General features: G+C 41.4%; 11 protein-coding genes and 5 long non-coding RNA genes across 42 annotated transcripts; 8 read left to right on the forward strand and 8 right to left on the reverse strand.

Annotated features, from left to right (window-relative positions):
* Positions 1-4,253: 4,253 nt before the first annotated feature.
* Positions 4,254-65,793, reverse strand: MPPED1 (metallophosphoesterase domain containing 1). 6 transcript variants are annotated; one of them, XM_068190610.1, is made up of 8 exons: positions 65,287-65,793; positions 64,325-64,583; positions 51,984-52,246; positions 46,843-47,028; positions 34,103-34,324; positions 14,887-15,002; positions 10,180-10,293; positions 4,254-6,725 (listed from the first exon to the last, which is right to left on the reverse strand). In XM_068190610.1, exons 3-8 carry the CDS (start codon positions 52,133-52,135, stop codon positions 6,607-6,609), a joined length of 909 nt encoding a protein of 302 aa, XP_068046711.1. In that variant the 5' UTR covers positions 52,136-52,246; positions 64,325-64,583; positions 65,287-65,793; the 3' UTR covers positions 4,254-6,606. The 6 variants fall into 6 exon arrangements, with proteins under 6 accessions (XP_068046711.1, XP_068046712.1, XP_068046713.1 ...); XM_068190611.1 differs by lacking the exon at positions 65,287-65,793 and adding an exon at positions 55,737-55,928 and having other exon boundaries at positions 64,325-64,864; XM_068190612.1 differs by lacking the exon at positions 65,287-65,793 and adding an exon at positions 64,738-64,863.
* LOC137474235 (uncharacterized) lies at positions 64,968-67,904 on the forward strand. The gene is made up of 2 exons (XR_010999250.1): positions 64,968-65,043; positions 66,377-67,904. It is a non-coding gene; the product is annotated as an uncharacterized lncRNA (long non-coding RNA).
* Positions 67,905-85,945: 18,041 nt separating this feature from the next.
* On the forward strand, positions 85,946-308,533 carry SCUBE1 (signal peptide, CUB domain and EGF like domain containing 1). 7 transcript variants are annotated; one of them, XM_068190668.1, is made up of 23 exons: positions 85,946-86,022; positions 91,118-91,181; positions 122,856-122,978; positions 150,895-151,023; positions 171,277-171,411; positions 218,533-218,658; positions 226,541-226,657; positions 229,482-229,571; positions 244,748-244,864; positions 264,727-264,849; positions 284,043-284,159; positions 286,155-286,277; positions 289,602-289,721; positions 290,774-290,866; positions 292,890-293,006; positions 294,659-294,817; positions 295,826-296,029; positions 300,847-301,014; positions 301,862-302,023; positions 303,415-303,612; positions 305,054-305,206; positions 305,681-305,760; positions 306,783-308,533. In XM_068190668.1, the coding sequence occupies exons 4-23, from the start codon at positions 150,993-150,995 to the stop codon at positions 306,933-306,935; spliced, it is 2,586 nt and encodes an 861-aa protein (XP_068046769.1). In that variant the 5' UTR covers positions 85,946-86,022; positions 91,118-91,181; positions 122,856-122,978; positions 150,895-150,992; the 3' UTR covers positions 306,936-308,533. The 7 variants fall into 7 exon arrangements, with proteins under 7 accessions (XP_068046769.1, XP_068046767.1, XP_068046772.1 ...); XM_068190671.1 differs by lacking the exons at positions 85,946-86,022; positions 91,118-91,181 and adding exons at positions 119,944-120,152; positions 297,443-297,604; XM_068190666.1 differs by lacking the exons at positions 85,946-86,022; positions 91,118-91,181 and adding an exon at positions 119,555-120,152.
* Positions 308,534-318,949: 10,416 nt separating this feature from the next.
* On the forward strand, positions 318,950-344,163 carry TTLL12 (tubulin tyrosine ligase like 12). 2 transcript variants are annotated; one of them, XM_068190616.1, is made up of 14 exons: positions 318,950-319,107; positions 325,543-325,718; positions 327,690-327,888; positions 329,057-329,216; positions 329,800-329,933; positions 332,472-332,548; positions 336,575-336,691; positions 336,820-337,014; positions 338,540-338,651; positions 339,476-339,627; positions 339,702-339,783; positions 340,196-340,264; positions 341,720-341,858; positions 343,656-344,163. In XM_068190616.1, the coding sequence occupies exons 1-14, from the start codon at positions 318,988-318,990 to the stop codon at positions 343,805-343,807; spliced, it is 1,884 nt and encodes a 627-aa protein (XP_068046717.1). In that variant the 5' UTR covers positions 318,950-318,987; the 3' UTR covers positions 343,808-344,163. The 2 variants fall into 2 exon arrangements, with proteins under 2 accessions (XP_068046717.1, XP_068046718.1); XM_068190617.1 differs by lacking the exon at positions 318,950-319,107 and adding an exon at positions 321,388-321,456.
* Positions 344,164-345,216: 1,053 nt separating this feature from the next.
* Positions 345,217-354,572, reverse strand: TSPO (translocator protein). Of its 2 annotated transcripts, none has more exons than XM_068190619.1 (4): positions 354,549-354,572; positions 348,544-348,744; positions 346,751-346,889; positions 345,217-345,947 (listed from the first exon to the last, which is right to left on the reverse strand). In XM_068190619.1, exons 2-4 carry the CDS (start codon positions 348,729-348,731, stop codon positions 345,771-345,773), a joined length of 504 nt encoding a protein of 167 aa, XP_068046720.1. In that variant the 5' UTR covers positions 348,732-348,744; positions 354,549-354,572; the 3' UTR covers positions 345,217-345,770. The 2 variants fall into 2 exon arrangements, with proteins under 2 accessions (XP_068046720.1, XP_068046719.1); XM_068190618.1 differs by lacking the exon at positions 354,549-354,572 and adding an exon at positions 353,953-354,462.
* Positions 354,573-354,695: 123 nt separating this feature from the next.
* On the forward strand, positions 354,696-357,290 carry MCAT (malonyl-CoA-acyl carrier protein transacylase). The gene is made up of 4 exons (XM_068190620.1): positions 354,696-355,288; positions 355,380-355,467; positions 355,734-355,951; positions 356,222-357,290. Exons 1-4 carry the CDS (start codon positions 354,839-354,841, stop codon positions 356,642-356,644), a joined length of 1,179 nt encoding a protein of 392 aa, XP_068046721.1. The 5' UTR covers positions 354,696-354,838; the 3' UTR covers positions 356,645-357,290.
* An 18,280-nt stretch (positions 357,291-375,570) lies between these two features.
* TTLL1 (TTL family tubulin polyglutamylase complex subunit L1) lies at positions 375,571-392,355 on the forward strand. 4 transcript variants are annotated; one of them, XM_068190622.1, is made up of 10 exons: positions 375,571-375,689; positions 378,616-378,748; positions 379,940-380,148; positions 381,330-381,510; positions 382,583-382,717; positions 382,883-382,991; positions 385,941-386,084; positions 387,817-387,903; positions 389,019-389,182; positions 390,695-392,355. In XM_068190622.1, exons 2-10 carry the CDS (start codon positions 378,636-378,638, stop codon positions 390,822-390,824), a joined length of 1,272 nt encoding a protein of 423 aa, XP_068046723.1. In that variant the 5' UTR covers positions 375,571-375,689; positions 378,616-378,635; the 3' UTR covers positions 390,825-392,355. The 4 variants fall into 4 exon arrangements, with proteins under 4 accessions (XP_068046723.1, XP_068046725.1, XP_068046726.1 ...); XM_068190624.1 differs by having other exon boundaries at positions 381,384-381,510; XM_068190623.1 differs by lacking the exon at positions 375,571-375,689 and adding an exon at positions 375,969-376,246.
* An 8,503-nt stretch (positions 392,356-400,858) lies between these two features.
* Positions 400,859-454,429, forward strand: PACSIN2 (protein kinase C and casein kinase substrate in neurons 2). 4 transcript variants are annotated; one of them, XM_068190626.1, is made up of 11 exons: positions 400,859-401,018; positions 428,333-428,443; positions 439,292-439,448; positions 440,181-440,416; positions 441,084-441,239; positions 442,283-442,458; positions 444,913-445,033; positions 447,112-447,236; positions 447,905-448,021; positions 448,957-449,153; positions 452,607-454,429. In XM_068190626.1, the coding sequence occupies exons 2-11, from the start codon at positions 428,384-428,386 to the stop codon at positions 452,717-452,719; spliced, it is 1,458 nt and encodes a 485-aa protein (XP_068046727.1). In that variant the 5' UTR covers positions 400,859-401,018; positions 428,333-428,383; the 3' UTR covers positions 452,720-454,429. The 4 variants fall into 4 exon arrangements, with proteins under 4 accessions (XP_068046727.1, XP_068046730.1, XP_068046731.1 ...); XM_068190629.1 differs by having other exon boundaries at positions 447,908-448,021; XM_068190627.1 differs by lacking the exon at positions 400,859-401,018 and adding an exon at positions 401,093-401,117.
* On the reverse strand, positions 450,624-451,698 carry LOC137474244 (uncharacterized). The gene is made up of 2 exons (XR_010999252.1): positions 450,919-451,698; positions 450,624-450,888 (listed from the first exon to the last, which is right to left on the reverse strand). It is a non-coding gene; the product is annotated as an uncharacterized lncRNA (long non-coding RNA).
* A 5,911-nt stretch (positions 454,430-460,340) lies between the features above and the next one.
* On the reverse strand, positions 460,341-470,237 carry LOC137474243 (uncharacterized). Its single transcript, XR_010999251.1, has 3 exons — positions 467,253-470,237; positions 465,262-465,376; positions 460,341-464,667 (listed from the first exon to the last, which is right to left on the reverse strand). It is a non-coding gene; the product is annotated as an uncharacterized lncRNA (long non-coding RNA).
* A 4,308-nt stretch (positions 470,238-474,545) lies between these two features.
* Positions 474,546-487,480, reverse strand: LOC137474245 (uncharacterized). Its single transcript, XR_010999253.1, has 5 exons — positions 486,303-487,480; positions 485,670-485,786; positions 483,488-485,343; positions 476,442-480,214; positions 474,546-475,606 (listed from the first exon to the last, which is right to left on the reverse strand). It is a non-coding gene; the product is annotated as an uncharacterized lncRNA (long non-coding RNA).
* A 1,272-nt stretch (positions 487,481-488,752) lies between these two features.
* YBX3 (Y-box binding protein 3) lies at positions 488,753-506,097 on the forward strand. Of its 2 annotated transcripts, none has more exons than XM_068190673.1 (9): positions 488,753-489,041; positions 493,103-493,166; positions 494,897-494,930; positions 499,707-499,796; positions 500,439-500,561; positions 501,766-501,860; positions 503,878-504,049; positions 505,060-505,160; positions 505,567-506,097. In XM_068190673.1, exons 1-8 carry the CDS (start codon positions 488,825-488,827, stop codon positions 505,123-505,125), a joined length of 861 nt encoding a protein of 286 aa, XP_068046774.1. In that variant the 5' UTR covers positions 488,753-488,824; the 3' UTR covers positions 505,126-505,160; positions 505,567-506,097. The 2 variants fall into 2 exon arrangements, with proteins under 2 accessions (XP_068046774.1, XP_068046775.1); XM_068190674.1 differs by having other exon boundaries at positions 488,755-489,041; positions 501,769-501,860.
* A 4,115-nt stretch (positions 506,098-510,212) lies between these two features.
* Positions 510,213-513,114, reverse strand: SYCE3 (synaptonemal complex central element protein 3). Of its 6 annotated transcripts, none has more exons than XM_068190681.1 (4): positions 512,901-513,114; positions 512,681-512,723; positions 511,979-512,087; positions 510,213-511,032 (listed from the first exon to the last, which is right to left on the reverse strand). In XM_068190681.1, exons 3-4 carry the CDS (start codon positions 512,085-512,087, stop codon positions 510,863-510,865), a joined length of 279 nt encoding a protein of 92 aa, XP_068046782.1. In that variant the 5' UTR covers positions 512,681-512,723; positions 512,901-513,114; the 3' UTR covers positions 510,213-510,862. The 6 variants fall into 6 exon arrangements, with proteins under 6 accessions (XP_068046782.1, XP_068046781.1, XP_068046778.1 ...); XM_068190680.1 differs by having other exon boundaries at positions 512,645-512,723; XM_068190677.1 differs by having other exon boundaries at positions 512,391-512,723; positions 512,901-513,112.
* A 4,400-nt stretch (positions 513,115-517,514) lies between these two features.
* STYK1 (serine/threonine/tyrosine kinase 1) lies at positions 517,515-532,632 on the forward strand. 2 transcript variants are annotated; one of them, XM_068190631.1, is made up of 10 exons: positions 517,515-518,373; positions 525,252-525,356; positions 526,207-526,350; positions 527,194-527,442; positions 527,687-527,868; positions 529,679-529,762; positions 530,012-530,220; positions 530,433-530,473; positions 530,761-530,857; positions 531,303-532,632. In XM_068190631.1, exons 2-10 carry the CDS (start codon positions 525,290-525,292, stop codon positions 531,505-531,507), a joined length of 1,278 nt encoding a protein of 425 aa, XP_068046732.1. In that variant the 5' UTR covers positions 517,515-518,373; positions 525,252-525,289; the 3' UTR covers positions 531,508-532,632. The 2 variants fall into 2 exon arrangements, with proteins under 2 accessions (XP_068046732.1, XP_068046733.1); XM_068190632.1 differs by lacking the exon at positions 517,515-518,373 and adding an exon at positions 523,388-523,946.
* A 19,748-nt stretch (positions 532,633-552,380) lies between these two features.
* Positions 552,381-553,371, reverse strand: LOC137474250 (uncharacterized). Its single transcript, XR_010999255.1, has 2 exons — positions 553,083-553,371; positions 552,381-552,630 (listed from the first exon to the last, which is right to left on the reverse strand). It is a non-coding gene; the product is annotated as an uncharacterized lncRNA (long non-coding RNA).
* Positions 553,372-556,564: 3,193 nt separating this feature from the next.
* GABARAPL1 (GABA type A receptor associated protein like 1) lies at positions 556,565-563,348 on the reverse strand. Its single transcript, XM_068190633.1, has 4 exons — positions 563,155-563,348; positions 559,465-559,543; positions 558,365-558,483; positions 556,565-557,036 (listed from the first exon to the last, which is right to left on the reverse strand). The coding sequence occupies exons 1-4, from the start codon at positions 563,242-563,244 to the stop codon at positions 556,971-556,973; spliced, it is 354 nt and encodes a 117-aa protein (XP_068046734.1). The 5' UTR covers positions 563,245-563,348; the 3' UTR covers positions 556,565-556,970.
* Positions 563,349-568,043: the final 4,695 nt, after the last annotated feature.

The raw sequence follows: 568,043 nt of genomic DNA on the forward strand, positions 1-568,043 counted from the left end.
AAGCACAGGAGCTGGTGACAAAGGCAACATAATCAGCAGCTGACAGAGTGAAGCAGCATTTTAAAGTACCACATAACAGATGCAACCAGAATGGCTGTGCCATGAAACAGCCTTAGAAAAGAGTAGAAAAAAAATAGAAATACAGGTTTAATTGCCTATATTAAACTGATTTATCCTGCATAATTTTATTATTTCTAGAAAATTTGGCCCAGGTGATCATGGCGGGAGGTAAAGTTGGCAGGAGACCCTGAAATTTGCCACTGTGGGTTACTACACAGCACAGAGGACAGAATCTCTGTCTGCACAAAGGCCTCCTCAGCACGCTGGAGGTGCAGGGCCGTGCAGGACCTGACCTTGCTGCTTCCTGTCCCTTGTGTTTCAGCACGGCAGCAGCACCACCAGGCTGGAAGAGAAACCCAGGACAAGCCTCTCTGAAGTTCACAGCACACAACACCGTGGCCACCTGGCTCTGTGCCCTGCAGAGGTACAGATGGAATCCCCTAGTCCCCTCCATCAGCTTCAGCCCCACCCGCCCCAGGCAGCATCCCCACCAGGACACATGCAGCCATTCCCTTGGGGACAAGGGGGCATTCGTTGTGAGAGGGCACCTCAGCACCCTTTGAGGCCCCTTCTCACCTTTCCTCTGTGGAAAGGTTTATACCACCAATCTTGCTATCTTCCAGTATTCCCAATTTGCACTTGTCAGTGAGCTGGGCTAGCCCTGGCCCCACAGCCAGGCTCTAACTGCAGTGGGGAAGGGGAACTTGGGGCTGCACTGGGAGGAGGGTGCTTTAACATCACCTTTGACATCACCCAGCCTTTCCTGGGTGTTGGGCAGCTCATGTGGTTGGGCAAAGCTTTTTCCTTACTCTGATTTTGAAACTTCATTCTACTATAAGCCACTGCAATATACTTATAGCAAGCAGCATTTTTCCCATCTGGCCCTGCTCAAGTTGCTCACCCTATTCAGAACACAGAAAGAATGATGGGATAAATGTAATGAGTGCTGGAAACAGCCAACATGTCGGAACCCAGAATGTCCCTTGGACACTCTTGGATGTTCCAGGCCCAGGTCAGAAGCATTTGAGACTCTGGAATGCAGCCACAGACCCCTGTGGCTTTGAACCTGATCCAGGGAACAATTTACCAACCTTGCAGGAAGAACAAGAAATCACAAAAGTTTAGATATTATAGTAGAAGTAGTCACAAGGTAAAAGGAAGAACTTTTGAGTGCTGTACAGGGGGGTTTTAGGCCTTGTACAGAGGGGTCTGAGTTTTGTACATGGGGGTCAGAAGTTCTAAGATGGAGGGATTTGGGTGTGCCCTGTCCTCTTTCCTTCTTCTTCCTAACCTCCATGTTCTTGGTGATGTTGGCACTCACAGATTGGTTTAGAGTAGAAAGTTACTGTTCAATATAGGTGATGGGCATTGGAGGAAAACTGTAAACATCTAATACGTAATGTATGATATAAAAGAGGGCACCAGCCCCCTGGGCGTCGGAGTGTGCGCTTGCCTGACTGCTGAACAGACCGCAGCAGCTCAGGAAGAAAATCTTTTTGATTACATACAATAAACTACCTTGAGACCGGACGGCTGAAGACTACTGAGTTTTTCTTTAGAGGCACGGGATAGAAAAAAGACTTTTCCACCTTTCCGGGCCACCCCAATCAGGGAGTGAGCCCAGACACAAACCCGTCTGCATCGTTGTTTTCCATGGCTGTCCCCCTGTCCCCAAGGCCGTGCAGAGGCAAGACCAGAGCTCTGAGGGAGAGAATGGGCTCTTCTCCCATGGCAGGAAGCATCTGTCTGCTAACCAGGCCCATGTGGCCTGGGTGAGAGCAAAGAGCACAAGGGCATGGTGTGCACAGACCCAGTGACATGTGGTGAGGTTAATTGCTCTGCTCAGTTTTAGTCCATCGTGCTCTGGAGAGGGAATACACTTCACTGGGCGAAGGGAAAGAATGCTGACCGATTTGTGCAGAAGAAAAGGCTGTTCCTTTAATCTATTTGAAAGCTTTTGTACATCAAAGTCCTGGCCAGAAGAGCTATCGTTGATATAATTGGTGTAGACAATTGCAAAGGTTTTGATAAAGACCTTTGTGGAAGAGCTATTCATAAGGGGCAAAGAAGGGTCATGGTTTGGGGAGCAGCTAAGAAACAAAAACCCCACAAGCAGGATGAAGGCTGCACAAATGTCACACAGCTCCTTATCCCAGACAGCAGCACCCTCAGCTCCCCACATACTGGGGATGAGGTACCCTTGAGCAGCAGAGCCCAGCCAGGGATGATGAGGACTTCCAAGGGCATCACCAAAGCCAGGGAAACAGGCCAGAGTTGGGGGAGGAGGTCTCCACCACAGACACAGCTTGGGTAAGGCTCCCTGAGAGGAAGGGATGGTGGTTGTGGTAAGTCCAGATCAGTTCTCACCTCTTAAAGAGAAAACCGAGCTAGCGCCATGGGCAGCTCACCACAGTGGTCCACTGGGGATTACAAATATATGCTATTATCCCAAAAGCTCCTAAAAAAATGAAGATATTGGATAAAACTCAGGGGATAAAGTAGCAGAGAACTGTGTCTAAATGGTCAGATAGGAAGGAAGAGGAGGTCCTCTTCTGGCACTGCTGCCTCTCACCAACTCCCAAATGACACATCTAAAAGAGAGTAAGGGAGCATTTCCAAGATGGGAAAGTAAGCAAGTTAGAAATAGAGTCTAGCTAGAATTGAAATTATTTTAATTTCTAGATGAAGTGAGTAAAAAGCAACATAATGGCCAATATACAAAATAACAAATGGCACAAAAGAGGTGCATATAAGTACTCCTATTTTCACTTTCCACATAAAAAGAGAACAAAGGGACAGTCAATAAACCCAAGCAGCAGCACACGTACAAGGATAAGCGAAATACTGTTGTTCTAATGCACTGTGCATAATCATCCAGGGTGCTCCCTGTTCCAAAATATCACAAAAATTGCAGATGCAGAGAGACTTGCAAGAAAGGGACAGGAATGTACCTGAAAGGAAAGACCATTTGCAGTTATATTTGTTCTGTGTGAGTTACTTGAGCAGAAAGCAATAATATAGCTTTTAAGAGATAAATTTTCACACAAACAGCAATAAATGGGATGGGGGCAAAGGTCCCCTGGGCAGATTATTCCAAAAATTGCCTTTTAAAGGATGTCTCATTCCTCCTTCCTCTGAAGTATTTGCCTTCAGTGTAGGCAGAAGTCAGTGACTGGAAAAGATAAACCACTTCTTATCTCCTCTGGCTCCCTCCTGCAGCAAGACCAAAACACCTTCCCAACTGCTGTGTCCCCAGCATGACCCTGCGAAAGGGTTTTTGATCCTTCCTGGGTCACCAAAAGCAGCTGCTTGGATGGGTGCTGAGTTCCAGCCCGCTCCTTCCTTCTAGTCAAGGAACATTTCACATCTTCAGCCGTATGTGACTGAGAGAGGTAAAAATAATCTTGTCATCTTTTTTTTTTTTTTTTTTTTCATTGACGTGCAGTGATATCTTCCCTATTCATTGCTGAAATTAACCAGAATTAATCTCAGCCAACAATTCTGCCTGGTGAGGGGAATGCACATATTAGTGATACACACCAGCACACCTTCCTTCAGGAGCACTGCTGCCTGGATAAATATCAGAGAAGGTCAGCAAAGGGGAGGTGGGGCAGGAAATTACTTGAGAGGTCATCCCAAATTTAAATAGAGCTGACAACTGCACAGCTGAATTTGCAGAAATCTTCCTTTTCATGGCCTCCCTTATCTGACGTAGATCAGAAACTTAGGTCTTTCTGTGCCCACAAAAATATTCACCTGGCCTTAACCTCCCTCTCTGTGAAGATGTGTCCTGATACCCAACTCAGAGCAGTAACTCTCCTTCCCCACATACTGCCCACTCCCAAAGGTTGGCATCCCAGCTCCCGATCTCTCCAGAGTGTGCTGCAGCACTCCCACAGTAGCTTTTCCCTGCCTCCTGGGCACATCTGGTACACTCTCCCACCAAAATACATCCATTACAGGCAGTGGTTCCTGTTTTCCCCTATCTTTGCAACCCCAACCTTGAGCTCGTTACCCTCTGCAGATGTGGTGGCTGGAAGCTGGGGGACAAAGCAGGGCACCCTTTGCTGATCCCCCTCCATAACATGTCCCACAGGCTGCCTTCTAACCGTGGAGAAGAGGGCAGTCATTCCAACATGGAGCTGATCACATGAGCTGCACATTAAGAGACCTTATTTTTTGTTGTGTGTTGTTTTGGTTTTTTTTAAGACTTTATTCATCTAACATGCTTGACCAAAAATTACAACACTCAATTTATGCCAAAATGATTAAATAATCTTTAAGCTTTCATACCTCAAGTACTTTAAATGATATTCTGAAGTAACAGTTGCTTTCATATCCTTTCCACATAAAAATACACAGTATTTGGAAGATACCTTAGGAAAAATTATTTTTAAGAGAATATTTTATGGTTGACATAGAAATTTTGCTGAGGCTAATAAAAGGACCTCTTCCCTTCACTTTAACATTTAAGTGCCGTGAGTGAATGTAAACATTTCAGACTTTAACATACAGCCAATTTCCTGCCACATTTGTTGCAAACCACTTGAATTGTGACTAGACAAGCCACTTTTATTCTAACTACATGCTATTGTTCATCTTCCCAATGATGACAGGAGTTCATATTCAACTATGAATTCCAGTTCTTACTGATTTAGGGAGCTGATGCTGGAATTTCTACACCAGTAGCTCTGACAAAGTGGCCCCATCTGAATTAATGGCAGACTGCCCACCTTGCTCAGAGTCAAAGCTCACATGGCCTGGTTTTGCAACACAGGTATTTTAAATTGTTTATTTGTATAATGTACATGCAGCTGCTACATAAAACTCACATTTACATCCATGTAACACACACAATTCTCCAATGCATGTGTGCAGGTGTGGGCTATGCACAGACCTGCAACCAGCTCTGAGCTGGCAGTGCTGTGGTGTGCCCAATGTGTGTGAACAAGATTAATGCCTAGATGCTGTCAGCCCCAAATTCAGGATGCCCACATTCAGAATACAGCAGTTAAATTATCTCCATCAAGTCAAAAGTTTGTTAGTTCAAGGCAGAAATCTATTTCTTGCAGGACGTGTCTGAAGCCCTGGGGTTTTTTTGGTGGCTTTGTAATCAATTCTTAAACTTCTGCCTAGGACAGGACTGAAATCTCAGCAGCTTCAATACCTCTGCTAGCACTGCAGGAGAGCTGCACAGGCAGTACTGTGGCTGTGGACCATCCCAACCAGCTCCTGACACGTCCCCTGCTTTGTCTGGTGCCAAAAGCCAACACAACAGATGGGTTTCTACCGGGTTTGTGCTGGGCCTCTCTCAGCAGTGTCCATGAGTGGGCAAACAGCAGTACCAGGTCCCCTGAGGTGACCTCTGCTCTGCACACTTTGGTGTGTACCCATCACTCACAGCCACACAAAAGTGAGTGCCCGAACTACACCTTGGGTTGATGCCTTCCCCTTGACATCCATGTTTCCCAAGGACAAAATTATTACAATGACATTTAACCATTCCTGACCAGGGCCAAATTCAAACTAGTAATTTCATCATTGGCTGCATGTCCCATTAGCAGTTTTCAAACCAATGTCCCAGTGGGTTTTATTTAAAATACCATTACTAATCATTGGGTGGGCTCTTTGCAGGTTCTTTCCTTTTTCCTTAAATACAATAACATATCACTTTACCATATGAAAACACAGTTATATTTTTTTCTTCTTTTTTTTTAAGGGAAATGTCATCCTTTTTCTTTTCTTTTTTTTTTTTTTTTTTTTTTTTTTTTTTAACAGGCGAGGCCAGGTTACAAATTCCTGAGTTTATACTGCACTTAACACAGTCTCCCTTCTTGAATGTTGAGCTGTTTACAGCATGCTGGCAATATGCACCATTTCCCTTGCCATCTGTAATGCCAGATGTAGTAAAACTTCATTTCAGTACAGTGAATTAGGGCCTGTATTGCATTGGTTTTGAATAGATGCAAAGACTCAGACCTGGAGGACTTGGAGAAATAGCTTTCCTCCCATGACTGTCATTTGTGCACCATCTTTTATATTTGCCATGTTGATTAAGGGAAAATATCTTTACCATAATTTTTATTTTACCAAGAGCTCACTGAAAAACATCTGAAATGAGGAAGTCCTAGTCTAAACACTTACGTTTAAACTGCAAACTTTCTTAAAGAAACACTCCTTTGAAAGACATCGTTCTTTTAATAAGTCCAGTATACGGTATGTACAAAAGCCCCTACTAGAGATATATACATAGATATATATATATGTGTGTGTGTGTATATATATATATATATGTATATGTGGAATGCATTCACTTTTTTGTGTTCACAAACATTTTAATGGTGAAATGTTAGTCTTTAATCTGTTTCTGGCACCAAAATGTCTTTGTTCCTTGTCCATTTTTGTTACTCTAAATTTATCTGTGAAGAGCTAGCAGGGAAAAAAAGAAGGATTTTGCTTTTTTGTTGAATGGTTCCCTATTGGGATTCTCAGCCAGCAATATAAAGTTGCTTATGTGTTGGGTACAACTTTAAATCTTCATTATAATCATGTGTTCCTTGGAGTAGGTAAGTCAATAACTATAGGCGGATTAAGTGGCTGGTAATTCACAGTGCACACAGATGCATTCACATAGGTGGTGGTTCCATCAGCCATGACACCATAACCTAAAAAGGAAGAAAAATTCTGGTTACTCTCAATATTCCTTATTATCTTCTTTCATGTTTAATTACCTTTATCACACAATAATAAGTGCCACATTTTTTATTACTCAGAAGGAATTTAAAAATTATCTTTGTGCAAAACATAAATGTTCCCTGAATCAATACCATCTTTGTCCTACAGAAAAACTTTTAAAATTGTATAAGAAAAGCAAAATGGGCCCTCAGTAGCTGGTGGCTATTATCTCTGGCAGCCAGCACACTAAACCTCCTTAGAAAGAGAGATACTTTTCTCTGCAGAGATTTTTCTCTTAAAACCTTTTTAGTTTTGGAAAGGATGCTTCTGATCATTTAGTCTTGCTGTCATCAGTGCAGCAAACTTTGGCCAATTTTAATCTTCCCATCTTTTTTTTTCCTGCCCTGTGTTGAACATCATTTAAGCAACCAATGAAGAAAAAGCATTGCTTGACTGAGGCAAGTACTTGTGCTCGTGCATCTGGGCAGGATTTGCCTAGTAGGAACCTCTTCTTGCTATGTCTTTGAACTCGTTGGCCAAACCTGATGGAAAGGCACTAAAATGCCTGCCCAGGTTGAGAAAATATGGCTTTATTATTGAATGCATTGTCTAACAGACAAGGTGAATTCACACCCTAAAACCAGAACATTTCCACAGGAGAACGCACACCAGAACGCTGTGTCTCACCAGCAGTGAAAAAGCTTCAGCTACATCTCATGTCTGGCTACACATCCAAGGCAAACAATTTCAGAGTTAAATCTGCAGAAAACCAAACTTCCAGCTCTAATTCCTGTAGAAGTACAGTGAAATGCCATTTCAGAAAGTGAAGAAGAAACCCTTTGACAGCCTTGGTCTTATGAGAGAGAAGACACACTCTGTTGTCAAAAATATTTTAGTGAATCACTAGGAAAAAACATAAGCTTGATTATATGAAGGCTAAAAGCTTAATGTTGGAATCTTGCACTGAAATATTATGATCAATATGAAGAACTGCATTCATCATCAGAAATACATTATTTTGGGGAAATCACCTGGTAGAAAGCATTTGTACTAAGATTCAGTCTCACCTTTCATAAAGTTAATAGTGAAATATATTCATTGCTGTTCAAACCCTAGGTACTTAGGGTCCTATGTGTTTTCTGAATGCAATTTTGTGTCTTTCAGAGCACTGAAAATTGCATAAATTGAAAACAAAGAAACAGTAGCCAAATCCCTTTCTCTTTGGTTCCTTAAAACACCCCGAATGATGCAGGGCCTTCTGCACCTCCCATGGAAAAACCACACTATAATTAGGGCCCAGGGAGGGAAGAAAACTCTGTCAGGTTCCTGTCACAGGAATTTCTTTAAATCCCTTTCTGTTTGCCACAGAACAACTGTTATGAGGAAAACAAAAAATGCACGCAGGAGAGTCAGCAGCACGGCTGGGACTTCCTGCCTCCTCAGCTACACATTTGGAGAGAGCAGACACTCTCCTTTTGCTGGAAGATTCCTAATGCTGCAGCTTTCCCTCCTGTCCCACTGCCAGCAGTTTCCTTGGCCATGACCTCAGTGGAGTACTGGCTATACTGGGAAAACCAGAAGTTTAGCCAGAGCCCCTGCCATGCTGCTTGTCCCTTCCACGGGCGGATCAGCAGCAAGACCACGTGCAGAGGTATTTTTTGGCAGACATGGTAGTGCAGAGAGGGAATAGGGAAGAAACATCTCTTAGTAGCACCTCTTCCCCCTAGATGTTCAGTAAATGACTGCTGCAGATGTAGCTATGCTCACTCCAAGGAAGAACTCATCTGTTCAGATCATGCATTCTCCCTACAAAGTGCAGCTTCATTTGCACAGGCTGCCTGCAATGGGAATTCTCCTCTGCAGAGATTTAGCGTCCCACTGAAAAACAGGCTCTGCAGTTCCCCATTTGTTTTCTCTAAATTATGATAGTTAACAAGAAGAGTACCTTGTTTCTGTGTTTTGATACCTACTGTGCCAAGTACATTAATTCACAGGATTTACTATTCTATGGAGGTGCCATTCTCTTCCCTCGAGAGCCAGAGTTGGACTTGGTTTTAGCAGATGTGATTTTGTTTACCTGCCTGAAGCTTCGTGGCTTGATGTTTACTTATATCCCCTGCAACCCTCTTGGCTTATAATTTCTGAAATGACAATGAGTTTGAACTGTATTCACCAGCTCTCTTGGTTGGAATATCAAAGACTGCTCTAGCAGCATTATTTGTTTACTCTGTGATTTAACAGCACTTTGGACATTAACCAGGCATTAACAGGTCACCGCAGATGAGACACACAAGGAGAATGGACCTAATCTTTGAGCTATGAAATAATGTTCTGAAAATCTTATCCATTAATTTTACACCACCAGCCATGTCACTTCTAATGTGCTGTGGTGAAAGCCTCCAGCAGCAAGTCAGAGAGGGGTATCTTGGGAAGGGTTCTTCACAAAACCAGAAGTATCTGAATGCCAGCTCCTCCAGTTTTTCCATCTCTACACTGCTGAGACCCACAGAGATCCTATAGCAAAGGCTGGAGCAGACCCAGAAGCAGAAAACTGGCAGTTGTGGAGTACATTTTCCTGCCAGTAAGTTAACACTGCCAAAGATGGAGCAGCTGATGATACACACATACACGCCAATGGATCCCTCCTGTACAGCCCATTGCTTTCTGCTTGGGGTGGGGGTGCTGCTTGAAGCCTTGCTGCCTTGCTTTGTGAACAGGACAGACAGCATCTACCTTTCCCTTTGCCTGGAGATGAACTCCTGCTGTCACTGACTTCAGCAGAGCATATCTGCCACCATTTACTGGCTTGTGCAAAGGGAACTATTTTTTTCCCAGTTAAATATCAAACAGTCAATAGAACCACTTGTTTTTTCTGAGCGCAAAATGTTTCCCCTGTCAAAGCAACTAAATGCATTCCATAAATATCTTGGAACTTCTACACCAGTCAGTGGTGATATCCCTCTTGATTTCAACTTCATATACACTCTGATGGGCAGAGACAACAGTTATACAATCTTGAAGATCAAGCCTTAGAAGCACCCCTCAAAACATTCCTACCCCTTTTACAAGCACAGAAGCTGACACACGGAGATCTTACATTAATTATTGTGAAACACAGATTCTGCTGAGGAAAATAAATCCCTCCATCCTAATATTAGTCACTTTCTGTAACTGCTGGACTTGTGTTCTTATTTTAAAATTCACCGTACTCATCTTTGTGAAGCAAACATCAACCTGTTTAATAGATGTAGAAAATGAAAGATAAGCTCAAGTACAAGTATTGAAATGTGGATATCAGCCAATTTCACCTCTATATATACAGCTAAATATGTATCTGAATTCCAGAAGTGCTTCAGTTCAGACATTCAAGTTTGAAAATGCTGGTTAAGCCTTCTCTGTTTGCCATTTCTAAATACATATATATATAAAGACATATGCTCTGACCTTCATGGATATGTCCAAAAACATGAAGCCTTGGCTGTATTCGTCTCTGGACTGTGTTCAGCAGCTCAACACATCCTACCCGTTGCATTTTCTTAGGAACCCAGTCTAGAAAACCTTTGGAGAAGAAAGGAAAGCTTTAAGAGAAGACAGGTAATCCAAAAAGCTGTGCTGTTATACAGCATTTTTGAGATTTCATGTCTCATGGCTTTTTACAAACAGCCACAGAAGAATTGAAATGGCAAAAACTGTGTCTGCCTTGGTATGCAGAAGAGGAAGGAAACAAAAATACTGGCCCAAAACCATAAAAGCTCATCTAGATAAAAAGGACTATGATAACTCTTTCCAGTTTTTTTCAAAGAATAAAAATAATCACTGCAATCAAAGCATTTTTTGCACTGTTGTTAATGGGATAACTCAACGCTTTACTCTTTTTTCTTCCTGAAGAGAATGAGGTGTAAAGTGCAGTAAATCCAAAGGGAGCCTCTCAAGAATTTAAAAGAACATTTAACATTTAACCTTTAACTATTTAAAATCAGTCCTGGGACCTACTTTTTTAGATCGAACACTTGAACCAACGTAATGGAATCTGTGCTGCCAATACTACAACTATATTGTTATCACATTGAATCCTACAGTGGTGGAGCTCAGGTGAGGAATCCACTACATGCCCAAAAAGTGACATCCTCAAGTTAAACCACTTCATGGCAAAGCAAGCCCCACTTCCCTAAACTGATGGATCTCAGATGGGATGAGAAACTCAGGCCTTTTGCAAAAAATGTATTTAAGTGCTGCATTTACTTGCACAAAAATTGTGTAAAAATGTATTTCTTATGAAAATAGACAGAAATGTTACATCAACTTGCCTCTTTGTCTAAAAATACTGCAGAGGGAAGTTTACTGCCAACTGAAGTCCATGTTTCTTTCCAAGTAGTAGTATAAGGAGGATACTGTATTGGAGTGTTTGCAACAATCAATCTGTTTTCTCTCTATTGTTCAGTCATTTTCATCAGGCTCAGATTTGGAAACCTAGAAGATAAAATCTTCCTGGTTTTATTTTGTTGTTCTGACATTTTCCCGGTGTGCCTGTCATAGCTTTGCATCTCTTGGATTTTCTGCAGTAGTGTGAATATATTGTGCTTTTAACCAGAGGTACAGAGCGTGGACCTGGTTTTCATACATTTACTTTTGATGTCTACTCAAGCATGGCTAAGCAGCCAACCAACTGATTTAAAAGACCAGAAGTGTGGTATTCAAGCTTTTGGAAAAGCTCTGATTTGCTAGAGCTTCAGGGTAGGTTCACACATTGAGAAATACCTCTTTAGCTGCCAGTGCTTGAAAACTGGGCTCGGTAAACTGTGAGGTTTTACCAAAATGCCGAAAGTTTGCACTCGTTTCATAGCTACTCAGAGAACTAAGTTCAATTTTCAGGAAAAAAAGGCTGGGAATGGGGCATCCTAAGTGCCAAAAAGAGGAAGTTCTGATCATGGTCAAAGACCTGGAGGTGGTGTTTGGCACTTGTCAGGGAAGGTAGAAAAAGAAAGCCCTGCTGACCTACAGCCAGGCTAAGCAGTGCTCACTCCTGCTGAATTCACATGTGCCATCGAAGGCAGGTCAAAATTCACCAGAGAAAAACAGCATTTATGATGTCAAAGTGAGGCCAGCAATTCTTCTGGAATAAAGTCATGTTTGTTTTGTTTTTTTTTTTTTTCAGAATAAACATATTATAGCCATAGGTTTTATTACTCCAATGATTTGAAACAGTTAATTGTCAAAATGTCTGCAGTGAACATAAAGCCAAAAGTATTTCCACTTCAAAAACTTCACAAACAAAAATCCATAAAATTAACTTCTCCATTAAATTAAGCATTATTTATGTTGAACATGTTTTTGTTTACATGCATTATCACCCTTCTGAAGCCTTCCCATATGTTTGCAGCTTATTATGTACACCTGACTACACAGACTAAGAATAATTGATTACACCTAGCTAACAATTAGAGTTCATCTTAGGGGTTTTTTAATGTTTGGTTACTTGAAACAGGTTTCTGCAGCTGTCAGGAAAGTATAAATCTTTGTCACAGACTATCAAGCAGACAGCTGCAAATGAAGACTTAAAGGTGAAATTAAATTAAAATCAAAGAAAAGAAAGTGAACTTTTGGAAGAGAAATAAAAGAATCATAATTTGAGATCTTTAGGAAAGAAAAATATGCTGATATGGAAATGAGCATTAACACTGATGCCATAATCACAAATTCTATATTTCATAAGCTATGAAATACATTGCATATCTTTGTTAATAGTAATAAACAGGTTACTAATAAAATGGTCAAAAATAGCTGTTTTAACCTTTTTTTTTCCCATCCTGTGTGAACCTCCCATCTATCCCTGCCCTGGTTTCATCCCAAAGCACTACTGTAAAACAGAAGAGAAAAAATTACTCGGATATTTGTTACATGGATAAATGAAAAACAAGGTTCATTGACTCTTAATGGTGCTTCTGCATCTAAATCAGACCATTTCAAATCTATGTAATAATGTAGTATTAATTAGTTCAGGAGGATGCACACTCCTGAAGTGAGGGAATCAGAGAGCAGCACAGAAAATGGATGATGGGCAGAATTTAGGCAGCCATGCTGGAGAAAAAACCCCAGAATTTGCAAGAGGACTGACTGCTATTTGTGATCATCGGAAACAACTCTAGCGAGGTTCTGAGATCCAAGATCAGAACAACAGGAATCTGGTTAAAATAATTGGCTGGGAGGCTCAAGAAGCATCCTGTCTCCCAAAGGGTGAGTGGACAGAGCTGCACAATGAGGTGGTTCTGTAACTTAAGCAGTGTTAAGTTCTTTGAAGTGTCATAGATTTGTTGCCAAGGGTGTCAGGGAGACCAACAGCTCCTGCCCTCAGGCAGAGGGTTCTGTGCTTGAGCTATCTATTAATGCATCAATAAGAGAGAGACAAAGAAACAGGAGCTTCTAAAAAAAAAAAAAAGGAAATTCTTGGGGGATGATTGAAGATAAAGAATTAAAAGAAAAAATAAAAAGAACACATACTGAGCCATGGAGATGGGGGGAATTCACATTACTCCATTACAATCACTGGAGATGGGTGGCCCTTCCTTAGAATTGCTGCAATTATTAATTTACTTTTCAATTATTAAATTTGCTATTACATTTATTACTAAAGTCTGTCTGTTGTGTGCCAGCCCTGCAGTGCTCTTTAGGGGTCCTCCTCCCTCTGCTGATGCCTGAGGCTACTGGAGAGGCCTGGTGGCTAAAGCAGCAAGGTGGTTGAATATCTCCACTTTCCAACATTACATTTCAAGTGAATCTTCAGTCAGCTGAAGGTTGGCTTGTTTAACAGCTGGCCAGTTGGCTTTAAAAGGGGTTTTCAAAGTGCTGAAAAAGTTTCTGAAAAAGTTTTAAATATGACTTATAAATAAAACTACATGAAAGACACAGCATTGTGCCTTGGACCCTAGCAGGGATTACCCCCATACCAATGGCTTGGAGCACGTATCTCGGGGCTGAAACACTTAATTTCTGACATCCACTTTTACAATACAGGCTCATATTAAAATCAGTCCATGGCATGGCATGAGTCTCCACTTAGGTGAAGAATCAAAACACACACCCCTAACTGTGAGAAACTCTGCTCACAAAGAACTACTTTCCCCCAGGATTAGTGAGCAGTGGAATGCAAACATGTCTTTCTAAAGAAAACAAAACACAAACGCTTTAGATAATGTCTCCTCCAAGCTCTGAAAGAGAAGAAAGGGTGGAAGATGAGGGGTTTAGCTTCAGGAAATTGGGGAATCTAAAGGTTTAAAGAAACCAACTGCCTTCATTTCACACAAAGCACAGTAAGGCTCAGCAGAACACTTGAGTTAATGCTTCTTGTTCATGTCCATTTATTAAATTAGTGAGAGTCAAACACACAGTCACATTAAATATAGACTGCTATATGTTAGATGCATTAAAAAAAAGCTTAAAAGCCTTAAGCTTTTGCTGAATCTGGACAAGTTTGTGATTGTATTATTTCTGTAGCAAAGGTAGCGTCAACATTTTCTAGGAATATGAGAAATCTCTTATAGATAGATAGCTTTTATATCACCTATATTAATAAAAATTGGAAAATGCACATGAAAAACTATTTCTTTTTGATCTGTTCATGTTGCAAAATTATATTAAAGATAAGCAATTCAACCATCCTGTCCAGAGAACAGGCAAACAATGGGGAGCATCTGGGTTTGTAAGGCAGAAGGTGCACCAAGTCAGCATGATGAGGGAAAAAAGAGATTCTGGGTACTTGTTGGTGGGACAATGCAGCAGCAAGTCAGGGAGAAAGTGATTAAAAATAAAATCCTAATCCTGCATTTCTCTACAAACAGGCTCCATGCTTTCAATCTAGTAATTTCACCAATGGCAGATTAGAGATGTGCATAGGAAAACTAGACCCTGCTTATTTGTAAAGCTCATTATGGCTTTATGTGTTAACATTTTATTTTTAAAGCCATTACTTATTTCCCTGCCATTGAGCACAGATATCATAGGTAATCATGAGCTGAAGTCCTGGTGCTGCTGAAATCAGTATGCATGTTGCTTTTGACTTTTGCAAGTCAGGATTGCACTCCTTTTCTAAGGAGAGCCATCAGTTACCATATAATCATCTTAAATACACAGCTAAGAGCACTATTATTTTCTTACCGAGAGGTGGTCCATGTGTTATAAGAATATCTATTCCATCTGGAATAAGGTTCCATTTCTCTAATAGTGCTTGGCCTCGTGGAAGATTAAAGCCCCAGCCATAAAACCAAGGTTGCCTGCCAAGAGAGGAGGAGAATGTCTTCAGTGGTACTTCCATGTACTGGTTATCTAATTAAAATACTGAGGTTGACTCTTTACTACCATGGAATTTGAAGACACAAATAGCATTCATTTTCTTCTTTGTGTGCACAGTAATCCCTTCTTTCCATACAAGCAGTGCAGTTTAACTTGTATGGCAAACACGAGCAGACCTCCCCACTTTCAGTAGACAGCATAAAGTAAAATATTCACAGTATTGCTGCAACTACTTACAAGCCCTGGACACCAAGATCTCCATGTGTGGATTATCACGCTGACTCTCACAACATTTAGAAGAACAGCTGTCCTAGACACCTCCACGTGATTTATGTTTCACATTGGCTCCCAGCACGTTTGGCCCTTAGCCTATGACCAGCTGGGCAAGGACAGACCCTGGCACCATGACAGATCCTGCTCCAAAGTCAGAGACATCATCTCTGCTGCTTTGTTTCCCTAATTGGATACATCCCATCAGAACAAGAATGCTGCTGCTTCTCTTACACACAAATTTCTTCTGTCCTCTGGTGTGTTGACTTGCTTTTAAGTAAGACTTTCCATATTCAGGATTCCTTACCAGACAGGCATTTACATTTTTTAAAATGTACTCATGGAACAGCTCATCATGGAGCAGCGGGACTGTAACACTGCCAGTCAGAACATAATTTATCTGTATCTTGCTATCCCATTGATTAAAAAACTATATTTCACAGCAATTATATCACAGTGTTAAATTATGTCTTGCTGACTAGGCTCCAATTCTAGGTCATAAAATTGAGGTGTTAGTTTTAGGCTGGAAGTTTCAATAATTTCTTGACTGATGTCCTGTGGCCATACCCATATTTGAAGAACAATGAACAAAAGGTTTTTCTTCCACAGACAAAAAGAGGCTCAACTACTGATGACTGAAAGGCTTTCTTTCTCATCCCCTGCCTCTTCATCACATGCCCTGGATAACCAGGGTCTTGAGAAACAGGTGTCCTGGGGAAAAAAAAGGTGAAACTTTGAACATCTGCTATTGGGACCAGAAATATATATCCCAGCCTCCAGAAGCTGTGATGAGGGAGGTGAAGAAGGTGTGTGAAGGAGAGATGCCAACAGTACTAGCAGTGAAGCACAAATCTTATTCTCAGTAACATCGCTCAGGCCAAGGCAGCTGGCTAAGAAAAAGACACATCCCTACATCAGGCCACAAACACACTTTTCTGGTTACCTGTTCAGCATTCCAAGCAGCCTTTTCTCACCTTCCTCCTGCCAGGGTCTAGAGGGAGGCTCAGGAGAGACCTTATCTCTCCAAAGCTTCCTGAGAGGAGGTTTTAGAAAGGTGGGAATTTGGTCTCTTCTCTCAGGTAACAATAAATAGAAGAAGAGGAAATGGCCTAAAGTTGCACCAGGGGAGGTTTAGATTCGATATTGAAAAAAATTCTTCACTGATAGGTCAAGTGGCTAAGTCACCATGTCTGGAAACATTTAAAAGATGATGTGGCACTTGGGGACATGGTTTAGTGGCATCAGGTTTATGGCTGGACTCGATCATCTCAGAGGTCTTTTCTTAAACAATTATGGGATTCTCTTGACTGGCTCATTGTGCAGCAAGGTACCAGCAATGTTACCATGTGACATTGCCACACAGCAACCACACAAATTCTGTGGAGCTGGATCTGCCCCTCCTTACATTCAGCTCACCACTGAGATAAGGAAATTATTTTTACCACACAGGAATGCCTCGAAAATAAAAAACCTGAAGTTTGTGAGGTGCTTGGATATTACAGAAGTAGGAGGCTTCATAAAAATATACAGTGGTTGGCTTTTTCTAAACTCTTCATCCTTTCCTGCCTTTGGATTGCACTCCACACTTAACATGCCATGTATTATTCTTCACCAAGATGAAAATACACAACTGTTGGGCAAATTGTCCGTAAGCCTAGGGCACATTTTCCAGAAGCAAGATCTCACTGTCAAAATATTTGCAAGGGCAAATAGGTGGCAAAGAAGTGTCAGCACAGTAAATCACGTGTTTTAAGTCACTGACAGTTTCAATAGATATGCCTAGGGTAGACAGGGACAGGATTGTCCCCAGGTTCCCGATGGGAAGCGAGGGGAGGCACCATCCCACAGGTGTGCCAGAGACAGAAAAGAAACCAAGGGGAAAGACCAGTGTTTGCCCAAGAAGCACAGGTCAAAAACTCACGGAATAATTATTTCAAGACTACAATGAAGCATTTTTCAAGAGAAATAACCATGACTGCCACAGGTCTCACCAGAAGTCAGCTTAATCCTGCTGAAATCCAGACAACCACAAACCACATAGGCAGCTGTGAGAGCCTCTGCCTGCCTCTACCAGGGCTGGACTACACATGGCCACTTTCTAAAATATCCCATTTCCCCTTATGAATAGGCATGATCGGCTTATTAAGACAAGAAGCACTTTCCCCCATTCCTCCCTCCTCCCTCCCTCCCTCGCTCCCTTTGTGGTGACTGCAGCGGGGCTGGTAAGTTATGCATGCTGGAGCTGTTCTTTTGTGAAGGGGAGATGTTACAACTTGTGTGATTTGCCATTATGCTGTCTTTTGTGACAATCCTGAGATGGAAGGAAATGTCTGGAATATTTCTGGCAAAAAAAAAAAAAAAAAGAAAAAATATCCCAGGTCCAAGAAAGGATTCAGTGGAGGATGTTGGCATGGTTTACATTGGAGAGAAGAAAGACAAATCACACACTTCAGTGCCCCCACCCCCAAAGCAAAAACCATCTTTATAAGCATATAGGGATTTTATAAATCCCCAAGCCCCTTCTTCTGAACATTTATTACAAAACAGCTATCAAAGTTTCTGAGTAGGAAAAAAGCCTACTTCTCTAATACCCACTAACAAGCCCATGACCTGGATATCATGCAAAGGCAACTTTGTCTAAAATTTGCATTTATGATAGAACCTGAAAACAAAGTTAAATTCTTTATATCAAGTACTGAATTTCTGTATTCCCAGTTAGTGCTTACTCAGGAAAAGTGTAATTATTTTTATAATGTATTTTTCAATAATATTACATTTGACAAAGAAGATCTTGTCATGTATGTTCTTCAAAAGAAAAATCTACTATCATCAGAAAAAAAAGAAACCAACCCAAGAAAAATTTATTTGGCAATTAAAGACATACATCATTAATGTATTTCACCTTTGAAGTGAAGCTCTCATCTGTAGAAATGTACTTTGATTTAGGTCTTACCTTTTCCAAGCGAACAGTTTGAGTGTCTCCAACACTCTACTGAAATTCAACCGGTTTATTATTTTGATAAAAATAATGATTGTCTACATGTAAGATTCAAGGGGGAAAATATATCAGAGGTGAATTTGTTTATGGCACAATTAACTTTATGTTTAAAACATTTGAACAAGTTTTGCAGGCCAAATAATCTACCACACAAAAAGGGCTGAATTATCAGAGTTTGTGCTAGAAATCGGATGTTGCTTTATGTACTGAATTTCTATCTTTCTGTTCTAAAGTAACCATTGGAATAATTTTCTTACAGAATGATAGTTGCTATGACAACCATAGCAAATTTTCCTTTTCTGAAACAGATGTCTCATTTAGTTGAAAATTAGAATGTGAAAAACCCATGGGAAAAATTAATTCAAACTTTAACAGAACACTGACTACAATGTAATCTCTTATAGGTTAACCCCTTAACATCTTTCTGCACTCCTATAGTAACCTTCTCATAAATTCTAATTAAACCAGTTTAACCTCCTAGAAATGACCTTCTTAGTTATCATTAGCACTTTAGTTGTCTTTGAAAGGATCATTTCTGTTATAATAGCAACAGAAAAAAGTCATACTAAAAAAATAATGGTCAAACATATTACAACCCTAATTATTTATTAGGTTTTTTTTTCCTTTTATTCTGCTACTACGGGAAAGAGCTAACATGTAGCCCAATAATTCTTTTGTCATTTAAATGGGGCTTTACTTAGTTTTACATGTGATCTACTGCAAAAGGTGGGGATGAACCACGCATATCTGACCTGCCTTTTATGTGAAAACTGAAGGTTTTTCATTTTCAAACCAGTGGTACCCATCTCAATCTGACAGGCAGCCCTACAAACAAGGGACACTTGACTGGGGAGAACTATCAATGCACACGGATTTTTCTATTACAAGCAATGAAAGACTGAAATTCGATTCTCCATTGCTGTGATTCAATTTAAACCTTTTAACTCAAAGAATGGCTTCCTTCCTTTCCAGCTCAAGGGGACTCCTCACAGTACCTGGGCATCCTTGCAAACAAACAGGGCAGAAAACCAGTGGCACTCTCAGAAACATCTCCCCCCCTTGGCACTGCCTGCAGGGCTGGAGGGTGTCAGCTAGCACAAGAGCTTCAAGATTTACTGCAGCAGCTGCCTCTAGGCTGCCCAGCTGAGTAACACAAATCTTGCCACCAGTAGGCACCAATTACCTTCTTTGACTTCAAGGGAAAAGCCCAGGAGCCACAGGGAGCTATGGGTGAACAGCAGTGGTGTTCAATGGGATTGGTGGCAGCATCTTGCAAACACCCTGGTAGCAAAAAGTGCAGAACTGAAACACATTGTACCTCCTAATTTCTATTGTTTCCTATAAAAATCTTTTCTTTTTCTGCAGCTGAAAGGCAAGTTCTCTCGCTAGAATTCCTTTGCTTACCAAATATATTTCAAAGGTTCACAAACACATGCAATTTGCTCCAGTCTTTTCTCCACAATAGTTATCATTTTTGTCCTACAGGAAAATAAACAGATATTGGTTGGTGACTGTCAAGAAGCTCAGTGGGAAAAGAATGGATCAAATCACCTTTCTCAATTTTGCTCCTCTTCCTGAAAGAAGCAAATATTCCATATTTAGAAGACTGGAAAAGCCATACTGGCAGGCCATGGAGCATGAAAAGCAGATTCCACAGTGGCAAACACAAGCAAAGCTCCAACACATCCTGATTCCCAGCCCAAGAAAACTCCCTGTTCGACATTTAAGTCTAATTTTTCCTGGTCTTGATATCATCTTACTATCATAACTAGCTCCAGTCCTGTGAACATGGGTGTACAGTACTATACACACTGCATACCTTCCCTGGTGTGCAAGTTCTTCAGGTGTTCATATTTTTACATTCCCCACCACTGCATAAGCTGAATTTAACCAATCACTGCATTTGCCTTTTTAGCCTTTCCTCAGTAAATAATTAACTATTTTACTGAGTATTTCTATTATTTTTAACTCTACTTTCTCTCCAAGTAAGCATTCACAAAAGTTCATATTTTTGGGTTTTTTTTGTATTGGTCATTTCATCTAAAGTAGTTATGAAATAACACAGACATTTTTATCTTTTCTTCCTTGCATGCAAAAGGGGCATCCAAAGCAGGAAGGGAAAGGACAAAAGCAGCTATCAGGTCATTGGTGCTAAGAATAACTGGCAGGGCACTGTTTGTTTATAGGCTTTGAAATTTCATTCAGCACCTGGGCATCTGAGCCAAACATAACTGAGATCTAAGGAAAAACATGTTTCAGAAATCTTCCGGAGCATGAGAAGATTTATATCATGAGTAACTCCCATGTAAGAGATGCAAGGGTGGTGTGATTTTTAGAGAACAGCAACACGCAAAAAGAATTAAACTGTGCAAAAAAGAAATTTAATTTTTTTCATTCTTAATTTTGAAGCCAGATATTTTTTAATGACAGGTAAGGCCTAGTACTTGTAACTAATAAATGGAAATGATGCAACTCAGATCTTCTACTGGCCATAACACACAACTCTGCTTCCATGGGGAAGTTTGCATTACTTGCTTTGCATCCATGGTTGTCATTCTTGAAACTCTGAATCAAATTAAATTATTGTTTTCACAAAAGGAAAGAAGGATAAAAATCTGAGTATGGCCCTTTGTCAGTAATTATTTCTCTTGCAACTCGAGTTACACATGAAATCATTCATCTTTTGTTTAGTAAAGGATTTCATACAGCTCTGGTTGCAAAAAAGAAAGAATGAGCTATGACTAATAGGAACTGATCATTTCTAAACATTAATCTGTTATAAAACAATGAAAAATAAAATGAAATCTACTTTATCTTCATAATAAGAAAACAAGAAGGTAACAGGTAAGGAGGAAAATTAATGAAAGACTGAATTTAAAATATGCCAATACCAAATGCAGATAGTTTATCTCATTCTTCTGGAAGGCAAATGATTATACCCCATCTGATATTTTTTAAAAATAATAAAGCAAACAAAGGTAGAAGTTAATTTGGAATAATTAGTCAAAAGATTCAATGCTGAGGGTGCAGATGTAGAACTGCACAGATTTTCAGAACAGTCTTAGGGATTTAATGCAGAGATAGGGTCTTGAGTTCCTGATGTCTCAGAGCCTGTTCCTCCAGTCTCTTGAATTCTCAGGATGTAAAACTACAGATACTGCCAGGTTATCCAGCCCATATTTGAGATAGTGATAGCTGGCAGTCACAGAATGAAGGGTTAGGAGAGGAGTCAGCAGCCCCTCTGTTCTTAGTACAGTCACCATCTCATTTTAAATGTAAAACCTGCCAAGAAGGGGCCAACCCAGAAGGAAAAAAAAATTGATGCCCATCTATGCATGGCATCTTTATGGTTATTCACTGTCAGATGTCCAGGCAGTTAAGAAAAAGCATGTTCTTCCACACTTCCAGCTAGCTGGTGTTTGTTGTAGTCCCCTAAGACACTGCAGGTGTTGGCCACCTGAGGTGATGGAATACCCCTTTTAGGGGCTCTCCCAGATTAAACATGACTAAAATATGTAGGATATGTAATAGGTGCCTTGAGAAACAACAAAAAGTGCTCTCACACTAGCAACTGAATTGCTGAGCTTCCCAGTTACAGTCAGGCCCAAGAGTTACTCTGTTTAGTAATTCACCAGGTTTACATTCTTGTCTCAAAACACCAGGAGTGATCAGGCCATATGGACTAACTATCTGCCAGTTCTTTTCTGATTTCCCTCCCTTTTTTTTTTTTTGACCTTCTTTTACTTAGAAAAATCAAATCCATTTTGATTTAAACAAGCATGAAAACTCTTCCAAAACGAATAAATTAATGCAACGTGTGCATATATGCATGAAGTGCATTATTATTAATGTTTCCAATCTAGCAACAGATTAACTTACTTCTTGTTTAAAAAACCACATACTGATACTTCATATGCCATGTGTCTACCTGAAGTGAATAAAATCCAAGCAATCCTAAATTGCATGTTTACATTTTTCTGCAGTCCTAAAATCACTCCACGGTGCAGTGGTAGAAACAAACTGCTGCAATATAGCTTTCTGTACCAAAATGTACATGTTTACCAGCTATCCTCCAGCTACCTAGGAATCTGAGATACCTTAAAAATGTACTTATCTGATGTAGATTACACAATTAGAAATATTTGACACACACAGGTGCAACCCTCTGTTGTAATATTCAGAGAGCTTTGTCTGAACACAGGGGGAAAAAAAGGGAATTTAGGACCTTCTGAAGAAGGACAAGAAACTCAAGAGGACTACAAGGATGTTGTGGGTTATGCAGGGAAAAAAGCAGAAGGGCCAATTCCCAGATAGAGCCTAATCTGCCTATTGATGTAAAAGACAGTAAAAAAAATACATCAGCAACACAAGGATGGCCAAGGAGAATCTCCATCTTTTATTGGATGCAGGGGGAAACATGGCGACAAGGACTGAGGAAAAGGCTGAGGTACTCAATACTTTCTCTGCCTCACTCTTTAACAGCCAGACTGGTTGTTCTCATTGTACCGAGCCCCTGGGCTGGAAGACAAGGACAGGGAGCAGAATGGAGCCCCATAATCCAGGGGGAAAGAGTCAGTGACTGCTTCACCACTGAGACACACCCAAGTCAACAGGGCTGGATGGGATCCACCCAAGAGCTGAGTGTCTTCACATGCAGGACAACCAGCCCCAGCCAAGGCGGGTTTGAGACCAGCAGCTCCTGCTTGCCCCACCCGAGCTCCATCTGTGACAGGGTGACCCCCTCGGCAGGCGAAGGAAAGGCCGTGGATGCGTTTCCCTGGACTTTAGAAAGCCTTTGACACTGTGTCCCACACTTCTCCTGGGGACACCGGCTGCTCATGGCTTGGGTGGGCCCTGCTTCACTGGCTGTAAAACCGGGCTGCTGGGGAATGGAGCCACAGCCGGGTGGGGCCGCCACCAGCGGGGTCCCCAGGGCTCAGCACTGGGGCCAGTCCTGTTTCATGTCTTTATTGATGATCTGGACAAGGGGATCGAGGGCACACCCAGTCAGTTCATGGACAGCAGCCAGCGGGGTGGCAGTGTGGATCTGCTGGGGGGCAGGAAGGCTCTGCAGAGGGATCTGGACAGGCTGGATCCATGGGCCCAGGCCAGTGCTCTGAGGCTCAACACGGCCAAGGGCCTGGTCCTGCCTTGGCTCACACCAAGCCCCTGCAGCTCCAGGCTGGGCAGAGGGGCTGGGAAGCTGGGAAAGGCCCTGGGGGTGCTGGGGACAGCGGCTGGACAGGAGCCAGGTGTGCCCAGGGGGGCAGGAGGCCAATGGCACCTGGGCTGTGCCAGCCATGGGGTGGCAGCAGGGCCAGAGCCGTGACTGTCCCCTGTGCTGGCACTGCTGGGGCCACACCTCAGATCCTGGGGCACTGCTGGGAACCTCAGGACAAGAAAGACATGGAGGGGCTGGAGCATGTCCAGAGAATGGAACGGAGCTGGGGAAGGGGCTGGAGCACCAGGAGGGGCTGAGGGAGCTGGGGGGGCTCAGCCTGGAGAAAAGGAGGCTCAGGGGGGACCTTCTGGCTCTGCACAACTCCTGACAGGAGGGGACAGCTGGGGGGGATCGGACTCTGCTCCCAGGGAACAGGGACAGGACAAGAGGAAGCAGCCTCAAGTTGTGTCAGGGGAGGGTCAGGCTGGACATCAGGAGGAATTTCTTCATGGAAAGGGTGCTCAGGCATTGGAAGGGGCTGCCCAGGGAGGTGGTTGAGTCACCAGCCCTGGAGGGTCAGAAGATGAGATCTTCTGGGATCTTAGGGACAGGGTTTAGTGTTGGCCCTGGCAGTGCTTGTTTTATGTTTGCAGTTGATCTTAGAGGCCTTTCCCAACCTAAACAATTCTATGATTGCTTCCAATTTTCTCTACTTTCTTAGTGGTGAATAAAAATCCTCATTTTAATTAATTCTGAACAATGCTAATTTATTAAATGAAATAATTTATGAACAGCAATTCCAAAGGAAGTGTTCTGATGTTAAAGCAGTTTCACAAGTGGTAAATTACTTTTCCCCTTAAAATTCAGTCAGGGAAAAGAGAAAGAACTCAGACAGCTTTGTTACAATTCGTTCCTGTGCCAGCGGCTCTATTTACAGTTCTTCATGTAGAGCCATCATTTCCCTCTTGATGTAGTAACACCTTTACTGTGTCAAAACCTGGGGAAAATGCACACATACAAGCTACCACGGAGTAGGGAGGCTGATTCTCACCAGGTGTAAATGGCTCAAAAGCTGGTGGACCACTGCCAAGCTACTCCAGCTGAGAATCAGCTCCACATAGACCCACTCCAAACTAGCTGGCTATTTGTGTTTCTCTTGGAATATTGCCAAAGGCCTCATCGCAGTGCCCAACTGTGTTTACATCTTTGAAACATCCTGAAATTGCTGCTGTCTGGGACTACAGCTCAGACTACAGATAGAGCTGGTAGTCCTTTTGTTCAAGAAGAAAAAAAAATTGGGGGGAAAAGCAGCAAAAAAAACAACAAAAAAAGGCACTTTAAAATCGGCTCTGTCTCATAAAATTAAACATTCAAGCAAATGTGAAAAATAAAGAGAAAACTACTGTGGGGGATAGCAATTTCAGTCTTGTGGTTTATGAACTGCAGGAAAGTGAAGCCAATTCCCCATAGTGAGATTACAGGTCTCCTCTTCTACAGGTCTTAAATTAAAAACCAGCTGAATCCAAAGTGAGCTAGTTTACTGGATCAGAAGATTCAATTATTTCTGCTAAGTAACTGAATGTGAACTACTTCCTTTTAATAATATGCAACTAATAATTACTGCCCAAGAAAGGACATTTTCCTACCAAGCTAATTAAACTAAAGCAATATATTTTTCAACTGCTCTCAAATTTAACTAAAGCGAGGAACATCGAAAAGCAAGTAAATGCAAACCTCCACTCACATGAAGAAATCCAAAACCACTCAAAGAGTTCAGACATTACAAGAAATAGGATTTGCCCAAAATTGTTATGTAGAAATCAACAAAATTTCTGTTCTATATTCAGCATATATGCACGTGTGTGTCCTGCACACTTGTACAGACATGGTGGAAGAGCTTTACTGCAAAATGGATGCAAAGCACTTTTGGCTTCATTAACTACTTAAACTCCCCCTGCAAGAGGTCACAGTGAAATTTGTTAAGGAACTGATCCTTATCCCTAATACACAACATGCAAGAGGTGTCTAAAGTACTGATTTTCCTCTATTGTGATGCTCTGGGATTAAACTGTTCCAGACTCCTCAGCCCCAGGCAATGCTGAGAAGAAGTTTTATTAGAGAGAAAACATTTTCTGGAATGTTCATCAACAAGAAAAAAAAAAAAAAAGCTATATTCTAAACTGCTGTGACTCAGGAATACCTAATAACTAGAATTTATTGCATTGGTTTGACTGTGATGGTATTTATGGACTACAATAGGTGTAGCTCAGGCTACATTTTCATTTGTTCACATACCTATTGCAGAGTTTATATAGTTAATAACAACTATACTCATTCAACATGATATAGAAAATTCACTTGGAGTTAGCAAATTTTATTTACTTCCATGCACTTTTTTCAGAAATGTTAACGATTCCTGCTAATTCATTTCAGTCACTTAATTTGTATGGAAGCATTCATTAAAAAGACCTCTCCTGAATTCAGTGTGATTGCTCACACAAGCAATAGCACCTGTATACTCAGAGCCTGCTGAATAACATTCACATCTCCTGTATTTTCAAGTCATGCAGAAAATGAAATGCTTTCCAAGACAAATTTATCACATCAAATGCACCAATTTAAGCTTTTTTTTTTAATTTGTTTTTGTTTTGTTTTGTTAAACAAAAGAAAAAATAAGGAGAAAAAATGATCCAGTGATCCATTCCTGATGCTAAAACAGCCAGAATGTTAAATCTCACTTTCTGCCAATGGCAGACCTTTCACACTCCAGAAGTTCAGTATCGTTCAGTTCTCCACACCACCTTCCCTGAACAGCTGAGCTTAATAGATCAAAATAATTTTGCAGGAAAAACCATGCTTATGATCTTCCATATGCTGCAGACTAAACTACAAATGCATTGTGGTTTTAAGTAGTTTTAGAAGCACCACTTCCAAAAGGTAAAATGGCTTCTTGTAAGTATGAAAGAGGAAAAAAAAAATATCCCTCCAGCATTCTGTTAAAATACAATTAAACCTGTATCTATGTGTCTCAGACTGATAATATATTTTAACAGGAGGATGAACTTTTCTTTAGTTCTTCTGAACATGTTGCTATTTCTCACACATCTGTCATGTCTTTCCTAGCTTATACTTAATGCCTGAAATAAAATATCTTCAGCATTCTCACCACAGTAAAACAGCCACATCAGGTAGATACCAAACTTCTCTCAAAAATTTCTGAAACCTGAGATGCCTCATTTCTAAATAGTGAGTAGAGTCTACTATTCCCCCTGACTACATTCATTTTTTTCAAGAACCACATCAAGTTTACCTAAATTACTCACTTCTACTACCTGCCTCAAAGTCACTAATTAAAACAACTCCAAATAGTTCCCAACTTTAACAATCAGGGAACATCTACCACTTCTAAAACATTTCTGAGCAGGAAAAACCCAACAGTCTATAATTCATCCACATCCAGGATTTCTGCATCCATCCAAACAAAACTGTAGCACAGACATGCAAACAAGCCACCTGCTCAGAAATCTACTTAATCTGAAGTTTGGAATAGTTTTAGAGGGAATTTTCCTCAGGAAGAAGTACAGAAGCATTTCAGTTATTTGTATTTTCATCTTTTGACCAAGTGAGGGTGCAGCATGAAAAGAACATAAAAGGATCAGGTATTTTACTAAGAAAAACATCTAGTATGGTTTTGTCCAGTAATAAAAAATTTGATTCCTTATATATTTTTGTTAATTGGAAGATGCTAAATAGGTTTTTTGATTTGAAAGGGGACATAAGAACTAAGAATTGGAATGGTCACTTTGAAGCAGAAGTTCTTACTCTCTGTGAATTCTGCGGCATGAAACCCACAGTGTAACACCTTGAGCTGCTGCTGCTGCTCTATATGGAAGCCACACTCCCAGCTTGGGAGGTTTATTATGTTAAATGAAGTCAATATTTTATTTTAATACTGTTTCATTTTAATTGATGTTCACCTCCATGACTAAAAAGTTGTACAAGGTCCCAGAAAGTAAACATTAGGTGATTCATCACTGGCAAAATTAAAGCATGTGCCTCTCATGAAATGAATCTATAAATCTTCACTGATGGAAACTGAGTTCAGTGAGGAATGAAAGAGCTGTTCTTGAAAAGATGGAGGAGGAAGACACTGAAATGGAGACCTAGGCCTGGAGTCTGCGTGGAACCAAAGTAAGGTTGCCTCAGTTTGGCTCTTTGCATGCTCTTTGAAACTGTTTTGATTACATATGGAAGTTACCAGCCTTTCTATGCAAAGTGCATATGCACACATGCACTCACACACAGAAAGAAGAAAGAGAAAATTTGAGAAAGAGTAAAATAACAAAGTCACCTACTCTGTGATAAAACACAAATCAGGCAAGAAGATAACAACTGAGACAAGAGTTACACGGCTACGGCTAAGCACGACCACACTGGATGCACAACTTGAGTAAAGACACTTGGCTGGAATAGTCCAGACAACTGCAGTGCACCAAGAAAGGAAACACAGGTTGGAACCAATTTCCAGCTCTCCAGCCAAAGGGGAGTGATGATTTGGAGAATAAGGCCCCTATCGAGGCTGCTTTGGGCTGATACTTCACTAATGCAACCTACATGTTGATGTCCTTTAGACTGGAAGGAATTCGAAGGAACTTGTCTTCTCTGACAAAGCCAGAGCTCACAGGATGGGCCTCACCCAGTTTGCTAAACTCAATAAAAACAAGACTCGAACAGAAAGAAACCGCTCCCCACATACCTTAACTTTCTTCCCTCAGTTCCCAATTTTGGAAAAATATTGTGGCACCAGAGCTGTTGGTCCATGTGTAAACATGGCAGGCCAAATCTAATCAATGCTCCATTGGAAGGAAGCTACAAAACCCCAGGAGTCCAGGCCAGGCATCTGTCACTGCAGGACAAATGGTCACAAATACCTTTCTAGGCTGACATTAATATTTGCTCTCACATCTTCTCTGACTGGGAAATTAAGAGTTTCTGGAGTTCAGAAGGCCTTCAACAAAAGAATGAAGTAGGAAATGAGAATACATAGACACCAGAAAAAAAATTACTTCTGCAGAAAGAAAAATGAGGTTCTGTTTCACAGGAATAGATCCCCCCAGAAAATTGAAGCCAAGTAAAAATCCACTCTGGATAATGAATCTGGAGGCAATCTCATCCAAAAGGGCTTCTTTAAGTTATCCAGACTAATATGTCATTTAGAATAATGAAACTGTCATATGTTTGCAAGAGAGTTGTGATTGTCCCTTCCTTTCCCACATGGTGGAAAATGGAAAAAAAGTGCTGAAAGAAATAAAATGCTCTCCTGCCACCTTTCATGCTTGTTTGAAAACAGGAGGAGCAAAGTTTCTCCTGCAGCTGTATACATCTGCTTACAACTATTATGGAAAGCTAGTAAAAAGATCTCCTTCTGCTACTTGCATTTTTTTGCACTATCAAATAAATGTGTACTCTTATCCTGTCACTAATGCACAGTCATCCACTTCTTAATAGAAAGGCCACTTGTCATTTTCCACCAGTTCAGAGTATACACACAGAATACTTGTCCTTTAGCAGATGAACATCTTTTCTACACACCTCATGTCAATACATAAATGCACATGCAACTTTATAGGCATTTGTTTTTACAGGGCATTTCTGAATAACAACTGCAAAAGGATTAATATACAGTGGACTCATTCAGCAAGCACAGCACTGAATGCATCAGGTTTTTTGTGCAAACACAGTGTGCAATTGTGCAATTAAAATCTTTGGCAATTACAGAAACAAGAGTGGATGGTATAGTTTATCTTCAAGCTGTGGCTAGTACTAAAACTCTTACCTGCAAAATAGTACTGGAGGGGGGTGATGAACTAAAATAGAAGGCTGAAAATCTGTAACTCAAAAGCTCACTAATAAATTATTAGTATTTTTCCATGAATGATGTCATCATAGAGTTAATACCCTGTCTGATAACACAGAACACTGTCTGGTGACAAAGACCTTCTGCTTCAAATCCAAATTCAAACTTCCTTTGTCATCTCAGTTTCCTGACTTCTGAACCTCCTGTTGGGACCATCTACTGCTTGTAGTGAGTGTGATAACAACAGCAAACTCCCTGTTGCAAGGCCTTTGTTGATACCTGCACATTTCATGTGTCTGCTCACACACAGTTCTAGCTCCATAGTAGGACTGACAGAATCACAGAAAGATGGCTCAGAAAGGACTTCTGGAGATCTCCTGTCCAACCTACTTCTCACTACCTCTCACTACCACTAGATCTGGTCAGCCATGACTGTCTAGCCAAGTCTTGGAAACAACTAAGGGTGTTTTCTTTGCCACCTCTCTAGTGTTCCTGCTTACTATATTTTTTCTTCTATTACTTTTTTTTTTGTGTGTTACTGAAAAATAAATTAAAACCCTCTAGAAAATGGCTTCATCCTTGGGAATTCTTAGCAGTCCCAAGCACATTATATGGAATTATTACACAGAATCATTTGAGTTATTCTATCTGCCAGTTTGTCTATCTTCACAATAGTTCAGAACAAAAGGGGAGTTTAAAAGTACTTTTCAACTAGAAGATTTCCATTTTACAGTAAATGTTATTGTGGAACTAAAGTCTTCTCTTTTACATTCACAGCAACAACAGCTGCTGTCTGCACAAGATTGTTTCCAAGTCTGTGAATATGTTCTGGCCATGCCCTGGTTTTTGCTGGGATGAAATCAGAGTGCATTTTCCTCTGACTAGTTTTTGCAAAAAAAAAATCAGGGTGTCCAGCCATTATACTGAAGAAGACCCAACAGTTCCCAGCATCTGGGCTGTACTGAAGGAAGTGCATTAAGAACACTGCCAGCAGCTCAGGGAATGATCCTGCCCCTCTGCCCAGCCCTGGGCACATCTGGAGCGCTGTGTCCAGCTCTGGGCTCCTCAGCACAGCAGGGCCATGGAGCTCCTGGAGCGGGGCCAGCGGAGGCTGCAGACATGATTTAGGGCCTGGAGCATCTCTGGCAGGGAAAGGCTGAGGGAGCTGGGGCTGTCCAGCCTCGAGAGGAGCCCCAGCTGAGAGGGGCCCTCAGCCCTGGCTGTCCCTGTCTGCAGGGAGGGCTCCGAGCAGGGCCCAGGCTCTGCTCTGGGGGCCCAGCAATGGCACCAGAGGAACGGGCAGGGGCTGATCCCAGGAGGTTCCACCTGGGCAGGAGGCAGAACTTCTTCCCTGGGCAGTGCCTGGGCACTGAACAGATTGTCCAGAGAGGGTGTGGAGTCTCCTCACTGGGGATATTCCAGAACCATCTGGGCACAATCCTGTGCCCTGTGCTCTGGGATGGCCCTGCTGGAGCAGGGAGGTGGGACCAGCTGCCCCACTGTGGTCCCTTCCAGCCTGAGCCATCCTGGGATTCTGAGAAGCACATTGCATTCTTACTGGTGCCCTGCTCATCCAGATCTGGCAGCCAGCCCCGTATGCACTGTGAAAACATCATGCCCCTAGGCCAAACAGCTGCCCATTGCATTCAGCATTGCTCTGGACACATTTAAAATCTTGGTATTCTTGAGTTTCTCATGAAACTTCTAATGTTTTCACACTTCTCCTTATCATCCATCCTGATAATCCATGGTCCAAGATATGGCTTTTGCAAGTACTAATTCCTAAGTAGCTGCTGTTGTGCATTGCAAGGGGCATTTCAAAATGGCTGCTCCCTGCTCAATGGTAATACTTGTGTAATTAACAATTAAGACAGTTAAATTTTCGTTAGTGAGTAGAGGCTTGATCTGGCACTTGAATTCTTCCCCTTGGAGCCCAGAAGAGTTAGAGCATTGGTTTCTGAGACAAAACACTGTCCCATTTCCTCAGTGTGATTAAAAATAACCACTTGGTTTTAGATAATAATAGAGGACAAAATACCAAGTGCTATTAAAAGTATTTAACCACACACAAGTGGTACATATTTTGAAGACCTTAGAGACTGGCATGTTATACAAACCAATCCAGCTCTCATGGTTTAATTCACAACTAAAACATTTTAAATAGAAGTAAAATCGAATGTGTGCAGGTTATATATAAAAATGCAGATAGCTACAGGTAAAAGACACGAAGTTAATGCTGCTTGGCTTTCACTCAGACCTTACTCCAGTGTTCTCAAAGTACTTAGCAACTATTGATCAATGCATTTTATGAATGAGGAATATCGCTAGCTTCTAATTATTTCTACAAAAGGTGATGTAAGACAGAAGGTCAGTGCTGCAATTAGAAATGGCAAGTTTAAGTGCATATTTTCGAAACAGAAAAAGAAAATTCTTTTAGGCTATTAGACAAGCAACTGCATGAAATTTGCCTTTCTTGTGGAGTTCTGAGACCTTAACGAACTTTAAATTTTGAAGTCTTGACTATGTTCATAAATATTTTCTAGTGGACTAGCTTTTTAATGTTAGGTCAAAAAAAAATATTCACCGTGTAAAGTTCAATAAATTTCTGTATCTTTTTAGAGATTACATTACTATGATGAAGAAAGAAACGGAGATTGATTTCCCAGAGAGGCTATGACAAACCTCTCCTTTTAGGGCAAACAAAGTATAGCAGCAGAAATACCAAAGAACCATAGTGCTCACTAGGCACAGGAGTGTACCACAGCCTGAAATCCAGCAGCAGCTAGTCATACCCCCAGACAGGAGCTGTTTGTCTTCCCAAGCTTTCTGACTGGTGGCCTGGCTGATGGGACTCTGCATCTGCTGCCCTGATAGATTGATGAAGGGCTGTTATTGCTACTGTTGATGTTTCCACTGGACATGTCAGCAATTGACATGGAAACTTCATTCAGCATTGCTGAATAGCGAGCAAAAAAAAACTCAGTTTGGCTGGAAGGCTTTCATCAAGACTCTCTCCCAAATGGAGAAAGCAAATATCTTCAGGAGACCTCGCAACACTCAACTTCCTGGACCATAATGTGGTGGGAGATGATTTAGCAGCATTGTAAAAGATGGAGTGTAGAAGTGTAGCTATGACCTGGAGTTGCAGAAAAGATGGAAAGTGTTCTTTCATGGCAGATAGTTCAGGCAACTTGTGCAGAATGACATGATTTGTGCACAAAGGGAATGTGGTAGAGCTGATTTTGCAAAAACATTATTTATGGGTTAGTGGGTAGACAAAAGGTTTTCTCAACAGGTTTTTGCAAATCTAATCACACACAGGAAGTTCAAGTGGTTCTCTTTAGCCCCTACATAGTGCTTCTTTATAGATAGTGTTTTGCTTTAATTTAATTTCTCTAGACTTCCATGCAACTTTTGGTACTTCACTGCCTGGAAAATTATTACTGACACTGGAAATATGGTGCCTGGTTATGAACACAGCAATGAAGATATGAGGTTGCCAGACATATTGTAAACAGAGCATAATTACAGTATTTACAATTGAACATCAAAATGGGAAAAGATGCCAAGTGGCATTTCTCAGAAGTTAATATTGGGACTGATACCATCTAACATCTTCCCAAATAATTTGGAAAATTAAGTAAACTGCACATTGACTGCATATATTGTACACAAAGGAGGAAGATGAACTCCAACGCAGCAGGTTGGTAGGTTGAAAAAAACCAGAAAGGTCTGGAAGTCTGAGAGGGAGAAAAAGAAGGGTGCATTTAACAGGGAAACTAATCTAGACAAATGTAGAATAATAAACTCAGACAAAATTAACACCCATCTCAAGTAACTAAATGGGAAAAAGCAAATTTTCATTAAAAAAGAAAAAAATCCAAGAGATTTCACAGTTTATTCACACTGAAAATTCACATCAGGGTATATGCATCAAGTTTGACAACTTGTTTGCTACATTTCAGCCTGATGTGATGTTAAAAGGAAGAATAATATATTCCCTTAAAACCCTGCATTTTAAAATACAATTTTACTGTTTTTTTAACATATACCAAATGTTCACAAAAGATCCAATTTACAGGCCCATCAGCAGAAATTATAAACAGCAATGGGACATTAGAAAGAGACACAGAAGCAGCACGTACAAGGAAGTCAGGAACTAAAGTCCATCTGCACCTGATACTGTCATACTGTCAAGGGTTCTAAGTGTTCACTATGCAGTAGAACAAAATCCATCAAATATTAAGCTTCCACTGAATTGTTGACTTTAGAAGCTCAGCTAGACCTTGAAGAAAGCTATTACTTTATAAAAGAAAGTAAGATTCTGAGGGATATGCAATAAAAGACCCTCAGAGTTGCTGAAATAAGCTCGCTGAGTTAAATGACTACTGTATACACTAATGAACCTCCAATATTATCTGTAGGATGGAAATTCTCAAAAGAATGTACCCTTGCAATAAAATTAACCTGTAAATAAATAAACTCACCAAGGATAGAAAACATATTCTATGACAAAAAAGCCCCCTGCATGGACTGTTAAACAACTGCTCCTGGCTGAGATTTTGAAGAGCATGCCATCTTTTTCCCCATCATTATTTGGTTAACCATACCCACAGTACAGTACATTATTTTGTCACAGGAATGATTCATTACAAGAAAATATAAAAAACTTTATCAAAGTGAGTGTTACTTTTCTTCCTTGCACAGCAATCCAAATACAGCTGATGCAGACAAAATGGCTGATGTGATAGCAATCAACAATATTTTTTTTATGTATGCTTAAAAACCTGCTTACCAAGGGGAGCCATATATTCTGAATCCCCTCACCGTCACTTCAGAGTCTTGAAGATAGATGCAGTTTGTTAGAAGAGACTGTACATTTTCATAGCTCTCTGGCTTCAGCTTAGAAACAGAGGGGAAATAGTAAAAGTCCTGCTTGATTAAGTCAGCCATGAATTCCTGGTCAAAGGTCAATTCATGATTTCCTGCTATCACAATCTTGTATTCATAGGGCAGGCTACCTAAAACAGTGAAAAACAAACAAATTACTTGTTTTATGGAAAATCTGATAAAAGCAAACAGATAGACAAAGTGTTATTGGTTCCTGTAATATGCTCACATATTTGAAACAATTGAGCCTACCCTTACTACATGTTGTTGTAATTCCTGCTGATTTCAGGTAAATGACATTACTGTCTTTTTCATGGCACACTATGATTTAGCATGCTTAGCATTAATGTGTTGAAATTACTTTCAACTCATCAACCTTAAAAACCAGTCTGCAGACTTCTGCTCTACTATTTACTTCTAGTTAATTGCCATTTGTGCTGCAAGTATCATTTACTGTGACAGTGATGATAACTCTTTGACAGAAATTAGGGTTCAAAGAAGATCAGCTGTAATGCTTCATAAAATCATGTCAGCTCTCTTCTCCCAGAGCTGAGGTCTTTGTCAGCCTGTACTGACACTCAGAACTTGGGTCAGCCAGAGGGGTCTTTGCCCTGACATTAATATCAAGCCTTCAAGCAAGGCATGGATTCAGTTTGGCTGTCAAAAATCCACATCCCACAGTGAAATCTCACTCTTTGCCTCTATCCCATGGTTTTTTTCCTGCTCCATTTTCTCAGTGACTCCCTTAGCTCTGTGGACTATAATTTAAAGTGACTCATGTTCAAGAATATTTTACAACCCGTATTTAGTGAAAAACCTTAGAACAACCTCCTGATGAAGGCAAGAATATATATGCCCACACACGTAGGCTCTTCCTGAGAGCAGCACTGAAACAGAAACTTTTCACCTGACTCCACATTTGGTTATTCACTGGATTCAGCTCCTAAAAGCTGGCATTGCCTGTCTCAAACAGCTCAGCACAAACCTCCTAAGCACATCTGGGAGGAAACAAAGATAGAAACTGTGCAAAGCTGCATTCATTAGCTTTGTTTCTGCACTGTTAATTTGTATCAGGATGAAGACTGTCAGAAGAGGGGACTGGGACCAGAAAGAAATATTTTATTGAAAATTAAACCCACCTGGCATAACAGCAATTTTGTGGGGTTTTAATTTTAGAAATGCATTGTTGATAACATAAAAATCCTTAGCAATGGCCCAACATTAACCTGGAAGCAGGCTATTTAGAGAATATAAAAAAACAGTTAATATGCAATGGCAAAAGTTGGCATGAGTAGGACTTCAGAATAAAATGCAACAGTGTGATTCAGAGTTATGGAAATAAAAGAACAGTGCTAAGGGAGATGACACAGGGCTCAACTTTGTCAAATGAGGACACGGGTGTTTCTGAAGTACAAGTTTCAGACACTTGGAACACCTGTACTAGGAAATCTGATGGTACAGGTTCCAGTCTTTCCTATGGACCAAATATATAGGTGCCTTTAGAATATTTAACAAAAACTCTTTTCAGATATTTATAATTACATGTTAAATGTTCAAGAGTCAATAATTTACCTGAAAGGCTTCTCCATTTTGCTTCTGAAACCCTTAGCATTTAGCAGATGTGTACTCCACCTGTACAAGCTTTCCAGGTGTGTGCACACATACATACAAGCTAAAAATGTTATTTTCATGCTGCAATATGTTTGGGCATCTTCAGGCCTTAAAGGAATAAAGAAATCCTGTATCCCACAATGTTGTTACCAGCTCCATTTCTGTTCTGTTTGGTAAATCTTTTCCAGCTCATCTGATCCATCCATCTAGCAGCCAAGAACCTGTATGAGCTGGTTATAGTTGTTGCTTCCACTAATGTATTTATGTCATGTCGCTGTCTGTGGGTGTTACTTAGGCAAATTAGCAAATTACTCTAAATGTACAGTTACATTTATTATAGTGGCGGCCAGAGGCACTGCTGTAGTTACAGGTCTGTCAGCTTTTCAATTAACAACTGTGTTTTTGATGAGTATGCATCTCAGTTGTTTGTTTTATTCTTTCATTCCACACAAAGCTTTGGTAAAACTATTTCCTTTTCTTTGTCTCTTTAACTATACTTTTTACCCTTTAAATCTTAATTTTTTTACTAACAGGGTATTTTCTGCTGCTTGTTCATAGATTTAGCAATGTTTTGTTCAAACTTTGTTCCTTGGAAGACTTTAGAACACGCTTTGCTTTTTACTCCGAGTGCTCTTGAAGTACAGACTTAGGTATAAATCTTTGAAATGTTGTTCCCTACTAGGCATTGCTGTTGTGAAGTTATGTGTAAGGAAGAGATTCCTGCACAATTTGTAGCCCTGGCTTCCTTGGCTAGGAGCAGGACATCCCCAGGGGTACATAATCTAAGAACTGTTGTATGGCTATGTTCTATGCACAGCCCTAGAACAAACACCTTCCCATTTTTTATCCCAACAGCTCTTGATCACAGATAATTAAAACGCTTCCAGGTTCATCAGTTATTCCCACAGCTGCACCCAGGATGGAGTAACTTCATTCAAAAAGACTGCAGTGAGTCTTTGTGGCCATGGCACCCTGGCTGTGTTAATCACCAGCGAAACCAGCTGAACAAAGAAAGTGATCTTTCTCCTCCATGTAGCGCTTGTGAGACCTCCTCTGGAGTGTGGGGTCCCATCCTGGGCTCTTCAGTGACATTAAAACTACTAAGAAACTGAGGCATGTCCATCAGAGAGCTGCCAAGGTGGTTGGGATGAGGGGAGAGACTGAGATCTGAGGCTGTTCAGACCCAGAGAAGATGCAGGGCAGACCCTGCTGCTGGTCTGACACCACCTGAGCCCAGTAAAACACAAGAGCAACTCCTTCTCAGAGGTGCAAGACAAGCAACAACAGGCACAAGTAAGAACATGCTACAAGGAAAGAATTTTACCATGAGGATGGTAAAAAAGTGAAATAGGTGCCCTGAGCAGCTGGGAAATCTCCCTCAAAAGCACTCAGAGTTAGTGGGCCAAGGTTCTGGTCTCTAACCACACCTGCTTTGGGGAGGAGGCTGGACTCAATGTCTCCCAGAGGTCCCCTCTATCCTTCCTGATTCTCTAGATTCCTGTCAATCCAAACTGGAAAACAAACCAGAATTTTAAAGAGCCTGCAACGCTAAAACAAATCCAAACCTCATTTTGTGTTGTGATTGTAATGGAACAAATCTATGGCAGACAGGCAATTTAACAGGACTAGAGAGTATGTTCCATTGACTCTGGTGGAAGTTTCTCATACTATCCATCTAGCAGATGAGTAGGACTAAATCCCCAACTGATAACCAATTAACATTTGATTCTAGCATATGGCTTTGCTGGTGGGCAGGTAGCAAACTCAGTAGTAATACAGAAGCTCTGTGTATACAATGATATTAAAGAAAAATTATAGCTGTCACAGGAATTCTGCACACATATCCAGGACAAAATTAATTCCCCAGAAAAAATTAAGGCAGGAAGCATGTAAGAAACAGATCTGCCCTTCAGGAGTGCCAAGAAACACATGCAAGAACATATGCTATGGGAGTCAAAGATGTAATTTCAAACAAAGAAAAAAAAGAAGAAAAGTTATGAATCTGGGGGGAAGTTACATTTTTTTGTCTGATCTCTACTTTTGACCAGCCAAAACAAGGCAAGTGTTTTTGTCCAAAGTCCAGGGATCCTTCTGTTCTTGGCACCTGAGAAGATTCTGCTAAAATATGCCTCTAATCTGGACATAAACTGCAACTAGAATCGGCTGGAAAAAATTTACCTAAATATTTTTCTGTATTAAAATGCCACTTGGATGGAATGGGTTATATTTCGAAATGCACACAGTCTTCCTGACATTACCAAGGAAAAAAAAAGTGAAGCAAAATGTCCATTTAAAATATTTTGGGGTGAAAAAAAATTTCATTTATAGGCAATTTTTTTTTCCCTAAAGTAAGTGCTGGGTTTTTTCCCTCTCATAATGTTTAATTTGCAAGAAACTAAAATTATTTTTCTCCATAATCAACTGCAATCCACTTCATCCTATTAGGATTTGGAACAAAACATTTACAAATCAAAATCCTATCAGAAACACACTGGCTCAGATTCAGCCCTGGGCTTCTGAGCTTTCTTTTCAGGCCACATGAAACTTTTGCCTTCTGCCAATTTGGAATGGGGCTCCAAGCCACCATCCACTCTGTCAGCCTCTGTCTTAATGTGGGATAAGGGATTTCTCCCATCCTTTTCCTTCTTCTCGGCCACATGACTCTTTATCTCTCCTGCCTTATTTTCCCCTTTCCATTTTGTAATCTCCCTTTATATGCAGTAAAATGCTGGAGACACATTATCTTGTCCTTAATTTAGCACTTTTAGAAAAAGATACCTTTTTTCTTAGGGAAAACATAGAACTTGTAGAAGTACAATTCTTTAGATGTCTGTCTGCTTGTCACTCCATATCTGTCTGAAACTGCCCAGCAGATTGAAAAGCCATTTACTATATAAAGACCTCAAAGGTAATTATGTTCCCTTGAATTTCCTGGAAGTGTCTAAGGTAAATAATTCCCAGTCTGAAGGTGAGGTTTCAAAGGAATGAGGTAACTTGGAACCCACAGCAGATCTACAAGACAAGATCCAAGAAATCAGGCAGCAGTGGCTCTGTTCCCAGAACTACTCATCACACAAAAAATCGGCCCTAAATTTCCTCCATCGATATAATTTCTTATCATTTGAGATTATTTTTCTATCAACAAGCTCAGGTTATTATATTTAACTTATATATAGTCAGCTGTGTTATCATCTTACAGACTTCTTCACTTCATCCATGGAGTTTTCGCCAGTTTACAGCAAACCTTCCTCAGAAAGTTTCTTAGCCTTCATTTGTTCAGGATAAGAATGTGACAGCAGTTCTGGTAATATAATTTGTACAGGAACATATATATTTCTTTAGCTAGGATCATCTTTGTTTATTCCTTTCATTACTGCAGATTACTAATTAAGAAAATCAACCGAACATCTAATTTTTGCATGTTTATGCACCAATTACAGAATTATTGCAGCAATTTTTAACTTCCAAACTCCAGTAGGTTCTTTTTATGGCGAACATAATTTTTACAAAATAACTTGAAGTGCTGGGGAACCATTATTTGGACTACAGGCTGCATAATGCAGCCTGCTGAGAAACACTGTCTGTTTGCTATTTCTCTGCAGCTGAGCTTGTTCAAAGTAGAATTCTGTGTGTTTAAGGGTTCATCCTGTTCTATCAGCAACCCAGTAAACCAGATCAACACTGCAAATAATCCAAGTGCAAACTCATGATGTCCATTCTTCAGGCTCCCCTTGTACCAAGTGAGGCACCTTCATCAACTTTGGACCTCCTCTGAAGCTCACAGCTGTTATCAGCTCCCAACTTTGCCGAGCTAAATGCAAACCTGGACAGGCAGATGTGTTTTGCTTCTTTCCTGGTATTTTGTACTGAGCAGAATTTTTAATATTCATTAAAAGCAGACAATCGTGTAAGTGCCCACTTAGTGCTTCTTCCCTCTCATTTCAACCTTTTAGAATACAGCAGTGAGTGATACAGTGGAAAGACTGCATAGCTGTCTTAGATTGCTTTTTAGCGTCTTTTTGACAGTTCTGTGTTTAAACACTGGGTCTGATGTCTGTGAAATTCACATTAACATACTTTTTGTATGGTGTGTAATCTGGAATAATACTGTAAATGAACACTCCCTCCAAAGTCATCTGTATCCTTCCAGCTCTAGCCATTCTTGCATTGAAAAAGCCAGTAATTATAGCAAACACTAAAACAGCAAACACATAAAACACTGCTCACATTGATAAAACAGGATTCCTTAAAATAGATGAAGGCAAATCAAACTAAAAAAACACCTGATAATAATCCAACTTAGGCTCTTTGATATACTATGCTTTATACCCACCCACACACATATAATAATTGGTCAAAATTACTTCTAAGGGAAGAGTGGCTTCCTTTTAGCCCAGTTTATTTAATTACCCTGCAATTATGCAGAACCAGCCCAGTGCATAACTAGGCCATTAGAGTAGCTGCACTGAATCAAGACAAAAGGTTACATGGATCTGCACCTTCTGTTCACTTGTGGTCTGTAAGAGATGCCTACAAAATTGCACAACTGCAATGTCTGCCTGGACTGAACCTTCCTTTGATTTGTCCCCTCAGCTTACAGCACTTGATGGCTTGAAAGCCACCAACTAAATAAGTCACAGTCCATTTTCATAAGTTTTTTTGGGTTTTTTTTTTTTTTTTTTTTTTACTTCCTGGGATAGTTATAGTCTTAAATTTTCTGGGATATAATTCCTACCACATCTTTTCTGCCCCCTGAAATATTCTAGTTTTGGTTACAATTTGTATCTGGGGACCACAAGAGGGAAAGAGCTGGGAAAACTGGGTTAAAAAGTAACAATTAAAAAACGTTTTACACTTCATACATGGATCTCTGTGCACACTGATACAGATTCCTATCCTATCCTATTCAGATCTTCAGATCCCATGGCTAAGCACCACGGAGGTGCTTTCAGCATCTCCCACTTGTCACCTTCTGGAAGGGAAGACTACAAAGAACCATGTGTCATGTTAGTGTACGAGGTGCACAGCGCTAATAACCATGTTTAATGTTTGTGTACAGTGCTGCACAATAGGTGTTCAAAGTGCTGTGCTGAGAATAATTAATCCTCCAACACATTCATGTGGTAGGTGGATCAAGCATCATTTTCACAATTTCACAAGGGGGAACAATAAAGAGGCTGTCAAATCTGAAGATGACTAACTAGAATTCGGTTGCCTGTCTTCCTCAGGCTCTTTCAAATATCTCTGCCAGAGGCAATGACAGTTCACAGACTCACATCCCAGATCTTTCCAGTTCTGTGGTTGTTCTCTTCACTTCTGGGCCATACTGCCTTCCTAAAGCTACCCTTGTCTGCTAGTCTGGGATAAGACTTGGTATTTTTATTCACTTGCTCCTTGGAAGGGTCAGGGATCTCAGTATTTATGAAACCTCAGACTCAGAATCCTGGAGTTGGGCTACTTTGAAATGCATTAGTGGAAAGAGGCAAGCACAGTATTAGTACAAAGTTCAAGAAATCCCCCAGAAGCTCATGGGTTTGGAAGAAGGAAATGAAGGAACCCATCACCTCTACAGTTTCTCACCACTGGCACAGGAGGGGTACCTGGGAAATAGTTGCTTTGGATCATCTTCCCAATACAGGGATGCAACCTAAAAATTCCTCACAGAAGCCAGTTAACTATTCTGAAGTTCCTAGGACATGCTAACTTCCCAGAACTGGAGAAATACTGGGAGAGTGTGTGGCAGTGCAATTTTCTATGTCTGAGCCTTGGATGCATAAATGCATCAAGCCACCATACATTTAAGAACAGCAGTAAAAACCACTTTTTTTTTAGTATGCCCAGTCTTTTAAAACTGACATCTGTTCTAAATCCCTACACAGCTCAATGTTTTTCACTGCATTTCCAAAGCCATTCTTTTGTAAATAGATAATTAATGCTTAAATACTTCTTTAAAGGAGTTTCTACATTAACATAAAAATAGTGTAATTACCGATGGTCAAAATGGCAGGACTACAATATATAAATTCTAATTCCTTTTGCTACTCTGAAGCTGTTTATTTTTTCATCTTCAACATGATTTTAATCTGGTTTAAATGTGAGTATTACTGAACTTAAAAATATACCTGTTAATAGAGGAAGAAAAAGAATTACTATCATTTTGCAAAGCTGACCAGTAAAGCAAAAGTAAAGCTAAGCCTAGTGACCACAAGTTTTTCTGAAGATTTTTTATCAAGAACATGTTACAAGATTAGATAAAATACAATCTAATTCTAGAAAAAGATATTTGTTGTAGTGCTAGTTACTACAGTTGGTAGACATCTTCACTCTAAAATACTTTTTAGTCTGAAATAAAAATCTTATCCTTTGTGCTGAATTTGCCTAAGTCAACTTCTGAAGTGCATGTCAAATAATGTAATACTTTTTTTGTTTGTGTTTGTGTGTGTACAACATGTTTGTAATAATATTTTCAGGAAAATACTCTGAAGAGCTAATTATTGTTTTCCATAACTCCAAACCACCTTCTATTGTTTTATTTCCAATTTACCTTGAACTTGAATTTCAAATAGAAAGTCTGTCTTAGAAACTGGAAAATCTCAAGCAAACACAATGAAACAATATACATTACAAAATGTGTTAGTTTAAGTAATCTTCCCAATCCATGCACAGAAGACAATTCTCAGAGAAAAGATGGAAGTATGCGTTACAGCTTATACCACAGATCAGCTATTCAGTTAAATTTCCAGGAAAGTAACCCACAAGCTCAAAGTGACAGCGGATCTTGGAGCATGCACAATTTGGAAATGATATTACAGGCTTGAGCAAAGGGAATTACATGAGCAACTGAGCCAAGCAGGCAATTTCCAGTGCCAACAATATGGGAGATAAAAAATAGAGATGGTTTTGAGTCAGTATTCAATGAGTGTACTAAGGCAGGACATACATCTTTGTATTTGTCCTACAACACATTTGATTGATGTGCAGGTAGGGAAGAAGGGAATGAATAAAAAAAAACCAAAGTAATGAAAAAGCTGAAGACTTTTTTTGTCTGTTTGAAGTGCTATCATTAAAATCTTCTGATCATACTGGAAAATTAGCACACATTTGAAGTCATACCATGCATTCTTACAAATTATCAGAAAGTTTCCCTGGATTCTTGGCCTTCTGTTCAGTCCTACCATAAAACATACCTTGTACTTCATCTTCTTCTGATTCTCCAAAACTGAATTTTTTAATTTGGAAGAAAAATACAGTGAGAGAACAAACTAGGTAAAAAAAGGAAAACTTTGAGATATGATAACAAGAGAAGGGTCAGTTCAGAAAAAATAAAGAAGGGATGGCAATGAGCAGGTGGGCACTGTTTGTATGCTTTGTAAACTGACTGTTCATCCTTTAATTTTCTAAGTTACCCTGAAAAACATCAGCAAAATAGTAATCTCACTTGCAAAAGTGCATCATGATATTTCATGACTGGGCAATAAGAGGACAGATGAAATTGAATATAATTTATGCAGAATAATTTAAAAATTTGGACAAAAATACACAAACTATAGATGCAGTGATGAGTTCTGAACTAGGTATTACCATTCAGGAAAGACTTCATGGAATTGTGTTAGGAAATTTTATGACAATGCCATCTCATTTTTCTATTAAAAACAGAATAATCCACAATACCAGAAAGGAAGAGACAACTAGGAAATTTAATTGTGCCAGGGAATAAATCTGTAGTGTTCTCAGAACATGTGCAGCTCTGGTCTCACTCTTTTTAAAAGGATGTGGAACGAAGAGGTACAAAGAGTGACACAGATGATCAAAGGCATTTAAGGACTTCTGAACAATCTTCAGCCTGAAAAATATCTTAAGGGCAGATATGGAAAGAGCCTAAAAATTCTTATGCAGAATAAAAAATGATAAATTTTTCATTTGCCTCTTCCAGTATTGGGAAATACCAAATGAAGCTAGTAGGTGACAGGTTCAGAATAAGCTCTCACCATCCCTGTCATATTCTGGAACTCTGTTGCAAAACTGTGTGCTCAAACTTTGCACAGACCCAAAAGGCAATTAAAAAACTCAGAGAAGAAAAATCTATATATTAAATTAAAAGTAATGCTGGACAGCCTACCATAGAAGTCTAAGAAAATAAGCACATCCAGTGATCACCAACATTTTATTTCTTCCACAGAGTTAGACACCAAGCCAGACCTAGTGAAACCTCAACTCTCTGCCTGAGAAAGGGCTTAGGGAAAAAGACACATGACAGAAAGCAATTAATCACCAGAAAGAACAAACTGAAATGAACTAGAGGGCTTTAGGGGTGAGAAGTATAACACTTGGTGACTAAAGGACAGCCAAAACAGAGCACCTGAGCTACCAGCCCCAGCCAGGGACAATACTGGGATTGTAAGCGCCGTTAGCCGAGCTGGTAGCGGCCCGCCTGGGAACTAGGGACTCAGAAAAAGAGAACAGATTTTAGGGGATGACTCATCCAGCCGATGTGCCTCTATTAGCACAACACTTGAGCATGTGCTTGATAGAACCATAAGGCCCATGGAAGTTAATGATGGTAATGTAAAATAAATTTTCCATCAGACAGGCGCAGGAGTTTTGTGTAAAGCGCAAAGATAAAATCTGCACTTGCTGAAGGGCGAGTTCATCTGGAAAGATGAAACAGAGAGACCAGAGTGGCACAGACCCAAGAGGGTATGGCAAAAGTGAAAAATGAAAGGTGGGAATCAATGCTGCACAATAAGACTTGAGCAAGAGCAGGAGGAGGGTTTGTATCTCGTGCTTGAGGGGAAGCTGAGATCAAGGGAAGGTGTACCAAACCTAGTGTTTATTGCACGGCAAAACAAAGTCGTAATCCAAGGACAGTAGGAGACATGGATTAGACAAAGAACAAAATAAATGGGAAAGCGAGCCTTGTGCATGAAGGAATAAACAGGGAGATCTGGCAGCAGCAAGGAAGAATGTCAATGGAGGAAAAGTTGGTGCCAGAGTCTGTCAGTTACTTTCTCAAGAAACCAGTAAAATATTAAGGAAGGAGAAGGTTGGGTTGGCTGTGAAGCTGCAAAATTATGGAAGATACTGGAAGCAGCTATGTAGAAAAAGCTGTTGGAGACCAAAACCTTCAAAACAAAAAAATGGACAACCAGCAAAACCTACTGAAATTCCTTCTCAATGGGGATGCTTTTAACCACTCTGCCATTTACTGCAGATTTTGTGAACACTCAATATATTCAAGAATTGAAATAAACTGCTTGTTTAAAACAACCAAACAAAAACTTTTTTAAAAATTTAAGTTAAATCTTTATTTTAAAATGCCAAGAAACTAAACAAAAACTTTTTAACTTGCTACCTTCCTGTATCTCAGACCTTTTGCTCTTGCAAAAATAGAACTCCAACCACCAAGATCACCTTTTCCCAAGTGCACGCTACCATGAAATTGGAAGCATGCCTGAAAAGTCAGAAAATTAAGCCCTTTTTTTGGAATAAAAATGATTAAGAGAACATCACAGAAATGCCCTGGGAAATCTCCCTACCATTTTGAGAGGATTTCAGCTTACAGACATCTTCAGAACACCGTACAGCTGTGACCAGCAGGGAGGCAGATGGAGAACTGGAGACAAAAACTGTGCAGCAAGCAATGTGCACAGCCCCATCCTTGCTCACCAGCAATATCCCAAAGCACTTCTCTTCCCACACCAGCAGATAAATAAAATCAGGATTATTTAGAAGGGGTAACCATATGGTTTGAATAATTTGTAAAAGCTATTTTCAGCACATTACTATAATACATGGTAGAGACCTACAGAATAGGGTCAAAACTTGATGTTTTATAACCAACCTGTTCCATTTGGGTGCAGAGACAAAGTTGATGGCTCTATATCAGTTATTCCACATGCTGTTCCTACCTTCATAGTCACAGAAAAAAACAATTGTTCTGTGTGAGCATATTATTGGATTCCTGAGCTCAAATAAATATTTATCAGCCTTGCTGATAATTATTTGCTAGTAAATATTTGTTTAAATTGTGAAGTCCTGACTTTCTTTTTTAAATTCAATTTCAGCCTACATGCATCTGTCTGCTTTGTGCCTTCCTAGTGCGGAATGCTGCAATATGTAGGAAAAAAAAAAAAAAAAAAAAAAAAAAAGACAGGAAAAAATGCAAAAATATCAACTACAAGAAAGAAAATCAACACTAAATCTTGAAATCCATTACACTTAAACTGGGTCCTTTCTCTCCCCAACTCCTTCATTCCCTCTCACCTTTTTTTAATTAATGAAGTCTCAGAATCCAGAAGCCACTTTTATTCTAAATTAAGGTATCTGCAATGCTGCAAGAACAGCACTGATGAGGGTTTTTGTCTGGATACAGTGCATGCTTTCCAATTTTCACTGTCTTTTTTTTTTTTTTTAACATATACAAAACATTGCAGAAGCACATGTAAATCATCACTCTCTTACCCAGTGGAACAGAATTTCAGTTAGCAATGCCAAAAGTTGCCTGCAGAAGGCATCTACATCTGGTCTGCTACATCCAAAGCAGCAACCACAGGCACACAGGGTTTGCTTTGTTCAGAATTCATCTCTGTGGCGCAGCTGAGCCTCAGATATAAAAAAACCCCAAACCTATGAGCCCTCTGGGGTTAAACAGAAAAATGTTTTCAGTCACAACAACTTTTTGGGGGAGGCAGCAAAGCTGTAACAATGTAAGCAAGAGGTTTTATGTAAATCATTAAAGTCCTCCTGACTTCAATTGTTGCTAACACCAAGAAGTTGCTTAATGTACACTTGAGAGTGTGAAGGCAGAACAGATGAATAGTCTCACAAATACTATTTGCTCAGTTGGAAAAATGCAAAAATATTTGTCGAATCTAGGGAAAAAAAAAATCTGATTCCTGCTCACTGCCACTCAAACTTAAAAGTCAAATTAATATTCATGATTTCTGAGTGCATGATGGTTTTTAACTGGGAGGCAGAAGGGGCAGATACAACCAGTAAACAAATTTACTGTCGAATCCACACAGAATTCAATACCTACCTAGCCACTCGTTGAATTTTTTTACTTCACTAGGAAGTCCCAGCTCAGTAAAATCACCAGCATGTATTAACACATCTCCATATGGCATTTGGATGGGATCAGTTCTTGAGTGAGTATCAGAAATACAGACAAATCGTGTATATCCTGGAGGCTTCGGAGCATCATGGGGCACCGGATCAACCCTGTAGGAAATGCATCATAACAAGGTTATAAAGTATTTACGTATTCCTTAGTGTCTGCTTTGCAATTCTGACACTACTTTTTTACCTTTACAAAAGATCACCCAGACTTGTAAAACTGCCTGATGGAAGGATTTATTAAAACAAACCTAACACTAATGGGAGGTGTAAAAATTCTCGATGTTCACATCACAACATTTTCAGTATTTGTTGGGTAGATAGATTAATTTAAAGAGATTAAGGAAAAGAGATTCGACTATGGCAGTAACTCTGACACAAATACTTACAAATAAATCAAAGGCATTGCCATTTTCAAAGGAAAAGTACTATCCCATTCCATTGTTTAAACATGATTACACTGTACACAGGGAAAAGATTTATTTTAGATACATAAATACATTTAGATGTTTTTTTTCTTTCTAATTATAACTTCTTTTCTGCAAATTACTCAATTCAAGTAAATTTAATTAACACGTTTTGGAGATACGTTCCAGTGTGTTAATGCAAAGCAACATTAAAACTCTCCTAACAGCTGTAAATGTACCTTAAAGCCTGACTGCTGTCAGGACAAAGTGACGACTTTCTGGGCCTAATTACACTAAATGAAATCAGATGCTGTGAGGGGTGAGGCTGCATTGTTCAGAACCCAATCTCTACATTCAAAACTGAAGAAACAAAAAGATCTGACCCAGTTTGATGAGACTCACTTATAATTTACAAGAGGAAATCAGAGAACACGTCTCTGCTATAGAAGGAATACTTGTTTTCAAATCAATCTTTTTAACCTCAATCCATATTTTGTTCGAATACATAGAAGCAAATCTTATCTATATGCAGCTATATTGTATCTGCTACTCCAGTTAGGGAATTCTCATGGAAAAAAATCAAAAAGCAAGAGATGCAAGAGTTATATTAGTGTCACTAGAAACCAGAGAGATATACAAAATTGTTATGAACTATTTTACTTTTTCAACATTTCTTTTGAAAGGGCAAATAAAATTCATTTTGCTCACTGTCGCAGTATACAGTACATATTTCTATCCTTTGATGGTTGTGCTTCAATTCAGGAGCTTACTTATACATAGACAAACTCAGGGGAAAAATCATAGAGATCTTTGCTTTTAATAATACTACTTCTGTTCGCTAGGTAAATTTTCAAAAAGCATTTTACTGCTTAAAAGGCATAAGATAATCTTTAATCACTCAACTTCTTCTCTGTGTCAAAAAATTATATGAAATTTATAGGCAGATAAACTGAGGTGGTTCTGACAACTTCACAGGATTAGTGAGAGGGTGAGGAACAAATCTAAAACATTGAAATATTGTTAAATACAGAAAAAGGTCTTAGCATTTTCTACAATGTAACTACAAAACCAGAATATGAACCAATTATTTTGTATCCATCTTTGCCACATCAGAAGAAGAAATATTGAGTTTTTTACAGCAAAACTGGAGGAGCAGCCTTTTCATACAAACACCTTAGGGTTGTCTTTCTGAACTTCCAGGTTTTGAGCAGAAAGTAGCTAAATATGAGCTGAGGGGTAAACCCAGCTGTGATCAAATCCTACCTGATGAACTACATGCCAGGGGCATATGTAAGCAGGGATGTAGTGGGAACTCCAAAATTTGGGTGGCACAGAGTGCAGTGCTTGGACTCCAAGCAGCTGGGAACACCTCTTGTAGGGCATGTGGGTAAGGGCAGATGAAGGACAAGGGTTGAGGTGCTAAAAATGCCTCTGTTTTGGAGGAGGAGAAAGCTGCACAGGGCAAGTTCCAGGGTCGGCAGCAGGGGTGCAGAGGAATGTGGGTGGTGAATGGTGGGGCTCAGACTGGGGGGGTAAGGATTTGCCCTCAGGTGGGAGCTGTGTGAAGGATGATGCAGTCAGTTCACAAAATGAACCGGGATGGTTGGATAAAAATGATGAGGGGCTGACCTTGGCTATCGCTGTAGCTGTTCAAGCTAAAAGAATTAAACATCAGTCCAGTAAACTGAATTATTGCTCTCCCTGCCCAGCACTTCCCAAAGATAGTTACAGATGGCATTACCGAGCCAGCTTTAAGTCATGGAAAATGCCTTGGCAAACATTAAGAATATGGACTGGTCTAAAACACCGCTTTTTGACTTTTCATGGTAGGGTAGTCTTTAAAGCAGGTACAGCTTCTCCTTCAGAAATCTTCTAAAGCTCAGCACAGCAGTGAGGCGGGTGTTAGGGAGCAGTGTACGTTTCACATAGGAAGCTGTGTGGAAAGAACAGCAGACTTACCATGGCAACCCCATGCAGCACATAATGCACATGCCTTGGATGGGGATGGGGAAGGTGTGGACAGCATTTTCCTGGTTGCTGAGGTATGTGTAACTTTTAAATTCTCTGCAATAGGCCAGAGAATTTTCGTGGGAAAAAGGCATCAATACAAAAAACCCACCCAAATAAATGAGATGCAGATTTCTCATGTTGAAGTGATATGCACGCACTGAGACCATATATAGGTAAAAGCATATGTCAAGTTTCACAAACTCATCTAAGTTGTATTACTGGAAATAATTTCTGAAGGCTCAATCCCCATATTCTTGTGTAACGCGTTCCCACAGCAGCTGTCACACCAACACCCAATGCACAGCTTGCAGCATGAGCAGAGGAATACAGATCTGCTGATTATTTCTGTGCAAATGCTTTTGTTTTTCTTTACATCAGTAGGAAAACTTGCAGAGAAACTGAAAAGCGAAGTTGGAACATCTCAGAGCAAAAACATTTCCAGAGGTTAGTTTATACACTAGATTTCAGTACTTTAGGAAGGAGTGAGACAGGCACTTTCCAGAAATGACTGATGGACTTGAAAACACTGGCAGAATTTACCACCCTCCTTGTCAGAGGCAACCCAGTCATCTCACAAGCACAGGGATGCCAGACTACGACAGGTCTAGAAAGGGCTGTCAGCATGTTCTGGGAGCTAAAACATCAAATAAGAAAGCCAAACCTGCACAGAGGACCAAGGAAGAGCTGCAACAAGACTGAATCCAGAAGAAAAGGAGCATACAACCCTCCTCCCACTCCGTGGTGAAAGTAGTTTACTGAGAGTTCAGATGTTAACAGGTCTGTGTGAAATGTTTATGATTGCCTGCAACATCACTAATGGAGGTATTTTGAACCATGCACAAAGCCTGGAGTTAAGGACAAAACTTACATGCACAGAAGCAGGGCTAGGATTTCACCCACAACAATCATGTGAATAAAAGGTGCTTTTGTCACCCTTTTTATGTCTGCTTTTACCTTCTTTGTTACTATTCTATTCACTGGTAGGAAGAAAAAGCAATCCTACTGGTATTCAGAAACATTATTTACTATTTCTGTACAAAGAGAAAGTGTAGGTCAGATTGTGGTACGTGTTTCAATTGATTTGGCCTGTTTTTCTATTTGCACAAGCTTCTTCAATAGTATTAATCATTCATGAGAGTTTGCTAAACTCTTCTGAGGAACTGTGTTCTAAGGATATCTTATTTTGAAGTCCTTGCTTGGGTGCTGGGTTTCGATCATGTAGTTGACTGCCTGAGCCTCCAGTACCACGATTTATTACTGGTTAGAAGTTTAAGCAGTATATTGTTGAGAACCAAGTAAATACTACTAACTAACTTATTTTCTGCCCAGTAAAAACATTTAGCTTTTAAGATCAGGAAACAAATTCCTGAGTGCCCAGGAGCTGTCTGAAAATTCACAAAGAATAGCTAAGCCTCAACAAATCAGGCAACCTGCATTTGGCATTATAATTTGTAAAAGTATTTCTGAACCCACATTTGTTTGTTTGTACTTTTTCTACCATTTGCCAGCTCTATAAACAAAAGATGTTTCCCAGTGCTAACACTCAACTAATTTTACTGTTTGCATTTCAGTAGGATCTAAAAAACCCCAACACAGACCATAATATACTGCCCCCAAAAACCGAGTGTTTGCTCACCATCTTGATATACATGTTAGTCATCAGATTTTTTTTATATAATCTAATTTATGCCAAAGAAGCATTCACTAAATAGATACACAGCATTCAACCAGTTACAAGTGCTGAGGTTTTTAACTGCAGAAATCATGACCTACGTTTTTAAGTTATCAAATCATATTAAATACCAAAAATGTAAACTGACTATTTGTTCAGTCTTCCTAAAGGAAAAAAACAGCCATCTGATGTAAAGATAAGGCTGCTTCTCTCTTTAATAAACACAATAAAATGGTGCAGACATTTTTATTCCCTATAAAAATATTTTACAGTAGAATTTTATACTTAATTTATTTGTAATAGCTTTACTGTTTTGCTCTTCCTTCTGGCTTTAAACTTTATGGCAGGTTTAATTTCGTAATTATAATTCTCCGGTTTACGTTACAAGTAAATCATCAAGAGCAGTTAATTTTACTGATGTTGTCGTTATATAAGAAGTCAGAAACAAACACATTATTTTAATTACTCTTTAAGCACTTGGCACTTTTGGAAAGTAAGTTTTCGGATGGGTGCCCACAGTATTTTATGTATTGATATGATTTTTCCCTTGTATGTAGCTGTAATATAACCAACCAAAGAGAATGCGTGCTACACAGATCCAGGCTTGGTATTTTCAGCAGCCATGCACATCAATATGCAAGTGCACAAAGCAAACAAATGTTATTAAGATTGCAGAAAGTATCATCCTTGTAGCATCTCGTGTTTTATTGCCACCACTTGTTTTTTATTTCTCTTTTTAATACCTAAGTACTATGTATTACACTTACACCAGTGAGGGAATCTTTCTCCCATCTTTTAACAAAGTACTTTTCAAATGGACTGATTTCTTGTCGTTATAGTAAATATTATTAGAAAGGCAGCAGAACAGTGTTCCTTGAATTCTTTTTGACTGATCCATCAAATACCACATTGACAAGGCAATAACCATTCCGAAGGCTGTGCCAGAGCAATAACAGCACTGTAATACTTACATTTGCACATGTGGGGGCTGGAAGCGTCCCTGGTTAATGTTGTAGAACGTGAAAGCCTGTGTGGGGTTGGAGCTGTACTCATCCACCTCGATGATGAGCCGGCTGTGCTGGTGCCTCCTGGCTGCCATGATGTGGGACTGGGCGAAGGCCATGTCTGCACGCGGGGCCGGCGCCCTCAGGCCACCATCTCTGCTATCTCCCTGCTGCGGGGGCCAGCACCATGACAGCCCCCGGCCCGGCCAGCACGCTGCCCTTCCAAACACCTGCGGCACAGGGGAGACACGCAGCGTGACTCTCGGACACCTCCTCAGCTCACAGTTTGCTTTATGGAACGTGAGGTGAAGGCGGAGGGATGAAGACAGACTGCTCAAAGTACACGAACTTTTCCAGCTCAGCGACCTGATGAACGCTCTTTAATTAGGGGTGGGAAGCACGAAGTGAAAGTAAACTTGCTACAGAGCATAGCTCAAGTATTTCAGACTTCCAATCCAAACCCAAAAGACAAGACCGTCATTCAGAAAGCCACATCAAATCACAATGCTTTTCCAACACAATCACTTACTTTTTTTTTTTCCCATAGAACTGATGAAGTTTTATTCCCCACCAAACCTGAAATGGAATACATTACTACACACAATTCAAATGCAAGATAATTGAACAAGAACTAGTTTAACTAAATTTTCCCAAACTCTGTGACATTTATTATGGAGAAGCATTGCAAGTGCCTGTTCCTTACATCAGCAGAGGAGTGAATGGCTTTCTGTGCACTCGATCCTGGTTCTATAGCATCACTGAAGGAACTCCTTGAGGAGCACACAACTCCTTGAGTGAAGAAAATAAATATGAAGGGCTCCCCTCTTCCAACACTTTTCAGTCAGTACTACCCCAGCATTCTGGGTTCACAGCAAAACAGACTGATTCCAAGGCTAATACACAGTTAAATGTTACTAAATATTTAAAAAAATGTAAAATCCATACAGGTTTTATGTTTGGGAATAAATTTTTCCCTGAAGGTTATGCAAGTCTAGAACAGCAGTACCGAAAACGGATAGGGGAAGAACAACATGAAACCAACTGGAATGCAAAGAGTATCCCCTAGAAACAGCAGAAAGTAATTTAAATGTGAATTTTACTCTTATTTCCCAGTTTTAATAAAAAATGGATTATAAGCTATAAAGGTGGGTATTTTTACAGTATAACTTTGCATCCTTTTTAAAAGTTGTCTGACTTAAATATTGACTTTCATGCAAGCGGGGGCTCTTCTAGGGAATACAGGCGATCTGATTCAAAGACGTATTTCATAAAGACCCATGCTAGAAAGCAGCAATTCACTTAATATGCAGAGTTTTGGACAGCAGGAATAGAAGTATTTTCTGTGACCCTGCTGATGTGCCTTTCTGCCATTCTGAAAGGACCACTACCAAGAGTGATGGATGAGAGAGGCCTTCCAGTCACTCAGATTTTTAAAGCTATTTACAAGTACTTTGGTCCAATTCAGTTTAGTGGCAGTCAAGCACTTAAGCATCTTTAAAAATCTGCGCTGCAGCCCTCTGCTTAGCTACCACAGATGTTAAGCGCTCCAAGAAGTGGCAGCGTATTTTTGTTTGAGGAAATCTTGTTCTCAGGAAGCTGAAATGAAAGATTCAGCTTGGTTTTTGTCACTGGCTGAATGGCTGTAAGATGATGACAACTTGCTGTCACTAACAAGCCACAGCAAAACAGCCTCGGAATAAAGGAGCAGATTCCTACATGCCCTCCCCGAGAACAGAGTGGTAAGGAAATGCTAGAATGACAACAAAGAAAATTTGGGATTTCAAACACTCTCAGATGCTGAGTTCAGGCTACAGATGAAGCAGAAGCACAAAGGAATGTGCCAGAGCAGGGGGAGGGAAGGGAGGCACAATCCTTGTAAGAATAATCAAGTATAAATTGCTGCATTTAGGAAATAAGAAATTATGACAGCAGATGTGAAGAACCTTCCCTAAGGAGCTTCCTGTAATAAATGATGCATTTGTAAAGAAGTCTGGATAGTCAAGGTCAGAGATTTTATAGGGGGCAAACTGTTCTAAGTGAACCTACTTCTGTTTGAAAGAAACTATTACAATTGGTGACCTCTAGAAATATTCTCTAGTAAGATAAATAATTTATGATTCCACACCTCTACATAAGGATTTCAAACTACCTGAAAAACAGCCTTTTTTTACAATTTGGGGATTGTGCCCACTTTACACACAACTGAACCGGGGTTTCAAAGGAGTAAAGGCACTGTCTTAGGGACTAGGATCTCTCTTTAACCTTGGGAAGCTCTTAGGAGCTCACAGTAGCTGAGGAAACAGCTTCTGTCAGTCTCCTCTTTGGGTTCTGTCCTTTACAACTTATCACAAGTCAGATGTCAATTCTGCTGCAGAAACAGCAGATAAATGTGCATGTACCCCAATACCCACCCTTAGGCTCTCTTCCTCTTTCTGGGTTAGTGGAATAGCACTTACCAAAACAATCTAACTCAAAAGACAAACTTGTTTGGGAACAGAAACACGTCCAGTACACCACTTGACACACCCTTTAGTGCTGAAGAGCTCTTTTAGGCAGGAAATCAACCCTTGCACTCAGGAAAGTGAGTGAACCACACCATTAGGCAGCCTGAGATAATGCCAGCAAACACGAAGCAAAAAGTTCACCCTATATACAGGTGAAAAATGAAAAACAACCTATTTCCTTTGATGTTAAAAAAAAAAAGGAAGGGGAAAAAAATATGCAACAGCATATTGAGCCTTCTGCTCAGTGACAGTCACTCACTGCCAACCCTGGACACATAAAAACCATAGGGAAGGGAAGGGAAGGGAAGGGAAGGGAAGGGAAGGGAAGGGAAGGGAAGGGAAGGGAAGGGAAGGGAAGGGAAGGGAAGGGAAGGGAAGGGAAGGGAAGGGAAGGGAAGGGAAGGGAAGGGAAGGGAAGGGAAGGGAAGGGAAGGGAAGGGAAGGGAAGGGAAGGGAAGGGAAGGGAAGGGAAGGGAAGGGAAGGGAAGGGAAGGGAAGGGAAGGGAAGGGAAGGGAAGGGAAGGGAAGGGAAGGGAAGGGAAGGGAAGGGAAGGGAAGGGAAGGGAAGGGAAGGGAAGGGAAGGGAAGGGAAGGGAAGGGAAGATCCTGCCAAAAAAAACAAAAAACAAAACAAAAAAAAAAAACCACCAATCATAGAAATGCCTGTGCTAAACAGAAATCATCTATGTAACACACAGGATCAGTAAGCATAATTCAGTAGCAAGCTGATTTCAAGCTCATTTCAGAAACATACACAGATGTCTTTGAACCTTACCTTTCAGTCTATGGTTTTCTTCCTGCATAAGTGATTGGCTGACTACTGACATTCTTGGTGTTCGACAGAACAAGCTGTCTCCTTCCAGCTTGACTGATAACCAGACTGACACCCATTACTCCCCTCTTTCTGTTTCCATTTCCAATAGTCCCCCACATTGTAACTTTTCCTTTCTTTTAATATTCTGGAATGTATTGCTTTCCCAAACCACAGTATAAAATGCAGCAGGGAAATAATTATCTGCTTCTGCAGCATGCAAGTTTTAAAATTATATGCCCAGCATTACCAACACAGAGAGTTAAGACTCAAATCCCCACAGCAACAACATGCTAACCATCCTCTTCCCCCAGACTTATGGAGCTGCGGGATGTCTGCCAGGGAAAAACAGAGAAATGTAAAAAGGACTGCAAGAACATGAATACTAAAATAAATATCACAAACCTGGCTGTTGGAATCACAGACTGAGAAAAAGCTATTAAATCAGCTAAGCCATCTCCTCACAGAAGGCAGGAATGTTCTCTGTACATTAATTTCCTGCTGTTTTCTCCAGCGTGTGTTCAAATGGGCCCCGAAGTCCACTGTGTGCAATGGACACTGCTCCAGCCTTCAGAAGGCTTCACATCAGAACATAAACTGTGAGGATTGAAACACCTCTCCTAAAGAATTACTGGACTAGGCAGGTAGGACTACCCAGATATATTTAAGTACTTTTTGAGGTCCTCAAATAAATCTTTGTATTAAGTTTGCTTTTTTTTTTTTTTTTTTTACTTTTTCAGCCTGAAATTTCTGGTGTTGTATCTCACCAGCATAAATATTTCCCCATCTACTTAAACATCCCAGACTTTTTATGCATCCTATTTATCTTTCTTTTTTTTTCATTTCAAGCCAATGTTTTGTTTTGATCCCACTTCTCCACTCACAGATTTTGCTTTATTCTAGGTTCACTTTCATGTCCACTATCTCTCCCTATATCTCACTCCACTGACCTCACTGTTCTCTCCATCATCCACCCTTTGTCTCAAGTCTAAATACACCACTGACACTTCTTGAAAATAATTCCAGCAGCACACAATATGAATCCAGACTTGAAGCAACATGGCTCATGCAGATGTCACGGAAATAATAATTAGAAACCAAGATAAAATATTGATGCTGATAATTATAATAATAACTTTAAGAAGTCAGTAATTGGGAGAAAACTATAAAGATGTCCTCTGTTGAGGAATGAACTCTGCTAAGCTGCAAACATCTGAAGGTCAGGAAGCACAATGTGACTGTGGCACATCACAGCAAGAAGCTGAACAGGGGTAGTTGCCAGATTTTCCACCACCACCGAGACAAAGAAAGAAGAGAACTGTGGGGCTTTAGGCAGTACTAAGGTCAGGGGCAAAGAGGCATCTACAGAAAACATGTTCATTTTGCTCAGTCAGCCTGACAAGCTGAGGTTTGGGGAGGCAATGAAAGAACAAAATCTAGTATGAAAAAAAAAAAAAAAAGCAGCTATAAAACATCAAAGCTGTATTTTTTCAGGGAAAGCCTGTAAGACAAGAGTAGTAAAGCACCTTAAAGAGGAGCATGAGAGTTTGTGATAGACTACATGGTGACATACTTGTTTCTCATGCAAATCTTGGATACTGCTAACCAGAAACTCTTTCAAGAGCTTTTACAAGGGCCCAGGTGTTCCCTAGACTACAGTGTCCCTCATAAACTGTCAGATCATCCCTTACACAGGGAAGTAGACCCTTTATTTAAACCCCTAAAAATCACTACAGAGTACTCTGCATCAATGCTCCGAATTGTCCCAGTAACATTTTACAACCACCAGCTTCACTATCACAAATTCCTGCTTTTGCTTTAACCTCCTGAAAAATGCCCGTCACAAACTGACCGCCAGTAAGTGAACTTACTGAGACTAGAAAAGCAACCACTTACTCTGAGAAATAGGCTGAAAATACTAAAGGTTTTTGCTAAAATACCCATTTCAGACAGTTCAGATAGAGGCCAATCAATGGAATCAGTCTGCTATCTTCAGTTCTGCCACCAGAAAATGAATATTGAAATAATCCTAAAAAGGAATTATTCTGTGGGAAAGGATAAGCCAGGGAAATCACACTGCTGTTAAAATCTTTCCAGAGAGATACACTCGCCTCTTCCTCCTCTTCATCTTCTGAAACAGAATGCAGGTCCTGGGAAAGCAAAACCACCAAGGCTCCCCTCGGGAGCCTGGTGTGCTCACCTGACAAATGAGGGCTTTAAAGGGAAGGCAGCACAGTCAAATGTCATGGAGACACTTGAGGATTTTAAGTTTGATCATGCACACTTCTGCTGATGGAATCATTAGGCTTCCTAAATTAATAGGATTTGTCAGAGATTGAAACATTTCCCGTTGTATTTAAAAAAATAAAACTAAATATGCACTTCTAAGACTTTTTAGAAAATACCTGAGGTGGTTTTCTGTGCCAGCAAATCTAAATTTGATAACTGTTATCAGTCAAATAATACTCAGTTCTGTGAGTGTATCTGCTCTCTGGAAGTCATAGCTATTTCCACCCATGTAAGCAAAACCAGGGAATGTAATTCTGAATTACCTGTAAGCCTCAAAACCCTACTCTTTTTGTCCTCTTCTGTTTAGAATCTCATATTTCACATATCAATTAATACCTCAGTGCCTCATCATATATCTCACATATTTGTTAACTGCAGATCTGTGGGGCACTGAGCAATCTGGCTTCTAACATGGAAAAAAACCCAGTGTCTTAAATAAAACCTCTTATTTCTCTGTAATTCCAGTCACCTTAACCTGCATTAGGAAAATAAAAAAGGCAACAAAATCCCCCACGTTATTTCCCACCATTCTAAACCACACATCATTGCTTTCCGTCGCAGGTTATAATGACCTGTCAGTATAAGAAAATTCTTGACTGAATTTTTTTTCTTCAAATTAGTTACTTCCTTTGCTCTCGAACATAAATATTGCACGTTTCTCTCATTATTTTCTTTATAAAGAACACTAACATACTTGTGAGCTTTAACTGGAAAAAAAAAATTATGTGGACACAAGAAGTAGGAAATGAGATAAATTATTTGGATTTTGGGACTATGTGGTAACATCCCCTTCTATGAAGTTTCATCCAAAAATATACTGTACCTACGGCACACCAAAGTTCTGACAAGGCATCCAGGAAAGGATACAGACACGGAGTTCAGAAAATACAAAAATGGCATATTTACCTAAGAAATCCAATTCTGTATTTATTTAAGGCAGTTACAACTTAGAAATCTTCTTTGTTGGTCTTATTTTGAATGATTGTATGATTTTTAAATTACTTTTTCTCATTTCCTTCCTTGGTTCCCAAAGCTATACAGTAAATGAATATTCTATTTATGAAAATTTAGTTTTATTTTGGCTCATTAGCAGTATCATTTTCTGAATTAATTTCTCATCCGTACAAATAAACTGTTCATTTATTCAATTTGAAAAATCAACAAAACCTAATAATATTGCTTTGTTTCAACCTTAAAATTCTGCTTTACCATATATCCAATATATTTTAGACACTGGAGTGCTCTAAGATTTACAAATAGACTGAATATTTGTCAAGGCTAAACACATTATTGTAATCCTACATATGATAGTGCCTGAATGTATAAAAACATTGTAATATTTCAATGAAATATTTAAATTGATACTTTTTTTTAAGTAAAACCAAATCTTTTTCCTGAAAAATATATTATTTTCACTCAATGCTACCTACCTTTAGTTATCTAAAAATACCTACAGAGGCAGCTAATCTATGTAAGTAATTACCTCTAGGGAAGGAAAATTAAAATAAATATCTAAGAGCCACAAAAATCATTTCTCACTCTAAAAAATTTGCCTTAGTTTCTGGCAGTAATACATAATCTGCTATGTTACTGTAAACCATGTGTATATGTTCATATAGGGAAAATTAGAAGTCCCCAAATGAGAATACTCATTCTAAAGGAAAATAGCCAAAAATACAATTTATGTGAGGAAATTAAAAAAAAAAAAATTTGACATTCCAACAGGAATAAATTAGGGTTGAGGGGGTTTGATTCTACATTTCAGTTTTCAATTTGGGCATGTCATCTGGTTAAACTCCTGAATCTTTCAAAATATTACTTACTGAGAAGAAGACTCAGTAAGAAGTACTGAAACATATTTAAAACACAGTTTGGTTTAATTTTAAATTGAAGAATGTTCTTTTTCTTTACTCTTTTGTGACAACTGGCCACATCCTCATTTCCTAGCCTAGTACAAGTCCTGCTGGGTGTAAGCCACTTGCCTGTGACACTCACTTTATCCTAATTGATTTCAGTGGAATTTGTGTGTAATAAATTGACATGGTCTTCCCTTTTTGTGCAGCAGCACCGCTCGGCTGTGGATTCATTTCTACTGCCAATATTCTCATCTATTTCAGAAAGAAATCTGATGCTAACAACTCTTGAAAGGACAAGAGCACAAAAGAGAAGTGGCCTATCCATCCCTGTAGTTCAAGATGAATGAAATGCCAAAGTACCAGCACATGTGTCAAAGGTGGGATGTTGAACACAGCTCACATGTAAATATATTTATAGTGATACTACTTCTGACATCAGTGTCTCTTTTTCTACTAAGGCCTGGAGATAAATTATGAAATTAAACAAGCAAATCCTTCACAGCTACATTTTTTTCTCTCACACACATAACTTTGAAAATTAACTATGCTGTCATATCACTTCTGCTGTTTCCACTTCTCCCTCATTTAGCTGCAGCTATCCCATTGAAACCCTTCCTGTCATCTGATTCATGTCCAGGGAGGGAGTCACTGGATTTGTTACCTTTATTTTTCCAGGTATTGCCTCCAGGACTGATGTGAAGAAAAAACAGTTAACAGCCACTCCTCCTACCCTGAAGTCATGTCCACAAAGAGCGACCTACGTGGTCCATGTGAGATAAAGAAAGGCTGCCCCTGAACTGTGCACTGTCCATCAGCTGATTCACTGGCTGCTTGAAATACTCACCTGAAAATTTTTATTTGCACTGGTGAAAAGATTTTCATGGGACACAAAAAAATGCTAAAATAAAAATACACAGTTTAGAGGTGGAAAGTAAACGGAGATCAAAATGCAAAAATATCTGGAAGGAAAATAACCAAGTTCTGAAACTCGCTGTACATTTTTTTGGTTTCCCTTCTGTTTTATTTGATCAACACGATGAAATCTGAACTTTTTTTTTTTTTTATGTTGACAAACCTGAGGTTTCCACTAATATGTGCTGAAATTGACACTTGTTGTCGTTCTTGTTGAAAGTAGAAGACAGTTAACCTCTGTCAGTAGCTAAATCTAATCTAATCTACCCCATCCCCACTACATTAGGTAAGGTGTCTTGAACTTTTACCAAAATCCTCTCATATTAGGGACACAGTGTCGAGGGACAGAACTCAGAACAGCAATACAGTAGCGAAAACCTCCAAGTAGAAATTTTTTGCTTTTCTACCAAAGAACCAGAAGAAAGGCTGTCCCACAAAGCCAAAATAATCCTTTTATTACTATACATTATGAGTGTCCACAGACCAGGTGAAATCCAGCAGCAAATGATGCTGGACACTGCACAGCCCTACAGTAAAGCAGTCTCTGCCCCAGATTACAGCCTCCAGAAACTCAACAATGGATATGGGAGGAAAACAACCTAGCACAGGATTATCAGTGCAATGGCAGCACACTGTGTTCCTCCCATTTTCTTTTACAGAGGAGGGAAAAATAATGCAAGATTAGCATCACAAAAGACAGAAGTGGGAAGGAGATGGGATCTGGTAAGAGTCGGTGAGAGGAGGGAAAAGGTGATAAGGAATCAAGTGGCGTACGGGGTGCTGGAGTTCCACAGCACGTCAAGCGCAGTGATGCGATTCAGAGAGCAGGCAAAAAAGGAGGCTTGTGCAAAACAGCCAATTAGGAAAACATGGAAAAAACAATCCAAAATATCAGTCACCATCAGCCTCCTTCATATGCCACTTGTGCAGCTGCTCTGCTGGCTTCAGTCTTTGGTTCAGTGACAAGACCCTCGATGCCATAATGGAAGCTGGGCTGACTGCATGGCAGAGGAATTCAATTTAAAAGGTGAAGAGGACACACCACATAAAAAGTAAGCTTGCAAAGAAAAGTGATACACTCCTGGTTTTAGCAGAAAGGTACAAATTAGACACATGTAACAAGTGAGGGCTAATGCTTGCAGTTGAAAGGTAGTTCTGCATTGCACCTCTCAATCAGTAAAGACGAGCCCTTACTACACTGACAGAGAATACAGCATATTTAAATGATATGATGAACTCAACCTTTACTCCTGTAGTAAATCATAGCATTTTAAATTGTGACTGAATGGAAGATGCTAAGCATTTTGTGTTTAGGTTACCATAATGAATCTCAAATCAGTTATGACCGCAAGTTGCCTTATATATACCATGATGGCTAATTGTTGATCCTAATACAATTCCCACTGCCTTGTCAAAGCATGGCAAAACTGCCACACTTGTTAACAGTTTCAACAGCGAGGTCAAGTGATGAGCAGTGCCCAGGAATGAACTGCTTTACCTCCAGAGGTGGTTGCTGCAGAAGCAGGGCAACAACCAGTACTGCAATAGCTCTGCCACTTTTTACAACAGATCCTACCAGGTACTGTCACTCTGCAACCTTGCCTGAGCATCACATTCTCATACTATTTTATTTGTAATTACATTGACTGAAAAGATGATTTTCTAATGTAAAGTTAAAGGATAACAATCCAGCCACCTTAAAGAATTCCCTTACATTACCAATTTTGCTTATATTTTGAAATATAACCTAGAATAGCCAGGATTTAAAATGAAGGATTTAAGTTAGAAATAATAATTAGAAGCTTTGCTCTCAGACAGATGAAATTGACCTATGGAAAACGATCACAGAACCCAAACCAATGTATGATCCAGAATACCCAAATTAAAGTTTCCATTGCTACACTGAGTCTTATTTTGAAAGCTCATACTGTGTGTTGCAATATTCTAATATTCCTTCATGCAACTGAACATGTGAAAACGTTCCTCTTCCTTCAGCTTACCTTGCACATCCTGTATGAATTCTTCAAAACAAGATTCAGCAAGGATCAAATGGACTGCACTGAATTATTTTTATTATGTTTATTAACCAACTGAGATGAAAACTGTTCTCATGGATGAAAAGCTTTAAAATTCTCAATTATGAATGCACTTTCTAATTACTATTTGATATTGTTTCCATATGTCTGAAAAAAAGAAACTGACTGGGTAATTGAGCAGTTACCTGGTTTCAGGGGATTTGAGTCTCCTTCCTTGTAATTCAGTGGCAGAAGTCTAGCTGACTTAAAAGCCAATGATCCCTTTATACACTTCTACTCATTCTATTAAATAGAAAAGTCCACTTCTGTGTAACTCTTCAGGTCAAGAGGACTGCACCTGAGGCAGCAGATCTGAACATGTTTGGTTCTTAGCAGGACATTAATCTAGAGGGTTTTTTCTGATTTCATACAGTACATTCAATTAAATAAATATGATCACAAACTACACTATATTCTATGAACCATTAACTGAAGAAGCAGAAACATCAATGTCAGAGTCATCTATGAATGTATGCCAGATCAGAACTCCTGTCTGCTTTACATTCCTGCTGACAGTTTCCATAATGAGCATGCAGCATTAAATAAAAACCATGACCTGTTTAAACAAAGATCAGAGCACCAGCTTTATCTTTGCATTCTCTGATGTTTGTTGTTTGGCATCACAAACTAACACTAAAGCAAGTGTCTTGTTAATAGCAGCCCAGAAGGTTTTCTTACAGGGCATGAGGGGATGGCTCCTGTCCACCAAGAACATTTGTGTATCTTTAAAATGGGTATTTTACTTCACACAAACATATACAGGTATTCTCTGCAGCTACTCTGCTTTGAATTATACCACAGGAGATCAGGAAGAGAAGAAAGGAGATAGACAGGATAATGTACAAGCAAGAAATTTTAAAGATTTGTTATGTCTCGGATAGCTTGAGACAATGAAACAAATCCTGAGAGCCAAGCAAAAACTGTTTAAACACACCATTGAAATTTTATGGGTAGTAACTAATATTAATCAGTTCACATTTGTATCATTCACAGGAAAACAACTACATTTAATCATTTCAAAAAAATCTATATACAAATAGAAATCAGTCCCCCCCTTATTTTTGTAGTACACTACCGGAGAATTTACAGTGTCTGGCATCACAAAACTGTTTATTATAAAGAAGTGCAACACAGATTGCCATTTTACAATGTCTCTATAACTGGTCTTCTCAAAAGATGCATGATTTTTTGGTAGTCAAATTTCAGACATACACTTTTAAAATGTAGCCTTGTATTTTAAATATCTACCTTAGAAAAACAGAGAGTTCACTTCATCACAAGCTAATCGCAAAGTTTAGTAATCATTAGTTATCAATTTATCCAGAATCTCCGGAGTTCCTTTACACTAATCTAAATTAACCATAAAATTCATTAAACTGAGGCTGAAATGGCTATCAATGGCATATATTATCAGCAGATCTCTCAATGATAATATTGTCAATGTACAGACTGTGCAAGCAAGAATCTTCAACTATTGATCTTCCGCCAACGAGAATGGAACGTTTAAAATCTGCCCAGTTTCTTCACGTTCCCCATCCATACCCTCTGTGCTACCCACGGACAAGCACACCCATTTATAAATGTATTCCACACTACCGATCTGAAAGTACGAGGCAGAAACCACTAATCCTAAGAAAGCAATGAAAAGAACTAAAACCTCTATCTAAACGTCCTCTTTTTTTGTTTTTTATGTTGTTTTGGGGTTGGTGTTTTTTTTGTTTGGTGGGTTTTTTTTGTTTGTTTTTTTTTGGTTTTTTTTTTTGGTTTTTTTTTTTTTTTTTTGCCTGTTATGCTGCTTTGAGCGTGCTGGAATACCAAATAACAGCGCGATAAATCACATGCAAATCGGCATGAATCCTACCAAACTTATTCGAGCAGTTTCCTCCCGGAACAAAACTTTGGAGGTCACTCAATCCTCTCCTACGACAAAGGGAAGCTCTTCCTCTTCCATCACCCCTTCCCCCGGCTGTGCGAGGGGAAACTATCGGGGAAGGCGCGCACGGCTTTTCCACGGGGGCTTCCTTCGCGGTGTTGGCCGGTGACGCTGAGCACGGCGGGGGGAATGCGAGGGACGAGCGGCCGGGGCGCCCGGGGGTCCCAGCCCGGCCTCCGCGGCAACTCTGCGAACAAAGTAACTTCGCGGCTGGGCGGCGGCGGGGCACGGCGGGGCAGCGGCCGCTCTGCCCTCTCCGGCGCCAGCGAGCGCTCGCACGGCCGGGGAGAGCAGCCGCCGAGGGGCAGGCAGGCTCCCCGGAGCGCGGTGCCAGCCCTTACCTTGCTCCGCAGCCCGCTCCGCAGGGCCGGCGGCAGCAGCGCCGCGGGGCCGGGGCACGGGATGCTGCGAGGCTCCCGGCGCCTCTCCCTCCGCCTCTCTCCCGATCCTCAGAAAAGCCCTTCCCCCCCTCTCTCCCCCCCGCGCCCGCCTCACTCTCTGTAGCTTTGGGGCATAGATATTATGTGTATATATATATGTGTGTGTGTGTGTGTGTGTATATATATATATTTTTTTTTTTTTTTTTTTTAAGAAGCCAAGAGGAAGCTTGGTTGGGAGAAGCAAAACCCTGACGCGCTTGGGGGTGGGTAGGTGGGGGGTGCGGCTGGGGGGGTTTCAGACCCTCGCACGGCAACACAGGCGGACCCATCCCCCCCCGTCTCCTCGGTCCCCAGCCGGGGGAGGCGGTCGAACCTCACCGCCTTCCACCGATCCCGCATCGGGAACGGGCCCTGCGCGCGATTCTCCCGCCCGGGGCAGCCGCCCGGACCCCAGCCCCGACCCCCATCCCTGCGGGGGCAGCGGGGCGGGGGAGCCTCTCAAATACGTACCCTGCCCGCCGGGGCCGGCTTGAAGACGCAGGATTTTGTGCGAGCGATCGTCTCCTTCTCCGGGAGCTCAGCCTCCCCTCCCCCCCGCCTCCCCTCCCCCGCCTCCCCCACCTCCTTTGGGGGGCCAGGAATCCCCCACTGCCGGCCCTGCCTCCTCCCCGCCCGGCCGGAGCGGTGATGCGCCGGGGCCGCGGCGCTGCATGGCCCCGGAGCCCGGTGCCCGCGGCCGGGCTGCGCCGCGGCGGAGCGCGGGCTGTCCCCTCCCGCCGCGGGCGCGGGTCAGCGGGGGCGGCGCGGGGCCGCCTCCGGCGGGAGGGGAGGCCGAGTGCCCCGGCCCCGCCGAGGGGCTGCGCGGCCCGGGGCACAGCATCCTTGGGGAGCGGGTGTGCGCGGTCGGGAGGCAGGAACTCCGCGCCGGCCTTTCGGGGGGTAGGGGGTGCCGGTCGTCCCCCTCCTTCCCGCAGCGGTCAGAGGGAAGTTTGGCACCGGGGCTGCGGGGGGGTTCCGCGGGCAGCGCCCCGGGGCCAAGACAGCCGCTGCCCGTCCCTTCGGCAGCGCAGGTGGTGGTGGGCGAGAAGGGCGCCCGGGGGACTCCGGAGGTCCGGTCCTGGCGGGATGCTGAGCGACACGGGGGTGGCCGAGGGAAGGTCCCTTCCCTGACAGTGCCTGGTGTATTTCTCAGAGGCACCGAGCACGCACAGCTTCCCTCTGCTTCGAAATCAGGCCATCGTAGAATCATAAATATATAATATTGCACTCCTATGATATTATGAGTAGAGAGCAGGAGAGTTAAACGCATGCATTGAGGAGAGGCAAATTACATGTAAAGGGCTTTACTGCACAACTGCAGAGCGATTCTCAAATGAAAAAAATTCAAATTCTTACAAGAAGAAATTTAATTCCTGCTGGCACGTTCCCGTATCACCTGCTAGGCAAGAAAGCGTGCTGGATATCGAGCAAAGATTAGTGGAGTTACATCTGGGTTTGGTACACATGGTGACTTACTGCTGATCAAACAGCGCTGTGAAAATCCCGAGCTGGAAAAGACCCATTCTGGACAGAATACGTCTACCTTGCGCATCTCTTCCAGGTCAGGGTGAACCAGGCAGCCCTGGGAAGTGTTCTGAAGGAAAGAAAAGAAGCCATCGAGCCCCACACACGGTCCTGTATGACCGAGCGGAGCCAAACTCGCACGCTGGCTCTGCCCGGGGCGCGGGGACCCCTCGGCTGCCCCCCGAGAAGTCCTGTGCTCTGGGCAGAGGCTTGGAACCCCAAAACTGGAGCTGAAAACCTTCCCCCACAGCTTCCTTTGTTGGGAAAACATACGTATTTATCTTGAAACTTTCCATTTTGACATGTCAGCGGTTCTGCAACAAAATAAATGTGCTTGAGAAATTTTTGATCGGCCTAATGGTTAGGACCTATTAGAAGCTGCAGAACATATTCACAATCAATTCACTTATTCAGATGCATGAATACAAGCTTAGAAAAGTAATTACAGGCACCTTTTTTTGGAAATCTTGAGGCTGTGTGGTTTCCCCACAGGAAATATGAGTAATAAATTCCTACTTAAAAAAAAAAAAAAAGGAAGAAGCAAATGTGCTAAGCATTGTTCTTATTTATTTTTGTCTTTATTATTAAAAATTGTTGATTAAATGTTCCAGGTGAGACAAGGCTGGCTGGATGCAAATCCTTAATTTTCACAGAAAAATTAAAATCCTTGATTTCAACTATTCTTTGAAAGAACAAGCAGAAATATTTGATATCGGTAATTTAGATCTTCTTTTCACTTTTTAAATTTTAGTTGTCTTTTGTAAAAGAAATGGATTTTTCTTTTTTTGGTGAACGTGTAAACAGAAATCAGCTGATCAGTATTAGCAGATCTGGCTATTTTTCTTTTTCAACTGGGAGTTAATCTTGTATCTATAGAGTTAACATCATATCTATACACATTAAATACATCTGGTTTAGGCTTAAAATATTTTATTAAAAATTTAATTTCTTACCCTCTATTGTTACAAAATGGTGAATAGTACTTGACATTTTTAATTATTCATGATTTGCATCAAGTTCTCTTTGTATGAAAACTGACATTCAAGTAAAATTTGAGGTCATTTAAAATTATTCATTAAAACTATCTTAAAAATGCTTGTTGCATTTCAAAAGTATCTTTGCATTTTAAAATATTTTATTAAATAACTGAAATAATGGCCCCTAGAAGGGGAATTAAATTGGAGGCTTCTGGTAGCCATGGTTTTGACAATCTTAGAGAAGGCAGATCTTATCCTCTCACACTTGGGCTTAGCTCTAGACTGACAGAGGAAAATAGGCAATCTTACTTTTTCTTCTCCAATGTTGATTTTTCAGCTTTAATAGTCCTTAACTGAACTACTGAAATGGATTGAAACAAAGAAGATATTCACCCTGCCTGCAGAAGAAACTGCAGCTCTCAAAAATTGCTTTCCTGCGTCAGTTATGTCCTGTTCCACCTGCTTAGCCAAGGCACCCAGGCTGGTGGTGTCACCTTCTGAAGCTCAGGAACAGCAAACATCTCTTTGTGTCAATTGAAGAGGTGCAGACAAAATTTCAACAAAATGTTGCTTGATTTTTTTTTTTTTTTTTAAATAAAAAATTTTGGGGGAAGATACTATGGAATTGTGTTGTCCAGCAAGGACAGTATTTGTAGGGATTCTGATCAAATTCTGGCATAATGAAGCAAGGGACCCCTAAATAGGTTACCTTTGGTTGTACAGATTGTTACTTCAAGGTGGAAGGGCTTATGTATCTCATTTTTGAATTATTAGTTTTGAAGATGGAAAATGCTCTATGTGAGCACTTAGGTAGCAAGAGACAAAAATTAATTTCAACTGATAGGGGAGGAAATGATCCTCTTATTGAAAGTGAAAGGCAGTTGGGCAAATGAAGTTCAGATGATCACTGGGGAAGGCAGAAATGGATAATAAACATAAACCTGTGTAACAGTGCATCATTTCAGCTGAATTTTTCTACTTGATTTGGCTTATTTGTGGTTGGCAATTATTTATGTGTGGTTTAAATTAAACCTGTGCTTCAAAACCACCTGTTAAACGTACAAATCCAGCCTAATTTAGGATTTTTTAAACGTTTCTTGATCAGTTTGATTTTTCCAGATAAGAGCTAGTGCAGACTTCTGTCAGCACAGTGTCACAGCAGAAGAGGAGCAGTAGACCACGGCTGAGTGACAGCCTCCAGCTCTGAAATGTGCCATCCGTCCCCTCGCAGGTTCTGTGTTCCCCATCACTTCTGGGACATGTCAGACTTCTGCACATGCCCTGCAGGGCTCATCTGTGCATGTGCACTCCAGCCTGCACCTCCTAGGTGCTTTCGTGAGGCATCAGATGGAATGCATGTGCGCAAGGAGCAGCTGATCCACAGTCTGGGTGGTCTTTGCCAGGACAGGAGGGTATGTGGTGCACCTGAGCTCTGAGGCATGGCTGTATGTCCATGAAACCTGGACAAATACGGAGGAACATCAGGTTGTGCCTGGGCATGGTTATCACATGGAGAGAACGATGTGTTGTCCAGGATGGAAAGGTCTGTTCCTCAGGCAGTGGAGCTTCACACTGCTAACACACACAGGCACAAAAATAAAAGTTTACAGGGTTTTTTTGCTAAATTTTACTTTTTTTCTACAGAAATTTGGAAGTGGGTCTGATGAAAGAGTAACATCCCATTGCTATTTCTTTAGTGGGGAGGAGGTCTCTAACCTGTGTGATATTTTTAAGCTAATAAATAAACAGCTAGTTCTTAACACTAAACTTACCAATCAAATCAGCCTCGTGTTGTTTTGCAGTAAACCTTAGCGACCTCCTTTCAGCTGGGGTTAGGTGTTCCCTGCAACTCCTCATAAAATACAGAGCTGTGGTACTCTGCCTGTGGGGAAAAAGCCTGGAGCCACATAGTGATGTATCTGTTCAGCAGTGTGAGAGAGAAGTTCCCTATTCACAGTCAATATTGCCTGCTGGTAAACTTTAAATTGCCCAAGTTGCTTAATGTCGTGATTAAAAGACATTTGTTTCTTTCCTGTCCTGTGCTGTGTTTGGCAAAACAGAAGGGACAAAAGTCTCACAATTGCTTGCATGTCCAGCAAACAGTTGCACATTGTCCATTTGTATGGGTTTTTCTTGTTCTTAAAAATATGGTCTAATAATGCTATAGATACCAGAGGACCTTTTCATTTGCCCATTGTGAGCAAAATGAAAAGCTGAAGTCTTGAACACCAAAGTGCAATTCTGTGACTTGTGAAACTGAGTAGGTATATCCAGCAGCTACAGAAAAATGACAGGACAAAACCTCAAGCAAGCCATCATTGTTTCTTCCCAAAGATGCCAATAAAAAAAAGGCTTTGGAATAATATTCAGCTTTTAATTAAGACAAATGAGAAATGGCACAAATAATGCGTGTTACAGGTCACAACAAAACCATGTGGAATGTAGATTTCTCCTGTAGAATTTCTCCTTAAACACTGATGTAATTCCAAGTCTCATTTAACATGAGTTTTTCTTGAACTTTACTACTGTGTCAGAGGCTGAGATACTGCAAATAACTCTAAAACCTGAATAGAAGTTGCTTATGTTCCTAATAGTAAGATGAAATATCTGCATCCTCCTGTCTTAAAAAAAGAAAATGAAGTCGAGAGAATAAAAAAGAAAACAAAGTATTTGCATTTTGAAAGCTGTAGAATAATATATTTGGAACAGCTCTAAAAGATGAGCTGCTTTTCAGTGTTATAAATTAAAAAATATTACTGGGAGGCCATCTATAGCAATAAAAGGTTTTTGGTTTGGCTGGTTGTTTTTTATCAGTGATATGTACTCTTCAGCTGAGGGGAAAAAGTCCATTTCAACAATCAAGTGGACATATTTGTGCTCCTATTTTAGGAACACATTCCTTTTATAGGCATTAAACACAGTTTACTATTGGAAAATTTTCATTTATTACATCTGCTTCATGTAGGATCTTTCATGTAAACATTATAAAAAGGATTTAGTGTTGGATTTAGAAGTTGGGGTTTGGGGTTTTTTGCCCTTTGTTCTCATTTTGTGTTTTATTTCTTTGGAGAACTCTTTTTTTTTCCCCTTTCAGGAAATTTCACATAATCTTTTCCATTCGTCATCAGCCAGGTTGCTGATTACCAGAGTAACTGCCAAGCTTTCAACTCCTTGTCATCAATGGGCTGTGAATGACAGACAGCATTAATGTTGGCAAGCTCCCACTCTCCTTTTTGCCTTTCCCAAATGTAATTAAACTGCACTAATACAGCAAAAGAAAAGCTGCAGCTTTATTTTACTCACCCTAATAACATAACAATTAAATCACAGCAGCACACAATTCAGTCAAATAAACCCACCACGATAAGGAAATTCAGAGGTGGGGGAAGTGTGGATCTATCATTTAGGGAGAAACATGAGTAGAGTCTTCCTTTCCTTTCCCGGCACTCCAGTGACTGCAGCGTTTGACCTTCGGAAAGACGACGAGTCCAGCCTCTGAGGAACCTCCCTCCCAGAGCCTGGGGAAAGGCCTCCAGTGTTTGCCCTTGTTGCACCTTTGGGATAAGCACAAAGGGACTGATTAGCTTCTCCTACAAGTGATCTGCTGTCCCCCACATAAGGGATGGCTGGATAAGAAACAAAAAGGATGGTGGCCAAGGCAACTGCATGCCTTGGCCACCAGAAAGACGTGGCATTCTCCTGAGCTTTGATGAAGCCTTTGGTTTAATGTCTGTAGTGACTAGAGGACAGCCACGAGTCAGGAAGAGGGAAAAAACAGTGCTCATCTCACTTGCAGGGCACTGTGGAAATCTGTGGAATGTACATATACCACTGAAGCAGATAAACTATCAGGAGATGAATATAAATATATATATATGTTTCCCTGGATCGAGGCCAGTGAAGAAGTTACTGGCTCATAGAAAAGCAATGGAATTTCCCCATAAACCTCTCATTTTTCACAGCAGTGTTCTAGGATGGGAAGCAAGCACTCCTAAGGAGGCTGAGAACTGCCTGCCATGAGCTCTGCTAGCACAGCTCTGAGGCTGGCATGAGAACCTGTCTCATCCTTCAAGCCATCCTTAAAAGTAACACAGTTGGCTTACAAGACAAAGCAAATTTACAGTAATGCAAAGGGATAGTTTGACTAAATGCTGACAGAAGAAAATAAAGGCTGTTACACAACTAGCCAGAAACAAGGGGCACCATATTCAAAACGGAAAAGCCAGGACCCTCCTCAGCCTGTATTTGACCAAACCCTTAGGCCAGCCTGGCTAAACAGACTAAGTGAGTCTGTCTGCTTGTGCAATTTGGGTGAATAATGGTGACTGTTAGCTGACAGGTGGTACCTTATAAATCCAGCCTGTGCCAAATTCTCTGAGGAACTGTTCAGTACATACTGTAAGTAAATAAGTAAGTTCTGTGGAGTAAGTCTTTTACAACTCTGAACAAATTGTCCTACGATGCCAAAAGCAGCTCAGTATGATGATCATTTTCCAGACGAGGAAAACTTTGGCTGAAATCATCTTTTAGACAAAGTTTAAAGCAGGATGTTATGGGTTATATTTTTTGTAGGTCTAGAGCTGGGGTGATTTTTTTATATGCCTGCTAATGTGGCTAAAGTGTAGTGAAAAGCAAAAAGGAAAAAAAGGGAGGCATGTAAAACATAAGAATGTAAACCCACTGGAGAAAAAGCATAGTTGTATATGGGGAAACACTAACGAGATGGAGTTGGAGGTTTCTGTTAGATTTGTTCTGATACAGTACTGTTGCTTTAAGCAGCCAGTTGCAAAATGGCCCAAAAGACCTTTTGGTTGAGTGTCATGATTTTCTACTTGATCCAGCAAAGATCAAGGCTGCAGTGTTCCAAGCCAGCTCCAGGCCCTCAGAGGGAGAAACAGCACATCAAACACCCACCTCATCTGTTTTTGCCATCAAGCAAAGAAAGAAGAGGCCACAAAGGACATGGAAAAAAAACATATCAGAAAGGCATAACTGAGCCTTCAGCTGTTCTTGTGTGTCAACCATAATTCTTGTTAAGAAAAAAAAAAAAACACGGCAGATTTGGTTCCTGCGTAGAAACTACCTTGAACACTTTAAAAGGCTTGCTCTGAGTTTCCATGATTCCCAAGACTCTGTAAAAATTTAATCTGATTTTCAGACTGAATACTAAGTGAAGATTGGCAATAGAAATTGGCCCTAAAAATGAGAGAAAATGCTTTCATTGCAAGCAAGGTGTGCAGCATTCAGTGTGGTGGCCTTTGATTGTCGTAGTGGGCAGCTACATTTGAGGCACTTCTAACAGAGGCTTTGGTCCAGGACTACTCCTGGCTCACTCATTTCACCTAAATAACACCCTGGGCACATGTTGGTATCTTTGAACAAAATAAGATATATTTACAAATGGGTTGGGATCAACCCAAAGCTGCTGGCCTGAAACTGCACCCAAAGAAATGAGGATTGTGCTTGAAATAATTCATTTGGGACTGGCACATGTAACAGAGAGAAGGGAATTCTACTCTTAGGATCTTTGGACATCAGGGAGCTCCCCAGAGAGTTCCAGATGTGTGGTTTTAAGGGACTTTAATCCTACCAGAGAAAGTTGTTTTTTGGTTGTTTTTTTTTTTTTTTTTTTTCAATATTACACAACACTTGCATAAAAGGGGATGGAAAACAATGTTATTTTAATGATCATTGCATGATTTACTCTTCAGACATGAAATGGCTTTTTTGACTTTTTCTCCGTTAACTGACCAGAGCTGCAAACTCCATTTTCAATTAGATGCAGATGCTACTGTTTATGGTCTGAGTATTGATACAGGAATTAAAATTACTGAAGAAGATGACAGCTTATTAAGAGTCAAAGGTGAACTTCTCACAGGAAAAATTACCTTATGTTCTGCAAGTGGTTAAAACTGTAGAATATGCTCACAGCTACTTGTGGGAAAGAAGCTTCTGGTGGGAATGGATCAGCAGTGATTCTTCTGATTCAGAACCAGAGGGGCAACTTACTTCCACCACAGACTGGAATAACTGGTGCTATGGTTTTGTAGTAACCCAAAAGCATGGACTGAGGCTTTAACACTGACTGCTATTGATGTCTTGTCCAAATAACTTCGTTGTGGGATTGATTGCAAATGCCAACCTGAACAAGAAAGGAGCAAAGAATTGATTGTTCAGGGCAATGAGCACATTTTTTCCTCCTCTCCTGTACTTTTCAGAAGTGCAAATCCAGTGGAACAGTTGCTCCAGGGATTCCCAAGAAACTGAGTGATTCCCACAAGGAGAATCTGCTACCAGAGTACTGTACCATTTGCAACAGCCATCCTGGAATACAATCTGTCCCAGTGTGAGTGAAAACTCCAGAGTTTTTTCACCTGAGTGAAAACTGCATTCACAGAGGAATGGCCCAGAGTTTACTACCAAGTTCTGTATAAAAGATGAAAGGAAAGCAGTAGATTATAAGATTTATTAGCCGGCTCTAGATCTACTGAAAAAGAAAGATGTAGTGCAATGTCATAATTTAAAAACTGCTCGTAATTTGAGGTGTTGTAAAGTGGTATGATCTCCTTTGCATGGGTTACAAATGGATGTAGAAGTTGGTAGGAACCATTGAGACATAGGAAAAGCCTCTCTTGAGCAGGATTTTGCTAAGCAGATATTTCTGATATTTTTAATAAGGACTAGTATTTACTATTTGCTTGGGAATTTTGCAGTAGTTCCCAAAATTACATAGAGATCACTTGGGAAGGTATTTTCAGCACCCTGATTGCATTAATAAGTCTTAATGGCCCTGACGAGCCCCACGTGTGCCCTCTGCCCACAATCCTTGAGAGACCAGGAGCTCTATTTAAGCTCAGCCCCAGCCCTTCCTTCTCTCTTCAGGCTATGTTGAAGTTATGGGCTAGAGCCCTGCCATGAAGCCAGATTTGAACCTGTGATCTGACTTCCTAGCTTGACCTGAAGCTGCCTCATCATCCCAGTCTTGCCTTAGGACCTGGATTTGTCACGGGACCTGGTCACCATCTCTGGTTTTGTACTTGCAGGTATTTTGAAGTTCTGTGGGATGGAGCTTGGCCAGTGAGGCACCTGCCTCGGTGGCCCCACCACTTCCCTTGTCTCATCTTCCTTTAGGAAATAGCCCTGCCCAGGTTGCTTCCTCACAGACACAAAGTAGAGCAGACTGCAGCAAAGAGGATTGATTGGTTATGAAATTTTGGAGTGGGTCATACACAGGTCAGGGAAGACGTTTTGAATTGAAAGTGTTTGTGTAGATTTTGAGACTCTAGGAAATCTATTATATACCTACCATCTTAGTGCAACAACTTCTGATAAGATAGTGGAGGAATTCAGAGTGTATGCTGGCAGCTCAGTTGACTTTCTTATCAACAAGAGGCAGAAATTAGCATTTTGTGTTCCTTTTGAAGCTGTAGGAGTGTGGGCTCCTCACTCTTGGTTGGGGGCTGAAGACTTTGGGTAATCTTCTACCTGGAGATTTTGTGAAGTAGCAATTATTTAGGTCATGCAGAAGCCCTTAATTCCAAAGGGAGGAAAACCAAAATGTCCTATGCTTGCTGGATATGTGTAAAGACAGTCTCTGATAAATGGGGTTGTCTACTACTGATGTTCCCAGTGTGTAAGCCAGAAGTACTCCCCTACTCTTGGGTGTGGGTGCTGTGCTGAGAAAAGACCCAGAGCACATGAGCCCGTTATGCAGAGGAAGCTTGGAATTTCTCAGCTGGGGAGATCAGGACTGCAGGGTGTGCCAGAGATGACTCTTTTTCAGTAGCAACAGTGTCATTCCTCAGATAAAGAGGATTTGTTAAAAGCTTCTTAAGCCCTGTTTGATTTTACTGGATCTAAGAGCGTTCCTAAGTTTCTGGCAAACTTTGGAGATTATCATGTCCTTCCCACAGAACACATCACAGATGGAACTACTTGGAACTGGGGGTTTGAGTCCCTATCACTGCTTTGTGAAGTCAATGCTCATTTTATCTGTGATAATCACTGAGCAGCTGAATGGTTTGGGGAACTTCCAGTTCAGAAGAATTCCTGAAAATATCTCACTTAGATTTGATTTGGACTGGAATCAAGTCTGAAAAGCCCCCTCAAATTTCCATTGAGCTGCAAATCTTACTTTTGAGCCAAATTTGATTGGAAAACTTAAACCAGCTAAACCTTGGATAGGACCCTGCATGGATCTGATGTGAATGCAAGTAGTGTCATTGGAGATAATTTGGGTTCAGCCCTGGAAATAAATTGTCATATCCAACTGAGAGCATTTCCAGGGTTAAGATTGTTCCTCTCCCTTTCTCATTGTAAAATTTGAGGGAGTACTTGTCAATTTCAAAATTGCAAAGGCTGTTTCAGTAAGAAGCTGCTGCCCCTGCCCCCCTCATTAGGGCACAATGTGTGGGGTGCCACAGCCAGAAATTTTTGCTCATACACCTGACACTACTCAAGAGCCCTTAGTCATGTGTCCCTGCAAGCAGCCTGAAAGAGACCTGGGCAGTGAGTGAAAAGCTCCAAAGACAGGTGCACTGAGCTACAATATGGAGTAGCACATGAAAACACCCTAATAGAGAGGATACTATCCTATGGCTACTATGGATCTGTACTATAGATAGCTGCCTAAAATTATGTAATTTGTATTGAATCCTCTAGAAAGACTCTTCTACTTTTATTTCCTTTTGAAGGTGACATGTAGATGTCAACCCTCTGTGCTAAGCTGCTGTGATGAGTAAGTGAAGTTAACAGATATGGCAGTGATGTGTCTTGAATTGGATCCTAGTACCTCCCTTATAATTCTAGTAAGTCACAGAAAGCTGTAAAGCTTCTCCAAGAAACACTACAGTAGAACTGATGGAGATTTCAATCCAAACAAATTTATTTATCCAGAATCAAAGATAAAAAAAAAAGTCTCCTTTGAGTTCCCTTCTGCTCAGGCCAACAGGGTGGCATCAGAGAAATAGCTGACCAACCAGTTTCTCCTCCAGCTGGAGGAACATGCAAGGGCCACAGTTGTGAGTCAACAGGTAACAGGTGTTATAACATACACGTGTACCTTGCTAGAATAATTTTCAAAGTTTAGGAACTTGTTTCTTTTATTCACTGCATGTATCCTGTTTATCATCTTGCTGATTGCAAATGGACAGTAGGCAGAAAAAAAATGTTGGCACTGGGAGATGTGGATCCCTTCACACTTGAAGTTAAGGAATAGGGACAAGCATAAAGGAAAATTCCACAGTAGGAACTTTTTTGTTCATGGTGCCGAGAAAAAAATGAAAGATGATACTGTGAAGGTTGGAAAATAGGGATCTCATGCCTCTGATGTTAGAACCTCGGAAATAATGTGTCAAAGATGTTGGAACATTTAGAATACAATCTTTTACTGTTTCAATATCATCAACAAGTTGTTCTCGCTATTTTCTGAGACAGGAGAATTTATTGAGTCAATTTGTCTTCAACATGTTAAATGTACTGTGTGTAGGAGGGCAAGCTAACCTTATTTATAAAGTATTACAAGGGAGAATGCTAACTCACTTTTGCACTCTTGAAAACTGTATTTCTTCTGACAGAAAATACCACACATTCAACACCCAGGCAGGTGTGAGAATACTGTTTCTTAAAAGAATGGCTTCAGTGAAGAAGAAATATGCTGGGGGGGTAACCCTGCCTGTGGTGTTGAAGATACACAGAAAGTTTATTTGGCTCTTGTTGCTTTGCTTAAACTGCTCTCAGACCAGGTAATTATCCATCTTCCCTACGCAAATTATCTCTCAGAATGAGACCCTAAGATACCTTTTCTTGCTGACCTTGAAATATTGGTCCCCTTTCTGCTTCATGCATTGCTTTAATCTTCTCAGCTCCACCTTTTTTTACTGAATTTTGTGATGTACAGGAAGAATTTTTTTCTTTTTCTGCCTTAGTGTTAATTTTGTTACCCCTTTTCTGCAGGTTTTGATAGAGCAAATGAAACTCAACCCTTTGTATTTTTCTTATCTTTAACTCTGGCCACTTTATACCTGCTGTGTGATCCCAAGGGTCTCAGCTGTACAGTCTGTTCCTTCTGACTGTGTTGGTTTTTTTGTCACTGTCTGGTACAACCTGTGCAGTACAGCATCCCTCTCTGCTGCTGTACATACTCAAATCCAGCTGGAAGTTGAGTTACTTTGTGCTAATTCCATATCTTGCAGCAATATTCAAGAGACTCCACCTCTCTAAGCATTGCTTCTAACTGAGGTGCTCTTCCTGCAAGTGATCTCCATGGTACTGAACTTCTATGGCTGTTCTTTTCGCATCCCCTTTCCCACTTGGCAGCTGCCAAACACCTTTGGTATTTTCCCTGTTACTTTTCCTATACCTGTTTCCTGTACACACACAGAGCTGAGATTGTGAATGTGTGTATTCCTGTACCTATGTTCCCTGATATTTTCCTGCAATCTGTTTGAGATCAGCAGTTGTTTATTTGAAACGTCACCCTGAAAATCTAATTTAAATATATGCTCTTTATATTTTTAACTTTTACCCTTTTCATTTTTCCTTGCACAAATTTCCCTTCTCAAAACACATCATTCCTCCAGTCTCATCTTCTTCAACCTTAACTTTTTATGTTTTCAGAGTAGCTTTGTATTTCCTCTGCTTTCAATGGCTGTTGGTCAAACCTCAGCAGATACATTTCTGCAGAGCAGTCATCCCACATAATTAAAATATCTAACAGCCCTTTTACCCCTTAGCAAAGGTAGGTTTGGTAATATTTCTAGATGATTAATTAATCCTTAAATGCTTTCCTGTTTCTGAGAGGGATGCCATATGTTTGACTTTCCCCCCTTCAAGCAGAGGTGACATAGCTGCTTTTGCTAATCATGTGAAAGGTGGTATCATATGCAGAGAGCGGATAACAAGCAGGCTGAAGCCAAACAAGTCTAAGGGGTTCACAACTTGAGAGGCACGGTCTGACGCCTCTCTCCTTTTCTTCCCCACTCTGCCAAATATTTCTTCAAAACATGACTGGCTTCTTCTCTTGCTAAAACAGGGGTCCTTGCCATACTGTGTCTTATGTCATAGATACTACAATCTGTTCTCCTTTGGCTTTATAACAGCAACTTTGCTTATTCAAGCTAAGCCACTGGAAGCCACAGTCCTTGGATGTCAGTCTCAAAGCTCAGTCTCTCTTTCCCTCTCCACTTTAAATTGTTGTATCAGCTTTTCACACTGAGCAGAACGTCATCAGTTGCCTTTCAGCACTCAGTGCCTGTCTGGTGACATTTCTGTCAGCTTGAACCCAGCAAACACCCTGCTTCTACAAACTGGTATGGACCATCCTCCTTCCCTTCTCTCTTAAACCAAACCCATGTGCCTGGAACACTGTGCTTGATGTTGTGTCTTGCAGCCTTTCTTATCAGCTGCACTGCAGTAATCTTCTCATTCTTCTGAACCTCGCCATTAATGATATTAAATGTCCAAAATAAACAGTCCAGCCTTTAAATATCAAAACTAGGCTGGTGCTTTGTGAAGATGTACAACTTATTGTTCACTGTGGTGTCTCAAGGAAGAGCAATCTCTGACAGAAAATTTTGTCATGGTTGAGGTGTTTGCATGGTCAGTCTTGTGCACATAGATCCTTTACCTCCAAAACTATCCCAATTTAAATAACCCTCTTTTCCTCAGCAGAGCTAATTGTAATGTTTCTGGTCACTTAATTCATTATTGCTTGAAAAATTTGGTTAGTCTGGAACCCTTGCTGTCTGGAAAATTTGTTAAAAACAGTTAATGCCTTGTGGAGGTACTCTGGGAGACATAGATGTGCATGTGCACACTGAGAACATGATTGCACAAGTGAAAACCCTAGAAAGAAGATTTTCATGTTTGTGGACATGATATTTATCTGTTTTATTGTTACAGACCGTGCCATGTTTATCTCCCCTCACTGACATACCTGATAATGTTGCCTCACTTTCTACTGCTTTCATTGTGTGTAATGCATTCTTATACCAGCACTCCCTTAAGTTTCCCTGGGTTTAAGGTTACAGGTGGCATGAGATTTCCTTCTGATTTTTGTAGTTCAGATTACCACCTGCCAAACTAGGCCTGCAAAAATACCAAGTGTATGTATCCTGTGAACATATAAAATGTATGTAAACTGCTTTCAAGGAGCTCTACAAGTTTGTGGGTTCGAGGATATTTTAACTTAGCCCAAGGCAGTTGAAAAAATAGTTCTGTACCAATGTGTATAGATGGAGAAGTTGGATACATCTCTCAGTTTTACTGGTTTTCTTGAAAGAACAAAGAGCTCTGGTGGCAGAGGTCACATGTGTATCTGCATTTTGGGCAGTGGCAGGCTCTCAGTGCAGTCATTGGTATGTGGGCAGGCGAATTCACAGATAGTGGTGCTTTAATAACATTTCTAAACTCAGAATTTGGGCATTCTGTTAAGATTCTCTAGGGCTCACACAATGGGAATCCATTTGGTAATAATGGTGAGAACTTTATAAAAGCAAGACTAAACAAAAATAAATAAATAAAACCCCAAACAATTACCAAATCTCTCACTTGAGAACTAACATTTGGATGTTATTCAAACCACAAAGCAAAATGGGGTGAGAAGCACACCTGTAGCTGTTGAAATAGGTCTGGAAGATTCTCCACTTAGTTTCAGTGATGCAAATCCTTTAAAAGACAAGAGCTCAGTGTGCTGGAGCAGGAAAGATTTGAGTTATTCCTCTAAAGTGGATGAAATTGCAGTGACATAAAAATATCCTTTTGATATCTGATGGTGTTAGGGCTTTAGCTAAAGTGTACTTGCACTAAGAATGCATGACTTGTAATGGGACCCTGCAAAATGAGGTATGTGCTCACACTGTAACCGTCATGTTTAGGATTTTACTGTGAATGTAATCAATTAGAGCTAAGTTTGTCTAAATCTGAGCAATAACAAGTGAAGTGCTTAAAATTCAGGGTAAAAGAAGAAAACAAGATAGAGTTGCAGTGTCCCTATAAGCTCCATGGAGCAGGCTCTAATTCTTTCTCAGCACTTGCACCATGTCCAGATTAATAGAAGGACCCTAATTATGGATCTGGAGCAAGAGAATAGAAGATAAATTAATCTTCAAGAGACCCAAATCACAAAGCAATAGCATCTGAGAGGAAAATGTCGTTAAACATGCTGAAATTAAATCTACTAAGGGGATGCTTTGTCAGAAGATTTTACAAAGTTGGGTGCTTTGTCTACAAAATTCCTATTACATTCTGCATGTATATTAGGCAATGATTTCCAGCTTCCTAAATTTATTTGCTAATTTTTTTTCCTAATTACTCTCCTTAATTTTGTTTCATTACTTCCCACAATGTTAAACCACATAAAAGAACATCTATGAAGTGAATTGTGCTTATCACTATCCAAAAAGGAAGTTTAAAAAAACCCTAGACCTGTTAATTCTGCAGCTGCTGAGGCATCTGTGCTGTAGCAAGGTCACCACAAAGGAAGATTCTCTGGTCTAGACTCAGTTCCACCAACAAGTGATTCAGGATGTCATGCAGCTTTCACTGAAGTTAACATTAGAATTAGGTGTTTAGTGACTTGATTTGAGTCGTGCAATCTTATGCCTTGAATTACTTTGACAAAAAAGGAACTGAATTAAGAATAGAATAAATAAGCTTTTTTTCCCTGAAAAAACAATTCTAGGGGGAATATGAAAAGGGGGGATAAGCAAACTACTGGGAGAGGAAAAAATATATTTAAATTGGAGACTTGAGTTGCTACATGAAGGATTTTGAAGCAATGCTCAGATGTGCCCTTAAGCTTTGTCTTGTACCTCAAGTCCCTGTGAGGTAAACCTGAGTTTATACCTTTGATGCTTGATTTTGGAGAGCTTTATGGATTCTCGGCTTTCTGGGGAAAGCCCTAACTAGAGAGAAGATGATTCTTTGGAATAGGCCCGTCTTCAAATCCCCTTTCATATTTTTTTCTTTTTCTCTAAAACTGTCCTAACCATTAAACTACACGAGGCCAAATAATAACCTCAACTTTATTTGAACAACTTTCCTTATGAATGTGGCCACTTCTTTCCAAATCTTCATTCTTCAGAAATAAAGCACTTCAGGTCAAACAAAATGTTTCCTTTCACTTGAAAAGGAATGTTTTTCCTTTCCTTAAAGCTAAAAGTGTAACTGTGGGTCTTACTGAAGCCAAATGTATATTAGATTCAGCTACCAAAATAATTTATTAGCACAGCTATATGGCAGGGTGTTTTTCATGGCAAATTGACAACTGTAGTGTGCCTTAGGACCTTTGGATGAAAGGGATTGTAGAACTGGAAGGGATCATTAGGTCTATTTAATTTGCCTTTAGTAAAATGATGCAGGAAATAATCAGCATATTAAACATACATGAAATATTTTTGGAATGTGTAGTCTGTTGGAAAGGAATGAATAGTTTGTGTTATTAGCTGGAAAATGAAGTATATACAATCCACTGTGTGTGGTTGTCATCAAAGCCCTACTGAGAGTGCAAGACTAAATGTGCTCTTTTTACCTTCTTTTTCTTTCCTGCTTTGTTTGTGGCTTTGGCAGAAGAAAAAAAGACCTGGATAAAATGAGATTGTTTTCCATTTATCACGATTGCGTTTGAGGTGCTGTCTTCAGCATGAAGGCACAATAAGCTTTTAATTTATTATTTGCATTAGAGTAGGGCATGGAAGTCTAGGCTGATATCAAAACTCCACCTCCAGGCACTCTGTGCTCAGGGGAAGGAAGGGTCTCTGCATCTGAGGACTTTATGACAAAACAGCTGTGGCAAATGATGAGGGGTGAACAGAGCCACAGAGGAGGAACCCTGTGTTCACCCTGTACCTGGAACATCATGCCAGTGCTTGCTTTCTGCCCTGCTGCCTCCCCTGATCCTTAATGGATGTGCATCCTTATTGGAAGAGTGTGACACCTGAGTCACTACAAAATGCACATGTACATACCTGCACTATTTTAACTTTGTTGTGACAGAAATTTAAAAATAAATATATTCCTTTTACCTCCCAAATCTGACCTGGCAAGAACATTCATTTTAAAAAGCTGGTGGTAATGCCATACAAGATATTAATCAACCTTCAATCCATACCCTTTGTAAGAAGAAATGGGATGGTACATGCCTAGTCTTATTTTATTGCAGTATTTTAACAACAGATGCAATGCTGCCTTTGTTATTATCCTTTATTCCTCAGACAGTGTTCCCCCTCCTAATTATTACTTGTCGTCCTCAGTAAGATTGAGAAATGGCTTTTTTTTTGAGCTCAGGTAAATATCAAAGCAATCTTTCTTGTAATGACAGAGCTGCTTTCACTGGGGAGTGAAATGTAATGAACTAAAAAAGGAATTTAATATGCTTTCCAAATTAAATAATGTATTAATTTCTGCTGAACAGTGGTCCCCAGCCCCCTTTGAAAACAGCAGGTCTTGTACAAATATCTGCAGAGTTTGAGGGTGGTTTGGCAATCAGTAGCCAAGAAGCAAAAGGTAGATCAGGGCCACCTCCTTCAGCTTGAAGTTGCCCATGAGAGCCCTGGGTGGGCTTTGCCCAGGGCTCCCTGTGGGGACTCTGGGGACACTGGGCTGTGTCCTTTGTCTCTCCTTTGCTTTTGCCCCTTCCCCACTGGCAGTGGAGGACATCACTGACCCTATTCCCACTGTGTAAGCCTCAGGTTTGCTCTCTTGCCATCCATCACAATATGCAACATCTTCCTTGCTGGAATCAGGATTTATACCTCCCCCTCAAAAATGGCCGGGTTTCAGCTCTTGTGATAGCAGAAAACTGTTTGAATATAGAAATTCTAAAGGTTTGAAAATCAAAGGCACGTTAAAAACAGGCAGTTTCCCTTTAGTATTTCCTTAAGGCAGATACTCTTTTGTTTGAGGTACGTGTTTATTTAAAAGGAATGAGAGAAGATAAGGAACTCATTCAGCTCAGTAGTTTAAACCTCTTGGAGAATTCTTTAGGATTGTGCTGAAAAATCAGTGCATCAAATGATTTTTTTTCACCTGGCAACATGATTTTTTCCTATCTGAAACATAATTTTTTATTTCAGAAAAGGAACAAAAACCAAACAATTTTAGGTAGAATTTAGTGATTACTCTCTGTAGCATGGCTTAAGGTCATTAAAAGCAGCGTTGCAGAGAGCAAGTGTGGGCACAGAAACCTGTATTCCACCACTCTCTACTGAATAACCATAACTAAGGCATTCTTATCTAGATAGAGAGAAACAGAGTCTCAAAAGTGTTATGTAATAAAGGAACAGTCCCTGAAAATGAGAAATTTCCAGGCTATTGCTGATACTGTGGAACTCACAGAGCTGGCCAGAAATTTGCTGTTTAAGAACTGCTTAAAAAAAAAAAATCTAATTTTGTTCATTAAACTCAAATCCATTTCATTTAAATCAATACTTAATGAGTGAAGTCATCTTTTTCACTCCAGGCAAAAAAAAGTAAGGATGTGCTTCACAGGCTTGACTTTTCTGCTGTTCCATTTCTCTGTATATTACTCCTATTATTTGAAATCAAGTCAGTAGTACTCATAGATATCCTTTATTGTTTTAGACCGAGATGACAAAATATCTTTTTTTTTTTTTTTCATTAAGGCATAAACAAGAAGCTGTTTCAATCAGAACTCAGAAACAGCTGTTCATCATGTTTTTTGAAGTAAAAGACTAAATTCTCCTGCACCACCACCACGACTCGGGGAGCGCTGGCATTCACACGTTCTTCCTAATACCTGGAATCGAGGTCAAAAATAAGAATATGTTAAAACACATGTTCTTTAAGACATTTACTTTTTTTTTTTTGTTTAACAGGCTCTAAAAAATAAATGTTCTTTAAGACATTTACTTTGTTTAACAGGCTCTCAAAAACATTTCGCCTGGAGAAGGATATTTGGGGGGAGGCATTCCCTGTGAGGTACTGACCTTCAGCTTCCTTTCATACTCCGCTTTTTACTCGGTTTCCCCCCGCTTTTCCGCATATTAAGCTCCTTCTCCGGTTCCTTGCGCTTCCCTCCAAGGGGGAAGCAGCTCTGTCATTACAATGAAGGTTCCTTCGAGATTTTTTGCCGCGGCCCGGGCCCGCGGCGGCTCCTGAGGCGGCCCGGGCGGGGCGGTGGCGCCCCCTGGTGGCAGGCGGCGGGAGCGGCCGCCTCGCCTCCGCCGGCCCGGGGCCTTCCCCGCAGGGAGAAGCCGCAAGGGGTGCCGAAGGAGCGCTCCTCCGGGTGTCGGCGTTGGGAAATTCTTCACCGAAAGAATTTCCCTTCACCTGTTGGGACAGGCTGCCCAGGGAAGGGTTTGGTTTGCCAGCCGTCAGAGTGTTCCAGAAACTCGTGGATGTGGTGCTCAGTGTGCAGTAAAATTCACAATGCCACGGATTTATGTCCAAAAGGGAGAGAGAGGAGTCCTGTAACATTATTTGAATGAAGGGAGAGGTCATGGGGGTCTCTCAAATTGTTGGGGTATCCTAATTTCCCAGACACATCACCCTCTTCCTTCCCCCATGGCTGAGATACTTGGAAAGTGCAGACTTCCCAAATCACCTACTCTGTGCCCCCCTCTAATATGCACCCCTCCCTTTTTTTTCCCCTCTTATAACAAAACACTATTCATAATTCTATTAAGTCTTTGGTTTTTTTCTCTAAGTTCAGGAATTTTACTCAGCCTTGGCTAAGCAGCGCTCTCTGTCAAATAGCAACATCCTCTAGAACTGGCAGTTTCTTCCATTGGCTCCCTATCTGCAAGCTCCTGGCCCCATCTGCAAGCGGATTCTGTGGCTTGTTTGTAACACATTCACCTTATTCATTTCATTAGGGACATGCTTTGGTGGTGGTGTCAGTGCGAGGTTGCTGGTTGGACTCGGTGACCTGGGAAGTCTTTTCCAACCTTACTGATTCCATGATCAGTCACCAGAAGTGCCAGTTTCTTGCAGCTCTGCTGTCCATCCTCTACTGGCTTTGGCAGCCCTGCAGGGAGAGCCTTGATGAGCTGAACTCCCTGCCCTGTGCTTTCCTGAAGTTTCCTCCACAGGACAGCTGTTCTCATCCTGATTGCTCAAGTGCCACTTAGCAGCTAAAAACTGGTGGGCCAGAGAAGGTCCCCAAGTAAATCATCCAAGTAGGCAAAGCAAGAAACTGAGCTGTTTCCTTTCCCTCCCAAAAGATATGAAAGGGGATAAATAAACTGTATGACACACAGGCTACAGCCCGAACATGTTTCTCCCTTTTTCTTTCAGGCTAACTGGAAAATCTGCCTGTTTCAGACATTTTCCCACAGATGTGTGGTTGGGTGTTTGCCTAAACTATGGGTTCTGCGTTCAGCTGCGGTCCAACAGATTATCCTGTATGGGAATAGGACCTTGTGGAAAGAAGTCCTGTAGGAGCTTGTCCTGTTTCCAAAGAAAGGAAATACGTGGATCCTTTGTCTGTTTCAACTCTCCAGGTAACTGTGTCGTAGCTGGGACAGTAAAGATGATGATGACACTGCTCAGATCCTCAGCCCTGGAAACCTTAAATGCGCACTGAAGTATTTCTGCTGAAGACCACACCATACACACTTGTAGTAGTTAATCTCTACACTCTACTGAGTTCTTGATCCTTATGCCCCTTGTTTTTAATATTTAGGTGAAAATGCTAAGCAGAGTCTGACCTGAGACTGAAGAAACACCTGTGTCCAGGCAGTGATAAGTAGGTAGGTGGAAAATAACAAAAATTGCTCAATCTATCGATGGATCATTAGGTGGCATCTTCCAGGTCATTCATTAATTACTGATGTGGCCTCAGAAGTGATACATTAAAAGGTAAGTACTTTATGGACTTTTTTTAAGGTTCTGAGACAGTGTTGGAGGCTCTTTGGAAGAAAAAAAAAAAGGAACAGGAACAGTTGACTCATTCAAAACAGTCATCTTCTTTTATTCCTGCCTTTGTAGAACTTTCCTATTCTTATTCCTTACCCACCAGTGAAAAAGGGCATAAACAACAGAAAGCACCAAACCCATTTTTCTCCATAATTTGTATTTTCCCTTGGAAAAGTGAATTGCCTGCTTTGTTTTACTTGAAAGGTGTTCTATTTTTTTTTTTTTATGGATGAGGAGTAAGTAAATGAGAGGGCTTCTTTCTCCTTCCTTACATTGTCCTTTTTATTCCATGGAAGAAGATGGTTACAGAACATTCCTTCCCACACACTCTTATTTTGAGTTCTGTGCCCTTTTCTTTGAGAAGAAGGGGTTTAGAGATCACAGAGCTGAAATAAATCCCTCCAAAAATCTTTTTTTGTTTTTTAATATTTCTTCCTGTGAGAAAGACAGGAATGCAAGGCTGCAAATAGCATTAGTGCTTTCTTTTAAAGGTGGCATTGGGGATTAAAGTAGTGTTTTTCTTAGGGTTACGAATTATTTTCCCTTTCCCCAGAGTGTCTGCTGGGGTTTTTTAAAGTTGTTTCACTTTTTAGTCAAAATTCTGAAAACTGAAATTTTCTGAGTTTCTACAGAGGCAGGAAAAAAAAAGTGAGAAATTTAGCAGGAACAAAAATCTTACCAACAAGCTTCCATAGTTGTATGAAGTGGAAAATGTTGCCATTGCTGGTGCTGCTGTTTCTTGCTCAACTGACATCTGGTCTGCATGAGAAAATTCACATTGGTAGTGTGTAAATCAGGTGAGATCCAGTGTCCTCCTGGCCCTTTCTGGAATTAGGAACTCAGTGGGGCTGTGGTTTCTAGGTAAAGCCTGTGTTCCAGGACTGTCCAGGTCAGCCGTAGACATGAGGCAATCCTAAACAAAACAAGTGGCTCCCTGTGAGGATATACCACCCTCACAGGAATGAAAAAGGGAGCAGGGTGTAAGGGAGAAGCAAATCAGGAATTAATGTTTGCTCTTCAGAGTGATCAGAAATATCACAGTTAAGTACAAATTGAGGCTCTTTGTGCCAAAAAATCAATCTTATATTTTTAGGAGTTGATAATTTTTCAGCCTGCGGCAACGTTTAATGCTAATACAATAAAATATTGTGATTATTTGAAGATTAAGCTACTCCTGCAGGTGGATTGCTCAGATATCTCCATAAGTATCTTCCAAGCTCAGTGATGTCCTGCTCTGTGTTATTTCTCAATGGACTAAGCATGCCCTGGTATGTTTAAAGCCATATAAGATGTGACAGAAGATGTCTAGGGGGAATTATTGCTGGGAAAACCTAATCTTAATGATATTTTATTACCTGATGGCAGGTGATATGCTGTGGCTTTCTGCAGTTTTGGTGGTTTCATAGAGATATTTTGTAGAGCTTGAGTGTGACGATCTCACAGTCTGTGCTGGCCTGAGCCTGGAGAGCACACTGTCCACTTTGTAGAGGACAAATGACACAAGTCCCCATTAAACCTGCATTCTTTTGGGCTCACCTTATCATGATTCTTGGGAAAGTGCCTCAGAGAAGATAAAACAATCAGTGGTGTCTTGTCCTGGATATGTCTAATGAGCTGGTAGGCTGAACACCCAGTCCATGCTATGCTCATGCAGTTGTTATTAATCCTGTATAACTCCAAGCACATAAATCAAGAAGCTCTCCTGAGTTTCCTTTATAATCTCTAGAGGAAGGTTTCTCCCACCCCTCCCCCTGAATGTAATTCAATTCTTAAGTAAGGAGCAGTGCATCCCCAGAGGGTGATTTAGCTTGCTCAGGTGGCTCAGATGAGATGGAATCGGATCACCATCTCTCCTTCCATAGAAATGTCAGAATAGGCTCCATTGCACCTGGATCACATTGGAGTGAGTGCCAGCTGCTGAAGAAATTTGGGAAGTAGAAATATGAGAAGAGGAGCAACAAAGCTCTGATCGGTCCTTTCAGTGCTGGAGAAGGGCAGGCCAGGGCAGTGCTGACCCTGACATGACCTTATTCTGGCAGGCAGTGCCTGGTGAGTCAGCACTGGCTCGTATCTCCTCCAGTGCTGGCCAAGGAGTGCCACTGCTTCCCCATCTTGTCCCTGCACAGGCCCCTGTGCTGCTCTCTCCAGGGCTTCCCTCCCTTCAAGAGCCTTTTCCAGAATGCCTTGGTTTGCTGCTGTCTTCTGTATTTTCCTCCTTCATTGAAGGCTCAGTTATTTACCCCCACACTTTATCCTCAGAAGTGGCACAGAAGAGAACACATTGTTGTGCTCCACAGGGGTGAGGGAAACCCAAAGTGTAAGCTCCATTTACAGAGCAATTGAACCCACTGGCAGCACTTTGCTGCTTCCCTACCTGCACTAGCTATTGAGCAGGTTCGGGGCTAAAACAGTAGAAAATTAACTTTTTTTTTTTTTTTTCTCCTTTTGAGCTTAGTATAGAAGTAGTGGGAATGTGTAGCAGAGTGTGGTTACTTGATGACTCGAAGCAAAGCTTTGGCCACAAGACCAGCAGCAGGTACAGCCCTCGGGGCCTGTGCAGCACCCGCAGCACCTTCATGGCCATCCCCCCATCTGCGTCCTTCAACAGCATCCCTCTGTTTAGCTCCCGTGCATTGTTTGTGCTTTTATACCCAGCAGATAATTAGAAATACTCTTGCAAATTAGTTTAAACTAAAAATGCTGTTGCACTCGATTCCAGTTTCAAAAGGTATTCTAGTTCAAGCATCCCAGCTTCCACAGGGAGGCAGCAGAATACCTGACAATTTCTTTGCAACTTTAAACTTGTTCGTTCTTCTAAAAAACTTGCTTTTTCTTCTTCTTTTAATGAGCTCTTTGACCCAGTATATATATTGTTTGGATTAAGAGGTTTTAAGAATTCAAAGTTCAGATGAAAATTCTTTTTTGCTTGCCAAGATCAACATTCCCCTTATTTCCCTCTGAGCTGCCACCAAAATGATTTACAAGTTATATAAGAGCCAATTTTGAAAGAAATATGCTTTTAATTAGAAACTAAAAATCAGGGTGACTCTTTTGAGACAGTGTAGTTACATTCTGTCGGTATTTCCATTATTTTCAGGGATTTATCACCTCAGAAGAAAGCATTCTACTCCACTGAAACTTGGAATTTTAGTACTCAATACTAAAAATATAAAATAAATAGAAAATAATACTATAAAGTCCAGCATTTCCAAACCAGGCATTCAAATATCATGGAGCAGACATCCCTGCCCCCTAATTATGTTATTGGCTTAAAAAAAGTGAAAGCTTTAAAATAATACAAATAGGGTTTTTGCTTGTTTTCTGCATTGTGAGATTTTATGATCTCTATTTTCAAAATCTTTCTTTGCCACAGGGGCTAAAAGAATTTTGATTTTTTTCCCTTTTTCTAAATGGAAGTTGAGAATTTTTTTTCATGCTTGCATGACCCTGAAAGCTGAATTTTGGAAAAAAAATTAAATGTACCCTTCAGAGAAAAGATAGATTTTCACATTGATTGGTTTTGGGGGGTGGGATGGTTTTTTGTTTTTTTTTGGTTTTTTTTGGTGGGGGGATATTGTTTGCTTTTTTGGGGCTGGTTGGTTTTTGTTTTTTTTTTTTTATTCGTGGTTTGCTTGGGTTTTTTTTTTGAATGCAGGCAAATTCATAATTTGTTAGCTTTATCCACAGAAGAGGTGTCTCATTGTTAGGAGCAGCATACATTTCTTTCATACTGTCCTGAAATAGATATCAGTCTGCCTCTGAATTTCACTTCACAGGAGACATCCCAAATAAGCTTTCTCAGCTCCTTTACTCCTTGTATTTGCAAAGCTACTGCTCTCATGAGGAGTCTTATAATCGATCCAGGGTGGCTAATTCTATGTTCCTAGTGAGATTGGGGGTTTTAGACTATTCTCACAGGTTCACTGACTTGACATCTTTTTTGGCTATCTCCAGGAGACTGGATCTTTCTCACCTCATGGTCACTTCTTTGCAGCACAGTGCTAGATTTGGTTTGTTCAAACCCTGTCTACTTAGGAAAAAACAGAATATTTTGTGTTTTTCTGTCCCTCAAAATTCTGTTGAAAGTTAAAGCATTAAAAATTCTAGTACATTTTTACCACATACAGATATTTTTTTCATATCCTTTTTCATTGATCCACCCAAAAATGGGTTTGGTTAAAAAAATATCTGATGAAACAGGTGAGAGGTAGAGGTAACTGCCTTGCAACAAACACACACACAAGTCAGGGAAAGCACCAAAGAGTGGCTTACAATCATAACCAAGGGAGACTGAACCTGTAACCTCGAGGTGAAAAGCTCCAGAACTGGATTCCAGAGTTGTGACCTGTGTAGTCACTCTGGAACCTGTTTATTGGTAGAAGATGGATGATGCAATTTGAATAACTGCTAGTGTCAGGCTCTGGTGAGGCACTGGGCTCCTTCTCCAGCTCTAACATTGCTCACTCTGCTTTGGAGGTGCCTCATTCCCAGTGTAAGCTGCTACCCTGAGCCAAAGGGCAGGGTTAGAAGCCCAGGGGGAGATGGATGGTGTGGCATTAGGGAAGAGCCAAGAGGAAAGCTCCACCTCCATGGTCAGTGATAAATACAAACTGAAAGATTGGGCACAGCCTAGGAGTAGTTAGGAAAATACCCCAGAATACACTTAATTCCCACAGCAACATCTGGAAGAAGCCACCAAACTGTCAGTCCTGGTCCGTGATCCTGGGAGTGCTTTAGGTCCCAGACCCTGGTGGGGCCTGTCCAGTCCCCAGGGAGACAGGGTGATCCTCAGCCTCTGCCTAGAGGCATTGATGGGACTTTGATACTGTGATCTAAGAGGAAGAACAGCTGCTGGGCATGGAGGGTGTGAGTCTTTCTGAGCCTTTGGTTCCTCCTCAGTGTAACTGATGATCTCTATTTTGCAGGATTGCTGGGAGGGTGAATGCATTAGTCACTGTTCCGGGGAGCTACAGGGATGGCTGTTGTCAGGTAATTTATTAACAATCTTTCCTTCTTTGCTGCTTTTTTCTCCGGTGTTTGGAATTGTGGCAGGTCCTCCTGGTATTCACAATTATATTTAAATCATATATTGATTAAAGGGCAAATGTACATCAGAACCTGAATTCAAGTAGGGCCACAGAAACATAGGTCCACTGTGTTTCAGCAGTAATGGGGAGCCAAGAAACTGACAACAGGGCATCAATGAAGATTTTTCTGATATTTTCTGTTAAATAGATTCAAAGGACCTGATTCAGGCTCAAGAAATTAATCTGCTTTTAAAATTAGCTGATCTATTTTTCACATCATAGCTGCAGTGTTTCTGTTCTCTGCCCTCCCTTTCACTTCATATGTAACCACATTTTGGTGGTAGATGAAGTGATTCCTATATATAGCATGCAAAACACTTCGTGATCCTTTCAGGGAATAAGTCCCAGATATATCAGATATTTATTTAGCACAGTACTTTTTAGTAGGAGCACAACCTTGGAGCACAGCTCCAGCACCTGGCTTCAAGCTGAAAGCTGAACTTACTGAATGTGGCTTGACCAGAATGTTTGAATAGCAGACATGTTGAGAGAAAAAAAACAATTTTGTCTGCATCTTTGTTGCAGCAATGACTCCTCACCTTGGATTAATTTCAGTTTCCAAGGAGGCTGACAGTTCAGCCCATTTCCATAGGAAAGGAAATACCAAAGAGTACACTCAAAGGAGACCCTTTCCAGGAATTTAGGATTTGCTATACCTATCAGGTCAGATATCCTGTTCCTAGCAGCTGTCAGGACATGATGCTTCAAAGGAAGTTGGATGAGTTTACGTAGCCAAAGCATGACTAACTAAAGATGGAGAGAACTGAAGTAAGCATCTCTCTGTAGTGCAGGACTCGGCTTTCTGCCTGTAGGAGGAGATCTGATTACCCCTGGCTTAGTAAGTTGTATAGCTGTAATGTTACTGGCAATCATATTCAGGCTTCTACAGCTCTGCCAGGTCATTACACTGTCCCTTTCAGTTACCTGTTCAGCATCTGCTATGTTTTCAAAGGTTTTACAGCCGACTAAGGGTACAGCTCAATGGGGAGACACAATATAAGTTTGTGTGACCAGTAATGTGGTTATTCTGCAATGTATTTTCTGCTGGGTCCTGATTTTTGAAACAGATGGAAAGTGGGCAGAGAGCTGAAAGCCTTAAGACCACTCAGCTTCAGCTGCTTTCCTGCCCACCAACTTACAAGGTCAGGCCTTCCATAACACTTCTGAAAAGTGCCATATGCTAGAGATACCACCAGTCCTTCAGTGTCTATTGACTTCAGAGGCCAGACATCTTAAATTACCCTTCACCAAGTGTGCTACTGAGGCTTCACAACAAGTATTTTACTCCATGTATTCTTCCAGTGTGTCTCATCTTTTGAAAGCTTGCAGCATTAACTAAATTTGTCATCCAGAGCAAATGAACCTAAGGTTTTCTAAATTATCTGAAAATGAAGCATTTGCTTACTTCTCATCTGCCTTTCCCTCCTCCTTGGAAATCATAAGTCATGTGGTGTTGTGCCCCTATTGCTGCTTCCTTGCTTCTAGGAACGGGTTGACTTGAAAGCAGGTTGATAATTTAGTCACACTTATCTTTAATTATCGCTGCAGAAAAAGGACCCTTGAAAATGTTGAGTAGGGAAATAAAACAGAGAAATAGTAACTTATTTCATACCTTCCTCAACTTGTGTATGTTTTTTCTGAAGTGCTAGGTACAGTAGAAGGAGAATATTTATTTTAAATTTTGTTGTGGAAAGGTAGGAAATTAAAGAGGCTCTATTATTCCAAATAATTTCATTTTAAAACAGAATGTTCCTTCTCCAAATCTCTTGAGATATCATACATATCCTCTAGCATAGGAAAATCAATAGATAAAAAGGTTCCAGTTCAGTTTCCCTTGGATGTGATGAAGTACATTCAAATATTGAATGATAAATAGGCTAATTTACACATCTGCCAAGCTGGCATTAGCATTTTACTAACTCCCTGCAGTGTCATGAGGTTTAATTAATGGTTGTAAAGCACTCCTCTGAATGAAAGGTATGACTTTTTACATTTGAGATTATGTAGATCCATAAGTTTCTGCTGTATTTGTAACAGCTGTCTAGAAGACTAATGGCTTTGCAGATTTACTGCTGTGCTCTGCTGCTTTCTGCTAGCCTGTGCTTTTTGCAAGTTTGGTACTGGTAGTAACTTTCAGAGCTTAAGACCAATCCTAAGTTTGTTTTCAGCTGAAAGACATCTCTTAATTGTTCAAGGCAATTTCCTTGCATTCTAGTACCTGTAACTTACATTGTATCAAATTAATACTAAGTGCACCACATTATTCAAAAGAATGGTGGTTTTCAAGCAGCTGTGGAAAAAATATTTATGCAGCCTCAATGAGACAACCCAGTGAAGACGTGGCATCTAGTCTGACTGCAGCCTCAGTAGGATGGCTGCAGGAGCAAGGTAACATGCACTGACAATGGGTAAAGTGACAATTAAAAATATTTGTTCAGTTCTTGTCTGAAGGGTCTCTCTCAATTTCTGCTTTAGCTCAATGTGGTCTTGCATGTCACCCCCTTGAGACTGCCCAGAGTATTCCAGTGAGATCACCAGTCCTAACTAAAGTTCATGGTGGGACCATCTAACTGAAGTACAAGCAATATATATATATATATATATAAAAATATATATATATATATATTTTATATATATATATAATATATATATATATATAAATATAATATATATATATTTTTATATATATATATAATATATATATATAAATATAATATATATATATTTTATATATATATTATATATATATATAATATATATTTTTTTTTTTTTTAATTTTTTTTTTTTTTTTTTACTTCTTACCCTCTGTTCTACTCTATCAGTGTGTCACCTGCTAATTTGGTGTAACTGCCCTTTTTGGGTGGTGGGAAAGAAAGAGATGAGAGTGAATTCATGGCCTTAACTTGAGCAGCAAAAATCTGCAGCCTGATCAAATATTCACTGGTTTTGGCTTTTGCCTTTTGGAGTGCTTCACATCACTCAGTATGGTTTACTTGGTCCAAAAACATTATCCATTTTTTCTATCAGTGGTTTGAAAACTAAAGAGAGACAAATAGAGCATGTGGTTGCCTTGGTCACCCTGAAGGTGTCCTACCCCCAGCTCCCATGGAGCTGCTGTATCCTGTATTCCTGAAAGCAGGAAGACTCCCCAGCTCTGCAGCTGAGCCCCAAATAATCCACTGCAATGCTCCATGCCTTGTGCCAAATGGACTCAGTGGTCTCCTGAGGCTGACACAGCTGTCAGATCTTGACAGAATGAGTAAAAACCAGGTAGGTTTTTTTTTAGTATTATCCCATAATTCTGTCAAATATATCAATATTAGATACAGACTGATGCAGGGTATCCTGGGCCTATGCAACTAACAAGTGAGTTATTTTCCTTACAGAAGGATGTGGCTTTTGGCCACATCAAGTAGAATGATTAACCCAAAGTGGCATTATATACTTCTTATTGTTATATTGATCCTAAATGTTAGGGACTGTCAACAACAGCCATCTCTGCTTTAATTATTTTTATTTGTATTGGCAGTGTAAAGACCAGGACTATAGAAGCACATATATGTGTAAAGTGTTTGGGTTTTTTCCTTGCCTTTCCTTAGGATAACCAATTTAGATTCAATTGTTTTTAGAACCCAGCAATTCTCTGGCATGTATAACCAGAAATAATCCTGAATCGATCCAGATGTTGATATGTATTTTGATAATTCCTTTACTGCCTTTCTAAGACATGCCTGGTGTTTGAGATGCACTTGTTTTAACCAGCACCTCTTGTCTGGAGAACTAGAAAGCAGCCCTGCAGATAATTATCACCTCTGCATCAGTGTTGGAGCAGGAAGCAAGGCTGCACCAGTGCTGGTGAAGGACTGAAAAATATAAAATGGTCTTTGGAGTTCTAATTACTGAGCAATTACTCACCCCACAGCAGGTCAGCAACAAACTTCAATCACCATCATTTAAATGGTTTCATTTTCCTGTGAGAATTATGGCAAAAAACACTGCACAAACCTTATGTGAGCTATGTGTGACTGCAAAAAAACATTCAAAAAGAGAAAATCTCATTATTGGTGACTTAAATGAACATATCCTGAAAGATAGTGAGTGATGCCTCTTTGGAATGCTTTAGAGGATATAAGTTGAAATTACAAACAGTACATGGGAGTATGTAAGAAGGAAAAAGACAGGACAAGCAAATAAAAGTATCACTGCTCTTGTATATGGAAGAACACATCTAAGGGGCTGCAATTTCTGTAAGTAGGGAGAAGTTGCTCCTGTAGGATGGGCTTTTGCTCCTGCTAACAAGACAGTACCACTGAAGATTTTTGCCAGCCTCCTTCCATTGACAGAAGCATTCCCAGGGACAAAAACCATGAGATCTTGGTAAACATCCAGTGAACCCCCTATTTTCTTCGCAGGGAAGCAGCTAGAAGCTGGTAAGAGTGGGATATGCCAGTGGATAGCCCTCTTGTTCTGGGCATTTCCCAGGAGCCCTGCAGGCTGCTGGTAGGGGAGGTGTGGTGGGTTGACCCAGGTGCTCACCAAAGCTGCTCTGTCACTCCCCTCCTCACTCAAATGGGCAGGGGAAATAAAATATAACTAAAGGCTTCTGGGTTGAGAGGAGGACAGCAAGAGATTGCTCACTAGTTACTGTCATGGGGTAAAACAGACTCAGAGAACTTAATTTAATACCAATCAGATCAGAGCAGGATAATGACAAATAAAATCAAATCTTATACCCCCTTCCTCCCCCCTTCCCTTCTTTCTGGGCTTTATTCTATTCACAAATTTTCTACCTCCTTCCCTGCAATAGTGCAGGGGAGCCAGGAATGGGGGTTGTGATGAGTTGGTCTCACATTTTCCACTGCTCCTTCCTCCTCAGGGGAAGGGTTCCTCACACTCCCTCCCCTCCCACAGGAGACAGTATTCCAGCAACTTCTCCAATGTGAGTCCTTCCCTGCAGTCCTTCACAAACTGCTCCAGAGTGGGTTCCTTCCACAGGGTCAGTCCTTCAGGAACAGCCTGCTCCAGCACGTGTCCCCCACAGGGTCACAAGTCCTGCCAGCAAACCTGCTCCAGCCTGGGATCTGGTCTCCACAGATTCTACCAGGACCCTGCTCCAGCACAGGCTTCTCTTGGAGTCACAGCCTCTTTCAGACATCCCCCTGCTCTGGCATGGGCTCCTCCAGGGGCTGCAGGTGGATCTCTGCACCCCTCTGGGCTGCAGGGGCTCAGCCACTTCTCTGCGGGCTGCACCACAGAATCTCAGGGAAATCCCAGCTCTGGAGCCTAGAGCAGCTCCTGCCCCTCCTTCTGCCCTGGGTGTTTGCAGAGCTGTTCCTCTCATGTGCTCTCACCCCATTCTTCTCTGTACCCAATTACTGCTGCACAAAACCTTTTTTTGTTGTTGTTCTTAAATCCGTTATTCCCTAGATGTCACCATCTTCTGTGCTAGGTTTAACTTTGACCAGTGGTAGGTCTGTCCTGGAGCCTGGGCTGGCATTGGCTCTGCTGGACATGGGGGAAGCTTCTGGGAGCTTCTCACAGGAGCCACCCCTGTAGCCCTCCCTCCACTACCAACACCTGGGCACACAGACCAAAATCAGAAAAGGGCAAGTGCTGCAGCCCTGCAGTGTCCAGTATCACCTCCCCAGGAGAGAGCTGAGATTCAGCCTTGTTGGCCTGGGCCAGACCCGTGCAAATATTCCATTTGTACAACTGAATTTGAGGAGAATGGAAGAGGGAAAAATAACTGTAGACATTTTAGAGCAGAGAATGAAAGATTGACTTAATAAACAGAATTGTGCCATAGTACTGTAATATATCCAGAGTGTCTCTATGTCTCCTTTTTATTACCACCCACAAAGTTTGTTTTCAGCTGTGTGGCACAATCTGCAGACCAACTGAAGGATGTGTCGTGCCACTGAAATCTGTTGTTTCATGACTTGAAATTGCATCTTTTGTTTCATATTTGACCACATTTGTAGTTCCTGAATTATTCTGTTGACATTTCAAGAACTGGATGGTGTTTCTAAGTAAAAGTGAATCCATCCATCCTCTGTCAGAGCACTTCACTTTTAGTCAAATGAAATAGTATCATTCCTTGTCATCTTTGTGCTTCAACCAATTATTCTTTAATCTTTATTCAATGTATTTCCTTTACCTGAAATGCCACAAAGCCCTGTTGCTATACTTTGCATGTTCAATGGTTTCTTTACTAATCTTGATTTGCTTTTCAATTTCACTGATGAAGTAAGAGACCAATTTGCAAGCAAATGGTCTGGGAAACAAATGTAAGAGAATTATATCACATAAAACTAGTCCAGTTCTTCTGTGCAGTCCCTGTTTTGCACAATGCTATCTGGCTGTATCAAGATGCAGCTCATGGACAAGCTGCAGTGCACTGACAGCCTCTGTGCCTTGAGCAGGTGAGAGGGGAGTGTCCCACTTGGCTTTGTGCTTGTGTTAGATGCTGAGCTCTTGAGGTTTATTGACTGTGGACTTTTCCCACTGTTTGAGAAATTTTGGCAGGCAGTGACTGTTGAGCAAGACGTGTCACTGCCTTTCAGTGTCCAGCCAGAGGATGCATTCCATCAGCCCCAACATGAGGCTGTGTTATCCCCATCGGTCTTGAGAGACAAATAAGGTCATAAATAGTGGTTTGATGGTTTAGTACTGGGTTACAGCTCAGCCACTGCATAGGGAGCTGCAGTGTGTGCTCAGTGACATGCACCCACGGGCCATCTGCTTCTGTGCTGATGTGATTTATAATGCAGCTAACAAGGCTCCATTATGGATAGAGGTGTTGCAATATGTCCATAGGGGTCCATCTGAAAAAAAAAAAAGACTAAAAAAACTACAAAACCAACAGTGAATTGAAGTTTTTTGTTGTGGTTTCATCCAGCAGACAGGTAAACATGGCACAGCTGTTCCCTCTTTTGCCCACACTGGAATGGGGGAGCAAATCAGAAAAAAGGTAAACTCATGAGCTGCCATAAAGACAGGTTAATAAGACAGAAGAGGAAGGGGAAATAATAAGGAAGGTAAGGGAACATGCAACACAAGTGATGCACAGTGTAATTTGCTCACTACCTGCTGACTTAGGCCCAGCCAATCCCTGAGAAGCAGGTCCCCACATTCCAGCCAACTCCCCCAATTTCACTGTTCAGCTTGAGGTCATATGGTTTAGAATATTCCTTTGGCCAGTTAGGGTCAGCTATCCTGACTGTGTTCACTCCCAGCTTCTTGTGCTACCCCAGCTTTGCTTCCTGGCAGGGCAGGAGAAGCTGAAAAATCCTTGATTTAGTGTAAGCCCTGCTCAGTAACAACTAAAACATCAGTGTGTTACCAACACTATTCGCATCCTAAACTCAAAACACAGCACTGTACCAGCAACTAAGAAGAAAATTATGTCTATCCCAGCCAAAACCAGAACATTTTTAAAGTGTGCTTTTGAAATGGCACAAAGTACAGTAGGAGCCCATGGCAGAGTCCAGACCAGTCCCTACATTCAAATGTCACTAGTCAATTCTCATGTCCCATTTAGGTAAAAATATTTCATGTTCTTGGTTTTGAGACAAAAAGTTTAGACACACACTTAATGTCTAATTCAATTATGGGTTAGTGAGTTAATTATACTGAGAGAGCAATTTTATTTTACTGGCACCAAAAATTTCAGCAAATGTCAAGCAAGCTGCAAATGAGGCAATTCCAGACTGGGCTTTTATTGAATTAAATGGATTATTTCCTTGGTGCCTTCAAAGTCTTCAAATATGTCTGGAATCTCTTGTCCATTTCTCTGAGTCTGTCAAAGCCAGATTATTAAAATGGCCCATTTTCCATAATATCGTCCTGGGTTTTTCTCATCACTCTCCTGATTATTATAAATTGCATGGTATGATATTTCAGAGTATTATTATTCCATCTGCTCTGCACACTGCCAGAGGATCAAAACACTTGGCTGCTTCAACTCAGGCTTAATCTGCATGATAGGCTAACCCCTGTAAACACCCGCGTTGTTCATGGTGGGCTGGTCTACATGGGTGGTTTACACTGGTGGAAAGCTGACTATTCATATTCAGAGATCTATGCCACACATCGTTGACAATATACTCTGAATTCTGTTGTGATTAGTAGCACTGTGGCAGTGGAATAAATACTGTCAAGAATCAAGTTCATTTGGTCTGTGCTATGGTGTATCGTTAGCTGTCCAGTGATGTTCCTGTATTTCTTTGTGTCCAGTCCTGTACATCTGTCTAAAGATTCCCACTTCTGGCCATCTGCTGTAGCACATTGGTGAATGAGAAAAATAACGTATTCCTCATTGAAGAGGAGCTAGCATTAGTCCAAAGCTTTTTGGGACACCTACCCACAAGCCTGAATACATGAAGAAAAGAAAAGAAATCCCAGCAGTTATACGTAGCTGCCAGCAGTTTGTTTTGCTATGGTTTCTGTTCTCAGCATTCTATCTCAACAGCATAGTCTGTACCACCCTGTTCATAAACTCATCAGCTCTAGAGACTAAGGGGAAATAATGTTGGCCCAATAGTGAGCCAGCATGAATAAGTATTACATGACAATTTATACTCTTTATCTGTGACAAAGGTGAGCTTCATCTCACAGAGGAACACACTTCTGGTAAGTTTTAAACACTCAGAACTAATCTGGAGTGTAAATACTCAAACACAGTCATGACAAAACAGCGTTGTCCACTTTGAGTGGCTTGTGGTTCTTCTTCCTCAGTATTTCTCTACTGGTAGCCTTTGCTGACCAGCTCTGCTGCAACTACTTTTGTTCACCATTGATGTCTGAAGGAAAGGAAAGCATTCTGTGAAATGACATTGTAAGTGGTTTTGTGGTGCTTATCTGTGCATCTTTTCATCTCTCACTGAACAGGGTCAGCATGCTAAATTCATAACTTGCTGCAACCCCACTGTAAATGAGGAATTAATTTGGTATGTATCTAAGTGGTTACTGAAATCACAGCACGTAAGTTGTTTAATCTTTTTTTTATCCTGTCCTGAATCTAAACTATTCCCAGCTTCAGAACTTTTACTTGCTAATGTGGACTCTTTAGAAGTTGTTTCCCAACTTTTCTTTGGTCCCCACTCTTTTTTGGTCCCCAGTTAAACTGCTAAAAAACATTGAAACTGTGTGTGAGAAAAAACATATTATCTGTTATTTTTGTGTAGTTGAAGCTAACCAAGCCTACCAAAAACGGTCCTGATGAGTTTCATACAAACATTCATTCTTCTCTGTGGCCAGGATTCAGAACCTGAAACTTCCCAAAACATCATAGAAATTTCTCTTTTGAGAAATTGAGTCTAACAAGGCTTTGAGAACCCTCATCTGGTGTTGAACTCCTAATTCAATTGGAGTGGAAAAAACACAGAGGCAAAGAACATTGGTTCTTAACACAGAAATTGTATTTCTAAAGGACTTGGCTGTACAGACCTTGGGAAACAAGTTAAGACCAGCCACATAGTTCCATTAATCCAGACCCACCACTTCCATGTATCTGAAATTTATCATTATTTTAGGTGCCATTGACCTGCAGCAATGACTGCTCCCGTGCAATCCTCATCTCTCTTCCATGTTCTCCACTGAGATCCTGTTCCTGGAGCCCTCATGCTACAGTTGTGTCTCTTACACAGGAGATGTCCTGGTGAACAGTGATGGGTCAGGAGCTGATGTCCCTAGCACATTCCCTGGGGTTTTCATTGTGATGGTCCTTCAGTGAAGTAATTTTACTTGACTGAACACCTTGCAGTACTATGGACTGTGGACCTTACCCTCTCTACTGCCCTACTTCTCCCTTGGTTTTTTTTGGAAATTTTGAATTAGAAAGCTGTGATAAAATAATAAATAATCTCTTGAGGACATTGAGGAGCCAATTTAGATCAGCACAATACCCAATATGTGTGTGTGCAGATCACCCTGCATGACTAGCCTAAGTGCCAAGGGACACTTTTTGAAGCAGATGTGTTTATCAGGGCAAATACAGACCCTAAATAGTAAGGATTATTAGTGGAACTTACTTATAACAGTCACTCTGAAAACGATCCTGGATATTCCAGTTAAATCAAACTGGATTTTTTTTAAGGTGTAATGGTGTGAATTACTCTTTATGCCAGTGCCAAGCATTATTATTAGGCTCTTGAAGATGAAACCCTCTATTTTTGAGTGTCCAGCCACAGTGAGAGTCCAAAGTGCAAATTGCCCCAAAAATTTTAATTGTTCTCCAGAACCCAATTTTCTACCAGATATTTTAAAGAAGATATAATATCTACCAGTTATTTTAAGAAAGGGACAGTTATTGTAGCCCTGAGAGTCCCACTGAAAGATGCTCCATCCAGTGGAAATTAAGACAAAATGTGGTCATAATGAAAACTAACCTTTCTAGCAGAGAAAATTATTACAAGTGGAGTGAAAATATCCATACCAACTTGTACACTATTTCTTTCTAAAATGGACTGTGAGATTCAGTTCTTCACTACCCAATTTGTTCAGCAGCAGCTGTTAGCTTGACACAAATGGAAAGAAAAAACACATTCTGAAAAGTAATCAGTTTTGAAATTTGAATACATGGTAGTGTCTTTCTTCACTTTCACAGAATAGCATCTTTCATCTGAAGAGTTCAAAGCATTCCTCAAATAATTTATTACATTCACCACCTCCTCTCTAAGGCTTTTAAATATTATTTTCTTCATTGCAGAAGATGGAAAAATGGAGAAATCAGAAAAATTAAGTTACTTTCCTAAGACCACACAGTGAGTCAGAATCAGAGTGAAAAGTACAAGTCTGAAGTGATAACTTCAGCTCTGCCATTCCAAATGCTGGATTATAGTTTGTCTGCAACATTCCCTACAGGGAGAAGTAAAAACTTTCTGAAGAACTGCTGTAATTTTTAACCTGCAAGTTACTGGGACAGATGTGTTAATTACTGGATGAAATTCTGTCACCTAGCTATTCAAAGGGTCAGACTAGATGGTAAAAAAGGTCTTGTGTCTAGTCTTAAAATAGAAGAGTCATTGCCACCATACAAATCTATTTGCCCTTTCTCTCCTTCCAACAAAAATCAGCAATTAGTCGTGTTGAAAAGCTTGCTATGAAACTGTGTTTTTCAAATCCAAGGCATATTATGCCAGAGGTTAGCAAAAATAGCTACAGAAATCCTGAAAAATTGACAGATTGAATCTATCAAATCCATTTTTAATTTTATTTTGACAAAAATTCACACCGGGCCTGACAGCTCCTTGTAAAAACAACATTGCTGACTGCAATTTGAAACACACATGCTATAAAACCTTGGGAACAGGATTTATAATAGAAACCTGGCAGTCTCCTAACTCTACCAGTATTATCACCATGTGTGACAATAATATATTAGGACCATACTTCAGAGCTCCTTCATTAGATTCTGACATATGGAGGAGAAAAGAGACCCTGAAAACTAGGGAGGACATAGAGTGCAGTCTCAGCTGTGCATATTTATCATCTAAATCAAGTGAAGGCTATTTATTGACTTATTGATTCTAATTCAAAATGAGAACTTAATTAAAAGTTTAGTTCATTACCACACAATTACATGGCCCTCAAGACATTTCCAGGATAGTAAAGTGCACATTTAATCATGGGGTATATTGGATCTTCAGTTGTTATAAATCAGACATTAGTGGGGCCATGCTAATTTACACCATCTGGGGACAGGGCCTATTAGTTTTCTGTGCAGGAGACATTTGTTACTGTTTTAAATAAGGGAACTACAGTTTAATGTTGCCCTTTGCTGAGCAGTAGCGCTAGCTTCCAACCAGAAGGCAAAGCAGTGATGAGAAATTTAGTTTTGGTGCCCTGTATATCACATACACATACTAGCCTCTGCTCAAGCAGCATGAAGGACTGTCTGCCAAGAATTATAATACCAAGCCCCAGAGAAGCTGTTCTGCCTTGGAAACAGGTTTGGTGATTCTGCTAAGAGAGATTCTGGCAAAGAACAACCTTTTTTGCCAATTTCTCCACAGAAGCACAGCACTCTTGTATCCAGATGCAGCCAGCATCTCCACTGATGTGCTGTGCTAACTCTGACATCCCTTTTGGTTCTCAGCCTCACAGGGCTGCACCTACACCTCACAGCTTGTGCTGCTTCTCCTCAACAGAGTGGAATAATTTGGTTATGTAAATTTGCCTTCTGAGGTTCTTTGAATGCAGCAAATGCAGTAGGATTTGTCCCTGCAAAGGATGAGAGTACTAACTATATTTATATTCACCTAATGCAGCATTCCAGGGCTCAGATCTTGAGGATTTTTGTGTCTTTCTGTATTTTTTGATCATTTTTGCTTATTTATGAATAGCCAGAACTGACAGTCTGGGAAGCAAATTGTGACTGACTTTCACATGCAGGCATGAGCTGTATTAAGCCATAGAGCATTTGAGGGCAAGTTAAGCTGTTCATGAAGAATCACTGCATATCTTCAGTGACTGAAGTTCATTCTCTAAAACAGAAAATCAAAAAAAAAAACCTGCAGAATTATACTATGCACTGTGATCCACAATAAGGGTTTGAAACTTTCACTTTGCTTGGCATCTTTATTCAGCTAATGTTTTCCACCTCTGAGCCTTCTAAAAAGAATTTGGGCAGACAATTTCTACATATGCTGATATTTTGGACTCTCAGTATAGGACTTTTCTCAGTACTGTGGAGAGGACTAATGTCAAATTAATTTTATTGCACTTCTGACCTAAGGGACTAAAAGATTTTTCAGGTGGTATATCCTGCTCTTTAACACAGGAGCCAGACACCAGCAAGGAAGCAGGACTAGAAAGAGTTTTCAGTCAATTTTTGGCTCCCAGCTCGTTACTCACATTTAAAAGGAAGTGCAGCTGGCAAGGCAGGTGTGAGCTGACTGAGCAAACAGCACAAACCATACCTGTTCAATCTGAAACAAGGCAAAGGCAGAGGTAGAGGAGCACAGAAGGGCACCAGACCCAGCCAGGAAGCTGCATTCAGGCAAGCAGAGATGAAGGCTGTGCTGCAGGAAGCACAGTGATTACCCGCCACAGGTACATGCGCTCGTGTGACTGCTGTGGTGGTGGCAACAGAGCCAGAGAACAGAAGCCTTAAGTGACAGAGCTTTTGAAAACTCTGTAGCCCAAGGAGTATCTGTAAGGAATTGACTGGGGGAACAGGCATTTTAATAGCTGTTTATTAGGTGCACCTGCTACACTCAGTGTTCAACCCAACAGTGTTTTCCAGCTATTGATTGAGCACATCCCAGAGCTGCTGAGGAGCTGTTTTTGCATAATGCTGGATATTGTGTGTGACTGCTCTTCTCTGTTGCCTCAGATGTTTCTGTAACAAGGAGACACAGACTAAGATGGCCCCTGCTATGTTTGGTTGCAGTATCTCCAGCTGGCAAGAACCCATGTTTTACCCATTACAGTTAGAGTAATGGTTTGTGCCTTTCTAGTGCTCGCAGCTCTGAGCCATCACACTGAGTTTGTAGCAATAGCTGCATGAGACATTCTGTTCTCTCAGATCCCATTTACTCTTTCACTAATTGTCTTTTCTTTCCCTGCTTATGCTTTTCCGTAGGCTTCGTTTTGGTAGGTTGAGATCAGACAATGTGTTTGTGTGTGGCCAATAAATGTTACTGGAAGGGACAGAGGTGTGAGTAAGGGTAAAGGTTTGTCTTGCAGCCATGCTCTGTGCCATAGCTTGTAGACCAGAGTCAGTTTTCATTTTACAGAACTTTTTGTCGTCTGAGAGAGAATTTCCCTGACACCTTATGAATCCTACTGAAGTCTGAAACTGAATATTAAGGGCTAGCAGAGCTAAAACTGTCATCAGTGTTAACAGAACAATGCAACCAAGGAGTTTATCAGTGCTTTTCAGGTTTGCAGAAACTGATCTGATTTCTCTTAGACAAATAGTAATTGCTGGTTTAAATCTGTCCTATATTAGTAAATACATAAATATAAAACCTATCAGGCAACACAGCATAGATTTGATCCTTCTTTCCTTACCTCCAGTGATTTTAATAGAGCAGGAAGAAGCCTAATGAGATTTGTCAGGAGACACTACTGAGATCTGGTGGCTGTGGCAGCTGAATGCTGGATAAAATGTAAAACTCTTCATATAGTGCAGAGTGCTCAGGTTGAGTCATTGACCTCTTACTATGACTCTTTTGGCAGTTAAACTTCCATCTTTGAGACAAAGAAGTGTTTTCATACAGATGAATTCTCTAATACAGGGCTCCTGCAGCTCAAGAATGGATCCTGATTCTTTCAGTACTGTAAACTGTTGGTTTTAGTGAAGCTGCTCACAGGAGTTCGTCTCTCTTAATCTTGCCCACTGCTGGAAAATTTTACTTTCAAACGATTTTTTACTCAGTGTGACTTCCTGTGGCTACTCTACTGCACAGGTTTGTTGGCTGTTAATAGACTGGCCTGTAAGCTAATTCTTTCCACGTTCTACACAGTAGCTTTTTTCCTCTTCTTTTGTAAGGAACTTCAACAAAGATGGATTTTAATGCTTTTTTTAGCTGTTGAAATCAAGGCTAGGGGAATATATCTAGTATACCTAAATTCCTGAGGCAGCTCCTTGGCACAAGATCTGATTTGCAGTCTTCCTTTTTTACTGCTGCACAACAATAACAGAAATATAGTAGAAACAGGAGATATTTTATGCATAACCAAAAATCTGTCTTGTGCAGGGTGGGAAAGCATCAAGTTTCTTAGAGCTGAGTGTCATAAGATATATGTCTGCTCTGAGGCACTTCCTTTCAAACCATTTTTTTCAGTATTTTCATATGTTCTTATATATTTAGACAGAGTGCTGATTTTTCAACAGTACTAAAACAGAGCTTGATTTGTCACATTAGATGTTTACAAAATCTTTCCCCCTCTCTGTTCCATTGCTCCTTACCCATGTATATTTGCATTCATTTTACTGCTAATAGCAGAGCTCCCTCAGAATTTTCAAAATCTAAGGAAAGAGTTTTCCAGAAAAAAAATTCTGCTAAATACTACTTGTTTTCAACCCTCCTGCAGTGTATTAAAAGACAATGGAATTTCTTTTCACTAAAAAAATTCATAAAGTCTAGTTGTGCTTAGAATTTTTGTATGTTTTTCCAGTTTTTTTGTGGCTTCTACTGGACCTTGGGGTTTATGCTGTTTAATTTTTTTTCTCCTTTGTAGGCAAAGATAGCACCTGATTTATCCTTAAACCTGCTTCCTCTAGAACTCTGTCACCTTTCAGTGACTCAGGTGTGCAGGTTTTCTCCCTTCCTTTCTGAAGGGAACAGATGGTCCCGTTAGAAGCCAATTTTCTTATAACCACAGTAATTCAAATACACATTGATTCTTGGTCCTGTCTTGCCTAGTGACACTGCCATGTTGTCAGTGACATGCCAGTGTGTGACACCAGGACAAACGTTTGCTCAGCAGCAGCCAGTATGCCTGCTCTGGGGATAATAAACTAACTTTTGCAAACCTTACCAAAAAAAATGGGCATTTTAGTTTAGAATATGTGTACTTTAGATTGTATGACTGTTAAATATGAAGTGTTACCTTTAAAAGAAAATCACAGATGTCCAGTGTTATGCCAATTGCAATTCATTTCTCTAAAAATATTTGAGTTAGGATACAATCTAAAAAGAACTTATATTTTTTTCTGACCACTGCTAAAATTTTCTTTACTGAACCATACTAATTTTAAAAATTTCAACCAGAGTTGCTGCTACCACTTCCTGCAAGGTTTAGATTTGGTTGTTTGCTCCACTGTCTGACTAGGGTTGCAATCATCTGTAAACACGGGGGACATTTAGAGTTAATAAAAGGAAAACATTGAAGCTTTGATCAGGGGAAAAGGAGGAGGTAGGTTTTGTTTTTGAATATCTTCTTCATGATTTTACAGTTTATTAGCACCAACTTAAACAAGCTAATAGGTTCCAATTACAACAAAGTAATTGCAGTTTTTCACAGAGCCACTATGAAATAACTTTCTTCCCATTTTAACCTTTCATCTTGGTCTCATTCTTATCTGTGGACTGCCCCTTTGCCCTCTTCTTCCACTTTGCCAGAAAAATAAGCAGAAAAGACAGTTTACATTATGTCTGTACAAACATCTAGGTTTTTTTTAATATATCCCCAGAGGAAAGTGGATAAATAAATATATATTTTTCAATAGCTGTAGAGCATTTGTTTAACATGGACTAACTCCCCAGTAACTAGCAGGAGATTATACATGCAAATCTAATTTTCTGGCTAACTTAGGTCTCTCTTGGGAACCTTGGTGACTACTTGCAAACACTTTCCTTGAATCAGCAGTATCAGCAAAGATACATTATGGTGCTAAAAATATATAATGTAAAAAGTGAGCTAAAAAGATGGAAGAAGGTTTAGAAAGAAGGAGGAGATGGAAAAGGGAAGTACTATAAAGGGAAGGGCATCTATAAAGAGAGAGGGGTCTAAGCCTTTTACAATAGAGGCAGACTGAAATAACCATGGTTTCTTCTTTGAGTCGTGAGAATAGCTATTTTCTTGTTTAAAAGCTTAAAGAGCTATTAAGTTGGGCAAATCACTGGTAAAACAGCTGGAAATGTAAATAGCAATTTAAACAGTCCATTGCCCCTCAATCCAAATGTGGAATGTGCAGATCTACTTCAAAAAAGTTCCTCTGGTTTTATTATATTGTCAACGGTAAGAGGATTGAGTAGGCACCCTTTCTCCATGGGCTGAATGGAGACAGTGTGCTTTATTTAGAAAATCCACAAATTTTTTTCCTTTTCTCATTTTTCTCATTTTTCCCCCTCTTCTTTCCCCCTTTTTTCCTTTTTCTCAATTTTTTCCTTTCTTTTTTTTTTTTTCTTTTCTTTTTTTTTTCTTTTTGCAAGTGAGCAGACGAGTCTCTAATTTTCACACCATTCTCCCTTAGAGACCTCCTTCAATTGCACCATTCTTTCATTATGTGGAACTAATGAAGTGCTCTGCAACCTTTAGGTCTCCAAAGAATCCATTCCATTGCTTTAGGAATATAGTCCTTAAATAAAACATGTTTCATTGGCTGACTTCAAAACACTATTCTTATGGGGGAGGGGGGATAAATAATTGGCCTGGAATCACTGTGTGAAAAAAAGGAAGAAATTACATCGGACAATGCTTTTAAATTATAGTTACAGTCAAAGGATACATTCAGCAATGGCAGTTTGGGTTCTTATTCCTAGTAAGCTGCCAAAATTGGAATATGATTTCTTTGAAGTTCCAGATTGCAAATCTTTTTATGACTATTGTCTTTTCAGTGCCTGTGTTCTATTGAGAGCGGATGGGTTTTGTGGTGTAAAAAATAATGCAGTAGCAGATCAATAAGACTAATAATTCAGCAGCTGAGTTGGGAGGCTGGCTGCTTGTGTGTCTTAAAAATAACACCTCACATTTTATATGTTGCTTTTCTTCTCCAAAGTACCCACCAAACATTAACTCAGTCCTGTGGCTTGTTTATTCAGCGTGTGGAAACACAGATCTGTTTTATCCATGAGGTATCAAATGCCTTATTCTCCCCTGAATATTTGTGGGTATGAGGGCAGCTTGTTTTCATCTGCCATTATGGACTGTGGAGAACAGAGTTATTTCAAATTTGTCAAAGTCTCTTCTCTTTCTGTGCAATGTCTGCCCTCTGGCATTTTTAATGATTTGCCTTTCTTCTCTAAAGCTTTTAATTGGTTTGAGCCCTATTTTCCTTCCCTGTCCTAAAACCTTACAACTGAAATATGCTCTCTCATAATATCTTTGTCTGCATAATTTGCTCCTGAATTTAAAAAAAAAAAAAAAAAAAAAAAAAAAAAAAAAAAAAAGAGTGGGAGGGACAGCAACAGGGGGAAAATAAAGCTATAGTTCAATGTAAGATTGCTTGTGTATGTTGGGTTTGTATCTGAACTCAGCAAACAAATGTAAACATTTAAAGTTTTTTTATTAATATTCATTTCCTTTCACGTTGCTTATCTTTTTGGTGCTTGATTTAATTTGTAGCATATTGGATTCTGGCTTTTGGTAAACTGAAACAGCACTATCAGCATGATTATTGTTATAGTACTGGCAGAAAAGATTTGCTGGCTTAATTTCAGTGAAAACTAGATGTCTGTCTTTGGCTGTAAAACAATTTATATTTATAAAAACTGTTGTAATCATCTGTTTTTGAGTGGAAGGATTTCTTGGAGCATAACTGTTTTGCAATACCCAGGACTTATCCCAAACTTCTAGTGTAAAAGTAATGCATTTAAGCTCTGTTGAACTGATTAGAAAAGAAAACAGTGTTCAGTGAACATGGAGCTTTAATTTTTGGGTGGCTAGGGATAAGTTACAGCCTTCAATAAGCTCCCACTGTATTTTGGTAGGACAGCACACTGCACTTTGCAGTACTGAAGACTGTGGAGCAACAGTCAAGAACAGGGACTAAGTTTTGCCAAGGTCATTAGTAGCAGTGGTTGCCTAATTGTGGACCCTCTTGAGTGGCCTGATTTCAAGCAGGCACGGAGCTTGCAGTTCCTGTGTCAAGCCACTCTTACATTTATAAGGGAGACACCTGAAATTCCTTCCAAAATCCTGGCTCTGACTCTGTTTCTGGGTTTTCCAAGCTTCCCGTGTGAACCTGAGAAAGTCATTTAACCTCTCTGTATGATCTTTCCCTTATCTTTACTACGGGAGAATAATACTCCCCTTTTCTGTGTTATGAGACCTAATCATGAATATTCATCAATCTCTTTAAACAGAAGAGACTTGTACAATACTGGCCTCATCATAAATAATTTTTGAAAGTGCAAACTGGAGACTTGCTGGAGTTCCTATAGCTTGATACAGGAGTGATTCTGGAGCTGCACCCTCTCAGTTCCTAGCATGGAGTGACTTTTATGTAATTTTGGTATCCAAAGAAAAAGCTCCTATTTTATCTTCTGCCCAAAACAAAGTGTGCAGGCTGATCAGCTGTAGCTGGCAAGCTGTGGAAGCACCAAGTGAGGCTCAGATGACTCTCAGTGGCACAGATGGCAGCACTTGCTGTTGTTGCCCACCTGCTCATGGTATCCCTCCCCTGCAGAGAGAGACGTGGGCTCTACTACACCTCAGCCATGTTCAGGTGGAACTGGGACATGCAGTGCAAGACTCCCACAGGGCTGGCACTGCTGTTCTGCACTCTGCAGAACTGTTCATCTTGCTGTTTAGGTCTGGCAGAGTTCGCACCCCCCTTGACGCCAACCTGAGTGTGCAACTGTAGGCCAAATAAAGCCAGCAGACAGCTCTACATTATTCTGAGTTGTGGGGTTGGACTTACAGAGGTAGAAAGCAGATGAAACTTAAGACCCTGTTTAAGCATTTCATGCCCTGATTAAGCACCAGCTGAAGACAAAACAGACAGGGAGAGCTGTAGAAGGTAGGTACTGTCATGTTCAGTGTCAGCTCTATAAAAACATGTAGTTTAAATTGTCTATATCTAGGTAAAAAAAAAAAAGAGGGATGCTGTGTTTCATGCAGGTTCTGAATGTCAAGATCTTACATGTTCTATATGCAGCCTTGGCACATGTAGATATATGTACATACATCTGGCCTTTTTGGTCCAAAGTTTCTTTCATCACAAGTATTGATTTTGCTTCTCTAGTTCTATTGTATTTAATTGAAATTAATTCCAAATTATTTTAGATGTGTAATTTAAGTTGAAGAACAATGAGAATTTACCTGGGAGCTTTAAAGCAGTCAGTAGCTTGTGCCTGCTGTATTTCCACTTTGTGATAGTATACATTTTTCTGATTTCATCAGCTCACTGAGCACACTTTTATGAAGCTTTACTGTGCTGTAATCTTCTGTAAGCTACTTTCACTGCAATTTACTATACTTGTGTTAATCCAATCCATCTCTAATGACATAATAATACTAAAAAACAGCAACACTAATGATGGGTCTGCACTGTGTATTTCATGTAATTTGAAAAGAGAAGCAATGAACATATGAGACTAAATCCTCCTGTCTTTATTCATTCAGCCATGGCCTTTCAATAGAACAAAATAATATGCAGGATTAAGGTGAGTGGAATTTTACCCTTTCTATATCCAGGCCTCCTGAGGATGCTGCATTTAATTCTATTTGATAATCTCCTCTCTGTTTGCTATTTCACACTAGCTGAAACTGCAGCTGCCTGTTAGGAATTGAGTTAGTCTGAGCTTCAGCTATCTCATAGGTAGCTTAGTGCACTAAAGCATAGACTCCTCTGGAGAGTCCTTAGGGAGGAGAACTCATTTAGCAGAAAATTATAATTGGGGCTTCCAAGTGGTTCTGGAATCGTCGCTGTATATTTGGATAGAATGATGTATTTTCAAAGCCTCTGCAAGTGTGTAACCAAGCAGGGTGTGCTTTTAAGGATGAAGTAAGCAACCAGAATGCCTTAATTCCTGATCCTTTTAAACATGATTACTGGGAAAACGTGTGAGATGTACACTCTACCATTGAGATGCAGCATGCTGGTAGTATGAGGGGTCGGGGGGTGGGGTTGTTCCCCTTCTGTGCTGCAGAGGGATCTCCACCAGCTCCTTCACAGCAGTGCTGGGAAAAGGGGCTGCTGTCTGTGTCAACATGGCCTGTGAGCCACAGGCTCCCTCACAGCACATGCAATTACCCCTGCAGCCACCATGGGACTGAAAGAGAGTCCTGGGACCTGGGAAAAATATGCTAGAAGGAATGAAGATTTGCTGACCTTTTGTTTTGTTAAACTCAGGTTAGAACTGCAAAAATCAACACACATGGGTGTATAGACTTTTTTTGTGTTATTTTATTTTGTTTTATAGAAGGGGAGGCATTGATTGATTGATGTGGTGGAAAAGTCTGAGGCAAAGATTTGAGCTTGGATATTTTCTGCAGTATCTTCTCTGCTGGAAGTTTCTCATAAACCACAAAGATCATGATAGCCTGGTTCTGTCAGGTTTGTCTGGTGTGTTGACATGTGCTGCAGGATTCTACAAAAGATGTGGTCTTTCCTATTGCTGCACAGTTCTGTGGGAACTGAATTTTACTTCTAGTATTCCCATTAAAGACCTAAGCACCCAACTGTATACTTAGATCTAACTTTCGTTTTTCATTTCCTTTGTCTAGTCTTTCCAACTAAAACATGTTCATTTTCACTGGTGGTAAGGCTCATAACAGTGCTCATCATCAACATTTTAAACATTTGAATATCTAAAAATGTAAGGAATATGGCTGATATAATCGAAATTATAAAATTAATATAATTCTACATTTTATATAATTCTACTTCATAATGTATATTTATTATAATTTTAAATTATTACAATTGTTATGTGTTCTTAATTTAATATAAATTATACAATAATCTTGGCATCTCTAGACTTGGTTGTCTTTACACGAATATTAACTTCACAATGCTGCATCTAAGTATTTTAAAGATACTATGGTGAGATTCATCCTTCTTCCTTAAAAATAGTCTTCTCCCTGTTTTGAATTCTTCTTGTTTCAGAAGCACTATTCTGTTTACTGGGAAACAGTTGAAACTTCTTAATTGTCTCAATCCTTAGCTAATCTGAGCATGCCTAGAGATGGAAAAGAGTTACTACAGGACCATAGGAGACAGGACCCTGCTTGTTCTCTGTCTGAAGTTTTGATTATGGTGTCACACTGCTCTGAAAGCTTTTTCTCACCAGGTGAGCCCCACAGCACTCATGCTACAGGACTACAGGCCTCAAATTCTTCTGCTATCCCCCAATACTCACTGGTCTCTCTAGGTGACAGCTAGAGTGTTTTAGAGTATTTTTTCACAACTGAAGAGGTTAAGGCTACAGTCACAGCAGGGGAGATGCAGGCTTCCTGATCAAAGCCCATCTCAGTTCAGCTGTGTTGAAGGAACAGAGCAACTGAATTAAAATGAATTTAATTACAGAACAAAGAATTACATGCATTTATATTTCAGTAGAGGTACCTACTTTGGAATAAAACTTCACTTGGTCTACACAGATTTTGTTTAGGATAAAAGTTGTTACTGGTAATAGGCCAGGCTTACTGGATGAAGTCAGGGCTTGAACTCAACCACATCTTTCGTAACATGCTTCTTGTTCAAGATTAAGTTTATGTGGCAATGGGCTCTCTAATTGTGGATTGTGTGCAGTAAAGACTGCAGCTAAACAAGGGGATGAGTACATGTTTACACTTGAACTAAAATAAGCACATTGATTTTAGGAAATCTGTACTACATAGCTCCCACTACATAGCTGGCTTGGACGTGGTTTGGTAAAGGGATTGATGCTCTGACCTGGTGCTTCGTCCTCCAGCTGGTTTTGATGGAAGAGTTTCTGTCCCTGCAGTAAATTGAACAGATGCTGCAATGCAAAACTATCTAAGTTTCAACTGCATTGGACTCTCTTCACATTACAGCAAATTAAAGGGAAAATCTTGAGAGCAGCTTTGGTACTGTGGGCCTCCCTGAAGAATGCAGAATTTCAAATTAGTACACAAATCTCACTCTAGCTCTCAGTGGCTGGGTGGGTAGGGAAGTAGGAAAATTGCAGGAGCTGGCTGCATTAAAGATATTTTTCCTTCCTGTCTGCAGGAAGGTGTCCTGAGAAATAACCTTTAATTGATTGTGGAATTGTGAAGAAATCAGGAAAAAAAAATTATTTTACGAAAAAAGCTTCTGTTGGAATTTTCCTGGTGTACTGTTGCTGCTATTAATGTTAAAAATGAAATGGTTTCGGTTCAGGAAAGGTTCAAAAGAATTGTTCCAGGAGTCTTACAAGATTTTACCATGATTTGGCAAGATGTCCTGCCAACTCACCCACATCTGCAGCTACTCTGCCAGGCTGCAGTTGAAATTTGCAGGTTCTGGAAGTCCTGGGGCTTTTGTGAGTTCTTTTGGTTTGTGCTGGGTTTTGGCCTTCTTTTTTTTCCCTTTTTTTTTTTTTCTTTTTAGGGGAGGGAGGGCAGGTAGGCAGGGCTCTGAATTGGAAAAAAATTAAAATTTCACAATATTAAGTCCTCTGTGAAGCTGAATCAGCTTTTGCTTCTGAAGTGCTGCCATGGTGTGTTCCACAGAGCAGAGAGGACTGCCCATGTGGATTAGTGCCATGTCACTCCCCACAGCTGGTTTTGAGCTCTGCTGAAGGATAAAGGGAGTGTGAGTGGAGCGCACAGCCTCTTGTCTTTGTCCTGCACTATACAATCCCAAGCCTGCTGAGACAGTCTTTGCAGAAGTCTATAGGCAAGAGTAGTCCTGCTGATAAATATGTACATGTTCCAGTGTTCCTTGCATGTTCAGGACCTTAATTAGAACAGGAAAGGGAACTGATAGCTGACCACTCATCATGGGTACAACAGAATGTACCTCAGCCTGAGGGCCCAAAGTGCTTTGAAGAACAAATCAGAGCCAGCTCTAGCCATTTTTGAGAAAAAGTTCACTTTCAAACAAGAGATCAGAAAATATCTTCTAAAACAACCCAAAAGCTTTCTCTCATCTGCTGAGTTACTAGAGCTCTGTTTGCTGTTCTGTGCAGTCCAGAGCAGTTGATGACTATCCAGAATTTAAGATTTAAACTATGATAAGCCTAAAATACCTAAAGGACTTTCCTCTGAGTTGCTTGACATTTCTGGAGTATGCAAACCTGGGTGTTCAAGAGGACTGCATGTTAGAGCAGCAGCAATCACAATAATCTGTGAGATTCATTTCGAAAGTAACTGAAATGCCATTGCTAAAATACAATGGCAAGTAATCTGCAGCAGATTAGGAGCCAGAACTTGTACTAGCACAAGTCACTGTTTTGAAGTTTTCAGTGGAGGAGTCATTGAATTAAAATTTTCATCCTACTCTAGCCTAAAGCTAGTGGATGGACAAAGAGAAATTGGATTTTTTTTTTCCTTGATATTTCCCTTCTGGCTCCCTTATGCCCCCACTTCCTAAAACCCAACCATTTCAGAATGCCACTCTCATCTCCTTGTGAACACAAGGACACATCACTGCCAGTTCTAAAACTATTTTGGCAACAGAGTTATCGAACAGGACTTCTAGAAAATATCCTTCTCAGGTCTATGTTTCCACAGGTTCTTGTCATCTTCTCCCACCTGCTAAGGTATAATCCCAGTAAGCACAACCTTGTTTTGTGTGTTCTCTCTTGCAGCTCTTAGAGCTGTCCCTTATTAATTTCAAGAGAGACTGCTGTAACCAGTCTCCTTTATAATGAAGGTTATGAAGTTTTATCCAGCTCTTTATGCATCAAGTCCTTGTTCACCTGTTTGAGATGTAACCTTCATCTTGGCAAAATATGCTTTTACTAAGATTGACTGAGCACCACAAAAGAAGGATCTACTCTACTTTTCATGGTGATGGTGGATTTTCCATCTCTTCATTAATATTTTCATCTTTCCCTCTCAGTGATTATAATTCAAGCAGGAGAGAAAAAAACAAATATCTCCATTACTCTTCCTAGTAACTCCCTTCTCTCCCGCCACTTTGTAGCTGTTGAAGCATTTTTCTGAATGGAAAACTGTTCATGAGACACTTAGGAGAAAAGAAGCTTATGGATTTGTAGATAGTAATGCTCAGTAAGGTGTTATGAGCTTTATGAGCCTCATGAGTCACTGTGTTAAAATAATTACAGGTTTAAGGAAATGCTTTTGCATGAGTCTTCATCTCTTTTGGCACCCTGGCAATGAAAAGGGAGGGACAGTTGGATGAAGCAGGTGACAAATTTTGGAGGAAGGTAACAGCACAGAGAGTAACTCATGCTGTCCTCAAGCATGAGTTGATGTCTGTCTTCAAAGTCTGGCACTGACTTACACCTTTTTTTTTTTCCCCAGAATATCCAAATTTACTACTACTTCCACAAGGTTTCACACATTGTCTCACTGATGGAAGAGTGAGACAAAACTGATTGTGATCTCACCAAATCTAAGGAATAAATGTCCCCTCTTAACTGTTACAGCAGCTGCTATGTAATTCCTTGTTCCCTCCAATTAGGAAAAAAAAGAAAAAAATATCCTTGTCCTCTTATACGCTGAATTTTCTTGTGCAAAACTTTATTACGGATTATGGTGGACTTGTGTTGTTTTTTACTCCCATGTACAGGAACAAATAATTGAATTACTTCATCTGCATGCTGCTACTTGACTTCTAGGAAACTTACATGCTGTATTTTCCTGGAAAGAAGTAATACAGCATTGAGTATGCGTTGCTATGCATCTCTATTGCTTGTTAGTTTCAAAAGCTTCCCCTAAATATGTGTACAAATGCAGAATGGTCTATATTGCTTTGAAGAGTTGGGCTTGCATTGTTCCTTTCTTCCTAATAGAAAGTATTTAAGAAAAGTTTGGAGATACATGGTTCAGGGTTCAAAGTGTAGGTGCTCCTAGCACAAATTCTGGCACATGCATTCCTTGTCCCCTATCCAAAGGAGCCAGGTCTCTCCAAAGGAGCCAGGTCTCTCCAGTTCTTTGAAGTTCAGAAAAAGAGATGAACTGAAGTTAAAAGGGTCAGGGTTTATGTGCCTCACTGGCCTCATGAAAGCCCTAATTGGGGATACAGACAAAACAAGTTTAGTATGCTATTTTGAGAGGTGCTGCATTAATACAGTGAAAGACAGGCCCTGCTACTACAGTGGGTTTTCCCTGCAAATGGACAGAAAGGAGAGGGACAGAAGGGAGACAGAAATGGAGAGGTAAAGCAGTTGGTTCAAGTTTGCACAGACTGTTGAGTGACTGCTGTGATTCCCAGCACTATCAATAGCTTGTGCTGCCTCCTGAGGTAGCAGTGGCCCCAATATACAGGTGTTCATAAATAGCAAACCAGGAAACCAAATAATTCTGCAGATGCTGTTCTGTATTTTCAAAGCACTTTTGGAATGGTGCATGTCTATGGGAGAAGATGCTCTGAAGGTGGGAGTACTGTTCTGCAGCCACAGTTCTACTTAAGCTCTTGCCTGATATGCAGCTTTGTATGGACTTTCTATTCTGTAAAGAGATGGATCCTTTTTAAAAACATGCCTCTTTTATTATTAAGCATTATTATTATTTTATTGGAATAGTCCCCAAAGCTTTAAGGGCATTAGTGTGGAAGAACATTAGAAGCCAATTAACATGCTGCCCAAAGGTTTTTAGGCACAGCTGAAGTACTTTGGTAGAGAGCTGAAACAGTGGAGGTGTCCCCCAGACTGGGCTGGCTCCACCTGCAGTCCGGGTAGCTCTTGCTTACCCAGAGCAGGTTTACAGGCATGAATCTGGCTTTTACTGTCCACATTGGAAAAAGCTGCTTAGTCATTACTTCTAATATTAAATTTTTCATAAAATCTTTTTTTTTTTTGGAATTGACATAGAGATGATGTTAGATTAATATAACCAAGCACAGGAACATAATTACAGGTGGAAAAGGTGGGGATCCACAAGAATCCCTTTTCTAAGATGTGTCCCCTAGCAAGGAGGACTCTGAAAAGACCCATCTGGAAATATTCAGCCTGGCATTGCAGATTATGTACTTTATTTTATGTGATAATCCTGATTTACAGTTCAGGCCCTCTTTTGATAAATACAGTACTTTTGTATTTCCTCATGTATTCTATCTGTCAGGATCTTGGTTAAGGAAAAACACAACAAGCTCACTAGAAGAGGGACAGCTGACCTGAATGATCTTTAGCTTTCAGTTGCATGCCACCCTTGGAGAATATGAGGACGTATATAAACAATGGGAGATTCCATCAAGGGAGCCTCCTTTCCTGAGTGCCATACAGGTGTTATGGACTATAAATGTGTAGAGTCAGGCACAAGTGTGGTGATTTTTGTAACTCAGCAGCTGCAGCTAACATTACACTTATAACTCACGGCAGAGAGCAAGTCACCAAGGCAGTGGAAGCATTTTGTTGCTTTAGCAAACTTCTTTATTTCACTGTGTCTTTTTTAGAAGTTGAGATAGTTGATTTTAGACAATTCTAGTGGACTCCTTCATGAAATATAAACTTTTGGGATTATTTATGCCATGATAAATTTCAGTATGATTCCATGAAATTAAACGAAAAGGCCAACTGTGAAATATTTTAAAAGAAACAAATGGGCGGAGGGAGGGGACGGGGGGAAGATTTAGCCTTACTTTTCACCTGGGACTTTTCCCTCTTCCAAAAATCTTGGAAAAGAGCGGCCCGTGGGTGGCTGTGCCGTGACGGTCACGAGGTGGCGCTCCAAGGCACCGTGTGGTCCCTCTGGGGACCCGCGCGGCACGGACCGCCGTGGTGTATCCATGGAAGACTCGGGCATGGAATCCACCGCTGCACCTCAGCCGGGTCACACACACACACAAAAAATAAGCGTCCGGATTTAAAATAGCAATAGCCCGAACCCCACCCCTAAGGGATTAAGCACGGGAATGCCCAAAGTAGAGGTGTAAACACGCGGAAAGCAAACAGCTTTGGCACCGTGCGGTAGTGGTTTAGTTTTACTGGAGGATAAGGGCCGTGGTGTGGAGTTTTACTAAACACGCAGCTGGGCTGAGCAACTTTTCTTACATTTCTTTCCGATTTCTTCAAGCTTGAAAGTACTTAATAGTGCTACTTTCTGGGCAAGTATATTGTACTGATATATATGTGAATTTGGGAGGAACTTGTCAAAAGGAGGCATCTAAGGCTATGACAGGGTGTATTTATCTTCCAGACGACAAGTGGAACTCATGCACGATAGGCAGCCAGCCTCTCAGGGGAATTAGGAGTTGAGACAACCTAAAGTAGCGAAGCATTTCAGCAGTGGGGTACCTGTGAAAGAAAGGTGTAAAGCCAAGAGGGGTGTCCCGGCCGCAACAAGGGACCTCTCCAGCTATTTCAGTCCTTTCAAGACAGTCTGAAAGAGTTTAGGGTCATGGGGCTCGCCTCGGAGGGAAAAAATGTCTCATGTTTCGGTTTAAAAGTGAAGGATTTTCGCCTCCAAGGTGGTGGTGACAATGACACTCACATGTCCGTCTGCAGCGGACATGATTTCGGGGAGAGCATCTCCCCGGCCCGAGCCAGGACCGCAGGGATCCCTTGCGAAGCCGTGCTTGGCCTGAGTGAAGGGCTTGGAGGAGCAAACCTAGGGCTGGAAAGGCGCACTGGTTTCCGCAGCAAAGCCTTTAAAACGCTGGAGGAAGCCAGCAGCTGGTGGCAAGCCGTGGCAAGCGGGAGCGGAGTTAGCCGAAGCGGAGATAGGCAGGGGAGCGGAGCAAAAAAAAAAAAAAAAAAAAGTTGTCTTTTAGCCTGAACCCGAGAAGGGGGAAGGATCCCTGGCCGCGGTTGCCAAGGAGATGGGCAGTGTCCGCCGGCCTGTCTGCCCTCACAGCCGCGGCGTGGGGGGTGTCCCTCCGTCCCTCCGTCCGTCTCTCTGTCCGTCCATCCCCTGGCGCCGCCCGCAGCGCCGGCCCCAGCCGCGGGGGGGCGCAGCGCGGAGGGAGGCGATGCTGCGGGGTCCCTGCCGGGTCCCTGCCGGCCCTACCTGTCGGGGCGGCAGCGGCAGCGAGCCGGGCCGCTCTGCCACGCCGGGCAGCGCCGCACGCCCCGCCAGCAGGCACCGCCCGGGGCAGGGACCGGCCCCCCGCCGCCCGAGCACCCCCTCCCCGGGGCGGCGGGGCGCGGGGCAGCCGCGGGGGCGGCTCTGCCCCCGGCCCGCCCCGGCACCGCCCCCGCCGCGGGAGCCCCGGCGAATCAGCGGGGCGCTGTCAGGGCGTCAGCGCCGGCGGCTCCGCGCGGCCGGCCCCGAGCGCGTCCCTTATCGCAGACAGGCACCGGGGATCGCATCATTATCATGGGCACTGTTTGCTTTTCGCGGCGCTGCTGTTTGCTTTTCGCTCTCGCCTGGGCCGGCAGGTTGGCGGGAGGCAGCGGGGGCGCAGGTAAGAAGAGGGGGCTCCGCCGCCGTGCCGCTTTCCCCGGGCGCGGGCGGCGCGGAGCTGCGGCCCCGGGGGGACCGTGTCTGTCCGCTCTCCTCTGCCCGCTGTAAGGTGTTCAGGGGGAGGTCACTTCTCGCTGCTCGTAACGCCGAGGGTTTTGGAAGTTGCGGTGGGGAGGCGTTTTCTCGCGTGTTTGACACAGCCGGAGCCGAGGGATTTCTGCAGGGAGAGATGGGGAAGAAAAAGTTACTTTCCTTGAGTGCCTACGAGATAAGTCTGTGCTGAGCCCTGGAGACTCCGCAGAGCAAGCGTTGGCTGGGATATCTTCACAGGTTTTCCTTGTCTGCGCATTAACCCAAGGACCTGGTGTTTTTAACAGCGGCACTCGTATCAGTTTAATAGCTCTAACTATACTTTGTCTTCGCTTCGGTGTTTAAAAAAAACGAACCAAAAATCGAACACCCCCTAATCCTATCTGCTTTGGAATGTTGCAAGCCCGAAGTGATTTCTGAAAGAAATGTATGCAGGTTTTGAAGTTGTGCGAGGAGAAATCTTTTAAGGTGAAGTACGAGCAGGGGCAGGCGTGGGGGGTAGGGAAGGGGGGAGGGTGTGGAAAAAAAAATCCCTGTTCCTCGGATAGAGGAGTTTAAATGTAAGAAAATGAACGAAGTCAGCCTAGAAGTTCTTGAAGTCCCAGTAATGCAATGTGAGATGTGGAGCAGAGCAGGGGCTCATACTTGGTTTTGCCCTTTCATTTGACTCATTGGCATTCACGCCTGACTCCCAGGCATCCTCTGGTTGCTGTGAAATGTCCCCCTTGGCTCAATGCAGTTTGAATTTTTAACGGCAATTATAAAGAGTCTAGCTGTCACTTTTGCTGATCTTGATGGAAGATGGGTGCCGGTTTAATGACTCAAAATATGAACCAAAGAATTTAAAAAAAACGCAGAGAAAACACCCCAAAAACTTCTTTTCTCTTTGTGCTTGACTGAGTCTGTGCCTGATCTGGGCAACACCTAAGCTAGTTTACGTAAATCATAGCTAGATCTGAATTGGCTCAGCGGTAAAAATAAACGAATGGACAAGAAAGAAGGCAACAGATTACAGCAGCTCTGCCTTAGTCTGGAAAATTACGACGCTCGGTGTTCTGTTCCCCTCTTTCTTAAAAAAAAAAAAAAAAAAAAAAAAAAAAAAAACAAAAAAAAACAAAAAAAACCTCTACAACAATAACAATACAGAGTCCGGGCAATGCTCTCTCTGGGATTCCAGAGGTGCCCCGCGGAGCCGCCCCGGTCTGCACCTCTCAGAGAAGTTCTCTGCTGTGTGCCATGCTACAGCGTCTGCTTATTCTCTTATTCTCCCCTCTCTAAATAGCCCCCTCCTGTTCCCGGTGACTTTGAAGGATCCGTGTGTTATCACTGGAGATGGCTGAGTGAGCACTTCTGAAACAATTAGCGTTAGGATTTCAAGCTAACAATAAAACTGTTTTCACTTTAGTGCACCTTTTTGGGGATCTGTTAATCTAATTGGCACGAAACCAACTGCACATGCCTCTCGCTGGATGCCCGTCTGCCTCCCTCCGCAGCACCCCTATCTCCTCTCTACTTCCCGACCATAAAGCGGGGGCTGTGCTCCGTGCAGCTCAGCGGGTCCCTCTCCGGCTGCCTGCCCGTGTCCTCCCGGGACCCCCAGATGTGGCTGTGGCGAGGAGCCCCTGGGAGGTGCGGGATTGACGCCGCGGCCGCGCTGACGGCCCGGCCGCTGTCGGGAGCTGCGGGTGCCGGTGTGCCCGGGGAGCGGCTGCGGGGCTGGGGCAGCTTAGGCAGGGCTGTAAGTGTTCCCATGTTCCCAGCACACCCCATCCTTGAATAGGTCGGAGTTGGGTTTTGTTTTCTCCCATGCTCACTTCATTAACATTCCCACGACTACCAGATCTCGACTCTGTCTCATCCTCCTCCCTCCCCATCCTCTTTAAGTCTGGGAGAGAGAACGAATGCCCGTCACTGAAATGTTTGTAAAGGCTTCCTACTCTGAAAACAAGAAAAGCGGTCTGGGTCCCCCTTTCAGAGTCAGGCGTCCCCACCCGAGCAGGGGCCAGGACGGCTGCTGGCACTTTTTTCCGCCTAAATGTTAGTCCAAGCAGATGATGTTATTGCAGGTTGCTTTCCTCCACTCTACCTTACCGAGTTTCATATGGTCTTCCATTTATTTATTTTTTTTGCTTCTCAGTAAAAAGTATTAATGGGGTTTTGCTGTTCAAATATTTCTTTTTCCCGTTCCCCCACCAGCATAATTTATTTAAACTAGGGTCTATCTTTATAAATTAAGAAAATCTCTGTGCTAGAACATGCAAGTGGTCTTTTTTTTTTCTCCTCTTATATGTAATTTAAGCATTCTCTTGTTTTACTAAGATATGGGTCTCCAGCACCAGACTTAAACAGCAGAAGCTAATTTTTAGTGTCTTTCATTAATAGTGCAGAAATGTGAGACCGAGTCCCTCCAGCTCCGTGAAGCAGTGCTTATAAGCGACTTAGGAGAATATCACGTTGTCTGGTTTAGCTATTTATCCTCAGATGTTCTCATTTCCAGCATGACACTGGGAAGGCAGGCAGGCAAACAGTTTCAAGGGGAGTATCTATCCTTGGTGTTTTGTGGCTCAGGTCTCCCTTCTTATCTGTCCCCTTGGGGTTCCTTCTGTGCTTCCAGATGTTGACGAGTGCGCAGAAGCTACGGATGACTGTCACATCGACGCAATTTGTCAAAACACACCAAAATCCTTCAAATGCATCTGCAAGCCGGGCTACAAAGGGGAAGGGAAGCAGTGTGAAGGTAAGGACAGATCGGCTCCTCTCCTGTCTCTTCTCCCCTCCCTTCTTTTATTTGTTTGCTCTTTGAAAGCTTTTGTAAATAGCTGAATTCCTGAAACGATTAATGCAGATTTACAGCTGCTTAACCTCAAATCTGGGTGTTTATTGGCAAGCATCCCCCTGCTGCTTTTGCTAATTGTCCGGCACCGCAAACGTGGTGCCCGCCAGCCTACTCTTAAGAATAAAATCAAAAAGGGGATGCCAGGGGATGGCGTTGTCTGGTAGCACCAGCTCCTCCTGGGCTGTGGTGGGCCCGCTGCCCCTGGGGCTCGAAGCGCGGTGCCAAACACGTGGGTGTGGCCCGGCGATGGGATGGGATGGGATGGGATGGGATGGTCCCTGGCCAGCTCCCCAGCAGAGAGCGGATGGAAAGGACACACCATTGTTTTCCCCAGACCAGTTACAGAAGGTATTTTTCTGTACCTACTCAGACAGGACGCTGGAGTTTGATTCTCTTTGGCACTCTGCATGTGTCATGATCGTATACTTCTAGTCCTTGGAACATTATTTTAAAAGGAAGCATTTCAGATTGTTGTGCTTATAACAAACTTGAAAAAAACTTACTTTACTTCTCTATGTCCTCACATCAGTCTTGTAATTGAAAAAGACCTAGCAGGTTTTATTAGGCTCTATGGGCACTCATATTTTGGATTTTATGCACTTCATCTTGTCTTTTGAATCTCATTGGAGAGATTCTCTGGTGAAAAGGACAAATATTGTAATCACAGCAGAATGCCTTACAAATAAAAGATGCAAGATTGTTACTTTTTCCCACTTGTAGGTACTTAGTAGGCATAATATTTTCCTTCCAAGTCTCTCTCATTCTACAGCAGAATGCAGCTTTTTTAAAAATGTCTATAGCTAGTCCATTAAAAAGATTGAAGACCTAGGAATTAATTTGGTCTACAAAAACTTGAAACCATGTATTATTCTTCACAGACCTTCAAAATCTTTGTTCAAGTGCCCTCCAAAAGCATTTTTGTGGTTGTCATATTCTTCTGTCATGGGCTTAAATTGACAGAGACAAATTCTGATTGTCCACCTTTTGGTGCTCTAGCATCTCTGACCTGCTGTTCCTCTGGAAGCTGGATTTTCTTTCTTGTAAACAGGATAATCATTCAGCACCAGTTCTTTCTCTATTCATCCCTTCCAGGGAAAGAGCTACAGAACTCTGAGATAATGTACTCCAGAGCAGCTGTGGAGGTACAGCATTCCCAGCATTGATACTTGTATTGGTTTTCTACATTAAAAGTTTCCTTATGCTTTAACTATTAATATTTTAGTTGTTGAGCTCTGTTTAGTGGTAGTTGTGCCTTATATTCTTCCTTGTCTAATACATATATATCTCTGCCTGACTTGCCTTGGCTCAGTAAAAAAAAAAAACAAACCCAAAAATCCCAAACTCAGTAAGTAAAAAGCAAGAGTGATCTTTGTAATGATGCACAGAATAATGGTAATGGAACATCTGTGTCTGATATCAAACTCATATCTAATAGAATTTAGTGTCTGACAAGCCTGACAAGTAAACTGGGGCAGACTGCAAAACTGCATGGATGTTCAGCATTAGTCAGGTAATGTAAGCTGTCTAAGCCACGTGTTACTGTGCATGATATATAACTTTTTTTTCTACAATATTATGTCAACAGTTCTAAAGATTTTGCATTGTTTCTATGTCTTAAATTGGTAATTAATACCAAATTTGGGTAGAAGCAGAAAGCTTCAGAAAGGGTCAGTGGCAGGTCTACAATCTGCCTCAGGCCTGGTGTACGTGGAGAGTGGGTTTATTTTGCATCTTGAGGTTGAGTATTCAAAACCTATGGAAATAAACAGACTAGCTTAATTGATTGGTATTTAGTATTCTGTCACAAAATACCCTCGGTGATCAGCTGTTAGAAGTTACCTTATAAGATAAAAGTGACTATTAACAAAGATGAAACCCACTGGATCATTTTTGTTGTGCTAAAACCAAAACTGGGTCATTAAATAACTGTGCTTTTCAAAATAAGCCTTTTGATCAGTGAAACTAACTACCTATGAGAAAAATATTTTGTACAGATAATGAGCCTCTTTAGCTAAGTTTATAGCAACTAGTGTTGCTTCTTGTGTGAAGAACATTGATTATATCATAACTTACTCACTTATAGCCCAGGCTCTTTCATACAACCAGATTTTACTAAACTAGTAGAATTGCCATTCATACAGTACAGTGAGCTTAAAGACATTATGGTGTCAAATTCATTCTGATAAATTTTAGTGAGCTGCCAGTTTAGGTTGTATTGAGGCATTGCAATTAATTTAGAAATGTGCATGTTTGTTTATTTTAAATGGTAGTCTTAAATATTGCTTTTGTTCACTGAAAATCCATTCTAGAGTAAGGAGGAGAGTATGGGAAGTAATAGTTTTGGATGATTCTGAGGAGCATATATTTGTAACAACGTGTCCAGTATACCAATATGTATTTGTGTAATCTTGTGTATTTATTTATAGTTTTTCTAAACAATGGGATCCTTAGGCCAATGCAGTAAATGTGGAGCCCAGCCACTTTGCTCAGGGTTTTCTGCTGTGAGCTGAAGGGTGGGGAGAAATACATATGACACAAATATTCCTTTAAGGACATGTGGAGAACTCTAGCAGCAACTATATGGAAATGAAACATTTTCCTGACAGTCTGTTAAGTTTCTTCAGTAGGGAATTTCTTTCTGAACTTTGAATTTGTCTCGAAATATCTTTTGGCTTGGATTTCTCCAGAGTTTATGAAGATTAAGGATGACTTTTCAGTTCACAGATCTTTTTCTTCATTTTTTCCTCTGGCTAGCTTTCTTGCCTGAACCACTTGACCTGTTTCTTTCCACAAAGTGCAGTTGTTTCTCCAGACGGAAGAGTTCCTCATTCTTCTTGTGTCCTGTCTTCTGCTTCCCTCTGTAGATTTCTTTTTTCTTTCTTTAATCATGTATCTGTTACGCTTTGTGAAGCCTCATGGTCAGCATTGCCATTATATTTTCCCATATCGTGTAATGTATCAATATCCCTTGAACAAAAATTCTCTATCTGGCATTTTCATAGGACAGAATAATGTGTCCAACCCAGATAATCTTTAAAACATAATTCTCTATTTCTAGTCAATATACAAAATCCATTTATTCACAATTAATTAATTTATTTGCCCTGGCACACCTGCTATTACCCCAAGAAGTCTTTCCTGTTGTGATTTTTGTCAGGATCTCAAATGCATTGGGCTGGATTCAGCTGCAGGCATGATCTTTCATGATCCATAGGACTTTGTCCTTACCTTCTCAACACTGACTTTTGGCTTCCCCACAGGTTGATATCTCAACAGAATTGTGTCAAAGCAATGGAAATTCCAGAAAGTTCAAAAGGATTCCAGGTCCTGGGGTTCCTTATGCCCTGACAGAGCATTCCTTGTCTCCGATGCAATGCTGTGTGTTTGCAGTTGTAAGATATTCTGTCATTGAACAGTGTAGGAAGGGGTTTAGCTCTCAAACCCAGCTGTTTGGGGTTTTTAACCCATACTACCTCTCTGACTGCTCCAAACTCTCATGCCATTAATGGTTAAAATACTCTGTATAGCTGTTGGTTGATGTTTACCTATGCACATTTTATATCCAGTTAGTGTTAAGTTTATTTTATAGGTTGATTTTTTCCTTAGCCTACTTTTTATTCTCAGTGGGACTGTAATTTCAGTGAGTTGCTCTAGCTGTTGGTTTTTTCCTTTTGGATTATACCTTACATGTAGGACCCTTAAGACATGTTTATTGGGACCTGTTGCTTCTGAATTGATAAGCTCTACTCTGTGCTTTCCCATATTGACTGAGATTTTTACTCTTGGAGCATTTTTTTTCTGTTTTCTGGTCTTTCATATTTTCATACCTCTGCTTCAGTTCTTTTAATAATTCATCTCATACAGTTGTTACAATGTTTCTTGAACTTCTTGTGCAGAAGAGAAGTGTTCCCAACTTTCAGCTGGACTTCTTTTTCTTTCTTTTTTTTTTAATTCTCCTGTGAAACTTCATAATGTTGTTGATGGATTTCTTGTGTCTTGGTAGAGTCTGCCCTGAGAGGGTGATTTTCAGATTTCTGTTCATGTTGGAAATTTGTGCTATACCAGCAGCAGTTCTGCTTGACTGATGGATGAGTGGGATTGTGCACTTTTAGAGATTTAAGTTGGTCACGTGTTCATTTATTTATAGTCTTTTCCTTAATGTAAATAATCAGTCTAGATAAATAGGCAGGTGATGGTGATAATCTGCAACGAGGGCCTTTGTTCTTGATTGCCCCAGTGGCAGCACCTCACTGGGTTTAAGCATGGTACAATCTCCAAATAAGATAAACCATTCCTGCCTCTATCACAGGTATCTTGAGCCTCTGCTTATGTCCATCTGGAAACACAGACCAATTGTCCCTTCTGACCAGTCATCATCATCCTCAGTAGTTTTGTGGATGTGAAGCTAAGTTTCTACTTGCACCTGCTTGTTAGATCTGTTCTTAATGGATTTCAAACAAATCTTAGCAATTGGAAAAACATCTCATCACTTTCATTTAAATAATAATGATTGAGTCTCCAGGCTTGACTTAATACTTCTCTTATAATTTTAATCTTGTTGACCTCTTTAATCTTACATTTTCTTAAGAAGCTCATTCATGGTCTCACTCGTTGTGTTTTCATTTTATTATGGTCTTTGAAATACCTGTTGTGTTCTTCTCATTCTCTTCAAAAGTGAATCCAAATATTGTGACAGGGCTGCTCTGAATCAATCAACCTGGAAGCACAGGACTTTCCAGACTTCCCATTTCCCAGCTCCCAGTCCAGTATCTCATACAAGAGCCTCCTTTTGTCTGCAGGGATAAGTAAGTAAGGTGCTTCTGGATATCCTTTAAGTGTAACAATGATCCCATTTCTTTTAAGAGCTCTGTGGTGTCCCATCAATCCACACTCAGCAATTCTTTCTTTAGTGAGTCATCTTCAGCAATGATGTCCTGGGAGAGCTGCGACACTGCTGGGTGTCCTTTGGTTTCTGAAACTTGGGCATCTTGATGCTTGCACAGCTCTAGTGAGCTTAGACTTGTTCTGTCTGTCTCTGCGGAATAACAGTGATGCCATTGAACAAGGCAGCTTAAGTGACTTCTTCCTGATTGATGATTCTTCCAATTGCAGTAGAAGGTGAATTAATACTTTCAAGGACTCCCTTCATCCCCTTGAATGAGGTCTGCAGTGATATTAGGTGCTGAAGCTGCTGTGCTTTCTGGGGTTACAACACCTTGACAGATGGTGCTCATGTCATGTGTTGAAGTTCATGTCACCCTCCCCTAAGGCCGTGCTCCAGATGAGACCTGGTGCTCCAAGTCTGTGCTGCTGGGTTTGGGAGGTTGGCTTGCAGGAGCCCATCTGAGCACAGAGCAGCACACTCTGCCACCTCCAAATTTTATGGGAATTTCTGTTCCAGGGTCAAATCTTCCTTCCCAGTTTGATTCACACAGATTGTCTTTACTCTGGATGAGCCTCCGAGCTGTGCTGATTTCACTGAAAACAGCTTTCACAATGAGGCAGTATAAGTTGTCAAAAATGAAGGAGAGAGAATATAAACTAGCTTCTTTGATTTGAGCTGGCAACTGATTTTTTATTTTCTCTACCAATCTACCCAAATTGGGTAGATTGATGCATTTTATTTGGTTCAGGCTGATGAAAGTGTTCACAGAACTGAATTCTGAGGCCTTCTATATCTCTGCCTTTTTTTCTTTCTTCTTTTATGTTTTAATTGTCTGGTACTATTTAATACTCAGTTCTGACTTGTGAGTTTTTAACTTGCATCAGGGGATGAATTTTCTTGGGGGATGGAGAAGTGGAGAAATAGCTGCAAGTAAGAAAATACTCCTGAGAACATTCTGTATTAAATCAGAATTTTATTACAGCCTAAGTGAATTAACAGCTTATGATAACTTTTTTCTTTTTCCTCCTTCATGCTGCTTTCTGTTCAGTGAATAGGGCTTTTGTTTTGGTCAGAGTTGAGCCTTGATTTTATTTATTTATTTATTTTTTCAAATTGCTTTAGTTTCCCAACTTTGTTCAGTAGTTCATCCACTAAAACTAGAATATGCCTTAGCTGGGCTGACATGCCCTGTTTAACTGCTCCCAGGGCCATCAGTCCCCATGTGTCACGAACTCTATTGTTTTCTCCTCTCCCTTTTCTTCCCTACCCTGTCCTACCTCTCAGAGCTGCTTTTTGACAGCCCATAATGCTGCTTCAGTGAACAGCTCCCCCGGTGGTCCACTTTGGAAATCTTCCATTTTGACTTAGAAAAAGAACATTCACTCCAACTTTTTTTTTCTCTCCAAAATGCTTCTTGGGTACAAATATCACTATATTTTGCATAAACAAATACCATTCCATATGAAATATGGGCCTCATTCTTCAACAGCATTACATGTAATTCTCAATTTGGAAAAAAGGAGGGTTTTTCCAAGGACCCTTCTCTAAATAGTTGATGAGCTCCCTGTCTGCTGGATGGTCTCTGGGTACTCTGGGAACTTATATATAAAATTTGATCAGCCTCAACAGTTGCTAAGCTGCAGAACCCAGGGCAGCCTCCTGGGGTGATGTAAACTTGGTATTTATAAGGGACTTCTTTCCACCCAGATACACAATGTAAATTAACTGCCAGGAAAATTATAATTAAGTGAAGAAGCATAAATAAAATGTACTAAGCTCAATAGGTCTGTCCTACTTTTGTCTTCATTCTTTTTTACATCTGCCAGATACTACCCAGTTTTCCTTGTTTTCCCACCCGTCACCTTTGCTTCTGGTGTAGTCCCCTTTCCTTGCAGTCTTGGTTATGATGTCTTGTGTATTCTGTTACTCAGCTGTCTTTTAGCCTTGTCATTTCCTACTGCAAATCCTGCTTCTCTTTTGTTCTTTTCTCATGTATTTTCAATTATTTCATTTAGCTTTCCTTCCCCTGTCCTTTCAGTGGCTTGCTGCAGTAACGGCAGCATTATTCTGAGAGCCAGTGTCCCACAGCAAGACATCTGGGCCAGGAGAACTGGCAGCTCTACGTGCCCCTTACTGGTCCCTTCCCTTGAGTTTTGTCTCTAAGTCAAAACAGCTCCTGCCAGCTCTCAGATTTCCCCTTTTTCTTGTTTTTTCTCCCTTTTCTGCACCTCTTTCCTGGCCCCCATCAGCAGCTCAGAGCTCACCTGTCCCTCAGCACATTCCCTGCCATTTCCACCCCCTGCAGACCCATGGCTCTTCCCTCAGTGGCTGGCTGGAAAAACATTTTTGCCTGGCTGATTGCCATCATTTGTTAGCTCCTCTTTGGTTATGGGCACTGTCTTCATGTGTGTCTTCACTGCACTGCTGAAATACACATTCTTTGATCTGAGGCTGACGCAGGACATGGTCAGGGAGCCTCTGCTGGGATGATAGCAGAGGAGAGGAGCTAGGGAATGTGACCTCCTGCTGCTCCCTTGCCCAAAAAAAGCTGCACTAATGCTGCTTTTGTCTGTCTGGCATTTGAGCCAGGTAGCATCCACTCTGTTCATTAGCATCCATGCTGGCAGGACTCTATGGAGTAATGGGAATCATGGATGCTGTGTACCTGAGGAAGAGGATGGTGGATACAGCCCCTGTACCCATGGTAGTAGTCCCAGGCTGTTCTAGCCCAGGATAGCTGTGAGCCTTAAATGCAGGGCAGGTTTGGCCAACCTCAGGCAGTCCTGGGATGGAGGATGTATGGCAGGAATCTGTAGGGAAAACATGCATGGAGTCTGGTGGCAAAAGGAGTGGTACTCCCTCTGCACTGATTTAGGAAGTTCCTTTTCCTTGATGGTGCTCTTTTTTTTTTTTTTTTTTTTTTTTTTTTTTTTGCACAAGGGTAATTGATGTGGGGCTATTCTGTGAAGAATATCACTGAGACAATACCCCCAAAATGCCCTGTAAGCATTTCTGCACTGAAAAGTCAATGAACTGGGATATAGAGGCTGAGAATCATGGCAGGGAGAAAGTGGTGGTGAATAAAGTGAACAGATATCCTAATCTGGTTTAGTTTCTGGAGCCACTGTGGTGTGAAACTACAGCATAAGGTTGAAAAAAACACCTACTAAGAAGGACATTTTGGAAACTTCAGCTGCCTAAATTTCAGCAGATGCCTGTTGAGCTTTGAATTTATTATATTCTTGGGGGAGCAGAAGGGGTTAATGAATTTTTAGATGACTATTTTTTTGTGGTAAATTTTCAGCTGTAATTTGACCATTTAATTCTGTCCTGAGAAATCTCTTGAAAGGTAACTCCACGACACCTTATTGGAAACAAAATCTGAGAGTATTAAATCTGTTGAAGCAGTTGAGGTGAGATTTTTTTTTAAAACATAGCAAAGCAGTGATTTTTCCATATAATCCCTTTAGAAAAAACCTACATTCCTGGGTTTTTTCCTTAGTTTGTTTTAGCATATATATATTTGTTTTAAATTTCAACTGAAAAAATGACCTGCTTTAAAGCAGATACCTTGCAAGAAAAAAGGGAGAGCTCATACATAAGTGTTTGGCAGAGTTATAAGAAACTGAAGATAGAGTCTGACAGACCCCCTTGAAATTTCAGACTTTTCTACACATTTAAGATGCTGAGCAAAAGGAATACCCTTACATTACAGTTGGAAGAATTTTTTGTTCAAGTGCCATGAATCACCAGTGTAGTCAAGCATGTGCTTAATCTTAAGAAACTGTTACCTTTTAAAGTAATTATGTTTAAGTGCTTTATTAAATTGAAACTACTGCCTTGTTTTATGTTGCAGTGCTGCTTTTCTGGAGCCTGTAGAAGGTCAGTTTTTCTTTCAGTGACCAAGGAATTAAAAAAAATCTGCATAATTTAAAAAAGTGATTTAAGACCTTGATCTTGCACATGCTTTAGACCTAAACTTAGTGAAGTATGTTTGGTGCTGTAGGACCCATAGGCAACTTACCAAATTCAAGACCATGCTTTCACAGCTATTGACAATGTTTTACAGTACAGCCATCAAAGAATCAGAAATAGGAAACAGACAACTTTCAGATAGCTCTGATTCTTACAATATTTTTTTTAAGCAGATGAGCTGTTATCTCTGGGAATATAAAAGCCAATTTTCATTTACTCTCTCAGGGTGAAGTTACTAAGCTTCATACTGTCCTTCCCATGCCTTAATCTGCATGAATCACTGTCAGTCCTTATATTTAACATCATGCTCAGAGAGCATAAAAAATGTAACGGAGGGGGAAAAAACCAAGAGCATTGCATAATACCATTTTGGTGATTATTAATGTTGTTGGAGGGAATGGTGCTGCTGCAGTAGGTGCTTCAGAGAAGGGGAACCTCTGCAGAAATGGGTATTTGTTGGATGTATCATTGCTGAAAATACTACAGGATGCTACTGCTGTGCACTCTAGCTCTTGCTGTTGTAAGAGGGGAACTGCACTGAAGTGCCTCTGTTCTGATTTCATTATCTGGAAGCAGAGGTCACATGCAGAACTTTCAGTCTCCCTGTTATGGTGGAAAAGGGGTTGAAGTAAGTGGGGTATTTGCTTTGCTGAATAAGTAGCCTAGGTAATGCATATCTAAATTGTTTGGCAGCACATAGAAGGAATTTGATATCTGACTTCATATCTCTAGAGATGTCAGTGTCTCTACCAAGTAGAGTTGTGCCTTTATTCTTTTTGCACGTTACTGTTTGCAGAATTTTGTTGGAAGTAGATTCCATAAAACCTGTGACTTGGAGATGTGCCAATGTTTTTGTCTAACTACAAATCACCAGTCCATCTTTATTTAGACATTTCCATTTTTTCCTGGTGTATTCCAACCTGTCTAAAGATGCATGTGATCAAAGCTCCTCTTTGCATCTCCTTCCCCCGTCCACCACTTTTCTCTTAAAGCAGCCCAATTCTTGCTTGCACAGTGGTGGAATTCACTTTGGTGATCTTTAGTGCAGGTCTTGGTACAGCACCCTCTGCAAAGGCAGGTGCTCTGAATGGTTCACTCCTGCTCCTGATTTGGGATTTTCCGTGGGGTTTTCCCAGGGCTCTGGTGGTGGCATGGGCACACTGTGCTGCAGACCTAACCCAAAGCCCTGAGGGAGACTATCTGCATTATTTGGCTACTAGAGGGCAGACACAAGTGGAACCCTCTGGCTTTTGCTTGGCTCGAATTCCTAAGGAAACGATTTTACCTCTATTCAGCTGGGAGTGTGCAGAGGTATTGAGTGCAAGAAACAAATGAGGGAAGGAGGGCTGCCAGGATTTCTCTGACCTGTGACTTGCTGTAAGAGTGAGCCAGGGAATGGGTGTAAGAGAGGAATAGACAACCTCAGGCTGTTGTCTGGAAGTAAAAACCTGAATACGAAAATGCTTTGGTTGGATATAGTCTGTTCCATTAGGGATAGAATGTTTCACTTTGTGGAAATGGAAGCAGCTTGTTCTGTATACACCCAGTTTTACATTTAAGGAGATGACGACTTCAGAATTGAAGAAGTTTTATAATACAGTTTTCTCAAAAGTTTTAGCAGTGGAAACAACCCCATCAAATTGTTTATAGTATGATTGTTTACGAGGAAGATACTTTTTTGTGATATGGGTAAACTCTAAGGTGTCGTCACTGAAGTTTTGTATTAACAATCACATCTAGGTGTGTATTAAATGTATTTCTCTTCTTGACCCTTCTGGAACTTCGTATCCTTTCACTGTCTGTTTTGAAATTTTTTTTTTTTTTTTTAATTCTTGAGGGAAGTGCAAGAACTACATTAATGAAAAACCCTGTTGACTGCATCACTTGTGGTCTTACGGGGCAAAACGCAAAAGCTTCGGCTTTTATTCTAACTAGGAAATACACAGAAATCTATTCAGGATAGCAACAGCAGTGTCATTAATTTTCTAGAACAGCTTAATGATACATTTTACCTTGAGTTAATACAGAAGTTTCCAATGCACATTTCTGAGTTCTTTCACTGGACTTTGCTGCACAAAAGCAAAAAAGAGTTACTAGAAAAGAGTTACCAGAATATGTTCCTGTACTTGTTATGCTGAAAGGACAGTGATGTCCATGAATATTGATGTTATGAATCGGTACTAGTCATAATTTTTAGCTGTTTTTAAGACAAGTATTCTGGTAGTCTGTATGGAAGGCAACAGACAGCTGCTGTAGCCTGCTCCGCAGCATCAGTCTTTATGCTGAGTAGGATAACATGATACAATTGCCTGAATTAGCCAGAGTCTGGACTCAAGGGCTGGGGGGACATGTTCTGGAAGGACTGGCATGTTTTCCTTAATGCTGCCATTCACTGAGGAAAGCTCCAGTGTTTGTAGCTATGAGAGCACCTCAGTGGTCCTGTTTGCACACAGCATTTTCTGTCTGATGGAAAGGACAGCCTGTTGTCTTTAAAAATGTTTTATTTGGGTGCTTTGGGGGGAGTTCTGCAGCATCCAGAAGGCTGGTGAAAGGTTTGATTTACTTGGGTGCTTTGGGTTTGATTTATTTGGACTCTCTGAAGAGTCCAAAAGGCAGGTGAAATGTTTGAGTGTGAATGCTCCCAGAGAGTCCTGCTGGAAATGGACTCTGGCACAGCCAGGCAGAGGGATGTAGGGGAGGCTCTTGTGCCCTCAGGAATACAGCCTTGATTTGCTTACCCCATTTGGCTTGAACTTGGTAAAATAACTTGATCTTAAAGATGGGACCAAGCATGAAGAATTTCAGTCTTTGAACAAACTGTGAAAATGGGAAAAATGGGAAATGGAAGGTGAGGTGGGAGTGCTTTAAAAGTCCACTTATGTAAGTAGTACATATTGTAGTTTACTTCTACCTTTATCTGTCAAGTACACACACATCTATGCTTAAGGCCATGCCAAGTATGAGCACAACTATCAGAAGTCAGAAATACACCACTGGGAAGTTTAGTGCATATTCTTATTATTGATATTTATAAAATTAAGGAAAAAACATCACAGGAACAAACTTCATAAAACTGCAGATTTTATATTTTATATTTTGTTTTTTAAAATATTAACAACGTATTGTTCCACTGAAAACCTAGTTTACCAAGAGTTTCTTCTTCAATAAACTTTGTGATCAACAAGGAAGTAAAAAGACTTAAGGGAAATAAATACATGTCTTCTGGTCTGTATTAGTCACTGACATAGTCTTTTCTATTATAGTGTATGAAGCAGGAGGGAGTGCTTTAAATGCTTCAACCCATTTAACCTTAATTGCTTGGTTTTAATAGACTTTTGCTAACTAAAGGAACCAAATTATAGCTTGAATTAGGCCTTACTAATCTTAATTAAAAGCTCTACTTTATAATCGGAAACAGCCTATGTTTAAAACAGCCTTTCTTAAATGGCTTTAAAATACTAAGGCACTCTTACTAATAATTGTTTAGACTGAATACAGGTAACCATTATTTTCCTTGTATTGCACTTAATTAAAAATATCTCCTCCATGTGGTTTTGTGCAGTCTGCTGGCTGTAAAATTGTTTGACTCGTGGGGGTGGGATTACTTTACTTTTTCTGTGGTAATTTGAAAACACGGTTCTGCCTTTGTTTTAAAAGTTTTCTGGGGTCACAAGTTACAGGATTAACATGTGAATCAATACAAACACCCACTTCCTGCATTTGTCTGTCCTCAGGCAAACCCTTTTCAGTCACTTCCAGCCATTAATAATACACTCTATAATTCATTTAGCTCAACATTGAAATTGGGCTCAGGCACTTGATTATGGTCTCTGCACTCCTTTAGAGACCTAAATTTCAGAATAAATCAAGTCTGTTCTATTGGGAGGGAGGCAGGCCCTGGCTCTGTCTGTTGAGCATTTGGTGTATTAACAGAGCTGCCGTGCTTTTCGGGGCTGTCTGAAGAGGACAGAGAATGGATTTCATCTTTCCAAAGATGGATCTCAGTAGTAGAGATCAGCCCATTTCAACCATTTGCTTTGCTTTCTCTTTATGGTTGAGGGAGAGAAATTTCCTTCATGCACTTTGCCTTGCATTATTGGAGACAAAAATAGGTCAGATAAATCATGTCCTGGAAATCAGAGTCTTCTTTCTGACAGAGATGGGGGCATCTACAAAGTTGGATGAGGTGTATCAGGGCAAAGAGCCTGCAGCTGTGAGACTCAAATTCAATTGAAATTAATGAAGGATATTCTGTACTTGTGCTTTTAACCAGGACATGGTATTTTTAAGCTGTCATATTATCATTGGATCATGATGAAATTCATCATCCCAGTCTCAGTTTTATGTTTTTAATTCTTTAATTTAAATTTTTTTAGTGCATCGTACTCAGGAAGGACTGCTAGACTGTGTGATCATACCTTTATTTAATTTGCAATGCTTTTAATTCAGTGGCTGAAACACCTATTTGCATGAACTAAACACAAATTAGGAGTCCTTTATATGCTGAGTCTACTAGACCTCTATATGCCCTTGGGAGAAAATTACATAAAAAGTCACTTGTGCCAGGTATGGAGATGGACAGACTTTCTTGAATGTCAGTTTTGTTTGCCTAGTTATCAGATCTTTGGACATCCCCTAAAGCATTTTTTAGAAGTTCTCCTTGTTGTCCACTTAGTTTCATGTTCTGTGCTGATGGAATATACAAAGATTTTTAAATTATACCCAGTACAGAAAGGCAAAATCAGGACTCTTTACAGTGGATGCAAAGTATCTAGTCCCTACCTATGTGTATTTATATTTTAATATCAAAAGTGTGTAAGCTGGCCAGACCAAGTTTGACTGAAAATCTGTCCAGCCTGATGTCCATTCTCTGACAGTGGCCAACAGTGGATGTTTACAGTAGATTATAAAAAGACATGAAAAGGAAGAATTCAGCTTGAGATTTAAAGACCTCCTGAGCCAGAAGTTTCATTCAAATCACTGCTTAATGACATCTTCAGAATAGGAATAGAAGATATGTATGTTTGCTTCTCCAGGTGTTCTGCAAAACTCACAGTGGTAGACAGGTGATTAGCTGTGCTCAGAATACTGGGAAAGAATTGTGCAGGAACAGGTAATTGTGTACACCCGTCTCTTTGCAGCCTCCCATCTCATGTGGTTTAGCAGGAACCTCACACTGTGTTTCCCTACATAGGCAAACCCTACAAATCTGAGTTTTTGGCTTGGTAACTAACTGTCTTCAGAAGGACAGGTGTTCACACTTTCCTGAAAATGAGACTTCATTAAGGGGAGTCTCAAGTCAGTTGTGAAAAATTAATAGGTACTTTGAAAAGCTTGGCCTGGATGTTTCACCAAACTTCAGATGGCTGCGCTGTTAAATCAGGTGCTGTGGGTACACACCCATAACCCTATTATTTAATTTTTGAGCTTTTTACTGAGGCTGAAGTCCTGTATTATTTATGGGTGAGTTGACTAGTCAGGCCTTGCTGCCCTGATTTCAGTGAATAACCAAGGTTGTTATAATGTGTCCTCTCCTGGACTTCTGTTTATGTATCTTAGAAATACTGTGAATATACACCAGAGACAGTGCTTAAACATGGATTCTCTAGAAAGAAGCATGTGGAATTCATGAAGAACATTTAGACATCTCAAATGCCTAGTTTTATGTTGGATGTACTGTCCAATTAAACAAAAAAAAAAAAAAAAAAAAAAAAAAAAAAAAAAACCAAACTGTTTATTGGGTTGTTAATCAAAACTTTAGGCAAGACATTTCTGCATTTTGCTTATCTCTGCACAATAAAATAACATTGTTGTGAAAGGCATCTCAGAAGAAATCATCTACATGAGAGTACTGGAAATAGTTCTACAAGACCAAACAATTATTCATTTAACCTTAGCCGCTTTTATCTCTATGCTATTGGGGAGGAGGTCAGTGCAGCTTGGCTTTCTGTGGTACATTCTGGTCAAAAGCAGATTATTATTTGAATACTGCATTCAGAAGAAAAAGAATGTAGGCATTCTTTGGTTCTCTCTACCTAACATTCTCCCCAGCATAATGAAAAAATAAATTGCTTTAAATTCCCAAAGGAAGATTTCCATGCTATGAATATGAGCACTCTTCAATTTGCAGCAAATGCCCATGTTATTATTCCTGTATCTGCAGTTTCATCCTTTTTTCATTGAATAGTGTTAATGGAAGCTGTGTGTGCTTTCTAGTACAGGATATTTGAACAGTGGAGCCAAATTGTCTGATTTCATGGCAAAGGTGAAATTGCATCCGTTTGCCCTATTTCCCTTTCTTGTCCAAACATCAGATGTGAGCACAGCTTATAAATGGAAATATTTGATGATTCACAGGTCAGCAATGGTGTTTTTCAGATTTGAATGTTAAATTTCATCCTTAGCACTTTTCCTGGACTTTCATCACTACAAAATTGGTAGCAATTTGTACAGCTTGGCCTGGCCTCATCTAACCCTCACTTACCTCATGTCCAGCAGAGATGAGTATGTGACTTCATTAATTCCTGTTCCTGGTATTGCTTTCTTCTCTAGTTGCCAAACAGTCCAGGAAATGTTTTGAGAGTCTGGAAAGGGTAATGATGATGGAAAAGCCAGTGGGTTGCCTGCTACTGTTCACTATCTGTACATTTATGTCCCTGGTGGACAGTGGCTGCACATCCAAGGTCAAAAACCAAAGGCTACTTACCACTGTTTATGAAATTTTCTCTGTGATTATTTGTCTCTGGGGATAAATAGGGCTCTGGTTCACAAGACTTATTTCTGCTTGGCCTTTTCAAAGACTGAGGAGAGCCTACATCATAACTGCTGAACTCTATTTGTGGATAAAATTTTAGAACTGTCAGCACATATCAGTAGGGTTGTGTTCTCTGTTTCAGGAATAAAATAGCTGGAATCAAAAAATTGCATCAATGTGGTATTTGTTTGAAAATAAAACCTTTTGCATTCAATCAACTACAGCAACATCTAGGGCTTCTTGTTGATACTGGCCAGGTCCATGCTTTCAAAAAAAAAATGGAAAACATTCAGTCTGTAAATCCAAGCAAAACTGCATGGCAGGTACTTTACATGCTGGGGAGACAGAATTGTTGTTAAGAAGCTGAGAGAGGCTGTGCCAGAATTCTGAGTTGTGCGGCAAAATTGCCAACTGTTTTGGCATCTTGAAAATAGCTCCACATTTTGTGATTGTACAGTCCTGGTGGAGAAGCTTTTAGAGCTGTGAACTGTTTCAGGCAGTGCTTGTGTGTAGTCACATTTAGGGTATCATCATTATTATCACAGGTTTAGTAAGCTTTAACTTAATGGAAGTGAGATGCTGAAACACAAATCCATAGCAAGCTTAAATTTTCATTACAGGAAAAAAATGTGACTTGATCATCTTAAACTCTTGAATAGTAACAAAATTTGTAGCCTAGTAACTTCTGTACCTTCAAGATGGTGCACAGAACTGAAAGGTGGTGGACAAAAATTAGTTTAAGCTTTTTTGCAAGACTATCTCATATTTAAAAAAATGTATTGTAAATATTTGATGATTTCTATTCAGTTTAGTCTTCTCAGATCTTTTTGAAGTGAATGTATCAAGCTCATAAATGAGCCATGTAAATGGCTTAGTCTAGGGTCACATCAACTTATTTTACTGTTTATTTCCAAAAAATACCCACACCTCTGCAAGAAACTCATAAGCAAAATAACACCACTCTCCTGAAAACTTAAACTAAATACAAATCATTCATCTAATCTAGGCTGGAGCACTGAAAGATTTTTTAAGAAAATTCTTCTTAACACCACAGAAAAGAGAAGGAAAGTAAGAAATCCTCAGTACTATCTCCTGGATAAAAAGAGATGTAATGTGAAGTTATTAATCTTGGAAATCAGGTAACATGCTAGTATTAATAGATTACTCTTACCAGAGGTACTTTGCAGTCTTAATTACCATGAGTGTGAGGGACTTCTTTTTCATTGAGTTTTAATGAATGAGCAATACTCTCATATTTCAGCACATTCCCTGTGTGTTACAACCTTTTAACAATCATGTACACCCTCCTAGACTGGATAAAATCTTCTGTAGGTAGAAAAACTGTTTACAGTTAAACCTAAGCCTGATGATTCTAAACCAAAGAAAGATCTGTGTTTTAATGAACCAAGTTAGCACCCAGCCAGCTGCAGTATAATGGGTGAGGGGTTACACCTTTATCCCTGTGAAGGACTGAGTGGCACTCCTTGTAGGCTGCTCTTTACTGTTGTCTGCAAGCCAAAATGCTGAGAGGCCTTCAGATCTTCAAGGATGTTGTTGGGGAATGGCATGAATTTGTCTGCATTCGGGAACAGGTGGCAAAATAGGAGGCAGAGTTGGTTTCTGGGGTTTCATAAGTATTGGGTCTGGCAGGGAACACAAGTTCATGGTTTCCCTGTGGATCATGTTTAGAAGTAGCCACATGACTTCAGTAAATGTTGAAATGAAAGGCAGCCCTGAACAGGTGATTCCCTCATTGCAGGGCACACCAGCAGTGCAAGGTAGAGCTGCTCTGCTCACAGACAGATTACTTGTGTGGGTCTATCTTGCCAGGTTTTGTAGGCTGGCAAGATTAATACCTGATATGCATCTTGCACAGAGTAGGAAGCTTGACCAAGTGATACAGGATGACAGGAAGCCCTGTATTTTACAAATCTTGCATGAAATAAATCACTTTATATCCCACAAGTGGTTAACCAACACAGCAGAGTAGTTTTCAGCCAGGAGTCTGCAGTAGCCCAAGGACTACTGCTAAAGTACAGGTGGGAGAAATAGTTTGAAAAGGTAAACCTTCGGTCAGAAGATGTAAATTTGCTAAAGGAGTGTTTCCACTTCTGCTGGAAAACATACTAGTTCCTCATATCCAAGAAGGTTGAAAACCTCAGCTCTGTAGCCTCTCATACATTTGTAGCTTTTTCAGCCTGAAACTGAAGAAGTGTCAGTCTGCCAGGGACTGAGGAAGCATGTGCTCTATGATACCAAGAAATCTTCCACTTGGCAGTGCACATTCTGCCACTGACTTGTTCTGAAATCGGCCAGAAGCGACCTTCTGTTCCCCCAAATGAAGGGCCACATTAAAAAAGTTAATATTCATTCACTGAGGGGTAATAAAAAAGTTTATTTCAGAATTGAAGGCTGGGATTTTTTTTTCCCTTTGTCAGTGGACAGACATTTAGAAATTAAATGCAATTAAGTTTGGAGATAAGGAATCTGAGAATGAGATGCCCGCAGAGTCTGAGGAAAAAGTAGGTGAATTATATCTGTATCAATGAGCTAATTTCACTACTTGAAACATTCTTCTCAAAATTGATAGGTTTATATTTGAATTTAAAGATCCAGGAACAGCCTCCTGCCATGGCTTACTGAAACAATTATCATGAGGATGCATGCACACCAGCAGCGTCGGTAAGGACACAGATATACTCTCCCATTAGATGGCCAAGAACTTCAAAGATTTGATGTAGAATCAGACATCTAGCATTATATTAAAAGAGGGAATTGGGGTGCAAATGGCTGTGATTTAGAAGTGGTGGGAAAAAGAGCTGTCAGATGTCATGTTTCACATTCATAACAGCTTGTGAACAGGAAACCTCTCTGCATGAGCTTGTCGGGCATGGCAGCTACTAAATAAAGACAGACTCTAAAACTGTTACGTGCTCTGCAGGTATCCATCTTTATTTGGGTATCTCACTTGAGCTTCAAAGAGCTTGCAGCCAATCTGTTTAAATATCAATTAAGACAAATGTCAAGCTGCTCCAAGCTCTAATCAAGGGTTCAAGATGCTGAATGCAGGATTACAGTTATTTTGGGTTTATCTAGGAAAAAAAAAACAAAACCATAAACTATTTACTATAAATGAAGCTGGAATGGTCCCAAATAAGTTTCCATTGTGCTAGTCAAAATGGCAAATGTCACACAGGGGTAATACTCATACATTAATAGAACATATAACGTTCCCTAGGGAAAGAACTCTGCTTAATTATTTTTTCTCATAAATGATTCTAGCTCTCCAAAGTTTTCAGGCATCCAAAAGGTACTGTAGGTAAAAAGCTCTGTAAAACCCCAATGTTAATGCAGTAGGAAGACTTGCCAGTTAAGCAGTCAGAAACTCTGTAAGGTCCTAAGGGAAGAGTGTGCCACATCACCTATTTGATCTCCTCCTGTTCCTGCTGCTGGAGTGTTGTGTGTGCCACCATACAGAGTATTTAGGTGGCTGGCAAGTGACACCAAATGCATGCAGAATCTCAGCTTTCAGTTTGTAAGTTACCTTTTTTCCAATATTTTTGCCTATTTCTTACTTCACTGTACTTCAGTGATAACTTTCCAGTGGCAAGGTACATGTGGACTGAGGCAGGAATACCTGCCCTGAACATCAGGCATCCTCAGAGAAGGAATCAAGGGGGTATGTTCTTGTGTCTGTTGTCACTTTGATTGGCATATCAATGTCCAGCCACTAAAAATGTTCTTTCCACTCTTCAAACTAGAGTGTTTCTAGACACCCTATTTCTTGTTGATGAATGAAGAATGGGATGGTTATTCACCAAAAATGTGAGATATAACCATTCAGCTACTGCAGAAATTTTGGATTTTCATCATATATTGCCTTGTTTCATTTACCAACGTGTCAGCTGAAGTCAGCTTTACAGCACTGGGTGCTTGATATTGTCTCGACACTTATGTTTTTAAATGTGACTTTAATTCTCTTTGTATGAAGCACAGTTGAAGACCATTAGCTAAAACTTGGGAAGTAGCAAATGCTAAACACACCTACATTTTCTGCAGCTGATAAACTCAGTTCACTTACTTCATCACCTCCTTAGAGAAGGACTTGTGTGTCTGAAAGCTCTTTTTCCCCAGCCAGTGAGGGTCCTATAAGGCCATCCATACTCTGTGTAACTTGAAAATTTGATTCATGCTTACTGTACACCGTATAATAATAGGGGAAAAAATTACAGATAAAATAGGGATCGTTAATAGCTGTGTCTGTGCTGTCTTTAAAATTAGATGTTAATAATTGTGGTTAGGGAAAAAATTATGAAACTATATTAAAATAATATTAAATTTTTAAAAGTCATATCTACGGGCAGTGATAAATGTGATGATGTCTCATCTGTCTTTCAGACGTATCCTAAAAGCTTTTAGGCAAGAGAGTTCTAAATATGAAACTGTTCACACTTTAAAAATGTGTGGTTTTTTTGACCAGCTGGACATACCTTTACATAGTTTGGTTTGTATTCCATTTCCCCCCACTTCTTTCAGACAATTTAGCAAGATATAGAGCATGATGAACTTTATGTTTAGCCATCACAGAAGGAAAGGAAACAAAACTGCTATAGAGTACTTGATCTTTTCTGGAAACTGGATGAAATGGCTTCCAGAAAAACAGCACAACAATACCACAGATTGTATCCAAATCATGTCCACTAAACTGGCACGGCCTTTTCATTTTATTGCCAGTTTAATACTGGGAAATAGGGGCTTGTGACATTTTTGAAGGAAGTTGTAAAATTGAATTTTTTTTTTCTTTGTGGGCACACTAATGGGAAAAACATGGGAGAGGCAGTACCCATAGTGGAAAGGCTCTTGAGGGATTTACACTGAAAAAAGCTCATGTTAAACAATGTATTGTACCTGTTCTTTTTCCTTCTCCACCGAGAAACATCCGGCTGCTCTTTCTGAATTTACCCTGTTCCCAGCCTGCCCACCCTTGACCTTGCCTCTTAGAGAAGCCCTAATGGCTATCAAATTTTACAGTTTTCTTTGGCACAAGCGTCTTGAAAACATCATGGCAACTTGAAAGCTGTAAAAACTGCACTCTGTGTTCCTCTGATTCATTAGATTGTAACATTTACAAAGTTACGGCATCTAAAGAATAAAGATGTTAACATTTATGAGTCAAAAAAAAATAAAATATCGCAGGAAGGACCAGATGTAACAAATAATTTGTTTTATAGAAAAAGTGATTTAACAAGCTTTCCATGGAAAGAGATTTTCAAAAATGGACTTTGCTCTGAAGGTGAAAGGGTTTTTGGAGTAGAAATATTGAATGAGTCTTGGTACGTCAATATTTTCTTCATAAAATTTGGACTTGGAGTAGATGCTGAATTCTGATACCACAAAACAGATGGAAATGGTATTTAATCAGATCAGAGTGAGTGAAATTGATAAATGATCACATCTTCCCACCCAATTCTTCATACTTGAGTCAGATTTTGCAAAATTTGACAGTAGAGCAGATTTCAAATGTGTGTAAATGTGCTGATGCTAAGCTCTTTGTAAGAATCTAACGTTTAGTATTGTTGCTCAGGTTGAGTGTTTTCCCGAGAGCTGAACTTATGGCAAATTTCACCTGCACTTTACCAGAATGATCTTTAACCTATGTTTGAGCTTTTATCCTGGCCTTTAGATCTGGAACTGGTTCCCTTTTTAAGGAAAGTGCAACTTGATATGGGAAATACAAATGCCTTAGGTTCAGATTGTCCAGAGTGTGATGTATATCTGCTAAACGTATATTAAATGTAAACTCTGACAAAGAATATATATAAATATATAAATATTCCCATGTAGTTTTTACTTATTTTCATGGCTTTTGCAGTCTCAAACCCAGTTATGAAGAAGAAGAAGATGCTGATCTGACTGTGATCCAGGACTTTGTTTGTAATTCTTCTCAGTATGCATGTAACTTCACTTCTTCCTGTTTCCTTTAAAGTAGTGGTGTCAGTGCCATGCTGCTGTTCATTCTGAATTGGAAATGGGAACAAAAAATTTCAGTGCTGATCCTATCTCACATATCTCTCTACTGTGAATCCCAGAAAATATGTCTTCCTGGCTTCACTAAGCCAGTGGCAAAAATTGTAGGATTGGGTTTTCATCTCAGGCTGTTTTATATTTGGATTTTACAAGTTTACTTTCTTTCACAAACATTTGAGATCAAGCTTGCTTGAAGCTATGCATGTGGAAGACTGTTCTGCTCTGTAAATCTCTTCTTAGTTGTGTAGGATTTAGAACCTAGAGGTGGGTGGTTTTTTTTCCTGTATTTTTCTGTGAATATGAAGATAGTGCATTAGCCCTAGGAGGAACACTGACCAAAACTCAATAATAAATCAATAACATTTTTGACAGCTCTTAGTAGAGAAGCCATAAAAGTGAAAAATATTACCACATGGAAATATGGTCTCCAGCATCTTGCAGTATTCTTTGCTGCGTAATAGTTGTGGATAAGCAGGCAAGATGCTGCAGAACTGTAGGATGACATTTTTTAGCAGAAGACACTGATAAAAGAGAATTTTGCATCTGATATGCTTTGCCCTCTGTAGGGGCTAGCAGCAACCCATCTTCAAGCAAGAAGGTAAAGCGCAGCTTCTTTCCTGTCAAGTTTGTAAGGGCAATGTTATTCACTGTCTCCACAGTGCCTTTTTGGCAGTATTTGGTTTGAAACAGTTAGATAACGGAAGATGAATATCAAAATTTTCTTTCTGTAGATACTGAAGAAATACATGGCTTCAGGCATCAAGATGTACTTACAAGGATTTTAATATTTCTTTTTCTAGCTATTTAATGGATCCAGCTTCTTTATGAGATATTCTACATCTGCGTAATATACCTGCACAATTGCTTTTGTTTGTGGGTCTGTAAATTAGAAGTTGATGTGGGCAGACAGCTTTCTTTGGCTATTTATTTTAAAATGTCCAAGCACATAAATGACTCCTTTCAAAGTCAATTGAAGTTTTTGTTTTCTAAATTAGCTCCAGATCTTGCACTTATATTGCTAGTCAAGAAATACTTTAAAATGGACACAGATTTTATTCAATCCCACGCCTATTTTGAGTGAGTGTTGGGATCTGTGGCCTTGACAGATGCCAAGATAAAAATTGTGTCAATGCACACTTTCCCATTTTCTACAGAAATCTGTGGAATCAACACTAAACGCTGAATTTGGCTCATTGACTTCCAGGCCTCAGTCATTCTTCCTTTTGCATGTTAATAGCCATAAGGCTTCTTGTGACAGTTTAGCTGTGACACTCATCCAAAATTCATCAAATCCATGCAGGCATTTGCTTTGATTTCAGTAGCTATGCCCATGATGATCTGTGGCTGTGCAGACAAAGTTTGTTACATGTGTTGGGATGATTTTTGGACATTGAGGAACTTATTTAATTGCAAGTAATGCAATGAAGAGTGGGAACTAATTTTTCTGGAGGTAGATTTGTTACTTTCTTGGCATAAATTCTGAGCCACCTTCTAGGACAGCTGGTTACCGCTTGGAAAAGATGATTAGCACTCAGTGAATTCATGACACTGCTGAAAATGTTTAGACAAAATGGGAACCAGGCATTTTGCAACTTCCTCGTTGTTTTACAGTTTGGTTTGTCTTGTGGACATTAGTTATTGCATGCTGATGTGTCTTCTATTCTCTGCTGAAACAGAAAGCTGAAATTCTGTGACATGGGAAGCAGAAGAGTTTGATTCTTGTTTTATTTTGAACATTTCACAGTTGTATGTGCCTCTGGAAGAGCTGCTTCTCTGCAGGGTGATATTGTGAGGCTTATGAGAGTTCCATCTCTTGTGGCAGAATACACAAATTAAACAAATCCTGAGGCAGGGTTAATATCGCCTCTAATAATGAAAGAAGAATCAATCCCATTATGTATAAGGGAAATACAGGTCCCATCAAACTAAAAAGAATAAAGTCACTTAAATTCAAATTCAAATTCAAGGACTGTAAATTACAGCATGTCCTCGTGGTAACACATCCTCAGATTTTCTCAGACACTTGTCTAGGGTTTTTTTTTAAAGGTTCTTGGAGGCTTGCATTGCATAATAACTGCAGTCTCATGGAGTGGGTGTTCTTTACCTAACACCACTGCTCCTTGAGGAGGCCGGTAGCAGAGCATGGCTGTGTTCCCTAGGGATGTGCTCAAAGAGTTATTTCCAGATGGTAACAAAAAGATTCACCTCTGCTTTCCAGAAAGAATTAGGATAGAGTTTCCAAGCCTCTTTCACCTTGGTAAATAGCTGAACCAGTACAGTTACTAGTACACCCAAGTAAGCAAGTGTCTTTTTACCTCTTTTTTTTCCTGATAATTTTTTACTTAAACTTTTGAAACAAGCAGTGGATTTTTGAGATTTTTCTGAACCAGCTCCAGAAAGAGATGAGCAAAATTATTTTGCCAGCATCCGAGGTTATCCTTACATCCAGCCCTGGGATTGGGAGTTACTGTCTTTTTTGAATACACTAAGCTCAAATAGGTTCTTGGCAGGTTGCGTCAGTACTAAAAATGTCTCTTCACCTTCTTAATAGTTTTGGTGAATTTAATTCTTGTCTGAGACTCCCACAATACCTGCCATTGTAGTACCACATGAATTTAATTTTCCTTGGAGTCGAAATACTGCCATTCTCTTTTAAGGTGATTTCTTCACTAAACATCCCAATAGTTCCCTATCTGAACAGCTGGAATTTAAGGAATTGAAAACTTCATAAGTATTTTGCCAGTGTAGACAAAAATTCAGGTTTCCCTTTGAGAAACCTTGCAAATTCATCAGTAGATGCACCTACATCCATCACAATTTCATGGTTGAATACCTACATTTATTTTTTTCCTCTTGGTTTTGGTTTTTGTGTTTGTTTTTGTTATGGTAATTCCTTCATGACGAAAGACAATATTAAGAGACCAAATGGTAAAAATGTTAAGGATAGTTGAAGCTACAAAATTAGCAGGGAAGGCTTAATTTCTCAGAGGTGTTTACAGTTGAGATTTTGATTAACACCCAATTCAATAATTTATAGGAAAAAAAGAATGATAGGATATGACCTACCGAAAAGGAAATGAACACAGATGGCCCCTGCAAATTTTGAGGCTTACATTAGACAAAATGAAGAGCAAGGCTGCAGGTTTTATGTGATTGAATGTACTCCTATTACTTTTACTCTATATGAAGCTTGTTAAGGAAGCTGTATTCTGGCATGCCAGATGTAGCATTCTGTCCATAAATTAGAGTTGTTGCACACTGAGGCATTCTTTAAAGAATGTCTTCCTCCAGGTAAAAGAGAAGATGGAGTGGTGGTCACATTGTTTGCATTTCTCTTGGCAGTTGGAGCTTCAAAAATGTTCAACATTTGGACTTTATAGTCTTTGTGCATGTTTTTGTGAGCTCTTCTTGTTTGTTGGTTTTTTTGTTTGTTTTTGTTCTGGGTTTTTACGGGGGAGAGAGGGGCGCTTTTTTTTTTGGTGTGTTTTTGTTTGTTTTTTTTTTTTTTGGAAATGTAAATACACCAGTCTTAGCCCCTTGGTTTTTTGCTAGCCATACTGGAGATAGAAAATCCAGTTAGCCTGCCAGGTGAAGCTTTTAAATAGTTATGTGGGTTTTGGAGTGAAGAAACACAAAAAAAACCCCACAATGTGGCTCTGAAAAGGAGTTAGAATATTTGGTTCCACTTCTAGTTTTATACAGCTAAAGGGAGAAATAATATTCTCATCCTTTTGCAATATTAATTGTGACTTGAACTCCTAAGAGAATGAGATGAAAAAAAATCTGTTACTTTTGCTATTTTTGTGGTTTCTGTATCTGTTGTATTACCTTTTCCATAACTTGAGTATTTGTATTGCATCATCACTATGTGCTGTTAATCACAGTACATCTTTTTAGAAAGAACTCTTATATTAGGGGCAGTCATTCAAAAGGCTTCGCATTTCTTTGGTGTTTTTTGTCCCCTTTGAAGGCTCTCCCACTGCTTATTTAAACAAATAGTACTGTTTGATTCATTGTTTGGAAAAAAAATGGAATTAATTGCTCAGCCCTTGGCAGTCTGATGCTGAGGAACATAACAGGTGGTAACAGCTTCTTCTGAATTCCTTCTTCTGAAAAGACTCATTGCTGGATAAAAGTTAAGGACAAATCTTGAAATGAAGATGCCATTTTTTCCGTGTCCTGAGGGGAACACCTGAGACACCTGACATCAAAATCCTGTCAGATGCTTTTTGACTTGGCCTGTTAAAACATGGAATTACTGTAGATCTCCCTTTTTGTCCCTGTAGCCTGTAGAGAACAACAGGAAGTTTCTGGAAATATTCATTAATGGTTGTGGAAGCTGCAAATTTCTGCTGAGTGGAAACCAGACTGTAACATTTTGGGAAAATGCACCCAGGCACACAGAGCTGTGGCCTAATGAAAGCAGCTTCTCAGAGACTGCATTGCAGGTTGTTTGGAATGAGCACTTGCCTTGCTGGTTCTTGTTTTCAAGAAAAATCACAGATGGCTCTTTTTGCTCTCATACTGGACTTGGGAGGTAGAGCAGGACCACAGGCTGTGCTGAGTGGGCACTCGCACAACTCATGGATGGAAATTGTTAGTAAAACATGAGAACCTTCTGAAAAAGAGCAGTGCTTTAAAGACTAGGAAATTTACCTTTAAGCAGCAGGTTGGATTTTGGTTTGGAAGATCCTTTCTCCAGCTTACTATTTCTGGTATTGCTGTGGTGCCAAATGCTGAGTTATGAAATAGCCAAGTGTTTTTTTCAGATAAAGCCAAGCCTGTCATTCCCTTTTCAAGCTGCTGAGGAGGTTGTACAAGGGGGATTTCAGAGCTGTTGGAGGCAGGTGGATGGAGACTTGAAGAATTATGAGTTTAAGGAAGATTTTTGGGAGAGGCCAACATGAGGGAGAAGACTTGAAACAGAACTTGGGAGAAGCCTGTCCCTGCTCTCATAGGTTGTGTGAGGAGGGACAAACCCAGCCATCCTCAATCCAAGGACCAGAAGTAGTGAAGGCACTGAGTGGCTGAGTTTGAGGTGGCTCTTCAGAGGAGTCTGATTTTGCCCAAACCACCTTGTCCTCTTTGGATTGCATTGGGTATGATACCAGGTAGCAAGAGCTTTTCATGGAGTACTTTTAAAAGGGAAAAAAAAAAAAAGAGAGAGAAAATCTGTGTGAATATGAACCTCATTCAAAAAAATGTCAATGACCTCTGCAATGGAAGGCACATTTGAAATGTAATGCCGGGGTAACTCTGATATCCTAGCAGGTGGTTTTCTGAAAGGATAACTTCATCTGTTTATCATGTGCTGCCTACTTAGGGAGATTAGCTGTGGTTTTTGGTCTAGCAGACCACAAATTTAGACCTGATACTTATCAAGCCATGAGACTATCTTTAATTATTTATGTATTTTTAGTTGGTTGATGTGCACCACTTAATTATTCACAAGAGTGACTGTGATACTGATGTTCCATATATAAGCCAAAATACAGTTTGCAAAAAGAAGAAAGTTTGCATTTTCTAGAATGAGTGATTTTTTGTATGAGGGAGGGAAGATCATGACAGAATCGTCTGTAATTGAAGCAGAATTCATCTCTCATATTTTATGATCCTATTTAAGATACCTCTGTAAGGCCAGTGTGAAAAAACCCCAAACAACTCTATCATATCTTCTGAGAATAAAATACTGAACTTTTTGTGGTTCTTGTTGTATGTGGATTAATACAGGAGATTATAGTTTTTTTGTTATGAAAGGCATACTTTTGTCTCATGCCATATTAATAGTATGCTTCACATAGATGTTACAAGTCAGAGGTTTCACTCATTCTCTGCCCAATTATTTTGAAGACAGAAAATAAAAACTACATTTTAAATATAAAGTGTACCCAAATCAAGTGTTCCTTTTTTTATTTTTGACAACATATCATTGTTTACTGTGATGATACTTGAATTATTTTGTGAAAGAGTGTTCTATACATTGGCTTGCTGCTTTTCAGACAAATACCACCCTGATATATTTGGTCTCTGGCCATATGTTGAAGTAGGCAATGTGAGCCTAAAAGAAAGATTAGGATCATGCATATATCAAAAAACCTACTCAGCTGGAGAATTGTTTCTATATTGTTAGAATCCTCTTTTTACAAAAGCTTCTTTTTCCTCCTCTTGTGTTTTAGATATTGATGAGTGTGAAAATGACTTCTACAATGGGGGGTGTGTCCATGAGTGTATCAACATTCCAGGCAACTACAGGTGTACGTGCTACGATGGATTCATGTTAGCCCACGATGGCCACAACTGTCTTGGTAAGTGGTGAATGCTGGCAAGAGACTTTGATTTCGTGTCTGTGGCAAGAAGGCCTGATCTGTTTTGTGCATTTTATCATCTGGCATGTCTTCAGTAAAGACTTGATCCAGGTCACGATGAAAGCATTCAAACCTGTGTGCTGGCCCCAGTGTAGTTTAGGTCAGACCCCTACAGCTGTCACCCTTAATCTTGACATGCTCAAAGCAGAATGCCCATGTCTAATATTGCTGAGGAGAGCCCTGACCCCAAAGCCTGTGCTGGATCCTTGGGCTTCTTCTTTAAGAAAAGTTACCTGTTAAATATTCTAAATATACTGAGATATATTTTGTCTGTTTCTTTCAATTTTTGTAATCCCAGTCATATCTTCAGAGCTTGCCCTTCCATTTTTTCCCTTTTCAGGCAATACAGTTCTAGTATGGTGCATGAACATAAATTACAGAAAGTTAGGAGTACAAGTAAGCCAGGAGGGAATACTTGGACAATGAAACAGGGCAGAAGAAACACTAATCACTAATAACTGGAGGGACAGTGTCCACTGACTGTGTGAAGCCCAGTGCAGGATCTTCATTGCTTCAGCAGTCTGAGGATTTGGAGATCTCTATTTTTGATTTGTGGCCATTGCTCTGGTTTAAATAGGGTGAGTTTGTCCTAGAAGCTACATAGGTATATGTTCTTGTTATGAAATTCTTCACACCAGTTGCCTGGAAATGAACCTACACTGCTATGTCTGGTTTCCCATAGCTGCTAACTTATTGGGCATTTTTTGTTAAATTCTGGTGCTTAGAGACTCTTTCTCACTATTCCCAATATAAATGCAATGTCCATGTTTTGGTACGGTCCTAAGTTAATTTCAAGGTGATATTTATAAAACAGTGTATAAAAGGGATATTTTTCTTTGTGTCAGCAGCAGCTCTGCTTTAGTAAAAACGGGGATATTTGCAATGAAATGCAAGAAATGGGGCAGTGAACCAGAAATATTGAAGTTCAGTATCACCAGTCTGCACTAACTGAAGCTATGAAAGAACTAGGATTTCAGGGCAAGGATTTGATTAGCCTTTCAGTAGATGTATTTTGTACTGCATTTATTTTCAAACAGAGTAATATTTGTTCAGATGGATTATATATCTTGACCATTGACAGGGGTTTGACTCAGACTTCCAAGTTTCATTTGTTATAGAACAGACTAAAATAGATTTATTTGCCTCAGCCTGAGGTGGTCAAATGATTAATGGTGCAAGAGCTATTTCTTATACAATGAGCAGCCAGACATTAATTTAAAAAATAAAGAAAAACTCTATTCTAATATTCATAAATTCTTACTAAAACAGAACACAGACATAACCAAATAGTTCAAGTATTTGGAATTCAACTAACTGTACATATGTGTTGTTTCAAACAGCTTGCTAGTTTCAACTTTGTCCAAACAATTCCCATAATAGTAGGGAAAAAACCCTTTTGAGCAATGAACAGCAAAGGAGTGACATGATCAAGGATGAGCCATTGAGGAGAGATGTGGGATGTTTTTGGACCTGCTGTCTGTGTTATTGCTCTCTGGTCATGAAATTAGGAGGCTAAATCTACAGAGATAGTCACATTTCTAATTATATTTTCATTATTTGCTATTCAGCCACTTGATTTTTTTGTGGGTTTTTTTGTTTGGTTTTTTTTTTTAATTAAAAAAAAGGCCAACAACAATACAAACAGGTGACTACAATGGGAATGACAGCAAAGAGCTCTCTTTCTCCCAGTGTACAACCTTAGGACACTAAAAGAGGTCACAATTTTCATTCTAATTTTGAGACCATGGACTGGGGAGGTTGAGTCTGCAACTAATGAATGATCTTTAGCATGTCTTAGTAAAATATCCAGTTTTACTTAGAGGCACTGAAAAGAGAATCAAGGCTCCCTCCTTCCCTCCTTCCCTCCTTCCCTCCTTCCCTCCTTCCCTCCTTCCCTCCTTCCCTCCTTCCCTCCTTCCCTCCTTCCCTCCTTCCCTCCTTCCCTCCTTCCCTCCTTCCCTCCTTCCCTCCCTCCCTTTTGAATGAGTTTACTGGGGGCCAGCATGTCTGGTTGATTTGTGATATTCACTTTTTGAATTGGGAATAAGAAGATTATAATTGTGACAGTGACCATGCCCATCTTGCTATAGCTGCTTGTTGTGTGCTGACTCAGATTTGGGACCATTGCTAGAAAAGAGAGAATTTTTCTTTTTTGGATGGCATTTTTCTGCCATTATTTGCACTCCACCTAGTTTCTGGCATTGTCAGTTATACTGACTGCTGTGGCAGCCTAGTGGTTCCCATTAGTAGAGTATCAGTTTTTGAAAAAGGAGACATTCTAATCCCTTTCCTTCTTGACCAGCTTTATTTCCCTTCTCTTATGCTACCAGAAATATGTAAATGCAGCGAGAGGTTGCAGTGAGGTCTCAAATCAAAAACAAACCCTGTATTTGCAAAACAAATTTAAATGAGGATTTCTATAACATTTTAGAAAGTGGTCTGCTTATTCCAAAGATTTTCTTTTTCACCAAGATGAAATTAGGCATTGATAGGAATTAAAGTTTTGGTGAGTCCACTGGTTTGCATCTGTTCTTGCTTTTTGAGAAACCATTCATTTTTCATTAATTTTATGGAGACAAAGAATGCTTCACAAGATTAGTATAAATGTTTTTCACCTTTCTTGTAATGAAAAAGATTGCATCAGAACTTCTGCATGTCTTGTTTGACATCAGGATTTCTACATATCTTGCTTGACTGCGGTCTCTGCAAGATCTTAAGCCATCTCTACTTGACAGGGTTTACATTCCTTTATAAATCTTCACTGAATATCTTTCTAGTAACATCAGTGTATAGCAAGATGATCAAAATCTTCTTTATAAATAGAAAACTTGGGGTATTCAATTACAGCAGATGCTGTAGACAAGTTAGGTGCTTTTTCCTGAGTACTTCCTCTAATATTTCCTTCCTTCCTCCCTTCCTTCCTCCCTTCCTTCCCTGCTATGATGATATCCTTGTCTAGCTAAAAATAAATATTTTTTGCACTCCCCTTAGTAGTTTTTTCTCAAAAGTTGCTCTAAATTCTACTCAGTGGATGCAAGACTAGTATTTGGTCTCATACAGTAAGTTTGAAATGTGGTTTCCCTTCTTGTACATGAAATACGAATCTGGGGGATTTTATAATGCTTATCTCTTCTGATGTACATAAGAATAGCTATCACCTGATTTCATCTCTCCTTTTTGTGTGTTGTTTGGGGGTTTTTAAAATATTTTCTTTCTCCTTAGGTCTGATTTGTGATAGTCACTTTTTGAATAGGGAATAAGCATTGCTTTTTTGCATAAACAATTCTTGCTGCCAGGCTGCACACATCCTAACTCTTCCTTTTTTTAAAGATTAGGATAGGTTCTATGAAGTTCTCTGCTTTTTAGTAAGCATACTAAAGATGGTTGCAAACTCTTCTTAGAAAGTATCAAAAATATGCAAAGCAGCATGAACAAAAGAAAAAAATATTGAATTCAGAGACATATTTATTTTATTTATAAATTTTTCTGTGGTATTAATTGCTGTAGGAACATGCATTAATACCTTGTAAATAGTAATAAATTTGTCCTCAGAAAGTCCTGTAAGGAAAGGAAATAAAATTTTCATTGTGTTATAGATTAGTAACTAGGGCAAACAGATTAAGTTACTTCTCAGTCTTCCCACAAGGTATGTCCATGTCTACACCATAGGCAGGAATAGAATCCTTACCCTTCTGCATCCCTGATTTTATTTCAAATAGTCTGTGTAGCTTTGGTTTCTCTTACAGAAAAATAGCAATTACTAAGTTTGGGCATCTGTAATGTGATATCTCAATCAATTCTTTTGTATGTCTGACCTCCTGAAGATAACTGTAAAAGTAGGTTTTGATTATTCAATATAGCTTATGGTTCTTCAGCAGCTAATTATTTGTCTGTTTGAGAAGAATCCTGGGAAGAAGAGGGAAATTCTGGTCAGAAATCAGGACAGAAATGCAATTCCTAGTGTGCATGGTAGGTTCTGTGGAGCTCCCTGCAGGAGCTGAGCAGACAGGAGTGTGGCAGACACAAGCACAGTGCCAGCTGTGAATTGAATAGCAAAGTCCTGGCTGTGTCCACAACCTTGAAGGTGTGCTTGGGGCAGAAGGCCTGATTTTCCAGCCTGAATAATGGAAATTAGCTTTTTATTTGTCTGTTGTCAGATGGTACTTAGCATCTCTTGACAAAGTGGCTAAGTCACATGGAAACCCCTGTGGGAAAGGAGAGGTGGCACTTTCCCTGGAGCATCAGAACCTGCTCCAGGAGTGGTATCGATTTGCCAGCTCTGCTGGGTGCAGCAAATCAGCAATTCCAGCCAGGCATTTGGGAGCCTGCAGCTAAAGGAGAAACTTATGAAACAAACCAGGAGCTGATGAGGCACAGGCCTTGAGATACCTGTTAGACCTTGGGATCTCAAATCAGTATAAAAGTTCATGTTTGAAGTCACACAATTTCATTTCTTCTAAGGTCTGAAGTTAAGGTCTAAACCCAAGTGCCTGTCTTGAAGTACTCCTTTAAAATCTCTTGGCTTACTTTAAGAGAGAAGAGGTTTAACCCTGGCATGCAGGCTTAATTCCTGGCTGGCTGGTAGTAATCTGCAATCTGACTCAGGTGGAAAAACTAACATTAGTATATGCATTCAATCACAGAATCATTTAGGTTGGAAAAGCCCTCCAAGATAATTGAGTCCAACTTTTAAATGTATGTATATCACATCGTATCATTCAATCATTTTTCAGCAAATGTTCCAGCGTTCTATGGTTTTGGTTTTTTTGTTTTTTTTTTTTTTTTTTTTTTTTTTTTTTTTTTTTTTTTTCCCAAAATAAACCCAAACCCATTAGAAATTCAAATCTACCTGCTCCTACCCTGCTGTTCAAGCACTGGGACTTGGGACTGTGGCCTCATCTGACTATCAACATAGAGTGGGAGAGAGTTGCAAATGTGTGAGAAATCATTCCTAAAGCTACCAGATGTATCTTGTCCAGAAGTGTCACATAACTCAGGATTGCATAATCACTGGTATGATTAAAAAGATCACTGTCTTCCTTTTAATTTAGCTGTATTTTTCTTCTTCTCCTGACAGCTGTGCACAATTGTTGCTTGCTTAAACTCCAAGCAAATGCTGGTATTGCCTGATGTTTATTTTTCTTTATGTTTCCCAATAGTTCAAATAGATTTTTTTTAATTAACTTTTTAAATATAAAACTAAACAGCTTTTGCAACGTTGTTTTTAGTTTCATAAAAATATTTTAAAGAGGAGCTGAAAAATGGTTCATTTCCTTGGCCATCTTCCAGTTTTCCTTGCCATTCTTTTCTAGTTCCAGAGGACTATTAGGTGAGCTGACAGTTAATTGTTGTCCCTCTATAGCACATTAGCAGGGCCTCTAATAATATTATCAGTCATAAACTCTCTTCCAGATTTTCCTGGTTAGTAATTCCAAGCTCATTGGCAGATGGAGGAAGGTTGAATACACCCAATAGCCTTCTTTTTATAACTCTTCATTTTTTATTAAAACAAATGTAAAATTATGTTATTTTTCTAGATAATATTAATAATATAAACCTTGAAGTTCTTACTCATTTCCATATTTTTACTTGAACAGGATTTTGAGACTTGGAGGTGGTTTATGCCTTAAGAGAAGCAGGCCAGACCCCAAATCAGGTCTCAGTAGTTGAGTGGGAAGGAGCAGTTCTAACTGTGAGGGGTCCAAGCCGTAAGATGGGAATGGGAATGTATAAAATATATATTTATAGACAAGATGAGAACTGTTGAAATGCAAGGTTAACAACACATTTATCTGCATATTTTAAACCCTTGTGAGCTCTGCCTTTCTGCAAAAGATGACAGGCAGTGATCAAATCCTTGGGGTGTAGTAAGAGCCTTGACATCAGGGGAGCTTCTGGTATTTAGCTACTGAACCTTCCCAAGACAAGCTGCAGTGAGCACATTCACACAAATCCACACTACAAATTGCACAGCAGACTGCCTTGTAGTGACAAATGTGTTCTTGTAGAATGAAAAACTTGAAAGTATTTTTTGAAGTTCTTTGGTTTTCAGATGCAAGCCTAAGTGACAGATTTGTTGTCTGATTTTAACCATATTCCTGATTGTTACTGATTTTTTACCATATTCCTGGTTTCAGATATTTTACCATTATTCTTGTTTGGTCTGTACATGAGATTAATAAGAACAGCTGTGATTCATCACAGCAATTTAAAGTATTCAGTCTTCATGGTACAGTAGTGTGAATCAGATTTTAGAACACATATTGCTATTCTGCACTTTGTGCTGACTAATGACTAGGTGCTGAGAAAATATGGATAGCTGGGATGAAAATGTTATAGAGACAATTCTCTATTAGATGTTTACATGCAACTTCGGTATAAATGTGTTTACTTTTGTTATTTGTCTGCCTGCATCTTGTGAAAGTCTCCATGGTGCCAAGTGGTAGCAGGCAGTCAGAAAACTAAATTAAATCTCTTTTTTAAGATGGGATTATAACATTTTAGTTCTGATGGTCTTCCAACTTCAGTAAAAATCTGGAATTCTCTTGGTGGTTAATGGATAGGTCTTTGGTATCCAGCCCTCTCTGAAGATGGGATCTCAACACTCTGCTTTCCTTATCTTGCTTTTTCTATTTCTGTATAAAGTTTCCCCCTTTAAAAGTACTCTAATGTTTGGTCACCCCACATTAATCTTTGGAGTTCAAATGGGATATAACTTTCTTTACATGTTAATTTGCTGTATGTTTGCTTTCTTAAGCCAATGTGATCTGAAAAGTACCAAAACAAGTGAGAGCATAAATCAGCATAGACCAAAGCTTTTTGTTAGGTATGGGGAAATAATCAAAAGTGTAGAATAAATCTTGGTGGCTGTCAGCTATGAAGTTAGATTCTCAGACTGTCATAATAAATTAGGAAACTGGGAGCTGTGTGACAGCAGCATCAATCTCAGTCTCTTGTTTCTGCAAGTCTTCTTGTTGTCTGAGCCTTTTTGTTCTTTTTTTTTTTTTCAAATACTTACTCCCCAGAGGAGGTAATCAATCACAGAAAGATTTCTCTACTTGGAAAACTCAGGAAAGTAAAGAATAAGCAGCTTAGAGTGTGAAGCTAATATGTATAAGTTAAATCCCATATGGATGCTCTTAGTCTGATATGGCTGTAGATAGTGTCTTGTTTTAACAAGCTCAGAGATACTGCATCCTTACTGCTTTACCTCATTTGTGTTAGTTTTTTGTCTTTTGTCAATTCATCTTAACTTTCTCATAATAGCAAATTTATGAGCCAGTGTTGATAATATTGACATACACCTTAATGGAAAAACTATAAAATGCATTGAATTTATCAAACTTTGGGAGCTGCATCGTGTTCAGTGCTTACTTAAACCAAGGGAGAATGTGTGTTCACCTGAGGCTTCAGGATTCCAGCCTATAATGGGTGTGTCAAGTGTGTCAGGGCATTCAAGCCCTCCCTAATGGAATGGTGCCTTTTTCAGTCCTAGAAATTACATAGATCCCGTTGAAACACTGAATTCATGTGGATTACAAAAAGACATCAGACAAAGAAGTCATCTGATCCCTGATTTCAAAGAGAGTCACTGTCGAGCAATGCTTAGAATGCAGTCAGTCCTTGGCAGTGTTGATTTATGATAAACAATATGATTTATACAGTCAAGAAGCAGCCATCATGAAGAATAGCTGCTACATAGTTGCTGACTGTATTAGAAAATGAGACCTAACTCTTTTCCAGTAGGAATGAGTTCTAGATGAAAGGCTGGCAATGAGTTTCCTGCTAAGTAGATTTTAGGGTCTCAGATTTCCATAGTGCCCTGCCTTTGCTGTCTAACACTCTTCATGAATTTCTGCATCTTTACATTATTCTTTTGACTTCAGTGTGCAGTGTGCAAACTTGAAAATATGGATCAAGCTACAAGACTAAGGTAGAGGCTTGTTTTTACTGCTTTCATTATGTTCTGCAGACTTCAATCCAGTTCCTTTTCAAGCATCTCAAAATATTCCCTGTTTCTCACTGGAGCTGGATCAGAGCATAAGACATAGTTTTGCCTGAAAGAGGAGCAGGAAGGAACATGGAGTAGTTGATGGCAGCATGTTTTAATATTACTTTTTTGATGACTGTGGCTAACATCAAAAAAATAATAATAATAACTCATTGAAAAGTCACTGGACATTTACAAGAATGATTGTTTAGAGAATTTGCAATGTTTGGGACTAAAGCAAAATTTAAGAGGCCTTATGAGATATGGAAAGAAATTATTAGAAATAATTCTCTCAAGTCTTCAAAAAGGGCAAGAAGGAAGACCCAGGAAACTACAGGTCAGTGAGCCTCACCATCACTGGCAAGGTGATGGAACAGCTCACCCTGGATGTTATCTTTGAGCATATGGAGGAAAAGAATCACAAAATCACAGAATGGTTTGGGTTGGAAGGGACCTTAAAGATCATTCAGTTCCACCCCCTGCCATGGGCAGGGACCCATTCCACTATCCCGGGTTGCTCCAAGCCCCATCTAACCTGGCCTTGGACACTTGTAGGGATTGGGCAGCCACAGCTCCTCTGAGCAGCCCATGCCAGGGCCTCTCCATCCTCACAGGGAAGAGTTCCTTCCTAATTTCAAATCTAAATCTACCCTCCTTTAGCTTAAAGCCATTTTCCCTTGTCCTGTCACTGCATGTACTTGTAAAAAGCCCTTCTCTGGATTTCTTGTAGGCTCACTTCACCTACTGAAATGCCACAATGAGTTTTTCCTGCATCCTTCTCTTCTCCAGGCTGACCAATCCCAATTGCCTCAGCAGAGCTGCTCCATCCCTCTGATCCCCTTGGTGTCCCTGCTCTGGCTCCAGCAGCTCCCTGTCCTTCCTGTGCTGGGCCCAGGGCTGGATGCAGCCCTGCAGGGAAGGGGGTCTCAGCAGAGCGGGGCAGAGGGGCAGAATCCCCCCTGCCCTGCTGCCCTGGGGCTCTGGGTGCAGCCCAGCACAGGGGGGTTCTGGGTTGGGGCAGGGCCAGCTCTCACCCACAGCACCCCCAAGTCCTTCTGCCAGGGCTGCTCCCTCCGCTCATCCCCAGCCTGGATCCATCACACACAGGGATGTGCCCAAGACAGGGGCAGCACCAGCACTTGGTCTGGTTAAACCTCATTAGATACCATGGGCCGCTGCTCGAGCTTGTCCAGGTGCCTCTGGATCGTCACTGCACCCTCAGCTTGGTGTCACCTGCAGAGCTGCTGAGGGTGATCCCTTTGCTTGTGTCATGGATTCTCCAAGGGGAAATCACACTTGACTAGTTGGATAGTCTTCTGTGATGGAATGATGGGCTAGGGATGAGGGAGAGCAGTGGATGTTCTCTGCCTTGACTTCTCAAAGGCTTTTGACACTGTCCCCTACAAGATCCTTATGGGTGAGCTTGGGGAGTGCAGGTTGGCTGAGGGCCAGTGAGGTGCATTGAGAGCTGACTGAAAGGCAAAGCAGCAGTGCAGGGTCTGGCTGGTGGCCTGTAGCCAGTGGTGCCCCCAGGGGTCAGGGCTGGCCCCAGTATTGTTCCTCTTACTCATCAGGCCCTGGGTGAAGGGAAGAGCACATTTGCTGATGATCCAAAACAGTAAGGCATGTCCTGGCACACCAGAAGGTGCTGCTGTTCTGTGAGACCCAGACAGGCTGGGGAGCTGGGCAGAGAGGAATCTAAGAAAGTTCAACGAGGGCGAGGGCAAGGGCAGGGTCCTGCACCTGGGCAGGAACAACCCCCAGGTACCAGGACAGGCTGGAGAGCAGCTCTGAGGAGAAGGACCTGGGGGTCCTGATTGGCAGTGAGCTGTTCCCAAGCCAGCAGTGCCCTGAGAGCAAGGAGCCAGTGGAATCCTGGGGTGCATCAGCAAGAGCCAGCAGCTCAGGGAGTGATCCTGCCAGCCCTGGGAGGCACATCTGGAGAGCTGTGAGCAGCTCTGGGCTCCTCAGGGCAGGAGGGACATGGAGCTCCTGGAGTGGGGCCAGCAAAGGGCTGTATAGATGATGAGGGGACTGGAGCATCTCTCCTGTGAGGAACCGAATGGGGGAAGACGTGACTGAGAGGGGATCTTATAAATGCATACAAATATCTTCAGGGACAAGGGGCACAGACTGAAACAGAGGAAGTCTTTTTCTGAATATAAGAAAAATCTTCTTTACTGTGAGAGTGACAGAGCACTGGAACTGGCTTCCCAGAGAGGCTGTGGAGTGTCGTCCTCTGAAGAGATTCAAATCCTACCTGGACACAATCCTCTGCGACCTGCTCCAGGTGCCCCTGCTTCAGCAGGGGTATTGGGCTGGATGATCTCCAGGGTTTCCTGCCAACCCTATCTCTTCTGTGTTTCTGCAATGAAAATTAGTTTTCTTAAATAAATAAGAGTCCATATTGTGCCATAGTTTGGAGCAAAAATGTTTGAAAAAGTTGAGAAACTATTTAATTATTTGTGTTGTTTATTTTGAAGGCATAATTAAGAAACTGCTTCTGAAATTAATCAGAAACTCCATAAAAATTATGAGTATGACTGCAATGAAAGGGTTCTGGACTTGACTAAGGATTTAGGGGGATTGGATTTGTAGTGTAGGGCAATCATGTAGGGCTTGTTAGATAAGCTGCTAAGCACTCTGGTCCCAGTGCATCAAAACTTCTATGTGCACAACAGGTACAAAGCATGGTATCTTGCTGCCTGTACAACTAGAGTGCTTTCTTAAATAGGCCCAAGAGTGGCTAATGTCACCAAATGTTACTCAGTACTTACAAAAAACTCCTTAACACCCTGTATGAACATGTTAGGGAAGTCTAAGAGACTTGGTTTAAGTCACTTTAAAAATAACTTGAAGATCGCCCTCTAATCTATAAAACCTGAGTAGATCACAGGCTCAGGCTGTTAATGACTGCACATTGAAAGAATGTGAGTACTCATTCTTGTGCTCTGAAATGACATGAATACCCAAGGCAAGGACTGAGTTTTGCTTTGAGTAGATTCCAGTAAGTGTCCACTTCATCATTTCACACAGACTGCATGTCTGAGTGGGACCTCAGGGCTTTCAACTTGCAGAATATGTCAGCAGATGGTCAGTCTGTTTGCCTTAACATGTAAATAGTTTTCCCTCTGATTTAAGGTTCTGTACAACCAGTATTAGGTATCTCAGAGTAAAAGGTAAGAAGGTTTTCAGTGGAATAAGTTGCCCATAGAAAGCTCTGCATCATTTCTGCGATTTACAGATTAATTTACATGCAAGGATCGATTGCATTGGTCCAGCAGAGGGCTGTGGAGATGATCAGGGGTCTAGAACATCTCTTGTATAGGGAGAGGCTGAGGCAGCAGGGCCTGTTTAGCCTGGAGAAGAGACAACCAAAAGAGGATCTTACCAATGTCTGTCATGTCTGCATGGAGGGTGTCCTGAGAAGAGGTGGGAGCCAGGTTCTTTTCAGTTGTGCCAGACAGCAAGATGAGAGGCAATGGGCAAAAACTGGAACACGGGAAGTGTTCCATGAGGAACATCAGGAGAAACTTCTTTACTGTGCAGGCAACTGAGCGCTGGCAGCCCAGAGAGGGTGTGGAGTCTCCTTCTGTGGAAGATCCTCAAAAGCCATGTGGTCACAATCCTGAGTAATATGCTCTAGGGTCACCCTGCCTGAGCAGAGAGGTTGGATGATCTCCAGTGTACACTTAAGTAAGAATTCTTAGGGTTTTTCCTTTAAAAATTGCACAGCATTATATAGCTGTTAGAGAAATCCATTTATGTGTTCCCAAGTGCTGACAAAAAGAATATACAGGTCTCGTGAATTTTACAGTGAAGGTGGAGTTAAGGTGGTTGTTTGTTTTGATTTATTTTGGGTTCTTTGTGTTGGCTGTACACTACCAAGCCAGCTCCAAACTTAATAAATTCTTGCCTTCTCTACATAAATATGATGTTCCTGAAGTCAGGTTTTTTGACTGCTGTTGCTTTTCATTGGTAATTCCCAGCTCAGGGCAATGTTGGTCTCTCTTTATAAGAGGTGAATGTGGTGATATGTCCATCTGTTGAGTTGCTTAGCACTAACACAACTTACTGCAGTTTACATGTTCTAATGGGTGGCTGCTGATGAGCTGCTGCACAGGTATCCAGCTGTTTTCTTAAACCCAGGTAGTCAAAAAACCCCCAACCAACCAGTCCAGCTTTGTGCTGTGTGATACAGAACAAGTGGCTTGAGTCATAAGCTAGTGTTGCTATTTCATATTAAAAAAAATACTATTTGCTGTAAGATCTTAAATATGGTCCAGGTATTTCTGTCCAGAGAAATCAGAGAATATATTTGTTCTAATATTGGGTTTTGTGTTGCTCATGTTTAGGAGAGTGGAAATGCTGAACTCATTTCCCAGGTGGCAAAAATGCCCATTTGCTCAAACATTTTGTGCCAAAGGAAGCATTCATTCTCTGAAACTATTCAGAAACTGAGGCTGTGTTTATAAAACAGTTTTCATCAATGGAGATACTTTCAGGAAAATGTAATTGTTTTGATATGGTCTACAGGAAGGATTTCAGCATTTTCAGCACTTTTCTGTTCCCTAAAAGTTTAATGACTAGATATGTGTCTGACTAAGCCAATTCCCATGAATAAGCCAGTATTTTTCTACTCCTGCTATAGTTCTTATTTCACTGTATTGAAAGTTGTGCTTGAGACTCTCTCATTTTTTCCACTTTTCATGGACCTCAAGTATTGTCCATATAGAGCGTGACTTCATAGCCTACTGGATGCTGCAGTGCTTAGGTTAAAATCACTCATCTGAATCTAGAGAGGCCCCTAACTGTGTTACTGTCAGATAACAATGAAAATCTTTAATCTAGCCATTTTTAGGCTTTTATCACCAGAGCTCAGGAAGGAAGAACTTCATGTGGTATAGACCTGGAAAATCCTACCAACTTGGGATGGACATACTGTCTCATTTTTTCATGTCAAGTTGTATGGGTTGTTTAACCCAAAAGAAAAAAAATCTTTTTTCATTTTTGAAACCATAATAACAATACAACAAGAAGAAGTTTTGAGTTAACCCAAACCAAATTTTTCTAATCTTGGTAGGGTCTATAAGTGAATGTAAAAGGAAGCAGGTATAAGCAATAATTGTCCTGGAAGAAGGATACCTCAGTTCAGCCTGCAGCAGTTAATGATGCTGAGGAAAAAGATGAAGTAAGGGGAATTATGGTAATAGACTAAATAATTTACTTATCTCAAATTTTTCCTTCAATTGTTCTGTACTGCTGCTTGTTTGTATCTGTAATTAGCTTCCCTCCACTAATTTATGGAGTAGTGTTAATCCAGCATTTGCCACTTGGAGTGCCTACATATAACCAGATGTCAGTGGGAACTGCAAACTAATACTTATGGGGCTGTGGATGTCTGTGCTTCACAGAAAGAGCTTCATGCCAAGCGGGAGGCTGCTGGCATTCCCTGGACAGTGGCATAGATGAAAAGAAGTGTGATCAAATTCACACACAATTGTCTTAAAGCCTGAATCAAAAGAGTGGATAACATGAACAAATAATCGAGCAGGAACTTCACTGAGTTTAGGCACTGTTGTCAGGAGGCCATCTGTGAAAACATAGAAGCTACAACTAAGAAGTCACATTCAGGGACTTGGATGTTTATTTTGGAAATGCTAAAAGCTGTGAAAAGGGTTTTGGTGTCTTAAGAGGACAGAGAGAGTGGTGCCCAGTTGGTTAAGAAAGGACAGGTGACATCAAGAGAGTTGAACTTGATGCAACATCCAAGCAATATATGGGGCTGTTAGCTTCAGCTCAGCAGATGGGCAGCAATCACATGCAGCAGAGTTAAACTGTGAGTTACATGTGTGTTTCCTGGGCTGTGCAGAGTAAAGAAGTCTCTTGCAGCTGCATTTACACCATATTTGCCTGCTGTGAAATTTAAGACACTCCACTGTGTGTCACAAAATATCTACAGAAAAGATTTGAAGCATCCTTTTCAAGTTGTGCAGGCAAGGAAGAAACCCAGTCAGTGGGTGCTGAGTGGGAGTGGATAGATGATTGTAGCCCATTAAAGAACTGAATTGTCCAGGACAGATCACAGACATCACTTTAAGTGTTCTATCGTTGTACATATGAAAAGAATGGTTCTAGGGATCAATTAATTAATCAATTATTTTAGAATTATTGTAGTGTTCATCACCCAAGAGCATTCTTGTGATTGTTTCTTTATGTTTCCCATCCGTAAAATGTGCTTTATTTCTTGGGGATAGGTAGTTTTTCACACTTCTTGTTGGTTTGGGTGGTGTTTTTTATGTCTAGTTCAGTAAATATTGACTACAGTAGGATCCATCTTCTGCAAGTGCATCTTTTCTCAGCAAGGGCCCTAGTGAGTATTTTTGCAACTGTGGGAGTGAATGAAGCATTGAATTCAAGGCTATGGTGTGCTTTCTCCTTTTCTTCACCAGATTTTTCAGTTTCTGAAAGGAGGGGACAAAAAGTAGAATCTAGTCTCATGTGCAAATAACAGAAAATTTAGGCCCAGCTTTTAAATTTTTGGTGAAATCTGATTTCAGATCTGCTGGAGATTCAAATGCTGTGTACATAGGTAGCAATGTCTCTTGCCTCTAATATTTCTCCCTGTGTGCTCATATGAAGTCAATCTAAGGAAGATGGTTTGGCAGCTCTTCCAGTTAGCAGTGATTCTTGTTTCCATGGCCCCCTCAGCTGCTGCAAGGGATCACCCTCCCTACCTTCCCTACCTTCACAGCATGTCACTGCTTGTAAGAGCATTCCAGCAGGAGCACCTGCCTGCAGCCTCTGATCTGATACCACTCCTACATGCCAGATTTGCTTTTTGGGCTTACATGGGAATCTTGAGATCCCATCTTCCAAGACACCCACTCCAACAGAGCATCACGGTACTTGGAGGATTAGAGAAGTGAGGAGAGTGTGTTCCAAATGCTGCTGTCATTAAAGGTTAACTCCTAGAAATGAGCACATTTTGTTTTAAACATTATATACTGAAGACATTTGAATTGTTTTTGTGATTATCTTATTGTATATTGCTGTGCTTCAGGGTTCAGAATAGATGAGACAGTACGAGGCTAATGGAGATTTGTAAGATGAAGAAAAAAGCAGAAAAAGCAAGTAGTGAATGAATATTTACTCTTTCTCACAATAATGGAATCTGGGGGCATTCATCCAGTCTGTGAAGCAGCATTTTAGAAATAAACAAAAGTGTGTCATTTTTATACAACCTATAATAAAATTAAATCTTATAATTGAATTGCAGAAGTAATTGCCCCATTGTGTTGGGCACATTGGAGATTAGAGAAATCCACACAGGAAAAATCCAGCAGAACAATGGTCTAGGAAGTGATTTAGGAAAGTTGATAGGTGTGTGATGGCTGAAACCTGGGAGAACATGTCTGCAATGGCTCTGTCCCATCTTTACAGTCTTCTCCTGCATATCAGCTACAAGGACAGTGTCAGAGATGCTGGGCTAGACGTGATTTTGGTATAATTACGACTGTAGTAAATCCAGAGATGAGATTTTTAAAATTTTAATTAGACTTTCCACTGGCTTTCTGACTGGAAATATTCAGAATATAATGATTTTAAAATTCCATAATCAGGCACTTACATTTTCCAAGCCTGTGGTTGCTGATCTTTTCCCTCACAAATGAAAAATATCCTAAGCGGAGTTTTGTTGCTAACATTTGAGAAAAGTCTGCAGTATTGCTATCAGTGCTTCATCTCTCTGTCACAATGTTCTGCTCTAGTAAAATAGGCATCTTAGAAATATCTTCCAAAAGTTTCCAAGAGTAGCTTAGAGAGGAAAAATAGCAGGATCAGCTCCCTGGATCATGAGTCAAAATCCTGTTTTTAGAAATCTTGATGTGACAGCAAGTACATTTTACTATGGTTCCCTAATGCTTTGGTGATTTTGAAGACTCAGACTTCTGAGGGTCTTAAGTGTTTTTTTGAAAATGCTGACATAAAAGAAATATGTCAGAAGGAAGGAAGAGAAGATCAGGGGAGGAAGAAAACAGTGGACATACTGTTCCTGGCATTGACTCTGTGTAGTGTTTCCACTTTTGTGTCTTCCTGCTCATGGTTTTGGTTTCAGGTACCCTTAGCAGACCTTTCTCCCTCCATGGTATCCAAACAGGACACTTTGCTGAAAGAGCTTCTTTAGGCCAAACACTGCAAGAAGCTCTGTGCTAGATCAGGGTGAAACACCAGTGAAGTTAATTTGAAAAATTCATCAGATAAATTAAATGAGAAACTGAAAACATTTGTTTATTTAATATATAAAACATTCATCTTTATTAACTGTAATATTTCCTACCCTTTGATACTGTTCCACACTACCACTCTCCAGAGGATCTCATCTTACTAAGGTACAGAACAAGAGTTTGATTATATGAAGGCAGTGGGCCAAAAAGCTAGAGGTATTATGCAAATTGAAATATGCATTCATTTGCATAATGCTTCTGATATAGAGATATCGATATAGTTATATCTGTATGCATTTATGCAGCCATTATCTCTCTGTCTCTGTTGAAAGATCCTTCTCCTTTCCCAGCCTTTCCCTGAGCTGGCTCTTGCCCTGGTCCTGGTTGTCCTTGATGAGGACTGGCCACTCTAAAGTCCAGGGGCTCCTTTCCCTGCAAACATAGATTTGTCACTGGTCTAAATTCTGTAGCAGCAATTCTTGCTTTTGTGCTGGTTGTCATCTGAGCTGTTTATTTGTGCTGGTAAGGAGCAGCTAAGAGCTGTGGAAACAGAGCTGTTTCTGGGTCCTTCCAGCAGCAGTTGTCTTTGGCAAACAGAATCACAGGATGGTTCTTTGTGATGAGTGTTACAGAGAATGGCTTAAGGACATGTATTCACTCTCTGCTAGTTCTTCATCCTCTTTTTGAGGATGAGGGTTGGAGCAGCCATGTGGAATAACCATCTGAGCTCAGCTCAGGTGAGAATCTTTTAGCATTCTTTCGTGGGTTTGGATTGTAAAGACTTGCTGGAATCTTCCTGCATCAGTGGGGTTTTGAGACTCAGCTCTCCTGTAAGTACTGGGTGTAATGTACTTTAGGAATCAACACATTGTCAGGTGGGGAGACCAAGCTTAAACTTTTGTCATAGAAGAAGGCTAGGAAATGGATTTGACTTTCCATGCACCAGTTTAAAGGAATGGAGGCTTGCTCCTGCTACCTTGAAGCTGCTGTCCTCAGAGACACAATCTGGTCCTGAATGATCAGTGGTACCTGATTTTGTGTAAAAGTTTATGAAAGAAGACCTGTCTGTTGTTGTAAAAGAAGAGAAAAATTCTGTTTTATTAAGAATAGAGTAATAAACCAAGTAAGCTTTGTGTTTGCGCTCAATCAATTTAAAAGTTTTTAATATGGGTTTAGTTGGGGCTTGGAGTAGGTGTTTGAGTGAAGGGATTTTATGCTGTAAGTGACTTTTTTCAAATCTCTAGAGTTAGGCCCTGGGGTGCAGGTATAAACTGTCACGCGGAGTTGGCACCAATTAAAGCTCCTGAGAATCTACCCTGTTTTTTCAAAACAGTCAACAGCCATGTTTGACATGTAGAGAGCCAGCAAAACTGGAGCTAAAAAAAGCTTTATTGAAAACCTGACTGCTTACTTTGATGTTTATGTGGGACTTAATCTCTAGAAAATCTGTTCCAAAATTCAGTCTCATTGGTGCTGTACTACCAATGTTTCCACTTTCAGGTGGACAACTTGAGCTGCACTGAATGAGAATTGCACAATGAAAGAAAGAAATAGGCCCTTGGGCAGGTATTTCATTTGTGAGCTTTGAAAAAATTCAGAGACATTAAGGAATTACTCTGCCAGATCTACCAAAGCTTCAGCTTCTTGGAGTCAAGGGAGTTCTCTTGCATAACTTCAGAAGACTATTTTATGCTGTTCTATCAACTGGCTTATTAATAAACTGATAGGTTGATCATAAAGTAACTTTACTGGAAAGAAAGTTTACCAAGTGAAGAATTCAGTAGATATTTTCCAGGCACCCATGTCCAATAGATTGCTTGGTGTGATGAACAGTAAGCAATACTGCCTTTTAAGACTGCAGTAATACAAAGTGCTCCAAAAAGCCTAACCCTAGTAGGACTGAGACCTGAGGACATGGGAAAAAATCATGCACCATCAGGCCAAGATCCATTGCAAGGCATGTAGTATAGAGTAGTCCTAGATCCCAGCTGTTTCCTTTCTTCAAGTCCTTCATAAATGCGTACTAAAATAAGTTTGAGGCAAGTAATTGAACACAATTGGAAGGAATTCCTCATAGAAAAGCTTTTTAAAGAGTTTTGATTGTAATAATTTTATTCTAGCATATGGATTTGGGGCTTGGTGGTAAATTGATCTCTTTATGGAAATGGTAAATCATTAGCATTTGCTATCAAGAGCAGAAAAAAAATGTTTACAAATCATTGCATTCATTTCAGATTATTCATCAGAGTTGAAAGGCAACTGTTTGAGTTACTTTGTGATACCATAAACAGAGCTCTGGGAAGACCACATACTTTGTAGCGTAATTGGGGGTTTGTGCATGTACCAACTGAGACTTTCCTTCAGTAAGTGCTCAGCTAATTTTCCAAATAGGAGAATCTAGATTCCAGGCTGCTGTTCTGAAGGAGCAAGTTTGAAGTGGCACTGATAGGGCAGCAAGGCCTGCTGACTGACAGAGGAAGGGTCTAACCAAGATGTCTTATTTATTTTCCTTCTTGTGCAGCAGTAGCCAAGGAAAGTCTTCACTTTCTCTTTCCCTACATGCTCCCAAAATCTCTCTGATGAGGTCATGAAAATGTTCACATCGGGAAAAGAGTAAGAACTGAGCACAGGGGGGATTTTGATACAGAAAATTTGAGTCAATAGCACTTAACATTTCCTGGTAAATAAAAAAAAGGAGGACTGTATACACACTTAGGTTGTAGTTCAAGACAGAATGAGACTGCCTGGTTTCCCTGGGTGCTGCTGTAAATTACCCCAGAGCTTTTTTCTCTGTGAGAAAGGGCTACAACTGCTGTCACACAAAGGCAGCACAAACAGCAATAGCTGAGCGAGCTGCCGGAGCTCATGGCCAGCCCTGCATTCAGAGCTGCCTGGAGCTGGCCTTGCTTGCAACAGCACCAGCAAGAGCACCTTGGGTTTACCTTTGTGTGTTGTGGCCAGTCCTGGTGGAATTAATTTCTGCAGGAGCTCTGCCAGCTTTTCTGAGGTTTGGAGTGCTGTGGATCATTTACCTTTGTTGTGGTTATTTTGCCCCTTCCAAAAATAAAATGAAAGCAAAACACACACCAACTCCATCGCTGACATGTTGGCACACACTGTGAAGTAACTTAACTGGCTGAAGTCTTCATAAAAAAGGAAAGCATGGAATTTTCAGATGGCAAGAAAAAAGCAAAAATTGGATATGACACTTCCATGAGCAAAACAGGAGAACTGCAGAGTTGAATGTGAGTCAGATACCTAGTAGTGGCAGTGCTGATACATAGGTGTCTGTTAAACACTACAGCATAAAAACAGATATGCCAAAGAGAAATGATAGGGAATAGGCCCTCACAACAGCCAGTAGCTAATGCTGCCTTTGTGATTTTATATATTTGCCTATTAAAATGACAATACAGACATGGAACATTTAGATTTAAGAAGCCTTCTTTTCACTAAACAACATTAAACAAACTGACAAAGTAGGGGGTTATGACTCCAGTAATTGAAACATGCTGTTCTGTTCAAGACCAGAACTCTATAAAGACTCTTTTCACCCAGTAATGCCCTTTGTGTTTGCCTGCTATCCCTGCTAGAAATTACTGTAGACCTGAAGTATGTCTTTCCAAGTGGAGTGGGAATGACAGAGTGCAACAGCACATTTGGCAGATGGGGTCACAGCCTTTTTAGGTTGCTCATGTTCATTGTGCATTGGAAATCAATTTGCAGTTCAGAATACATGAAGGTATAGGGGGATTCCTCTCCCCACTGTTTGGGGTTTTGTTTAGTTTTTTTTTTTTAAGTTAACTTCAAGCCTAGGATACAGGAAAAATAATTAGAGGGATTAATTTGGATTAACTGATTTGGGCCATCTTCATTAGCTTAATTTACAGCATGCCTTTTTGTGTGTTCCTCATTCTTCTAGATTTACATTCTGAATCTGTGCATTACCTTGAATTTATTTTTCCTTCTGTCTTCTAGATGTTGATGAGTGTCTGGATAACAATGGAGGGTGCCAACAGATTTGTGTAAATACTATGGGCAGCTACGAATGTCAGTGCAAAGAGGGCTTTTTTCTGAGTGATAACCAGCACACCTGCATTCATCGCTCCATTGGTAAGTTTTCAGTGTGCAAAATGTGCTCTTTAGAATAACCATGTTCAGTGAGAAAAGTTGAAACAGTTTGGGGCTTGTTGGGTTTTTTGTTTTTTAATCTCCACAGTTCTCAAAATCATTTTACTGGTTGGTTGGATTTGATTGATTCCTCTGCTAGTCAAACTTGTAGCAGAGCCATAAATAAGACAAAGAGACAGGCTTTGGTTTGACACACAAATTATACTTGGTTCACACAGCAGACTCTTTGTGTAGGCAGAGACAGATTTTCAAATAGTAACTTTCTGGTTCTGAGTTTCCAGAACTTAAAAATCTGTTTAATGGATAATGGTGCACCTGTGTTTCACCTTAGAAAGCATGGTATCTTAAATCCAAATGAGCAGCTTGTTTCCTCTGTAAGTTACACAGCTAGTGGGGGTTTTTGCCAGTCGTGCAGTGCATTATTTAATTGCAGACAGATCATGGCTGATACTGTATTGACACAGGATTTTTCTTTGGTTCAGTACCCTGTCCTTGGGTAGATTAAAAACCAGTTTCTCTGTTGCCTGTGCACTAGCAATAGAAACAAGGAATCCCTGCAGAACTGTGATCCTTGTCTGCTGCTGTTTTGGACTAGAATAAGCAGCTTTCCCTTTTCTATAGATGTCAGACATGGAAGACAAGTTTGAGTGGAAAGGGAGAAAAGAAAACAATATAGCCATAAATCTTTGCAATTAAGTGGACTCTCTCAGTGTTCATTCAGGCTTCTGTGACCCTGGCAGCAGTGGGAATACATGCTAGCAAACTCATTTACCAATAAGCAATACAGAATGACAAAGTGGCAAGATGAGACTGGTGATAAACAGTGCTGTAAATTTCAACAGGCCACACAAATGCTTCTGAGCTATTTTAAGTAACTAATACTAACCAGAAAATCATACTTGAACACAGAGTTTAGTCATTCTGCTGATAAGAAAGAAAAACATTGTCGTTTTGCTACAATGCAGCATCTCAGAAATGTAGATGTGTTTCTGGCACTGTGAGTCTGCTTAAGCAGATTTGTAGGGACAAGTAGTGATTTTGACTTTCAGAATCATGAAACTATGGAATATATATAACTGTGGAATATATATAACAATGGACAGGTCCACTTTTTAGCATGATTATTAAGTATTTTGATTATGACAAGAATATGCAATTAAGCTACTTAACCAGTGCATGTTTGAGGTTGTTATCTAATAAGTTTTTTGTCATTCTTTAGACCTAAATTGTCCAGATTTCTGTCTACCATAAAGTAACCTTCACATAAAGATATCCAACAGAGCAAGGAATAGTAGCTGGAGACTTAATGAAAAGCACTTGCAGAGTACTGCGCACAATCATTATTTCAATTTGCACATTATAAAAATTCCCAGCTGTAATAAAAAAATAATCTAGTTATCTGAGATGGAAAACTAATGAAATAAATGAAAAATGAGACTCTAAAGGCAAAAGCTTATTCTAAAGAATAGTTTTGTAGGGGAAAAGGGTGTGTTTTTATGGCAATGAGGATTCCTAGTTTGTCAGAAAGACTAGGGGAGTGGATTTGCACACTGGCTGCTGTGGGTATATAATAAATATGCATGGAAAATATATTTGTGTTAACTTGTTTACAAAGAAAATGTTATATAAGACATGGACGTTTAATTTGAAGCAATATCTTAAAGTTGTTTTAGATCTGAAAAAAACTAAGCAAACTACCAAATAGACGAGTGGGAATTGCAGTGTATTTTATGAACAAATGGTTTGCAGCTTTTCAAAAGTAAAGTGTCTATTTACAATAACAGCAAACATTACACTGCAGTGTCATGATCTCCTAACAGAAATACATCAGGTGGGTATGCTAGAGGAAGGAACTGAGATGAAGTGATCTCTTTCACTTGTCAGAGGTGTCTGAACTGCAAACAGTAAACATGCATGGTGAGAAAGCAAATGGCTTTTTTAATATCTGTGTTTACTCGCTTTCATAGCTCTCACTTGAAAACGCTGCTACAGAAACTGTTGGAATAAAAAAATACACATCACCATATTTATCCAGAGTGGTGCCAGGGCTATATTGTGACTGTACCTCTGTTGGTAAACAGGGCTGGATTGGACAAAGGCACCCCATGCAGCCAGCACTGCAATCCAAACAAACAAAGGCACTGACTTGCCAAAGCCCTTTAATGAGTTTGTTGACTTTGTGCATAATAAGATCCATTCATTGCAGGGTGAGTGCATTTCTATCTCTGTAAAATGCATGTGCAGTCACAGAATGTTGGTGTCCTCAACGTTTCCTAAAGTCTCTCCAAGGACTCAGCTAGCCTCAAGCCATCAGCCACAAGGTTCTTCATGCAGTTTGCTGCCACCTTTCCCCTCCTGTTTTCAAATGCCTTGGGGAAAAAGGGAGAAGGTTTGCAAGGTGCTTAGGACATGATTGGAGTTAGGAAGAGTTCAGAAGGGAGGGAGCAGCACCAAGCCTAAGGATGCCCTGTCTACAGGCCCAGATCACTTGTCTCAGACACCAGCAGAGCTGGTGCTGATCACTTGCTTGGAGCTCACCAGCACATTCAAGTCATGGGGTGGTTTCAGAATTTCAAAAGGGCTTTGGGTATTGAGAGTTGAGCAGAGGAGGGAATACATCCCTTTTTGCGCTTAGCAGGCAAAGGAATGGCATCTTCCAATAGAGATCTCCTTAAAATTGTAGGCTGCTCTGTGAATTTTCTCAGTTTCCAGAGATGCGCTCTGCTTGTCCCAGTGTTTTTGGGGTGTTTTGTGTCACCGTGCTCCTACCCACAAGTTGTGTTTAAAAGCCATATTGGAGTTCATGATGGGGTCTTATGTTCTTGTTTCTCAAATGACACGTTGGCTTGCTATCCAGAAGTGTTACTAGCTCTTGTAGACAAAAAGGATTAATGATCCACAGAGAAATAATAATTTTATATTAGTGGGAGGCCAGGCTGACATTAAAGTCAGAGAAAACCCTGGTGTCCCAGCACTTGCATTGTTTCACTGTCTTCATTACAGGCCTACTGATTTCTTATGTTTAGTCCCAGTATCTTTTGGAAGGATGCTATGCCCAGTACAACTTAATTTGGTTTTGCATAAAACTTAATTTCACTTTGCTGAGTCAGATTTCAGTGCTAGTTTACTCACAATAATGATGGCAAGAACAGGGAGAGAAAATGGTAGGGAGAATAGATTGTAGAAGTTATGGAGAACTTAACAGTTGTTTATCATTGTATATCTTAATTGCATGAGTGGGTATGAACACTGGGAATCATACCAGAGACAAGCTTGTGTGTGTTTCCTCAAGACTTAGAGAAAAACCTGAATAAAACAGCTGTTACTGTATCATCTCCAGCTCCAGAGGGAGCATGTGTTTAATAAATGTGGAGATCACTATCGTACACTACTGCTGTGACTGAGGTTAATGGGTTACAGCATGTTGTCACTCAATTTGATGATAAACCAAAAGCCCTAATTCAACAAAGCCTTGGGGCAGATCCTTAAAGTCCTAATTTAGGAAAGCTGGTGAAAAATCTAAATTTGGCTTAAAAAGTATTAAAATAGACTTGTGCCTGTAGATAGACAAAAGAAAAAAAAAACCAGAGAGAGTGCCTGTATGTCCAGTGAATCTCAGAGTGAACACAGTGAAGGGTTGGGTACATCCCACTTGCATTACAACTTATATAAGGTGTTGTGGGCAGGAGCCCTGGTTTCAAACTGCCTCATCTACCCAAATTCCCAGCTGAGTCCCACCCCCAGGACCAAGTCTCCTAAAGCACGAAGGGTTTTTGCCTACAAGCAACATACTTCAGGAGCTCTGTGGCTAGGAATACTTCAGCTCCTTTTGATTCCATCCCCTGGATGTCTACATCTAGCATAGTTATAATAATAACTGTGTCTTCTGTCTGCTCATCACTCACTGCCAATGTTTTTATACAGCTAGTACCAAGTAGGCTGAAAAGGCAGTTGAATTATGAGTGGCAATTACATGTGGAGATGAGAAGAGGTGGAGAAGTACCAGGTTATAGAAGGCTGAAATCATGGTGGTCTCATCAAGTGGTGAAAAAGCTTTTTACACAGTTGTCACTGTCACTTTGAAGCCTGTTAAAACAGTGCTTAGCAAGGAAATGCTTTTTCACATCCCCTTATCCCATTAGCCTTAGCAGAGTTAGGGAATTTGACATAAAGTCAAGCTACCAGAACTTAGCAAGATTCTCAAGCCAGCTTGTCTCTTTCTGTACTAGAAGTGTGTAGGTTTAGACCCACAGGAAAAGGAAATGTGCTAAGCCACGTTGTCTTGCACTTGCTAAGCAGGCCTGTGGAATGGCTCATCATGCTTTTGCTGATACACAGAATCTTGTTAAACTTGATTATGTGTTAAACCCTTGTTAATTTTGCAGTAGTAGCATAGGAGTCCATTGGTCAGCTGACATCAAACTACTGAGTTTCTTCTTCTGAGAATTACAAAGCCATCTTTGTTCAATTTTTTCCCTTCCTATTTTCCATGATTTATTTTTATTCTTCATGTGTTTTCTTAGTTCAGTGCAGTTTTATAGTGGTAGAGTAATGTGTTAGGACTCCCTGGGAGTAAGTGCTGTGCCCAGTCACTGAAAGTGTTACAGTTGGGATTCTGGGATTCTTTATTCCCATCTCTGGTGCTGATCTCTTGTGGGACTCTGGGCAAGAAGGTTATTGTGACTCAGAATTTCTGCAAAACACTTTAGAGGACAGAGGTGTTTTTTTCTACAGAAAGCACAAAAATCTCTTCGTATTTAAATTCATGTGGAAGGGTGACTTTAAATAATTAAGTGTTGCCAGCACTGTTCCAGACTTTATGAAGTATGAGTTTCTCATCCCAACTATGAAAGCTCTTCCATGATGATGTAACCAGTTAAATAACTCCACCTCAATATGCTTCACCATGGCTACCCTGAGCACAGGCGTCCCACACACAGAATAATACTTTTTGTCTTTTTTCAGTTGGAATCCTAATATGATTGTAAAGGAATATATGTAAAGAAAATTTTATAAAGGAAATCAGTTCATAGGTAAAATAAAAAGAAAGCATTTCAGGCAGCAGCAGTTTTATCTGGACAAACTTAGTGTGATCTTGGAAGCCTTTTCCTAAAACTGCACACATCATGACCTAAGTATGATAGAAACTTGTCTCTTTTCATGTTCACATGATGCATTTAGAAAAAAACATTCAGTTTATTATCTTTCACAGAATATAGGAGATATAGATATAGAAAAGCTATTCTAAATCTCACTGTGCCCTGTTAGAAATGTATAACTTTTTAAAACTGTGTATAACCCATGAAAATTATTGTATTTTAATTACCAGGATTCTTATTTGCTCCAGTAGCCTGTGTGAAGGGCACCTTGCATTTTCTTACTCTATTCCTATGGAATAGAAAGAGGTTTTAGTTATTCTGGAAGGAAGATGCAACAGGTGAAAATACCTGGTATGAGTAAAAAGTAATTTCTGTTAGACCTGATCTCCCTCCTTTTGTATACAAATGACTTCTTATGATTAGGACTAGTAAAACGAAACTGGTGTAAAACCAGTTTAAGTGTAACCTGACTTAGGTTCAGCTGTGAGGGGAAGCAGTAATCATCATAGAATCACAAAATCAGTTTTAGGTGAAAGTTTAGGGATAGATGTGATAGTAAGTAGTCTCACAGGATCCTAGAACAGCCCAGGTTGGAAAGGACCTCCAGCCTTCTGTGGAAAAGGGAGCCTGGATGAAAATAGTGCCCTATCTGGTCACATCTTGAAAGCCACCATCAGGAGTGATGGTGACTCCAGTATGTCCCTGGGGAGGTTGTTTCACTGAATGGTCATTGTCATTGTAAAAATTGTATTTCTTAGGTCATGGGAGCAATAAAACCTTGGTCAGTGCATCTTGTAACCATTGCTCTTTATCTTTTCTCCTTGTGGTTCCTTGCAAAAAGAGAGCTTCCATCCTCTTTGTAGCTGCCCACTAAGCACTATTCAAACAAAACTAAGTCTGTTCAAATAAAACTGCAAAAGCGGAGTTTTAAGTATCAAAATTCTCAGTACTATTTTGTTGATTTTTTCCCCCCTTAGCTTTTCATTTTAAGACCTTCAGTAAATGTCAGCTTAAATGCTTAGGATGTCATAGAATTGGAGACAAAGGCATGCTAGTTTTGGCTTACAAAAATTTTAAATGCATCTGAAACCTGAGGCTGCAATCTTGCATTTATATGTAAGAAAATTGAGGTGTAAATATTATAGTATTGTCAAAGACTGTGGACTGCAGGAGGGTTCCATGAGAGCAGCTGCAGTTCTATTGCTCAGAGCAGTCCAGACAGAAACCAGGATGTGAGAAAATGTTATGTGACATGAAATCAAGATAGATTTTCAGTATATCCCAAGTTGCAGAGTTAAATGCAGCCAAGTAAAGTTGATTGCAGTCCTCTGTTGAGTTCCTAGGGACCAATTCAGATTTGTATCATACTTTCACTCAGCAAAATGGGACCAAGTCTCTGCACATTCTACTTTGTTTTTCTAGCTCACTTGCATTCCAAAAGAAAAATCTTGTGTTTCAAAATTTTCTGGGACTTTGAATTAGTTTTAATACAGAAAGAAAACCATATTTTGTTGAGTAGTCAATACCTATTGTTGCTTTGCTTCAGCTGAGATTGAATTCACTAGAAAAGCAACAGTTATGAGGATACAATAGTGGTGAGTTAATTGAAACTCAAAGGAAAAGTCTCCCAACACTCAGGAACAAGAGCAGATGTCCAAATTTTGCCAAAATCTGGGATTGAATTCCAAGAGTGTTGTGCAGAAGCTCTCCTTCAACAGGTACCAGATTTAAGCATACTGATCAGAACAGGCAAAAATATTTTAAAAAGCAAACAGAAAACAAAACAATGCTTAAAAAAATCATAGCCTGGATGAGCTAGGAAACATCAGCTGGTAGGTAATCTTGAAGTCATATGGATATAGTGCTTGAACAGTAAATGCACAGTTGAATATGACTAAGGGATGAACTAGGACATGCAGATAATTTCTCAATGAGCAAGAATCTGAAATAGTTTAATGGTACAGTTGTTGTTTCTGCAAGGCTCCCTTGCCAGTGCCTTTTGGTGTGGAAAGGATGAAAACTAAAGGGGGAAAGTTAAGCTGGAGGTGCTCTTGGAAAGAGCAGCTGTTTGAAACAGCCTGCAGCAGCATGACAGGCAGCCAGCTTGCCAGGGGCAGCACAGGATTTGTAAGTCAGATCAGAAATCTCACCGCACCTGTGTGACAGAAAGTGCAGTGAGCAGGCTGGAGCTTAGCAGCTGAGTGACTGGCAGTGCTGACAGGATGGGAGAAATACACACACGAATGGGAAAACACACTGCAAAGCAGGACCTTAAGAAAAAAATTTAAATGAGAAAAAAGGCAAAAGAGGCTTTCACACTCAATCATTCAATAGCATTGGAAGTGAACCAATGGTCTGTTCATACTGTCTACTTTGGATATAGCAAGATTATACTAAATAAGAGAACTGACATGTTTTTTAAAGGCATCTAGCATCCAATTGACTGAAACATCAGGTGAGGAAGATCTGGGAAGAATATTAAGCCAGAGCGTACTGGAAAAAAGCTTGCATTCACACATAGCACAACAAATGGACTCTGTTTCAAGTATAGCATATGTTGTATTTGTCATGTGTCTTTCTCTGAATGCAGGGCCTGCTCTGAATACTGTGTAAAGATGCTCAGCATCTTTCATACCTGCTGTAGTCACTATGTGTCTTGTTTCTTCACTGTGTACAGAAATCAGTCACAGACCCTATTGCAGGCACTGTTCCTCCTTTCTGCTATCCGTGACAAATCTCAGATGTGATCCAGCAGGAGCTCTGGAGACTGATACTGCTATGTGTTTCTGGTTATAAACCAGGAGAAATTCAAGATATGAATAGCAAATACCTGTTCATAAAAACTGTTAGCCTCCTCTATGTGGCATGAATTTTATCAGTTCTATTAATTATTCATTTACGTGTAGTTATGTTTGAGGTTGCTCTGAGCTGTTCTGAATTAATTTAGGAGTTAATGGAAATAAGAAGGGAGATGCATATATTTAATAGTCATGTATATTTCAGGCCTAAGAATACTTGCATGCTTTGTTAAATTTTATACCTTAGAAGTCAGTGTGAATGCTTTCATAGCAGGAACTTTGTAGGAACACCATGAGATATTTTTAAGAGGAGACAAAAAGAAGAAAGGAGTGAGACAAAGGTATGTCAGGCAAACAGAAAATAAGAGGAGGAAGAGAAGCAGCCAGCCAAGTGGGAATGAGGTGAAGAGGAGGAGAATAGATAGAAAATGAAGAGTGAGAAACAATGTAAGGTGAAAATCCATACTTCTTTTCTCTCCTTAGTTCCCTGTCCCACCAGTAATATTTCTTTCCAATATCTGCTCCCTTAGAGTTTTCATTTAGGTAGCTTCTCTCTTGTATAAGCCACAGTATAGTCACAGGACAGTCATGGTAGGAATGTCTTTGGAATCTTATTTTTTTTCTCAGTGGAATGGATCATGTGCTGAGATTGCAAAGCCAACCTGCAATCATGAACAAGTCATCAGGATGATTTCCCTGCTTTGCTGCTCCCAGGATTCCAGAAATGCAGAAACAGAGATGTTAAGTGTAACAGGGGGAGGAGAGCAGCTGAACTATGTTCATTATTGATAAAAGCATTGAGTTTGTGCAGCAAATCGATTAACCTAGGGTTTGTGCACGATGCATAGTATGACTAATCATTTTCCAAAGGCTGTGCCTGATTTATCAGGGCCGAGAAGCTGCAAGTAATCTTTCTTTTCTTGTTCCATCATAAAGCATTCACCTTGGAGTAAAAGCAACAGCACTTTTGGCCCCCTCTGATATGGAGTACCTTCTTTAAAAGTTCTTTGTGTTTATATCTCGCTAAATCACTGCACATGCCATGTAAGCCCATGTTACCCACTTCGGTGCTGCAAGCATTGTGTTACACTGGTGATTTAACAGAGCTGGCAGACTTTCTGCCTACACTTTGCATGGGCAGAGGATGGTAAAATAGCTGCTATCTTCAATCCATATCAAACTGCAAAGCTAAGAGCCTTCTTGCTAAAACATTAATTTTTAACAGAAATCCACAAGATCAGTGTTGGCATTTCAGTATTTAGCATAATGAAAATTGGTTATTTAAACTGACATTTCTTTGTAAGGCTACAAATGCCAAGATGGGGAAGCAGGAATGTGAATGTTCTTATGCTGTGTATTTTTTCTCCTTCTGCTTCTTCAGAAGTGAACTCCTAGTTACTTGCTTTTCTAATCACTAATTGGCTAGTGGATGATGCAGGAGTTTACAGAAGCTACCTCCACTCAGAAAGAGGAGCTATAACACCATGTGCTGTAACTAATAGATGTGAGGGACAGAAAAGTTGAATAATTTGCCTAGAGTTACACTGGATTTTGTCGAAATCACAAGAACATTTCAGAAAACCTGTGAAGGGATAATCTGTCAGTACATGCAGTTTAACTGTGTTGATTTCACCAAATCTGTTTTGTTAAGCTGAGTATCTGTTTTTATGTATGCTCCTACAATGAACAGAATGCAGATACCCCAAACCTCATTCTGTTGGTCTGTTATTTAATGCCCTTCTTTCATCCTTGGTGCACTTTAACATCAGTGATTGATGAATTATGTGTACATGTATGGAGGTCAAAGTGTAGCACAGGGAGCCCGGTAGATAACAGTGGATATCACAAATCCTGTTCTCTCCTGCCTTTCCTTCCCACATTTTTGCTCTCTTTGTTCTCTATTGGCTCAGTGTTGTAAATTGAACAATTTCTGATGGTGCCATGCAGCTTGACTTCTCACTGAATTTCAGGATGCCTGTGGGCTTTCTGCACTGTGCCTTTGTACTGGGAAGGCAGCAGAATTGACATTGGAAATGGATAGGTTCTGAGAAGTGAGGAGGAATACATCCACCTGAACAAGTCAACAAAATGTTGTCAGCATATTGTTTGAAAGAGGTGTATTCTCCCACTAAGCCAAATTTTGTTCTCTGAAGTCGATTTTTTAAAATTATTATTATTATTATTATTGTTAATAATAATAATAATAGTAACAATAATAATAATAGTAGTAATAATAATAATAGTAATAATAATAATAAACTAAAAAATAAAAAAATGAAATGCCCAAACTCCAAACCTCCAAAGCATTTAGGTGTGGACGTATTGTCCTTGGCACTGTGTGGAAGTGGTGTTTAGGCAGCCTCATCTGTCTCTGTGGGTGGCTGTCGTATGGCACTGAGAGTCCACGAAGCCTCTCCTTGGGCAGAGAGGCTGCTGCAATGAGCAGCTCAGACATGAAGCCTGATTTGCTGGGTGCAAGAGAGTGTTCCTGGTAGTGTCTCTGAATCCAAAATTTCACAGGTGAAATTTTTCAGTGTTGGGGGAACTTTGCAGGAAAAAAACGAGCAAAGCAAACCCAAAGGGTCCTTCTGGAGGTGAGACTGGCCTGCCTGGGTAGCAGCTATTTGTCTGCCTTCTCTTCTCCAGGCCTGGCATTCTGCTCCTCACCTTTCCAGACAAAATGCTTTCTGAGCTCCCTCTAAGCTTCCCAGGAAAAGCTATCATTTGGCCTAACTGCTTACTTAATGGTTATTTAATTGTTCTGCTCTAATTTGGGTCTGAAAAACATATAATAAAAAATACAAACAAACCTCTAATGAGCTGTTTTAAAGCAGGATTTGTAGTTTCCTAGGCAAATCTGTGTCTCATACTTGAATCCTGAGTAGTACATTTCCCTGGAGATTTATGTTGAAAATGCTCCATGTGTAGATCTAAACAGGACTTTTAAGCATTTGGCATTAGTTCGAAATACCGTGTGCTGTTCAATCTTCCTAGAATTCCCAGAAGGAGATAGTGAGCTGTCATTGCTGTGCTGTCTCTCAGAGAAGCTGACCACTTATTGGCCCAATGAACACTGAATTAATCTGGAGGATTGCCTATCAGGAGCTCACCAAAATGCTCCATAAAACAGTCTCACAGCAAAGTAAAATGCCAGAAAAACAATAAAATCAAAGAACACCAGTTGTAATACTCACTAATTAGAGCTTTTAAAAGGAACTAAAGGATCCTTCCTGGTGGGAGCAGAAGAGCTCTTTTGTGGTTTTTATGTTGTTTCTGTTGGTTTTATGCAAAAGGGATATTAGGTGACTAAAGGAATTTTCCTGTTGTCCAGACTGTGGATTTGCTGTTTAACCCAACTCTAGTGTATATGTAGTAGCACTTCTGAATGTCAATCAAATTCACTTCTTCCTATTAGCTATCAAGTACCTAACCCCAAAATGTAAATAAATTTACCTCCATCTTATTTATATGTCATTTGGTTAAATATTTTTGGGGTTGTTTTGTCACTTCATTTCCTCCAAAACACCTGCAAAGGCCTCATTTTCTCTTAGTGTTTTTTATGACTCATTTCACAGAGATACTTCCGTGCTGAGTTATACAAAGTTGAGCTGTCTCAAAAACAACTTTGTGATCAGAAGTGTGGCTGTGTTGAAGGACATCTCATTTTTGCTTTTTCATATTAATTCTCTCTCTGGACTTCCATGAGTCCTATTTACAGGCAGAAACAGGATTTCCTTGCTTTCCAATATGGCATGATGTCAGGAAAAGCACTGCCATTTTTTTCTGCTTACCTTGACCACCAATAAATACCACCCAAATTAAAATCCATGTTCAGTGTTAAGCTGATGCTTTTCATCAAAATATAGAAATCAAATACAGCTGCTTATCAAGAAGAATTCTATTTTTGTGTGTTCACACAAGCACAGCAATATTACCGCACTCTGTTTAGTCTTCTGCTGACCTCTGGCAAGCAGCTTGTAGATTCCTAAGGATTTTCTTCATCTTTATTTACTTAGATCATTAAAGCCAGGGATTGCTACAAACCAGATATGCTGCTAGCAGATCTCATGCTTATTTCCATGTGCAGCTCTGCCAATGCATCTTCATCTTCACTCATTCTATCTTTTCACCTCCTTGCTCTTTATAAGAAATGGAACACCAGTTAGTGTATTCATGGTGACTAGGATGAAATAATGCAGCATTTCTAGCCAATGAAATCTGTAGAGGCCAAAGACTGCTCCAGTCACTGCTATAGTGTTCTCTCTGAAGTGGAGATGAGATCCAAGCCTGATCAAACCAGTTCTGAAGCCCACAGAGTCTCAGCAGTTTCAGTAGGATTTGAACTGGCATCACGAGACTGTGAACATCTGCCAACAGCAGAGATTGAATCAGAAGGTGAAGCAAATCATCATTATTTCTTTGGGTTGCACCATTGCTCAGGTAAAGAAAGTCAGGAGTAATTGTGCTATAATTCACTTCCTGCATAAAAAAATAGCAAATCATTTCACCAAACTATAGAAGTGACTCTAGATTCTATGCAGAGCTGTGAGAAAGAGAGTAAAAAGCAAGAAACCAAGAGGTACTAAGTAGATTAAAGGCAGTCCTGAAGAATATACTTGCAGAGCAATTACACAGCCTACTACTCCCAAATGCTACTAATGATTGTTATGGCAATAAGAGCAGAGCTACAAACAGGTGATGCTGTCCACTTTGGCACAGAAGAGAGACTGCTAGTGTTAGGGTAAAGAAACTATACTGCAATGCTAAATAAGCCTCAATGCACAGAAAAAGAGCAATGATATGACAGCAGCAGCGTGGTTTGTGTACACAGTGGATGTTTCTCACCCCGAATGTGCCAGCAGAGCATATAGAGTTCTGAGAGAAGCAGGTTCTTCCACTTTCACACCACTATTGCCCTGTAAACATTTCATTCATCTCTGAAGTACAACTTGCAGATTAGACTTCCACTCATTGTGTTCTTGATAGCATTTGGTCTTAAATGGCTAATAACATAGGACTGCTATTTCAGGTGCCTCCACATGAAATCTGATGCTGAGTGCCCCAGAAAAAATTAACCGTTTGTGACAGGAATGGGATCAAATTTGCTGCTTTGAGGAAGATATATTTGCCTACAAATGCCCACTGTGTGTCTATGTTAGGTGCTGGTCGTAGCATTTGAACAGAGAAGCAAGAGGAATGTAAATACTAGTGACAGTAAAAGCAGAAATTATAACTCTGCTTTAAAATAGTCCTTTTGGTAATATTGTTGTTCAGGATTTTGTTTCCTGAGGTAACCAGAAAATGTTTTTTGAGTGCCTTAGTGGCAACATCTGAGTAAATCCTGATTGCAGGTAACTTTTCGCAAATGGCAAAATATTCATCATCCCCATGCTACACCCATCCTTCCCAAGCAGCTCTCACTTCTCCCCTGACCTAGACCCTGCAATATCGCCTTCCAGACTGTGAATCACTCATCTCTCTCCCTTGTGCCCCCACCAAATGTTATCATCACACCCGTTTGAACCTTGACATTTGTTTTGTGCAAGCTACGATCGCTGCGTGGCTCAGGCTGACATTTTATTCAGATTCCTCTTCTGAACTAAACTCAGGGAAAACACAGCAACATATTTTGTTTGCACAGAATAGCAAACTGTCTAACCGTATAAGCAAGCCCAGTAAAAAGTTTGGAAGTTTTTTCATAGCAAAATAGACCTTTTGTATTTCAACTAGAAAACAAGCTGTGGTTTTTTTTTTTTTTTTTCCTTCTTCTTGGCCTAGAAAACAGTGTTATACCACCAATGTATGTATATTTAAAATTTGTGTATACAAATGCTCATGCATTTTGTAAATACGTTTGCCTAAGCTATCCTTGAAAGTGGCTGCTGTGACCCCACTCCTTGCTTGCTACACCCCAAGGGAGGCAGCATTGATTTTCTTCTCTGAGTTTTGCAGGCTTTAATGAAAGCAAGGGAGAGGCTTGTGCCTACATTGCAATTTACTTTAATGTATGGGCAGTCTTTCAGACCTTTGTTGTTGGGACTATTCATGTGCTTAAGTGTTTTGCTGGATTGAAGCCACAGAGCAGTTAGCAAATTAGTGCACATACCAGGGTAGAGCATTCTATTTCTTCTTCCCAGACAGTTTGCATTTCCAGTATTTGTATAGGATATAGAGTGACAAACAGCCCGTTTATTTATTAAATTGAATGTCAAAAAAATGGGATGTCTTCTCTGTAGTTAGTATTTCTGCATCACTTTCTTAAAGATGGTGTTCCCCTTTTCTTCCCATCCAAACTCCATTTCCTACAGAAAAAATCTGTGTGGTGGCTATCATTGCCATACTTGATCTTCTGTGAAAGTAGCATTGTGTACATGGTTTTTCCTTGTGGTATGTTCCAGATAGTGTTAGAAACAAAATTTAGCTGCCAAATGATTAGAGTGATAGCGACCACAGGTATTCATTGCAGGCTGACAGAATCTTCTCTGAAAGCATTTGCCTAATTCTGTGCTTCCAGCTTGGAGTATAGTTGTACATCTCCTTTGGAAAGAAATTCTGACAGTGCCATTTGAATTGGAAAAACACACGTTTCTACACAGCTTATTAGGCAACAGATGTGTTCTTATTTTGTTAAATTATTTGTGAGCTTCTATACTGATACTTCTTTAGCAGCAAATTGACCGGGTGAGCCGAGGACTTGCACTCTCCCACTGGCACTGCTTTTTATGGCATGTGCTCTCAGTCACCAGCTCATTTATTCCACAACTCTGTTGTATCCTGCTTTCCATTTCTGATTAATATTGGGTGGCTTCCTCAGAGCAAGATCATACCCCAAAAGCAAGTAGAGCTAAAAGCACCAGAATTCCACCTTGCAGAAAGCAGGGCAGCTGACTGCATCTTACATTGCATGTTGACACTATTTCCCGGCACTCTAGGCCTTTTTCTGTCCTGCTTATAAAGCTATCTCCATGCTTGGTTGAATTAACTTTTAATTCCTGTGTGGACTAGTAGGCCAGAAGTTTACTTTAAGACATGGCTAGGCATTGTTTTCTCATGGTGCAGCTTCTGAGGTAGTTACCTATTTTTTTAATAGAGCACCTTTCATCCTGAAATATCCCAGGATGCTTTAGAGGGCATGATCCTAGGAAATAATATTATCCCATTACCTTTGGACAGAGATGCTTGAATTTTTGGACAGTATGGGATGTAAGCACAGCACATGCTGGGTTTTACTGGAAACAAACTGTGATGCTCCCAGTAGTGATGAACACTACAATCAAGTGAAGGGAATGAGGAGCTAGGGCTTGTTTTCCCTTCACCACCTCCCTGAAAAATAACTGGAACTCATCAAGTGAGAGGGTATGGAAACAGGTGGAGGCACAAACCTCCAAAAACAAAACAAGGTTTGTTGTTGTAGGGAGTGAAAATGCTGATGTGCAGCCAGGGTCAAAGAGCCAGCAGCAGGCGGACTCGTTGAAGAGGGAGAAGTTCTATGTAAGAGAGAAATAGGAAAGAGGATTTGTAGAGAAAGTGAAGGTGCAAGTGGTAACTGCTCTGTAGATAAAGAGATGAAAACTGGAGTGGTGACTTGCAAGGGATATTATGACAGAACAGATCTGGCAATGCAGTAACTGTTGGCCAACATGACATCAATTTGGGAGTTGGAAAGAGTGATCCTGATTGTTCCCATCCAACTAGAGATAAGTTATGCATCTGTGATTAGGAAAATTATCAAGAAAACCCAAGAAAAATACCACCTCAGGAAGATAAAACTAGACTGGGATCAGAGAATGACAGACGAGAATGGGATGAATGATGTTAAAGAAATAGGGCAGGGGGAAAGAAAAAATTCCAGATCCTTGCTTGGAAGGGTCCCTTGCATTATCTTCCCTTTCCCTACATAAGAAGAGACCAGAAGTTCCACTGCCTCTGTGGGTTAGCATGTCCTTTTCTTCTGTCCCCAAGGGCCATGAACAGAAGTGCCACTGAGATGAGGCAATGAAGAGACAGGTTCAGGGCAGTGTACATACTTGAGCAGTTGGGCAAGGGACCCTCCATTGCACTAGAGGACACTTTAAAGAAAGCATATGCAATTTTTCTATTTCTAGGAACCCGCAAGATGCATCAGATTACTTTGATGAGCTTTCCTACCTTCACTGGGATATAGAAGGGAGTAACCTCTACCCTGGAAAGTTAGCGTAAATCTCTTGGAAGAGGGATGAGTAGTTAATTTTTTTTCTTTTAAATTGCTGTAAACAGCCTCAGCAAAAAGTAATTAGTGGTAAATGTGTTGTATTGTATGTAGTACAGTGCTCTGGGTTTGTTTAGCTACTGTAAAGTAAAGTGGGAAGTGTGAAAGAAAACATATCTGGGCACAGTAAAATCTATCTGTGCTTATAGAAAGTGTATTGTCATCTGCTGATTCATAAAAGTGTAAATCCTTTCACACACCAACTTCGTTCTGAGAATCCTGGAGCTTTCTGAAGAGGTGTTGGTATTAAGCATGTAAGGAATTAGGTGGTAGAGGGAAGTTATTATCTGACACAGCTAAGCACAGTGCAATATTTATGCAATCATTAAAACTCTGCATTGGATGGGTCATTTTCTAAGGTAATTTTTGCTCCTCGTGTTCTCAACTGGCCCCAGTTGGCAGTACCATTACAGCCAATGGGTCTCAGGCTAACACAACTGCTGCCTTTTGGTTTTGAGTCTCTGATTATAAGTGAGTGGATTTATTCTGGGATGCTATGAGGGAAAAGGACTTATTGCTGCTTTCCAATTCTATGGAAAACACAGTCATGCTGCCTTTAGCTGTTCCTGCCAGAAGAATACAGTGTCTGTGTGTAGCACCCTCCTGTGGTGTCTTGTAGCTTTAACTGCTACTTTCATTTCCTCCTCTTATCCCTCTTTGCCAAAGTTAGTGTCCTGATACTCACAACTTGTAGCCAAGACTGAGAACAGAAAGGTCTACCATAATGAGCAATTCATGTGATGCTGTCAGCTTTCCTCATGGGTCTTATTCTTATTTCTGGATACTATGACATCTTTTCCCCATTTTGCATGAAATCGGGATTTAAAAAATATGTATTGCTTTAATCTTCAGGTTTCTGAATGTATTTAATCTCATGTTAAGATGGTAATTGAAAGAAGGAGAAATATTGTGAAAACATCGGTGTAGTATGAGTAAATATCCTTTATTACATCTTTCAAAATTCCTTATTCTTATTTGCCTTTTCCTTCATCTCTGACCCCTTGTCAGAGCAAGAAATTGTTATTCATGCTGAATTAGGTTTAAAGTCCTCATATGGAAGCATTCACCTGAATGGTTCCATTTACTCCAAGAACTGAAGGTTTCCAGGGTGCAGTGCAAGCAGCATCAGTCTGCTGTGATGCTACTCCATTCCCTACATTCTACTGTATCCTAATCTTCTTCATATATAAACCCTGCAGTATCACTCTGCATCATCAGTAGAAGTTATTTCTATTGCATGTAGTTTGTTTGTACTCATGTTTTCCATGTGATGTGTGTACAGGTTGTCATCATTCATTTCCCCTTCTTCCATTCGCTTCCAGGAATGATGTGTCTCTGCCATAAACCAGCTTTACCTCAGAATTACACCTTGATAAAGAAGTGATTTTTTTTTTTTTTATTTTAGTTAGGTCACTCACAGTAAGGACTTTATAATTCCTTTGAAGATGATGAGAAACTGGGTGTAGAAGTCTTTTAAGATAAGCATCAAAAATTTGATGACACTTCATTAGCAAGGCAATGTAGAAAATTGGGGTGACATCTGATGTGCCTAATTTAGGTAAAGCACTGCAGTTTCTTGTAGTGTAACACCAGCACTCTGAAGCACTAGAGGTTTAGAGCCTGGGTGTGTCACCTGGCTCTAGTCCCACTGAAAGATGATAACATCAAGAATTACTGCAGCCAGACTTAGTGGCCATTTTCCTTTTTAGGCACAAGGTATAGAAGATGTTGTGAACGCTGCTGTGTTAGGGTTTACTTGGCAAGGAATGCAAGAGGCTTCTTCAGCTGGGGATAGAACTGACCAATTAATATTTGACCAAAAGAGCCTGAAGAGTGTCTGCAAGCCAGTCAGAATCCTGTGTCCATCTGCATCATTTGTTGTGGATCAGCATTAGTCCCACTTTTTCATGGTGATACTTTTAGAGGCACAGCTGAAGTGCAGCAATGATATAACAGACTGATGCTGTTTAAGCCTTTCATTCCTTCAGTGCAGAAATATTATTTTCTTTTTTTCCCTTTTTATAATGGATAAAGTCTGCTACCTCCATAATAAAAACAGACACTGTTTCATATGGGTTTGGAAAACAGCCATACCAAAACTAGGTTGAACTGATAGATTTTAGACTCTTATCTGTGAGAAAATGTTCCTCCTTTTGTAATATTAAATTGTTGCTGCATGTCTCTGTAGAAACAAGAATGGTTAGATGGGTGATGGAAGATAGGCTGACAGAAAAGCACTAATTAAATACTGTTTTGCAAAGCCCTCATTGAAATTCATAGCTTGGTACCTTTGGGGACTTGAAAGCAGGGGAGATGGAAAGATTTCAATTAAAAAGGTATTTGTATGGTTCTTTGTGAAGCCAATCATTGCCTTTTTAATATAAAGCATGTAAGTATCTAATACGCTTTACAAACATCAAATATCTTGCCTTGAAACAATGAGTGTCTTAATAGGTCTCAGAGGAAGATACTTTGAAATAAAACAAGAATCCAATAGACCTAAAATTTTATTCAAATTAAGGCTCTGCAGTTTTTTTTAGCACAATAGCAGCCTTATGTAATTTCTACATTGACTGATTAGAAAATCTGAGAGGAAAAATAAACATGCAAGAAGAAATAGTGGTTTTTTAATAACTAGATATTTGTGTTTTGCTACAGTTGTAGTTGCCATTTACAGATTTTAAAACTACATGATGATTGCTTTATTCTTGCAATACTTTTCGATTCTTTCCTAATTCCAGGGACTTTGCAGCATGAATCCCTCGTTGAATTGGTGTCTGGGCAACAAATAACAGAAATATAGCAATTAAAGGCTACAAAAATCCCCAAGGCCATCAGTTGAAGGCATTTGCAGGAGATACACAGTTCAAAAGGGTTCAGAGAACATGTATTCCAGATGCAACTAAATACCATGAGCCACAAGATGCTTGTCAGCAAAACAAACTCAAAACTTACAGTAGAACCACAAAAACCTCAACCGTAATTTACCACAGTAAGAAAAAATCCAGGCCGTTGCCAGGTCCCTAGATCCTTGAAGTCATGGGGAGCATCAGTGAAATTCCCAGATAACCCTAGAGTTCTGTGTCCAGTTGCAAGAGGCAGCAGATTCAGAAAGATTTCTCTCAAAGCAATCTTTAGTTGAGGCGCTGGGGCATGGGTTGGACTCGATGATCTTGAAGGTCTCTTCCAACCTAGTCATTCTGTGAATTCTGTGAAACTGGTTTCAAATAAGAATTACTCTTCTTCCTGAATTTCCTGTTCAGAATATGAGGAGTGTAGCAACAGACAGACCTTGGCAGGTGCTTTGAACAGCTGTTTTATGAGCTGTAGAACCCACTTTGTCTAAGCAGTGCTCTTCACCCTTGATCTTCTTACCCAGCTGTGAGCTCTCTCTCACTCCTATGGATTCAGGCAACCCGAGGGTTTTCCACCACTCCTCAGAGAATCCCTGGTGCAAGTGCAGATGGTGGAACTCAGAGAAAAGTGCCTGAGCAGAGGCCAACCAAAGTAATTTTGCAGAGTTATTTGGATCTCATTAGATCTCATGCAACACTTGAAACCATATCTTGAAGCCAAAAAGTTTTCACCCTGTGGATCTCTAGAGCATTGGCTCTAAATGTACAAGGTTTCTTGGCAGGAGCACAAATGGCAGCATATTAAATCAGGGCCCTTTCAAGACGAAACTGCTCATGAATTTAATAATTTTTGCTGTTTCTAGGTTTGTGGGGACATCTATGATGACAGCCCTTCATGGCTGCATCACTGGAAGCAGCAGAGCACTTAACAGGCTCTACAATAAACAAAAATACCAAAAGGTGGGCCATTCTGATAAGACAAATTCTGCCTTCCCTTATTGAGTGACAGGAGGATGTAACAGAATGCCTTATTTGAAATAAAATATTTTACCTAATACCATCCCCCCAAGGCTTGCTCATCAACTCCTTTTTTTTTTTCCCAGAGGTTGCCTTAACTTTTAGCTTGATCCACAAACCCATCTAGTGAATCACTTTCCTGATTGTATTTCTGCAGATTTCTTATGTAGAATTGCATGGTTTATGTCCATAAAGAAACTTCATCGTGGCTTTTTATCATGGAGCATGATTCAGGAGTCAGAAAATAACTGTGGTTTAGGGGCTGCTTGTCATCTCATGGTTGCTGGAATGCTTTCTCCATACTCATGCCCACATGCTACCACAATAACTCTTGCACAGTTGCACGAGCATAATTTCCCTGTAAATAACCATAAAACAAATGGCATTTAAAAAATAACCACAAATGGCACCAATAGTAACAGGTAATAACAATAAATATCACTTCATTATTTTCTTTTATAACTATGACTGCATTTTATTTTAAAGTAACAGCTACTTGAAAAGCTCAGATGCTCAGGCTTGCATTTTTCAGCTATGAGATATTCTTAATTTTCTTTTTAACAAGTTCCGTGCATAAATTGAATTAAAACTTACCGTTTCTTGAATTTTTTTTTCCACTTTTGGCCATTCATTCTTGATAATTATGGCTGTTTTACACAGGTTTAAACGTAGTAAGAATACAGTCTGCCAGTGGCAAAGCTTGTGCATTTTACACTTCAAAAAAGCACGTATCACTTAGGTGATGAATATTTTAGCAGAGGAGCTGGCATTGAACAAGATGATGCTATTTTCTTTTTATACCACCGAGGTCTAAAAAAAGTTGCATCACTGTGGTAATTGCAGCACGGGTGGTGAAAATCTCTAACGCAATGCATTTGTTTTGTGGATGGTACTGTAGCCAAAAAGTATATTTAGGTAGCACTGGTGAAGGGCTTGTGGAAAAGTAGTATTAATTTGTATTACAATAGCTTTTAGGTCTGGGTCTATTGTGTCAACTGCTATAGAGAGAGAGGGAGAGACGGAGAGGTTGAGACTCTCCATTCAGCCAGACAAAAGATGTGTATCCCTACTTTATGGGCAAGGAAGCCTGGTATTCAGTGGGCTCCTAGAGAGAGAATGCTGCCTCCTGATTCCTACCCCACTAGATTCCTAGCCTTCACTAACTGTGTTGGGCAAGATCCCACAGACAAACTGTTCATTAGTTGAAAAATCATGTTTATATCTGGACTGATAAGCAAATCCACCGAGAAATCACAAAACTTTCTCAGAGAAACAGTAATTTGAGATGAATACACTTACAATTTTTTTTTATGTTAGGGAGAAAATGGTTAAAATATCTGCAGGTTAAAAAAATTATTTTGATTGTCATTAAATTAAATTGTTGATGCTTCATTTTGCCAAGCAAACTGCAAAAATATCCAATGAACCTAAAAGAAACAAAACCCAAAAGTGTTTTAGCTTTAAGGCACAAAGCCATCCTCCCCTATGGATGGATCCTTTCCTATGATGGAATGAGGCTCTCTGAAGCTTTAACATTCCTGCTCAAGTCATTGATAGGAATGACTATGAACTCAAATGAAGCTGTGATTCTGAGCACTTGAGTTCTGCACATCTCCAGAAGGTCCCAGGAACACTGGTATTAGATGAGTAAATTTAATAGTGCAGATGCATCCTTTTGCCCTCGAATTTGATTTGAATTCTGTGCTGCAACTTCATGGTAAGAGCTGGGAGCATAGGCTTACTTCCACTTGAAAAAGAAACTAGTGAAATCCTATTATAGGTCTACTAAGGCAGCAAGAAGCAGGACACATTTGTTTCAGTGGCAATTAAACCCCCACTAAGTAAATTGAAAAGAAATTTGCCTTTTAAATTATGAAATAAAACTCCATTGCACCCCAAATTTTATTTTAAATGGTAAAAATTGGTTTAGAGGTATTTTAAACCCTTGCAAATTAGCCTTTATAAAAAAAGTGTTTGCTGGTATTTTCAAATACATGCATCTAACTTTGCATTCTCTATTATGAGGCTTGTCCAACCTTAATGATCCAGAAAAGTGATTTGTATCAATCAGAAAACTGTTGGGTAAGAGTAAACAGGATTCAAAAATGCAAGTGTGTGAGTGCTAGTTTATTGTTGTGGAATTAGCAGCAGAAAAGCTAAAAATAATAGCACTTAATAAATGTCTCACGTGCCTTATGAGTAAAAATAATTTCTACATTATTCAGGAAAAGTCTGGAATGGTATAATCTGTTAATAATGGGAAAAAGCAGAATATGTAGGCCACAGGGAACATGCCAGAGGGACTCTTCTTAGATAACAAGAACAGTGGTACTTGATGAGAGTACATGTGCCTGTCTTGCTGTAATAGCTGTCTCCAGTAACAGCCTTAAGTACCTAGGGAAGAGGAAAAGCAGGGCAGGCACGTGATACTTCCTTGCACTGCTTCCAGCTCGGGGGATTTCCCAAGCCTGGTGTGGCTTGTCTGCTTTGTAGCCATTAGTGGATCCCTCTTAGCCACTCTCCTTGTCTACCTTGAATGCATGCAGGCACTCTAAGAGGAGCCCTTCAGGCCCGCAGCCTCTTGTCTCAAGAACTGCCACATCCTGTTTGTCTCATCCTGGCTCCTGCTCCCTGCATTTGGTGGCCTCTTGTTCCCAGGGGGCGAGAGAAAGAGAGCTGTTGGTCTGTGTGCACTCTCACACATTCTTCCTTCATGATTCCATGATCTGCCCAGTCCCCCCCCCATTCTAATCTTGCTGCATCCACTGGTCCAGTCTTGGCATGGGCAAGCCATGGCTGGAACAGGTCAGCAGACCTGGGGGCCAGCAGGAGCCCATGCAGAGACCTTCATACTGATGTCTGTCAGAGCCACAAGAAATAGTGGGAGTTTGCTTGCTTGAAGATTACATGGTGTTATGTGTTTGAAGATGTAGCAAGGGAAAAACACAAAATATGGAGCATAAGAGAGATTTCTGAATATTTTAAGCAGGGTTTGTTTAGTAAAAGCATCAAATATGTTTCAAAGCAAGTAGTGAATGTAGCTGAAAAAAAAAAAATCTGTGACTGTCTTTCCCTCTATCCAAATAGAGTAATTGACAGAAAGTTCTGTTTCATGTAGGTGGGTTGCTACTACACCACTATTAGGAAGAATTTCTTCTGTTGCGCTTGGTAGGACAAAAAACTCCATTTTTCTCCCTGACTTAAAAGATGCAGTGATAGTTTCTGTCCAGTGACAGGGAACAAGCAGATCTACTGCTTTGGCCCTCTCTCTGTCTTTGCTGCTGGTAATTCTTCCTTCCAACATGCTGTGCTGCCTAACAATTGCATTTCTGGTGTTATGGTCTTATTTGCAATATAAGCACACCATTTTCTGCAGCGTGCTCTACAGTTCTGTTGCTTTCCTGAGACATTAAGTTGGTACAGGTGTGAGGTGAGGCAAGAGGAAGCAGACTCAGTATCAAAGCTTCAGCTCTGTGCTGAGATGAGGTGGAAAAAACAAGTAGCAGACTTGTCAACTCTGTCAGGATGTCTGAATAACAGGGATGGAAATGTGTTGTTAAAAATGATGCACTGGAGTGTTGACAAATCCCTTTTTGAATTACAGAAATAAATTTCCATTACCCTTTTACAGTTTAGGTCCTGTAATGCAAACTTTTAGAAGCATACTTACTTTTACTCCATAAAGATAATTTAATGTGACATCTGTGTGGTTTGTTGATCAAAGATAAGCAGAGCTGAATTTCTGTGAAATAAAATCACAGGATAAAAAATGAATGGAGCCATGCTCGGCATGTAGTAGTAGCTTGTGGTACAGAGTACTAGGGCCTCTGTTATGGCCCTAATCAGTTCTGAAGAAAGGAATTATAGAAGTGAACTGAAAAATTCAAAATCAAAATTTTCTTTTTCTTTTTTTTTTTAAATAATCACATCTGAACTGTACATTTCTGAGCAAATAAAAACAGTTACGGCATTAATCCAACACTGCTGCTACCAATGCATCTTTTTGTTGAATTTAGCAGAATTAAACACGTAACCACTGAGCATTTTTTTTAGTTTCCTTGATTTTTTCTACTCATGCTGTTCTACTGAAGGGTGTTGATTTAGTTAGGTGTAATAGATTAAAATTAGTTAATACATTAAGAATTATCTATTTTAAAAGCAATAGATTTCACAAATGATATAAAAATTCTTTTGCAAATAACTCATATTTTGTACTGCTTGCATTATTTCCCCTGTTAGTAAGATCATGAGACAAGGCTGTGCTTCACAAATGTCAGTAGTGAAATGGACTTCTGACTCCAGGAGGAATGAGTCTCATGCAAGAGCTGTGTTCCCAGCTGGCATTCTGGAGCAGCAGGTGTGTTCCTAAGGCAGACTGTATGGGCATGATGTGAGGAAACTCCTCATCCTTAGCAGAGGAAAAGTCTGTTTTCTTTGCATATCTAAGAAAGACTAAATTAAAATTTATGTTGAAGATGCAGATGCACTTTGTTTAATCCAGGCATTTTGTTACAGTCTCTAGTATTAATGAACAGTTTTGTGAACAGCTTTAATGAAAAAAGTGCAGTGGGGCTTCAGATTGGAGCCATTTGGATTTCTGGTTTCCAGCAGTGACAGGTGTGCCTGCAGGTCTGGTTGGCCACAGTCTGGCATTAAATGGACTAATTGTCAGAAGGAGAGTGCTTAGTAATTTCTGAAAATTTTACTCCTTTAGTAGAATGCAGAAGTTAGATCCTGGAATACTGACACATCCATTTCTGAGAGCTAGCCTAAAAAAAAAAGGAGCTGATAAGTCACTGTCTCAGTAAATGCAGATACATCTCATTACTAATGAATACTGCATCAGACTCAACATGCCTACAGCAAGTGAATTCCTACATCAAGAACAATTCATTCCATAAAAAGGACAGGGAACATTTGTGTTTAGAAGAATGGGTCATACAAGTATATAGAGGTCCAAACCATTTTCTACTGCTCTCTGACTTTCCCTCCTAATTTTTATTATGTAATTTTCAAGGCTATTAAGTTTGACTCAACTTGCTTTCCTTTCCTTTACAACCACCATTCAATTACAAAAATAAGCTGAAGTGGATAACAGCTCTGGCCTTTTGCTCCCAGCCCAGTGTGTTGTTTTAATGGAATGACTTAGGTGGTCTCGGTTCACATCCCGGCTGGCTGTAGACTGTATTATAAAATCACTGTGTACAGATTCTGTGGAATTGGCAGCCCTTGCTTGAAATAAATCCAGGGCCGAACAAGCATAAAGAATTAATTATTTCTTGCTTCTGGAGAGGGTCTCTTTGGGTCAGGGTTGAAAGCATTGGCAGGCCAGTGTAGGGAAGCTTCCACTCCAGCTGCCTGCATTGAAATTAGGGCGTAGATAAATAAAGGACTACAGTTTTCTGAACTGCCAACTCCTTAACCTTCATTAGCGCAAATATTTGCTCGGGGTTTTATGAATGTTGTATTTTCAGTGTGTACTGTTATATTTCATTCCTAGAATGATCTCTTCAGGACAAAATATTAGGGAGTTATCTTTTTTTTAGTGGACATGCAGCAGCACAAGTAAGGTGTGTACAAGATTCTGCAATTTTCCCAGAGAAGTTTCTGTAAATTTCTCAAAACTATTCCTCTTGTCTATGGGTGTTGGGTTATATGGTAAAGAGGTAGCATGAATTTTTCCTTTATAAAATAAGCAGGAGGCCCACAGGGGCCCATAACTTGACTTCAAAAAACTGCTTTCTTAAGCCACTCCTTATGGCAAACTAGGAATCCCTGGAGAGCTGGGTTAGTTTGTGGTCTTGGCAGTGTTTTCTTCTGGCTGCACCAGGTCTGGTGCAAGCACAGGTAGTCCTAGGCATAAATAACTCTGATTTTAATGAAAAAGATTTATGTGGTCATAAAGGAAAAATTTCCCAGTAAGCTAGTTCTGTACATACCTAAATACCTAGACACATATGTACAGAAAAATTGTGTCTATTTTTCTAGTCTTATTCCACCACATTGACAATAGAGATGACTTTGGATAAAGCTCTCAGTATCATGTATGTTGCTGGAAGTTTCTAACTGGATGCACATAAATGAAATAAAAAAAAATAGAAGTGAATATCACACAAAGAGATGCAGCAAAAAAAAAAAAACCTTCTCCCCCAAAACAACATTTTGGATTTGTTGGGAATCCAGTGCAGCATCAGGTGCAGGGAAGTGGATACTTATGTATTATGGATCTAATACATAAGTTAGGAGGATCTGTTGCAAATATACTTTTGTGGATCTGACTTTCATCACCCCACAAGCCGAGTTTAACAACAGGCAAGGGGCACTGGAGCTCTGGCAGTGGTAGGGCATCCCCTTGCTCCCAGGAATGGGACCTGGCTGGGGTCGGATGCCAAAGTTCCCTCTATCCTTTTTTGAAGCAAAATATAGAAAGGGTTTAAAATGGTGAAAACTTAGTTATATTGAAATTTCAACAAATTTTGATATTGTGTTAAAGCCGAGGGTTTACCCAAGTGATGGAGTATTACACAATGGGATACAGATATCTTATTAGAGCAGTAGGGTAGTCATAGCTGGGATCCCCTAATGGCATAAGAAGCATGGAGATTGTCAGAAGACTGGATTTTTTTCAGACTGACTTGATAGACATGGAAAACAAAAATGTTGGAAGGTAAATCTGAACCAAGCACAATTGTTCTGTGTTTGACTAGATGCACAGGGGGAAACACTGGTTGTAGTAAGCAGGGGAATAAAGGATGATAAAATCATTATCTCCACTGTGGAGAAAAGAAGGATGGTAATAATTGTTCTTCAGGTGATTCTATCTCAGTGTCTCCTCGATGCAGGTAACTTGGTGTATTTCGTTACTTAATTTTTTTGTAATAAAAACACATTGCTGAGGTGACAAAAATACAGGTGACAAATGTCATCAACATGGACTTATCAGTAATACTGGATAACAAATGGCTTAGAATTTTACCATAAAAATCCTCAGAACTAATTTTCTAATGTTTAAAAAAGACATTTCACCAAGAATAACATAGTTCATAGCTACTGTGCTGATAAATATGTATCTTTGAGAAAGCAAGATCCAGCAATGCAAGACCCAGTGTAACTTTCACACTTTAAACAAATGATCTTTAAAGTAGCCTTCCAATCTATGTTATTCAATTATTTTATGAGACCAAGAGTTACTGTAATTGGTGTTCTGATGACATGATGATAAATATGCAGGTAGACAGGTGTGTAAAGTGGTTGGGCAGTGTTGGAAGAGTGTTCTCTGAATCTAGATTGCAGTTGTAATCCTAGAAGAACCTCAAAATGAATGTATATAATGAAGTCAAAATAATGTACTGTGCTTCTTAGTCCATATCTATCTTTTTTCAGAGAAGTTCAGCACTGAGCTGGCAGGAGAAAAAGGTGTCCAAACTTTTTAAAAATTGTTTGAAGACACTTAGCTTATGTAAGTGCTTTTAAAGTTTCCCTTGAATGAACACAGAAAAAAATATCTCTGGCTACATGACACCAAAACTGTTCTCCAAGGACCTTGAAGCTCAAATCTCTGGCTCAAGAGTTAATTTTTTTAAAAACTTTTACAGCAGAGTCATCTCACACAATGATAGTTCATAGTTCAGAAGGGGATATAAGGGGAGAAGGGAGGATTTTTAAGTATGCATTCCCTTTCTTTGCATTTTGAGGCTAGGGTGCTATGTAAAGTTCTTTCTCACTCCACTTTACTTTATTTACAAAGCAAATTCCAAAATAGCATACAAATTATTTTAAAACTCTCCCCACCTGGCTTTTCTATTTGAAGACTGCACAGCCTACACCTTAGATGCTGCATCTCAGACAGCCATTCCTGTCACCTTTAAATCCAGAGACAGTGACTCAGTCACAACCCTTTTCTAGCCTTTCAATCCTTAGCTGAAAAATTGGGATGTTACAAGCATGCCATACTGTGACATTGCCACTGAAAAATTAAATCTCTTATATTTCAGTGGAATTCCCTCTTGTCCCATCACAGGGCACCGCCAAGTCTGGCTCCACCTTCTTTACTTCCCCTTTACTATCAAGTGTACACATTAGTGAGATCCTTCTGAGCTTTCTGTTCTTGAAGCTAAATGATCCCAGCTCTGTTAGCTTCTCCTCACAGGTCAAATGCTCCAACCCCTAAATCATAATGTTATCTCTTCACTGGATTCTGGTGTGCCTGTGTTGAGCACTAGGTACATCAACAAAAAATAAACTCAAATTTCCAAGATTTTTGCTTCAAGATACTATCTCCAGGCTAAAAGAAACACTACCATATCCTGAAAGCAAATTTGCATGGACTTGGACAAGCCAGCGTTTGGAAGGAGTTGTCTCACACCCCCAGAATTTTTTCCCTAATAACTAGCAGAAAGGCCTTTTGGACTTACAGGTCTAGAACTGACTCTTACAAAATTATAGCATGTTTTCTGCTTCCTACCATTTTGTGAACAACTGTAATATTCCAGTATTTTTTTCTCTACTCTTTAATTTTGTTCTTGTTTTCATTTCTGGTAGGCAGGTATTTTTAAACGGTTGCAAGGAAAAATTGTGTTGTTTTTAGACCAAAATTCATTGGTTTATTTGAAAAAAGTTTAGATGGATGTTTTTTATAATTTTTAGGAGACTCATTTCAGGGATTCCTTCCCTAGTTATAGGTGATAGGTAGTGAAGGAAGTTGATCTTGGCTGGTTTCAGTGGCCTAATTGTAATCCAGTGTTATCAGTATCACACCTTGAATCTTGTAGTAGCAGGACATAAGAGTTTCTCCAGTAGTTACAGTTCAGAGCCTTCACTCACAAGGTAAAGGCTGTTTGATTACTCCATTTTTCAGTCCATATCAACATGTTCTAAAAGCCATATCTTCATGATTTATGTTACCACCATGGCTAGCACTCAGGTGTGAATTCTTACTCACATACTATCCAAATATTTATTTTCGTAAATAACGTGTAATTCCAGCTTAAATTTTGCCATTTCAGCAAAATGCTTTTGCTATCAAATTATCTGAGTGAAATTCATTGAAAGCATGCCTAAAAGGGGAATACAACATTCATGGGCATTTACTTTAAAATACAGATGCACATTGGGTGTTAACAGCATTTTTAGAAGTATCTAACGCATTGTTGCTCAGGTCTTCAGTCCTATGGAATTTTATAGCTGAGAACCAACATCTGTGTAGACCATACTGGTGATGATTTGTGGTAAGAACTGCACCATGTAATAGTAGGGTTTAGCCCTGGAAAATACCAGCAAATTACACAACTATCTCATCTTCTAAACCACACAGCAGTTATATGGTAAATACTCGGGGATCTGATTGAGCATAATTATCAGGTGAGCTGCAAAGACATGTAATTATTGTGAAGCCCTACCTATGATATCCACTGGTGGAGTTACCACATAAGTCAAATATACTTCAGAGCTCTGTACACTCTGTCAGTGTAAAGCGTTACCATTAGTGTTTGTCCTGGTTTTCCCCCCTGGATTCCTTTATTTGTTGAGTTTTCAGCCCATGTTTCCCATTGCACCCTTATTGCTGCTGCCCAGAGGAAGGGCTCACCCCACTTCTCACATGGGATAGTCCTGAGGGAAGGGTCAGAAACCTTCCATGCCATCCACCTTCTCTGTCCTCCACTTCCTTCAGCATGCAGGTAGTTCTAATAATTTTGTTTTCTTGGGTATCATCTGCTCCTGGCCTGCAGTCCCTGTGGACAGCAGCCAGCTGAGCCAGCAAACCTGACACCTTCAGTACTGCACTTCCAGGTTTGTACAGGGCATAGCATGAAGAAAATCTACTTGTCCTAATAAAGTGCAGTGCCAGAAGCTGAAAAAAAAGTTCTACATACCTCCAAAAACAAAGGCAACAGCTTGAAGAGATAATTGATGCCTACATTTCTTGGTACTTGCATAGACTGATGTGAGCACCTAAAGGTAAAGCACAACCATGGCATAAATTGTCACCAGTGGTCCTGATGGCAGGGAAGACTAAGAATAGGAGGATGAAAGTATTTAAAGTCTGTGAGGAAGCATTGGTAGATGCTCCTGATATAGTTGTTGCACTTTCTGAATGAAATAGATGTCAGCTTTTCTGCTGTATTTTATACTTTGTATCTCTAGGTGCGAAATCTTTTGCTAAGGAGCTTTTTTCTTCAGTGTTGTACGCTGCACAGGACAAGAACATTGTGGTTTAGCTGAAGTGAAGCAGAGTAGCTTTGATGCTGGACAGTTGTTTTGGGTTTGTTTTTGTTTTTTTAAAAAATCCACAACAACTATACTCATTTGAAATAAATAATGTTTTCTTTGGTTGTCCTGTACTAGGCAGTTGTTTTAGTCAGACACCTGAACACAAATCCACATGCACTTTTTATAATCTCTTGGTCATAGGAATGTTCAGTAATATTTTCTCGAAATTACGTCCAAGCCTTTTTTTTTTTTTTTGCATCTTTATGGTATTCAAAGTGTGTTAGATGACATGGAACTGTTGGAGCAGGTCCAGAGAGAGGCCACAAAAAAGATCACAGGTATGGAACACCTCTCCTGTGAAGACAGGGTGGGAGAGTTGGGGTTGTTCAGTCTGGAGAAGAGAAGGCTCTAGGGAGACCTTATTGCAGTGTTTCAGTACTTTTAACGGGTGGTTATAAGAAAGACAAAGGTCTTAATAGGGCCTGTTGCAGTGGGACAAGAGGTAATGGTTATGAACTAATAGATTCAGACTTGTTAGGAGGAAGAATTTTTGTGTGTGAGACATAAAACTAACATAATAGAAGACTGTTCTCCAGCACAGTGAACATATTCAATCATCTTTCAAAATACATTCATCCGACATCATGTTGGCACAGTTGTAGCTCACCAAAAAGCTCTTTAAAAGGTTGAGGGAATTGAGGCACTGGAACTTTGTCTCTGCATTTAATGTTTTGTGTCCAAGAGAGATTCTGACTTCTGGGGGAGTTTATTTCTCCCTTTAACCATGCAAGGAGAAAAGAGAGATTACATTTCTTCTATAGACAGAAACTATTTGAGATGGATTGTAAAATCACAGATTTCCCACTTTCACATCCCTTAGTTTCTTTGGAGTTACTACTGTAATTTAAGTAGTCTCAAATTTGGATTTACTGTTTTTTCATGTAAAATGCAGTTGGTTTGGAAACTTCTGGGAAGCAGTATTTTTGCTGTGAGAAGTAGCAATTAAAATCCCTGACTTAACTGGCCTTACTATGAAAACAATGCTGTTTAATTTTCTTCAAACTTCTTTATTATCCTTGGAATCAGAGAATCACAGAATGGCTCAGGCTGGAAGGGCCCACAGTGGTTCATAGGGTCCAAGCCTCACCTCAAGCAGGGCCAGCCCAGAGCACAGGGCCCAGGATTGTGTCCAGAGGGGTCTGGAGTGTCTCCAGTGAGGAGATTCCACATTCTCTCTGGACAATCTGTTCAGGGCTCGGTCACTGCCCAGGGAAGTTCTGCCTCCTGCCCAGGTGGAACTTCTGGGCATCAGTTCCTTCCTGTTAAAAAACTTCTAAAGATACTGAAAGCAGTCATAATTACAGAATAATTTTGTTTGGAAAAGACCATCAAAACCATCAAGTCCAACCTATGGTTGATCCCCACCTTAATCAACCAGCCCAGAGCACTGAGTGCCACATCCAGTCATTCCTTGGACGCCTGCAAGGACGAGGATTCCCCCAACTCCATGGGCAGCCCCTTCCAATGCCTGACAGCCCCTTCAGTGAAGATATTCTTCCTGATGTCCAACCTGAACCTGCCTTGTCATAGCTTGGGGCCATTTCCTCTTGTCCTGTGCCACCTCCTGGATGGCAGGAGGTCTATTCTGCTCCCTATAATACTGATTCCTTTTGTCCCTGCATGGCATAGGAATGCATATTAATTTATCCTTACTCCTAGAAAATTAAGTTCATCACTTGAGGCCTTTGACCTTGTCTGAGAGTATAAGAAATTACTTAACTTCTTCAGTTTTAAACTCTGAAAAGTTCTTATAGAGCCAAAGAAGTCAGAATTAAACAAAATAGAATACTTTCCATTGCTAACAAATCTGTCCACTACTTGTCTGTCTTGAAAAGGTATCTATGCAGAAGTGATCATTAAAAAGTAAGCTTTCATGATTTGTTCTTAATTAGCTATGTCAGGTTATCATAACCCCTGTTGTATAATTTTCAATGACAACAAAAAGGGTAATTTATACAGAGTGATAATAAATTAATCTATTGTACATTCACAATGAACCAATAGCTGCAGTAATCATTCAACAAGTGGCTTGCACCATCTTAGAAGGAGGAACCTGTGTAATTTTCTGTCCAAACAGCCGATTTCATTCAGAAGCCCTTTCATACACTTTCCTCAGGGACTTCTAGGATAACTTGTCATCAAGGACCACAAAATAATTTTCCAGTTTCCTTTTTGTTCAACCAAGTTTTCAACCAAGTGGCTTAGTTCAACCAAGTTTTCTTTTCTGTTCAAATGCAGAACCCTTCGTAGCTAGTCCTTCATTAAGGAAATTAAGTGGTGGTTCTGTGCTGAGCAAAAAATTGCCATTGATTATTGTGTTGTAGTGTCCCTTTTGGATCTGAAGGCTCTTGCAACATCATAAACTCCATGCAAAGAGCAATGACTTCTAAATTATCAATCTAAGCTTGCTCAACATTTCATCAAAAACCCCTCTTTGGTAGGAATGTGTGTGCAAATGTCATCTTAGAAAAACACATTAGTGCAAAGCCTCTTACAAAGTACTACTTACTTATAAGATTATGTGGGTTTACCTAACATCGCTCTTAGATTCCTTATTATTTCCAAATTGCCATCAGTATTACTTGCATGCAAGAGAGGGGACCTGGAAAACAAGAGGCAGGGTCAAAAGTGACAGCAACTCTCTCAGTACTTAGGAAATCTGGCAATTGCCATAGTGGAGGGAGAAAGTAGAGTGGCTGCCAGTAGGGTTTCATAACAGAAGGAAAATCTCTGTCCATTTGCTCACGCCCTGGAGCTGGAGATGGAAGTTCAGTGGCATCATTGTGGAGCAGCATGTTTGTTATAAGTCATGTGGAATAGCTTCCTAGTGCCAGGAAGTTCACTGTTGTTAGTCTGGGGTGGGACATACCTTTGTTAGCAGATGTGACAGACCTATAAACCTGGATGAGCAACTTGTGAAGGCAAGGTCATAAAAGCAGTTTCACAGAAGAATTGCGGTCAGAGGGGAAGAAGAAAGGTTTCCTGTAGCAGCTCTGAAAGGCTTAGGGGGTGCTGTCCCAGTTTTGCTCTCTGGCACTCAGCACTTGACCAGTCTTCTTCATCACTTTTGGAAAAACAAAGAGGGAGGGAGCACTTCCAATCTGGTAAACACACATCCTCAAATAGCACTGTGTTCTCTTCCTTGGCTGGCCAAGTGATGTAGGTGGAGCTTGTTCTGCATATGTTGTGTTTAATTCAGATTGTGGTACCCTGTAATTTTCTAGGATGTGGATTACCATCAAACTGGATTTTTAAATTTCAAGTCAGGCCCAAGTATGTGTTCTTTGCCTCTTTCATTGTTTCAATGAGTGCAGAAAAAAGCCCATGAGTGATGCCCAAACCCAACAATACGACATGTACTAAAATGGCATACAGACCACACCCTGTGGGAACTTTCCAGATCTACAAATAATTCCAAGTTACGGTAATAACACAGCCAGTTAGAAACATACTGTCAAACCCACAAAGAACTCCACTTCATAAGGACTCAAGAATGCTGATCTCAGTATCTTACCTTACCTGGAGCCTGAAACTCCTGTTTGTATCACAGGTTGTTTGCCCAGTACTTTGCTTCTAAACATACAGAGTTTCCAGTGTTATGCTTTGCTGGATATTGATAATGATGGCCCTTATGCCAATGGCAGAGAAGAATGCTTATGTTTTTTCAGTCTGATGTCATCCCACAAGCAGCCTGGGCACAAAGAGCTGTGGTGAGAATGTAGCAGATGAAGTCAAGCCTTCCCATTAAACTGCATTAGAGATCTTGGAATGCTTACATACTGTCAAGCCAAGAACTTTAGTGACATGTAAGCAATTGTCATGTCCTGTCATTGAGGAATATGGGAAAATTTAGTGGTGCACCTTTTCCTGGTGAGCCTGAAGGCTCTGGACAGTGAATGCTTCTGTCTGCTAGCCTTTCCACTTATTATTCCATTATCCTACTTTTTCAGTATTTTCTTCTGGGTTTTTTTCCTGTTTTTCTAGGTGCAAGGAATGTAGCTTACTGGTCTATTCAGCACACTACCTTCCCTATTCCATATCCACTCTAGATTATTTCCAGTACTTCATCAAAAACAGCTTTGCTTTCCTTCCCTTGATGGGGCTTGCCTTTCCTTCTCCAGCATAGACTATTACCCTTTCTGCTGACTGCTCATGTGCTGAGTGCCAGCATTATTCCTCACGTTCCCTGCAGGGCTCTGACTCAGGGACAATGACTGACTGTCCCTTCCTGCCTGTCCAGCCTCCTTCAGCTCCTTATTTTGCCTCTAAGGCCCAGCTCTCATTTGCTTTCTCCATCTGAGAAATGCTCACAAACTTACAGCTTTCATTTTTCTCTCAGCCAAGGATCTGGCAAGTTTCTTGGCAAAGATGTGTCACAAAAAAAGTCTACTCTGTTACCTCCATGGTGATGAAAGAGCAGCTGTAGACATATTTGCTAGCTTTTGTTTTGCAGGTTGTGGCCAAAAAACGTGTCATTAAATCTTTTCAGTGCAATCTTTGAGAACATTTAAAAAATTATCTTGTGATCTAAGTGTCGGGCAAATACACCCCTTCAAGTGGAAATTGTGATCATGTACAGGTGAATGAATCCTTGCAGAGGCCATTAAAATCTGAAGTTTTAATCAGATTATAGTATGATATAGTTGGCTTTATTTTTGTGACAGTCCAGGTCACTGTGGATGTTAGGGTTCATTTTCAGGCTTTTCTGCAAATATTCCTAATTGGAATTCCTAGACGGAAAGATCTTTCTCTTTTGAGAAGCACCATTAGTATTTAGAATACATTAGCATAATGAAGTTTGTTTTTTGTTTTTGTTTTCATCATTCCTTCTGCTTCTGCCTTAAAAATGTACAATTATACGGGAACAAATGGAGGAAATTCTGTCTGAGGATTCAGGGGACAGAAAAAAGGCGTGATTTAGGTAATGCCTGATTATTTTGAAGATTTTTTTTTTAATTACTTGTGAAGGAGAATAATGTTATAAGTACTGGCATATCTTTAAAAATATCTCAGTAGCTTTCTTTTCTCATCAGAATAAAATTAGAGAAGATTTTCTCTAAGATCTGTGTAAGAAGGGTATCACACTGAAGTGACCCTTATGTATTGCATGTGTTCTGAGGTAACCTACAAGCAGTTAATACTAAGTGTCCTTTCAGGCACAGAGTTCAGCAGAGTTAGGAAACTCTTGCTTAATAAGACACATGTACACTTTTAATACTTACTTCATAAATTAGGCATATAAACTTCCAGTGGCCTTGAAATGATCTCAGAGGAGTTCAAGAGGATTTTAACAATTCATTAAAACAATTGGTTTGTTTTGTTGACAGCCGTGCAGGAGTGTTGATCTGAGGGACTGGTAATCTGGGAATTACTGTTCAGCTTTCAGCCTATTAAGGCAAGCTAGGAAATTACAAAAAGTAGACATTTTCTTTTCAAGTCTCAGGCAAGTCAGAAGGGAAGGGAATCATAACATTTCCTTCCAGGAATTTGTCTTTTATTCCTTTGGCTTAAGAGATAAAGAGTAATGTTTGGATACTGAGAAACAGATTTCACTAATTGTTGTTTTCTGGGGAATTGGGTGAATAGCCCCTCAGATAAGCTGGGTTAGACCATCAGCTGCCATATTAAAGCCTTTTCATGGGGTTTTCTAAACAATTCCTAAATATGTTGAAATCTAGAAAGACCATGGATGCCCTTTTTCCATTAAAGAGAACCCAATCAGTGTTAGCATTTCAATGGAAGTGAATAGCGGAACACTTTAAAACATTGCAGAAGCTCTAAATAAAGAGGAAAAGAATTGGTTCCCACCATCTCCATATGTTGTTCCTCTTTACTGGGTCATAGTTCCTATAGGATTTCGAGAGTGACAAGTGGAAAGCTGAAGGAGCTATCCAAAATAAGCAAGCATTATCTCTCTTTAGATGTAGAGGGAGAAGCAGTGAGAAGTCAAAGGATAGTATAAGAACACATGTGCAGGAAAAGATTCAAACATCTTGAATTCCCTTTCCTAACTAGCACAAACTTTCCATTGTAAATGTGGCCATATGGTTAACTTCTTGTCTTTTACTCATAGACCACTCAAATTCAGCTCATGTGCTTGGAATTGCATGATCTTAGTAAATTCATGTTAGTGCTTTAAATCTGATCCGTTTTCTGCTATGTATCTTTGCTGTCATTAACCCTACTAGCCCTTTGGTCTAACTCTGTGGGACATGCACATTCCTCATCTCCAACTCACATCACTCCTTTCTTGCTTTCCTCCACATTTTTCTCTTCCACATGTGCTTTTTATTACCTAGAGGCAAGGTGAAGGAAGCAGGAGATTTTTCATCCCCACCTTCAGCCTCTGACCCTAGTATAGGTACAGAAAGAAAGGTCCAAAAGATACAAACAAGCCGGTGCACAGTGCATTGACCTTTACTTTATGTAGAAAGCACCAAGCAGCACATTCAGGGCCTCCGTTTGAACATCACCATCAGAGTCATGACAAAAGTGTAATGGTTCAGGAGGACTTCCTAATTATTTGCTATATGACTCTTAAAAGTCCCTGCAGTCGAATCCTGCTTTGGTAAAGGTTCCATTGGTTATGAACTGACTTTGTGTAGGAAGGAAAATCTACCATTTTGCTTTGGCCTTTGAGGTTTTAAACTGAACAGTGTTTTCCAACTGTTTGGTAACACATCTAGTGTTGAAATCCTGTTCCCCCCATTTGTACAGAATTGGAATAGCTTCCTGTTATTATGTGACTTTAAAAGCCTGAGCTTCCCACTATAGCCAACTTTAACCTGCTGGCTTGAAATTTATATTGATTCTGTCACTAGTCTAGCTCTTTTTGTTATGAGTCTTTTAGGTGACTGAGCAGGGTTCTGTAAATTTAATTGCAGCAGATGTTTCTCTGGGTTTTCTCTCTCTCTCATTTCACTCTGGATTTTAGTTGTTTTTCCTTGGAAAGGTACATGAAAGGGAAATCCTTGTATAGTCAAATGTTTGTTTTACCATCTAAAGCTTGCAAAGGGTCCTTAGCCTGGGCTGATTTCTTCTTGAAGAGCTGTAATTATTCATGGAAAGGAAAAAAAAGCCTTTGTCACTAATAGGCTTCTTGGTGCTTCTTGTAACAGTCTTTATTATTCCTTTTTACATAATTTTCTATTGATGAGGTGAATAAAGGCTTCCTCTGCTGTTGAGAAAGAAAAGGTAATTGTTCTTTTTTCACATTTACCAATGCTTGTTGCGTTCCTTATGTGTTTAAAGGACAAGGATGCAGAAAATGATGTTATTGATGGCATTACCATGGCAACAGTTCTTTGGAATAACACATTCTGGCATTGTTATTCTGCACACACAAAAAAAAAGGGGACTTTCTTTTAAGCACAAACAGATTGTGCCCCTTTTAAAGGCACCCATGAACTTTGCTTTTCTGAAGATTTACAGACTGGTTTGGGGCAGAAAGGATTCTGACATCATTTACCTCTCTGTGTACATCACATTATAGTGTAAAAAAAAAAACCACTTTGAAAAAGCCAATGGTTTAAAGAGACACAGTATGGGAAGGATACATAAACATTTCTTTGATCAGAAAGACAAAAAAAAAAAAAAAAAAACTTGAAAGAATTTTGAAATTTATGAGCTCTAGGACCAGACTCAATAAGGAGACAGAAGAGACTGAAGGAGTCAAACACTCTGAGCTTATTAAAGTAGTTATTTAGTTATGACAGTACTCCAGATAACATTGCTTTTACCCCACACACTACACAGATCTTAACACATTTTGGTAGGAAATCGAATTGCTTTCTCACAAGGTAGTTTGCAAACATATATCTTGGCTTTCGTAGTCGATCTTTCATTGTCCTGGGGTACGTGAAATCCTGCTATATTAGCATTTAGAAGCGATAGCATTTTCTAAGGCACAGTATGATTTTATTCTTTTTGACTCCACTGCAGTTCTAAAATGGATTACTTTATTTCTCAGAGACTCATCAGTGAAATATATCTGTGTTTTTGTAAGAAAAAGGAGAAGGGACTGTATTGAACTTGGGAATGTTTGAAATCCATTCTGCTCTCTGTGGTGCTTTTTCTGGCACCCAAGTGCACACCTTCCTGTTTGACTTCCCCAAGGAATAAACTATCTCCTGCATGCCAATGCTGCATGGAAGTGAGCTCTACAAACCCTGGGGCTTGAACACTTTGCACCTAAAATGAACTTGTGTTGTGTATAAATGTACCACTTAAATATACCCACAGTCTTATTTTTGAGAGCAACTGTTGTTGACTCTCTGGCTCCAAATACACTGTTAATATTTTGGTTCTAAGTTGCGTGTGACTTTTCTGGAAGTCACCACAGCTGGTAGAAATCAGCTGTTTGGTTGTTGGACAGTAACTGTGACCACTGGATTTTTCTGCTTACAAAATCTTGATGAGAATGTGAAGCTCTGGGGACTTTGGCAGGGCTATCTATGGATGTTGCTTCACATTCAGCTTTCCAGAGCTGAAGTGACTCCCTAAAACTGAACAGGAAGCTGGAAACTCTATTGCTTTAGTCTTTATCCTTGACAAGTGTAACCACCTTAGAGAGTGTGGGGGCAAGTTGAGGAATTCCTTAGCACCACAGTGATTTTTTTTATTTGGTAAGAAACAAAGTGACAGAATGAGCTTTAGATCTTGATCATGTTTAGCCTTACTACCAAAATGATGCTCTGTAGTAACCTGGAGAAGAGTGAACAACCTTCTTGCCTTGCAGAACATATTTTTGAGTTTAAATAGGTTATATATGCATTAGCACATATGGAATCACAAATAATTTTGAATATTCATTATATATAAAGATTGCTACATATATATATAATGATACATACATCTATTACAGTACATAATATATATAGATCCATATACTATAATGTCATGTATCATTTTGCTAATTACATGATTTGCAAGAAGTTGTGAAATCGTCCTGGGAAGAGTTTGGGATGTGAAGGAGTTCCTGCAAAGGAAAGTGTTGTTGAAATATTTACTGTTATTCCATCTATCTGAATATACTTTGTGTGTTTGAAAAACTGTCCTAGAAATATTTAAGATATTTTATTAGAAATATTTCTAGAATATTTTTATTTCATGTCTGTCTCATGTCAGTTGTGCATATTGCAGAAGAAGGAAGAAATTGCAGTATTTTAGTTGGGTTTTTTTTAATCCTACCCTCCCATTGCTTGCCTTATCTTTACACAAATTATACTGTAGTGATTTAATTTTTGCTCAGGACTTAGTCAAAACCTTCTCATGAAACAGTAATGAAAAGCCATCTTTTCAATTGATTTTTTTTTATTTTGTTTGTGAAAAGTGTCTGCTCTCTGAGATTATTTTAAGTCTTTTTACTGGAGACCTAAAAAGTTTGCTACATCTTTGTAAGAAGTTTCACTTGGTAGAGGTATTGAATGTTTGATTAAATACTGAATTTTCCTGTGACCAGGAAGGGAAAAAAATATTTTCTTGCCATTGTCTGATCTTCTGCTTTACAATTTTCCCATGTTATAAACAGGTACTAAGAGAGAGACTCTAGAAAAGAGTGAGATAAGTTTTCCTAGCTCTAGAATGCTGAGGCCCAAAGACCTCATATGAATATTTTAAAAAACACCCTGCAAGTTTCTTACTCTTGTGCTAACTCTGGATTTCTTTTTGTTTTCTCAGTCCTGCTGTTGTGAGTGTTTGAGACCCCAGACTGGGCTGAGGTGGTTGTTCCACTACCCCTGCCCAGCTGAAGGTGCTTGAGCTTGTGGTGATGCTGTCCTTCACTGGCTCTGCTGTAGTACCACAGTCCTGGTGCTCAGGATAGCCAAACTACTCCAGATTTATTTGCTCCCACCAAGGCACCAAGAAATAGGAGAGTGGCTGTGAAGACTCAGATGCAGAAAGTGCATTTCTCTCCTCTGCCTCCTGCATGGCCTGGTCTCCCCTCAGGGTAACCCCCATCTGCCCAGGGACATCGTGTGGCAGTGACTCCGTGAAAACCTCTCTTTTCTTTTGCTTTGCTTTACTCTTTAAGGAATTGTTATTTAAAGATGAAGCGAAGTTAAAAGCAGGTTCTAGTGCTGACTGTGTTTTGTTTCTCTTTCCTTTCTTGTCCTTACCTTTTTCTTCCTTTTCCATTTATTCCCCTTCAACATCAGGCGCCAAGTTTATACTGGCAGAGACTCACAGTTGATTGTGCCAGAGCAGCATTGGCACACAGGTTCTGGGCTATCTTGCAGATTTTTTTTTTCCCAGATAATACTTATCTATGTGTGAGACAGTAACAGAAACTATTGGAAACATTTTCAGCAAGCCTCAGCTTCGCTTGGTAGCTCTGCAATGTGGAAAGCTGATTGAGATTGCAGACCTTCTTTCATGTGTTCACCAGGAAGCCATCATACAGTCACAAGTTGGTCACAACCAGCATGGGATGGATTTCAGCCAGTCTTCTTTATTCTCTTCTTGGTCCTGTAGGAATTGATGACATTTTCTGCAAATTTTGGAATCTGTTTCCTTTCTCTATTTCCATGGTTTCTCTCTTAAACTTGGTCCATTCATTCTCATGATTCTCCTGAAACCAAAGCACCTTTGCAGAACTGCAAATCTGTGCTCTTACTGCTGAAAGAATGAAGTTATATTTCTGATACATGCCCATTTCTAAATCTCAAGACAAAAACCCTCTCCATGTGGTTTCCTGGCTGACACTCAGAGCAGGAACATTTTGTCAGAGATCAGACTGCAAGTCTGCCTTCTGAAGATGCTGGCCCTAAGCACATTTCAGATTCAAACTGAAAAGACATGTAATTGCTAAACAAACTTGAATTTGTTTGTTTTATAATATACCAGCAGCTGTTTTCTTGTACTATGTCCAAGATCTCTCCAGACAACCTACTTAATAGTGTAGAATTCTGTTTCCTTGTGTCAGTTTGCCTGCTTTACTTGTTTTCTTTCCAACCTCTGTTGGGGTGAGTTGTAGTCACTGAAACAACTATTTTTTCCTAAAACTTCAGGCAGAACCAAGTAACTTATTTCAGGAATGAGTATGGGAAGAAAATGTTGTGTTCATTCAGTTAACAGTACGAAAAACATTAAATGTTTATATAGATGATTACATTTCCAGCATGCCCAATGTGGGGTTTCTCACTTAGCTCTGAAGGTCTGTTCCTAGTTGGATGCTTTGTACCTGTGGTGTTGTGATCAGCTGAGGTAGGGCACCTGCCTCAGCCGATTAGTTTCACCCTCCATTTTCTTGCTGAAGAGAGCAAATCTTGGTGGGGGTTTTGATCTTCAAGAAAGGACATTCTGTTCTGAGATGAAAACATCTTATTTCTCTCACTGTGGAGCAGAGGTCACCCAGACATTGCTCACACCCCAGAATCAGGTTCTTATCAGGGAGCCAGAAGTGTCCAGAAGATCTGATGCAACTGTGCAGCATAAAGGTCGGATCCAGTCTGTTGGAAAACAGTCCTTTGACTTTAGTGGTCCTAAGATCTGACCATATGTATTTGTTGACTCTAATTGGGTTGTTTAGCCAAATGCTGATTTTCATGCCCCTTGAGATGCACACGAGATCCTGGAGTTAGAAGGCAAAGGCAGGGACACACCCAGGTGTAGATGGGGAGCTGCTTTCCACAAGCCAGACAGAAGGTTTCTATAACAGCCTGTTTCTATATGACAAAAACATACATGCATAATGTACCATATGGCTTAGAACAGCCAGCTCACGTTTTCACTAACATCATGTTCCTGTCTCCATCAGAAACTTGGTGTCTTTTGGTTGGCTTCCATTCCCCACAGAGTAAGAACTCTGTGAAAGGAGTTGTCTTTGTCAGTTTTCTAAACTGCCTGGTCATTGACCAATGTTTTTTATTGTAGCACTCTAATTTCTTATACAATGTTTTAAGAGAACAAAAAAGAAATTCCTACGATGTTAATAGTTTACAAAACAAGTAAAATGAGAATTCTTGTTTCCTCTTGTATTCTTTCCTCTCTCTGCTACTTAAGATATATCTTATATGGTGCAACTTAATAAGAGATCTCACTGTGTACCTTGTGTTAAATTTAACTTATCAACAAGAAAGGATAATGTGATTATGTAGTTGTCAAGATCGAGTGTAAATGATGCAGATGCTGCTGGGCATGTCAGTGTGTATGTATGGGTTAACTTCAAGATTTCCTGTATCTTCTTAGCACATTCAAGCACATGTAGTCTGACAATATTCTGAAAGTTATTAATGCAATTTAAAGTAGTCTTTTTCAGATCATGTTTGGAATCAGCATGTTTCAGCATGTATAAAAACAGCAGCAATATAAATACAGAGTAAGTGAAATCATGGCAACATAAAGGATAATCTAAGCATGTATGATGAGTCACATGGTAAAATAATTGCTAAAAGTCTTAATTAAGATGAGAACAGAGAGTGTTAATGAGAAATAAAGGCTGATCCATGCTTTAGTTGTCACAGTTAGCCTGATTCAAGCACTTTCAGGGCCATTGAGCTGAAAACATTTTTAGAGCATAATACAATGGAGAGGCCATTATATCAGACTGAACATTTTGCAGAACAGCACTATTAAGAGATTTGTGATAACTAGATGGCAGACTGGATTAACGTAGTAGACTCACATCCAAATCTCTCCTAGACCAGAAACAAAAATGAGTGTGGATTGTGGGTGTGCATAACAGTGGCTGTCACTCTCCCATGAACAATCTTTTTTGTAACTTAGAGTCAGGAAAAAAATCCAGGAAGGCAATAGAAGAGAGTTTCTCAAGTCATATCTAAAATGCTGAGAGAGGATTTAGTTTAATTAGGTCAGTGTTTTCCTTTTTTAATTGACATTTCCCTTCCTGTTTATATTTTCCATTGGATTTTGTTTTGCTGTCTGTAAGGTGAATTTGCTGAGAATGTGTCTGTGTTTCAGAAGTTTATTTGACTATCTGCCAGCACTGCTGAAGAGACATGCACCCATTCTTGTGCTGGCTTTAGAGATTACCTTGCGTAGCAGCATTTGGCATTAAGACACTGCTTTTATTAACAGTTAATGTGTAAAACCCAGAACATTTCAACACTGGACATTTTAGTGTCATGCTGATAAAGTAAGGAATTTTTTTTTTGTGTGTGTGTGTACAGACTTCTCTCTTATCAACTCTCTTATCAACACTTAGTCTTTCTCTTCATTTGGGAACCATGGTTTTTCACTTGACCCATAGTCCGATCAGTTCTACAAGCTGGGACACACCAGCTTGCAAAAATCAAGACAGGCTGGGAGCAGCTCCTTGCGTTCCAAACCAGAGTGAGGCAGATGTGCACACAATGGACAGAGAGGGGTGGTCACAAGTTCTGTAAATAGTTCTGTAAATACCTTCTGGTTAGGGCTTGGATGGAAGATCCATTGTCTGATACTTTGCCCAGGCTGTGCATTGCACTGAGGTAAAACTGCTGTGGGCATCATTCTGTACTGACTTCGGAGGGGCCTCCAATAGTTCCATGGGTGCTCTCCCTCTCTGTCCCGTTTTTGCACTGCATTAGTCAGCTCAAGGAAGGGGCACCATGAGAAGCACAGGGCACCTCTTGGTGCCAGCACCCATCTGCTGTGTTAGGGCTGATGGTGGCAAAGAGAAAAACTTCAAACACATAAATGAAGAGCACAATCCTATGCAATTTTCCCATGATAATGTGTTTAGGTTTTTTTTTATTTGAATGAGTAGTTTTCCACCCCTTTCTGCAAATAAAGAAAGTTTGTCCTCGATTGTGGGGCTGGAGCACACTGCTCACATCCTCCTTGGGTCACCCGTTGTCCTGGGGCTGGAGCAGCAAGGCAGGCACTGAGAGGCTTAAATCCCCCTTTAACATTGGGAAATCTTTCCCATGATGTTATTCACACTCTGCACCCCTTACAGAAAAAGCATGTGTGCATTAGGTGGCTGCTAAGCATTAATTAAAATATTGCAAAGCTTGCTTTCTCAGGGGGCACGAGCGAGGAGAAATGATAGCTCAAACATCTCACTGCTCCTGTGGCAGCAGTGTGAACTCAGCAGAGCAGATCTTCACTACCAGCACTGCACCTTCTTAGAGGAAAATACTGGAGGTGGTTTATGTGTTTCTAGTTGATTTTAAAGTTTGGACTGCATCCTGCTCAAGAGAATACTGAACAAAGTAATTTTAGGAGTATTTTTCTTTCCTATTTATATGTATTTGTATAGAAACTAAGATTAGTACTAGAAAGATACTTAGCATAGTTTTGTATTTTTAGTGTGACTTTTGTGCCATATCATTAAAGATTCAGTATTGGCTCAAGAGTCAACTTGCAAAAAAGTAAACTTTATCAATGGTGATTCATAAATTATTTGTGTATGTAGATTGATACAGAAGGCATCTGGAAAAATACTGCATCTGCTGAAAAATTAGAATTTTGATTGATTAAAATTACTTGCAAACTAACACAGTTTTGGGTTAGATTTCTTTTTTAGCAAGGTAAAATATTAATTTGCTGCATTCTTATTTCACTAATTTTTTCAGGCTACAAAGGTTTTGTTTAGGAATTTTTTTTTGGTAATTTAATTTTTAGGGATTTTGAACAATACTGAAATGAGAATTTTTGTTGTGCATGAGCTCCTGCTCTTGACTGAAAAATAATGGTCTTTCATTTCACCATTATATTTTCTAAAATAATGATTTTCAGGCTTAGGAGTTTTTTGTGGTGCTCTCCAGCTAAACATGCAACTGAAATAGTTTTTAGACAACTCTGATTAATACAATGGTTGGAATAATTACTACAGTAACTAAAATATTGTGGTCTTACACACAAATACCAGGTTCACTTCTGTTTCTAATGATTTTGATCTTCAGTTTCTCCCAATACTTTCATCAGTGCACAGTTTCTGTCTTACCATAAAGGCAGATATTCAGTATCTGCAAGTAAACACTGAAAAATCACTTGCTTGATTACACTTGTGGGCCATTAAATATCTGCTTTCATCTCTATAATTCCTCTCTTCTCAGAGCCTGGGCAGTGGGACTCAATCAGCCATGTGTTATCTTTCCCAGATCCCTTTCGGAGCATAGCGCAGTGCACAGGAATGCAGTTTGTCAAACACATTGTGTCTGAAATCCTTTGTTGGGAGAAGTGGAGAGAAAGAGATTATAAAATGCCTCAAACCCTTCAATAAGGCCTTTCCCAGGTTTCTTGTATCTGTTCAGCCCAACAAAGCGTTCATACCTCGCTTTGATGTGTAGGATGGTATATTATAGCACGCAGTGTGTATTGTATCTCACAGGGCAGCATCTGTTGTCCAGGCTGCAGTTTACAAAGAGGAACTCACTTAGTTATAGTAACTTATTATTTTTTGGCAAGTTTTTAGGCTCAGGGACAACACAGAGGGGACTTCAGAAGAAACAAATACATCTGCTGTCTGTAATATTGGTTTTCATAGGTGGTGAGATTTAAGACCCTGGTGTGTTTTGTAGGAGAGGTGAACAAAAATACCCAATCAGACTGGTGATGTGTGTTTTTCATTATTCTGCTAATACAAATGTCTCAGAGGTAAAGCTGAGCAGTGTGAGTAACTTCTTGAAGCTGTTAACTTCTGTCACCCTGAGGCAATCTCTGACTGACTTTCTGGAGCATTTCCTCCTCAAAATTCTAGGCACAAAAAAACATTTCCTTGCAATACACTGGCACTGTAGGTTTAAGCTGAACATTTTGCACTGGAGTAGTTTTGAGAAATTAGCCTAGAATAGATGGGAGCAGACACATTACAAAGTGCCAAATGAGTTGCAGAGTCTACCCTGATGTTGCTTACAGCAGTGTTTTGGGCAACACACACAATTTTCAGCATAGCAAGCTGAGTTACAATGTGAATTCTCTGCCAGTGTATTCTGAGAGAATTTGCCTCTCCTTTACAGGTCAGATATCCAAGGGGAAGTCTGGGAAGGCTTTGTAATGCAAATCTAGCTAGGCTTCGTTCACACAAGGAATGTTAGATGCTGACCCATAAGAACTGAGTTCAAGATTTCTGTGAATATGTGGGATTTGAATTAACACAGTAATGAAAGGCTCTAAGAGTATAAAGTTCATTCAATATCTAAATCACTGACATGGTTTAGAAAGCTAAATTTGTCTCTGTGACGATTAAAAGAAAGCTGGTTGATAGTATTCCTGGGCATAAACATTAGCAGGAATCCATCCATGGCACTTGGATGCTTGTTGAACAGCTGGTGTGTTTTGTTTAATAGAGTCGAAGACAAAAGTGGTAGTAGGTTTGTTGGAGATGTGCTGTGTTTATGGTGGATGACAGAGAATTGAGATGTAAAACAAATAGCAAAGAAACTGATCCAAGCAAAAATGCTTGGTTATAATATTTGGCAGATCTTGTGTGTTAGAAAATATAAAGCACATTAACAGGCATATAAAAATGCACCAGACAGAAACAGCCATTAAATTTATACAAGGAAAAAAATAACAGTGAGATCACTTATTCAGCTCTGTGGGACAGACAGCTTCCTGGGCTATCCTTTAAATCCCTGGTATTTTCATGAAAGATTAGGATATAGATACAGAATAGAGAAAGCCCAAGTTTCTACATGAAACAGAGACACACAGTGGTGCTCATATTTGCCCCAGAGCATGTTTGTCTTTTATTACACTGTTTTGTTGACTATATATCTCCTTTCAGCTCTGTTCTTTTGTCTTGTGGAACACAGTCCAGATGAAAAATAAAGGTTACAGATAAAATTATTGGAGGATTGGATATGCATCATTATTTTGTAATTTTATTTTAATACTAATATTTTCTATTTTTCTTTCCTTTTCCACAGAGGGTATGAACTGTATGAACAAAGATCATGGGTGTGCACACATCTGCCGGGAGACACCCAAAGGTGGGGTTGCCTGTGAATGTAGACCTGGCTTTGAACTTGCCAAAAACCAGAAGGACTGCAAATGTAGGTAGATGAAGATTAAATTTCAAATGCCCCAAAATGTCTTGTTTTCTTCATTATTGTTATGTTCCAGAAGAAGTTAACCTTGTTTTGGCCGAAGGTGATTTATAATTTTAGTAATGAGGTTTTTTTTTGCTGTAGAAGATGCATTTGGGGATGGATAAGAGGGACTGAAAAACAGAATGTTGGCAGTGGCTCAGTTACCAAAATTATTAACTTTCCTATGAATACAGAAAAGTGATGGATCACTTTAATCCAGGCTTTCCTTATAAAGGAATACAAATATAAAGCATAAAGGATTCTGGCCTGCAATATTTTGAAGGTCCACAAAGGTGGATGCATCAATGAATTTAATGATAAACCCACTAAAGCTATTAATTTAAGTGTCAGTTCCAATTATTTTAAAAGACAGAAATGATTGCTCTAGTCTTGATTCCACTGCTCACAGTCTAGAATTATTTCTTGGAAAACATGCAGCTGCATCATATATACTGTTCTTCAGAGAAAAGCCCAGAATGGTGTGTTCTTGAAGCTGGGATGCTAAAGATGCAGATACTCATTAGCCCACAAAATTAGAAATTGTTCTGTACAGGTTCAAATAATTGACCTCAGCATTGTCATCTGAAAGCTTCAGAACTGAGTCTTTCTGATGGCTTCAGTGACTCTTAGATCTGAGTCCAATAGCTTGCATTCCTACTTGGTAGCTTTGAGAGAGACAAAAAATGTGCAGTAAAACAACATAAAATGTTGTTTGCTGCTTTGCACAGGGCCAGTATTTTTGAGACAGTCTCTTCCTGAGATCCCTACAACGTAAACACACATAGATATTAGTTCCCAAGTACAAAGTCAAAAAAATCAATTTGAATGCCATAAAGAAATGCCACAGCCTGGCATTTACAGCCTGATTTCTGCTCAATATTAAGAAGCTACACAAGGCCAAAGGCAAAGTACAGAGAAAAATGCCTTTATAGTAACTTTCATTCTCAATGTTTATTAGAAGTGATTATTGCATGCTGTTAATTGAAGTGCAATGTCAGCTACATTGGTGAAGTGTGGGAGGATGTTTACTTATGTTATTGTTTCCTCAAATTCTTATATTCTTTGGGAGTTTCAGTAATAGATAGTGGCAGGAGAATTAGAGCCTTTTCTGGAACATTATTTCTAAATGTCTCAGGCTTTAATAGAGTAAAAACTTCAATTTATTCTGTGCCCTCTGGTGTTCAAATTTTAGTTGTAAGTATAGTGAACTTTTGGTGACAGACTTCTAAGTAAGGACACTGAGTTTTCCAAGGCTGCAGAGCTTACTTTGAAGGACACCAACCTCTAAGCCTATAGCACATTCTGCAAGTATGATCCAGAGTTCTTATTTAGAATAATTATTTCTAATCCTTCCAAATGCACAGAAGTATACAGGTGTAGCCAGATAGGCTGGGACTGTAATTGTGAGATTACAGCAGGCTATTCGTAGAAGCCTAATTCTGAAACCAAAGCTCAACTTTCAAAAAAAACAACCTTTTCCCAGCTAACCATTTCAGTGCAGCTACGTGGAAGAGCTAGACACTTCCCACTTGCCAGCCTGAACTGGGTCTGTAGCTCTGTATGACAGGAACTGGTAGGGTCTGAGGCACCCTTGTAAAACCCCATATCCCTGTGAGTTATGCTGGTTTATCATGGACCTCCAGGAGTCCAGGCCTTTCAGGGTTTGTCAGAGCTTGCTGCTCTGGTGTTTTGATGTGAACAAGTGACAGAGAGTGCAGTACCTCTCAGTACACCTAGTCCCTCTCTGGGTGAATTTTTATCAGCCAGTTTGCAATCCAATCAGACCAGTGGGAGAGGTTTTCAAATATATTGGCCCCAGGCCTTTAGTAACAATTCAAGTCTTCCTCAAAGGAAGATGTTAAAATAGGTTAGAAAGCAGCACTTGGAGAAAGGCTCCATGCTTTTTATGCATCACATGATTGTCATTACATGCTAGTCACATAATCACATCCCATCTTATCATTTACCTTCACATGCTGATAAGGCAGACACTCTTGCTTCATGCAGTGTCCGTGATGGTCAGTGCTCATTAAACAGGCTTGTATTCAGTAGCTTCCTCTCCATAATTTAGTGTCATGCCTTTCCTGCTGCACAGTATTGTGAACATAAAATTTTTCATCCCCTCATGGATTTTCCCATGATACTCATTACTGTAAAATCAAAGTGCTTTGTAGACATTTGTAATGTATTTTCAAAATACTCTTCTGAAGTTAAAAAGTACTGCTTTGCCCATCTTTCAAAAGAGAAATGAATGTAAAGATATTAATATCAAAGTCATTTGGTAGTGATAGGTGGTTAACAAGAGCCACACAGAACCCAGCTAAGCATTTACAGCACGTTAATATGATCCAAGCCAAACTCCTGATGGCTCCAGCTGTAGTTGCAAAGTAACCTGTAACAGAAGAGATTCAAGTGACTTGCCAAGCTCTAAGTAGGAATTCCACAGTGAAGGCAGAATTAGGTTAGGGTTTTTAGGGCTCCTTTCACTATCTGAACAAGACCATTCTTTCTTGACAGTCCATTTCTGGTTTGCTACTCACTCTGCAGCAGATGAGAAAAGATTCCCAGCTGTTTCCACAGCCCTGACTTTCCCCAGCTTCACTAGGCACTAAATAAGACAGGAGCATTTTCTGCATTTGTCATTCAGGAGAGTTATCATGACACAATAGGTCTATGTATAAGTCTCATATTTTGTAGCTTTTGAGTGCTCAAGATTGCAGCCTTAATGGTTTCTTAGTGTAAATTTTAAGTATGTAATTTATAGTTGCCCAGCATGTTAAGAAAACACTGAAGTGTTGAGGCTGAAAGGGACCTCAAGAGGCCATCTAGAAATACACCAAGCAGAATCACACAGATCCATACATGATCCCTCAGATGAGCTGCATCCCTTAGCTCCAAAGCATCAGTAAACTTCAGCTTCTGGGAGTTTGCTGCTACTCCTGTAAACTGCTTTAATGGCCTCTGGTGTACACAAGCCCAGAAGAAGATAATGCGTTGTCAGTAATTTTCATAGATACTTGCTGGCAGCAGAAAGATACTTCAGAGCAGTCAATTTGGCTCCAGATTATGTTGAAAAAAAAATAGGAATTTACCTCTTCCTTCTACATCTGTATCCATGATAGATACTAAGATCCTACTCCTGAGCACAATTGCATTAAAAGTTTTTGATAAAATGAAGATTTTTTTTCCCCCAAATATGAACAAACCAAGGTATTTTATGTTCCTCTCTTTCTTAGCTGGAAGCTTAAAAATAAGAGGAAATCTAAAGCAGATGCACATACCTGCAAGTTGCAAGCTGAAAGAGTTATAAACAAGTAAAAGCTGAATCTTTTGATGAAAAATGCTGGGTAACCCTACCTACAGCTGTTTCTATCTGCCCCCTTGGATAACCATGATTTATGTGAGCAGGAAGGCTAGTGCAAAGTGATTCTGAAAATCCTGTCTAGTACTTTTACAGTAAAATGCCAACTTCCCTATGCCAAGTGGCAGCTTTTCAGCTCCTGCTGACAGTGTCCTCATGCAACCGTTTGTTATCAGTACATTCAGATTCCCAGAATGTTAAAAATGTAAAGCCTTATACTAGAATAAACCATGTAAGCAATGTTGCATGCACGGCTTTATCACACAGAGGTGCCCATATATTTATGTAAATTATGTATTTAATGGCCAGTTTAGTTAAGAAACAGTGCAGTTTTCAAGTTATCTGGAATAACAGTATGCTCATTTGAGAAGTCCATTCTACAAAAAAGAAATATCTGTCTGTGGCCATGGTATATATTTCAGTGCACATGTGGACAGGATCAGAACACTGTTGTCTTGGACATTTTTTTCATTTACCAAGTAATAAATGCTAGATTAAATAATTGGCCATATGTTTTCAAGTACTTCTTGTCATGGCCATATAAGATGGATTCTGTGAAACTTCAGAGAAGCACTGAAAACAGAATTTAGGCTGTAGAGTGAGGCTGAATTCTGGTACTGTCTGTCTTCTGGGGAGTTTAGCATGGAATGTCAATATCAGTACTTAGTGGAACATGTACATTAAAATCCTTCCTGTTCTTTGAGATGTCATTTCTCTTTCAGACAGTTGTTTCTCATTTTGCATAATCAAAACGTCATTTCTAGACTAGTCCATCTATTTCTCTGGCTGTAAGCACTGGCCCAGATGCCAAGCTGTGTCTCAGGACTGTTTGGCTCAGCCCAGTCAAACTGAATAGATGCTGCTGGTTCCAGTGTGGGCAGGTGGACAGGTAGGGCCATTGTGCTGGCTGCCGGGGCCTGAAAAGTGTCTGGCCAGCCCAGGACCCTGAGAATTGTAGTCAGGGAAAAGAATTAATGTGGTTTGAAGGCACTTTGAAGCCCCAGTATCACTCCTAAAGCTCTTTATCCATGTGGAAGAGTGTTGGGAGAACGGACTGGTGGTTTGGCTGCCAGCACTGGACATGTCCCACTGAGGGTGTTTGTCATTTGTAGGACTTCTCTGCTCTTGTACAGGGCATTCCTCCCACTAAGGGAAAGAGCCCGGCATTCAGACTGCACTTAAGACACATGCAAATGCTGAAGCACTGTCAAAAGATGGTGTTACTGTGGTTTTAAATCTGCCATGTGGGGATAAGTATGTCTGAGTTCTAAAAGATATGTGAATATTCTCCTTTGATTAAAAAAAAAACCAAAACAACTCATTATTTTCCGTCCCTTTCATTTTAACATGATTTATGATATTTTAAGATGATCTGTGTCTGTTGGAATTTACCATTTTGCCTGTTTGCCTCTTCAGTGTCACAGACTCTGAATGAGCACACAGCTGTTTGCATAGCTTTAGAGTTCAAATTTATCAGAAATAGTTTTTAAAATAACACTTTGTGAATTCTCATTAATATTGCTTTAATTCTTTCTGACAAAAATGGAGTAGATCTGGATGTCCATTTGCTTTTAAATAATTATGATTTTCTTCCTCTAAGCAAGAGAAACTTTTCACTGTGTCACTGCCACAGACTGAGGACTGGAAGAAAATTGAAGTGACATATTTTACAACTGGATTTTGTAGCAATTTCACCTGTAGAGATGTCAAACTTCAAAATGTTGACTCAAGTTACTTAAAATAAATAAATAAATTGTAGTCTAGACAGAAATTCAAATCCTTCAAAAATATGATTTACTAATGTTTCTAAGAGACAGGAAAAGGAACTGACCTACATGTGCATTCATGGACTGGGTAGAATGGGAACCAGTAACTTTAATATGCAGGGAAGCTGTAAAAGTGTGTGATTCTGCAGGATTTGCTATAAATGCCATCAGTCTGGTGCAATTTTTTCATAGACAAATATAGTAAGGAAAAGTTCCTCGTATTACGTGGGTCAGAGCAAGCGCGTTCAGATATTTTCATCTCTGCCAGCAGAGGCTTTCAGCAAGGAATGCCAAAAATAACCACATTTTTTAAATACGCACTTTGTTGCTGATTGCATTTTAAAATCCTCAATAAAAATACTGCTGGCTAGAAATGGATTTAAACATCTGGCATAAACAACACCTTTAAGTTAATTTGTGATGGCACTGCAGTCCAACAAGGATAGAAACTCCACATAGTCCTAGAGGCATATGGGGTCAAGTAATAAGCATGTCTTCATTGGAAAGGTGGGAACTTTAAGAATAGAGAATTGACATCAAGTTTTGTTTGTTTTGCACCAAAAATAGAAACCAAAATGTTACTGTGTTTTGAAGAGAAATAAATGTTGCTTCCTTTGGATGCAAAGCAGACAGATTTGCTTCTGCTATTTTTTCAAAAAAGTAAATTATTTGGTAAGCTATAAAAGTGGAGAAGGAGAAAGAATGCCCAAGGGTGGCTGTTGCTTAGGGGGTTTTATGATGTAATTCCTTGCAAGTTTAGGATTCTCATGATTTGGGGTATATTCCCTCCTCTGTCTGGTTGGATTGAACCCACCATTTCCATTTTCCAGTCTAGTGCACAAACTGTCAAGCTCCAAAAAGGGAACATGAATCAGGCAGGTCTCCCCAGCTTTCTCACTGCCATTCTTTCCAGTTGGATAGAACAGTGATATTCCTGGAAAGTGGGGCAGGAATCCAGGCAGTCCCTCTTTTCAGAGATTATTCTTGCCACCAGGCACCAAGGCTATTCCATCTCTATTTCTGAACAGCACAAAGGTTTTTATTCCAAGTGTAGAGTGGGAAGGACCAAGGATGCTTGCACCTGTAGTGGCCTCAGAACTGTACTCACTTGAGACGTGGACAATTCCTCCTGTAATCTTTGCCAGAATTCAGGAGCTGAAATTGTAAACCTGTGGTTCCCATTCTGGCAGGAGGTTTTAATGGGAATTCTGTTGGGTATGCTGTGGTGGGTCTCCCTCAGTTGCTTTTTTTAGAACTGTTCCATTTTAAGCTAAATACTTCAGTGATTACTGAGAGTGACATGGCTGCTCAGCACTGGGGCACTCACACCAGAGGTGGGATATTTCATTTCTAGTTACTGTGATGGAAAATTCCAGTCTACTCCATTTTCAGGAGCTAGAATTAAAGCAGGGTCACTGAGTTCAGTGGGAAAATATATGAACGTAGCCCTCTTGCATTAGATACGACCTCAGATTTTAGTTAGATACATTATTTTCAAATCCTGTTAATCGTTATCTTGGTTTTATTGTATATTGCAACTTCCTGCCCTGCCTCTTTTATAAATTTTTATCTAGAAGGAAAATTCTGCTAAGACCAATGTGAGGGAGTTCCTTCAGATTACTGGGAGTCATTATTTAAATAAATGTAGTCTGCATTTGAATTACCATAACATTTCAAAACATTTAAGTCCTCTAGAATGATGAGTATATAACTAAATAATGGCAAATTGAATTTCCCCCATATTTACCAGTAAAGAACCTATTCCAAATTAAGATGGTAAATTGAATTCAGAAATCAGTCAGAGCATAACTGTTGTTCAGCATTAAGGCGTGCAACTGCAAAGGATGCAGTGGCAAGTGAGAGGCTTTATTAAATGGTGCTAGCCAGCTTAATACTTTAAATCTGGTTTGTCTTAGAAAACAGAAATAAAATCTATCATGTGAAAAAGGAAATTAATTGAATCTGATCTATAAATTTGCGTAGTTTTCAAAACTTTACCTATTCTCATGAAAAATGTTTGCTTTAATGTATGTTTAGTACTTTTTCACCAGAGGACATTAGAATTGCTAAAATTGCAATTGTTCTTCTTTCCTGGAAGTGAAAGTGGCATCTCCAGTGCTTCCTTCCTGGCTGAGGCCAGCACAGGCAGAGCCATAACAACTGTGGGGTTTTTGTTGCAGAGAAAAAAAAAAACCCAAACATTTCCTGTTTTATTTTTAAACTTGTTGCTTAAGTGGGAGCAGCACTTGATATAGTAGATTTCAAGACTTTTGTGGTTCTGTTCTTGCTGCTTGGTCTCTGCTTCCTCTGCTGAGAGAATGAAGGGGCAGCAAAGGAGAGGTGCTGTCTATAGACCTGAAACTATTCATTTGTATTGGTAGACTGTTAATTTCATCATGGATAGGAAGCATGTAGCTTTTAGGAAGACACAGAATTGGCTAAGAGTCGCACAAAAATTATTAATACAAATATAGTGGGGGAAATGCTTTTATTTTTCATTCTCTTCTATTCTTCACTCTATGGATTGAGTCTAGGGGATGAGACAGAAGGGAGGGGCAGAAGGAAGAAATAGAAATAATTGCAAGCACAAATGTTATGTTGCCTTATGTCTTGGTATGTTACTGCTCTTCTATGTTCTGAAAGGCCCTCAAGACTAATTGGTTTCATTGTCATTTTATTTATATATACATATATACACATTCATTTGGGGCTTAACTAGTAACCTGTAACTATGGGAATGGAGGCTGCCAGCACACCTGTGATGACACAGATACTGGCCCTGTGTGTGGCTGTCATCAGAAGTATGCCCTGCACTCAGATGGCCGAACCTGCATTGGTGAGTACTTCTCTGCAGCACGTTTGATTTGGGGTTGCTCAGAATCTCTGTGGGGTGTGTGTGTGTGTGTGTGTGTGTGTGTGTGTGTGTGTGTGTGTGTGGTGTCTGTGTGACAGAGGGGTGCTCCAGCAGCTGACAGAAGGGTGTTCCAGCAGCTCCTGGCTCAGCCAGGCACACAGAGAGGCGTTTTGTGCGTGTTGTGTCAAAATGTTTGTTAATGAAGTATCCCTTTGTTACCTGCTTGTGACTTTTGTTTCTGTTGGTAACTATTTTTGAAGTAAAAAGGTGTAGAACATTCATCATTTTGAATGAAAGTTCAGCTCTTCAATTCACTTGCATCAGTCAAGACTTCCTTGCTTGAGCAAGGTTAGAAAAATTACCTCCCTTTCTGAGATGTTACCAGGGAAAAGGAGTCATCATTATGTGCTTTCTTCCTTGGTGTATGTTTCATGATTCTAAAACTGCAACACTTGTAGTGACTAAGCTTTCATTCAGAATATCAGTAGGAAAAAGCCAGTCAAGACATGGAGCATCTAGGGAGATGCTTTGCAAACATTTTTGATTGTAAAATGTGTAATTTACTTAACACCATTTCTTTCCACTCCACTTTAAAAAAATAAATTTAAAAGTGCATTTTTGCATAGTGCAAGTTAACATTTGAAAATTGTTACTCACAAATCAGAACCTGAAATCCATATTGGTTTTCATTGGCATTGCGGACATGTTGACTTTTTTTTTTTTTTTGTATAATTTCAAGTTCTTGCAAATTCTTAGTCATTTCCTGAGGTTAAAAAAACACAGACACATATTTATCATATTTTCTCTCCTACACTACAAGACAGAGCATTTGAAACCCATGGAAATCTGTCTGTTACCTTTAGGCAGTCTGTCTTGGTCAGATCCATGGCATAAAGCTCTGTGGCTGCCCAGAGCCTTGCTCACTCCTGAGGGGTTTAATTGCACAAATTGTGGGGTAGGGCGAGGTTTATGCTGGCAGAGGTAAAGCTGAACAGGGCTCAGAGCTGGGCTCTGCCTTTTTGTCTGCACAAGGTGTGTCTGAGTGCAGGGGATCTCTCAGTGAGTGCCTCTTACAACAGAGAGCTCATCCTGAATCCCTGTCCTGTGGCAGTTCCAGATGGGGAGAACTGGCAAGAGTGAGAACCTTGAGAGCAGGCTTTATTGAATGGATAATTGATCTTCTATTTATTATTGTTCACTAATATCCTTGGATGTTTTATTTTGTCCAGCATGTAAAAAAATATTTTAAAAGCTGTGTACATTGCATCTATTTTTTTTTTTACTTTTTTTTTCACATTTTTGTGATGTAATACATACAACTCCATGTTACATTCCTTGGTCTTGTGATGTAAGTCACATATTACTGCCTGTGCTGATTTTCTTCCCTCTAAAATAGTTCTTTCTCTTAGAATACTTCTAATTTTTTTTATTTCTTTTTTACATTTATTTATTCCTGCTTTCTGGTGATGGTTCCTGATTGCCTGTCTTGTCTGATAACTGACGTTTATTAATTATTTACAGAGAAAAAAAAAAAAAAAACAAACTCAAATATAAGCCTCTATTGCAGCCTGATCCCATCTAGAACTGGTTAAAACAAAACAAAACAACTTCTTGTTACCACTCAACCATGTAGAGTTGCCACAAACAAAACCTGCCAGCCTCCTCCTCCTCCTCACTTCAGTGATTCCAGTGTTTGCTGTCTTCAGTGGTGTATATATTCCAGGCATCACTGCAAGAATGCAAACTTCTGCAATGCCAGATAAATACTTGTTGACCCTTTGTCTAACATATTTTGTCTTTGTTTGCTTGTCTTAACCTTTTATTTTTTTTTATGTTTGCTGCATGTGAAAGTCCCCACTTGCATTTTCGTTTTTTGTTTTCCTAATGAGCATTTCCCTTTTCCTACAAATCATTTTATTTACCCAGCTGCTGCTCCTCCATTGCTCTCCTGTATCAGAAATCTTTAATTTTATTTCACCTACTGATTATCTCTTCCCACACTTGTGACTGTTTCTGTGTATTTCTAATGAAGCATAACCAAAGTCCTCATTCTGCTGTATGAAACTCTTACATGTAGGATGTCAGAGACTACCTTGTAAAGTGACCTCTGATGACATCATCCTGCTCACTGCATGCTAATAAAATTACTAAACCCTGTTCTTGCAACATCTTTCCTAGCGTTGAATGTTTAGCTAGTAGTGTTTCATAGACAAGCAGGCAACCAGCACTGCCCAAATTGATCTTTTTTTGTGTTTGTTTGGTTTGTTGTTTGTTTATTTTTGTTGTTGTTGAATTTGCATGCTGTTGTTTCGTTTCTCAGTGTGTCAGTGTGTACAAGGCTGTGGTGTGTCCATGCCCATCCATCACCGGACTCTTCTCGCTCTCTCTGTCTGTCCCAGTCTTCTGCCTGCCACCTTCAGATCCTGGTGCCCCCATTAGCCTAGGTTGTCTTTGGTAGTTTGTTTAACTAGCCTTCCTGAATTTTAATTTTCGTCATTAACACCTCTCTGGGGCACCCACGTTAGCTGTCGTGTTCTCCTGTAGAAATCCAGCTTCCCCTGTGTGCTTAATTACTTCTGAGCCGACCATTCTTCCTTCCCACCCTCTTTCTTCCTCCTTTCCCTAAACACCCTTTTAATTTTTTCCTGGGTTCTCAAAGGGAATTAACTCTCTAACGGGGATTTAGTGCTTTCATGCCTTGCTTCTTGGCTTTGGCTGTGCCATGCCAAGAAACTGTCTTAGGCAGCGGAAAATTGGGCTTGTGATTAACCAACTGCTCCATGTTTGTCCCTTACTTGTGTTTTAGAGAAGGATGAGGCTGCAATTGAGAGTTCTGAGTACAATGCCACGTCAGTAGCTGATGTGGACAAGCGGGTGAAACGGCGGCTACTTATGGGTAACACTTTTCTTCCACTTCCTTTGTTGTGCTCTCACTTTTGTCTGTATGTATGTGGGGGGGAGGTTCTCTTTTGGTCTCATTTGGTTTTGGTCTCCTTTGGTTTTGGTTTGGCCTGGTTTTTTTTTAACCTGACTTCATCTGTGTGGAAAGGTCACCGATTTTGTTAAGTTCTCATCTGTTGTACAACTTCATTCCTTGTTTTTAAACTTTTTTTTTTCCGGATGCTGCAGCTTTAATGCTCAATTTTCTCTGCATAGAAAGAAGCTTTTGCCATTAACCTTACTTAGCTTATGCAAGCTACTTTTTACATGTGATTTGTGTGTTTGCGTGTATGTTTTGCTGTAGAATTCCTGAAAAATCTCCTGTTGCAGACCTGCCTATTGACTTAAAAGTGGATGATGATGATGATGACAATATAAACCAATGTTCTATTACATCTGTGGTGTTAAATGAACAAGTGTATTTGCCTAATTAAAATTTCCTGATCTTTTGATTGAAATGTAAATGTTATGACTGGAAATTATTTCCTTTGTGCAGTTATTTTAGTAACCACTGAAAGATCTTTCTCTAGTGACTAGTGAGCTTCTGTACATTCTTCTTTCTGAGGCTTGTTTCTCTGTGTTGTTGGAGCCTGAGAGTGGAACAGAGTAGGAAGTGCACTGAACAGTGAAGATAATTCTGTAGCTTCTGCTCTCAGTTAACCCATTGCACACCCTTGTGCTTGTCTCCTTCACTTTACATTTCTGGCTGTTAAGTGAGAAGAGCCTTTTGGGAATAGAAAGGGTCGAGTGGCTGGGCCTCCGCCAGACTTTGCATGAGACAAAGAGCACAGCGTAGCAGAGACTGCTGAATGATCCTTGGAGGTTTTCAGGTGGTTTAGGTTTCAGGTTGATTTCTCTGTGTTTTCCACTCTGATGCCCTACCCACCTCATAAAATTATTTCCACTAGGTTTTGAACATAGTGGCCGTTGGTGAGACGTGCCCAATGGACCCACTTACAGGACAGGGACTCATCACCACTAAAAAGATTCTGGCAGGACAAAATTCTGCTCTCTGCCCTCAGGGTTGCTATTTCTGTTCTTAAAACCACTGAGTCCTTTGCAGACTGTCCTGCTAGCCTTTGGAAAGCTCAGCTCTGCCTGTGAGCATCCATACCTATCTGGAGTGACCATCTCAAGGAGACCAAAGCCTCACTTTGAATATTTAGTTGATTGCTGTGCTAATAGTAGCAGTAGGTGGAAATATTTATAGTTTCCATATCATTTGTATCTTGTCATCCATGACAAATAATCCATTTACCCAGAGGCCAGTATACAACCACTGTGGAGGAAACGGCATAGTGTTATGACTCTGTAATAGTATTAGATAACAAGATTGAGGTAAAATATCTTCCTTCATGTGAAAACCTGGGCATAGGTTCCTTTGTTTTTAGATTATCCATGATTGTTAATTTCCAAATAGTTTGCAGACCTAGCAAGTGACCCATATAGTTTTATTTTTTAATGATACACAATTTTGAATAACTTAACCTAACAAAAGCTATGAGACAGCTCATCTTGCTTTATAAATGTGCTGTTAACACTTTTAGCTATAATCTCAATAAGACCCATAGTCTCACAAGAACTCAGGAAAATTAATGTGCCAAAAGGCCTCCAGACCACTGAAAAATGCAACCCTCTAGGTCTCAGTGGTGAGTCTGCCCAGCCACAAATAGTATGTGCAGTACTCTCTAGAGGTACTGAGCAACATAGTGTACTGTGTTGATGCCTCACCCTCTGAAAAAAATAAATATCCAACCTGAAAATAAGCTCACTCTGCTTCCAAGAGTCCAGGCAAATAGCATTAAAAACATTAGTGACAGCCTTCTTAATTACACCAGGTCTGCAAGTTCCAAGCTGAACATAGACCCTAGAAATAGGCTTAGAGAGATAGTTTAAAATCCAGTTTGCAAAATACATTGTTGAACTCTTCAGTGCCTCCTGTATTAGCAGGTATCAGCTGACAGCTGAGATTTTTGGGACATGCTGTGTTTAAACCACTGATTCCTTAGAAAAACATTAACTAGAGAGGAAAATAAATTTAATTAGTGAGTGAGATCTGAGTGGGTGGTTTAATGTTTAGGGACTTTTCTACTTGTTTATTTCTGCTGATTGCTGATACTCAGATTTTTTTTTTAATGCAATCTTACTCTTTTACAAAGTGTGGTGGCATTTCCATGAAATTCCATATGTCTTCAGATGTTTTCTAAACAGCTGTTTTAGGGAGTACTGGAAGGTTCCTCAGGAAACTTTTTTCCCAGTTTTTCTAAATAGACTGTGATTTTTGACCCTCCTGCAGACAGTCTTGGGAGAGTAGGAAAAGTAGACGACTTTATGTAATTCTAGTAATCTGATGAAAGGTGCCTTCAGTTGCAAGTCCTGAGATGATAATTGCTAGTCCCCTGTCATTTGCTGCATGCTATCAAAATTACTGTGATCTGTATAACCCTTGAAGTCAGCCAAGGCTCAGAATAAGCCTAAGATTGCTGTAGAACAGTGCTGCTCTCAGACAAGGCTGCCTATAGCAGTCATTTTGCTACACCAAGACTGGCCACCTCAGCCTGGCTGTCCGAGCCATGCTGTAGTCCCGTGACTTGTGGATAAATCTTAAACAGAGGAAATTAGAAAAATACACAATTTTCTTTCCTGTTAGATGCATTCTTATCTAGATCTTGTGAGGCAGATGAGAAACTGGTCTTCTCGACCTACAAGAAAGTTCTCTTTAGAACTGTCCAAAGATGCCTAGGAATTTCCATCCAACTTTTTAGTAATGTTTGAACAGACCCTGAGGACTTCCAGCTGTCACTTATTTCCCTGGATCAGAGAAAAGCACTTGGATTCAGAGTAAAGAGTACTCCCATTCCTGAGATGGCACTGAATGGCTGTTGTCTGGTCAGTGAGCGTTCATACAGCTCATTTCCCTCTTCCTCACTTCCCCTTGGCCATTGCCATCATGGAGTGGAGGCACTGCAGCCTTAGTTGTACTCCAGGGGAGCTCCTGGAGAGGTCCTTCCTCAGTTCCATGGTGGCTGCTGCAAATTGGACCTTGAGCCATGAGCATGCCATAGTTGAGGAAGGACGGATCCTGCAGAAGTGCACAGCTCCAAGAGCAGAGCTGTATCATCATCTCTAAGGCATATTTACATTCCCCTTGATGCAGAACACCTTGCACTTTCTACAAAGCAGAAGGACACAACCAATGTTTCAGGTCTTCTTAAACATCTGCTGTCATTTATCTTGCAATTAGTTGAGCACAGCATTCAGCTCTTAAAATTATGTTCAAATTTCTGTTTTGTATGGTATAGCAGAATTTTTTCTGAAATTATTTTGTGTGTTTCTTCTCCATCTTCCTTTACCTTCTTTTCTTTGGGAACCCATTTGCCACTGTTTTTTCTATCGTAGCATCATCATAGCATGAGTCTGCCCTACCTGGTTAGAGGAGTGGACTGGTGCTTTTCACATATTTTTCAGTCTAAATCCAGAATGAGTGTGAATCACAGTATATCTTCCCTGCCTACCTGTAGGAGAGCCATTCTAATATGGACACACAACTTTAGAAGCACCAAATTTCCAGTTAACCCTACTAATACACTTATCTTCAAAATATTTTGTCCAGTGTTCAGCAATGGAAGTTGTTTTTATTCAAGTTTCCATATCTCTTTTTTCCATTATATCCCTGGATATAATTCTTAAGTCCAACAGCCCCATCACAGTCTAAATTGTAAAAATACATCATCCAGCAGCCTAGCACTTTATCATTAAATAAATTGAAAATAATTGTCTTATGGGCTTAACATTCTCCTTGGCCACTGTCTTTCACTTGAAAAGGCTGCAAGGTTTTTTTAGAGCTGTTGATACCCTGAAGCTTTCTTTTAGAAACCTTTTAGAAACCTTCTTTTAGAACTTGTTATTCTAGTCACAGAAATAGAATTAATAGCATCAGTTATGCCATTGGGCTCCCTCATTACAAATAAGTGAAGTGCTTACAAAGAGGTGATAAGCAGCTGGAAACTTCCTCTTTGAGGAACCAGAACTGTAGAACTGTCTGAAATTTAGACTCAAGGAGTCCTCCTCTGCTAGTCAGAGATAATGCTTTGTTCTTTGGCTGCCCTTTACATCAACTCTTTGAACCAAGTAATTTTATGAAGTACTTTTTTATATTGTCTTTAAAAATGCAGTCACTAGCTACATTGCCATCATCCCAGGCCTTATTATACTGCATGAGTCTGTGAAGTGTTTTAGCAACACAACTATGATGTTTTGTGCAGGCTGTTTGTTAGATCCTGTCCTCTGGTCAGCTCTTCTTGAAGAGGCAGACCTGATTCATTTCTCACTGTTTCATTTTCCTTCCTCTACTCTTTAGCAGTCAATGAATCAGGTTCATTTGGGCTTGACATGAGGTGACTTCAGAATAACTGCCAACACTTTGCATCTTCCTCACCTTCAATCCCCTTTTCATTCTTCACAGAATCACAAGGTTGGAAAAGACCTTCAAGATTGAGTCCAACCCATGCCCCAACACCTCAAGTAAACCATGGCACCAAGTGCCACATCCAGTCTTTTCTTAAACACTTCCAGGAGGGATGGTCACTCCACCACCTCCCCGGGCAGACCATTCCAGTATTTTATCACCCTTTCCATAAAAAAACTTTTTCCTAATATCCAACTTATGTTTCCCTTGATGCAGCTTGAGACTGTGTCCTCTGGTTCTGTCAGCTGCTGCCTGGAGAAAGAGACCAACCCCACCTGACTACACCCACCTTTCAGGAAGTTGTAGAGAGGGATCTCTTCTCTGAGATCACTGTTGCAAGAACTCACTTTGGCCATAAAACGTTCTTGCTCTGGCCCTAGAAGATGAAAAGTTGGTTCCATCTCGTCACAAGAAGAGGGGTGTGCAAAGTACTTTTAAGCATAGCAAAGAGCAACAGGACAATGAGCCCATCCTGAAGCTGAGGAATTGTAGTAATTTCCCTGCATGCTTAAGGGAAGCAAAATGGACACCATTGCTAGAGGTGTCTTCAGAAATCCAAACTCTGCACAGAAATTCACTCCTTCACGAGACATATTCAACTAATTTTGTGTCAGGGCAGCTGAGGATTTTGCCATTGGACACCAACTTCTTGGGTCATCAGTAGGGTCATTTGCAACCCACCTCAAAGAGAGTGATGCAATTCTCTTCCCTGGAAGCTGGTTCCAAAGAACCCTCCAAAGTATTCCACTGTCAGCTGAAATGCTGGCATAAGCTGTGAAATGCACTGGAACTGTGCTGGTCTTCATTACTTCTCAATTTTACTTCTGCCTAGATTGCTTCTGTGGTGCCATTTGGAAACCAACAAGGACCAGCTTTGCCAGGCTGGCATATATGTGCACCTGTATTGCATTTTATCCCTGGTTTCCTAGGAGTTATTCACAGGCAGGGCTGTGGTCTAGCTGTATTCCTGGAACATAACCAGCAAATAAGGTAGTATTTTCACTAGTTCTGTATTTTCCCTCATTGTGGCAAGAATCATTTGACTTCTGCAGATGTCTCCTCTTTCATTATCTTATCAGTGGCTTTCCAGCCATTTATAATGGGCACCCAGCTACCTGCCCTGGAGAGTGTGCAGTCAGCCAAAACCATTCCCTCTGCACAGCAATAGCTAGAGATGTGAACTGTGGAAGTTGCCATTTGGGCATTTCTGCCATAATTAGTCTATGATAAAAAACATCCTCCCTGCATGTTATGTGGGGCAGAATCATCTCTTTGTTTGCCTTTGCTTGCTGTGGAAATTGTATTTCTCCATCAGCTCAGCTCCAAGGATCCCAAACATTGCAGTAAACAGCCAAAGCCAGTTCAGAACAGTAGATCACAAGTGCAAGTCCTGCTCTGGCCACCTTAATGACATGCCAGTACTCCCTTCTCTGTGTGCTGGTCAGCTCTTTCATCCAATCTTGTGCCTCCTGAAGGTACCTGGACACATCAGCCAAGGTAACTGTGCTTATCCTGTCCTGGTCAAAGCTGTTTAGGTTTCATATCTTTAGCTCAGTGCCTGTAATGGATTTTAATGAGCTGCCCATATCATATTAAATAAAAAACCCACAACTTGAGCTTGTGCCATGACTTACAGCACTTGTAGCAAAGGCAAGCATTTAAATATCTGTTACATCAAAAAAGGCAGAGAGATTTATAAATTTAGAGCTTGGGTTTACCCATTTGAACCAAAAGTGGTACTCAACATCATATGCCTTGAGTCATCTGAGTTTAATAGTCATCCATATGGTATCTTTTCTTAACCTCCAGTTATCTAAGGATTAGGCTGCCCTATTCATCCTGAACATCAAGTGTGTTTTGACTAACTTGTCTGAAGCACCTGACAAATTAACAAACCTTCTAATTTCTCTAGCGGGCTTTTTTTTACATCCAACTCTCTGTATGACACACAGGACTCTTTTTGAATCACTGTTTCCTCTTCAGTACAGACATTCAGCTTTTTTTGATTACAGGAAAATAGAATCCACAAAGTTAACTACAATTACCAGAGTCTCATAATTAAATTTATTTTCTCTTGCCATGTTTAAAATGACACCATACCAGTATGGAAATTTTCCTTCTATAGTCTTTCAACATCCAAAGATCTCTCTGTTGGTGACTCAGTGTGAATAACTTGTCCAAAATCAAACATCTTGAAATGACATAGAATCTATCTTGAAATACTGTATAAACCACACAGTGACAGTGTAGATCCTATGGAAATCTCATCATTTTCTGGATTTCAGGACTTTGTTGTAGAACCATATTTAGCTTCTCTCCAGATCAGGAAAAGGAGCTGTAGAACAGTAGAACGTATGAAGCCACACATTCTTAACCTGAAAGAATCTTGTCATCTGATGAGAGTTTTCTGTCAAAAGCCCTTTTTCTTGAAAGTAGGTTTTGTGGGGAAACTCTGGCTTTCACAGTGCTTTTACCTGGAATGGTCTTCAGAAATAGGGAGACAGAATGTACACAGGAAGAATGTACTTGTTAGAAAATTCATTTGAAATGTGAGGAAATTTTTCTAAATACCCTTTCACAGTGCATTGCCACCCCTGTTGAAGGAAAACGTTGGTCTGTAAAGTCAGACTAACTCATTATTGCCTCATGTAAATGTTCTGCCCTTGGGGCCACTATTGGTAATCAGCTATTGGTAATCAATAGCTTGATAAAGGCTAAGGATTTTTCAGTTTCAGTAAACATAAAAGCATAGAAAATGTGACCTGGGTTTCTAACATGCAATTTAATGCCTAAACTACCAAACACTGGAGTAAAGCATGTACGAGTTCTTGTTTGCCATCAGAAAATTTCCAAAAGTCTTACATTGTTTCATTCCAACATGTATCAAAAACGAATTCTGCAGACTTTATTTTTGTCTTCTTTCAGAATAGAATGAGGGTGATACTACTCCCAGGTTTCTGTCTCAAAGAGCAGGATGATGGACAAGCTAGTGTTTGTTTTCAAGTGTTCTTTCAAAGCAGTTAACTTCTATCACAGTTACAGCCTACCAAGGGACACTTTAAGCCAAGAGCACCTTTCCAGTGTGTACTTCAGTACCTAGCTTTGTTGTACTGCCTCCTAGGATTCTTTACAATTACTTAAAATATGTCTTTGTTTTTCTGAATGGCTTTTACCCGACTTAGAAATGCTCACTTTCAGAAAACCAAGCGTGTGTCTCTCTATGCATCATAATCCTTTTGTGCTTTAATCAATAAAGAATTGCAAACATTTCAATGGCAGGCATCTTGCTAGGAGTTTCTGTAATTCAGTTACTGACTGTGAAACCAAGACCTGGCTTTAACTCCTTCTGTCAGTTCTACTTTGCTGTATGAAATCATAGCAAACAGGGGGAAGGAATCCCTGAGGTCATTCATGCATTCTCTGCCTCCCAAGGGCAGAGCTTTTCATCTTGAGTTACCGTCACTTTTATTCACTGAGTTTGTGAATGGTGTGCTATTTCCTGTAAAAATCCCTTTTCATTTCTTTGCTGACGATAAAGACTCTGACCTTATCCAGAATTCCTGGCAATACCTTCCATTGTTTTGCTTTCCCATTTTAAATGAAAGGATTTATCCAAGGTCAGGAGATAATGCTCTTTCGTGATGTTCAGAGAGTTTCAGTTTTTCTTAAATGCAGCTTCTCTATCTAGGGAGAGCATCAGAGCTACAAGTGTTAATTTTAAGAACCAGACTGGACTCATAGGATGTTTATAAAACACCTGATCCAATCTATCAAGTGACAATCCCTAAATATGTAGTGTTCCCTGAAGAGGAATCGAGTTTTCTGAACTGAGAGCTGAGGGGTTCATGATTCAGTGTAATATTCACCTAGCTGTTTCTTCACCCATTCCCTATGTGGCAGGGCAGAATTCTCATCCTATTTTCATGCAAATAAAATTCTACCAATCATGAAATTGCAAGGAAATAAGGAGACAAGCATAACGAAGTGAAGAATTCCACATCCTGAAAGTTACCCTTTCTGTCTTACCTTTTTCATTCCCTGAATATGAAGCTCTTTCAGTTTCTCCTTCATCTGTTCACAGCTATTTGTTTCTTTCATTATATTCTTGTGAATGCTCTTTCTCTATCCTTTCAGCATCACAGAGCATCATTTGCATGAGAATAGCATAGTTCTCCCTTAACTGAAAATTGAAATATTTTGTGTGTTTAGTTTCTTCTTGTGCTTGTTGTCCTTTGGGTCCCTCCCTGTAGCCTGATCTACTGCCACATAGCACGTGTACCTCACATACTGCTACTTTCAGTAAAATTCTTTTTATGGATGGCAACAGCAGTCTTATCATCTCTTCTCTGTCTCATGGCTTTCTTACTCATACTGCACATTCCCTCTTACATAAAGGCAAGCTCATTTTATAATCCACAGATTTTTTTTTTTTTTTGTAATGGCCTTTCCTGAGTTAAGTTTGAATTTCTGCCAAGTTTCAGGCTTTCAGGATCTGTGCATTTTTGGTCAGAATTTGCAGGGGATCTTCAGTGGGTGTTTTTTTTTATTATTATTCAGTTAGGTAGTCCTTGTTCTTAGGCATGGTCATGCACTTCACCTACCACTAGTGGTTAAAATCATTTGAGGATTCTCTAGATAAAAGTTAGGAGGAAGAGAAAGAGCCTCAGTCCAAAACCCCAGTGTATCTGGAATTCAGAAAGAGCTCTCTTTGGTGGAGATTGTGCTGTGGCACCAACATGAAGGAAACAGATGAGATGTCTGCACAGGCAGTCTTTCAGCCAGATGGAGCAAAGTACTTTTTCAGGAGGAGAGGGGAGGCACAAATTAAGGACTAATTTGACTCCAGACACTTTGTGTGTTAAACTAAATGAATTCAACATTGTTTAAGGAGAGGGAGCCAGTACCACTCAGCTCAGCAGGATCTTGCCCTCTCATAGAACTGCTCTAATACCTTACCATCATCACTTTTTCAAAACTGCAACATAGTTTACACAATGGAGTCCTGGTGTTGGTCCCAAAACACTACAGTGATGCAAGGAGTCACAACACACAATGGCAATCGATGGTTTCAGATTAAACCTTCTCAAAATTCTCAAAGGTATATATTTGGCTATCTTTAACGGATGTCATTAATCTTTTCTCAATTGTTCAAAGCTGATGTTTCACTGTGAATTAAATACAGAGAAATAAACTCATTTTATGTGCTTAGGATGGGTAAACAGGTTATCTCTTGGGTCAGAAACAGTATCAGTTTACAACAGCTTTAGTGACAGCACATCTGCTGAGAAACAGCTACTGGGAGTAGTTTACCCTTTTTGCCACTCCAGTTGCCAGGAATTACTACTTCAGAGGCACCTTTTTAGGAAAAAAAAAATTATCTAATTAATCCATATACCTTCTTGTTGCACTGGCTAAATCTGTGAATGCACTAAAGCTGCCATCCTGCTTGCACCATTAATCTTTATTTGCATGAAGATCGACTTGTTCATGTGTCTGACCCCTGAATTCAAGACATGCTGAATTCTGAGCATAAGATGCCATGTTCAGATCTTGTGCAAAATTCAGACCAGGTGTAGAAGGAGACACGATTACAATCTGAGTACAGTTACTCATAACTTTGCTTGGACTGTGATTTACTTGATAGGACTTGATGGCTTCTCTAAATTCTGAGCTCCAGGCTACTCCATCAAGGCAAAGGCAAATAAAGGCAGTTTGAATTGCTACTTTTCTTTAACTTGCCCTTTGGTTAGTGTTATCATTTGGGCAATCATAGGAACTAGGTAGTGGAAAAAAGCATTTTTCCACCTTCAAGTCTTCCTTTCTGTACTTACTTCAAGTCTTTCTTTCAGCTGTACTTACTGCTTACCATGTCAACCTAAACAGTTTATAGAAATCAGGCAAACTTAGAGAATACTCTTTGTTTTGGGGCACTGTTGTGCCTTTTATCTGTAGCCTACCACCTACCAGTTATTGCAAAAATCCTTTTCCTCTGCACAAGGCCTTCAGACAGGAGGTCAGTCCAGCCTTCCTCTCTGATTTAGAGGAAATGGCAGTCATAAGCCCTACGGAATGGTCATTCAGTTTAGTCCAAGAACAACTTTTCCTGAGCAAGAAGGCGCCATTCAGGATTCCTCTCATGCTTTTCCTAAGAGGCAGATGCTGCAAGGCTGCCTTGAATGTAGGTTATGACTTCAGTGGCTCCCCTCTCCCATTTTCACTTGGGTTACATAGTTCTCTTGTTTTCACTCCAGCTGGGTTTTGTTCTTCTGTTACGACTCCTTTGCATGTTTTACACACATTCTTGAGAGCATGTCTTACATTTACAGTTGTTATCCACTCTTTCCAGTCATTGTGTTATGATCAGGAATCTGGATACTCATAGGGTTTTTCTGGATCCTGTTGGCTTCAGACTGCCATGATGGGTAACAGAAAAGATCAGAGAATCACTTGTCCATATCTCTAAATAAAGCACCTTGGTGCTAGATCCCCCTCCTCTTGCATTTATTGGTGTTTACCTTGTCCAGTTTTAATAACTGCCCTCATGATTTATCAAAGATTATAGAGAATTACCTAGTTAAGACATAGATTACTGAATGATCCTCAGCTGTAACCCTGCTAATCTCAAGGACCTATGGAATTTTTTTCTGCTTTGCATCATATCTCAGTTCCTATAAAACTGGTTTGGATCTTAGTCCAAATTGAGCCAACAATGAATAATAAAGAATCCAAGATTTGCCTGATTTTGATCAATACCCTTAAAATTATGTCATGTTCTTTCATTTATGAGATAAACTGAAGTCACAAAATTTGCTTTGTAAAATAATTGGCTACTTAAAAAAACCCCAAACAAATAGATTTTTATTAGAAGCTTGTATTTTAAATGGTTATATTTACTTGTTTCACAGAAGAAGCTGAAAATCAGGTTTTCAAAAATATTCTCAAACCATGAGATATGGTTGGAGTTTCAGGCATTTAATAGTATTCAAAGCCAAACAAATCCTGTCTAGTGTGGCTCTTTAAATGACCTGTTGCCACCTGGTAGAGATTCTGCTTTAGTTCAAAAGCTTGAGAAGTAGAATCTGAAGAGCTGCTCTTTCCCTGCTAAACCATTGCAGGCACTGAAGTAACTTCACCTGGTAACTAAGTCAATGTCCCTGATCCGGTGCTGAAGGACTAACACCTCCAGTTTGTGTTTTTTTATTGGACATTTTAATATCCAGAAGCAGTGCATATCTCATAGTGCAGTGGACTAATGTTAAAGCAAGAATTCCTATGGATTAAACCATAGCACATTGGTAGTGATTTTAGATAATTCTTGCCTGTGGATCCATTGAGCAGACACATGAGAGATTGCTTCAAAATTAGGAGCTTACACTGGAAAAATACAATGTAATGTCACCCAGACAGCCTTATATAAATGGATGTCCTTTTCTTTAGATCCCTGTTTCTGCTTGAATTTTCTGGTACGAATTCAGTAGGGTTGTAGATGGAGCTTCAAACATCACTTTAAATTAACAGTAAGGTCTAATTGTTTCAGATTATGAGCTTTGTCATAATTCAGAAGCAATCTAAATATCAGTAAAATGAACTGCTTTGTGTTGTGTCTTCCAGTTCTTTTTTTTGCTACCTTGTCAGGGAAAAAAAAAAGAGTTTGAAACAAACAAGAAAAAAGGCTAAAATGTTGAGATTGTCTTTCTTAGAGAAAAAAAAAACAGCAAAAATGTTCTGTAGGATCAATATCACCATGAAGACCTGATCCAATTTCTAACATCCATTCTTTCCCTTCCATAGCTTCTCCACTGTGATAGAATGGAAGTAAGTAATTTACTTCTGCTCTTGGCTTGAGGCCTAAAAGTTGTATTTGTGCTTCAAATATATGCTGAGATTTGGTAGTGCTGAGGTGAGGGATGAGACGGCATCACCCCTCTAAGAAACACAGGTGGTCATGCATTGGGTTTGTGCTGTGTGTAGCCCTCAGCTCCTCTCTTTGATGTAGCCTCTTTCCCACATTCTGCTATTCATGTTTGCTTTCTTTTACCGATGTTTTCTCACGACCTTGAGTTTAAGGAATTTCATCAGTACATCTCTCCAATTATCCAAAGTGTGAGAGGTACTGTCACATGTCCTCTTGCTCACTTGGATCTTCATTCTGTTAAGAGTTCATCATGTATGAAAGTCAGAGTTGCTAGGAAGGTTGCAGGGTATTTACCCTTTTTGGTTTGTTTTACTAAATCTGTGTGAAAATATGAAAAGCTGGCTTGATTCCTTCTATTTATACGTAGAAATAACTCTTGTTCATTGAATGACCCTTACCCTATAGATCCAGTCATCCATGCCATGGGAAAAAAAAAATTGTTGTGTCTATTCATTTTCACTGGATGTCATCCAGAAAGCAGAAAATATTACTGCTTATGTTCATCTTGTGTTGATGCACTGCAATAAAGGAGTCTTCATATGCCAGATTTAATCTGCTAACAGAAGATTTAGTGCTCTTTGCAGTGCCATGCCAAACGTAACCTTCAGCGCTTTTTCCTGAGTTTTAACCTTAACTCTTTACTCCTGGCAAACCCTCCTGCCCTTAAACTGTGCCCAAGTTAAAAATTTTAAATTACCTGAAACGTTTTTCCTTCCCTGAAATGTAAAATTATTATTTGATATGTTGGTCTATGAGGACACACAGAAGTTCACATACAGATGGAAATGCCAGCATTGTCATTTGCAGAATTCTTCAAGCAGAAGTTTCAGCCTGTAAGTCTATAAAATAGTGCTTCCCAGAGAAGTAGATGAAAATCAGAACAATATTGCTTAAACAGTTAGGTTGAGGTCCTGCAAGGTGAGCAAGAAATGCCTGAAAACCAGGAGCTGCAGACTCAGCTCCATTTTCAGAAAGTCTTTCCAGAAAACATGTCAGTCCCTTTGTTAGCTGTGCTTCCTGGCAGTCACATGCAAATCCATTTCTCTACTGGTAGCTCTTGCTACATGATGTCATTACATAGCAAACAGACATAAAAATTTTAAATGGATCTGGAGGACCATGTGTGAATGTATATGGGCTCAGAGACCTGTCCCATGCTGTTAATGCATGTGTGCCCCAAATCTGTGTTTCAGTTTGTTCTTAAGTGCCAGGAGCTTATTTCACAACTGGTGGAGAGGCCTGTGCCAGTCAAAAAAAAAAAAAAAAAAAAAAAAAGTTACACTTTTTTTTTTTTAAAGCAGTGAAGTCCCTAAAAATGGCCAGTCTAAGTTCACCTTGAGGGCAAAGAAAGCACAGGCTACTTTAAAATAAAAATCTTTTAGTACTAGTCAATAGAAAAATAAAGCCTCTTCTGTGTAAATAATTTTTGATCAATGTACTGTTCTAAGGCAATTCCCAATTAGCATATCCTATAGCTGATTGTCAGACCCTGTCCACAGGGTACAATTGTGACACAGGCTGTGAATATTCAGCAATAGGAGTCTGTAAATCTGAGTAAGTAATGACAAAGCCTCTTTAGGGAAAGAGGTGAGCTGAGTAGAATAATGGCAATCTTGGGGGGCGGTGGGGTATTTTAATTTAATCAAATCCAGAGCAACTGAAAAAGATACTATTAAAAGGACTCATTCTCTGAAGCAAATACTTTTCAGAAAAATGTACAGTTCAAACTGACATGCTAAATTGGCATCCTTACATCCACTCCATTCTGTGGATCAAAGAGAAGTTAATCATTTCCCTTGCCTTTTATCTCCTTTATGGATGTGTTTGTGAGTATGTGTGCATATGCATGTGTCGGGTGTGTGCATGTGCATACATGAGTAACACAGAACAGCAGCGAGGGAGGGGTTCTTGCTTTTTCTGTAATGAACTTGGCGATTTTATTTTTTTTTAATCTGATGGTACCTAAGAGTCGCTGCCCACTGTAGTAAAAGCTCAGAAGTATTGCAACTTTCTCTTGCCTGTGTTTGCCCAGCCACCCTTCTACATACTACAAGCACTGGGAAATTTCAATGACACAGCTTGGAATGGGTTCAGTGACCTCAATTATGCCCTCCCACCCACTCCAAACTCCTTTCAATTTGCAAAAAGCTTTAAGTGGACAAAACCCAGATGCCTTTTGCTTGTAGTTCAGTAAGAACAGATTGGGCATGTAGATTCTTGTCAAAGTGATATATGTAGTTCATTTTCCATTAACTCTTTCTTAACTAAGGGTTTTAAATTCTCAGTTCCAAGTCTAGCACTCTGCTTTGCTTTCTATTGTTTTTAAAGTTCATTATCCATCATTTAAAAGTGAACTTTAAAATACCTCAGCTAAACATTGACTTATACAAAACAGAATGTTTGATTCTGCTTTTAAAGGCAATCACTTTTTTTTTCTTTTTAAACTTGTTTCATATGTAATAACCCATCCTATTTTCTAAGAGAGTTGAAAAACACTAAATACACTAAGTGAAATCTCCAGTTTGGGAGGAAAAAGAAATGATGACTTGTGGAAATTATTTACCAGTCAAAACCAGTACATGGACCCCGATGACCTTGAGCTTGCTTCATTTGGCTTACTTAAAAGTTACATTGCTTTTAATATGTTGTAATATTGGCCCAAAGAGGCAGTGCCCTTCCCCTCCCCCAGAGCATTTCATTACACTCCCTTTCTCCCTCTCTCTCCCTCTCTCTCTCTTTCATTCTGCAGAAACATGTGCTGTCAATAACGGAGGCTGTGATCGGACTTGCAAGGATACCGCGACAGGGGTACGCTGCAGTTGCCCAGTTGGATTTACCCTGCAGCCTGATGGGAAAACGTGCAAAGGTCAGCCTCTGTTTGCTTTGCAATGTATCATTTGCCTTCAGCGGGTCCAGTACAAGATGTAAATATTCAGTTATTTAATCAATACTTTTTAAGTCGAGGCAATACTGGTATAGTGATTGCAATTAAGTTCATTAGCTTTCTCCTTCCCTAATTTTTGTGTATTTGCCTGGTTCAGTTGTTTTTCTTTTTATTTATTAGAGGGTTTTATTACTGCAAAGAAATGAGATGCAGAGGTCAAACTGTTTCAAGCTGAGCAGAGATTTAGAGGAACAACTTGGGGCTGCAAAAAAAGCCTTTAGTTTCAAAGGACATTCTGATACCTTTGTAAAACCTCAGTCATCTAATGGTGTCTGCATTTGTCTATTCAGAAAGTGAATTACAATTGTCAAGCAACACTTTGTTACCTGAGAATAATCAACTGCTTATTACTGAGTGAAGCCAGGTATTGCTCAGAAAAAAACCCAGACACTTGGTCATTTCTGCACCTTCAAAAGATAAATAACCAGCTCCAAAGGAAAACCAAAATAACATTGACAAATGCAGGAGCCTAAAACACACGGCTGATGTTCAGGTTTTACTGCTCCAAAGGCAGCACGAGAGCCTTGCTATTCTGTCTTTCATGTGTGTGTTAAAGCTGGGGTCAGGGGAAAAGAGAGCAGCAAACAGCATCTGATAGCACTGTCAGCATGTGCTCGCAGTTAAGGAGACAGGGACAGCTCTCAAATGTCCCTGCAGTCACACGCCAATGGCACATGAGGAGATTTGGGTACGTGTTGGTAGGACCAGGCCATCCGTCAACCATTTTCCCATTCTCCCAGTTTCCTGTGTATTCCTTTTGAGCTTCTTTGCAAAAGACTTGGAGATGGAGATCCAGGAGGACATGGCATATATTCTTGTCACAGAGAATAATTTTCATCACTCAGTGATTTAGCTTAATTTGACCTAACTTGCTAAGAAATTATTGTGACTCTTTTTTCTTCAGATTAACCAGAAATGTCAGAATGTCCTTAGTCCAGAGCTTGATGTTACTTTAAATAGTAAAACCCACAAAAATAAACAGAAAATGTGTGGTTTCCTCTTGCTCCAGGCTGAAAAATCCTGGTGCTTGGGCATGATCCTGTTAGTATTTATAGAAATAACAGTCCATTTGCCTGTTCATTTGCAAATAAAACATTTAAGCTGCCATCACACACAATGTTAATAGTTAAGGGTGAGCGCACATCAAAACTCAGTCATCTTAGTTCAAGCCACATAAAAATAAATCTTCGTTTTTATCAGCAGACTAGCTAAGCCATAGCAGAACAGTAACAGTGATTCCATCAAGCGCTTAAAAAGGAGGCATTTTAATAATGTACCATGCACCTAGGCTTGATCATAATGTTTATTATTGAAACTGTGTCATGAATAAAAAGAGTAATTCTAAATTTAGACATTTGGCCAGAGAACTAACATGAAACTATATTTATATAATAATCAAGACTATAATTATTCCTGCAGAAAAATGAAATATTCTACTGATCCTCAAACCAAATACCTTAGCTCTAAGCTATTTCACATTTTGCTTTTCCCCCTTTTTATGAGTAGAAAATATAAGAAATAGAATCTGTATTTTTATGATGCTGCTGATTCTTTCTTACTTTCTTAAAATAAGCAGACATTAGAAATTAAGTCAGATGGTTTGATAAAGCAACAAGCCATTTCTTTTTAATTATTATTGACATTTTAGGAAAATGGTAAAAATATACATTTTGCATTTGATTTAATTAATAAAACTTATCTTATGTATTGCACTGTGAGAGTTCTCAGCTAGATCCTGCTCTCCTGAAGCTGAAGTGATTTTCCATTTAAACCCGTGCACAAAACATCCTGCACTTAAACTGACCAGTGAAGTTTCTTGCACAGTTTTTGCAGGCAGCCCTTAGTCAGAGGGGATTCTCTGTAGGATTGCTATCTCCTGAGGGCAAAAGTGAACTTTTTGGTGGAGTGACATTGATGTCCTCTTGGCTCCTCTTGCTGATAGGTAAAGCCTGGAAAAGACCAGGCAGGAGAAAGATAGTGTGCACATATTCCTTCCTCTGCATTCTCTAGAAAAGAAAAGAGAGTGATCAGCACAAGTTTTCTCCTTGGATTTCTTTTTCCTCTTTACCCTCCTTGATTTGACTGGCCCTCAGTTTCTCATATATCCAGTCCCCTGTTCCTCCAGCTGTAATTTTACATCTGTGTGGTAAGAGCAAGGGATTATCTCGTGGATGCCCTTTAAAGCATCTTCAGGGATCATGGAGCTGTCACATCCTGTCTTTCTTGGGCACAGTTTTCAAGTCCATGGAGCATCACAGCATGTCCAAGTGAGGTTTCTCATAGAATATCGTTTTAAGGGAGGTTATGTTTCTAAATATAGGAGAAAGATATGCCATTGTCTGTTAAGGGAAAGTAGAGATGTAGGGCATGTAAGAAAAGCTGAGAGGAACTGGAAGGAGAATTACTATATTAACTGAAAAATGCAATTGTGGGTAGAGCAAAATGATTAATATGTTTAGGTTTAATTTAGCAAATAATGTTGACCAAAAATAATGTTTTTATTGGAAAGACTGTGATTTCTTTTAGTCCATTTCGACATCTTCCTCTCTGAGCCATTTTACATGGTGCAGCTACTACATGAAATTATGTAGAAGCTTGGATTCAAGTGGCTTAAATAAGACTCAAAGAAACATCTGAACTTCTGGGTATTGCAAAGTGGATGTAGGATAATTTATTAATGTGTAATTCTAGCTTACTTGTAGGTGATTTCCTCAATAATGTGCTTTTGCTATACTGGTAGTTTATGGAAATCTGCTGACACATTTCTTTCTTATTTTTTAAGTGAATGAATTAATTTTTTTTAAATTCGTGAAATAGAAATACTATTTTTCTAAATAACAAACATTTCTAGGTGGTTCTGTTCAACAGTCAGGACTCTAGTCAATTTTAGGCATTGTGTAGACATGTAATGGGAAAAAAAGTTGACTGTCCAAAATGTCCACAGATTTTGTTTAGTAGTTGGGAATTGCATTAATTGTTTAGAATAGAAAAAAGGCAAGTATACATACAAAAGGAAAGACAAGTTCTTAAAAAAGAGTTTATGCAAACATGCTTGATTGCCAAAAGGTGGCAAAGAAACCCTTTTAAATGTAACTAATTGTTCTATGCTTTGTTGGAATATCTCGGTTCCCATTCTGTAGTTCTATCATGGAAGCTGACAGGAATTTAAATCACAGAGTACAGAACTGAGTCCTGACTAAAAATCTGATATTTCTCCTGGCCCTTCCCAGTGTATCAGAGAATGGAAGGTGTAGCAGAGCAACTTCCAAGTAATACAAGGAACCTGCCTTCAGTGGTTTTGCAAGAGGTTGACCTCTTCTGTAGTGAGAAATGGGAGTTCATTGTTCCTCAGAGAATCAAGCTCCTTTTTTAATGCAGAGTACGGTCTGGTTTATATCAAATGTCAGTAAATTTGGGGGGAAAATCGTTGAGATAATTTTAACATGGAATACATACAGGTATCTGCAGAGCACATAGGAAGACTCCTGTCCAAAGGATTGCTTTGTTTTCTAGAAACTTGAAAAACCTTTTTAATCTCTGATTAAAAATCTCTGATTTCTCCATTACATACATAACTTACCTGGTCTTGCACTGAAATAAGAGCGAAAGTGTTGTCTGTGGTCTAGTTAGAATGATCTTCAGATGTATTAATGGCACTGGGATAAAAGTTCATTAACCTTTTGCTGTCTTTTAAAAGTCAGACTTGAAGTCAAATCATCCTTCAGTTGGCTTGGCACACGATGGAGAATGCTCCTATATTCCCTTCAGCTTTCCTGTCAGCTTGGCTCTTAACAAGCCAAACCATGGAGGCTTTTGACAGCTAAGAGAAGAGACATTCCAGGCAGAAAGGGTTCCATGTTCTCCCTCTAATTAATGCTATTTAATTTCTACTGCCATTGTAACTGGGTGATGCCAGCTTGATGCTCAGTTCATTTGATGCTGTTGATTATTGTGCTACACATGAGGAAATAGTGGAGGGCACTTCCTTGAATGTCTACCAAGTTATCCCACAGAATTCAGCCAATTCAGCCAGAAAGGGAGACTGGAGATTAAAAGACGTAGAGGCCCGGGATGCTTATTGCTGATTACCTCCTACCCAATTTTAATATCCTCTGTGTTGAGCATATCAGAGGTTCTGTGCTCCTCATCTCCCTTGCTTGTTGGTTTCTGTGCCTCCTTCCTGCTGAGTGACCTTTCCTTGGATCCAGCTCCATTCTGCCCTCAGTGAGAAGATTCATCAGTTCAGCATTTTAATTATACTAAATATAGCTTGGGTAACTGATAGTGAAGGAGGCTCATTTGCAGAAGACTTGTAGGGTTCAAGAGGAGTGAAGCCAGACAAAATTAGACTTAGCACAGATTTCTGAAGATTGTTTAAATCCATCTGCCAAACTAGACCAAACAATAAAGAGCTCACCTTCCTGAGGGCAGCTAGAGGAGACAGGACTGAGAATGATGGCAAAAGATGGTGTCTGAGAGAGACAGAGACTTTCCTTTGTGGCTTCTCTAAGAGAATCAGAGCAGTAGGAAAGGCCACAAGCTTCTAGCATGGTGTAAAATGCATGACCATGTGTATGATATATATGCTCCATTTCTGCCCTGGGATTAACAAAGAAGCTGTGCCCCCAGGCACTCTTGTGCCCAAATAAAGCAGCACTCTGCTGCTTTCTTCCCAGCACTCTGCACCTAGGCATAGAGGAACTGTGCAGGCTGCAGCCCTTGCTGAGCTCCTACAGTCAAATAGCACAGCAAACAGAAGTTTTAAGCAGGAGAAACTGGATTTCAAAGGGTCATTGAGCAAAAGCAACATCTTAACTATGACTTTCCCACAAACATCCAAAAAGTTCTACTTAACTTGGCACGTCCCACAGATGTTTGGTAATAGCAAGTTATGGATTATTTTGTTCACTTGATTTCCTGATTTGTATCATTTCACCCGTATTTCATCATTTAATTTGCATCTTGTGACGGTCCACCCTTAAGGGGAAGGAACCTGACAACAGGATTTTGGGATAGTCAGCTGGGCTGGAATGTCAGAGGGTTTAGCAGCAATGTGGTATTAGGTGTTCATAATGTGCCACCAGCTGTGACTAAATGCCACAGGATCAATTCCTGTGCAGGAACAGGTCTGTGCCAAGCCCAGGTGACCTCACACACGTGTGTTTAGGGGACACAAAGTTCCCTCCACATCCCCACCTAGAGATGCAGCATTTTCTTGGCTGTGTGACACTCGGTCCGCCCTTCGCAGCGCTCTGGCATATTTAACCAGAGCAGTGTTACGCTGGGGTTATGGGCCTGCATGGCAAACATTTCTCCTTCCTGCTGTCTCATTGTCATGGTGACCCAGCAATGGGGTGGGCTCTCCACTTCCTCGAAATAGGCCCCCATCCTTCAGCATTCCGACGCAGCAAAGAAATGTGGCACTGACGCGCTTAAATACTTGACTGTGCTGCAGTGGGAGTATCAGAAATGCCTGAGTGCTGAATGATCTGTCCAGTAACTCAGCTCTGAAGCCTTCTTTATCATTAAGCAATCTAGGGGAAAAAAAAAAAAAAAAGAAGGCAGTGTAGAGATTAATGTAAGAAGGAGTGTAGAGATTAATGAAAAATCTCAAAGAACTGCATCAAAGTTTATTTGAAATAAAAGGGATATTTTGCACTGGCTGTGCTAGCTTGATATAGTAATTACATTTTTTTATCTTGCTTAATTGCAGCCTATTACAGCAGGAAAATGCGTTTTAGATCAGTTTTGAGTACACAAAAAAATGAAAGCCTGAAGGTGAATTAAATTTTGAAAATGGAATTTCAAAATGAGAAAAGAGCTTTTTTTAGAGAATGAGTTCCAATGAAATAAAGTATGAAATGTTTTGTTAAGTATGAACTGAAAGGTTTCATTAAATTAAATGCTTTAAATTAATGTTTGACATCAGTTTGGTATAAGATTATGACTCAGATGCTGAAGGCTTTCCTCTCTTTTCATTCAGAACACACTAACACTAAGTGAAAAGCTCATAGTCAACAGTTCAGCTGGCCAATTTGGCTTCATTTCCTGGCTACAGAGTATCTGTAAACAGTCATGATTTCCTCCATACTTCCATTAATCGAAATTACTTAAATTTTGTTTCAGTTTTTTTTCTTTAAATTGGATTAAATTGACTAGAGCACTTAGAATTGCATCTTGTCAGTCCCTGTCAATTCACATGAAACTGAAAATGTTTCCTCTTCTTCTTTAAAAAGGTACACCAGACAGAACACAGGTTATTTTTACTGTTTATTAATAGTAAGATATAGGTCTTAATCTCGTGCATCCACTATTAGCTTGTCTGAATTATGATAATACCTTTATTTCACTGTGATTGATTAGGTAAATTTCAGAGTACTATGTTTTTTTTAATTTGTTGCCTTAATGCAATGGTTTTGCTAAGAAAAAAAAATACAAGACCCGCCCAAATGATTTCATGGGAATGAACTTTTTTCCCCTTATTTGTAAAGTGATCTCATTGAAAGTAGTCACCTAAATACTAAGCTTTCCTTGGTTGAATTTTTTCACATACATCATCGTTTTAAATGGAAAGGCATTTAAATTATCTCCTGAAGAGTTTAAACTTTAACATTTAGAGGCAAATCTCTTCATAGCTGTGTGACTACTCCTGCTTTGAATCCACAGCTTCTTTCTGTGCACCTCCCGTGAGCAGTGTGTGCAATATCTGTGATGCTCCACGCCATGCAAGGAATATCAGTGGCCTTAGAGCAGGTCCTGGGGCTTACAAAGAGACCTTTTCCCAGCTCACCTTTCTCTAGCAACATGAATTTTTTTTTCAACACATGTGAAGAGGTCAGTTTAGGTCCCTCCACACAGACACATAGGGTTTTTGAGGAACTTAAGCATTATGAGCCATTAGCCATAACAAGCCGTTACCATTTTCTAGTGCTTTCTCAAAAAAATTTAAAAAAAAGGAAAAAACATACACGCAAATGTTATGAAAGAATAAATTCAAATGAAAGAAGTTGCTGACAGTCATCACCTCCTCTGCAGTCAGAGTGCTGTGATACCAGGAAATGTCAGCATAAATGTCAGCTACAGAATTACAAGCAGCAGTGGGTTTTTGAAGAGGATGTCTGGCAAGCCAGACAGGGCAGAGACCTGCTTGTCTTATTCCCTTTTCTTCTGATTACATTTTCCTTGCTCACTGCACCATGGCCATCTACTTACATGTCTTATCTTTGGGAGAATTTAGATAGTTATTAGAGTGATTGTACTTTTACATTTGATTCTGGTTCATAATGTCAGTGCTTCATGCCACAGAAACGTGGTGTATAGCACATTCAATTTTGTAACATTCTGCTGAAATAGTGCCTTGGATTCATAGTTTGGTTTGGAAAGGACCATATAGGAGATGGTCCCTTAGCCTGACCTTAGTCAAAGGTGCAGTGACAGGGAGTGAGTGCGGGCAGCTTTTCCTTTAAGCTGATGAGTAGCATCTCTCTGCTTGCTGCACATAAATGAAGGTATCTGGGCTGGATCACTCTGGGATATACCAGAGCCACAGTGTGCATGTTGCTTAGAGTCTGTCAAAAGTACCTAGGGGAAGGACAGGATTACCCTCAGCACACTTCAGCTTACTCTGCTGGAAAAACAAATACCCAACTTTGCAAGTGGAACGAGATTGAGATACACTTAGTGCTTAGACTCTATGAAGAAGCTGACATAAACCACTTTATGATCCTTGGGAGTGGCAAGTAGTACAAATGTTTTAGGGTAACAAGTCAGATACACTTCTGACTTTTTAAGGGAAAATGTCTCAAACATTTCAGAAAACTGAATGCTCGTGGGATTTCAAGTCAAGAACCTCAGTAGGAAAGGCACTGAAATTTGCTGTTTCATTTTTAAAACAGAGGTTGTCATCCTCAGGCCTTTATGTAGACTGCACTTGGTGTGACTCTTCATTTGATCCCCAAGGCCACTGTTGTCCCCACTGTGGATACCCAAGTAGAATCTCCATCCTCTCTCCTATGCATCAGCCCTCTGGGGCATCAAATTTCATTTTTCACCTCATGCCTTTTACTTCTCTCAGGAATCCCTCAGTGAACTGTGATCTAGAATATAGTCAGAAGAATAGGTGACCCCAAGGGAAAATAAGTACATCAGCCTTTGGTAATTCCTGATGGGATTGGATCAAATTAGATCTTACATCATATGGTTCAGCTACCTCCTATTTGCACAAGCTTAAAGAGGTGTGCATTGGGAAATAACATGGGGCAGCTGGCACCCTCTGAACTCATCTTATTGCAATAACCTGCTCCTAAGGACATGGAAAGAGTTTAATCCCAACCTCTAGGGTACCCACTTTACTTGCCTTGGCAATATTCCTGAACTGGGTTAGCCTTTCCACTTCCCCTTAGAGCCTAACAAGGAACACAGTGCCTCTCCTTGAGCTCAATAATAGAACCAAAATATAAGAAGAAGTGTTAATATAGTGGTGCAAAGAGGCCTGTGTTGTCCATTCAGATGTGGAAGTCAGTGCAGGACAAATTCTCAGTCCCTCTGCAGTTTCCTTCAGTGTTCTTCCCTCTGAAATACATTCTCCTCCAGGGAAATCAGAGTGCCTTGATTTTTTTGAGTGACAGGCCAAAGCCAAATGATTTTATCAAATTATTTTGGCAAAGCCAGTCCACAAGCTGTCTGAAGTCAGGGGGTGGAGGTTTAGAAGTTAGCTATTAAAGAATGTGTTGTCTTTTAGCAACCCTTAGGTGTTTACTGAAGTGGTTCATTCTGAGCCATTCCTCCCCCACCAGATGCCTTTCTCCCTACTTCTCATCAACTTCAGCCAAGATTAAACTTCCCAATAATCAAATCAAGATCTAGTTTTCATAATTCACCATAAGCAACTCCACTTCTATCAGATTCCATACACAACTCTGCTTTCAAGCTACAGAAAGTTACCCTCCCAGTGCTTGCCACTCAAAATAAGTGTGTATTCAAAAATAAGCACCATTTGAGTTTGCTTCTCTGTACCTGCAAGCAAAGAGCTATCAGAAAATAGATCAGGTATAATCACAAGCCACTACAGCCACATAGCAGAACAAAAAATACCTTTTCCCTCTCCATGCTGATCATAAGGCAAATACAAATCTTGTGGCTGAGATCGGTCTTTTATCCTAAAAACAAGGAAAGAAAAATAAATACAAAAACCTCTTATGTCTTTGCATTGACAGAGGACCATCTTTGCCTTACATGAGAAGTCGGTGCTTAAATTAATTCATTAACATGAGACTGAGCTCAAGAATGATAATAGTGAAATGTGGGTTCTACAGTAGTTAGATTAGTGCTTTTAGGAGGAACAAAAACATTAATTTGAAATAATAATTGTCTATATATGTGTGGTGCACAGATTAAATGTGCAATTAAATGTTCCATTAAAATAGCCAAACTTCCTTAAAATTACCTTCTGACAAACCAGTTCTGACCATTGTCCAGTACTTCTGCACAGTTAAAGGGTTTTGACACCACATGCCATTTTCAGGAAGTAAGCAGGAAGCCTTCTTGGTAAAGGCAGATTTGTGTGAATGCCAAACTGCTCAACTGATTTACAGAAACCAGCAGATTTTTCTTGAAAAATGTTGCAGCAGCTAGATCACCCTGTCTCTTCCCCTTCCCAGTACTCCTCTTTTTCTGACAAAACCATATGATTAAAAAAATAGGGGCATTTGTGACAACAAGTAACCAAAGGCAGCCAGTGGGTGATTTCATTCTGTGAAACAATAGAACCAAAAAAAGGTAACAAAAGCAACATTAATTGAGAGGAAAATTAGGGATTTTATCATGAAAACAGCAGTCCTGTTCAGGGCATGATTACTGGCAAGATTTTCAGAACACACACTTTGGGGAAGCCCAGAGACAAGTCATATAGTTTGACCCACTAAATGCCCCTACAGGGAAGGTTTTGGCACATGAATCAACCACACGCATGCTGCAGAGATAACAGGTAGGCTTGTAGCTGGTGAGAGAAGAAAACACAAAGGGAACTTATTTTCTAGGAATGACAAATGAAAGACTAAAGCCAAAAGAGAATATTAAAACACAGAGGCAGTTTTGAGGTTATTTTTTGTTTGCTAAGACTCTAAGCGAGATGTGAGACCATCTGTGTCCAAAATAAACCATCATAAACATCAGGACTGAGAGAGGGAAACCTGAGTAACCAATGGGAGAACAATAATCAAGTTCAGCTTATCAGAAGAGATGCTTGTTTTAGAAGAGGTGGATAAGACTCACAAATTGGATGAGAGCACAAGTTCCCTGGGAGCTACAAAAGCATTTTCAAAATAACTACCTAAATGTGGATTAAAGAAGCAAACATTAAGTCCTTTTCGCTGAGGCTGCAGTCATTTTAGGCTATTCCATCGATGTTGTCCAGGTCTCAAGACAAAGAACATAAAAGATCAATCCAGTGTGAGGAAAACGGAGCAGCATCCAGCAGGCAGCTGTAGCAGCTCATTAGAAAGCTCTGTGTCATGTCCAGAGAGAGAACCACAACCATCTGGGCCAGCCCTGCTGCCCTGGAAACAGCTGTTTCTAGACTTGCTAACCCTGGGAAGTGAGTCAAAACTAGGTTTCTATTTTTTCCCCCCCACTTTTTCAGAGCAAACAAGGAGTTGATTGTTGTTGGTGTGTGATAAGAGAGGTGATAAAGTATCTGATTGAGGGGAAGCCTCAGAAGAGGTTATGGTAAAACCATAAATAGAGGAAGAGATGTTGGAGAGGGGGAAAAGCTGCTGGTTACCAGAAAATGAGTGAATGAGTAGGATTTGAGGGAGGAAAAGATGGAAGACTCTTGGTGGTAGGTGGTGACAGTGGTCAGAAGCCTAGTGTAGCAATCAGAAAAATGAGCGATTGGACATGCACTGAGGAGTACGTATGTGACTGATTTAGAGACATAATTGATTCAGACTTTCCAAGAGGCAATTGAAGTTTCAGACCTCAGTGACAAAAAATCAAACTATAAACCCATGATTTTTTATTGGAAAAAAAAACAAAATGCAACTTTTACATATCAACACAGTTGAAATTTGTCAGAAAGAAGAAAATAGAATGAAAAAAAAAAAGAGAGAGAATAGAGAGCAGAATCTTTCTAACTGCTGCTGCAAATCTATCTGATCCAGAATATGTGTGAAACTTTCACTGCCCCTTCCCTAATTTTAAAGGAATTGCCTTTTAGGTTTTCAACTGTGCCTTGAGTTTGGGGTTTTTTTGGCTTAAAGAGATTCAATTCATTTGTCTGCTGTAGACTTGTTCATGACAGACAAATTTAATATAACAAATTATCTTCCATTAAAAAATTGCAGACTTGGGTCAGCTGCCATGTAAATCATTCTGTTTCATTCCCTCCCAAGGGTTCCATCTATCCCCACAAAATAAATTCATGTGTACTAAGTTAGGGTTTTTTTCATGACTAGGCAATATCCCTGTTCCCTAGAAACTTGCAGTTGTTATTTGTCTTCATGAACCTCCCCTTTGAAAATGCCAAATCCTTTAAATTAATGCTTCAGAGGGTCATATTTTGCATTTCAGTTGTTGAAAAGACCTTGCATTTATTCAACAATATAAAGCCCCCTGAGGATCAACAACCACAGTATATTATGGAAAAGTGTGCTGTGCTTTCTGTTACTTGGGAGTTGACTGCTCACAAGATCATAACTTCCAACATTCAAAACTTAAAGCATTTTTTTCATTCTTTTATCATTGCTTTTTTCATTATAAAATACAGGTTTTCTTTTTTAATATGACTAGATCCTGCTCTCAGTGATGCCTCTGTCTTCCCTGGTACAGAGCAGATCCCAGGCTGCTTGAAGTAGTGTCTTCAAAAACTTTTGGAGGGTTAATTTTTGGTCAGCATCCATATTTCTTTGATTCATTGAGAGCTATTTAAATTATCATGGACTAATTGTATTCAAGTGCCCCTTTCAGAAGGAGTAGCTTTATCCCAGGAAAGCTAGCACAATTTCACTGGGATTTTAGAGAGAACATCAGTACCTTTTACTGCCTTTAATTTTATTTAATTAATTTTATTTAATTAAACAAACACTTTTCTAGAAGCAAACTGGGATTCTTGGAAATAAACACAGAGCTTTAGTGAGCAGTTAATAATTCCAAGGGGGTAAATGAAAACAACCATGAGTAAATGTAAATTGAGTTCATACACTAAACCTAGGGATTCTTGTATCTTGGTCCAATAGTGCAGTTATCTCACTTGCCCCTTTGTTCTTCATTCAGACCATAGGGAAAAATTAAATACAGTAAGAGCCAGGCCTTGTTTTTTAGTGACACCTAGCACAGAGGAAATGCCCAGGGATGTCAGCCCCACAGTTCTGTCTGATTTACTCCTTAAGAAACACTGAATTAACTCTTTTATTCTTGTTATTAACCTGCAGCAACCAATTTAGTTCTTCTGCCTGGGCTCCTGCTGCATAAACATTACACATAGAGTTATTCTGGCGGTGTGGCTGTGTGAGTAATTACATTGCACATGGAATTATTCTGGTGGTAGTGGCTGTGTGAATACTTAAGGTCAGTCAGCAGTCAGCCCAATGTATTTGCACAGGTCTCTCCCACTGTTTTACCCACAGCCTTCAGATCTGCCTGTGCTCACCCACGTGGCCACAGGTACAGCCGAGTTTCCCAGAATCTGATGTCCTGTACTTTCCACATGCTCTGTGAAAAAACAGAGACATATTCTTTGGTGTCCCCAAGTCCACATGGGAGATTGAACAGCACACTTATTTCTCCCTCTCCAGTGTTTAATAAAAAGCATTTTGATTGACAAAAGCATTTTGATTGCTAAAATGTTACAGGAGGAGGAAAAGTAGTTTTATTTCCTGGGATTCCTGTGAGGTTTATCTCTGCTTCTGGCAGGGGGGCACAGGGGAGGAGGGGTAGTTTTAGCATTTAGCTCAGCCTAGACAGTGAAAAGACTATCAGTCTCTATGTCTCCAGTCCCCTTCACATTCTGGTGTCACAGCCTCAGCTTGCACTGTTTGGGTTCGTAGCATTGCACTAACATGTTTCTAAGGTTAGAAAAGAATTCAGTGTTCAGCAAAAATTTTAAATGAAAATCCTTTCTTTTCATATTAGATTTAGTAAATCCCTTCCCTTTTACAAATGAGAAATCTGGGCCTAACCTATTATGACAGCATTTCTGAGTTTTTCACCTGCAAAGGTTTTTGTGTTTTATAAATCTAATTAACTCTAATAAGAAAATAATAGGACATAATGTTTGTTTTACAAGGTGATTGATCTCTTGGCAGCCTGGCAGACTCTTTTATTGATTGGTTGGTGGATAATGTCAGAGTGGATATGTCCTGGAGGAGAATAGCTGACACCTAAATCCATATGTGACAGATTACCATCTGTGTTGGAAGACAGGTTTCTTCGTGAAATTGCGAAGATAACAGGTGAAAATTGAGAAAGTGACATGAGGGAAATGTGTTGAAACCTGCCTCAACCTTTCCATGCTCTAAGAGCATTTACACAAAGCTCTCTATTTTGTGGGCAGCCTGTTTTCAGGATGAGGGAGATTAAATTTTAATTACATTCATTCCTGTCTGCCCAGTCTAGATTTAATCCTGTTAATTAGGAAAATGCCTTGTCCCACAGCCCAGCCATAAAGCTAATTAAACAGAGAATCTTCATTTGCTACTTAGTGGAACTTCAGTTCAGTAATGACTATCATACTTTACAGTTAATTAGCACTGTGGGAGGGAAAATGAGGATGTTGTTGAAGCACAGAACTCAAATTAGAGGTGCTATAATATATGCTTTATTTCATTTTGTAGCTATCTGATGCAGGCAAGTTGCACACTATCCTACCTGCCTCTGTTTCACATTTGTTTAAAGAATAATTAATTAAATGTATCTCTCCTGCAGAAGTGTTGTGTAGGTCTAATGCAATGAAGAAAATAAGCTGCTGTCCTTTGTAATCCTCAAATGGAAGGTATCGCATAAATAGAATTATTCCTCCCTGAAACATGCAAGAGGCAATGAACTGTGCAGTTTCAGGTGGAGTGGTGGAACAGCAATTGTACCTCCTAAAGTAAACGTGGCCCTAACAGTCCTGCAGACATTCACAAAATCTTCCAGTGCAAAGCACTACCAGCAAGGAACCTGCTGCTGGATCAAACCATTCTGAAGCCCACACCAGAAATTTAATACAACTGTAATTTGACTTTAAAATTTTGATAACAAATGACTTGGATTCATAACACCTTGTTCCATAATAGTGCATTTTAAAAGTATTGGTCCTGAAAATACCAAGTAATAATTACCAATCCTCAATTTTACAAGTGAAGTAAAGCAGGGAAGTGTTACACCTTGCCCTAATGTTGGATAAATCCATTGTAAAACTGGAACTAGGACTTCCAACTCCCTGGAAACTAACCCCACAACAGCTGGCTTGATGCTTTTGGATTTTCTCATATTGGCACTGATCCAATGAATCTGGGGATATGAAATTATCTTTCTACCTTAATGAGATATCCCTGGCATGTGTTATTTAAGATGCTATGCAATAGTACATTTAGAGTATTGCAAGTGGATCCTGGGAGCTTCTGCTTATACTAATCCTGAGTTTACAAGTTTTATTGAGAACTGGCAGGCAAATACCAAAATAATTTCAGTCTGAGCTTTGGTGGCTCTGTAATATTTGTAACATAGAACAGCATGCAGTACAGGGTGTTTTCTGCAAGCCTGTGCTGATTGGCACCCCAGGTAACCTTCTAAGTTGTACACTGAGCTTGGATTCAAGTGTGGATGAGTTAGTTACTATTTCTGTTCCTCTATTTCTCCACCTCCAGCATGGGGTTAAAAAGTTTTGTGGCTGCTTTATACTTTGTGGTCTGTGGGCAGCAGGGAACTAATATCTGTGTCAACAAGGCAACACTAGCTCCAATTTTTAGGGGACAGTGGTGATTTGTAAAACCATGAGGAAGAGCAAGGGAGGAAAAGTAAGGGAAAACTGGGAAATTAGGGAACAAAAAGAACTAGCAAACCAGCCCACCTTGCAAAAACTGTATTTATATTGATGTCCACTGTATACTGGTAATAGCATTACTAATTCTAACATGCTGGCTTTCATTATTAAAAACAAGAAGCTTATGAAGTTTCAGTAATTATTTTAGGTTGATCTGGGAGTATATTCTTTTCCTGATGCTAGGTAGCATTTTAATTCTACAAAGGATTAGACAGACACAATCAGTTCAAATATTTGTCCAGCCATTGAAAGGAGGATCCTCACTTCCGCCTGTGATGAGGCTCTGGAAATCTCCATTTCCATCATTGTTCAGCAGCTAAGTGAAGATTGCATGTTGATTACCCTTTCAGTTGCCTTTAAGCAGCTTATGTGAAATGTTAAGTTCTAAGTTACCTAAAATCCCTACTTTTTAATTTGTTCCCTGGCTTGTATGCAGTGAGGCAAATCTCTGTGTGTCTATATGTGCACACACAAGTGCATACATGCACCCTGATCAGAGCCAGCTCCTTCCAAACATGAATTTTACTGAGCAGAGCTTAAAAAAGGTGCAAGTGAACAGGAGCACGCATTCCCATTAATCTTCATAAGATCATGAAAAGAAAAATAACAGTCTGTCTGCTTAGCCAAGTCAAATTGTAGCTATGAACTTAGCACAAAGCACCTGAGTTTCTGTACTCTTATTTAAAACTGATTCCACTGCCTCCCTCACATTTTGAGATGCTCAGAAAAAACAGGATAATCTATTATTATCGATTAATATACTTATTATAATAATTATATTATAGGGTGGGGGTTTTTGTTTTGTTTTGTTTTGTTTTGTTTTTTTTATTTGCAAACCCAGGATTCATTCCTGGGTTCACATGGGCACACAGCTTTTGTGGTGGTGTTGCTGAGCTCCATCTCCAGAATTTGCAATTGGGGTTTTTTCCTTCAAATATTACAATTTTAAATATTGCAACTAGCTTTCTTGTTGCAAATATTATCTTTGCTTTTGTTTGTATTTAATTGCTTAGGAATAGAATGAACCATTTTCAGAGCTAACAGGAGGCTTGAGTGCTGAGTTGCTTGTTACACCATACCTTCACCTGACAGTTTTGACCATAATTTTCAATGCTTCTGTGGCTTCTCACTGGCCTGTATTTTCATATCTGCATGTGTCCCATTTTGATATTTTGTAGCAGATCATCAGCTTGTATGAGCAAGATATCATTTAACAATATTGACTCACTGCATTGGGAGAAATCCCTTGGGGTTTATTCCCAAGGCACCGAAAGCCCATTAGACCTCCCAGTCTGAAATTACTCTCACAGTATCATCAGGGCATTTTATGTACAACCCCTATGGAGGAAATACAGTTCTTTACATCCTTCTATATTTCTGAGGATAAAGGGGAGCAGAGCCTGTGTGAAGTTGGAGCTATTTTTCTGCAACCTGCATCTAAAGGAGCCACTTGAGAACTATGTTTGAAAACAGCAGGTTTATGGCTGCTCCACAGACGGTCCCAATAATAATAGGGGAACATTTGACTAAATAATGTCAAAGCTGGTAGACACACCACAATGGGTTTCCACTGTGTAGTTGTGCCCAGCATGAGAGGCAGACACACTTACCCTCTGTGAAATTCAAAGAGGCACTTGACGAAGTTTGGTACCAGTGAGTTTAAATATAAATGGGGCCTCACCTTCTCAAGCAGTGGAAAAATTCATTTTCACATGGCTCATAACACAAATTATTTATAGCCAAGGAAAGAAAAATAGTGGGGATACAGACTTTTTGCAATTTCTCTGAACCAGTTATACATGATACATACAGTTGGATACTGCTCTCTTCCAAGTGAAATGCACCAATGTGCTGCTCTCCACAGAGTGAAATAATTTTTGCATGCCCTGTCAGTCTCGCTATGGCCATGGAAAGAAATACAGTGAAAGCAGAGACATTGGCACTGTTTATGTTATTTAGAATGTTTTTGCAGCTAACAGTATTGACCTCTATTCTGTTTTGATGGTCCCTGTTTCAAAAGGTCATGTCATGTTTTTCAGTTAGAAGAAATGAATAAATACTTTCTTTTCCTGTGGACTCTCCCAGGTTTTACTCAGATCCTGGTTCAGAATTATTCCAAAGAATTGCTGGTGTAAAGCTAATATGTTGCATTGTCAGTGGAATTACAGTTGTTAACAGCCTAAATTCTGCACTGTGATGCCAGCAGGGTTTCATTTTTGCCCCTTATGGTCATGAGAGACGCAGAAAAGAGACTGGAACTTGGAATTTAACATGTGAAATCCAGGGGCCATCATTTAAAACATCAGTCGTTACTTCAGAATGGTGTTTGACAGGCTGCAAGTAATTTCTACTTCAAGCAGTCTCAGGCAGCAGAGTAGCCCAAAGGTCATGTTGTTCTTATCACGGGTAAAAGATACTTTCTTCATGATGGATGGCTGTTCTGTGTGTTTACGATGCATAGCATATTAGTAATTTTAATTCACAATTCCATTTGTCCCACAGTTTTGTCAGGGCAAGCTAAACTGTAGTTAGGTACACCTGTGCTCTGCTAAAGGATGGGACCTTTTGTGGTAGTCCATCCTAATACCCACACCACAGCCCCAGTTGTACATTAGGGAGCTGGAAGGAATCACTTGTACAAAAGGAAATGCCAGGCTGCAGGAATTGGGCCAAAAATTCTTATATTTTCACTGCCAGTCTTGACTTGTGCATATGTTCACAGCTGAAACCAAAAGGCTTGCTGGCTGCCTCCAGTCTCATGGTGTTACAAAGAGTGACCCTCAGTGTGTTCTTCACCAGATCTATCAGGTTGGGAGCCCAGGGTTATCTGTTGTTGCCCAGCCAAATGCCAGAACTGGAGCACCCCAGACAACAAACAGACTCCTGATTTTGGGGCACTTTGAGAACTTTGTTACCCGAGACACAAAGATTTGAGCTGGCTTTGCACAAAGCACTCAGGGCGTTCCACAGCTGCTGCCTACAATTTACCCTCATTCTTTTAATTGGGCTGAAAGCAAAAGCCACTCCTCTGCAGAACCAGACACAAAAGTAATAAGCAGTAGTATTAGTTCCTCTGCAGAACCAGACACAAAAGTAATAAGCAGCAATATTAGTTCAGAGGGTCTGAGAACAAATTTCCCATCTCCTTTGCAAAAGTACAACTCATAAGAAAACCTTTATAACAATATACATTGATCTTGCTTATTTGAGCCCTGGACATATTTCTGTCAGTGTGTGTGCAACAAAGTGCCCTTTAGAAATGATGGCTGAATTTGCCTCTCAGCTGTTCAAATTTTTAGATTTACCACCTCACTCCTCTTGCTGCTGTTTATATTTTACATGCAGAAATGTGGTAAGCACCATGCCACTTTCCCATGTTGGAATTAAATGTTTCCAAAAATTAATGAATGACTTTCACTAAGAATCCTCCTAAATTCAAAAATTATTAAAGCATGCCCTTCATTCACTATCATCTTGCTGGTTTTGATAAATTCCCATCTTCATGAAATAGACCTAGGCCTCTGTATTTGCATCTTGCAAGATTTGCTCTTTAAATGGCCAGCTGTTACCTCAAAGTTTCAAAGATCTTATATCAAGAAGCTTTTCAAAAGGAAACATTGCTCTCCATTTAGTTCCCTGAAAGATCTTGTTTTCAGTTCCAGAAGTGGGAAGCCAAGGCTCAATGTCATATTATTTCTTCACTGTATGCAGTCATAAAAAGAGCTAATTTTTGGCACTGTTCTTCTCCTGAAATATAATAAAAGTACTTTCTTTCCTCTTTTTCAAATAAACATAGATCCATGGTTTTATAATTGGGGGAGGATGGAAAGATACCCTGTATTTCAAATGAGGTTTTGTGGCCTGTTGTATACTTACTTCACAACCTTTATGGATTGGAAAAGGGATTGGTCATTCCAGATCTTCAGCACCTTTGGGAGAAGTTAAAAGGAGTGGGAAGTAGAATCATCAGTATGAAATTCAGAACAGAGGCCTTATCAAGTTCATCAGTCCACTTCATAATCACTGTTTGAAGTAAGAGCCATTGATCTGTCCTTCATACATACACATGCCTATATATATATATATATATATGGATTTCAAATAAAGGCAATAGGTGCTCTGTCTTCAGAATAACTGAAGAAGAAACATTTCACATGCACACAGAGTTAGTTCCTTTTCTGCTACACCAAGTGAGAGAAGTTTGATACATGAAAATGGGTGACGCTCTGTGTCACTGAATAATGAGCGAAGTAACATATAATGTTAATTCTGTGAAAATGTATCCTTGCATTTGTTTGTGCAAGGATGATGGAAGTATTTCTTCAGAATTCAAGTATCTTTTACTTCATGTTTGTTATTACTTCAATTTTTTGTGTGTTCTTATGTTTTGTTAGCTCCTATGCATGGTAAAACGACTCATGTGATTCCCAGGCTGAAGTCTGCTGTCAGGCAGAGCACTCCATCAACAGAGAAGCTTCCCTGAATGCTCCCTAACACCAGAGTACCTCAGCTTGGGTCATCTGTTGCTTCCAGTTCTAAGAAACACCTCTATCTCCTGAACAACTCAGCCCATAGCTCTCCTTGTAAGCCTTGTGAGATAGGTCTGGAAAGGGACACATCTGACCAGCCTGGTTCCTGACAGGGACAGCAGCCTCCTTGGGGATCTGAGCATTCCTGTATTCCTGCCCTAAACGACTGAATTGCTGTCACAAATGAATTTTTTGCTATCATGAACTAAATCTTTGCTGTTCATTCTTTGCAGATATTGATGAGTGTTTGGTAAACAATGGTGGCTGTGACCATTTCTGCCGAAACACGGTTGGCAGCTTTGAGTGCAGCTGCCAGAAAGGCTATAAACTGCTCACAGATGAAAGGACCTGCCAAGGTAATACCTCATTAACCTTACTCATCATATAATGAGAATGTTATTTCCAGTGGATTTTTTTGTTGTTGTTTTTATACTTAAGTAATTTGTACTGCAGGTTTTAATTGTACTGTCATAAGAAGTAAGATTAGAAAACACCTGTGAGATTTCTGTTTTCTGAGGTGGGATTAGAAGATTATTGGAGATGTCATGTTTCAATGTTTTTAGTAGTAGGAATGCCAGTATCCTGTTGAAGTGTAAAAATCCAAGTAGTGTAGTGGAATAGCCTCAGGCAGAGAGTCTTATTTTCAAATCCTCTCATTTGTTATGATCTGAATGGGACAGAGGCTTATCTTATTTAGACCAGAGTCATCCGGAGTAATTGACTGTAATGCAGCATTTGCAAGATTTGAACTAAAAAAAATCGGTTTCATTTGTGAGCTCACCTTTGCCTGAGAGAAACTATTTATGAAGGGATAATGGTGGTATTTTGTGGGAATTCAAATGAAGCATGTTTTATATTGTTTGCTGTGCATGTCATGATTTGTTACCTAAGTCATCTGATGTTACGTATTCTGTGGCTAATTAGGTGCATAATAATTTCCAAGTACTGACCATGTACCTTTGGAGAAATGACATTTAAACGCTGTACCTTTACTTTTTAAAAAACTCATAGAAAAGGCTAGAAAGATGAGCATGCATCAATAGAGAGAGAAAGGGAAGGATGACGTATTCAATTAAAATTTTGCACAGAAAATGCCATTTTATTAATACATTATTATTTGCATGGGTGTTGAATAAGTAAAAGTTATTAAGTCCAAAACAGCATTATTATTTTAGATCTTTTTGTTTATCCACAAAGGAGAAACCACAGTCTGAAAATATATGTGTCATTCAGAATTTTTCCATTGCTTCTCATTGGTACTCCAATCCATCATTTGAGAAGCCACCTCCACCCTTACTCTGTGATTAGACACAAAGGAGTTAGTGAAACGTTGGTTTTAAGCTGGATGGGATGGGAAGAGCTGAAATTAGCACAGCTCATGCCACATGATTCAGCAGAAATAACACTGTAGGATCATGTCAGACATGGGGAAGTTGCCAGGTTTTGATTTACCTGCTAAAAACAGAGACAGAATATTACAAAGAAACGTTCCCTTCATGATGTATTTAGAAATGGTTGGGAAGACCTTGTTCATGAATTTCATGTGTGTATGACATACTTTCACTGTGGTATCAGTCAGAGGTTTCACCATTGAACTCATTGTTATTACACCATGGAAAAACTCGAGAAAAGTTAGGCAAGAGCCGGTGCAGAATTTATTTGTTCATTATGCAGAGGATTAATAGTCGGCTGTAAAAGCTCCCTGTAAATAATCAGGTTTCTGTGATGATAGTGAGAGTCTAGAAGCAGCTCTGTAAATGATATTCATGTGAGTTTTGTTTCTTCACGTGCCAGAGCTCCAGAACGACAGAGCCACTGGTAACAATACACACCATGCAAGAACTAAAGCAGGAGCTGATCTTCTCCCTGTCATGTGATCAGACATGGAAGTATAACCATGGTCTGGGCATCCTGCTTTTCCCATTGTCAGTGAGGAAGGGCAGGCAATCCATCTTGCCTCTACATGATACACTGATTGATAAACTATAGCTTATCTGTTGCTGTAAAAGATAGATTAGTGCAAGCCCAGAGTGTTTTTGGGCTGGATAAGTTCCTCCATCCCAGAAACTCTGGTTCTCCATAAAATGGGGAGGACAAAGTCATTTCCTGTTTAAAGCCTGAGGTATTTGGGCCCCAGCAAACATGGTGTGATGCCTGCTTTGTGGAGAGATCACTGTGATAATTTAGTTCCTGTCTGGTGCTTAAGGTGATAATTGGTGACTCATGCAGTCAGTATTAGCCTGCTAATAAAGAGAGAAGGAAAGTGAATGCAGAGCAAGAAATCGCTGATGTATGAATCACCTGCACTTTGCTTCTTCCCCTGTGAGAAGAATATAGTCAGGGGAAGTGGTTATAGTTCTTAATGTCAGGTCCATCAGGAAAATATGGTTTGGGGTTAGTGACTCTTCTGGGATATAAATCATCCACATTTTGGTTTTTTGTAACAGCCGGTCAACACTGACCGTAAAACATTAATGACCGATTCAGGGAAATTTATTTTAGGCATATTAGCCTTTCCAAAGAGTGAAACAGTCTAATTTCTGTTTATAAAAGATGCTGTTGTTCATGTTGCATCTGTTGTTTTGATTCATAATAGAGTTTCCATGATTTATGATCTTTCTGTCAACATTGCCCTTCTCTTCTGGTTTTCATTTTTTTAAATAAAGATTTCTTTCAGTTACTAATCAACATGTTTACAAAACACTCATTTAGGACCTTAGGAGTCTGCCTTGTTTTAGGACTGGGTCCTATTTAGTTCAGGTGGCCTCCCTAGTGTATAGAGCATTCACCTCCAAACACATGCATCATTAATATCAGCACAAGGCAATTCTACACATTTCAATATAAAATGTTCCTTCATATTCCTAGTGAAATTCTGAAGTTGTCCCACGTCACCTAATTTTCTTTATGTCCTTTCATTGTAGACCTCAGAGCTGACTTTGAGATTACAGGGAAATTGTATAAGTCACAGACTTTGTTCTGGTTGTTTGCAGAGCTCCCACCCCGGTCATACCAAGTGCCTTCCCCACATTCATGCTCTCTGTGAAGAGAAAGTATTTCTCTTTCAGTTTTTAGGCAGGAAGGGTGAAGCCAAATATAGCAGCTTGCCTAAGATCACACATATATATATGCCTGAACTGCCCAGAGAACAAATCTTCAATTTTGGTAAATCTGCCCCTGCTCATTTGCCCATAACAAGGTATTCTTTTTCTCTTGTGTTTGTGCTCATATCCTGATATGAGAATTCCTTGATTTTTTCAGGAGCTCCGAAGCTTGGTGCTCTCTTGTGCCGCCCTGCATGTTGAATGCCTGTATAAGCAGCCCTTGGTTTTGGAAAGGGCCTTAAAATGTTCTGCATTTGTCTGTTTACAGATAAACCATTTTTAGCCCTGGCTGCAAAGAAAACCATTGTCAGTCACAGATTACTTCTGCTAGGGAGTGGTTCTCACGCTGTGGCTCCTTGTTAGACCAGGAGAATGTGGGGGGTTCTCTTCCTTTTCCCTCCCCTGCATTCCAACCACTAAAAGGAAAACTTCTTTGTAACCCAGAAGGTGAAGAATCCATACTGCCCTGCCAGTAATATTGTGGAGACTGATACTGTTTTCCCAGAGTCTCTTTTTTCACTCAGACTTAAAAATAGATTTTTTTCCCCCACTTTGACAGAGAAATCACTGTATAACAATACCAAACCTATCTATTGTGTATTACTTTAATTGATCCCTTAAGTCTTAGGTATTGTAAATACTGTGGAGCAGGAAGAAACAGTTGGATCTATTTGTATAAACCTAGCAAAAAGAGGTCTGCATCTCTTTTGAACGTGTAGTAAAAATAACATAGCTATATTTATAGCAAGGAGAGCTTGTGTTTGTAACCTTTTTGATAATTAATAGAAGGACAACAACTCAGATCAGTTCTAGAATGACATCAGCAACAAGCAAGCAGGCAAGACTTGCTGCAGTGAAATAACGCTGCAATGAATGTGTGTAAGCTCAGACATAATTACCTTAATCCTCAGCCAGTATGAGTTTTAGAGCCAGTTAACTTAATTGCTTATTCAGTTTCTGTTTGTTGTGCAGTGATCTCGAAAAAAAATCAACAATAAGCAGTCTCTCTGCTCTGCTCAAGTTCAAGCTTCATTAAGCACCCAGAAAAATGCGTGAAATTCTATCGTAAATAATTTTCTCTTCCTGCTCTAGGCATTGCTTTTTGCAAAGCAAGACAGCGAAAGACAGCACACACATTTGTTACAAATCTCTAGGGGGAGTGGTAGAGATAGAAAGAAAAAAGGAAAAAGAAAGTGCTTTTAGTGGGAACACCCAGTGATCAATGTGTAATATTTTGGGCTGCTAAATCCACACTCACCCTCTACCCCTCACCACTTCAGTTCAAAATAGAGACAAATCCTCCTACACTGAGGAATTTAAACTTCTGCAGGGGGCAAAAGCTCAAGGCATTTGCATCATTCTGGTCCACTTACAGCCTCCAGAGTAGGCTTTAAGTAGGGTTTGTTGATATCACAGACATGATAAAGTCTACTCAAGTTGCTTTCTCACCAACCATTTGAATTGATAGAGCCACTGTGTGAAAGGAGATGACTGTCCCCCAGGGAACAGTACCTCCAGGGCATGTGGAATACCTCCATGGGCCACCTGGCTTTTTTGGGTCTTCTTTAGAGCCATGGATGACAGCATTTTTTATTTGCTTTGAAGTATTGCCTGTTTGACTGTTGGTTATTCTTTACTGCCTTCCTACCAGATTTTAAATGTAATTGACCCTTTTGTAGCCAGGCACTGGAACACAGGGTCTAACACTCTGCTGTTGATATTGCTGGTGTCTGTCCAAAGGAGATTCAGGGATGCATGTTGCTACAATAGGAAATCCCAAGCAGAATTTGCCCCATTGCTTCATGAATAACTGAATTTTCCCTCTAGTGATTTTCTATGGACACTTTTTGCTATATTTGGATAGCTACAAAGCTCTCCAGTAGAGGTCCAAGGAGAGTTGATTTGAGGTGGTTTTCCCTCTCACTACATGGCATGAGCATTAACACCATCACATTTGCTATTTGTACTTTTCTTTCTTTGAAAACAAATGTGCTTCTTATGCCCCACTGTACCCCCCTTCCTCTCTCCTCAGACTCACTTCCAGACAAGTGTTCCTCAAGACTTGATGCTCATGGAGTGGAGCAACTGAGAGTAATAGCCTAGAGCAATGAGCAGATATTGAAGTAATTTCCTTAGTAACTCTGGCAGCATTTCCTGCAATACACCTCAAACCTTGTCCAGCTCTGGATTTTTTGTTTCCTGTTTTTTTTTTGTTTGGTTTTTTGTTTTATATCTCTACATATCTGTCAGTAGAGGGATGCTTTACATAGGGCTTCCAGTGCCTAGTGTCAGGAGAAGCCTTCTTTCATCCCAGAATGAGAGAGAGAAAAATAGCACCTTGACAAACACAGCAGCTGTCTGTGATCCAAGGATCCTGCAGGCCTGGTCTTGAAACATTTCCCTATTAACTGGGTAGGTAATCACTTCTCATAATGTCCATTTTCTAATTTATTGTACAAAATATGCATTATTTGCCTGCCCGGGGTAAGAGTTGGATCCCCCAGCACGGTATCTCTGTTTTGAAAATGAGTATGAAATGAGGGATTAATCATACAGGGAAAGACAGATAGAAGGTGTTTGTGGGAATTATTTTTGGCCTAAAGAAGCCCCTAAAGATTAGCTACAAAGATTTCATTATACTCTTCTGTATGGAACCATTGATGATAAATGTGGATGTACAGGACCAGTTTAATCCCAAATAAATCAGTGCATCCACACCAGCAGCACTGAATCTCCAGCCATCTTTGACAGAGTAACCAAATTGGAAAATAAAAAATAGCCAAGGAGGTTTGCACCCGTGGGTTACATGACAGTGACCTGTCACTCACATTTGGTCATATAACCCAACAAAGCAACGGGCTTTGCCCCTGTCATATAACCTGAAGAAGGGCCCAGAATTAGGATGCACCCCTTGCATTGATTTATACAGGACACAATCACTCATCTAAGATAACAAAACACATCAGATCATAGAAGACAGGGCTGGAGCATCTGGCCCGTCAGATTCAGTTTATCAACATGGTTTGGCCAACTTTTCAGTGAAAAGGGGTGGAAAGTTTCATTGTTGGTCTACCCCCTCTCTTTCCTTTTCTTCCCCTGTTAAATACACAGAAAAGCAAATGGACTCATATACCCATCCCCTTCAGACAGATGTGCCCTAACATATAAAATACATTGGCTTGTTGCAGGCTGATTTGTATCCAGTCCAGCTGAGTCTGGCCCAAGTGTGTTTTAATTGTGGGAACTCTTCATACACAGGCAACAGTGCTGGTTCAGCTGCCAGGGCAGTGTAGCTCAAGAACCAGGCATTGATGCTCTGGAGGAGATACTGGGAGCTGCTTGTGGAAATCAGACTAGCTCAGAGAAAGAAAACTCAGGATGATTTCCCTGTCACTGATGATGTTCACTCACTATGCAGATTTTCTCTCTGGCATTCTGCACCACTGAGCCTTACAAAAATATCTCGCTTATGACAAGCACCATATTGCTTCTTGCATCAAGATTAAAAAATACTCCACTGGGTAAGCAACATGTTACACTGTCAATGAAAGGAATACTTCTCAAATCCTTTCTGTTACACTGGGTGCCAGTAAGACTGTGAATATTGGTACAGTCTGCCTCTGTGAGAAAAAAGGGTTGTAAGATCATACGCAGAAACAATAAATGCCCCAGGTATGAAGTAAAAACAGCTCTAGCCAGTACAAGTTTGTTTGCCAAGTGATAGTATCTGCAGTGTTGGTTGTAGCAATTAAGTCTGCTGAAACATGAAAACAAACACATCCCTCCACCACCTCCAGTTCTCCCCTCTGAAGCAGCATTTTCATAAGTTAAAGGGGAATGTTCTCTGGCTGCTGCCTCTTGGAAGGCATATTAAACCTCACAATCTAGGCTTTAAATCACTTTCTAATAGAATGAGACCTAATGTAGAGAGGGCAGATGGGACAGATTATTTCACTTCTATTTTCCCATGAAGCTTCTGACACAGGCTACTGTTGTAAGTTAGAGAGTAGATTAGTTTGACCTCAGGTCTCATTCAGTATGGTAGCTCTTATACTGTTAAACTCTATAAAGTACACTGCTATCAAATTGCTTTTTGCAGCTCTGTCTGGCCCCCTCTTCTTGATGATGTGTGTGGGAAGCCAAGCAAAACGTTCCGTTAGTGTTTAGAAAGAGAATTTGAGATATATTTTTCAGTTGATGTTGTAGGATTTATGACTTGTATAGTGCAGAAATTACTTTACTGGACTGGAATCATGTTATGTATTAATGAATTACCAGGATATGACTCAGCCTTGGAATAGTTTGAGCAGGAAGGTAGCATTCTTCCATAAACAATAATCTGTTGATAAATCATGCTGAAAGCTGTAATTCAATAGGAATTGTTTTTAAAGAGAATCAGAGAAAGACTATATGTGTATATCTATTCTCCACTATGGCACATTAATGCCATATTACTGAGCTCAAGCATTCAGTCACACTGATTATGGTCAGATAGCCTTTACCCCGAGTGCTAAACAGAATTGCAATGAAATGACAGCCCTATCCCAAATATTAAAGAGTTTAATTTTTCTGTGCTTGCATCCACACTCTTGGACCTTTTAAAAGTGCCCTGGTTTGATTATTTTCTTCTAATGAGAGTAAAAGCCGTTGAACCTGCTGGAAAAAAAGGAGTGTGATTTTTCTTACATTTGCCATGTTACAAACCACTACTCTTTGTTTCAGTAGCTTGGAGATGAGTCCTTGGGACAGGTGAAATAAAACCAAAAATCTAAGTTCAAATATTGAGTCTGTGGAATGGAGGAGTGTCTTCTGGGGTTTTGCTGGGCAGAGGAATTTTGAAGCATGTTTGCAAATGGTGGTGTTGGTATTTTCAGAGGGATGCCTGCTGGGATTCTGCAGAGGCCAGCCTTTCTGGGCAGGGTTTTTAAGCAAGCCTTTGAGGTAGAGCCAGAGAACAGCAATTCTTGTGTATATTCAGTGGTCCCTTGACTTCAGCAAGAGTTTGAAGCAAGCTGGGAATGCACAGGTCCACGGGAAGTGAAGGGAAGGGCTGCATTTGAATTCTCAGCTGAAAACTGAAAACTGAAACTGTGTTGTTGTACTTGCTCTTTCAGCACCATCAAATAACACCAGGCATGTTTTCACCCAGACTGGTCCCTTGTTCCTTCAAGAAGTCTCACTAGCAGCTCCTACTAAAGGGTGATAGAGACAACACCTTAGCAACCTGAACAGTTTTCTCTTTTCAAAAATATGGCTAAAAACCAAATGTATTGCAGGATGGAGGGAATATTCCTCCCTTGATACAGAAAGGGTAAAGCCTTTATAATGTTCTCCTCAGGCTGTTAAGCTGCTCTTACAGAGTTGCTGTGTAAATAGTGGCTTGAGCAGAGTGCAGACTAGTAAACATATTTATGTTTGTAGGAAAACAAATAAACCTGCCTGAAGTTTCTTTAATATACTTCTCTTGATATATGGCTTCTCATACCCCAAGCTCTTGATGTAGTAACACAATTTATTCCTATAATAGCAGTAGATAACTCAGCTTGCCTTTGCCTTGGGAAATGATTGATACTGGAAAATTTTACATTTGCTTATAAAATCCTGGCAATGTCTTGATAAAAGTACTTCTTTTCATAAAAAAACACTGGAAAAACATTGACTTTAATTGCATTTTAGATTATCCTAGCAAAACAATGGTAAGAGGATAAATGTAATAGGAGCCAAAGCCAATTGCCTCCTGCTGGGTTCCTGAGATTAACAGAGGAACCTGAGCACAACAAAGCCCTCCAGTAATGGAGAGGGGTGGGAGGAGCTGGGACAGGTAAGCATAGGCCCAAGAGCAAGGGTAATGTCTGGGAAGTCTAAGCATTGGCACAACTTCTGTCTCCAAATTCAAGGTGTTCTTCACACAGAAAATTAGGCTGTTGCCTTTCTGGTCACAATCTCTCACTTCATGTCACAGCAGATTCAGCCCTCAAAGCCTGGAGGAGCTTGTGTTGCTGGGAAGTGGTTGTGTCCCCATAGAGAAATACAAATTGGCTCAAGAGGATCTTTATTTTCATACCATAAATACTTCTGTTTCAACATCTTATGTCAAAGACAATCTGTACCTAATGTGAGGGAGCTCAAAATTCAGTGTCAGAGGTGTGTTGAGGATGGTGGTCCCCACTTCTGCCAAGCAATGCATTTGTTAGCACAAGTGCACCTTTCAGTGAAGATGGGCTTGCACAGACTGGTCCCTGAGATGCTCATACATTGAAAAGAGCTGTTATCCAAGGTGCCCACAGTGCTACACCTTCATTGGTGCTAACATACATAACAGCTTTGACTTTACTAAAAATGCCACTGGCTGTTGCTGCACTTGGCATTCTCCAGCTAAGCATTCAGGGGGTACAGTTTTGAATCAGGCTCATTTATCACAGCTTTCTTGACCTTTCTCTGATTTGCCATTGCTGAGAAGTTGAAAATGTATTTGGACTTTCTTTGGCCTTCCACCAAGCACTTCCATCCCTTCCTGATGCAATCATAGGAAGATTTTGTAGCTCCTGTGATCTGACAAAATGCTTAGCTTAACTCATTTCCTATTGATTTTAAAAGTAATAGGTTATAAAAATGAATTATACCATTAAGTGTATGTAGGTATTTTTTATACTATTAGCTTTGGATGTTAGAAGATAACGGTGTTTTACTCAGGTTCAGATCCCTATAGTGCATTTTTCTATGTTTTAACAATCATTTGGAAATCCTCTTAAAAAATGTTATTCACAAACCTAGCAGTATGGAGAAAAGGCAAGATGAGAGAACAGCCACGAGTTTACGGTGAGGTTAAGTGCGATGTGCTCAACAGAGAAAACCAGTACCAATTTGAAATCTTCCCTTCCAAATGCCTTTATAGAACACCTCCCTAGGCTCACTTTGTGCCTGTGACCTTGGACAGACTTACTAATTTTATACCATTGTGTCTAGTTACTAGTAGGTTTTTTCCATGTTCCATAAGAGACCAGGCAAACTTTCTTACCTGCCAAAAAAAAAAAAAAAAAAAAATCTTTTTTTAACTTCTCTATTTGAAAGTATCTGCAGAGCTGTCTCTGGTGACCAGCATTGGTTTTCTCATTCTTCTGTCTGCTAGCACAGCTGACCAAATTCAGAATTGAGCTCAGATGAAGAGTCAGAGGAAGAGGTAATCTTGGCATGGCACTTGAGGTCAGGCACCTTTCCCTCCTCAGCAGTCACATGGCAAAAAGTTGACACTGCTGTTCCCCAACACGGCTTGCAGGACTGAGATTTAGCAAGTAGTTTTGCTCAATCATATCTAAAATATTGGAAATAATTATTATCTACCAAATTTGAATTTATCAGGTAATCCTCTACTGTTATTCTGGTTTTAAGTTTGATGCTGCCCCCAAAAATATCAGATGGTGAGGTCTTCCATGCTGCTGCAGGGAAACATATCAGAAATCTTTTTTTTTTTTTTTTTTTTTTTTTTTTTTTTTGTCCAACAGCAGAGAAATAATAATATAATAATAATGGTGGTGATAATGATGATGTAATTCGTTATAGAAAAAGCCTTGGTCCAAATCCCATCACCTACAATCAAAGAAACCCCCAGAGACCCCAAAGCTGGCTGCCAACTTTTGCCTGGCTGAAATTGCCAGATTCGGCAGTTTCCATCCAAAAGCATAAACCTTCCCACCCCTTGGGCAAAGCTCTTGGAGATGCAAAAGCAAGCAAATCCGTGGCTGATGCATGAGGCAGAAGAAAGCCATAGTGCCTGGGAGCAGACTTGGCTCTGCAGGGCTGAGAGGAAGAGGAGGGAGTGGTGGTCACTCGGCTTGGCACGAGCGCTAAGGGAACACACGCGAGTGCTAAGGGAACGGGCTGCACTGAGATGTTGTTCCACAGCCCCATTTCTGCAGACTCCGAGGAAGTCCTGAGGGAAGCTTGTGGAAGAGAAGGAGCTTGTGGATTCTGCGGGGAAGAAAAACTAAATATGGAATTTTTGAAAGAAACTGAAAAGAGAAGTGCAAATTAATTTGTTGCTACGTGAGATTGCATAAAGCTCTCTTGGAAGAGCTCCTAAAGAAAAGATTGTGTTTGCTGTGGAGAGGGAGCAAAGAATCTAGGCCTACAATTTTATTGCCAAGTCTTGTTTTTTAACCTGCTTTCCTTTTGTTTTGAAACGCCAGAGATAGCACAGTGGTTCACAGTAAGTGCAACTGGTCTCCTTTGATACGGTCTGATAGCAGAGATAAAGGGAACAAGCTGCCATTTGCCTTTAAAGACCTTCCCAAATGTACTGTCTTGTTCTTCCTAAAAGCAGTTCCCTTTGCTTTAACGTCTAGGTAAATAGTGGGAAACCAGTTGCTGTGATGTTAATGAGGCTGATGAGTTTGCTGGGTGAAGAGTGGTCCCCTTGGTGCTTAGCATCAAAGAAGGATCTGCCTGCTGCAGTTCCTCTAACACCGAAGGGGCCAGTGAAAGATTGCAGTCTTTTGAACTGAGGTGAATTCACAGGAATTAGTAGAGGCAGCCAGCCAACCCCAGGGAGCTGCTTAGTTGGAATCATTCCTACTTTCTTGTGTGTAACCTCAGGCCCAAGAAAATAATATGAAAAATCTAAAAGGAGGTACCTGCTTATTCCTGAAAGGATCAGGTATGCATTGCACTTTCTAAGATAAATTATTCAGCCTTTACAAAATTTAGCAATTAAAAAGGATCGCACCGATTTAAAGTGTGTTTCACCTGAAAATGAAATTAATGGAAAATATAAGGGACCAGTTCAGGAAAACACCTAGACAATCCCTTCTGGGACAGGGATGCTTTTGGAGTTTACCAAGCAAAATGCTGGAGGCTGCTTAAGAACAGGAGGTTGGACTAAATGAACATGAGTATTTAATGTTGGCATTAAATATCCTCATTGTATTAAAATAAACATCCAGTTTCTGTATTATGTCTTGGAAGAGATTATTCCATTTCAGACATGCAGCAGAAGTGTAAGAACACACAGTAACAGGAGAAGTCAGTGATGCCCAGATATTCCTTAGAGCAAAATCAGAGTACCCAAAATGATCAGACCAAAATGATAATCAACAGAGGCAGCTGTGGCTCCCTAAACTGTGCTTGCACCACAGCTTTATGGAGTGGTCACACTGCATTTGGTACTGTATGAAGACACAGAAAGGCATGGCCTGTCCTAAGAGTGACAGCCCCAGGAGCAGAGATAGGGGGGCTACTGAACTTACTGTGGGTACAGGTAAGCTGGCAGGAAAATGAAAACAAGCTGTTTCCAGGATCTCAGTATACTGAATAAAAGCATACAGACAGGATCCTGAGGCTGTGAGGTAGAATGAGGCAGATTTGTCCTTTGTACAGCTATATACTGTGTGCCTATCCCTGAAGCTGAGTATCAGTCACTTCGTTGTGTACTGCTAAATCTTTGAAATACCTCCTCAGTGGGATGCTTACATAATAAGTGACAGGTTTCTAATTATTTATTGCCTCTGTCTCAAATATATACTGCAGGTTTCTTTTGCTGTTTATATACATTTATTTGTTTTATTACTTCTTTGCATTCCAACAAATCATCTCTAATAAAAAGCACATTTCCTTGCGAACAGAATCAATTTCCTTCAGAAGTCTTTCAGCCCCTGATTAGTGTGTTACTTTTGCTCTTCACTAATCACATACTTAACTGTGAGCAATAAAGTTCTTAAATAAATAAATGCTTTGGTCCAAGTCAACATTAGTCATAGTGGACAGTTTCCCACTCAAATTTCTAAACTACAAGATGAGACTGTGCTACCTGGGCACTTAGCACTTCCCATTAAAAGTACAGCAATTAATGCCAGATCTGTTTTTTTTTTCTGCAGGTCATTAGGTATGTTATTAACAATTAAGTCTCAGCAGCAAGATGATTGCAGCTCAGTAATGCAGTGGGAAGTCTAAATGGGTGTGGGTTTTCAATTACTTTTAAAGGCCTGGGGTTATGGCTATTTTTTTCTCCCTTGCTGTTAGCCTGCTCCAGAAGTACTCAGTGGGAAGGTAATGAAGTAGAAGATTTGTACATTACTACATCTTTCCCTGCTTCCTTTTCATTGGTTTTATTTTTGTGGGCTTTGAAACTTAAGGAGAAGTTAGCTGTAAGCCATTCCTCCTGGTCAGGGTTGGCCATGTATTAAAGAGCTACACGCTCACATGGAGGATGCATTTTTACTGACTGTGAACAGGGCTAAGTCACTGTGGATCAAAAAACCTGAGATGTGGTGGAAACCCCATCACATGGCTGCTGCAGCAAAACAATGCCTTCCCAGCACTGAATTTAAACCAGCATTTGTTGGGGAATATAGCTTGAATCATGACTCCCTGTGGTCCAGCAACCACTCAGATTAAGATATGTGGTTTCCCTAATGTCTGTCAAATATTGTTGGAAACCGGGCTGGCTCGGCCCTGAGGTGAACAACATTACATGGGTGGTATCAGTTCCCCACAGAAATTGGAGGTGGGGGCAGGAGAAGACAGAATATAACTTTCAGCCAAAATACATACAAAAAAAAAGCATTAGTGTTTATTTTAAAAACATCATGTAACACTTCTTTAGAGTTGCTATGTATGTGTGCTTAATGAATGAGAACAAGGAAAGGCTCTGTTTCTCAGAGGAGCCGATAACTTGGAAGCTGAGAAAGGTGAACACAAAACATTCTGACTAAACTTGAGTTTGGCTTGTGTGCATGGCCTGGGCTGCTCCACACTGAGTCCACTTTTGGCTTGGGGGTTAAAAATAAACCAGGGTTGTGTGAGATGGACAAAACAGAGCTGCATCTTGTGGGCCATTGCACGAGGAGAAGGTGCCCTGGTTAGGAGATAACCCCAGCACCCTGAGAGTGGCTTTGCTGTGCCCACTGCACTGGGACACCTGGGCCACTGCTCCCAGCCTGGGGCTCAACCCCCACCAGCACCCAAATCGGAAACCCACAGTTCCTTGTGGTGCATATTCTTCATAGCAGCCTGGGCAGCAGTTAGGAGGCAGAAAAATAATCTTTACTGCCATAATCAAGGTATACCTGAGCTCACTGGGAGGATTGGGACTGTATGGATTCACAGCTGTGACAGCACTTTAAAGTATTGTTGTAATATCAAAAATGACCATTTTGACTGATCTACCAGCGTTCAAGGTGTCACTTCTACAAGTGTAAGTTCAAGTCACTTCTACTGGTGAAGGAGCTGATAATAGAGATAGATATATCCTTTTATTTTTATTGTACATTCAATTTCTTAGTAAAAAATATTTATTTTCTGTTTTACTTTTATTTGAAATAGTATATCTAAATTTAATTTATCTATTTTGCAAATATGCAGTTATCTAGTGCATACTTCATGTCTTGCCTCACTGAACGCAGACAAATCAAATATAAGGTGGGTTTTTTTGCTTACAGTGTCCAGAATCTTTACAGTCTGCTCTGTTCCCCATGTCTGTTACAGCTTTTGTTGATTGCCTTTGAGCCACTCCTGTCTTGTTCTCTGTAGCACAAATAGCACCACCAAATAACAGTAATCTCTCCTTGCCACTTTTATTTTCAGATCAGGTGAAAAATACTCCAGGCTCAAGACTAAACTCTAAGGCAGTTATGATATATGACCTGTATTTTGGAAGGAGGCTCCCAGTTCCATAATTTGACCTAGCTACTTAGTGTACGTCTCAAGAAAAGCTGTTGAAATGACCATTAGTTTTCTCTAAACAATTTCTTCACTTGATCTTAATATTAACAAAATTACATTCAGGAAAAGAGAGACAGGACAATCCACATTTTTGAAGCAGATTTTTAATGTGAAATTGAGAAGCTGGACATTGAATTCTTTAGTTCTCTAACAACAACCCTCAAATCGCACCTCTGTGCAAGTGAGTTTTGCACATGTGCATTCTGTCAGGGAGTCACAGCAGTTCCTGCATCAGTTTGCAGTTCTACAACATCTCTAAATCCAGCAGGATTTACCAGTCTCAGCTGGGTGTGTCTGGTGCTGGGCTGCTTGTTTGTAATGCTAATGTTTTTTCTGAAATGTCCTGCTTTATGCTTTGATTTCCTGATCACTAGTTCCTTTTAATTACTCTGAAATTTATTCTAGAGCGAAGACAATCAGGAGTACAGGGTACTGTGTCTGAGGGCTGGAAACAGAGTACAGAAAGGAGCCTTTCACTTCAGAGCTCCTGGTTGGAATCCAGCTCAGGTCCAGGCTTAGCAAAAATCACCGCTGTGTGATGGCTTGTGGGTGCCCTGCACTCCACATCCACAAATGAGTCAGTGTCCACATCACACAAGCCACAGAACAATTGGTGCTACTGTAATTGGGAGTCTAGTGGCAGCACCAGTGGAAAGGGCAGGGACTTGAATGAGCATGGAAAATGAGCTGCTTTATTCCCTGCTCCCTCAGGTCACCTTTGAGACACATCTGTTTGAGGAAACTGAGAAGAAATCCGATCTCTGGTAGCTCCCTTCTGGAGATAGAAGAATTTACTTTGCAGTACTGACAATCTGACACCCACTAAAAACTTTACATTCAAGAAAAATAAAGATCATTATGTATGGGATCATTTAACATGGGAAGGCCTAAACTAAAAAAAAAAAAAAAAAAAAAAAAAGCCTTTGTATGATTGAAAAATCAAAAAATCAACAATAAAATCCAAATGCTAACTTGAAATAATAGGAACCTAGCCAAACTAATATTATAGAGCATGGCCACCACTGCCAAAAATTGCTTCCCTCAAAACCCCAGGGAAATCCTGCTGCTCTTTTATTAAACCATTGAACAACCTCTTCTAGTTGAATCCATTCTAGGGAAAAATTAAGGAGTGTTTCCTCAAACATTCTTTTTGGAGGTGAGAACATGGATTGCTAGAAGAGACATTGGACTTTATTCAGCCTGAGATGATGCCTTGATATGTTGGAAATGGGGACTGGAAGGAGAGCTGTCAGCAGCACAGGACACCATGAAGAGAAGTCTGGCACTGCCAGTGTGCCCATGAATCCATGGTGGAGCCTGGAAAAGACCTTTGGAAGTCATCTGCTCCAGCCCCTGAACTTGGCACTTCCACTGGGTCTGCTGTGAAGTAGGGAGCTCCTTTCTTAGATTTATATGTATCATTAGTATTCCTAAAAAAGCTGGCAGGAAATGAATTGTGTACTACCAGCAGTGAATTTGTCCCCATAGTCCCTGTAAGCCTCAAACAGCTCAGCTGTGAAGACACCTCTTAACCTGCTGAAATGACACAGTCAACTCTGCTGATTGCAGAGGTGAATGTGGCATGAATTTTTGGCTAAGTGAAATTTAAAAAATGTGTTTGATGTCAGGTAAGTGAGTTAGCAAATCTGAAATGTTCGGAGACAGCTTGGACTACATGTGAATTTATGCCAAATCCAACAAAAAATAGAATACAAACTTCAACCTTAAGTTGAAGTTTTCCACCACAGTTCTTCAATACCACAACATTTTGACTTCTCATTTTAAAACAGTTTAAAAACTTACTCTAAATAACTTTAAATCATTTTAAGAGCGGCTCAGACCCAGGAAGTTAATTTATAAGTATTTATTTTGGGGTGGGGGGAGAGGGAATTCAGAGCAACGCAATTCCTAAATGTTTGTGTGTTTGAATGTGTACATGGTGGTGGGACTGTTACCTGTCACATCTCTGCTTTTGTATTTTTTGACTTGTCTTAAGTAGGTGAGGCTACCAAAGTTTATTGATTAGCTTGTACAAAGGAGACAGGGTTTAGATCCCCATGTTTGTTCCCTGTTGTTGTGGTAAAGCAGGATATGAAACCCAGGGCTGTGAAGGTCAAATTCCCAACTCTGTGGTGTCTTGTGAGATACACCTGTGTCATGAGGGTGGTGGGAAATAAGCACATCCTTTCAAGCTAAATATGGAGAGGTATTGTGAAGCACCATAGAGGTGTGAGGGCCAGCTTCAAAGTTCCTGGGAGCCTGGGGATAACATCCAGAGCACAGATTTCAGAGTTTCAAAAAAAAAAAAAAAAAAAAGGAGGATTTCAGCATCCTGTATCACACCACCAGTTTCTTGTCATGAAGAGTATGTGGTGAATATTTTTGCCTTTTCTATGACAAGTGCTGAATTCCTCAGGGGGCTGGTGATTGTGCAGAAAGCTGGTCCCTCCCTGCCTGCCTCAACCGGGAGCAGCCGGGGCTGAGGCTCAGCCAGGGGAGCCTGCACGGGGGCTCCCCTTGTTCCAGCAGGATGCTGAATTCAGCAGCCTGAGCATGTGAGAGCAGCAGCAGGAGCGGGCTGAGGGGTTTAAAGGGTGAAGAAGCTATGGAGCAGAAATGCATTTGGCCATCCTGAGTGCCTGGTAGTTGGCAAGCAGTGGTCACGTCATCAGGCAGACTCTTCTTCCATGGGCAAAGAGGGAAGTGCATCCTCCTGAATGGGAAGAAAAACAAGCCATATATGCAGCAACACAAAGTTCTGCATGGGAAAGCAGTGCATAAACACTATGGACTAAACTAGTGCAGGATAAGATCACTGTTCAGAAATTGGTTCCGAAAAAGAGAGTTCCAGAGTAAGTCGGAGGCCAGAAAATGAACTGCTTTTGTAAATCTCCTACAATTCCACATAGTGAACAAGGTTACACATGAATGAAACCATGATGTATGATTTGGCTTCTTAAGCATTAAAAATCCTTTCAACTATAGCTGCAGTGTTCATTCCCAAGTGATTTTACTTTGTGTATTTATTTAGAGAAAGCTGGAACAGTTTGCCATTTATGTGTATTCAAATCTGCACATTTCCAAGACTATAAAAGAAACCTTTAAAAGAAATTACTTTCAGAACTGAAATGATGATATTTTAAAATGGATTTAAACATTCATTAAAAATTAAATAGGTGTAAGAAAGAGAAAAATCTCAGTTGTCATCTTTTTGTGACTTAATCATACAAAGTGATTGTGGTGCACACATAAAACTGGACAGCACAGATTTCTGTTCATCATGTTTATTTCATTTTATGTTATGCATTTGCCTGAACAGTTGCTTCCCACATTGTGCATTGTCTTTTGTGTGAATGTTTTGAAACATTTAAAGTTGGAGGTCATATAAAATATAGCTGAATGTGTCATTCTAAATTTGTGCATAAACTCTCACACAGATTTGGGTTTGTGTACACATACAGGAAATCTTAATTTTATAGTTCTGGAAGGTAAGTATTTGTATTTATAATAACAGAATGAGACCCAGAATGCTTCATTAAGTGTCAAAAGTATGTAAATAATACTTGGATATAGGAATTGGGTTAGGATCCCCTGAAGTATGGTGAGTTTTCAAGTGTTTTCAAACACCAACAGCTTTCCAAGCATGTACAATATGAAAGTCTAAGTTACATTTTGTAATGATGTTGTTCAGGTTTTGTTCTTAAAAACTAGCTCTAGAAAGTGTGGAAATTGCCATAGGAATACTATTCCATTCATTTATAACTCAGGAACATTGAAGGAATGAGATTTATTGAAATGACCACTCTCAAATAATGTAATTGTATTCAATTTTCTGACCTGTAAGCAGAAAAATTAATCACAGAAGAGAATTTATTTAAAAAAATAAATAAATAAAATAAAATTAACTCCAAAGTGTTATTTAGCACAGATTCCTGTTTAAGGTACCTTTAATATTTTCAGCAAGTCCATTCTGTCAGGGCTGCTGTCAAATCAACCTCCACAGCACCTGCTCAGCAAATCTTTGTACTGTCCTGGAAGCAACGTGCTCTCGGTTGCTTTTTTCATGGCCTGCTGGATGGAAGATGTGTAAGCCAGGGTTTCACATTGCTGAGCAGTGATAATTAGAGCTGCCTGACTTCTTTTAAGGGGAAGAGATCATATTTTCTTGAGTTGGGTAGAATGTGAACTTTGGACTAATATTTTCTGTGCTAGGTGCAGCCTGTCCATTCCTCATCAGGGCTTACTCCAGCAGTGTTTTGCTTACCCTCTGCAAGTCTGTACAGTCTTGTAAGGAAGAGCAGAAGTCTGGGAGCAACTCCTTGTCTTGTTGGGCAAGATGTCAGCATATTGGTCAGTGAAAGAGGGAATTGCTTGATTCAACCTAAACCATTTTTCCATTGTGCCACTAATTTCCCCAAAAGCTCCATACTCGCCCAGCCCTGCTGGGTCAGTATGATCAGAAGTTAAAGGTTGCCATCTAATGGGGAATGTACATAATACAATCTTCATCGGGTTTTACCAAATTCTCTCTTCTTGTTCTTCTTCATTTACCTGGGAGTATTTTCTTCACAAGGCACTAGAGGAATGAGAATGATATTTTATTCAGATTTTACGTGGGATGGTAAACGATAGTTCATCAGTAACAAGACGTTGCAACCCAGTGAGAAAATCCAGTCATTCAGTGTAACCTGATTAAATCTGATTCCTTAATGCTTTTTCTATTAATTCAGATATAGATGAGTGCTCCTTTGAACGAACCTGTGACCACACCTGCATCAACTACCCTGGAAGCTTTGAGTGTCTCTGCCACAAAGGCTACACTTTGTACGGACTGACGCACTGTGGAGGTTTGAAACTGAGTTTTGCTTACATGTGTGTTTGCTTGCTTTGGGAACTGTTTACAGAGCCACACATTCTTTTAGATTAAGATGATTAACTCAAGATGATAAGGATATAAAATTAAAATAAACTTAAAATATCATGATCTGGGTGTGACTAAAATTTCAGTTTCTCAGATTTGCTGAAGCATTCCCAAGAGAAAAACACCAGTGAAAACCAGTGTCCCACCATTTTTTGACCAGAACTTCCACAGGAGTGAGGTTACTCACAACTGTAGGGAGGCATCATATGATGGACAACAAAGAGAATAGGGGAAAGAAGTCAGTTTTGCAAAGTTTATGTATTTTAGCTCTGATGGCATTTGTCCTTACCAGTCTGTGACATAAACTGCCTATGAAATTCATAACAGAAGGCATTGGTGGATCTTCCTCCCATCTTCTGGGTACCTGCTTTCAACCTTTTTGGTATGACTGGAAAGAAGTGGTGCTGTAATGTTTCATTATGTAGGAGAGGGATATTTTTGAAGTGCAGCATTACCACAGTGACCAAATTAGAGGTTCGGCTGATGTAGCAGAAATAGATGCTGGCCCCTCACTTCTCTCACTTCTGAGGGCTGAGTTCACCTGATTTTGTAATGTCACATGAGACACTGCTAATGGTATCTTTGCATGGCTGCTTTTCTGGGAGAAAGGTGTAGGGGGTGTATGCTGGTCTCTCTTTTCTGGAGAAGTATCACATGAAATCATGGTAAGAGCAGAGGCAGGCGGGAAGAGAAAGAGTCCATCTAGTAAAGCAGTTTGGAAACAGACCCCACTTGAAAGCAGTTGTGAAAGCAAATTCAGAGTCTGAAAGTTTTTGGGACCTTTGCTATATGAGGTGTAGAGAGACTGATCTTCAGTTTCACTGTTAATTACTTAGTGTCTTAATGCACTAATTTAGGGAAAGCCTCAAAGTTCGGGGTTCTGCCTCATCTTTAAATAACCTTCAGCCTAGTTAAGCCTCAGCCTTTTCAGTAAGACTGAAGAAGGACCTAAACTCTTATTGGAAATACTCCGTGCTGAATTCTGAGCAAAAACAAAACTGGATCCAAACCTCCCGCTTTTTTCCATTATGAGTAGATACAAAATCACAGCTCTGAATCCAGACTTGTCCAGGCCTCAAGTTTTACCACTTAGGCCTGTCACTAGTTTTAGTCCTTACATGCTCAATTTTGAGGTCTACCAGTGAGCCAGAGCATCAGGATTTCTGTGTGCCTCCTGTTGATTCAGTGTCATTTCAGCTCATTAAATAAAAAAATGTTCTTTCTGGTGGTGAGAAGAGAGGAGATGAGAGATTGACCTTGTTGGCACAAGTGTATGAATGCTGAATGCATGGACTAAAAAGGATACACCACATACTGGCTAAATTCTTTTCTAATGTATCAAAAGTTGAAAGATTTTCTGTGGAATATCAATGATAACATATACAATAATTTCTTCACCTTCTTGCAAGCTTTACCTTAACTTTTTATTCAAGGAGTGGAAGTCTGAACTACACTTCAACTGCTTAGTTTCTTTTGAAAGCATCATTTCCGCCTTCCCCAGAACTTCTAAAAGAAACTCTGGGAATCACTGCAGAATTTACCTCCTTGTTTTGCAGAAGTGATGTAATCTCACAGAGGTTTATGCCATTTTTCTGTATAATGCATTATTGTCCAGATGCTGCAGAGACTTTTGAGCGTGTTTTGTATCTTGTGATTACTTCCAAGAATTTCAGTGTAACTGGTCCTGGCAAGCAAACTGTATCAAATGCATAAATTTTTGGGAGAGTAGGAGCTGTACAGGACAAATACATGCAAAATGCACTAAAGTTGTTGGGCACTGTCTGTCTTTATACATGTTTATATGGACTCAAATGTAAAAGATACAGTAGAAATAGGTTTCCTTATGCAAGTCATGTCTTAATGCACAGTATATGTGTGTACACATGGTTAAGACTCTTCACAACTTTAAATATGTTTTCAGATATTGATGAATGCAGCATCAGCAATGGTAGCTGTGACTTTGGGTGTCTTAATACCATGGGGAGCTATGAGTGCATCTGCCCACCTGGAAAGAAACTGCACTGGAATAAAAAGGACTGTGTTGGTGAGTGTGGAAGTGTGACTCCGAGGTGACTGTGGTGACTGTCACCAAGAGGGTGCAAAACCCATGGTTTTGTTTGAGAAAGGTTGCATTTTCACAATCTAGATCCCCAAATTCATTTCATAAACTCAGATAACACCTGATCCCGTGGAGCTCCATGGGCTAGGATACAATTCGAGGTCCATTAGCGAATGAGCAATAGGTTGGATTTTATTTGTGTGGAATGTTTTTTTAAGTTTATGAGTCCATTCACAGAAATCTAAGTGTTATTGTTATTATTATCTTAGGTATTTTATACTTTTGTCCTTGATTTGCCCTCTTCCCATCTCTGTAATGTCAGCTATAACTCTATTTACCTCTAACAATTATTTAGAATATTCAAAACATTTAACTGTTTACAAGTAGGACATGGTAGGACATAATGCCTACATTCACAGCACCATACCCCAATTTTTCAAGTTGTCTCTAAAAGTGTCCTGCTTCATATAAAACACTGACACTAGCTGTGTCAAAAGTATTAATGACAATGAACACAAATCCTGAGACCAGAAAAATTTGGTACTTGCTGCTAGTGCCACTTTGTGGCAGACCTGAATTTCTGTATCCTTTAAATGATGACTTCTTTTTCTGGAGTCTTATTTGAAGCACAGCAAAGCTTGATCATGGCTACAGCCAAAGTATTTTCTGTGAGATTTTCATTCTGGTTTTCTTCATTTTTAATGAGAATGGCATAGCTGGGGCTTTTCCTGGTCACATTTTTTAACCACAAATAACTTCTCATAGGCACATTTGGGGATGATGCCTAATACCTAATTGGGAGCAATAAAGAACAAGAAAAAGGGGGATCTCCCTTCAGGGAATCTCTGCATATACTGAGAGAAAGCACTGCTTAATCTGGAGCAGAGAGCACTGCACTGGCCTCATGTGATCATGCAATTGTGGCTTTTTTTACATGGATACAGCAGTATGGAAAGCACTTTATAACCAAGGTGGGGTGAGGGGTGAGAGCCTCAAGCTGAATTCCAGCGTTTGCCTCTATCTTCTTCCTAAGCACTATTAAGTGCTTAACTTTCCTGCTTACCTGGCTGTTACCTTCCCTGCTATGTAGAGAACTAAGCATTGTGAAGCAAGAAATAGCTCTCTGTGGTTTTTAGTTATCTACTGGGTCTCCCTTGCCATATACCAGTTATTCCTCTGGAAAGGATTTTGTAAGTTAGCAGCTGGAACTAAAATTTTTGGAGGTCTAGTATGAAGTTAGACTACTTGTGCTATATTCCCTCTCAGCCTACTAAGAATGATTTAAGAGGCTGTATTGAAAATATTTTCCTGCTTGTAAATTTTTCCTCATTATTTATAATGCTCAGCTGGAAGATGGAAATAGAACACCCTTGTCTATTGATACACACTCCAGTATTTGGTGACTTCAGTGAGGTTTAAAATGAGCATCATCTCCCTGCTGATCACCTGCCTTTATTCCCAACATTTTTGAGAGGAAACTATATTCTAAATTGTTACAAAAGCACAATAAAAAGTGGAAGAATTATATTTTGTGATCCTGAATGCCACGTGATTTGGAGACATTTGCAGTAACAAAACCCTCCTTGGCTCAGCAATGGCACTTTGTGCTTTGTTGCCTCCTCAGTCCAAGGAAATAATTTCTTTAAAGGCATCACCGGAGCAACATAGAAGACTTAGGAGGGAGATAAGTGGAGAATGATTATTCCCATATCTGAGATGTGAACATCAGGCATGTTTATGTGACTTATATATATTTATATTTAATGACCAGTGAGGCCAGGAATACAAACCTGCTGGAGGCTGCTGCGACTCTTCCTCTGCACTCAAGCCAAGTCAGGCAACACTCATTCCAGCTACTGCTTTGGAACTGCTTGGTTTCATGTTGGCTTTACTGGGCTTTTGCCAAGCCCTGGTAGACCCAAACCAGTCTGGCTGCTACAGCTCTGGTGTCAGAAGCAAGCCCTACTTCAGTGTGATGTGCTGGCAAGCTGACAGGAAAAATGACATTTACACTACTACAGTCAGCAGTGAGAAAAACAACTGTCAGCTAAACCTGTCTTGTCAGGTGAGCAGGTTTGGAAGAAGTAGCAAGAAACAGCTGGAGAAAAATCACATACCTGAAACAGCATTTCTATGGGGCTGAAGCAAGAACTGCCCTACAGTCACTTGGCTGAGATTTAAGTAGCTGCTGCAGTGTGAAAAAGCTGCTTGAAGAGGTGCCCAGCTGCACTTGGTCAGCAGTCAGTGCAGAGGGGAACCCTCTGGGGAAAGGAGGGAAGCAGTGAGGCTTCCTCCCTGTAGGAAATGGCATGTGCCAGCTGCAGCCAAGAATGAACCTTGTCATTTGTGAGGGAAAAGATGTACTTAAGTAACACTTCAATCCAAAAGGGTGGCAGAATAAAATAAATGCGGTTTATGATTCTCGGTGTCATACCATCTTCTCAGGGTGAAGCACAGAGGCTGCTCCAACAATTAACAACAACTTCATGTGTTTGCAGCTGAAACACAAGCACTCCCTTACCCAAGTGTGAAGAGTCACTTGTGAGACCTGCAGGGTGCTCTGTGTTCATCCTGCCATGAAGCCAAGAGGAGAAGCTGGATTTTTCCTTCACATGAGCTGCAGTGTGCCTCATGCTGTGGGCACTGATGAGAAATGGCTCTGTGATCTCTGTGTGTGGCACAGGGTCCCTTCTAGCATTGTTTGGGGCATTTCAGCAGTGTCTGAAAGGGTCAGCAGGACTATCCATCTCCATCCTAGCATCTGCTGATGGATGGAAAGTTCATCTGCCTGGCTGGGAAGTTTTCTAGCTCCAGAGGCTAGAGCAAGGAGCTAAAGTTAAAAAGTCAGTGGGAGTTAGAGAATTAAAAAATACAGTTTTAGTGGTCATCTAAGTAAACAGACCACTGTGCACAGCATGTAGTTGGTCTGTTAAATCAGAGAGCTGTGCCTCCAAATCAGAGAAAGGGCATCTCAGATGATTAGTGTTACCTGTTGCTTCTGAGATCAAGATGAGCACACAAAATTGTGCTCATAGAGCACAAAGATCCAAAAGTGGAGGATAGGAGAGAAAGACCAATGTAGAGTTTAGGTCTAAAAATGTGAAGTGTGTTTCATTTTCAAGTATGAGCTCAACATCCCAATCCAGATGCTCTCCCTTAGTATGTGCTTGTTTCAGAATTCCTTGTATCTCTCATCATGGTTTTTTCCACTTCCTGCCTTTTCTCACCATTGTATCCATGTGTGCACACAAGGTTCTGGGTTGGGCAGTGTCCAATTGTTTTACATTTCTTTATTTTTTTTCTCCTCAGAGATGGTGAAATGCCTCCCAAATGTCAAACCAGCTCCCAAGGCTCAGCTAGTATGCAGTAAGACAGGAGGCATAGAGAGCTGCTTCCTGTCATGCCCATCCAATACTCTTTTTGTTCCAGGTTTGTGGAAATTATTTGTCCTCTTACGTCCAGGATGTGACTTGCTGACTTTTCTCTGTTAATGTATTCATGATTCTTGCATTCATTTTTTGTTTTGACAACAGTAAATGAGTAAAACCTCATTATAAATTAAATCAAGAAGAGCTGATTGTGAACTCCATGTGAGAAGTTTGGACCTTCATTGTTTAATTTGAGATGTCAGTTGAGAGGGTGGGAAAATTCTAACAAAAAAGCTTGTATTAAAAAGAACAGGAATTCACTGACATCAACTGTTCATTTTTGCCTTCCCTTTTGTCACAGCAACTCAATATATAACATTTTTTTTCTGCACCATCCTGGTTAAGGAGGATGTGTCTCTCAGTCCAGCTGAGTATTATTTATAAAAAATTGGGCATTTCGTTCCCCTCCCTCCTTTTTTTTTTTTTTTTTTTTTTTACCATTTGCTCCTGGTAGTTTCCATCTTCACAGTTTTTCAGGGAGGAATGAGGGGATTGCTACTGCTTTTTCATAGATGTTCTGGTACAGGATTATTTTTGGGTGTGTACTTTTCACGTTTAGCCTTGGCGTTATATGCAGTCGAGCTAACATTTTATTCACATTTTATTTTCAGTTTAGCAGATATTACTGGAACTGTGCATTTCTCTAATTGTAAGCACCAAGACAGAGTTTTATCTCTGTAATATGTAAACACTCTTATGCTTCTAAGTACGCCATTTCTGTTTCTGCCAATAAGTTCTGTTGGAGCCTGAAGCTAAAATTATTATGGAAATACATGGTTTATTTTCTAAATTACAGGGAAGCAGAAGGACTTTGCCATGAACAAACAAAAAATATTTTTTACTTGTGCACTGCTAACCTTGTGCCAAATCACTTAAAAAACAAACCTTGCCATCAACACTGTGAAGTGTTGAAGCTTTTTGGCAAAGTATTTCAGCCACTTAAAATCCCAAGTTCAGCACTTAAAATATCTCGTTGTTTAGCAGCATTGAGAAGCTGAAGCCTCGAGTTTTGTGAGGCTGTTGCCCGTGTGCTGACTGTGTTCTGTCCCCCAGACTCAGAGAACAGCTACACGCTGAGCTGCGGCGTCCCCGTGCAGCACAGCAAGGCGCAGCCCAGGCGCAACTCCACCCTGCCCAGCTGCTCAGGTGGGTCTGCCCTGCTTGCCCCCCACTCCTGGGCCCGGGAGGGAGGGCATGGACCTCGGGGGATTGCAGGACATCAGGCTCATTCGTTAGGTAAGGCAAGGGGTAAGGTGTTGCCTAATAACAAAAGGAAAAGCCTTGCGACAGAGTTGAAGCGGTATAAGATAAAAAAAGCAATTCTTGCAACAAAGTGAGAAGATAAAAAAGCAATTCTTCAATGAAAGCTTTCAGGTGTGCAAAATATGGCTCTGTGCACTTGTGCTATGGGATTTCTGTAATTCTGTAAGGTTAATTATTAGTATATCTGGCTGGGACATCCAATAGCAAATCAGTTACACCAGTAATCCACCCGTGGGTCAGCCCCCTTGGGGCTTCTTTGCTCTCTTCTCTTGTTATGTCTCTTAAGTTCTGGTAGAAAATAAGATGTCCTTGCCAGGAATTCTCTTCTTAAGAACAAGGCTAAACAGAATTCCAAGTATGTATTAGTAAGGTTAACTTATTATTCTGAAATCTAAGAGAAAAGGTAGGAAAAACACCAGGAGCTATATAACCACGTATTAAAGGTGTACAAAGCTACAAATATATTGAAAATGTATAAAAAGCAAAAATCTTGAGGCATCAAAGGTAGCCAGTGTTCCCTCATGCACACACTCCTTTTCTGCAGCCTCTCCTTGAGGATGGGGTGTGGAGCTGCAGCGATGTGTTGGTGGGTCAGTGTGGGAGTGCTGCAGGTTTGAGATATGTTCAGTAAGGACTAATATTTAGAATTATTTGCTTTCCATAGTCTAGCAAGTCAATAGTGAGCATATCAAAATGGGACTTTTTCCCAGGCTCAGGAGTGAGCCAGAGGGACCCAGGAGTAGCACAAGGGTGGGTCCCAGCCCTCTTCTGCAAAGCTCTTCCACGGCAGCACAGCCTCTCCTACTGCAAGGGTAAAAGGTTATCCCCCCCTGAAAAGGTTATGAGACTTCTACGAGGAAATACTGAATTTCATCCATCTTTTTCTCAAAAAAAAAATGGCTGGACTGTTTTTGCAGAGGCATTTCAAATGTTTATGAAAGCTGATAGCAAAAAAAAAAAAAAAAAAAAAAAACCACAAAAAAAAAAAAAAAAAAGCCCACAAAAACTTGAAGCCTGGCAATATTAGAAACAGCTGAAACAACATCCAGGAGTAGGACAGGAGTGGGAAGAGTCAGCCCACCTTACACATACCTGCTGTACTTCTCTCCCATTTTCCAGTTCTCCAGCCATGTATTTCTTATATATTTGGGATGTGCTAGGAGGTACAGTGCAGTGGAGTGACACAGCCTGGCAGCAGATGTGCCTGCTTGTGGCACAGGATCAGGCCACTTCTAAAGTCCTGGTTCAGCAAAGCCCTACCAAGGAAAGAGGGACCCACACTGTGGTATCACCTGGGACCACCCTCCACCTTCTGCAGGGCCAGAGGGCAGCCCACAGCAGCTGGCAGGTCTTTTCCTCCAGGGACTTCGTGAGGAAATCAGCCAGCAGCTCCATTTTCTACTCATTGCACGACTCTAAAACAAGACTGTGAATCCTGCCTTGGGTTTAAAGCTGAGGGATAAAGCTTGCAGGCCACAGAGTGCAATAGATGCAGCTCCTTTGGATGGTTTTCAATTGCCAACAGCATAGCTCCACTAAATTAACCTTACTGACACTAGCAGGAGCAGAACTACAAGTAACATGGGAATTCACAGACAGAGAGCCCAGAAAAAAATAAAGGTAGGAATTAATCTTTCTTATTGTGAAAGATGAATTCACCCAAAATCCAAGAAGATGTGCAGAGCAAGCGTGGTACTAGCACATTCATTGGCCTGGTTGGGCCCAAGGGTAGGTACTCACTCAAAAATATGAACTGTGGAAATGGACCCTCTTGTACAAGCTGTGTAATTCTTGGGCTGCCTCTTTTTTAAGTCACAAGAAAGCTTTTGAGACTGTTTTTAAAAATAAGTTTCCAATCTCGTTTCATTTCTGTCTCAATGGTAGCTTTTTTACTTTACATCAACAGATTCCCTAGCGCCTCCAGTCAAGCAGAAAGCTCGTTTTAAAATCAAAGATGCAAAATGCCATTTACGGCCTCGCAGCAAAGAAAAAACAAAAGATTCTGGGAAGCAGGCTGTTTCAGGTAGGTGGTTTCTTCCAGCATGTAAACAGCACTTTAATTTGTTTGTTTGTTTATTTTCTTGCTCATTTGCATGCTTTGTTTTCACACTGCAGACAGGAAAAAAAAATCAATGGTTTTCATATTTGGTCTGAATTTAAGTTAAGGCCAAGGTTCCCACTGTGGCTGAACAGTGCCTTGGGTTTGGATCGTGAGTGCTGAAAATCTCACCAGTTGCTTTGAAAAATCTTTGTTCAAAAGTACATGAGTTGGGAATTAAGCTGATCCTTTTTCTGGCCTTGATATTGGCAGAAATACCCTGAGACAAAAAGCTGTGACTAATGCAAAGTTATGTGAAACCACGACAGTTTGGTTTGATTTGGTTTTCCCAAATGAGGTTTTTAAAAGAAAACAAAAGCTAATATTTGGTTTATGCTGGATTAGTAACCTATTGTAGCACCAAAGACAGCCCCTAAGAAGGAAGGTTATTATGAAAATCTGATGTTACTAAGCATTATATCTTTTGTTATGAAAGAGTGAGTAGTTATGATGTTAGGAAAATATTTATAAGATTTAGATGTCATTAACAAAAATGTGGTATTAAAAAAGTTAAAATTTAAATTGCTGCTTAAAGCAATTTAGCAGCTTACACCGAACACCTACTGGCGATGCATTCTCTGTTGTGAATTTGTCTTACCACCACTTTCACAAGCAAGAGAGAAATCTTACATGAGCCCTGAACAGAGAAGAGTAAAAATAGCTATTTTTTTAAAAAAGTGAATAGTTTAAAGATTTTATTTTTAAAATTTAGACTCATATTTCATCTTTACCCTGCAATCTACACATTTGTATCTCTCATTTAGAAGTATTGACGTCTTAGTCATCAAGATGACCTACCTGTGAATTAGATGTGATTATCAGACTTGTTTTTAAAGTCATAGAAGTCAAATTTTTTGGTCCATACAATCACTAGGGGAATGTGTTTCTTGGATGCATTTCCTTGTCCTTTGCTTGCTTTGCTTTGTGTTTGTTAAGTCATCTGAACCTCTAACGGTAAGATTACAGAATATAACCACACTCTCGGAACAAAATCCTTCTGGAGGCTTGAGTGCTACAAATTTCTCTTCCCTGACCTGGAAGGTCCATCACCTGTGGCAAACTACAATTCCTGCTCAGATAAAACCTTCCAATACAGTTTCATAACCTCATAATCAAAGCCTTTTAAAGCCTTTGCTATATGATGATTGTCACTTCTGAAAGAGGTGGAATACCCACTGATAGTTTTTAGAGGTCCTGCCCTGATATTCTCATAGATTTATGAAATTGACTCTCTTGCTTTGTTCAGCCATCAAATATAGTTTATAGTATTTGCTGATTTTAAATAATTTCCGTAAAGAGCTTTCTAATCCTTATGCAGAAAAGGACTGGGCAGTTTTAGGCATTGGAGGCACCACTGTGCAGCTGAGCATCACCAGGCTGTGCTTTTGCCTTCTGCATTCACTAGCAAAATGAGCAATCCCAGCACTGCCTGGAGAAAGAGGTGTCTCACAACACACAGGAAATGTTATGAAGCCTGTCACTGCATTCATGATAACCCAGTGAGATATCACTTGGTAGCCTGTCACTTGCTACTTTGCTACTTGATTTCTTCTCTGTGTTGCTTCTCTCATGCAAAGGAGGTCAGTTCCCCTGTACAGACAACTGCCAGGTGACCTTTGTGAATCTCAAGTGCGATTCCTCCAAGAAAAAACGCCGAGGCCGCAAGTCACCATCAAAAGAAGTGTCCCATATCACTGCAGAGTTTGAAGTGGAGATGAAGTCTGAAGAAGTCTCAGGTTTGTGAAAGATTGGTCTGTGGAGAGAAATCAGAATTTAGTTTCTCGGTGTGTTGTTAAAATCTCTTTGATCTTATTTCATCAAGCTGCCATGAACACCTTTTAGCACAACACCTCATTCAACAGCCTCTGCAAACTCAAAGTTTCAGAGCTTTAATTAAAAAGAGCCAGGGATGAAATTAAGCCAAAGGAACAAAAACTGAGCCTGCATCAAAATTCCTTCAAGGCCTTGAGTTAAGTCACGTGCTTTAATCCAGTCTCATTTCTTTAAACATCAGAAGTGCTAACTGATGTACAGGGAACATAAAGATTAGGTAGAAGTTCTGCAAAAACAATGATAAGAACATCCTCCAAAATGTAAGTTGCTGAATATGTAGTCTGCGAATCAGACAGTTTTATCACACAGTTGAAAAATTCATGTTTTCTTACCAAACTTCAGAATAAAACTAATTGCCTCAAGTTATAAATGAGATTGAATGTTATGTTATAAATTCCAGACAAAGAAAATGTGGGCTGAATCCTATAAAGACGTCAGTCCTCCAAGGCAGATTTCTTAACCTTGAGGGACACCCCATTAGCCAATTGGTTCAAACAGCAGTTGTGCCTGAAAGCACCTTTCTTTTTGTCACTGACACAAAGGTGTTTTGGTCAGGGAAGTGGCATGAGTTCCTAACCAACTGAGAAAAGCGTGGGCAGAGAAAATTCAGGAACATTAATGGTGGCAGACTGAACACACACCTGAAAGGAGAACACACTGGGACTGATGCTTTCTGCAGCACTCAGTGTGTACTTGCAGGCCATGGAACTGTTCCATGGAACTCAGGGTACTCTCCTGTCCCTTTGAAAGGCCTGATCTTGAATACAGTGAGCTGCTGCTTCAATCTGTATGGACAAGACAGTGAAACAAACAGAGGTGTCATAGTGCAATGCAGGCTAAGCTTTTTGTTAAGCATCTCTTTTAAACATGAATCTCAATTGCTTCTAGTTTTGTTATCATTTCCCATCTAGACACCTGTAACATTGACTGTGTTCGGAAAAGGATGGAGCAGAAGCTGCAAACTGCAATCAAAACATTGAGGAAATCTATTAATAAACAGCAATTTTACATTCAGTTTTCTGGGACAGAATATGAAGTGGCTCAGAAGCCAGCTAAAGCTACTGAAGGGCATGAAGCGTGCAGTACAGGGCAAGTACTGCAGGATGGAAAATGTGGTAAGTCCAAAGAGCTCGAATATTCAGTCATATCCCCCAAATCAAGCAGTCTGAAATTACCTTTTCCATGGTTAACCAGGGAGGAAACCTCTGAGATAATGATGTAGAATTTAATGATCAGTATTACTCAGTATATATGCATGGACTATGAAGGGAATTCATATATGCATAAGACTCTGAAGGGAATTCATTAGTTGGTTGTAGGAAAACAGAAGTATAAATATGGATACATTCCCATGCTGTCAGTTGGTAGGTATCAAAACCTGCCACAAGACAATGTTGGCAGTTGGTTCCCAGATGCTCCCATCTTATCAAAATATATTTACAATTTGGTAAAACAATAATATGATGTTTGCCTAGCTGCTATATATTTACTTTTATATCACCAGTGTCACCCTCACCATCAAATAATCCGTGATCCATGGATATGTTATATTTAATGCTCAAGAGGTCCAGTTAAAAAAAAGTATAGAAATCTATTTTGTGTAAAATACCTAATTTCTTTAAGCCTTTTTCCATGTTACCAGGCTCTGGTGCATTGCTGGGGACAGTGTGCAAATGCAAATTTATTAATGGCAGTTCTCAGCACTGCAAGCTTTCTAATCACTTACAGACATCTTTTCAAAATCAGCATACTTATTTTTCCAGCTATTGAGATACCAATCCATTTACAAGCCAAAAGAAATCACATCTGATAGGTGCTTCCAGTGAGTGGGTTCAGAGGTAGTTGTTATCATATGGGAAGAGTGATTTAGAAACTCTATTTGAAAGGCTGTTGCTATCTAGAAACTCAGACATTTCCACCACCCCTACCCCGCAGACAAAAATGTGAAATGCAGTTACATGCCCTGTTGAAGCAAGAAAAGCACATGTATTCATATCTGTATTTAAGATGCTGTACAGTTGGGGTATTTGAGTGGCAAGAGACAGAAATTATTACAGAAAGTATTGCAGGGGACACGTTGCCCATGGAGAAATCTCTAGAACTGATCTCAGGGGACAGACTTTTTGTGGTCATCTGCCATAAAACCAACTTTTAACTGCACCTGCTATAAACTAAAAGCTCTCATTTCCCACACTTTATGCAGCACTGCTTTAATAAACTGCAAGATACTGTTTCAAGTATAAACAGCTTTATTAACAACACACGTGTGATAAACACCTGAGTGCACTACAAAGAAATTTAATGGTTTAAACAATAGAAGGAGGACCTCACCCTGATATAAATTGACCTAAACCCCAGTGGAGATGGGTCTGTTTGCATCAGGTGAGGGTCCTGGACTAACACATGCAAAACACGTGCCATTTTAATCCTGGGCCAAAGACATCCACCTTCTCTAAATGTTCCGTATTAGGGTGAAAAATGTGATCAAAGTGAACATCCTTACCTAGGCTCCCCTTTTGTTTCCTCAGTTACCTGCAGCACGGGCACCTTTTATAGCGGAGAACACAACCAGTGCGTCCCGTGCTCACCAGGAACCTACCAGGATACAGAAGGCCAACTCACCTGTGAGCCTTGCCCCAGCAACGATGGCCAGGGAGTCGCGGGCGCCCGGAACGTCTCGGAATGTGGAGGCAAGTTGAACTCGATTGTAAAAGCTTTAGGTGCTGCCACACACACCCTGTGAGGCAAGAGGCTGAAAGAGGAGAGAGCCTGCCACAGTTCTGGCTTGTAAAGGTAACACAAGAAATCTCTGTGCACTTACAAGCAACGGATGGTTTGGCTCGGGCCAAAGACAATGGGATCTGCTACAGCAATGTGAGTTATGGGATGGAAATGAGCAAGCCAAGCAAAGCACTTTGTGCTTCACCTCAGGTATGGAAGTACCTTGACTTGTAAGGACTCATCAGTGTATTGTGAGCCAAAGGGATGGATTACTTTGGACTGGTATTGGTGAGTGTAATAATGAACCTACTCATTTAATGTCTTGCATGAGAGGCAGCTTACCTGCTCTAATTAGCAGCAATTATCAATTTGAGATAGTTATGCTGCAGAGATCTGTAATCCATACTCAGAGCTAATGATTGCAACTTTCAGTGCTGCTTGAACGCACTGTAACTTTTGGCAGGTGATGTAGCATCTCTGATTCAACTTCATGATTTATAAACTAAATTATAATGATGGTAATACCTGGTGCTTCTATAGTAACTTGATCAGTCTAAGTTTTTAAGATACAACTGTTTATTTTCTTTACCTCATTTCATTACAGAATATCAAAATCTAGTTTATAGCAGATACATTATCTGACTTAGAAATAAATCCGTCCTATCTGCTACACAAGTTCTAACTTGAAAACTCATCCATGTAATTTACATTAATGCATTCTGCAAGGATATCTAAAGAGAACACATGGCAAATGTCACGTGAGAAACTGCTACTTTTTCCCATCTAGTGAATAAAAAATAACTGCAGTGTCAGTTATTCAGTCCAAACATATGATAGATTTTGCTGATTTGCTGTATGAAGGAAATACCAGACAAAATAATCTGAAACACCTGTGCATCTTTGCTATGCTGATTTGTATTTATCCATAACATAAGAAAAGCATATCAAAATACAGTCTGAGTTTATAAAGATTGACTATAGCATACTGACAAAAGTAGCAAAACAACTAGAAGAAAAAGACTTTTGTTTCAAGGCTTACATTGGAATTATTGTTCTGTACAACAACAACAACAAAAAACCCTTCTGATTATTTTTGTAGGGTGGATTTATCTCACAATTTTTATTGTCAAATCAAAACATTTTGGTTTTCTGCTCAGCTCTCTCCTTTTCCTCTGGAAGTGGCAAGAGAGAATATGCTTTGGACTTCATAAATTTCCCTGTCAAAGATTTTATCAAAATTTGTGTCAGCATATGTGATTATGTTAGAAAGTCTGTACTGTCTGTACTCCCTGCCAGTAATCAACAGTATTTTTGCATCTTATCTTCCAGAGCAGAAATGCCTGTGCAGTAACCAATAAACTTTCACTGAAATCCTCACTTCTAAATGTGAGGAATATACATTCCACAAGCATGTCAGAGATTTTAAGTGCCTGTTGTGCAGAAATCACTTGTAGCTGCAAGTGAATTCCATGCTGCAGTAGATTGCCCCTGCCTGGACACCAGGCACCCACCAAAGCTGATGTCTCACTGCCTTCCTCAGCTGGGGAGGGGAGAGACAGGATAACAAAAGTTCACACTTAAGGGCAGGGAGAGACCACTCACCAAATACCAAACAGACTTAAATTGGGAAAATTCAGTGAAATCACTACTAATCAAAATCAGAGCAGGACAAGGAGAAATAAAATATCTCCTAAAAACACCTCTTCCATACCCCTCCCTCCTTCCCAGCTCTACCTCCTCCCACCCAGCAGCCCAGGGAGATGGGAATGGGGATTATGGTCAGTTCATCACACTGATGTTGTTCCTGCTGCTGCTCCAGCATGGGGCCCCTCCCACAGAAGACTTCACTAACTTCTTCAATGTGACTCCATCTCATGGGCAAGAGTTCTCCAATATGAGTCACTTTTCCTCAGGGTCAGTCCTTCAGGCACAGCCTGCTGCAGCATGGGTCCCCCACAAGGGTCACAAATCCTACCAGGAAACATGTTCCAGTCTGGGTTCCAGTAACCAATTGGACCAGGCCAGTTTTGCTCCTAATAACAAGAACAAAATTGCCCTCAAATTAGTATCATAATATTTCTCTGAGGTCTGTGTCACCACAGCCAGTTTGTACCATCATATTCCAGCCAGCTGGGATGGGAGCACAAGTAAATCCTGGAGATCCTGACCCCACAGGTGTCCATAGGAGTTTGGCTTTTGTGGGGACAGAACTTGAACTTGGCTTTCACTCAGGAGCTCTAGTTCATCCTGAGTGCCAGAGATCCTCACTCATGCCAAGCACCCAAGATATTGAATGCCCCAAATATTTCCCAGCAATTATCAGGGTTCTTATGAGACTGCAACAATACCTAGAGGCTCTCAAAATTTTCTTGTTTTCAAGCCAGTTGTTTCTGTCTGCTGCTCAGTTCTCAGGGAAGCTAAATTACAAAGTTCTGGGATGAGGCAACCTCAGGGAATATGTAGCATCTCACAGTGTTGGTATCCCAGTCTGGAGTGGTGTGAAGATACACATTCATGCCACAATCTTGAAAAACCTGACATCCTGGTTCTCAGGTTCACAGAGGAAAGTACTCAAGCTAGCAAGAGCCAAGCCAAACAAATGCCTATCAGAAACTACCTGGAAAGCGAGTTTGGAAACTTCTGTCAGTAGATTGATTCACAAAGCAATTTGCTTTTCACAAATCTCTGTTTCCTGGCAGAGGAGCACCTGACAAGCACTAGTTTTCACAACTACATGAAATGCTGCTGGTGTTAGGTATTCTGATAGACAAGGTGCTGGACTGCTACCATCCCATCTGGTAAACACCATGATCCACTGTCCACATCTCTAAAATGGAGATACAAAACCTTGCTTCATAGGCGTGGTTCCGTTCCATTTCTTCCTATAAAGTACTTTGAAATACTGAGATGAAAGACTTGGTGAAAGTACAAAGTATTCCAATGGAATCTTAACAGACCCCCTTCTAAAAAAAAATCCAAACAGAATCATAGTTGCCAAAAAGCATATTATGAAACTGGTTCTTAGTGGTGGTGGTTTTAGGAAGAAGATACAGGAGCAATACAAAATATGCAGGTAAGATTAGAATTTGATCTGCGGCTGTCTTGATGTCACATGATTAAGCAAAAGAAAGCCTTGCTAACTACTTGTGGGTTTTATACTTCATCCAGAAAAGTCAACACACTAATACAGATGATCATTTTCAATTTCTAGGGCAGTGTTCTCCTGGGCACTACTCTTCAGATGGTTTTAAACCTTGTACAGTCTGTCCTCTTGGTACGTATCAGCCTGAACCAGGAAGGACCCTCTGCTTTCCCTGTGGCGGTGGGCTTGTGACCAAATACGAAGGTGCTGTTTCCTTTCAAGACTGTGAAACCAAAGGTGAATTCAAAATCTTTCCACAATTCATCTTCCTACTTCTGGGCCTTTGGTTTATTATCATCAGTGCCAAGGGGCTCTTGGAGGCTCCAAAACAAACATTGTTGCTGCATGGGCATGTGATTAAATGAAATGGTCAAGAAATCTGTAAACTGGGAATGGTCTCCCAAGGTTGTGCAGACTGAACAGGATTTATGGTTTTCTTTGGAATTTACCACAGGCAGGCAGGGGGTCAGCACTGCTACTGGTAAGGTAATCAGCCCCACTGTGTGGCAATAAATAACACAAACTTGGATTAGCCAATGCTTTAGCTTTCATGTCCTGTATATTTTTATTTACTGCATCACAAAAACTAAACACTACAAAAGTTAGATGAAGTTAAGGATTGATTACTCATGGGCTAGGCAGAAACTCTAAGGGTGCATTCTGTATTCCATAATGTCAACTTCCAGTGCCAATGCTGAAGAAGGAATCTTCCCAAATGCATTTTGGTTTAGTTACTGAAATGACATGCTGGCCCTGGCAAACAGACACTAATGGAAACCTCTCTCCTGCTACTGTGAAAGTAATTTCTCTTGTTGAGGTGGATTTATACCCACTTCCATTTATTACAAATATATTAAACACAGTGAGAGATACGTATCACGCATTTCTAGTTCATAAGGGTTTTATAAAAACTCTGGGTTTTAGTTGGAAGATTCTTTAGACTGGGAAATGCAGGGAGCTGGGGTCTTTTCTGCCTTTTATGGCCTAATAAGAATGTTGCAGACCACGTACGTCCAGGGCAGAGGAAAGCTCTCTGCACTGGAGGTTGCTACTTTTTGAAAATAATACACCTCATACCTTGCAGTTCACTGTTCTCCTGGACACTACTACAACTCCACAACACACAGATGTATCCGGTGCCCTGTGGGAACATACCAGCCTGAGTTTGGTCAGAACTACTGCATCACCTGCCCTGGCAACACCAGTACAGATTTTGATGGCTCCACCAATGTCACGCACTGCAAAAGTAAGTCACATTTATATCAGTGACACAGAGCGTATCTTTGGATCTGAATTGCAGCTCAAAGGTTGCATCTGTCAGACTGGACTTCAGATTTATATCTCCTAGTTAGCAAATATCCACTGCCAGAGGGAATAGTAAAAGTTGGGGAAACAATGAGGAAAAAAAGTTGGGTAAGTACCACTTGAGGCATATGAGTGTTTTAGGTTTAATATGATTGCACAGAGTGCCAGCTACAAGTTAAAACTACAGAGCCTTTACTTTCCCATACCCTGTAAGTTGTGTAACAGTGATGCATATTCCTCTGTGCAAAATATCTTCTATCAGAATAACTGCCATTTTAGAATAATTGTAAAATATCAGAAGATATGGTCATGCATGCTGCAATTGCCAGGTAATCACTTATTATAGTGAGATCTTCTTGGAGCCTTTTTTGCAGTACTCAGCCTCCTTTCTTAATTACTATTTTGAATATCCCCAAGGATTTCAGTACAGTTTTATTTGATCCTTTGTGAATGACTGATTATAATAGCAACCATTTTTTTTCATCCCTACCATGCTAATTTAAGAGAATGTTTCTATAATAATTGAGCAATGTCATCTAACTAACTATTCATGTGCAGCTCTCCTGTAAGTTTTTAGTCTAATTATGTGCCATGTGTTTTATAAGCCCTTCATAATTTATAAAGTCATTTGAGTAAATTATATATTTGTAGTGAATTTGAAGAAGTTTACTGATTTTCCTGTAAATTAAAACCATTCTTGTTACTCTGCTCTCTTAGATCCTCTCAGTTTTCAAGCCAGTTTCTGACCTTGCATAATATTTGGGGGTTGGATTAAGCAAACTATTTAAATCTATATCTAATTTTATGTGCATGAGTAGGCCTGGGGAGATCAAGCTTAAGTAACTTGTGCCAAATTCAATAGGATTTTTGAAAACTCAAAAAGAAAAACTGATCCATCATTGGAGATCCTTTATTAACTGGTTTAATCTAAGATGAAGCAAGGCAGATCTGTAATTAAGTGAGGCTGGCTTTTGGGACCAGTACTTTCATTCAGCTAAAGCTGGTTAGAAACCAAGTAAATTAAAGCAGAATATCTTCTGCATGTCAGCATAGTATCCATGGTAACCACAACTGGATCATGTTTATTTACTTGTGTTTCTCAAGCAAAGTTAAAGCAGCCTGGATGAAGCATTGAGTCAGTTCATGCACTGGAGATTAAGGTTTTGCAATCAGCTGGAGCAACCTTATGGATCAAATGCTCCTTTAAAGCTGGAGAATGTGCGCATTTTTAAAGCCACAAGGAGGAATTTAGACTTGCTTGTGACAGATCTCGAAAAACACCTCAGATTAATTTATCAACTAACACAAATACTAATTTATATTTCTCCCCAGACCAGCACTGTGGAGGAGAACTGGGGGACTACACTGGCTACATTGAATCACCCAACTATCCTGGAGACTACCCAGCGAATGTTGAATGCATTTGGAATATAAATCCACCCCCAAAGAGAAGAATACTCATTGTAGTACCTGAGATATTTCTCCCAATTGAGGATGAATGTGGCGACGTTTTAGTAATGAGAAAAAGTGGTAAGTTGCCAAACATGGGTTGTATCTCCTGCAAACTGATGGAGTGAATAGTTCATATTGAAGGGATGACTGTCTTCAGTGCAGGCAGTGTTTCTAAAAGGTTTCTTGAATGAAGAGGCACAGGAAGTTAGAACACTACCAATAACAGTTAACAGAGTAATGTTAATTATTCAAGTTTATTGTCTGAATCACAAAGCAGTTAATGGGCTTCTGTCTGGCCCAGTTACCACACAGGATAAATCACTGCCTTCTAGAAGTCAACGATGATAAATTATATTTGGAGATCTATCTTTGTAATCTGTACAAACTGTGCTCTCACTTACTTTTTGTAAATATATATATATATATATATATATATATATATATATGCTGCAGTTATTGCTAAATCTGGGAAATGTGTTTGTACAACTGACACCCTCAAGAAATCCAAAGTTATCCTGATTTTCTGTGGATTGGAGGGGGTGCATTGTGTCTTTGACTATGAATTTAATTCAACAACTTCTAAAGTTAAGATCCCAATGAAATGCACTCTTCTTTTGCTTTGGAGGATGTGGGCATCCTTCTGCTGATTTGTTACTATATCAAGAAGCAAAAACCTGAAAGGCAATTGTTCATATTGAGTTTTTGTTCAAAACAGTGTATTTACTCACAAAAATGGTGTCTTTTATTTGTTAAAACAACTTTCACAATTTTTTATCCCTGAGGGCCTGTACTGACATCTCTGTGTATCAGAAGGAAGACACCTGGTCACTATAGATGGAAGGAAATTATACCTGGGCAGATGAGCTTTTTTAAAAGCAAAGCAAAGCACTTACTGTAACAAAACACATCAGTTGTCCTTCTGACCCCAAACTGTGGTTCCAACAGTGACCAAAGCCAGTCACATCAGGGTAAAGTTACACTTCAGGCATGATTTGCCTTCGTGAAGCTGTGCTGGCTGTCACCACCCACCTCCTCACAACCAGCTTAACTGTTCTGTGGGTCACTGACTCTGCAGGGTGTGACAGTCTTTATTCAGAATTACCATACCAGATATTACATTCTGGTTTTATTGTGTCTTCATTTATAAGTGGTTTGCTGCTATCAGATGAACTCCCCAAACTGGCCATGTGAGGGGCTGGCTACCATGTCTGCCTGGCATGCAGCTCACTTGTCCTTACCTGTCTGGGACGAGCATATTGGTACTCTGGGATACAATGCTAGAGTAGTAAAAAAAAAATTAATATTGATAGTAGTTTTAAACATCAAAAATTATACCTCTATGGAAAAACCTTCTTCTCTTTATAGGCAAATAAGGACAACATCCATTCTGTCACAAAAAGCTTCTGCTGTCAGGAATATATCAGCTGAGAAGTGTCTTGTCAATTTGACATCTCTGAGCTCTAGATGAGGAAGGGTGCAAAAATTATTATATAAAGAAATAATTTAACTTTATTTCTAGCTTCTCCTACTTCAATTACTACATATGAAACATGTCAGACCTATGAGAGACCTATTGCATTTACCTCAAGATCAAGGAAACTCTGGATTCAGTTCAAGTCAAATGAAGGAAACAGTGGCAAAGGATTTCAGGTCCCCTATGTGACTTACGATGGTGAGAATGGAATTGGTTTTCATCTTTGTGTTATATCTGAATTAAAGAAAATTTTCCTTGAGAATCTCTCTTACACTGCTTGCAGGGACAGAAGAATGAGGAAAAACTTTATGTGCCTCACTGAATTTTAGTTGCAAAGACTTTGAAATAACATGTATATAACATATATAGTGTTAGAAAAGTTATTTTGTTTCCCTGTTTCTTCATCTCTAGAGTGGAGAAAATCCAGCATTATTATCTGGAGGGAATAGTTTTTTGGGGATGTAAGTATTTATAGGGATAATTCAAAGCCACTGTTATGAAGAAATAGATAATTTTAAGGTGATTAAATTAGAATACAGCAACCTGAGAGACACTGAAAATTAACTGGATACAAAATTTCTCAGCTCTGTCTTCAAGAGGAGCTCTAGCTCATGTCTGACTATTGCCCTCCCAAAAGATGTCACAGTCACTCACCTGATCTTTATTTTTCAGAGGATTACCAACAACTAATAGAAGACATTGTTAGAGATGGACGATTATATGCATCAGAAAACCATCAAGAAATTCTAAAGGTAAGAAATTTCTGTTTTCATTGAGGTCAACCAAGAATTCCTTTTCCTAAGCATTTTCCTAAAATAGTTCTTGATACCTTGATAGAGTTGTTATATTTAAAGCTCACGGGTGACCCCAAATTCAATTATTTGTCTTCTGAGGTTTATGCTGGTATTTGAAGCAGCCCAAAATCAAGTAACTGAGCTGAGCTCAGAACATGCTTATGTCCTTTTTGGAAGCAGGAAGTAAATGAAATATATGCTAAAATTATTAATAAGATTGCATGTTCCAAAAATTAGTCAGCCAAGGATGAAGGACCTATTGTTTCCAGTCTGGCATTTAAATGTTTAAATGACTCATTAAGCTTGCTGTGCATTAAAAAATGTATTTACCTAAATCACTATCTTGCCTCAATAAGAAATGGTTTTCCAAATATACAAGCAACACCAAAAGCAACTAACTCATTAAACTGAAAAAGGCTGGTCAGAGGGCAAAATTGAGCCATGTAAATGTAGGGCTTGGAAGGACAGGAGCTGAGGACGAGCAGGCTCCCTTAGCCATCCCTGCCCAGTGCTGTTCTCTCCCTCCAGCTTTTGGGTTGCTCAGGTCCCAGCTGCAGTGCACAGTGCCAGGCACAGCCTCAGCTGAGACTCTGAATCGAGGCTTTCCCAAGGTACAGGAGAAGGTCCTTAGAAAGCTCAGCATCACTGAGGACCAGCCTTGTCTTCCATCCATGGAGGGAAGGCCTGGAGAGCAGCATGGAACAGGTGGGAAGGACAGTCAGAGGCAGATTGTAGTTCTAATGCAGACATCTGCAGTTTGTGGTTAGTGCTCCTGCCAGGAGCCCTGCAAAAAGCATCCAGCACAGCAGGCAGACTCATCCCTCTGAAACTCCACAGCAACGTGGAGCAGTTTCCTTACACTGTTTTACCCAAACTCAAGTTTTGCAAAACAGACCTGATTGTTCTTCAGTTTTGAAACCTATGCAGACACTAAATCCAAACCTTGCTTTCATCTAACCTATCTGTGTTGTCTTCCATAGGACAAGAAACTGATTAAAGCTCTCTTTGATGTACTGGCACACCCTCAAAACTATTTCAAGTACACAGCACAAGAGTCAAAAGAAATGTTTCCAAGATCTTTTATAAAGCTGCTGCGATCGAAAGTTTCCAGGTTTCTACGACCATACAAATAGTCAAGTGGTATTCAATTTTTGGTTACTTTGCATTCCTGTCAAATATTGTCTTTCCTCCATAGTAGAAACATTTTCTAATTTGAAAGCTTCTTTTTGCAGACTTTGTTCACAATTGATAACTAAGAACACCTATAATGTTTTATAATTAAAAGTCAATGTTCTGAATGGGATTCTTACTACAAAAAAAAAAAAAATTATGCATCCCTGAGTACATCTAGTTGCAGATCCATATTTGGGTCTGCACTAGTGTATCCTCACTTTCCATCTGAAATCTCACTATTTAAAAATATTTCCTCTAGCTTTTTATTTTTCATCAACAATAACTTTTGTCAAAGAAAGGAGGAATCTGTTCAAATATGATTAAACTACCTGCAGATAAGCTCTGTTATAGAAAGAAATATGTAGTATAAATAATACTTGGACTTTGAATTGCACTTGAAGTTTATATTTGAATCTTTAGAAGAAAACGAAACAATCTAAATTTTGTTATTTCTCATTTGTGGCTTGGTGGAACCTCTGTCCAAGCAGAAATCAAAAAGGAAAAAAAAGAAGAAAAAATGTATAATTTTGTTTTGTTAATTACATGAGATTGAGTCCCATGCCCTAATGTCCTAATGTTTTTATCTGTCCTCTTCTAGACTTCTTCAGAGGTTTGCCACTGTCACTTACTTAATTGAAACAGATTTAGCTCTGGATTTCCATGCATCAGTCGGTCCCTTTAAAGACATTTACAATAGGATATGTGAGAAATGAACAACACTAGTAGTCTTGGTTTTCTTTCCATTAAGAGAGCATCTAATTAAGTACAATATATAAATATATAAATATATACTTCTATTTGTGGGTACATTAGTAATGTTATCTCTAGTTACTGTAAATATTATTCATGCTTAAATCTTTACTCCCACACACCCTATTTACTCATATCTATATGTAACTTTGTGTAGACAATTAAATGACTTCTCCAAGTGCTTGTCACTTCTATTAACACCCAACTGAAGCCTTTTGAGGTTTTATAATACTGGGTAATGGTTTACTCTGGGACAATCTCTTTCAATATGTATTATTCCAGGAAAAATAGCATCAGTGGAGATGCACCTGCTGCCCAGTAAAGGGTCAGCTGTTGCCTCTCCCTTGGGAGCCCCCCACATGCAGACCAACATAGTCAGCCTCAGGACAACACACGTGGGAGGAGCTGCTGCTGGACCTGCTGCCTCTAAAACACTGGGAGCACAACTGTCTCCAAGCCCCAGATTGTCAGGGCTCAGGGGTGAACAGGACACGTTGGAGGGCAGGTTCTGTGTTTGCAGAGACCTGGCTCTCCCTTTTATCCCAGATTTGTAGCCACAGTGCCCATCAAGCACAGGGACTGCAGGAGAGCTTTGGCCTTGTGCTCAGGTCTAGCTCACAGAGTGACAGCGGGTTTGCCATGATGATAAATCCTGGGTTTCCTGCTGTTTCCTGGCACAGGAACTAAATCAAATGGGAGAGGAGCCTTTATTTTCTATTAGTATTTCAGCCTCTTTCCTTTTCAGTCCTTTCTTCTTGTGTATCATTTTCCCTTTTGATTCTACAAGTTAATTAAATGGAGAAATGAACTCTCCTGGCAGCATCCTTTCAGAAAAAGACTAACACACAGTTTTGCTTTGCTGCTTTTTTTTTTTTTTTTTTGCCTGTCTACCCTGTAGTTTAACACGTGTTTCTCAAAGACATATATTAGGGGTGCTTGTGGTTATCTTCTGACACTTTCTTTTGGTCCTTGAGCAAGTACTGCTTGAATTTACACAGTTGGTTTCTGTTGACTACAAGTGGTTGAATATTCCATTTCTATGAGAACACACCTTAAGTGTTCTGTTGAGTTTTTTTACTTAACCATCTTGTAATTTTGCTTGCCTTCTTTCCTTTTCTGTTGAATAATATAATTTTTTTCTTTCTATGCCTGAACAGCCTGATCTTATAGTCTTGCAATTTTTTTTCCCACTCATAGACCTCAGATCTTTGGTGAGCTTTCTTTTTAATATATACATTAACTCTTGTTAAAAAATGTCACTTCTCCATAAAAGTCCTTTGTTAAAGCCTGTTCAACCTAAATTTTTATTGAGGATGTTAAAACTACTTCTATTTATGATTCACCAAGGGTCACTAAAAAGAACAAATTTTCATTAATTTTTTCTTTAACAGTAGTCATTTTTACAAAAAAAAGTTTGTAAAAAGCAAAAATCTTTTCAGGTGCTCAATTATGCAGGAGTATATAGCTAACAAAACTACTTTAGCCAAACAATAGTTCAAAGTCTGATAGGTTATTCAGAGTTTTATTCAGCTCCATTAGAATGAGTCAGGATTGCAGCCATTCTACTGAAAGATATGAAGGAAAATGTATGAAAAATATGGTGAAAAACAGCTTCCTCACTTGGCAAATGATTTGCAGCCATTCTACTGAAAGATATGAAGGAAAATGTATGAAAAATATGGTGAAAAACAGCTTCCTCACTTGGCAAATGATTTGCAGTGATCTTTAGTATTTCAAACTTGAGTAAGCAAAGTTCAGAACGTGGTACTGTACAATGAGTTTAGTAAAACCCTTGCTAAAATTTTTGTTTAACAACCAACCTGTTTGGATGTAATACCATTGTATGACAGTGATGCCAAACTCCAGAAACCACTGGCATTGTAACATTTTCCAGGTTCCTAGCTCCATGGGAAATCCAGTGCCAGAGAGAAACCATAAGAGGGACATGTCCCAATTCTGGCCACTGGTAGTGGGACCTTGGCAGAGCTGTGAGAAGTGAATACAGGTGAGAGAAATTGCATTTGGCCCTGGTACCACTTGCCCTGACTTAAAACCACACTACAAAAAAGCAGGGTGTTGTCCAGTTCATCCTGACAGACAACCTGAGAATGAGGCTGATGTTCCCCAGAGCCACATCAGGGCAGGGACTCCACAGTCGGGACAAGGCACTTACGGACTTCTGAGGCAAACATAGGCTTTGTGCTGCTGAAGGAAGGTGCTGAAAGAAAGAGAATAATTTGACCCTCAAAAGTTGACACTTAAATGCTTTCGAACATAGGGGGGGTTCATATCTGATATATTTAGAAAATGAGTCAGGCTTGAACGCTTGCCACTCTGCATAGAAATGCTCTTGGATGTGCAAATTTCTAATGAAATAAGTAATGACAAGTGGTATATAGGACAGTCTGAACCAGTTGCAGTTGATTCGAAGAACAGCACAGAATTTTTATATCAGCTCTATAAGTCAAAAATGCTTTGACTTTCATACTACGTTTACAGTTACAGAAACTGGCAGTCAGCAAATAGGAGGTGAGTTCAGCTCTTCATCTCTTAGTGTGGGATGCCTTCATTGTCAAAGTCAGAGAACCTGTTGCTACTACACGTAACAGCACAACAACAAAGAATGTTTTCTTCTACAGATGAGACCTACACACATTTGGGAATCAAAAACCCTACAAGGAGAAATACATCTGCCTTTAAGCAAACCAGCTTCATGAACGTGGCAGAATATGACATTTTAGCTTTTACCTTGAATGTGAAATACTTCATTTTGAACATAGCAATAAATACAGCCCTGAATCTGTTCTTACAGAATTACACATTGTCTGCAGGACAGGTGCCACGACACATTTATGTGTTAATACAGGTAGACTGAAGAAGTGCCCATTTGTGATTGCCCAATTCTGTGGCACAAACAGAGCTCTTTATTTTCAATTTGCAAATGCCTGTATGCTTAAACGCTGCACCTGCAGCACTTAGCATTTTAAGCCTCTCTTTCTGCTTTAAATCCTGCACTTATTTTTAGTGAGGTGGTGGTGAATCATCCCTAAACATTCTCACAGGCCACCAAATCACTGCCTGCACACCTGCTGCAGTCCAGGACATTGCAGCAATTACAAGTTGCTCTTCAAGCCCTGAGTTGTGCCTTGAAAGTGCTGAGGACACAAAGCTGCCTCTGTGTATCATTTGAGCACAGGGAGTAGCAGGATTCTGTGTTCAGTACATTCCCACCTCTTCTGCCACACTGCATCTTGCCTTCAATAACAAGACTTATTCTGCCTGGAGATTTAGCTCACTGAAACTGGATTTAAAAGTTCTGAAGTCTTTCTTTCATCCCATTTTCTTGCCCTGTCTTCCTTCTTCCATCATACATTAGATTTTTACCTAAAGACCAACTTTTCAAAAGAAATTTATTTCCTCATTGTACCACCTCCATAGAATAAAGTTATGACTACTTAAGATTTAGACTAATCCTTCCTACACATCAGCTTCATTCTAGAGTAAGCTTACTTAAAATTAAGTAAGCTTACTTAAACCTATCTTACCTTGTAAGCCAGGTTTAGTTTAGTTTAGTTTAGTTTTAGACTAGCTTAAATAAATAGAGGATTGGTCAGAGAATTTTAAGACCATCCACAGTCTGAGTTGTCAGTGGGTTTTAAAGAGCACAACTCACCTGAAATCCTGTCTGTGAGCAGAAGGCAAGGATGCTGCCACATCAGTGAGAAACATCCTTTACATGTGTTCAGCATTCCAAAAGGACAGTCAAACCCCAACCTGTGTCTTTTTATAAGCCTGCCCAACACTTTCAAATTTCTCAGATCAGTTTTACCTATAAAAAGATCCACTTTTAATCTTGCAGATAGCAGGTTAGGAACTTCAGGAGCAAAAGTAGTGCTGTGGTTCTCATACAGGGTCTGCTGACAGGTGTTTGACAGCAAAACTCACCTGCCCTGTGACAGCTCCCATGTCTGGACTCTAAATACCTTTGAATGCTCTTAAAAATTTAGCTGGAGTAAAATCTTCAACAACTGGACCCAGTGGCAAATTTCTCAGCCACCTCAGGGGTCTGGATGATTTCTTAATGATAGGAATGAGTGACACACACAGTTCCTTATATCTGTGTCATGAGTTCAAAGAGTTGCATCTTTTTGTAGTTTAAAACCACTGATTGACAGGAACGGGAGTAACTGGAGGAGTTCTTGTAGAATCTCGGTACTTTGGGACTTTAATGGAGTAGTTTTCTAGAATGAAAGACTGTTGTAAGCACTTGGAAAAAGGAATACTTTTGTCTTCCAGAAGAATTTATGGAAGAAGGGAAATTTCTGTAAGGTACTATGAACTTACTCCTCAGTGAGAGACTTGGATTCAGAGACAAGTCTTTTGTTTTATCTCTCATCTGAATAGAAGCAGAGTGGAAAATAAACAATGTCAAAAAACTGTTATCTAAGGATCTGAATATATACAATTCCACTTTGTTATTTCATTTATTTATTCTTTCATCATAAAGCTTTTAATCTATAAAATTAATATGTAATATACAATAGTAAAATGTACAGAAGTACCTTTAGATCTAATAATTTAAACCATCTGTATTCAGAGAGTGGAGATAAGAAGTTTAAAGATATACAAACAATTGCAATTCAATTTTCTCAATATCTGGAAAAAAGTGGCTTTGATTAATTAAACTTTATTTTAATTATTGTGAAAATATCTTTTTTAGAGTTTGTTTTTGTTACTTTTTTAATTAAAATTATTTTGTAAATATTGTTTTCTATGTTTTATAACTTAGAAAGGCCATTAATTTGCATTGAGAGCAGCAGAGACTCAACATATTGGTTATAAAGATACTTTACGAGACCGGGGTGGATGTGAGGCAGTTGCCAGATTTATCATTCCAGACTACAGATCCTGTTATTTCTTCAGTCTCACTGGCATGACAGGAAGAGTTTTCTGGGGCAATTTAACATTCTAATTTGAACAGAACTGACTATCAAGTGTCATTCTAAAGTGCTTCCCGTTTTCATAACATAGAAAGAATATGTATCTTAAAGTTAGTGCTGGTTCTTCCATTGTTAGGATAAGAAACAACACAGAACTCAGAAATAAAAGGGAATTTAATAAATTACACACATGGATAGTGGAAAGACAAGGAAAAATGTGGGATCTCTGTGCTTGTAGGGAGCAGTGGAAGTGATAAAACTTCACATTGGATCAGATCACAAAGCCTTTTCTAGGCAAAACCACTGAAGCCAGTGGTACTTTCACCTGCAAAAAAGTTCGTTATGATCATATCCAGCAGCAGTTTAAGCAGGAATTTCTGTCAGGCTGGATTTCAGGGGGAAGCACACCGGGTGGAATACTGGTTTCTGCTTCAATTTGCTCCACGTAAACCACTGCGCAGGAGTGAGGTTTTAAACTGAACTGTTGTAGATGCTGCTGGGACTTCTAAGCTTTATTACCAATGTAAATTGTGTACAAACAGCTATTTCCATATGAAATGTACAATAATAGTTTAGAGCAAGGGTAGTGAATAACTGTACAAAATTTGATACTTAGAAAATAAAATACAGTGCTAAGCTTTACCAATATTTTAACAATTCTGTCAGATTTATAGTAGAAAATGTTGTTGTAAATGTACCTTATAAGAAAATACATTTCCTTTTGCCTCTGTATATTAATAGCTTTGATTTCTATGTCAAAGTTAAAAATGAAGCATGTAATAAAACTTTTGTTAAAATCACTTTCATAATAAACATAAAATGGAATGGATACCCCTGTCTGCCATTTATTTGTGTAGAGGACAAGGCTTCTTGCACAAGTGTGGACAAGAATCAGAAGAGAACTTCTCTTTCTTGATAGCATTTACATATTTTTGTCTAATTTTCATCCTTAAGCAACAGTCAGCTTTTTCTTTCTCATCAAACCACTGCAGTTTGTGGGACACTGATACAAGTTCCTACCAAACAGGCTTCAAGGAGAGTTTTTCAAAGAAGAAATCCTGGCTACAGTGAAAGACCACATTACCAATATCCCTCCAGGACTTTTAACTACTTGTTAAACTAACTCTGGTGTTACCATGTATAGCTCATGCAGCTGCCCTTTGTCACAGCCCTCTATTGAGAAGCAGCCTCTAAGGAAGAGGCAGGAAGCTCTCATGTTCCAGCATGGCATGTGCCATTCTGCTGCTATCCTCAAGTAAGCAGTTCAACTTGTTAAGAGAAAGCATTTATGATGTGACAGTATCAGCTTTGCTGATTTTATATATATATTGTTCATGATATAAATACTGTCAGTATGAGTGATGGCTCTCGGTGTGTGGCAGGTTGGAAAGGCATCAGGAAACTGGCAGCAAAATATCAATTACTGCCTTTTTCAGCTGGTAGGAATTCACTCCGGTAATCTGGCAGCTATCCTCACTGCATTCCAAGAAGACACAACATCACTTTTATGGGACTACAGACGTGCTTTATGAAATGGCACTCAGATGTCCTTGTGGCTTCAGAGCTTTAAATGAGTAACCAGAAAAGCCAGCTCCTGTCAAAGACAGAAAAGCTGAACCTCAAAGTTCCTAAAAGTCATTGGAAATCAAGTTGATTACTGGTAATGAAGTATCTGTGCACAAGGACAAAACCTGGAATGGGAATCCGGGGAGGTCCCAGCTGACTGGAAGCTGGGCAAACATTGTCTCTATTTTCAAGAAGGGCAAGGAAGGAGGACTCCAGAGACTCCAGGCCTATCAGTGTCACTTCAAGTGCCTGGGAAAATCATGGAAAAGGTTATTCTAGGAGTTATTGAAAAACACCTGCGGGACAACCCAGGCATTGGTCACAGCCAGCACGGCTTCATGAGGGAAAAGTCCTGCTGGTGAAAATGATTGCTTTCTAAACAAGGGTAGAACAGGCAAGTTTATAACAGCCACTTAAGTTTCAGCAGTCACGACAGTCTTCATTTGAATACAAGATTCTCATTTACTGGAATAGGCATTGCCTGGTGTAAATTGCAGAGGGATCCATTCTCAGTTCCAATCTTGCTATGACCTCCCAACAAGTATACAAAACATAATGGCCTGAGGAACAGCACTCTGGCAGAAGCCAGCAGATAAGTGAAGGCAGGCTGGGCATAGATAATTCATTATTCTTTTATCCAGGAATCAACATCAACCTGGTGCCACAGAAAGGGCCTATCCTGTACCACCACCATAACTGGCTATTTTTGCCTCTTAAATACAATATCTAAATTGGCAGTCAGCACAGGATGAGGTATGCTACACTCCAAAAGCACTTCTTAATATGTAGAATAACAGCACCTCCACCTCACTTGTGTGTGTAGAACAGTATTCCTAAGTAATGGTCCAACTTTTATAAAAGTAATATATTATACAACATGCTATGTATGCCTAAAGACATGGGAAAGGGAAGAACAGAGATCTGCCTTTGAAGGCACCCAAGCAGCTGGTGAAAAACTGCAGCAGTGGCTGTGGAGGTACAGCAGGATGCCTCAGGACTGAAGGCAGCATGTTGGACTGCCTACATGGACACAAGATCCTTGGAGCTGCCTGGCAAGGTGTTTTTCGTTGTTGTAACCCGGAACGAGGGCAGGCTCCCTCCACCCCAGTACTGCATGAGCAGTGGGAGAGTATCTTAGAGAGTAAAACACCTGCACTTGTCAGTGTGTGTTATGTCAGCACATAATGTGGGTGCAGTAAATTAGTCTCTTCGGGGGAAACACTCAGGGCAAGTATTGTTTGTGCCAGACAATTTGTTTGGTTTATTATCCTTCACACACTGATCTCTTGCCAGACTTATACAGGAGGATGAGTCCATCCTGCTAAGATCACTCATCCACCTGCAGGGTGTTCTCCAGGGCTCTTTCCAAACTCCACACTCACAGTGGGCACCCATTCCAAGGTGAAAACATGGGTTTCCCTCCTCACTCAGGTGACCATCCAGCCACACAACAGGACAGCACAGCCCCACTGTCCCATGGTAGCCAAGGTATGGGATAGTCTCATACAGACTCCAGCTGGCAGGTGGGTGTTGCAAAACCTTCCCAAAAGTTGTACCTGCCCACAAAGCAAGCAGGCAAAAGCTATACACAATAACTCCTTTTTTGATGCAGAACAGTACATTTTCCCTTCTTAAAACAGCCTACTTACAAACCTCTCTGAAGTTTTAAACTCACATATACAGCTATGATAAAATATTTACAGCAAATGGTGTTCTTCTCATCTAAGCCTCTAAAACAGCTTTCCATGCTCTGAAGTTCTAGTTTTACTATTGAGAAAGCTGTTTAAAAGAAAGCAAATGCTTTATTTTAAAACATATTACAGGCTTTATTTTAAAGTGCACCAAAAATATGTCCCTTCATCTTCTTTTCAATGTGATGTTAAAGTCTCTTCTGCCCCTTATATCCTTACTTCTCTTAAGGAGGTTTCCATGCCATGTTGGCAAAGAGGAAGGTTCTAACATTAAACAACAGGAATATGAAGTGGGGAATGCGCATCAGATCTATTTGGAATAAACATTTGGAATAAAGCCACGAACTGCCAGACTCACAAAACTTTGAAAAACTCTAACTGTATTTGTTGGTGGCAAATGCTGCTTCACATATGCTAACTCATGATAAATTTCTGCTGCAGGCTGCTGCAGGGTGGGAACTTAATGTGGTGGTGGTGGATAAGTCATGGGGCCTGCTGTGACAGAGAGGCTCAAGGGCTCCACCGTGGGCTGGCTTCCTATGGATAGTGCCAGAAGGCTAAATGCTCTTATTTTAGACTGGGGTAGTGCTAGTAAGCTCAGCCTCGCTGGGACGTTTTTGCCTTCTCTGTGAATTCCTATGTAAAGTAACTCATTAAATTTAACAAGCACATTGCCCGAGTAAGGGCTGCACTTTTCAGGCACTGTGAATCAGCCACTCTTCCTAAGGAAACAATGAGAAGTTACTGTGGTAACTTCTCTTTACAAAGATTGTCCACAAACACCTGCTTTCATGAGAGGCTGGCAGTGGTACTGGGCTGTGGCTCTGGCATCCATCAGAGCAGGAAGGAGTGCTCCTGAAAGCCTCACGGTGCTTGAAGCAGTGGTGGGAGAATGGTGAGTGCTGGCCCCTGCTCCCTGCTCCAGGAATTACTGCTGTTGTGAAAAACCAGCAGAAAAAGTAAAACAAGCTGCCAAGCACAGCAGCTGAGCAAGACCACATTTAGGTAAGTGCTGGACAAAGTGAGGGAAGAGCCCATTTACAGTCTACTCTTAACGTCAGTGATCCTCGCTGTGCCTTATTTATTACTTGGAGTTTATCAGCAGCAGCCCCCAGACCTGCAGACTCACCCTAAGAGTCGCCAGCAGCCACAACTCCCATCCAAAGTGAGGTGGAAGTGGAAACATGCAGTGAGAAGGCAGCTGCCTACACTTGGTGAGAAAAAGAATTATGTAAATCTCATGTTCAAACAGGATCACATTCCCCTTGCCTCTGGACAGGGCATGATCGCTGCGGCACTACTGAACAAAGACATGAACACACCCTACACTTTTCCTCTTCGGTCTGTTTAAGGAAAAAAGATTTAATTTTTTTTAAGGTAAGTAAAAGATTTAACTACATAACATGACAAAGACAGAAGTGAGGGACGGGTGGCCTTTTCAGTAAGCGAAGTCCCCAGAAGGACTACTAGTAAGTGGTCAAATCTCCACATTTTACAATACTGGGGCAAGATCAACACCACAGCCATCCTCTTTTCCCAAACCACAATATTAGCAAAAAAAAATGCTCCAACTCAGGGCAGCAGGGTGGGAACACAGGGAACACTGGAAATCCAACTGTTTTTTGATCTTCTGCTGTTTAATCAGGGAGGTCTCCTTAGAGACATCCTGGTGGAGCCTTTATGCTGAGGAAATGTAGGAACACAGCACATGGTGGGGCAGACACAGTCTCAGGCAAAGAGGAAAATTTGCCTGCATTTACTATTCAGATATCCAGCCTGAAGATTTGAGTTAGATCCTCAGCTGCTGAGTGCTGATGTATAGTTACAGCACGTAGGCACCATTTATAATCTTTTTCTACTCTCTCTCTGCCTGGCCAACCTATTGTAGCCCTTTAGCTTATAGACCTTCCTCCTGAATAATTCTGTGATTTTGTGGAGAAAGGGATTGTTGCTAGTCTGTAATTACAGAGAACACCAGTCCAGCAACACTAGACAGGGCAGAGAGCAAAGAGGTGTTTCTTCAACATGGCACGTTCTCCACCGACTGTAGTCTGTGAAAGTGAGGCTTTCTTGAGCAGCCACTAGATCCGATTTCTTGGACTTGACTACTTTCAGGGCTGTAGGATGCCCCTCCCAGCACAGTGCTGCGCTGCCAGCCCAAGCAGTGCTGAAGTTGAATCCTTGATTTGAGGATGGGCTGGCAGGAAAAGGAATTTCCACGGTCTGTGGAGCAGATAATCTGCAGAGGGAGCGATGTGGGTGCTCCCAGCAGCAGCAGTGGGCACGGCAAAGCCCTGATCGGTGCTGGGAGCAGTGTCAGACACCTGGCTTTGCTCTTGGAGCTTTATAGCCATACCTGAGGCAAGACCAAAGCTACCAGTAATGGTTAAAATGCCTCAGGTTAAACTGGTTTAGGCTATTCCCCACAAAATCTTGGAAGGAAGACGCTTTCTCAGAAATCTCTTCTAAGCCATCCAAGGAAAGAACTGGGAAGCCAGCACTCTGCTACAGACGCTTACAAAAAACACACTCCCTCTTGTACTGACAGATATTTAAGACATGCCTACATGTTAAAATTCCCTTGTCAACGTTCAAAATAAAAAAAGCTTTATTTCAATAAATGATTGCCACTATGTTTTTCCTGAACATCACAACTCAGAGAGAGCAATTCCCACTGCTGTGGCCAGCAACCAGTGCCTGCCATGCCTCATACCCCACCCATAAACCACTTCAGGGGATATGGCTGGGGCCTTCCAGAAGAGTCCCTACCACACCGGGGAAATAAAAAACATCTTGTGGCCAGCACTGCACCACGAATGCTGTGAATTTTATAAACGCTCAAGGGCAAGAGAAGAACAAAAAAGAATCAGAACCAGCATCTGCCCAGCCGACTGAAGCCTCCTCAGGCCCCTTCTCCTCGAGCGTCTGAAAGCGGCCCAGCACTCCCGAGCCCCCGGCCCGCTCCCCGTTCCAGGGCCGAACCCCCGCGGCCCCGGGACCGCCCCGAGCGCCGCTCCCGCCTCCCCGCCCGCCCTCGGCCCCGCCCGGCGCGTTCCGGCCCGGCCATGGCGGGAGAGGGTGAGGAGGCTCTGGCGGCCTTCGTGGCCCTGCACGGAGCCGCGCTTCGCGCATCGCGGGTCCCCACGCAATACTGGGAGAGCCTGAGCCGCAAGCTGCGCGGAGAGGTGGGTGAGCGGCGCTGGGGGCGGCTCCGCACGGGAGAGCGGCGCTGAGGGCGGCTCCGCACGGGAGAGCGGCGCTGGGGGCGGCTCCGCACGGGAGAGCGGCGCTGGGGGCGGCTCCGCACGGGAGAGCGGCGCTGAGGGCGCAGCCCCGGAGGGCAGCCCCGAGCCGGGGGCGAGCGGCGCTGAGGGAGCAGCCCCGAGATGGGGGCGAGCGGAGGCCGTGGGACGTGGCCGTGGAGAGCCGTGCTGAGGGCAGCCCCTGCAGCCCTGGGTGGAGAAGAGAGGAGAGTCACGGCGTTGCTTAGCAGGGGACAGTGGGAAAGGCACGGCGCGGGTTGTGTTACCGAGACTGCAGCTCGGGGCTGTAAAAGACGTCAGGTGTATTGTGCATATCTGATTACGTCCTTTTGTTGTCGGCGTGAAGTTTGGAAGCTTTTGGAAATCCTGGTAACTAGAGATGCAGTACTGGAGAGAGGTGGTGAATCTAAAAAAACCACAGCACTCTACTAAGAAAAAAATGAACTCTGTCCCGGGCAAATGCAGGACAGTGTCCTCAACCCTCCAGCTTTTTATGCCAAAGAGAATTAAGGAAAAACAGCAACGGTAGTAGTGTTAGACTCAGGATGTTGTCATATCTTAATCCGTTACGGTTTGGATTGGCTTTTGCCTGATTTTTAATGTTTTTCTCCAGTTCACTTCCACGCAGATCTGCCCTGCGGCCAGTCCCAGCTGTGCAGAGCTCAGCCAGCGCGTCTCGTGTGTGCAGTTACCTGGCTGGGGCAGTTTTCCTCACGGGAAGCTGACCCCTGGCCCTGAACTAGAGGGGGTGTGGAGGCACAGGCACACTGCAGGGTGGAGTGTCCCTTTTCACCTTTGTAGCAGCCATCTGCTTGCTTCCTGGAGCTTTGTGATGAGAAGGGGAAGAGAAACAAAGACAAGAAAAGGAGTGGTTTTAAACAAATTGTAAAGACACGGGTTGTATTTAGAATTTTTTTTTCGGTTTGCACATCTGCAGCGCAGCCTCAGTGATGAGGAAAGCTGTCTTTGATTTGTGGGAGTAAAGGAACAGGGAACTGAGGCAGGAAAGAGACGTAACCCAAAGCCTTTCGTCTGGAGAGTTGAGAGTGCTTGAGGAAGTCTGGGGGAGTCGACCTAGAGAAGAAAATATGAATGAGGTGAACTTCTAGTCCTGGGGAGAGAAAGCGATCTGATAAGGGGAGAAAGCAACTAGTGGTTTGCTGGAAGGCAGGATAAGCAGTGAAGAAATGGGTGAGATGGGGTGAGAAGTTTGAACAGGTCGTATAGGATGGTAGGGAAGGTGAGGGAACTGCAGTTTAACACCCGTGTACAGGTAAAGTAATTTCTAATTACCTGAGTGCTTCTTTTCCCTATCTCAGCTTCAAAGTAGGGATAGGAGAAAAGGATTGCAAGTCATTATATGAGTGTTTATAGTCAGGAAGGATCTGAATACATTCCTGCTGCTTTCAGTCTCTTGTGTATACTGTTAATAACAGGAGTATGTGTTTATTACAGAGAAGATTACAGAAAATCTGTATTATCTCAAGCATATACCCAGTCACAAACTCCTTGTGGAATTGCACCCCCCTCAGTAAGTATTCATGCAAGGGACTTGGAGCAGAAATATCTGCTGCTCTGCTTAGGTAGGGGGGTAGGAGAAGGGATGTCCTGGAAGAGGATGGAACAGAAGGCAGTATAAAGCTGCCAAGGAAACCCAAAGTTGAGACCTCTTGTGTTTCCACGTGCCGATATGAAGCTGGAGGTAGCAAACTGAATCTGTGCTGTGACCTAATGCAGACTTGAGATTTGTGACCTGTGGCTGAAATCCTTGCTTGTTACCAGTTTTGCAGGGAGGGTGTAACACTGAGAAGGTAAGACAATAGAGTGAGAAGAGATCCGTGGTGCTGATGTTTTTAAGGAGGCTGGGATGAGGAAAGGCAGAAGGAAGAAAGCACGTGCCCTAAGGCAGCAGACTGCTCCTGCTGCTTCATTTTACTTGCAGTAGTGGCTGAGCAGGCTCTTCTGTACTAAATGTCCCAGTGTGTGTGGAAAAAGAGACTTAATTATTTCAGGGAGCTTTGGAAGATAAAGAAAGCTGCTGAGAGTGCTTGTCTCTGCTGCTGCAGCTTCTGGGTTTTATCCAGAAGAAGGGCATAAGGATATTGAGAAGATTGGGTTGTCCAGGAAAAGTTACTGTGAGGAGTGCTGTGGACTGGGAGGTAAAGTTACTGTCTCTGCCTCTTGAGGAGGTAGAGACAGAGCTACAGGACCTTACTTAGAACAGGACCATGCAGAATGGCTGGAGGAGCAGCAGTAAAGAAAGAAAAGGAGGTGAGGGGAAGGGGTGAAATGGTTCTGGGAATTTAGGTAATGAAGTTTATAACTCAGGGGCAAAAACCCTGGGCAATGTAGAGCATAGGATGACTTTCCTTGTTACATGTGTTAAATGGGAGGAATTTTTCATTTGTCCTAACCTGCTGCAAAGATTAAAACTTTCAAGCATAGAACTTGAAAACTTTGCATGTGTAATACAGATAAAAATATCTCTTGCATCAATACCTCTAGAACCCAGCCCAAGCAGCTGTTTTCCAGCACTGTCACAGGTATTTCAACATACAGAGTGAATGCACCCTCCCTCCACTGTGTACACCAAAGCCTGTGAGAAGTGGAGGGTTTGGGGTTTTTTTAATTTACCTTGGGATCTGCTGGAGCAGGTTTCCTTCTGAGAGCATTATGTAATTGGATTGCTCATTCAAAACATGGTATAACTGCTAGATTGGTAAACCTGCCTTTATTTATTTGTTTTGCATTTAGCGTTCAGCATCTGTTGGGAAGAAATTCTTTTTGTGTTTCTGGCAGAAACTTGAAAAATAAAATACATGCATGTGTAATCATTCACTATAAGTACTAAAATTCTATTTCTAGTGTAGTGGTTGTTTCTTATGCTATTGGATAAACTGTGTATAGTATGTTTATGAGCCTGGAAAATACAGTGCCTGCATCTAATTTTATTCATTCTTTTTCTATTCCAGCCATACACTAAGTTATTTTGCAGGCTTCTCTGGATTGCAGGAAGATTTTTGTAGCCCTCATGTGCTGCTGGCAAAAGACTGCTTAGTTTCATCCTAGTTAGAAATGGAGGCTCTTAATTAATTACTAGAAGGAATACAGCATGATAATACTGCTCGACTTTATTTTCCAGAGCAGTGGAAGGCAGCCTGTTGCTCAGAGGTTGCCTGTGGCCTTCAAAGCATTTTGCAGTGGGCCTTAAAAGAATTTGCTGGAGATGCCTGTGTGGTAATTGCCATGACATGTGCCTGCTTTGGTATCAAGGTCTCTGGTTTGCTGGGGTTGGTTAGGTTGGAACTGCACCTGAACATGAAGAGGGAGAGATTTTGCCCAAACATGTTTTGCTTGCAAGCAGTTGTGACACTGGAATGTGTTGGTACCCTTTTGCTGTCTAGAGGTTATTGGTTGCTCTGGTGGAATACTTCATGTGAGCTCTGCCTGTTCTGCTTCAAGCCAGAGATTACTTTTCAGATTGATGGTGTGATCTTATCTAGCTGGTTTTTGCTTAAGGAGCTTACTTAAGATTCCCTTAATGGAGCTTCTGTGTTAATAGGTTCAGTGTGACAGCCTGGCTCAAAGGGAGGGAGGAAGAGAGGAGACACAAAACTATCTGTGTATCCACACTGACAAGGTGCTTCTGCCAGACCCACCAGTGATCTGCTGAACTGCCGGTATTATCAATTACAAGTTTAAAAAACAACAAAACCCTCACAAAAAGCCGCTGATTAAGGTGGTCTTGAGCTGCTGCTGCTGTGAGAAGTGTGATTTGCTTTGGGTGAGGAATAAACATAGTTCACTTTGACATGGTTATAAATTCTCTAGGAGAAATTTTTCATTAAGCATAATTCTGTGAAGGTATTAAAAGGGGAGATTTTTTGCTAAATGCAACTGCTACAGCCTCATGTATCTGATAATTTGTCAGAGGGAAAGACCAAAACTTTGGCTTAGGGCATTTGGAATCGCTTCATTTTTCAGTCTTGAGATTATATTTAATACAAAAACTAAAATAAAATGTAAATGCAACAGCTTCCCCTTAGTGTTGTGGAGGAAGTTGATATTCATTGCGGGTGTTTGGTAAACGGGTGGAGCCTGTGGTGAGGGAAGGCTGAAGCTGAGTGAGCTGCTGGCTCCCGTCCTATCCCTCTCTCACAAACTCCTTAAGACAAAAGCCAAGTGTGGCAAGCACACACAGTGCCACACTGCAGCACATGTCAAGTGGCTCCCCTGAGTCATACTTACACTCTTCATTTTCTGATGACTCCCAGTCACTTGTCTGTCGCTTCTTTGCTGCCTAATTAGGTTGTTGAGGATGGCCCTTGATCCAGGCAGGAGCACTGAAGTGTCACTTCAGGGAAGAGTGGAACATGTTTCCTGGCACACTGCTTTTGCTGGCTGCCATGGGCTGGGATTAGCATTTGTGCCCTGAACCAGACCAAGGAGCTCACCCAGCTGGGAGCCAACCTGACAAAAATTAGTTGTGAGCGCAGGGAAGGGCTCTTCCTTTTTCTGGGACCTGCCTGCAGCTACATGAATTTCAGTAACTACAAATTTTCAAGACAACCATGCAGAGACTTAAAAAAACATTGGAGGCTACTATTAGAACAGCAGGAGGTTTTGATACTGCTTACTACTGAGTAATGTTATCCTCTTCAAGCAACTGGAAAACTAGAAAAAATTGGAAATGCTATTTTGATACCTGCTGAAGTGAAAGAAACTAAGTTTCTGATTTTTTTTTTAAGTAGGTGTGGTTTTAATCTCTAGTAAGTTTGTTTGCAGAGTGATTTTCTTTACCCTAAAAAATGCATATGTATGTATGTTAGCCAACATACTGTTAGCATCTCCTTAGCATTTAGCTGAGAAGCTGTGTGCTCATAACAGCTAATAGCTGCTAGCTGTTGTTAGCATCTGGAAGGCATCCCTGCCCATGGCAGCAAGGATGGAACTGAGATGAGCTTTTAAGGTCATCTGACCCAAGACATTCTATGATTTTTTTATCCACCATGGCCCCCTCCCCATGGCTTTAGCCATCCCAGAGGAAAATACCATCCCCTGTTCCTCAGAAGGGAATTTCAGATACTTCTCCACTTGGATCTGCTCTGTGAACTGTGGCTTAAGATGAGAAGTAGCTGTTGTTCCCCTGGTGTCTTCCTCCCTGTAATGGTGGACACTCCCTCTTTGAGCAGCTGTCTGCTTTTTCTAGGTGGCCTTTCTTCACAATTGTGGAGTTGATTTCCTCACCCTCCCGTTGAGGCCCAGCAAAATTAATTGTCCTATAGAAACACTCACCTGATTAAATGAAAGCTTGTTGCTGCCACTGGCATTTTACAGCTAAGAAGTTGTCAATATATAAAAGTAATGATTTTCAGTAATGTGGCATTGCAGGCTCTGTGTTGAACCATTGCAGGTTTGGAGTGTTGAACCAGCATCTCCAGAGCTCACACTTCAGACCTTTCTCCCTCCCTGCTACTTTTTAGTCAAATTAGATTGAGGCAGAGGATTTGTCTGCCCATGCCTGGTTTATTAGGTAGTGTGTGAGTGATTCCAGCAAAATAATTCTCTCTGAAACATTTCAACAGTCTTTTGAGGCTTTACCTATTTTTGTCTTCCTAAAAGTATATGTTCATTTGGAAATGATGAAAGTTGTCAGCAAGGTCTTGGTTCTGCCAGATATGCAAGCCCACTGTTTGGCAAGGGAGCCTTGTGTGGAGACTGCCCTCATTTCTGTATGTTCTAGATGAAGTTACTGCATCCAGAGTAGGCAAAAGTGTAAACAAACCCCTTTCAGCACCTTAGTAGAGATAAGTGTATGAAACTTAACTTTATATATAGCAGTATAAGGAATCTCCCAATTTACCTGGGAGTGAGTGAGCACTGATAGTTCCCTTTATAGGGGAAGAAGAGAAATGGAAACAGGCTGAGATTTCTTAACTGGTTCAGAACTCAGTTGGGAAAAGCTCTTTTTCTTCAGGGACCTAAGTGTACTTTAGTATGGTTGTGGAGCCTAGGTAACACTCAGTTTTGCAGGTCTTAAATTACTGATTTGAGCAAAGGTATTCTGTTTTCAGCCTCTAAAATTCTTAATGAGGCGTTAAACTGATAGATAATCATTAGTAGACCTGTTTGTGCCAAAGAAACCAACAAAGCTTCCTAACAACATTAATTAAAGAAACCTCCCAAACAGCTCTGTTAAAGTGTGAAAGAATAAATACTGTTGTTCATTCATCTCTTAAGTTAAAAATGCCCTTTTTAATCAGATTACAGGAAAGAAATGTCTGCAGGTGTTTCATTGTGCATATCAGGGTGCTGCCTTATCCAGTTGCATGATATTTTGTGCACTTTCCATCTCAGATATTTGATGCTGGTGACTACTTTGGAATAATGCAAGTAGAAGAGGTGGATGAGGAGGAAGAAGTTGATGAAGAAATGGAAGAAGAATTTAAAAAGAAACCAAATCCTGGAAATGGACCTTGTTTCAAAGTTATTGTAACAAATGAGAATGGACTTCAAGCCTCCAATCCCAATAGGTGAGCTGTGATTTTGAGAATAGTGTTCAGTCTTTGAGTGGTGTGAAACACTAAAGTAATGCTGAGAGTTTGCTCTGAGACTTGTTGGATTCTATTCAGAAATCCTCTTTTCCAACTCTAAGACATAGCTGCATGTTTGAGGAAAGATGAATGCTATGAAGCACACCTTGCAAAGGGTACTGGGAGTGCAAATACCTTAATGTGGTTCCTTTTTAAATCATGCAGGAAGATACTTAGAAATTGGTTTTAGTAAACTCAGGGAGAAAATAAGGAAAAGGCAACCTTGCAATGATTTCTGCAGAAATAAAGCAAACCTTTGTATCTGCAAGACTGTGTGCCTGTGGAGAACAAAACCAAAGAAATACTTGTGATCTTCACAAATCTCATGCCAAGAAGGTACTCACAGTAATATTCTGTGGATTTACATTTCCTTCAGTTGGCTAAAGTGGAATTCAAGAGTGGTTGTGTGCATGCATGTGGAATTGAATGTATCAAAATACTGTTCTCTTGCTTAGAAATCAGCTTATCTGTCATGAATATAAGACTAGGAGGCCTCTAAATCCAGTATAAAGTTTTGTAAGAAATAACTTTATATTATAATACTGCTTTTTGTGTTCTTACTGGTTTCAAACATAGAGCAGGGTATTTGTCATACATTAATAAAAAGCAGTGAGATGAAGTAATCTCTGCTGGAGATCTAAATTCAGTTCTCCTCAGTTCTGTAAAACTTCTGTGACACCTTTCATACCTTTTAGTTCCTAGGTAAACATGCAAAACCTGAAACTTTTAATTAGGCTTAATGAGTAAAACCAACAAAGAATCATAGGCATGTGCCTTTACATCCTTGCCTTAACCTAAGTAATCACCTTTCTAAATCTGAGAATACACTCTAAATTATCAAGTTCAAAACCAGCTCCTGTGATTATCTTGGATTCCTTGCAGCATTCAGGTGTGTCAGTATGGGAGCAGAACACCAACACACCTGTTCGCTAACATTTTGGAAGAGCTTGACCTTAGCATTCTCTGGAGCCTTTAATTTTAAAATTAAGTGAAGTTTCATGTGTGTGTGGAATCTGGGATACAATCATTGTTCAACCATATTTGCCCTATGTGACATCTGACATGTTTTTAGCTTTCTGAAATCTGGGTGTTGTGGAGGGTTTTTTGTGTGGTTTGGGGGTTTTGCCATCAAGTAGAATTGGGATTGTTCACTGTATTGGTTCAGTCAGATTATATAACCAAATGTGAAGAGCCCTTCTGTTTGAAAAACTGTGTTTTTTTCTAAAAGTCGTGCAGCCTAAGCAAGGGTTGAACTTGTCAAGGGAAGCTGTGCCAGATATGTATGGTTTTATTTTGGGTTAGATTGTAATTGTTTTAAGCAATGCATTTTTTTCTAAAAATAATTTGGTGACACACCCCACCTCTACCCAAAGGAAAAAAAAAGCAAAACAAATAGAAACAATCAAAATTTATTGCTCATTTTGTTTTAATAGCATATACAGGCTTCTGATGATCAGACTTATCCACCTGGCTTTACAGATGACAGTGGGTGTCACAAACCCTGTCCTCAAGTAATTTTTCAAAACAGTGTATTGTTTTCCTGATTAAGGCAAGAATATCAGGTTGATGCAGTAGAGTTAATAGTGATAAAAAGGGAAGGCATTTGTGTTCCTGGCTTTTAAAGGGAATAAGCTCACAAACTGAGTGCATGTTCTTTATCTGCTCCTCATTTTTGTGGAAATGCTCACTAATGCACCATAAACTTTCTAGAGCAAAACCAGAGTGTAAATTGCTGCTGGAAAGTCGCTCCTGCCCTGCAGTGCCACAGTGTGTGCTCTGGGAGTGACCTTGTGAGTCAAAGAGCAGATTAGCTATCACACCATCTCCAGGGAAACGCAGCTTTTGTTCAGAGCATGTGTCTGTGTGTGTGAGAGAGCCCTGGGGTGTAACAGCAGCCAAACTCTCCTGCAGCGTGTTCCTCGTCGACCACGCCTGGACGTACCGCGCGGAGCACGCGCGGCACCAGCTGCGCCACGTGCCCGGCCTGCTGCACAGGATGGCCAACCTCATGGGCATCCCCTTCCACGGAGAGGTCCCGGACGAGGGCAGCATCGAGCAGGTGCTGCAGGAAATGTGGAAGTACAGCCAGACCTACCAGCTCTCTCAAGGGGTAAGACTCTACGGGATGCTAAAAATTTTGGGGTGGATGTGTTCCAATACATGAATGTTAACAAAGATCCTTACAGGCCTTCCTTCCAATTGGAAGGAGAGCAGATGCTACTTTTAGGGTGCGTGGGTAAGACCACACCAGATTTGGCCACCCTGCCCTCTGTAGTCCTTCAGCACTGTACCAGTATGTCTTGAGCCTTCAAGCACCTTCAAGAGCACACATGCCATTTTTGAGGGAATACAGCCCTTAGGGTGGAGGTGAAAGCCCTATTGTAGGGTTTGCAGTGGAGCTTCAAGGTTTTTTTGGGTCTTTGAATTAAAGAGGAGAATAGTGAATTCTTTGGCCTCAGCCCCTGCAGAATGGCCTGAGCAGTGAGAGCATGAGCAGACTGCCCCTATTAGCTCCGGGTTTGAGATTGTTCTCTGGACTGGTCATCTTTGTCATTTAAGCTCAAATTTAACTCACAGTAGAATCAGGTCAGAAAAATCCCTTAGAAGGGGATTCATTGTGACTTTTTCCTTATATGAAAGGGAAATCAGAACGTATCTGTGAGTCTTTCTAGCCTATCTCTTTGTTTCTCAATTTGTCATGAATAGCTTGTGAGTGAAATGGAATTACCTGTTTTACCACTTGGAAAGTGATTTTCCAGAAGACAATTCAACCTGTAGTTGAACTTGTCCTCTGTTCACTTTTCTGGGAAATATGTCAAGTCTAGCCTCTCTGCTCCATTTCTGCCTCCATAAAAAGACCACATTAGTGCTACCAAGCAATTTAAAGTTTATTTTCTACTCAGGATTTTTTCATGACGAGTGTTGCAGGAAGGGGCGCTTTGATGCTGCAGCCTCAACACTCGCAGCCAGCTGTTGTTGCAGGTGGCAGCGTTGCTCTCCTTCACTCCTAAACTTCAAACACTTTTTAGCTGATAGATTCTGAGAGAAACTGAAGGAAAACTAATCCTACCAAGCAGCCTTCTGCTGGTTTAGCTGTCTTAAGCAGCTGGATTGGTTCAGGGAAAGCGGGTCTGGTAGGCAATAGCAGTAGCACAAGAAAGAGGAGGATGAAGCAGGAATCTGAGAAGTGGTGTAGGGGTTCTGCCAGTGCCTCTGTCTCATGGAGCTTTTCCTGCAGTCCATGTGTGCAAGATGTCTCCCTCTGCTTGTTCGTACAGACTGCAGAGGAGAAGGTTCCTGTCTGGTACATCATGGATGAATTTGGATCACGCATTCAGCATTCAGACCAGCCGAGTTTTGCAGCAGCACCTCTGTTTTATATGCCTCAGCAAATTGCTTACACGGTTCTCTGGCCTTTGAGAGACCTTGAAACTGGTGGTAAGTGTGTTTCTGAGGAGCTGGGGTTTACTTTAGTGCTTGCAATAGAAAATGGACCAGTTCTTACAAAATCATTGAGCATTTCACAGTAGAACAAATGTTTCAAGACCAAAATGGCTGCATTCTTGTAACACTGTCAGATATAATACCACTGTCTGGTATTTCTGTAATTTAGGGTAGAGACCTTTTACCAGTCCAAAAATGTTGCTATTGTTTTATTGACAGTGAATTCAAATCTTGCATCACTACATTAGTGAAACTGCAAATTCAGTCATCTGAGGGGTTTAAAAAAATCTCTTAAAATCTGTGTTTGTAGCTTTGAGTCAGAAAGGCTCTGAAAGTTGGGAAACACCAGGCCAATGATTTATTTCTGTAATCTTAATCAGGGGCCACCCTATGCCTCCATCATGTGGAGAAAATAAACATCCTAAATAATACTCCTTTTATCATGTTTCTTCAGTTATCTCTAGTTTTTCATTCAAATAACAGAAGTTGTGCTGGTGTTGACTGTACAGCTGTAATGTGAAGATTTTCAGTGGGAAATGAAAGGCAGTTCCTAAAGGTTCTCCTGGTTTTGCTGCAGATGAAGTCACTCGTGATTACGCTTACGGGGAGACGGATCGCCTGATCAGGAAGTGTGTTTTGTTACCTTGGGTGCCTGCTGAAGTGTTGGATGTTAGCTGTTTTACTCCAGAGCCACCAGATGAGCATTACCAGGTATGATTTTAACAAGTTAATTTCATATCTTACCTCTTTTAAGAAGAGGCAGTGTCTAGAAAAGCATTGCAAGAATTCCAATTTTGCTTCTTTTTAAAGACTGATTCAGAGAACAGCTATTAAAATAAAATAAAAAATAAAAAAAAATTTAAAGCACAGTGAGACAAGAAATGTCTTACACTTATACATAATATCTAAGTGTTTAAATAGTGGAGCAATATAAACAAGTTTTAATATTTTATTGCTGTATTGCATAGTTTTTTTTATAAGCACACTACAAGGTAGTACATATGAGGCATCCATCTTCCAGGTAGATATGTGATACACTGCCTAATAGGATTATTGATTGAATTTGTTATTGTTGCATTGCTGTCCAGTCTTGAATTACAGAAAGATTTGTTTTATTATTTTAAGAAAAGTTGCATTTTCAGACTGGATACTGAGCTATGTTGTGGTATAGAAGCATTAAATATTGGAGCAGAGACATTTTTAATTTGATGGCATTCTTATAAAGTACTCATTCAGTTTGTTTCCTTTTTATTAAACATTTGGGATACTTTAAGGATGTGAAATGAATGTTTGGAATCTCCTTTTCATGAGCAATGTCTACATGAAATTCAACTGTTAGAAAAATGAGGAAACTGATACCTAAAAGGATGCTGTACTGGCTACTAATAACATTCAAAGGACAGCTTCTAAAGATGAATGTATACCCCAACTCTCTGTTTCTTTATAGTGGATGAGAGGCAGAAAATGCTCTATCCGGCTCGTTATTAACAATATCTAGCCAGAAGTGAAGTTAACCTGCTTCTGCTAAATAAAGTTGTACACTCATAATAGCTAGGCTGTCTTGTAACCTAAGGCAGATTGGTTGGTTGGGATTTTGGATTTTTTGAAGAGCTGTACTTTGCATTAACAGAGGAGCAGCAATGCACCCACAGTTTGTCCTACAGGTGTTCTCTTGGCAAAAATGCCTTGGTTTCAGACAAGGCAACTTTTTTGCATGTTTTAATTCTGTTTTGGTATGATCAGGTCAAGTTAAAGAACTGTGTGTGGCAAATGAGCCCAGTATCCTCCTTTATCACTCTACCTTAAAAACATCTTTTCGAGGTAGCTTTTTATTTAACTTTCTCTGCCCCTCAGCTGTTGAGAAGAGATGAGAGCTCTACTGATGCTAGAGCCAACCAACAGAACTTTCATCTACTGCTACACAGTCTAGAGTAAGAGAAAGTCTCAGCTGGTGACAGGTCAGTGATGAGTAGGTCAGGACATGCCATATCCCTAGACACCAAAGGTGACACAGCTACAAAGAGATACCATGTTGCTGACAGTTCTGATTATATGTAAAATAATGAGAGAGTTGTCACAGCAACATTTTGGCTTAACTTTTTGATACCTGCTTTTTATTCTGCTAATAATTCTGGTTTCCAACACAGACCACAAAGGCTGTAACTTAGATGATACTGTGGGCGATGATGGGGCAATGATTGCAGAAACAAGGTTCAGGGGAGGCAGCTTCTAATGAAATGTCTGGGTTGGAGGAAGTATCTCATGGGACTAGGAAGATTTCAACAGCTCCCTGGGTTTGAGCTGCTAAAAACACAGCAAAAAATGCATCCTCTGGTACTGTTCTGAGAATTGTAATCTTCTCGCCTTAAAAGTACAGGCTCCTTTTTTTTTTTTGGGTGACTGCAAGAACTATTTTGTATTTCTCCTGCCCAATCTGTTTTAGAAGGTGTTGTCTAAGATCTTTGATTGCCATTGTTTATCTTTCCACTTATGTAGGATTTTTTTGCTATACCAGCCTTAAAGGTAAAGAGGTGCATCTATGGCTGGACAGACACCTCACTGCAACTTGTGATCAGCTGAATCCAGTCTGGATCAGCTGGAATTCACAGAGCTGTTGGACAGCAGCAGCTGCATTTCTTTCTCAAGATGCACTTCTCCTGTCCCAGAGTTTCTGGGAGCTGCTGCCTTTTGCAGGGCATTAGCAGTGATGCAGAAGTGTATTTCCTTTTATCAGTCAGAGGGGGGCTGTACAGGATGGAGAGAGACTTTGCAAGCATGGTTACTGCAGAAAATGTTTTGCTCATTTTCACAGGAGCAGAATTAGCTTCCAACCTCCTATAATTTTTTAGTCATCTGTAACAAAGTATCACAACTAAATGGTTAGTCTTCCATTTTGTTGGAAATACAGTAACTTTGTCTTCCATTGTATATGGTTGACTATCATTTGAGTTCTTTGGGTTTTTTCCATGTTTAGGAGACAAGAATTTCTCAGGGTCATTCAGCAGTGTTGATGTGCCCTGGTCTTGAAGCCTTATTTCTTACTTCTTTTTACTGTTAGGATTTCCTTCTGCCTCTGCTCTTGTACTGATTTTCTTTTTCTTTTTCTGAACAGCATAGTACACAACATAATAGAATTGTCAAAATGTAACTTTGCTGAAATTCACTTGCACCAAAGAGAATGGAGTAAGACATGCAATGGACTCTTCCATTCTGCCTAGAATTAACTTTTTGTGGTTTTCTGTTTTCTAGGCAATTTTAGCAGAAAACAAGGAAAAACTTCCAGTAGCGATAAATCCACCAGTTTATGCCAAAGACAAAGTTTTCAAGTACGTATCCACAAACAAAATGTTTTCTTACTAGGATTATGTGCAGTAATTGCAGTGTGTTCAGGCTGAACAGCCTTTTCCATCTTTGAACAATAGAGGCAAGTTAAAGGTGGGTTTATATGGAGCCACTTGCCTAAGATTCTGATTTACTAGTTGCTTCTGTTGGATTTATCCTTCAGAGTGAATGAATTGTCACATAATTTTGACAAAATAAATTTCGTTTACTTTGTTGTTTCTTTTTTTTTTGGTAAATGCCATCTTCTGAGTGAAAGAAAAGTTGCATCATGTTTTAACACATGTTGTTTTCACTAAGTGTGATTTAAGGTGTAGAAGAGACACTTAAAGACTTGTCTTCTGTATTATAGCATGTATGTCCATAGGGGTTGCTCTGTGCTGTGTGAATATAACAAACTATTCCCCTTGTCCAGATGGCACTACCAAACAGGAATCCTATCAAAAATCTGGGATGTTTTAAATTAGACATGTGTTTGCTACAAAAATGGACTGTATGCTGAGAAACCATTTCAGAAGAAAGCTGGAAGAGCATTGGAAAGATAAGGGACTTTTTTTGAGCAAAAACAGTGTTGCTGCATGGCCAGGCTGCCTTGTTACTGGTTTTATTCCAGAAAAACAAACCCTTGCTTAGCATGTGCTGTGAGTTGCACTCCAGGGTGTTTGTAGTGTGACACTGGGATCACAGTTCTTGCTTGAAACATTTTGCTTAAATTGTAAAGTTGCGCTTAAATGTATTTGGTAGGTGTACTCACACACCAGCTTCCTGTGTTGATTTGTTACTCCCTAGACAAACTTTTCTTCAGAAGAACTACTGAAAAAGTCACTTCTTGTGGCGAGGCATTTGTTACCTTGCCCAGTGATAGTCAAGGTTCCATTTGTAGCTGAAATCTCGGGTTACATGACTGTGAAGATAAGTAAAAGCTGGTATTTTTCATCTGATGTACTCAGATACAGGAGTCAAAGGCAGATGCATTCTGATAGAGGCAGAAAGCAATACTGAGGATGTTGGGAAACACTGATATATTTTTCACTGCTTACCTCTTTAGTTTGTATTTTACATTTCAAATGAATGGCATTCACATTAGGCAAGGAAGGAGGACAAAACACATCAAATTCTTCCTGCTTTTCTTCTAAGGAATTTAATCCACACCCAGTCAGTGTACTCCTAAGGATTTCCCTCTCTTTATCCTGTTCATATCTGGACAGAAGGCTGTAAGGTCTTTCTCATGCTCTGAATTTTGTGTACTAATGTTCCTCCGCAGGTAGAGCAGCATCTCAGAGTCCAGATGATTGAGTGGGAGCTGCAGCCTTCCAGTGCTTTTGGCCTCATTTAAAGTTTTAGGGATGTCACCCTGGGCAGACAGATGGGAACACTTGGAGCTGGGTAGATGAGTGTCGCCTGTTAATAATGTTTGTGTTCTCCTTTGTGGATTGCTGATGTTTTAGGGGATTCAGAAGAAATTCAGGTTGCAAGGTTTAGAACCTGGAACAAATTCTTAGTCATCTTGTATCCAAGCAGAGCTAAAACAGAGAGTGGAAGATGAAATAAATGTTTAACCTGAACCCTGAAAAGCAGGGGAGTGAGTACAAGTAGCTTGATACAGCAAAGAGATAGGTTTAATTAGGTCTTGTAGCATAGTAACTGCTGCCCTAGGGAGATTGTTCTATCCAGCTGGGCTGATTGCTGAATGGAAAAAAAGAATCAAAGAACTAAATGCTTCAAAGACAGATTTATTAGGGAAAGTCTTTCCAGTTTGTGTTGGGCTTGATCATCTCTGTTTCTTTTGATCTTCTCTTTCATGTTTCTCTTCAGCTACATCAGTTACTGTTTTAAAATGTCCAAAGAGCTGTTATGAGGCAACTCTTTGTTTTGGTTGGTCTTGTCAGCTCTGTGCTGTGGGGGTTGATTCTCATAACTGCTTCTTAGCTTTAAATATTTCGAGTTTAAAGTTAAGTAACAGCTAAATATATTTATCTTACTTGTATAATTTCACTGAATGTCATCTTTAATCCCAGACTTCATAGCATCCCTACCAGGACTTCAGTGAGACAAGGGGAGAAAAACCATCATTTGGGAGGTATGGTTAGCTGGCTTCATTAGTTCAGTGTGTCTCTGATACTGGACTGAAAGGTCCAAAATAGCTTGGCTGACGCTACAGGATTGCAGTGTAGATGTTCTGCCATCTGCCAAAGCCAGAATGGGACTTGGTGCATTCCTCACCAGTCTGTATATTTTTGTGGTGGTATCAGTGTATTACCTTAGAACAAATGAAATGGCCTTATTTCCTCTCAAATCTGAACTTCCCTCATCTTATTGCAATGATGTTCTTGCACTTAAAGCTAGATTGAGCTCCACTACTTCTTTTGTGCTGCATTTTAAGCAAGTCTTCAAATACATAATCCTGAGTGCTCTGGCACTGTGTCTTTGCAGGATGGTGACTTGTAGGATGTGTTTGTAAGGAACCAATTTTGGATTTTCTGAACAACTTCAATTTTGGTAGTTCTTGTGCTGCATGTGTTCTTTCTTGCCTATTTGTTTGGAGATTTTGGATGCTTCAGGACTTTGTTACAGCATCGTATAATTGGCCTTTTATCTTTAGGTCACCACTTTGATTTCCTTTTACTCCAGCAAGGACTAACAGTTGCTCCAAACCAGTGGATGTTAGGGGAACTTGTGGGTTTGGCAGCACTTGTAGTGGATCCAGTACAACAGATTTGGTATTACACTTTCCCCTTGTGTGCAGACTTACAAGGAAAAGCCAAGAAGCCACAAATTGCAGGAAGAAATGCTAGTGGGACTCTCTGGAAATACTAATTTTGTTCTGTTTTGTCTTCAGTGAGGAAGGACTGGTGACTTCTTTCAACAGGCTGATTCCCTTCATCCAAAGTGAAGTCTTCTCAGTTATAGGCTTCAGAATAAATAGAATAACTGTTGTAATATCTCACACATGGGGCTATGCAAAGCACCTTACATACTTTACTTTTTAAAGAAATTATTTCCCCCTGTGACTGGGCTATTTCTGCAGTTCATCTTTTTAGAGAAGTGTCTCTCAGGGGAATCTATTTTCCAGTTGGTTAGTAGTGGAGGAGGAGAGGAAAGTTCTACAACTGAATAGAATAGAGCTGGAGAGGAAGAAGAATACAGTAGTTTCCCATGGAAAAAATTAGTGGTTTTTTATTCTGTTTAAATGTTCCCTTACCATGAGGATGATATAAAAAACAGTCTTGCTTTTTAAGTTAACATGCTGAATTCTCAATCAAGAGGCCTCACTTTAAGCTATAAAATCATCAAAATAACCATATTTCTATCTGCTTATTTTAGCATCCAAGTCACTGGTTTTATTTGAGGGGGAAATTTCCTAAGATACGCAACAACTTGCCTCGTTCTTGGTTACATTCTGAAATGTCTGTCAGGTTTGGGTTGGGGTTTTGTGTGATTTTAAATGGGGTTGAGAGGGAATTTGTATCAAGCCTCAAAGTTTTGTGTATTCCCAGCATATACCTAATGTGCCTACTTTCATATGTTTTGGTTATTTACAGTTCTGAACAAACAAAAATAATCTTCTGAAGCTACAGAATTAAGCTGACAGGATTTCCTCTGACTTTCTTTCATGTGGATGACAGCAGGTTGATTTTTAGAGCTCTTTCAGGAGTGAAGGTATTCACAAGGCCACTCTCACTTCTGGGTATTTCATGTAGAACAGTGAATTCATGTTACCGCTTCTCTGTCAGGGGTTTAGTCATCATCTTCTGAACTGTTATTTTATGAAGCTAAACTGTCAGAGCTAAACTACCTCTGAGATTACTGTCTCAAAATAGATAATTTTTAGGTAATCTGTCACAATTTTTTAATCTATCCCACTTCAATTTAAATTGTTTTTGTGGATCAAGAAGAAATTGTCACAGAGAGTGTATGCTGGAGTGTAATTTTTTTTTCTATTCAAGCATTAGTTGATCAGTTTGAGGAACTAAACTGACATTTTTCTTCTTTCATGTGCTTCTTTCTTCTAGGGTTTTCACAGACATTCAGCAAGTCCTCAACAACCTGACACATCCCCGTTTTGTATTCACAGACAACGAGGGAGAAGCAGACATCCTCTACAATTTCTCACACTTCAAAGATTATAGGTTAACTAATTATAGGATTTATTATTCCCCTGATAATACTTCCTTTTTAAATGCCCTTGCTATAAAAACAGCGTTCCCAAAGGCCTCCCCAACCTTCCCCTTTCACCAAGCACTTGTTTGCTTTGTAGGAAGCTAAGTGAGGAGAGGCCTGAGGTAATGGTGAATCAGTTCCCCTGTGAGAACCTCCTGACTGTCAAAGACTGCCTGGCATCCATTGCTAGAAGAGCTGGAGGACCAGATGGGCCCAGGTGGTTGCCTCGGACTTTTAACCTGCAGACAGAATTGCCTCAGTTCATCAGCTGCTTCCAGCAACGTGACAGAAGGTGACTTGTGTTTCCTCTTCATTACATTTTGTCCTGTCTTGATCTCACTTTCCTCCAAAGACCAGTAGCCCGCATTTTGGTCTTGGCAGCTGTTGCACCACCATGAGTTAGCTCTTACTGCATTTATATTCAAGTGAATTTTACCTGAAAAGTAGGCTTTTTAGGTTTTTTTTTTAGGTAAGAGTAGTTAAGCAATGCAGTTTGAAACCCAGAAACTTTGCTGTGATTTGACTATATAGTTGAAGTCCTTGGCACTTTTCCTAGTCAGGATCTTGCCTCTTGTATTTAACAGATATATAAAGCCTCAAAATGTGTTTGCAACAAGTGTGGGATTTTTTTCCCAGGGGACAGTAGCAGTTGTTCTTGCACTAAGCCAGAGTAGAACATGTTTAAAGTACTTGGGTTCTGTAAGGTTATGAAAGTAAAGTTTAGTGTTAGACTGAAGCAGTTGTGGAGCTTTAGGGTTTTAAATCCACACTTCTGCTGCTGCAGCTGCCTTGAAGTGGGTGGAAACTACGATTTGTCTTCTTGTAAGAGAGAAAGAGAGCATTAGCTACTGCTCTTCTGTCTGGCATGGAGTACTCTGGTTGAAAGGTTGCTGCTTTGGTGACGCTTACTTATTATGGTGACACGTGCCAGGTGTTTCATTTGGCCATTATTTGCTATACATAGTCTCTTATGGACTGGCATTGACCAGGAGAGAGCACGCCTGCCATGTGTCCCTAGTGTGTGGTGGTTTAATTCCTTTTCAGCATCAAGGACTGACAGTGCATGCAGTGTGTATATAGGGAATGGGAAGGAGGTGATAGGAATTTTCAAACAAACAGAAGTTAAATGCTATGTTCAGCTCACTTTATGATACTTTAATAGGTTGAGGAGAGTACATCAAGCATCACCCTGACCTGACTTGGAAAGATAGATGGAAAGACCAGCATATTGCTGGATTTTCTCAAGAATATCTCAAAGAATTTTGCCCCTGGAGGTGTCTGGGTGCTAGAAAGTGAGACGGTGGTGTGTTTTTATTTTCCTGCATTGTGAACTGCTGAGACACTGTGTGGTTTCTTCCCAAAGAGATGAGTTCTGGTGTCATTGCATGTGAATGATTTGGAGGTGTCAGTAAGGAACCAGTTTGGAAAATTGCACACTACCCTGCCAGAGCATTCTCAGTCTCCTGACAGAAGAATTCCACACTGTGACTTGTGCATATTCATGGTGATGCTGTCCTGTTGATGGGCTCTTTTCCCCTTTTGATGGAGTCAGATGCAGTAGAAGGAGATAAACACTGAGACCGAGTTAGGCCCTAACTGAAAAAAAAAATTTGTGAAAGGTACCACTGCCTTTTCTCTCCCTTATTCCTAAGACCTACTCTTCCCAGCTGTCAGCAAAAATCTTAATTCTTGCACTGTAGCCAACAGCTTAATAAAGTATTTTTTTCAGGAGAAGACATGGATCAAGCCAAGTGGATGTTCAGCCAGATGAATGAGGTGGATACTTACAGGTATCGCTCTCTCTCTTTCTCTCCCAGAGGAGAAGATAATCACTGGATATGCAAACCATGGAACCTGGCCAGAAGCCTGGATACCCACATCACCAACAACCTGAGCAGTATCATCAGGCACAGGGAAAGCAGCCCAAAGGTGAGAGGGCATAGCTTTGAATGGGATTTAAAAAGCAGAGCTGAAAAAACTGCTTTGTAGAAGGAGATCTGAAAATACAAAGGAAATTTATTCTTCAAAATTCATATGCTGGCCATAAGCATACAGTTCAGAATAGATTCAGTTGCAAATTGGTAAACTCCAGTTGTTGCAGTGATGAACTCAGAACCTGATGTTGTCTTACGTAAAGAATAAAACTTGACAATATCCCTGACAATAAGGGATATTCCAGCGTGGTGCTGCTGTAAAGCCAGTCCTCATGCTGACAGACAAACACATTGGCTATAGTTAGAATTGCTCATCACTTTGGGAACATTATTGCTTCTGTGCCCTGGCTGGTTGTTACTGCTCTGCTCAGTGGCACAAAGGACCACCTTTGCCAACCAGAGACGAATCATGGAGCTTTTCACAGGGAGCCTGCCACACCCACCTGTACCTCAGTGTGTCCGTGCCACACCCACCTGTACCTCACTGTGTGAGCACTGGAGCACGCTTCAGTGCCATTTGTTGGTGACGTGTGGACTGCATGTGTTTTCTGGGGTACAGAAATGCACACAGAATTGCTTCACAATTGTTGCAAAACAACAAGGTCACCAGAGTTAGAAATCTGTGACTTTTAAAAATGAGAACATCCTGGCCTCCATGTTTCCGCACCCCGTAGTCAGAGTGTGGCAAAAAGCAACGCTGTGCATTTGTGCATCTTTGTGAGGAAAAGCTGAAATGCAGGCAGGGCTGCCCTAAGCCACCAAGGTGCAGTGACACCTGCATCTCACCTGAGCTGTCCCACGTGCTGTGCTGTGCTGCAGGTGGTGTGCAAATACATCGAGGAGCCGGTGCTGTTTGAGCGCGAGGACGTGGGGCCGGTGAAGTTCGACGTGCGCTACGTGGTGCTGCTGCGCTCCGCGCGGCCGCTGCGGCTCTACAGCTACGACGTGTTCTGGCTGCGCTTCTCCAACAGGTGCTCACCTCCCCTTGCAGGCTGCATCTGCTGCAGCTGGATCCCTTAAACTGAGCAGTTGCTCTGTTCCTTAGGGCGTTTTCACTTGATGACTTGGATGACTATGAGAAGCATTTCACCGTCATGAACTACGCTCCTGGTGTGACCTTGAAACAGGTTAGCAATCAGCCCAAAAGACTCTCTTCACCTTTCTGTTGGTAGAAAATGTTCTGATGCCTGCTCTGTGGCTGTTAGCAAATAGTCTGTTTCACATCCACTTCAGCAGTGTGTTCAAAGTCCCTGAAATCCTAAGCAAATACTTTTCTAGACTCTTTCCCCCAGTCATCTCTGGTTATCTAAGGTAATACAAACCTACATTCTGAATAGAACCCACAACGACAGCTTGTCATTGTCAAAGCTTTAGTGTGATCTTTTACAACAAGAAATCCTGGAACAAGGAAGGTATTCAGGAGCTGTCTTAATTCCCTAGTTCTCTACCTGCATTTGTATGAATGGCAAATATATTTGATGTTCCATTCTCTTGTCACTCCCGACCAAGACAGCCTTTGATGTTACTAAACTGTTGCAGGTGCACTGTGAAGACTTTATTCCTCTGTTTGAAAAACAATATCCTGAATATCCTTGGACAACAGTACAAGTAAGTCAGAAACTCATCTTTCTCTTGTAAATATTCATTATCCATTTGGGGTTTTTTTACTCACCAGACCAGCTTTTACAAAAGTCTTGGGTTGTTAGGATTTTTTTTCTTAGAAGACGTATTTCATGTGTGTCACGAAGGAGATCATATGTTAACCTTTACTTCGGAACTTTGTGTAATCTGCCCTCAAATACTTGATTGTTACAGGACTGTATTTTATAATTTGAGAATTTTACTTCATGATCACACAATGATAATTCTTTATGTTGGACTTAGCAATACAGCTAGTCCTGACTACTCTCAAGTGCAGCTTCCTGCTGCTGCCCCAGCTTCTCTGTGTTAGGAGCCTTGCCAGAGCCCTGTCCCTGCTCCTTGCACAGATGACTTTTCACAAGAACACAGATGGCTCTCTTGTACCAGGGCATCTCTTGACTGTAAAAAGGAAGCTGCAAATACTACAGTTCCATAAAACATGCAGGAAGGCTGATGAGGGCTTTCTCACTGATTTTACTTTTTCCTGTTATTCGTGCTTGAAAGAAAAAGCTGAATGTGAAGAGCTGGTTCAGAAACATGCACAAAACTGAATTCTTTCATTCTTCCATATTTATTAGGAGCTGGAAGAAACAGAGTGAATGATAGCTGAGCCCTTCTATGTGCATATTAATTCAGAAGTGCATAAATTATCCAACTGTGACTTGATTTCCTAACTTAATTCACATTTGTTTTAACTACACCCTTGTATCCAATTAATGATACTCAGAATATGGCAGGGTGTAAAATAGCCTGACAAAGACTACAAGGGGTGAAAAGAGAGATGTCAAAATACATCTTGTAGGTTAGCCAAAATGTAGAGAAAATAGAGGGAATGGTTCACTGCAGCATAAATTCAGTGCTAAAACTCACATCTCTCGTGTTCTTCCTGGTTTATTTCACTTCCAGATTGGATGTCTGACTGCTTTTCAAAACACCTATGTAATACATTCTTAGGATTTCCATTTCCCCCCCACCCTTCTTAGGAGTATAAATTGGTAGAAGATTTTTCATTGCAGAGCAGAACAAAACAAAGCAAGAATACAACTGAATAGGCAGGAAAAAAAGCCAGAGCTTCACAAATGTACTGCTGGTCTTCACAGAACTCTCCTAGGTTTTCTTTTTCCCTTCCACCTAAGTGCAATACTTGGCATAATGCCTGAGAAGGGGGTTAATTTTAATATTAAATGCACTGGCTCCACAGAAAAGTCCATGGATATTGCCAGGTGCTAAGTTCTTTCTCTGTGTTGGCATTAGGTGTAAATGCACATTTGGAAGCCAATACTGTGCAGATTTTCATCTGTTGTGTAATGCAATTGATAAAAACCCTTTAAAACACTGTGTGAATGAAGTGATTAGAAACGTGTGTTGCTTTTATGGAACCTCACTGCTCATTTAGAATTCACTGCTTTTTCTGTTAATTAGGCAAGTATTTTTAAGGCATTTGCTGAATTGTTCCAAGTTGCAACATCTAAACCTGCCCCTCTTGGCATCTGTGATTATCCATCTTCAAGAGCAATATATGCCATTGATTTGATGCTTAAGTGGGACACCAGCAGAGATGGTGAGAAGTTCTTTATTAGAATGTTGAATTGTTTATGTTTGTGGACCTTTTCAGAAGTCTGTTCTCTTTGCCTCCCACTGACACCTGAAGTTGCAAATCTGTGGGGATGGCATCTGCCATGCTGCTTAACAGGAGTGATGGGGCAGCTGCCAGCTGCTGGGCTGCATCCTTGTTTCCCTGCTGCTCTTGTTCTCTGTTTGGAGAAAAAGAGAGCAAAACAGAGGGGTGGGGGGCAACCAAAAGAATCCAATCAAACCACCACACACACAAAAACCCCAAACAAATGTCTGAAATACCCAACTCTCTATGAAAACCTTGGAGACATCTAATTGTCTGTGGCTTCCAGGCTTGGAGCAGTGATCAGTGCACAGTGACTTACTATGGCAGGGAAGGGACCACATTCACCATTTAATGCTGTTGATATCCCCAGGGCTGTCGTTCAGCTGTTACCAAGTCTCTGCAAGAACATGTGAATGAAGCTGCTTCTTCATGTTAGTGCCACAGCATGGCTGCCTCCCAGAAGCCTTTCTTCCAGGCAGCTCTGGAGGACTGGTAGCAAAGTCTGCCAGACAGACTGAATAATCTGTTATCTCACTAGGAAGCTCAGAAATGTTCTGTCAGTGTGCCTGACCCAGACAGGGTGTTTCTTGTAGAGGAAAAAATGTAGCAGAGGCACCAACAAAAAGAGAACTGCCAGGGAGTATTGAAGAGAGCTGAGCATACTCTCCTCTTGTGGTACTGGGTTCTCTGGGACACAGAAGTTGATTGCCTGTGCCCAGGTTTGCCTGGAGAGCAATTAGATGTTGTGTGTTGGGTGAATGCCACATGGCCACTGCTGCAGGGACTGATTCTGTGCAGATTGAGTTGCTTTCATGGAGGGAAATGATTGAGAAACAGGAGGTATAAAATGGAGCCTTTGCTGCTTAGATGAGGTGGAACAAGGGCTTGAACGTGGTTTGCTACATCCACACTGGATCCTCTTTCAGCTGTCCCAGAGGTGTCCTGAATGGGATAAGCAAAGCAGCTCACAAACATTACTAGATTGAGGAAAACTGCTGTAGTAAAGAACCAACCTCACATTACATGGCTGGCTGAACGTGAGCTGCACAGGTCCCTGGCCTTTTGAAGGTGAGGGGTGCTGCCAGTGGCAATGCTGTAAAGCTGTGGGCAGCCTGTGGACAAAGAGTTTTGTTGCTCCAGTGCAAAGCACAGTGGGATTTACTTATCCATCAGAAGGTTGTTCCTTCACTTAACAATCTCAACACCAGATGTGAAACAAAATCCTTTGGTTTTCTCGGCACAGAATGCATTTGATTCAGAACTGATGAAGTTTTAAGAGAAAATTAGTGGCATGAAGTGGCAGGTGGGGGTGGCTGCAGTTAAAGGAATAGGACTGCTAAATACCTAGGAGGTTTTAAAAGCAAGGTTTGTACTGAGATGTGATAGGAGAAGCAGAATTTTCTTGAAGATGTTTGAGACTGACAAGCAAAACGGCTGATTCAGGGAGATCATATTGAATGGCTGCAAATTCTCATTCCAGAGGAGGCATTGAATTAGCACAGTGGTTGCAGAATCTGTTGGATAATTGTCCTCTGGATAATGATGGTAAAACATACTTCTGTACTTCCAATAAAAACCAACCCAGTGAAACAAAAACACCTTACTGGCTTGGCAGTTTGGGTCACAAAAGATGCTTTTCCCAATCATTTTCTATAATTTCTGGATTAAAGACAAGTAGTGATTTGGGATCTCTGTAGAGCTTGTATTAAGCAGCAATGTTTGTGTTTGCCTGGACAGGAAGAAGAATTATGCAGCCTCAGATCTTGGAGGTGAACTTTAATCCTGACTGTGACAGAGCCTGCAAATACCACCCTACCTTTTTTAATGATGTCTTCAGCACCCTATTTCTGGATGAAACAGACAACTGCCATGTGACACGCATTGTCTAACCACAGGAGATGTGATTCCATCAATTTCCTTCTCAGATATGCTTAGGCAGCAGGATTTATATTTCAGTTCTATGAGCTGCTGATACAACTGTTTTTCCTATACTGATCACCAGGGGAAAAAATTGTATCAGAAGAATATGCCATATACTGTATTGATAATCCCTTTGTCTGCATTGTCCTTGTCTTGCTTTTGTTCTTTCTGTAAGACATTGTTGTGTGTTGACAAAGTGTCTTGTTTATTGAATATTGGAGACCTCTGAGTAGGACTTGTTTTTCAGGTAGCCTGACTGCTTGCTTGCTGGGAAACATTGCACAAGTTCCTTGTGTCAACATTAAAACTATAATTTACTGAATCATGTTGGGGTTTGTATATCCCTTTCTTAGCTACCCCTCCTGTTCAAAGATCTAAAACGTTCTGGTGGGTGGGAAATAATATAATAATAATAGGATATTTCAGTGCAATGAACTATGGGTTAATAGGACTAAAGATTTCATGGATCTTCCCATTTTCCTTATTTAAAAAGAGAAAAACCAACCCCGCAGGATTTAGGAAGCTTGTACCACTGGCTGTCATCCTTAGCCTGCCCCTTAAAGAAAGCAGATTTTTGAGGATGTGAGCAGGATGCAATGTCTGGAGCAGCACAGGAATGCAGAAGCCTAAAGGAATGAAAGGAGTTTTGAAAACTCTGCTAGAAGCCCAAGTCTTTGAAGTTTAGGGCCTAAGAGAGGGGTATTTGGCAGTGGGTACACATTTGAAATGAATCATTCCTAATCCTTCCTCAAACCAGGGTCACTTGGCTGAAATTTAGCTATTTTATGTGCAAGCTGCAGAAAATTCTGCTGCCTGCCATGACATATATATTGCATGGGTAGTAATTATTTAAGACAGTTTGCAGCAATTAGGATGTGCTTGAGAGGAAAGTACAGTTATAAAATTGTGTAAGCGTTCTAAACCTTGCTTCCAGCTTTGCAAAGATGCAGTGCATTGTCCATCACAATCAGGAACAAAAAGGAATATTTGAGGCTATTTCAGGCTGGTCTACAGGAACCTGCACTGTTCCACGGACTGGAACATAGGCTAGAGAAATAAACTTGAGAAAATCCAGTTGCTGTGGAGGTGAGGCAGAAGGGAGAGCGGGGTTGTACAGCCAGAAGTGATGCTCACACTATGCTGGCCTGCTAAAGGGGAACCTGAACTGGTTTGGGCTGCTTACTTAAATTTGATTAAAGAAATGTTGTGACTGGGTTCTCACAGTTTCTTACAGGTGCTCTGAATTTCCTGGTTTGTCTTGGCCATTGCAAAGGTGAGGAGAGGAGATAAAGGGGCTGTCTTTGAGGCTGTAGCATCCTGCTGCCTTCAGTGTTTTTCTGCTCAAAACAATTTAAAACAATACCAGCAAGGAACAAGGTTATTAAGTTTAAGTGTAGTTTAATGCATTTAGCTGAATGCATGTACAGTTCTTCAAAGTGGGAAGGCACAAATTGTTAAAAAGAGCTTGTCTTACACGTTTACAGAGTACAGTGGCCAGAAGACAAGTATCTGGTGGCTGTAGTGGGACGTATAGCACAAAAGCACTGTGCCTAGTGGTAAATATGAAAGATTCAGGCCACAATCATCCCTGTCACTGTTAGGAACACCATTCTAGAAACTGTGTTAGTGTGTGGCTGAACATAAGGAAGTTTGAGTTCCTGCTTTCTTCTGGTAACAGTTACAATGCTGTTGTCATGTAACACATAATACTGGAACACAGCACTTACCACTTTTCAATCAAGACTCTTTAAGTTTGCTATAAAACCCAGTCAGGCATACACCCCGTTGTGGCTTGCCTAGTAAAGTTGTATTTGTTTTGTCAACTTGTAATTACCAAAGTTAGGGCAGAAGTAGTTCAGCTAAAAATAAAATAAGGCCATAACTTTATATAAAAAATTATTGTGGAAAAAAATGGTTTTGGCTGAAAACGGCTTATTCAGGTTTTTTCTTGTTGCGATTGTCCTTCCAGATCCGATAATTGAGTGCAGAAGCCAAGCTTAGCCAAGCTAAATAAGGAACCATCAAATAAGCTGCTGTTTTGTTGATGTTGTACCAGGAAGCAGTGGTAGCTGTTGCTGTACCAGTTGTAAGCAGGAGAGTCACCAGCCCCTGAAACACAGAAGGTGGTTAGTTTTATTTTACTCGTTGCATTTCCTGTGTGTCACTTTCCACCTAGCTCTGGCACCTATTCTATCCCTCTGTGAGTTAAATCCTTCTCAGAAAACCAGCCAGCAGAAAAAGGTAGATTTCTACTGAGTTACAAACCACTTTGAGTCATAAAACAATACAAGAAAGGGCATTACAGCTAAGAGCAGAGATGGAGCATGAAGTCTCTTTGACCCATACCCTCTTTAGTGGGCAGTGAGACACTTCCCAGAGTAAGTTGGAGCAAGCAAGCCTGTCCAATTTGTTCATGTTACCTGAAGAGATGAGGCGTGAATGAATTTCTAATGGATTGCAGAGTCTTTCCCTGTTACAGCATTGCATGTACAGCTAGAGAACCAGGCAAATATTTTTTTTATTACCAATTCTTATTTTGGAGAATAATTGAGCTCTACAGAGAGCTGCAGAAAATTAGTCTTTTCTAAAAAGGGTGTTGATCTCCTGAATTATGTTGTAATTAGCTGCTTATCACTACTGTTCGCCAGAGAGACCCAGGAATTGCAATAAAGCATAAATGTTTATATTTTCTAGTCGGACAAAGCTCTTACCAAAGGCTGGCACAAAACTCCTTGAAATCTTATCAATTTAAGGATGGTCTAGATCTGTAAATTCTCTCAGGTGGCTGCTGGCATGCATTAAAGAGAATTTTATAAAAGTTCTGCAAGCCGTATTTTGTATTAAGGCACATTTTCAGGGAGAAGAGATGATGACACAAACCTTGCATGCTATTACCTTAGTGTTCTACTTACCCATCCCATTTTGTGAGCTCCAAAAAATATTGGAGTCCATGCCCAGTTTAATGCCAGGTTCCCTGCATACAGACCCAGAGGAACCACTGACTTTTCATTGAAGCCCCCCAGTTCCTTCCACACCAGGTAGGAGCCGTATCTGCAGAAAGCAAAGGGGAAGTGTCATTCACTACACTGTTTAAAGCTACCACACATTCTTGATCCATGAAATAAGTTCAGTGCCAGGGTCTAGATTAATTTGGAAGATTGAGATATCCAGGCCCTGCTTGGCAAAGTAACTTACAGCACATGTTTGATCAGCTGGATAACAACATGGAGAGAGAAAAATTCCAGTCATGCCAGAATTCTTACTTTTAAGTGTATAGAAGCAGATAACCTACTGCATTTCTGTCTTAAAAAAAGAATGCAATGTTAAAACGGAAACAAGTCTAAGATGCAAATAGTGAAGAAACTTTGTTTTGGTACTGGGACATGGTGCTTTAAAGTTTTTTTAAAAATTAATCAAACCCCAGTTTGTAAGTGGATGAAATGAATGGCATTGAGTAGGATCCCAAAGCATAGTTGAGTATAGGGAGCAGGAAGAACCCTTTGATCACTTTCATTACTTTCACAGGGACTGAACAATTTTGTCAGTTTGATTGCAGAGAATAATGAAAATAGAATCAAGCTGGGGCAGGGCAAACATTAGAAGCTTCCGTTTCCTAAGTGAATTCCAAAGCACAGCGTGGACTTCAACTTGTTCATACTCCTGACTTCAACTTTAGACCAATACTGTGATGTACAAATCTAAGAAGCTAAGTGTCAAGAAAGACAGGTAAGCTTATTCAATCTTGCTGTTAGTTATTTGTTGCTTTCCTTATATTTGAGATTCTGGAGGAATGAAATGTCTTGGTCAGTCAAGGAATGTGTGTGCATGGTGGATTAGATGGCTGGTACTAAGTATGATCTTTTCACTGGGCTGGATGTATAATACATAACCAAGACCACCCACCTTAGGATACATGGATTCTGCTATTACCAAAATAAGTGATAAGCTGTTACAATCTGGACTTTTTTAAGGTATTTTAACCTGCTACCCAGATTCGTGGTGAGGAATCCAGACACAGGGTTACAGATTGCGCAATCAATTTGAAGGAAGTTGGGAAAGCCACCCAGCTCTTTTGTCCTTGATAAAAGGCGTGTTTATATTCACAGGTCAGTAATGATCTCATTCAAATGTTAAATCTTCAACTACACAAGTATTCCACTTAAATAAGTTTAAAAGTACAGTCTGTGTGAGGGGAATGAAAAGAGAAGACTGGTAGGGAGGGACAGGACATGAGGCTATAAAAATTACAAAGCTTTTCTGGAAAGAAAATGAAACCAAAATGGGAGTGCCAGTCTAGCATTCAGTTTCATCCATTGCATTATTGAGCTCTGTTAGAACAGTTCTATCCTAATTTCCTGCATCCTTTTTTTTTAAATTTTCTTAAAACTACTGAAGGATATACTTAGAAGAAATCCCAGTGCTGCCTTGCTCTGCTGTTTGCAGCTTGGCAGGTCTTCCCCTCAGAATGAATGAGGAAAGCAAATTAATGGCAGCTTTTCAAGTTCCTGCTTTTGATGAGGATAGTTCTGCATACAAAATGTCCAATCAAACCCACACACGACTCCCAAAACATGTTTTTACCTGTTAAAGAGGCAGGTTAACACAGTTTCTTACAAACATACAGCCACAGGAGTACAGTCATATCCTCTGGTCCAGCATTGTACCAAATGCAACTTTGAGCCTTAATATAATGTGAAAAACATACCCCATAGATGTATAGAGAGTTCCCCAAACAGGAGCAAACACCCAGTTAGGTGGACACCAGGATGGCTTCTGTAGAGTTTGATACCATGTTGGGATTTCCCTTTTGGTTATATTGCTTCCTAAAAATCCTCCTGCATGTGGCAGGAGTGTGAAACCTACTGCTGGGGCCCAGGCTGGTACCACTTCCATTGAGACAGTGAACCTGAAACAAAACCAAACACTGATTGGCAGAGAACTTTTAAAATGCAACTGCAAAAGTTTCCATTTTAACAGATTTTTAAAATAGGCATGTAAGATCTGATCCACAGCCTAGTGCTGTTACTGAGAGACTGCAGCTGAAATTAATGGATCTTGTACCAATACATCTGTAAAGGAATATGTCCCTGGGGAGGGCGGAGCCGGTGGGAAGTGGGGCCTTTACTTCTCTCTCAGCTGAGTGCATGAAGATTACTGAATTTTACCTACAGAAATATCCTCACCCATAAGTATGGCAGAGGAATAAAGCAGTTTGATGTTATATGAAATGCACTTGGAAAATAAATAAATGCAGTAAGAAGCGTGTATTTCTGTATTCACCAAAAGTCCCATTCCCTCAATGAAATGGCAGAGCCAAGGAAGAAAAGAAGATGTGCTTTCCTGTGCTCAAGCACAATAATGTGAGATGCTGTCTGCAGGATGCTCAGTGGGAGCCAGAGGGATGTAAATCGGTAGCAGACACTTGAGAAGCTGCCTTGGAACACAAACACCAGGGAGGATAATGGGAAGGCTGGTACTTAACTGATGTTTTGCTAAACAAGAAAGGTGATCTGGATGCTACATGGGGAGTACACCTTTGGCTCTTTCACGAAGCATTCAATCAGTTGCAGCAATTGTAGCTGCCAAGTCCATTAAATTTGCCTACAGAAGTAGGGCTAAGTAATGCCTTGCTCTGCTAGGCCATGCTGCTTTAATTAGGGTACAGGCAGCAGGAAAACCAGCAAGCAAGGAAGGAGGGAAAAGCTTCATTGCAGATTTTCTGGCCAAAGGCCAAATGCTACAGAAGAGTTGTGCTTAGTTTACTGAAATGTAAACATTAGAGCTACAATAAAAAAAGGGCAGAACAGAAAGATGTTTTTTTCAAATATACAGTAGGTAAACACACCCAATTTCTGTTCATCTGTTATGCAGGAGAGAGATTATAAGAGATTGCAGCAGTGGGGGAAAGAGCCACTGCAGAAGGCCCAGGAGAGAAAATAAAGTTTTAGATCAATGAGCACTTCAGATGCTTGTCAGATAAAAGTGCCATATTGATACTGTCTTGGCTGTTGTGTTTCCCTGGATTTCAAAGCTTCTATTGCTTTAGTCATGACTGCTGGGATGAGGAGGCAGGGAGTGGGGAAAAGGAAATCCTATTGTGACAGATGTGCTTAAACCAATAGGAAATGGCACAGATGAGGTTGCGTTGTCACAGCTCTGACATGGTGAATTTCTGTTTGGAGATCAGGGTAAGCTTGGACAGCAAGAAAGTTCTTGCATTATGGTTTTTGTGCCTGCATTCAGGGCTCTGCCCACACAGATTGAGTGTGAGATTTCAGTAGCTGGGACCACAATGCAGTTTGCATGGGATCAGGAAGAATCCTGGTGATAGAAGCAGAGCAGAGTTTTGAAGGCAAACTGAGCATGGAGGGACTGGTAAGGCACACAGGATGAGAAATGTTGAGAGGTTAAACAAGAAGGGGCAGGTAGGCCTGGGCTGTGGGCTTGGGGGAAGGAGGCAGAATAGAAATATACACAAAAAAGGCAGCAGACAAAGCCATCAGAGATACAAGTCAAGGTCAAAACCTGAACAAAATGGGTGAAAGACCCAAGCAGGGAAGAATTCAGACCTGAGGCTTCGGAGAAGGAGAGAGGGGAGGACAATGTGGTACTCTGCTGTGATAGGATCAATTAGGTCTTGGATGGTGGATGGACAAGGGAGGGAAGAAAAATCTGCAGGGCTCATTACTGCCATACTTCTGTCTAGTGGATTCTACTTATGAGGAAGCATCTTAAGTGTAGCAGAGGAGTTGCCCTGTTCTGCACTTAGGTCTGTGCTGTTATTTCCCAACGAAGCTGGCTGCCAGCTGCTGTGTGCACCACTTGTCATCCCCACTGACAGCATGAAAGGCTCTGCTTTTACTGGGATGTGAAGCAAGTGCCATGTGCAGGAGCAACAAGGTGTGATGGGAACAAGAGCTCTGAGCACAGTGATTCTCTTTGGCTGCCTTCAGATGAGTAATTCCCAAAGGCTAAGTTAGAAACTGAAAATTAATAAGATCTCACTAATTTTTAACCCTTTTGCTTTACCTACAGGGAGGCTAGGCTTAGCTCTCTACACATGCTGTGATATGTGCAAATCTAGCATGGCTGCCAAGTACTATTTTTTCAAAAGTGATAAGCAAGAACCCAAAGGGCTTTATGCTTTATTTGGATGTTAACAATATAAGGGTGGTCTCCTCACAGCATTCAGCAACAGACTTTGTCAGGGGTTCTATCAACTTCCTCCCACAGAACAAAGTCTGAAAGTGTTCTGTAAGCTGAAAGTGCTAAATACTATAAAATTGAAAACATACTGCTCTGTGGCAGTCATTAGTGAATAAATTATATATCCATGCACGTTGGAGGAAGAACACTGAAGTAATTCTTAAGACAAAGAAACCAGGCAGGGAAATAGAAACAGGGAAGGCACAAAGCAAAGAAACAAGAGAAGTGAAGCCACTCATGCACAGCAAAGGGCAGGAAATAGAAATTAAGAGATTGAACATACTGTCTAGAATTGAATATTGGTATCCCAGTCTTTTAACTACTATTGCTATTAATTAATTATGTGCTGTATTTTCCAGTCATATCCCTCAGGATTTCCCAAGCATGGCAAAATATTCTATATTGCAAAAGAAGGAGGGACGAAACCATGCGCAAGATGTGCTGGCAGCAAGACCACCACTGTCCATCAGCAGTGGGAGTTCCTGTGTTTTCATTCCCAAGAAATTAAATACTGGTATCAACTTTCCGTAAAAAAGCACAGGTAACTCAGAAAACAGCATGGAAGAAGCCACGTCTGTGTGTGTCCGGTTGCCTGATGTAGGTCTTTAGCATGAGAATGAGTAAAAGGAGAGTCTGTGCATTGGCCAGTGCTGCAGTCTTTGTTTACCTGTGCAGTACAAGAGCTGTGCAATGTTTACAGAACACCCTGTACATTTTCTAAAAGGAATGTGAGCAGAGGTTCATCAGCCCTGCCTTCCTTTCCGTGTACAGCTGATGATCTGAAATGAATCGGTGAGAACTGACACACCACAGAGTTGCTAACACAGCCCCACTGGCTGCAGCAGCATTACTCAACCTAGAAATAATAACTACTTTCCCAATAATATCCCAGCTCCAGGGTGAGTTGCACAATATCCTTGCACCCTCATTTTCATGCTGAAGAATGCTGGATGTCTGTGAATGATATCTGCAGTGTACCCAGCAGATATCTGCCTCTAAGAACCACCAAGGTTGGAAATATTTCCTTCTCACACACACTTAACTCATTTGCTTCTTTTCCACTTCTTATCTCTGCCCTGCAACATATTCTTCATCATGCTGCCCCTTTTCTGTTTAGCCCTAGTGTGACTTCAGGTAGTTTCAGCAGTGCAGTAAGGGCTGCACTAGGCCACTTTGATTTATGTACATGTTAGAATAATTATTCTAGGTATTCAAAACATCTGACCCACCCAAAGATGGTTCCAGCTACATAAAATAAAAGGAGAAATAAAGGGGAGGAAAAGCTGCAGTAATTAAACTTGCTGCCTAATGGGCTTCTCTCTGCTGTTTTTCTGTGGTGGTATAACATAAAGAAAAAACTAACAGAAGCTTTCTGTGTCCTCTTTCTGGAAAAAACACTGTGCACCCAAAGAAAGGGATAGGCTGCTCTGTAGGTGGGATTAGATATATCACGACAGAGCAGCTGGGTTGCTTCAGCCTGATGAAAAATGAACTAAAACACTTCTTTGCCTTGAGGAGGTCTCTGAAAGACAGGTGCCTTTCCCTCCTTGGGGCACTCTGTCAGCAGGAAGGAGAAGGAAGGTAGGAAAGGAGAATTGCTTTCATCCCATTTCCTTACATCCCTGTGCTGAAAAACTTTTGATTAGTTCCATTCTTGTGCAGCTTGGGGCTGGCTACCCAGTCACATGGGGCTTAAAAATCACATTAAAAACACAAACAAAAATCTCCTAGCTGGGCTAAATCACCCTGGCAGCCCTGGGGTTCCCAGTGCTTGGAGGTGGACTGCCAAGGCTGGGACCATACTATGGAAGGGGGTCCCCAAGACACACACTCTCCCTCTCATCCTCTACCATACTTTTTTTTAAGGGCAAAAAAGACTCTGCCCAGGTCTGAAAGGCAGCATGCAAATTTTCCCCAGGAAGAAGGCTTTTTCCCAAGATAGCTGTCTGAAAAATTAAAGACAACATACTTAATTTATATTGATAAACTATTTATGTGTGTTGTAGTTTGAATTCCTGGGAAGGTGCAACACTAAAATCAAATTTATATCACAATCCATGACAAAAGAATACAGCTACCACAAAAAAAAAAAAAGCAGGTTATCTAATCTCAAGTAATAGAGGCACTTCAAACAATAAATGTTATAGAATATAAATATCTAATAAGTGCATATGTTTATAGTATATATTTAGAATTTTTTTTAAATACTGTATTTATTGAAGACTATAATGCAAGATGTACAGATGGAAAGAAAACAAATCTCACTCCCCAGGTTACACTTCTTTCAATGTGGCAGAGCACAAGTTGTGCAAATAAATCTTTGATTTAAGCACATGCAGGGAACTGAAATACATACTGGAGCAAGATTTTTGCTGGGAGAATTTGCCATTTACTCTCAGTCTCTTCCCACTGACACTTATGTTAGAGGTAGAGGCAGCCACGGGCTGGGATATGGTCACATATCTCCTATGTTACTGCCCATATATTTCATCTAACTTGAGCACTTCTAGGTATTTTATCTGGAGGTTGACACAATGGAAGAAATCATCATACAAAATAACACAGAGAATAGAAAAGTGAGAAAAATAAAAAGTCAACATAGTTTCTTGCTATCATGACACGTTTTCCTTCTCCCAAGCTGTACTTACAGTCTCTTTTACTGAACTGCTCTGACTCAATGCTTGATACTGTTTCACAACCTTACTTCACGCAAAGTCGTTACACAATTGTCACTCCGGCACGCCAACTTTCTCTTTTTAAAAAATAATCTTAGCGTTGAACGCTCCAATTATATCACAGTGCATTTCGGGCTGATTTATAAGTATCACTCAAAAACTCGGAACTGAAAGCCAAAGCCCTTTCTTTCACCCTTAAAGAAATGCTACTCGGCGACACTGAAGGAAGATACCTTTAGTCAAAGAGCAGCGTGAAAACTTCTCCGAGCGTGGAGAGCGAATGTGCCCCGTGTGCGCGGCAGAGCCGCCGGTCCCGTGGGTCCAGAGGAACAGCTTCTGCCTTTCTGCCGTGCGCGCACAGCTGTCAACCACTGAAAAGCTCGTGTGCCGGATCAAAATTAAGAACAAGTTTCCTAGCTTGGTGGTTTGGTTTGTTTATTTTAAAGCACTTTCTATGCTAAACGCCGGCACGAAAAGCCGTGAGTGTTTGCCCAAGTCCTGTCCGCCCTTGAGCTGCCCGCCCCGCCCGTCTCCATGTGGCACCGCAGGTCCCGTCCTGCCCGGGGCATCCCGGCTGGCCGGCACGGAGGTGTCGCCAGCAGCGGGGAGCAGGATCGCCCCTTCAGTCCTCTCTGCCGACCCGCGGGGCAGCCGAGGGCGCCCGGGGCGCGGCGGGGTCCCGGCGGCGGCAGCGCTCCGGGAGCGCCGGGACCCGCGCGGGGACCGGGGTGGGGTCGGGCGGCCCCTCCGGCGAGGCTGCGGGGCTGCGCTCCCCGGGTTCCCTGTCCCGTCCCACCCCGAGCCGTGCCGCGGGCAGCGCCGGCGTTACCTCCTCCTGCGCCGCGCTGCTGCTGCCGCCGGCCGTGCCCGCTCTGCCCGGGCAGCCAAGCGCCGCCCCCGCGGCCTCCCCCGCCCGGGGGCGGGCTCTCGGCGCGGGGCGGGCGGAGGCGCCTGGCGCGGGCTGGGCCCAGGGCGGCCCGACCGATCTCCCTCGCTCGCTCCCTCCCTCCCTCCCTCCCTTCCTTCCTTCCCGTCCCCTCTGCCGGCGCCCAGCCCGGCAGTAGCTGCCGGCGGGGGCCGCCCCGTTCCCGTGGCAACGCCCGTTCCCGGGCGGCGGCCATGGGCGGCTGGGCCGCGGCGCCATGGCGGCTTGGTGGCTGCAGCGGGCGCGGCGGCCTCCGCGGCGCTGCGCGGCGGTGGGGCAGCTCCCGCCCCGGCGCTGGGGACCGGGCGGCGACCCTGAGCGACCTCCTGCAGAGTTCGGTGGAGGCCGAGGAGCCGGGCGCGGCGGCGGCGGCGGCGAGGCGGGAGCGGCGCTGCCCCCGGGAGGGCACGGTGCTGCTCTTCCCCGGGCAGGGCAGCCAGTTCGTGGGGATGTGCCGCGGGCTGCAGCAGTACCCCGGCGTGCGGGACATGTACCGCCTGGCCGAGAAGGTGCTGGGCTACGACCTGCTCTCCCTCTGCCTGGAGGGGCCGCGGGACGCGCTGGACCGCACCCAGCACTGCCAGCCCGCCGTGTTCGTCGCCTCCCTGGCCGCCGTGGAGAAGCTCAACCACCTGCAGCCTGAAGTGAGGGGCCGCGCGGGGGGTCGGGGCGGCGGCGCCCGGGGCCTGCCCCGCGGTGCGGCTGAGGCGCCGCTCGGCTCTTGTGTCCCCGCAGGTCGTGGAGCGCTGCGTGGCGGCCGCCGGCTACAGCGTGGGGGAGTTCGCGGCGCTGGTCTTCGCTGGAGCCCTGGGCTTTGCCGAAGGTGCCTGGGGGACGCGCCGAGCTCCCTGCTAGGTTTTCCCAGCCCGGGCCCGTGCTGTTTCCAAAGCCTTGCCTGTTATCACTGTGTCCCTCCTGCTTTTTGTTTTTAATTAGAGGACGGATTTTACTTTCTACTTCGACTGTTCGCTTTAACGCGTGTAATACGGCATTAAAAGCATTGACGTTTCACGAGAGTGAACAGCTGCCCTTTCTTGCGCGCAGGTGCCCGCGCTCACATTGACGCAGCATCTCTGTTTCTCTCCGTAGCGCTGTACGCGGTGAAAGTGCGCGCCGAAGCCATGCAAAAGGCGTCGGAAGCTGTCCCCAGTGGAATGCTCTCGGTTGTCGGCCGGCGAGAGGCAAATTACAAATTTGCCTGCCTGGAAGCCCGTAAACACTGTGAATCGCTGGGTATAGAGAACCCCGTGTGCACAGTTTCAAACTATCTGTTTCCAGACAGCAGAGTCATTGCAGGACACTTACAGGTATTGCTTCAGACTAACTATTCCTTCAGTTGAACTGAGCATTTCACTTTTTAAAAACTTTTACTTTGCACTTCTGTGTGGGTGTTATGTAAGGCCTTAGTTTGTCCAGAGAAAAGTATTTGATCTGTGGGGTTTTTTTTTCCAGCATGTGTTCAGTTGTTGGGTAGGGAAAGGATTCCCTTTATCACAGTAAGTCTGGTGAGGTGATTCTTTTGGGGTGGCTGAGAAAACCTTTGTTGTGCAAGACTCACTTCTCTCTCTCTTTTATAGGCTTTGGAGTTTTTGCAGGAGAATGCCCGAAAATATTACTTTAAACGTACAAAAATGCTTCCAGTCAGTGGGGCTTTTCATACCAGACTTATGGAACCAGCAGTAGAGCCACTGGCTGAAGTGCTAAAATCGATTGAAATTCAGAAACCGCTGCTCTGTGTGTATTCCAATGTTGATGGCAAAAAGTACATGCACTCAAAGCACATTCAGAAGCTGTTAGTGAAGCAGGTGGTGTCACCTGTTCTGTGGGAGCAGACCATGCACTCAGTGTACGAAAGAAAGCAAGGAACAGAATTTCCTTACACGTATGAAGTGGGGCCCGGGAATCAACTAGGAGCCATTCTCAAACAATGTAATTTAAAGGCCTGGAAACAATATAAGCATGTAGATGCCCTGGAAGATGAGGAAGCAGCACAGACTTAAATAACCTTTTGAGAAAAATCCACACAGCTCGGTTTTTTTCTGATTTAAAACTTTGTGCTCTCAAAAAAGGAAGTCTTAAACATTCATGGCTTCTCATGATGTAAAGAGCACTACTGCATAATTGCAATGAACATTTTCCTTTGAGTTCCTCAGGTGTGCAAAGGGGAGAGCAAAGTTTGGCTCTTCCATCTGTGTCAGGACTGCAAAGCTGTCAACAAACAGGCCAAGTAGCACTGTTTGGCCTCAATCCTGCAAGCAACTTTGCCTCTTGATGTTTTTTTGTTGTTTGGTTGTTTTTGGGGGAGTTTTTTGGGTGTGGATTCAGGTTCCAGTTGGTAGCCTTGGCTGTCTGATGCAGGGATCTTCTGCAGGATTGCAGGAGTTGTTTTGCTTTCAAGTTGTGGGGGGCTCTGCTCTGGGCTAGAGGGTGCATTTAGAGGAGCCATTTGTTGGGAAGACTTTCAGTGTGTTGATGTTCCTGCTTTCTGACTCAGCTGGTTTGTGGGGTGTTCATCTATGTAAGTTCTCTTACTTTGTGTCCACATTGCCAGGTAGCAGCTGAGTGAGGCAGATGATGTTACTGGAAACATTATTTTCTTAAGGTTAAACTATAAATAAACTATGAAGCTTTTCTTGCTATTTTTAATGCTTTGGGGTGCATCATTATTGGCTCTGTCCACATGTGGATGGAAGTAACTTTCCCTCCAGTTGTCCAATGCCAAATTGGTTGTGCTAAGTTACACAAGAAATGTTCACTGGAAATAAAAGCTTAACAAAAATATTATCTACATTTCCTGACAGCAAGAAATGAGCTGGAGAGCAGCAGATTGTCCCAAACCCTCCTGGAACGAGCTTCCCATTTCCCAGTTTGTATTTTTATTTTGGTATTTTAATTTTTATTTTGGTAATTTACAGATATATAGAAAAAAATATGATATATTACTTAAATCAAATGACTGACAGCATCTTCAATAATGTATTATGAAATGCAGGAGAACTTCCAGTTACAGTACCAATCATTCTGTAATTTCACATTTATGACAGGGAGAGTGAATTTAAAACACTGGCCCTTATCATCATTGCTAAGTGGGCTGTATTATTAAACAGTTCTTTTGTGGACTGCAGCTGGCAGCTGTGCCTCCCCTCACAGTCCAAATTCCACTTTTAGCATGTGTAAACATTAACAATTAGTAAAATACTGCAGAGTTTTTCAGCTTCACCATTCGACTGCTAGAGGCTAATGATTAAGGGTTGGAAAAACTATAAAGAAAATTATTTCAGTGAAGGTTCCTATGTTACAGGTAAGGTGTTAATTATTCAGGAAAGCATACCAAAGTCTTCAGTTAGAATTACTGGTTAGAATACTGCAACTAAATCCCATTCCTATTATTAAAGACTGGATTGTCCTGTGTTAGAAGTTTCTGACTGTGCCATGTACGACCAAATGCAACATTGATGACTTTCAAGCCAGCTTTTATGTTAGTTGAAACTGATTGTGATATGTTAGTGGCACTAATTTCAGTGCTCTGAATTTCTGGACTTTCTTTTTAATTACTTAACCTGAGGAAATGTTGGAGACCCGTTTCCTATCTGTAGTGTTTTTGCCATAATTTTTTTCCTTCTTTTTTTCCCCCTCATTTTACTTTGTTATACACTTTGCTGGAAATTTAAGCTCTTTGGGAAATCCATGCTAGAAATCTCTTTGTTTGCAAACCATTGATAACCTTTGCACTTCTGTCAGCTGAAGAATGCTGAAGGGAAATCTGTATCATAAGAGCATTCCAATCTTGTGGGTCTTGTTTAATCAGTGGGAAGAAGGACCCATCACCACTGTTGGGTGTTTGCTTTTCTTCTGTGTAGTGGCTGAGCCGAGGCTGCTCCTCAGTGAACTTTGTGTCTCCAAAAGCAGAAGCCAGAGGGAATCATGGTCTTGTGCTGATGTTGCAGTTTCTAGGAGCAGAGGAAGTGTGATGGAGGTCTTTGTACCTCTGTATGGAGAGTGTTCAGGGCTTGATTTTGTGTGGTGCCCATCAGCACAGCCTCACCTCGCATGCATTGTAATATTGCCTGTGGCTGGGCAGAGAGTGCCCAAGTAATTATGAATCCTGGATCTCAGAGCATTTCTTTAAGGCTCTTGCTCCTCTATCCCCTCTGCTTCTGGAAACCGAATGTTTGTGAGGTGAGAAACCAGTGTGGCTCCTTCACCTGTGAACAAGCAGACACAGGATGTGGAAGAAAATCAAGTGCCGTAAATCCTGTCACATATCAGGAAGTGTGCAGTGAAAAAAACAGAATTGACGTTGGGTCCCCTGAGTCACTGTGGGGCTCTGACTAAAGGATTAACTAACTGTGCTCCACAGGTGAAAGAGGAGCCTGGCACTGACTGCTCCCTGCTACTCCAGTTGGTGCTGCTTGCTGTGGCTTTGAATGCCATTTGCTTTGTGTTTTATTTTGCTGGGATTTAATTTTGTATTCCTTGAGACTGTGCTTTGCTCCATACATGCTGGATGATGGAATTCCCCTCTCTGGTGATGCAATACAAGAGTGGGAAAAAGCAGAGTCATCCCAAGCAGCTCTTGGATGAAATAGGCAGTGAAGAGTCTCCTGTTCATCACTGGTGCCCTGTGCATAAAGGTTATTTATCTAGAAATAAGTATTTGGTAGTATTAAATTGACCCAGCTGGGAAGAGTCTATTTTTTCATAGCTGGTACTTTTATTACATATGAATAGTTCGTTTATTAGACCCTCCTCATGTTAAATTTTACCATTTACTAAATAATAACTTTTAACATATTTCTCTATCACACTGCTATTAAGGAGCTCAATGGAGCAGTCAATTCACTGATAAAACTTTAGTCTTTTTGGCTATGTGGGCCAGCTTCTGGCCTGTGTGTGACTCCAGTTCCAGGTGTGTGAACTGTGCTTTTCCAGAAAAAACTTGCCTACCTGCTGCTGAAGGGCACATCAGCTTGAGAGCATTTTGAAAAAATATGACACTCGAAGATATGCTGCTGCTGCTGTTTGAATTTCTGGGGTATGCTGGAGCCATTACCTTTTATATTCCTTCTTTGCCTGCTTTCCTTTTGCTCTGCATTTCAAGTCATTCAAAGATATTTCAAAATCCTTTGCATGAAACTGTCAAATGAAATAGTTTAGTGGAGCTTCATTTTTTTTTCCCAGAAACATTTTTGAGATGGGCAGTTAGGATCATAATGGGATTTAGGCACCATTCATTAAGGAGAGGAAGCATGTTCCTCAACATGCTTAAATTGGCATTTGTCTTCACTAAAGAAGAATTCCTTGTCTCATTTTAAGCAGAGACTCGAACTTGAAACTCTTAACTTCTCTGATGAGTGCTTAGATCACAAATCCATTGAAAATTGTATTTTCCTGTTTTAAAAATAACACTTAAGGGTAGGAGTTGCTTGTCTGGGCAAGAAGCAGGCATCCCCTGTGCTGAGGGGAATACCCAAACCACAGAGCTGCACTTTCATTTTCTCTCACTGAGTCTATAGCTGGATACTGAAAACCAGCTTCAACAGCAAAAACAGAAGATGCACTCAGATATAGAGAGAATAACCAGGCACAAATGGGAGATGTTGAGGGAGGAAAAACTCGGCTCTTCCCTAATGGCCACCCATGCAGTCCAGGAGGGTGACACCTCGGCAATCTGCATCCTGTAAGTTGTGCTCATGTTCCCCTCCAGCTTCTTATTCCCCCCAGGCACGTGCCCTGCAAAAAGACACGCATCCTCTGAGAAAATCCCTTCTCACAATCCGTCAAGTTCTTGGGGTTTTGTTCTGGGCAGCTCCTAGTTTTACTTCGAAAAGGGGCAGAGGATATTGCCATTAATGTGTGATAGCAGTCTTGGAAAATAAAGCAAACACTGCAAAAGGTTTGAAGCAACAATTTAATTTTAAAAAAGTATCACGGTTTTAATCTTTACTATTGCTTTTACAGTGTTAAAATGTAAAGGATGGCCAGCATGCCTTCAGTTTTCCTCACATCCAGAATCTCTTTAACAAACTCATTTATAGGAAATAGACACTTTATATTGCATTAAAATAAACACAAAAAAGACAGACTTTCTAATTGCCTGGAGTCACATTTCAAAACTAGCAAGTCAGGCAGTTATCCAGCAACAACCTCCTTATTTTAAAAGTTTTTTCTTTAAAAAAGATATGAAACAGCAGTGACCCAGCACTCGCCTAAGTTTAAATATTAAAGAGATTTTTATCAGTGTAAATTTGAAAAACAAACCAGCTGCCACCACTGGGGTGTTAGTGATGTTGGTCAGTGTCCAGCAATGACCTCCTGTTGTAATTCTGTGTGCTAATTCTACAGTCCATAATTCATGGCCCACCAAAAGGCAGCAACAAGCAAGGCTGCAGGCACCAGCTTCTGGCAGAGGCACCTGACAGGAAGCCTGCAAGTCTGTGGGAAGAAAGGGGTTGGTAATTAGAAATAACAAGCAGCAAAAAGAAGGTGCAAGGAAACTAAAAGAGTGCTCATGTGGGAGGTCAGTGTGGGCCTGAGAGCACGGTCTGGTTCTGTTGCAGAAATGCAGACAGGGTCAGTTGTACTGGGGGCTCCAGCCACTAAATCCTCCTCTCTTTTCGGGGTAAGTACTGCTGGCAGCAGCTCTGCTCATCTCCCCAGGGAGACCAGCATCTGACTTCCAGCATCTGACAGTGGCAGGTGCCTCCCCTCTGAATGGAACCCCATGAGTTGGGTGGGATTTGGGTAGTCTTTAAATGAGAAATTTCAGCCTAAAGAGAAAAAAACAGGGCACTGAGGGGGTATCAACAAACTAAGGGATAAACCCCAAGCAGAAGCCACATTGTATACTTCACTCACTGACATTACAAGGGAGTCAGGCATTCCTGTTGCCTATTGTGCCAACAAAAAGGTGGGAGAAAAGGGAGACAGCATACCCAGCCTCCATAGCCAGTGATCCGCTTTGTCCAGTTACTGCTCACATCTCCACAGCTTCTTATAACACTTTTAATAACATTCCACGTCTGGAAAACACTGATAGCAACCCTGATGATTTAAACAAAACAAAGAAAGCATGAGGATAGAAAATTTATTCTAAAAAGTGGCAAATAAAATAGCAATGTTCAGGAAACAAAAACCAACAAAGAAAACCCAAAGAAAAACCTTTAGTATATTCCTTCCTGAAGGTGTATGTGTACATGTATATTTCTCTAAATATTTAGGAAGAAGACCTTTGAAATCTAAAGATAATTTAGGTTCAGAATTAAGTGATAAAGTGACAATCTTTGTGGTTGTTTCAAACTTAGAAAAGCATAACCCAATGAGAGATGTTTATGTCTGATGAATCAGGACAGCAATACAAGACTGACACAGCAATGCCACAGGCTCTCTCTGGAGTGTGAATCCAGCTTTGCTGAGGTAGAAGGTGTACACAAATGTTATATACAGATATAAATATATGTTATGTAACACAGTTGTAACTAACTGCATTCTGGTAGGTCTGCAATGAGTGACCATCCCCTCCAAGAAGCAAGGAGAAAATAAGGTGGAGTACCTGGGGCTTCAGACACAGCTGAGTTTCTCGTGTTAGAGCACTGTTGCATGTCAGTTAATAACTATGCAGGACAACCCTCCAGCTCACAGCAGATAAAAGGCAGTTCAAACTAGTTCCAGCCATGTTTTTCTTGTATGTGCATGGGTAAGTTATTGCACATGCAGTAACATGTTAATCCCACACTGGGCTGCAGGTCTCTCATCACTCAGTTGTTCTCAAAATTGTGTCTAAAGTTACTGTGCCTCTGAGGAATTTGAAATAGCAAGACACTATTCAAGTCTTTCGACTTTAAATGGCTGTTGTCTGTGGAAACAATTTACACTTTACATTATAAAGCTTTTCCTTGTAAAACAAGCTGCTTTGCTTTTCTATGTTCTGTATGAGGCAGCAGTAGCAGCAATAAAGTTTTTTATTTTGTGTACAGAAACATTCTTGTTTGTCTAGCATGACTTTTTAAAAGATCTGCCAATAAGGTAACTTACACTCGTGCCAGGTGAAGCAGTGTTTCTTCTAATGTCCTGTGGTACCTCCTGTTAAATTCATCCCCGATCAGGGCCAGCTGACGGCCAACCTGAGTAGCTGAGCTGCAAGGCAGTCAGGATGTGCACGTTAGAGGAGAACCCTGCAACAGCAGTTCTTTAAAAGCATTCTGCAAAAGTCAGGTAATGTAATTCCCCCAACAGCTGGGCTAAACTGGGACTGTAAAAGTGAAATGTTACAGGAGGGTTGCTTCCCATTATTTATGGGTTTATTGATTATTTTATGCCCATACATGAAGTGTTTTGATGTTTTCATAAGAAGCTGCATATTTGGCACTTTTGAGAAAACATGCTGATTTTTTTAGGTGTTTCATTTCTTTATACAAGACATTCTGCTTTGGGGTTTTTGATTGTCCCACTCCCTCCCCCTACCCCAAGTCAAAATATTGAAACTGCCTTCACTTTAAACATTTCAAGATATTTCATCTTACAAAAATGTTAGCTTTGTCATCTAATAGATTTACTCCAATGAGTTCCATTGTGCAGTGTGGGTCTCCAGCTACTGGGTGGTGCCCAGGTACAAACTGACCAAAACCTTAAGGCTTTTAGGGAGGTCCTGGGATATACAGAAACTTGAACAACATCTGTGGCACATGTTGATGCTAAAAACTGGTTATGTTTTCCTGATGAAAATTTCCAATTAGATTTAGCTTCTCTTAGACACGTGTTTTTGTTCTGGTAGACAAATAATATGAATATACATTTTTATTTTAATTTGAAGTTCTGCTGAGATCTGTTTACGAGATCTGCTGAATAGTAAGTAGGCTTAAGAGCTTAATTCTGGAGTCTGCTGAAAAAAAACCCTTGGGGTTGGTTTGGTCAGTCCACCTACAAAAAACCACCAGAAAAACCACAGAAAGGAATTTTCACAGATGGGGGAGAAAAGCAGCCCCTGACTCTTGTACTGGAAAAAATGTACGTATGGGATTACGAAAAACCCAAGGCAGCACTACTAGTTTGTTGTAAGTGGCGCCTGGAGAATTATGTAAAAATGTCTTCTTCAGCTGCTTGCTGTAACAGGTGGGTCTCCAATAAAGAGCCATATCTGTGCCCCTGTACAAGATAAAAACTTACAGACATTTAATGCAGCATAATCTTGCACAGTCAGTGTTAAGCACCACAGGTTATCTACACTTGCATCTATTCCATTTTCAGTAGTATGCACTATGATTACTTGGCTTAGCAGTTTTCTGGAAAGTCTGGCACTTTGTACTTGGGGAGGGCAGAAAGAGTGTTAATGCAGTGTGATACCTGATATCAAACTCCATTTGCTCTGTGGTGTCTGGAATCGTTTGGAGGTTACTGTAGGTTTCCTCTTCTGGTGCTCCATTGGGGTAGCTGGAGAGGACAAAGTGCCTGGGGGTTCTCCTGATTTGAGACATCTTACTCTGCAACAAGTCATGAAAAGACAACCTCAGGACTGCATGTTATGCAAGGTCTTTTCAGTTTAGATGGAAATTGTGCTCTTAAAGTTACTCCTTTTATTTCTCCAGTCAGAACATGAGTGTTTCTAAGATAACTATTTTAAGAGTAGTCAAAGGAAAGTTTCAGTGACCCAGCAGATGTCCAGCAATTCAAACATGCAGCATTTAGATGGCTGCTACTTTATATTGGTTCAAAACAACCTAGAAATTGGAAAATCTTAATATAACTAGTGGAGACAAGTATAGTTTCTCAGTAGTTTCACTTAGTACAAGACACTTTCCTACATCGTTTTCAACAACCTGCCTGGCATTAAATCACTCTAACCCATGGAAATCCTCAGGCAGCAAAGTACCTAAAGCAAACTCGAACAGGTTTTCCTAAGTCGAATTCAGGTCCAAATTTACACATCTTCTTCAGCTGGAGGCTACCACCATGGAAATTACAAGCAACTCACCATAGAAATAGAAAATAAGAAAGATTTAAACCCATTAATAGCTTTACACATGGAGCAGCAGACAGTAGGAACCAGTAAAATCAGTGGAGCTGCCTGCTTGTAGAATGGGAAAGTTATTCACAACCAGTACCACAAAATCAATGGCAAAATTTAACAGATTTCAGCACATGTGGCTTGTGTCTAATATTGCAAGCATTTGTGTAACCCAGAGAGCAGTGTTTGGAGAGCAGAGCTGATGTTTTTGTAGTCATTAGGATTGTTTTATTTGGTTTATCGAGGGAAACAACATCAGAGCTGCGGATGGAGATTATTCCAATTACACATGTCCTTGGACACTTGCTGCAGTGGAAGGCTCTGCCTCATGAGGAACTTAATTACAACCTTCTGGAGATGCTCTGGTTTTATCTGGCATTGGGTTTGGCCAGCTTTTTTATGGTTTCTTTGCTTCCTGGCTCCATCACTAAAAAACTGATCCCTTTTGTTGATGGAGTAATCCTGGACAGCAGCAAAGAGAAGTTCTGCTGGCTCGATTTCTTATTTTAAGCACACTCTCAGCAGGTCAAATGAATAAAACGCAAATAAAATATTCTCAGAAATTAAACTAAGCCAAGCAAAAGATAATGTCATAATGCTGCTTGGTATGTATTTGGTTTGCTACATTGCTGCAGTCTTGTAAAACCTTTAAATTTTACACTTGGGATGAGGTTAGGGCCTTTATGAACTTCTTTCAATATTTAGATGAAGTTTACATTTTCCACAAAGTAAAATTATTCATTACTAATGTATATACATTACTGCATAAACAAACTCACAAAAATATGATACTAAATAAATGAAAATAGACTTGGTTTACAAAAGCACAGGGTCCTCTTACAGTGGACAGTGGTGTTTAATGTGGCTGGAAAAAAGCATGTTACAGACCAGTCTCAGCTGGCAGATATTATGTGTTTTATACAGTTTGTAGTTTCATCTTCTGGATTTTTTTGCCTTCTATTTGTAGCATTTCTGCTTTACTTACAAAGATGTTCATAATCTATGATTTTAAATATATCCAGAGTTCTTAAAGTTCTGAAAAGCTGTGTAGTTTACCCATGACAAAGAGAAGCTGGGATCAGGTCTTCTGAATTTTATTGCACCAGCCGGCTTTGAGGGGAATTATGTGACCCAACCCTCTTTCTAAGGGGAAATACCACACCCTTCCTTCCAAAGGAGCACCCATCTGAATGTATCTTACAGGTGAGCTAAAAGGCTCTTTTAATTCTGATACTTTTTTTTTTAAAGAGACAGTAGTTTTAGGTGCTATACTTGCTTCTAAAGATGTCCTGTCCCATTTTAAATGCTTCCTTTATGTATTGCTGTGTGTCTCTCTCTTCAATGGGAAAAAAAGGGTGATGTCCATAGAGGAACTTCGTGCATTCCAGCACCATACCTGACCTCCAGATACCCAGTCACCCCAAGGGCTTTGTAGCTCTGAATCAGGTGCCAAGGCTTCATACGCACACCGGAGTGAAGCTGTATCACATTAAATCATTCCATATTCACTGGAGCAGATACTTGAATGGATCTTCCATTTCTCAGGGCAACATCTAGACCAGTGGGTGACTGGGTGTAGTGGTGGCCAAGGGCTGATCATGTTCCCACAAGTGCATCTCTGTCCCTTTCTGGTGCAATGTCCATTGTGACACTACTGCAGTATGGACTGGGTGACCCAGGGCAGCTCCTAGTTTGAGAACTCCACCAGAGCTCGGGCAGGAGCTCCAAGGTGTCCTGTAGATCCATGAATGGGAAACTGGGAATGGCAGAGCAGGATTTGGAGGATCCCAGGGATGCTGAAGTACTCCCTTGGACATTTAAAGGGTCAGTTCTCTGGATGCAGTTAATTTCAGTAGAGAATAGAGAAACAGTCAAAGCACACAGTGCTGGATTTTTGGAGGTTTAACAACCCAACTGTTTGGCTCACACATACAAAGAAAACATCTAGGGATGGTAGTGGTGTACTCCTGTAGCCTGTGGGTACCAATGGAAATGTATTAATTGTGTTTCCTCACAGTTCAGAAAGTTGTTAAAAGATATCTAGTAAAACAAGGGCTATTGTGGATAAAATATAGTAAGACCGAGCATAAAAGGTCAGCTGTCTCCTGCACATGTATTACTAATTTTAGCTTTCACAACAACATCGTGAGGGAGAAAAATACTAAAAAAAGGTATTTTCTTTTTCTCTTTTTTTCTTCTTCTTCATTTCTAAACTTGATGCTAGTTTCACATTCACAGGGCCATACAATGGAAATGTCTATATCTGTGTGAGATGAAAACTGAGTCCTGAAAAAGACCTATAATAAGTCAACGCAGTACAGAACTCAGACATGTAAACAAACCATACAGTGCCACAACAAAAGCCCAACATATGCTACCTCACACCTGTTACCATGATAATACCTTCCTCCCACAGGCTAAAAAAGAGTTGTTGGGTCATGCTCTCCACAGCTCGGCTGCAGCCTCGTGTGTTGGCTTTGCCCACCAAGCTGTCTCAATGCAAGGCCCATCCAGCAAGGAGGGGTGCTCAAATATATTTTACAGCATGGGCAGCACTGAGGCAAAGGTAGTTTGGGAGGGTCACTGTCTTGAAGGTGTACAGGATGGGTCTAAGTTTCAGAGCAAAGCTTAGCAATTATCTTCTTGAGAATTACCTATCTTGAGGCCATTTACTGATTTCTGTCATAAGTTTAAAAATCTGGGTGTATAGGTGTAATATAGAAATGCACACAAAAGCTACAATAATATGGACCTGTTGTGTTCCTCAGGTCTGGATCTGTGCAGAGCTGATCAAGAGGAGCATGTATCATTCTCCACAGCAGGCTGTGTTAATCCTCCACCACGCATCTCACCCTTCCCTTCTTTCTCTCATTTATAAGGAAGAAAAGGCAAACTGATTTTGGTTTACACCAAAACCAGAAACCAAAGAGGTTGTACATGTTTGTGAGTAATTGCTTTTGATTCAGAGAGTAAGTGTCCACCTCACAACACCTCTGAGGAGGTGGTGGCATGACCCCATGCCAGCAAGAGAGATCATTTCCAAACCAGCAACCAGATCAAAAAACCTCGAGCTTCCCTGTAAAGCTTTGACTGAGCATGCTTAAAGCTCAGTTTCAATGGTGAAATGCCTTCAGCAGAATAAATAATGTATTTCAAGTCAAATACATACTTAATGTTCTGATGAAAAGAGGTCTAGATCCAAATTTTAAAAACAGCTCTCCAAATGCTTAATTATATAATGGAAATTATTGCAATTTATGAACACGAGACTGACTGAATAATGAAGCATCTTCAGTAGAAAGATTATGTTGACAGTGTCTTTACTTTGCAGTCAGGTTGGTTTTATTTGTGAGGGTGGTTTTTAATCTAGCAAAAGAGAACAGAAAATCTTCGTGAAAAAGGAACATTGCAAAACCAGGCAAGCCAGCAGGTGAGTTGGGGAAAACAAAAGGATCTGAAATTTACTTGTAGTCAGTTCAATTAGATTTGCTGTGTTAACAGATTTTAAGACAGGCACGATGATTCTTTAGTACAATGCACTGAATGCATTAGTTAGTTTATAAATTATCCTTATGTATTTTACAACTTATCAATGCAGTTTATGTGCACTTTATGTCTCACACATACAACCTTGCATATTTTGAGCAAATGTGACACAGTAAAGCTATAAATGTAACAATGTATGATTCACTACGTTTTAAAACTGGTTATGAAAGCAGAAGACCACTACTGATAATCTAATTCCAGTGTTCAGGCTCAAAATGCCCAGTGCCTGCCTACAAAAGTATGGATTGACAGACAGGACCCTCATCCTTTACCCCCACGGTATCAAAGCCTATCTCAAACTGCTTCAGATTCTACCAGCTGCCCATGCAAACTAAATTTAAATGAAAAACAAATAGAGGCTTGGTTGTTTGCATATATATCTTCAATCCATAGCCACCTCTTTCAAAACATGACATCATCCTCACGGCTGCAAGCACAAATCTCTGTGCTATTTTACAAGGACAAGTCTTTGACATAGCAACTGAAGATTAAGAGCTAGTTAAGGTTTCAGAGAAACAGTAATATTTGGCATGCAGAAATATACTTTAAAATCTCGGGCATTTTTTTGGTTGGTTTTCTTTTAGGCTCTCCTATGACCTCTGTCAATGAGCAGCGGTTGCCCTCGACTTCTGGTCTTCTTTCCTTGCAGGCCGGAGGCTGCAAGCCACGGGTGGGCACCAAGAGATCCCTGCCCTTCCCTCACAGGGACACCTGCCTTTGGAACCACCACAGCTCAGGGCAAAACACTGCAATGTAGCCATCAGCAATCTGAGTTTCTCTTAGAAAGATGAGAGGTTAAGTCATCGTTCCTCATTTTATGCAGGTTAGTTAACCCAGGGTGCTAGATGAACTCTTAAATGAGTATTAGGTTAAGGAGCAAAGATAAATTAATTCTTTGTCTCCTACCATGATCTCAGTCAGCTTAACATCAATGACCTTGGAGACTGTTTACACAAAACACTTCTTAATATTGCCTCAAACAGCTATTAAGGGACACTTTGTAAATCTAGAAAATACACGCTGTACTTCTTACATTTCACTTCATTTCTGGTTTTATGCTCAATAAGTTAGTATGATAACATGCCTCCACTGGGAACGTAACAGAGGTTTTCTTACCTCAAAACAGAATAGGAATTAAGCATTTTATTATGTTTAAACATAAAAAATGTGTTCCTAAGCAAGTTCTGTAACCTCAATAGCAAAATAAATGCATACAGCAGACTTTAAATGGAGGAAACCTTTTACAGCAAAGAGCACATACAGATATTTTGTATTTCAGTCTCTACTGAAAATGTTTAAGGGGATCTGATTGAGTCAGGACTTCAAGAATGTCAAGTTTTTTATGTATCATCAGCATTTCCATGTTGTTTATTACAGCACTCAGAGAGCACCAGGTCCTTACTGTGACAGAAATTGTGACTGAAGAGAACAAGAGATTTCCACCTTAAAGAGTAGATAGCACAGTTGTGTCTGCATTAAAAAGCCATCATTTGATAAGCCTATAAAGTATAATTTTCCTTGAAGAAGCTACAGATTCCTTCAGCACTCACAAACCTATTTCAACGGCTTCTAAACTGAAAAAGAAGCAAGGGGGGTCTGCTTCTATCAAAATGAACACATTCAGATCTCAAGAGGTTTCATGGGAAGAACTAAGAACATTGAAGATAAGAATATATTGATACCAACCACAGTGAAACTATTCTAACAAGAAAACCCAAAACCACACTCATTCTGCCAGGCTCTGTTCTGGGGGGCTTTTTGTGACAGCACCACCTATCTCAGGGATATCTACTTGCTGATAAGGAGGTAAGGTTTAGATTGAGTCAGATTCTGCCCTAACATTTACATTTCCATTTCAAAACATCTTCTGCCCTTTGTACTTCTCTGTCTCACCAAAAGGCCAAGATTCTTATATAATAAATAAGAACTTGCTTAAAATTGATTATTGAATTGCACAGCCAATTTATTGGAGGCAAGTATGACAATATATATGGTTCAATAGTCTATTCATGGAAAAATGTTTCTTTGTTCACATTTACCCCAAAATTTTGTGTCTTAAGATTTTTGTATTTTTGAAAGCTCCTAAAATAAATTATGCAGACAGAAAAGTTATTATTGGTGTTCAAAAAAGTTTGTGCAAAACTCATAATTATTAGTACAGTTACATAGTAAAATCTGAGTCTTAATTTTAAGATGTGTTCAAATTAAAAATTAAAATCTGATGTACTTTAGAGACCTCATTCAACCACCCCATCCACTTGGAGGGTAAAGGACCTGCAATGAACCTGCTTGCATCCTCAGCAGATTGATATTAAATGTAGAATTAAATTAATTAATTAAATTTAAATGCTATTAAATGTTGAATTCAAGGATGCTGGTCACCAAGGTCATAACCTATAAAAATACTGAGGCAGATGCTGAGATTCAATGGACCAAATAACATTTTTAATGTAAACCTGGTAAATCATAATATTAAAACTGGCACACTTGGGAGAGCTATGGGCTGCGCTTTCCCTCACCTGGTCCCCTGAGAACTGTGCAGCACAGCACCCACACTGTCACCTTGCACCTCCAGGCTGTCCCAATTCAGGGACACTTTACTGGACTTGCAGTCAGAAAACTCATCATCCTCTGTGACCTTTGGTGGCATCTTCTACAGCTGCCTCTGGAATCCCAGTTACTGCTGCCACATTGGGAAGGTGAGAGAAACTGTTGATATGCAAGAACAGTGTGACTGTGAGTCAAAGAACTCAAATTTGCCTCAGTATTGATGCTGTCCTTGTTCTGAACATCTGTACACAGAATTAAAATGCCACGCTGTTTGCAGTTTTACTTAGATTTCCTGTATTGGGTTAAGTTCACAGTTTCTATTCTACTCTCATGCTTTGCCCAGCAGGCTGTTACCCTGCAGAAGCTGAGTGCATTCAATTTTTTTAGTCTGCTCTAAATGGTCTTATGGTCAATGGCCTACTGATACAGAAATCATTAAAAAGAACTACCATAGACACCTACCAAACAGGAGAAGTCGGCAATTTTGTTATTTTTTTTTTTTTTCAGAGAGATTGTGTCTCTACAGAGGTGACATTTTTACATCAGAAGACATCAAACACCTTGTATAAAGACTGATTTTCTTCTTCATTATACTGATACTCAGTGCCAACTCTCATTCAGCTGACATGCATTAGATGAAAAAAAAGTTGATGTGCCCACAATATTTTAATTCAAAATAACTTTGTCCATGTACCTGTGACAGAAAATGACAATGGAATCTACTCTGTTTTCTTGTTATACATGTGTCTGTCTTTCTGCTATGGCCTTGAGAAGCAATCTCAGGCTAATACTTTCCACTTAAACACCTCAAAATCTGTTTAATCACAAAACTTACCACGCTAATGAAATCACTCCTTGTGAAATGACTTAAACATTACTGAGTATACGCTGCTGTACAGATGTCTGTATCCATCTCTGCTGTTGCAGATCATTCCTGCCATCAACAGCATCGTTTTAAACGTACACAGATATAGGAAACGAGTTATTCAGGGATTTTTTTATGTTTAACTCTGGCATATTTTGCTACGTATCTTGGACTTATTTGAGGGCTTATTTCCTGCTTTGCTAAGAGTGAAAGTACACGCACTCCGCTCTTCATTTGCTTAGAACACCGTAGTTGAGTACAAAGCGCACGGGCGCTCGCAGCATCCTTCGGAGGGACGCAGGTCCCTGCCGGCGCTGAGCAGCCAGGGCCGGACGCTCACCCGCCCGCGGGCACGGCGTCCATCCCCGCCCGCCGCGTTTGTTACAGGGCATCGATCCCGCCTCCCGGAGCCGAAGATGCGGCGGTGCTGCCCGTGAAACGTCCCGGGGCACGCCGCGGGGCCGGGCGCGCAGGTGAGGCGGCGGGTCCCGGCACCGCCGGCAGCCCTCGGCACTCCGCAGCGCCCCGGGAGCGCAGCCGGGGTCTGCCCGGAGAGCCCGGCCGCGTTCCCCCCGCTCCCCCCGCGGAAAGGCGCCGCCCGTGTCCCGCCGGGACCCCGCCGCTCACCTCGGCCCGCAGTCCCCGCCGCGCCGCGGGCACTCAGCAGCGTCAGCAGAGGGGGCTCCCCGCGCCCCCCGCGCCGGCCACTCACGGCGGTGATCCTGCCCGACTGCCCCTTTTGTCCGCCCGCGCCCCGCCCCGGCCCGGCCGCCCCGCCCCGCCCCGCCGGGGACACCGCCGCTACGGCCGCCACCGCCACCCCGGCCACCGCCGCCACCCCGGCCACCGCCGCCCGCCCGGCGCTGCCGGCGCCGCGGGAAGCGCCGCAGGGAGAGCGGGGCTGACGGCGCCGTGCGCCCCGGGGGAGCCGGTGGGGCGGGATGGCCCCGGGCTTGGAGCGCCCCGCGGTGGGTCAGCGGCCGCGGTGGGATGGACCCGTGCGTGGCCACCACGGCACTTGGTCACCCCGGCCCCCTGGCCACCACCACGGCCCCCTGGCCACCGCGGCGTGCGAGTGTGGCGCTCGCACCGATGGAGATGCCAAGTGGCGTGAGCAGGCCCTGCGGACACCTTTTACAGAAGGGGCCGTGTTCCAAATGGCTGCCCTTGTCTCGCAGTGGGCCCGTGCGTGTTTTTTTCAGCTCGCTGAGCGTGCTGTCTCCCGCGCAGAGCTTTGGTTTGGGAATGTGGTGGTGGTGTTCGCTTTTAAACAGAGAGGAGCAGGCTTTCCTCTTCGTTCAGGTTAGTAACAAAAATACACCTGCATCCTCAACTGTCTCGAGGTACCTGAGGGTAAAGGGTGTGGAGCAGAGAACAGAAGCCCTGGCAGCACAGCCAGTGCAGAGTTACTGAGAGGTTAAAGAGAGAGAGATCTGCTGAAACGCTACTGACACCTCGTCCAAGAGGTTTAGTGAGGTCATGGGACTTTCGGTGTTTTTCTTTTGTGCTGGTGATAGCAGCGTTGTGATTCAGTCAGTATCACCCATCACTAGAGAGCACAGTGTACTGCACAAGAGCTCTAAAGAACCAACCCCCCTATTGCTCCACACTTTATTGTCATGTCAAACAGGAGACTTCACCAGGTAATGTTTGAGAGTGGACTTTGCCCTCTATTTATAGTATGATTTCATCTCTCTGAGTGAAGGTAAACACCAGGAGAACAGCAGCATAAATACAGCACTCCACCTGGGGCTGGGATGTCCTTAAGACTTCCCTGGCTAAGTTTTTAAATGTATAAAGTGTTTGCATGTGTGTGTCTTATGCAAACCCCTTCTTTCAGCACTGTGCAGTAGAACCCCCTTATCTTCCCCCTTCAAGCACCATACAAGAGGTTTACTCATCTGTAAAGTGAACATGACAAAGCTTGTCTTCCAACTCATGCCAAGGACTGTGCTGTGTTTACATTCGCACATGCTGGAAGAAAATTGCCTCGAAGGTACAATATAATAAAAGGTAAATTAACCTCTGCACTATCACTGCTTGCCATGACTTTCTTCTACTCACCAGTTCTGATATTTCCATTCTTGTATTTACCACTTCAAATCAATAATAGTTCCTCTCTTGAAACCAGGCTGAATTTGCACATACAGGTAACCTTGTGAGTTGCCTCAAGCTTAAAATAAAATACCCAAATGTCATCATAGGAGTCACTTCTGTCACAAAGATAGCACACCAGGGCTGCCACTGCATTTCCTGATACAATAATAGTAAGCATCACTGAGCTGCTCTTAAATTACACCTCACTTCCCTTTTTTTAACAATAATGTTAAAAAGTTGAGATGCCTTAATATTGAAAACCACAGCATCTATTATTAGTTGTGATGTAATACTGTCAATGTATATTTCAGAGAAACGGCAAAACAACATCTAATACTATGGAACTGTAACTATTATAAACTGCTGAATTAAGCTAAAAAACTCTTATAATAAAAAAAACCAAACAAAAAAAAAAAAAAAAAAACCACCAAAAAAACCAGCACAACACTGTTTCTGTCCTTAATGAAATATTTAATACATTTAAAAAGTGAACTTCCTTTCAGCTTTCCTTTGAGGTATGATGGATGCAGGAACAAAAAAGGATTGAGCAGCATGAAGATTCAGGCTCACTTTTCTTGCTGTCAGCTGCCATGGCAGACATACCTTCTCGATCGAAAGAAGGCTGTGAAGGCTGCTCTCTTCTGCTGCCAGAGGTATTGTTGTGCTAGGAAATTTCCACTGCACGTGGCCATGCACGTGATGCTGCATTTTGCAGCTGCTTTCATAGCTAAACTAGGGAATATTCAATAGCTCTGGTTATATGAATTATTATATTAACTCTTTCCTTGTAGTTGCATCCTCCAAATAGCCTATTACTGTAGCATCACCTGGCAAATCCTAATGTATATTTATTCTACTCAGATTATTTGGGGAATTAAGGCTCTTAGGAATTTGCTGTACTCTAACATACTGCAAACTGCTTATTTCAGCTACTGTCTTAATGCATCTATTTTTTAATGAGTAATTTGTCTTACAGAGACAAATGAGTGTTAGATGTAATTTGTCTTATAGAGTGTCCCTCAAAGACTTTTCAGATCTCTGGAGTTCACTATATAGTACCTTACTGTTTTGTATCAAGCCCCTCACAGAATGTTGGTGGCCTTAATATATGGCAGGTGTCTTAATAATCTCTTTTTGGAAGGATTTTTGTAGGCGTAGATCAGGCTTCTCTGCACAGGAACTGAACTCGCAACTTCTTGTGCGCTATTTTTCTCCCTCAGCTCTCACTGTGAATTAGAGCTGCTGACCACGTTGTTGTTGTCACTGGCACAGGGTGCCCAGAGCAGCTGTGGCTTCCCCCGGATCCCTGGCAGTGTCCAAAGCCAGGCTGGACGGGGCTCGGAGCAACCTGGGAGAGTGGAAGGTGTCCCTGCCCATGGCAGGGGGTGGAGTGGGATGGGCTTTGAGATCCCTTCCAACCCAAACCAGTCTGGGGTCTGTGATGAAATTTTTGGGTGAAAATTTGCCTGCTTCCTCTGAACAGTATCCATACAAAAGCAGCTATTCCTGCAGCTGTACGGTGAGGAACATTTTAGCACCTGATGGGCTCAAACACGGACTTGAGCTTTGGCATCTGAGTGGCCCTGGGGGATTTATATTCTGGTAACATCCGGGAAGGTTTTGTCACGCCACGGCCTTTAACAAACCCCCATTTATTCATGGACTGCTGTTTGTTAGGGACCTGTTTCCCGACGATGGGGCGGGCCCAAGCCGCAGACGCGTGAGACCAAAACGTCCCCAGTGGCAGGGGCAGCCCTGAGGTGGCCGGGCGGGGTGCGGGGCTCTCCCGCCGGGACTGCAGCACGTTCCCGTCCCTCAGGGGAGCGCCGGCCCCGGCCTCCCCGCCCCGCCCCGCGCACAACATGGCCGCCGGCGGCACCGGCAGCCCCGCCCCGGGGCGGCGGCCGGAACGGGCGGGGCGATGGCGGCGGCCGGCGGGGACGGCCGGGGCTGAGGGGAGCGGCGGCCGCGCTCCCGCCGGCAGGTGAGCGCGGGGTGGGTTGTGGGTGTCCGTCCTTCCCCGACATCCCCTCTACACACCCACAGCCCCTCTACACATCCCTAATCCCGTCCCCTTCTTCCACAGCCCCGTGCCTGTCCCACATGCACCCCATCCCCACACACAGACACCCCACGCATCCCCACCCATACACACGGACACACCACCCCACACACAGAAATGCACACCCCTCCATCACCCCAAGCACAGCCACGCACACACAGCCATGTGTCTCTTTCAGTCTTCCTGGGCTCCTTCTCCTTCCCTTCGCTTTGGCAATCTCGCAGCAGGCTCTCCTGGCCTCCTCTGATGGCACAGCCAGACTGAATTTTCCAGTAGTAAACTTAATAATGAAGCACAGTTACATGTTGTACTGTTGGAAGGAAACAGAGGTTGCCGGGTCGGGGTGCCGGAGGCACAGCTTCACCCTTTTTTTGCGCTGTGAAAAGTCTGCCATCAGCGCCTCTGGCTCCTTCGAGTGGCGGCGATGCCAACCAGGCTGCTTTTGGATCTCAGTTCATGGATTTGTACCAGGGCAAGAGGTCTCACCTGGGGGTTAGGCTGCTGCCAGGCTTCCTTGCCGCCATGGGAGCAGTCTGGGCAGGAAGGGCAGCATTCTGGACAAGTGGCAGGCCTGCTGTGCCTCTGTCGCATGCCTGCTGGCTCTTGAGTCTTGGGAAGGATTTGACTTACTACAAATATGCAGGCTACAGCTGTGTTAGGCAGCTCTTCTTTGATGTTTTGTGAAGCTAAGGATCTCGGCTGATCAGAAGTTTGAATGTGTCGCTGTCTTGTTCAATCTCATTGGGTTATCTAGGATGCCTATTTCCAGATTAGAGCATTCCTCTAGAAAAGTACATAGTATTAAAATTATGTTATTTGTTGTGCATTCTTGTTTGTGGGTTTTGGCGATCAGTTTTTACAAAATTGGAAGATTTTGTTTACAGGCCACTTAAACATCATCTGAGATTGATTAAATTCTGCAGAAACTGAGGATGAATTTTCAGTCTGCCTTCAATCCCTCTGTAGCAGGAGGGATAGGTGAGGCACCAAGGTCTCAAAACAGGAAAAGAATTGTGCTCTTGTAATTTTTCTTTTGATTTCTGGTAGAAGCTGTCTCCAGTGTTTAGCTCTGGTGTAATTTTAGCTCACCTTCGTGTGTGTGAATTGCTCATGGAGTCAGAGAAACAGGTATAAAGTTAGGTTTGAATTTTGGTGAACCTCTTGGGGTAGCTTGGAGATGTGAAGAACTTTGGTTTAAAGTTTTTTGAAAAGTTTACATTGTGGTTGGTTAATACCATTGTAGCTTTTAATGCATTTCCTTTTGAAGGGACAGTTGTATTGCAAGCAGACTAATCCCTGAACTTTTAAAACCACAACAAGGTGGTGTGTGGTATTAGTGAGTCACTGCTTATGGGTTATACAAACTTCAGTACAAATAAATTAATTGTTTCATTTACTTTTGCTCTGGTAATATCTGGAAGACCTAGAGAAGGATCGTGACCTTGTAGAACTAGGGGTTGTATAAAAGCACACCCAAGAAGACGGACCCTGAGCCTTTGTGTACTCTTTTCTATCTAAGCTTGATTTCAGATGGTTTTACCAACATGAACAAAAATATCTGTGTCCTACACTTTCTAAAATTGAAGTTTGTTAGTAAACATTTCGGCCTTGTAGGATTTGGCAGGATAAATAGTCTATGTGGGATTATATGGGTTATACCTCCCAGAAAGAAACAATAGGGGCCTGAGCTTGGTGGCAAATGCACATTGCCATGTCTAGTCCTGGACAATGAAGACCTCTTGAATTCCAGTCCAACTCGTTACTTGCAGAAATGGCATTAACATTAAACTGAATTAGCATTCATTAATTACATTACTACATTTAGTAGAGGTAATTTTATGTTTGAATTTGCTTTTCAATGGAAAATTTTTTGTAGAAGGAGCAGTAGATGATGTTGCTTGTGGGTGTGTGATATCCCAGCTCTCTCCCACTCCTTTGCACGGTGAGCTTTGTTCTTGGGAAAGTAATGTAAGTAATAATAACAAATGTAGGGAAAATAATAAAAATATAGGGAGAACCACCCCCTACCCCCGCCCCCATTAGGTTAGTGAGGAAGTGGGATGGGATGCCCAGAGAAGCTGTGCTGTGTCTTTGGGGCTTTTCAAAACATAAATGGGCAAAGCCCTGAGCAAACTGTCCACACCTCGTAGCTAACCCTGCACTGAGCAGGAGGCTGGACCGGGGGGCTTGCTGAGGTCCCTTCCTGCCGGAATGCTCGAGTGATCCGAACAAAGGCTGACCTGGGCAAGTGAGAGATCCAATGCAGAAAGTGACATCTGGTGTCAGGAGCTGAACTGCAGTTTGTAAGCACTCTTCCAACAGCCTGACGTTTAGGGAAATCCTCCGGTAAGGGTTTCATGATATCGGTTGCAAGGTCAGTAACTTTAGTTCCCTCCCCTGAGCTACTGCAAATCTTGATTGTTGGTGGAGCATGTAAGAGATTTCTCTTGGAATCATGGGTTTGTATTCTAAAGGCACCACGTGATCCAGATGAACTCATCTGCTTCAAAGCAAAGCAAAATATATGTTCCTAAGTTAGAAACAGTGCAATGTCTGTATTGGTTCTTTAAACATTACCCAGTGTAGAATAGGGAGGTTCTATCAGTAGCTTATTCAAGGGAAGGTTTTGTGCCTGTTTATAAAAGGTGCGGAGTGTGAAAACCAGTGTCCTTGTGTGCAGTTGTCCAGCTGAGAAGTGCAGGGTTTCAGTCTGAGCCTAGATGCTATTTTCTTTGGGTTTTAAACTAATATATTTATGTGAAAGTGTAGTCCATGTGCCACTTTTCTTCTGCTTTTACTTCACTGTACCCTCCCCTGTTTTCAGCTTTAAACTTTTCTGTACGAACAGGTTGATTCCACTTCAGGATAATGGCAGGAAAAGTAAAGTGGGTAACTGACATAGAAAAATCTGTTCTAATAAACAACTTTGAAAAAAGAGGATGGATTCAGGTGGCAGAAAATGAAGACTGGAATTTTTATTGGTAAGTATGCTACAATTACCAATTTCCTTTATCAGTGTTATGGAAGCTTGCCCTGTTGCCAGAGTCTGAACTTCTGTAATAAACTGTACTTTCCTTCTCTCCATGATAATGAATTCTATTCAGTCTAATTATTCAACATTTCAAAACTGAGAGTGAATGAGAGTTTAGATCAAGATTGTGGTAAAAGGATGAGAGTAAATCATCTTCTCATTTGGTGTTTGTCTAATATAAGACCATGAAATGCTGTCCTAGAATGCAGTAATCTATTAATGGGCAGAAACAGTATTCTTTGAATAAAACAAACAATTTATGATGTTCCTTTCAAATACATCAGAATGGCAGTTTGTGCTGCCAAATGTACCCTTTGTGAACCATTTATTTAAATGGGCAGGAATCTAGAAATCTGCTCATGCTTTTGGAATGTAGTTGGGAGAGTGGGGAAACACTCGTGGAAATTGCTGTGTTGTATTGTTTTGGGTTAGGTTTGTTTTGTTTTTTTTTTTCTTCCTGAAATGATAATGTAGCAGATTGGTGGCATTCAGGAAATATTCTTAAATTTTCACATTGAGAATCTAATATGGAAAATTCTTTGCATTTATGTCCCTGCTCTTATCTTCTGTGAAAAATGTAGTTGATAACTGATTTAATGACTCTGTCACCGCAGCACTTTCATCTGTATATAACTAAACAACACAGGTGTTTTTAGCAAGATCTCTTAACCAGTTTTCTAGTAATATGTTTGAATTCCTTTGTAATCCAAGTAGCGAGGCAGTCAGTAAGAGGTTGGGTTTGTGGCTTTTCTGAAGAGGAAAGGTGAGTTTCAAGAGTGTGAAGTAACAGATTTAGAAGGAGGATTCTGTTGCATTTGGGTGCACTTCAGTCATTTTTAGGCCCTGCTGGGGATTGACCTGACTATCAACAAGCCACAGTCCAGTAGGACCCACTTGTCATCTTTCTGTCCTGCACCAGTTTCAGTAGTGGTAGAGGGACTGATTAAACCTTCAGCAGGATTTCATTTGCTTTGTTAATAGAACTTCAGGATTTGTTGGAGTGTCACTGCAGCAAAATATTAAATATAAAGAGAAAAGAGAGAGAGCAAAGATGAAGAAATTGGAGGGAAAAGATCTCTAAATTGTTATCCTGAAGTGTGTTTCTCCAGAGAAATCAGTTGGTGTCTGTCTTTGGTTTCAGGATGAGTGTCCAAACAATCAGAAATGTGTTCAGTGTGGAAACCGGTTACCGCCTCTCTGATGACCAAATTGTCAATCATTTCCCAAACCACTATGAACTGACCAGAAAAGATTTGATGGTAAAAAATATTAAGAGATACAGAAAAGAACTGGAGAAAGAAGGAAGTCCTCTTGCAGAAAAGGATGAAAATGGGAAATATATTTATTTGGGTATGTTGTTCTTACTTTCAGCATTCAGCGTTTTTCTTAGAGAGTCAATAATTGGAATTGAACCGGCTTTTTTATGCATGAAGCACTGAACCTCTGGAGTGCTTTGACATTAAAGTGGCTACCTTGAAGTGCTCTGTTTACTCTTTTGGGTTTGATTCATTTGGGGTTTCTCAAAAATTATTTTGGAGAGGGAAAATTCTGGGTTTAAGATACTTTGCAGTTAAGGTAGTGTTGAAACCAAAGGGCTCTGCTACTTCATATGAAGAGAGGGTTACAGTTTCTTTAATTCAAAAGTGAAAAACTATTATGTGAAAATCTTAAAATGGAGCAACAACTAAACCTTTTTGAAGGAAGGCTCTAGACAGAACTGAATGAACAAACACTTCAGAGGGGAAATTTGGGAGAAGTTGGGGAACTAATAATGACTGCTAAAAAATAAAATAAAAAGCAAACCAGACAAAAAAAAAAAAAAAAACCAAGAAACTCAAACCCCAAAACTAAACCAAGAATAGATCAAGAATGAGGAAAGCAGAGTTGGTTTGGAAGTCAGAAAGCATTGAAGTGAAACAAAGTGAGATATATGGAGTTGAATTACATCTTGGAAAAGTGAAATGAAAACACCTCATCCATGGAAGAAGGCAGGTCTTCAAGAATGGAATTGAAGATAATTTAATAGCAAAATGTGAAAAATGTTTTTCTTTAGTTTTCAGTAATCATGGTGAAACTGAGTGTGGGAGCAGAGAAGAATAATAGGAGTTCAGAATAAGATATAATAAATAAGAATAATGGGCGTTACATGGATATAAAAGGGGGGTTTTGCCTGCACAGAGCATGATAAAGAATGGTGGAAGCTGGTAGAGGAGTTTGAGACATTTTAACTGTTTTGTTGAAATGGTATCTAATTCTGTAATGGCACAGCATATAAATGGAAGAAGAAAATCTATTTGCATGAATTAGAATCTATTACTATGAAGTTAGCATCATGCAACATTTTGCAATTGTTTAAGTAAAAACTAGTATGTAAATGAGATAAAAAGCAACATGAGTCTTAATGAAGGTGGGTCATGCCAGACTGGAAAACTGAAAATACAGACCTTTTGTTTTTTAGTCTTTATGTTTCAATAGCCTTATCAGATAGAATGTCTTTTAATTGTACGCCTTTTTTTTCCTCCTTAATTCAGATTTTGTTCCTGTGACTTTTATGCTTCCTGCTGATTATAATCTCTTTGTTGAAGAATTCAGAAAGAATCCCTCTAGCACGTGGATTATGAAACCTTGTGGCAAAGCTCAAGGAAAAGGAATATTTCTAATCAATAAACTCTCCCAAATAAAAAAATGGTCTCGAGACAGCAAAACATCTTCGTAAGTTCATGAAACCGAACCCTTTATTGTAGTTTCTGTAATTAGGTGAACTACATCACCATGCTGATTGTCTGATGCATGGGGAAAGTATGCCATTATTATTATTGCTTTGTCATTTTATGGTTAGGTTTACATTTAATCTCAGTTGTTGTCTGGCTTCCTCCTTCAACACATTATAATACAACTTGTTTTGGTATGAGGAGGTACACACAACTGTTCAATTAATATTCTTTTTAAAATTGCTTTCAGTGTTGTTGGGGAAAAACTTGCACAGAAGGAAATTGTTCTGCTTCGCAGTATTAAATATCAGGAAGCAAGAGAAAAATATTCCCCTCAGCAATTTCAATAATATATATTAAATCACTTTTTAAATTAGTACAAAGGAAGAATGCATTTCTATGAAATAAGTGTATTTTCCTTTTGGAACACAAAATAATACACGTCATGTTGATGATCTCCTTCCAAATGGATTAAATAGGTTAGCAATTTTATGTTGTTCTCTGACTAGAAGTTCTGATCACACAACTAATGTTTTTTCCTGTGATCTAGTGACTGGCTGAATACAATTTGAGTATTTTTCTCCATTTGATTGGAATCTGAAGAAAGTCACAATCTGAAAGTTATATTAACTTTTCACAGTGGTTTGCAATTGCACACCAAGCAGAAATGCAAATATTCCAGTAGTACAAGACCTTGAATAATGAAGGTAATGCACTACATTCTTTTTGCTTGTCTGGGCCTTGCCAAGCTCTAAATTCCCTTCAAGGGAAAAAGGTTGGCTTGTAGAGTTGCATTGTGAATGGCTTGGTCAGCTACTGTGTGAGTTTAAATGGGTAATTGATCTTGGTCATCTCTACAGTATTTTCAGCTTTTTTTTTGGTATATAAGACCTGATGCCAAGTTTGTATTATTACCACCACAACTTTGTATGTTGTCTTGGCAAAAGATGCAAGATTTCAGTCAACTCAAAATTTTCAGTTGATTTACAGTTACTTCTTTACGTTTCTAAAGAAGTAAAAGACTTCAGGGATTGTATTGTTGCAAATTGTGAGACATGGTTTGTGTTTTCCAGGTTTGTGTCTCAGTCTTCCAAAGAAGCCTATGTGATTTCACTCTACATCAACAATCCCTTACTAATTGGTGGGAAGAAATTTGATCTTCGCCTCTATGTTTTGGTGTCTACCTATCGTCCACTGAGATGTTACATGTAAGGTTGTGCGTCTTCGTATTTTGTTTAGAGATAATGTCCAGTGCAGTCAAAATAATGTTGTGCATGTTCCACAAGGTTTAACCAGTAAATGGTATCCTAGGATGCTCACTTCCTTGCTTCTCACAGGGATTTGACACATTTTAATGACTTTTTGCATTTAAGGTATAAGCTTGGGTTTTGCCGGTTTTGCACAGTGAAATACACACCAAGTACAAGTGAACTGGATAACATGTTTGTGCATCTTACAAACGTTGCCATTCAGAAACATGGGGTAAGTGTGCTGATTTCTTAGATGCTCTTTTGTAGTAAGACTGATTTTCTTTAATTGTACCAGAAACTTGGAATCTGAAGGTTTTCTCATGCTCTTCATCATCTTGCAATTAAAATACTTCACCTTGCACTTACAAATAAATACAATTTAGAATGTAGACATTTTAGAAAACCATAAATCAGAAGTCAAGAAAATGAGTTGCAGCTCTGTAATTGAGTGTGATATTTTCAGTATTGACTCACAGTAGCTGAGAGCGGGGGTCTCCTTTCTCTTAAAAGCCAATATGCTCACTTATGAATTGAACAATGAAATTCATGAGCTTGGATCATGTGTATATGTACTTCATAATAGTGGTCTAATGTCCCCTTCCTCATTTCCCCTTCCCTCTTTCTATCTGGCAGTTAATTCAATTTCTTCTTTCCAGCACTTACTCATCACAGGACTTTCCAGCTTCTTCCAGTGTTCCCCCAACCTCCTGCCCCTGCCTTCCTTCTGTGGGAAACAAAGGGAATGTGCAGTTGCAAACTTGAGATAATTAAGTGCTGCCTGGCCATCTGGTGGCTTCCTCTTGCATGGACAAAGCTGGAGCTCTGCCTGCAGAACAGTTCTGTCCTGTAGTTTGCCATTGATATTCATGTGGAAACATGAGAGCCCTTGATAGCCCTTCCTTATGTCAAAGTAGGCTGAAAATCAGCAATGGGGAGGGAAGGTTAGCAGGGCAGGGGTGACATGGATGGGGATAAAGTGTCACTTCCCAAGCCTTGTTCCTTCAGGGAATGACTTGATAATGATTGTCCCGTTGGTGTTTTTAGCGGATGTCTGTGATTTACAAACCATGCCTCTGGTACAGTCATTAAAACTCTATTGTTGCACTTCCTAATGCCAGAAGCTTTATTTTAATGGTATGGAAAATAATACGTATGGACACACACACACACGTGCTCCTGATTATATTAATGTAGGTATACACATGCTCTCATACACAAGATATATGCAATATATCTTAAATTGAAACCTTGCCTAATGTGCATTCTCTGCTGCTGTTCCATAAGATGTGCAGCATAGCAGAACTGGTTTTGTCTGGATATTGCTGTAACAACAATGTAAAGATAATGTTGGGAGTTCTAAACCAGGGTAAGTGGTCAAATATGCCATTTTTCAGAACTACAAACATTTTATTGCTCAGGTGCTGATTTGTGAAGTGCTTCAAATATGTTTTGGTTAGACAGGGCACAGTGAGAATTATTTATGGTGAAAGCAGCTCCCATACAACTTTGAGAAAAAATCCTGGTGCTGTTGCCAGTGGCAGTGAAGATGTGAGGCACGTGGTACATTGCCTGCCTTGCTATTATGCACCCTTCCATCTTCTCTACCAGTTAAAGAATGGCCTTCAAGATTTTTCCCAGATAAGAGAAGTGACCCTGGCGGTGTTGTCACTTAGAATAAAAGACAGCAGAAATGGGTATAGAAGTAGCAGCCTAAGAATGTGGAATTATTACTAGAATATTTGAAAAGCTTTTTATAAATTGTAAACCACTGGTATGTGTTCAGTTTTGCAGAAAGGCAGAAGGGAAGTTTAATGTAAAGCTATGCTACCCATCCTGTTTGTTGTGTTTTAAATGTGCCTGTAACTTTGGAGGCATTTAGGCTGTACAGCTTTAGTCTTCTGAAACTGTACCTAATTTGAGCTGTCAATAGTTTATAAAAATTATGATGAGGTGCTGGAAAATGTGTGTGTAATACAAACAAAACAATAATTCTTACGCATAATTATTTTCACTTTGTTTTAATGTCTTTAATGGAACAACTGTGACTGTGTAAAGCTCTTCCTAGTTGCAATCTGTTTTGATTGCAGTATTTGTTCTGAAGGGCAAAGAGGGCTGAAACTTCGGTCTTTGTTCCCTTGCTGGAATTTGGTCTCAAGACATTTTTTCCATGGAGCAAATCCTGAGAACCATGTTTCAGGTCTTTATTTGTACAGTCCAGTTCTCCAAATTTACTAATGGGGGAGCTGTAGGAGAAAGCCTAATAATAAGATAGATGCTTCTCTGACCTTGTCCTAGAGGATGACAGAATTTGTTCTTCTGAGAACCTTTTTCTGCTCTATGCATTGTGTTTTGTGATTTAGCAGGCATACAGTCATAAATTCTCAGAAATGCTCTGAGGAGAACAGTTTATAAAGGGACAAAGCATTTATCCTGAGAGTTGAGGGCTGGACATGTGCCTTTCCATCAGTATGAACACCCCTCGCTTTGCTCTTGTCTTTCCTTTTAAAGAGAGATAATGCAGAGCCTTGATAGCCTCTGAAAAGACAACATAAGGTAACCTCCTGTTTCCCCCTGTTCAGTTTCAGTAACACTTAGTGGGGTTTTGTACTGAATTACTTGAAAATTTTAACTTTTAAAAACAATTCAGGTTTCATTTCACTATGTTCTTGAATGTAACTGTTATCATCAGTAGCACCACTAAGAAGATACCAGGGAACAGACAAGTTGTACTTTAGATAAATAAACACAGACAAACACTTTCAAGTGCTACCTTTTACAACAGCTACCTTCAGTGAAATTCTGCTGTTGCTCATTAATTATTTTTTCCTTATCCCCAGAGGAGCAAAACATTCAGTTCTTTCCTTTCACATTTTAAAACTTCCATTTCCAAATCATAACTCACACTTTATTACAAAACTAAGTACCCTGGTTTTTTTCTCCTAACAAAGATTTATTACTTGTTTTACGATGCGTAAATCAAGCGTATTAGAGCAATAATAAAAGCAATTGTTTATATAGAGGGTAGTTCAAAGTTGAGGTGTTCATGAAGCTGCAAGAGCAATTAGCTAGGTTTTTTTTTAGAGCAGTACTGGTAAATATAAGGGGACTTTTTGTGGGGATGAGAAAAAACCTGCTGAACAACTTCAAAATCTTAGACTGAGTGAACTCCTTAACTCTTCAGGATGATTACAACCATATCCATGGAGGCAAGTGGACAGTGAGCAACTTACGCCTGTACCTGGAGAGCACTCGTGGAAAGGAAGTCACCAACAAATTATTTGATGAAATCCACTGGATCATTGTGCAGTCCCTGAAGGCTGTTGCGGTGAGTGCTGCCAGCTGCAGGTTTCCCATAACCATGGAAGAGAGCTGGCCATTCAAAGCCCTACGTCTCTTTTCTGCTCTTTGAGTGATGGTGTTGATGCTGATTTCTGCAGCTCTCTTATCTCTTGATTTCTTGATATCGCATGAGATGAGGGAACTGAATCTTGGGTGAAGGGTTGAGCTGTCTGTGGATATTTGAAGGAGTGAATAAATCTCTTTCCTTGAGGGATTTGTGAACTATTTAATATGACTTGATACTGCCCTTGTGAATAGTATTAAGTTCTGCCAAAATATATGACGTCATTCCAGCAATAACAAATGTGTCAAAGAAAAAAGATCTCTGGAGGACAATTTATCAAAGGAAACCTAAGGCTATTAGTTCATCAGAGTTACATAACATACTTTCACCACTTTTATACACAAGTCACAGAGTTATCATGAATTTGTTTTAAAAAAAGAAAGAAGCAGCAGCCAGTTCTCTGCTTGAGTGACTTTCTAGTGTTGGGGTAATATTCTGTGATCACATTACAGGGCAGGTATCTCTCGGGGAGTCAGCTGGGGTAACTGATGAGCTCACTGTTGCCAAGGTCTCTCCTGGTCCCAAGTACATTGTCTTGTCCTCTCTTTTGGGTTGGTCCTGGCACCATTTAGAGCTGAATCAGCTCACTTGTGCACTGACAATTACTACCTTGCTTTATTGATGGCTTGGTGTTCTGCCAGGGGAATAAGCTGAGTCACGGAAGGAGCAGATGAACACCAGAATCAGCACGAGAAACAGGGACAAGGTCGTGCAGCTGGGATCAGTGGGAGCTGGGGAAGCATGGCTTAACCTGGCCTCTGCTGTGCAATCATATCTGAAGGGACCTGGGAGAAGAAAAGGAATATAATCATATGTTAGCAGAACTTTAGAATAGGAGAAGTGGCAAAAATGATGGAGCATGAAATCTGTTGTTACTCTGTCCTTCTGACAATGGCACATGTAATTAGATTCTTGTTCCTCCTCTCCCCTTTCAGTCCCTGAAGAAATGAAAAGCTTCATTATTAGTTATGGGGAAAACATCTCAGAAACCTTCACAAAGTTTTCTCTAAAAGATCTAATGAGCTTCACATAGAAGAAAGTATTATACCATCCATACTGCAAATGTTTAGCAGATGCTGGAAAGCTCCTGGTTCTCTAGAGGATGTACATCTAAGCACAACTTGATTGTTGGTCTCTCTTGGCTTTGGGATTATAGTTAACTTGAGTAATTAAAATTTTAAACTGTATTTTGTAATTGTCTGACCTAACATTTCTGCATAGTTACAGCAGCAGAATAAAAGAAATGTCTTTGAATTGCTTTTCTAAAGTTTAAAGAATTCACAGTTATATGAAGCTGTAAATTTTCAATCTTTCTGTTTTCTCCTGATGCATGCGGGATTTAAACATAGTTATTACTTTTGCAAAGTATAAAAACCACTTATTTTCACTATGGAAACATACTGGGAAATTAACATAACTTAATACTTGGCATCAATGCAATCATTAGTATTGAAACATTTACATGCAGCCTCAGAAAAAGAGGCAATGCTGAACCTACTAGTTAGCAAGCTTATATTTGAGTTACAATACTGGAAAGTGTTGTAGAGAATCCATAATGTCGTCACATCTGATTTCTAGCAAAGAAAGTGTATAATTGGGTTAATTACTGAAGAATAGATTTTAATACATATTACTGTCTTTTCTTTTTCCCCAGCCTGTAATGAATAATGATAAACACTGCTTTGAGTGCTATGGATATGACATTATCATTGATGACAAGCTTAAACCCTGGCTAATTGAGGTAAAATTTTATAAAATACAGGAAAAAAAACTTCCTTCTCTTTTCATAGAGTAAGGCTAAGTAGATTTCAGTGTAGTCTGTCCTCTTTTTAAACAATATTTTTTGTTTATTGGGTAAGTGGATTAAGAAAAATATTGGAAAGTGAGATAGGTCATGTGCTGACCAAGCTGGCATGTGCTTTTTTTTCCTATTTTATTGGGTTTCTATTTGTTTGTGGCTTTCTGGTTTGGTTTCTAAATCCAGTGCATCCATACAACTGCACTTTGGAGGCAGTCTGAATGTTAGCAGCCCTATTAAATAATGGATCAGTACCTGGAAAATGGGCATTGACCTGATGGAGCATAACATGAAATTTAATTTTTAAATGCTGTCATGGCCTTAATGTTACAGATTGAGAGGAAACAAAAGGGGCATACAAAGTATAATTAGGATATTTGGAAAGCTTTTTTATTTTTTACATACATTTCTTTTTCGTATATTAACTTTAGCTCTATATGTTCAATATAAATTTTATCCATCCCTCTTCCTTCTCAATCTAATTTGAACTGAACTCCATTAAAAAAAAAATTATCATTCTGATACTACTTTTCCAAAATAAATGTGGAACAAAGATATCTTAAATTAATCCAAGGTTTAATTAAAACAAGATACAATGTAGTGCTTTGAATAGAGAGCACTCTCCAGCTTGCAATATAACAGGGGAGAACTCAGGTAAGAGCTTAGAGAAAAGTTGTTTACCTAGAAGAGAGACACAGATTTCTGTGTGTAACAGCAGTTCATGTAAACTGGGCAAATTTTAAGCACTCAAATGTATGGGGTTTGTAACCATGTAAACAGAAAATGAAATAAAAATTCCATCTTGTCTTATTCACCCTGGAGAATCTCATCTCAACAGAAGTCTTCAGGCTGACAGTGCAGACACTTCACAGAGTGGTACTTTCCTGTCTAAGTAAAAAGAAGAATGCCCAGTGGGGAATTCCTTGCAGTGCCTGAGGAGCTGAAAGATGTGCTTTGAGCCCCCAAGGCTCAATTTCCCGTAAGGTACACACAGACATGGCACACACTGTTTGGAGAACACTCCAAAAACTGATACTGGTTTTATTTTCCTTTTGTAGGTTAATGCTTCCCCTTCTCTTACTTCCAGCACCGCTAATGATCGCATCTTGAAGTATAATCTTATTAATGACACGCTTAACATTGCTGTGCCTAACGGGGAAATTCCTGACTGCAAATGGAATAAATCTCCACCAAAAGAGGTTCTGGGCAATTATGAAGTCTTGTAAGTTTTATCAATGTTTCATAGAAAGGCCAGTGTTTTTCTTCACCTCACTTTTTTTGATGTGTAATGTAGGCCAAAAAGATAAGGTAAACTTCATTCTGGTATGAAAAATGGGTACAAAGTACCACTTCATTTCATTGGAGCTGCATTGGAGGTGGGAGCGCATTAAAACAGAGTTCCCTTGTCTCATGTCCAGAGAGAATGTTGTCTGATAAGCCTCCACTTGCACCTTCTGAGCTTCCAGCAGCTAGAACAGAGGGACAGAAGCAAAGTGAATGTTTGTCTTCTACATGTGCAGAACTTTAATTGTATGGAAGCTAATATATGCATGGTACTTAAACAGTTAAAATAGTTGGTTCTGGTTTAAAAGTTATTTGATGCAAATTTTCTCTCAGTTCATAGAAATAATGCTTCTTGAGTCCTGTGAATAATGAATGTAATAATAGAATTGGCAAATATTTTTTCAATTCTTTGATCCGTATTATAAGGAGAGAAATTAAGGAAACTGAGATTTTTATATTGGAATGTCTGCGAGATTATCTAGGATGGCTTGGTTTTATGCAGAAAAACACTGATTTAAATACCATATTGCTGACAGAGTTTCTCATCATTTTTGAGAAAATGTTTGGATAGGTTCTCTAGCACTAGTGGTCCAATTGCTCAATGTGTCAGGAATATACCTTATGTACATAGCTGATCCACCAGTTCATACTCATCTTAAATACTTTTTCTCTATACTAATAAAAGCAGTTAAATATAAATAAAAGCAGATCTGAATTAGGGTTTAAGATTTAATGAATGTTACACACATGGTAGCTACAAATACCTATAAAACAGTGTAACTAAGTATATATTATGATTTTCCTACAAAATGTTTTAGTATTATCTATTGTTAATTACAATTACCTATCTATAACCAAATTCTGCTTGGAATTTGCATAGCAGCTGAAATGTCACTTTATGCTGAGGTTATCTGAGGCTATAATGGATTTAAATATTTACAGAAGCACTCATCACTGTGGTTAAGTGTTACCAAATACATGTCATCAAATGCTTTTTTTTCGATCACATGGCTATTTAGTTCACCTCATTCTTTCCCTTCTCTCTCTGTGATGCAACAGGGGAGTTTTAACACTGCAGCTAACAATCCTCCCTTTGAAGCAGCAGCTCAGGAGTTATTTAAACTGGCAGCAGGCTGATGTTCTGCTTAACCACAGACCTCCAGAAGTACAGGGGGAACTTCACAAGCGTGAAATTTCACAAAGTCAGGAGTTTAACTAAAGCTGCCAGATGACTTGTTTCTTTCAAACAGGGGCTGAAGACATTTCAGGATGATCTGTATTGTAAAATGATAGATTCATAGACTCATAGCTGCATGAAGCTGTGTGCAGAGCAGCTTGTACCGAGCTCGAGTTCTAGTCAGCAAGCAGAATAGAATGTAGAAGTAGAATGTACAGGCCCACTGCTGTTTGTGTGGCAGGACAAGGCACTGAAGGGTTTCCTTACCTGCAGATACGATGAAGAGATGGCGCAGAGCGACGGGACTGATCGCGACCTGCGGGGTCGTCCTGGGCAGCCCACGGGGGTCAAAGGAAGCCGTGCAAGAGATTCAGGAAAGCCTGTCCTGACCACGTGGAAGTGATGACAGAAAAAACAGCTGCACTCTTGGTAGGAAGACATCAAGAATAACTTGAAGTTTTGGAACAGATTCCTGTGTTTTGCTAGATTGCATGTAGGAAATACTGATGAAGACAAAACAGCCTTTGAAAAGTGAAACAAACACTCAAAGCCCAGGAACTGTATTAGACATATACTGACCTGATAATTATTACAACAATAGATATAGAGCGTGTATGTATATACAGTTATGTTTATATGATTTGTATAAACTAATTCTCAATAATGATCAAGAGCTTTATTTATAAAGGTGGCAACTCAAATGCATATTCTGAAAGAAACGCCTTGCTGTTCTGGATAGTATTTGTTTCCTCTAGTAGCCTATCCCTTCCTGCCTATAATAAATGAGCTGTGGATTCTATAAAAGGATGATGGTGGTAAACATTAATATTTTCACAGTGATGGTTCAGAGTCTTGTAGTAAAAGAAGAGCAACTAGAAAAAATTAGGAGTACATGTTCTTGAGGCTGTTGCCAGTTAGTGCAGCTGTTGATTTATAACCAGTATGAACAAACTGAAAAGCAAGTCTTTATATGCTGAGGGATGGGGGTTTTTATTTCCTTTGTATGTTCTGAGCTGCTAACTCTTTAAAGTAGGAAGTTTTATGGACTGAGGGAGGGTTTCAATGGTATGGACTGAGGGAGGGTTTCAATGGTATAGTGATGGACTGTTTCACTAGCCATTAATTTTTATTTTCAGATAGTGCATGTCTGTGAAAAACAGACAGAACAATCAGATACTGTGATAAATCTCATTGCTTGAAGCTGATGATAAATCTTTTTTTGCACCAGAATCTCTCAGTGTATTTATGCATGTATATAAGTCACATATCTGTATATTTTTGTATATTTTATTTAACAAAGATATTGTTGCACATGGCAAGCTATTTCTGGTAGCTATGATGAGAACAGTTGTGATGATTAGCTACCAAAACTAAGATGCAAAACTTAGCTACCAAAACTAAGGAGCAAAAGATAAAAATGGTTATTTCAGTCTTCTAACTGCAAAGCATATAAATAAACTAGTGGGGTCTGTGATTGGCTGTTGCTTCCACTTGACTTTCAACCAGATATTGGGTGGTTATTTATAAATGGTAACATGCATTGGTTGGTTTCATTCTCCTTCTCCCTCCTTCCCTCCCTCCCTCCTTCCCTTCTTCCTTTTTTTCTTTGGTAAAGTTTAACTCTCCCAAAGTTTTTAGTTTCTTGAACACCTAAACCAGACCACCTGCAACTGCACCACTTCACCTGTTTAGGAAGTTCCTCCTAGAAGAGGGCAGCAAACCATGGTCTCTGGGACAGTTGAACATAGTCTGGCCAGAGCAGCTTATGTTGGGAGGAAGGGCAGATGTGAGTTGGGCTGACCAGTACCCTTATACAGAATCTGGGGTTTATCCTGTCAGTAAAGAATGAAATCTGTAGGCTGAGTCACTCCAAGTATAATCTTCATTAATCTTGTATATTCCACTAAAATCAAATCTAAATTATTCTCTCTTCATCAGCTTTGAATCTTCTCACTGGCCTCTACAAAAGCATATTCTAGTTGACTCTTGAAATAAATAAGTGAAAGGTAAGATGATCACTGCAGGATAGTAGAGCTCATGTAAATTCCAGGCCTCATATTTTAGGGTTGGGATTTTCTGTTTGGGTTTTTGGTGTGGGGTTTATTGGTGGTGGTGGTGGAGGGTTCATTTGGTTTTTCTCAATTCCTAACTGTGAGTCTTGCTTGTATATTTGAGCCTTGACAGGCAAGCTGCTCTTAAGTAGAGGTGTAGTCAGATGTGTTAATCATCATAGTGTTGTTTTAATTACTGATATTTAGTGGGCAGATGTTTCCGGTTTTACCCCTAAGTGCCTGTTAAGGGATGAAGTGGGCCTGTAGTAAATAGTATTTTGTAGTATGATTATGTTTTTGACAGACAGGTAACATTACAAGGGTACTGTGATAGAAGGAAAATGTAGCTTTCTCTCACTGTTTGTGATTTATTTCTGTAGTGGCTGGGACAGAGGATGTGTTGTTGTGGTATTCTTGTATTGCAGCAGTAGCACTCCTTTCTGGGAAGGCTTAACATGACAGCAAAACCAGGTCTGGGTTTTAAGGATTTATTGCTGTGGAAGGCTATGGAGACTGAATCCAGGGGATACTTTTAGGTGTGATTTCACAATGATCCAATACTGATAATAGCAAATAAATATTAGTGGTAGATATTAGTAAATATCTAAAAAATCTTTGTTTTCCAAACTGGTTTGTTGGTGGTGCTCTGTGTTGGCACTGGTGTTATTTCAGGTAGGCAGTGAGTTGAATCAGGGCCTCCAGAGCATAGACATTAACAACACAAAATAATAATGGTGCTGTCTGTAATATTACTAATATACATGTAAGATACTGACTTACTGAATATATTAGTTTGTAATATACCAATATACTGGATATTCTTATGTAATTGTTTAGGGGGTGTCTGCTGCCTTAGAAAGGGTCAGCTCATTTAAGCTTGCATCTTCAGTGTTCAATATTTCAAAAATTGGGACTGGAAATCTTGCTGTTGCTTTCAAAGATTTCTGTCCCAATGTATAGCAGATACATTAAGTAAAATAAAGTATTTATAAAGAAGTATTTTATATGGAAAATGTTTTTGTAGCAGACCTGTCAGTTCTAAACATGTAAATCATTCTCTGGCCCATTGTAGTATTGGGAAAGCATATTTCAAACCCTTGAGGATGAAACATATTTGTAAAATATCTAGTAAATTATCAGTACTACCTCAAAATAAAAGCATTGAAATAGTACTAACTAGGGGGGAAAAAGGAAAGTAAAAACCTGATAGGAATCTTTGACTATGTAGTAAATAATCTCAGAACTAGAATTAAGATTTCAAACGTTAATACCACATTTTAGTTATATCTCCAACCAATGTATTGCTAGTAATTTATCCTGCTGACCCAAACATGAATTTAATCATGCAATGTTCTCTTTAAAGAACAAGAATTTAAAGACATTGCAAATGCAATTACCCTCTCTTCCTGATCTCATTCCATTTTCTTTTTAAAACAGTAGTCTAGTGATTATATACATCAGACTGCTTTCTTCCCATTTCCTTTTCTTGACAGGCTTTTTGCAGAGGTTGAAGTTTGAAGGCCTAATTGTATTTTCACTTTTAACATGAAAAACATATGTATGTAAAGAGAGTTTTAAGGAACAAAACTGAAATAACATGGAATTCTAATATACTAAGATTGGTTTTCTGACTATCAGTACTAAATTGTCCTGGTTTCAAGTGGGATAAAGTTAATTTCTTCTCAGTACCTGTTGCAGTGCTGTGTTTTGGATTTGGAGTAAGAACGGTGTTGATATGTCACTGATGTTTTGGGTTTTTACTCAGTTGTGTTTATCCTAGGTCCAGGACTATTTTTTTATCTTGTCTCATGCTCTGCCAGTGAGGAGGTGCACAAAAGGAAGAGAGAAGGAGCACAGCAGGGACAGGTGACCTGAACTGTCCAGGATATTCCACACTATAGAATGTCATGGCCAGTCTCTAAACTGGGGGAGTAACTTGACAGGTCTGATTTGGGTTTGGGAAGGGGGGATCTGCAGATGGTGAGCAGTTGTATTGTGTATCACTTGTGATTTTTTTCCCTATCATCATTATTATTATTACTATTAACCATTATTATTGCATTTTATTTTACTTCCAATTATTAAACTATTTCAATCTCAACATACAAGTTCTACTTCAATTCTCCTTCCTACTCCACAAGTGTGGGAAGGGGAAGAGAGGGAGCTAAGCGAGTGTCTGGGTGGTGTTTCATTTCCAGCTGGGCTTAAAACCACAACACAAGCCCCAGGAAAAAAATCTGTAAGTGAGCAGCAATTCTTCCTTTTCTATGCAGAACTTGAGGCCTCGTGTACGTCAGTGAGATGTTCTTGAGAAACTTAAAATTAGGAAGCTTTGTTGCTACGTAATGTCTGTTTTTAAGTGTTGTTGAAAAATTCTCTGAAGGAATTTGAGTAAGGAAAGAGTCTGGAAGGAGTGTGCATAAAGCAGCTTTTCTGCAGACTTGGAGGGTGCCAAGGAAACAAAAGCAGTCATAGCTAATAGTGGGAGGAGGAAGAGGGTGATATGTGGGTATTATGCTGGTTTGTGCCTGGTCTTGAAAGGTAAAGGTGAAAATCGAGTTAAGAGGAAGAGAAACTGAAAGAGAAAACTTTAATTGCTTACTCAGAGATAAAATCTTCACCTTTTCACTCCTGCATCTTTAACTAAATCTCTTGCTGTAGTGGGACAGAACTAATGGTACCAAGTGTTGCCCAGGCTGCTGAGAGCCTGGAGCATGCTCTGCTAAGAGCCGGAACTGAGGTGATGAGGGCGATGTGCTCCCCGCTTGAGGCAGGTGTCTGCTGCAGGAGTTCAGGGGAATTGACTACAGGAGTGATGATGACGTGTAACAAAAGATGACAAACCTCCCGTGGATGCTCTCATTCAGAAGTAAGGTAGCTCTTTTTGCTGAAGTCTGATTCTCCAAAAGGTTAAAGCCTGTTTCAACTCTGACTGAGAGGACTTAAATCTGAGTGACTGCGAGCAGACAAGCTCTTAGTTCTAAGTAACTAGCTGTGGCCTTGGGCCAGTCATCCTCCAAATGTATCTTAAAAAGAAACTGTTTTGGCCTTCAGGGGAGCAAAATAAATCAGAAATAACAGTTCTCAAAAGTTCTGACTTTAGCTAGTATAACAACTTGCCAGGCAGAGCTGATAATAAATGTGTGTCTCAGTCCTAAAATACTGTTCTTCATATGCTCCAGTGCTCCCTGGCATAAGGACAGTATTGTACGAAGAACTAAATGGACAAGCTCTAAACAGCTACAGGAATTGTTATAATGGCATCAGTGTAGAAGGAGTTTATTGTTAGAGTTGAATAGTAGGGCTTGCTTCCTGGGCACTAACCTTTCTCCCTATTAATTCTTTGACATGGAAGGAATTAATAAGATTCCCAGAGAATAGCTTCTGTACATGGCTTGAGGAGCTTAATTAGTATAAAAGAAACAGTATTATTCCTAAAGCTACTTCATTACTGTTGGCTTTACAATAGGACTTCTGCCTAAAATGTCCCTGTCTCCTGATTCACTTCCTGCTATAAACTCAGCAAAACAATAGACAATTCACAGAAGATACATAGCCCTGCATTTCATCAGCAGAACATGTCAGGCAGAGCTCATTTATCTGTGGTAAAGGAAGGGCTTTACTGTGGCACTATAAACTGGTGCTGTTGCTCAAGCACTTGATGTTCAGTTGACTTGGATGGAAATTACAGAAGGGAGCTGACATTCTGTGCCTGCTTTATGACAGGAGTTCACTCCAGCCTTGGGAAAGGACTCTGTGCCCCGTGGTGCTGAGGTATCCATTTATGCTGACCTACGTGGCTTCTTAAAAAAAAAAAAAGCCAAAAAAACCAACAGAAACTTTATTCCTGTCTTCTCTGCAGAAAACAAATGTGGATAGCTGGGAAAAGCTGACTTAAGCCACAATTTTGTTTAAAATGCCATTAATAAGAGGAAAAAGGAGCATAAATAAATATATTGGAAAAATTGGTTGTTTTAAACTAAATTGTAGGAAGTTGTGTGGGCTAGACTCTATGTTTTTCCACCTTTTTTAAGTTGCCATCAAAGCCCAGGCAAGCTCTCCATACGGGAACTTTCCCAGTAATGATGATCATATAGATGCCTTTGCTATTGACAGAAAGTCTTGTATGCCTTAATTATTCTGCAGTTTTGTACCTATTAAAAGCAAATAATTCACATTTGAGGTAGTCATAGACAGTTGTTGTAAAATAGAAAAGTTTGGACAGTATGAAATAGTAATTAAAAACACTTGTGAAAAACAAGGAGACAACAAAAAATACTTCAAACAAGAACATGGCTTTTATTTGAAAGGTTCTTTCCCAATGAAAGTTGGGCAGTGAAACTGAAATTGATTTGAGTGGAATTAAATTGAATGATCTGAAATTCATTGTCCTTGGTTGCCATATATAGTCACTAACAGCATAAAGTTTGCCATCAAAACATGGTTCAGGAATTAACATTTAAAGAGTAAATAAAGATTATAACACATGGAGTTTCTTAGCAAGAGAGATGGAGTTTGAAGGGAATTCTGAAATGTTATGGCAAGAAACACAAAATTTGTTCTGAGTGAAGGCAAGAAACAGAATTTCTTTACAGGGAAAGTACTAGTGCCTAAAAGGACACATGGAATTTCTGAGGACAGCAGAAGAAACAAGAAGCATATTTAAAAATAGATTGTGTTAAAAGTAAAAATAACCGTGGGATACTTATCTAAAATGAGCGGATTTTTTTTTTCCCCTCACAAACTTCCTGTCCTGTTCCTAACAGTCTGAAGTGCTCACCAGTGGGGCTGGAGAGACTGTCAGCTGTTCTTCTAAGGAAAAAGATAAGGGTAATCTTTCACTGGATGTCACATTTTTAAGATAACTGAAAATGTACAGAGAACAACTGCTTTTTAATACTTAGGAAAAAATATCAAAGTACTAAAGTCAAAATGATTAATAGATTAATGTGGTAAAGTGTGACTTTCTACATAAGTAAATTATTTATGGCATCATAATAGTGTCATCTTGCTGGGATCTTGCATCACTGATGAAAGATATAATTAGACCACTAATCTCTTTTAATTCACTACGAAAAAAAGTTAATCTTTGAATATACATGAAGCAAATTTACATTTGATCAATTGAAAGAAATTGTACTTTATTAACCTTTGAGGTGTATTTCCTCAAGCAGTTTTTCAAGTGCATATATGTATTTATTCAGTGTGTGTACTCTCAAGCTCTGTATATATTTATACAGCCATTGAACTGTATTACTGTAAGTAATGCAGTCAAATTAATGTACCTGCATGTACAGTGCAGACAAATTCTGCTTTCTTCACAGGAAGAGCAATAGTGTTGATTCCAAAAGTACACTAAGGTGACTCTAATAATGTTGCTTCCAAATTGTTTTAAATACTACACTTGGAATGGGGTAAAAACTTGGCAGTTAAAAATGTATTTTCAAAACTCTGATAACATTTATTGGCTTACTGTCTTATTGGCTTACTGTCTTAATGTCTTACTTATTGTCTTACTGTCTTTTTGTCTTATTGGCTTCCAAAGGTGTGCAGGCATTCTTCATTTAACTGTCAAAAGTATAGAAAACATCTGGCAAGCAGAGAAGAATATTCAGCAGGCTCAAAAATACTGTTCCCTAAAGTGGCGCCTTGAGAAACTTCCCAATATTAAATTAAGATGTTAATAAAAATTGCCTTTTGGTAAGCTTTATTTTTTCCAGCTAATAGTCTTGATTTTTTTATTTTCAAAATTATTATTTCATAGCATTTATAAATATGTTTCGTAGCAGTTACAAAGATGCTAGTTGAATCATGAAGATGTTTAAGTGAAACACTGAAATACACAATTATTATTTCTCAGGTTGTACTAAAATCTGAGTCCAGTCGTTTGTGCAAAAATGTTGTGTAAATTCCTCATTTCTGATCAATCTCCATTCCCTTGGAAGCCAGTTGAAATTCCATATGAAGGTGACTCCCAAAATAACACACTGCCTTTCCATTATGACACAAGGGCTAAATTTATTGTACCTATATGTGTGTGTGTGTATGATATATAATATAAATTATATGATATATGGTGTGTGATGTATAATATATATGATATATATTAATCATGTATTTTATATTAGGTATTTTATGTTATATATATAAAAAGTATAGTAAGTGTATATATGGAAACACAGTAAAATATATGTAAATGGAGTAAGAAATTGTATACAATTTCCATGTACATATTATAATGTAATATATATAATTATATGTTATATATATAAAAATATATATAGTGTATAAGCTGTACATCAGCCTACTGAAGTCAATGCATGGGAATAGCCGATTTGAAGAATATTTTCTTCAGTGTTAAGAGACTGATAGTTTGTGCCTCCAGAGTCAGGACTTGAAGATACATTTCTTACTCCTTTTACAGTAATTGTCCCCAGACTGGACTAAGATAAGAACATGGGTCCTGGTTTTCACAGGGAGTGGCACAGATGCAGTCAGCACAGTGGACTTGTGCACAGTGGCGTGATTTTGGGGCACAAGGTGGTGGCATTCATTGAACTCTGTGTGGAATAGTTGGGGATTTTCTGTGCCAGTCCACCCCAGGCTGCAGGTTCTGTGCTCTGCCAAATTGGAATTCCCTTTCATCGCAGTATGAGCTCTGTTCTATGATTTACTCTGAATTCCTGTTCTGTTTCTTCCATCTTTGAACAAGTTTGAGCATTATTTGAGCAAACAGAGATGAATGACTGTTTTGATGTTAGATTGAAGAAAATCTAAGTGTTCTGGCATGGAAGAATTTCCAGCTTTGACAATGCTCCAGGCAAAACAGAAGCTTAATTCCTTACAGAAAGAGCTGTATTTATGATTGTATATGTCCCCTGTAGTGTGCCGTAAAGAAAGCTTGATCTCACATTAATGAGACTGTGGAAGACTGAAGTGCAGCTCTGGTCAGAAGTGTAAGAAACAATAAATTACAAGATTTATCCTCTCAAATGTGAACTGTTAACTTTCAACACACAAGAGTGAAGCAAGGCAAACTAGGGAAGGGAGAAACCACGTTCAATCTTGGGAAGCTTACCAACCTGGCCATATTTCACAGTAATGTTAAGTCAAATCCATTTGTCAAGGACATTCAGAAGATAAATTTTATCCCAGTGCTATGGTCTTAAAATCCTACTCAACTAATCTAAGTGAAGTTAATGAGTCACAGACCGAGTGAAAGAGTACAGGAAGACTTGGCGTCGATCTGATTATATGCGGACTTGCATAAGAAACACGGCCAAGAGGAAAGTACTCTTAGGACTGTTTTGCAGCCCTACCCAGTGATCCAGAGCTCTTGCTGTCCTCAAACCAGGCTGTCCCCGGGGACAGCGCTGGAGGCACAGCAGTGATGAGAAGGGCAGATGGGAGGGAAATGCAGAAACTAGCGGCGGAGAAGGCAAAGGCTGAAGGGACGAAGGAAGGTCACCGTGGTGGCTGCTGCTTGGAACTTGAAATAGTTCTCTGTCTAAAACAAATAAATCCGCAAGATAGGCGAAGGCGCGAGTAACAGTTGTGATAGTGGGCGAGAGCGGCGTAGCTCCGCGGAGGGCGGTGCAACCAAACCAGCAGTGCCGTGGCAGAGGTGGCCCCTGTCCCTGAGCCCGCGCCCGGGGCAGCTGCGAGCCCGGCCCGGCCCCGAGCCGGCGCTCCCGGTGCCGCGGTGCCGGCGGAATCAGCGCCTGCACCGCTGCCGGGCGCGGAGAAGTCCCCGACACTTCCCGGGATCTGTCAACTCGCTCACGTTTCGCTTCGGGAAACAACATCTGCTTATTCACCGTGCCGCGCCGTGGAAACGGGACACGGACGCAGTGTTATTCCCGCCGCGCCCTGCCACGTTCCGCAGGGCTCCTGTCACGGTTTCCTACACTCGGACACCTGGCTGACGCTGCCCCCGGGCTGAGCCCGAGCCGGGGCCGGGGGCGGTCGGAGCCCCCCGAGCTGAGCCCGAGCCGGGGCCGGGGGCGGTCGGAGCCCCCCGGGCTGAGCCCGAGCCGGGGCCGGGGGCGGTCGGAGCCCCCCGGGCTGAGCCCGAGCCGGGGCCGGGGGCGGTCGGAGCCCCCCGGGCTGAGCCCGAGCCGGGGCCGGGGGCGGTCGGAGCCCCCCGGGCTGAGCCCGAGCCGGGGCCGGGGGCGGTCGGAGCCCCCCGGGCCGAGCCGGGGCCGGGGCCGGGGCCGGGGTCGCGCGCGTGGCTTCGGCCGGCCCCGACGGCCAACGGGGAGCGCGCGCCGGCGGCGGGTGCGCGCCCCGGCCCTCACCGCCCCCGACGGGGAAGCGGCGCTGATTGGCAGTCGCGGGGAGCCAATAGGCGGCGGCGGAGCGATGGCTTGCCCGCGCTCTCGGCCAATGGGGAGGCGGCTGGGCGGGCGCCGGGAGGCGGGCGGGGGCGGCGGCGCCGAGCGGAGCGGAGCGGAGCGCAGGGGTCGGGTCGGTTCCGCCGCGCTCTCGCCGTCTCGTCACCCCCACCCCCGCCGGGCACGGGCGACGGGCAGGTCCCGGCGCTGCAGGTGAGGCTCGCTCCGCGCCCCGGGGCCCTGCCTTCGGGAGAGGCTCGAGCTGGCGGCCGGGTTGGGATCCCCGTCGGAACCGTTGGGCAATGGCGGGCGGTGGGTCCGGGCGGGGGGAGCCGCCGGTGCCGCGGCCGGGCCGGCGGCGCTGCCCGTGCTGGGGTCGGGCCGAGCGGGCCGGGCCGGGGGACGACCCCCGGGGAGCCCGCTGGGTGCGGGTCGCCCACCCCACGGCGCTGCGGCGGGCGCGGGGAAGGTGAAGCTCTCCTTGCACGGCGCCAGGCGGGGAAGGGCAGGGCTGGGGCTTGCGAGGGATGACGACACTGGCTCGGTTCCTGTAGGAGGGGAGAGCTCCCTGCTCGGGGAAGTTTAGTGACCCACTCGGTGTGGTGGCGGCTGTGGTTTGGGGAGGAGAAGAAGGCGAGGATAGAGTCGTAAACTTGAGCAGCTGGGTTTTAGCTCGCGGCTTGGAAATCCCGGCTCCCCGGATGATGGCAGGTAACGATGCTGATTCGGTGGGAGAAGATGTTTCTACGGGGGGAGTGAGGTTTTAGACAGCTCAGGCCCTCCTGAGTACTGGTAATGACCCAGCTCAGTCAAGCTTGTTGGTTTTGCCGTTGCCTCCTTCCCTCTTGACTTTCCCTTTTTTGGCCTATGGAAAGAGTCTCCTCATGTCCCAGAGACACATGTCTCCCATGTGTGAGAGACAGACATCTCTTTATGTGCACTGAGGATACCTGGTTAGGGAAGAACAGCGTGTGTACAGTGTCTGCCTGGCTCGCTGTGTCTGTCCTTCTCAGCTGTCTCTGCTTGGAGTGACTCAGAAGCTGATAGATTTAGTCATCCTTTTGCCTGAGCACCAAAAGAAGTCAGAAAGATGCAAGTGCTCTACTCTGTTCTTTGTAAATTGAACATTTTTAAAACTAAATGCAGTCTTGCAGTTTTAAACGCTTGAATTACTTGATTGAAATCATAGATTAGCTAGGATAATTTAAAACTAGTTCACCACTCCTTATGTTTCCTGTACCTGTTTGTGTAAGTTAGCTCATTTGACACAGTCTGGGGTAAAAAAATGAGTCGTGGATGTGCTAGGCACTTTTGTTTCTGTGTGCTCTACGACCTCCTGCTTAGAAGGCTGCCACGAGACTGTTCTCTCTTGCTGTTGGGGAGTGGGTGAGGGGTTCCCTTCTGGTAATTTGGATTTAATGCCAGAATCTATTCAGCTCTCCTTTAAAGCCAAAAACCTTTCCCCTGCTTTTAAAAGTTTAAAACAATAGTAGTGCATTATTATAAGAGCCATAGTGAAGGCTGTATTATGTAAACAACTGAGTTTTCATTCTGGTTTAATGCAACAAAAGGATCATTCTCGAACTAAAAGAGTTTGCCAAGTGTGTTTCAGATGGTCCAAACTTGTTAATTGCATTCTTTACTATTAAGGTTATTAACACTGAACGCTCATGTGCTGGCTGTTTTATACCTGTACCTGCCTGAAATTATGTTTTGTCAAACTTGCAATTTGCCTTCAAAGATAGTAGTTATATTCTGCCAATTATGGCTGAATCAGCTTAAACAGGAGCACATATTAGCATAAGGAGCATGTGTGTTGAGCACAGTGCAGCATCGTCTTAGAGATCCCTGATCTCTGTACACCACAGCTTCAGTGTGGTGAGCAGAAGAGGTGTGCCGGTGCCACCTTGCCGGGACCGTTCTGTGCTGAAGTGCTCCAAACTCCCTTTGGGAAATAGTTTGCAAATCTGGATCAATTTTTTCTTTTTTATGCCTTTGATATACCATCATAATAAAATGGTTTTTTTTTTTGTGGTCTAGATCATTGTGGTCTATGAATGTTTTTAAACAGTGCCTTCAGAAAATACCTATATGATATATCTTTCTGGTGGGTACATGTCTGCTTTCTTTTCTTGTGACAAGCCACTTGAATGTTGATCTGAAATCAGTGAACCTGTTATTTTTACCAGGTGACATGTTTGGATGATTTAGTGTCAGGAATGAGAAGTTTTGTTCTTGTGGTCTGTCTGTGGAGCATACGGACACCTTTTCCTGCTCTAGAACTGAGTGAGCTGCATGCTGAAAGATGTCCATCTGTCATTTCTGTGCTTCCCTGTTGGGCTTAAAATGAGCCTGGAGGTGACTGTGGGTTGAATGGGTAGCCTGTAAATGAAGGCTAAGAAAATTCCGTGCTTATTGCAGGAATTGGGTGAAATGGTTAGCAGTGCTGTCAGTCAAAAGTTGCCTGTGCTTGTACAAATCTGTGTTGTAATACAAAGTAGCTAAAAGGTAGCTTTCTGTTTCTGAGTTGGTGCCTGGTTTTCTTAGTGAAGCAGCTCCTGGAAAAACTTCATCTTCTCATGCATTAAGCCAGGAGAAGAGTGGATGCAGACTGAAGGTGGTTTTTGGTTTTGGTTTTTTTTTTTTTTTTGTTTGTTTGTTTTGTTTTGTTTTTTGTTAATATATTTTTTAAACAACCATATAAACTAATACATGAGTGCCTTTTTAAAAAAAATACTAGGATTTAATGACTTTCCTGTTGCCCAAGGCCTGGATTGAAGTGTCTAATGCTTGAATTTAAGACTAGTCTGTGAGATTACCAACTTCTTTGTAACATGGGATTTAATTCAGACTCTGTCATAATCCCCAGAACTTCAGGAGGTGACACTTCTCCTTTCAATTAAACCCAGTTACTGATTTTTGACTTAATGTAACAGTGAACTATTCCCAAGAGATGAAAAGGAAGAAGTAGTAACTAAACGAGTGATGTAACTGTGCTGAGATAAACCCTGTGATCGAATAGAATGCTGTATTTAATATGAATGTTACCTGGCTGGTTGGCTCACTGGGGTTGAGAAGAACGACCTGGAGTGCACAGTAAAACAGCTGCTGTACTCTGGGGCTGGTTCACAGCCTCCATAGTCCAATTTGTCACGAGACTTGAATGTTGTTTCTTTATGTGTTATCCTTTAAGGTGTCTTGCAAAGGGGAGGAGGGTAATCCAAATTTCTGTGATGGTGTTGGTCTAGAATCTGTCCTGATGAGTGCTCCTTGGAGTGTGAGGGATTCTGCTTGTGCCACTGGTGCACTTGCTAAGAGTCCTGTGGATCTTGGTGGACAGGATGTGTCAATATTTGAGGAGGTTCCCAGCCCTAATTAGTAAACAGGGGTAGAACTAACAGGGCTATTGTAACACTGCAGAGTGAGGAGCTCCAAGGCAAAAAGAAAATGTCTCTCAGGCTTTAAGTAAGGTGGTTTGGTTCAAATTTTTAGATTATGCAAATATTTTAAAACTGTTCTGACTTTCACAAGGTATTGTAAATATTTTGATAGTATTGGAAACCTTTATCTTGAACTGTTTGGCTTTGGGCCAGTGTATATTGCTAATCCTTTCTGCTTGTGTAGGACTCTGCTTTAAGAACTAATTTCAAGGCATCTGTAGACTAAAAATTTTAAACAACCTTCTTTGCCTTTTATCACATACCCTAGAGCAGTGAATGACAAACCAGGCTACAGTATAAACAGCAGAAATGGTGCAAATGGTCTGCATGGTATTATTAAATATTTCTTTGACAGAGTTTTACTGAAACCAAAAAGGCTGGATTTTATGTCATCTTTTGACATAAACTTGTAAATGTAACATAGTATATGCCCTGAAAATGGGCACCACTCAGACTTCAAGTGATACTGTGGATGTGAAAGTATGTTCTAAGTATCTTCTTTTGCCAGTTCTGATTAATGCATCATGGAATCCTGCTGTACTTGCAAGCTCTTAGCTTTTGATATAAAGTAATAAGTCATTTGCTACTAATAAAACAGGCTGACCTTGGTGTCACTGTACTGTTCATCCTGAAGTCCTTGTTGCAGAAGTGTGATATTCTTTCTGTCTTATTTTATTGTGTCTTTGTGCATGAGTAGCACAAACAGGGCTCATGAGTCTGCCATTCATGTATGATTGTACATTAATCTCTCCCACATACCAGGTATATCTATTGCCACGTGGTGATTGTAGCAACAAAATGTGTATGTGGACTGGGCTCTGAAAGGCCTAGCAGAGTTTTTGTGCCTGGCATCTCACAGCCAGGGTTTTGGGTTACAAAAACAGCTTGCACAGAACTTCTGACCTGGCATAGCAATAGTAGCTGAATATCGAAATAATATTTTTTAAAAGATATTTTCTTTTATTCTCAATAGCAGATGCACAGCCATACTTGATTAACTTTAAAGTAATATGACAGAGAATATAATGAGCTGTTTTTTTCCTAATTTCTGACTTAATGTGTTAAATAAAAGGTGCAGAGTGAATATGCTTAATATGCCCTTTTTAAAAGGGGTTATGTGAAGTACAGATTTTAATAAATAATCTGCAGTGAGTCATAGGACAAACGGGACATGGTTTTGGTTTGATTTAAACCTCTCATCCTCTCCCTTAATTGAGGCTTTCTTGGCAATTTGACAGATATCTACCTCTGCTGAGTGGAACAATGCTGCTTTCTTTTTGGGAGAAATGATAAATGGATAAACAGGTATAGATCTGTTAAATGAACTCTCTGTATTTAATGGAGCCACAGGTATGCAACATCAACTTGTAGGCATGCTTACTTCCACAGTCCTTGAATAATATTCTCAAAAACATTTTTTCCAAGTCTTCAGGTTCTCTTTTTCCCTTAATAGTTAAAGATAAATGCTTCAAAACTCATTTTTCAATTACCTGAAATAATCTAAGCACTCAAAGTAATCTGATACCTGGTCAACATATAATTGTGCTTAGTTTCTAGGTGCTGCTGAACAGCTTGCTTTAAGGTCTAGAGGGAACTCATTTGAAGGAAATTACTCCTAAGTTCTTGCTGTGTTGAGTGAGGTTATGATTCCATTCCAAAATGTGAATATGCTGTTTTATATAGGACAAACTAGGTAACCATTTCCTTTACACAACTTTTCATTAGTTTTTGTGTGTTAGAGAGCTTCATATAAAGAGTGCTGTCAGTCTAGTGTCATTCAGATACAGATAGAAATAAATTGAGTAGTTAGCTTTTCCTCTTTTGGGCAGTTAAATTCTTAGAAACTGTTACACCCACATCTGGGAATATTGCCTTCTCACTGGTTATTATGTTAGAGCTCTGAGAGTTGAGGTTTTTGTTGTTTTTGAAAGTTGGTGCAACTGAAAGTAGTAACAACCAGCACATATGGATAAAGAATAACTTTTGCCAATAACTTTTGATTCATAGTGCCGCTTCCCAAAGCACACTTCCATGCTGTCTTAAGCAAACAGAGTTCTAAATGGGAAGTTATGTGAAGAAAAGTTTTATTCTCTTACTGTGTCATTGGTGGCCTATGGTGAGATGACCATAGTTGGATGCCAGCTGCCCACCAAGCAACTCTGTCAGGGCAGAGAAACTATAACAAAAGTCTCACAAGTTGAGATAAGGACAGAGATCATACCCCAGTTATGATCATGGGCAAAATATACTCGATTCAGGGACATTAACTCATTGCAAATCAAGTCAGAGGAGGGTAGTGAGAAATAAACCCAAATCTTAAAACACCTTCAACCAACCCTTCCCTTTTTCACAGGCTCAACTTCACTTCTGATTTTTCTGCCTGAGTGGCACAGAGTGACAAGGAATGGTGCTTGCAGTCAGTTCTTCACATGTTTATCTCAGCTACTCTTTGCTCCTCACACTCTTTCTCTCCTCCCACAGGAGATGGCTCTCCACAAACTTCTCCAACATGAATTCTGTCAGGCTGCAGTTCTTCACAAAGTGCTGTGGTGTGGGTTCTTTCCAGGGAGTCAGTCTTTCAGGAGCAGCCTGCTCCAGTGTGGGTGCCCCACAGGGTCACAAGTCCTGCCAGGAGCCTGCTCCAGCCTGGGCTACCCATGGGGAGTCACAGCCCCCCTTGGGCTTTCATGGCTCCACTCTGGGGTCCTCCATGGGCTGCAAATTTGGCTGTATCCTCAGGAGCAGTTGTTGGAGATGGCTTTAATGAATAGGCAGTTTTGGTAGGTGGATCATGCATTAGCATTCTGTAGACATTTGAAGATATTATTATTTGATTAAACACATTTTAATTGCTGCTGCTCTTAAAATATGTAATTAGGCTGATTATCCAATTGCTAATAGTATGCAGAAGAAATGTAGAAGAATGATTAATAGATTTTAGTCCAGGAAAGAACCATTTGTAATCATCTGATCTTTTCTGAAAAAGACCATCCATAGGACTTAGAATTAATCCCTGTTGGAATTTGCTACCTCCACAAAGAAAATTTCCCCTTTAGATAAAATGGATGTAGAGTCTACCACAACACTCTTAGGTGCCCAGTTAGCTAATTAGTCCTGCTGCCTCTAACAGGGTAATCTCTCTGATGCATAGTCAAGTAATATAGACTTCTAGCTGCCTACCTAACAGCACTTTATTTATATCCTAAAATTCATTGAGCACATTCAGCTGAGTGTTCTGCTCCATTTCAGAATTCCTCAAACTTGATGCTTAAAATATTAGTTCATGTTTATGAGGTAGGGAAATTAAACTTTGTCTTGGTACAGCCCAATGTGAATTGCAAATTAGGATCTTTAGGTTGTGCTTGTTTTGGCAAACAGTCCAGATAGGTTTATCAGCACTGATTTTGGTATTATTTTAAATATTTCCTCAGGCTTTTAAAAAATTTGTCTGGGCAGTAGATCAGTCATGATTCCTGGTCTGTTCACAATCACCAATAATAATGATAAAAAGCTCAGCAGTACCTTGATTAACACATCCAACTTTGTTATATTTCTTGACTCTGTCTTTGTAGGACTTAAAATAAATGTAACATCAGACTGAGGTTGTATTATTCTGTATCTTGATCAGAATAACGAAACCATCAGTCAGGATGGTGTCCTCATAAAAAAGAAAGTGATGCTAAGGATTTGGTTGTATAGTATCTTTCTTTTTACTTTGTAATAACAATTATCAACTTGGTATACTCAGATGGAATCTCTCTTGTTCTGTTTATTAAATTAACCTGTCCTGGTTCTGGCCAGGACAGGTTAATTTGTGCAGTAGGCAGGAGGGGCACGGCCAGGACCTGGAGGTTATTCTCCACCACCTCAGGTAATTTTTCCAGGGAGGGGGGAAAGGCTTCCTTCAGGAGCATGAAGGAGGGAGTGCCTGGGCATTGTCAGGGTGATTCTTTGTGCTGAGCGTGCTAGAGCATGCCAAATTGAATTTTAAAATTCTTGAACAAAACCTGGTTTGGGCTTCTAAGTCCTTTTAATTTCTAATTTAAGGGCTAATAATCATACCAGTCAAATAAGATTATTCATCTTCTGCCTTGTTACTACATTGGGTGATAGCATTGTTGTGAAGGTTGTTACAGTAAGGATAATAAAGGAGCTTTAAATATATTTGCAGTCTACCAATACAGTTATTTCTGTGTTCATTCTGCTATCTTCCATTATTTCTAGCTTTTGTTATATTTGTTACTGTGAAATTCCCTTCTTTTCCACTTCACTTAGAGGTGTTTCTGTAGGTAATGTGGTTTTCTTCTTCTAATCTGGCTTTGGGGACAGCTATTAAAAAAAGTCTTGTGTGATTATCTGTTATATACTAATATTAAAATAATACTGAAGCAGTTTTACTTTATCAGATTGCTGAAGCTGAGCTTCTCAGGACAGGATGACTTCTAGTTCTGTCATCCATTCTCTTTTGAAGTGTGGATGCATGGAGTTCCTTCGTGGTGAATTCAATGCGCTGTTTGAGTTAGGACACTGTCACCTATAAATCCCATACAAATTTTGGAGTTGGGAAGGTGAAACATGCAACACACACGGGTGGGACCAAAGGGCCCCACAATAATTCTCATTCCCACAGCAGCTCGTTGCAGAAGGAGCTGTGTGTGCTGTGTTGTGTAGTGTGCATTAGTGGTCTCTAGTAGATACCACTTAGTGCTTGTGTGGTGCAGAGATGCTGTGGAGTGTTAATTGTTCTTTAAAGTTGCTAATATTTCAAATGAGTAATGAATATTATTGCAGAAGTCTCACTACTCCTTTCTTGACCAGTCCTTTCTCCCTACATAACCACTTACAAGCTCTTCGGCTGTGTGACATGTACAGTGAAGTTTCAGTGTTATTAAATGGCCTTGATTTATGTTCCCAAAGGCAATAATATAATCTCTTACTTGTATGCTTACACATAAGCAAAGAAAAAAATCTTTTTGCCTTTCTTTCAGGGTTCCAGCCTTTCTCTGAAGGGTATCTTGTGTGTGGTCTGTGTTCTTGCCTATTCTTTGTGTTAGCATAACATCTTGTAGCTTGTTAAACTGGCTCCAAAGTTTGTTGCTGCTTCTACTCGCAGTAATAAGTTACTTCAAAACCAGTGATAGTCTGTGTTGTGACTAAAACAGGAAATCAGAGTTTTTCACTGGTGCTCAGCTATTTGTTCTTGCTACGTGCCCCGTGGTGGTTGTGTTTATCTGGCTGTGCTGTGTCTGGGGTCTGTTCTCTGGTCCAGCAAGAAACTTTTTTATTTTTGCAGAGTCATTTTCAGCTGGATCAAGCTTAGCACCTGACTTCCCAAACAGAATCGATGGCATAGGGATGGGTCAGGAGGGATGACTGGGGATGTGACACAAACAGTATCAATCACTGTCAGTGCAATGAATTTATGCCATAACAAAGTGATCAGGCTATGTATTGAGCTATGCAGTGCAGTGAATAATTTCTGTAAAGTTGACCTGCAAAGTGAATGTTGAATGTAAACAGCTCTCTGTATAAGTGCTTTTATAATCAGATGCATGCCAAAGGTGGTCAGGTGTAATAAAGGAGGGGAAATGGAATGGGTGTAAATGCAACGCTGCTGTTTGTCCTGGCAGCTGAAGCTGTGCCACCTGAGCTGCTGAAATGCAGTTGAGAAAGATGTGACACTTCTTCACTCACACTCTACCCTTACACTGTCTACAGTTAAGGGAATTGCAGATATGCTTGAACTTGTTTCTTGATTTTTACCAATTTCAAATCCATGGGAGAATAGAAAATAAGTATAAAATGATATCAAATTCATCAATTTAAAGGTAAACTTCTGTGTGTTTTCTTGATTTTTTTTTTTTTTTTCTTAAAATATTCTGGAGTGGAAGTACCAGAAGACAATTGAAATACTTTTTAAAGTTAAACAAGTTCCAAGTGGAAAGGAGCCAAAAGTCCTTGCCTTTTTAGAATATTCACTTGTAAATAATATAGGTGTTTCTAAGATTTAATGCTGATATTTTATTCTTATATAATGAAATACAGTAAAAAGGGAATGCTAAATAATTGTTTTGAAACTCCCAGGAGATGATTGAGATTAATCTGTTAGCACACAAGGTTTTGAAGAAGTAGCATTGAATTTCAATTCAATATTTGATTTCCAAAATTGATGCAATTTTGTGGAAAGAATCAGGTGTGGTTTTTATAATGTTAATATCTTCTTTCCTTTTCTTTTTTTTTCTTTCTCCCAGGGTAAAATCTAGGTGTACAAAAACCCCATGCTATTGCTATCATTTTCCAGACTGAACAACTGCTTCCCTACCTTATTGAAACCTCTTTGGGTTTATGTTTTTGGGTGTTTGTTTTTTGTGCTTTTTGGTTTTGTGAGGGATTTTTTTGTTCATTTGGTGGTTTTTGTTTGGGTTTTATTGGTTGTTGGTTTTTTTGGGGGGCGGGGGGGTTGATTGATTGGTCGGGTTTGGTTAGAATTTTTGGAATTTGAGGAGTAGATTTAGTTGGGTTACTTTTGTTCTGTGATACTGTCCAATCTGCTTTCTTGGCTATTCTGAGTGAACTACTATACCACCAGATTTATTTTTCTTTGGGCAGGTGCTTAGATTGGCTAGGAGAGAGCATCTTAGAACAGTATTGCAGAACATTTTGTGGTTTTCTTTGTTTAATTGTTGTGTGCACTGGTAAAGGTGCCTGGGATATCATGAATGTCTTGGCTATTCAGTGAGATAGAACCAAATTAATTAGTTATGTTCATACACACAAATTTGAAGAAATTAAAGGACAATCCATATAGTTTTAAGTGATATATATGTGAACCTTAAAATTTATTTGAAATGAGATTTGATCTTAAAATTGGTTTGAATTTGGCTAAGAAATTCTTTGTCCAAAGTAGTATACTGGCAGCTGCTTCTGCTTTGGCTTGTTGCATCCCTAGATCAGAGAGCAACATGTGTGTTTAGTCTGTATCAAATGACTGCATTTTAGCTCTTGGTTTAGCATAGGCTATTCCCTGGTTTCTAGTAGAATGTAAATCTGATGGTGTGTGGTGCCATGAGTAAAATCTGTGCTGTGCAGTGTTAATCGTTGTCGGGTCAGTCCAAACAGATCCATCACTGATAAACACAAATAGATGAAACAAGTATCCTACAGTGATTCTGAATTTATTTTGGGCTCTGCAAGATAACCTGTAGTTTCTATGCTTTAGACTTTGATTAGTGTGGTAAAATATGATGTTGTTTCTGTTTCCACAGAGATCCATTTAGCTGGGGTTTTTTACTAGCCCTATACAGAAACTAAAACTGTGATTGGAGACCTCCCCTTTATCCCTCCTCCCCTTTCTTGCAAAAGAGGCTGGATAGGAATCACCTTTGTTTCTACTTGTTGTAAAGCATAGCAGAAACACCTTGAGTAATTAAGGAAAAGTAGTGCTAAATTTAGCATGTAATTAATGTGTTGCTAAACAAAATTATTAGTTTTACAGTAATAATTTTAGAAGTTTTTATGCCACTGCAAGGGTATCTTATTGCACAGCAGGAAAGAAATGAACAGGTTTGGAAGTTTTCAAGTACTAGTAGTTTTCAAGTACTAAAGGTATTTCATTTGGTTTGTGTTTTATTTTTTTGCATTTGCAGTATTTCTTTCGCATATTAATTATTTCATACATACAGATAAAATACTATGTTTTCTGAGTGAATATTGCTGTCCTAGTATAATATCTTTTGATATGATTTGTCTGAGTTGCGAATGATGTTAGTATTTTCGTTTTGAAGTTTATAGTGTGTTTGGGTTTCTTTAATTTTCAGGGTTGTGTAAAGCATATAATTTATCTAGCACACTCCCTGGAATGCAATTTATTAGGTAGGAAAAATACCATCAAAATCTGTTGTACAAATTGGCTCTTTAAAGCTGAAGATTTTATAAACACGCTTCTCAAAATATGTTTTGAATTTGCCGAGGAAATCACGTGAATCCTTCAATTTTTTTATTGCAGTGAATAGTTACAGAAGAAAGTTATGTAATCTCATTTCAGGAAAAAAAGCTTTTATGAAAATCTTGTGAAACACTCTTTGTAATGCAATACCAATTAACTTGTGCAGTGTTCAACCCTGCAAATGGGGAGAAATAAGCAATGTAGAACTTACAGCTCTTGTTAAATTGCTTTGTCAACTGTTGTTGCAATCCTCCAGGAATCTCCACATTGCTTCCCAGAATGAATTAAATTTGAGCTACCTTCTCTAGTTATGCAGCTGAAGCGGCTCAAGAGAATTATTGGGCTGTGCAGAGAATAGCATATTGCACCTAGGCTTTGACATTAGAATTTATGTAGCTGTGAATACTGAAAGAGCTCCTGGAAGTCCAACCACATCAGCTTAAAAAGACATTTATATCTTGTTTCCCAGTTGTTTTTCTGTCCTAAGGGGGAAAAAAAATCATCTCAGGTGAAAGACAAGTGCAAGTAGGGATTTGGCATATATATGTCAAATATATAAAATGAAAATGCAACAGCTTGGAGTTCTGCCTAAATCTAGGCTGCTGAAACTTAAATACTCAAGCAAGAAGTTAGGTCTTTGAAAATTCATTTTGCAATTTGTTACTTGATTTCTTTTGGTTTTGTCTGGAATTCAGAGCTCAATACAGAATTACTGATTATCTGTGTTAAGCTGAGTAAGCTGTACAGAAGTAACTTGCCTCCAAATGCTGAAATCATTGAATATATTCTGGAATATTACTGTTGAAATTCCCTAACTGAAGGACTGTAAAATAAGAATTTAGAGGTTTTCAAAATTTGGATGAGCTTTTAGTGCCTTCATCTTATAGGCAAAAGTACTGGCTTTGTACTTGGATATATTGGATCCCTTGAGCCAGAAGTTTTTCTCATAGCTAAAAGAACCCTTCTTGTATAATTGTGTCCTGTTTACTTTGTATCAGTGACATTAGGAGGAACTTTTTTCAACGTGTTTATGGTGGTGCTGTCTTCCATTGACTTTCACCTTTCCAGACACAAGAAAATGGGCAGTGGTGATGCATTTTGTCAGTTGGAACCATGGGGAGTTAGTAAAAGTAATTTTAAAAGTAATTTTGCTAGGACTTAGTCACAACTGTGAGCCAGCACTAAACCTGTTCAAATGGCCTTCTTTATTGCTGCACTATTTTTAGGTTGAAGAGGCTATCTTTAGAAACTTCTTTATTTGGTGAATGTTGTAGGGATATAGTTCACATATTCTCATACAAGCATCCAGGGAGAACTTTGAAAAAAACTGTAGGACTCTTCTGATATTGCATAACAGTTATGCAGCAGTTCTAAATTGTTCCAGTTGGTACCAGGCATCCTTACTGAGAGCCTCAGAGTGAAGACCAAGAGAAGATTCGTGTGGCAATTACTGTATCTTCTTTTAGAGAAAGTTCTTACATCTGAACTGCAAGTGGCTATTAGTTCTAACAAAATGTTGGCTAGACTGGTTTGGTGTCATTAAAATCCTTCAATTTGTGTATCAATAAGAATAGACACACAAATATTTCTGAAACGACAGCTGTCTTCCTTTAAAAGGAGCTTTAGGTGTCCGTGGTAGAAATGCAAGTCTGAAATAGTTTGGATATAGAGTTTTATCTCACACCAGTGGATGCTACAATAAAAATATGTTCATGTGATAAGGAGCAGATAGTTATATGAGGATGTACCATGGCCAGGACAAAGACTAATTGTTGAGTATGTGTGTACCAAATGAGTGTTTTTTCTAGCTTAATTATTTGAATATCTGCAATTTATGTCATGCAAAATGGATCATAGTGAAAGACCTATGTCATTACATGAATTAAGTATAGTGTGAACATTTGTGTTGTACCAGTACCATGAAATTTTTCTTCACATATTAGAATTCATAGTTAAAGGATCAGTGAATAGCTTTGGCTGCAAGATTCATCTGTGTAGCCTTGTACTTCAGCATAAGAAAAAAGAAAAATGGACTACAGTTGTGTGTATGCAGAAGGTAAAAAAGCAAATGAAATGTAATTGGCCATGAGAATGACACTCTAGCTTTTGTCTTTCAGAAGTTGAGTGATGTCTTGTGAATTGGTAGATAATTGATTGTAGAGTCCCCACCACTGAACACTTTGAAGCTGTGACTGGACAGGGTGCTGTGTAATCTCAGCAAGGCTCCCTTCCCATGAAAGATTGGACTAGAGAGGTCAGGCTGTTCACAGTTCTGTGATCATTATAACTTGACAAATACACAGCTGAAGTATTTCTTGTGGGATCTGATTACTGTAGAAAAGTGTGGTTGTTGAACACTCTTTGAAGAGATATTGAGTAGTCCAACCTCATCTGCTCCCAGGACTTGTTTTCAGGATCCTGTGACCCTCACCATAATCCTCGTCTTTTCCCAATTTCATCAGTTATTGTGTCGACTTCCCAATTAAAATCTGGCATTAAAAATGCAAACAGAACTAACATTTATCTTCTGTGGACCTGAAAAGTAATGTTTTGTTTTTTTTTTTCCTGATGAAAACAAAATCTGCTAAATTATCCTCTGTCATAGTTAACTAGATCATCAATTGTCAGACTCAAATGAGCAGAATTTCCAATGCTAAAGTGTCACTGGTCCATGACAGGATCAATAAATATTAGCCTTCCTTGGTTTGAAATTGGCATTTTCAGCTGGAATTATGGCTACAGGCTTTTTAAGATAGTATGGCAAACATAAAGTAGATTAGAAAGTGTTTTCCCATGAAATATGCTGAATATTCAAATTCTTTATAGCCCTCATAAGGGGAAAAGGTAGGCAATTTGTTGGAAGGTGCCAAGAGTTGGACATTTCATTTTCAGTTTCATAAATCACAAGATAGAGAATAAATGCATGTTGTCTAATGAATCAAGGTTATTAAGGGATATTAAGCTCTTGAATACTCTACATAGCACATTATTTACTAATGCTATTTTTTAGATGTAAAATGTAGCTATTTTTAAGTGTATTGTCTATTTTTATCATTTTGGGTGACTGCATCAACTGGATATTTTCCCTTGGTGAAGCAGTTCTTTTATCCTTTAGAGATTGACAGTTGCAAAGATTAACTTGAATTGAAATGAATTTCAAGTTAAACACAAAAGGAAAGAAAGAAACCACTATGGGAGTATTTGTGTGTGTGCCCTTCAGATATTGTACCACAGGTTAATAATACTTAGTGACAAGAAAACCCTTACAGCTATACTCACCACCTCTCTTTTGTGCCTTTAGTCTTGTCTTTTTAAATTACACATCTGTCTTAAATGTGACTTTGCATGTTCTGAGATAACCTTAGTAGATACTCCAAAGCATATTTTAAAAATATTTTTTAGAGTTGTTCTTTCGTGTGCTCTGTACTCTTAAGCTTTAGGAGTAAGGACAAAACAGCTGAAACAGCTGTGGTCTGAGCCATGAATGTGTGAAGGTTCCTCCTGACCCTGACTCTTCAGCTGTTGAGCTGCCTTTATTAGCATCAAGTGTTAATGAGCTCATGGCTGCAGTTACTGGAGGGACTCTCTTCGTGGGTTACAGAAACTTCTCGCCTTCTCAAGACAGCTTGAAATGACCAAGGAGTTACCATGGTACTGTTTATTACTAGAGGGGGCATTAGCTTTGTGGATTTAGGAGATTTTCTAGAGGTGGGCCTACATTTTATCAAAATGTTTACATATTAAGACTTTAAGCTTTCCGAACCAGAAGTGAGAAATGTCTGTGCTTAAATTTCACAGGTGTTCTCAGCTGAAATGCTCTTGACTTGAATTGTGATGCTGAAGAGTGTGATTATGAAAAGCATCATATGTGTTGCTTGTACAATATTATAAATATCTTTCTATATGCACTTTCTGTCATGTTTTCTTCATTGTCTAATATTTTTTCTGCAGTATTTCAAAGTCTTATATATCTATTTTATTCTACCATAAGATGATGGTTCAATGTGAAATTTATTATTCATTGAATAAGCACATCACTTGGTTTTCTTATTAATGGGGAAACAGAAATCTTATTTTCAGTTAAACTTGGAAGGTATTTCTCTATAATTGAAGCTCTCATCTTGCAGCTGTTTCAGCTGTTGAATCATTTAATCCTTTTTTTGATTCCTTTGCTGCTCAGCCTCTTAACTGACGAGCCATATGGAGATATGGCTTTATAATGGCAGTCATATGTAGACAGGTGACTCTTTTCAGTAACCACAAACTATTGTAGAGCACTGGCTGAGATATTATTGTGAGCAGGGACACAGAGCCCTGCCCACAGTGTCATGGAGCAGTTCTGTCTGTGTTCATTGTCACCCCATCCTGGCCTTGGACAGGCACTGGGGATATCCCAGCTGTCAGCTGGAATACAAACCTTGGGAGGCAAATGTGGGATGGAATCTAGTGAGACATTCAAGCTGAACTCAGAAGCACGAGATCACTTGCTAGTGATAGGTAGTAAAATCCCTTGGAGGTGGACCCTGGTAGTGCCTTTTATAAGATGGCTGAAAGTCTCAATGTGTTAAACAGCTCTAGGCTAAAACTCTAGTTTATATATGGGTTTATGTATTTGTGGGCATATAGACCATTACATATATGCTTTATGCACAAAGTACATGTTAGAAATCCAGCTCAAGCTGTTCTTTTTGAGCATGTGCAAGTTGGATGTTGTAATTCAGAATGATTTTATTACATGATACTGATTTTTGTCTATTAAGATGCTTCATGCGACTATGCATCACGCAAAAATACCAATTGAATTCTATTTTCACTTAAAAGATGGTGTTGCATTTGAATATAATGACTATGTTGAATATAATAACTATTTGAATATAATATAACATTATAACATATATAACTATTTGAATATAATATAGCATTAAGCAGTTTTGTGATCATGCGTAGAATGATTTGCAGTAAATAGCTTAAGAAATTTGATCACTTTATTCTGAAGCTATTTGTGCCCTCTTTTCTCAGCTGTTACAACTATCATACTGCTGTTTTGTGAGTGTGGGTGTTACTGACTTAAGTAACACTGACTTAAGTAACTGACTGTTACTGAGTTAAGTTAAATTCAAAAAGAAAAAAGGCGTGTTATTGTACCTTTAGTAGCAATTGAGAATCCTTGTGTAGCCATTTAAAATGCTGAAGTTAGCAGCATATATGACAAAAAAGGCAGTTGTGTAATTCTTGCTTTTACTAAGACTTTGTTTCAATACGGTGATCAACTTTAGTCTTATTTGATATAAGTCTTGCATGCTTGAATCTTCAACAGCAGAGTTTTTCAGACTCTGCCCTTGAGAGAGCACTAAATTGAATCTGGTTGGGGTTATCTACCTTTCTTTTTTCTGCCTTCTGACTGTTCCTCATATACAGGTTATATGCTGCTGTTTCAGTGCTCCCCAGTCAGTGATGGCACAGCTTTATTAACTGCAAAAACACTATGGTGATGATGCGAGCAAGAGCTGTCAGCTCATGGGGCCTCTTGTCCCACTTTCCTTGAACTTCAGTCCAATTTAGGTAGCAGAGTAGATGGCTGACCTACTTGTACTTTGGTCAGACATTAATTTAAAATGGCATAAAAAGCTTTCCTTTTCCTGAAAAGTGGCAGCAGTGGTAGAAAAGACTACTCTTTGTGAGGTTAGTTGACCAAATTTTAGCATTCATCTCACATTATTATTATGTTTAGGGATTCTACATTTGAGTGATCTGTGTGTTTGTGAGCTGTGTAAGGTCACATAACAGGTATCCAGATTGCTGAAAATCATGGGTAAGCCTGGCTGCTCTACTGTGCTTTCTTTTCTAAACCCCTAACAAGATTAGTGAAACCTCTGTGAACCAAAGAAAAACTCTCACCTCTCTTGCCTAACCTGGATCTCATGTGCCTCTTTTAAAGCAGCACCTTGTTTTGCACACTGAAAACTCTTGATTTTTCCATTGCATTAAGGTTAAAGTAGGTGTAAGTGTACTGTATGTGTTTTTAAAAAACCCCAACCAAATCAAAACAAACAACCCCCCCCCCCACCTTTCTGTCTTTGCTTGTCAAATTGCATGTACAGGGAAGACCATAAAATATGATCTCTGATCCTAATATTTAAGTGTGATACTTCCAGGTAGCTTAGACCAATCAGTTTAGTACATGGTAAGGAGCGAGTTAATTATATTTATTACCAAAAATAATTACATGTGTTTAGGGAATGTTTAATTCTACTAAGTCAGCAACTCGTATTGTATAGATTACTAAGTTGTAAGTAGAGGTCTTCTGACCTTGTTGCAGTAATTACCATTTCAGGACCAGAAAATTTAATTGCCTAGAAAAATGAGAAGTCCTGGCTAAAGTTTATCTCAGATTCACTGAGCTGAAAATCTGTTTAAATAGAATTCAGGAGTTTCTTTTTCAGTGACCATGTTAATGAAACTAGGTATTGAGTAACCTTCTCTCCAACTTTAACACAACCAAGCAATTTAAATTCTCCTTGTAGTTCTTTCGAAGCTGCATTCACTTTGCTTTAAAATCTGAATTAATCTTATTTAATCTTAAATATGAAATACAGTCACATGCTCTTTTGTGCTGTTACAGTACAGCATTGATTTTTAATCACTTGGACAGATCTTTTATTGTTCCTAAATGAATAATTACTCATTTACCTTACTGTAGAAAAGGATAGTTGAAGTTAAATGTGCCTGTGGTTGTTTTCTTTCTGTATTTATGAATTGTATCCTGCAGAGTTCTGTACATTTTGTATCAGTTCCAGAAATGAAACTGATTAAATGGTGCATAATCTGATGACTGTCACAGCTGAAAATGTTGCTTTTAAGTTGTAAGGCCACCTTCTTTAGCAGTTTTTACATTGCTAGTGGTTTCCCCAAATACAGAACTACTCTGTGGTGTACTTTGAGAGTCGAGGAATGTTGCGTGATGATTTGACCTGCTTTTTTGTCAGCAGGGCTATGGCGGTGAGGGGATAATGCCTGCAGAAAATTGGTAATTATGGAAACTACTGTTTAAAACCTTCTCACGGCTTTGATCTGAGCCGACAGTTATGGAAGTGGTCATTTAATTTGTGCTTTAGGGTGCAAGTCCTGGGATACAGTTCTTTGCCAGCTTTGGCTGTCCCTTGAGCAAAAGCTATACTAGCAAATAATTTCTGGTGTTATAGGCTGCTTGTGTTGAGGATCTAGCCTAGAAAATTGCTGGGTTTGCTTACTACAGAGTAATCCATTCAGCTCCAAGGAATTTTGTGTGGAAATGTGACGACTCTGTACTGTTTATATCAAGTATAACATGAGCACATTGTGGTCTGTTATTTTAACTGTGGCTGGGGATCTTCTCTTTCACCTTCAGCAATGTCCTTCTGAGACTCTCTGTAGGAAGGTCTGTTATTCTTTGTGCTTTCTCTTTCCATGGTAAGGAAATCATCCTTTATTTGTATCTACAAAAAGTGACAGAAAAATTCACTAGTACTTGAAGAGTTCACAGATTTTCATGGGTTCACCCATGCTGGTTCCCCTGCCCCAGTCAGCCTTCCTAGTTTTTGCCAATCATAGTCATCTGTATCTCACTAAGATAAGCAGAAAATAGGGTATTCTGGCATGTTGTTAATGCACAGATTTAGTTTCTAACAGTGATTTAAGCTTTGGAAACAAGTCTGTGTTAAAGACCAGGCTGAATTTGGTTCAAATGAGGTATCTGAATTGGTTCTCTCCTGAAGTAAAGAACAGTAGCTCCTCAGTGCAACCTTCAGATTCAGGAAGACAGCCCTGTTTCACCATCATTTAAGGGTTTAGATCTGTTCAATGCATGTCAGTATTTCATTGATTAATACTACAGCCCTGTATTTCCTGAGATGGAAAAGTACAGCTTTTGACTATGGAACACTGAAACAACACATCTGTTTCCTAAGTGACGCATCTGCAAAGTGTGCCTACGTGTTTCACTAAAATATTTAAAAACACTCTCCTCCACTGAAGCCAGCTGTATGATTAAAAATACCTTCCTTTAAAATGGGCCACCCATGGTCTTACCTAAAGGTTATAGTACACCAAATATTCAGCTTTGCAGCTATACAGAATCATATTATGACTGAAAACCCTGTGTTATTTTGAGTGCTGCAGTGTGGAGGGGGGGGAAGACATTAGCTTGAGCTACAAGGTTTTCATCAGCCCACAGGAAGTGCTAAAGTACACGCTGAGGAGAGAATTGTGTTTGTGGAAATGGAGGTTGGGCAGTGCTGAGCAGGTATTGTGGTTATCTGTGCAGTTAAGCTGCCCAGCTACATAGCTGAAAAAAATACCAGTGAATTAAGGCATGCCTTTTCAGGTAAATAGCTCGTAAACAGAATGTGGAACGACTTTCCAAACAACAGTCATAGTTGCTTTTCCTACCAAAATGTACTCTACTGTGTCATAGCTGATACAAAAGTATTTTTGTTGAGTGTGATGATTTGCAGTGTTTGTTAGAATGTAAGGGAGTGTGTTTATCATGTTTGAGCTGATGGCTCTGGGCTCATACAGCCTGCTGTCCACAACACACATCCATTTCTAGAATGGTTATTGTATTGCTTTTTATTTGTGTCCTTTTCTGGGGTTTCTGTTTTGAAGTAGAGCGGTGTTGTGCTGGGTGGTCACATAAGTAAGTTTTGATGTCTGAGGCAGTGCTTCTTGTAATGTTCTATTTTGCTTCTTAATTATAGGCCATTTTAGAGCAGTTGTGTACGTGTCACTGCTCTCTGCAACTGCTTTGTCAGTGCAGCTGTAAATGCTGTTTCATGGTTCCTCTCCTGGACAATCCATCAATATCACTGCTCTGCACTCTCCTTGGTTTTGCACTGTTGTTAAATTCTACTGAAGCTAAGTATGAAATGTATATGCTTTAGATATTTCCCTTGACATTTTATGAAATAAGTTTTCATTATGAGTGTATATATCAAGCCATCTAATTCCACTAGATAAAAAAATCAATTATTTATTTTTGAAAGTATCTGGACACTTAAAGACTAAATGCTTACAAAGTGTAATTTGCAAGTTGAAAACATGTGGTCTTTTGCTCCCTTCATGCTTTTTTTTTTAAACAAACCTAAAAGCATATTTATCTCAATTTTATTTATTTAGGAAGGATGCCAAGATATTAAGGTTCATTTAATTTTGGGAGACTTTGACAGGACATATGAATTAGTGTGTGATGTCATAGGCATTACAAAAGTGAACATTCTGGAAGGGTGAACATCTGTAATTAAATTAAAGTTCCTCCTGCACTTTATCATTTTAATCACTTGATCCTAAACAGTAGAAAACATCCAATTTGAGAAATCAAAGAATATTTTTGAATGTTATTTAACTGACAAATAATCCTGAGTTCTTCAGATGCTTTTCTGGCAAAATTTACTCAAAGCCAAATTTTATGCACTTTTTTTCTTACAGTGAAGAAAACATTAATGTGGATTTTCCCCTCATGCCTCTAGATTAAAAATAGCATAATCTGAAAATGTTAAGGTTTGTTTTAAATAGATGCAAATATTTTAAAGCTCCCCACATCACTTCCTCAACTTTGTATCTTAGCTGGTGTATCTCTACCGTTTAAAACATGTATTTTGCAGCATTAATAATTTCTGTGGTCAGTGTCTAACTTTAAATAAAAACCTCTGCAAAGCCTCTGAAGGTGATTAATAGCTTCCCTGGTTAGGACAAAAAATTGCACAATTAAAATAATACACCTACACGCACTGGCTTGTCAAGCTGAGAATAAAAAATAATTTTTCCACAAAGTCAGTGTTGCTATTTCAAGTATCTCCTGGTTAATTGGAAAAATGCAGAGGGAGGCTCTGCTGGCAGCATGTGGGAGCTCTTAGGGATGGTTAGGTCATGAATTTGCAAAAAAACCAGCATGTGTAACAGCAGCATGTCTAACCAGCATGTCTGGCCACTAATTATGGGGATGGAGGACAGGAGATAAGAGCTGCCAACACCAGGGCTGCCAGTCTTCTTTGGAGTGTGAGAGCGAGGTAGTGTTTTACATGGATGAAAGAAAATCTGTAGGCCAAGAGTCTTCTTGAGCATGTTGGGTCATTGCCTCATGTTTTGGGTGTACTTCTGCGCTGTGTGTTATTCCAATTGTTTGATCAGTAATTCTCAGTTTCATTTATTTAGTAAAATAATCAATAATGACCAAAATGGCTGTTCTTACTTCTTTTATTGTGGATGATGGAATGTATCCACTGTAAGATTGCATGACACAGTGTTAATGTGCCTGAAGAGTTTAATTTTAGAGACTGTCTCCTCACTAGAGTTGTGTGGGATTTTGTTACATGTGGTAATTATCATAGAAGTTTAATCTGTTTAGTGATCTGATGTGTGCTGAAACTATGACTTGAATGTGTGTTCATGGCTTGTACATTTAGGGCAGTGAATGAGTGCTACTTTCAGTGGTTTCACATTCAGCATTTAACAGATGTGGGCATGGGCAAATATAATCCAATACCAAGGAGGTTGTTGTGGACCAAGCAACCTTAAACTCAGGGTTTCCTTAATTGAGAAGTGCAAAGCGTCTGTTGTTACTCAGGGTTATGAATGACTACTATGAACTGATAGCTTTTTGTTATTTAATGCCATTTTATGTTATTTGCTAACTGAAAAATGTCTAGGTGGCAAATGATTCAGTTATCCAAACTAGAAAATCTAGGAATAAACATTGCTGTCAGTCTCAGGAGTGTTGTGCCTGGTAGGAAATAAGCTTTCAGAGTCTGTAACAGCATGCATTTCCTAGATTCCTTCCTTTAGTGCTCACGGTTCACCAAATAGGTTGCTGTCAACTTCTTTCCAAAAATCATTTGGTGCATGGCTCTGCCAACTATAACATAGAGGCTGAATTCCCCAAGAAACAGTGATTCAATTTCCTTTTACGGACTTTTCTCTGGTGTTTGTTGCCGTAGTTGTTTTCTTGATGGAGACGAAGGGATTATCTTAAATCCCTGTGGAGGAGGGTGCTATTCTCCCTGTTTTACAGATTTGAGACGAGTGGATTTGAGACTCTACCTTTAAAAATCTAAGGCCTAACTTCTGTTAATAAAATTTAGTCGTGTCTGCTGATTGCAATTAGAAGACTTCACAGCATTGAGTAGCAGTGATTAATCATGGTTTGATGCATTTTTTCCCTGCACCCAAGGGCTGGAATTTTTTGGTGTCACTTGAATGTGTAAACCAAAGCATTCTTTTTTCCTGTATTTACTTTTCATATTAATTAATGGACTTTGCAGTGTCAGTAGCTGTGATTCTTAACAGCATTTTTTACATGATTTTACAATATTGCTAAAGAAGTTATGTCACTTTTTCTAAGTGAACAGTAAACAGATTGCAACCCTGAAGAAACTGGAAGCTCTTATAGTGGAAGTTCTTTGGACAAAATAGAAAATTAAATAACATCTAAATTGCTTTATTTAACCAGGGAATATGAGATTGAGCATGTTCATGGCAGGTACACTTAGTAGTAAACCACAGTAGTTCACACTTAGAGCATAGACTGTATTTATTTCTGTACAAGGAAGTCTTGTTTCCTCCTATTCTGTGTGGAACAAAACCTGAGACTTCAGTGAATAATAAGGAAAAATATTATAGCTGAAAGTTCTTAGGAGCAGCTAATTGAAGTTGAGTCATGTTCTTATACATAAGTAATTCAGTCCTTAGTCATGAAACTTCGAATCTTGATGAGTCAGATCCATGGTGACAAATGCTGTCATTCCAAAAATAAATTTAAAAGGTAATGTGACCAGGTGCTTTTCTCTTCTAGAGGCTGATAGACTGTCTCTCTCAGCTTGCATCTGTAGAGTCCTTGGAGACAATGCATGGCAGCACCATTTGGTTTTCTAAATATGGATTAATTTTTTGTTTTCTTCTGTATCTCATCTTGAGGATAGTTAATCACTGGAATAGGTTGCACAGAGAAGTTGTGCCATCTCCATCTCTGGTGGTTCCCAAGATCCATCTGTGTAAAAGCCCTGAGCAACCGGAGCTGATCATGCTTGGAAGGTTGTGTCACTGTGATTCTGAGATGTTTCTCGTTTGTCGACCAGTTTTTCACCTAGGCCCACAGTTAGTGATTGCCATGCTTTAAAGGAGCCTCTTGTCCATGGGACTGTAATTAGATTTTTTTTAATGCCATCTTTTTGAGTACAGTGAAATACATTTTCAAAATAAACATAATCTTCCAAAAGAAATCAGAATGTGAAAATCTCACTTTAAACAGCCCTACCTGTTTCACAGTAAGAGTTTATCAAAGTTATTTGTTATTAAAAGCCTGAAGGGGTTTAACTGAAGGATTTCATTAAAAGCTTTTCCTCATCTTCCTGTTGAAAAATGAATGCTTTAAGAGAAATTTTGAGATTCACTGGATTATTTTAGCCTCTTAATAGTCTGCATTTGCACAGGAAAAAAAAACCCAACAATTATTTCAACACGAACAAAGCAAGGAATTTTGCAAATTGCTTTCAAATTAATACCAAAACCAACTTCTTGTGAACAGAGGCAGCATCTTGTGTTCAGCTGCTTTTGCATGCAGTATCTGAAAGTCTGCTTGCTCATTATTAGTTAATATTTTCTAAAACTCTTGTGTGTTGAGCCCTCAGGATGTTTATAGCACTTGTTTTCACACAGTGGGGCACTAGCAGTGAGGAAGAAATTCAAGGTCTGTAGCATAAAGCATGCCTAGAATGTTCCCTAAGAGGAAGCTTAAAAAAAAAAAAAAAGGCACATTTATTTATTAAGGTCTGTTTCCTTGTGGCAAAGATCAATGTATCCTAATTTACAAGAATTGCTTAAAAGTCAGGGCCAAGAAACTGGAGCCTTGTTTGTTTGCATCATTTCCTTAGCTGTTACAGTATGTACTGTTTAGGATGGAGTTACTTTCTGCACTTGGACTTTGTGGTTTATTTTTAGTCTATATAAGCTCTCGTGGCTAAAGTGTGCTTGTGACAAAAGGCAGCAGGGGCTCTGAACTGGTAAGGCTTTCTCCGGGCTGCTTTTTTTGGTGGCTGCAGCACTTGGGCCACTGTTAGCTTAGCAGTTGGGGGACAAGAAAAAAGTCTAAAGAGATGTGCCTGGAGTTGTGGAATGAGAAAAAAAGAGTGGATGAAGCCAAACTGTTGTGGGAATATAGGAAGTGGCTGTGGGCACTGTGCTTTCCTATGGAGTTCTTGGTTCTGCTGCAGTCCGGCTGACGAAAGAACCGCCAGCTCTGTGAGATGCAGGTGATCACTTGTGGAGAATCTGTGCAGAACTCATCTTTCTTGTTGTATCCATCTAAATTTTCTAGATTTTACGTGACATCTGTAGTTGTTCATAGGTTTTCTTTTATAGTAAAATGGCAGACCCTGCAAAACAAAAAAAAAATAAGAAAAAGAAAAGTGCGATGAACCTTACTTGTGAAACCTCTGCAAATTCACTTGGAGGATGGGAGGACCAAACCCTGACAAAAAATGTGCTAAAGGCCTGGCTTCTGTAATAATTCTGTTTTGTGAGGGTAGCATGACTCACACCACTTAATGTTCCTATCTCAGTATACAGTTTATTTTTAAGTAAGGGTGTAAAAACAGTGCTTTTCTGTACCAGTTGTTGCTATGACTTCACAATGTTTCCCTAAATACGCTTGCTCATACTTTCTCACAGCATAGTATTTGGCACATTAAAACCTTAATTCCATCACTATTTCCTGAGTGCTGATCATTTTAATGCTTCTATGGAAAAAAAGGATAACTCCATGTATTATGTAGTTCTAGTTGAGCAGGAATAAGAGGTTTTTTTAAAAAAAACCCAGTCACCACAACCTGTTCCTTCATTTAAGAAAATGTTCCTGTGTTTGAGCTTTTTCAATCTTTCCATGTAACTTTTAGAGTAAATTTGCAGCAATGATATAGTTTAAGCTATTTTGTAAAAGGTAAGTGGACATTGTATTATTACTAAAGAACACTTTCATTGTCTTTTTTTATCTGTAATTGGAGGGAAAAAATACTGCTACTGTGGCTTGGGAGAGTGGAATGGGTGACTGGATGGGATGGGCTGAAACTTTCCTCTTAAGTTTATACTTCAGAGTTTCTTTTTCCAAGTTGCTGAGCTCTGCAGCTGTCTGCCAGATCTCTTCCAAATGGCAGTGAGCACTTTGGTTGAAAGATCTTGGTGTAGAGGCGAAAAGCTGCCCTAACCCTTCCTGACAACCTTTGGAACCTCATTCGTGCCTTGTTCTGCATGGTATGCCTGGCTGTTTAATTTTAAATTACTCTTATGAATTGGTCCAGCTAGCTGCAAGCTTACTGCAGTTTGGTTTCCTCCTTATACTGCTTTATAGCTGTCTAAAAAAGGATGTGGAAAAATACACTAGTGTTATCACAGATGTCATCTTTGCTTACATGAATGTATTCTAAAAATTGTAAGGGACAAAATTTATCTGGAAAGAACACATTCCATGTAAAGGTGTGCTGTTAGAAAAACTGACAATTGCATAGTGTTTAAACTTTTCCGTCTTGGCTCAGTGAAAGCACAAGTGGAAAAGCTTTTTTTTTTTTGGTAACTACTAATAACATAATTTGAAGATTGTTACACTAATATATAAAAATAATTTGCTTCCATATGACTTTCCTTTCTAGTTTGCCATTTTGTAGAGCCCTTCATATATTTTGGCTGTCTTTTAAAAATAGAATTCTAACAATGAATGTTCCTGTTGTGGTTTTTAGTTTCATATTCGGCATTAAGGTTATGTAAGCTTTTTTGTGAATTGCATTACATAAATGAATTGGATGAAAAACTGATAAGGAGAAACGTCTTCCCAGCCAGAGTAATTTTGTATGTTTGTGATGCAACTGTCCAAAGAACTATTTTGTTTCAGTAGCTGGGTTTTGTTATGAACAAGTGCCTACTCTTATGGCATGGTTATTTTTGGTGTATCCCAGAAATGCTAATTTAGTGTTGAATTCTCCTTGCCTGAGAGACTTTCAGTGCTGTTTCTCTCAGCAGCTTGTCATAACCACTGGGTAGCAAGGTCAGGTTTGGAGATGTTTTCAGCCCCCTTTTGAAGGGGCCATGGTACTTTAAGGGAAGTGAGATTGACGAGGCATTAAAAAGAGTGGGAGCTTCAACTTACAGTCTGCTGATAAAAGTATTCATCCCACAAGGGGTGGTAAAATCTGTTTACCTGTATGTATCTCTGGTGGTAGTTAGAGATAAACTTGGCAGGAGACATCCAAACAAGGGAACCTGGTGAAATACCTGCAGAGATCAGACAGCGTTTTCTGTGTGTGTGTGTTTTGGGAGGCAGCTGTTTCCTTTCCTACGTCTTGGTCCCCAGCCCACAAACTGCATTTATGGACGCAAGGGCCAGGATTTTTGTCTCAGTAATGTTTTTGATGTTAATCTTACATGTTAGCTTCGGGTAACCCTAACTTTTTCATATCCAGTGATTCATAAAGTCATCTGCTCCCATGAGGATAGATTATATTTTTCTCCCTTGTAGCTGTGTCTATAAATGTGAAAATGCCTGAATTGTTAAAGTAATGACTTATTTCTAATAAAGCTCCGAATTTGGAGCTGATGGGTTTTCAGTTGGTTTGTTTTGTTGAAATAGAACAATGACAAGAACACATTTCTTTTTTCTTTAAATCAACAAAGTTTGGCCTTAAATATTTCTGGTGGGTTTCATTGTATAACAGATTTCCAGGGTAAAAGGAATAGGGATCAGTGCAGGTTATTGTTGCAGAGGCAAAGGTCAGCTAATTCTCATGGGAATGCTTTGAACGTGGAGTAGTTAATGAGTAAGCATCTTGCTGCTCCATCTTTTCTTTTGGGTGGGATAGGAAATTTTATCATTAAATGTACTCAAGAGTCCAGTGAAATGTGATAAAAGCAGATGCATTGAGCAGCTGCTTTCTGGACAACCAATGTCATGATAAGAGCCACAAACTGTGTAGTAGAAGTTTTCTGTTCCCAAATGCCGTGTTTGTTTTTATTTGGCATCTCTAGATATTGAAATATTGAAGGAAGCTGCTTAACATAATTTTTTCATAACTTCAGAACTCTACTTCATTAATAATGCTCATAATTTGTTTTTTCTTTTTTTACAGATTCTGAAGGTGTTTAAGCTCTGAATACTTACAAGCTCTTCTTACATAACAATGTCTGGCTCATATGATGATTCTGTTGGAGTAGAAGTTTCTAGTGATAGCTTCTGGGAGGTAATCCAAACATTCTGTTCAATACTTTGATTTTATTTTTTACTTGTATTGTAGAAAATCTGATTTCTGTGCACTGTAAATTGTGGAGAGAGCTGCAATACAAGGCACATTGGTTATTGTGATCTGCAGAAATAGCCTTCAGGGTAGAAATTGCCTCTTGGATTTTGACCTATTTCTGTTGAGGGCTCTAATGGGCACAAACTTGAGGATCATCCAGTTGGGTAGGGTATGGAATTCAGAAGTGAACCTTTGTGTCAAGGAAGGCCATGTGTGAGTAACTTTTCAAATGATCAGTGTTAAATCTGAAGTAACTGTTCCAAGCTATTGTAAGTGTACATAAATTACAAAAGTACTGTGTGGATGTACTGCCTGTCTCCTGTTTGTATCTAGATATAAGTATAAACTTTTTTGAGACGAGTTATTATTATCTCAGTTATTATTATCTCAGTATACATACAGAAAGATAATATAAAGTACTTTGTAATATCAGCAATTTGTGCTGCCCCTATCTGACAGAGACTTTCAGATGCTGTGATAATTTAAGCTCAAAAGAAAGGAAAATTCATAAAGCAGAAATACTTTTACAAAAGCAAGTCTTTGAGTAAAAAGAAAGGTTTGGTAGTGTCAATACTGACACATTTGGAGGTAAGTACACTGTCCAAATTGGCTGTACTCAGTAGGACAAACTTCTGCCATTTGAGAGGGAGGTCTTTTGAGTTTAATTATAGCAAATATGAAAATAGCTTGGGGGAGCCTGTCTGAATTTACTGGAGACCTATGTTAGCTTGATTTTGGTGACCTCATGTTGTACTTCCTTTGAAATGCAAGCTTTTCTAGACCACTAAAATGTGCTCTTTGTGGTGACAGCATATTACATTTTGATGAAGATCTCCCATGCTTTTCAATATATTTTGTAAAAGACCTAATGCTAGTGAGCTTTTGGTTGAATAGATAGGTACAGTCTTTTGAGGAGACGTATTTACTTTGATGTTAAATATTTCTGTCTTATTTATAAAGAAGTTCTAAAATCACTGTATGCTAAGCTTTGACCCCGTTTGTTGTAGGGGCTTGCTCTGTAGGATGGCGGCAGACAGGCTGTGGGACCATTTCATGTATAACCACAAAGATTGTTCTTGTTAAAATGAGACTTGGAAAATCATGGCAATCAGGTGAAATTCCAGGTGACAGGAAAGAGTGAAACACTGTACCTGTCTTTAAAAGGGGTAGAAAGGAAAACCCTGAGAACTGCTGCCCTTGCAGGTGTCTCTCAGCTGGCTGTGATCCTGAGCAATCTGAGCTATCACACCTGCTTTGGACAGGGGATTGGGCTACCTGATCTCCAGAGGGTCCTTCCAACCTCAGTTTTACCGTGTGGTTTGTTTTATGCTGAGGCAACTTCCAGTGCAGGCTTCCTTGCTAGAAGTGTTTCAAAATAAAACGAGGAGGCAGACAGGAAAAAAGGAATTCTGGAGGGGTATTTTGATGTGTGTTGGGATATTTTGATGTGTGTTGTGCATCATATACTTGGCAACAGAACATGATTTCTGGCTGGCTGTTCTGTACCAAGCTGTTGTCTTCAATCAAATAATCATGTCTGGAAGCATAAAAGCTGAGTGAATGAGAATGAAATTTTCTGTAAACTAGGATGATTATGTTTGGACAAATTTGAACTCAAAGAATTAAATCCAATAAAGGATGATCAGAAATGGCAATTACCTTAAATGAGGGCCTTCATGAAGATTTGTTTAAATGTATTTGATGCTTATTGTAGGTGGCTTATTTGTGTTTGTGCTATTGGTGACTTAGTTTACATCATTTTGTAAACACTACTACTTAAGTCTGTTTCCTTGGACTTGTCTGTATTCATTCCAAAAGGTCAGGACTGCAGGCTGTTTCATAAGCAATGTGAGTAGACTAATGTATAATGCATGAGCATACCTTTCTTTATCCTTGGATAAGGAAATGTTAGACTTCTTTATAACAATCAGTTGATTTCCTTATAGGTTTTTCTGTGCTTTCTCTTTTTTGATGTATAACCACAAAAATTGTTCTTGTTAAAATGAGACTTGGAAAGCCATGGCAATCAGGTGAAATTCCAGGTGGCAGGAAAGAGTGAAACATTGTACCTGTCTTTAGAAGGGGTAGGAAAGAGGATTCTGGGAACTACTGATGTCAAACTCACCTCTGTGCCTGGGAAGATCATAGGACAGACTCCCCTAGAAGCTCTGATAAGGCACAGGGAGGGTAGGGAGGTGATTTCAGACAACCAAGAGCAAATCTTGCATGACCCACCTTGTGGCCTTTTCAGTGGAGCAGCTCCATCAGTGGGCAAAAGAAAGGGTACAGGTGTCATTTATGGGGATTGCTGTAAAGCCTTTGACGTGGTCCCCCAAAACAGCCTTCTCTCCAAATTGGCAGCCATGGATTCTATGGGTGGATTGCTGGATTAAAAAGCAACACTGGGTGGTTGCATCCAGAGGGAAGCAGTCAGTGGCAAAGAATCCCAGTGGACATTGGTTACAAGTGGTGTCCCTCAGGGGTCCATACTGGGACCAGAGTTATTAAATATCTTCATTAACGGCATGGAGGGATCGAGGGCACCCTCAGCAGCTTTCAGCTCTGCAGGTGACACCAAGCTGAGGGTGCAGTGACGATCCAGAGGCACCTGGACAAGCTCGAGCAGCGGCCCATGGTATCTAATGAGGTTTAACCAAACCAAGTGCTGGTGCTGCCCCTGTCTTGGGCACATCCCTGTGTGTGATGGATCCAGGCTGGGGATGAGCGGAGGGAGCAGCCCTGGCAGAAGGACTTGGGGGTGCTGTGGGTGAGAGCTGGCCCTGCCCCAACCCAGAACCCCCCTGTGCTGGGCTGCACCCAGAGCCCCAGGGCAGCAGGGCAGGGGGGATTCTGCCCCTCTGCCCCGCTCTGCTGAGACCCCCTTCCCTGCAGGGCTGCATCCAGCCCTGGGCCCAGCACAGGAAGGACAGGGAGCTGCAGGAGCCAGAGCAGGGACACCAAGGGGATCAGAGGGATGGAGCAGCTCTGCTGGGAGGAAAGGCTGAGGGAATTGGGATTGCTCAGCCTGGAGAGGAGAAGGCTTTGGGGTGACCTCATTGTGGCCTTGCAGTGCCTGAAGGGAGCCCACAGGAAAGATGGAGAGAGACTCTGGACAAGGGCCTGGAGTGACAGGACAAGGGGGAATGGCTTCACACTGAGAGAGAGCAGGGTTAGATTGGATATCAGGAAGAAATTGTTCCCTGTGAGGGTGCTGAGGCCCTGGCACAGGTTGCCAAGAGAATCTGTGGCTGCCCCATCCCTGGCAGTGTTCCAGGCCAGGTTGGATGGGGCTGTGAGCAACCTGGGATAGTGGAAGGTGTCCCTGCCCATGGCAGGGGTTTGGAACTGGATGATCTTTAACATCCCTTCCAACCCAAGCCAGTCCATAATACTTCTGGTTTGGAGTCATCTATCCAAACTAAATTTGACTACTATGTAGTCTAAAACCCATCCTTTTTAATATGTTCTGAATTGGTTAGTTTGTTTCTGAAGACTGCAACGTTGAATTCTGGTCTTAATCTTTCTCAAAAGTGTTAAACAGCTTTAATCAGTGTCGTGTTTTGTTTGATTTGATTAGAAAAGATGTAGTGCCTCTGGAATGCCAGCTGAGAGCTTCATACCTCAGGTCACAGGAAGTAAAGAACTCCTCATCAGTTTGGAAGTTGTTTTGTTACTACAGATATTGACATTTATACTCTTGTCAGAGGTTTTTCAAGATTTTTGGCACAGTAAGTTTTTTCTTTGTTTTTAAAATCAGCTTGCAGTTTGTTAAAATCCCCCTTGATATGTGTTCCTGCCACAGCTGAAAGCAGTGAATGTATTTGAACTTGCCTGTGGCACTGAAGTGTCAGTCGGGCAGGGTGAGCTTTCAAGTTTGTTCCCTTGCCCTCCAAAATAGCTCAGATTGATTTACCTTTGAACTGTGCTGCTAAGCCCATCTTTTTCTTAAAGGCATTTAGGAAGGAGTGAAGTGGCTGGCTGTGGGTCCTAGCTGAAAAACTGTCGAAGCTGTTTTTTGCTCACTGTATATCCATTGAAACTAAAACACTTTTAGTTGTTGAAAGTTGGTTGTTCTGTTGAGCTGATGGAACTGTACCTAATAAAACGTTGATAAGTGAACTTCAAAGCTTTTGCCATTGCTCTTGACAGAAATTTCATTGGCTTTAGGACATGAAACACTTTGTTCTCCATCAGTTTGCTGACTCTAGAAGGCTTTGGTTTCTTTTGGAACTGTCACTGCCTTTGCTATGGTTTCTTACTAAAAATTGTGAATCTGGAGTGTGTAGTTGCCTGGTGATAGATTTACTGCTCTAACCTTGTCTGGTTGCATATGCTCAGACTGTCCATGGAGCAGTTCAATGCAGGTTACTTCATCTGTTAAGCTTTTTTTATTAAGTTATTTCAATACTGTTCATGGAAATTTCCAGTTCTGGCACTGAGAATTAAGTTCAGTGCTGGAAATACAATACAAATAGTAACTTTTCTCCTCTAAAGGTTAGTAATTTTTTATTACAGCACAGATACAGTTATCAGGTTCTGATTTGTGGTTGGGAAATTGCTATCTTGTTGAAAGGGAATTGGAGAAGTTGCTGTTTGAGCTTGTGTTCATGGTGATGGCTTACTGTAGATCTGGCAGTCAAAAAATGTGGGTAGGTCAAGGCTTAGGCAGGGATATCTTGTATCAGAGCAGCTGATATGAGTGAAAAAAACCAGGCTTTCAGAATTATGCGTTTGTTAAGCATGCCAAAGAAATAGCAGCAGCTTTCATAATTAAATTGAAGTGTTTTTTTTTTTGTCTTGGGTAAACCCAAGATACTACTTTAAGGCTTTTTGTCTTCTAGCAGGATGACAAATCCTTTTCAGTAGAACAAATCCTTTTCTTTTCCTCTAATTTCTTTAGGTGTTTAGTCAATAAAAGTACTTTAGGAGTCAGAGAATTTCATATGTATTTTAATATAGCTTGCTTAGAGAACAAAGAATTGCAAAATAGTAAGAAAGACTTTCTGAAGGGCAATTCCCACAATAGCACTGAAGGATTTCATCAAAGTTTCAGTTGTAGTAGTGTCTTAAATTACCTAAGAGATGGAAATTTCACTCTCCTAATTAATTTTTCTGTCAAGCCTCAATGTACCTTGATCTGTCTGGTTAAGCTCAGAGACTGAGGAATCTTGTTGATATGCTCCAAGAAGGGATCCCTTCCTCTGTGTTACTCAGCGGACAAGGATGATGTGCTCTGGCTAATCAAAGGTTGCTGCTGATAGCCTGAAGCAGGGAGGCAGCAGGTTTTCCAAGGGAAAGTGGAAAACATATAGTTTGAAAGCCTTCCTATTTCTTTCTCATCTATCATATGGAGTTTAAGCATTTGCATGACTGCTGTAAATGCATCACAATCATTTAGGGCACTTTCTGCATCCAAAAATAGACCGTGGCAAAACTGGTTAGTTCCAACATTATGTTGCTTTAGTTAAACATGAGAAGTAGGCATGAGACCTATTAGCCTTGTCCTACTGGAGTAGTATTGGAATGTCTGTGAAAGAATTTGGTATATTAATAATTAACAAAATGCACCATGAAGTTTGCTTTCTGTTTGTTAAGCTCCAGCCTTATGCTGTTAATCACTATCAGGGATATATTAAAAGAAAAATGCCTTGGGCAAGACGAGACCAATGCTCTTGTTCAGTAACATACCTGTGAAGGTGAGAAAGCCAATGAGTGAGTGTTCCTAGAGATCAAAGTGGAAGTGTACGCATATCTTGTATGGTAAGACATCAAAAGGAGCAGCTACCCTGCCTGTGGAGGCACTTCTTTTAAATGAGCCCTAGGTCCCTCAGAGACTCTGTGCTTCCTTATCTCCCTGACTTTCTGCTAACATCAGCAACATGGAGCCCATTTATTGCAGGGGTGTTTCAAACACCTACTTAGCCAAACAGAAATAGTCACTGAACAGCTGCTAAACCTGCAGCTGGGATTATTTTAGCCCTGTGAGTGATTCCCTTGGAGGACAGGACCTGGTGTGCATTCTGAAGTGCTGAACACAGGGCTTTTGTTGCATTCTGAAGGATTTGCTGAGAATCCATTAGCAATATAAGACTTTCAACCTCTCAAAGTGGAAGTTGATCCCCTGTATAGTATGGATGAATTAAATTTGGCCTCTGTTTGCATTGCCATTGTCCCCTGCCCCCTCCTAACCACATTAAAAAAAACCAACAAAACAAACCACTAAAAAACCCCTACCCAAAACATAAACCCCAACCAACCAAATTAAGGCCCAAATGCAACACTCTGGATAAAAAATATCTGGGCTCTGCAACAGTAGATTCCTGTCACATAGCTGGTTTTTAAATCTCCTCCTAACTTTGAGCAATGGAATATTTTTCACTTATATTGCCAGAGTTTGCTTTACTGGTGTATTTGGCTTAAGATTTTGTGTGTTTAAGAGCTTCCTCAGGATTTTTCTTGTAACCAGGGGTGAATTTATATGTATAAACTTAAACTTACAGCTAGTTCTCATAGGTACTTGGACTGTATGTGCTAATTATGCACTAAGATAATTATTTTTATTTATAAAAACCACACAGTGGTTGTAGATGTTAATGCTGGTTGAAATGTTTGGAAACTTCCCGTTTGACGTAGCTGGAAAGAAATTTTACTCATGGTTAAATGGAATGCTGGAAATAGTGTGTGTCCCTGTGTTGGCCATTGGTATGTGTGGGTTTGACTATGAACCTTTAAAGCTTATTACTCTGTTTCATGCCTAGGAGTATTTGTCCCTAAAAATACCTTGTTGGCTTTCTTTTGAATGGTTCTAGTTCATAAAGGCTGATTTGTTATGAATAAGCTCTGCAAGCTTGGAAAAAGAGTTGACATCAAATCTATCTTCAGGCATTTGAAACTCCTGAAGTATTTGTGGTATAATGTTTGTGGTGGTATGCTGAAATTACCTAACAGGAGTTTAGCAATAGCTGAATGTTTGCCACCTTCTGTGCTGCTAACAAATGTAAATATTCTTCTTTTTTCTCTCAGTGTACCAGAAAAACCTGCAAGGTGTGTTTAACACTCTAGGCTTTTGTGCTGCTCTATGAATTTGCTTTAAAATAAAAAAAAAGAGTCTAACAGTTGAGGTGAAGGGGCCTACATAATTCTGACTCTCCCTTTGTGTTTAGTGCTGTGAAATTGTAGAATAATGAGGTTGTAAATTCTTAGATAAATTCCCACTAAAGATCCTATCAGTGGCAGTGCTTGGCTCCCTTGGGAAAAGGCATGCTGCCTGCACTGCCAACTAAAGGTGATCAATGCCTCATCACAGGGTGCCTCTGTGGTTTTCTCTGGACGTTTCAGATTCCCTAAATCTTAGATTTGGCAGAGGATTTGAGGTGACATTGCTGTGCTCATGCTTGAGAGAAAGTTATAAAATCACAATGAATGCTTTATTGGTTAAGCTAAATGGAGACCTGACAGCATCTATAGTGCCTGTAAGGGATAAATGGAGCAAAAGAGGATCAACTGAGATTTATTAGTAGCAAAACTCAGTAATTTTTGCAGTGAAAAAGGGTTAATACTGATGTTTAATTCAAATTAGAACAGGTAGAGAGAGTGACACAAAACTATGAATCACAATTTTCCCAGAATGAACTGATTGCATCAAAAAAATGACTATTATAATGGTATTTTTAAGAAATAAACTCTTGGTTATTTCCTTTTAAAGTGTTTCTGACAACTAAGGGTAAACAGCAACTGAATTTGATATCATGTAATAAACTATCTCTTTCAGATGGATGTAGTGTTGATGCTAAAATGAAAGTGGGCTATAATTTTTAAATATATTTTTTCCTACTTGAAATGGTAAGAAAGTTTGTAGTCTTACCATTTACTTTTCTGAAACAAATATTTTATGAGTAGGACATGAAGACTTAGAACTTCATGTCTTAACTTCATTTATGTCTTACTTGTCTGTTGTCTGTTTAGTGAGAAAAAGTGCAATGCTCAAAATGATGAGGAAATTATTCCAGCTAGCAAAATCATGTATGTTCATGTACTGTACAGGGCTAATTGAGAAATCTGAAAATTGCCAGGCATTATGTAAAATGGATCTGACTGAAACAAAGAAGCACAAGATTTTTTTGCTTGTGTTGTTCCTGGTCAGTTGCTACAAATAAAAGAATTCTTCATTTTTAATTTGCTCAAATATTTATGGAGGGGAAGGGGGAAGTCTTGCAGAATGTTTGCCATTTACCTCAGAAATTGAAGAAAAGTCTTGAATAAACAATGTATAAGATCATGTTTTTCAGAGTTCGGGCTGTCTTGAGTGTGTTTCTAGGTTTTCCATTTATTGTTTTAACTTTTTTACAGTTGTTTTAGTAGTTCCTTGACAACCTAAAGACTGAAATTCTTTTCCCCTTACTTGGCTCTGTGGCCTAAGGACCTTACGTCCTACAGTGACAAGCTGCACATTCCACATCTCTAAAATGTGTCATTGCAGTGTCCCAAACTTAAAATGCAATTTTTAAAAGAAACCACTAGGTTTTCAAAATGTTACATGCCAAGTTATATAACTAATGTTCTCTGTCATAGAACACAATAAAAATTCTGTATTTCCAAAATTCTAGCATTCCTCGTAGGACAAATTTCAGTGTAAAAGGCTTTGTTTGCAATACCAGGTTATTTTCTAGTATTGTAGGCCTGGTTCCTCTTTATGCTGATTCTAAACTGTGATGCTGAGTTCCTTCAGTCCTGTGAGGAGGAGGTGGGTGAATTATCTGTGGTGTGCATGCAGCTCTTTAAAGGTAAAGGTGCCCTTATGTGATAACAGTGAATGGTCACAGGTAAGCTCCGTTCAGTTCTCTGAAATTTGGCAACTGCTAGATGTTACCATGAGGTTAGAGGTTGCTCAGAATGAAAAGATTAAATATACCACAAGGCAGCCAGCTCTCATACCATTCAATATTACCATATAAAATGCTAATTTAATAGTGAGAATTTATGAAAGGAAATGTTCGTGCTACAGACATAAATCCCTGGGCACATAACTGGAGACACAAATTGATGCTAATATAAGGCTTCAGTAGTTGTGCCAAGCTAACATAACCTGCTTTGAAAGTCTGCTTGACTGTGAACCTACAGCTGGAGTAATTTGGAGCAGATGAATGATTTGTCTTTCATTACAAAGACTGTAGATATTCTTGGAGGTATTTAATTTCCTTAACACTTGGATTATGTATGTATAACTCCCTACTGCTCCATTTCCATTTCTCCTGAAAATAGAAGGTTTTTTTCATGCTTTCTTGGTAGTAGATGCAATCAGTTACCATGGATGGATTGACTCTGGTAGCTTCTTATCTTCAGTTATATTGTGGCTTGTGTTTGAATGGGCAGGGGGTGTGTGTATGCATTTGTTTACTTGATTTAGACAAATCAGTGACTGCTAACTAATGCCTTACTTAGATGCTAACTAAATTCCTTTGATCTGTTGAAATGGATCTAGTTCAAACTAAAAAACATGCTCAGATGAATTCTTTGAAGCCACTAAGAGAAATGGTTTTGTCATGTCATTGATGGTTTTGATTTTATTTTTTTTCCCAGATTTAATGAGAAGACCTAGCATATGTCTGTGTTTATCAGTATAGTCATTTATTCCTCCAGCACTGAGTATAGAGGTTTTTTTCCCCTTTTAAGAGTATACCATTTTTCTCAAGCAAATGGCTTGCATGTGCATCTGCTGACAAAATTCTGAATAAATATGGACCTAAAAGTTGGATGTTTTTCTCTGTCAGATGTGAAGCAGATATGATTCAAATGTAAAAATGACTAACGTGCTTTGAGTATTTGAATATTTAATCTACTGCCTTGCTACTAATCTTTGTTTTTCAGTCAGGTGGTCTGGGCAGATACTAAACTGGCTGTGATATTTAATAGGCTGTGCAAGTTCTCTTAACAGAGTTCTTAGGTCATGTTTAATGTTTACAAAAGCCAGCCTGAGTGACCTTGAATTCAGTGGAAATGTTACTCTGCGAGCAGTGCAAGGCTTTTTTCCCTTTCAGACATTTGGGTTTGTTATTCCATGCTGCTGTGTGCAAAAGAGTGAAAGGGGGTGTTAATTATATGATGGATGTTCATTATATAGTGTGCATCTTGCTCCATGTCCTCATTTTATTATAGCTTGTACATTGAGCAACTGTGGGGTCTTTTTTTTCTTTAGTATTTACATTTCTAAGTATGGTAAATCCACGTCATTGCTGTCACTATCTTCCCACATTAAATTCTAGAGTATAATTTGGAAATAATTGCTATCTGGTTTTTCAGCAGTGACTGCATTCTTAAAAACCATTATTATGGTTGATAGAGATGTTGCAGTGCTCCTTTGCATGTCTCTGCAGTTTTATTAATCCTGAAAGATTAAACTCAGCATAAAATTAAGGTATTAGGTACTTGATAATAAATATTGAAGAATACTCTATTATTTATCTTAATTTTCTCCACTATCTAGAACATTACCAAGAAATAATAATGCAGAACAATTGTGGTGACTGCCCATAATTACATTGCAGACTTAATAAAATATAATAAAACTTTAACTTTTAAAATTAACAACTTTCTTTTATAGGGGAACTTGTAGTCTTTGTTGCATTGTTGCGGTTAGGTTTTACGATTAATTGATTTACGATGAATGAACCTGATTCCATAATTATTTCCTGCTGTATTATCTTACTCTTCGTTTACAGTATTTCTGTTAATTAGAGATTTGTCTTGTTTTCAGAGCTTTCAAGCAGAAATTAAGTCTGTGTCTCTTGGTAGGTTGGAAATTACAAGAGGACAGTAAAACGAATTGATGATGGCCACAGACTTTGCAATGATCTTATGAATTGTATTCATGAGCGGGCACGGATAGAGAAGGTCTATGCTCAGCAGCTCACAGAATGGGCTAAAAGGTGGAAGCAGCTTGTGGAGAAAGGTAATGCTGAGTTTGAACTCTGACAGCTTTCTCAAATGGAAAAAAATGTTTCTGTATATCTTTGTTTTGGTAAGTAGAAAGTAAAAATAATGTATGCTTCAGCCTATAATGGAGTTTTTGCAAGAGGCTCAGTAATGGGACAAATGACCAAGCTTTTTTTGATAAAAACCCACCCAAGCAAAGCCCTGCTCTTTTGCAAGTTCACTTGCTTCTTGCTGAAGCAGACTAGTCTTGCCTCCAGTACCAAATTATGTTCTAGAGAACTATCTGTTTCTAGATAATTACCAGTACAGTTTGAAAAGGGCTTCTGAATAACAAGGGGGCAGTGACTGTGGAGGAAAGACTGGTAATTAAAGACCTAGGCATTGCTCTAATGGAAGGCTAAGGCTGATGCTGTTTAACATATTCTGCAATAGTTTATCCTTCCATGGTTATTTACCCTTCAAAAAGTATGTTGAGAAACTGAAGGCAGTTCAAAGGGGAGCTCACATGTAGATACTGAGAATTGTGGTACAGGGGTAAGGACTCCAGACTAAATGAATATTATTTTTTCTGGCTTAAAAGTTTGTAATACTCTACATTTCTATGAAAAGAAATTGTTCCCTTTTCTAGGTTTGCATCAACATTGCTGTTTACAAGTGAATATAAGTCAATAGTTTCAGGTAGTTTTTTGGGAATATAAGTTCCATGTGGGTGATGGTTACTGAGAATGACACTTTTTGTTGTGTTTAGGCCCACAGTATGGAACAGTAGAAAGGGCTTGGTGTGCTTTTATGTCAGAAGCTGAAAAAGTGAGTGAACTACATCTAGAAGTAAAAGGTTCACTGATGAATGAAGATTTTGAAAAAATCAAGAACTGGCAGAAGGAAGCCTTTCATAAGCAAATGATGGGAGGATTTAAGGAAACCAAAGAAGCAGAAGATGGATTTAGGAAAGCTCAGAAACCCTGGGCAAAAAAGCTGAAAGAGGTACAGCAGTAGATTATGTATTAGATATCCTGTGTTAAAATATACTAATGTTTCAAATCTCTATAAGGGAGTAAACTCCCTATTCTTTCTGCTGGACCCTCCTTTCTCTTAAAGATCTCTTGCTTTCTGTCCTCTTCTGAAAATAAGTATTTTTCTCTTGGTCTCTCCTAATCTTGGTGAGTTCAGTAAAAATCGGGGAAAAAACGAAATTTAAGCTATCATTTTAACAGTATCTTATTTCATGCAATTGAAAGTTGCTCAAATAAATGAGGGAAAATGTGTTTGTGGGTTTTCCTCCCTCTCATATAACATTATTCTTAAATAACAGGTTGGTAGAAGAAGGGGGAGCAGGTGAACATGGGCGTGATTGAGAAGTGTTTACTTGGGGACTTTCTGTAAACCTTTTGTTGAGTCTGTTCAACACTTCTCTAAGCTGTATGAGTGACATTTCTTGTGTGGTGAAAGAATGCTCCAATAATTTCCTTACATCGATTCTTATGCATTGTTCATTCTTTGGCCTAAATGAAAACAATTTCCCCCTCTCCCCCAAAAAAGAAAAATCATCCTGAAAACGAAACCTGACTGTTTCTTTATTGCCACATGATTTTATGGCTTTTATGGTTGCTTTAGACTGTTCCAGATGCAAAGACTCAAATCTCTTTTGTAGGTGGAAGCTGCAAAGAAAGCTTACCATGCTGCCTGCAAGGAGGAGAAGCTGGCTATATCCAGAGAAACAAACAGCAAAGCTGATCCAGCACTGAATCCTGAACAACTCAAGAAATTACAAGACAAAGTGGAGAGAAGCAAACAAGATGTACTAAAGGTATTACTGAATGTTTTTTGACCTATAGCTTGTGTATATTTAAGCTTTTTTTTCCTCCTGAATGTACTGTGAACACCAGGTCACATAGCTCTCTGCCAGTTCTGTACCAAAGTTTAGTTTTCTCCCAAGAATGTATTCTTGCCAGATTTTTCTCCTCTGAAAATTAGTAATGTATGGCCTCTGTTTCATTTAAGTACTTTCAGCAGGGAGCTAAGCACAATAAGCCAGCAAACTTCTAGAACAGAGATCTACTTATTTACTAGTGAGCGCTGAGCTATTTCACTTGATAATCTGAGAGACAGATGCCTAAAGCTTGCTGACAGCTACGTATGTCATCATTCTTGACTGCAGAATGCCTTTTTTAAAAAATGAAGCTGATATAATCCACTTAAATAAATGCTGTTCTGTTGCACAGCTTGCTTCATCTCTTCAGTGGGCTGCTTCTGAGATGGCTTTTAATATGTGATTCCTCAAGGATGTCTTTTTCCTTTGAGAATGCTTTTCTGGGATCTGGAACGTTATGTTCCATCAGTTGGGATCTTTTGTTTCCTGCCTGTGGACTACTACTGTAAATTAGTGCAGAGTCTGAGGTTGTATCTGTTAGCTGAGCTCACAGTGTATGCTATTTATGTTCACAAGGATGTACACAATGTTTGGGGTTTTGGTCATAACTCACAGTGCACTATGTAAATTACTACAGAAGAAAAGACGGCACTTTAAAAGATCTCTAAATACCTTCAGTAACTTGAAAGACTTCCTGCTCTTTATTCTGTAACTCCTTTGGTTTTTATATTTAGAGTTACATTAGCATTTGTCATGGTTTCTGTTAAAAAGCCAGAGAAGAGGCTTGGAGGTTTATTGTAGCTGTTTCTGCAGTTTACTTAGATAATTCTCATTGTGCCTAAAGATGGGTACAGTGGTCATGAAAAGAGTTTGCAGCTTTACAACTTGTGGTCTAAACCTCAGCTGTTACTGCATTGATAGGTCTGTATTGCAGGGCACCAATAAAATATATTGCTAACAGTTTGGTTTTGTACCCCCAGACAAAAGAAAAGTATGAAAAGTCACTGAAAGAATTAGATAATGCTACTCCTCAGTATATGGAGAACATGGAGCAGGTGTTTGAGCAGTGCCAGCAGTTTGAGGAAAAGCGGCTGCGTTTCTTCCGGGAAGTGTTACTGGAAGTCCAGAAGCACCTTGACTTGTCCAACGTTGCAAGGTAAAACTGTAAGACTACAAAATTCATGCTGAATATACTTTCCTGTGCAAAGTAATAAGTGCTTCAAGTTGATCGGAGTTTGATTGCTTTCTCATGTGTTGCTTCAGTTTGAAAGTGTAAGTGAAAGAGATTAATTCTTTCTTTTGTCTAAAATAAGATTAGCACCTATCTCTAACATTTGCCAGAACCAAAAAACCTTCATGCTTTCGGTATTTTATAATCAAATATGTTCCAGTTAGAAGGGATTCAGCACTTAGAATCAAAAAATGCTGGATCCAAGACTGGGAAAAGAAGGTCTTGCTGTATTATGTGTCTTGCATGTTTATTAGAGAACAAAGTGGAATTTATTAGTGTAGGACAGCATGAAATTTGTAGTCAATATATTTATTGTTAAAATATTAGAGCTCACTAATGAATTACCTTGATCTGGGGATGAATTTAAGATCCATAAGTTAACCACTGCTGAACTCTTGTCCACCTTAATTTCAAAGTCCGCTCTTTATACTGTCATATGTATCAAGCACGTCTTGTATTTTGTTCTTTCTGCCTGAGCCCTCACTGTAGTCCAAGAAAGCTAAACTTTTGCTAGGGAGCTCCAGACACAGGAATACTTGCAGGGAGTGCTGCAACCATGGTGGTATTTTACTTCTCACTTCTAATAGCAGAGGTCATGTGCACTCTGCTTAGCACTTCAAGTGCAAGGAGAAAAGGAAGAACTGAATTTGGTTTTAACCTGAGCAATCTCCCAAACTGGTTTGCTATGCTGTCACACAAATGTTAATGCTGGCATGAGGAAAGAGAGTGGCACAGAGGCAAGAACAAAAACAGAGCAAGCAATAGATAAGGGCAAAACCACTTATTTTGGCATCATTACCATTTTGGGTGGCTTCAAAGTTCATATGGAACTGCAGTGGGAGATAGGTTCTTTTTACTCTCAGAGTAGATAGATGGTAGAATTGCTGCCCATTTGATTCAGTTTCATCGGGTTAAATGAAACTACAAATCAGAAATAAATGAGAAATAGTTGACCGAATGGACAAGGCTGGGGGCAGACCACAGAAAATGACCAAGTGGAGAGGCAGTGATTTCCTTTTAAGATACTTAGAATTCCAGGAGTGGTCATAATAAGCATCAAACAAAGAACAGAACTATTAGGGTGAAACTAGAGAAAAAGCAGCTGTAACTGTTTATCTGTTTCCTTATCCGTGGCTATCTTTGCCTCTTTTAGCACAGAGATAAAAGGTGTAGAATTAGTCATTAAAAAGTTTACTTTTTAACTGTAATGATGCTAAAGAGCACAGTCCAGAAAATAGCCTGCTATGTTCTCTAGAGATGTAGAGCTAAAGTTTATTGTTGATTTAACTGATGGCTGGTAATGATGTATTCCCTTTCTCATAATACATGCCTCTTTATTGCTTGAATACATTGCAATGACTGCTGATGTAGGAGAAAACCCATACTGTGTGTATGTTAAAGCAGTCAAGTATTGTATAGAAATTGAGAAATGTGGAAGTGTATTTTGAGAAAGTTTGACTCCTCGACAATGTAGCACTAATGAATTCTAATTCTAAATTTTGTGTGATTTGGTCTGGAAGGATTTTCACAAATACTCTACCTTGAGTATAATAGCAGCTTAACTGTATATAAAATAAAAGCAGTTCTGTGTCTCTTATTTTAAGCCTTGCGACTGTTGTGTTGAGATTTTTTTGAACTCGGAGTTCCATATCGCACCATGTTGATGGCTTTGATACAAGTGTATTGTCATGCACATTACCATGTGCATGGTCTAGGATCAGAGCTGTATCTGCAACATGACTTCTGTCAATGAAAAACAACTAGAGTGAGAGAGAAGAAAAAGTAGTAAGGTTCTTTTTTTCACAGTGTTTGCTACAAATAGTACAGTTAGTAAAATCAGACAGTACTCAAACCAGTAAAAGCAGTTAGCAGATATTATACCTGCATAGGAAAATGTTTAACCTATTTACCTCTGCTTCAAGTTTGGGGGTTTTATTTTTATAATTGCTTACACTCCTCACTGGATTAAAACAGAAGTTTTCACCAAGTCCTGTGGACTTAGCACAAAACCAGTTTATACTGCCTTGTAGATAAGCTTTGAAATTCAAGAAACTTCCAAGACTGCAGTTCAGTTGTTTAAATACAGTCCTATGTATATATATTTTTTAATGACAGCCAGTTAAATTACACAAGAGCCATAGTTTTAAAATCTGGTAAACAGGGATTTTATGGTGTGGTGAACTTTGAGCAAGTTTACTTGTTGGACTGCTCTTCCCTTTTTACAGGCAGTTAACAGGTCTGTCAGTTTTTAAAAGTCTATCCTGCTCTAATTTTTTTCAATACTATTGTGAACTTCAAAATATTTTTTTTTTAAACTGCTTAGGGATTTTCCGTGATCCTAAATGTGATACTAAATTAGAAGACAAATTTGTTTTGCAGTTACAAAAATATCTACCGTGAGCTGGAACAAAATATCAAAACAGCAGATGCTGTTGAAGACTTGCGGTGGTTCAGAGCTAATCAAGGTCCAGGGATGTCAATGAATTGGCCTCAGTTTGAGGTAAGGTCACAGTACTTAAACCACAGAATTGTTTTGTCTAGTTTTTTTCCTCTTTGCTTTTTGTAATAATTCTTTCTGTTTTAATTCTTAACTTCAAGCTTCCAACACTAAATCTTTTTGTTTTGCAAGTCATAGTAGTTTTCTTATCTCAGTTTTCATTGGGTTCTTCTCATCCCACAACAGTTGGAGGTGAATGTTGAGCATCTATTTAAAGAGAAAATGGGTAAACCAGAAAACTACAGTTCCTTTTTCTAAGCTGAAGTCATTACTGAGGTTGTTAGCCATTGCTTAGTTGAGACATCTCTGACACCTGCATATGTTATCCTTTATGTTCTACTTCTCCCCTCTGGTGGGAGACTTCAGACATCAATTTTCATTTCCTTGCTGTTAGCAGGTAATTGTAGTGTATGCAACAAAGACGATGAAAAAGTCTGAACTAAACAGTTCAAAATTTGAAATTTGGTATTTAAAAATCAATACTGCTCTATATTAAAAAAAGTTCCACCTTTACCCAGCTAGTCATTTTATTACTGGATGCCATTTTCAAAAGGAAGGAGTTTTTCCAAGTAGTGTTCTGTTACCATAGCCTAGAAGAAATAAGTACCAAAATATGTCAGTGCAGATCATACTACTCATGTATGATAGCTGGAAGTGGAATGAGTTGGACCAGAATCATGGGTTTAGTTGAAATAAATTCTAGAGATTAAATTGATGGAGTGGAAGCATAAACTCTGGAGTGTTTCACTGTTCCCTTATTAACCATAAAGGAAAATAGCACTTGTTTTTAAAATACTGGGTAACTTTAGATTAGAGGTTTGAGGAAGAAAATTCATAACAGTACTGTAGCATTTCTTTGCCTGAAACACTGAAGTGCAGTTACTTCTGTGTGGGGAAATTACTATGCCTTTTCTTAAACATCATAATTAACAAATTAAATGCTCCTGTTACTGTTTTCCTAATCAAGTTTTTTCTCATTTACATGCTACAAGGATGACGTAAGTAAAAAAGTCATGATCAAATGACTATGAAATTGCATTGTAAACTGCAAATATGCATAGGTCAGTGGTCTTTTAACTGTGGTAACTCAGAAATCCAGTATGCATCTTACAAAGTTAAAATAATGAGGTATTTGAAGAACTGCAGAAAGCACTGGACTGACTCTGCTAGATAGGAGTAATGACAACTCTGAAAACTTCCATTTCCTGATAAAAATACTTATCTCAAATGCCATCTTTTGTATAGCAAACTCTCTCCTGACCTTTTTTTTACCTTTAAGACTTCTGAGAGGAAACATGTCTCAGCATAGGGTATTTGCTTGCATCCAGTTTGTTTCCTGTTGGTTCCTGCTTTGTGTTTGTGTAGTGTATATAGTATAACAGGATATCAAAGCTTAGCTTTGACTTGATGCAGGAGCTGTATTTAGGTCTCACCATGCCTGTCCCATCTGAATGGTTCAAAACATCAAGAAGGGTCTACAAGTGGCATCTTTAGTCTTGTCAATACTTGTGTTGATTCAAGCCTTAACTCGTATAGATGGCTTTTTAGGACAATGAATTTCACTAAATCCAGAGTGAAATACCTTAAGAGCTTTAATCTTAGGCACAGATTTAAACTAGCTTCTTCTTTGTAAGTCCTCTGAGAGTGCTTCTTGAGAAGTAAGCCCTGTCTTACAATACCTTTTTAAATTGAATGTTAAAGTTAACTTTTACAGCCAGGTATCTTGGCATTATTTGAAACTGTGAGCCCTCACAGTACATCTTTTAAATATCTGTACTGTCCAGCTCTTCTGACTTCTCCAGTTGTGTGCCAGATGTCTGCTATTTTAAGTCTTTTCAAGGGGCTCAGAATACTAAGCAGGGAAGTGCAGGTAACCTTGGGAGTAGCACTGACACCTGTTTGCATTGCTGGAGTAGGAACCAGAGGAGAGCTGTAAATAAAATGTTTGAAATTACTTGTCTTTAGGAATTATTGACAGTGTTGTATATATAGATGTATGTTCCGTACGTCAGTCTGAAAATGAAATGCGATAATTACTTGTTCAGTTGAATTTCTCAGTCATGTTTTGCATTCATTGGTAGGAGTGGTCTGCAGACCTGAATCGCACTCTCAGTAGAAGAGAAAAAAAGAAGGCTTCTGATGGAGTGACTCTGACTGGCATTAATCAGACGGGAGACCAAGTTTCACAGCCTAACAAACATAGCAGGTAGCTTTTTTTATGCCTAAAAACACTAATTGGAAAAGATTGTTGTCTTCAAATGCACTAAGCTCTACAGGATCACAGTGTCACTGTCCAATCAAATGGTAATTATCTGCGAGCATTTTTAGTGATGTCTCTGCACTTCACAAATTAATTTGGGAATTATTCTTCATTTTATAGTTCTCTTTCCATTGGGAGCTGAAAGAAACCAAGCCTCATGAGAAACTGAACTTTCTGTACTTGATCTGGTGGTCTCTTCTTACCTTCCCATCTCTAGAAATGATAATAATACTTCGAGGTCTTAGTTTGCAAAACATTTAGTCACATCAGAATTCTGGATGTGGTTAATACAAAACTGTTAACATCAACTGCTTTAAAAAGGAATGAAGCTGGCCAGAAAAATGGCATTGCCTTTTATTGCAGGCAGTAGGAAAAAAGAAATTGTCATCTACGAAGGATATTCTGATTGTGAAAGAATGCTCCATGTGTGAGACTTTCCAAGCTTTCTTGAGCCTTATGCTGCACTTGATAGATGTTTTGGTTTTGTTTAGTTGTTTATTTAAAATTTTTTGGCTGAAGGAGGGGTCTGCTAAGAAACTGCTTAGTGGGACACCAGTGACAGTGTTCTCTTATACAGATAGGGTCACCATAATGCTTTTTCTTTTCCAAATTAGCAGTCTTAGTGTCCAGAGTAACACAGTGCAGTCAGTACAATCAAGTTACAATCCCTTTGAAGATGAAGAAGATACTGGGAGTACTGTCAGTGAAAAGGAGGACAATAAGATCAAAAAGTTGGTGAAATGTTGTTTTTTAATTGTTTTCACATTTGCACTTTCTCTGTCCAGGGTTTTCTATTTTGGGTTTCTATAACACTACGCTGGTCAGTGCATGAAGTGTTTTTAAGCAGTTGTGTAAGCAACACTGTAACCCAACTTGTCTTTCCTAACAGATGCCATATCTGTTGCTTGATCTTTGGTTTCAAACTACTGTGGTTATTGGCAGTTGCTAACAGAACTGCTGTTGCTTTTTTTCCTTCCTTTCCCAGTTCTATAAAATGTTAAAACTGATGTGTTTTTCTAGTGAAACTGCTTCTGGAGCTTTACTGCTCTGTGTCTTCTCACTGAATAAATCTGCTTTTAAGATGCTCTCTTTTTTTGTTTAGGACTTTCTCGAGCAGCTGCCTGTTGCTTCAGTGTACACTCTCGGGATATTCCACTCTCTTAACTGGCATGTGCATGCTGAACAGTGAACTTCCCTTTAGATGATCGAGTTGTTGCAGTATAGTGAAGTTTTTTTAATTGTGGATTGCAATATAGAAAATGTGTTGGAAGCTATTATAGAGGTGCATACTGGTTTGGGAGGAAAGTTCTGCAAAGTAATTTAAATGACTTACCTAAACCAGATAATTCCTCTCATCGACTATGGCATGCCTTTTACCTTTCCAGAGTAAATAATCCCTTGGATTTTTTGATAGATAAGTCTTTTGAGTTTGTGGAGAGATTCATGTGTGTTGGTTTTGCCTTTTTCTAACTTGTTAAATGCTTTGCAAGAATGTTTTTATTTTTTAATGAGGCGTTGTCAGTTAAAGATAGATGAGAAGATACCAGAAAGAAAGTTTCAAAGCTGGGCATTAGGGTGGAGTTTAAGCATATTTACGGGTATCTTAGTGTATTTCTAGTCTCCTATTTTAAAAGCGAAAAATAATAATTTCAAAATTGATTTTCAGTGTTAGCAGCTATGAGAAAAACCAAAGTTACCCTACAGATTGGTCTGATGAAGAGTCCAACAACCCCTTCTCCTCCACTGATGCAAATGGAGACACCAATCCCTTTGATGAAGACACCCCTCCTGCCATGGAGGTGAGAGTACGTGCACTCTATGACTATGAGGGCCAGGAGCAAGATGAGCTCAGCTTTAAGGCTGGTAAGTTTGCAACATTCACTTTAAAACATTTATCAAAAATGAGAAAGGCAGGGGATTCTTTTTTTTTTATTTTATTCTTCACCTTTTATTTTCTGAAGTCACCTGTTTCTCTGGATGTACAATTCCACATACAGGATCCTGTCTAACCATCATCCCTCCTAATAGTGCTTTTTGGTAGCACTGACTCCCCTGTTTGGCAGCACTGACTCCTCAGCTCTTTGGAATGTGTTGGGTTGCCTCTGAGATATTCCTTTCTTACCAAATTAAGTGAAACAAGATGACCTGCAGAACTGAAAATCCTCTCTCTCCCTTTTCCTCCCTGGTGACAGTAACAGCTGCTGCTTTTAGCTGTCTGGAAATGCCAACCCTACAGAGTTGTTTTTTAAAGGAAAATACTACAGCAGCTATTCTTGAAACTGTAATAAATCAGCTGATACCTTCTCTTTTTAAATGGAAAGCATCCAAATTTTGATATCCAACTTTCTGCGTTGCTAACATTTTAGGGTTGAAACTTTTAGATACTTTTAGATACTTTTTAAACTGTCTCTTTTCATCTCTCTTCAGTGTATGTTAAGCACAGGAATTGTCTTTACCTGTTTTTTTTTTTAGTCTTGTGTTATATTAGGGTAGATTTAGTACACCTCTTCCTTCATAAGGTGCTGTATCTCCCTTGAGTCCTAAACCCTTTTCCCCTCACTGTTACAGGAGTTGAGAGAACAGAATAGATATAACAGATGGGGGAGACCCATCACACACTGCTTCCACACACAGGAAGGTGACATCAGGGTGTGATGGCTGCACACCACAGGTGCTGCTGCCTCCAGCTGAATTCTACCCCCTGTTCATGACTTTCAAGCCAATTGTTCAACTGTCTTGCCCGGAACTGCAGGAGACATTTTCCAGCCAGGAGTTCCAGAACAAGATTGCAGGAGTAGTTTAGCAAAAGCAAACAGAACTTCACTTTGTGCAAATGAGAGAGAGAGAGAGACGCTCTTTGAGTTTATCTCTTGTCCCATTTGCTTGTCATTTATTCCCATCTCCTGCAATAACCAGATGAATTGTAATAGAAAAACAGGATTCAAGCGTTGAAAAGAAACTCCAGAAAGTTTTTGGTTCTGCCTCTCTTTGAGCTAGGGTTAGTTAGAAGTGTGCTGTTTCTATACCACCTGCTGTGGTTCTTAGGTGGATGTTAGGGCTAAAAGTTAGGAAACCATTCCCTGCTGTAGCTAATCAGGGAACTGCAGGATAAACACCCCCAGCTCAGGTGGTGGTGCTCATGCCTTTAACTCACCTCCTTCCTTTTTTGTTAGTGAAACCACTGAACGTCTGACTTTCCTTCTTTGTAGACAAGTATTGTAGGTTTCCAGAGTGGAGGAATGGATTATTTGTCCATAAACTTTGCTGAATTGTGCCCTGACAGAAGTACAGTAGTAACAAAACATCTGGTACTTTCTTTAGACTGCATACAAGCCAAAAGTTACTTTTCATTCTACAGACTTTACCTGCTCCATTTTTCTCAGCAGGGGGTGGAAGCATGCTAATCCTCTTGAAATATATCTCTGGTACCTGTGAAGCAGCAAGGGTTTACAGTAACGAGTCCTTCCTTAGCAAAACCATGCAGTGTTTATATACACAGATGTAATGGTTCAAGACAAAGTTAGGTGGTGTGTGCTGCAGTACCAGCTGTGTCACTTGCATTAAACCACTGAACTGAGTAGCTCTCAGTGTGTGAGGTCTGTAGAAATAAAGCAGAGGAGGTATGAACTGTGAGATATATCCAGACTTCACTTAAAAAGAGTGCAGTACCGCGAAGGAAGAGCATTAAAGAATATTACAACACCAAATTATGGCTTTGATACAATTGTAGGGAAGGGACGATGTGCTAGACCATGAATCCCCTTCGAGATGCTGAATTAATAGGATGGCTACTTAGTTATTAGGCAGAAGTGTTGTGTGACTAGCTTTACATTGAACATACAAAAAACTCTAAGGAGAAGAACTCACCCTAGGTCAGGTGGGACCCAATTTAAAATGTACTCAATCCTGTGTTCCTCTGTAGATATCCCTAGGCTCCTAAGCAGCTGTCAACAGAGCATTAATGCATTTCAAGGATTTGTTCAAATGTACATGGATATTCTCAGATAGGATTTCCTTGGGTATTCAAAGAATTTACCTACAAAATGCTTCTAAATACATGTTACAGAATATATGCTCTGCACACTGTCCATTAAATGTACTTTAATATACGAAACTCATTTTTTTACTGGAGTACTTTCACAGCTGGTGCTTTTTGTTTTGTGTTTTTTTTTCCTCTTGGCAAACAGCTGTGGGAGACTTCCAAAGAGCAAGAATAGCTTTATTCATATCTTATGAGAGGTTTTATAAGCATCTAAGAGGATGGGACATAATTATTTAAAATATATCTGTCTCGCCCTCCTGTGGCCCTTGGTGGCTGAGAATAGAGACAGTAAAGGTTGTCCCTGCAATGTTGTCAGAGTATGTCATTCTGTGTTCTGGTTTTATCATCACAGGGGTTTCATTGTAACTGCTGTGCAGATGACACTTAAAAGTGTTAATATTATGTTAGACCTCCAGGATCACAGAGTTTCCAAGCCCAAGCTTTGATACAAATGCATTTGTTAGGGCATACCCTCATTGAAATGTGAATTTTTGGTAGTCTTTATTTCCACTCTTTATTAACACACACTTCATGGAAGGTTTGAAATTGTACACTCCCATTCTGCAGCACTAGAAAAGGTGGGAAAGTTGTAACATATCTCCATAAACCAAGTAGAGTCTGAAGTGCCAACCATTTCTTCACAATGGGTATTTATTAGTTTTCTGATAAAAACTAGGAGTTGAAGCTTTAACCTTTTTATCAAGGAGAAAAATCTATACAGATGAGTATCCTGAGAAGATTTAATACAAAGCTTGTCGATTTCTACCAAAGAATTTATGCTCCTTAGGCTACTTTATAGTCTCCTAAATGACACCAAGACTCTCTACTATTTGGGACTGTAATAAGTGATTAATATCTTTATCGTCTATTTCCTATTGCTAAGATAAAACACACATCAGTTTTATCTAGGGAAAACATTTGACACAAATTAGTTGCAAGGGAGGAAATAATTGTTACTCAATGTAGCCTTTTTTGCCTGGCTGAGGTGGAGCTTCCTTTGCTCCTATGGAGCATCTTGGAGTCTGCAGGCTCTCAAAAGTCAAAGTATTCCCTGAGGATGTGGCATATCAGATGTGCATTGTAGCCAAAATGAAGTTATCTTATAGTTCATAAATGTCTGAATGGATAGTCTGGAAGTTAGCAAGCAAATTCTGAGTTACTTAATCTTTGTAGCATTTTTTCCATGTTTTCCTTAAAACCTTTAGACAATAAGCCTAATGAAACATTTATTTGACTTGCACTAAGTTGGGGAAAATGTTCCTTCTTTTCTTCAGGGGATGAGTTAACCAAAATGGAGAATGAGGATGAGCAGGGCTGGTGCAAAGGACGCCTGGACAATGGACAAGTTGGTTTATACCCGGCAAACTATGTGGAACCAATCCAGTGACAAAGGACAAAATGAACACAGAGGTGTCACAAGAGCTCTGTAGGCCTGTACAGTGTATTTAGGTGAGGTGAGAGGAAACTGAATGGATGTATAGAGTGTATATATTTTAATGAAAAGGTGAGGGCTTGATACTGAAATGAGGCTGAATGAAAGAAAAATGCTTGGCATTGTTTTCACAACTTGTACACAATGCAAAGGAAAGGAGTAAGGTTGAAAAAACAGTATGATAGGAAAAATACTTTTTAAACTTTTTCTTCCCACATGGTCTGTTATTGTGAATCCTAAACATTTTTGCATTTTCTATGCTTGTGCCTCATCCTACCCCAGGTTTGTGGCTTACGCTCACTTTTGTTTAATCAGTTATTTTAAGTGACCTTCAGTAACTTGCAACTTGAATTTTAAAGATTATTATAGTTAATTTTTTATTTGTTGTTATCCATGTCTGAAAGATGCAGTATTTTTTTATTTAAATGCTATGTAGTTAAGCACCTTTTTGTATGCTTTATCAATTAATACTTAAATTATGACATAGATTTAGTTACCACTTGACTGAATGAAAGCTCCTTCCATGTTGTAGTAATCTTTCTGTGTTGTCAGCATGGTTTGAAGTTGTAAATGGAGTTGTAAAACAAAATACTGTATTTAATAAATATCTGTTACAGAAGGTTATTTGTAGCAGAGATATCTGCAGGTGTCATGGGTTGGGATTCTATTACAAATGTTCTTTATGTGGGTGGACACTTGAAATAAGAGTTTTCCATCTAGATCTTAAGTGGCATTCAAAAGAAATATAAATTATGCATAAGCCCCTGAAGAGCGGCTATTTCCAGCACATGTTTGCAGGGGGAAAAAATCTCCTTTTAACTGCTAATGATTTTTGGGTGGTTTGAAATGTTAAATCTGTGAAGGCTGGTTATCTTGAACAGAGAAGACTGTAAAATAGACTAAATGCTTTTATTAAGAGCCTATCTATGTTGTGTATATGTACATATAATTTGATATTCCAAAATATGAAGAGCATGGCTGTTAGTTATCAAGCCTTTTGGTGTCAATAAGATTTAGACTATTTTAAGAGTTTAAATTATAGGTATATTTAAATCTGCTTTCCTGCCATATCCATTACTGTACCATAGACAAAGTATTCTGTGATTAGATTTTTCAGAAGTACAGTAAATACACTAATATACTCAAAATCAGTATTTGTGGATAAATTAATGAGTCAAAGTATAAACTAGCTTTAGTCCAAACATGGATTCTTGTAGCAGAACACTGTAAAATCTACATTTGTTTGCAGTTACAACTTGACCAGCTGTAATCGTGTCAAATATGCACATGTGACATTGAAAACTGGGTTGTAAAACTACAGCAGATCTGTGTTAAAACTAGCTATCAGGTAAGTAGATATGCCATGTTAGGAAGCTACACTGTAATGAAGTTAACAAATCTTTTTTGAGGTAACTATAAAACACTGTTGGTAATCTTGGACTTTATCGTTTGCTTTTTGAGCTTATAGATAGATTTAGTCATCATTTTCAGTGAATCCAAATGTGCAGGCTTACAAAGTGGATGTATGTATATGTCTGTCAACAAAAACTTACCAACATATTTGTTCATCCACCGGACAGTTGCTAAAATTGTCAGGAATTACTGGTTTGGGTCTCTGTATTGTAAAATATTTTAGAAAACAATAAAATCTGTTAATCTCTTAAATACACAGAATGCTCCTTTTACTATTTCAATGTATGTCAAAGCAAAAATAATCTGTGCATTTCATTGCAATTCATGGTGACAAAACCTGCATTGTGTGAAAGAGCCACAAGCAGGAGTGTGACATGGGTGGCATTGTGCTATTAACAAAAAAGGGAGGTGCCATGCACGGGAATTCTTGGCAAAACATTCCAGCAAAATCGTCATGGAAGAAGAGGAAACTGTCTTTTATGGGTGTACAGAGTCCACTGTGATGCTGCTTTCTGTGGTGTTGTCAAGTCTCAGATGGTGTGGGTGAGCAGTTAAGCTTTTTATTTCTTTTTAAATATAGTATCTGAATATTTTCTGCCTTGCTGACTGGCAGAGATTAATGCAGTGCTGTTTGTGACAGCTGGCTGAAGCTTTTCTCTCATCTCCCCCATCAACACCTGCTGAACAGCAGATACCAGGAGTTCATCCCTGGTTCAGCCAGGGTCTGGCTGGGGGCCTGTCACCAGTGGTGTCCCCCAGGATTAATTGTTTAATATATTTATCAGTGCCTTGGGTGAAGGGGTCAGTGGTGGCACAGAGCTGGGAGGAGCAGCCAGTCCCCTGGGGCTGCACAGCCCTTCCCAAGGACCTCAGCAGGGTGGAGGATGGCCAGAGGGGCTGTCTGAAATCCAGAAAAGGCAAGTCCCAGGCACCAGGACAGGCTGGGGGTCACCCGCTGGAGAGCAGCTCTGAGGAGAAGGGCCTGGGGGTCCTGGTGGGCAGTGAGCTGTCCCTGAGGGCAAGGAGACCAGTCAGAACTCTGTAAGGTACTTCTGCAGGTGTTTCACACTTCTGTGGTCCTAAGTAACTTATTAAATAATCAATAAATAATCAACTTCCACCCTGCTACCTAAGCTTTTAATAAATCTACAAGTCCAAACAGGAATCTCTCTGGGGACACACAGGTATCCTCACACCTTTTATTACTGTAGTCAGTAACTGATTAAATGTTCATTTATTTTGTAACAGTTTACTTCAGCTTTTATGAGGGACATTGGCAAGAACTCTTTGAACATCCAAGTCACTTGTTACCTCAGCTAGATCATCTTGACACATGAAATCTCCAAGCCTGCAAGGTAAAAAACCAGATCAATTGTAAAGTACTGTGCTGAATGACGCTTCTGGAATCCATATGCAGGAAACACTGAAAACTGACTGCCCTGGCAGAGACAAAACATTATGTGGCAAATGCAGGTGGGTTTTGCAGTGGGATGCTACATGCAGCTGGAGCTTCGCAAGTCCCTTGCGTTGCTGGTGCAAACAGCAGTCTCACACAACTGAGTGTTGCTGCCTGTAAATCCCAGTAAATAGCAGGAGTTTGGCTTTGCACTGGGCAATGGTGTTAGGCTGTAGACAATTCCAAAAGTGGAGAGCTCCATGAAACCTCACCTGATTGAAGTCATTATGCTTCCTGATATTATCAGGACAAACACTGCATTAGTACTAAATAAAAAAGTTGAACTGGTTTCATCAACTGGTTTTTAATGTAGATCTTAACCTTCATTTCCATGTGCTGGGAGAAACATTTGAATGCTTGATCTTTCTCTTCCAGGGAAGGCTTTTTCTGTATGAGTTACTTATACTGCAGTGATACTTCTGTCACTGCTGTCCCTTTGAGGTTACCATTTGCAGAGGCCTGAAACCTGATGAACTGCAGTTGTCATGAGACAACATATTTACAGCATAACAGTGAGCAGAGACAAACTTTGCTTAGTGTGACTGAGCTTTCCAAAGGTCATGAAGCAGAATTTGTACTTACCTAGGGGCACTGAAAAGCAGTGAAGATATAGCTGGCATGACCTGGGACTCTACCTATATTCCACTGTTTCTCAGCAGCACCATGAGGAGAAACCAAACAAGCAGGGAGGCTTGATAATAACTGGCCAACAGCACTGATGGAATTTGACAGAACTAAAAGCTTTGAGTATTGGAAATGGCAGCAAGTGTTTTGGAGCTTTGAAAAAGTAGGTGTCCACTGGGGCTGTAATACCACACAACTCCAGGCAGATGCAAGTGCCAGTTTCTCGTTATCAAATCAGCCAAAGAACAGACTGTTCTCAGGAGAAAATCCCAAATGGCTCTCCCTTGTATTTATATGCCCTGGCAGGGCTGTCTGGCCAGCTGCAGGGAGCCCAAGCATTGCTGTGGCAGTTGGATAGGTGAGAGTAGGAGAAAGTTACTTTGCCTGTGCTTCATCAGCTCATGGAGCAGTCCTTGTGCCCAAAAAAAAAATGCCCAAATAATACAGGAAGAAGCCCTCCATTTCCGAATGGCTGTGCAGAAAAGGGGGGATTAGCATAGGATCAGTCAGGGAGGAAGGGCCTCCAAATGTCTTCCATCCCATCTCTGGCTCAACACTGAACTTGGGACAGGTTGCTGAGTGTTGCTGAAAACCTCCCAGGAGAGAGTTTCCACAGCTGCTGTGGGCAGACTGCTCCAATATCTGATTGTCCTCATCGTGAAAGCTCTCCTCTTTTGTATCAAATTGGAACTGTGTTCTGGGTTAGTGTGAATTCAGAGCCCTTGGCTTTTGATTTGCAGACCAGCACCCCCACCATCCCACTCCGGCAGTGAATTGCTCTCATTTACACATGATTGGAGGGCTCCTAATGCAGGGCAGGCTGCACTTCCCAGGTGTTTGTTTCTGAGCACACACATATAACAGTGTTCCTCCACGTATCTACTTGTCAGACCAGCTGGCATGGAAGCAGTTCTTAAGGGGTTCCCTGTGCTCTGGGAATACAAATATGTGTTCTGGCCCTTCTTGGAAACCATCAGCAAGATGGGATACTGCCACACTGAGGTACAGTTGGCAAAGTAGCACTTATGGGCCACTTTCCCACCACTGCTGCTGTTCTCTCTGTACCTTCCCTCTTTCTGCGCTCCACTCAAATCACAAACTTGCTGAAGAATGAGAGACCCACCTCTATTCCCTAGAAAAATTAATCACTTTTCAGGGTTTATTCTGTTGGCTTCCTTTATTTAGACCACTTTGCTTCTCCCCTGGGCCTGGACAATCACCACTAGGGGGAGAATAGGATATGGGGGGGTATTTCCAAAATTTCTTGAACAAATTGGTGTTCATTCTCATGGCAAAGGAAATGACAGCGCAACATACCATGGATAGTGGTGGTACCAGGGAAACAATCTGTGGGTCTTGGATAGATGTTGTCCAGATGAAACTCTGCTGAGAGTTTAGGACATAAACAGTATCAGGCCAGGGGAGCCAGTGATGCTCACAGTGCTGATCTGCTACTGGGTCTGAGTAAGAACCTGCATTGCTCACCAAATTAGAGAACACTCAGTGCCTAATCCACAGCCACCCTTGAAGGTAAGTTGTCTGGTTTGGGAGTTTTTTTGTGGTTTGGTCGTTTGGATTTACTTTGGGCTTTTTTTCTATGCACTCAATGAGCAGAGCAGCCAGTGAATTAGAAGTACTGCCTTTTCTCTCCTTGGAGATTACCAGCTCATCCCTTCCTTCATGTTCTCCATTCTCCATATCACCTGTTTTCCACAACCTAGAGGCTGCTCTGTGCTTGCAGGACCTGCTGACCTCCTTCCAGTTCACACACAGAGATGCTTTTATTCCATCTTGTCCAGAACTCATCTCCTGGCAATCAGTTGAGCTTGCAGTCTGCAGCAGGAGTCTGCCACAGAGTGAACTGCCAAGTGTGGCCTTAGGACAGAGGTGCTGTGTGTTTCTGAGCACTGCCACAGGCCCATTCCCCTCTGGCTGCCTGCATGGAGAGCTGTGGGCTGCCTGCACGGCCCATGCCTTTGAACAGCAGCAGCTTTTTGTCATCCCAGCTTGGGACAGAGGTACCACTTCCTGAGACAGGTCAGCAAAGACAGAGGAACCAGCTCCCTGCGGTGTTACTTAGCTGTGACTCCCAGAGATGCATTCTGGGGTCTCGGGATGCTGCTGTTATTCTGATGTCAAAAGTCCCATTAAATGGGAAGATTCTAACACTCCTTTTTTTTTTTTCTTTTGTGGTTTTCTTTTTTTTTTTTGGTTGGTTGGTTGGTCTTGGTTAATTTTTTTTTAAATCCTTGCCAGGTTAACTAGTGCCTGACTTCTGTGGATAAGCCAGGAGCTGCGGGGTCAGGGCACACCTCAGGGTTGCCACGCTGAGTGTCCAGTGTGGAGCCAGCACTCAGCACACACTCCAGCACAGATCCCTGTCCCAGTGCCCCTCTGTGGCTGCCCTGAGCAGTGTGGCCAGGACTGGTAGTGACAGGTGTCACCACCTGGGGAGACCAGGAATGTGCTGGATTTAAGGTACAGAAGGTGATGCAGAGTGGAGGCTGGGGGGCAAAGCTTTGGAACTGATTATTTAGTTCCAAATTTGAGCATCACTGGCTCCCCTGGCCTGATACTGTTTATGTCCTAAACTCTCAGCAGAGTTTCATCTGGACAACATCTATCCAAGACCCACAGATTGTTTCCCTGGTACCACCACTATCCATGGTATGTTGTGCTGTCATTTCCTTTGCCATGAGAATGAACAGCAATTTGTTCAAGAAATTTTGGAAACACCTCCCATATCCTATTCTCCCCCTAGTGGTGATTGTCCAGGCCCAGGGGAGAAGCAAAGTGGTCAAAATAAAGGAAGCCAACAGAATAAACCCTGAAAAGTGATGAATTTTTCTAGGGAATAGAGGTGGGTCTCTCATTCTTCAGCAAGTTTGTGATTTGAGTGGAGTGCAGAAAGAGGGAAGGCACAGAGATGTGAACAGATGAACACAGCTGGATGACCCAGTCTGTGGAGGGGAGGGGAACCCCAAACTTGTGCTTGCAATGGGGTAGAAGGTGTATCAAGGAAAGGGCCTATCACAGAGAAGATATTTTGCAAGCTCCTGACATTCAGTGGCACTGTGTCTAAGAGACCAGGTAGTTCTGCAAGGCCATTGTGCTGCTTTTTCTGTATTGGTGTCAGGAAAGAATTAGGAAGTACATCCCACACCTGGTGGGATGTAGTGCCTGAGGATGGAGTGCCTCAGACAGTTCCCCTGTACTGAACTCACCCCGTGCAAGACTCTCCAAGGTGGATTGGTACCTGTGGTCGCTCAAGCAGATCTGTCTCTCCTTGTAGTGACAGCAGAGGCCACACTGGAATTTAGTGCTGGTATCAGCAAAGCCACATTATCACTTTGTGTGCTGCCACTCTCAGGGGCTCAGTGGGACAGAACCAGCTCAGGCACAGAGGTCTCCATTACACTGCAGGGAAGCCTTGTTGGGTAAGGACAGAGAGGAAGGAGAGTCAGAAACATCAGCAGCTTTGATCTCACAACTCTCCCATCAATTCATTATTCTGTATTATTCATGTTATAGACAATACAGCTTGCATCAGCAACTTCAGAGAATATTTCTTTTGACTTGTTAAGCATCTTTAAAGGTAAGACACATCTCAGTAAATATAATAAACCATGTGCATTGAAGTTGATGGCAAGTTCCCCAAATGTTAATTTGAAGAACTGTGATTATCTTGCCTCAGTTACAGATTCCGTCCACTTTTTGACATGGATTGTCTCTTTATTATTTTAAAATCTTAGCAAAGATACATTTTTAGTTAAGTACTGCAAGTTTAAGTGGTTATGTGGTATCTGAATTGCTCAATGAAATTATTCTGCTAACTGGATTTTGTTCCAGCTGTCCCCTCTCCCCTGACATGTTAAAAAATTCCTTGCCTAACTTAATGATTGTGTTGATTCCTGAATGATGAGGTGAGCTTGTAACCTTTTTGATAGAGTTCATAATTTTAGGTTATCTTTTGCATGTAGCAGGAAAAGCCTTGAGAGATTATTTGCCTCATAGTAATCTTGGAGAGCAGGTTATAGTCCTGTCCTGCACAGTGCCAAGAGTGATCTGTGGCCCTGTGGCACTGCCACCCACCCTCCCTGAGAGCAGGCACTGCTCCAAGCTGTTGGATCAGGCACAATTCTGCTTTAATTGTAGCTGAGCTTTATGGACTCTGAGATCAGGTGGGAAAATTGATCACAGGACCAGAACACACTGGTACGATTCTGAAAACGCTTTCCACTGACTGAGTGCTTTGTTTTCTCCTGGGTTTGGGTTTGTTTTTTTCTTTTCCTTTCCACCTCACCAGCCACATCCTTTAGGGTAGATAAACACTAAAGTGCTCATAAGGAAATGTGCTTTTTAAATTGTTATTATTCACTAAAGCACATAAGAAAATGAAGCATTTACAATATTTAGATGCTAATAAGACATTTCCTGTGTGCACCTGAGCAGCAACAGCCAAGGCACCTGCCCCTGCTGCAGCATGGGAAGTCCAGGTTTGCTGCTCTGTACTTGAGGGAGGGCTTGGGAGCTGCTTCCTGGAGGATTGTGCCAGTGGGAAGCAGATGCCATCCTCCTCAGGGACAGCAAGATGAAGAAGCACAGACCTGCTGGGCTCTCTCTTCCACCTTTGCATTCCATCTCTGCTCCTTGCCCTCCTCTTTCCACTTCCCAAGTCAGGAATGAGTCAATAAGACCCTTGGACCTTATGGTGGGAGCACAACACCCATCTTACCTGCAGAGAAGGCTTGAATGGCTCTGTTTATACGTAACACAAACATAAATGTACACAAATGGAGACCAAAACCTGATGGCTTTGCTATTTCCCTGCAGCTGTCCAGGCACTTACACAACCTTAGGGGTAGGATTGGCCACTCAGGCATAGGCCTTGCTCCAGCACTGCCAGTTAACCTCAGGCAGATCCAGTTCAAATGCAAACCTCGCAGCCCAGCCCCACAAGGATCTCCCGTAATCCACACCTGAGCCTGGTATTCACTTTTAACACTCCTCCAGAGCCCTGCTGATCCCCACACTTCAGAAAGCACCTGGCAAACAAAGCCACCTCCCCAGCAGAGAGCAAACAGAAGCTCGTGACAGGAGACAAGACACTGCTGGTATTAAATACCTGTCTGGCTATGCCAGTGCATTCCTGCTTTACACACTGCGGTTTGTTTTCAACAAGCACAATGCAAAGTGCAGGTCAGACCTCACATGGGCAGCAGATATCAGATTTTTACTGAGCCTATGATGGGCATAGAACTGTGTAAGTGATGGTTGTGAATGGCTTAAAGAGCTGCCATGACTGAGACTTTCCTTGTCCTTCAAGAGCTTTTTGGTTGCCCCACTTACAGAGTTTTATCAGATTTCTCAGCCCTAAAAGAAAATCTGATTGATTTTATCCAAGTTTGAAGTTAGCTCAGCTCTAAGCAGGGAGTGGGACTTGTTGACTTTCCCATGCAAATTTTTCTGAGGCTCTTAAGTGGTGATGGTTGTGAAAAGGAGAGGAAAAGGACCAACAGGTTATATTTATACCTTTAATGTATTTAAATTTTGCAGTAATTATATTGATTTTTTATTATATAACAATAATTGTGATAATTTTCCTTGCACTTTATAAAATTATGATCTATGCCACAGTTGGAGCATGATACTCATGTGATAATCAGAGGGCATTTATGAGGTGAAAGGTGAGGAGAACAAACCAGAGGGTTCTGCTCCCCAAGGTTTGGCTTTGTATCAAAGTGCACAGTTTGGGCTTCGACCACCACACTGGCTCAAGGTCCCAGGATGATTTTCTCTGTAAAAATCAATTTATTAATCCAAATGCTGCCCAGACATTACTGTGGATAAGTAGGTGCTCAGTTCCTTAGCTGGCTGTGCACACTCCACTCTTCCCTTTCTCCATCAGCTGTTGTGCAGCTTCTGGATCACCCTCAACAGTTACTGCTGAGGAGTTGGCCTCCAGCAGCTCGTGTGTGATCCTGCCTGTGGATTGGGCACAGCGTTTGCAACTCTTCTTTAGGAAATCATCTTTGTGGGGTTAAATGGTGAAAATATGAATTTTCTGGGCAGAAATGGTGGTATTTCCTGTGTGCCCAAAGCCCCCAGGGAAACAGGCATGAGAGAAGACAAAAAGGGCTCTCCAAGAAATCATTCCTTTGTGCATGGAAACAGGGCATGGCAGCAACTTGGGGAAGCCTCTGCAGTGAAAGGAGAACCCACCGGCTGTTTCCCAATTACAAGTTTGATTTTTTTTTCCTTATTCCCTATCTTTTACTGCCATCTACTGGCTCTGACTGAATGGCTTCTTCGTTGGCCCTGTAGTAAATCTCTCTGGTATAGTCTAAGAGCTACAAGTTTTGACAGGGGACCCTCAGAGAGGGCTTTGGGGGATGGATTAACTGAGAAACATAATTAACTGAGAAACATAGCACTTGCAGAATGGTAAGTTCAGACTATAATTGGGAAGAAATAATGGATGAGAAGAAGAAATGAGAAGACAATTCTGAAAAGTCAACCCTTAAGTATTGCATTCCAGCATTTGGAAAACAAGTAATTTGGGGTTTGTTTGTTTGTTGGTGTATTTATTTTGAAGGAAAGCTTTTTGTTTAGAAAACAGCACCCCAGAACCCTCCCAGTGTTTAATTTTAAGCAGGTTTATATAAAAGGGGCTAAAATGCATCATGAGAGTCAATTACATTTTTGTGGCCTTACCTGCAGCCAGGATTAGCAAAATGGCTCCAAGAGGCACCTCAAAGCTCTCTCAGGTGAAGGAAAGCAACTGCTTGCTTGGACAAGAGTATCCTGCAGTTTGTTTCTCTCCAAATATGCTGTCAGGGAATAGCATCCTGCAGGCATTGGCTGTTTGGCTGTTTCATGGCTCCAGGAAACTGCAGGTAATATTATAACTAACAGTGTCCAGTAAAGGATCAGATAGGTATTGAGTCAGGCAAAAATAATCCATTCATTCAAAAATCAATAATTCATCAAAAACTTTGATTTTGCCGTTGATAAGGAAAGGGTCTTTATCATGGTTGGGCCTTGACAAATGTCCTCTTCTCTCCTCTTACACACAGCTTCTGGACAAACCCACCTGAGTAGACCAATGCTCCTGCTCTCAGAACAGGAAAGGAGAGAAGGCTCCAAATCCAGCCCTTCCATGTTGCTGCAACACAGCCCAGTATTGAACCACTCAGCTGTCAGCAGGTCTCCTTCTGCCAAGAACAGACTAGTGACCTCCTGTGGGTAGGTACCATGTGGGCCAGGATTATTTTTTTTTTTTTATTCCAGTACATCCTTTCCCAAGGAAAGCACTGGAGCTGAGCACTGGATGACTCCCATGTGGAACAGATCCTTCCCCTCCTTTGTCCAAAGTCCAATGGCAAAGCATGGAATAACTCACAAGTGGGGCCTGGAATGAAAATGGGTCTGTTAAAATTAGGCAAAGAATGCAATGAGAAAAAATGGGCATCCTTTTTGTGTATAAAAAAAAGTAGGGGGAAAGAGTTGAAAAATGGCACTTTTATTTGGTGCCACCTCTGATTTTTTATGGATAAAACCCTATAGTGAGCAATCAGAACAGAAGTGGGAAAGCCAGGAGCCTTTGCCTTCCACAGTGGACTTAATTTCCATTTTCTCTTCTCTTTCAGGACAGGAAAAAAAAACACTTAACTCATCCCATCTTTGCCAACAGCTTTGGTGTTTGAGCAGCCCAGCCCAACAGGCTCCAGAACTGCTGGCCTGCACTGGAGGGCCCCAGGTCCTGCCCATGGTGTGGGGTGAGTCCCCAGCTGTCCCCAGAGTGTCCCAAATGCAGAGGGATGCAGTTTCAGGCTGTCCTTGCCCTGGTCCCTGCAGTCCCCAGGGCCTGGGACACAGGGAGAGCCCTGTCCACAGGGGCCTTTGGCTCCTTGTCAGGAATGTGGGGGCAGCCCCGGGGGCAGGTGGAGCTGAGACCTGGGGCAGTGTCTGAGGCTGAGCCAGGGCAGGGCAGTGTTTATCTGGAGGGGGTCGGCCCCACACGCTGAGTTTCAGCAGGATCAGGGTCACAGATGCTGCATTTTGTGCATCCTGGGAGTTTCTGTCCCCCCTGGAGATTTCCTGCTGGGATGTGGCAGCGCAGGGAGCAGAATTAAACCTGCACCTCCCCTGGGCATTGCTGGCCTTTGTCTCTCTGTTGTGCCATCAGACCAGGGGACTCTGCCGCTGTCACTGCCACTGCCACCCCGGCTGGGGGCTGTGTCCTCCTGGCAGCCCTTGCCAGCCCCACTCACGAGCTCCAGAGGTGCCTCTGTGCCCTGTTGGGAGTGTTTGCTGGGAATGTGCCTCATCCCTGGAGGATCCCTTTGTTCCAGAGTGGCCAGAAAGAGCTTTTGGGCTTGTCGGCTTCAGAGTTTGAGGGCAGGAGTCACTGAAAGGGAGAAGGACAAGGAGGTTTGTCAGAGTGGTGCTCTCAGACCTCACCTGACAGTCTGTGCTTTGTGTGTGAGGTCGTTGTGGATTTGCACTGCAGGGAATTAATGTCCCCTTCCCAATTCAGCCCAGCAGACCCTAAGGGCTCTTACAGGAATATTTATCCTTTACTTGCCTTTGTGACAACTCAAATTCCACCCTGCCATGAGCAATTCCTCGATTTCTCCTGGAGAAAACCTCATGGCAGAGGCAGTTTGCAAAGGAGCCCAGAGTTGTGTTTGGAGCAGAGGGTGCTGAGAGCTTCACCTGCCTGTGCTGCCCCAGCCTGGCAATATCCTCATGGAACAGCCTGGGCAGATGGGATTAGATGGAGCAAAATCCCTTCATGGAAGAGGTTTTCTCCTGTGCAGATCAGGCATGGGGCAGGAAGTGAACTGTGGAAATCAGCAGATTTCCCCCAGAAAGCATCACTCAACATCATCCTGAATGATGTGACCTGTGCCCACTGCTCAGGATTCACCCACCCAAAATCAAGGGCAAAGGTTGGTTTGGGTTTGAGGACTTGAAATAACTTTGAAACAGAATAAATCACCTTTTTCTTCTTCTTTCTTTCTTTCAGATGCTGGACTTGCCTCTGTGGACACATGCTGAGCTCTCACTGCAGGGAACTGTCAGGCCTTGATGGCTGTGAGTTCATGTTCTTCTCACTGGGGAATTGGAAATAATTATTAATTAATTGCAGAAGAGTTTTCTCAAACCTTTCCCCTTTCTCCCACAGTGTGGAACAAGGGCAGAGAGAGTGAGCAGAGGAGCAGCCTCAGGCTACATTTTACAGGAAGGAAAATTTTGGGGGTAAAACTCAATGTAATCTGTAGGGGACAGAATGGATATTTTGGGGTAAAAATTAGGTACTCAGAAGTGGATAGGTGGGGAAAATTTTGGAGGCACAACCTGACCAAATCTCTAGAGCAGAAAACAAACATTTTGAGGCAAAAATAAAGTGATGAGTAGTGGGTGTGTAAGGAAAACTTGGGGGTTAATCTGAGATAATCTTTAGGGGAGAGCATGAACATAGTAAGGTAATATGAGGGAATCAGTTATGGGCAGCTAGGGAAATTTTGGGGGGTAAAAATAATAATAAATTATCTGTAGGGCAGAAAATGAACATTTTGAGGTAAAAATGAGGTCATTAGTAGTAGGCAGATGGAAAATATTTGGGGGGGTAAATCCTGGGAAAAGCTACACTGTAGAAAATCAATACTGAAGTAAAAAATGAGGGAATCGGTAGTGGATAGGTAGGGGAATTTTGGGGGCTAAATTTGAAATAATCTAAAGGTTAACAATGAATATTTTTAGTTAAAAATGAGGTAATAAGTTGTAGATAAGTAAGGAAAATTTTGAGGGTAAAACTTGAGTAAATCTCTAGGGAGAGAGTGAACACTGACAGACTGAGGCAGTGAAGGAAATTTTTGGGGGTATGACTTGGGAAAATTTGTAGGACAGAAAATGAACATATTGAGGTAAAAAGGAGATGATTGGGAGTGGACATGCAGGGAGAATTTGGAGGCCAAACCCTGATATATCAGAACAATAAATGATTTTGAGAAAAATCTGATGTGATGTGTAGGGGGCAGAATGAACATTTTGGGGATAAGACAGACATAACTTGTGTGGGTTTGGTTTTAAACTCTAGTTAGTGTGTAGGGGACAAAATGAACATTTCAGTCACAAGATATGGGTGACCCTGTAGAGGAAAAGAATGCATCTTTTCAGGTAAAAAGGAAGTAATCAGAATTGGGCAGGTAGGGAAATATTGGGAGGAAAAAAGTGAGGTAGTGTCCAGAGCAGAGAATGAATACTTGCTTGTGAAAATTGAGGGAAGCAGAAGTGGACACACAGGGAAAATCTGGAGGGGGAATGATAAATAATCCCCAGGGAAGATAATGAAAACAGAGGTAATCACTTGTGGACACATAATGAAAACTTTGGGTGTAGAAAGTGTTATTTTCTCCAGAATGGAGAACTAATATTTTGAGGTGAACAAGAGATAACTAGTAGTGGACAGGTAGGGAAAATCTAGGGGGTAAAACTTGAAATAATCTGTAGGGCAGAGAATGAACATCTCAAGGGAAAAATAAGATAATCAGTAGTGGACAGAAAAGGGAAATTTTGGAGTAAACCTTTAGGTAATCTCTAGGTGAAAGAAGAAACATTTGAAGGTAAAATGAGTTGATCAGTAGTGGACATCAAAGGAAAATTTGGGGGCAAAAGCTGAGATAATGTGTAAGGGTGAGAAGTATTTGGAGAAAAATTCTGACATAATTTGTAGGGGACAGATGAAGATTTTGGGGATAAGACAGACAGAACCAGTGTGTTTCTTGGTTTTAAAAATCTAGGTAATATATTGGGGAGAAAATGTACTTTTTGGTCATAAAATCAGAGATAACTTGCAGGTGAAAGAGTGACTATTTTTGAGGTCAGTGAGGCAGTCAGTAGTGCACAGGAAGGGAGAATGTTGGGGGTAAAATCCAAGGTCATTTCAAGGTGAGGGAATGACTGTTTGGAGGCCAACTCAGGACTCACCTTGTCCCCCTTCCTTGGCAGCAGCCGGCAGGGAAGGGAGAAGAGGCGCCTGTGTGGGACGAGGCTGGAGACAGCGAGCAGAGGAGCGGCCTCGGGCTGGAGAGGGGCAAGAGAAAGGCAGAGGGACCTCCCTGGTGTCACCAGGGCACCTGTGACAGAATGGACACTGTGAGGGCAAGTGGAGGTGAGGAGTGGACAGTTTGGGGCAAAATCTGAGTTCATCTGCAGGGACATAAGTAGGGGATATTTTGGAGGGGAAAGCTCAGGTAATAAATTCACCCAGCTTGGCCCAAGTTGTGTTTGCACAAAGTGGGACCAGAGGTGAAGGTCAATCCAAAGCCAACCCTGCTCAACCTATAAATTCCAGAATAAGTTCTACAAGCTGCCCATGGAGGGACTAAAAATACATAAAAACAGAACCAAGAGCAGGTTCCTGGGAATCCCATCCCAGTGTTGTCACAGCCTTTTTAACAGATCTTTAAGATCTGCATTTCTTTGTTGGGATCATTCACTCCATGGGCTGTGAGGTTTGTTTGGATTTTAACTCCCTCACAGTGGCCCTGACCCTGCTCAGGAGCTGGGAGGAAAAGCAGAGTCAGAGCTCCTGGCAGGGTCAGGGTGTTTTCCCCCAGAGCTGCTGCCCACCAGCCTAGCCAGGAGGGATCTGCTTGGCTTCTGCAGGGAAAGAATGTATTCAGGATTCAGATGAGATTCCAGCAGCCTCGGCGCTTCCCAGGCAGCCAAGCCGCTCTCCCGCCCCTCCTGCTCCCAGCCCCCGCCCAGCTAAGGGAAATTTGTCCTGCCAGCAGCAGGGGAAGGACAAGAGCTCCCACCCTGGGGCTTGGATTGTCCCTCTGGGGGATGCTGGGATTTACATAATTCCATACATTTGGCTGCTGAAATTTCCCAGCCCAGGGGCTTTAGTTGTCAGGGCAGCACAAAGATTGTTCTCTGTGTGGCACCCAGATCTGGGGTTCAGTATCAGCTTTGCTGGTTCAGATGAATTATACCCACAGCCCCAGATTCCCTGCTGAAATCCTGCTGGAATAACCTGACAGTGCCTCGTGGAGTCTGGACGTTCCCATGCAGAGCTGCCACTTGAACAGCAGCTGTGGCAGGAACCAGCAGAGGTTCCAGGACAAGGACAGGTTTATATTCCATAGAATTTGTCATTTATAACCCTCATCCCCCAGCCCCACTGATGTCCCTGGGGGACACTTGACAGAGCTCCCTGGAATTCAGCTGATTTCATCCCCCTGAGCTCAGGCTCCAGTTGATGTTTCAGAGCAGGAGAAAGGCGGTGGCCGGACGCGCTCCTGGCCCGTGCTGAGGCAGCCCCTGTGCCCAGAGGAGGACATCTCTCCCTGCAGAAGCTGAGTCCATTTCAGAGCTTCTGCAAGTTCTTTTCCCTCAGGAAAGGGATGCACATCCCTGCTTTCAGCACACCTCCAGTGGGACCCGCCTGTGAAAGCTTTCCATCAGTTCTGTGGTTCCGGCTGGCTCCCTGAAAAACTCCAAACTTCATCCAGACAAAACTCCATCCGACTCTAACCTTGTATTTGAAGGCATCTCTGAGGGCATTGCTGGGGATTTCATTTCTATGGGGAAGATTCCCTTGACTTTAATGCTGCTGAGGGATGATGTTCCCAGGCTGGAAGGGAAGGGGTTTGGGGGGCTGGGACACACCTGGGGGTGTGTGGGAGCTCCGGGAGGTCGGCACCGGGAATTGCTGCCTGAGCCTCTCCGCAAACGCACCGTGCCGACGTTCCCAGGCAACGCCAGCTGTTCCAGCTGTTGCTCGGGTAATTCCGGGGTGGGGGCGGGGTCTGTCCGGGCTGAAGCATCTCCGGGTGCCTGTGCAGAGCAGCCCCTGGCCGAGGAGCCGCGGGCAGCCCTTTATCCACGTCCATCCCAGCACTGCCCGGGCATCCCAGTGCCCATCGCCGGGATGTGTGGGTGGCACGCTGCCTGCCACGGGCAGGGCACTGAGGCACAGCTGCTCCCCTGCAAATACCGAGGGTAGGAGGTGCTGGTTCCCTTCCCGGGGCTCCCAGCCTCCTCCTGCCCCGCATTCCCAGCCAGCTGGGACACACTGAGGAAACACCAAGGAACATTCCTGGCAGGGAGTGGGAGTCACCAAGGGCTCCGTGCAGCTCTGGGCCAGAAAAGTGGCCCCAGCATCAGCACCTGCAGTGATTTGGGGCTGTGAACACTCACCTGCAGGAAACGCCCCTCTGCAGGTGGGAACAGCTCTGACACTCTCCAGAAGAACTCCGGCCATGGACCAAGTGAACCCTCAGGACTTGTCCTGCTCATTTCTCCTTGGAAAGGGACATGGAATGAGCACCTTTACTGCTGTGGGGTAAATCCTGGAAAGGGCAGGAAACCAAGGTTATTGGAAGAGCCTTGTGCTGTCCTGTGAGACACCAGCCAGTTCTGCTCTAGAGCCATTCTAGGGGCTGGTGTGCAAAGCAGCACTAGCAGGAAAGAAGGAGCTACATTTGCATAGGAATTCCTATGCTGGCAGCAGCCAACCCCATCCCAGGCAGGACCTTCCTCGTGAGCCTGAGACTGGCTCAGGTGCTTGGAGCAGGGTGCTGACAAGGCCAGGATTCTGAATGCAATCCCCACGTGGGCCAGTCACTTGTCACCGTTTGACTTGATGATCCTCGTGGCTCTTTCCAACTCAGAATCTCCCGTGCTCCGGAAATAAAGAGCAAACAGCTTCCACAGGCTTTTTAAACCCCCGGGTTTTTCCACTGGGGAGTACGAGCCACAGAGAAAGCATTAAGTCTCACCCGGCAGGTGTCGGATGAGCGGCTGGAGCAGGACCGAGCCCCGGCGGGGCCCCGGTCCCGCACCGGGCACGGTCCGGACTCGGCCCCAGCGCCCGTCCCGGGGCGGCTCCTCCCGCCCACGGCGATCCAGCCCCGCTCGTTCGGCGGGGGCGCGGCGGGCGGGAGCCCCCGGGGGCTCGGGCACGGGGGAGGGGGAGGAGGGCGCTGCTCTGCCCAGGGCGGTGCGGGTCCCTCGGGGCTCCGCATCCCCGGGGCGCCGCGGGGCCGGGACCGCGCCGGAGCGCGCTGCTGCCGCCGGGGGGCGCTGCGGGAGCGCCGCCGCTCCGTGTCCGCCAGGCGGCGCCCCACGGGCCGGGGCCGCGGGCGGCGCTGAGGGAGCGGCGGCGTCGGGAGGGTCCCGGGGCCGGCACGGGCGGTGCCCGCGCCCCGCCCGCTCCCGGCCGCGATCCAGAGCCCGCTCCGGGGAACCGCCGCCCTCCTCCTGGGCCCGGCACCGGCACGGCCCCGGCTCCCCGGGCCGCGCCGGGACCGGACCCCAGCCCCGCACCGGCCGAAGCAGGAGCAAAGCGGCAGCGCCGGGCTCGGTCCCAGCGCCCGTCCCGGAGCGGCTCCTCCCGCCCGCCGCGATCCCGGTCCTCACCCCAGCCCAAATCCCGCACCCCGCCCGCCGAGCGGCTCCGCCCGGGACCCCCAGCGGACACCGGCAGGACCCGGACCCAGGTCCCGGTGCCGGCCCCACCTCAGCGCCTCGAGCTCCGAGCGGCGGTCCCGCCGCACCCCGGGACGCGCATCCACCGCACCGAGCGGAGCGGGCGCGGATCCGCCGGGATTTATGGGCGGGGCCGGGCCGGCACAGGTGTGAGGGGCGGGGCCGGCACAGGTGCGCGGGGCCCCAGAGCGCCTGCGCGGGGCGGGGCCCAGGGGATTTAAACCGCGGGGAGGGCCCGGCAGAGCCATTTGCTCCTCGGCGCTCGCTGCGGCCGGGCCGGACTCTGTGTCTCTTTTCCTCTCTATTTCTTCTACGTTTCTTTGCTTCTCTACTTCTTTTCCTCTATACCTCTCCTTCCTCCCCTCTCTTCTTCCCCTCCCCCACCCCCTACACCCTCCCCCCCTACCCCCCCTCCCTCTCCCCCCTAGCCCTCCCCTTCCTCCCCCCCAGCCGGGTCCCCCCTACTCCTCATCCCTCTACATACCCCAACCCTACCGCACTCCTCCATCCTCTCATTCCTCCCTTCCTTCTCCCCCACTCCGGCTCCTCCTGCCCTTTCTCCCTGCTCCTCTTCCTCCCCAGTCTCCCCCCAGTTGCCTTCAATCCTCTCCCTCCTTCCTCCACTTTTCCTTCTCCCCTCACCCCGGTTCCTCCTGTCCCCCTCTCCGTGATGCCTTCCCCCCTCACGTCATCCTTCTCTTTCCCCGCAACCTGCCTTCAATCCTTCCCCTCCTTCCTCCCCCTGCCATTCCCCCAGCCCCCTCCCCTGGTGCCCTGCACACCCCGACCTCCCTCCACCTGCCCTCCGTCCTTGTCACTCTCCTCTCGACCACCCCCTCTGCTCCCCTGTTCTCCTTCTCCATCCCCCGCTCTCTCTCTTTTCCCCGCAGCCGCGGGGCTCGGGGTGCCGGAGAATAAAGCCCGGAGGGCCGGAGCCCGGCGCCCCCCGCCCTCGCTGGAGTCCCCCCACACGGGGCCGGACCCGCTCGGCGGGTCCCCCCATACCGGTCTAATACACCGCCCGACACTGCCGGGGTTGCGGCTTTCCCGACATCACACTGGGGGTCGGGGCTGGGGGTCAGGGAGGGCCCCTGCTCCGGAGGGGGTCCTGAGGAGAGGGGTGTGGGTAGCTTAGGGGGGACCCCCTCCTCCGGAGGGGGCGGGGGGGGAGCGGGGTGGGTTAAGGGGCCCCCTCCGGAGGAGGGGTCCCGGGGGGGTTGGAGGGGGGGGGTTAGGGAGGGCCCCCTCCGGAGGAGGGGGTCCCGGGGTGGGTCGGGGTGGGCCTCCTCCGGAGGAGGGGGTCCGGGGAGGGGGCGGGGCGGAGGGGGCCTTCCCCCCTCCAGGCCCCGCCCCCACCCCGGACCCCCCTCCTCCGGACGGGCCCCGCCCCGGGCCCTCCCGGGGACCCCCTCCTCCGGACCGGGGCCCCCCGGGGGGAGGGAAAGGGGGCGGGTGGGGGGGGAAGCAGCGGGGGTCACGTCACCCTGCACCGTGAGCGCACGTACAGAAACGAAACGGCCGGACAAACGAACAGGCCCTCCTGCCCCGGCCACCCACCCCGCCCCCTTTCCCTCCCCCCGGGGGGCCCCGGTCCGGAGGAGGGGGTCCCCGGGAGGGCCCGGGGCGGGGCCCGTCCGGAGGAGGGGGTCCGGGGTGGGGGCGGGGCCTGGAGGGGGGAAGGCCCCCTCCGCCCCGCCCCCTGCCCGGACCCCCTCCTCCGGAGGAGGCCCACCCCGACCCCCCCCGGGACCCCCTCCTCCGGAGGGGGCCCTCCCTAACCCCCCCCCTCCAACCCCCCCGGGACCCCTCCTCCGGAGGGGGCCCCTTAACCCACCCCGCTCCCCCCCGCCCCCTCCGGAGGAGGGGGTCCCCCCTAAGCTACCCACACCCCTCTCCCCAGGACCCCCTCCGGAGCAGGGGCCCTCCCTGACCCCCAGCCCCGACCCCCAGTGTGATGTCGGGAAAGCCGCAACCCCGGCAGTGTCGGGCGGTGTATTAGACCGGTATGGGGGGACCCGCCGAGCGGGTCCGGCCCCGTGTGGGGGGACTCCAGCGAGGGCGGGGGGCGCCGGGCTCCGGCCCTCTGGGCTTTATTCTCCGGCACCCCGAGCCCCGCGGCTGCGGGAAAGAGGGAGAGGGAAGGACAGGGACAGAGCAGAGATGGGGGGGTGAGGAGGGAAGGGAAAGGCCAGGTGGGGAAGAGGGAGGGTGGACAGGGGAGGAGGAGAGGGGAATAGAACGGGATAGCGGGGTAGTGACAGGAAACGAAGGAGTGTAGGGGTCAGGTTTGGGGGGAGAGGAGGGAAGGGGGAGAACGTTGGAGAAAGAAAGGGAATACGGGGAGAAGGAAGGAGGGGTAGAGAGGGGGACAGGAGGGGAGGCCGAAGCCCCCGAGCCTCACCCGCGGAGCCCGCACGGGAGCTCCCGCCCGCACCGTGCTCTGAGTGAGCAAATGGCGGCCGAGGCGATAACCGGGGCTTAAATCCCCTCGGCCCCGCCCCGCGCAGCCGCCCTGGGGCCCCGCGCACCTGAGCCGGCCCGCCCCTCACACCTGAGCCAGCCCCGCCCCTCACACCTGAGCCGGCCCCGCCCCTGAAGCCGCGGCCCCGCCCCGGGCTGAGCCCCGGCCCCGCCTCACGGAGCCCCGGCCCCGCCCCGGGCTGAGCCCCGGCCCCGCCTCACGGAGCCCCGGCCCCAGCCCGGGCCCATTCCGGGCCCCGCCTCACGGAGCCCCGCCGTGCCCGGGATGGGGCCGGGCCCATCGCTCGCGTTCCCGCCCCTCACACCTGGGCCGAACCGGGGCTGGCACCGGCGCTGGGACCGGGGCTTCGGGTCCGGGTCCTGCCCGTGTCGCCGGGGGTCCCGGGGCCGGAGGACCGGGGCGGGATTGGCGCTGGGATGGGGACCGGGCTCGCCGCGGGCGGGAGGAGCCGCTGCGGGACGGGCGCTGGGGCCGAGCCCGGCGCTGCCGCTCCTGCTCCGGCTGCGGCCCCGCCGGGGCTCCGGGACCCCCCAGACCCCGCCGGTCCCCGCAGAGCCGGGGAATTTGTTTTGAACTTTTCATCCAGCCTAGGCAGATAATTCTCATGGAGAAACCCCAAAAATAAAGGATATGGGATCGGGGGACGGGGGGTCGGGGCACGGGCAGTGTTCTGCTTGAAATTAAAAACCCTCTGGGAAGAAGAAATCTGTGGAACAGCTCATTTCCAATCCTGGACCGGCTTCTGTGTGATTGCCTGTGATTCCAGCTGCTCCCGTGGCATTTTAAGCCTGTGGCTCTCTAATGAAGTGTCAGGTACTGAGCACGACAGAAAATAATGGGAAAACTCTCGGGATCAGGCAGTGTCCCAAAGAGCTGGCAGTGCCCAGCATTCCCGACTGGATTCTGGGGATCCCAGCAGAGCCCTTCCATAGTGTCCCCATGGAGCTGACACTGTCCAGCATTCCTAGCTGGAATGTGGAGGTGACAGTCCCCCCTTCCATAGCGTTCCTGTGTCTCTGGCACTGCTCACCATCCCTGCCCAGGGTTTGGGGGTTCCAGCACAGCCCCCCCAGCACATCCCACTGCTTCCTCAAGTCCCCTTTAACCAGGATCATTTTTCGGGGTGGGGGCACCCAAAGCCAGCAGAATTGGCTTTAACCAGTTTTGGGGGATCTCCCCTCTCCCCTCCTCACTGAATTCCTGCTGCCAAATCCCAGCCTGAGGCTCAGCTCCCCGTCCCCTCAATCCCTCTGAGGAACTGGACTTGGATTGCCCAATCCAGCAGGGCAGCAACGCTGTTTCTCCTCACTGTGTATCTTGATTGCAGGAACTGCTGAAGAAATAATTCAAAGAAATTCAGAGAACGAAGAGACACAAAGGAAGAGAGAGCTGCCAGCTCCAACCAAGGGCTGCTCAAACCCCTTCTCACCGATTTGCTTTAATTAACCAATGCAAATGAACCAGTCCAAACCACACTGATGCGGTTTTATTCTTTTTAATCAAATTATAAATACTGCAGAATATAAAAGAACACTTTTGACCCCAAAACTCTTCTAGGAGATACACAGGGCAGGGCTGCACTGCACCCCCAAAGTGAGGATTGGGAGAACCGAGAGAAAAGAAAATCCAGGCTGAGATTCCTGGGAGATTGGTGCAGCTTCTGCCAGCCAGAACAACCCTTGGTCTGAACACACCTGCGGGATCTCATCAGTATCCTCCCGGGCCTTTTATTAAAAGCAGATTTCCACAGAGAATTAATGACATACAGAAAATTAAATGGTAACGGAAAGGAGCAGCTCCCCCAGCCCATCAGGCTGCAGCATCCAAAAGAAAATGAACAGGAAGATTATGGATTATGGATTGGGACCATCCCAAATCCCAAATTCCCCGTGTGGAATACCACTCTCCTCTGCTCTAGAAATCACCACCTCTCTTGGTGGACAAACCCTTCAGCTCTGCTTCCAATTCACCGAGCTCCCAGCTGTGCCACCGAGATTGTCCGCACCGTGTCCGGGGCGGGATCCAGGGAGACCGGCAGGGAATTGCCGCGGGAACGCTGCCCAGGAAGCTCCCGGCCCTGCCCTGTGCCTGCAGCCCAGAGGGAGATCTCTTCCCACAGCTCCGGCTGCGCTCGGCGCGTCCCGGCGCTTCCCACGCGGAGCCGCACGGCTCCCTCCGCCCGCTGCCTCGGGAGCGTCCCTGCGGTGCCAGCAGGAAAGGAGCCTCTCCGGGACACGGACTGGGGATCCAGGGGGAGAAAAGGAGTTTTCGGTCTCCAGCCTCACGCAGCAGCTGGGCCTGGCGATCGCTGGCAAAGCCCCGGCAGAGGCCACCTTGTCCAGGGCATCGCTGCCAGAGGCCATTCCTGCAAAATCAGGGGAAAAGGGGATGAACCTTGGAGCTCCTGGAGTTAGCCAGGAGCTTGGCCAAAAGACTGGAAGAAAACTCACATCCCCAGCAGAGATAAAAACAGAGGAGGAAAATGCAACCTGAGGTGATGAAAAGAGAAGGGAATGATCGGAACCATTTGAAATGGGTAAGAGGAAATGGCCTGACGTGATCCCAGGGGAAGTTTAGGCTGGATATTGGGAAGTCTCACAGTGGAAAGGCTGTCCAGCCCTGGCACAGCTGCTCAGGGCACTGGTGGAGACCTCATCCCTGGAGGGATTTAAAGCTATGTGGATGTGGCACTTGGGGACGTGGGATAGTGGTGGCCTCAGCAGTGCTGGGGAATGGTTGGGCACTGTGATCTCAGAGGGCTCCTCCAACCTGAAGGATTCCATGATTCCAAGGACACCCTGAACCTGCCAGCACAGACACACCTGTGCCTGCTGCAAGCATCATTTTCCTTCCTCTCCCTTGCTTGGCTGCCAAATATTCCCTGGTGACAGGGAACACGGGAGCAGTCCTTGCTGTGGGAGAGGCCAGCAGGATTAGATCCAATTCCCTGACAGGATCCAGCCAGTCCTGTCCCCAGCTGCTTGGGAAGCTCCCAGTCCCTTCCAGCAGCAAGAGAGGGAAATCACCTCGTGCCGTGGGACAATGACACGAGAGCTGTGGGGAGAGAGCGGCAGAGACGGGACAGGAACAACACCAGAGCTTTCCAAAGGGAACACCTGCCAGATCAACCTCCAGGACCTGTGGAAAGCATTTTCCAGCTGAGCTGTGAGTCCATCTACTCCTGTCTTCCACTCACTGACCTTTCAGCCACGGCCAGGAGCCTCTCTGGAAGGAAGGTCCCCTCTGTGTCCATGGATGTGGCTTTTCCCTCGCTGCCCCCGTGGTCTATGGGGAGCTAAAGGAGAAGAAAAGGATTGAACAGGGAATAAATATCCATAAATACAGCAGATATGGCCACATGCCCTCACTGAGGTCATATAACAAATAATATCCCAAGCTATTGTGATGAAAGTCCCTTTTAGCTGGGAAGAGCAAGAGGAAACATTCCTGGTCCCATCTCTGACTCCTTCCCTTTGCAGTACCTGTCACCCTGGAGTGCCAGGACAACAGGGAATGGCTTCCCACTGACACAGGGCAGGGATAGATGGCATCTTGGGAAGAAATTCTTCCCTGGGAGGGCGCTGAGGCCCTGGCACAGGGTGCCCAGAGAAGCTGAGGCTGCCCCTGGATCCCTGGCAGTGTCCAAGGCCAGGCTGGACGGGGCTTGGAGCAGCCTGGGAGAGTGGAAGGTGTCCCTGCCCGTGGCAGGGGTGGAGCAGGATGAGCCTTTAAGGTCCCTTCCACCCCGAACCATTCCGGCATCCCACGGCTCCAGCTCTGGCGGGCCCTGCCGGGGCCAGCAGTGCCTCCCGGTCCCCCGGCCCGCGGTCCGGAGCTCCCCGCGTTCCCCGCCCGGGGTCCCCTCCCGGTGCCCAATTCCAGCCCCGCTCCTGCCCCTCAGGCCCTGGACTTGCCACGGTCCTTCGCCACAGCTGCCTCCCCAGCTGTCCCCCTCGCAGATCCCCGGGGCCGTGCCGGCCCTTTCCGCGCCCCTGCCCTGAGCTGACAGCCTTTGCTTTGCACCAGGGCCCGCCCCAGCGATTGCTCCCGCTGGAATATCCCCCCCACCGCGTGCGTGGCTGCTGGAAGCCGGGACGTGCCTCGGGGCTGGGGTTTTGGAAGGATGATGGGGATTCAGCACCTACTGCAAGCGCTTGAGGGACTGCCCAGTGTGTAGAAAAATGCTGATTTGTGCCCAGGGCTGCCTAAACGGCCATCCTGCAGAATTCCAGGGCTTCTTCCTTCTTTCTCCACTGCCATTCGGTTAAACTGGAACCTCTGGGAGATTGAAGGCTCCCACGGAGAGCAGAGTTCATCTAATCCCACCTGACCTCTGGTTCTTCAGCTCCTCCACGTAGCTCCATTGAGGGCCCAGGAGCTGGGCACCCGGAGCAGCGGGAGCCGGGGCTGGCAGGACTCTGCTGGCTGCTCCTCGGGGCTCAGCCCTGTCTGCAGCTGGGAGCAGGCAGGGCACGGACACGGGGCTGGCAGGCGGCTGCTGTGCCCCGCAGGATTTAATTAGCAGCTCCAATGGCCTCCTGCTTCTCGGGGTGTCCCGAGGTGCCCTCACAACCCAGAACAAACACCCAGGCTGGGAGCTACCATCCCACGCATCCCTGCCTTTGGGGGAGCCCATTTCCCACCTCTGAGAGCAAATGTATTTTTCTGTCCCTCGTTTGCAGACCCTGAACGGCGAAGCTCCGGCTCTGGCGAGCACGAGGAGTCTGGAGCCACGTTAGCACAGGAGATGGCAAAGGAAACGGTGGGAACAAGGACACCGCACAGTCCACGGGCAGGAGCAGAGGGAGAAGAGAGGCAGGGAGCAAGGGGCTCCTCCCCGAGCAGGCATTTAATGCATCCTCTGGCCATTTCTCCAAGTGATACTCGCTGTGCACAAAGATAAGGTGGCCAAAAGCAAATCTCCATCACCGGGCCAGTGCCAATGTCCTCTGACCTGAGGCGGCTCTGCTGATTCCAGCTCTGCTCCTGCCCATCCCACCTGGGTTATTTTCCAGCCGTCCATGGGTCACTTGTCCCCTTGGGAAGGACAGCACACAGCCCGGCCCAGCAGCTCCGTGCTTGCAGAGGGATGCATTCAGCTGTTTCATGCCTGGATTGCCCACTCCTGTGCATCCTCCTGGGAAATGCAGCAGGCCCTGGGATTCGGGCTCCCAGCCGTGCCCAGCCCGGGCTCGCTTTCACCTCGGTCCCTTGGGTTTCTGTCCTCACAGCAAATCCTGAACTGCACCCCGGATGACATCCCAGCGCTCCTCACCCGGCTCCAGAAGGCAGCAGAGGATTCCCACAGCGCAGCCAAAGGAGGAAAGGGAGGCAGAGCCAGAGGAAAGGGCCGGCAGGGGCAGTGCAGCAGCCGGAACAAACGGGGAGCACAGGGGGCTCGGATGAAGGTGGGGGGACACCTCAGCTCCCAGCCCAGCAGGGCCGCATCGGTGCCGCGGCACCGCCGCGATCCTGGCGCAGCAGCTCGGGAGGTGCCGCTGCTCCGGGGGCGCCTCTGGCAGAGCTCACGGAGCGGAGCCTCCGGCACACGGAGGGCGTTTGCCTTTCCCTGAGCCCCTCGTTTTCAGCAGTTCTGGTCTCAACACCCATTTCTGCTGTGCCTTCTGCACGGCAGGGGGATGGAACCTTCCCAAGGGGGATGCTCTCACCAATGTGTCCTTCTCTGCCCCTCTTCCTGACAGAGGGAATGCTGACCCTCCGAGCAGGACCCCGAGCAAGGCCGAGTTCATCGACTGCCTCCAGAAACCAAACGGGCTTTGAACCTCTTGGTGAGACACGGAGGAGTTTCCATCCCATGCAGGGACAGGGCTTTTCCCAGTGTATCCCAGCAGCGAGTGTTCAGAGGGAAATTAGAGCAGAAAACACTGCCAAGGGACTAAGGTGTGAATTCCAGGTTCTTCAGAAACCAGGACAAACATTGTGTCAGGCTTGTGCAGATTTCCTGGGACAAGCTGTTAAACCAAAACTAGAAACATCCAGTCCAGGATGGGACAGAGCAGCCAGAGGGTTGCAGCGCCCAGGTCTTTTCAGATCCAGGCCTGGGAAGTCTCTGCTTGACAGCAGCTGAAGTTCCTCATTACCCTGATATTCCTGGCTCCTCTCTTTCTCCCCTGCCAGACCCTCTGGATTGTGGAGAGGATGAAAAGCAGGAGCACAAAGATGTTCCCAGTGCTGCCAGCTCTGTTCAGTGAAACACGAGAGACCAGGAGGGGAAGGAGCCAGCAGGAATTCTGTCAGTTGTGACCAAACTTGTCCAGTGAATACATCCCACAAGCTCCTTCCTGGGCAGTCATTAATAAGGAAACTCCAGAGGTTGTAAACAACCCTAATGCAGGACACCAAGCTTAGGCTTTTCCTTGAGAAGCAAATAGGGATAACTTGTGCCTGCTCAGGATCAGAAGGAGCAGCTGATCTGACAAGATCCCAGGGCTGAGGGTCGAGCAGAGCTGGTACTCCGTGGTGGAGCCCTGCCATGTTCCTCCCCACGTGGCTGCCGAGTCCCTGGGAAGTGCCCGTTCACTGGGTCACCCTGCTGCCAGCAGCTGCTTCCCACTTCCCACTCCACACTAATGTTTCATCTCTGGCATTTCCATTGCTTTGCATTTCAGTGGGAGCAGGGAGCCTGTCTCCCATGGCAGCAGTGCCAGGAGCCCAGGGCAGGAGGAGGAGCTGCAGGGAAGCACAAACTGGAGATGTTTCTCACCACAGCTCCGCCGATCGCTGCTGCCGAAACGCAGTTCTTGCAGGAAATCAATCCCAAGTGTTTGCTCCTCCATTCTGCCACAGCTCACCTCAAACACCAGGTGATTTGGAGCCTTTCAGTGGCCAGGGCAGCTCCAGGTGCCACAGACAAGACCTTGGTGGGGACGTTTCCTTGTCAGCAATTTGCCAAGGGACCCTCAAAACACCCATCCTGTTGTTTTCATTCATGGAACCAGTGGGATTGTCAACCCTGCAAGAGGCAGAAACAACAATAACCAACCCTGGCCCTTCCTCACTAGGACTTCCAAAATAAGGCAAGGTTTGTGTGTCTGTTCAAATCACCTTCAAAGGCACTGATTTAACAGAGAGGGGATTCCACTCCTCCTGAAATTCATCAAGAATTAGAAATAAACACAAAATAAAAAGGAATGATTCCTATGCCCTACACTACAAATTCTTCTCATCAGTCTGCAACACTCCCTCCATGGGACAGAAAAGAGGAGACACACTCAGGGTGGGGTTAAACTGTGTTTCCTTTCTCTTTCCAGGCCAAACTCAGGAAGCGTATCCAGAATCCCCACACTTTGGAATTGGTGCACTTCCTATTTGGGCCACTGGAACTGGGAAATCTTATTCCCAGGTCTCATGAGGAGTAGCAGCTTGAAGTAAACACAGGAACCCCAGCAAATCTGAATCTTTCCACCCAATCAATAAAACCTTACTGTGAATATCAAAACCTGGGCCTCCAGAGTTTTTTTATCAGGAGTTACATCCCTGGATTTGTACATTTCCTAATATTATCTCTTCCCAACAAAGCACTGGGCATCTAAGGAATACAGACATGGGTGTGCTAACCACTGGTTACCCCTCTGGAGTGTCAGAGCTTGGAAAGAAGGGCAGCTGGGGCTTTTCCTGGTGGTACCCGTGAGGTGTATTTTACCTAAGAGCCCCTTCCCACATCTTCCCCTGAATCCACCAAAAATCCACCTGTTCATTCCCCAGCTGCTTCCTCCCTCTTTGCCTTTATCCAACAGAATTTTAACAGGTGAATATTCCCCTCTGGAATAGCACCTTCCATTCCAAACCTAATAGCAAACAAATCATTTCCTCTGACCTTCATTATTAGGATTTCACCATGAGCTGGTGGGTGGAAAATGATCCTCTCCTGGCCCCTGCTGGATTCCTGGAGCAGGGATTCTTTCTCTTTTTCCTCTGCCCCCCTTCAGGCTTTATTCCACGGCTTTTGCTTCCAATCCTTGAATCCTTTCCCTCTCTCCAGGAGCTCCCAGCAGTCCCACACCCTCTTTTCTCCCATCCTGGTCATTTCTCCAGGAATAGATCTGTGCATTTCAATTCCCTTCTCTTTCCTCCAACAATTCCCACCAATCCAGACCTACAGCTGACACAAAATCCAAATCCAGACCTTGCCATCCCTAAAGCAGCAACTCCAAACACACAATCCTGGGAAATTTGCGTTAATTCAAACCTAACATTCAGGCCCCACAGCTCAGGCTGCAGCACAGTCAGTGCAACAAGTGATCCACAGGAGCTGTGGGATGTTCTGCTGCTCCTGCAATGGCATTTATGGCTGTGCAGGTCAGAACAAGGCCTGAGCAGACAGGACTGGAGAATCAACACCAAGCAGTGACCCCTGTGCTTGGCAGGGGCCTGGAGCATCCCAGTCCAGGCTCTGGGCTTCATGTGCCTGCTTCTACTGCAGTGAACCTGGCAGGGGAACTGCCAGAAGCAGAAATAAAATCCAGCTGCAGCAAAGCCCATGACCACATTCAGAAACCCTTCAGCAAAAAAGCCTTGGAAAAGCAAAGGCGGTGTGGTGACCTGGAGCTCCAGGGGACTGAGGGGAAGGTGGACAAGAAGCAGCCAGCAAAGAGCTGCCCCTGCTTCTCCCTCCAGCCACTGCAGCGAGGGCAGCTTCCCTGCAATTTCACACTCAGCGTCTCTGCCAAGCTCAACAAGCCAACAAAAGGCACTCCAAGATTTACTTCAGACTTTTCCAGCACTGCACTTGCCACAATCCTTTGGGCACAAGGAGCCTTCCAGACTGCCCCACACCTTCACATCCCACTGGCTCGTTTTGGCACAGTTGGAAAGTTCAGTCCCTTCCAAAAGGACCTCTCTGCAGTCTCTTTCTGAATCCAGAACATCCCTAGCTTTGCTTTCCCCTTGAATGTTCTGCTCCCTGCACAGCCAAGGCCCTTCCAGCGCTTGGCAAGTGCCAGTCGAGGAATCCAAGCCCAGAGCCTGCCTGGGAGGAAGGAATGTGTGTGCCACAGGAAGAGTGTGAAAAATGCACATTAAATGATTGGCTCTTTGCAAATATTAAATGGAATACTATATGTGTTATGTTGGAAAGTTATTTTGTAGTGCTGTATCAGTCCTCTTTAAGTAGTGTGGTGGATAGTTTTAGGTTATAACATAACGTTATAATAGAAACTATGCAATGTAAGATATTTTTTAACTAGCTCAAGAAAGGGATGGGATAATCAAGAAATTATTTGCACAGAGATAACAGCAACAAGACACCTAAGAGTTACTGCTTCCTTATCGGAAAAGACATTCTTCCACCTCCTCTCCATCTTTAAGGAGCCTCCAGGATTAAGGGGAAGAAGTTGATGATAACCAGAGAACACCCCTTATTTGAAAAGAATTTATGCATCACGTATGAGATATATGAATATGCAACAGGGTACTGCTTTTAAGGGTTAATCCTTGGTTAGCGAGCCATGCTTTCAAGAGGAAAGCACCCAGACATCCGTAATTCTTTGCTTTTTATTGTCCTTCATTATCCTAACTCTGTCTAAATTCTTGTTGCTCTATTTTTATAACTATTTTATCACTATGAAACTTTTAAAATGCAAAACAAGTGACTGGCGTTTTTCACAAGAGCATCCCAAGCCTGTCACTGCCAGCCCTCCCTTCTCGCCACGGCCCCAGTGGCACCGGAACCGTCCCTGCCGGCAGAAATCCCCTGGGGAACACCGTGAGCTGTCTCCGGTCCGCTGGGCTGGGAGAACAGGCCAGCAGCTCGCAGGGAAATCCGGGGCACCTGCTGAGCCCACAGCAGCTGTGGAACGGCACGGCGGCAGCACCTCACCAAAACTACATTAAAAGAAATGCCAACATCTCGGAGTCGCTCCAGCCTTGAGATCCTAGAGCAAAACCAACAAGGATTTTTATTTTTAGATGCTTGGGAGCAGTCCGTCCCATTTCAGCCCATTTCTGTGGCTTGTTTCCAGCTGCTGATGTTCATTTCCCAGCTCCGACCTGGCTGCCAGCGCTATGGCTGCTTCCACACACACAGACACACACACACACGCACACAGACACACGAGGCTGCTGCCAGCTGTCATTCCAGCAGCTCCCGGGGACACGAACACCGCCACAGCTCCCACCTCCTCAGCCCGAGGCCGCCCAGCACTCCCAGGGAGCTGCCGGCAGCGGGAATTCTCCTGCTGGCCCTGCCTGGCAAAGCCTGCCTCCAGCTCCGGCCGCCGCCTCTCACCTCCTGCGAAAGAGCAGCTGCATCCTGCTGGTGCTGCCGGCGCCGCTGCCCCACGGCCCGTGGCCCCGTGGCCCGGTGTCCCCGTGTCCCGTGTCCCGTGGCCCCGTGTCCCCGTGGCCCGTTTCCTTCTAGGATGCAATTTCCTCCCCTACCCAAGGCGCATGCGCAGAATACCGCCATCTTTGGAAGGTCAAATAAGCCTAGTGCCGATGGCCGCCGTCGGTGTGTCATCACGTGACTTCCGGTACAGTCCGCCATCTTGGGTGCTGGCAGGCGTCACTTCCGGTTAAGACGCCATCTTCGGTGTGGCAACACGTGACTTCCTGCTCGTGTCACCACACTGGCAGAAGTCATTTTCGGATGAGACGCCATATTTAGTGTGGCATCACGGGACCGCGGGGTTATCCCGCCATCTTTGGTACCGGCGGAAGTAACTGCCCAGTGCGACGCCATCTTCGCTGTGGTATCACTCGACTTCATCCCTTCTGTGCTGGCAGAAGCCACTTCCGGCTGGGCCGCCATCTTTGGTGTGGTAGCACTAAGGCCCTCGCTCCTTACAAAGGTGTCTCCAGGGCTGCCTGAAGCCGACCCCACTGCGCTGCCGTGCTGGCCCCGGTGTCTGTCCTGGCCCCGAGCCTTCCCGCCGTCGTGCCTCCCACGGCGACACACAGACTGTCACTTTGGAAAGGATTGCACAGCCCGGCAATGGCTTCAGAGAGAACCGTGAAATTCAAGGCAAAGGCCGTTTCCAGGAGGGGTGCTGGAGGGCGAAGGCGGGAAGGCTCGGGGCTGCTCGCAGCTCAGCGCTGCCCGCCCCGAGCAGGCAGGAGGGGACGGGGCTCTGCCGGCGCCCGCCCCTGTCCTGCAGCGCCGGCGCTCGCGTTCAGCGCAGCTCGGTGAGAGCGCTCCGTGCTGTTCACGATGCGGCTCCTGGTCAGCCCGAGCGCCTGGGGAAGGATTGCGGAGGTGAAATTTAGGTGCTACGCTTGTTTGTGACTATCCCGAAAATTACCACTTGCAAAGCCCTTTGCAAACACACTCATCCCGTTCCTTCGCCTCCTCACAGCCAGCAGCTGGCTGGCATCCAGTCTCTTTAAAATGGTAAATGAACAAAGATCCGGCAGCAAGCCAGTGTGACTCTCACCACGCAACTCAGTGCTCTGGAGAGCTAACTCTTGTCTTGGTCAGGTCCTTCCAGCTATACCTTACACTGCTGGAACAACACCGCCTCCTGTGCCTTATGTCACCCCAACCCCTCAGATGACTCCAGGAGCCTTGGCAGGAGCAGGGACGCAAAGCAGCAGGCAGGGAACACCACCACCACCACCATCATCATCATCACCACCTTTTTTTTCCAGTTTCATATCTCCCTGCTCTGGCCCAGAATCAGGTTTTTCATATATCACTGCCAGCCAGGTACTCAGCATTAATTCGCTCAGAAGTTTTCCCTGTGTTTTGCAACACACAAATCCCTTGTGTATTTAACGGTCCTTTAAAACCTTTCGTCTGGAAGGATCCAAACTTGCTTATGAATTTAAGTTCCTCAAGTTTGAAACACATCCTCTGTGTGGTAGAGTGAATTCAATCCAACAATTCCCAGGTCAATGCCAAGCTCTGGGTTATTTGAGATGAATTTTTCATTTCCCACAATGGAGCAGATGTATGTAGACCACCATACACCCACTTAACGTACCCAGCTGGAACCTTTGACGCATTTTAAAGTATTTTGTTAATTTATTTTGCCTAAAATTCTTGACTAGCGTGCTCTCAGTTCACAGACTTCTCTCATAAATTGTCCACTGGAAGTTTTATTTCCCAGGCTCACCTTGGTGTTTCTCAGAGAGGGCTGGGAGGTGCTTGCAGAGCCACACGGAAATCAAGGAACAGTGACAGTACCTGTCAGCTCCTCTGCAGTAACTTCGTTACCTTGTCCCACATCGCCTCCCGCGGCTTCAACGGGAAATATTTTTCATCCTTTACCCGCCCCTGACGTCTTACTCTGAAGCCTTCTGCTTGGTGGAGCAGCATTTTGCATTTGACTGCTGGACCCTGCAGATACTTAATCTAGAAGCCATTTGGATTCCTTTTAGATTAAAGAATACACAATACTTCCCATTAAAGTCAGTGTCAGGTTTGGGGTTTTCCCCCCTTAATGAACGTCTTAAAAAAAAAAAAACCCAACCTTTAAACAACTCAGTAGATTTTGTAAAACTGCCTCCATTCCAATATTAAAGATGTTCTTTGAGAAGCAGCTCTTGACAATATAAAATGTAATATATATTACACACTACAATGTTTACTGGAAAGGAAAAGAAAAAGAATTCAGCGTTATTTTTGTATTAGTATATGATATATCCATTATGTATATTATATATACAAATATTTGTATATTTGTATATTATTTGAAAAAATTTCAGTACATGAAATTATTTGGAAATGCTGTGTTAAAACGTTCATTTTTGCAATTGTTGAAATAGAACCTTTCTTCTTTATTGAAGGGTTTTGTTTGTTTGTTTGTTTTTCACCAAGAAATACAATTACAGAAATTAATTTGTATCTGCAAAATGTTTATGTTGTGATGAACACCACATTTTGTAATTACAAAATCTGGTAGTTCAATCTGTCTTTGCATTTCGTTATGGGATCAGTGTGTCCTGCTCCAGACCTGCAGGCACCTTGCGTATGTCCTACCATGTAAAACCTTTACAATCCTGTTTTTCCCCTCAGATTTCTCAGCAGAGCCTGAGGCCCCTGAAGAGACTCCTTATAAATAGAAAAAAGTTATTCATATCCATAAATCACCAAAAAACTGTACCTGTGGGATCCAGAAATCTTATGGGACACTTTTGGCAGTTCTCAGCGCTCCAAATTCACTGGGGTGGGTTTAATCCCCACAGGATCCTGGAGAAAGAAGGGAAGGAATAATTCTGCATCCAGTCTGAGGGCTACATAATATGTTGAATAATTGCACATCAAGTGAGGAGGATGAAAGGGACTATTGCAAACCAGCTCATTTGCTGAAAAAAGGGCAGCATCCTGTGAGAGGAGAAATTTGTGACCATCTAATTAAGAAATATGTAATTATCCCTACACTTAAGGGGTCTGATGTTCCAGTTTACTTAGAAAGGAAGTCAGCCTCACCCAGATCCATGGAAAAGGTATGGAGCAACTAATCCTGGATTTCCAGACACACGAAGGACAAGCCAATCTCAAACAATCTGTGATTCTGTATTGCTCTAAGTTCTGTAAAATAGTAATTTACAGCAAGTTGAGGGGAACTATTCCGAGAATGTAGAGAGGCAGAAATTATTTTCTCCATGCAAAAGTTTTTGCTACCTGAGTTGGTAGATTGATTTCTTCCAATATAATTCTTGAAATGACTTTGAATACTGAAGCAGAGGAAATGTATTATAAATTGGCAGCTAGAAAAAGAAAAATAAGATTATTCTATTTCTTTTTCATATTAAAATAAAAAACCCAGGGGAAAACATTGTCAATTTTGTCACAGTATATTTCACAGCTTGTATACTGTAATTTTTTTGTTGAATGTTTTTTTCAGTAAACTAAAATTAACTTGAGGAAGAAAAAATCAACTAACAACTTCACTGAAAATAAATTTGATGTATCAAGTGCACATCAGTGTCTTGATTATACATTTTCTATAACATAATTAAACTATCCTCTTGAAATTGTTTCCAATGAGCACCCTCTTAGAAATTGTAATGTACCCTGAAAAATGAAACAGAGTGACCTATTCTTAAAGTAATGTAATGAGCACAGCATTGAGGATTAAAAGCTATGGGATAAAAAATATTGTTTGTTTTTTATGTGTACAGAAGGATGCGGTGAGAACTGTAATAGCAGCTGGCTTTGCTGTCTCAGGCAGGTTCAGCAAAGGATGCTCTCCAAAGACCTTCTCTTTAGCTGTAAGAACTTTCAAGGAATTGTTGAGAAGTGGAGATCAGGAGGGCAGATAAAGGAAAAAACAAACAGGACCTTGCACTTGAGTGTTCGGGTTTACAGAGAAGTAAGGAAAAACTGTGTGTGTACAAACACTTTATTTCCTTGCCTTTGGAGGAAGTGGACAAGGCCATGCCCGATGCTCCAGTTCAGGCATCCATGTGGGACAAAATGATGGACATAAGCAGAAAGTGATATGGGGAGAATGTGGAATAAAAATGGGGTGCTGCAAAAGAGAGCAGAAACATCACCAAAACCACACTCGTGGAGGCTGTACAAAAACTGGGAGAAGGACAGGGAAAAGGAAGGAGACGCAGGCAAGAAGCCGAGAGAGATTTACGGGCACTGAAATGAGGCAGCAGCGGGAAAACTAAATGCCCTGGGAGGGTGGGAACTGGAGGACACCGCGGGAATGACAGTGCCGGCGGGAGAAAAGTGGGAAGAAATGGGGCTGGCCGCGCCAATGCACACACCCCGCTCGCCCTCAGCAGCGCGCTCCTGCCCGCGCGGAGCGCCCGCACCCCAAACCCCTCAGGCGCCCCCGCGCGGCCTCCCTCCAGCGCCGCGCCCGCGCAGCGCCCCGAGCGGGGCGGCCTCGGGACCGCGCGGGGCCGCGCACACGGACACACGGACACGCGGACACGCGGACACACGGACACGCGGACACACGGACACGCGGACACGCGGACACACGGACACGCGGACACGCGGACACCTGTGTGCACGTGCGGCCACGTGTGTCCGCACTGACAGGCACGGACAAGCGGCCGGACAGCGCCCACCCACGCCCTGCAATGCCGTGCCCCCAAATCAGGGAATACGCCCTGCGTTGGAAGGGACCCCTCAGGATCAGGAGTCCAGCTGCTGGCCCTGCACAAAGCACCCCACAAAACAGTCCCACCCTGTGCATCCCCGAGAGCGCTGTCCAAGCGCTCCCGGAGCTCTGGCAGCCTTGGCGCCGTGACCGCCCCCTGGGGAGCATGGGCAGTGCCTGACGCCCTCTGGGGAAGCACCTTTCCCTGACATCCACCCTAACCCTGGCCTGGGTCCGTGCCCTGAATCCCGTGCCCTGGGTCCTGTCCTTGGTCACCAGAGAGCGGAGATCAGATCAGGGCCTGCCGCTCCGCTTCCCCTGGCGAGGAAGCTGTGCACCGCACGCCATGAGCTGTACATTGGGGGTTCTCTCCTCGGGCTCTGCCGTGCCGACACCGCACGCACGATGCCGCCCGCTGGCTGCCGGCGCGGCCCCTTTAAATGCTAATGAGGCGGCGCGCGTGCCGCGCCGGCCCCCGCTGACTGTGTTAAAACTTCGGCGGGGCCATTTTGGGGGCAGTAAGACCGAGCGCGGCCGAGCACCCAACACCTCCGCCCGGCACCATGAGCGAGGCGCCGGAGACCAGCGCCGCCAGCCCCGCGCCCGCCGCGCCGCCCGTCCCGGCCGCGGCTGCTGCGTCGCCCGCGCCCGCCGCCCCGGACGCCGCTCCCAAGAGCCCCGCCAGCGCCGCCGCGCCGGGTGCGGCTGTTGCTGAGGCGGCCCCCGGCGCCGCCGCCGCGGCCACAACCGCGGCGGCCGAGTCGGTGAAGAAAGTGCTGGGTGAGTACCGAGCCCCGCTCGCAACTTCGCGGCGCACCTGCAGCGGGGCAGCGGGTCCGCAGGCGGCTGCCGCCCGCAGCCCGGGCCGGCGCGCTCGCCCCCCCCGCGGTGAGTCAGGCCGGGCCTCCTCCTCCTCCTCCTCCTCCTCCCCGCGGGCCGGGGGAGCCGCGCGGCGCCGGCCGTGACGCGCTCGGGAGCTGGGCGGGAGCCCGTGTGTGCCTCATCGGCCCGGAGCGTGCGGGACAGCGAGCGCGGCACAGCCGGGCTCGGCCCCTTCCCGGCACCTGCCGGCGGCGTTTCCCCCGGGAAGGGCTGCTGGAAAGCATGTGTGCCTCTCCTTAATGTTAAGGTCCTGGTACAACTGATCTATCCGTAAAGCATCCTGCATTAGTAATGCTTCCCGGTTTAGTGGGGTTTGTTTGTTTTGAGGTTTTCTTTGGAGGGGTGGGGTTTGGTTTCTACTTTACTGTCAGTAAGAAAGCAAACGAAATGTCATGTTGCCGTCTGTATGCTCAAGCCCGGTGCATAGCATAGTGACTCCTTTTCATTGCGATTAAATAGGATCAACCTGTTGAAAAGGACAGAACTTCCATCTGCAGGCTACTGCCGATAGGGGTGTAACTGTGTAACTTCCGAGGGTTTGGTAAAGGCAAAGTTGAAGCTAACTTACAGTGTAGAGTCACAGATTTCCTTAAGGATACACAGGACCTTCTCTTCTGAAGAGGAAGACTGAGGTCTTTCTGCAAGAAAGAGAAGTCAGGTAAAGGATTTCTCTGGAGTGGAGTTAGGAAGAATTCTAGCAAAGCAGAGATCAGAGGCACAGCTTGTGTGATTTTTTTTTTTTTTTTTCCTCGTTACCTCATTTGTCAGTAATTAGTACACAGGAATCAGCACATCCATATCTGCTGCTTCTTGCCTTAATGTGGCTTGTTTCATTCCTGGTAATGCTTTTACCTTGTTTACCTATTCCTGTTGCTTGGAGAGAAGGGATGGGGGGAAGTGAAGGTAGAAGTGCCTTTCCTGAACTAGCACGAAAATGAAAACCACCATAGTGATGGTTTTGCAGAAGGGCCTTATTGCTAGGCAAGCTTTTTATTAGGAATGATGAGGAAAAGGGTCACTGTAAATGCTAATGGAAAATGGACTTGCATTAAAGTCCACCTCAAATGTCCCTGTTAATGGTCACCTGTGTAGTTATGTTCCCTTAAGCTTTCTTTTACAAAGATCCCATTAGAAGCAAAATCTTATGCTTGCTTAAGGCACCCAAATATCTGACTTCAAGGAATATGGGTAGAGGCTACTCAACTTTCTCTTTTCTCCTGGTCACAGGAAGCTTTGGCTCTCCTTGTTAAAAGGCTATTTTGTCATGGGTAGGAGTGGCTGGTGATTGTTTCCTCTGATAGCATCAGAGTACAGCATCTTGTAGAAATATGTGGGCTTCCACTTGCTGGTGGGATGTACGTCAGCACATCAACTGCCTTCTGTGACTCATCAGTTTAGCTGGTTACTGTGTTTTCCTCTGGGCTTGTCCTTCTCCTTGCCAGACTTCCCTGCTCAGGCTTACCAGTGACTGTGCCATGGATGTTCAGTGCCATGCTGTTGTCTGAGGTTCTTTTGGCCCACAGTGATACTTAGGGGAGACTGTAAATGTCTGCAGGGAATAGTATTTCACTAGCACACTGCCTTAGGGGGAAAATATTGGAGTCCTCCCCATGGAACAATGTTGTTTTCAAACTGTGTGCATACTCCTCCACTTAGCAGCAGCCAGCTGGCCACAGAGTGAGTTTTGACTGCCTCTCCTTCCCCAGCCTCTTGATCTCTCTGAGGGTTTTTGTCATGCTTCCTAGGCTTCTTCCTAATCTGGTACAAGTAGGCTAACAGATTCCAAAGCTGTTTTGCAGGGGAGGGAAGGGATGATGTTGAGGGAAGCAGTGGTACTGGCATTGTTTCTCAAAGCAGGCTGAAACCTGCAGGTACTGTTGGCTCTATTTCTGTGTTCCCCCGTCCCCTCCTGTTGACTTGCCTGAGTGTAGGCAGCTCTTGTAGCCAATGCCATTGTAGTAGCAGGAAGTGTCTGTATGTGGTGATGTCCCTATGAAACCAAACCTAAAAGCACAGCTATAAATACTGGTGCTGAACACTGTTTACTGAACCAGTATTTGGCACTGAAAGAATGTTTTTCTGTTCTAGTAAACAAGAATTTTTGGGAATGAATGTTGTACTAGGCAGAGTCCTTTTTTCTAGGTGATATCTCAGTCATGTTAAGACTTCACTGCTTCTGAATAAGAACATTTTCTACTAAAAAGTGTATTAAAGGAGACCAAAAGCTTCACTTCTAAAAGGGCAATGAGAAAGGGTCTGTTACTGACAGTAATGACAGGAGCAGTGCTACAATGCACTGCTGTTGTCAGACATTCTTACTTGAGGTGTATATGAGAATGAAAAGACTCTGTGAGCCCAAAGGTCTGGCTGGCTCCATCACCTCCTTGTGAATATTTAGAAAAGAATACAGATGTAGAGTAGATGAAGGTAACAATTTACAGTGTGTTCTTGCCTCTAGCAGAGTGATGTGGATTTCTAAACTGGAGATTCTCTAGTCTGTTTTACTTTTAATTGCCTCTTGAGTTCCTGCCACCCCCAAAACATGTATCGCATGTCTTTAGCAAGCAGTTGTCTGTTGGTTACTAGACCCTTTTCAAGTTAGTACTGCAGAGGTTGCTTAAGTACTTGTAATCAAGCTGTGTTAACAATTAACAGCTCTTAAATTATAGAGGCTAAAACTCTTCTTAACTAGGGGTTTGAAAAGTACAAGTTGGTGGTGTCCCTCCAGTTGCTGTGAGGGAAGGAGGGGTTGAACTGCCTCCTCCATCACTGTGAGTTCCTCCTACACATTCCTATAAGTTGGAGAAACAGGTTTTGCCAGGTCCTGCAAGACACTGCAGTGTGGCTTCTAAGTAGATGCTGTTTTACTGTTGAGACAGGAGCTTGCCTTGATACTGAAAGTCATGGAACATGAAGCTGGTCACTTTGTAACTAGGCAATTGATGCCTAGAGAGGCTAACCTGGAACAGAGGCTCAACAGAGTTAAAGGAATAAAGTAGGTGTTAGCTGAAAGGCCTTCAAAGGATGTACTTTGGGCAGTGCAAGAGCCCGGCTATGGCTGCACCCAAGATGGACTCCAGGCCACGAGTTCTTACACTTTTATAAGTTTTGCTCCATTTACATATTGGGGTTAATTGTCCAATTACAGCTTCAGGTGTGAAGTCCAATTCTCCCATGTTGCTCTCCTCAATTTGCTGTTATTTGTACTTTTTGGGCCTGAAGCTGGAACAGTGTCCTTGGTTCTCAGGCTGGAAAAGGATTGTTTTGTCTAATTCAATTGTGAAGAGAACTTGCTAACACTTTATATGGAGTCCAGAGTTACACACTAAGGCAGTACAGAATCTGAAAAATATGAAAGCTTAAGGCATCACAATCACAAATCATCTTAGCAGTAGGAGTACTAAAAAAAAAGTCTTGTGGGTTCTTGCTTGCTTTGTGTGATGCTGACAATGCACGAAGGAGCTTTTCCAGAAAAAGGATGTGCTGCCTTTCCACTTGAGAGGGTTGCACAGTACTTGATACTGCTTCTTTGGGCAGTTCTGGTTTTCAAGGAAGAAAGAAGGGTACCTGTAAGTGAAAGGGAGGAGTTTTAAACAGCTTCCTTCAGCTATGTTTCATGTCTAGCTACTAACCTAAAGAGAACTGATGAATGGCAGTGGGATTTTCAGCTTTGCTGCCCATTTCTGGAATAGAAAATTAAAAAAGGGATGGATGGTCAGATTTGAAAATAGAGCTAGGTTTTATGCTTGTGGTAAACGCTTGACTGAAGAATAGTGTGTTAAAGCACTGCATCTTGTTACTGCATTACAATGAGCTGAACTGGGAGATGAAGGCACACTTTGAGTGTTAAGAGAACAGAATAAGTCTGGTTGCAACTTCATATGCAATTATAGAAGTACTTCTATAACATTATTGTACTTTCATATAGTTTAGATTAACTTCTATAATTTTCTTTCCAGCCACCAAAGTTCTTGGCACTGTCAAGTGGTTCAATGTCAGAAATGGATATGGCTTTATCAACAGGTATGTTTAAATTCTGATAGTTGTATTTATGCTGTACTAAGACTCGTAGTACACAAGATAGGCCATGTGTTACTGGTTCCAACAGAGACCTCAGGACCTGACTACAAGTTCATGCAGTTGATAGTCATCTTAGGCCAGGTACTCGGGAAACTTTCTTAAACATCTCAGCCCCCAGTCAAAGGTTATGTGGGTGGGGAGAAAACAGAAAGGGTCAAACTCGCTACAAATTTGGTCTGTTACCTGTTTCTCATGTTTACTTCTACTACACTCGTAATTAGCTGCATATTCTTTAGTGACTGTCTGGCTTTTTTCAAAGGCCTGAGAAAGGTAGGAGGATGTGGGGAAGTACTTTTGGGTAATCTTCAAGTGTTAACTGCTTGGTCAGAATACCTCCTGTGGATACTTATTGAGATTCTCTGATAGTATCTCACTGAAAATATGCCAGGCCTGGGTTTCCTACAAATTCTCTCTTTGTATCTTTTGGTTTTTTCCCCTCTTCTCTGGGCACAAACAAACCTCTGAATAGCATTGAGAATCCAAACAGCTGTAGGTGAGATTGAGCATACTGCAACCATAGGTGCAGAAGACCCATGCTTCCAATTTACTGGAGGAAACTCTGGCTTTGAAGGCTGAAATATCTTTGTAGTTGAGGGGCTTAAATGTCTTGTGTGCTTTTTTGAGGAATGAAACTGCTGCATGCTGAACACTTGTCTTCCAAAAACATACCTGGCAAGTTATTTCTCTCTGCATGTCCTTGAGCTGTTACACATCAGGCAGATTTGGGTGAGTTGGACAGTGCAGAAAGGGGTAGAAGACCCTATGTTCATGGATCTGAGGCCAGTTGTGGTGTGGTATTAATCTCAGTCTCTGGAGGTTATTATCCAGTGTTACATAAGCTTAGAAGAAGAGTTTTTTAATTAGGAAGTCCTCTTAAAATCTGTAATAGCAGTTGATGCAAGAGCCTTCACCTGATTGTGGTGTAATAATAACTTGTTAGCTTTCTTCCTAACATGAAGTCTACTGTTGCTTCAATCCATGACAACAAATTTGGGATTATGCATTATCTTCACAAACTCTTTGACCCACCTGTTCTGTTTGCTGAGAAGGAATTGAGTGAACAGATGGCAGGGCTTTTACACTCTTTTTTATTGTATGGGAACACAGATTCAAGGTCTCAGACTTATCTCTGTGTTTTGTATGCAGAAGCCTGAAGTTTTCTAATCCAGAAAACCTCACGTTCATTTCTGGGCCCTCCTTCTGTGGACTCTCCTAACACCTCTCTTGCCTCTTTGCTTTGAATTTCACTGAAAGGAGATCTCTGTTAACAGCTGTGGCCAGTCCTGTTGATAGTCTTGTTTGACCTCTGGGGTAACAGCTCAGGTTGCAGTCCCTCTGGAAGTGTTTTTGGGGAGTTAAGAGTAGTGAAAAACAAGCAGTCCAGTCATCAACTCTGCCCTGCATAAAAAGAAAACACTGAGTATTTGCCAGAAGATTAGAGAACCTCCCCCATCCTCTCACGCTTTTGAAGGCCCGGGAACCCTTTCTGTTCTCAAGCAAATGACCATAGAAGTTCAGAGCAAGGTTTTGGTAGCATAGGCTTAGACAGAATGTATGGAATTCAGGGCATGTGCTACAGGCTGAGAGAAGGAGGGTTTCACTTGAAAAGCCAGGAACTTCTATTAAAGTCTCTTTAGTCTAAACTCTTATGACTTCTCACTTTATTTTCACAGAAACGATACCAAAGAAGATGTGTTTGTTCATCAGGTAAGACAGCAGAAGTTGTGCTTAGACATGTGTGCTGTGGTAGGTTTCTAATGCAGCTTCCTGCAACAGCTACCCAACCTTGTCCTGGCTTCTCCTTAGAATATTTTCTGCAGATAACTTGAGTGGATGTGTATGTTGAAATTTTCAGGGAGAAATATTAGGTTGTTTTCCTTCTCTATGAAGGGCTAGGTATTTTAACCCTTCTTAACTGTTTTTGTCTGCTCTAATTTGAACACTAAATGTGTTTTTTGATGTGGCTTTTGTTTGGTTGTCTCCCCTTGGTGAGATGACTCCTCTGTGAATACCTTGCTACTGTTGTCTGTCCTTCCCTCTATTTCCTCATTGCTCCTTGTGCCTTTTGTTTCTTCCTACCCTCTTCACTTGCAGGTCTGTTCTGTCTGCCCTCCCTGGTATTGGAGAGAAAGTGATCTAGTCTGGCTCTTGACCAGCCTGGGTTGCCATCAGCTGTTTCTGCACAAGGCAGCTGCTCTTAGGCAGAAGAGGAGGAAGGCTGTGTGCCAAGTATGCCCAAGCAGAGAGAGCTTGCCCAGTGGCTCGTTATTGGTTAACTTTCCTTGAGCTGTCAGGAGGCTGTTCTAAGTTTATACTGTGACTCTCGGGTTGCAGGCAAATAATGGCAAGACAGAGGATGCTGTCTCCACGCTGATGTCAAATGATTAGTTGGCTTAGATCTGGTTTTGCATCATTCACCAGAAACTGCCATCTTGCCCTAGAGTTTGTCACATATAAAATGTCTGCAGGCTCATGTGATCTTTAAAAGCGTGAGCTTTCTCTGTGGTGTGACAGTATTTCTGTCAAATGTAACCAGGAAGTTTGTTCCCAGAGCTGGTCACTGAGAATGAGGATATGTGCATATATCCATAGCTGGTGAGTCAACACTGAGAGTTAGTTTAGTTCTTGTATCTTGATGACTAAATAGTGGTAACTGTGGTAACAGTGGTAACTGTTTCTCTGGGTCATAGGGTCTATACCCATTATCTGAACCTGGAAGGGGCTAAATCTAGTGACTGTTATGAGAGAAAATTATATTGGGAAGTGTGCACAGTACATGTTCCTGGTTCAGGTGGTGGCTTGAGAGCAAGAGCTGTCAATGCATATACTGATTTTTGATAGTCATTTTCCTTCCTTTGCAGCCTGTGCTGTGGGCATGCTGACACATCTATGGTCTGATGGGATTGTGTCCAGAGGAGGGTGGGAACAGTTCTGGAAGAGAAGCTTGTTCTAGATAGGCAGCACTGCCTTAAAGACAAATGCGGTTTCCTTGATACTTGTGAGACAATATCCCAGAAAATGGCTGTTGTGCTGATCACAGATAACACGGATCAGTGTTGTTCTGCTTGGGAAGGCTGCCAGCTGAGACCCAAACAGAAAGGTAGTGTTATCTGTGCCGTTTTGTCTCCTTCAGCTGTAGAGGAGATTATTCCCCTAAATGTAAACTGGTGGGTGTGTGTGGAGAGGGGTGGGCACTTGCCTATGGCTGAAGTCCTTTTGGTGTGAGCAAAACTGGCTTTGTTTCAGAAATAACACATCATGTGTAGGCCTGCATCAGGTTAACCCTCTTGGCAGGCTGAGCATGGCAGAGTAGAGGCTTCTAGTGCTGCTCTGGCTTGGCAGCAGTCAGATGTTCTTCATCCTGTACATGGATGTGCTCACTCCCAGAGCCTGGGACATTCTGGCCGGATCTCCTGATGAGGCTGTCTGACGAGGGAGGCAAATCCATGCCGAGGGAGGCAAATCCATGCCATGAGCAAACATCCTGCTTCAAGCTCCCTCTGCACCGGTAGTGCCTGCTGTGCCCCTCCCTCGTGCCTGGGAGGGGCTGGATTACACTCCTAATCCCTTCAGAATAAGGTTGACCTAGTTGAATAGATACAGCTTCTCCCTGCCTCCCCTGCATGCATCTGCACCGGGAGGGAACTGCCGATCTCATGATTGGAATGGGGGTTAGTGCTTGGTGTCTGGCTATTGGATTCTATTTATAACTAGTACAGATTAAAATGCTTTTCTTTTTAGGGCATGCATGGCTTGCTTTGAGTTAACCCTTTGTATTGCAGGGGCCTCAGGCAGTGTTTTTGGGAAGGGTAGTTCTTCACCTTGCATCCCTGTCTGGTTGGTTGGTGTAAGGTGCTGTCCAGGGCACTGTGTCAGTCAGCTACAGGTGCTGTGAGCAGAAGGGATCCATTGTGGGCTGCAGTGTGTCTTGCAATTTAACAACAGGAAGAGTGCCAGCAGCCAGAGCAGTTACATTTAATTAGGTAGAGTTTAAATCAACGAGCTGTGAGGAGGAGTTAATCTCGTTCTCTTCACTTCACTGGACTGTGTTGATCATGTAGAGCCTGAAGGACCTGCACCAGGAATGGGTAACCAATTTGGCTATTACTGTGACAATGCTGGATGTGCTGATGTGGTATGAGCATATGGAAAGAACTCTTTCAAACAAGAACCTGAACTAGCTCTGGAGGCTCTTCTTGTTGCCTGTTCATCAGTGCTCCCCCTGGGAATGGAAAGGCTTTGTTGTTGAGTGTTGTCCGTTAATATGAAACATCTGTCTTCTGAATCAGAGAAGCTGGAGCCTGCAGGATGCTGCTAAACAGTAACAGGGAGAATAGTGCTCTCCCCCCTCTGGGTACACAAAGTAAAAGTCTTTTCACCAAGCTTAGAGCTTAGGCTTGTTAGAGGCTTATTTCAGTGATGTTTATCTGCAGCTGAAGTAGTAAAGCTGTAGAGTTTCTGCTTGGATTTCTAGGATTTACTCAAAGTTGTCCTGATTGCCTTTATAAAACAAGCTCCAGCCTACTGCAGCCTCTACCTTCCATTGGCATTTGCAGATCTGGATTCTTGAAGTTTCTGTCCATAAAGCTGGGAACAAAACACGTGGAAAACTGTTGCTTTTATCTTTCATTATACTTTTTGAAGGATATTTGAGGAGCTTCATCTATCTTGCATGTACCCTCTGCTGAAAAGAAATTTGTTAGTGCTTTCTTCTGCACTTACAGGGCAGGGGAAGGAGTTTGAAATATAGCTTATTGACATCTCTGTCACATGCAAAGCACAAGTCTTAAAAGTTTTAGTCAGTTGTTTCAGTACAAATAGTACTAAATCATTAACTTTGCTGCAGATTAAGGGTTTTAGTACTAGTATATAGAATTTATGGAAAAGCAAATGCTTTGATTTTTAGAAATGGGACAGTTACACTAAAAGGTCAGCAGAAATCAAACAAAGTTGTTTGAGATAATTGTGGAGTCTCTGCTTGCTAAAGTAATTCCCAAAGGAATTGACTTGAACAGCTCATTCTGTTTCTGTATTAAAAAAACCCAAACCTCTTGGAATGTTTTTGCTTTGACAGTTATCGTATGTACACTCTTGCATCCTTCCTTTGGCTGTTCAGGGATGCTGCAGAAAGGTATGGCTAGAAAGACATGCTGGTCTGTTGCCTGAAACACAAAGGAGATTGTATTGAGCAGCAAGGCAAATAGGTTCCCTAGACTAGTCAAGATGAGTTTTTAAATGGAATAAGTTTTTTCCTTCAGTTGGAAATATTTTGGGGCTGTTGTTGACTAAATATTGTTGCTATGCAAAGGTAAGAGCTCCACTGATGGTCATTCTGCAGTTTTTCTTGAACTGCAGACATATAGGACAAGTGGTTCTCCTGTTTCTGCCCTACATCCTATTTCTTAAGCTGGATTTATGCCCTGTGTTTCCATGTGTGTTTCTCTCTGCTGGCTGTGCACCTCCCTCCTTCATGCTAACTAAAAGTTCCCATGTCAGGAAACTGTGAATCGGTCTTTAATAATCTAGTGCAAGATAATAATCTTTCAGTAAGAAAATAGCTAGTGGATTAGCTTGTACAATGCATGTCTTGGTCTCTTCTCTTTGGCATCTTCCAGTTTGCAAAGCCTTGCCTAATGAACAGACCGTAGGCTTGTCTTGCTAACAGCTTTTTGTAGAGTCCTAGAAATACTCCACAGACTATGAGCTAGGTATTTGTAGCTGACAGACTGAAAATCACTCCAGGAGGTTTGAGTGTTTCCTGTGAGTCTCGGGAGGTGTACAACTAGCTTTGATCCAGACCCATGTTGTTATGTTTATGTAACAATAATAGTATTATTATTAGTAATAGCTATTATTGCGGTACTTTGGGGTTTTCTTCCAGGAGACGGCTGAGATTGCATCTGTCTATTCTGGAACTAGTCTGTGTTATCACAGACTCACCTAGTATTTGGGGTCTCATTTACAGTGCTTAGATAAAATGCTATTTTGTTACACTAGAGTTACAGTAATTTTTTTCTAGTTGCTATGACTTGCCATGATACCATGTAGTTAATGCTTCTACAGAAATGCTCTGGGTCTTGAGTTCTCTTTAGATGGTCTACAGCTCTCCTAATGACTGAAGGCGGGAATCACACTTGCTGCTAGTGCTGCCTTGGTACAGCCTGGAGGAAATCAGGCACTGAGTATGAACTCTGTTCATGCAGAGATTTGTAACAATTTTCATATTGGACTGAGCAGATCCTGGGGCAGCAGTTGATTTATAAACTCATAAATAGTGAGAGAAGAGGAGATCTTGAACTGAGTATTGGTGGGCCTGTGAAATACGAGACATCTGTGTATTTGAAATACCTTAATGTGGTGACTGCTCTGGTGTGTAGAGTTGGAATTTAGCAGAGAAATACTGCCCTTCCCTCATCTGTGAGGCTAAGAATGTGCAAGATAAATAACATAAAATAATATATTTTTATGCATCTTCCTTTCAAGACAGCGATAAAGAAAAACAATCCACGGAAGTACCTGCGCAGCGTTGGCGATGGAGAGACTGTAGAGTTTGATGTGGTTGAGGGAGAAAAGGTGAGAGATCCTGGAGCCTCAGGGTGTGGTCCAACAGAGATAACATCACACACAACTTTAGCTGTGTCTTTGATGTCTCTGTCTGATGTGTTGACCACTGGGTTGGTGGCTTTCATATAGCTTTTCTGGAGGAAATCTGTTTTTTAAAGGTGTCATTAAGGCATATTTCTAGATATGTATCAAAACTACTAGGTAACTGCATCCTAGTGTTTCTGGAATCTGCAGTTGTTACTTGAGAGAACATGTGAAGCCTACAGCCTGCCCAGTAATTATTAACTGAGGCCTATATTGCCCTGAACAATTTTTCTTGGAGTCTAGTAGCTTAATAACTGTAAGAACTTTCAATTTCCTTATGCTTCTACTTCCCTGAGCATTCTTCGAGGTTTATTTTTGTCTCGGTCAGTTTCTTCTTGCTTCTTCCTCTGAACTCAGCCTGTTGGATAGGATTTCAGTATCTTAACTCATGGTTAACTCTCAGTTAAGGGGTTGGGAATAACAAACCTCCTTTTGCCCTGAGTAGGAGAAAGGAATCACTGTAGCTTGGAACTTAGGCAAAAAAGCCTATTTCCTGTTTCATCTTCTCCCTGTAGCTGGTTGTTCTTTTCTCACACCACCCTGGCTGCCTTTCTTTTGCCTTTTTAGGGTGCAGAAGCAGCTAATGTCACTGGTCCAGATGGAGTCCCCGTGGAAGGCAGCCGTTACGCTGCGGACCGGCGCCGCTATCGACGAGGCTACTTTGGCCGACGCCGGGGCCCACCTCGGAGTGTGAGTACAATTTCCCTGGATTGCTACTGCCACACACAATACTGGCAGGGCTATTGCTCACCCGACTGTCTGAGGTACTTCTGACCATGCTACAGAGGCCTGATAAACTTTCAAGTTATGGTGTACAAGGCATCTTGACAAAACCAGAACAGTTTGGTACTGTGAAGTGGATAAGTACTAGAAAGCTGTTGTAAACTGAGAAGTGGTTTTTTTTTTTGGAGTTCTGAGTCTCTCAATTATACCTTGACTGCTGTCAGATACTGCCTGTTCTTACTATCTATCCTAGTTCCTTTGGATATTTAGTTATCCTGATCAGTTTTATACATGAGAGAACATCACAGGTGATTGTGGGATTTTTAATTGTGTATGGTCATGGTGGTCAAAATGGCTGTGCAGAATGGGAAGGGTACCTGTGAAACTTCAGGTAGACTGTTAGGGGCTGTCAGGAGGCTACAGCTTTTGCTTCCTGCTGGGTCAGATGCAGAAAATGCACTTCTGTTTCTAGATATCTTGTTAAATTCATTCTTTTAAAGGGAAGAATAGTAGATGAGGAACTAAGTCATGTAGCACTTTATAAAACAGACATTACTGATGGCTGGAATTTAAAACATAAACCACAAACAAAAATCAAACCAGAAAAAACACCACCCAAACCAATGTGCAGCTTTATCAATTAACAACTAAAGGGGAAAGATAACCACTGCATCTCTGAAAGATGTAAAGGACTGTGTAGAAAGAGTGTTTGAGGTAATACAGTTTATATATCTTAAAATTTCTTGATGTTTTTGTTGGGGGGGGGTTTCCTGTGGAATGGGGTTTTGTGTAGAATGTGAAGTGGTCTGTGGCAAATTTCTGTGTGAAGTCTTTGTTAGCTTTTCAAATAAAGAATTGTGCTGATCAGTAGCTGCCTTTCCATAACATGTACCCCTTACAGTGCATTTCATGTAGTGAAATGCACTTAATATGTATCAGAGAGGATGTTTCTAAGAACAGCTTCTTAGTTTGTGAGCAGCAGGGGCAGCACTGATGGCTCTTGCTTTGTCCTCATCTTAACTGCCCAAATTTAAGCCTTTTGAGGATCTGCTGCTTCTTTTTACCCAGTGTGCTGGGGTTTCTGTACTGATATATTGGTTCTGAGCTTGCATTCAGGGTTATGGTTAATATACTGCCTGTCAAATACAACACTTCTGTTTTCTTTTGGTAGCAGGGTGGTGAGGGAGAAATCAAGGATGGGGTCACAGAAGGAGGACAACTTCAGCAAGTGCACAGGAATCCTACCTACCGTCCCCGCTATCGCAGGTCTGTGCAGTTCCTCTGCTCAGTTATTCAGATGCTTTTGTATTCTGTACAGGCTTCCTAGTGTGGGAACACTTATGCAAATGGTAGGGACAGTGAGAAGCAGCATTAAATTACTTGGAGAAATTTGTTTCATGTGCTTGTATGTTCAGAATCATAATGGCCCAGAAAGGGCAAAGAATTCTTAGCATCCCATTACATCTCATGACTGAGCAGCATATTGAAGTGAGCTGCAGTGTCCCTGTCCTCCCAGCTGAACACTCATACTTTCCTGGATAAGTAATAACCAAATCCTTGGTCTGGGACCCTGCTGGGGGTGCTGGTGAGTGAAAACTTGTGTGTGAGCTGGTAAATGTGGAGTTGCAGCCCAGAAGGCCACGCAGCTCCTGGGCTGCAGCAGGAGCAGCATGGTCAGCAGGCTGAGGGAGCTGACTGCCCAGTACTTGAATGGGGCTTATAAGAAAGATGGGATAAACTTCTTAGCAGGCCCTGTTGTCTTAGCATGAGGGGTAATGGTTTTGAACAAAGAGATTTAGAATAAATAGAAGGAAGACTATTTTTACTATGAGTGTGGTAGAACACTGAAACAGGTTGCCCAGAGAGGTGGTAGATGCCCCTTACAAGATCAGGTTGGGTGGGGCTCTGAGCAACCTGATCTAGTTGAAGGGAGTTGGACAAATGGCCTTTAAAGGTCTTCAGGGAGCTGGTTTGTCTGCCATTCACTCAGTTACTCCTCCTCATTGTCCTTGTTTATCACATAGCTTATGAAGTCAAATTCCAACACTGAATTTAGAGATGAACTATAAAAATGAGGTAATCTCCATTTTTTCATGTGCATGTCTGTTCAAAAACAAAAAATAAGAGGTGATTAACAGTGCAAAAGCAGCAACAAGCTGAATTTGATAGGGATAACAAGATTGTTCTTAATTGTAATGACTTGCCTGTTCCATGCACAATGGATCCATCCTTTTGGAATCTGGGTCTAAAACCACAAGCTTTCCACCTCTACTTTGAGTTTTTCTGTTTATGAAAATTCATGTTCAATTTGGCTCTTTTATCTAGGACTGTGGGAAATGGGATACTATTGATGCTTGCTGCTTGTTGGCATCCAGGCTGAATAAGTTTAATTCCTGAAAGTCTTCATTAGTTTTGGGCAGTCAGAGATAGCACCATAGCAAGTCCAGTGAGGCTTTTGCATGTCGTGTGGTTGAATCATAGGCTGAGTAACTTGTCCATGACTAATGGAAACTTGTGATTTTCTGATGCAATTTTCCTATGAGAGGAATGATACATCCTATCAGTGCACAATGCTTCTATTTGAGTTCACAGGTATGGCTTTTATTTACAGGCACTAAATCTAGTGACATTGGCACTTTTGTTAGGTTCTTTTAGAAAAGCTTAAATTGGTTTTTGGGACTAGGTAGCTGTGGATTAGCTGTGTTTTGACAGTTTATAAACATTGTTTATACTAGAAATAAGGTGAAATGCTCTTGTATACATCAAGAACATGGACTTGATAGCTTAGCGTTAATGAGGTCCAGCTCACCTGTGATAGGTGCTTTTCCTAATTGGTTAAGAGGGGCAACATGAGGCAGAGAGCCAAGATCCAGGAATGGTTTTCAGGTAGAAGTGAGGAGGATTGCAAGGACTGCACCATTAATTAGGCATAGGACTGGGCTGGTATGTAGCCGTGCCAAAGCTAACTCAGCACAATCAGCCTGCGTGGCCACTACTGCCTTGTTTCTTCTGCTAGCCAGTAATTCAGAGGGGCTAACTGCATCTTCATTGCAGGATAGACAGCAGAATATGGTGAGGTAGCTACAGCAGTGAAGAGACACTCACTTTCCTTGTCTTTCCTTTCCAACCGTATGCCAGCTAAAACCTGAAGGGATGGTTTGCTAGCACTCAAAACTGTTGAGGATCACACTTGGTTATGGGAGGTTTTACTGGGCTAAAATTACTGTAGTTTAACCTTCCTTGGGCTCCTTTCATCCTTAACACCTCTTTGTGCCCCTCTCAGAGGGCCCCCTCGCCCACGCCCTGCCCCGGCAACTGGAGAGGCTGAAAACAAGGAGAACCATCACGAGGCCAATGCCATGAGCCAGCAGCCGCTGCGCCGCGGCTACCGGCGCCCCTACAACTACCGGCGCCGGCCGCGCCCAGCCAGCGCTCCGGCACAGGAGGGCAAAGAGGTACGGACAGCAAGCTGCGAGGGATGGCTGGGGGAATTGGGGTGGTTCAGCCTGGGGAAGAGAAGGCTTTGGGGTGACCTCATTGTGGCCTTCTGGGGCCTGAAAGGAAAGATGAGGCAAGACAGTGGCAAGGGTCTGGAGTGGCAGGACAAGGAATGAGTTAAAATTGAAAGGGAGTAGGTTTAGATTGAATATGAGGGAAAAATTTTTCCCTGTGAGGATGGTGAGGCCCTGGCACAGGGTGCCCAGGGAAGCTGTGGCTGCCCAATCCCTGGAAGAGTTCAAGACCAGGCTGGATGGGGCTCTGAGCAGCCTGGGATAGTGGAAGGTGTCCCTGCCCATGGGAGGGAGTGAGGTTGGAATGAGGTGATTTTCAAGGTCCTCTTCCAACCCAAATTATTTTATGATTGTATGTAGCAGAGGTTTTAATGGGGTGAATGCCCAAGACCTTCTGCCCTGTGAGTTTTTAATAAATGTATACATGTGCTGGATAAGTCTGATGACCAAATCTGACATGCTGGTTGCCTTGCCTGCTTCTTCTGGCTGTCTTTGAGAATAAGCACCTTATCTTAAAAGGAACTGGCAGTGGGATAGGGATTGCTTCTGGATAGTTCTTAATTGTAACAGTAACAACTGTTTTTGAAGGGGAAACAGTTGTGTTTTCCCGCTTCCACAAATCTTAACTCTGTATGTAGCATGAGAGATGGATTTGAAAGCTCTAGATCAATTTCCTGAACTGTTTGAACCAGATAATTTCAGGAAACTGTTTGCAAACACAGATTCTACTTTAATGAGGGAAGATTTTCTCATTCAGTGTCTACTTCGAGTGTTCCCTTGACAGAATCTGCTGTGTAATACTTAATTACAAGAAATACACTAAAATTTAACATTTTCTGGACATGCATTTTTCTTGATTGTTTTAAAACCTTCATTGTGCTGGCTGTACTGCTGAACAGAGGAAGGGTGTGGAGGTTAGCCTTTGCCTGTAATAAGAGTTTGTTGTGTCTCAGACAAAGGCAACTGAAACACCTGCTGAAAATCCTGCTCCAGTGACAGAGCAGAGTGGCGCTGAGTAATGTCCGGCTCCCCAGGCATCTTTACCATCGCTCAGGTAAGGAATATGGACAGTGCTGTTTCCCAATGGAAGCAGAGTGTGAATGCTTCTAGGATTCTGGCCACATCCCCTTATGTATGGCTTGATATTTGTGAAAAGTTCTCAGGGTGCTGTAGAGGCAAACCAAGGTACTCCTTTTCACGTCTTTCTCCCCTCTCTCTGCCTCTGTATTTGTCACAAAGTAAGTTTTGCTGTATAATTTATTTTTTTCCAGGAAGCTCTCTGGTCTGTATAGTAATAGCATCTGCTGAGTTATTTTATTTTAGGAAGGTCCTGATTTATAACAGACAGGATAAGCACAACTGGCTTATCCTGCCTGTTATAACTCTTTTCATTTGACATCTATTTATTGAGAAAGTGAAACTTAAACTGCATTTTTTTTTAACATGTGGCTCTTCAACAGGTGTCCTAAAGTACAACTCAAAATTAACACCAAAGAAACACGCAAGCAATAAATTGTCAACAGCAACGATGAAAGCAAAGATTTGAAATACCAAAATATAAAAGAAAACTTACCAGCAGCTGAGATCCAGGGAACGCCTACAAGATAGATGCATGAAGAGAGAAAGAGAGCGAGATTCAGAAAGAACAACCTCCCTAGTTTCAACAGCAACTGTGGAGCTTTTTGTTTTTTGGGGTTTTTTTCCCTAGAATTTCACTGTTTTGCTAGTATTGATTTTTTTCAATTTTTCTTTTGGTATCAAACTGAAAAGGGAAAAAAAACAACCAAAGAACTAAAATTGAAATAAAATGCTTTTTTTATTGGATGCTGGTGCTAAACCTCCCAAGTGTGAGTTTTTTTTTCTGTGCCAGTCCTGTTCACTGCAGGACGTAGGGAGGACAAACTTCCGCTTTCCGTGTTAAGATCTATTTGAAACTGTGCAGCATGGGTGACGTTCCTCACAAATAAAAATGATTTCAACTACCAAAAAAATATGGTGTAGAGTGTTTTTTCATGGTTGTTTTTAAAATAATTCATTATTTAAATCTTGTTCCTTCAGCGTTTATATGTGAAAGAGAGCTGCCTCTTTGGTGTGTTTTGCTGGATGATACCTGAGCATGGTTAGGTGGATATACTTTAATACAAAACAACTTCTGCAAAGAAATCACAAAACAGCTATAACTTACACTGTTCCCTCTGTTCCTTTGGCTCTAATGATGTTTAATGGTTGGGTTTTCCTGTTACTTTCTTGTGGCAGGAGTTTGGGGGATGTGGAGCGAGTTCCTGGAATGTTTTCTTCCTCATCTGTTTTGCTAGGCTTTTGTGTTTGTGTAAACAGTAGAATCCAAGTTTTGAGACTCTGCTTAAGAAGGACACCAGTGTAGTAACTACCACTTTATCTATGTTTCTGTTCTGAATAATGTTTGACTGGCTTCTCCACTCTTAATTTCAAACCAGTAAAATCTCTGTACCTGTGCTGTCTTGTGTTAATGAGCAAAGTACTGAGCTATGTTATAATATCAGTGGTTTTTTAATGTTCCTCCCTAAAACTTGGCTGTCTTCCAGGTGTTATCAGTCTGCTTCCAGCTGTTGACTATGGGTGCATATCCTGTGTCCTTTATTGTTAGTCCAGCCTTTCTCACTGTCTTGAAGTTGCTATTACCCTAATCCTAGATAAGTATACTTGTTTCTCAAACAAATAATCCTGTTATTCTTTAGGAATTAAGCAGAGAGTGCAGGTCATAATTGCACCTGACAGCCTTTTGCTTCCAGCTTCTGGGAAGGTGAGGAAGGGCCCTTGCACCCTATTGCCTTTGCCTTGGGGAGAAGGAGGGTGGGAAAAGGCTTAGTGGTGCCTGAGCTGCACTGCTTAGTGCTGACTGAATTGCAAGGGATTAGGAACCTCTTAATGAGTTGTGAAGTGAAAGCCATAGGCTTGGTTGAGGAAGAAATCTTTACTTGGAAGATGAAGAAATATGCCTCTTTTGACACAAAATAAAATGCAGTAAGGTGAGGAAAACATAAGTAATAGTACCTTTAAAAAAATTTAAACAGGATAAATCTTTTTAGGCTTAAATTTTGATCTGAACTAAATGTACAGGCAGGTTGGGGAGAGGTTGATAATTTCACCATAACAAGCAGATGCAAGATACTCATAAATACTGAAATGTTCCTGCAGAACTGGTCATAACAACTACTTGAAGTGCCTTCAATAGGTGTTTTCCCCCTGAGAGATTTGACAAGCTAAAGAGAGTTTTCTTAATCTCTGCAAACATGTATGTCAGATTGAATCAGGTTAACAAAAGTACCTAACTAGCCATCTTTTTTTTTTTTTTTTTTTTTTTTATGAAGGGAGAAAGGGAGAGATGCAAGTAATGTCCTAGCAGTGAGTTCTATTTGTTATTTCTGTCTTGCCTCTAGTAAGTGTTTGCTTAAAACAGAAGCCAGTGACTCACTTCATCCCTCAGTTCCCTGGTTATAAAAATGTAAGCTTAACTCTAGCAAAGTTTAAAGCACTTACTAAAATTACATCTTAGATGTCTTGGGCTGTACATAAATTGTTCCTTTTTCTAGGCCTCTTATGCTCTTGTTAGCTGAATTTGCCAGGAAAAAAATATAAACCTGGTGCTCAGTACTGAGGGTCATTTCTCTTGGCAGCTGGTGCTTGTGCTGTAAATAAGGCTATGGGTTATTTGCCTCAAGCAGAATTTCAGATGAGAGCTTAGTTTGTGTGGTGTTGGTTTGGTTTCTTAAAAGGACATTTAGCTCCATGGATTTTAAATTTGCAGAGTAGCTAATGTGCTGCAAAAACATTCGCTATGGCTTGTGAACTCTTGAGAAGGGTAAAGAAAGGAAGAAGACAGTTCTGTAGGCCTTCCTTTGTGCATTGTTTCTTTTGAACATAATTGCAATGCAAGGCATTCACAGTCTGGAGAGATACTGTACAGTCTGTTCTGTAACCTGTCTCGGACAGTGCTGCTGTGGGAGAACTACACAGGTGCAACAAGGGCCTTGGAAGCGAAACACTTCCTGTTGGAAAAAGCTCTGGAAATGAAGCCTGTGCTACATAGTTTGCTCTAAGAGCTGTGAAATCAGCGGTGAATGTCTGACTCTGTTACTTGTTGTGGATCTTTTAGAGTCTCTTTGCAGATCCCAAGTTCAAAGCCATGGCCTTGGACATCATTCTGCTTTCTGCTGGTTTGGCTTTTTGGAGAACCAATGTGATTCTGTAGAGAGAAAGTTCATGCTCTGAAGTGCTCAGAGTTGTAGGGAAAAGCACCTGTATGAGCCAAGTGGCACTGGGATCCTTAGGTGTAAAGGGGATGAGAAGATTTGGAGGCCTTGTCAAATAAGTGGTAGCTTAAACTTTCTATTTTGTGCTGTTTGCAATAATAGAACGTGGCTGCTACAATTGAATTTTGAGTCCTAGAGCAGGACAATGATGCACTGAGCAGAAAACGGATCTTGATCACTTAATACCACCAGCTGATGAGATGAGTAATTAATATTTTAAGGTTTTAAAAAGTGATAGAAAAGACTCAGAGCTTCATTATATTTTCTGACTGGTGTCAAAATGCATTATTCTTCAATGTTTGGCTGTAAGTTTTGACACGTAAATGGTGACTTGAAGGGGACCACAAAGGTCCTTAGAATTAATGAATTATGCACTGCCACTTTCATGCTGGTAGTGCCTATGTGATACAGTTCTTGTTCAGACAAAAAGAACATTATTAAAATAGTTTGTATAAATAGAGGTGTTACAGATTCAATTTCAGGAAAAATCGCTGCAAGAATCTGGACTGAAATTTTGAAAATATGATAAAAGGTAAAGCAGCTCATATGGATTCTTGAGCCTTTCTGAGATAATTGAGGCTATAATAAAAACAGGAGATCAGTAGTAGTAAATGAAATAAATATTCTAAACAGAGCTCTAGGACATGTTCTGACAAGGCTGAGATGCCTTAGTGGATGTGTGAAATGTTCTCATTTTAGCTCCCTTTCAGTTGTTTTACACTGGAAAGAAGGGCACAGTTTCAACCAGAAGAATTTCCATCAGAATTATACAGGAGGCTTTGTATAAGCCTCGTCTGTTTCTTGGTAAGAAACTGTTAATGGAAACCTTAAAACAAATATTTATGGCTCCACTTGATGGCTCTTGGATAGGTTACTCTTGGGCATCAGCCTCTTGACCTGCCAACAGGCGCAGTGCATAACTAATGGGTGCTGGGGAGTTAAGAGATGTCAGCAATCCAGTTTACTGGTACAGTTGTGTGAGCACTAGATGGGGCTGTTACTCCACTTAGTTTTTTTTTTTTTTTCCTGGAAATTCATGGACGCACCCCTGTGACAGGATATAAAGGTGTTGCAATGTGGGCTGTCTGGGTTCTGCTGCAGGCTCTAGCGGGGCTGAAATAGGATAGATGATGAGTAATAACCTAATAATTAAATAAAGGAAAAAATAGCAAAGTAAAAGTATAAATATCTTGCTGTATAGTTTTTCTAGAAATAAGCACTGCTGCCTCTCCCTAACTTTCCTCGCGTAATCATCAAATAACTGTGAAGAAAATCTTGGGGAGAAGTGAAGACCTACCCACGGCAAAATCAAGTGTAGAGTTCAAAGTTTGTTCTCATTTAGAAATACTTGGTGCCTTTTAAAAAAACCCCGAAGTTAAATTACCTACATATTTTTTACTTCATTGGATAAACGTTTAGTCTGAATTTAGATTAACCAATCTCAAAGAAATACACAGCCTAAAAATTGGCAACATTTCAGGGATTATTTAGATGTGATTTAAATCATTAAATACCTCTTCAGAGGAGATGGAGGCGCTCTCACTTGCTGCATGGTGCTTACTTTCTAGTTAAAAGAGTGATTTTAATAAAAGGGAAGATCCTTACAACTTATTGAACTGACTTCCGTCCCTGATAAATTACTCATTTATGTATAACCACAAACCACAAAGTGGTGCTCTTAATCCACATCCTGACTAAAAAAGTCATTTTTTGGTCCTTTTCTAATATTGCACAGTAAGAATCTATGGAGAGAAGCGTGTTTTATAACGGTTAGTTTGGTTTCTGCAGCAGTGCCACCACACTTACTGCAGTCTATAATGGTAAAACATTTTTATTTCATGCTACCTTCAGAGGGTTTGAGAGGAACAATCTGGGGAAAACAGTTCAAAGAAATGGTTAAAAATCTAATGGAAGAAGATGCCACAACTATAGATGATATATCTAAATAATAAAACTACGTAATTGAACGCTTAGATGATAATACTAAATAAAACCAACTCAATCTATCTGCAAACCTAGAATTTCACCTGTGTTTCATTTGGAAAAATAAGCTTTCTTTGAAAGCCATGGGCTAGTGCAATGCCACTGTGCTGGTCCTCTACAGCACCCCTGCTCCCCATCCCAGTTTGTTCAGGTTTCTAAGAATTCCAGTTATACTGACCATGGAGTGAGTATGATCTTCCAGGGAAAAGGTCAGAGGGTGTGTCAATTGTGTGTGCAAACACTACAGGGATTACCAGTGGGCATCATGCTAATACACGCACTGCTGCCTTTTACCCTCAACTATATGAAGCTATATGTGTAATCTCATTAAAATACTTCCACAGGTGTTCACAAATAAGTAGTTCTTAGCAAGAGGAAAGCCCATTTCCCACAGTGCCTGTGAATCCTCCACAGCTGGGAGAAAAAAGGACCTAAATGGTTTTCCAAGGGATGTCATTCTGGCAGCATGACTGAATTAAATTTATTCCTTTTTTTGCCCTTCACCTCTAGATTCCAGTAGCACCTCTTGCCATTTCTTCTCCATCTGCTCTTTGCACATCAGGAAGACATCTTCCAAGTGCTGCATGGCATTGTACAGGTCTGGGTTGGTCTGGATGGCCACGCAGTCATAGGTCATCCAGGCTGCACGCACTGCAAACACAACAGGTAGTATTATTTTCTTGCCAGGAAAAAGCAATGGCTGATTCAATAAATAAATTCAATAAATAAATTCAATAAATAAATTTAATTAATAAAATGAATTATTATCAGTTCAGATCTTGGAGAAGGCTGGAAAATAAAATGGAAACTGCCTACAATAATACTAGATTAAATAGACTGTTCAGTATTACTTCTTTATAAATGTCTCAAAATAGTTTATAATGAAAGTACACCAATGTAAATTACGAAACAAGGATGGACGCTTCACCTAAAAATTACAACAAAACAGATAATCAAATGGAAAGGGTCAAGAGAGTGTTTTAAAATATTTGAATATTATATAAGGAATCCTCCCTCCAGACCAGTTACAGCTTTTGTTAGGTGAGGAAGAATAAGATCAAGGAGATTGCAACAGAGATGAAATATTTTAAGGACAACTTAAGTAATGAAATTGATCTTGAAATAATCAGTACCTTAAATTATGGAATTGATTTTGAAATAATGAGTCTCGGATAAAGCTGACCAAATAGTTTTAGTATTTATGTACTAATGTACACTTGTGTACTTTCCCTTTTATTTTACCAAGAATTCACTATAGTACACTGACCTGAGAGGTGATATGTATCAATTTTTTAGAATTAAGTCTCATTTATATACTATATTTTACTAATTGTACGTTAAATACCTTAGTAGTATTTCTGGTTTTAACCAACACTCTGAGCTAAGCGTGCATCACCTACTGATTTTTAATTCTGAGCCATCTGAACCACCTAAATTATTTGCATTCTTTTTCACAATTAAGAACACGAGGGCATTAGTTGATGGTGATTGTTTTAATTATGTTTCTATCACACAGAAGTTTACAGAATAAATACAAAAATAAATCTTCAGTGTCTTTAGTACAAAAATCCATCTCATTCCTAATAAAGACTCGTACCTGTTAGTTTTTCCATTTCCTCCAGAAGTTCCTCCACGTCCATTTTAAAGTTCTCCACCATCTTTCCCCTGTTATAATAGTTTCCTTCCTGAGATTCTGATTCAGCCATCTATAAGGAAACCAGGAATTTCCTACTTTATTTTACTCTAAAGTGAGTTGATTTTCATAGCTGAGATAAAGTAACATTGCAATAAAAAAATAAAAGCATATACTTTTTAGATTGACATGTGAATTCAGGAAGAATCTGACCTTAAGGTTGCTGTTCATCCGTATGCTGCATATTATTTGTGACTCGTTTTGAAATTACTAGAAAGAATTAGCTAAAATATGCTGTGCTTGTGCAAAATAAAGATTTTTTGTATCAGTAATTAAAGGTCATTGTGTCAAACCCTTCACTAGCAAACTTCATTACCGTGTTACAGTTGTCTTCCAGCTTCTCTCCCAAATACTCTGACCCAGGGCAACTCCTTATTTTCAAAGTTAGTTGTAAAATCCCCATTTGTAGCCAGTATTTATTTCACAGTTGCAGGCTCCAGCCAGGTTAAGTACAGAGTTTTGTCACCATAGAGGCAGATAAGTGATTGTGATTCCCTAACCTCTGCTTAGTTGTAGGGAATGAAATTCTAGGATGTAAAAATGCTTGGGGCAAAAATACAGTTTTAGAACCTTAGTGTTCACCGAAAATGTGACACAAAGTATTGCCTTTAATTTCCTTTTCTGAAAACCATCAGTGGATGGGACAGGACTGTGAAGAAAGAGACAGAAGAGCTTCAGTGTAGTGACTTTATACATCACACCGCGTAGTTTTTATCCTATGATTTCTCAGACTCAGTGGGTATCTGTTCCCCGGGCTTTATTGCCGATGTGTGCGGAAGGAACGCGACTTTACACGGCTTTACAGCATTGTAAACCGGTGCCAAACCTCGGACGCTGGGTGTTCCAAGTGTCTCTTCATGCAAGGAGGTAAAACTGGGGTTAAGCGGGCAGCCCCCTTGCCCCGGAGCCCTTGGAGAGCCCAAGCCCCGGTGCTGTCCTACACCACGGGCACCTTTCGGCCGCCGCCAGGGCCGCGTCCCCCGGGGCGCCGGGGCCGCGCCGCCGCCCGCCCTCACGGTCGGAGCGGGCGGACACGGGACACCAAAGGCCGCCCGGCGGCCGTGCTCGCCCCTCCCGCCCGCTCATTGCCCGGGCTCGCGAGCTCGGTTGATTCTGTGTTTCACGAACACAAGCGCTTGGGAGAGCTCGGCGGCCGGGGGATCGGCGCGGTTGGCGCTCCGCGGCGCCGGGCTGTGGCTGTGCCCTGGCACCGTGTCCCCGCTCCGTGTCCCCGCTCCGTGTCCCCGCTCCGTGTCCCCGCTCCGTGTCCCCGCTCCGTGTCCCGCCTGCCCCTCGCTTCCAGCGCCGCCGCGGCCTGCTCTGTGCGGCATCACAGACAGAATCACAGACTTCAAAAGACCTTCAAGATCATCGAGTCCAACCCATGCCTTGACACCTCAACTAAACCATGACACCGAGTGCCACATCCAGTCTTTAAATTTTAAACACGTCCAGGGATGGTGACTCCACCACCTCCCCGGGCAGACAATTCCAGTACTTTATCACTCTTTCAGCAAAAAACTTTTTCCTAGTATCCAACCTCTATTTCCCTTGATGTCCTCTGGTTCTGTCAGTTGCTGCCTGGAGAAAGAGACCAACCCCCACCTGACTACAGCCACCTTTCAGGGAGCTGTAGAGAGTGATAAGGCCACCCCTGAGTCTCCTTTTCTCCAGGCTGAGCACCCCCAGCTCCCTCAGCCGTTCCTCACAGGGTTTGTGTTCCCAGCCCCTCACCAGCCTCGTTGCCTCCTCTGGACACGCTCAAGCGTCTCGATGTCCTTCCCAAACTGAGGGCCCAGAACTGGACACAGCACTCCAGGTGTGGCCTCACCAGTGCCGAGTACAGGGAATGACCTCCCTGCTCCTGCTGGCCGCACCATTCCTGATACAGGCCAGGATGCCATTGGCTTTCTTGGCCACCAGGGCACACTACTGGCTCATGTTCAGCCGGCTGTCGACCAGGACCTCCAGGTCCCTTTCTGCCTGGGCACTGACAGCCACACCGTCCCCAGCCTATGACGCTGCAGGGGGTTATTGTGGCCAAAATGCAGGACTTGGCACTTGGACTTATTAAACTTCATCTTATTGGGCTCTGCCCATCCATTGAACCGAGCCGTGTGCGTGGTTTCGATGGTTTCTACGTGTGCTACAGCGGTCCTGCAGATAGAGTACGGTTATGTTAATAGAACTGCCAGTCTGCTGACTTTCAGTGTGCTTAACCATACAGCAAAAGCAGAGAAGGACAGAGAGAGGCTGTTAAACAGCACGGGGCCAGGCGTGCTGGGCAGCGCCGCGTCCCTCCGCCCCTGCCCGGCGCGGTGCCATCCCCGGGGCCCGGAGCAGGGGAGGTCCCACCCTCCGTGCCCACGGTCCCACCCTCCGTGCCCAGGGCCCCACTGTAGCACGGACCGCCCTGCTCGGCCAGCCCTGCCCCGCACTGCCCCCGGGCACGGCGAGCCGCAGGAACTGCAGTCGTGGCAAGAGCGGCCGCGCCAGGTGGCCTGTGGTGGTTTCAGGAACTTTCCTGACAGTAACGCAGAAGGTACATCTCAAGCCCTGAGTTTAAAGCTGGGTGGTGCTTCTGCTGCTTTTCTCAGGGAGTCTCTCCCTGCCTGCGGGATGGAGGGAGACCTCAGAACAGGGCCGGCAGCAACAGCACAACGAGCAGCAGGTTCACGGCTAAAGAGATAGGTTTATATTGGATATAAGGAAAAAATACTTGCCAGTGAGGGTGGTGAGAAGTTGGAACAGGTTGCCTTGAGAAAGTTGTGGATGCCTGTTCCTGGAAGTGTTCAGGGTCAGGCTGTATGGACTAGTGGAAAGTGTCTCTGCCCATGGCAGGGGTGTTGGAACTGCATGGTCTATGAAGGTCCCTTCCAAACTGTTCTGTGATTCTATGATATCTGCATCATTAAAACAAAAAAAAAAGCTGGAGAAGGTGTTTGCAGGACTAGGCAAAAGCAGGTTAGGATTCTTCTGGAGAAAGAGCAACAAGACTCAAGGTTTGTCAGGAGTTAATAGATAGGAATTATCTGGTTTATCGCAGAGTGAGAATCAAATCCGATTTCTAAATTGTCCGTGCTCCAAGTCATGTCCCATTACAGATCAATATCCAAACCTTTAATGCTTTCGGCTGTCTCTTGTTATCCTTTTTCATCCACACAAACACAAACTTAGTCCTATTTTTAAATTATTTGGTATATTAGTATTCTCATTATGCAGCAGACTTGCTCATCTCTTGCAATCACCACTCATTTTACTGCCAACTGAGTAGCTGGTTTGAAGATGAGACTATCTTCAAAATAAAATTAAGTATTTATTCACCTAAGTTACACGAAGGTAACTTTATTACAGAGCATTGTGTTGCTAAAGCAGGTGTTCAAAAGCAGCTGAGTAAAATCCCTGACTAGAGGAAGTGCTAGCAAATTACTGGACCTTCAGCTGGCTGATGAAGGTCGATGCCTAATTATTAGGTCATTTCAGTTTTCTACTTTATTTCTTTTCATATGGTGCTACCCTTGAAAATTTCAAATAGCAAATACTGCAGGACTGAACTGGAAATCACAACAGAATTGCCATTAAAAAATAGGCTTAATAGGATTAAGAAAACCTGCTACTTTGAGAGGCAAAGCTCATGAGGCAGAGCAGACTCTTGGGATAAAGATGGGAGGTTTTCTTTCACTTTTAGATCATTCCTGTGCTGTGCCATGTTGTGCTTATCCGCAGAAACTACATCGAGGGTGTTTGTGCCAGAAAAGTGCTGCCCTTCCTCTGCATGGCCCCTTCCCCAGCCACATCTTGTTCTTTCTCACAGTGTGTTGTTACCAGCAATCCTTGGCTGGCTCTGAAGCCGTTTGGCTGTTGTTGTTTGAGACTTACACATTAGCCCCTTATCTTCTGAGTTTCTACACCTCTGTGGGCTTAAGTTGACCAAAAGATCAGTCACAGTCTATCAGCTATAAGCCACAGTTTTAAGTCTTATATTAGAATGTGAAAATAACTCAAGAAGTTTACTGCTTAGTCCTAGAACTAATCTTGAGGCTATGGTGCAGCAGCTGTGTGTGATTAGGATGGTTCCTACATGTGCTACAGCTATCCTGGAGATAAAGAGGATGGTTAATAAAACTGCCAGTCTGCTGCCTTTCAGTGTGCTTAATCATAAGGAAAAAGCAGAGAAGGATAGAGGATGTCAAACAGGCAATGTTTTCTTTGTGGATGCACATACAATACAAGATGTAGCAGGAAAAGTCTGTTTTTCACAGGACAATAAATGACTTCTGTCACTTCACTAAGCAGGGGGAAAGGCTTGTTGATGAATGAGGAGGATTATATAGGCTGAAGCCTGAACTCTGAACTATTAAAATATCTTATCCAACCAGTCAGACTGGGAGCACAACAGAGACACTGGTGGGGGGAAATTAGAAGCTGCAGGTTTTGCTGCTTTTGCATATGCTTACTCTGAATATTTAACCCTTTGCCTTTCACACTCTGTTTTACAGTGGGGAGGTGTAGAAACTGAAAGGAGGAAGATTATCAGTTGTCATATTTTTAAACAAGAATCTGAATAGGTTTTCCTTCAGGTCCCCTTGAGGAAGGGAATGTAATTGCCTGTGGAATGGAACTCATTTCAGTAAGGAACTCATTTAAATGAAAAACTGTTATTTGCATTTTACCTACTTTTTAATGGAGAATGAGGTATAAGACAGGTCCCCTGCTCCTTCATGGAGAAAACACTACAGAGAATCAATGCAATTTAGTACGAGAATGAGAGGAAAGCTGAAACCAGAGTCTAAGCTTACATTCTGCAGCTGTAGTGATCTTTCTATTTCAATAAAATTTTCAGTCTAGAAGATGTCTCTCCTGGTTTACTCAGGGGATAAAAATCCATATCACAGGACTATTTCGCTGATACTACTTTGCCCACTCCTGCCAGTGTCTGTAGAGAGATCAAGCTATGAAAAAATCACTCCTGGTTTTCACCATTTTGCACACATAGGTTAATGCCAGCTGGAAGAATAATGCTAAGGAGAAGACTCTCTTAAATTAACTATCTTCTTTGATACCTAGAGGTATTGATTGTGCCACAACTAAAATTTTCCCCACAACAACATAATTATATGCAGCGATAAAATGTTAACAGGAGTAGGTGAGTTTGGCTAAAACAGTTGGCAGAGATTATATCATCTGCTGCATCTTCCCCAAGCCACCTGCATTGAGTTGATGAGTGTGAAATGAAGTTTGTCTCTCAACAAGAAGTAGCTCTCATGTTGTTTACTCTTGAAATGCAACTGCCTCTCACTCCTGTGAATTAGGTAAGCAAATAATCTTGTGTAGACTTATATAAGCAGGACTCAGGACTCTGAAACTCTTAACACAAGATTTATCAGTGATAGGGGAAGACAGGCCAGCAGCTGGGGCTTGTGTACATTGGTTGGAAGAAAGTCCCCAGAAATAAAATGCTGAGATGCGATGAAGATTAGACCCCGCAGCTGCTGAGGACACCAGCAGAGCACAATGGAGACCCCAAGGGCATCATGGTAGGCAAAGGTCACAGGGAAGTTCAGGAATATTGTCCTGGCGTGGTTGGGGAGCTCAGAGTGGTGTGAGGAAAAGGCGGGGGAAAGCCAAACTTTTCAAAGTTCTGGCAGAATGCATGGACAGCCCAAGCAGGAGGGGCACCAAGGGGCAAGGCAGAATGTAAAAAACCCTGTGTTTCTGCTGTCTGCTGTAGCATGTTTTGATATCATTAATCTTTTATCTCTTTCTTCATTTGCAGACTATGTTTCTGATGGAATGCTTTTTCAGCTTCTAGAGTGCTGGGGGTTTTGTACAGATTTCCTGTTCCAAGAGTCCATTCTTTTTAAACGTGAACCTGTAGGCAGAAGTGTATGAATTGTGTTTATTATATAACCTGTCCCTCTTGCTCTGCATTGGTGTGCCTTTCAAACGGCACTGCAGGTGCCTGCCCGAGGGCTCTTTGCTGTGCCTGTCTCTGTAGTGAGCCCGTGAGCAGCTGGTGTGTGGAAGCCAGGCAGACCCGTTCTGCAAGTGTGTGCCTTCCTGTCAGCTGTGTGTTGGACATCCCTGGCGACAGAGCTGAGGAGACCTAGAGCAGCAAAGAGCCGAAGCTGGGCGGGACTGGAGTAGAAAAATCAGTGAGGAGGAACTTAATCATAAGAATTACAACCCTCCCAAGGTAATCATCGGAGTTACTGGGAGTGGCCTCACAAACTGGGAACCGGCAGCAGGAGAGCGTTAGGAAAAGGCAACCGCAGGGCAGGGGAAGTGGTGTCATTCAGGTAAGTGAGAGAAAGCACTTCTGGGAGGTCAGCCCATGAATATTTATTTCTTAGAAGACTTTTATTAACATAAATGTGACCTGAATTAGAAGGTGGCTGTACTATAAAGTCTAGATGTCTGTCTGTGTGTGTATGTACACATGTGCATGTGCTTACTACTGGAAGTGAAGTTACTTACAGCCATTTCTGTGATCATAATGGTGTTGGGGTTCGAGAAAAAAAGAGGGATGTCCTCTACATACTGGCTGATTTAAACGAAATAGGTTACAGGCATTTTTTAAAGAGGAAGAAATTAACAAAGTAATTAAGTTCTGTATAAAATTAGTCTCAATTCACTGAAAGAGGGTGATGCTATGCATGTGTGTATAAATATGTCCAGTCTTTAGTTAAATAATACATGCCTGGGGCTGAATTCAGAACTAATTACCATTTTACTCCCATCACTGTTGCTTGATTGTAATGCAGTGATCTCTAACCCAAAGTGGTGCAGATATCTAGATTTTCTTGTTTACCTGTGTGTGCATGAGCTACTGATTAAATTACAAACAAAATCTGTGTTAAATCTACCAAGAAACATCCAGAACTTGGGAAACTAAAGCTGTCTACACAGCTTCAGGTGGCTGTGAATTTACAAAAGCACATTTATGTTGGATTTCTGAAACAATGAAGCGGTAATGTGATGTCATACAGCATTTTTATCACACAGTAGTTTTTTCACAACAAGAACTATATGTATGCATGGTCCTTTGAAACAAAAATCCTTCTTTCTTCTCACGTTTCCTCATAGCTTTTGCTGTCACAGTTTTTCAGAATTTCTGTATTTGTGCTGGGGTTTGATACAGGCTTAAAACAGGCAGCTACCAGCAAAATCAGAGCTCAGTCAGCAGGGAGACACTTTCAAAAGCAGGATATGATTTTGCTGTCATAAAAAGGAAGGTGGTAGTGTAGTGTTGAAAGTTTCGCCTGTAGACTTTTAATAGCCATCTCATTAAGGGCTTCAACTTATGTATTCCTTGGGTTTTTAAAATTATTTTAACTCATTCTTCAGATTACCTGTGAGGAATTACTTTTAGTGGCCTTAATTCAGTGGGAATGTTCAAGATACATCTTAATTTTCCAGAAACTAAAAGAGGCCATGTCTACATTAGAAAAAATATCTTTGTCTTAGTCCTCATTCAGGTACCGTACCATTTCACACTTCTGTACTTAGATTTCCTTATGCAGCACAAATAAATTAATTTTTGTAGATGATCTGAGTTTAAGCAAAACTTAGCACCGAAACAACTTGCATATCTCCACTGAAATGGTGCCAGTTAGAACTAACATTTTTAGCATAAAAGCACAGCAGCACTGAGTCCTCCTGACTCATTTCTCAGTGCAGTAGTGACTGTTAATTTTGCCCGTTTTTCCTGCTATATTGAAAAGGAGCCAAGTTTCCTCTAAGTAACCAGCTGCTGAAATAGCAGCATGGGCCTCATTATTTGCTGTTTTCTCTATGGTCTAACTCTTCAAAAGTGGTCAGCCTAATTTTCTTCCACTCCCTTAAAATGCTTCTGTAGCAGCTAGCCTAGGTTTGATATTCAAGTGTTGCTTCTAATTTTGGACCAAGAGAAAATCTTGTGTTTCTGTATCTGATTTTTGGAACACTTTGTTTTCTTACAGGGTGTTTCAGTTACCAGCTGTTTCAAAAGTGAGTTACACGACTAAATCTTCATAGCTGAGACAGTGCTACAGCAAGCCACAGGATATTATTTTTAGTCCTTGTTCACAAGGACGGAAGGGACTCTGGTGTGGATGGTCAGAATTTCCCATTCAGCACAGGTGAAGATGCTGCTTGGTAACCCACAGGTGCCTTGCAGTGAGAGATGAGATGACTCCACGGGCCAGGGAAACCTTGCAAAAATGACATGGTCTACCAGGCTGTTGGAAATAGTCACTAAGGTCTTCTGCAGACAGAAGAGACAGAATATGCAGTCTAACAAATGCATGGCTGAAACCTGTCTGGCTTGTTTTTTTATTTGTTTTGGATGCTGCTTTTAGTAAATGGTGGACATGGCAGGGGGAAAAAAATCTCTTTTTCACTGTTTGCTTTACAATGGTGCTTTATTTCTCCCTCTTCTCTCCCATTCAGTGTCCACAACTGCCCACACCTGTTTTGGTTCCTGCAATTCCCTGGTAGCTCCTCTCCCTTCCTGCTGCACAGCCAGCACAGTGCGCTTGTGCAGAGCAGTTGCCAAAGCCTTGACTGTTGACCATGTTCAAAGGTCAGATAAAAGAGGAGGGAAATAAAAAAGGCAGCAGTGAAATGGAAATGGGAAAAGCTGGAGAGCAAGGTTTTGCCACTGCAAAAAATTGAGTAGAAGACATAATGTTTATGGATTTGTCTTTTATCAGTCAGGCAGTGTGCTGGACTGAAGTTACTGAATTACTCAGCTGTTCTTTGTGTGCCTGTAGTCACATTACAGCTGGTCCTCACAATTGGTGCATGAAAAATAAGTGTAAGAATATTTTTATAATAAAGTGTTGTGCATTTAACGTGGGACAGGATGTCTGGAGAAATAACTGCATTAAGTCCATGTCAGCTCATAGCACTTTTGAAAGGGTCTAATGACGATCCAGATGAATCTTAGACTTTATTTTTGTTGTATTTAATTAATCAGGTGTTCCTTTAGACCTTCAGCTAATCATTGCACAAGGATTTACATGTTTGCACTTATGATGAGAACTGCTGGTAGCTCACAAATTAGACATATTCTGGGGCAAATTTATGTATAACATGTCTTTGCTGTGAATATGGACAACTTACTCTCCTGAACATGGCAGGAACAAACAGCAGGCAGCTTCTGTGTGGGCAGTATTCAAGCTGTCTGTTCTCATATATTCCATGGGCATCTTAAGTCTTCATATTTCTCTTTTTTTCAGTCTTCACCACAAAGTTTGTCGCTCGGGCTTCTTAAGTCTTAGTCCTGGTACTTTAAATAACATCATTTGAATTTAATGAGAACTTTAAGGCCATAAAATGTCACAGAGGACTGATTATTTTCGGGCTTTACAATTATGTGAATGCTTCTGCTATTGCTAAGGGGACAGTATCCATGTGAGAATGAATGACAGGGGACTGGAAAAATCACAGTAAGGCTTCTGCTGGCACACAGTGCTCGTGGATCTGTGCTGACACAGGGAGTGGTTTCACAGTGCAGCTTTAGATAAATTAGCCATTCACCCCTGACTAATACCAGCCACTAAAATGGCAGGAAATCACCATGGCAAACGAGCAGTGGATTTTTCCTGCTAGGTTAGGGGTTTGACTCAATTTACCATGTGATCAATTGCACAACTAAGAGCAAAATAAGCAATGAGAAGACAGCAAAGAGAGGAGATAATCCCTTATTTTGGCACTGATGAACACTTATTTCAGTGCAGCTACATTCACATTCAGTATTTGGGCTTCCTGACTGGTTTAAGCAGCTCCCACAGCTGCCACTTTCTAGCTGCTTATTCCTGTCCCTGTGTTGCCCTCTGTGCTGTGTCTAAATTGCCAGGGCAGCAAAACAGCTTGGCAAGCAAACATAGCTGGAAACAAAATGCCACCTTTCCCCAAGTGTTCATCCTGTAGGCAGATGTGCACAGAGGAGCAGTGCTGGTGTAGGATGGGGACTAATTAACCTGTCCCCACTGCCAGGCTGTGGAACTGCTGTGCCATGTGCCATGCACCAAGTTGTCTGCTAGGAGTAGTTTGCAAGTGCAGGTGACTGTAGTTTAACTTCTGCTGAGGTTTTGCCTTGTATTTCCCATTGTCTAAGAGCAGCTGCTTCTGGTATTTTTAGGTACTTTGGTCTTCATTGTATATTTAGCTTTGACATCAGGATTTGGGTTCAGGTTGAGGGTCAGAAGGCTCTGCAGAGGGATCTGGACAGGCTGGATCCATGGGCTTAGGCCAATGGTGTGGGGCTCACCAAGGCCAGGTTTTGGGTCCTGCCCTTGGCTCACACCAAGCCCCTGCAGCTCCAGGCTGGGCAGAGGGGCTGGGAAGCTGGGAAAGGCCCTGGGGGTGCTGGGGACAGTGGCTGGACAGGAGCCAGGTGTGCCCAGGGGGGCAGGAGGCCAATGGCACCTGGGCTGTGCCAGCCATGGGGTGGCAGCAGGGCCAGAGCCGTGACTGTCCCCTGTGCTGGCACTGCTGGGGCCACACCTCAGATCCTGGGGCACTGCTGGGAACCTCAGGACAAGAAAGACATGGAGGGGCTGGAGCATGTCCAGAGAATGGAATGGAGTTGGGGAAGGGGCTGGAGCACCAGGAGGGGCTGAGGGAGCTGGGGGAGCTCAGCCTAGAGAAAAGGAGGCTCAGGGGGGACCTTCTGGCTCTGCACAACTCCTGACAGGAGGGGGGGATCGGACTCTGCTCCCAGGGAACAGGGGCAGGACAAGAGGAAGCAGCCTCAAGTTGTGTCAGGGGCTGTTTATATTAGATTAGGAAAAAATTATTTGCTGAGAGTCATTAAGCATAGGAATAGGCTGCCCAGTGAAGTTGGTGGAGTCACCAAGCCTGGAAATGTGGATGTGGCACATGAGGACATGGTTTAGTGGTGAACATGGTGGTGCTGCTGGGCTGACTGTTGGACTTGATGATTTTAAGGGTCTTTTCCAACCTTTGATTCTATGAATTCAGTGAGTGGGATTCAGTCTGTGTAAAAGAATATTAAAAAAATACAGTGGAATAAACAAGCTGGCATTTAGTTAAAATTGCACAAATTCTCTAATGCAAATTCTAAATTGAAGTAACACAGTGTATGTGTGCCCATGATCTAGATAGCACTGATCTTGGTACAGTGTTAACCCACAGGCAGGGAAAATTAGAATACCAGTGAAGTACAGATTTTGAACATTTTAAGATATTTTTGTTTCCTTTATCCTGTCTTGGTACTGGAAAAATGTCTTCATCTAATAAAATAATTAGTTGAGCACTGTCAGTAGTCCTGCACTGTGTTGAGTATGCACATGAACATGTTAGTTCCACATAACTTCCATGTGTCTCCCATTGAAAAAAAAATTAAATGTATAACATAAGTTCTGTGGATTTCTGAGTTACCATTCTCCTTGTGAGGATAAGAATGTAAGAACTGCAGTGATGTTCCTGTTAGACAAGTAAGCTGCAGAAACAGCCTAGTACAGGAATTTATTTAGTCTTAGCCTGAAAAGTAGCAAGGAAAGGCACTTCAAAATCACCTTACTGAGCAAAACTACTTTTTCTGCTTGCTGAGTATTGTGAGAGGCTAGAGACATGGGGTGTAAGTGGGCTTATGTAATCAAGCTTTTCCAGTGCTAACACCTCCATAAGCAAGTGCAGCACATGGGAGTGCCAGGGCAAATAAAGTGCCAATGACGGCCAGTGTTTTCGTGCCTGGATCCCATGGTTCTGCCCTGAGTATGGTTGGAAAACATGAGTGCCACCCACTGACATCACTGCTGGAAGGTGCATAAAGAGCAGGGAGGAATCTTTTTTCCAGACGGGGACCACTGTAGACATGGCTGCTGTGTTAGAGCTTTTTCCATTGATCTTTGCTGCTCCCTCTGTAAGCACAAATTGAGGTGTGTGTGCTTTTTTGTGCCTGTGCATGCATGGTGTGTCAATGTCAGTGTGTATTTCTAGTAAGCACCTGTATGAAGCCATTAGCAAGTTTTAAGATGGAGCTTGGACTTTTCATGACTTAGATTATACTGTGGTTACTGGCTATTGGTCCTGAAGTCTGTGTGTACCTGAGAACGAAGGAAGCCAGGACTGGTCCTGTGTATTTGTGTGTAAGTGTGTGTGTGTGTGTGTTAGAGCTGAGGTGGGTTGTTTCAGTGTGCTTGCTTTCAGAGTGTACCTGAAAAGCTTGGTATTATTGCTGTGTTATTACTCCTTTGACTGGATTCCTGGTGTAGCCAACCTTGGAACCAGGTAAATCTGCTAGCACGTTAGGAATGAAATTAAATAAAAAAAAGGAAACAGACTTTTTGTGATACCTTAAAGCACAGATATATTCCATTTTCCTCTCTCTGCTGCCTCTATTGTGCAACTGGTAAAGAATAATTTCACTCATTAATTTTAAGCATGAGAACAAACTGTTAAACGTTTCATCACCAAATTCCATAAAATCAGTGCCCTATATTTGCCATTGAGGTTAATTGCCTAAAACTCATAGCTGACAACAAAGTAGGTGCTTACAGAATAAAAGTCACAATTCCTATAAAATGTTCTAGATGATACTGTTTGAGAAGCTGTTAAGTCTTAAATTTTGGCAATGTTTATAAGAAGCAGTGACTAAACAAGGTGCATGCTTGTACAGGCTGTGGATTTTCAGCTACAAATGCAGAAGAGTTGCAGATGTGCTTCAGAATACCTACAGACTTGGCAGTGCTCAGAAGCTTGTGGACCAAAGAGCCCTAATGATGACTCTTTTAGTAGGAGTTGTGGCAAGGACGGTAGTCAAGAATGACATTTTCTCTGCATGCTGCTGATCTGTTCACTTGTAATAGACCAGATAAAATGCTGAGCCATTCTGGCATCTAAAAATGTCTTAGCTAGGGGGGTATTAGATGTTCTTTAAATATCATTAGGTTCATTTCTATGGATTTTTTGTACATATGCCAGCCTTTAGGATGAGGGGTCCTCATTTGCTTGTGGAGCACTGTAGAACAAGCTTAACCCTAAATTCTCTCTGGTCATGCAGTGCATCATCCATAGGATGTGATAGTATGTCATTCTGTAAGCCTTCAAATCCCAGTGCTGCTTCATGCAGCCACTGATTGTAAGCGGTCAAAAGCTCCCTATTCACTTCACTTGTTGCTTCATCATTGTCCTTTCTCCTAATAAATTATTCTTTATTTCTGTGCAGGAAGTGGGGATTGGAGGCCTGCTGGCTTGTAACTGAACATGGCAGGGGATGTGAAAAGATTCTCACGGATGCTGCTGGAGTGCAATAGCAATGACAAACTATGTAGTAAGTTTCACATGTTCCTTTAATAAGGTTTCACATGCTTGCAGGAAGGCCAGCTTCACTAAAAAAAGTGCCAAGCCCTTTCTCCTTCTCCACTGCATCCCAGCCCACACAGAAAGATTTGATGGAGCTTTCCCTGTGTTGTGTTTCAGGGAAGAAATGCTTCAGGGATGAGGCCTCTGTGGCTGGATTAATCTCACATAATTTCAGCCATTTCAGAGAGTTTCTACTTTAAAGGAGGTGTACAGCAGTCATTAAAGATTCCCTGCAGCTTCCCAAAGGACCAGTTTTGTGGGATTTTGATTTCATGACTTTCTGCCCTCTGTGGGAACTGTAAAAATGGTCTTGGCCACCTCCAAATCTGGGGGCATGAGAAAGATAGTTACCTTCACAAGCCTTGCTAATTGCAATGTCTTCCAGTCAAATTCCAAAGGTGACCACACCTAGTTTCCTTTAAAATGCTCTGTGTAATTTTACTGGAAGGAGCTGGAGCTGTAATTGCATGTGATGACATAGCAATATCCAGCCCATCCCATCTCCCTGCTGTCCTGCTGCCAGTGCTGTTTCTGTTTCACTGGTGGATGAGACTTCAAATGGCTACAATTCCTGGCCTCCATATTAAAGCATCTAAATAAGTGACCTTAGGTGTGGGAGTCTTAGTGATTTCATGCAGTTTAGATACTCAGCACCTTTGAAAAATAAGGTGGCAGCACTAACAGTGATCAGCTATTCCAGAGGATGGAAAACACACTTTTGGGGTTGAAAGTTACTGAAATGGATTGTTGCTACAAGCTTATACAGAACCAGTGTGCTGCTTACTCCTTGGTTTTCCATTTTCTTTCTCTGCTGACAGTTGTGCGTGAATATCAAACAGAAGTGATTGTTGTCCCAGTTCTCCTGGTGGGAGGTTTTGTCATCGTGCTCACTGTGATCCTTTGGCTACACTGCCGTGGCCTGCGAGCAAAGCAGGAGCAATCAGCACCAGCTGGAACCCAAGGTAAAAAATGCTTTTCAACCAGAGGAAACAGTATTGCTTTCACAGCCAGAAGCCAGTTCCATTTCCCCATCACTTGAGCTGTTAGGCAAAACCATTTATGAGGATCCTGAGTGGTATTCAGCAATCCAGTCAACATCAGAAAAATTTGGAGCACTGATTTACTTCACTTTGAAGCAGCAGCAGTGGAAGCTGTAGTACAGATGGATCTGAGAAAATCTAAAGCATCATGCCATGTAGGCTGTTTAACATGCTGTGGTAACATCACAAGAGCTGTGTATTTCTGTAACAGCCCCTGGAGGCTGCTGCAAGGAGAGTTTTACTGGGAAAATTATGAATGATAGTAATTTTGATGTAGATTACACCTAGTTAATCCATTTTCTGTACTGCCATTTAAGAAATTTAATTTCAAGCTGCTGTCACCCTCTTCCTATGGAGACAACATGAAGTAGAACAGGGTGAGGGAGTACACGTGTGGCTGTGTGGAAATGAAAATAGAGTTCTGAACTAATTTTGGGTATGTAGAGGGAAACAGCTCTTGAGCCTATATTAAGAGAAATAACTGAGAACTGGTAATAAAAGAAAATGTTCATTGCTTGAGCACATGGGAATGAAGTCCAAATGTGTCTTATCTATAAAGGTTATGTAGTTAAATATGGGAGAAATTTCTAGACTGGTTCTGTCTTTTCATCAAATAGAGTGGCAGAGAAATTCTTTGTCCTCTTCAAGGGGATTTCTGAAACACTGTGGAGCAAAAATTAAAGAACATGGAAGGACGAGCATTTCCATCTATTACAAGAGTTCATCTGCCTGCTTCTATGCATCATATGTATTTGCTTTTGTCAGTGATGAGAAAGAATCAGCAGGAACGCTGCTCAACAGAGAACCGCTACATCCAGCTGAGTGAGACATCTGTGGAGAGCCTGCTAAATTCTGCATCCTTGACTCTGAAAGAATTAGAGATACCACGAGAGAAACTCCTACCAGACACCTTGCAGCTGATAAAACTTGGTGCCTATGGGAGCACCTACAGAGCACAGTTGGAAACTGAGAGCTCTGGGAAGACTAAGACTGTGGTATTGAAAGCCTTGCCAGGTAAGGCCCGTGGTCAGGATCCACTTTGGTACAGTCTCTGTATGCCAGACATGGTGCTGGGCAGAGCATTGCCATCAGTACTGGGCAAGAACAAGCTATGTTCAGTATAGTAAGCCTGAGATGTTCTTGTAGGAATGTCTAGGTAGGATTAAAGGTTGCTGACCATATTGGTTTTAGCTGTCAACCTGTTCTTTGCTGCTTACATTTGTTGTTGTTTTGTTTTTGTTTTCTTTTTTTCTTTCAGACCCAGCTAGTCCCCAGAAAGTAAAGGATTTCTTGGGAAGGATTAAATTCCATCAAAATCTTGGCCATCATGAGAACCTGGTTGAATTGGTGGGATGTTGTGTAGACCAGCTCCCACTTTATATGATCATGGAAGACGTGTCTCTCGGTGACCTGCTGACATTTTTGTGGACATGTCGGAAGGTGAGTCAAAAGAAGTGATGACAGAATAGCTTCTTAAATTCCTTAGGTACAATATCTAGCCATAAGAAATAATTTTTTTTTTCATCTCTCCATGCATCCCTCTACATCAATCAAAACTATTTCCATGCTCCACAGAAGTTCTACTCAGGTCCTACTTGGCAGACCATTGAAGGGCATTGCAGGCACTGGAATTAGAATGAATTCATACAGCCATCTGAATTTCTAAAGTTTTAAATGATGTCTCACTCCAAATTCTCTAAAGAAAGCAGAGCAGTTACAACACAGGGCAAGGTCATGGGATGATAACTAATTGGTAAAAGACAGGAAATAGGATATAAGAATGAAATGTTGGTACTTGCACTGAAGGGAGGTCAGCTATCTAGGACATGGTGCTGTTCATTCCATGTATTAATAACCTAAAAATGGGATGACAGTGACGTGAGGATATTTGCTGATGATTCCAGCCAATAAAGCCAAGGGCAGACCCAAAGGAATTGCAGAAGGATCTTCCAAGATTGAGAGACTTGTCAATAAAAAGAAGAGATGAAATTCAGCATAGTTAAAAATGAAATAATGCACAGGAAGAAGTTTCATATATGTGAATGATGGCTTCATGTCTGCCCATTGCTGATGAGTGGTAAAATCTGATGGGATGAGGTCTGATAATATGAAAATATGCAGTCCATGGAAAATGTTAACTCAAGCTAAAAAAGAGCCCAAATATCAGGGGAGGTTTAGATTGGATAGCAGGAAGATATTCTTCCCCCAGAGGGTGGTGGGGCACTGAACAGGCGCTCCAGGGAATTGTTACAGCTCCAAGGCTGTCTGAGCTCCAGGAGTGTTTGGACAGCACTGTCAGGGACAGGGTGGGATTATTGGGATGTCCTGTGCAGGGCCAGGAGTTGGACTCAATGGTCCTTGTGGGTCCTTTCCAACTCAGCATATTCTGATTCTTTGACTCAGTGTTACAAAAGACACGGAAACAAAACTCCAATGTTACCGTGTAAATCCATCACTCTACAACTGAAAAATGAGCCAAATTTTCAAATTTTGGCTCATCACTCTATATCACTCATCTGAAACTCTAAATACAGAAGGATTGCTTCCTGTCCTGTTCAGCAGAAGGTCCAGGGGGTAGGAAATAAAGCTAGTACATGTCATGTTCAAAACAAACAAATGGAGCTGATTCTTCATGAAGTGAGGAGTTGACTAATGGAATGTCTTGACACTGACTGCTGTGGATACTGACAATTCATATGGGGTCAGTTATGGAAGGTAACCTTTCAAAGGTTACTGAACATGTTGAAAACGTAACCATCTCAGGAAGTTTTTAAATAGAATGTATCTGTGGGCTGTAAAATGCCACAGAAAGAACATTGTGTGCTTACCTTATTCTCTCTCTCATCTCTCTCTCTCTCTCTTACTGTTACAGGCAGGGTGGTAGGAGAGATGGACTGTTAGTCTCATACCAGGTACCCAATTCATATGTTAGAAATGTGCTTTTCTACTCATCATTCTAATTTATAATATATCTTTCATTCACCTGTGTGGATTGTCATTCTTCACTGTCATTCTGACAATTTCTGTCTAACATTAATTTTTTCCTCACATGTCAATTTGCCCACCAGTTGTCTCTAATGTACTTGTCTTACTCAACACAGCCTCAGCATCACCCATCCACGACCTCCTACATTTATGAGCAATTGTGCGAAGGAGGAGCATAAGATTAGATAGATTAGAAGGAAAACATTCCCCACTATCCTCCTGCTGTGGCATTTGTTTGAACCAAGGTCTCTTATTTTGTGTCCAGGATGTAATGGCAATGGATGGTGTCCCCTATGACCTCACTGAGAGGCAGGTATATGAGGTTGGACAGCAGGTTGCAGCAGCTCTGGTAAGTCTGCTTAGGTTGGCTGCATTTTTTCTTCTTGTTTGATTGCAACACAGGTTTGTGTGGTGGCTTAAGTCTTCTTGGCCTAAGCACTGAGAATAAAGGCTTTGTTAAAATATGCTTCCATTACGTTGGTGAGCACATGTCTCTACTCCACAATGTTGAAGACAAACATAAACTCGGTGAAAATTTGTATCAATTAAATTTGCTTTTAAAATCATCCTGTTTTTTTTTTCTTTTCCAATTTCCCAGGCTTATCTTGAAGAAAAGAACTTGTCCCATGGTGACATTGCTGCCAGGAATGTCCTTCTTCATCACAACTTCACTGCTAAGCTCTGTGGTTTGGGCCTGGCCTACGAAACGCACGCACATGGTGCCAGCTCAGTGGCACGGAAAGTGCCTGTCAAGTGGCAGGCACCAGAGAGGCTCCTGAGCAAACCCCCTACAATCAAGGCAGACATGTATGGCTTCATTTTAGGATGAGAAATTCACCTACCTCTTTCACTCCTTTATGTATCATTTCATGTCCTGAAGTTCACAGGAGAGGCAGATCTAGTTTCTGCATAATGCTCCACTTTTACAGCTCATTCTTTCTCCTATCTGCAGGCCATGCCTAGTTGTTTTTATGTATTTAAGCCAGCAAACAACATTGCTTTGTTTTCTTTTCTTGCAGATGGTCTTTTGGAATTCTACTGTATGAAATGATTACATTAGGTAAGAGATTTAATGCTAATTAAAAAAAAAAAAAAGTAAGGAAGCAGCAAATTAACAAGACCCAAAATCTCAAATTTTAGAATATAAAGTTGGGCCATTTAAATAAGCACCCTGGTTTTTTCCAATCTGCAAAGTCTCGTAAATGCCTTTTAGACCTTCTGTTATTGTGAACTGTGGTAGGAAAAAACCCCAGATTTTGGTAGGGAAGGAAGGCAGTCTTGCACAGAAGCTGCTCTCTGCAACCACCGCCATAGAGTTTTCTACTATTTCTCCTTTTGCCCTTCCAGGTGCTCCACCATATCCAGAGGTGCCACCTTCTGACATCTTATCATACCTGCAGAAACAGAACATTATGAAGCAGCCCTCAAGCTGCCAGCAAGCCATGTAAGCCACTTACTTTATGGACAATTGAACATGAGGTTGGCAGAGCTAAATGGAAATGAGACATAGAAAATGAGATTTTACACAAGATTTCTAAGTCTAGACTATACTGAGAGTTACCTGTTAGCTAAGGAGATTTGTGTCTGCGACATCTCCTTACTGGGTTCTGCTGCATAAAACCTCTGTGGCCAAAACCTTTCTGTTCTTCTGTTGAAAATGACACTTGTTTCTCTTTCCTTCTCTTGAAAATGACACTTGTTTCTGTTTGCTTAAGTGCCCTTGCATTTTGCTGCTCCACTGCTTCCTTACAAGGTGCAGCACTGCTGGGGAATGATTTTTCTCCTCTAAGTTACAGGATATTCTCTGAAATGAACAAAGTATCCAAAGGGAAGATCTAAGGTACATTGCTTTGCATGAAGACATAATTTCATCATTTCATGATTTCCAGGTACTGCATCATGAAGTCCTGCTGGCAGTGGAATGCAGCTCACCGACCTTCCCCAGCACAGCTCTTGTGCTCCCTGAAAACAGCTGTGAAGACCAGCAATGGGCACACAGTGCTGCAGGTGCCTGAGCCTGTGGTGCCTGAACTCTATGCTGATGTTGCTGGTGTTGATGTGCACAGCCTGGTGAGGGAATACACGATCCTCTGAAGGGTCCTTTCATATTTTGGTAAAGAAGAAAGAAATCTCAGAGTTTTCCCTTTCTAAATATTTTGCAAACTCAGAACGAGGTGTGTATGTTGGAAGGGATCCCTTTGTTCTTCAGACATCTATAAAATCTCCATGCCAGACACAAGAATCTGTTATCATTATCCATAAATCAACCTGTTGATATCATTCTGCCAGTGGTCATTTGGGAGTAAAGTGTGTTTAGGAAGCTGTAGAAAATGTAATGAGAAACTTGAGTAAAAAGAGTGTTAGGTTTGTGTGGCAAGGTTATGGTGATGGGGTGGACTGCAGAGGTGACTTCTGTTAGAAGATGCCAGAAGCTTCCCCCAGCTCCACGATGGACCTGCTGTTGGTCAAGGCTGAGCCCTTCAGCAACACTGCTAGCACCTCTGTGATTACATATTTAAGAAAGTGTACTGCACAACAGCAGGTGAAAGAGAGGAGTGTAACTGTGAGAGGAACAGCTCTGCAAACACCCAGGGCAGGGCAGAAGGAGGGGCAGGAGCTGCTCCAGAGCTGGGATTTCCCTGAGATTCTGTGGTGCAGCCCACAGAGAGGTGGCTGAGCCCCTGCAGCCCCTGGAGGGCAGGGGGGTGCAGAGATCCACCTGCAGCCCCTGGTGGAGCCCACACCAGAGCAGGGGGATGTCTGAAGGAGGCTATGACTCCAAGAGGAGCCTGTGCTGGAGCAGAATCTGTCCTGGCAGAATCTGTGGAGAGAGGAGCTCTCATTGGAGAAGGACTGCACCTCATGGAAGGGGATCATGCTGGAGCACTTCATGAAAAACAACTCTTGTGAAGAACTCAAGTTGGAGAAATACCTGAAGGACCCACTTTCCTTTGGAGGGACTCCACTCTGGAGCAGGGAAAGAGTGTGAGGAGTCCTTCCCCTGAGGAGGAAGGAGCAGCAGAGACAATGTGAGATGAACTCACCACAGCTCCCATTCTCCCTGCTGGATGAAAAGAGGTAGAGAAATTGGGAGTGAAGCTGGGCCTGGGAAGAAGGGAGGGGTGGAGGAAGGTGCTGCAAGATTTGGTTTAATTTCTCATTATACTTCCTAATTTGATTAGCAATAAACTAATTTTTCTCAAGTTGAGTCTGTCTTGCCTGTGCCAGTAATTGGTGAAGGATGTCTCTCTGTCCTTATCTTGACATGGGGGCCTTTTGTTACATTTTCTCTCCCCTGTCCTGTTAAGAAGAGGAAATGATAGAGTGGCTGGATGGGTACCTGCCATTCAGCCAGAGTCAACCCACCATGAGGTTTCTGGAATTTTTCCCCATCTTTTCTGTCCCAGGAAAATGCATCAGTTGGGTATTTGAAAGAGGAGATGTCCTGGGGAACATGCTGGGGTGGTATTCAATAATTCTCTGGGATTTCTCCAGTGCTTTATATTCTAGCTTCCCTTGGGAGCATGGGCACTGTATTCAAACACACAAAACCACAAACAAACAATCCCCACACCTCCTTACCCAACAACAAAACCAAGCTAAACCCTTCATGTCTGTGGATGCAGAAGCTGTTGCACAAATGTCATACATCTTCATGGAGGGTGTGCTTTCTGTGCAGGTCAGGTGAGTACTCCAAAGCTTATATGAATTTTTTCGAGCATTGATTTTAATGGACATGCAGACTTTGTTAAAAATTAGAGGCACTGGAAGTTGTGGCTATTTTGATTTCATTTTAAAAAAGCAGAATCAGTCTGTGAAACAAATTTTCTCACTTCTGTTTGTGGTTTCTAAAGTTGACAGTATCTTAGGGTTTTTTTTTTTTTTTCTCTTATTATTTTGGCACTTTGAGCATTAAAGGTGCCTATGAAAAAAGACTAAATGCACATTAAAGGAATAATTTTACCATTCTGTGTGAAGAGTGGATTCAGTATTCACTCAGCATCCCCCCGCTTAGCATGACTCTTTCCATTCTGGTTTCGATCGTTGGTCTTCTTCCAAAGACAATGGTGAGAAGTTTTCTATTTTTATTGCAAAATGACATGAATGAAATAGTTTTCTTTCTATGTCACTTAGGCTTTGTAGGAAATGATGTTTACTTCCATAAATAAATGTAATGTGAGTCTATACAGTACATGTGTCACCACTATACACTGGGACGTTGCAAAGTCCATTCAAGAGGAAGCAGTCAGCTTTCTGACTTCTCCCATGGTGTTGGCTAATTGCCACCTGGATCTTCATAAACCAGTTGGTGTAAATCTGACCTGGAGAATTGCGATATCTTATTTTCCAAATGGTAAAATAATAACATCCTCTTCTCTCTCCCTCTCTTGAAAACAAGTTCAAAGCTACCTGGTAAATTAGGTCAAATTCACAGTTATCTTTGGTGAATAAACGATTCATTTAAAAAAGCATTTGATTGGTTCAAACTTCCCACTGAAGAGTGGATATTCAGAAAGGTCTTGCCTGTGAAAGGTGGGTGTGTGGCAGGTAATGCAATCCCAGAGCTGTGAAAGCATCCCCAGTGGTGCTGCAGACCTGACAAATAATGCACAGGGAGCCTTGTTAAAGAGAGAGCTAAAGGTAACAAATGCAGCACTGTTCTCAAAGCGCAGAAAGCAGTGCTCTGCCTTACACAAATCCTCATATTTTATTTCGGTTGTGAAGGCTCTGATCAAGGAAAAAATCCATGGGAATACAGGTGCTGAGCACCTCACAGCCTCCCACAAAAGATCTACTTTGGTTTCCCTTGCAAGCAAACCTGTGCCAAGACCCTGCTAATGAATTTGCCCACAGAAAGGCATTTTCCTGCTGTATGATAAGATGTAATTTCATTTCCCTTCAATAAAGTGGCCTTATTCATTCTATGAATGTAAGCATTCTTACTCTGATTTGTCTTCCCCTGGTTAATTTATGTTGGTTTGGAAGTAACTGAATCGAAATTAGAGTAAATTTTATACTGGCATAATGTAATTGTACATGTGGAGTTACCCTAGTTTAACTGCTCTCCCTGCTTTTTTAAGTAGCCTATACAGAAATCTTTTCCACATAGCAGTCTCCATTTTAGGATCAATGTAGACTCATGCATCAATTCCTCCTTAGTGAACCCACTGAGGACTTGGTGGATATTTTTCAGTTGTTTTGTGGAGAATCATGGCTTTCAGTTTTTAGTGATAGACTTTGTTTTAGTTGTTTAATTAGAATATTTTGTTCCCATCAAAAATGTTGCCTTTTAATTATTATATTTAATTTTCTCAAAGATGACAGAGCCATCAGCATAATTTAGTTAGTTTCTGGTGGATTGTTCCTCTATTCTTCTTAAATGTAGCTTATCTTTCAGTGCACATAAAGGCTTACCTCTTCTACCTGTCTTCTTCAGGCATCTGAGCACATTTCAGTGAGAGACTGAATTAGATGCAATAGATCTCCTAAGGATGAGGAAATCCTGTCCAGAGCAGGAAGAGAGTGAAAAAAGTGGTCCAAAAACTGACAACAGACAGGAGGCACAGATATGAAATCTTCCTGGTATGATTTGGCTTCACCATGCTTTTTGCTTTCAGAAAATTCATGAATTTTCTGAAACCACATATAAGCAATATGAACTTTTTAAGTCTTTGAACTGCAAAATCATCTTTGTGCTACAGTGGGAGTGTTGCAAAGGACTCTTGTTCAGCCACACGGAAGAGAAGTACTGTAGTACTCTTGCTTTTCTGCATTCACAGAATTGCATTTTTGGTGAGGGCTTTGGTTTGGGCATGAGAATGTGAGAGTGCATTGGTTTATGTGCTACTTCCTACAGCCTGTGATTTTATTTATAGCAGATGCTGCACCATCAACTAATAGCAATAATCCACCAACATCCCCCCAAATGTCCAAGACACATAAAAAGGCTACTTTTTTCAAAAAAGTTTCATGTTACTCTCATATTTTTGGATGGTTTAACAGGTCTTTCTATCTATGATAAAAGGAGGCGGTGAACTGGTGTTTTCCTCTTGCCTTATTTTATAAACAGCCCCCACTTCTGCAAGGGACATTTTACTTCATAGAATCACAGAGTTATAGAATGCCCTGAGTTGGAAGGGATCCACGAGGTTCAGAGAGGAATTGTTCTTCATGCTGATGTTAAACCCAAGCTAAATTATTAAGGGATGAAAGACAAATTTCCTGTCTTGATTTTTCATGTTATTTTGCTCACCTTTTCATGTACAACAATTTCAGAAATAAAACAGCGCAGAATTTCACATCCGTCCTCTGATACTATGTGGAAAATGCTCCCTCTGTTATTTTATGTGGACCAGGTTTTTGTCTCTGTAGCTTATTATGCTCTTTTGCATTTAAATGGACCTTGATTTGGTGACTGTCATGAAATGGATGTGCTCAACTCCCATATGGCCTTGCAGAAATATTTTATTTTTTATTTGATCAGCTTCCTATGATTACTTCTTCAAAATTCAGTACATGGAGGTGAAGGGTGAATAAGACGAGAATATTTTGATGTGGAAAGGCTATAGCAGAGCTGTTGCCACTGGAGAAATATTTCTTAACTTTCTGCCAGAATCATTGCAACAAGAATGAGAGCAAGTAAATATTTATACCTGAGCCTAGTCATGGTCAGTTGTTACTTTTGTCATTACACCAATAGCATGTCCACAGCTGAGCTGCAGCTCTCAATTCTTGACCTCAGCCTGTCTTCAATCCAAGCTGATGTTTCCTGCCTGGTTTAAATTAATATCTTCAGAAAAAGCATTTCCTGTGAGCTGTTATCTTTTCAAAGTGTGGTTTTACTGTGGTTTACCATTTGTGAGAAAAAAAAAAGGCATTAGATACAAGTTGAATTGTCTGTGATCAAAGTTTTTTTTTTTAATGTGTATTTTTGGAGCAAAAGTACTCTAGCTCCAAGCTGGAGAAGAGCATTTAGTTTGATGAGTTAGGTTTAATAAGTGTAATTACTTAATCTCTTACACTAAATTATTGATTTTATTTAATTAAATCCTGCATTCTGTATTTAAAATTTTAATAGAATTTACAGTCAGCTGCAGCAGCACAATGAAGAAATCGGGGATGTAGGGGCAGAGTTTAGATCCAGCTTGCTGGCAAGTTGGAGAAGTCTGATGTATATGTCAAAAATCTGCTCACAAGGAGACACAAACTTGTAAAACAGGGCTAAAGTTCTTTGTTCAGTCAGTGTTCACCCTTTGTGTGATTTCTGCTGTGTGCACAATTGATTCTAGGAGGAAGTGTACTAGCTTGTTTTGTCCCCTGAATCACTACCCTGTCTGGATGAGTTTGAAATATCAAAAGCCACAGAATTATTCTATGAAAATGGGTCAACAGCTTCCTGCAGCTCATTCCTACAGGACTGTCCCTGAAGCTGGCATGGACCTGCCAGCCCCTTAAACCACACACCACACAAAGTGGAGTGAGGGAGGAGGAGGAGATCTTTGGATGTGGAGGCTGTAAAAAAATCTCCTGTAGATCTTATTAGGCCACACACAGCACAAGACAGAGCAACCTGTCCAAGCCCAAGGAGTCCCTTTCAGTAGCCAAAGGTTTATTGTAAAGATTTATTTAAAATGTCAGTTCCTCATGTCAGGCTGACTGTCCTGTAGTTCCCTGCCTTCTTCAAGACATTTGCTGCCACCTTTGTTTTCTATCCTGCTTTTTAGGGACAGACCATTCTTGAGTTCAGTGGAGCTGGTCCTTGAAAACCAGTCCCATCCTGAGCCTCTCTTCTCTACAGGACTCTCTGCCACGGGATTTCTCCTGTGAACACAGACTCCTGAGCAGAATAAAGTCTCTTCTCTTAAAGTCCAGGCTTGATTGTGATTTTGGTTTTGTATTTTTCTTCCCTTCTTTTCAGGAACTCCAGCATCTCATGATTACTGCCAGCCTTTACATCCCTGACCAGTTCTTTGTGTTCTTAAAAATAAATGGAGTATAAAAAGAAAAAGAAGGGAAAGGAAATGCGTAGAAAAAAATTTATATATTTGAAAATTAAACATATATGTTCCTGGTAGCCTATCAAGTAAAAATAATCACACAAATTTTAATAGAATTATATTTTCAGCTTTTAATAATTCTCAGAATTAACAAAATTAATGATTTGTGAAGTCTTCTGTTCTGAAGGTACTATAGTTTCTGTTTCTGTCTGAAGTCCTGACCTAGCCTTAAGCAAATGTGAGCAACTTTTTTCTACACAAATCAAAGAGTTGAGCTGGAAAGGCTGATACCGTTGGACAGGTCAGTGAAAGTGTTGTTGTGGAAAAGGGCTGGCAGTACAAGCATATGATTTAATAATGGATTCCACAGATTGAACCTTTTCAATATATTCTCTTGCTCCATGAACATGACATTAGAAATAGCTCAGAGTTGGGTGCAACTATGGCAGGAACAGGTTGCCATGGTTGTCACTAGAGGTCTGAAATGGTAGAGCTTTGTTCTGGAGTAGAAGAATTCAAGTTTCCTGTGTGGGTCACCACAATAATTATTTCTCATCTCGCAGTTGCCCTGTTTCAGTCAGATGGTAATGGTTGCTTTGCCACCCTATAGAGTCACATATGGAGAATAGGACACAGGCACCACCTGTTCTACTGTTACATTTCAGCTTCCTCCTGTGGAGTTAAGGTAACCCCCCCTCAATTTTCTTGTCCCAGTTCACAAACTCTTGTGTTTTGCTGTGTTGTTAATATAAATAAATAAATAGGTATAATTAAGGATGTTGATGCAGATCAAACACACCTGCATTGCTTTCATTGATGGTGCTTGCAGTGAAAGAGAAATGCAATCTGTAAATTATCCCACTAGAACTGCCTGTTTGTTATGCGAGGAAATTTAATTCCTCACCTTTTTCATCTTGGTCAAGCCTAAATTGCTTATTTATATGATGTGAAGAATGCTAGATGACTTCACTCCCCCAGTCAAAGCAAGCTTCTAACTGTCTAACTATGATTTATGGAGCATCCATCAGAGCAGCAGTTGAATCACAAAAGACTGACCTCTTTGTGAGCTATTGTCATTGCTTAAACCATTTTGTATTCCAGAAAGCTTATGTATGACATCATTCCTTATGTATATTACTTTTCTGCTAATAATATGCTCTGTCATTGGAAATTATTCCAAAGTGCTGAGAGGAAAGCTCATCTGCCCCTCAGGGAAATCTAGATCTACGTCCAGGCTCTGTGGCAGATGGGACTTCTAAATTCCAAGTAAAGCAAAATTTAAAAAAGCAACACTTAAAAGCATGTGACAGGGATAAAAAGGAACACTTCTTTCTGAATGTGAAACACAGCATTGCCAAGAAACAGAGGAGAAGACAAAGAACAGAGAGGAACAGGAACATCAAGAACAAAGGTAAAGACTGTTAATAATGGAAAAGATACATGCATTAGTAAATAAGCAGTCTAGCAGATTTCATGTCTGAATTAGAGATTTGCATTTGTATGCTAAAAATTTTTCCTTTCTGTCCTGCTGTTTGAGATTGGGAAGGAGGGGCAGTACAAGGTAGGTTAAAGTTGGAGACTTGCAGCTCCAACAGAGTGATCTAAGAACTTCTGTTGGTGCTGTATCAAAACACTCATGGTATTTAGATTTCCCTTCAGATGGAAAGCTGAGTTGTGAATGATCAATAAGCCCCTATAATGGGGTAAGTCCCAAGGGAGGGACTCTCAAAGGAAAGTGCATTGTATTGATGAAGTATGCAGTGACTGATTTTTTTTGATTTACAGTTATATCAGTTGGGTGGATCAGCTGATTATATCAGCTGTCTGTGTAAATTTTTGTTCATGAGTTAATCAAAATGTCTTTCTAATTTAACCAGACCAGCATGGGACAGTATATCCATATCTATATCTATATCTATATCTATATCTATATCTATCTATACATCTCCTGATACTTATTTCTTTCTGGTGCTACCCAGCGTTGCAATGGTGAGCATATCATAAATTCTGCCAGTGAGAATCACAGTTTTATTATGCTTCATGTCTTTATTGAAATTGCTACATTCTGTTAGTTTGCTCTTGTATTGTGCTTCCAACACATAGCTGTGGTTGATTCTGATAAATCAGAATCTCATGAAACATCACATCTTCAGATAAGTGAATTTGCTATTAAAGGTTAAATTATCAATGTGTGGAATATCGAAAAGAACTCTCTCAGACATTCTTGGACTCTGACATGAGTGCAGGCTTGAGGTAAACTGACACTGCAGTTTGACATGAATTGTATTTTTAGAGCTGGTCCCATTAAGAAAACTTCACCTTTCTCACATTTATGTTCTTTTTCTTCTTGTTAGGTTCTCCTGTTTCATCTACTACCTGCTGGATTATTGCAGTGATCCTTGGGATCCTCTTCTTGGCACTGCTGGGAATAACAGGGTGTTTTATTACCAAGGGTAAATAAATCTCCTTCACTGAAAACACTTCATTTGAATGTAGAAGTTTTTCAGGGAGTACAGCAGAGCTCTTGAAATCTGCTCATTGGTCCAAGAAGAGCGTGGACCTCTTCTCTTTCGAAGAAGACTTGCTCTCACACCTATTTCCATCTGCAAAATGGATGCCCTTCACAGATTCCTTCAGAGGCTCTGATTCTTTGCCAGTCTCAGAAGAGCTCCAGGGATGGCATTATTGTAACTGGGGAGAATCCTTTTCTGAAAGAACACTTTTGTGAAATGTACTTGTAAGGAACTAGGCATGACTATGAGTGGGAAGAGACATGTATGATTCTTTTTCAGGCTGCCCATGTCCATGCTGCCCTGAGCAGTGGGTGACCTACAGAGGCAGGTGTTTCTCCTTCTCCAAGGAGAAGAAGGACTGGAATTCCAGCCACGAATCCTGCTGGGCACAGGGAGCTCATCTCCTGGTGATCAGCAATACCAGAGAAACGGTAGGTGCCTTTGCAGGGGCAAGGGCAGGATGGAGTGGGAGCAAATTCCAGGCACTGTTATGGCAGTTCCTTCCCTCTCGGAGGAAGGGAGAGTGTAAAAGGCTCTTGGGACCCACCCACCGCCTCCCTGCATTGGCAAAGATAAGGTTTTCCCTTAGACATTCCGTAAGAGGGACTTGCTTCCTTCTGCCTGCCTCAGCTGTGTTTTTTTTTGTCATGAGTTCAGCCCTCAGAACCCACAGCTGGGGAAGCTGCCTGGCACTCTGAAATGCTGAGTCTCACAAAGCAGGTCCCTGTAGGAAGGAAGGGAATAGGTGTTCACATTCAGAAATGGCCCCAAAATTTCCTCTCACACACTGCTTCTTTCTTTACCCTTCAAAACCCATGACTTTACCGGGTTTCTCTGATCTCTCTGCCTTTTCATCCCTTCTAGGACTTCTTCCAGACAACCAAATCCCACTGGATTGGTTTGCAGAGGGACACACATGGGGACTGGGCCTGGAAAGATGGCTCAAAACTGAGTCACGAAAAGTGAGTATGGCGTTTCCTTTGTACTTTTAGATAGAAGGACTGAGATTCTTCCCCTCTCTGACATGAAAAGTCTCCTGGTATTTGCCAGAAGTCAGCCAGCAATGGACACAGCAGCTAAAGGATGTTCTGAGTGTCTATGGCTAAGGGCCATGCAGCTACAGGCTTCCTCCTGCCCAGCTGCTAGAGCCCAGTGAGGTGCAGGTAGACCTGGGAGCCTCTATCCCAGGCTAATGGACACAGCTGCTACATTCCTGTCTGTAGGTCCCACCAGAGACAGCACACATGCAAGCAAAGAACTGTGACACAGTGATTGTGCCTGCAATCACTAGCTGCTCCCAGAGGCTCAGACCCATCCTTTGCTTCACCTCCTCCCCTCTCTTTCTTCCTCGTCCCCTAGAAGTTCATCAACAAGTTTTGCACAGGCATGCAGGCCCACCTTGAAGGTACTCAAATCCTTCTGCTCCATTTTCACCCCACCTTTCTTATCTGTTCCAAAGCCCAGGGTGCTCCTGTCCAATGCTGTGCCTGGAGGTTTTTGATGGCCCATCAATTAGTAGATGAAGACTTTTGGTCTTTGCAGTTTTGTCTATTATTTCTTGAATGTTTGTGTCTGTGGATTTCTGTTTCATAATTTTGTCCTCATTATGCTCTTTTGCACTGAACAAGGCCTTGATTGGATAACGTTAATGAAGCAGAGGTTTCCACCTTTCACACACCCATACAGATGATTTTAACTGGATACTTTAACTGGGATACTTTATACTTTCTGTCCCAAATGCCTTTAGTAGAACAGCAAAAAGTCCCTCGTGGGACAGAACATTTTGCTCCTTAGTGGTGGGAAATGGAGAGCCCAGTGTGAGACTGGCAAGCGGCAAGTCTCACATGGAGCTCCAGGCATCACAAGTCCCACTGCCAGACCTCCTGTGTCCCAGGATGGATTCTCCCTGACATCAGCTCATGAAGTTTAACTGCAGCAGGTCTCTTCCCTCCAAAGCTGTGAGATGTTCTTCCCCCTGCCAAAGTGGAGATCCCTTTGTAGTGTCGCCCTGCTTGTGTGCTCTGTCTCTCACAGGGCTGAGTCCACCAGCCCTGGTCAGAACCGCGCTGTTCTGTTGAATGGTGCCATCCATGCTTCCAGCTGTCAAGTCCCTGCCCCATGGATCTGTAAGAAATCTGCTCAGTGACCTCTGTGGACTTTGTCTGAGGAAGTGTTCTTTGGAGAGCTCTGCTAAGGTCTGATTCCTGTGAAGTTTCTCTGAGAGGAGCTCTGCTCCTTGCTCCTGTGCCACCTGCCACACTGCAAGGAATGATTGCAGCTGCCACAGGAGGTCTGAGTGCTGCTTCTGGCTCCATTCAAGATCACTCTGGTGATGTTCACATTCATAGCCCTCCCCTAGTGACAGTCTTCAAAGTGGTAGAGAAGGGGGAGGAGAGATTCCTCTGAGTCGCTCAGTCATTTTCAGAGGTACTTGAGCACTATCACTGTTGTTTTGAAGTCCTAGGGAGAGGTGAGCTTGTAATCTGTGAGCTCATGCAAGCTCTGAGTTTACTTCACTCTTTTGTGACACTGGTGACATGCACCAAAGCTGAAAGCTAGCCTAGAGTTTGAATCTGGCCTATTTTTGCAAGTGATCAGATGATGTCCACAGGACCTTTCTAACCCAAATTCTTCTGTGGTTAATGTTTGAACCTGGAGAAAACTGGAGCAGGGCTTCTAGTGTTACATTGCTGTGTAAATAGCTGCGAAGGAGGGAACCTGCTACCCTACTGAGTTGAAAATAAACATGAATTTCTTCTAACAGTTTCTTCACTAGTCACTTTTTCTGTTTTCATGCCCAGTATTATTGCTTAGTGCATTTGTTGGTTTATAAAAAGGCAAAAGGAAGCTGATGACAGGAACGGAGTCGGGAGAGCAGGGGGTGAAATACTTTGCAATAACACTGCAGCAGAAGAACTACAGCCACAGCCACTGCACAGTTTCCTACCCCAAGGGATTAAGGACTGACAAGTTTACTTTTTTCTGTAGCCAAATGAGTGCAGCTCTTCATCTTCCAGTCCTTTGTCCTAAGACCCACCTTGGCTATGGTTCAAGTGCCCTGCACCACCCCTGAGCGGTCTGTTTGCCCCCTGCTCAGAGTTTCCTCCAGAACAGGTCTCTCCCTAAAGAACAGGTCTAAAGAAGTCCTGCCAGACCCCTCATCCAGCACTTCTTCCCATGGGATTCAGCAGACAGATAAATATAGCACAAATTTTTGTGACAAGTAGGCCACAATCACAAAATGTCCTGTGCTGTTCAACAACACCATGACTACATGACAGGATGACTGTGATGACTTTTTAGGGACAATCTGGTAGTATTTTATGACAGTATCTCTTAAAATACTGATGATTATGTCACTAGGTTCATTGCCCTAAGCAGTCACAAAATAATTTATTAGAATTATCTGGAAGAAGTATGTTTGTTACAGAAATAAAGCTGGTTTTTACCAAGAAAATTGAGATGCTACTGTAACACCCAGGAGGTTTGAGATGATAAAACACTTGTTGCCTAAAGAATATTTCTGAAAATATCATCTTTGGTATTAAAAAAAAAGTAAGGTTAATTAATGTTATGCAATAGTAGCTTATTATTTTCCTGCATTCTTCATAGGTATCTTAAAGAATGTTTAATTCTCATCATACCTTAGTTATTTTAAAATTGTTACCTGTTCAGAAGCAATTTGAAAAGTTACTTGTTTGTGTTCTTTAGTTTTCTAGAAGAGCTATTCACTTTGAATTACAAAACCCAACAGAACATGTAAGAAAAACAGGAGTGGTGCTCCAAATACTTCAGTCAATTCTGTTGTTTTCTGTATTTCTTCCTAGCAGAATGCAAAGCAAACAAGGCAGGATCCTTGGCTTTTAAATTCCTCTCACCTGGGGTGTTGTTTCAGCCTCTGAGGAGCAGTCTCCTGTTTAATATGTACGATAGCTCCTCATGAATATACAAGTCTTTTCTCTGCACATGGAATTTTTGTCCCATTCTCCCTGTAGGGTCTGAGGCATGAAAGGTATAGGACTGTGTTACTTCTGCAAGTTTGTTACTTTTCCATAATAAACTATTAGATTTATAAACTATACTGACAGCACTGGAGATGTGGGAAATTATTTGGGCTATGGAATAAAACCAGTGTGTACACATTTTAAGAAAAAAAAAAGTTACAGTACAGCTTTCTTTTAAAGGCACTGTATACTGTTGAGCTGCTCATCAGAAAAACAGAGGGAGAATATTAAATATATCTGCCTTTCTTTTTGTCTTGGTGAAAACCCTGTTAGCTTTCTGTCCTATGCTGCCTTCAGGGTGTTAAATGGCTAACCTTTTTCTTGTGGTATTTTATACAACTTGAAAGCAGTTCTGCTGTGTATACAGTGTTGGGAAAAAAAACCTGCAGAAAAAACAAGTTCAGATAATCAGCATTTTTAAAAGAATTTGTATCTCTAGCCTATTTTGTCTAGTAATATTAATTACAGAGGAAGAAGGGAATTTTTCACTGTGATCTGACTTCTTTGTGTTGTCAGCATTTTGTATTTTGGGTATTAGAGGGGTGAAATATCCATTAATTACACTATTGTGGTTTGGGGTGGAACTTTCAGCTGATTTTCTGCTGAGAACTTCTAAGAATAGGCCCTACTTTATGCAGCTAGTTTGGAAAGCAGAAGAAAATATCATGTGTGTAAAAAAAATCCTGTCTTATCAACTTCCTACAGGAGCAGATGCTGCCAGATCTGACAGTTCTTAGCACTTTGAACCTTTAAAATATGCTTTGCAACAGTAATTAACTAGCAGCAAGTAATATGTTTAAATAAACTTCCAATTAAATGTAATGTTTCTGCAGACATGCATTTTGATATTTTCAATTAATTAAAATTGCTTTTTAATTTTTTGCCATTACTTCTGGACCAGAGTCTTGTCAGTTGACATCAAATAAAGCATGTGAGTGAGTCAGACCTGCTAATTAATTCTGTTGTTCTGTTTGTTGTTTGTTTTTTCTTTCAAACTCCCAAGTATTTTGATGAAATGCATTTGATTAGTGTTACATTCTCCAGGAAAAAACAATACTTGAAGGAAACCTGATTTTATCAAATTACTTGTTTTGATGCCAGAGAAGGAGAGAGATTTTAAGCTGGTGCTTACAGACTAGGCAAGGTGTTACTGTGCAGCTCTACCCATCTCAGTGCCAGGAATGTAACCTAGAGCAGAATCTTGTCTCAGATTTTAGATGCAGAGCATGCTCTGATAAAACCCAAGCCGAAGCTTTTCTGTAATGCCAGTGAAAGCAGAAACAAGCAGCTAATATTTTTCTTCTAGTGTAAATTCTTAAGGCTCCTTTGATGCTCTTTCCTAATGTTTAAAGGCTCTTGGTATTTCTTGCTCCAGAGGAGTGTATTAGTTCCTTTGTCATTGTTATCCAGCTGGAAGGATATGGTTATTCTCCTTTACACTGTAAATACTTTCACTGAATTGACAGGATTGACAAGCTTTTGTCTAAATTTCATAGCAGTGAATCCTACTTAATGTTGTGGTCTTGGGTGCTGCACCAATATTATTGAATCTGTCCCATCTGATGACATTTTAATCTCTGTTCCACACTTTGGAGATTCACAGATCCTACACCCCACCAGGCAGACAAATAAATATCTTACATAAGCAGTGGTTATTTGAGTCCTTTGACTAAGGCGTGAGTTCTTCATAGAAAAAGCTTTTGATAGTTGTTGAAAGTGGAAAACCAGAATAACTGGGGGTTTTCTGTCTCACACTAGGTTAGACTAGTTCAACCCATCTCTTTTTCTGTATTTTTTAAGAGGCAATACAAAACTCCACAGAAAACACACAATCACCAAATTGTAGCCACCCTATGTATTTTTTCTGCTATTTCCTTATGTAAGTTAGTCTTTCATTTTTACTGCTCTCAAAACTCCCACATTATTTTAATGTGCTCTTTAATTTTTCCAATCAAAACCATGCCATTTGGGCACAGAATATTATTTTCAAACTATGCTCATGAATGAATTATCTTCAGTTTTTCTGCAAGTATTGATCCAGTTCCACCAGACAGTATTCCCCCTCTCCTGCTTCAGAGCTCTGAGGTTTTAATGCTTTTTCTACCCTGTAGGTAGCTGATCTGTGATTTTCTGCAGCTTGAAGAACAGCTGCCTTTCCAGAACCAGGATGATCATTTTAGTATCAATCTCTGTAGCTTGCTTTGAGATCCTTTGGAAATGGAAGTTAGGCTTGTCATGTGATGCAACTTGCCCAGAACTATCACTCAGACAAAATGGGACCTGAATCTGGTAAGTCCTAGGGAAAACAAGGAAGCACAAACAGCTGTGGGGGGAAAGATCACCCAAGGCTCTGAACTACATCCTTGCTGCTCCAAATAATTCAGGTACAGATCAGAAAGAAACACAGAGGAACTGGTAACAACCTTACATCACTGTAACATATTAGTGACATCAGAAGTGACCACTAATTAACGTGGAGAAATCTAAAGCAGCCTTGCCTGACCTGAAAATGATGAATTTGGTGACTTTCTGGCCACCTCCATTAGGCAGTAAAACAACTGTTGCTGAGGACAGGAACTCCATCACACAGAAGGCTAAACTTGAGTGGGAACTGGTACATGTACAAGCTGTACCAACAGGTTGCTCTTGGACAGTTTTACCAGGTGGCATAAGGGCACTTGTCACGGCCAAAGGAGTCTTGACTTGGAGAATTTAATTTAATTTATCACCAGCTAGAGCAAAGGTTTGATTACTGACTCATCCTTTGAGAAAAAAAAAATTAAACTATTAAACAAAAATTTAGGTAAACACCTTTTTTTTTCCTCTTCCTCCCAACTCAATTTCAGTCCAACACCACTCCCAAGAAGGCTGAGACCTTCTTGGTCCCAAATTACCTTGTTTTTCCCATACATTACACTCAGTCTCTTCCTGTCCCTTCAAGGATGTGGTGGGCAGTGCAGGAGGCTGAGTTTGGAGTGCAGTGGTTTCTCTCTGCCAATCCATGCACTTGGCTCATTTTCCTCTACTCTGATATGGGTTTTCCACAAACCACAGTCCCTCAGTCCCTCACAGTCCCTGCTCTGGGTGTTGCTCTTTCTTAAATCTGTTTGAGCAGGGGTGTCACATTCTCTGTTGGGGATCTTCTGACTGGTTTTGACAGGCTGAGGTTTCTGAAGCCTCCTGGACTGTTCACATCCATATCAGAGTTAGCTGCAAGTAGCTGTGAGGCAGCTCCTGCACATGGCAGCCTGGCAGCCTTGCTACAGAAACTCTGCTCAATACAGACTTGTTGCCCCTGGTACCCCTCAGAGACAAAAATAGAGTTTTCAGTTGGATTATTTGTATGTGTGGGTTTGTGTTTCACAGCTAGAAATTGTCAGTCACCCACTAAATCATCTCCCTCAGCAAGCAAAGCTTAGATTTTAAGTCACGGAGTGGTGTTCTTTTCTTGTTGCTACCTCACTCTGGATTACCAGCATGGCTTACTTTCCATTTAGAATTGTTTCTTTATTATTTTGTTCAAGCACATGCTGCTAGACCAGGTGGCATGTTCAGATCCTCCCTGGGGAGCAGGCTCTAACCCAGAATTCTTTGCAGAGGAGATTTTTGTGATTTTGTAGTTTGGACAACCCAACACCAACTGCAGAAAGCAGAGAAAATGCATAGCTATAGGAGCAACTGGCCTACAACAACTGAGTCAAGAGAAGTGTTAGTGCACCATGCCAAATTACAGTTCCTTCTGCATGGGATGCCCTACTTGTGTGTGTTTTCTGCTTTCTGGAAAAATATGAGAATATTACAATAAAAAAGATGCTGAAATATGAACCTGCCTTAGCAGCTTTGTGATTTTTCAAGAGCTCAGAAACCAGCCCAAATACCCACTCCATTCTGCCTTCTGGAACAGTCAAAATTTGCAAAGTTTATGGAAGATGTTAATTGTAAAATGGGAGACCAGATACTAAATACTTTAAAGTAGCCAAAAATCCAACAAAATTCAAATGACAAGAAGAAAATGAGCCTTTTTTTTTTCCAGGCCTGCACTGTGATTTCTATTTTGTTCCCGAGAAAGAAGGCACAGATAAATGTATCAATGAGCTTTGCAGAGAGCTGTTGCTCAAAGACAATTCAGCAGTGTTTCCTTGGCAGTATGTCAAGAGGAGGAACTACCTTATTGTTGCTGCTTCTGGCAAAGAAATCAGAACTTTTCCCGTCCACAAATGGCAGAACATCAAAATGTTACAACACTGTGTTCCTAGAGCTAATGAGAGGGTTCTTTCATTAATGAAAGATCTATGAATGTACAGAATCCACATTTCAAGTTGTGCTGTGTAAAGAGCAGAAGCTTGTTATTAGAAGTTCTAGAGATCAGGGAGACATGGCTTTTTTTTTCTGACTCTGTTTCATTGCATGGCCTTGAGGCAAGCCAGTCCAATTGTCTGCACCTCCATTTCCCCAGCAGCAGGCTGGAGACAGTAAGAGCTACCCCATGGGGCCACTGAGAGTCTGAATAGATAATTTCTGAAAGAACTGAGACTGGCATAGGGAACTTAGTATATAAGTGTGAAGTAATAGCATGCAAACTAATGAAATATGATCAGAAATGTCACTGCTCATTTTCTGCTGTGTGCTCCTTGGGAAAAATGCACTGAGTGAGATCTGAAATATTCCAATATTACATCTGAACAACCACTGGAAAGTGCAACAATACTTATTTCAGAGTCTAATCTGTATTACCACCTTCTCCATCATTATTATATACATTTTTACATACTGAATTGCAGCTTCACTCCTGCCTTTTCTTGGCTCTCATTCTAAAAGGTTTGTTTTACCCATTGTTTTCTACTTTTTCTTTCCTAAATACTTTATTAGATTGCCAGCATATCTGCATAATGATACCACGTCTTCAATTATATGCTCATTTTGCTCTTGGGCTCAGAACATCTCTAAAGAAAAAGAAGGATCGTCCTTGTGTGAGCTGTTCCCTCCCTTGCCCTGCCACGAGTTTTCTATGTGACACCAGGCAAAAACGTTTAGGATGTCCTGTACCTGCAGCCTGAATGCCTGTTGGAGCAACCTCCCACCTAGTCTGGAAGAGCTTTTTCTGCAATGCCTTTGGCATTAGTTTAAGTCCTTTTCACTCCTGCCTTGGAAATCAATATGTTACTTCAGTGCTGGCCTTCCCACACAATTCTGCCAGGTTCATCTTTATCCTGCAGTCTCCTCACTCATCTGTCCTCACTCCCATCCCACACCTTGTTCCACCATGCTACTACCTCCATCTGCACACCACAAACTGAAAATGCACTAGCTTTACTGCCCTCTTTTCATCCCAACACAATCCAGTCCTAGTCAGAAGGGTCCTGCTTTTTCAGACTCTAATTTTCACCTTTAGTTGCAAAGGGAAACAGGGGGATTTCAAGGTTCTTCACCTCTGAAATATGGCTGTGTGTAGCTTCCTTCTTTCAGGGCTTCCTGTGACACAATGCTTTCTTGGCATTCTTTGCACTCCATAGATGAGAGGCACTTTAGTAGCTGTAGACTTTTCTGCGAACTACAGGTTCATTTTTCCCTCCTTTTACACTTGCAAGTTTTTCTGTGATCACCTGAAGCCCACGACTATGTATTACTCCATGCATTTTTCCACCCTGCGTTTCACTGTTCATTTCCACTCTGTGGTGGGAGGTGTGGCAGAAAAGGTGGATGTGTTTGTGTTCCAGGTGTGTTTGGGATGAGCATGGTGTGGTGTACAGGAAATAAGGTACAGGAAGTAGCCACAATTCTGGGTGTGTGAGCAAGGTGGTGTGTTCACAGCTGTGTGTTCACTGTGGGAATGATGTGGGATGTGAGGCGTTTTCAGCCCTGCTCACTGGCTGCAAAATGTCTTTGAACCCCAGGTCATGGAGATGGGGGATGGCTGCTGCGTGAGAGAACATCTCAGCCTTCTGTCATCTCTGAGAGAGAAGGTGGCTGGACGGTCACCAGAGGGTGGGGAAAGCTTTCTGTTCCTGCTGATCTTGCTGGGAAAAGGGCAGGTGCTGGAGGAATAGCAGGATACCGCAGGACACGAGAGGCAAAGAAAAGGTAAAGGGTTTACACCGTGGCTTTGTTGGCTCTACATTGGGCTTCTCCCTGGGGGCTCCCCTGACAGGGGAAACCCTCTTGGAGCAGTTTCGTGATAGGAAAAGGAGACGCACAGGACTTTTCAGTCTTCAGCTTCTTGTTTTATTGTTATCTTATCAAAACTTCAGCACGCTGTTTGCACTAGACCTTGCATATAGGAAAACAGCACAAAAATGGCTAACAGTCTTGTGTTACAAGGCCTTTTAAGCCTAATCAAAAACTAAGTTGCCCAATTAAGAAGTGACAGATTACTTTCTCTTCTAACCCAATAACTGACCCCTAAAGACCTGCAATGTGGATTTTTCTAAACAATTACAAGATACCACTTAAACGTATGAAGAAGGAAGAAGAAGGAAGGAAAAGGAGCACGAGACAACACCCTATACCCTCTATCTTGTTCCCATCTACAACATATTAAAAATCCTAAAACCTAAATTTCTCACTCAGGTGACATACTGTACTACTCTCTATAATCTATTTCACACTTTCATGGTCTCTAGTTTATCTTGAGCCTTTGGGGAGTCAGAACCCCGCAGGGGAGACAGAGAAATATTCCCCTTGCCCTTAGATTCCACATCAGAGAACTCTCTTTGTACAAGTGTATACACCATGGGCTCCTGATCTCCCTGACACATTAGGAAACACTCTCAAGTTCTGCAGGCAGTTGCCGCCCTCGTCACACCCTGTGCTCCATCAGTCCCTTGGGAACAGCATCCATAATGCTGAGCACTAGCAGAAGGGATCCTATTTGGGAGAGCAAAGCCAGATTTTCAGCAGCAAGCAGTCTGTAGATTTGGTGGCAGCTGTGACACTCACCACATGTGCTGGCAACTCCGAATGGGAATGCTTTTGCCCTAGTAAACAGCAGAGAGTCCTCTGCAAACAGATAAACATTTATTAATGTAGGTATTTACATTCACTGACCTCAAGGTCTGTTGCTACATGGAAAATTGGAAAGGGGTCAAGTAGCAAGCTAGCAAACCCAAAGTTTTATCAAACTGAAAAGCTTATATCTGTTGGCTCAAGGATGGTGAGGCACAAGCACTGCTGCCTCCTGAAAGCTCTCTAAGTTTCTGAATGGTGTGTGGACAGTGCAGGAGGCAGCTCAAGTGATATAGAGAGGGTTGTGACAAAAAAACAGAACAGGGTCCTGAGCTCTGACAAAAACTCCCAGATATGGGGGGAATAAAGAGTGGCCAGAAAAGGAATCAGATCAGTTTTTCCTTCAGCTAATAATTCAGTACATTCAACCTTAATACAGTTCTAGCAATGTCCTGAAAGTTAGGACTTTTATGTTCTCCCCCTGCTTCCATGTATAACTGTTTTTAGCATTTATTAACAATCTTTTAATTCCCAAAAAACAGTACAACATGCAGATGGCATTGGCCAGAGTGCAAAATCAGGGAGAATCAGACCCTTCCTTTATGGAAAGGTGCTGCAAGATCCAGCTTTTTCAGTAGAATATTAACTAATTCCTGTAATACATCTATATCCAGGCCTGAGCTGTGCTTTGGGATGCATGCAAGCTCCCAGGAACACAAACACCTCCTAAAGATTGGAAACAAGTGCTGGGGCAGCTGTTGCTCGTGGTCAGCTGTGCTCTGCTTGGGTCAGTCCTGCAAGTGCCATGCCAGCAATGAGCTCTCCAGTCACTCTCTGTGCCTCACCCTGGGGAAGCAATCATCTGAGACTGAGTGACAACAATGAGCTGGACTTTCTCCCTCTGGTAGTCTTATTTCTGTTTTAATCAGTGTTTCTTTCATCTCAGACATGACTATTTTATGGAAGTGAAAACATCAGTGTTTAGCATGACGTGGGACTTTTTATATTAGTCCAGATATGTCCTTCACAGAGATGTTGTAAGGCCCCAAAATAAGTGATCTCTTAACTTGCTCCAGGAAAATATTTTCTTCACAGGAAAGCATCAGGATGACTGGAAAAAGGATCACAGGTGCAGTGATAATGACCAAGGCAGAGTACTAATTATTTAACCTCTCTAAACCAGATGAGCTCATAACTTCCCCCAGGCCTTGCTTTAATACCATTTCTATAACCCACAGAACAAAGGTTATAAATAAAACAGCCTTGGAGCACAAGCTAATATTCCACATTTGGATCAGGTAAATTACATGCAGCAATGTACTGGCCTGCACATTTTGTGTTAGTGCCTCTCAGCAATGGCACTGATACAAACACGCAAAGCAGCATGGCAGGAACAAACATCTCTGTGACACCATTTTCCTAGCAAAGGGGTGAGAGGGGGAGTGGGAGATGACTACTTAGATATACTTTATACCACTTTTCTACTTGAGCCAGCAGACAATACCACAATCCACACAGAAAAATCTTTACTGTATTTGAAACTCAAATTCAAATTATTTCAGCTAATAGTGTATGCTTTTAGCTGCATCTATGCCCATCTGGCTGTAGTCACAGCACCCTTCTGCCATACAGGGGCAGCTTGTTTTAGTCACAGTGGTGGATATGATCTCAGAAATTGCTGCTGTGGGCAGGCTCCAATGCAGGATGAATTACTGCCTCTCCCTCAGTATCAGCAACAAAAGCTCTCCCAGTGGCTCCCCTCTGTATGCAGCAGGAAGAGAAGGTCCTGTTGAGCATAGCAAGTTTTATGCTGGTGGATTTCAGTGTTGTAATTCTTGACTTTATCACTCCAAGCAATTCCCTTGCTCAATGCACAGGGCTGGAGCATCGCCATGGCCCATTCCCGCCCCCTCAGCCGGAGGGACCCACACAAACCACAGGTGACATGGAAGGAGGGAGGCAGGGGCAGGAAGAGGTACGTCTGTCACTGCTTCTCCAGATGACAGCATGCATCCCTTTCCTCTCCACGCACTACCAGAGCCTGGCTTGGAGTCATCGTGATGGACAAATGACACCTGCTGGTTTTGCCAGCTCCCAGCAGGACTCCTTCCCTCTCAGTGCACAAATATCCACAAGGAAAAGCAGCATCATTTGTCACTACTGTAGGCTTCCTTTTCAAGGAATCCCAGATTTCCTTATCTTTGCTCTCCTACCTTTAGAGGGCCTTGTGGCATGGCGGGCACCCTGGGCCTCTCCCACTTCTTCCCACGGCGAGTTCCACTGTGGTGACGCAGGATGGACGAGTGGCTCCATGAGGGACATGGCTGGTACAGCACATGGGACTTGTCCTACTGCACCCACCACAGGCAGTGGGGCAGAGCCAGAGGTGGTGACAATCCCCATCCATAGGTGACAAGGCAGGAATCCCGCCAGCCTGCCAGGGCCTGGCGAAGGCAGCGCTGAGGGCAGGGCCTGAGGGGGCTCATGGCTGGGCAGGGCTGAGGGCAGGGCCTGAGGGGGCTCATGGCTGGGCAGCGCTGAGGGGGCTCATGGCCGGGCAGCGCTGAGGGCAGGGCTGAGGGGGCTCATGGCTGGGCAGCGCTGAGGGCAGGGCTGAGGGGGCTCATGGCTGGACAGGGCTGAGGGCAGGGCCTGAGGGGGCTCATGGCTGGACAGCGCTGAGGGCAGGGCTGAGGGGGCTCATGGCTGGACAGGGCTGAGGGCAGGGCCTGAGGGGGCTCATGGCTGGGCAGCGCTGAGGGCAGGACCTGAGGGGGCTCATGTCTGGACAGGGCTGAGGGGGCTCATGGCTGGGCAGGGCTGAGGGCAGGGCCTGAGGGGGCTCATGGCTGGGCAGGGCTGAGGGCAGGGCCTGAGGGGGCTCATGTCTGGGCAGGGCTGAGGGCAGGACCTGAGGGGGCTCATGGCTGGGCAGGGCTGAGGGGGCTCATGGCTGGGCAGGGCTGAGGGCAGGGCCTGAGGGGGCTCATGGCTGGGCAGGGCTGAGGGCAGCTGCAGGCCAGCCCTGCTGCAGCTGTGCCAGCACAGGTAGCCACAGTCCTGAAGGGCTGACAAGGACAGTGCCAGGACAGATACAAACAGTCCTGGGCCACAGGCAGCAGGACAAGTGGCCCAAAGTGCCTGGCAGGGACAGGCAGGGCTGGTGATGTCCCCGAGGTCCCATCACTGTTCAAGGCCTTAAAATGGCAGAAAATGCATCAGTGTCTTCATTACGCATCCTAAGATTTTCTTACATCATACAGGTCTAATTAAAGGCCCCACTGAGGGCATGGCAAGACACAGCTAGGTGTGTATGTGACGGTACCACCAAAAATAGGAGATGGGACTTGTCCTAGTAGACAGGACAGAATAAACCTGGGGCTGTGGGAAAAAGTAGCAGCAGAAGTTCTGGCAAAGTTCTGCCTCTTTATTTACAAGCCCACATCAGGAAGAAGTGCTAGTCACCCATTTTAGACCCATCTGTGATTTTCAAATGCATCTTTATTGGTAAGTTGATTAAGCTCTAGTCTGAACTTTATTTTACAAGAACCTGCAGCTAACCAACACAAAAAAATTACCATCATTACCTTGTACAATACTAGCACAAAACCAGAAATGCCACAATTCAGTTGAAAGAACTGTAAAAGAACTAAAATAAATCGTAAACTCTACACGTAACAAACAGTTGTGATTAGTCCCACGTGTCATTTAAACCCAGCAGCGGGAGGGGAGGACTGAACACAAAACCAAGCACCCCAGATGCCAACTCTTTCTCCCCTGAGAGTGCTTAACCACGTGCTTGGCATGAACAAGTGGGACAGCAGCAGAGAGATGCACACAATCTGCCTGTGTCTTCTCTTTTATCCTAGAAAGCTTCCTGTGTCTGTTTCTCTGCTTCAGAATATTCAGAGCTTCCTAAAACAAGAGATTGATGCTGATTTGCACCCAAAAGATGTGAAGAAAACCTGGTAGTTAAAGGAGAGTGAGTCTAAAAGAGAAGACTGAGCAGTGCAGGCAGAAACTGAAGTTATCCAACTTGGCAGTAGGTACAACTCATCCAAACACATTTATTCCAGATGAACACAGGATGGAACAGCAAACCTGAAGTTCAGGATGTAATATTGGGGATATTATGCCAACCACTTCATCTACTCCTTCATTTTCTGTCTGCCCATTCTGACTACTCTGTCTGCATCCTTTGCGGTTCCTCCCTTCTCTCCCATTCTTCTGGTATTTCCCACCCCACACAGGCTGCCACCACCAACCCTCCCGCCCCACCACACTGCCCTCCCTGACCTTCACACAGTTCTGCCAGTAACTCCCACTTGACACTCCCATTAGCTCTCCTGCCTCGTGCACCTCCATGTAACAACAGTCAGAGAAGGCTGAAACTTGATTTCCTGTTCCCCACACTCAGAGGAGCACTCATCTTGATTTCTCATTCCTGAGGAACACAAGGAACGGCGATCTAACTTTACAGGTAAGTAAATTGAACAAACACCCTCAACTTAATTTGGAATTCACTTGTAGTCCCCATTCTTCTTCTCTTTTCCTCCCTCTTGGTCCCTCTTTTAAATGTAGGAATGTTTACAGTAATTCAGGCCTACTTCTCTCATTTTTAGATAAGACCCCAGAATTTTCCTGAAAGTCAGCTCACTCTCCAAGACCTATTCCTTCACCCTAGTTATGGCAATAATGGGAAATTCTGCTGTTCGTGCCACTGGGAAGAAACTGCTTTGGCATGACAGCATAAGGCTTGCACAGGACAGCACCCATCTGACACCCTGCTAAGAACACTGGCTTAAAACAAAATAAGAAAATAATCTACAGATAATCTATTCCCTTTTCCCTTCAAGTCTAAAAGAACCTCTCTTGTGGCATAGAGAGGCACTGTTACCCAATCACAAAAAGCCAGCAAAACACATGTGGCAGTGACTGATTTCCTACGCTTGTGCACGTGGTGCAAGGGCTGTACAGGGATGAGACATGGAAGGGAAGGCTAAACCCACAGGAACTCTGCCATCTTCAAATCTGCAGAAGACTGGTACAAGGACAACACTGATAGATAATTTTCTGTGTTCACCAAAAACAAGACCACTAGTAGTTAGTTGCCTTAATGCACAGCAAGGGCGACTAAAGTTAGGTATCAGGAAAAGCAATCTCACTTGTAGGCTAGCTAGGAACTGAACAGACAATCTCAGCAGCCTCCAGGATCTTCCTAAGTGAAGTTCAGTAAGAACAAGTTTGATGAGCAGCCATGGTGGACATGTTTGGGATACTCAGTCCTGTCTCAGAGCTGGTGTGGGCTCTTGAGGTCCTTTCTAGCCCTGTGCTTATGAGTTTATCAGTTGACTACACTGAAAAGAACAGAAGGGTCATTTTTCTGTCCAGCAGTTGTAATTAAAGCAACACAGGAAAAAAACGGCAGGATTTTTCCTTCCTTTCCCCAACCTTCATGTCTCACAGCTGAGGAGTTCCCAGCCCTCAGAGTAAGCCCTTCTAATACTGACGGACAGAGCTACCAGCCCTTCTAATGCTGATGGAAATGATGGGAAACACAATACCCTCAAAACAATTCACAGGTAGCAGCTGGAGTGAGGACTGTCAGCACAGGACAGCCTTGTGTGGGCAGAGTGAAGTATTTCACAGCTCACTGAATGGGAGCCATGGACAAGACAGGACAAGGTCAGTGCAGAATACATGGCATGCCTTCTTCATCCAATGAAAGGGTTACATGAAAATGGCCATCCTGCCCAGTCACTCTCCTGGAGCTTCATTACACTGGCTTGTCTAGCAGCCTCCAGCACTAACTACTTCCAGCTGTGGCAAGAGAAGAATTGTGAACAGTGGAGTTTCCCCACCCCCCAGTGTGGAACCTCTCATTAGTCTTCAAGTTCACCCTGTCCCCCTACCCTGACTCCCCTCAATTTAAAAAATAATGGTTATAATTAATGCGTGGAAGCTGATGACATTGTGCATGTGGTTCACTTCCAGTTCTCTTTTTCTCTTCTCATGCATCCTCCTCCTGCCTCTCCAGCAACCCCCTCCCCGCCAATCCATTCCATCAGTCCATCCAGCCTGCATGCCTGGGGGGCTGCTGCTCACTTGCCATAGACGCTCTCATCGCTGTAGGCCACATAGAGAAAATAGTCCTCCTCGTGGTTATCCTGCCAGGGGACAAAGGGACAAGGTAAGGAGCCAAAGCTGGAAACTCACTGCAAGTGAGAAAGCTCAACCCAGAGATCACTGTAACATGAGCAGGTAACTTCTCTTTCACTGTACCTCCAGTTACATCGAAGGCTTCGCTTCCAAAGACCAAAGAGAACTCTGGCCACAGCTCTGCTTCTACACACAGGCAGGACACATTTCTGTACACGGGGAATTTACTTGAAGAGCCACAGCCAGGCTGTGTTGCAAGCATGCAACAGAAACAGCTCTGACTGTTCACCAGTATCTCAGCAGTGGTATGGTCTTAAGATCAAGAGAGAGACTTGGAAGGATTTAACAAGTCAAAAATCACCTCTAGATGGTATTTTTTATTTTTCAGAATACTTTGACAAGCGGCTGTATTTCTAAGTCCTGTTTTACATATGGGCAGTAGAGCTGAGATGTTAAGTGATTAAACTGACACAAAAATTCTACAGAGTGCCAGCAACAGAGATATGACCTCAGCTCTGGACAGTCAGACACTTTCCTTCAACATGTTCAGATTTGGAAAGCACTCTGCCTGTGTTATCTTTTATTGTCTTCATCAGTACACAGACTGATGAAGTGTCCAGTTATTGTCAAAAAATGACAGGCCAAACAAGGCTCACAGCACCACGCCAGAGCTCTTTTATTAAAACACCCAGCAGAAGGAGAAATCAATCCAGGCTGCAAACCACTCATGATATAATGGCTACAGATTTGAGAAATATGGACATCCAATATGCCTTTAAGGTTGACAAATAACACTGCTGAGTAGAAACAGTGGGCAGCAATGCTCGCAGCATCCAACATAATCCTCACTTATACAGTACAAGCGACGAAAAAGTAATTCTAGACAAAGAATACATGTTCCCTAAGAAAGTATTTACAGAGAGATGGATGCCCAGTGATATGGGTCCTTTTACTGGCTTTTTTACTTCCTTTTACAGGCTAAAAGGAAATCTCTTTTGTATACCCAGCAAAACCTATGTCTTCCACCCTCCCCAGCCCCAATCTTTCCTCTGAAAAGGAAGTGGTTTATTTCAATACTTTGTTAAAGTAGCAGAAGCAATATATCACTGCTGGGGTAAGTATTTGCCACAACCCTTTCAATTACCAAACAACCAGTTGAATTGATAAGGCTCCCCAGGCTCCTAACTGGGGGATGAAACTCCCCTGACCAGGTGATGGGATACAGCTCAGGGCAAGAGGGTGCCTGTGTTCAGGCATCTGTGACCAAGTTGAAACCACTGACACTTCTGGACATTGCTCTTGCCAACAAGAGGCAAGAGAAAAGGGCCAGGCTTACCTCATACAGCTGGCCCATGGTAGCACTGGTGGGAGGGATGGTGTTATTGACAAAGAAGAACAAAGCATCTTCCGGCCTCAGGTGGATTCGCTTTCGGATTAAGAAGTAGAATTGACCAACTGAAGAGGAACAAAGAATGCCTTAAGATGCAGAAGGAATGCTGAAATGGCTTTTTTGTTGTTGTTGTTTATTTTTGTATTTTAACCCTAAACATAGCTGTTTTCTTTTAGTGGTGGAAGGCACATGCTGTATATAAAAAGTAGGGGGAAATGAACAATGCAGGAAAAAAGCAATAGAAGAAAGCAGTGACTTCATGACTGTAACTACATAAGCAGTCAATCCACTCAGAGCTGGCAGTTTCTCAGGTACACACCTCTTACCATGTCCCCTCTAAATCCACGCTCCACCTACTATGGTATGAAATGCTCTACTGAGGGGATTGGTGGGAAGACCTTTAACTAGCTTAACCTTTAAATCCTACAGATCAAAGACACCTTTGACAATTCAGCCTTGGTGTAAATGGTTATACCATTCCTGAAAAAAAAAAATCCTTATTATTTACTTGAACTACCTTGCACAAGAAAGTTTTTCACAATCCATTAAATACTGCAAGAAGAAGAAATGATGTTCCTTTAAGTCATTCATGTTCTTAAATAAAAACAGATGTAATCACACTCAAGATCACCATGACCATTCAGAAAAAGAACTTTGCAGCTATGACTGCAGCCACAGAGGTGGAAAAAGGATAGGACTATTGCAAGAACTTGTCCCTTCCTGCAACAAGAGTACAGACTCTGGCATCTCTGCAGCTGGGTCATCATTGACTGGTGATGACACTGCCCATGATACACAATTTAGTCACTGTTGTCATGGTTAGAACTCAGCTGTGACATTCTAGCTAAGCCAGTGAGATACCACAAAAGATCTCAGAGAATTCTGCATGTTGTAATCCAGGCTATAAGGTATAAATATAACAAGGACAGCAGATAAACAAGATGTTGAGCCTGTCTGGATATTTTCTTTGTGCTGATCACAGAGTAAAAAGCACTTCTGAGACCCTCTCACTGAAAATCAGGAAGAAAGGAGGTAGACATTGTTACCTGTGAGGTCAGAAGGCACGAGATACTTTCTTTTGTCTAAGTCAGGTACTCTGGCTTTGGGTGCTTTTTCCACAATTACCTGGAAAGAGAGAGAGAGAGAGAGAAAGAAAGAAACAGATGATGAGTATCACACACCAAAATGGTCCAAAAAGCATCAGTGGATAAGGATATTACCCTTGGATGGTGCTAGTAGGCCTTTAGGTATTTAATCTGTAACAAATACACAACATTAAAGAACACACAGGTGAGATGACTTAAGAAAGAAGAACAGACGACAACTTAAAATCACTCCTAATAGCTGTGCTGGGAGCCCAGGCCTGCAGCAGTAAGCATGGTGAGGGAAAAAAAAAAAGAGTCCCGAACAGACATAAAAATAAACCATAATGGCTGAGAAAAAAAATAATTAGGACACCTTGATGTTCCTAATTCAGGTTAATTTTGTGTGAAGAAGCTGTCAGGAGGCCAATACATGAACACAAGTAAGTTAAACTGTTTCCAGGTTACAGTTCCAAACTACCTTGTACAAAATCAGCTCTACTCCCAGTAGTCCCACATCCTAATTTCTACTTTCACCAACACCAAGTGCTCTAGAATGAAGCAAAGAATTAAAGAGAAACTACAGCTCATTGGGGATTTTGTTTTTTTAAATCTTCAGTTCTTCAGGAGTCATCATCTACTCTGAAATTCATATCCTTTAAGTTTATTATCCATATTTCACATAGCTATGGACATTTCCCTAATCAAGTAAACATACAATAATTATAACCAGCCTACCATCTGGGCAACTGGACCCACTGAAACCTCTTGACACTAAATACTAATTTCCTTATATTCTAACACAGAAAAATACAAAGCTCAGCAGCTGTAAGATCAAACAAAGCAAACAAACCAATATCTTTTGCTAAAAGATATTTTTTTGTTAGCAGAGCTAGGCAAAATACTTACCTCAGAAGCAGGAATTATTCCAAAGTGACCTGATCTCCTTTTCCACTGAAACCTTTGGAACTACTGTGTTTGTAAAGAAAAAACCTGCAGGCTTTTTTTTTCTGATGTGTATTTTTGAACTGGTAAAAGATACATCACATTTCAATCTATATGGCTTGCTGTTCTGTAGAAGCCATTCTGACCACCTAAACTAAATCAAAAGCTGGATTTTTTGAACTTCCTAAACTTTTTAATTTCCTTAGACCCCATAATTGTAAATACTCCACCTGAAACACTGTGGGACTAATTTCTAAGGGCTCCATGCTCCCATAGCTCTTTGGCAACCCAAATCAGCAAATACAGCTGTTGTGTGATAGAAAAAGTTGGATTGCTGTGTACTAAGCCTTCTTTGGAAGCAAAATGATGTTGCCCCACCAGTCAGACACCACACCAGAACAAAATGTTATCATGAGCTTGGTGTATTTTAGCCTGGACATGGTGCTGCACTAACCTGAATCCTTCTAGAGCCAAGTGAGTGTCTACAAAATATCTCACACCAGAGAGGTACCAACTAGGACATCTTTTCCCTGTGCTCCATTTGAATGTGGCCAGCACAGCCAAACCACCTGAAATTTCCAGGTTTGATTTTAAAATAGAAACATGGTTACTTAGCTACTTCAAGATTTTCAAGTACCTAAGTTAGCACCAGGCATTCAAGCTCCTTCAGGCAGTTTGAAGTAGGACATGCATTTCTGTACAAGATGCAGTTGGTAAATGTTGTGAGAGAAGGACAGTACCACAATCTCACTGAACAGCAACAGCACTTCTCACATTTTTTACCAGCACAGCCAAACAAAGCAGTATCTAACACAATAAACTGCAGTGAGAAGAAACCTTTAGTTCTTGCCTCCAATTAAAAAAACTACTGACAAGCCAAACTGCTTGCTGTGACTACCGTAACTGGAGGTGGGGGGGAAGTTAGGGGGATTGCAGATTGGTCATTAGATAATAAAGGAAAAGAAGTCATGCCTATGAGAACGAGGTGACTGCTGGGGCTTCTAAGCCCCTAGGAAAGATTTAAATCAGATCACCACTGATTTAGGAGATCTTAGGAGACATCTCCCTCCTGTAAAGATGCACTGAAGGAATGGAGGTGCTCTGCTAATCTGACTGGCAACTGTAGTCAGCTTGCTGGATAATGCAGGTTATCTTTTCTGAACCACTAAACCCTTCCCATACATTAAAAAAACCTACAAGGAAAACCCTAAGGGTAGAATACAGACTATGTACGTTTGCATTGTTGTTGAGTGGTGACTGAGAACACAGGGCAGTGAAATCTCATCAAAATGCAGAGATGGTAGGCAGCCAAAAGGATGACATCTTCAAGGATCCTGCTGTCAGGAAGGGCAGACACAGAAGTGATGTGAAGAACAGAGTGCTGCATTCAAGAGGCCATCCCTAATAATTCACATCTGGGCCTTGCCGTGCATCATTTCCAATTATCCTTAACTCCAGCACACCTTGTTATTCTGGTCCTGGTTTTCTTTACAAAGTTCTGCTGATGACCCCCTATCTTGACCTCCTTTACCTTCTGCCAGACTGGGCCTAGTCCTGGGCTCTCCACAGGGTTCTTCCTGACACATTTGTCATGGCCTGCTGTGCAATCTGCCCCGTTAATTCTCAATTTACACCTTGTCTCTCACCCAACCTACAGAGCCCTCATCATAAACACTCAACCCCGCTCACTTCAAGCTGCCCTGCTGCATGCTCAACCTATGCTATGCCAGGCCTCCCAAAAACAGAGAGAACAAAGGCACCCAAATACTGACTTCCAAAAACTTTTTCAAGTCCACTTGAGGGTCACTCATAAGATAAAAAATGCTGTTAGCCTGCAGGGAAAACATGGGGTGTGACTGTTCCCCCTTTGTCATTAGTTTTTCAGGGAGGTCCCAGTTTTTTGGAATGCAGTACACCTGTGCAGTAAATCTAGGGCAGACCTCTCCAGAGGAGATGGAAAAAAAGAATACTTGCAAAATGTTTATTAAAAATGAAAAAAAAAAACCCACTCTACACTTAATTAGATGTGTCATTTCTTTTTTTTTTTTGTCCCGATAATTATTCAGAATTATGAAGCCAGAAGTTTCCCGCAGGCACTCCAAAGGGGCCTAAGAATGAGGAAGCAAAATTTAGCTACATGACCTTGCATTCCAAGTGACATTTTCTCCACAGGATGATTAAACAGGAGGGCAAAGGACTGAGAAATATCATTTTTTTTGCTCATGCAAAGGAAAAGAGCAAACCTATATAGAAAAGACAAGCCATACTGAAATAAAATAAAAATAACAGGGGCGTATGAGATGACCCGGATGCAGACCGTGTTCAGTATGAAGAGTACCCGGTTAACCCACTCAATGATCTCCATTTTCACAGAAACACGGGTGAGCTCCTTCCCCACTCACCCCCACGCATGCCAGAAAAAGATCAGCAGCGTTCCCACCGTGGAGTCACTGCGGATCCCCGGGAAAAAGGTGTATTCCACCCCCCACCCACACTGCAGCCCTTCGCCGGCATAAATAGCCCCAGCTTCGCACTGAGGAGAAAACCAGCCGGGGATTTGAATCAGAGCAGCGAGATCACGATCATCTGTACTAAACTCATTTCTTTCGCCTTCAAAATAAGGCGAGCAGCAGCCGACGGCTAGCACAGAACACAAAGGCGGCCGAGCCCGGGCCCGCAGCCATGGCCGCCCCGGCAGCGCGCACTCACGGGGACTCTGTCGGGGTATTTCTTCCGGATCTTCTCCCCTTCTTTTTTCCTGTACTCGAACGGGTGGTCTTCCTTGTACTGGAACTTCATGGCGCCGGGCTGTCCCTTCGCTCGCGGCTGCTGCTGCGGCTGCTGTGGCTGTGGCTGCGGCTGCTCCGCCCCGGCCGGCGCTGCGCAAAGAGCTCCGCCCGGCCGCGCCTCCCGCCGCGCTCCGGCCGCTGCCGCCGCCGCCTCACGGGGAGCCGCCCCGCCACCGCGCCGCTCTGACGTCACGGCCGGGCGCCGCCCCGGCCCCACGGTGGGGTGACGTCACACGGAGGGGGCCCGCCGCCGAGCCGAGCCGTGACGTCACGGGGAGCTACCCCCCGAGCCGATCCGCGCTCTGACGTCACGGGGAAGCGCCGCGCTGCCCGGGACGGGGAGAGGTGGGGGACAAGGAAGGGCGCGTCCTGTTCATGCACCGATTTATTGCCCGGCAGTACGTAAACAAACATTTTAAAACCATTTTTTAATTATTATTTTTTTTTAATCTCAAAGGCAGCAAAGCGCCGCCCGCCCTCCGCTGCGTGGCTCAGGGCGATGAACACGGCCCCAGCCGCAGTGGGGCGCACGGCTCGGGGCTCCCGGGCGGGGCCTGCATGGCCCCGCTTGCCCCAGTGAGCGTGGCCTGCGCTCTCTGTGGCTGCCGCATGCAAGGCGCGCTCGCAAAAACAATGGCTCCTTCTCGGGCCGGCCCCGGGGCTGCTGATGGGGCTTGTTGCCTTGTGTGCGGCGCCCCGGGGGCAGAAAGCTGCCGTGTGATGGGTCACACCGGATGCGTTTTGCAGACGGCAGACAGCTAAAGGTCTGCAAGCGAGCCAAAACAGCGAGGCGATTTCGGCCCAGTTACTCAGCTGGCACATACAATATCTGGGGTTTTTTCCCCTAGGAGTAGATCAACTCACAATTATTCACTGATCAGCAGAAGAGCAGGTATTAATGAATGGCTCAGCATGCTCAAATCAGGACAAAAATCAATCGCTGCTACCCTAGGGACAAGGAGTTGGATTGTGTTAAATTATTTTTTCTTTGCACACTTTACCTAGAGGAAACAGAATTTTGCCAAGGCTGATCTTTTATCTGTGCAGGTGTTTTAGCTGTAGCAGAATATGAGTGGAACAGCCAGATGCATAAAGTGATTCTCCAAAGGCAGAGGTGAAAAGACACAAATTTCCTAATTCAACCCTGTGTCTTGACTGAGGATGAACAGGGGTAGGAAAAGGTGTGTTGGGGTGTGATTTTTCTCACCTGAATCATGACACCTACTTTTGGATGACCGAAGTGTGTCTGCGAAAACTCTGGCAGGTCCTTTACTTTCTAAGCTTATTTTACTGGTACTTTTTTAATACCAAATACTTTTGTTTAATATGGGGTGGTGTGACCTCCTGCTAATGGTCAATTCCAGCAGGTGCATGCCCAAATCTCCTAAGGATCAAGCAGCCCACAGTGGGAATGTCACCAGCCAGCATGTCCCAGCCTTCTCTAGTTCATGTGCATCAGGTTTGTACAGGAAGCACCATCAACGTGTTTCTGTTTGTCCTAGGACGTGTAAACATTCTCCCGTGGCTGCCAGGTCAGAGGAGCTCAGAGGGATGACTCAGAAGGAAGGCAGTATTTTTTTGCAGTTCCATAGCAAATAGCCCGGATTGAAGGAACCCCCAGGGTTTAGACCCGAGGAAAATTCTGGTTTCATGGCATTAAACTTTTATGTAAAGCCTGTGTTTGGCCTCCTTGCTTCCTAACTGCCTGCAGCCCAGCAGTTGCTGAGGGGTACTGAAGGTCTGCAGTGATGCCTCTTCCTCAAGCACAAAAGAGAGGTAGTTTTCTAGTCTGTTTCACCTAAGCCACCAACATATTCTGGCAATTTAAACAGACTGATCTCTAACTCCTCTTATCCTGTGAATTGCTGTTTTTATCCCCAGGACTGCTCCCAAGGCAGCTAAGGTAGCACCTGGTTTTAATTTCTCATGACAAATCAGAGAGAAGTGCCAGGTTTTTTTCCTGTTCTGATGCAAAGACGTGGCCCTGTGAGCAGTTTGCTCAGTGAACTTCTCAGCAAGTGCCCTGACTGAAGTCTCTCCCTGCCCTGATGGTGCAGCCCTGGATGTGCAGCCCCAAGACTCGCTCCTTCTGCTTCCCCACTTTGTTAGGCACCAAATTCCCAGCTCTCTCCTTCAGCTTCAATAATAACAACAACGTCACTGGCAAAACAGGCAGGAAGATGATACATGCAGAAGCACTCACAAACACCTAAACATCTGACTTAGGGTTGTTAAAATGTCAGCCCATGGGCATGTGACAAACCCCACGTTCTGGATTCGTTTGCCAGAGGGAGGAACTGGAAATGGTGTTGGCTAATTTTCCTACCCTGGACTGCCAGCACAAAGTGCTCCTTCAAGGACTGTCAAAACAATATATTTTTTCTTAACCTAGAGTGTCAGAAGAGCTCTGAGCACGTACTGTACTGCAGTGTCTGCACATCATGTGGTACATTCCACCAGGGATTTCCCAAGCGTTGCCAATGCTGCAGCCATAGGAGCAGGAGACAAATATTTGCACAGAACCTGGGGGCAGGGTTTGCAGCCTGTGCCGTACTATACAGTCCTGCTTATAACTCTGGACTCCCTTGCATGTTTCTTTCATTTTTACCTCCCTACAGCCTTTTTTTTTTTTTTTTTTGTAATCTTAAGTGTGGACTCTGCATATCAAAGTCTCTTTTGTCAGGAAATTTGTGCTTTGTGGTCTGAATAGTGATTAAACCACAGATGGCATACCTGAAGGCACTTGTGCTTCTGATCTGCCTGCTGCCACCCAGGGCACAGTCCTTGCCTGGTGTCTCTGCTGTGTCCCTCGTGACTGGTCACCAGTTTCTCTTGGCACTGGATCTGTAGCACCTTCAGAGCCAGTATGGGCACATTGGTCTTGGATGAGGGCAAAGGGTTACTTACTCCCAGTAAACAATGTCTAATTGTCTAAATGTTTTCCTTTCCTCTAGGAAAGGACTCTGTGTTGTCCATGCTGGGCTGCTGTCTCGCTGCTCTATTTTCTACAATTTGTTAATTTTTTTTTTTTTAATAAAAAAGGCTGCTGTTTCTTATCATACTCCTTGTATGGCCCAGCTTCAGCTAAAGTTGCTTAAAGCCATACAGATGATGTAATGAGGAGATTAAGGAACACAGTCACAATTGTTGCATAATCAAAAGCAGCAGTAAAGAACAACAGCCCAGACTTGCAAAGCAGAGTTTGAGATCCATTTGTTCCAGCCAGTGATTGGGAGTGGCTTGTTGGGGAGGGGCATCATTGTTCCTGTGAAAACAAAGGAGCAACAGCAACAGTGGGGCCAGTGGGATGTTTCTGAAAACCGCTTTTTCTCAACTACTCCGTGTTTTAGGGGAACCTAAGGGTGGCACTGTTACCAAACAAGTTAGTATTTCTTTTAAAAGGAGCCTGTGCAGCAGTGTGGGGAGGGAAATTGTTTTAAGAAGATTTAATCCATGAATTGGGTAACAGATGACAGGCAAGCTATGGGTGCTGCCCATGTGTTAGAAAAACAAATTGCAAGTTTAGGGACCGATGTGCTTCAGTGCTCTTTGACCAGAGAGAGAAATTTGTTGTTGAGACCTGGACACAAAGAATGCAGAATTTGTAACCAAAGACTCTTACAGAAACTGGAGATGAAGGAGAAACTAACAATGACAATTACTGAGATTCTCTCTATCTGGGAAAAAGAAATAAATAACAAAAAGACTAAAAATGTGGATTAATTTGCATTAGAAGCAATAAATAAATAACAATAGGTGATAGAATACTATTTAATGAAGAGAACTATGTAGCTTCTAAGCCAATGAATACTAATTTCTTTGTTTGCTCAAATGTATGAATAGTTAAAGGTTTTGATAACTGGCATGTTCTGTGGAGGTATCCCCATGTACCCTAACACCGAATAAAGTTATGTTGACTTTCTACCCTAATAAGCTGGTTAAAGAGTTTATTTTCCAGCTTTTGGTGGCAGTTTCTGGTATCCCAGATGGGACAAAGAGGTGCCAACTCAGTGGACGAGAGGAATTGTCAGTACTCCAGTGCACACCAAAATATTTTCAGGGAGATCTTCCTATTTCCTGGTCTGGTGAGTAGACCACTCTGCCCCTTCGGGGAAAAAGAATACAACATTACTTAAGGTACTTTATTTGAAGGTATTTTGCCTGCCCATAAGTTACACTAATAGAAGGTTTGCAGTGTGAGGCTCAGAGGTTTTTCAAACCGGCTTGGGTTTTGGGAAAGGTTGTAAAAAGTTGTAAAAGATTGTAAGAAGTTATAGAAAGTTTGTAAAATGTTTTAAAGGTGTTAAAAGGTTTTTTCCTAAGACGGTAAATATGGGAGTGGGGCTATGTTCATAGCTCCCACGAGAAGGGACCCCAAAGGATTCCCCTTTGGACTGTGTCCTAAGGAACTGGAAAATTTGTGGATTTGGGAGGGGTGACCCCCTGACATGAAAACAACTTGTTGAATATTTTAATCATTGGTGGTCAATACATAAATGTAATGGTTGTGAAAAAAAGTGACCAGTTAATGGGACTGCAAATTACAAATACCATTTTGCAAATAATGCTGTTTTATTAAAGGAATGCAATGGACCACCTGCCGTATGCTGGTTTTTTTTTTTGGTTTTTTTTTTTTTTTTTTTTTTGATTTGTGGAACAATCCTGATTAATGGAAGGAATGTATGCATGTGCCTAGAGATCTGATGGTGTTAGCATTAAAAGAGAAGGGATGGGAAGCCACTCTAAAGGTGCTGCTCTGGCTGCAGTCCAGGCTGCATCCCCAGTGTCAAGCGTGCGGCTGCGGGCTCC

Source organism: Anomalospiza imberbis, chromosome 5 (assembly GCF_031753505.1).
Source record: "Anomalospiza imberbis isolate Cuckoo-Finch-1a 21T00152 chromosome 5, ASM3175350v1, whole genome shotgun sequence".
Taxonomy (NCBI): domain Eukaryota; kingdom Metazoa; phylum Chordata; class Aves; order Passeriformes; family Viduidae; genus Anomalospiza; species Anomalospiza imberbis.

What these genes read in the sequence shown, in the direction of transcription:
- MPPED1 (XM_068190614.1), bottom strand. Translation starts at nt 52,135, where the DNA reads ATGGCCTTCGCCCAGTCCCACATCATGGCAGCCAGGAGGCACCAGCAC. An exon ending in CAGCCCCCACATGTGCAAAT is followed by an intron (nt 47,029 to 51,983) that starts GTAAGTATTACA and finishes CATTTCCTACAG; the next exon opens with GGTTGATCCGGTGCCCCATG. An exon ending in AACACATGGACCACCTCTCG is followed by an intron (nt 10,294 to 14,886) that starts GTAAGAAAATAA and finishes TCTTCTCCAAAG; the next exon opens with GTTTTCTAGACTGGGTTCCT.
- SCUBE1 (XM_068190671.1), top strand. Translation starts at nt 120,065, where the DNA reads ATGGGCACTGTTTGCTTTTCGCGGCGCTGCTGTTTGCTTTTCGCTCTC. An exon ending in CAATACTCTTTTTGTTCCAG is followed by an intron (nt 289,722 to 290,773) that starts GTTTGTGGAAAT and finishes TCTGTCCCCCAG; the next exon opens with ACTCAGAGAACAGCTACACG. An exon ending in GAACGTCTCGGAATGTGGAG is followed by an intron (nt 297,605 to 300,846) that starts GCAAGTTGAACT and finishes TTCAATTTCTAG; the next exon opens with GGCAGTGTTCTCCTGGGCAC.
- TTLL12 (XM_068190616.1), top strand. Translation starts at nt 318,988, where the DNA reads ATGGCGGGAGAGGGTGAGGAGGCTCTGGCGGCCTTCGTGGCCCTGCAC. An exon ending in GAGAGACCTTGAAACTGGTG is followed by an intron (nt 329,217 to 329,799) that starts GTAAGTGTGTTT and finishes GTTTTGCTGCAG; the next exon opens with ATGAAGTCACTCGTGATTAC. An exon ending in TTCCAGCAACGTGACAGAAG is followed by an intron (nt 337,015 to 338,539) that starts GTGACTTGTGTT and finishes TTTCTCTCCCAG; the next exon opens with AGGAGAAGATAATCACTGGA.
- TSPO (XM_068190619.1), bottom strand. Translation starts at nt 348,731, where the DNA reads ATGGAAGTGGTACCAGCCTGGGCCCCAGCAGTAGGTTTCACACTCCTG. An exon ending in ACTCTCTATACATCTATGGG is followed by an intron (nt 346,890 to 348,543) that starts GTATGTTTTTCA and finishes TGCTTTCTGCAG; the next exon opens with ATACGGCTCCTACCTGGTGT. An exon ending in GAGCTCACAAAATGGGATGG is followed by an intron (nt 345,948 to 346,750) that starts GTAAGTAGAACA and finishes TCTGTGTTTCAG; the next exon opens with GGGCTGGTGACTCTCCTGCT.
- MCAT (XM_068190620.1), top strand. Translation starts at nt 354,839, where the DNA reads ATGGGCGGCTGGGCCGCGGCGCCATGGCGGCTTGGTGGCTGCAGCGGG. An exon ending in AGCCCTGGGCTTTGCCGAAG is followed by an intron (nt 355,468 to 355,733) that starts GTGCCTGGGGGA and finishes TTCTCTCCGTAG; the next exon opens with CGCTGTACGCGGTGAAAGTG. An exon ending in TCATTGCAGGACACTTACAG is followed by an intron (nt 355,952 to 356,221) that starts GTATTGCTTCAG and finishes TCTCTTTTATAG; the next exon opens with GCTTTGGAGTTTTTGCAGGA.
- TTLL1 (XM_068190622.1), top strand. Translation starts at nt 378,636, where the DNA reads ATGGCAGGAAAAGTAAAGTGGGTAACTGACATAGAAAAATCTGTTCTA. An exon ending in CGTCCACTGAGATGTTACAT is followed by an intron (nt 382,718 to 382,882) that starts GTAAGGTTGTGC and finishes TTTGCATTTAAG; the next exon opens with GTATAAGCTTGGGTTTTGCC. An exon ending in TTGCCATTCAGAAACATGGG is followed by an intron (nt 382,992 to 385,940) that starts GTAAGTGTGCTG and finishes TTAACTCTTCAG; the next exon opens with GATGATTACAACCATATCCA.
- PACSIN2 (XM_068190626.1), top strand. Translation starts at nt 428,384, where the DNA reads ATGTCTGGCTCATATGATGATTCTGTTGGAGTAGAAGTTTCTAGTGAT. An exon ending in GAAGCAGCTTGTGGAGAAAG is followed by an intron (nt 439,449 to 440,180) that starts GTAATGCTGAGT and finishes TGTTGTGTTTAG; the next exon opens with GCCCACAGTATGGAACAGTA. An exon ending in GAGGACAATAAGATCAAAAA is followed by an intron (nt 448,022 to 448,956) that starts GTTGGTGAAATG and finishes ATTGATTTTCAG; the next exon opens with TGTTAGCAGCTATGAGAAAA.
- YBX3 (XM_068190673.1), top strand. Translation starts at nt 488,825, where the DNA reads ATGAGCGAGGCGCCGGAGACCAGCGCCGCCAGCCCCGCGCCCGCCGCG. An exon ending in GGATATGGCTTTATCAACAG is followed by an intron (nt 493,167 to 494,896) that starts GTATGTTTAAAT and finishes TTATTTTCACAG; the next exon opens with AAACGATACCAAAGAAGATG. An exon ending in GCCGGGGCCCACCTCGGAGT is followed by an intron (nt 500,562 to 501,765) that starts GTGAGTACAATT and finishes TTCTTTTGGTAG; the next exon opens with CAGGGTGGTGAGGGAGAAAT.
- SYCE3 (XM_068190675.1), bottom strand. Translation starts at nt 512,770, where the DNA reads ATGTATAAAGTCACTACACTGAAGCTCTTCTGTCTCTTTCTTCACAGT. An exon ending in CATTTTCGGTGAACACTAAG is followed by an intron (nt 512,088 to 512,644) that starts GTTCTAAAACTG and finishes GTTTCCTTATAG; the next exon opens with ATGGCTGAATCAGAATCTCA. An exon ending in GGAAATGGAAAAACTAACAG is followed by an intron (nt 511,033 to 511,978) that starts GTACGAGTCTTT and finishes TTGTGTTTGCAG; the next exon opens with TGCGTGCAGCCTGGATGACC.
- STYK1 (XM_068190631.1), top strand. Translation starts at nt 525,290, where the DNA reads ATGGCAGGGGATGTGAAAAGATTCTCACGGATGCTGCTGGAGTGCAAT. An exon ending in TAGCAATGACAAACTATGTA is followed by an intron (nt 525,357 to 526,206) that starts GTAAGTTTCACA and finishes CTCTGCTGACAG; the next exon opens with TTGTGCGTGAATATCAAACA. An exon ending in TCAAGCTGCCAGCAAGCCAT is followed by an intron (nt 530,858 to 531,302) that starts GTAAGCCACTTA and finishes CATGATTTCCAG; the next exon opens with GTACTGCATCATGAAGTCCT.
- GABARAPL1 (XM_068190633.1), bottom strand. Translation starts at nt 563,244, where the DNA reads ATGAAGTTCCAGTACAAGGAAGACCACCCGTTCGAGTACAGGAAAAAA. An exon ending in AATACCCCGACAGAGTCCCC is followed by an intron (nt 559,544 to 563,154) that starts GTGAGTGCGCGC and finishes CTCTCTTTCCAG; the next exon opens with GTAATTGTGGAAAAAGCACC. An exon ending in CCATGGGCCAGCTGTATGAG is followed by an intron (nt 557,037 to 558,364) that starts GTAAGCCTGGCC and finishes GTCCCCTGGCAG; the next exon opens with GATAACCACGAGGAGGACTA.